This window comes from Brienomyrus brachyistius, chromosome 18, assembly GCF_023856365.1.
Source record: "Brienomyrus brachyistius isolate T26 chromosome 18, BBRACH_0.4, whole genome shotgun sequence".
Classification (NCBI taxonomy): Eukaryota; Metazoa; Chordata; class Actinopteri; order Osteoglossiformes; family Mormyridae; genus Brienomyrus; species Brienomyrus brachyistius.
Genome location: NC_064550.1, coordinates 7,521,500 through 8,098,215, shown reverse-complemented (window position 1 = coordinate 8,098,215; position 576,716 = coordinate 7,521,500). Strand labels below are relative to the sequence as shown.

General features: G+C 40.1%; 28 protein-coding genes and 2 long non-coding RNA genes across 59 annotated transcripts in view; 13 read left to right on the top strand and 17 right to left on the bottom strand.

Moving 5' to 3' along the window:
* The window catches only part of LOC125712905 (nectin-1-like), a 141,110-nt gene extending 78,923 nt beyond the window's left edge, over positions 1-62,187 (bottom strand). The window contains exons 1-7 of one of the 3 annotated variants that reach the window (XM_048983473.1): positions 61,899-62,185; positions 61,285-61,751; positions 23,011-23,379; positions 19,336-19,635; positions 18,843-18,963; positions 15,944-16,095; positions 2,664-7,970 (exon numbers count right to left, since the gene is read on the bottom strand). In XM_048983473.1, the coding sequence (XP_048839430.1) occupies positions 7,480-7,970; positions 15,944-16,095; positions 18,843-18,963; positions 19,336-19,635; positions 23,011-23,379; positions 61,285-61,342 (1,491 nt within the window). In that variant the 5' untranslated portion in view covers positions 61,343-61,751; positions 61,899-62,185 and the 3' untranslated portion in view covers positions 2,664-7,479. Of the gene's footprint in view, positions 1-2,663; positions 7,971-15,943; positions 16,096-18,842; positions 18,964-19,335; positions 19,636-23,010; positions 23,380-60,969; positions 61,240-61,284; positions 61,752-61,898 lie in introns of those variants that run through there. The other 2 variants (XM_048983474.1, XM_048983475.1) reach the window with 2 other exon arrangements.
* A 41,566-nt stretch (positions 62,188-103,753) lies between these two features.
* bud13 (BUD13 homolog) lies at positions 103,754-108,113 on the top strand. 7 transcript variants are annotated; one of them, XM_048983471.1, is made up of 13 exons: positions 103,754-103,999; positions 104,110-104,206; positions 104,498-104,582; positions 104,698-104,755; positions 105,242-105,378; positions 105,418-105,534; positions 105,574-105,672; positions 105,842-106,095; positions 106,289-106,397; positions 106,495-106,633; positions 107,380-107,570; positions 107,661-107,742; positions 107,891-108,113. In XM_048983471.1, the coding sequence occupies exons 1-13, from the start codon at positions 103,848-103,850 to the stop codon at positions 107,982-107,984; spliced, it is 1,614 nt and encodes a 537-aa protein (XP_048839428.1). In that variant the 5' UTR covers positions 103,754-103,847; the 3' UTR covers positions 107,985-108,113. The 7 variants fall into 7 exon arrangements, with proteins under 7 accessions (XP_048839428.1, XP_048839429.1, XP_048839425.1 ...); XM_048983472.1 differs by having other exon boundaries at positions 103,756-103,999; positions 105,418-105,495; XM_048983468.1 differs by having other exon boundaries at positions 103,757-103,999; positions 105,242-105,534.
* si:dkeyp-69c1.9 (stabilizer of axonemal microtubules 2) lies at positions 107,389-114,068 on the bottom strand. 2 transcript variants are annotated; one of them, XM_048983476.1, is made up of 11 exons: positions 113,855-114,068; positions 113,438-113,550; positions 111,536-111,582; positions 111,263-111,428; positions 110,937-111,056; positions 110,623-110,851; positions 109,718-109,856; positions 109,347-109,535; positions 108,344-108,483; positions 108,195-108,271; positions 107,389-107,524 (listed from the first exon to the last, which is right to left on the bottom strand). In XM_048983476.1, the coding sequence occupies exons 1-11, from the start codon at positions 113,914-113,916 to the stop codon at positions 107,511-107,513; spliced, it is 1,296 nt and encodes a 431-aa protein (XP_048839433.1). In that variant the 5' UTR covers positions 113,917-114,068; the 3' UTR covers positions 107,389-107,510. The 2 variants fall into 2 exon arrangements, with proteins under 2 accessions (XP_048839433.1, XP_048839434.1); XM_048983477.1 differs by having other exon boundaries at positions 108,344-108,435.
* Positions 114,069-119,719: 5,651 nt separating this feature from the next.
* Positions 119,720-122,556, top strand: ttc36 (tetratricopeptide repeat domain 36). The gene is made up of 3 exons (XM_048983487.1): positions 119,720-119,885; positions 120,723-120,911; positions 122,200-122,556. The coding sequence occupies exons 1-3, from the start codon at positions 119,780-119,782 to the stop codon at positions 122,472-122,474; spliced, it is 570 nt and encodes a 189-aa protein (XP_048839444.1). The 5' UTR covers positions 119,720-119,779; the 3' UTR covers positions 122,475-122,556.
* Positions 122,557-122,592: 36 nt separating this feature from the next.
* c1qb (complement component 1, q subcomponent, B chain) lies at positions 122,593-124,940 on the bottom strand. 2 transcript variants are annotated; one of them, XM_048983485.1, is made up of 3 exons: positions 124,790-124,940; positions 124,382-124,567; positions 122,593-123,422 (listed from the first exon to the last, which is right to left on the bottom strand). In XM_048983485.1, the coding sequence occupies exons 2-3, from the start codon at positions 124,545-124,547 to the stop codon at positions 122,881-122,883; spliced, it is 708 nt and encodes a 235-aa protein (XP_048839442.1). In that variant the 5' UTR covers positions 124,548-124,567; positions 124,790-124,940; the 3' UTR covers positions 122,593-122,880. The 2 variants fall into 2 exon arrangements, with proteins under 2 accessions (XP_048839442.1, XP_048839443.1); XM_048983486.1 differs by having other exon boundaries at positions 124,800-124,930.
* A 1,916-nt stretch (positions 124,941-126,856) lies between these two features.
* On the bottom strand, positions 126,857-128,779 carry LOC125712910 (complement C1q subcomponent subunit C-like). Of its 2 annotated transcripts, none has more exons than XM_048983483.1 (3): positions 128,635-128,779; positions 128,058-128,234; positions 126,857-127,613 (listed from the first exon to the last, which is right to left on the bottom strand). In XM_048983483.1, exons 2-3 carry the CDS (start codon positions 128,221-128,223, stop codon positions 127,057-127,059), a joined length of 723 nt encoding a protein of 240 aa, XP_048839440.1. In that variant the 5' UTR covers positions 128,224-128,234; positions 128,635-128,779; the 3' UTR covers positions 126,857-127,056. The 2 variants fall into 2 exon arrangements, with proteins under 2 accessions (XP_048839440.1, XP_048839441.1); XM_048983484.1 differs by having other exon boundaries at positions 128,058-128,231; positions 128,635-128,751.
* Positions 128,780-130,584: 1,805 nt separating this feature from the next.
* Positions 130,585-132,355, bottom strand: LOC125712909 (complement C1q subcomponent subunit C-like). 2 transcript variants are annotated; one of them, XM_048983482.1, is made up of 3 exons: positions 132,241-132,355; positions 131,777-131,960; positions 130,585-131,345 (listed from the first exon to the last, which is right to left on the bottom strand). In XM_048983482.1, exons 2-3 carry the CDS (start codon positions 131,937-131,939, stop codon positions 130,774-130,776), a joined length of 735 nt encoding a protein of 244 aa, XP_048839439.1. In that variant the 5' UTR covers positions 131,940-131,960; positions 132,241-132,355; the 3' UTR covers positions 130,585-130,773. The 2 variants fall into 2 exon arrangements, with proteins under 2 accessions (XP_048839439.1, XP_048839437.1); XM_048983480.1 differs by having other exon boundaries at positions 132,198-132,341.
* A 1,704-nt stretch (positions 132,356-134,059) lies between these two features.
* LOC125712902 (F-box only protein 40-like) lies at positions 134,060-141,644 on the bottom strand. 2 transcript variants are annotated; one of them, XM_048983461.1, is made up of 4 exons: positions 141,577-141,644; positions 138,666-138,711; positions 136,551-138,371; positions 134,060-134,684 (listed from the first exon to the last, which is right to left on the bottom strand). In XM_048983461.1, exons 2-4 carry the CDS (start codon positions 138,666-138,668, stop codon positions 134,460-134,462), a joined length of 2,049 nt encoding a protein of 682 aa, XP_048839418.1. In that variant the 5' UTR covers positions 138,669-138,711; positions 141,577-141,644; the 3' UTR covers positions 134,060-134,459. The 2 variants fall into 2 exon arrangements, with proteins under 2 accessions (XP_048839418.1, XP_048839419.1); XM_048983462.1 differs by having other exon boundaries at positions 134,542-136,300.
* LOC125712903 (F-box only protein 40-like) lies at positions 141,063-147,634 on the bottom strand. Of its 2 annotated transcripts, XM_048983464.1 has the most exons (5): positions 147,529-147,634; positions 147,258-147,298; positions 144,654-145,499; positions 143,649-143,756; positions 141,063-143,220 (listed from the first exon to the last, which is right to left on the bottom strand). In XM_048983464.1, the coding sequence occupies exons 2-5, from the start codon at positions 147,258-147,260 to the stop codon at positions 143,059-143,061; spliced, it is 1,119 nt and encodes a 372-aa protein (XP_048839421.1). In that variant the 5' UTR covers positions 147,261-147,298; positions 147,529-147,634; the 3' UTR covers positions 141,063-143,058. The 2 variants fall into 2 exon arrangements, with proteins under 2 accessions (XP_048839421.1, XP_048839420.1); XM_048983463.1 differs by having other exon boundaries at positions 143,649-145,499.
* Positions 147,635-152,685: 5,051 nt separating this feature from the next.
* On the top strand, positions 152,686-197,874 carry arhgap42a (Rho GTPase activating protein 42a). 2 transcript variants are annotated; one of them, XM_048983456.1, is made up of 25 exons: positions 152,686-153,040; positions 160,724-160,819; positions 163,592-163,653; positions 175,702-175,773; positions 180,499-180,600; positions 180,757-180,867; positions 183,487-183,591; positions 184,303-184,432; positions 184,824-184,924; positions 185,186-185,295; positions 186,011-186,067; positions 187,304-187,382; positions 188,054-188,093; positions 188,303-188,365; positions 189,869-189,943; positions 190,049-190,133; positions 190,376-190,434; positions 190,550-190,655; positions 191,810-191,969; positions 192,434-192,584; positions 192,692-193,093; positions 193,803-193,959; positions 194,582-194,644; positions 195,063-195,142; positions 195,768-197,874. In XM_048983456.1, exons 1-25 carry the CDS (start codon positions 152,887-152,889, stop codon positions 195,854-195,856), a joined length of 2,709 nt encoding a protein of 902 aa, XP_048839413.1. In that variant the 5' UTR covers positions 152,686-152,886; the 3' UTR covers positions 195,857-197,874. The 2 variants fall into 2 exon arrangements, with proteins under 2 accessions (XP_048839413.1, XP_048839414.1); XM_048983457.1 differs by lacking the exon at positions 186,011-186,067 and having other exon boundaries at positions 152,687-153,040.
* Positions 197,875-197,885: 11 nt separating this feature from the next.
* Positions 197,886-216,083, bottom strand: LOC125712901 (short transient receptor potential channel 6-like). 2 transcript variants are annotated; one of them, XM_048983460.1, is made up of 12 exons: positions 215,231-216,083; positions 213,009-213,750; positions 208,231-208,389; positions 207,792-207,956; positions 207,321-207,537; positions 205,301-205,528; positions 204,313-204,577; positions 202,723-202,918; positions 201,958-202,152; positions 200,946-200,993; positions 200,417-200,492; positions 197,886-200,338 (listed from the first exon to the last, which is right to left on the bottom strand). In XM_048983460.1, the coding sequence occupies exons 1-12, from the start codon at positions 215,281-215,283 to the stop codon at positions 200,199-200,201; spliced, it is 2,484 nt and encodes an 827-aa protein (XP_048839417.1). In that variant the 5' UTR covers positions 215,284-216,083; the 3' UTR covers positions 197,886-200,198. The 2 variants fall into 2 exon arrangements, with proteins under 2 accessions (XP_048839417.1, XP_048839416.1); XM_048983459.1 differs by having other exon boundaries at positions 208,231-208,416; positions 215,231-216,082.
* Positions 216,084-222,122: 6,039 nt separating this feature from the next.
* Positions 222,123-252,298, bottom strand: LOC125712987 (transcriptional coactivator YAP1-like). 3 transcript variants are annotated; one of them, XM_048983646.1, is made up of 9 exons: positions 250,893-252,298; positions 249,267-249,502; positions 235,185-235,279; positions 234,720-234,779; positions 234,244-234,357; positions 226,544-226,701; positions 225,780-225,922; positions 224,869-224,981; positions 222,123-224,518 (listed from the first exon to the last, which is right to left on the bottom strand). In XM_048983646.1, exons 1-9 carry the CDS (start codon positions 251,091-251,093, stop codon positions 224,280-224,282), a joined length of 1,359 nt encoding a protein of 452 aa, XP_048839603.1. In that variant the 5' UTR covers positions 251,094-252,298; the 3' UTR covers positions 222,123-224,279. The 3 variants fall into 3 exon arrangements, with proteins under 3 accessions (XP_048839603.1, XP_048839604.1, XP_048839606.1); XM_048983647.1 differs by having other exon boundaries at positions 234,756-234,779; positions 250,893-252,294; XM_048983649.1 differs by lacking the exon at positions 234,720-234,779 and having other exon boundaries at positions 250,893-252,287.
* LOC125712989 (uncharacterized) lies at positions 241,013-241,853 on the top strand. 2 transcript variants are annotated; one of them, XR_007383437.1, is made up of 4 exons: positions 241,013-241,084; positions 241,152-241,285; positions 241,554-241,754; positions 241,822-241,853. It is a non-coding gene; the product is annotated as an uncharacterized LOC125712989 (long non-coding RNA). The 2 variants fall into 2 exon arrangements; XR_007383436.1 differs by lacking the exon at positions 241,822-241,853 and having other exon boundaries at positions 241,554-241,756.
* On the bottom strand, positions 251,314-254,998 carry cfap300 (cilia and flagella associated protein 300). Its single transcript, XM_048983650.1, has 7 exons — positions 254,877-254,998; positions 254,704-254,785; positions 254,541-254,613; positions 254,123-254,280; positions 253,826-253,998; positions 252,780-252,846; positions 251,314-252,560 (listed from the first exon to the last, which is right to left on the bottom strand). Exons 1-7 carry the CDS (start codon positions 254,984-254,986, stop codon positions 252,429-252,431), a joined length of 795 nt encoding a protein of 264 aa, XP_048839607.1. The 5' UTR covers positions 254,987-254,998; the 3' UTR covers positions 251,314-252,428.
* Positions 254,999-257,133: 2,135 nt separating this feature from the next.
* On the top strand, positions 257,134-265,109 carry birc2 (baculoviral IAP repeat containing 2). Its single transcript, XM_048982972.1, has 10 exons — positions 257,134-257,501; positions 257,684-257,798; positions 258,590-260,122; positions 260,245-260,344; positions 260,459-260,537; positions 260,619-260,664; positions 261,351-261,593; positions 262,119-262,373; positions 262,638-262,679; positions 262,779-265,109. The coding sequence occupies exons 3-10, from the start codon at positions 259,201-259,203 to the stop codon at positions 262,970-262,972; spliced, it is 1,881 nt and encodes a 626-aa protein (XP_048838929.1). The 5' UTR covers positions 257,134-257,501; positions 257,684-257,798; positions 258,590-259,200; the 3' UTR covers positions 262,973-265,109.
* Positions 265,110-268,011: 2,902 nt separating this feature from the next.
* On the bottom strand, positions 268,012-287,392 carry polq (polymerase (DNA directed), theta). The gene is made up of 33 exons (XM_048982971.1): positions 286,834-287,392; positions 286,470-286,551; positions 286,131-286,382; positions 285,671-285,827; positions 285,365-285,547; positions 285,154-285,284; positions 284,875-285,031; positions 284,650-284,758; positions 284,170-284,392; positions 283,897-284,056; positions 283,618-283,773; positions 283,316-283,528; positions 283,015-283,157; positions 282,423-282,651; positions 281,801-281,943; positions 281,509-281,702; positions 281,230-281,354; positions 280,301-280,544; positions 277,219-279,788; positions 276,963-277,103; positions 276,681-276,877; positions 276,216-276,456; positions 275,820-276,013; positions 275,522-275,656; positions 273,100-273,274; positions 272,888-273,008; positions 272,681-272,790; positions 271,805-271,989; positions 271,610-271,721; positions 271,291-271,415; positions 271,057-271,195; positions 270,284-270,390; positions 268,012-268,350 (listed from the first exon to the last, which is right to left on the bottom strand). Exons 1-33 carry the CDS (start codon positions 286,902-286,904, stop codon positions 268,237-268,239), a joined length of 7,638 nt encoding a protein of 2,545 aa, XP_048838928.1. The 5' UTR covers positions 286,905-287,392; the 3' UTR covers positions 268,012-268,236.
* Positions 287,393-287,511: 119 nt separating this feature from the next.
* Positions 287,512-305,593, top strand: LOC125713469 (ubiquitin carboxyl-terminal hydrolase 35-like). Of its 3 annotated transcripts, XM_048984634.1 has the most exons (13): positions 287,512-287,780; positions 289,508-290,205; positions 290,705-290,843; positions 292,356-292,485; positions 293,120-293,221; positions 293,582-293,740; positions 293,864-294,057; positions 300,043-300,136; positions 300,560-300,666; positions 300,845-300,972; positions 301,078-301,976; positions 302,673-302,770; positions 302,877-305,593. In XM_048984634.1, exons 2-13 carry the CDS (start codon positions 289,521-289,523, stop codon positions 302,923-302,925), a joined length of 2,784 nt encoding a protein of 927 aa, XP_048840591.1. In that variant the 5' UTR covers positions 287,512-287,780; positions 289,508-289,520; the 3' UTR covers positions 302,926-305,593. The 3 variants fall into 3 exon arrangements, with proteins under 3 accessions (XP_048840591.1, XP_048840590.1, XP_048840589.1); XM_048984633.1 differs by having other exon boundaries at positions 300,845-301,976; positions 302,880-305,593; XM_048984632.1 differs by having other exon boundaries at positions 300,845-301,976.
* Positions 305,594-306,895: 1,302 nt separating this feature from the next.
* nars2 (asparaginyl-tRNA synthetase 2, mitochondrial) lies at positions 306,896-315,407 on the bottom strand. 3 transcript variants are annotated; one of them, XM_048984284.1, is made up of 14 exons: positions 315,345-315,407; positions 313,123-313,232; positions 312,441-312,561; positions 311,971-312,111; positions 311,481-311,561; positions 311,163-311,266; positions 309,406-309,538; positions 308,435-308,533; positions 308,318-308,355; positions 308,153-308,219; positions 307,800-307,937; positions 307,319-307,416; positions 307,188-307,214; positions 306,896-307,100 (listed from the first exon to the last, which is right to left on the bottom strand). In XM_048984284.1, exons 1-14 carry the CDS (start codon positions 315,390-315,392, stop codon positions 306,956-306,958), a joined length of 1,350 nt encoding a protein of 449 aa, XP_048840241.1. In that variant the 5' UTR covers positions 315,393-315,407; the 3' UTR covers positions 306,896-306,955. The 3 variants fall into 3 exon arrangements, 2 of the variants coding, with proteins under 2 accessions (XP_048840241.1, XP_048840240.1); XM_048984283.1 differs by lacking the exon at positions 315,345-315,407 and adding an exon at positions 314,048-314,708; XR_007383530.1 differs by lacking the exons at positions 306,896-307,100; positions 307,188-307,214; positions 315,345-315,407 and adding an exon at positions 314,048-314,712 and having other exon boundaries at positions 308,149-308,219.
* On the top strand, positions 315,124-320,035 carry ddias (DNA damage-induced apoptosis suppressor). 3 transcript variants are annotated; one of them, XM_048984282.1, is made up of 5 exons: positions 315,124-315,241; positions 315,658-315,727; positions 315,991-316,152; positions 316,613-316,721; positions 316,814-320,035. In XM_048984282.1, the coding sequence occupies exons 1-5, from the start codon at positions 315,229-315,231 to the stop codon at positions 318,731-318,733; spliced, it is 2,274 nt and encodes a 757-aa protein (XP_048840239.1). In that variant the 5' UTR covers positions 315,124-315,228; the 3' UTR covers positions 318,734-320,035. The 3 variants fall into 3 exon arrangements, 2 of the variants coding, with proteins under 2 accessions (XP_048840239.1, XP_048840238.1); XR_007383529.1 differs by lacking the exon at positions 315,124-315,241 and having other exon boundaries at positions 315,447-315,727; positions 316,814-319,199; positions 319,389-320,035; XM_048984281.1 differs by lacking the exon at positions 315,124-315,241 and having other exon boundaries at positions 315,447-315,727.
* Positions 320,036-322,399: 2,364 nt separating this feature from the next.
* rab30 (RAB30, member RAS oncogene family) lies at positions 322,400-335,733 on the bottom strand. Its single transcript, XM_048984291.1, has 5 exons — positions 335,598-335,733; positions 334,913-335,013; positions 327,082-327,165; positions 326,508-326,691; positions 322,400-325,114 (listed from the first exon to the last, which is right to left on the bottom strand). The coding sequence occupies exons 2-5, from the start codon at positions 335,003-335,005 to the stop codon at positions 324,864-324,866; spliced, it is 612 nt and encodes a 203-aa protein (XP_048840248.1). The 5' UTR covers positions 335,006-335,013; positions 335,598-335,733; the 3' UTR covers positions 322,400-324,863.
* A 2,384-nt stretch (positions 335,734-338,117) lies between these two features.
* On the top strand, positions 338,118-349,776 carry pcf11 (PCF11 cleavage and polyadenylation factor subunit). Its single transcript, XM_048982613.1, has 16 exons — positions 338,118-338,498; positions 340,442-340,567; positions 340,892-341,074; positions 341,304-341,486; positions 342,492-343,477; positions 343,683-343,875; positions 344,546-344,807; positions 344,967-346,558; positions 346,994-347,096; positions 347,281-347,394; positions 347,510-347,624; positions 347,810-347,993; positions 348,083-348,238; positions 348,394-348,486; positions 348,731-348,766; positions 348,865-349,776. The coding sequence occupies exons 1-16, from the start codon at positions 338,331-338,333 to the stop codon at positions 349,075-349,077; spliced, it is 4,707 nt and encodes a 1,568-aa protein (XP_048838570.1). The 5' UTR covers positions 338,118-338,330; the 3' UTR covers positions 349,078-349,776.
* A 420-nt stretch (positions 349,777-350,196) lies between these two features.
* Positions 350,197-354,853, bottom strand: ccdc90b (coiled-coil domain containing 90B). Its single transcript, XM_048982615.1, has 9 exons — positions 354,625-354,853; positions 353,301-353,420; positions 352,905-353,008; positions 352,703-352,804; positions 352,390-352,431; positions 352,050-352,121; positions 351,871-351,924; positions 351,636-351,750; positions 350,197-351,484 (listed from the first exon to the last, which is right to left on the bottom strand). Exons 1-9 carry the CDS (start codon positions 354,725-354,727, stop codon positions 351,429-351,431), a joined length of 768 nt encoding a protein of 255 aa, XP_048838572.1. The 5' UTR covers positions 354,728-354,853; the 3' UTR covers positions 350,197-351,428.
* A 97-nt stretch (positions 354,854-354,950) lies between these two features.
* alg8 (ALG8 alpha-1,3-glucosyltransferase) lies at positions 354,951-359,267 on the top strand. The gene is made up of 13 exons (XM_048982614.1): positions 354,951-355,312; positions 355,526-355,604; positions 355,884-356,077; positions 356,479-356,588; positions 356,721-356,788; positions 356,984-357,110; positions 357,280-357,383; positions 357,779-357,899; positions 357,995-358,134; positions 358,282-358,421; positions 358,505-358,602; positions 358,753-358,825; positions 358,987-359,267. The coding sequence occupies exons 1-13, from the start codon at positions 355,224-355,226 to the stop codon at positions 359,216-359,218; spliced, it is 1,575 nt and encodes a 524-aa protein (XP_048838571.1). The 5' UTR covers positions 354,951-355,223; the 3' UTR covers positions 359,219-359,267.
* A 798-nt stretch (positions 359,268-360,065) lies between these two features.
* Positions 360,066-363,480, top strand: ndufc2 (NADH:ubiquinone oxidoreductase subunit C2). The gene is made up of 3 exons (XM_048984563.1): positions 360,066-360,318; positions 363,002-363,145; positions 363,349-363,480. The coding sequence occupies exons 1-3, from the start codon at positions 360,180-360,182 to the stop codon at positions 363,396-363,398; spliced, it is 333 nt and encodes a 110-aa protein (XP_048840520.1). The 5' UTR covers positions 360,066-360,179; the 3' UTR covers positions 363,399-363,480.
* An 8,339-nt stretch (positions 363,481-371,819) lies between these two features.
* On the bottom strand, positions 371,820-396,597 carry dub (duboraya). Its single transcript, XM_048984375.1, has 7 exons — positions 396,447-396,597; positions 378,413-378,499; positions 377,555-377,632; positions 377,091-377,162; positions 375,059-375,259; positions 373,733-374,227; positions 371,820-373,213 (listed from the first exon to the last, which is right to left on the bottom strand). The coding sequence occupies exons 1-6, from the start codon at positions 396,450-396,452 to the stop codon at positions 373,736-373,738; spliced, it is 936 nt and encodes a 311-aa protein (XP_048840332.1). The 5' UTR covers positions 396,453-396,597; the 3' UTR covers positions 371,820-373,213; positions 373,733-373,735.
* Positions 396,598-407,223: 10,626 nt separating this feature from the next.
* Positions 407,224-417,245, bottom strand: LOC125713350 (uncharacterized). The gene is made up of 3 exons (XR_007383564.1): positions 417,034-417,245; positions 408,382-408,489; positions 407,224-408,262 (listed from the first exon to the last, which is right to left on the bottom strand). It is a non-coding gene; the product is annotated as an uncharacterized LOC125713350 (long non-coding RNA).
* zbtb20 (zinc finger and BTB domain containing 20) lies at positions 415,171-489,867 on the top strand. 4 transcript variants are annotated; one of them, XM_048984372.1, is made up of 5 exons: positions 415,171-415,554; positions 446,687-446,753; positions 468,755-469,683; positions 470,164-470,305; positions 474,819-489,867. In XM_048984372.1, exons 3-5 carry the CDS (start codon positions 468,775-468,777, stop codon positions 475,379-475,381), a joined length of 1,614 nt encoding a protein of 537 aa, XP_048840329.1. In that variant the 5' UTR covers positions 415,171-415,554; positions 446,687-446,753; positions 468,755-468,774; the 3' UTR covers positions 475,382-489,867. The 4 variants fall into 4 exon arrangements, with proteins under 4 accessions (XP_048840329.1, XP_048840327.1, XP_048840328.1 ...); XM_048984370.1 differs by adding an exon at positions 448,842-448,872 and having other exon boundaries at positions 468,755-470,305; XM_048984369.1 differs by having other exon boundaries at positions 415,173-415,554; positions 468,755-470,305.
* Positions 489,868-495,976: 6,109 nt separating this feature from the next.
* b4galt4 (UDP-Gal:betaGlcNAc beta 1,4- galactosyltransferase, polypeptide 4) lies at positions 495,977-519,873 on the top strand. Its single transcript, XM_048984373.1, has 7 exons — positions 495,977-496,110; positions 496,922-497,482; positions 505,881-506,110; positions 507,520-507,707; positions 516,727-516,849; positions 517,042-517,146; positions 519,026-519,873. The coding sequence occupies exons 2-7, from the start codon at positions 497,203-497,205 to the stop codon at positions 519,165-519,167; spliced, it is 1,068 nt and encodes a 355-aa protein (XP_048840330.1). The 5' UTR covers positions 495,977-496,110; positions 496,922-497,202; the 3' UTR covers positions 519,168-519,873.
* A 6,238-nt stretch (positions 519,874-526,111) lies between these two features.
* On the top strand, positions 526,112-541,925 carry rb1 (retinoblastoma 1). Its single transcript, XM_048984237.1, has 27 exons — positions 526,112-526,713; positions 527,626-527,746; positions 528,295-528,395; positions 528,715-528,849; positions 530,701-530,736; positions 531,443-531,510; positions 532,528-532,638; positions 532,838-532,980; positions 533,366-533,443; positions 533,624-533,733; positions 533,878-533,955; positions 534,299-534,386; positions 534,712-534,828; positions 535,269-535,325; positions 535,537-535,568; positions 536,018-536,094; positions 536,958-537,187; positions 537,635-537,750; positions 538,023-538,153; positions 538,577-538,722; positions 538,862-538,966; positions 539,258-539,371; positions 540,207-540,352; positions 540,575-540,605; positions 540,686-540,828; positions 540,952-540,998; positions 541,085-541,925. Exons 1-27 carry the CDS (start codon positions 526,601-526,603, stop codon positions 541,156-541,158), a joined length of 2,748 nt encoding a protein of 915 aa, XP_048840194.1. The 5' UTR covers positions 526,112-526,600; the 3' UTR covers positions 541,159-541,925.
* Positions 541,926-543,524: 1,599 nt separating this feature from the next.
* Positions 543,525-576,460, bottom strand: LOC125712880 (fibronectin type-III domain-containing protein 3A-like). Of its 2 annotated transcripts, none has more exons than XM_048983427.1 (26): positions 576,175-576,460; positions 567,712-567,862; positions 564,558-564,633; positions 559,413-559,489; positions 558,876-559,125; positions 557,766-558,011; positions 556,816-556,874; positions 555,446-555,612; positions 555,222-555,281; positions 554,747-554,885; positions 554,606-554,659; positions 553,916-554,040; positions 553,618-553,792; positions 553,022-553,108; positions 552,511-552,649; positions 551,972-552,040; positions 550,904-551,022; positions 550,502-550,607; positions 549,841-550,016; positions 549,448-549,561; positions 549,006-549,155; positions 547,610-547,947; positions 547,155-547,364; positions 546,700-546,866; positions 546,295-546,419; positions 543,525-545,331 (listed from the first exon to the last, which is right to left on the bottom strand). In XM_048983427.1, exons 2-26 carry the CDS (start codon positions 567,835-567,837, stop codon positions 545,011-545,013), a joined length of 3,675 nt encoding a protein of 1,224 aa, XP_048839384.1. In that variant the 5' UTR covers positions 567,838-567,862; positions 576,175-576,460; the 3' UTR covers positions 543,525-545,010. The 2 variants fall into 2 exon arrangements, with proteins under 2 accessions (XP_048839384.1, XP_048839383.1); XM_048983426.1 differs by lacking the exon at positions 576,175-576,460 and adding an exon at positions 575,756-576,168.
* Between the last annotated feature and the right edge of the window lie 256 nt (positions 576,461-576,716).

Genomic DNA, 576,716 nt, shown 5'->3' with positions numbered 1-576,716 from the left:
GGAATTTTGGTGCCAACCTGTCTAGTGGTTTGTCTAAGGCCACTGAATGTTCCCAATAGACATCACAATGACTGCAAGATGGGGAGACTCAACAGTCTGTTAAAAAATAAAAACCAACACTGCCCACAGCCCATATGTCTATATGCCGTCTGTTTCATCTTTCATTTATATCTGCTGCAGAATTAAGAAATACTCAAACATCCTTTGAAGAAAAATGGCAAGCATGCTTGCAAAACTTTGATTATTTTTAATTTTGTAGACTCGGTAGGAAAGTTTTGGAAAAGGGCACTTTCAGCTCTCGGCATCATTGATATGGAAAAAACGAACACTATCAAGTTAAGAAAATGACACTGAAATTTGCTGCTGAACAGCTTTATTCAGCCTGATGCCATTTACCTGTCCCCAACGCCTGTGCAGAACTTCACAAACCTTGTGCTGCAGTATTGCTAATGGCAATTTCTCCTTACAAACAGAAATGATCATAAGCATATTGTCAGCTAATACCCACATCTCTGTTTGTCAGTGTTACTGCAGGGTTATGGCTGCTGTCCTGGTTCAACTGCAACATACGTATATTTCTGTGTCTATTTCACTGTCCTTTGTCAGACATTGTTTTATTTTTTTATTTTGATCTCTGATGTCAGAAGCGGGATGCCAGGTTGCCTATGAAATGACCTGATCCAACTTCAGCAAGCAGGAGGGAACCAGAGGGGAACCGAGCATTGTCTCTTCCTGGGGTGACCCAATGGATCTAGTACAAAGGTTCCTGGGCCGGACCTCTCTGCTGGGTCAGGTGGATGCAATTCGGTGCCGCAGGACTGGACTGTAAAGACAGTAAAAGGTGTGGCAGCAGATCCTGACGTTGAAAGACTGGCCCACCCCATGTAGCTCTGTCTTAAAGAAGAGACAGTGGGGGGGCTTTGAAGAGCGCAACAACCTCCACCCCACGTCCCTGAAGGTGGTGGACGCCAGAATGGAGTTGGAGTTGCAAAAACTTTGTGGAAACTGCATTAAGCTTCCATTTGTTCTGGCTGCAGTCAGGACACAGAACTGAAAGGGTCCAGGGGGCCAGTCCTGAGCGCCAGTGCAGCCGTACTGGGTAGGGGTGCTGATGGGAGGAGGGTTGGTGCACATCCTGGCTCACCCTGCAACGGCTGTGGATGGCGAAGCTCCATTGGTGAAAGGTACATGAAGGACTGTGACACAGCGGCTATAGCGACAGCATTGGCCCGACCTCTCTGGTTGGTCTGGAGGAGGCAATGTGATGCCGGAGGTCTGCACCAGATCTAGACTAATCATTCAGCTCCCAGAATGCCTTGTGCCAAACTGCTAGTATGTGTTACTTGCATTATTTAATGTGTTTTCATACATTTATGTTGTAAATAGTAAGTGTCGTACTGAGGGAGTATTTTTACTTTAAAAAAGGAGAAATGTTTGAGAAGAAAGCATACATTGTTTATATTTCTTTTTATTTTTAAATATTTCCTTAAATACAACTGATTTATAAATGGTAATTTTTATTAAAAAAAAGTACTGTCAACGATGAATATTTTCATCTAGGTTGTCAAGGTGCACTTCAACAGTCTGGCTCATTGTGCCCCATTATTTAATAATCAGAATAGGCACATGGTTACTTATATAATTAGGAACTAATTAAACAGTATCTGCACAAAATAATCAGGCTGTCTCATTTTTCTACAGGACAGCTATTCCAAGAATGCCAAGATACATTAGACAACACAGTGAAATGACAAGCTGCAGATACATGCCACTCTGATCTGATTTTAATTATTTCAGAGCTCTGCCACGCATATTTCAATATATTTTACGTGAACTAGAACTATGCTTGTTAAACTACTAATTAAGCTATTAAAAATGAATGAATCTGAAACTAACAAATCAAAAAATTGTTTGACGTTTCCGCAGCAACCATCCTTTACCAGCTGATTAATGCAGTCTTCTGTCTAATAAGACGGCACTTCCTTCAAGTCCAGCCCCTAGACTGAACATTTTAGATTAAGTACCACAAGCGGAAGAATGTCAGAACGTTCATACTGAAGGGGTCAGGTCTCTTGTCCGAGTCCTGGCAAATTATAATGTTGTTCAATGTCGGGGAAGGTGAGGTGTTCGTTTGCTCTCATATTTATTTGTGGAGTAAATAAAACAAGCCAGCGTAGAGCAAAAGACAAAGGCAGCCAGAAGGAAAATTGCTTGCTGTCAGATATATTAAAAATTAAAGCAACATTGTGTTTCTTGCCTTCATTGCCTTGTGTATATTTTCCTGGAGAATCAATATTTCATTGTGTTTGACAACAGTCCAGATCAATGGCACAAAACCTATATTGCTTAATCAAGAAAGCTTGCACAACGATTGGTCGTACAATTCATAATAAACCATGTTCAGGCCCTTTAAGAAATGCAATTTCAGAAATGCAGTCGAATGCAATCAAAACTGAGGTGCAGAAATTAAAGTAAAATATTCTGATATATTCAAAAGTTATGCAAATATTTTAGAAATTCCTTGGTATCTATAGATGGATGTCGAGCTTGTATTATAATGTACAAAAAGTACCTTGTATTCAGTTATTTTTATAATGTTTATTTTTGCTAGTTAACCGTTAGATAATTAATGTTAATGAAAATATGTGACGACTACAGAAACATACATATTAATTTCTCCACCTTTATTTACAAAAACGATATACAGTCTTTTCAGACTTACAACACAATTGTATTATACTTTACAGTACAGAACAGAATTACCCCTGTAGTGCCAAGAACGTACTGGAAATACAAAATTATAATAATAAAAAAGAGAATGAAAAGGTGAATGAATGAATGAAAAAAACTGAGGATGCATTGAAAAGAACACAACACAGTTTTGACTTTAAATATCAATGCCATTAGCTTTTAAAACACTGTTAAAACACTTTCTCCCTCCATTGTAGTAGGAGTCCATGTATAACATTGGCAGTAATATTGATACACTGCAGAAAAGCTAACAACCGCTGCCCTGAAACCACTGCAATTCAATTTATATGTTTAACATCCCACCAAACCAACGTCATTACTGTCACGCTGCTCTCACGCTACTCTCACGCTACTCTCACTACTCGCACACTATATCTTTTGTTTGAGTGGAAACTCAGAGATCTTGTAATTTACATGGAAAAGCACTGAAATGTTACTGTCTGTGGGACAACACATCCGTATCCCTGTTCAAATCTCTGCTAACACCATGTATAAAATATGTACAAAAACACACACTTTTGTGTGTGTACAGATACGTAAAAGCACAGAATAAAATCCGGATATTTCATTGGTGCCCATCTCAATAATACAAAACATTCTTAATAGAAAACAGAACACATAAATGCTATCATTTTTTCAAGACTTGCAATAGATAAAAAAAAACATATCTGAATTTGAACATCTGATGACCTTAAGCAACGAGAATTCACTTTATGAAAGACTGTCATTTTAAGTTCCTCTATCACCAATAATCTTATGTATAACGTTTTATATTCATTCATAGACTTTCAGAATAACCTCTTTCTTCAGAAACTCTTCACTAAATATCAGTATTCTGTCTATAAAAACACACATACATTTATTTATAACCAGCAGAATTGTGTAATCAATCATGCAATCAGTCTCTTTGATTTTAAGGGAATGCCATTTGAATATTATTTACGGGAATGTTCTCATTGTAAATTTGTAGAACAAAGTGTTTTAATTAGCACTTTGCTGTTTAATAAGCAAGGGGTCTACTTATTACAGCTCAGGTAACACCACTGCAGAAATCAGTTCTAAAACCCTTAAAAAATACACAACAAACGAACTGTTTACGTGATTCTTATCAATCGAACATTTCACGGTGACTTGGTGGGATTGCATCACGATCTCTCACCTTCAGGGCCTGCAGTTTCAAATCTGGCAACCAGCTCTTTGTATGCGCAAAGTGTGCAAGTTCTCCCGGAGCTGCTCTCACGAGCCATGAAGTTGCAGGTAAATCGGTAGCTCTACATCGTATGAATGCATCCTCTGTATGAGTGACTGTGTCTGTGCGTGGCCTGCAGTGGGCTGGCTTCTCGACCGGGATGTGTGTGATCTTAGCATTCAATCAGCAAAAATGTTTGCGGCCAGAAGGAATGGAAAAATGAGGGAGAAATAAAAATACTTTGATTCCAGGCCTCTGCAATCCTGGATTTGGGAAATAAAAGATCCATAGTGGAAATTCAGATATTCATTTAAAAATTTATAATTTTCCCTACCAGTGACTCATGAGAAACATACATTCTAATAACTCACTGCGTTAAACACTGTAACTGTTCTCTCTATGTTGGTTCTATACATCTCAAACATCCTATAAGAAAAATGCCATAAATTCCATTTGTATTCTTTATCACCTTATGCACAACCTTTTGCTTTGTTTTTATATGTCAAAATAAGGGCAGAAAAGTGTCAGCTATCTTAGTGAAAATGCGATCAGACCAATTACACACGAGTCAAGCCACAGGGAACGTAAACGATTTGACATTTCATGTATTGACCTAAAAACGCGCCGTTGATGAGTCAAGGAAAACCAAACGCTAGCTTATAGTTTACATGCTTCTCTCCATTAGCCTATTTTGAGTAAATGTCCTTTCTGCAGGATTAAATTTAGTATAGTGCCACTGGTGACACAGGCAAATTGCAAGATTTACAGAAAAATATAGGGTTCTCTCAGGTGGACTGGATCGAGCGTAAAATTAGCTGTGAGCAGCGGCAGCTTATAGTCAGTCATTATGTATGATGGGGAAAAGTGTGTTTTCTCGTTACAGCTTTGGAAAATCAGGTCTTTCTCTGGAGTGAAGGCAGCAGCTGTAATGAAATGTTGGTTACGGTAAATGAGTACGTCCTTGGTGTCTGTATTGTAATCTGGAACTGATCTGTCTTACTTTCGCTTGATCCCTCTCTCCAACCCATGTCTTTATGGGAAAGCTGATTGTTGAGGTACTATAGCTGTATGACGTAACACCAAGCTTTCAGATCTATATGGAAACAAATATTCCAAGAATGTCACTTTTTACTTTGTTCTACTAAAAGTAACCTTTGTTACTACTGCACTTTCTGCTCAGGACGTTTTACATAATCAGACTTTGGTTCGAATTTAAGTTAACATTTAAGCCACAGTGAAATCTGTATGGCAAAAAATGAACAACCACATAAACAGATTGTCATTTTGTTTTATCTAGCTTTACATTTAAGGTGCACCAAAATGTATATAAAGAGTACAAATAAAATAAAAAAAAGACTAAAACAGAAATATGACCTTTTCCATCATTCACATTATTATTAGTATTTTAAAAATAATAAATTGAATTTTTTTTTAGAAATTAATCTACAATGGAAAGCGACAGAGTAGTATCTTGCTGAAATGGAAGTTTTACAGCATTGGTGTAAGTTTGTGTCAACAAGTAAAAATCTAAAGAATATGAATCAGTACAAGTATATATACTGCTTACTTTTATTTGCTGTCTTAATGTTACAATGGAATTCACAAAGCTAGCTAAGATCACTGTACCAAAATTAAATTTTAATAACTAATTAATTTTAGAGTTAAATGCATTTTTTTTTCTGAACTATAAAGTAAAACATTATAAAATATTTCTCCCTAGCCATTTTTCGTGGCACACACAATCATACTACTCACAAACACAAAATGACTTGCGTAACATTTGTGTGACAAAAAAACAAAACAAAAACAATTTCTCAAACAGAACAAAAGCAAAAGTTCTACTGTTTCTTGTTTTACTTGACACGTGTCCACTAATGTTAATGTAGACGACTAAGCACAGAAACGTATGCTTAACAATACAGTATTCAGATAAGAACGACCGTGAAAAGAACGTTGCAAACTGAGTATCAAAAATAAAGTTAAATATCTCACATCATCCTCAACTGTGTCTATATCCACTGGCTGTATTTGCTGAATACTTAATGGTCACATGAAAATTTGCACACCATTTAGCCTGAAATTTACACAAAATGTGCAATACCGGGCTCGCTTGCAGTCAGGGTGAGACTCTAATGCTGTTGCTGCTGCCTGATGAATTCTCCCATTCACTTTTCTCATCTGTAGGGGACTAGGTAAGTCCCCTGTATGTTGTCCTGAATGATTTTGTATAGAAACAACTATCGGAACTCCAGCAGAACGAAAAAAGATCTATGTCGAATAATAAAAAATGAATAATAAACGACGACGGAATTTTCTAGAACAACATCCCAAACTACTGCCTCTCTCGGATATCGTATTAAAATTTAGCTTCTGTCGTAGTTTTCATCGTGTAAACCGTTTGTGGATAGCACCGTCCAATATGTCTTTCAGTTTCTGGAAACAAAAAAAGGTCCGAACGGAACTGCGTACAGCTGCAGAGGCCTGAGACTCAGAACTGGTGAAGGAAAAAAAAAAACTGCTGGTCAATGGTCATGCCAAAAAAATGAAACATGAGTATTTATTGAAATATGATGTGAAACCACCCACTTTCCATAACTGCTTATCTGGGTTGAGAAAGGCCAGGATACTATTCAATAATATTAATAGTAATAATAATAATGTATGATTAGAAAATAATAAAATAATAAAAATGTTCCCTCATCTTTCTTGACCCTGCATCCCTACAGTGGTCAATGCAGAGTTGACTGGATTAAAAGTAAAACTGATTTCTTCCCTATATGGCTTATCTGAGCACTTTTCAAAATGCTGATTATGAATCTTTGGAAATAAACCGCTCTTTTCCTTTTGTATTATTTTTTTTACAGAAGCTACAATACATTCACTGTACAGGAAGGCAGAGAACAAACCAAAAAAACTGGATTCCAAGTCTGCATCATGCTGGCGTCTGCTCTGATCCAGTCAAAGGGTTCGAGGAGCGTAAGTAACGATCTTCCCATCGGGCTGCGTGAGACACAGCCTCACAGAACTACCCCCTCCGGCCATAACCTCTCTCATAAAATTCATATTTCCACTCTCACTAAAAATTCAAATATGTACAAAAATAACACATAATTTGTGCAATAATAAAAAGGAGAATGTACATCCAGTGTAGGACTTTCACAATGTATACAGAGCAATCCTTGTTTTTTTTCTTCTTTTCAACTAAAACATAATTGACACAAATGTTTTTTCTTAAAGAACTGCATGTAAAATAGTTGTATGCATCACACAGAAAATCTTGAGGCCAAAAAACGTAAACCGGCATCAGCCTATTTGTAGATATTTTTTTTTTAGGAATATCCTCTTTTATCTTAAGAATTAAAATTTCACGGTGATTTGCTTTCCAGTTGCATTCAGTATGTAAATTGTTTATTTTTTATGGGGGTTTGGATTGTAGGCTGAAGGAATGGGCATGTAGAGGGAATATGGGAGTGGAGGACTACAGGATGAGGTGATGATCAGTTGTAGGAGGAGGGAAGGAGGTCTGGTGCCACATGCCTCTAAACATACCATTCTTTCTTTGAAATTACAGAGCCGTCGTTTTGGGAAACCATGTCATCGGTAATCTCGACTTCATGGTCATATGGATAAGCTAGACTCCGCTCTTCGTACTCGTGACTCTCGCTTTCGTCTACTGTGAAATACGGCCTCTTCAGGTCGTCATCGTCGAAAACCCGATCGCTTCTCTCGTAGAGCCCTGGGCCCCCCATCTGACTTGACTTCTTCTCATCGTCCGAGTCTTCACCGTACGGCAGGTTCTTGGGGAGGGTTGGATGAGCGGACAGTCCGCCTGGCTTGCTGTACCCATTGCCATAAACGTGCTTCTTGGTACTGTAGTCTCCCTTAAAGGTGCGTTGCCGTCGCCGGAGAATGACGAAGAGGATTATCAAGGCCACCAGGAGGACGGCGACCCCTCCGACTGCACCGCCAATGATGAGCCCCGAATTGTGGCGCTCCCCCGAGACCCGCTCACCTGAGTTGATAGGGAATTCTGGGTAGGAAAAGACACATGGAAAGGGGAAAGTGTATCAGTGCTCTGGTGCAAGGGGAGGTGATTTTGGGAGGGGGGGGGTGCAGGTGGGAGGATTGTGCAAGGGTTAAAGGGAGGGAAAAGCAACATAAAAAGCCAATCTCCAACCCCCCAGATAGTAGGCAAAGCAAGTAGGGTCATCATTCATGCAGATCGAAAAACAATTGAAGTTCAATGTCACATCTTCCTAAACACATACTTTCACATGCAGCACATATAATTTGATCATACAGTTCTCTTTTCTTAGTACTAAATACTGAGAAAGTGTAACACTTTTACTAAAAAGCTACAAGAAAAACATTTCTCAAATGATAAAATTACGATAATTACAATTTACCACTATCCATTTTACCACATGGCAATTCTTTCCAGCATTCTTGAACTCTTGGTGAAGCAAAGTATTTAGCGTATTTCACATTCCTCTATCACACACACGCGGAAACACAAACTTTAAAATGGGAACAATGTATGGCACAGACAAGAGAAATCAACAATGTCCAAGAGACGCCAACCAGAAAACATGACCTCTAACACACAACACAAACACAAAATTTAAGCATATTCATTGTCATTACCAGTCTTATCCTGGTTTAATAACCTTAAGCATAAGAGTACTGAAAATGGACAATATATTCAAGGGTTTCACAGTTTCGGGTTTTCAAAAGTGAAAAAATTGTCTAGAATTCTATAACTTTCTAACCATCAAACATCCCCTTGATTGACTCATGGTGTCCTTTAACTACAGTAACAAAAAATCTTTGAAGAAATCTCTGAAAAAAGAATGACATCTCTAAACATTTCTAAATTCAAAGCCATATTGAATTATAAAAACAGTATTTATGTCACCTGTATGTGATATGCACACTTCTCATGAATGGGTCTTGTGTTTTGAGTGACTATTTCACAGGTACCTTCATAGCCAAGGCCCTCAAGGCCTGGTCCATTGCATGGGTCACAATTTTAGAGGAGGCACATGTAAATGACAGCTGAACTGCCTGCCACATTTAACTAAGCCCTTTACCTCATCTCCTCCCGCAATACAACCATCCAAATATGACCTCACTACCCAAATAAAGTTATTCTAGCAAAACCGTACATGAACCTGAGTGCAGAAAGAATTGCAAGAAACACATGAGAAAAACAGACCGGAATTTTCCACATTGGACACAATGCGGATAACAGAACTCTTGTGTTTACAAGTCATTGCATTGTCCCCGCATAACAGCGTCTTCTCCTTTAATTAAAGGGACGGCACGCTATGATTTTTTTCCAATTTTTAACCATGCAGCCCTGTCCAGTCATGCAGACAGCATAAGCCGTTAGGATCTGGATGAAAGAACATGCAAAGACATGCTTATTTGCCTTTAAATTACCATTGAAAGGATTCCATTCTTAGTTCTGTCACCAAAAAAAAAATAACGATTTCATGTTCCCATATGAGGCCGCCAACTAGCATGCTTGTTTAATTTATGCCAAAATAAAGGATATACAATTTGCCTGGCAAGAGCGTAAGTTACCAGCAGGAAACTGGTTGCTGTATTACTCTGAGGTTTTCTAGCAATTCTGTCATTTCAACATACATTGCTGGCTTGCGTTTATTATTTTTTCATAGAATAAAAGCACTTATGGTTCATCTTATTACATGTATCTCTCACACCTACGCTGGCGCATATCAGAGGACTTTTCATAGTACCAATTATTGGAGGAGCATGTAAGAGATATGTGAAGTGTGTGTGTGTGTGTGTGGGGAGGGGGGGGGCATTTTGGTGACCAGAGTTCACATGCTGATTAATTCCACTTGTCCCTCGTTCTCAAAAATATACGGAATTAGCATGTCGTGTTTTGTTTTGGGTCGATTCCGACATATAACCTCCAGGGATATTTCATCATGCTCTTTCCTTACTTCGCGATTACGGAGAAACATTTCCTCTCATCGTCTATATTCGCTTAAAATGTAATTCTCAGTTTCCGTAATGGATCCTGTAATCTTGGAAGAAAATTGATGCGCGCTGAACGCCGCCGCAGCCCGGGTGCCCAGTTCACCTTCAGGTTTTGCAATCTGAATCATGCAGAATGAAGAGTGCGCATACTGGACAAGCTGGATTTTGTTATTATAAATGAAAGACTAAATATGTCATTGTCTTGTATGTGGTCTGAAGATCATTTATTTCGTTGTACAGGTCATATAAGTTTCCCAGTACGCAATTCTCCAATGGCATTAAGTCCCTCAACTGTGGGGACAAAAAATCAAGAGCTGAGAGAAAATAAGAACGATGGGATGACTTGTGAAATACTGTAGAGAAACAGAAGTAGAAAAAAATACAAATTGATGCCTTAAAAGATCAGTTTGGAAATGAAGTACATGGATTACTGTTAAACTCGGGGAGAGACGAAGTGATTTTGCTCAGTAGAACAAAAAACTGTCTGCTTGTCTGTCCATCTATCCATCTAATTTTATTTTATTGTGCAGTAAATGAATATCATCTCGGATGGCATCTACTCCCTTTCAAGGCCAAACTTGAATATCTGCCCTCCCTACATTTAGTGGTATAAAGCTGTTGTTCAGAATGAGACTGGACAGCCAGCCAAAGAGGAAAATCTGTAAATCTCTAAAGCCGCATGTGCACTTCCAGTTTGCATTATACCAACGACGTCACACCACAGAAGTACCGTCACGTGATTGGTTAATTCCATTCAATTAACCTCCACGATCATCTGCTGGCTAATTCCTCTGGGCAGAGCTCAGCAGACAGGCTACTGCCAAATGTAGGGGAGTCAGCTTCTGTTGTTATATGTCACACACACTGAGAAAAGACCTTGGAGGATGTAGACATACATTTCACTCAGTGGTGTGCCGAAACGTACAAGCCCTTGTTTGTCCAATAAAAGAAACTCCAGTAACGGTGGTCATTCCAACATGCGGAATGGCTACGTCTTTGTAGTATAACCTACAATGGGGAAGGTTTGAATTAAAAATGATCACTATAAAAGACACATTTCTTGAAGGATAATATCCATTGGTCTGTGTGTGATGTGGTTTCCAAACAGAACTAGCAGATGCAACAGTTACTACGCGTTACTATCATTACCTGTAATCGCATGGGGTCAGGTGTCTGTTGCTTCTCTAATTGACGCACATAAAAAAGGAGAATTTCTAGTGATCACAGCCATTTCGGAGCTTGTGCACATCAAACGCACGTTCTTTCGCTCCCCCCTTTATTGATATCAGACATGAAGGCCACATGCAGATACAAAGGATCTGACTCAGCTCTATAGAAAACTCCTCCCAGCCTGCAATATTTGGCTGCTCTAGGAGACTTACATTTATAGAAAATTTACATTATTCAGTACAATCCATATATTACTGCAGGGCATGTTAGCTCAAGGTCTTTAGATATAATGTATGCAGAAAACCAATTCATTACAGCAGTAATGTCAGCGCATTTTGACTTAAAATTCACTTAGCATTGCATTATGAAGGCCAGCAAAGGTTTTTAATTTTCATTCTGCATTCATCTGTTTTTTGTGCATATATATACACACACACAGATGTGCACAGTGCCATGCAAAAGTATTCAGAAAGTATTCAGAACTGAGAAAAAAAATACTCAAAATGATTTCAAGCTATAAGTTTTAAACTACACAATATGAAAATGCCACTGGCAAAAAGTTAGACGCACGAAATTTCCCTAACAAGCCAGGCATTTAGCTGACTGGCGTGTACCAGTGTGCAGTGATATGACTCACAATCAATGATCACAGATTTCAAGTTAAAAGAACCCATGTCTGTGTGGTCTCAGTCAGGGAAGATCAAGGAAATTTCATATCAGAGATCTAGGAGACAGGTATAAAAAAAAAAAAAACTCAGTCCCTGGGTCTCCCTATGACATCATCATCAAAAAAGGAGAAAGGCGTTATACAACACAAAACACTGCTTAGATCAGGCTGTCCCTCCAAACCCAGGAAAGATGGAAGAAATCTGGTAAGAAATCTGCGGGCCAACAGCTACTTTCAAAGCACTGCAGAATTCAGTGGCTGCAATGGAGGAGAATGTCCATCAGTCATTTCCAGAATATGGAACGGAAGAGAATGAACATATATTATTTCCAGAATATTGCATGAAAGTGGCCTGTATAGTAGGGAGGCAGGAATAAAATACATATCAAAGCTTGCCTAGTGTTTACAACAAAGCATGTGAGTGATCCAGAACAAAAAATGGAAAAGGGTTCTGTGGACACATGAAAGGAAAAGTGAAGATGAAGAGATGTGTTTGGCACAGAGCCAGCACGGGCCGTCGCCCAGGAAACCACATCCCAGCCGTCCAGCTTGGCCATGACATCATCATGCTCTCTGGTTACTTTACAGCACTAAGGACAGGAATGTCTGGTGCAAGAAACAAGGCCGAAACCACCTTGCAGTAGCTTCAGAAGAAGAAAGTAAGAGTCCTACAGTGGTTCAGTAGAAGATCTGGTGTGAATCTTCGGCCACATGAAACCAGTGGTCCACAAGTGACCTCCAGCCAACTTGAACAAAAAAAAAAGTAAAAAAAACTCACGTTGGCTTAAAATTATTAATGTCGGTCAATCACATGGAAAGAATTAAAGAATTACTTTGTAATTCGGCATCTGCATGGTACAGCCGTTTCATGGAAGTAGAAAGTGAAGCTGCCTTCCTTATACCAGCAGCTCTCACACACCTTCAGTGTCCAGCGTCCACTAGATTTTTAGCATGTAATCTGTACCACTTACGCCTGAAAAGACAAGTGCAAAATGACTCTAGGAATTCAAGTCACTTTGTGCTGCATTTCTAGAACCCAAGCAACTGAATGCTGGCAGAGATAAACGAAAAGGTGGCAACAATAATGATAATAAAAAAAAATTACACTTATTAGTAAAATAATTTGGTTCATGAATCTCAGTTATTAATACTGACTTTTATGAATTGAAAATAATTACCAGGCTAATCTGCCCTTTTCAGAAATTGGGACACAATGTCTCCTACCACAGTTGATAAGTGGGAAATTCTTTAATTTGGGATTCACAAGGACTTGCTGGCTTTAATTGTAGACCACAATATTATAACTGTATTCTGTATTTGTTAGTTATTAACATTAGACTAGAACGATAATTTATATGCAAATCATTAGGGTTTGATACCTCAATTGTTATTAATTAAGGAGATAAAAGAGAGATCTACGTAAAGATCCCCGGATTTATCTCTTAACACATATACTGATTAAAATGGGCAAAATATGGAACCTGATTTAACTGCATCAGGTTATTTAATGCTTATTTAAATCTATAAATGTGAATCGGTTGCTGTCTCTCTGGGCCTGGAAGAAGCAGAACGCATGGCTCTCAACAAATGTTTAAACTCTGCAGCAGAGCATTACTGATTAGCTGATTTACTTGTCACGTGTAAGTGAATTGGTACTCTGCAGTATTTCACCATTTTCAGACAAATCTCACATTTAATACCTGAGGTTATGTGTGATTCATGCAGGTAGAAATATAAATCAAAGACATGTAAATTTAATGAACAAAAAAGTAACAAAAGGAATAAAAACTGACCGGAAATTGGTGGGCTTACCTGACCAGCCTACAAGCTGTGAGATTTAGAGATGAATGGAGACTAAATTAGTCATGTGATTGCTCTGCTTTTTCTTGACTGACCATTTCTAACTTATAAGCTAACCAAAAGGTACAGTTAAAAACAAACAAAGAGAAAAATAATGACTTCCCCCACAAGAAAAACAAATATGTAATTCCAAAGAAAGTGTTGTATTTTTCATCATTATACCGAATTTCCCAGAAATGCAGACACAGGAAAAAAAGAAGAGCCATGTATAAGAGAACATAAGACATTTAGTCTGCCACACTCTGCCACACTCTGCCACACTGCCACTGAAATTATGAACTCGTTTCTGCTGCTGATTGAGACCGTTCAGCACGAAGAACCATTAGCAATACCGGACGTGACACACATTGATTTCCAGAAGCTTCAGTACTGCAAGAAAGGCTCATGGGCTGAATAATGAATGACCACAAATATTCACAAAAGCCAGACACACGCACATACACACACACACACAGATTCGTTATCCGATCTTTATGGGGACTCTGCATTAATTTCTATGGGCAAAACCCTAACCCTAACTATGAGAACTTTTACCCCTACCCAACCCTAACCTTAACCATAAGTAACCAAACAAAATACAAGACTTTTGACTTTTTTTTTAGTTTTAGTGTTAGTTTTTTTGTTAGTTTGTTGATTTCTGTCACATATTTTTATAAAATTGATGTTTACATTGTGTAGAGCTGAAAATGTCCCCATAAGCTAAAAAGTAAAAAGTTTTACGACATTGTGGGGACATTTTGTAAAATAATGCGGTAAATACAAACACATGCATACACACACACAAAATCAAGATTCTGTTAATACACAGACAAAATGTATTTATTTATATTAATTTTTTAAAAGTTAATATGAAATATAAAACCAAAACAACACTAAACTACATGACTTTAAGGAGAAATCGTTAATCATTAATGTACTGAAATAGTCCATCAGTGAAGAAAACCATCAGTTGTGCAGAAATCCCCATGAAAGAGCCTTATTTTCTCATGTCTTTCATTTCCCATCTCACCCACTCCATGGTTTTGTCGTTATCTCAGCTACAGAAAGAGGCCAGGAAGATGAAAGGCAGCAACATGCAAGAACGAAAGGTGGTAGCTGAATTGGGTCTGAGCTCAGGAAGCATCCAAAGAGCAGAAACAGAAATCAACAAGCAGGCCAACGTGAGGCACGTTACCCAAAACCAAGCACGCGGGCGCGCTCATTTAGGGTCAAATCAACAAGCAGCCAAACGTGTGGGACGTTACCCAAAACCAAGCATGCGGGCGCGCTCATTTAGGGTTGAATCAACAAGCCGGCCAACGTGCGGGACGTTACCCAAAACCAAGCACGCGGGCACGCTCATTTAGGGTCAAATCAACAAGCAGCCAAACGTGTGGGACGTTACCCAAAACCAAGCATGCGGGCGCAGCCATTTAGGGTCGAATCAACAAGCAGGTCAACGTGCGGCACGTCACCCAAAACCAAGCACTTGGGTACTCCCGTTTAGGGTTTAAACATAATCATGACAGCTCCCACATCCCTGAAAGATGATCCATTTTAAATCATTTCTAGGATTGAAAATGTTAAAATTAAAGAGCAGGGTCAGCTTGTGAGTCATTAAAATTTTTTAAGTAAGAAAATGTATGGCAATGCAATTTCATAGGTATTTTAAATATGTGTAATGTTGAACTGACTTTTTGCTTCAAAAAATTATTAAAGGAATCTCAATGCAAATGACATTGCTTCATGCAGATACATATCAACAACCATTACAAGACTGAGGTGTTTTTCTTTCTTCATTCCAAACATTTCAGTTATTGTCCTTGGTCTCTGGCAGGCATATTTTGTTCTATTCTTGGTTCGGACAGCTTTATTCTACCCCTCTGCTCTCGTGCAGATCTCTGCTGTCGTGACTGTCGGCTACAACCGCCATGCTCTTCTCTAATGTGGAAATGGGAAAGGCTCAGACAGGGAAGCACGGCCACCAACGCAATCTCCTGTCACGCATCATAGTAAAAATTCAATGGTGCATTGTGTCAGGTGCAGCCCACCAGATGCATGTGCGATCACTTTGCCTGTCCCATCTTGCATTGAGTCTAAAAAAAAAACAACCTCGTCTCCAAAGGAAACCAATTTGACAATTAAACTAATTTGACTGACACCTGCATAATTCATTTGCGATGCACTCAATAGTTCAGTTAAAGCACAGACGGATCAAGCTGTCATCACCATAGTCACCGGTAGCCCAATGCGCAACTGCAGATTAAACGAAAATGTTACAATAAAAGATAAGCAAGGTAAGCCCCAGTCAGACTTACCTGTGACATTAACTTCCACTTGCCCAGAGCGTGTTCCAATGCTGTTGGTAGCTTCGCACACGTATGTGCCGGTCAGATCATTCGTGACAGGCCCTTTGAAGGACAAAGTGTTGTTGCGAATCTCAACTCCGGCGGGCATTGAGCCATTCAAGCTGAAACAATAAGACACGAAACTTGACCGTCTGATAACAGATGACAGCTATATGAAACTACGGAGCAAGATAATTCTTTGAAGAGAAAGACGAAAAAAAGGAAAACATCCACCTCACCTTGGTACGGTGCACTTCAGAGAAAAACAAAATGACATTTTCAGGTCAGAAGGTTTGCATAATTCTAAAAAATACTTACCCACGTATCCTTTGAATCTACATGAATGCACTCATGGGGAATTTAAGAGCAGTGTGTTTTGAACTATTCCTGCGTCTGTCCCTCTCATAATTCGCCCAGTTCACTCAGGAATGCTTTTTCACAAAAAGTCATTTAAGTACTCTATACCTCAACGCCACTAAAGCCACACAGGGGAAAGTATTTCAGACCGATGTAAGGCAAAATCCATCCATCCATACATTTTCCAAACCGATTATCCTATTGGGTCGGGGGGGGTCCGGAGTCTATCCCGGAAGCAATGGGCACGAGGCAGGGAACAACCCAGGATGGGGGGCCAGCCCATCGCAGGGCACACTCACACACCATTCACTCACACAGGCACACCTATGGGCAATTTAGCAAGTCCAATTAGCCTCAGCATGTTTTTTGGACTGTGGGAGGAAACCGGAGTATTCGGAGGAAACCCTACGACAACATGGGGAGAACATGCAAACTCCACACACATGTAACCCAGGCGGAGACTCGAACCCAGGTCCCAGAGGTATGAGGCAACAGTGCTAACCACTGCACCACTATGCCGCCCCGTAAGGCAAAATAAAGTACTTTTTTTTTCATTATTCAAATACTTTCACCTTTTCCATGCAGCCTATCTCCAGATGCCTGAAAATTATTATTATTCATGGTAGTAATAACAATAACTATAATTATAATGGTAATAATAACATTATACGACACAGAAGACAAAGCTATTGTAAATGTTAAACATAGAGCAATAATTGAACTATATATATTGTGCAGATCAGCGCCTTCATATAGCTGCATTTTCATTTTCATAAACTGTCAATAGTAATGAATCCCTACTGCTCGCTTTAAATTTCAACCGCAGTTATTTAATATAAAAGATGCAAGAGTGCTATGTATTTATCAGTCCACAATTTTAAATGATTTGTAGTGCATCACTCAGTTGCAATAAGTTCTGGAAATTCCACACACCTACGTATGGTGACACTTCCATTCACAGCGCAATACGCATGTCGTCTCTAGAAACTGATGGTATAGTTACACTGCTAGTCAGGAAAAATGTTATTAGTCTTAGTTCTAATTTCTTGTTTTATTCTGTTTGATTAAACTGTAGAATGGAACACCGAGAATTTCGATTTCACTAACAATTTTAACCACTTGCATTTTTTAAATGAAGTCATTTTAAAATATGACAAAATATGACATAATAAAACCAACAGGTGACATAAAATTGTCCTTTAGTTACTATTTTTTTAAATAATAATTCCTACATTGAATGCTACTGATATATGTATAAAAAAACGCTTTATACGATATTTATCATTAAACAGACATACTCCAGTTGGGCTTAGTGACATCCAGCTGGTGTTTCTAAATGATTTCCAACACGAGAATCTTCAATGTGTATAGTCTCCGCGGTTAAATGCCCGAATAATTTGACGTTGATGTGTTTGTGTGCTTGTGCCTGTTTGAACTGTCACTGAACTGCCCCACGATGACCTTGAAACAAGAGCTGAGGGGAAGTGTCACAACAGATTTGGTGTCTTATGTCCATTGTTGAGATGGCCATCCTCCCCTATCTGTCAGCACCATGCCCTTGCTGTCCCCGATCACCATCAGCCTTTGCCTCTCCCTCTCCCTCTGTCCCCGCTTATCTCATCCCATAGCACCAGCACAGATCTGCAGTTAGCTTAACTCCTGGCTTTCTTCCCACCGACACTGACCCTCCATTTTTTCCTACAAACATTCCGGGTTTCACTAATTCCGGAACTTCACCCATTCTAAATCAGAGTGGACATAGCTTTGTATGAGAAGGAGGTCCGAGGTGGACATCTGAGCTGATTCTCAGATGGCCTACATATCCTGGCATGACTTTATAGTGGATAATCACTGCTTCTCAATTTAAATTCATAGAACTGAATTGCACCAATCATGAAGACAATTATTTTGTATCTAAAAGATCATCAGTTAATGTCCTGATATTTTACCCTACAGCATCAATTGCTTTGCTAAAAATATCCACTTGCATTAAAAGAGTAAAATCATCCCAGTGTCTCATTGTTACACTGGCACAATCCCTATAATGCAGTGTGATAATGCAGTGTGATAAACACTGTAGAGCCACAAATTCCTACATTCATTCAATAACCACCATAACGCGTATGCAGTAAAGAGATTGTTTTTTTTGTTTCTTTATCGGACATACTTTGTAATTCTGGGTTAATTCGAGTCAAATCACAAAGTAGGTCATTACTGAATATGTATCTTGAAAATGACAACAGTGGCAGTAAGTTAGACAGAAGAAAGCAGAGGTCTTTACTTATACACTATATACCTATTAACTTATCAGGAGGATAGAAATGTACTGTAATCGTTCTTGCAATTTTTATAGTATCATCTCTTCATGATACTACTTGGTTCTACATATTTGGTTTTACAATTTTAACCACTTGAATTTTAAAAACTGATTCTGCAGAATCAGTATTAATATTATTACTTTAAATAAATGCACTACATACACATTTTTGTATAAGTATTAAAGGACACTCACAGCCTCCACTCGAAATGAGTTACTGGGGGATTTGCTTCAGTCGTGCAGGTCAGTCCCAGCTTATCTTGTCGATTCAGGTACCAGTTGCCATCAAAACCCTCTATTTTAACCACTGGATTATCTGTAAAAGAGTCGGGTGGCTGGGTCAGATTTACTTATATACACACTGACATATACACACTTTTCATTTGAGCATAATGTTCTGATTATTTAACGAAGTTTGTTTAGATTTCCTGAAACCTAAAAATAAGATACATAAAAGAAAAACATGTGATGTTTTTTTTTATAACATATTGCTCCTCTGAATACATTTTGATTATGGCAACCTTGGTAATAGGTGCGACAGGGTCAACTTACATTAATCCACAATGTAATACATAAATTACTTGAATTAAACATTTTAATAATTCTCAATAATTCATAGCAGTGCTTTGAAAAATGTGTTGAGTCAGAATGCCTTAGCACGTAGGAGGAGGCTCGGAGTAACTCTTACACTGAACGTTGAGAATAATGGTGTCCTTGGTGGTATCGTTGTTGTACGTAACGATGCAGGTAAGCTTCTGCTTGTGCATCTCTCGACTGGGAATCACGAAGTAGTCACTGCGCACAGTCACTGTCCCATTGGAATGGGGAATCTCCTCCGTGCGCTCCTCACCCTTCAGTGTCGTTTCCCAGGTGATCACTCCTGGGGGCTTCCCGTTGGCTGCCAGGCAGGTAGCTACACTCACCTTCAGACTGGATGACTGCGCAACTATTGTTGGGGCAGACTGAATCATTTGGATCTCGGGGCGGGCTATAAAACACAAAAGGAAGATGAGTTAGCAGAAATGCTTTCTTACTCTTATTACACTTTTTTTTTATAGATAAAAAAAATCAAGGACCCTCAAGGTAAAGTTTCTTTGTGAAGAGTAATGCAGAAGGACTTGTAATAACTCAGCAATGAAGTCCATGTCTTTCGGGCCACAAGATGCTCATTTTACAGTTCATGGCATGTAGCCTATATACCGGCAGTAGTTTAAAAAAGCAACTCATAGAAACATTTTCCAGTTTTCATGTCAGTACTGTGCGAAGGTCTTAAGTAGTCAAATAAATTGTTTAAATATATATATATTCATATATTTAAAACCCTATTTAGTTATTTATTCCATATGTATATAGCGTTACAGAACTTACAGCACTATTTGGTTACTGTTTGTCGTGTGTGCATGTTTGCACTGAAGGTGCTGCTCTTAATCTCATTATACATGTGCATAGTGACAATAAAGGCATCCATTCATTCATTTATTACCGCCCGGACTTAGGACCAGCTGTCCGGCCAGCCAGTATTGGATGCTGTACGAGAGTTTTGGCCGTGCAAACGGCAGTGTGGCGTTTTTATTCTATCCTGTTTGTTCTGTTCTCTCATTTATTTTGGTTGGCGAAGGAAGGTTGTATATTATTTGCAGTAATTGACCTTTATTTTGATATGCCATAACCGTTGCCATTAGTCTGATGCATTTGTTTTCCAGTGTGGGACTGTGTGCGTCCCACAATGATGCATTTGCTTTGCAGTGTGGGACCGTTTGCGTCCGACACTGATGCATTTGCTTTGCAGTGTTGGACCGTGTGCATCCCACACTGATGCATTTTGCTTTGCAGTGTGGGACCGTGTGCGTCCCACACTGATGCATTTGCTTTGCAGTGTGGGACCGTGTGCGTCCCACAATGATGCATTTGCTTTGCAGTGTGGGACCGTGTGCGTCCCACACTGATGCATTTGCTTTGTAGTGTGGGACCGTGTGCATCCCACAATGATGCATTTGCTTTGCAGTGTGGGACCGTGTGCGTCCCACAATGATGCATTTGCTTTGCAGTGTGGGACCGTGTGCGTCCCACACTGATGCATTTGCTTTGCAGTGTGGGACCGTGTGCGTCCCACAATGATGCATTTGCTTTGCAGTGTGGGACCGTGTGCGTCCCACACTGATGCATTTGCTTTGTAGTGTGGGACCGTGTGCATCCCACAATGATGCATTTGCTTTGCAGTGTGGGACCGTGTGCATCCCACACTGATGCATTTGCTTTGCAGTGTTGGACCGTGTGCGTCCCATGCTGATGCATTTGCTTTGCAGTGTGGGACCGTGTGCATCCCACGCTGATGCATTTGCTTTGCAGTGTTGGACCGTGTGCGTCCCACGCTGATGCATTTGCTTTGCAGTGTTGGACCGTGTGCATAACACGCTGATCCATTTGCTTTGCAGTGTGCGTAAAGCACAGACGTGAACAAGGTTAAAGTTTTCCGGTGTCTTATACTTTTCTTACATCTTCAAAAGCAATGGCTGTTAGATTTTACTTGCTTCTTGTCTTAGTTTATATATGAAAGTGACTTGTTTTTCTTCTATGTGCTGTTTAGTTTATTACAGTATACAGTACACTACTGTATAAAATTCATAAATATACTAAAAATGATATAAATGGTGCAAAGGTGACATTAAAACAATATCTAAAGATGGCTGACATACTACCATTGTGGTACGTTGGTAAGTGGCGGCTCCTCAATCAATCTGTTTAATGTCGGAATGGACCTCGTTTGCTAAGTGAGGAGTGTCTGTATTGGCTCAAAAAAAGCACAATTTAACACTAGAACACATTAAGAACATTAAGAGTAAAATTATAAAAACTAACAAGAATTTATCTAAAAAGTTACTGCTATTCTGCTGGATGGCTAGATGAACACCGCTTCAGTTCCCTAACCTCTCCTCAGGGGCACCTCAGCCATTCCATGTTTTTGCTAAATTTCACCACCAGCTCACTTAATTTGTAAAATCAAAAAATACATGGTTGCATTGGATAGTTGTTGCAAATGCTTTAGCAGAGGGTTTGAAATGTCTGGGCTGACACACTCTGACAGACATAAAATCACAGCTCTACACCAACATGAAAATCATTTAAACGTCATTTTCTTTGACTGCCTAAGACTGTGCTGAATTATTAGTTATACCATTTACGACGCATATGAAAGACAAGATGCCATCTTCAGCAGGGCTAAAAATATATTTTGTAAATTGCAGCATAGAAGTGTATTTAACAGCCTGAAGGACCAGGACACAGATCCACCTTCACTGAAAGACTTCCAGTATATTATTTAAAAAGGCAACATTTCCTGCTGTGTTTCGGGGGCTGCATAGCAGATAATCCCTCAAAATGCAGGGTTATAATTATTCAAGAACATAATGTACAAATTCCAATATGTTTTATCTATCCATGCTACTGCAGAAAATCACTAAACTGTCTTCATCAAGGCACTCATTGTGCATGCAGATGTCTGAGATCCTGCATAATTTCCAGGTCCTCCTTCCTCCGAAGGATAGAACCTTTCTAAATAACTGTACTTATTAATCCTTATCCTCACTAACAATAGCTAAAAAATGCTAGCATTACATTGTCCAAGGGTAACTTCTACTCTACTAACACCAGTTAGAATTATGCACATACAAATTTAATTAAAATTAAGGTTATTGTATATTAAACATTTGTATTTGTTACTGCTATACACAAGTTCAGCCTCAATAAACCAATTCAAATACTCACTCAAATCAGTCAAGAAATGGATGAAGCTGTAGTGATCATAATGCTATGGTCTACCAAAGACAGTGAGGTTGTAGTGATCGTAATGCTATGGTCTACCAAAGACGGTGGGGTTGTAGTGATCGTAATGCTTTGCCCTACCAAAGACAGTGAGGTTGCAGAGATCATAATGCTATTGTCTACCAACGACAGTGAGGTTGTAGTGATCGTATTGCTTTGCCCTACCAAAGACAGTGAGGTTGTAGTGATCATAATGCTATGGTCTACCAAAGACACTGAGGTTGTAGTGATCGTAATGCTATGGTCTACTAAAGATGGTGGGGCTGTAGTGATCGTAATGCTTTGCCCTACCAAAGACAGTGAGGTTGTAGTGATCGTAATGCTATTGTCTACCAACGACAGTGAGGTTGTAGTGATCGTATTGCTTTGCCCTACCAAAGACAGTGAGGTTGTAGTGATCGTAATGCTATGGTCTACCGAAGACAGTGAGGTTGTAGTGATCGTAATGCTTTGCCCTACCAAAGGCAGTAAGATTGCAGATATTGTAATGCTTTGCCTAGCAAGGACAGTGAGGATGCAGAGATCATAATGCTTTGCCTACCAAAGACAGTGAGGTTGACCATGTTTTCTCGGTTGCCTGCAGGAAAGGTGGTATACTCGCAGATGTAGGCAGCCTCATCTGACAGCTGTAGGTTGGAGAACACAATGGTGGTATCTTCCAGTGATGGTGTTTTCTCCTGGACAGCTTGTAGCTTGAAGGTTACACGTTCCTTAAATGGATTCAGCACAGACACACCCATGGTGGGATTGACGATGGCCACGTTCTGCTTGGAGCCATTGAGAAACTTTTGCCACGTAACCTGAGAGATCTTCACTCCAGGAATGTTCATGAACAAGCAACGGAGCTCAACCTGAGAGCCCACATATCCTGACTTGGTGGCATCCATCTGGACCATCTGGCAATTTGACCCTGAAAGAAAACCAACAAACCGACAATTAAATCAAACAAAACAAAAAATGCTTGAACGAATAAGATAAGATATGCTTCATTGACCCCAGGGGGAAGTCTTCTGCATACAGCTGAAAGGTACATGACTGACACAGACAGTCACAGTGCACAGTGCTAATCAAAATTAGCAAAACCAATTCATGATTTGAATAACAGAGAACAGAATAACAGAATACAAAGCTGGGTTGAAGTAAAATGCTGGATCTAGTCCATCTGTGGCAAATCATCACACTCCAGCATCCACAGCGAAGGCAGGTTGCAAACACAACATCAAAAACTCACTGTATGCTAAGGCAGTGTATCCCAGCCCGGTCCTTGGGGACCCCCAGACAGTCCACATTTTCGCTCCTTCCTGGCAATGCATGCACTGTATGCAGGTCCCAAAGGGCCAGGTTGGGAAACACTGTGCTAACGAACCCTGCTGAACATACACAGGCTGTACATGAAACCGAAATATGTGCTCTGTTGATGCCTTTGCAAGCTTTCGCTTGCTGAAGAAGCCTGTGTTTTTCATTCGGCCTATTATCACCATAGCTATCTGGTGGGAACGACTCCCTCCGTTCTAAACACCATGATAAACTGCTACATCTCATTATTAAGATAATATTTAATGATGGATCATCAATCCCAATCTTTAGTAAGACAAACAAGTACAGACTCATTCCTATTTGGAGTTACATATCAAATTAGTTCTCTTGTCTATCAGTGCTTAATTTCGAATTCCAGAATAAGACTGCGAGGAATTCCAGACTTGATTATTCCGGTGTCAAGCGAGCCTCACATACCCTTAAGTAGATTCCACAATAAGAAAGAGGCTGGTGTAGAAACGTACATGCCCTCCAGGAATACATAACAGCAATTAACACTTCTTAAAATGAAACAGAAGACACAAAATGCACTGCTTTTAACCGATGCTGGGCATGCTTTGAAAACTTCCTCTAGAGATGAGCTCATCATGTAGGATTGGTATTTCCTAAAGATTTTTATAAAAATAGTCTATATGAAAATAATGATTGTTGCAGCGTCTGGATCACGGTGGGATGCCTGAATCTCCGTAGAAAGCTTAACACTGCGTGACAGTTTACATTGAGATTATCCACGAGAGTCTAAATCTAAAAATAGACAGATTCAGAAGAGTCGGGCCATGATAGAATCTGGAATAAACGAGATCTTTTCACCAACGGGGCAAAACTGAGGTTTCCTGTCAAGGTAGCTTGGTGATGATGTGAGACATGATCTTTGTGGTTTGGGAGGTCTGTGACCGAATATAAAAATAGACTAAATTCTTTATTCCAAGGTTTAAAACAAATATATAACTTTATACGTTTAGCGAAATAACATTTTAACACAATGACAAGCAGATCAGCTAAGGAAGAGCAAAATAATCCAATAAAGCACATTATGTTTAAAGAGAAGTAGACAAAGATTCTCCAAATAGGTGCCAACTCTGGCTATAACAAGATGTCGTAACATTTTGCAAGTCACTTCGGCGATAGCTGAGCGGCAGATGAACTGAATCAGGCGGCAGAGACTGTTGTCCGCTTGCACACATGATCACTGATACAAAAGTAAGGTTTATTTGTGTAGCTATGTGAGGGTATTTATGCGCTTGGTGGATGATAAGCAGATCAGTATTCCACAAGTCAAATATTTTACATTACTATTAAAGTCATCCAACTCAAAGATGTTAAGTATGTCTTCATAGATGATGTTGTCATTGCCCCAAGTTGAGACCCCTGCCAAGTCTAGCTGATTTAAAATCCACCCAGCCCTGAGGCCCTTGTTGTCCTCCCTTTGTTTCGCAAATAATTAGAGGATAGGCACTACTGAATAAATTATTGTCTGACAAACACCACAATCTAAAGGGCCTCCCCTTCTTTAGGAAAGGGTAGCGGCCATGACTATTTAATCGCCAACGTAGTGCACAGAAAATGAAGGACGACGGAGGCCTGCCAAAAGGACCGAGCAGCTTCAAAGCCAGGTTGCTGGACTTGCCCCGGGGAAGAATGGGAGAGGGCAGACTTTTAAAACACAGCAGAAGAGGCTGGATCTTATCTGAACAAAGAGAATCTATTCCCTTGAGCTGTTGTCTCAGCAAGCTTTATAGCATCTTAAAATGACCCCTCCAGTAAGTCACCAGCTGGCATTCTGCAGTGTGTGATTCGATCAGAAGACACTCTAACCAGGCATTTAGCCGTGTGGCTTTTACATTGACAAAGGCTGTATGCTACATGCAGCTTTTGGTTTGCCAGCAGAGTGCTTGTTAACAAGCAGGCTCTGCAGCTGACACAAAGCCCGCTGTATGTAAAACACTTGATCTTCAGGTCACCAGGAGGAAGAACATATGTTGTCTCACAGTTACATATGCTTGCCAGGATCTTTCGGTAATCAGGCAATTAAGAGTGTGGATTAGCACAACAGGTTGAAATTAGCAAACAATGCAAACCCATGATAAATGACAGACTTACTGAGATAAAATTGGAAAGACCAGGCAGACCAGGAGGAGAAGACGATCATCCGACCTTCTGCTCAAACCTCCTTTGGCCATGTCAGCCTTTACACAGTTGGTCCTACAGTATCCACAGGTTCTGCATCCATAGATTCAAATAACCAAGAACGGAGAACTTTTATCTGGAAAAAAAATCCAGAAATTCCAAAAAAAAAAACTAGAATTTTCCACAAGCGCTACGCTGAATCCATGCAAATGACAGAGAATTAATTAATATTTTCTCTGTGTATAATTATATTTTCCATTGTACTATGATGATTGCATCTGTACTGAACATGTACAGACTTTTCTTGTCATTATTCACTAAAAATGCAGCATGACAACTATTTACATAGAATTTACATTGCATTACGTATCATAAGTAATCTTGGGATGATTCAAAGTGTAAAGGAGGATGTGTGTAGATTACATGCAAATACTACTTGAGCACCATGGTGTTTTGGTATCCATGGGGGGGGGATCCTGAAACCACCAGACACCGAGGGGGCCACTATATAAATGGAGCCATTATATAAACGTCCCTTTTCTGCTTCCATTTCCAACAAAAGAAACTTCCAACATTAAACCTTAATTCATGCGGCCAGTTCTTTTTTCATATTCACCCATAAATATACGCCTATTTAGTAGAACAAAAATACTGAAAAAAATACTTACTGGGGTGTTTTCATAAACTATATATATTAATGAATGTTACATTTATAGAGTGGTTTTCAAGACACCGTAAGCACTTTATAGAACCTATGGGGAGTCACTTCAACTACCACTGTGTAGCCCCCACCTGGATCATGCAGTAGCTACTGTAAGGTGGTGAAGGGGCAGCACAGAATTCACCAATTAGACATAGGGGATGATTAGGAAGCCAGATCTCATAGGGCCACAGTGGGCAATTTCAGCCAGAACATCAGGATACCATCCTTGCTCTTTGGAAAGATGCCAAGGGATTTTTAGTGACCTCAGAGAGTCAGGACCTCGGTTTTACGTTTCATCAAAAAGACGGCACCATTTTTACAGCAGAGTATCCCCATCACTGCACTGGGGCATTGGGATCCACACAGACCACAGGATGGGCTAACCTGCTGGACACTGTCCCCGTCACTGCACTGGGGCATTGGGATCCACACAGACCACAGGATGGGCTAACCTGCTGGACACTGTCCCCGTCACTGCACTGGGGCATTGGGATCCTCACAGACCACAGGATGGGCTAACGTATGGGATAATTTTCTATGGGAAAAATGCTAACGCTAACTATGACAACCTTAACCCCCACCCAGCCCTAACTCTAATCACAAGTAACCAAACAAAAAACAAGACTTTTGGTATTTTTAGTTTTCTGACTTAAAAAGTCACAGATTTTTATAAAACTGAGTTTTCCTTTGTTGGCACTGGAAAAATGGTCCAGCAAAGTCAAAATAACAGGTTTTTATCACATGGTGGGGACATTTGGTCCCCACAATGTAATATATACATGCCCACACACACACCCCCATACACACATACAAATGGCAACCTCAGCCTCAAATAAGGACACTGCAGTTTCTATTATGCAACCCACACAGTGAAGTCATTGTTTAAACAAGTGACTGAATGACATCAGCCCAATACTAGACAGCTGCCTCCAGCCCATGAAAGCTGTTAGTGGGAAAACAGGTTTCTGTTTTGTTAATGATTGCAGGAGAAACGTCTGTTTGGACAGAACCTGACTATTCCTCTTTCAGAGCAAAGACCGAAATGTATCACTACCTGATTGGTGCGCTCTAGTAAAATGCTACGCAATGAAGATAAGTGTCACTTTATGGAGAAACAAGTATCATTCGAAACCGATTTTAGCTTTTGTTTGTTTTGTTTGTTTGTTTGTTTTTGCTGCTTTGCTTCAGCAGGTACATTTTCTTCGTTTTATACCTGGGAAGATCATCAGTGTCATAACGGTTATTTGATACGTAATGTAACAAAGTAAGAACAAAAAGAACTTCAAAGAATATGGATCCTACAATCATAGAGCTGTACCACGAAAAGCAGCATAGAGGAATGGTCTGTTTGTATGAACCAGAGGGAGAAGCGGAGAAAGCACCTCTAGTATTTCCATGATACGATCTGCTTAATTAAGGACTATGACACAAGAATAAAAGGATTAATGGAAGGGACTTAATGTATTTGTACATTTACAAAGCAAGATGGCAGAAGCATGAAAGGTATTAAGGAAGAAAATTTAAATAATAAGAAAAGTGCACTCAGTGAATGCGCTTTAAAAATCTCCCCTGGGATAATGCACAGTGCAGAAACTCACGGACTGTTAAACACATGGCAGACAAAACACTTTGATCATTCAACATTTCAGTTATTATAAGGGCCAAAAATTATGTGCATTAATTCATGTTGTCATTCTTATAAAAAAAAAAAAATCTTTCACTGGATATTGGTATGCAGCTAAAAACTTCTCCTAAACAACTTCAAGTTCCGTAATTAAGGAGCCCTTTCTACACGCCCGTTATACGGGCTGTATATTCTTTGCCGACCGCTCATATGCACCCGGTATTTTACGCCACCGCACGTCATAACCACGACACCGGGCACCAACAATCACCTGTTTTAAAATTGCTTAGATCATGTGTCTAACGTTCAACTACACGGTAACCGAAGCTCTTGATGCTGTCAGCATGTATTGCTGTGTGTGTAGGACCAGGCTGTTAGCGTTAACGAGAAGGTGTGCCTAAAAAGTGCCATGTCGTAATTCAAGACGTCTTGTAAGATTAATTGTGTGGGTACAATTTAGCTCAATATTATTACCGTCATCGTTATAATTATTATTATTAACAACAACGACAGTAATAATAATAATAAGCAAAGGGATGGCCAGTGCATTCGGATTATCGTGGGTAATGACAGATGAAAGGTTTTGCTGGTCCGTGCTTTTTGGAAGCGAAGGCACAGCATGCCGTGCAGAGAAGCAGAGAGGAAATGCCAGGTGACAGGGGCCAGCGCCAGAGCAGATTACAGCACTCCAGATACCGGCGTGCAGGATGCAGGCCAGCTGTGTGCGGACCTCATCTCCCGTACTAATGGTATTAATGCATGGAAATGCCTTCTTCCTGTTTGCTGGCCTGCAACAGGCACCACTATGCGAAGTTGTGCTTAGCTCAACAGGTTTGGGAGGTACTGGGGTCAAATCGTGTCGCCAAAACAGTGACCATCACCCCGAGGCCCTGGAGAGACCCTAAGCTTTACCCTGTTTTGGGCAAAAGCAATAAATAAATAAAAATGTAAATGTAACCCTGTAATTCTGCGAATGCATCATTTCCACTCCTCACTTCATCTTGTAAGGATGGTATGAATGAAATCTCACAGTGTCACGCCTGTCCCTGATTGACTGATTGCCCACTCCGGCTTGATGGTAATTAAAGCCCAGCCTTATTTATGCAGTGCAGTGAGCAGTTGTCACTGTTTGGTCATCGTCACTGCTCTTAGAGCTTAGGGTTCAGTTGGCTCTCAGTCAAAGATTTGTTTTATGTGACTCCATCTAGCAGGTCTATGTCCTCTGTGCCAGCCAGCTGCCAGCAGGTACTGGCTTGGTGGGTTGGGTAGTTTGGGGACTCATGGTTCTTGTTGACTGGTGCCTTTCTGTAGGCTTCGGGTTGGCCGGTTTCTGATTTAGGGATTCATGATCCCAAGTATGCCGCTAGCGTGCCACTGCTTCCCTGCCTTTGGGGTTTTCTCTGTGTCCTGGGTTCTGTGTTCTGGAATCTTCAGTCCTCTGTATTTGAGTCTGCCTTCCAGGGACTGTCTATCCAATCAAAGACCAAAGTCCGCCCTGGTCTAGCGGTGTTTGGACTGTTGGTCGTGATCGACGGACGGCCCAAGTTGAGGCATTCTGACACAGACCTTGTCTAATGAAAGCTAATGTTTTTAACCGGAAAGCAGAGTCAGAGTCGAGACAGTCTGTGTGTGTAGTTGCTTATTCCTTTAGTAGGAATACAAGACCATTTTATAAAAGAAAATCATTCAAGTAAACCAAAGAAATTACAGGAGTATTTGAAAGGGACTGTATGTAATTAATGGCACTTCCCTTCAAACAAAAGCAAGATAACGAAAGTTCTACATGCACTTCAGACATAGACAGCTGGCATCTTTTCTGAAGTGAAAATTCTCTTACACTGAAGCATAATCCTAAATGAAGTGACATTAATAATCCACATTCAAGCTGTGTATTTTCATTAAAACGAAAGATGTGTGTAATGACTGTAATTACTACAGAAGGTTCCAGAACTACAATCGCCCCTTTTGCCTTGACTGCAGAATTCACTTGCATAAACCAGTCAGGAAATCGTTCTCAAGAAGGTTAAATAAGAATAAACAGGCCTTCCTCAGAAGAGTGACTAAGTAAGCAGGTTTGCACAGAATTTCAGCTATCTGACGATATCCTGTGCCCTTGGGATTATCTAAAAGGGAGGGAAAAGATAGGAAAGCCGTAATGCAGCCCTCAGAGAGAGTGAGAACTTTGTCAGGCAAAAGATTGACTGGTGCTAAGAACAGAGAAAATTAGATGCTCTAAAAACTGAAAAATTGCATTTATATAATACTGTTTATTTATAAGATAACTATAGTCATAACTGTCATCTAATTGGAATAAAGTAATACTGTGGGGCTTCCTACAGTATCAGGTTAATAAGCCGAGAGTGTCGTCTGCAGAAGATGGAAATGGGTAGAATTGTCATAACCACAGGATGCATTCGAGTTCGTTTGGCACTGGAAGCTCTGGTACCCAAGCGGTGAAAAACACATCAACAATACATCTGTCAGCAAGCTAATGTGGCTTTTATTGTGGATTCTACACACGCTGCAGTCTGTGAAGTCTATTTGGGAAACAGCTATAAACCCATTCAAAATGCCCCTTTTATTCCACAAAGGAAGTGTACATACAGATGGGAACCCTATCAAGGACCAAAGCAATAATGACACTTTCTCATCATTTACAAATAAATACAGAGCACAGTCAAAGCCTACTTCAACAGCACATGGGGGAAAGGCAGACCCCCCCCCCCCCCCAACCCATATCCCCCCCCCTCCGACACACAAGTTTGAATTCATATCTTTGTGGGGAAAACCCTAATCCCAATTATGACAAACCCTACCAGCCTTAATCTTAACCATAACTAACCAAGCAAAATAAAAGACTTCTGGTATTTTTAGTATTTTCATTGCAGTGAGTAATAAAATTGAGGACCGAAAAAAAAATCATCCCCACAATTGTCATTTGGTCCCCAGAATGTAATATATACCTACTGTAGATTCCACCATCACCCCCCCCCCCCCCCTCATTCACACACAATGAGCAGGGTTTGGATTTAAACCCCTAAGTCCAGAGGAGTGAGGTGACAGTGTAAGTGTGACTCCATCCATCCATCCATCCATCCATCCATCCATCCATTTTCCAAACCGCTTATCCTACTGGGTCGCGGGGGGTCCGGAGCCTATCCCGAAAGCAATGGGTATGAGGCAGGGAACAACCCAGGATGGGGGGCCAGCCCATCGCGGGGCACACTCACACACCATTCACTCACACATGCACTCCTACGGGTAAGTGTGACTCCTCACATATAAATTCATAAATCAAAATACATCTGCTGTTTGCAAAATGAACTGCTGTGACATGGTGTGACTGGGTTGAAAAACAGAAACTGCCAGCCCATGAACAGACCCTCTAGTGAAATGTAGAAGGGCAACAACTGCTTCTTTCAAACCATTTAAAAAATATATTTCCTTACTTCCTAATTATTCAGGAATGATCAAAAGAAAAACTTTCAAAGTCATGCCTATTTGAATAAATCTTCTAAAAGCAGGATTTCATTTTTGTAGTTTTAGTTAATCTGAAAATGTGCTTTATTTTACAAAGTCAATGACTCACTTTGTCATGATCCTAGGTCTCTGAGTTTTTAAAAAATTATTTTTATTATTTCTGAGTCAAACATTCCATAGCTGAAACGAACACAGAATTGAAAATTTGCTGAATTGCAGCTATTTTTTGCATTCCCGAAATGGCGGTGTGTCATGGAATTGCGATTATAATTAAGCTTCTTATTTTTAAGTCTGACTTTGACAGGGAAGACTTGAGACCCACTTGGTACAGCCAATCAAATTCAGTCAAACTGGTTCATTCTGAGAGCATTAGAGCAGTGTCTCCCAATCCGGTCCTCGGACACTCCCAGACCATCCACGTTTTTGCTCCCTTCCAGGCTGCCCACGTTTTTGCTCCCACCTAGCAATTAATTAGTTCTCAAATAATCAACACGCAATACCCTACCACAGTGTTTCTCAACCCGATCCTTCGGGAACCCCAGCCGGACCACGTTTTGCTTCCTCCCATCTCCCTGCCAGACAGTGCACATTTTTGCTCCCTCACAGCTCTCGGACCAAAAACATGGACTGTCTGGAGGGTTCTGAGGACCGGCTTGGGAAGCACTGTATTAGAGAGTAAGGAATCCATTTTGTCTTATATCAGCCGCTGACAGCTCTCCCCTCTGTTGCCACCCACACCTCCATTCCCAGTTTCCTGGTGGGATTCGGCCTCCGCGGCTTGAAGAACAGGTGCGATTTAGAACCTCATACCAGTGCTGACACCAGTGTCCCGGATGCTACATCTGCTGCCATGATCTTTAAAAAAAAAACTAAATCATTACCTGAATATTCATTGGAAACTTATTTTACAGTGTGTTGTTTCTGGACTGTGTTCAAACAGTCTGTGCTATAAACACTCCCTTTCACTGAAAAAATGTATCAGTTGCCGAATCCACTGTTAGTGTGTAATATTATCAGTAGATGAACTTGTTTTTCCTCCATGTCAGAGACTGACGGTTTTTGTCTATTGTTCTTCAATAAGGAAACAAAGGCAGCACATAAATTAGTCGGATGGATCAAAATGGGGAATTGAAATGGATCAAAGGTTCGTGGCCAAGTGATGCATCGGTAGTGAAACTCGTCAAATGATTTAGCTCTCACTGAAATCACTGTCGCTGCCGCGCAGTTGCACTGTCACTCGAGAGCAACCTTGTAAAAATAGTCTGCAAAAAATCTTTTTGAAAGTTACAAGCTGTTCATGCAGTTCGCTGTGACAAATGTTTCATTTCTCTCTCTTTTAGTGTGTGTGTGTGTGTGTGTGTGTGTGTGTGTGTGTGTATGTGTGCTTTAATGAATTTCGAGATATCCAATTTTGAGATAATGAGAAAAATATTTCCCTGATCAACACAGCAAAAGTGTTGAATGCTCCAAAATGTGTATTAACTGACGAGAAAGAAAGTTTTAATGTTGCCAGTGATGTGTAACTGTGTGCAAAAGTAAAGAACAAACAGGCAGATAATCACCAAACCGCTGTGCTGACCTCGGATCCTTTTTACCGCTGTTTCTTTGGAAGATACTGTATTTCTGTCGCCTTTTTCCCATATCACTTCATTGCCCCCCTCCCTCCTCCTATCCCCAGTGAGTGCAGCTTTTCATCCTTTGACGGGACTGACAAGCTCCCTGGCTGGGCTGATTAAAAGCTTTAAGGTCAGACGCACAGGCAGCCCACCTGCCTGCAAACCTCCCCCAGCAGGCTACGCCTTTGCATATCGTTAAACCCCTACTATCTCATCAATCAAACAAAATTACATTTTAAATGCAGTTTCTAATACTTTGACACTTATTTTTTTAATGCTGTACTTGCTCGATATAATCATGCGACTCACTTGAAAACCAGTTGATTCACTTCATTTGATGAAATAATTTAGATGGTAAGATTCATTAAGTGGCGACAGTTCATTTAGCTTTCCCGACTGCCAGACCAGATAAATTTCTGATAAAAAAAAATCTCATTTTACGCCATGACTATACCTCATATAGCAAGTTGGGTCAGCCGCTACATGGATGTACCTATTTCTGTTCACACAATGGGTAGCAATGTAGTGTTACTCCTCTAGGGTTCTGTGTTTTAATCCTGGTTCCGGCCGTGCATCTTCATCTTACATCTTCTCCTCAAGCTTGCACAACGCCCCACTGTCATCTCCTGTTTCCGCCCACACCCCAAAACTTGAAAATCGCCGTCTCTAAATCGCCCTCAGTGTGGGAACCTGTTCCCTCTGCTCTGCAGCATAGCACAGGCATAAGGCTCACTACGCTAGATAAGCAGTTAGGGAAGATTAATGAAAGGGTCGCTGTATTTGTGTTCAGAGTGTTATGTCTGTGCACAGAAATATATAAAGTTTAAAAAGCCGCACAAGTAAAAATGAGATATCCGGCTGAGAGAGAGAAAAAAAACTGGAAAAATATGCTTAATTGCACATTTCAGATAACCGGTGGAGCTTGTTTACAGCGTGCCAAGGGGTTATCCCTAATATAAAAGAAATCTTTGACATACAGCAATATCATTAAAAACGATGCCTTGTTATCATTGCTTAATTTCCATCAGGTAACATAAAGCATTGCTGCTCTACAGCCTCACTTTCAGCAAATACAAAAGCACGGATTCCATTTCACTCACTGTTTTGGAAAATGTCTGCATAATTAATCTGTTAGTTTAATGCTGTTTTATTACACGTCCACTCAAGCAAGCATTGTGGGGAAAATGGAATTTAAAAAGAATTACTTAGCTTGTAATAAATTGGAAATGTTCCCATAATGGACACACAAAAAAAAAGGTATCTTAGACATTCTGGTTGGATTAGCATTCCTCTAATACGCTAACGCATAACTAATACATTATGCGCTATATAGAACGATTTTATTGCCATTGTACAGGTAGCGAGTACAACCTCCGATTGTTGCATATCCCATCTAGCTGTTGCATGAGACACTCATGTACAGGTGAGAGCGAAGACTGGGGTGCGAGAGCAGGGGGGGTAACAGAAGCTGGAGGGGCTGCAGCAATCGAGGTTAGGTGCCTTGTCGCAGGGGCCAGCGGCGATATGGTGACACTGGAGAATTCTGACCCACAGACACACCCTAATAAATTGGAATGGAAAGAAATAACCCAAAACAAAAAAACTGGGGCAGCTACGTTTAACCGAAAGGCCAAAGTATTATGCATCACCTGGTAGCTATTCCCATAAAACTCTCAGTAAAAAGGGGGATGAGTCCCGCCCTTGCAGTGTCTAAATCCTTAAAGCTTACAGGCCCACATTAGCCGTCCAGGGCAGGGAGGTGCAGAGAATGCAAGTCGACCCCCGGTCTCATCTGGATGACTTAAATCTCCGGGGGTCCTTCTGCTCCCATAACTCTGACGGCAGCGTCGGCCGGGGCAGACGGATGACGGCCTCCCCCAAGTATGTTAAGTCACTCAACAAAAGCGACTGCCGGTAAGGTCAAGTGACAAAGCAGGTGTATCTGCACACACGTCTCACACCTCCTCAGGTGGCATTTATAATGAATTTAAATCCTTAGCCCCTTCTGATGGAATTAAAAGGTCACTCCAGATTGAGAAAACTATACATATTAAAACTGGAATTGGATTATTGCAGTACAATCCGGCAGTGTTGTTGTAAAGAGGCTGCGGACCCTGGTTTATGCACTGAAGTGATCCTGTTGCTTTTTAGCCCAGGTTGGCTTTTAATTAGATGCTGATTGAAAGAACTGGCCATCCGTCGTTCACTGCTTGTTCTTGCCAGGGTCAGGCGTTGGAGTCTGTCCCAGGCAGCACGGGCCACAAGGCTGGGCTACATTCTACCCGCCATGACTGTCCTTCGCATGACACACACACACACACACACATACACACACACACATACACAACCAGGGCCATCGCGGTCCTCAAGTCGAGTCCTGCGGATTTCCCAGCCTTCTTTTACCTGTGAGCCAGATGTGAAACTCCCGGCCAATCAGAATCAGAAGTACCTGGGAGAACTGAAAACACACCCTGGATCTGGATCGAGAGCCAGATCCGAAGAGTCCCGCTATTGGCCATCCATCCACTTTCTGTAACCGCTGTCCTGTTCAGAGATGTGGGGGATTCAATAATAATTGATACTCTATTGATCCCCGTGGGGGAAATTGTCTTTACGCCTCCCTCAACTTGCTCTTCGTAGAGTAAGCTGTCCGCGAAGGGCAGCCACCCATAGCGGCGCCCAGGGACCTGGGGCTTAAGGGCCTCGCTCAAGGACTCGCAGACGGGCTAATTCTGGGTTTGAACTGGCGACCTTCTGATCACAGACACACAGGCTTAGCCAACTGAGCCACATGCTGCCAACAGAGCCTATGGGCACAGGGAACGACCCAGGATGGGGTGCCAACCCATCACAGGGCACGCTCACACACCAGTTCCTCACAAATGCACACCTATGAGCAATCTGGTAACTCAGATTCAGATTCACCTCAGCATGTTTTTGGACTGGGGGGGTGGGGACTGGTACCCGGAGAAAACCACACATGCACACTCCACACACATGTAGCCATGGCGGAGACTCGAACCCTGGTGTGAAGCAACAGTATACTAACCCCTGCTCCATTATACCGCCTATATACTACGGGCAATTTAGGGATGTCAGTTAGCCTACATACATGCCTTTGGACTGCAGAAGGAAACCCGCACAGCAATGAGCAGATATGCAAACTCCACACACAGTAGATGTGGCACAGCAGACATCCAACTGAGAAGTGAAGTGCGCTACCTACTACTGATTTTAAAATCCTAATAATTTGAACGCATCGCCTATAAAGCTTTACACCTTAAGATAACAGGTATAACAAAAATGTTTATATAATATTGTGTCTTTATGATGAACTCAACCTTCACATTGCACTAATTTTCACCAAAAAATTAAAAATAAACATGCGGCTATACTGTACATCTTTTAATCTGACCACACTGTTCTTGTGCCGAAACTTGTGAGCGATCATTCGTGTAACAGCAACCTGACCAGTGATGAACGCTACGCGCAAAACACCAAGACTGACTACGTAACTCCGCTGCTATTGCGCTAACATTCACGGGAAATTATAATTGTAGACGTTCCACAAGACATGCACGGGCAGATCCAGGTTGCGAAGGAAGCCTCCCTCTTTTCATGCAGAGCCAGGTAGGCATTCTGTTGAAATGAACCCGCACTCGCTAAGGCACCGTTGCACAATCTTTCAAAGGTTTAGGAGTGCCAAGCATGTATGAGCAAGTCGTTCATCAGCTACATGAACTATTATCTTACCTAGATATACAATGTCTTCTGAACATATTCAAATCTGTCCGCTTTATCCAAACTTGCTGTAAACTCAAAATTTCAACTAGGATTGAATATTCACCACACAATCCCCAATATTCACCACACAATACCCTACAACAGTAGTTCTCGGGGACCTCGGGGACCCCGCAAACAGGCCACAGTTTTACTTCCTCCCAGCTGCCTGCAAGACAGTCCTCATTCTGCTCCCTCCCAGGTCCCTGCCGGAAGCTAGAGGGAGCAAAAATGTGGACTGTGTGGAAGTCCCCAAGGACCAGGCTAAAGAGCCTGGCTGTACATACACAGGCAGTACACGAAGCTGAAATCTGTGATCTGCTTCTGCCTATACATACTACAGGCTGGAACGGAGCAAAAACGTGGACTGCCTGGGGGAGGACCGAGTTGAGAAGCAGAACCCTACAACATATCCTTGTATACATACTAGTCAAATAAATCAAGCTAAATGAAACTAACTACAATGTGCAGCAAAGCACTGGGGTATAATGTGTTCTTTAGCCCGTGTTTATCCAGACTAGCTGCTAAATTACGGGATAACAGGAGCCTACAATTCTAATGAGCATCATTTCCTGTATCAGCGTACTCAGCGTGAAAATGCGCGGAACAACGGCGGTTTGATATTCGTGAAGAGAAGATGGCAGTCAGCCACCAAAAGACTCGCAATGTCATGCGATGAATGACAACAAAGCCCCATACAACAGAGAACCCACTGGCAAATTGTTATTATCAGTCACATGTATTTTTGCAAAATTCACAGCAATATAACAGGTGTGGACATCCTGACTAAAGAGGCACTTAAAATCACCTCGCACCCCCCTGCCCAAATTCTCCCCTGAATTTTTCCACAGCTAAACCGACACCTCATTTCCTGTGACAACTCTGGAAAAAAGTTCTTATTGTATAATAGTTTACCCGTACCTTTTAATATCTTATAAATCTGACTGAAATTAACGCAGTTAAAAAACATATATATGTACACTTTTGGACTAACAGAAGATTTGAATACAATGAATAACAGGCCGGCGTCCTGTAAGGCCTGCCTCTGCAGGTAAGCTCGGCTACTGTCAACACAATCTTCACTCGGTTAATGTGCTGCCGCTCTCCTGCTGACAGGGCTTGTGACAGGAGGGCCACGCCCTCGACACCTCCCAGTGCCAAATCAGGCTTCACTTCGCTCGTTGGACAAACTCAGAGGTGACGGCGCATCAAGGTCATGTGTACAGTGACTCAGAAGCCTTTCATTGCATGGGGTTTTGCCGTAACAGGAAAAAATCACAGTGTACCTCTGTAGTTTACAGAACGCATAGAGCTTACAGTCCGTTCCTATTTGGAGGAAGCAGTGCTCAGTCATTCTGCCTGTGTTGCACGTAGCTGAAAAGGTAGCTCGACAATCTACTGGCAAACAAAGCAGAACAAACAATAACCTTACACACAGATGGGAATCGTTTACCAGCATCTCCCGAATACCGTGCATTAAGCTAGTGCTGATAACAGATTTCAAAAGGATTACGCCAGAACGTGGAGGTCAAACGGGGAAGATTCCTCTATCCCTACAAAGCCAATTTAACAGCAGGATTTAACAACAGGAGTCGCTTTTTATGCTAGGCTTTGTCGCACAAGAACTAAAATTTATTTAAAAGGCACAAATCTTTCATCCCATACGCATAGACGCGCTTTCATCGATACTCATCACTTTTGGTGTAGTGTCTGGTTTCACCGAGAGACGTCAGGAAGTGACACGGTTGCTGTAATTTGCGCGCTGTGCTTTGGGCTAACTGCGACAAGTCCTGGCAGTGTCAGTGGGTGGGAACAGGCAAAATTCAAACATTCTTGCAACAGAACATTCAATAGTAACAATAGATCGGAACATGCGTTGTCATAACTCAGTCTATGTTTCTATGGCAAGATGTACCTTAGAGGAATAAATTTTCTCTATCCCACTTTCTACAGCGGTATCATTTCTGGGTTACGCACATAAATCAGTTAACCGATCACACTACATCCATTCATTTTCTTGTTTTAACCACTAACAGTTTAATAATCACTTGGAATGACACAGTTTCAGTCCATTTCCCGTTTTTGCTAATTATTTATGGTAAGTTGACATTCAGAACTAGGGATAAAAAAATCAGACGGTCGCATGTTGTTAATAAACAAACCTTAAATGTCACTGACGGAGAAATGTTTTTGCCAATTAATGCAGGAATTCAAAACGGAGGACAGAACCTTCACAAAATATGTTGATTTAGGTGAAGCATTTTCTATAACCGCTTAGTCAATTAGCGTCACCTTCTTTGTCTTGTGGCAAGTGTGCCAGGAAGATCCCAAGCTGGAAGGAACACAGGACTAATACACTGCTGACACACTCACACACACACACACACACACCCACAGGTATGTAATTATATTTTCGTGGGGACTCTCCATTCATTCCTATGGGGAAAACTCTAATCCCAACATGACAACCTTAACACCTACCCAGCCCTAACCATAACCATAAGTAACTTTTGGCATAATTTTTTTATTACATCCACTGATCTTTGTGGAGACCCGAAAAATGCCCCCCCCTCCCCCCACAATGTCAAAACAACAGGTATGTATTTGACATTTGGTCGCCACAAAGTAAAATCTAATCCACACACACAGAGTTCACACACACACACACACACACACACACACACACACAGTGCTTCACAGTCACTTCACAGTGCACTAGAACAGTGTGTCTCGAATGCATAAAAACAGAAGAGCAGAAGAAACCCATCCAAGCTTGTGGAGAAACCAGGACATTCATCATGGCAGAACTGAGGCAGAGTTTGAACCCACAGCCCTGGATAAGCGAATTGAAAGTTAGCATTACCTTAAATATAAAAAGAGGAACCTCAATGGGCATAAAGAGGATTTTGACAGAAATTAAATTTCCTATAATCCATAGTTAATACAACACTGTTATTCCCAGGTTATTTGTGTCCATTAGAGGAAGACGTTAACACATTTATATCAAAATCCGAGTCAACAAGGCGCTATTAATCTGTTAAATAATATAGATTGTTTACAACATTCCGACGTAACCCGTAGTCTCTGCGTGAACGGTAACACAGCCAGTGCCGTTAAAAATGTTTCCAACCTTCAGCGCAGGTTGCCATGTTAATGGCAAAATATCTCACTCGAATTTAATGACGAGGGAATAAGGCATGTGACAGTCTGGCAGGAAATCCCAAGGAACTAACGCCTCGATAACGTTATATTCTCACAGGTGCTTCATCATGTCCCTACCGGTACTGCGTAGTCTCGGCCTGCGATCTTACAGATCCACTTCCATATCGAATCAGATGGCAATCTCTCAAGAACCCCCCCCAACGTACAGCCTGCATCTTATTCAAATGTCAGCTTTATCACCGTGAATGAACATTAAAACAATGAGTTTTCATTATACAAGGAAACTCTCCCACGTTGCTGAGAATGACATCCATTCAGTCACCCACCAACCAGCTATCCCGGTCAGTGATGCGGGAAACAGGAAACTTCAGCATTTTTATTTTATTTTTGAAGCTCCTATGATATCAGAAGAGAGGGGGGTGTATGTATAACCCAGGGTGGGGCACAATCATGTGACAGCCCCACTCATTCTGACCGTAGGATCCTCATCCCAAATGTCCATAACACCGAGTCACGCTTTCTCTCATTCTGAGTAAAATGCATCCCAACCCCAAAACCAAAGGCCACACCCACCTGCATCCTGCTGCTTTCATTGTTTGTTTTCCCCAAACCTGCCACATAAAATGGGCTCCTCCCCTTTGCTAAAGCCCCAGTTACTTTTGTTAAATTCGCCTCCATCGCCACCCCGAATCCTTCCCCCATCTCTGCCTCACACAGTCCTGTTTACTCTCCCTTCTAGAACAAGTCTCACGGCGGGTGCAAAAAAATGAGGAGTCGGACGTGGAATTTGGGAATTTCAGGAGTTATCTGCTCTATCTGCTAAACTTGACAACGATTTTTTTGTGTGAAGGGGAAACCGTGGGAGTCAAAAAGCTTCAGCAAAAGAACATGAAGTCATAACAATGATTAAACAGCTATAAATCACACAGAATCAAATTGGCAGGACAAAAATTGTAGATAAAACTAAGCTGCACATTTACTTTCAAGATATTAACCAAAACAAAACATGCAACAAATGCAAATGACAAACAATTATCTTGAAGTGCAACAATTATACAGCTGTCTCTAGTACCTAAGCACTGCAAACTGCAGGGTATTTAACAATACGTGTGTGGGGTACTGCTTTAAGAATGAAACGATCAGGGAAAAAAAAAACAGTTTTAAATGTACGCTGTTCACTATCAGCATCCACCAAAATTTCTCTGTCAAAAAATTAAAACCGGAAATTGTTGTAATTTAACTGAAATGCTTATAATTTGTATTTCTTCAGCAGTTTCCCCTTATATTTATTTGTTTCTTTGGCAAAGTGTGTTGTAATGAATTAATATTGCTTAAAATATCTCATATCACTATTAAATTCATGCTTCATAGCTACTCAAAGTTGCATATTAGAATTTCGGGAGGTTGTGCGGCTCAGCGCGTAAGGATGTTGTGTTTACAATCGGAAGGTCCGTAGCTCAAATCCCAGGGTTGCCAGAGTGATGTCACCCTAGGGCCCCTTCAGCAAGGCCCTTAATCCCCAATCGCTCTTGGAACCAAAAAAAAAAATGTACGTCGCTTTGGATAAAAGTCTAATACAATACAAAAGTGCTAAATACAATACATGTAAAATAAAAGTTTCCCCCTTGAGCTCTTCCATTCCTCACTCATCTTAATAAAGTGTTTCCTTTGGCTTTAATGCATATGGCAGATTTGATTGTTCAAAAATTCAATTAAAATGCTATAAAGTTAATTTACCTATGACTGCATCGACCAAACATTCTTCGTATGAGAAAAGGCAAGAAAGCAAATGCAATATATCTAAATTATTCATAAGAGCAATGAAAGTAAATCTGTCTGATTTGCATGTCTTTCTATACAAGTGGATTCTTCGGGAAAAAAGCAATAGAATTGTCATCTATCCTTCCACGGTCTGTGACCCAACCCTCCCCTCTCACCATTCTAACTCTCCCACAATTAAGTTTTCATTCTAAAAAAAACCCGACAATCCCAGAGGCACAGATATGTTCGTTATTGAGATACAAGACAGGGAAACCTGCTTTAAAACACAGAGCAGGGTGGAAACCAGAGTAATTCACACACAAGTTACTCAACAAACCCCACGAGAATAAGGAAACAAAATCATTGGTATAGAGGGTAGAGAAGAAAATAATACAAGTATAAATAATTTAAACTTGACTTGTGGACATGAAATCTGTTTCTACTGATAACAAGAGGCTATACGCTAAACCTCTTAATTCAATACATTTGAACCAATCTGCAGAATTCATGTGTGAAGTAAAAATTTGAAGAAGTTAAGAAAAAAAAATGTCCGAATGATCCTAAGATCCAAACAAACGGAGTCAGCAGAAGGAAACAGAAACAGGATGAGATTCCTTTCATGGGTTTTCATACAAAAAATAAGCAAAGAAAAGCATTTTTCATCCCTGGCATGTGTTTAGAATTACAATTTACGGTAAAGCCTACGCAACAGTAACCAGGCGTACTTCGCGAGAAATGTGCAGGGCTCAGCCGATGCAGGAGAGGAAATGTCACATCAGGACACCCAGGCATGCAGAAGTGCAAAGACACTAAAAGTGACACTTCATTAAAGCCAATGCGGAGGGAGAATCCTCCAGAAATGCGTCATCGTCATGAAGGCACAAGGGCTGCAGAGCTAGAACTTCATTTATTCCACAAACGATGCCAGTGTAAAAGTTAATAAGCCCACAGACACTAACATCCTGCACCGGTTGAGAGCACCTTTCATTTTTCCAGTAGCTGCAGCATTCCCATGAACTAACGAACACGCCTCGCAATCAGGTTTAGCTACCAAACCCAGCTGAACTCGTCCTCTGGGTTTTTTTTTTCCCCGTGTTTTTCGGGCTCGAGGATAAACGGCCATTCTGGGTTTTGTGTTAGTGGCCTGGTGAACCATAAACTCGGTGCCAATGCTGCTCTCCCTGCAATTACGGCACCTTAGACTAACCTCAACATCACCAATATGAGAGGCTCCGAAGCCCAGCGGGGCGCGCCTACCAGCTGCGACTGGCCGCGCTGAAACGGGAAGCCGGCTACACGGCGGCTCCTGTGGAGAGGCGTCTCAAGCTGTCCAACATTATGAGCGTGCAGAGATAAACAGGGCGTACGCACAGGTACACGGACATCTGGACAACGTGCCGTACAGCTGTCATCTCCCCCGAATGTTTGTTTAGTTTAATGTACAACTACCAGGAGATACAGTGAGCCCACGGAGCAAAGCCGGAACTCCTGGCTAAAGTCTATACCCAGTAAGATAGGAATTCAGTAACTTTTTTTATTTAAGATAAAGAAATACAGGTTTAGTTGAACTGCATGGCATGATCATCAGAAACAACGTGGCACCCCATTTACGTCCCGATCCCGCGGCTAGCAAATCCCGTTCATACACAAGGTGATTTTAGCTACTAGGGAATAAAAGAAAATGGTAACACTTTACTTGAGGGGGCACAAATAATATAGTTTTATTCTCTTACAGATGTATCAATTAACCACAAACTAAGTTTTGGTTACATACTAATCTCATGTTCATTTATCGGTAATGAACCGTGGTGCATGTTTTATCCCAAGCAGTTACGATATCTGTTAATTCTGTAAAACTTCGTGAACTACTGAAGGAAGAAGTGATGAATAACACAAGTGAAATAGTGATGTCATGTTTGTTCATCATTAATGAATCATAATGCATCTTTTATGTCAAGTGGTGACTATATTTGTTCATGATTTGTACTTTAGTAGTTACTGAGTTACTACAAAGTATTTGTGCCCCATCAAGCAAAGTGCTACCAAAACAGAAATAAAGAAAGACATGAACTGAAGCATTCTATAATATAACTTTGACAGCTATAGAACTTTATCATGGAGTACAAGACGTTGGTTTGGAATTTGAATGACTACGATTCTGTTCTGTACATTTTCTGTTTTTCCACACGGCCCATTTTCCAGGGTTCAGATAATGCCGAGGGCCTGAGGGGCTGAGCTGACGAGAAACTGCGATGAAATACGGCCAACAACACATCTGTCAAATGCACTAAAATGCGCAAACAAAGAAGAGCTTTGCAGAATTTCATAGAAAATGTACTCAAGTTACACTGTTTGCAGACTGGTAACTTCAGTGTTGACTTGATATTGCTAGTTGGGAGTCTTTGAAAGTCCTGAGTGCTGCTGGAGACTTGCTGCTCTTCTGGTGGTACGGTGCATGAAACATCCAAATAATGGATTTCAGACATCTGGATTAAGGCTTGTATTAAAGGATCCTCTTTCTTTTTATTAACTGTCAAGTGAGTTTTTTTTTTTTTTACATAATGACACACCTTAAAAAAAGACAAAAAAACTTCTGAGAAAATAAAGCACTTAAATCCTGTTGAAATTAACTCTGACAGTACCAGACAGCAAGTTTGCATTTCCATTATGGTATGTGTGTGTGTGTGTGTGTGTGTGTGTGTGTGTGTGTGTGTGTGTGTGTGTGTGTGTGTGTGTGTGTGTGTGTGTGTGTGTGTGTGTGTGTGTGTGGGAGACATTCACCCTGCAGACAGCTGCCTATGTTGACTGAAGATACTTTTTCTACACTCTTGTTTGGTCACTTAACCAGACACCAATACATTGACTGTACTACCTTTTACAGCTAACCAAAGAATCTAAGTTAAAGGTACTTGAATTTTTATAACTGCAAAGAAAAACTGAGAAAGTGGCATTATTCAACAGCTTTAGCAGACATACTGTAACGTAGAATTGCTTACCTTTGTTTACCTTCATTATCTTAAAGGGGTAAACACTGAAATCTATGTTGCCATCCGAGTAGAAATGCTTATACTATAGACGAGATTTTCTTGTGATTTTGTTGAAAAATAAACAAATAACAATGATACACCCCTATTATTGAATATAATCAAAAACTAACAATAATTCTTTCATTTTGAGCATCTAAAAGATCCTGAAAAAAATCCTTCTTATCTACCATTAATTTGTACTGTGGTTCCAGCTACAATTAGGAACATCCATTCGGTACAATGGATTCTCCTTTCTATCTTCACTACTGTGTTGCAGTTTTCTATCACCTCTTTATAGCAAGTAAATCGAACTGCAGGTAAGTCAATGAGAAATGAAAAAGATATTTGCTCTGGGCAAATCTGCTTGCTTGAAATTAATCTGGGAGTCCGGAGATGGAATTTACAACCGACAGCCCATAACTGCACTGGAGAAAATGTCTTCAACAATGTTCAGTTTAATCGCCTTCAACGACGGCATGTACAAGTGTGCACACGTGTCAGCACCGGGCAAAGGAGTTGAAGTTGGGGGGGGGGGGGGGGGGGGTAGAGGAAATCTGACCAATTACTTTGCCCTGTCTCTTTCGCTCTCTAGCAGCACACCCCCATTCTTAAATCATCTCAGCTATCCCAACCCCCCCTGAAGCTGTGGGACATGAGAGCATCACAGATTAAGCTGTCAAGTTCGGCGGGCTACTGCTGGGGCTATCTTCACATTTCCCAGCATGATGTGAAGATGAGACAAAATTCCCTTCAGGGGCAATAAATTCGGTCCTGATCCACTGGCATCGTTATAGAATCACAAAACGGCATCTCTAACACCAACGCAGGACATTCTGCATGAGAACCCGAGATCCAACATACAGAATACAAAACATATTTTACACAAGAATTATGTACAAAAACTGACAATGATCCATTCATTCTGTCAGCTGTTTCACAGACCGTGTGCACCTACACAGGCCTCCACTGGGCCCCAGAGGCAGGTCCTTAATCCTTTATGTGACCAGTGGACTCTGCTCTCCCTACTGGGGAAAATGGTGGCGCAGGAGGTAGTGCTATCCTTTGCCAACTGGAGGGTTGCAGGTTCGAGCCTTGGTCGAGCCTCCTGACCCCATCCAAGTGTCCTTGAGAAAGACACTAAACCCCAAATTGCTCCTGGTGAGCAGGTTGGCACCTTGCATGGCAGCCTCCGCCAGCGGTGAGTGGATGGGTGAACGTGAGGCATGAAATGCAAAGCGCTTTGAGTACTCGTAGGAGTAGAATTTACTGTATGTCGCTTTGGATTTAAAGCAACTGCTTAATGAAAAACAATTTTAATATGCAAACCGCCTATCCTTCTGGGTCGTGGGGGGATCCGGAGCCTATCCCGGAAGCTACGTGTAAATATGCAAAATTCTAACTGCGACACCAAGACATCATGTACTCTTCCATTTCCACTTTCGAATTATTAGGTAAAATATTTAAATTCTTATACATCCATATTTAAATTCTATGACTCTTTGCAAAAAGTTTATAAAATTCAAATTGTTTTTCAAATATTAAAATAATCATGCTTAACTGAATTTAAATTCATCTTACCCCTATTAAAAAAAAAACATATATATCGCACATATTTTCTTTTCTAAAGCAGCTGTTTCATTACCCCCCCCGTTCCAATATACTGTGTTTGAAATGATGGGAATGGTTGATTATTATTTTTCTCACCTGTGATTGAGAACTGTAAATTACCCAATAGCAAAGTGAGAAGCTCCATTTTTTCCACGTCTAGAAATGATCAGAGATTCTATTGGATGCTTACCTGATTTTAATGAGGTCTGTGATTGGTAAAAATGAACTACTTGAAAACATTACTTACAACATAATAGTGTACAAAGCATCTATCAGTCTATCAAACACAATATGCAATATTTTACTATATATTGAACATTCCCTGTCTCGTGCCCATAGCTTCCGGAATAGGCTCCGGATTCCCAGCGACCCAGAAGGATAAGCGGTTTGGAAAATGGATGGATGGATGGATGGATATTGAACATTATTACATGCTATACAAAGCACCATTTTGTAATAAATGATGGTTATATAGACATTACAATATGAAGTGAATTCTCTATTATCTCACCAGTTAGAACTCAAAACGTCAATTTTTCATGTCTTGCGGTGGAAATTCCTCTGCAATGCAAAGAAACGGTGGCTGGAACATTTAGCCGCCGTTACTCACCATAAATACAGTATATGTATCTTCTTTTTCATAAGCTGTAGGCATTTTTCTGGCGGCTCGCAGCAGCAACCGGTTCCAAGGTGTCCGTTACGACATGTGGACTCCGTCAGAAAAGCTACGTGAGGAACCGCAGTCCGCAGCCGTACGATGAAAAGAACTGCACGCTATTGCACGAAAGGTCACTGCTAAATCATATCACACTATAACACAAAAGAACATCACGGGAAGACATGAAAGAAATGTCACCTGCAGTTAATATGATCTACTAAAGACAAATCGCGCTTGAGAATTAGGCTTCTTCCTACCAAGTTATAAATCAATAACACAAAGAGGCAAATGGGCGACATCAGCCGATTGTGGTCAGACACAAAAGAAGAGAACGTAAAGCAACAGGTGAAATTTTCATTAACGACAGAGGTCTGCGCTGAGATGAAAAGCTTTGGACGCTTTAAAGACCGTCCATTGTGTAGTTGCAGTGTATTCAGGCAGTGCTTAAATGTGCTTCTCAGCCAAAAAACAGGTGCTGCAGTGCAAACACTGGGACAGGTATTACTCAGAACCTGTGGGTGAAGTTTGAGGCTTTTGTGGATGCTGTTAACCGGCGAGCGGGAGCATGCAAAACAGGTTACAGTGAACAGGGTTCCAGTTACCAGTGCAAACTGTAATGAATGCGGGAATTGCAGTAAGTTTCAGTATGCATGTGTGTTAGAAAGGTGTTGTGTAACTCCTGCTCCAATACTACTTACAAAAGTAACCGAGCATTCACCGAACGTCGCCGAGCCACACTTACGCCTAGTCAGCTCCTCAAACAGCACATATGTTTGTAATGTGCTATTTGCCTCACTTTGCAAAAGCAGCTGCTGAATATGTAAATGTAAATGCTTATAACGATGCTTAGGCCTTGGGCCTAAATTTGCTTTTACCGACGTGCTTTGCTACGCCAGCTGTGCACAACGTTTTGGATGCCCACAGTGCTTCGGTGTCCGAAATGCGGCCCAAATATTGTGCGGTGAAACTGCGGAAAAAAAGCAGAAAGTGCAACCTAACTCTGGGCTGGATTAATTAAAATATTCTAGGTATTTAACTGGAGTCTGTACCTTCTTTTAAATCACAATAGTACAGGCCAAACAATTAAACAAATTACTAATTAATTACAAAAACGGCAAAGCATATAAATAGGAAACCATTTTTGGTTTCAGATGAAATGGTTCAAAATGCAAATTGTCTGTCGCACTATGATCATGCAAAAGAGATGCAGAAGATTGAGGCCCTTGACACAAAGGAAAGGGCTGCGGTAAATTCTGAGCTGTCTAGTGGTGTTTTTTTAACAAAGCAAGGAACAATGGCACTGAACACTCTTCCCTCCTCTTTCTGGGATGCAGATTTCCATGGACGACAGTCCCTTTCCGGCACTGACAGCCTGATGCAGCCTTTGTCCGCACCCCTATCAAAGCAAGGATCTCCCAACACTGGCTCATTCCAGAAAATGAACGAAGTATTGATATAGACACTATCAGTTAAAGCATTTAAATGGGTGAAAAGATCTGCTGGAAGCAAATAATGAAAATGTACTTTGGACAAATAGAGAGAAAAAAGGTAACCTAATCCCAAAACAGAAGGTTTGAGGGAATTAATTAGGATGAAAACTACAGGAAAATGCATGTCAAATAGAAAGAGACGTTGAGAAAATATAATGAAATATGTATTGGACAAACTGAGAAATAACATGCTATTTAAGTAAATATAGTGATACATAACATTAGCTTTCTTTTGCTAGACCTTTAAGAAAAGTCAACTAAAACAGTTTGCGTTGTGGTTTTAAACCGAAATCACTTCATTCTTTTTGATCGAAGCAACCAAATGCACTTTTTCGAATGATCTGTGTGCAGTTTCGAAGGGTCTGTTGCTCATCATCGTATTTTAGACGGCAAAACGTCCGGCCCAAAGGATATCTGTGTACCTTACATGAGTGTCAAAGGAAAATCGCACAGCAGTCCTGGGTTTGACAGAAAGGTCACAGAGTACACTGATGATAGCCGGCCACATTTACCCAGCAATTGGCCCTTGAATCTCTCTCCATTGCTTACATCCCGTTCTCTGACACTGGCGAACAGGAACAGAACTGGATGACAAACTGTAAACTTTCTGTGTGTTGAAGTCTCACAGTAGTTTTTTTTTAAAAAAAGATACAACAACAATGAGATAATCACTTAAAAATACGGCCTTTTTTGGGATGCAGCGTTGGAAATGTGTGTACTTGTTTTCTAAGGTTGTAGCTTCGAATCCATCCCCAGGTCTGAGGTGGAATACTTATTATCTTTAAGTATTCTTCTGGGTTCTGTCCCAAATTGTAGACAATCTGTACAGATTAATTTGAGAGTCTAAATCACTCTCAAGGTGTGATTATGTGTGCATGGAGGAGCTCTCCAACACACTTCCTTACACCCACTGATGAATGGGATTGGTCTAAAATCATGCAAATGTTTTTTAAGAAGGACGGAAGCTCAGCTATGCCCACTGCACCTCCTCCATCTGTCCTCCCACTGCCGGAAATAAGCTCGGACCGCAGCACACTGCAGAGCCCTGGACCCAGGAAAGATGACTCTCTCCCTTCCTCATGTGCTCCACAATTACGGTCCATGATTTGATTCAGATGTGAGTCACAGAATCCCAGTCTGCGCTAAGATTCGTGACTCGACCACGAAAACAATGCGTACCTATCTATGGCAAACCAATAGTGCTTCGTAATTGTGAATCATATGGCACAATTTTATATAACTCCCAGCTTTTCCACTAAAAAAAACTCATTTCCACAGCTGCAACTTTAGCATGTAGCGAACCAAGAGATGTACTTAGGTTTGAAGGAACCAGAATCTCTTAGTTTATACATTGAACAGGATACTTGGAGATATTAAAAGGCCAACTTACCCACAATAAATAATAATGTATCCCACGATTCCTTTAAAATAAGCAAATTGTTAGGGTTAAATTCTTTGTGTCGCCCAGGAAATTGGATTTTGTTTAGGAAGCAGTTTGACTCAAAACAAAAATGAAACAAGCTTGAAAAAAAGTGTGAAGTAAGAGTGATAACAGGTGCATTTCGATGTGTAATAATAATACTTTTCCCTCCTTTTCCTTTAATTTATGGAACGTTTGCTTCCTGAATCAGACAAACAAAAATTATCCAGCCACCTTTGCCATCATGAAATCAAAGCCACTGAACGTCACTAAAACGGAAAGAAACTTCCCCCACGTTACACGGCCACAAGCCGACTCTCCAAAGGCCTTTTGACAAAGAGACAAATCAAAGCACACGTCACAATTTTGTCGCTCATTTCACGACTGTAAAGCCCCTCAATTAAATATCAATGTTGGCACATTCTTCTTCAGATTACAAATCTCGTTTCCATATGAATGCTTTTGGGGGGGGGGGGGGGGGGGGGGGGGGCGGCTCTGGATTATCATCAGGGGCCACACAGATAAGTACAAGTAAAATTAAGCATTCAGACTGGAAACGGGTCCTTAGTGCTGTTAATGAAACATCTTGACTGTCTCGACTATGTCATAGTATGATGTGTAATGAGGAATCGCTTCCAGTCACTATAATAGACTGGGTCTTCTTTCATTTTGCCATCACACAAAGCTTGTGATGTGTACATAATTTCAGAAAGCTCTCTCAGTAGACCAAACAATCTTTGACACCTAGGAGGGAGACCGTTACAGGCGTAATATATGAGAATCTGAGAAACATTATTATGTTACCATGGTATACGTATTGCTTCCAGCTGAGTCTAAAACACACGTGAGATCCCGCTTGGGGTCAGTGGTTCTTTGCATGAATGGACATGTCCCAACAAATAGAACTGAGTCCTTTTGACATGGCAGGTTATGGTTTAACTAACTGAAATTATTTGGTTCTACTAGAATGGATAACATTGCACCTCACTCTACCGTATATTTAAACTTAATTATGTTGGGGTTAGCACATAATTCAGTGTAAAATGAGGAGTGCTTACGCAAGTTTGAAACTGGATTTTTGAAGTTTGAAATCTTTTTTTTTGAGAATAGGCATCAGTGTTAGTTACATAAATAAAAATATTATTGAAAAATAAAACACAGATGAGGAAAACCTATTCACAAACACACAATGCACAAACACTTTGTATTTGTTATTGAAATAAAGTGCAGCAAGATTTGAATTATTTGACTCACTTTTCAAGAACCCATTTTAAGCCCAGTCATAAATAAAAATAGCCCACTGCCTCAAGGGAAGCAGTAACTTTGTCAGTGCGGTAAGTGTTTGCACAAATGGCATTTGTTTCAGCATGACGGATCCGAAGAAGTTCCCGTGAATCGGTTGAAAAGAAAAACCTGCTGAAATGGGCCCTGGAAATGGAGCCTTTTGGATCAGACGTAACATCAAGCCTGATATGTCTTCCAAAGACAACAGGGTTTTACTGTCAGTCATGTTTCATTCCTCTGTGCATGTTCCTACACATAACTGCATGCAGTAAATGAATAAATAGTTCTCTCCTTATGCGCACCTCTGTCTAGAAGGAAGGAATAGAAAAAAACTAAAGCATGTGTTACTTGGACTATCAGTACATGTCAATACGTGACACAGTTTCTTGGGCGTCCATTTCATTCGTGTTCCTCTTCACTTTGGATTTACCAGCACCAGACACCGCTAATTACGAGCTGATGTAGCCCCATGATTTCACTGAAACTCCTAAATACGACCTACATTTCAAGTGGTCTGCCCTTTCAGTACACAAACAGGGGGGGATTACGATAATGTGTGTTGTACAACACAGTAGTCTCACATACAGCCATACCTGCTCGGAGGGCCACACCCCCACCCTCAACAAATACCTTACTGTTTTAATTGTTTCCCTTAGAGATTCCATCTTGATCCAGCGGCAAACCTGGGTGTGCAAGCCTGGACCTGCTCTGATCACATGGTGCAAGACAGTGGAGTCTCTCTGAAGCCAGACTTACCCAATAGAATTTCGTACAAGGTCATATACCCATTATGAAGGTTGTTTTATGTGAACTTTCATTCCAAGGTCTACAGACATCAGGGAACACTATGCTACATGCTCAGTATTGGTAAGACAAGGAATCCTAGTAAGAAATGTATACATTTAGAAGAGTATTTGTACTTAACTGTATCTATATGAACGAAAAGCCAAGGCACAAGGTATTAGCTTAATAAATTACCAGTCGAGGGGTCGGATCAGATCACGACTAATAAAACAGGATTTACAATTAGTGACAGGTCTCGTATGTCCTTTAGCGTGAAGCAGGAGGCCAATGGGGACACGTACATCTGCAAGCTGGTGCGTCACTTACCTAAACATGCTATAGCCTAACCTCAAAAGCAAACAACTAATGAGTTATGCGATTTAGAAGACAACCGAAATGAGGAAGCAGGAAGGGGAACGGCTTTTATTCTGTAAGAGTCTGTTCTACTTAGAGGGGATTTTCCTTTGTGGCGGTCTTGTTTGTGTTTTGTCTGCCCCACACAATAGTGGATTTCAACTGATTTTCCCCTTCAATGCATACTGTAATTGAAAAGTGAGAAAACTTTCTAGCCTTTGCCGTTTGATCGGTCCGTGCCCTGGCACAGCTACATGCCAATATGTTGCAGCAATTAAACAATATATAATGGAAATACGTCAAATTATTTATCATTATAAATAGAATTGACAGTACAAAAAGTCATCCTGAGTAGGTTTCAGCGTTTAATATACTTAAAGAAGCTTGGGGAAAAAGTGACGAAGATATCTCGCTAACAATTATTTTTACTGAACATGAAAAAAGAAAAATATCAGCCACTGTACAGATTTAAACTTATATCAAAAGATATTTAAGACAACTTTTTTAAAATTATTATTATTTTTAAAAGGGGCATAACCAAATACTCAAACATTACAGGCTGTGCTTAAAAATTGTCAAACGTATTTTTGGAATATGTGAAATTTGACCTACACAACATCAGCAACAACAACACCAGACTGTCCCAGACAAAGACTGTACTTTTATCATCTAGCAACTTCACACCTCAACTCAGTATGTAGGAATGTGCACAAAAGAACAAAATCCACCATAAACACAAGTTTTTATGAGGTCCTATTAAACAGTGAAGTAGCTTTTTTAAGACATTTCAAAAGAATTTGAAAAACAAGTCACAACTCATTCACACGCGGCCTTGCAGCCTGGAGGGGACGCTAAGCGTTCGTAATGTCCGACTGTGTCAGTGTAAGTAGAGAAGAAGATTTAATAAGTGCTTAAGGGCCTCGTTATTGCACACCATATCTTTGCATATCGAACATACAGCTAATCCCAACCCATGGGCCGAGTGACTCCCAGCCCATTCAGAAGAGGACGGACAAACCACTTGTCACTTTTCTCAGCCCCCAACCCCACCTCCCACTGTGTTTATAGTGGAGCACGGTCATCGCTCTCCTTTAAGCTGAACTGGATCTGAACTTTATTATGCACTGGGAATACGAAAAGACATTCAGGATTTTCTATACAAAACTTGGCATTTCTTTCAAACCAAGGACACGTTTGATTAAATTGATTATTAGTGGGTGTACATCCGGTGGCTTCCTCTGCTTAATTTTTCTAAGCTTACAATCACAAACATTATTTGAAATCGGGCCTTAAATTTCAGAATACCTTCATCTCTATGAAAAGTGGGTGAAAAACAGGAGGGCAAAATTGGCTGTTTGTGAGTGTAGGCCTGTTTGTGAGTGTAGGCCTGTTTGTGAGTGTAGGCCTGTTTGTAGGAATGCCATTCCCCTCCCCAAAGAGGAGCATCTCTACCGCATAGCTATAGTACCATGCTTCATCCCCTACTACTGCGACTGGTCAGCAGTATATAAATCCAGAAAGCCTCCCGGCATCGCCATGGCGACAGGCCCAGGCTGAACAGATGGCCTTGGTGTGCTCAGCAGCAATTAAAGCGGGAGCATCAAGCAAAGATAGAAAGTAGGTCAGGATCGGGGGGGGTTGTGGAACGGGAAACGTGACGAGGACTGAGCCGCAGGGCCGTAAACACGCGCAACGCACCACACTTCAACCGTGACGCTCTGCGGAACCTCCCCCGTGCTAGAAAAGGAAATGCTACGAGGAATCAAATCCCCCAAAATCTTTCCTCACTCTTCCTCACATTAAACGAAAGTTAGTAATCGGACCGAGTTTAGGTGCCTGTCCAGGAAGTCTATCGTTAGACTTCCGATGGCCTGCAGCCTATCAAAGCCTGCAATGAATCATCAGCTGGACGGACCTCATAGGAGACACATCCCTCCGCGCAGATCCTACTTTCCTGAGGTTTCACTTTTGGCAGATTCAGGATCTTCTCCTTCTTGTATCCAAAGTTTAATTTAGTGTTAGAAAGTTTTATTCCTCTACTGTTACAATTTTGTACTAGCTACTATATCAGTACGTTAAACATTACGGAGGCTTACACCCACCTTAAATGCCCCTCAGTTTTTACATGTATCCAGCTTTAAAAACAAGGTACAAACATTTAGAAGATTAAACCCATATAGGATATTTGATTTAAAATCTGAATACATTTTTCCTTCAGTAATTTTATTTATTTTAATCACAAAGTGCTTAAGCTGCTCACTCAGCCCCACAGGTGGTTTTCAAATTCCTTTTTCATTTTAATTTCAGCTCAATAAAGAAACAGGGAACTTTGACTTCAGTAAACCTACCCAGCGATAAGAAAGAGAAGAGACAGCCGAATTGTCATGTAAGCTATGTAGTAGTGCTCAAAGTGGATTCTCTGGGGTTATTCGAACTAGAAGCAGTACCGTGTCCTGAATAGTTTACTTAGTAATGTCACAAGTGGATATTTCGGGTCCGGAAGGTAAAGATCCAGACCAAGATGATTGGTTAATATTAACGACAATCATTATCGTCATGAGAAACACGACCAAGCTCGTGTTCTTGCCATAAACAAACAATTTGCAAGATTAAAAACTCAAATATTAATAGGAACCCAGGTCCTTGTCGTTATTAGTCCAAATGTTTCCAAAAGCTCAAATTTCAGTGAAGATCTAGGAGTGCTGCGGAGGATTTAGGAGACACAGCTGATAGTATATATGAGCAGCTTTTTTACATTTTTTAAGGCAATTTTGCTGTTTTAATTGCAGTAACCGCATCGTTCAATAGGGATTTACGTCTTTCCCACATACAGAATAACCACTGCAGTTCTTACAGTGTTTTGAGGTGCCCATTAAATTCCCTCCTCAATCATTCAGCTATGCATGAAACTAGCCAACTACTTTAGAGATGAGAGTCACTCTCAGTGAACATGGGAGCTGCATGTGACGTGTGACACGAGGTGGGCTTAGCTGACAGTGCCATCTTTGTGAGCGGTTCTCCTTGCGGGATTCCCTGCTCCTATTTAAAAAATCCACCACCCAAACCAAAGGAAAGTATTTCAAGTATGTGGACATCAGGCTCCGTGTAACCAGGAAACAGATTTTTAAGAATCTCTTACAAAATTAAAGTTAAATAATGACGCCTATATTATAAGTGACTGTCACAGTGAACATTCCGCTGACATCACCGATTGATATATCTGTAAGGAAATATTGTCTGGCTATGTACAAATTTTAATTCAAGTAAATTACACATATGATTTTCCTGATTTGTGTAAATGTTACCCATACTTATGAATTCCAGCTTCCTTTGGAACTGAGAGAGCTGTCTGCATTGATTTATTCGGAAAACTACAAGTAAAAAATGTGCATTAAAACATTCCTAAGCATACCAAATGATTTAAAAAATGAATGGTACTAGTATTAGATATATACTGCCATTTAAAAGGGATAAATATTATGGAAAGCACAAAATCAGCAGATACAGATACATTAAAAAAGGCCATCCATCCATCCATCCATCTATTCTCAGTATCCACTTCTCCTATTCAGGGTCATGGGGGGGGTCCGGAGCCTATCACAGAAGCTATGGGTGGAAGGGAGGGAACAGCCCAGGATGGGGCACCAACCCACACTCACATTCACTCACACAGTCACAAGAAAAATATAATATATATAATCCATCCATCCATCCATTGTCCAAACCGCTTGTCCTTCTGGGTCACGGGGGGTCCGGAGCCTATCCCGGAAGCAATGGGTACGAGGCAGAGAACAACCCAGGACAGGGGGCCAGCCCATCACAGTAATATATATATATAATATGTAACATAATCAGAAAATACACTTCAGTTGTTCTTTTTATAAACAAACAAATCCATCTTTAGAATGCCAATGAGTGCCGAAATCATATGCCACAGCTATAAAACATCGAGTGGGCAGTTAGGCGAGTTGTTCTTGGGATAGAGGGAGAGGCGCGCTGCCAGTCAAAGAACAAATAAATCCATGTTCAGAGTTTCCCAACAGTTCAGTCTAAAGTAGCTCTTCCATCGAAGCCAGGTTAACCCAAGGAGAACAATCAAGATTTTAGACGTCTCACCATATTGAAAATGGGAACTATCATTCATTAAGGACCATTCTGCATAAATGCCCAATTGCTTTTCATATTCATACATGTACCTGACCGCATTACTGCGGGTCGACTGCACAGACTTCAAGACTACAAGTCTTGCAGCACAGAGCGTGTTTACACAATAAAATATATCAGGCATGCACTCACAAAGGAACCCTCATACCAACCCCAACGAGCTGGTTTTCAAACAATTCACAGGTAATGAAGTGTCTCAGTCAAGCACCGTGACTGTCTCAAACACCACAAACCCATTCAGTGTTATGAATAGCAGGCAACAAACATGCAAGTGGCTTTATTTTTTATGAAAACGAAGTACTTGCTAATTGCCAAACTTGATCAAACAAAAGAACCCCAGGCCACGGTCTTTGGACCACAGAAGGAAACGTGTGAACTCCGCAGACACGCGGCACAGGTGGTGCGACCGAACGTGGGGCAGATAGGCTACCCACCGAGTCACCGTGACAGACAGTTAAGAGATCAGGATATTGTAAACCTTAATGGCATTACCAGGCTACTGAAAAGCAGAGGCGGAAAGTTCTGGTCCAGAAAGTACAAATCCAGACCAAGGTTTTATTTCATCCAACCAGTTGAGCATAAAGAGTCGCAGTCAGTCACAGAGTCCTCAGCTGGTTGGCTGAAACAAAAGCTTGGGGGGGGCAGGAGCCATTGCTTAATATCTCATGAGGAAGAGGTTGGTTAAATAATTTGATCTGTAACCCAACAGAGCAGTCAGTAACCCAGATTAAAAACTCAGTCAGAACTGCGCAAGTTAGATTGGATTCTGTTTATTGATTTTTGCCCTCACCTCATCAATTACATTTCATTTTTAAATGAAACTTCAGACGTCCTTGATCAGCCCATGAAGGACTTAACCTATAGTAGCGCTATAGGCATGAAAGGCAGGAAACGTTGCTCCTAATTTAAATCCGGTTCTCTTATGTATGACACCGCGATTTAAGCGCAGAAGAGCTAGAGATACCAATTAGAAACCAATTTACAGAGGAACCGTCTCGGTGGATGAGTGGTCAAAGGAGGCATCTGAGTCAGCTTGATGGGACCCAGCTCAGTTTTTTAAGACAAACTACTATAGATATATAGGTGAAAAAAGAAAGTACTAATGAACTGTCTTCAAGTCAAAGTTACATCACACTCAACCCCAAAAGTGCTAAAAACACAGAAGATTCAAGTAGTGACTGGGGTCAGCACACAAACTGACAGACTTTCTGTCTGAACCTTTAATAAAAAACATTTAAATCACCTTAAAAATACAGTGTTTCTCCCATTACTTATCAACTATAAGAATGCTTTGGCTGTGTTTATAACCAAGAGGTTTTACAGCTGACTACTGCTTTGGCAAATTATAATGAACAGTACATGCAATCATCCATCCATCCATTTTCCAAACCGATTATCCTACTGGGTCGTGGGGGGTCCGGAGCCTATCCCGGAAGCAATAGGCACGAGGCAGGGAACAACCCAGGATAGGGGGGCAGCCCATCGCAGGGCACACTCACACCTCCAGGCAATTTACCAACTCCAATTAACCTCAGCATGTTTTTGGACTGTGGGGGGAAACCGGAGTACCTGGAGAAAACCCCATGACGATATGGGGAGAACATGCAAACTCCACACACATGTGACCCAGGCGGAGACTCGAACCCAGGTCCCAAAGGTGTGAGGCAACAGTGCTAACCACTGCACCACCATGCCGCCATACATGCAGTCATTAACATTGAATTTAACTTGAAATTCTTAGCGAAACATCTAATGTTGGGGAAAAAATAATCAATTGAAACTGATTCTTCTATGGGTAATTTTTAATAATAATCCACTTTGTGTGTCACTATAGCAAAATTGCAAGCTATACTTCAATTTTACTTACATTTTCCTTTATTAATTGTATTGTGAAGGTGAACTTCACTCTAATATTATTCACATTAGGTTTTGCACAACTCTGCCATTCAGGGCTGCAGTAGGGGCATGGATACCCTGGCAGATTCAGGGGGTCCGGCACTTTACAGGGGGCCCTTGAATGCATAAAATCATAAAATTATTATGTAATGTGGCCCCAAGGGGACATTTTTGTCAGGGGCCCAGAATTCCTAGCTACACCCCTGTTGCCGACCAATCGTTAAAAATGATAAACTGTCACCATCTGGTCACGAGGTTAAAAGTGCAGCATAATCCCAACACCCTAATTTGCTGCACAGACTTCACACCCCCAAACCATCACCCCCAGTAGAAAATAAACAGTGCCTCACTGGATTTGAAGGACCCATTGAAATTCACAAAACACACGTGCGAACCCCAACAATGGCATGATCTCTTTCTCAGTTCAACTACATCAGAACAACCCCGGAATGCTGAAGAACATTTGTCAGTGTCAGGCAATTTAGAGTCTGTTTAAGGAAGGAAAAGACATGCAGACAGAACCAGTACATCTTCTGAAATCTAGATCTTTATGCTCCAGCTTCCACTTAAACTCTCTAGTTTATGCTGGCTGTCATTTTCTGTCTAACTCAGACCTACAGCCTTTAAATGCCCACTTCAAAAAAACAAGACAAGAAATATTAACGTAACTTTTCTTCTCACAAGGACAATAACACTCTTCCTGAACATCATAATCCTTCCAGCAGACGTCTTGGCACTCAAAGTTTTCTACATTCACACCTGTTGTGGACAACTGCAATCATACTAAGGGTGTTATTATCGGCTTCTCCAATCTCAGCAGCCTGCTAGCTCTTAATGACAAAACCTTTTTTAACAACAGAAAAAAAACGTCAATTTCAGTTGTAAAAAAGCAACACTACAGACTGGCTATTTTTCCCATCATAAAAAGGCAAACAAAAGCAATACTATGAGCATTTAATAGCTACATTCTGGTGCTTTGTTAGCATAAACGATGATTGAAATTCTATACAGAAGTAGCACAGAAATAATTGCAATTATGTATCTTCCCAATATGTGCTGAAGGTTCCAATAGTGGGCAGAAGACTAAATGTTCCATAACATTTATCAGTAAATGCTGGACATTAACCTATGTTAAAACAGGTTTGAATGTTGCATGATCAACGAAGGGTTAATGTAAATAGTCTTTATGACATCACCATTTGTTTTGGCCAGGGTGATCCCTTGTGTATGTTGATATATGCTTCAAGAACAAAGTGGTATCATAGGGGTGGAAGAAAAGATTATTGTACTGCAGATAAACCTCACTGTGGAAATAAGATCACCACGTCAGTACGCAAGGATTTCACATAATGCCTACACATCTTAAACTTCATTAATAAACTCAACTTTTGCTTTTTTCATGGCTAGGACTGGGCCAGAATCCTCAACTGCGTAGGACTTTGCACCAGTCTAATGTCAATAACAAATTATGTAAAAAAAAAATTTAAAAAACGTGAACAGTTTGTTTATAATACTTTAACAATAATATTCCAATAATAATGCCATGCCAAAGCATTAAACACTGTTCAGCTTTAATTCAGCTTCAAACAATGCTCTCCGATTGAGTATCGTTGTCTGAGAAATAGCCCTTTATTCAGCACATCCTTCGCACAGCCTCGTCAATATCTTAGGGTGACTGTTGCTAGGATGCTTGGTAAAGAAGCGCGCACTCAAAACCGTGACAGTTCATTCATTCGTTCATCCATCTATTCATTCATTCATTCGTCTTAATGTGTCCGTCAGTATTTCTGTCTTCTGAAATAATTATGCAAGAAAAATATAATAAAAACGTTTATGGAACTCTACACTTTGCGACATTACCCGCGGACCCAAAACAAGAAGCATATTTAAACAGGACATTAAGTTGTAAAGATATCTAAAACAAAAAGTACGTCGCCATCCAAATTAAAAGAAACCGAAAGGCAGTGTCCCAAAGCGTTTTTATAACGGAATGGTAAGTGCAATATACTAAGATTAGCTGTTCGATATTTTGAAACACCCCATAACAATACATGTGAACCGCCTTTAAAGCTGACGATATATACTATAGCTGTTATTCTGATCACACGTATATCGGTTGGATTTTAATAACAAATTCCTATGATAAAATACATCCACATCAGAGTTGTGTACAAGGGCAGATAAGCCTGTAGCCAGAATAAGCAGCATACGGATCTTCATCACCATCGTCTTACTCTCCACACTCACAGTATCGCTCTCCTCCTCCTGCTTGTCTTTTTAACTTCGCAACAACTTTGCACACAAGACGTGGTAAATCCGGTTTTCACGCCATTGTTTTTGCATCACGCCTAGTATTTCGTAAAATGATTAAATAGATGGGGTTAGGCTTGCTATTAGCCACGTAAAAACGTGGTGTAAGGGTTGGGGGAGGGAAGGAGGGAGAGATTACGGTTAACGTGATGCTACGCTGCTTTGTTTTTAACTAAGAGAAACTGCGACCAGCATGGAACAAAAGTTGAACCTTTAGCGAGCGCTTTCCGGCTAGTATGTAAAGTATCTTACCTGATATATAAACAGCCATCAAGTATATCCACAAAGTCGTTGGCACCGCCATGGTCATGCAGGCTACGTTTCCCGAAAGCTCCGATCGGATAGATATGCTAAACACAGGCGATTTCTGCAGGCATTCAACTTCAGCTCAGAGGTACAGAATAATTGTCCTGGCCGGTGAATTGGAAATAAGTAGCTGTCCTCACACAGGGGAAGCCGATACGTAGTGTAACTCGAAGATTTAGGGAATGGCTTTCTTCATAAGTATGTTTCTTACGAAGCCAGTGTAAGATATATATATATATATTATGCCTTTATATATTTTTTTCTCTAGTTTGTAATGTCCTCCTTTTTGGGTTTACAGTGCATAAACAATATGCACTGTTTAACAATCCATGAGTTTAAGATTTAATATCTCTGTCTCTATTCTAAATGCTCCACTCGAGAAGTTGGACTGTTGCTTTAACCAGTTCTGGTCTCTGCAATACAGAAGGGGCGGGAGAGGGAAAAAAACGGAATTATGAAGAGTCAGTCAAATTCCAAAAAACGCTACAATTCATCACTATTCTCTTTGTTTTCTACGACACGCTAAGTAATTCAAACATTAAAAAAATAATTATACTTACTGAAACATTTACTTGCAAAGCATCGGAGTCGTTATTTCATTTTGTTTTGTTAGTTTAAAATGTTAGAGATCCATGATGCTGATTCCCTTCTTTTGAATATTGATATTTCTCGGCAACTTGACCGCAAAGGGACGGCGCTGCCTTTCCGCTCCTCCCGCGAGCGCCTTGGTACTTTCTCGGTTATAATGCTTATAGCAGCCAAACGAAGTCCTGGCCTATAAACTCAATCGGGCTGAAACAATGTATCTAACATAAGTGATACAATGTAACTGACAGCGGCAGAGGGAAGATCGGGATCTTATGACGCTAGATAAGGAGGAGCTTAACGTGTAACGCAGCGCAGGTAGGAGGATTCAGTAACCAGTCTATGCTGAACTTACCGCTGCAATAATCTAAAACCTACTTAGAGTTCTGTCAGTGCAATACGGAGAAGGGAAATAAGATAAACACCATTAGAAACTTTACGTGTTGCTGTAAATTGCAAAGGAATTTAATGGTGATATTTCTATAAGCTACTTTCACCTACAAATCAGTTTTACGCCTTTAACGGGAAATGCAAAGTAAATCGATATTTGTTATTTTGGTGATTTTATGTGGTTTCCTAGGTTATATCATCTGCAGGCCCATTCTGAATTGAAGCATTGAGCAGATGAATTGGTAACAATATTTAGTTTAACTTATAGGTTACTGGTTTACGTTAAGGAGCGCCTAAGAATACAGCATTTAGTTACCTATGCTAAAATACTTAAAATGCAACATTTTGAATGGGTGAGTTTGCTTTATATAGAACTGTAATAATTTTATGGTTGCATAATTGTAAAGAAAAATATCTATTGTATGCTACATTCATTCTAGATCTTTGCGGGGATTGTTAAATTACACAGAAGCAAGTACTTCGAAAATCAATGAAATTCGCCAAGAGTGTGTAGAACACCTTGTTTTGTCTCTATTTGTTCTTGAATCTAGAGTTATAATCTCCCTCACGGAAAGTAAATAATTGTTTTACGTGATTTACTATGCTGCGTATATATAACACGTGACCTATAAAAATTACGGCAAACTGAAAGGTAGGGGAAATTTCAGCGCTTATACCAAGGAATATAAACGCTGTTTATAGAGAGGATGTTCTCTCATACCGATAATCTACACAATCTATGCACTTTTTTTAAGATCGCGTTTTATGATATAGGAAGAAGTGTTCTTGATGATCAGGGATTATTTAGTTATGAACAGATGTCTGTTTAATGGGAGTGTAGTTTTGGGAGTGTATAACGTGATAGGCTTTTTATTTGCAACTCAATAGGAAACATCTCCCCCTACTGGGCATTGGTAGATATAACGTTAATAGCAAAATTTGAAAATTTAGTTTTGGGCAGATCATGTCATTAATACAACCAAGGACATAGATTCTGGTATGGATCCTACCCACACTGTGGGCATAGTGTGTGCGTTGGGTGCCTGTAACTGTGGCGGGTAGCACAGCAAATAGTTCACCAGGGGATTTTCACCCCAAGAAAAGCGAAGTCGGTGTACAAACCAGATTACAACTGTTATCAAAACATTCAGCAAGGGGAAAAGATGAATGACTGCTCTCTGCAAGTAATAAGTTGGAACACCTGAGGAGACAAGGGACTGGTCGCGGCCCCGAGCCATTTGCCACATACAGAGATACAGAATGGCTAAAGCACATCAGACGCACCATGTGACAAAGATTTGTCCCTCAAGTGGAACCTGAAGCATGGAGGTGCATGAGCAAAGCCAGGCTTCGGCACAGAGGACGGCTGTAGCGTTCTGAACCTGAAATATCAATCTCTTCTTTAACGGAACATTGCAAAAAATAGCATGTTTTTCCATATTTTATTTTGCTTCAGAATTTTGGTTTTTGTTTTACTTATTAGTTTATTGGAGTAATTCCTGACAAACCGAAAGCCTGGTTTGTAGTGATTCTCACAGACTTGATTGGGGATGCCGATGTATATGGGATTCTCGGCTGTATTTTGTTGTGCGTTGACCTGGCACCCTTAGTGAGAAGCCGGATGCGAGGGACAAGGAGCAGATTACAGGTGGGAGACCGGAGAGAGCGAGGGGGAGAGTAAAGGGTCAGGAGGTCACTGAGGTAAGGCGGCGCAAGGCCGTGTAGTGCATCGAAGGCGTGGAGCAAGATTTGGAATTTGATGTGGGACAGAACTGGTAACCAGTGCACCTTTGACAGAATGGGAGTGACGTGAGTCGAGAGCTTGTTAGCAGAGTTCTGAATAAACTGAAACCACTGTAAAGATGTAGCAGGAAGGTCAGTGAGAAAGGAATTATGTCAGTCGATGCAGGCTGTGATGAAAGCATGGACCAGAAATCGTACATCATTACTATCGAAAAAGGCCAAAGTCGAGCCATATTACCAAGGTGTTAAAATGCAATTTTGGTGATGGGTCAAACAATGGTTCCAGATTTATGATAACAGAAGCAGGTTTAATAGACACACCATCAGTACAGACTGGGAAATCAGATGCTTTAGATAATGAGGACTTAGGGCCTATGACTGAAATAATAATAATAATTGATCTCCATGAGGAAATTGTCATTATGCTTCTCTCAACTTGCTTTCTGCAAAGGGCAATCACCTGTTAGGTTGCCCAGGAGTTAAGAGCACTGCTTAAGAACCCCCAGACATGCTGAGGCTGGGTTTGAACCAGTGACCTTCTGATTACAGGTACACAGGCTTAACCCACAGAGCCACACGCTGCCCCCTCAACTTCAACACTTCAGTTTCATCAGTATTTAGTTTGACACGTAAAACTCAGGTCCTGATTCTCTGAGGTCATAAAAGTTCCCTGGGCATCTTAGGGTTAGGGTTCTGGCTGAAATTGCCCACTGTGGCCCTATCAGGTCTGTCCTCCTAATCACCCCCTATAGCTAATTGGTGAATTCTCTCCTTCTCCATCACCACCGTAGCTACAGTGTGGTGAGCGTACTGGTGCAGAATGGCTGCTGTCACATCATCCAGGTGGGGGCTACACAGCGGGGGTGGTAAAAGTGGCTCCCCATTGTTTCTGTAAAGTGCTCTGGGTGTCTTGAAAGGCGCTATATAAATGTAACTTTCATTCATTCACATTAATCCTCAAACTTGTTGAGTTTTTTTTTTTGTTATTAATATTATATTGTAATGTATGTGTTTTTATGTATTGTAACGTTTGGTCACTTTGAATATTTTTAATTCCTTATGTGGATGGATGGGAAATAATGTGGGAAATTAAATGAACAACTGACCCGAACAGCATGTGGTCCTCAATGCAGCAGTCTGGCTATCAACTGCGGGCTGGCAGCTTTGAGTCTGGGCAGAGTTTATGTGGCTGTATTTGCCCTTGTGTGATTATGAGTAACTGATGCTCAAATATGCTTTGACATTGACTCAACTACAGTACAAACATTAAAGTACAGAGTATTTCTCTGTAGGGCTTTAATTTAACCAAATTATCAATATGAACGCCCTTTTATTGTTGAAAAGTAAAAATGCTAGGTAGCACATTACATATGAATACAGTGACATAACTTTTCTAGAATGTTAGCTGTGATGACTGTAATGCTCTGTTTCGGGAGTGTGGGCTGTGTGGATTATTATGCATGCGCTTTTTTCCCCAAGCCTCCCCTGCACATCGTAGCTGCACGGCAGAGAGCTGCATTGTACTTCTGCATGTCAAAGCTTTGTATCGCCACCCATTTCCATCTGCCTTCTTTTTGTTTCTTGATCTCTGCCTCCCATTTATGATAAAAGCCTAAGATTTTAATAAACGGGAGATTGCAGAGTAGCAATCATGTGTCAGTTCTCCTTTTTCCACCACGAATGGTAGAACCCTTCAATTACGCTACTCTGTGGGCATTGACCATCGGGATACTTTAGTGAACCGTCTGGCGGAGCGGAACGCAGTTATAGCCAGACTAAAATGCGTACTCAACCAAATAAGAATCCGTACAAATAAACGAAAGACCACATAAGTCGATGCTGAGACTGACAATATTCAGGAGGACTTAATCAAATCCAGATCTGTATTTTGTTGCCAGTCAGCTTGCCAATGCCAATAAGCTTGACTTCCTTAGGTAGTACTCATAACAGATCTCCAACATTCCCACCACAGTAGGTCAGGAACTTGGGATCAGTATAAGCCAGAGGCAGACATTTCAGGTCCGGAAAGTCAAAATCCAAACCAGGGTTTTGTATCAACCAACCAGTTGCGTACGCTCTGACTGTGACTCTCTATGTTCAAGTGGTTGGTTGAAACAAAATCCTGGTTTGGATTTTGACTCCCTGGATCTGAAATGTCCGCCTCAGGTTTAAGCACAACACTAAGAGCTAAGCTACCATCTGCACATTCTCACAAGTTCTTAGCATCATGGAGCATGTGCCACTAAGCTTGGATGCTGCTAGCGGACACTTTAATATCCATGCTTCTGATGTCGCTGTGATGCCATCCCCACCCACTCCCCTTTTAATAACCCCTGTCCCTCAAAGGGGAGTCTGTTTGCACCCTCACCTCCTCTGCCTCACAATACATGAATATGCATAAATAAAAATGACAAAAGAAGGATCTCTTTGAAGGTGTTGTTATTGTTAATTATTGTTAACTAATAGTCAATTTACCATAATTGTATTTTAATTGTTGTGTTATTTGGAAATGTGAAAATGGATTTGCCTTAACATACCTCACCAGTACCACAACGATGAGTTACAAAGACTTGGCCCATGTTACATCCATCAGTTTTCCAAACCGCTTATCCTACTGGGTCGCGGGTGGTCCGGAGCCTATCCCGGAAGCAATGGGCACAAGGCTGGAAACAACCCAGGATGGGGGGCCAGCCCATCACAGAGCACATTCACACACCATTCACTCACACATGCACACCTATGGGCAATTTAGCAACTCCAATCAGCCTCAGCATGTTTTTGGACTGTGGGGGGAAACCGGAGTACCCGGAGGAAACCCCACAACAACATGGGGAGAACATGCAAACTCCACACACATGTAACCCAGGTGGAGACTCGAACCCGGGTCCCCGAGGTGTGAGGCAACAGTGCTAACCATTGCACCATCATGCCGCCCCTTCCACGTTACATGTAAATTAAATGTGATAAATAAAAGGAATTTGGGTTTAACTGTCAGTATTGTAGATCCATCCATAGATCCATTTTCCAAACCGCTTATCCTATTGGGTCGCGAGGGGTCCGGAGCCTATCCCGGAAGCAATGGGCACGAGGCAGCAGTATTGTAGATCTAGGTACTATTTAGCATGTATAATATTAAATTTATCTGTGGTAATATTCAATTTGCTCCTCCCACACCTCCAGCATCCACAGTCTGTGGCCCCCATACACACTCTGCCCACCATTCCAGAAAAAAAAACATCATTTATCTCTCAACTGTGTGTGACTTGTCTCACTGTAATCCAGTTCACTAGATCAGTGTGTCCTTTTATGTACCACCACTAAGGGACACTGCTTCAGTTTCGGTGTGGTGTGGCTCAATATGAAATAGGCCACAGATATGCTCCTAGGAAGTTTGAAAAAGCCATCAAATAGTCACTTACTTTGATCAAATACTTTTACACTTTGTTCACAAGGGTCAAGTATCTTCTGCAGCCACTTTCCTTCCTTTGCTGCCGCACAGAGCTACTGCTTCAATTTTGCTCAAATTATTCTCAAAATGATACAGATTATCACCAATACAATGTTGCAGTGAAGTTTGAAAAAGACGCATTAAATAGTCATGGAGTTACTATGTTTCCAATATCAAGTGTCTGCTACATTCACCCTTCCCTTCGCTGCCACTAAGTGGCATTGCTTCAGTCGTGGCGTGATTTGTATCAAGATTTGATCAGGTTCAGATCTTAAACCTCACGGTTGAAAAAGATCTGCGAAATGCTTTTTGAGTTATCGGGCTAATGAGATCAAGGGTCTGAAGCATTGTGATTTTGGTGTGATTTGTCTCAAAATATGACCACGTGCATGTGTGTGAATAATTATCTGCAAAAGCTCTACTATAAATCCCAACATACAAACTTAAAACCCCAAATGATTTTTTCATATGTAGGCTGTCGTACACTCTCGTCAGTCAGCAGAAACATTTTATTGATCTGTAATAAGATACAGATCTTACTGTGGGCTGTTTTTTGATTAGTGGATGCTGGATATCAAGTGCTCATAGCAGATGATTCTACAGGACGGTATCTCCAGATCTTTCATTTAACACTGAAGCTAAATGAAAACGCCAAACACCTGTAATACTGCCTGTTTCTTTAGTTTCCATTTCATTCCTACCGTGTCTTTTTCTAACCAACTCTGGAGCTGCTTTGAATTACAGTCCAACTTCCCCATTCAGAACATTTTATGCGGATTACAAAATAACACCAGTATTTATGCTCCCATTTAAGATTTGTGAATTAAATTTTCCTTGCATGAAAGTCACGGGCAAAAAAACTATCCCAAGACAATTTGTATTTCTAGGGCACATTGGCTCACACTATGACTTCACACCCCCAGGGTTGTGAGAAGGGGTCCTTTGAAAACCCCTCTCTCAGTCAACAATTTTTACCATCACTACCCCTCCGTCCCCCATTTCGCTGACCGCAACTATTCCGTCATAGAAAACAGTGTTTCGGCTGTTATACATATAAAATATATAGTACAGTGGATATAAGACACCACTTATTTCTCATTAGACATGATGTCACAATTTAGGTGAAAACAGGGGAGCGGCATACTGTACTAATTATATTCCATTTTTATTCTGCGCTATTAATATTTCCTACCGACCCGTTTAGCTTTGCCGGAGTTTCTTAAAATACCACGATACTTTCAATTGGTTTTTTGGAAAAGGGGCAAAATGTAATGGTAAGATCTGTTGCATTAATCATGCACTAAATCCACAAGAATAATGCTTCTGTCTTCTTGTTGACCACAAAACAATTTTCAGAATCAAACCAAGCGTACCCTGTGTATGTAGGACAGGCATAAAATGATTCTGTGGGTCCTCTGTGAAGCACATCTACAGCCTATGACATCGAGGGTCCCCTGCCAGCTGAGCCGGCATGTTCTGGAAGGCCACCAGGAATGCATAAACGCAGATGGGCTGTGCAAGGCTGTACCCAGGAGGGGGGAGGGGGGGCGAACAAGGGAGGATGGAGCTGGGTGCAAAGTACAGGTCATGGAGGCATGAATGAGGAACCAAAACAACGTTTACTGGGACCTAAAGGGCGACCAATGGTGAGCAAGGCCTAGATCTGTGCAAAGAGACAGAAGTACAGTAGGAGACCAAGACGGTGGAGAACGAACCATAGAACATTGAAATGTGTATATACTGTACTGAGGAGTCTCCTCGTGTTAGCAGGTGGTGTGTAGCTCAGAGGTTAGGGTTCTGTGCTCTTGTCTGCAAGGTTGTCAGTTAGATTTAGCATTAGAGCCAGCAAAGTAATCATATAGCCATTTGGCTTTGAAGAAGACCTTTAACCCAAAGCAGTCCTGGAATACTGGTAAACCCGGCTCTCTAACCCCAAACTTTCCTCAGTTGTATATTGCTTTGAACAAACGATGCTCTAAATGTTGTATGGAGTTTGTACCTCTGTTGTGGTAAATGAGAACAGAATACAGGCAAAAACCAGTACTAACAGAGAGGTAAGGAGCATTCACTGATTATAGTGCGTTTCTGCACCCACCATACAACAAACCACCTCAGGGATGAGAACCTGAGTGCAGCCATGTGGCCACATGACCAGTGGACCAGTATGAGTTTTTTTTCCAGTGGCTGGAGTGACAATCCTGCCACCAACCCCCAAGTTTTCCCAGTAAGTTGGAGGACCTCATTATAGGCCTGGATGTAGATAAACATTGTACCCAGGATGAAGCAACTGCAAATTAAGGGCCTTGTGCAAGGGCCCAACAGAGTAGAATCACTGCAGGCATTCATGGGATTTGAACCAGCAACCTTCCAGTTGCTGGCACAGATCCTTAGCCTTCAAGTTTTCATGGGGAAAAACAGCACAGAATGCAGTAGGCCAGGATGACTAATACGAACTCCATCCATTTTATCAGGCTTATATTAATATTCAGTGTTTAAACTTGAGATAACCTCCCTCTGTCGTGTTTTTTTTTTTTTAAATATACTTTCTCAAGAGCCGTGTAAAATTTGTACTTTGTCTTTTTGTTAAGATAATAAAAGAAATCGCGGGAAGGCAGATAATAATAATCCACACATACTGCCATCTGTCTTATCTACTGTTTTTAAGATAAAGATTCATTCAGATAAAATATTCAGGAGTTTTATTTTAATGTGTCTTTTAATGGTCTGAAACTGCACAGGGATTATAAACTCTTATGAAGAATTGGTCAAGCATACCTCACCTTTAGCACAGGGCTGTCCACAATTAGTCCATCCATTTATAAATTATACTATTAGACTTAAATGTTCTGATTGAAATACAGTATTATGCCATTACAGATGCGACCAAAAGTATCCATAATCTAACACTTTTTTAAAAAAAGAATCATAATTTTCTGGGAAATAAATTGAAACTGAAAATAAAGTAATTGCCATCCACCATTCTTTATTCCATAAAGTGGGAACTTTTCATTTATGACTATTCGCAATATCGTAACTAATAAAACAAAGGAAAATGACATGGACGAAATAATGGAGACCCCTAACCTATCATTTTGTGACAATGACAGCAATCAAGCCCTTTCTGAGGCTCTGATTGTGACTTCTGCTATTCCCAACCACTAATTGTTCCAATCATCCTGAGTAATCTGCTCCAGTTCACTTATGCTTGATTGATTCCTTCTCCCAACAGCGAGTTTCAGCTCTTTGCATAGATGTTCAACTGGATTCAGATAAGGAAGTACAGCAGGCTATTTAAGGCCAGTCCATTGTTCTCTTTTAAACTATTCTCAGCTCTCAGATGTTTTGGGTCATTATTTTGCTGGAGGATCCATGGCCTGAGACTGAAATGAGCTATGTAACATCGGTCAGGGGGTTTCTAACACCGGGCAGCGTATCTCTAACACAAGGGGGAGCGTGTCTCTAAGACCGGGTAGTGTGTCTCTAACACTGGGAAGTGTATTTCTACCACTGGGAAGTGTGTCTCTAAGACCGGGTAGTGTGTTTCTAACACTAGGCAATGTGTCTCTAACACAAGGGGGAGCGTGTCTCTAAGACCGGGCAGTGTGTTTCTAACACCAGGCAGTGAATTTCTAACACCGGGAAGTTCGTTTCTAACACTTGACAGTGTGTCACTAATACAAAGGGTAGTGTGTCTCTAACACCGGGTAGTGTATTTCTAACACTGGGAAGTGTGTCTCTAAGACCGGCCAGTGTGTTTCTAACACCAGGCAGTGTATTTCTAACACTGTGCAGTATGTTTCCCTCCAGAATTCCTTGATAATCTTCTGATTCCATTGTGTCCTGCTCAGATTGAAGGCACCTGGTGCCAGAGGCTGCACAGCCCCCCGGTACCATGACTCAACCTCTTCCATGCTTCACAGTAGGGATGGTGTCCCTCTCTTTGAAAGTATTGGTTTGGACCATGGAGCCCACTCCCATTCAGATAGAGACAGGCACTGTCACCTGAGACTGCTGTACCATGATTTTGGAGCTCAGCCTGGATCTGTCCTGAAGTTCTGCTTTTTCTCCACCATTCAAACTATCCTTCTGTTCAATCTCAACCCAGTTTCCCTCTTGTGGCCACACGCCAGGGAGGCTGCTGACGGTCCAAAGGACCTTAAAGTTCTTGATAATATTACCACAGTAGGACCATGAAGCTCTTTGGAGATGGTCTTGTAGCCTTTACCTTGACCATGCTAGGCTGTTACCTTCTTCCTGTCCTGCTCAGACAGCTCTCAGCTTTTCTTTCACTTGTCCATGCTCAGTGTGATGCACACAATGACTGAGTGACTGAGAATAAGGTTGAAATCACCTGTGATACTAATTAAAGTAAACAGTCTGCTTGAGATATCAGTACATCCCAATTAATTCTTTTAACTTCTAACGAGTCCCGATAATTCTGTCCATGCCATTTTCACTTGCTTAATTATTTACAATAATACGTTAAGTCATAAATCAAACGCAAAGTGTCTTCTCTGTGGGATATGCAATAAAGAATAGGAGACGCTAATTACTTTGGTCAGTTTCAACTTATTTCACAGAAAATTCTTTTTTAAAAAGTGGAAGGGTGCCAATAATTTCGGCCATGTCTACGTGTATATATAGTACTGCATTATTGTATTCTCAAATTTCTCAAATTTACTGATTTTCCCAAAATATTTCAAAGTGAAGGTTTATGTTTGTTCGCGTAAAGTTCATGATTTTTACATTATGGCGATGAAACCCATTATATTCAATACAAATCATGATAAATGCATATTTTTGTTCTAACAAAAACTAGTCATTTAATGTCTCCATTGCAATTAGCTTCTTCTGAAACATAGCTGAGGACATTTTTTATAAACATAATTGGACCTGCAGCATCATTCTTAGTTGATCTGATGTGGTAACTGGATTGTTTTCTTGCATGTAGACGCAGACAATTATCTGCTCAATTAAACATAATTGACTTGTATGAATTGATTAGAACATCTCACACATACTGCAATTGACAAGAATGATGGTGATTAACACCTGTAGAATGCAATCTGCAATTTTGATTACAAAGAAAAACAAGTGGAAATATTAAACCTTAGACATGAAACTAAATTAGCTGATACACAGCGATGGATGAATTCTGGAGAATATCTGTACATGACTAACAAACTGAAAAATGGGCCAAAACGGGTGTCCAACCTTTAAAATATAATCCTACCTCCAAAACATGTTATCTGCTGGGAAATAAACTAGAAATGATTTTAAAAGATGCAGAAATGTGTCAACAAAATATGTAGCAAGATAGACATCTCACCCAAACCAGCCATTATTCTTATCAGTAAGGCGTAGCTGGAGACCTTCAGGGCCGGATAACAGGAATTCTCTTTTGCTGGGCTGTTTGAAAATGAATGTCCATTAATGGTTTGCCAGGCATGTCATCTGCATAAAGAATACGTTCTGATATGTGATTGCATGCAGCTTTAAAGAAATTTCAATAAAAGAAGTGTACCCTGTGTCGGAGACTGTGTGTGTCTAAAATTGCCAAAAGTCTCATATTTTGTGTGGTTACTTATGGTTAAGGTTAGGGCTGGGTAGGGGTTAAGGGTGTCATGCTGGGAGGAGAGTTTTCCCCATAGAAATGAATGGAGAGTCCCCACAAAGACACAAATGTGTGTTTGTGTGCGAGCAGCAGAAAGCCGAAGACCAACACACCACCAGCAGCAGAAGGCATGAATCAGGAAGGATGTACCTTAACAACACTCCCTGGTCTTCTTATCGACACTCAAACCGATCTGTTGTTCTAATAAGAGCTATTCAAACACCCAAAAGGGGATCTAACAGGGAGGGGTGCCACCCGCCCACTACATAGCTAAGGAGGGTTTTGTTTTGTACATAATGACATCTATACATCAACTTTTGTTAATGCAGTAGCATGTATGTCTTTTATCTCCAGTACATCCGTCCAACAAATGTATGTGTTTAGTGCGTCTCTAGCCAATGCCTCCATGCCTCTAAGGCTGGCTAATTGGCTAACAGCTCTCAGTTACTAATATTATAGCTGCAATCTATGGATAACTTTACTGGCTGACCTGTTTTTTTGGACAATACCATCCTCACACCAACCTCTTTGGCATCCACCTCCACAACAAAAGGCTGGGAGGCGTCAGGCTTGGCTGAGATCTGATCTGTGGTGGATGTCCACTGAATTGGACAATAAGCTCATCGGAGGACCTCAGTGATAGGACATACTGCATTGCAACTTTTCTAAATAAAAGCCTGGAAGGTGGAGAGGACATTGAGTAATCCAAATGGCATAACAGCATACTCATAGAGTCCTATAGTGGTATGGAATGCAGTCTTCCACTATGTTCACTATGTCCTATCACTTACAAAACGCTTCCCTCCAGTTCCAGTATACGGGCAGGATCTCCACCTCAATAACCTACTGTGAGCTTTCAAAATGAGTTGCCCCTATAGTTATCATATTATAGGTAACAAGACAGTAGATAGAACACACAAACTGTTCTCCAACTTGTCAGTCTGTTATTGGGTTGAGGTGCCTCTATCAATATAGCCACAGAACACCATGAAAATTTTCAAAACAACCATAGAGGTAGTTCAGATCATCTCAAACTGAATCCAGTATCCAGAGATACTGGATTTTATTTTGGGTAGCAGTTTACTTGACGGGGCACAAATGCTTAGTAACAACTCTGAAGTACAAATTATGAACAAATATAATTGCTACTTGAGATAAACAATGCCCCACGATTCATTAATGATGAGCAAATGTGATAAGTATCTCACTTGTGTTATTCATGACTTGTTCCTTCAGTTTTTAACAAAGGTTTGCAGAAGTAACAGATACTGTATAGTAACAAATATAGTAACTGCTTGAGATAAAAGATGCGTCACGATTCATTAATGATGAATCAACATGAGATCAGCATCTAACTAAGTTTGTGGTTAATTAACATATACTGTAAGTAATAGTATAATACTGTATTATTTGCGGTACCTTATTTTGTAGTCCAATAGTAATGATATATTACCTGATTTGCCGGAGTCTGGACAGAGGTGGGCTTTGTATCACCGCCCCAGGTACCTTTGTCTAGTGTGTTTTGTTCCCTTGTGGGGCAGGTAGCATGTTGAACTTAAGCAGTCTGCATTTTTTAAAACCCCCAGCTACAATGAAGCCCGTATCAGGATGAGATGCTACAAGTTTGCTTATAATTCAGTGCAGGTCTTTCAGTGCTAGGCTGTACTCAGGGCTGAGGCTGAATGTAAACAGCTGCGATGAAAACCGGCGAGAATTCTCAGGGGAGTTAAAAAGGGTGACACTTGATAACCAAGTGTTCCGGAGATGATGAGTAAAAAGATTATATAATGTCCATTTCCAAGCACCAGGAATTGTTAATCAAACAGCGCACTCCACTGCCTGAGGCAGAGGCAGAATTTCCATCTATTCAATACCGGAGAAACCCGAAGCTTGTATTGCATGTCAAGGATTGATGAGGACAGCCAGATTTCAGTGAAAATGAACACATTGCAATTTTATTTCTGTCCCAGTGGTCTGATACCCATGTAAGTAAGTCACCCAGCTTGTTGTCTAGTGACTGTACATTAGTCAGAAGACCATGAGGTAGCAGAATGCACCGAATCTGTGCTTTTCCTGCCTGGAACAATAAGTAACAGTAAATACATGGCTTCTTTATCATTTCTAATGTTTCTGATATCATTCATTTGCTTCTCCTCTATTAATTAAAGCACACCCGAATGTTTGACTCACATCAGAGAGCACTCAAGGTTGACTGCACTCCCTGAGTTAACAACTGGATCCAGTTCAGCTTCTAAAATAGCTAAATCTAGCTGTTGTCATGCCAAAGTTTGTGTACTGTCTAATGCTAATGACATTAGCGTACTAAACTAGGCATCTAATTAACAACGGCCATGCCTTATCTAGCATCCAGGGCACCTTGAATTAATTCCATATATTCTGTCTGCAAATATTGGTACATTGATAGTAGGTTTATTTATTTTTGCAATGTGCGCCAGGGGCGGAGCCATACCTTGTACGGTGGGGTTGCCAGACTAAACTCGATTTACTGGCGGTGGCAATGAGGTATTATTTTCCCAACCGGGGGCGAGGTCCCTGGTATAATTTTGCTGATCACGAGCATTATGAACACGTTGGGCAGCTCTGGTTCACAAAATTAAATGCTACAGTTTTCGTTTTTATTTTTTTCTGAGGGGTGGCAGCTGGGACGCCCCCCTTAGATCCAGCCCTGGCGTGTGTAGTGAAATATAACCTCCTTCACTTGTAACCTAAAGTGATAGCATGTAGGTCTTGCTAGGATCCGCATTCCTGTTGCCTGATTGAATCGCCATTGTCACTGTAGCAGAATAATAATTATTGATCCTTGTGGCGAAATTCTCTTTATTCCACCTCCCAACTAGCTCTCTGTAGGTGAGAGTGAACTCACTGCAAAGGGCAGCCACCCATAGTAGTGCCCGGGAGCTGGGGGGGTTAGGGCCTCGCTTAAGGACCTGCAGATTCAGAACTGGCGACCTTCTGATCATAGTTACTCTGCTGACCTTAGTCTCCTCCAGCTTCCCCTTCTTCCTCCTCCTCTTCCTTCTCTCTTTCCCAGTCTTCTACTTCTTTGAAATGAGATGTTTTAACCGCACTGCTATTCTGGATTTGGCCACATACATTAAAGGGTGAGGAAAAGATTAAAAAAAAAACAAATAACACTGAAGTCCTTCACGATGGAGACCAATGAGACATTCAGTTTCTATTAAATTACACTGTATAAAATTGGCAGTCATGCATATTTGTCTTACACACCAAATAAACAGAAGATTTGGTGCATTTTATTCTGTATATACTGCTGCAAGCCACAAAACAACTGGAAACCATACAAATTGTACATTATTTCAGAAAGAGTTGCTGACACATGAAGGTCGGCTAACGAAAGCAGCAGGGAAAGGTATCCACTTAAATGTCACTCTATCTGCAATGTTAGGTCAGATCAAGTTCATGTTATTAATAGGTTTCCTAATTCACAGTGCTGATGTTCTTGGCAGTTTCCTTGACAGTCATTACCCAATGGTGGTGAAGATACAAATCTACAAGTTTGATAGGTCAGCTGTCAGAAGGGGGAATGACAGAGTTTGCAGAAGCCTGAGAGATTTGATACATAAGTATCATTTTGACAGCTGCAGAAAATGTATCGTATTGCATTATGCATTGAGTTCCAAATCTGAAATAACACACACCTCATACATTTAGGAACAAAAGCGATATATTTTCCCTTTGCTTGAGATGATTGTTATAATAAGTAATGAAACACTGATTTCTTTTCACTTCCAGTAATATCCATCCATCCATTATCCTCCGCTTATCCGGGTCGGGTCGCGGGGGCAGCAGTCATAGCAGGGAAACCCAGACTTCCCTCTTCCGGGCCACTTCATCCAGCTCCTCTGGGGGAATCCCAAGGCATTCCCAGGCCAGCCGAGAGACATAGTCCCTCCAACGTGTCTTGGGTCTTCCCCGGGGCCTCCCCCCAGTGGGACATACCTGGAAACCTGGAACACCTCAGCAGGGAGGCGTCCAGGAGGCATCCTAAGCAGATGCCCGAGGCACCTCATCTGGCTCCTCTCACTGTGGAGGAGCAGCGGCTCTACTCTGAGTCTCTCCCAAATGACCGAGCTCCTCACCATATTCATCTCACTGTGTTCAACCACGGAAAACATCACCATGAAATATGTTGTATTTTATTAAATGATAAAAATGTGTAGAAATCTTATCAATGATTATGTCTCAAATTTAAGGTTATTGATTCAATGCTGCTATTTCATGAATAAGGTTCAGTGTCACACTGCGTCTCAGTGTCACTTTCGGGGATATTGTTTTGTATATTTCATTTGTGCGCCTCCGTGGTTTAGGAGTGACACAACAGTTAAGAATTATGAGACAGAATTGTGGACTGCTTTGTATTCCTAACCCCCAATTAAATTACAGATGTGGGCTTTTGGGCACAAATGAACATGAAACTCCAGTTCACCGCGACACCAACAAAAACATGTAACAGTGAGTTCCAAACGTCTGAAACTCCACTGCTAATAAACAAGCATAAAATGTGCACTGGACTACGGTTTACCACCAAGTGGCTTAAATTCCAAATTATACAGAACGTGGAGAAGAGTCATTGCACTGCAATCTGAACCAGGTCTCAAATCCGCTCTAATGATATAACAAAAGGAAAAAGAAAATTATCAACTCGTTTCAAAACCAGCAAAAGAAAATTCAGTGTAACAAACTTCCAACCAAAGGAATATGCCAATACGTGCCTCACATCGCCAGTGATGCCAGTTTGATTCACATCGTGACTCTGGCTGTGTTTTCCACATATAACTTAGGATTCCTCCTGCAGTCCGAAAACATTGATCTAGGTGTCTCAAGATTGTCCATAGATTGTGTGTGACAAAGGGAGTCTGCCCCGCGATAGACTGGTATCCCATCCATTGGGCTCCCCACCGTCTCTCCTGTGCTGCTTAGCAAAGGCTCCATGCACTATGACCATGTAAACAGTCTATCCATGGATACATGGAACACAATGTGCAGATTACTGGCATCGATCGAAGGATGCAGCCCCTGAATTGAGATACAACCAATGAGAGCTTCATGCATACTGTAGTTGTCGTTTAGGCGATGTTGATTGGACAGATAGACTCGCAGTCAGATATTTTAAACCTGCCTGGAATATGGGCTTCTGTGCGTGGTGATTGGGTGATGTCTCGACAAGACAGGATAAAACTACCAATAACATTAATGCTCACATGTGACAATAAACAAATGCTCTCAATGGTGTTGGCTCGCAATACCCATTCATGCTATCACATGCAGGGGCATAGAAGCATTTCATTGTGACCCAAAGTGACAATCTCTCCTTTTGTATGCCATCAATCGCAAGTGGCATTTGTTAATATTGCAAATAATGTCATTACCATTGAGCTTTCGAGTTTACATTTAAGTAGCTGACCAATGAAAAATACTTAATAAATACAATTAAATTAAATCATGAAGTTATATTTTAAAATGTGGCATGTGTTAGTTATATCAGTGTGCAATAGTAATTCATGGTAAATGTATTTCCTGTATTTTTACAACCGTATTTATCTGGATGAATGACTGGTTGGTATCTCTCATCATGCATCCCCTAGGAGAAAAGTCTAGAGTCGCCTATGATCACAAGACATTCAGGCTCTGATAGAAAAGCTTTTAAAGGCAAGAAGATCTCAGTATTCCTCAGTCAGAGAAGGCAGGACCATGACTTATCAGCCCCGAGAGATGTTCCACAGCCAATCAGAAAGTTTCAGATAATTGATGTATGACACAGCATTGCCTGGAGGAACCTGGGGAACTGAAATGCAGTGCTTGAGTGCCATCTCCTGGTGCAAATGCATTACTGCATGCATAAAGGAGATGACCAGTTGCATTATACAACTTGAGTTGTCTTGAATAACCTAAGTAATTTATTACACATACAAAAAACAAGTATTTGCCTAAATATGGATCCACCGTGGTCCACTTATTTTATCGGTTCATGGTCTGAAAATTCTGTCCTTTATCAGTGCTATGCAAACACATTAATGAATGTCTGTGTGTAGTTCTGGGGCAGCATGGTGGTGCAGTGGTTAGGGGACCCGGGTTCGAGTCTTCGCCTGGGTCACATGTGTGTGGAGTTTGCATGTTCTCCCAGTGTCGTCGTGGGGTTTCCTCCGGGTACTCCGGTAGCCCCCCACAGTCCAAAAACATGCTGAGTTGCTAAATTGCCCATAGGTGTGCATGCGTGAGTGAATGGTGTGTGAGTGTGCCCTGCGATGGACTGGCCCCCCATTATGGGTTGTTCCCTGCCTCGTGCCCATTGCTTCTGGGATAGGCTCCGGACCCCCCACGACCCAATAGGATAAGCAGTTTGCAAAATGGATGGATGAATGGATGGATGAATGTGTGTAGTTCTGTGTAGTAAACGGACATTTATTTATGATGAGAACACAAACTAAATTCCAACCCTGCTATTTGTAAAATGTGTTCTAGTATAAATTCTAATCAGCAATTATTGTCCAGTGTGGTGTTAATGTTCTGCGGTTAAAATTTACAACCTGACTCCACGACAAGTATTTACAATACACAAAGTTATTCACATAAGCTTTACGTTTTTTTTGGCAACTTACATCAGTCATGGAGACATTTTGAAGAGAGATTAATATCTAATTCTGTATTGATTTCATATGCTTAGATCTAAGCTAATATTCAAGAAAATTCTCTGTACCAAAAACAAATCAGATTTCATTTAAATATCAGTTTTGACTTACTTGCCATCTAAGTTGCTTATTTTGAGGAAAAAATAAAACATAATTAAACTTATAACATTATTATGCAAACTGGGCTTCGTGATGAAACAATACCATACACTCTTCTCTTAAAAATGTTATAAAGTCCGTCTTAATAATTAAATTCTTATTCAGATTCTTACTGAATATCATATTCAACGTAGCTCATATTTCACTGGAATGCTCTGCAAGAGTTGCACCATGGAAAATTAGAGCACAGCTGTGAAACTCAGGTAACAGCAAAGTTGTTCTATGTTATGCTGTATTGTAATTAGGACTGCGACAACTAATCCATCACACCAGCAATTCTCAACGTGTGGGCCACTACCCAAGTTCTGAAAAGGTCATGAAGCAGAGTTGGAAATGTAAACATTTTAAAACCAGCAGGCCCCTATGCTGATCCACGGTCAGATTTCCCAGCCTAGAATTACATTGCAAACGAGTCTTGGGTCTGCAAATGATTAGTGCAAAACTAGTGAACACTCAACCAATCCAAGAAGCCAAGAAGTTGATATAGGGTCGTGATTGAGCTGCTGCGGTAAAAACTGGATCACGGTGCAAAAACCATTGCCCTGCACTGCAAAGTTTGTATTTATAAAGGGCCCGACAGTGAAATCTCTCTGCAGACCACAGGATTCGAATCAGTGACCTTCCGATCACAGGCCATGCCACCAAGTTACATGTCATGTGTAATATACATTTCATTTATAAATTTAGAAGCTCCTCCCATTTTTAGAGCCCTTAGATTCCAATGGGTCAGCTTAAATTAAACGAAATGTTATATTACATGAGGTACAGGCTAATAAACAATTGCTATTACCAAAAAAACTGGCTGAATAGCGAATATGATTCTCTTTGGCAGCTTCCAGAAGAATACAATATCAATGTTTCAATCATTTCAACTTAATTTTTAATCAGGCTGCTTGTTAGCTACACATATCTGATATTCAAATGAAAGCCATAGTAAAGACAATGCAAAATTCAGCCTCAAATGATATATTGCATAGTGTTATGGGTGATGGTTCCTTGGGAAACTACGATTGTTTCTTCTTTGTCATCAAAGTGAGAAAGTATGAGATGTACTATCTCCTTTAAATCTCCCCACCGGCTGTGACACTGACCTCCTGTGATCTGAAGTTCTGCCAGCAGGTCTTTTGTGTACCAGTCCCTTTCATGAGTGTCTTAAGTATCCTAATTCCTTTTATCCATACTGGTGGAGAAGTTCTCCTTCACTACGCTTCCTGTGAGCTCTTGACACCCCACCCAGGAAAAATACGAGCCCATTTAGAGTTTCATCACGTCATCCCACATCAATATCCTACATTATGACCAGCGGGGTAATTAGTTTAATGGCCTTTTGCTTCCGCCAGCATTTGCTTCTTCACTCTTCTTTTCCCTTTTATTCATTGCTTGTCACCTAATCACATGAGGTACATGCAGAGTCCCACCTAACACAGCAATATGTGTGACATTTCATGTTCATATGACCCTGTGCCACGCCCCCATTGTGAGACCGCAGTGGCAACAACCCCGCCGAGTGGAAATATCCGCTCCAGTCCCCTTTTTAACCCTGTTCTGCCTCGCATTCAGTGTTGATTGCATATGTCAGAGTCATTTCTCTGTCCTCCATTTAGCCGCGATCCGTCCTGTATGCCTTCCCTTCTTTGATCCCATCCCAATCCCATCCTATCTCGTCCCATCTTGATCCCAATCCCATCCTATCTCATCCCATCCTGATCCCAATCCCATCCTATCTCGTCCCATCCTGATCCCATCCCAATCCCATCCTATCTCGTCCCATCCTGATCCCAATCCCATCCTGTCTCTTCCCATCCTGATCCCATCCCAATCCCATCCTATCTCGTCCCATCCTGATCCTATCCCAATCCCATCCTATCTCGTCCCATCCTGATCCCAATCCCATCCTATCTCGTCCCATCTTGATCCCAATCCCATCCTATCTCATCCCATCCTGATCCCAATCCCATCCTATCTCGTCCCATCCTGATCCCAATCCCATCCTATCTCGTCCCATCCTGATCCCAATCCCATCCTATCTCGTCCCATCCTGATCCCATCCCAATCCCATCCTATCTCATCCCATCCTGATCCCAATCCCATCCTATCTCGTCCCATCCTGATCCCAATCCCATCCTATCTCGTCCCATCCTGATCCCAATCCCATCCTATCTCGTCCCATCCTGATCCCATCCCAATCCCATCCTATCTCGTCCCATCCCAATCCCATCCTATCTCATCCCATCCTGATCCCAATCCCATCCTATCTCGTCCCATCCTGATCCCAATCCCATCCTATCTCTTCCTATCCTGATCCCATCCCAATCCCATCCTATCTCTTCCCATCCTGATCCCATCCCAATCCCATCCTATCTCTTCCTATCCTGATCCCATCCCAATCCCATCCTATCTCTTCCCATCCTGATCCCATCCCAATCCCATCCTGTCTCTTCACAACCCGATCCCATCTCGATCCCATCATGTCTTTACGTTCATTTCTAGAGTACCAAACATAAAACCATTGTGTTGTCCTTATATATTTTAAAGACATTAAAGACATTAGGGGGATACATTTGCATATGACAAACAACAAAATTGAAATAAACCCCAAAAAACAAGGAGTCTGGATGAAGGCATTAAACTAGTCAAAAAACAAAAGGTAGATGGCATCCTTTTGGCTAATCCCTGAAGATTATGGGAAAGCTAACATTGTGGGGTGTGTCATTAAGCTGTCCCCTCCCTGAGTCATCACCCCCTTCCATCATCCTCCTGTTTCTTCAAGATTGTTCAACATTTCTACAGAATATTTGCACTTTTTGCATAATTGTCTGTGTTTGTCACTGAAGTAAAGTTTCAGTATATCAGGGTCGTAATTAAGTTGTTTTGTTTTTATGTAGTTAAATTGTGATATATATATATATATATATATATATATATATAGTCAAATTAGCTAGCCAGAAAATTATATTAATGATATTAGTTAAAAGATACATCAGCATTTTTTATGGGGGGCTAGACAAATCCCAGGGGCACAAATAGTTACTACACCCCCCCGCCCCCCCAGGTTACCCACCGCACTATCTGGCCTCTGACTGACAATCAGTCACAAAGAACATGCGCACACCAGCACAGGCAATCAATATATAAGGTAAAATGCAGGACTCCCCTGAACACGATGACTCAAAGTCCACGTAAAGATGGGGAGATTCTGCAAATCTTCACAAACACACACACACACACACAACCAGAGATAGGAATTTAACCCATATTCCTTTATGTGTGCGGCAACAATAAAATAAGCATCACACATACTGTGGAAAATGTCTTTGTATATTAACGAATATGTGGACTCAAATCTTAACCTTCCTGAACTCATCTTTGATTCAAAAGTGAATCTGTTGTCGTAATACATCTGGATCACAAGATATTTCTGCCTCAGGTTACTCCCAGGACGCTCAAAAGAGAACTAAGCTTTTACGCTGATACCATTTCATCTCTGGATCATGAACCCTGAAATGATTTCTTTGAGTCTCATAATTCCCAAAGACGTCAATATAATTTCTGGAAGCAGTCCCATCAATGGCCCTAGTTGACAGCCTTTCATAAATCTGATTACTGTAGTTAAGCTCAAAGAATTGTGGATATCCGTAACAAAATCAATCATGATACGCAACCAAGGTTGGTTAGGTGTAGGTAAGCATTCCAGGGGACCAACTGGCAACTGGTGAAGTGATCTTACGTGCTGGGGTCAGGATGTATGTTTTTCTAGGATGAAATTCAGCCAGAGCTAGATTGAAAGTGAAACCCTGTGAAATCTTCTGTTCACAAAATTACCCACCAAGTCGAGAGTTGATGACAGACTGATTGACAAGACAGCCTGGAACTTCTTTTGCAGACTAACCATTGATGGAAAAGTAGTACTCACTCCTGGTTTACTACAACTTTGAAAGCGAGAGGGTCAAATGGGACAACTGGGAATTTAGGATCCAAGTTGTCCATGATGATTTTGGCTACATTCACATTACGAGCCTCCTTGTTCACTTCTGATGTCTTGCTCAGAACGGATTTGCCTATCTTGATGATTCATATTCATAATTGCAATTAACCTTTATCTAAGTGCAATGTGAACACATCTGTCCTCCAAAATGGCACACATTCACTCACTGTTTTTGCATCAGTTATCTGCATCACCAACAACAAAATACACTTGCATGAATGCATTTAGGCGAAAAAAAAACACATAAATTCCCATCTGTTCATTCTCATTCATGATTCATGGCCATTAATCGGATATGTATCCAGGCTAGGATCACTTATGAAAGTGACTCAAATCTGATTTGAATGGATCAGATTTCTGTTTCACTTCATATCTGTTTCACTTCAGCCAGAACCTGGTTACTGGACCTTCCTAAGACCAACAAGCCAATTCTTACTGTAATGCTGTAACAGTACACAGGGAAATGATAAACCATATTTACCTATTGCACTGTGCATACCATCCTTGCACTTTGTTTTGCATTACATGCATGTTCATCTGTGCTCTAGGTACTTGCTACTGAATGTACAAGTATGGTGAATAAAAATGATGAAATTATACTTAAAAGCTTTGTGGGTGGTGTTGTCATAAAAGGGCTACTGACTTCTTGACAGCGGATCCTATTCCATGGCATAATCTTCTGTCAGGAGGACTAAAAACTCAGGAGGACACTTTGAGCTAGAACAGGATTTATAAACTACAATTTCAATTAAAAGGACTTGGATTTCACTTAAGGACCAAGTGCTTGCTTTGTGCTGATTGGCCTGACTGAGTGTTTCAATAAAGGAAACAAACCAGTCAAAGCACAAGAAGAACTGAACTGCTTAGCCAAGCACAAGAGCCTTAAAGTTTTTTGTAAAATCTGAAGTAGCCAGAAGTGTCCTTTCTGGCATGGATTATCCGGTCACCCTTAAAAAACCCAAATCCGAAAATGAAAGTTTTCAGACAAGACGGATTGCTGGAGATTCTTTGCAGGAAAATCGGCTATCTGCATCTGTGACAGTCAGCTGATAGCTGAGTTACAGCACTAAACACGCTGAAATGTAAAACGGTGTTTCTTCTACCAATGTTTTAAATTTAATAAGTCAGACTTTAAGAAGGCTGTCTGGTCGGACGGGGACAGAACCGCAGGGACCCAGAAATCCGAGAACTGGGAATTTCTTAGAATGGTCAGGTAAACAGAACTGGACTTGTCTCAGGGTCAAAGTCATGAGTCCAAACAGGTGAGACGCTGGGGAGATCAATCCTACAGAGGCACAAAGAATGTGATGAACACACAAGGCAGGTTTACCAAACAGGACGGTGGAGGAGGCAGAATGGCAAATACCGAATGGTTTAAAAAAAGGACATCTGCCTTCTGAAGTGACCCAGTCAGAACCCAGACCTTAACTCAGTACAGCTGTGGTGGAATGAGACAATCACACAAGGCATCATGATGGCTGCTGGGCGGAAGCAGTTCTGTAAGGAAGAATGGGCCAAAATCCCCCCTGACATTGCCAATGTCTGACCAATAGCCACTGTTTCGCTTATTACTGCCAAAGAAAGTTCGACCAGTTATAAACGCCAAGGATTCACTTACTTTTTCCATAGCACTGAGATTGTTTAATGGATGCGTAAAGACATGAGCAATTATTACTGCCTGTGTCATTAGCTTGAATACATTAGAAGTACACTTAGATGAAGAGCAGATCACATTTTATGGCATTAGGGAACTAACTAAGGGAAAGTAGGGGAACACAGTACAGGATGGCCAGCGACACCACCTGGCCAAACATGGAAAAGACAGACAGGGATCAAACCTGACTGATAGGAAGTCATCAGGTGGAATAGAAAACCTGCTGAATTATTCTACTGTGTACCTGCATCTAACAGACGTTCCATCTCTGAATTTAACAAAGATGCAGGTTTTTATGTATTTTAATTGATATTTTCAAGCAATAGGACCCAGGCCTCACAGAGAACATTGCACTGCAACCATCCCACTGTGATTTGGAACAAAGGAAATGTCACTATCTCCACATCAGGAAGATTATTATTTGTTCTTAATCATTTGCCAAAACGGTCACGTCAAAATATATAAATGGTTGTTGCCTAACTCTGACTGAAATGGGCCGACCATTATGAATTGTTGCGTACTGTATTTTTACACTAGAAGCACCTGTTTGTTGTATTCTGAGGATCTTTGTTTTCATAGAAACTGGAAACCAGCCGCAGCGCTTGAATAAGATCAGATAAAGTAAGATATGATACGATGATACTTTATTGACAATGGGGGGATTCTTTTGTTTGCAGCCGCAAGGTATTTAAAGTGCCCAGATATAAACATGTAGTGCAAAACAAAGAGCAAAGATAGCACACATAATATGGACATCCTGCTGATCTCCAATTGCGTATCACACTTAATTATCATGTACAAATTTATTTTTACTTTTAAATGTAAATACATTTTTCGGTATGTAAAACATCCCATGCAGAGTGTGCCCCAGCCTGGTAACCAGGTGCTGCCTGGGACAGGCTCCAGTCAATCCTGAATAGAACAAGCAGTTTGAAGATGTATGGTATATGTACACTGTGAGAAAAAAAGTAGCAATTTGTACCTTTGACGGTACAATAACTCGTCACTGGGGCTGTACCCTCAAGGGTCTGCCAGTTGTACCCAAACTGTAGGTAAATGTACCTTTTAAGGTACAGAAATGGACTCTGATGAACATTTTTGTACCATTGAGGGTACATTAATGTTGCTTGTACCTTTAGGGACAAAATTATATCAGGGTTGAACCCCTCTTTTTGACAGTGTGGAAACATGTTCATATGTAGATGAGCATGCAAAAAAATATATAAGAATACAATCCTCTATACATGGAAATTGTCTCTTTCACTACGTTATATTTGTTACTCTACGTCTACAGTATGATGCAGCAAAAATTTGGCATGAACTTTAGCCTTAGGAACTGCACAAACAACCAAGGTAGGGTAAGACTGAACATGTCATTAATAGTGTATAAGGTTTTGCGCAGAATTATGGTAGCGTCTGACTTAACAAGAATTAATGTATATGAATCAGAGTCGTCGCTGATGTGAAAAGCGGGTTTATATTACATCATATCTCGTGCATAACCGCTACTGATCCGAACCATCACCCCCATATTTTCCTTTTCAGTTGGCAGCCCCACATAACATAGGCGGTGTAAGCAGAATGAAAACAGTCAAGGTTGCAGCGCAGCCACTGTAAGAGCATAGAGTCGAGACAAACACAGACGGTGTACGGTAAGAATTCTGGAACGGTCTATAGGATTACTGCCACCCGCACTTTATGCATTACAATGATTTTTACTATATATGTGGATAATATTATGAGAAATCTGAAAAGCGTCAGCATGGACAAAGATAGATAAATATTAAAGCCTCGGGAATTCTGTTAGCTCATGTTGCCTATATGAATGTGTGTTTCTGAACATTTATACAACAAATTGTTGGTTTTCTTTTAAATAATTTATAATACTGCACTGTGCTGCAGTTTCCACTATCTGCTATTTCCTTCATTTCATCATTGATCAAAACATGCATCTAATGAGACGTTCGATGAGAATCATTTAGATTTAACTGAACCCAACTTGTAGGTTGCTACGACAATTTGGATAGAATATATTTAGATAATAATATGAGTGTCGCAGTTGTATTACTGCTGTGATTTTAATCACGATTTTAATTACTTACATCCATTGCTAAACATTTAAGTGTCGTGTTAAAATAACGATTATGATCGCTCCATCTATGACATCTTATCTAGTGCATGAATGAATGTCTTATTGCAATAACCGTATAGGACGTTCCGGCGTCCGGAAGATGCTGCTGCAGTAAATGGTGTCGCACGTAGATAAACATCTGAAGCTGGCGACGGGAAATATTAATGCTGATGTCGGTGTAGTCTATACTGACTTTTAGATTGCCTTACGAGGTTAGTTAGTGATGTTTACGAATCACAATAAGAATATTATGTCGGATGCATTATGCGTTTGCTATGTTATGTAACATACTGTACTGGAGGAGGTCAGCGACAGTGGATGGAGAACCAGTTTAATAACGGAACTGGGTCTTTTACTTTCTGCATGTTAGATATGTGTCTGTTTACTATAAAATCGCCGTCTATATTGATTAGAAAACGGTTTATTCTGCTGATGTTAGATAAAAGGCAATTAGTTCCGCATGCAATCAATGCAGTATAATTAATAAATCAATAAAGTAGCAGATTTTGCCTTAAGATGTAAAGCGTTGCATGCCACGATACCATAGATTGTAAACCTGACTTTGCATTATGGCACTACATAATATGTTGTTTACTACGAAGCCAGCCACCCACCCTTCTTGCTGGCTCTCAAGGCAGAGACTAAACGCAGATAAATAGCTTCGTAATTTAGCCGCCACCAGATGTCCCAAATAAAAGATGTCATCAATCTGCTGACACGCACTAGCGACCCTTTCGAAAGCTGGCTGAAAGCAGAGGACCCTTATAGTTAACTTTTTTTGGGGATATCTTAACCTTTTTGGGCGTACAGGTGGGTACATGAAAAATAAAAATGAACAGATTAATGTTTAAACTTTGTATAACGTAACTATGAAATGACATTAAGAAATGATTACAACATATATAAGACTTTTAGAGAGAGCAACGGGTTCTACAGGACAACAAGCTTACGGAAAGATGTTTTCCTACAGAATTATTTTACATCACCTTGTTAGAATCTTGAAGTTTTCTGTGCTATTTATTTCTATTTCAACAGCAGTAGATTACTGTATTTTCAATATAGTAGTGGTATCAATATTATTATTATTATTAATAATAATAATAATAATAATAATTATTATTATTATTATTGGTCCTATCATATATACAAAGAAGGAACCTAACATATCTGTCTAGAGGGCCATATTCTACCATGTGGTTAAGTCATAAAAGCAAGTAACTGTGTGTCTTTTTGACTAATGTGCATTCTGTCATTCAGGTCGAGTTTATGTACCATGAAGGTAGATATATTAATGCTTCTCAAAAGCGCATATCAGATATGAATGTGGAGAGGGACAGGGCCTACCTGGCAGTGAGTGGGTCGCAGCCTTCCTCACTATCAGTGCACGTATTGCTGTCACATCGAGATGGAAAGCAGGCAAAGGGAGCCGTGAATACTGGCAAACAGGGTTTATACAGGGAGACAAACTTCGAACGTGAAACGTTAATGACAGACCCGGGGAAACAGACTTAAATGTGGACTGAAGTACACAAGACAGCTGGTAAACGGAAGGATTCCACATGGGGTTACCGAGATAGGCGTGGTCCACGAGAGGGCTCAAAAGGAGGGACGTGACAAACGCCCCCCCCCCCGAAGGCGGGCACTCCGGGCATGCCTCAAGGGGAGCGACAGACAGGATGAGACCAGGAAAACAGGACCTGAAAAACAAGACAAAAGCAGTCCCTGTGACCATCAAGCCTCCTCCCTTGAGGGAGGGAGAGGAGGAGCATGAATGGGACCCTCTAACGGCCGCAAAGGAGAAGGACTGCTCCGCCTTCTCCCCAGAAGGGTCGATCCCAGCCAGAACCCTGCACAATACACAAAAACAGCACAAGGGCAAAAGCTAAGACAACACCTGACACAAGATGGGAAACGCAGACAAGCAGACCAGGAAGGGAGACACAGGGGAAATACCAATGGAAGGATCAAGAGGACTGGGAGGGAACTGAGGAACCACAAGGGGATGAGGAGCCGAGACAGGAGGGACAGAGGGACGAGGAGCAAATACGGGAGGCCAGACGGGAAAGATCGGGGGGCAAAGGGGAACCCGAGGGAGCCACAGTGGGCGACGGGCGGCAGCCGGAGGAGCTGCAGGCAACCAAAAGGGTGAAGCCGGAGGTACTCCAGGCCTCTGCGAGGCAGGAGCCGGAGGGGTCCAGGAAGGGGCCGAGAAGGAAGCTGGAGGGACCAACGGAGAGGGCAAGAAGGAAGATGAAGGGGGCATCAGCGAAAGAGAGGAGGGAGCAGAAGGGGACCACAGCAAAGGCAAGGAGGGAGGGAAAGCCGCAGCAGGCGACAGCACAGCCGCAGTAGACGGAGGCGCCACCCACCAATGAGCAATAGTGGAGGGACCAGCAGGCGAACGACGAGGCAAAGCGGGGGAACCCACAGGCGGCCAACGAGGTGTCGCAGGCAGGACCGCAGGCGGCCGACGAGGTGACGGCAGGGGACCCGCAGGCGATAGCCGAGCTGGAGCCCGGGGGACTGCAGGCAAGCCAGGGGGCAGAGCAGGCGGGACCCAACCCCTGCACCTATGTCCTCTCCCTATACGGGACACCGACAGGCAGGGTTCTGGTCGGGATCGACCCTTCTGGGGTGAATGCAGAGGAGTCCTCCTCCTGAAGGAGTCCTTTGGGGCTGTTAAGGAGGTCCACGAGGGGTCCCATTCAAGCTCCTCCTCTCCCTCCATCAAGGGGGGAGGCTCAACAGTCAGGTAGTCTGGGACCTCCTTGGGGACCGGAACTGGGATAGTGGGAGCCGGATCAGGTGCCAGAGGGTCTGGAGCCTCAGTGATGGGTGGAACTGGGACCTCAGGTGCGGGTGAAGTCGAAGGCATGGCCGGGGCCTCGGGTGGAGCAGAGACGGGCGGAGCAAGGATGGAAGGAACAGAGACAGGCGGAGCAAAGATGGGCGAAACAGACATAGACAGAGCAAGGATGGGCGGAGCCAGGACATTGAGCGCAGCAGGAGCCATGGGCGGTGCAGCAGGCGGAGGCAGCGCTGGGGCCTCGGGTGGTGCAGCAGCTGCAGCAGGGGCCTCGGGCAGAGGCGCAGACGGCACAGCCGGGACCTCAGGCGCAGCAGCATGCGGCACAGCCTGGACCTCAGGAACGGGCAGAGGAGCAGGAGTCTTTGAGAGCAGCAATGCAGCAGGCATGGGTAGAGCCATGGACGGCTTGTCAACTGCTGGGACTGGAGCCTCGCAGGGCGGCAGCGCTGCAGGAACCACAGCGGGCATGCAGGGGTCTTGGACGCAGCGCAAGCCATCGGAATGGGTTCCTCCCGATATCCGGTGGGGAAATAAACGGCGATGGAGACGGCCCCCAGAAAAATTGTTGATTCCTCCTCTGGTCTCTGCTCTTTCCGCTTCTTCTTTTATCTTCTCCGGTCGGCTTGGGGCGGCGAAGCTGGGAGTGTTTCATAGATGACGGACGTCTGGTCGGCACTCTCCTCGTTTGGCATGGTGACCAGCTGGGTCTGCCCCACCGTTATCCGCTCCGTCAGCCACCAGAGATTTTTGCGTACCTCATGTATGGGGTACGCATTCCCGGGCGGAGGTGCCTCACTCGAGGGTTCCGCTCTGACTGGCTAAACTTAAAGCCACAGGGTCCTACCAGACCTCGGGCTGATTCAGCCAGTACACCACCTCTTGCAGCAGACCGAGGCGCTGGTTCTTGGTCCGCTGCGGTGTGTCTTCTTGGAGGTCTGTCATCCTGTCATGTCAGGACTGGGAAGCAGGTGAAGGGAGCCGTGAGTACAGGCGAACAGGGTTTATTCAGGGAGACAAACTTCGAACGTGCGACGTTAATGACAGACCTGGGGAAACAGACTTAAATGCGGACTGAAATACACAAGACTAACGGCAGGAAACGTAGAACAGCTGGCAAACGGAAGGATTCCACATGGGGTTAACGAGGTAGGCATGGTCCACGAGAGGGCTGGATGGAGGGACATGACAGTCGCAATGACCCTTACACGCATTCTTCCATTGACTTAAGTGTGTTTAAGTGCTTTTCCAGCTACGTGCTCTGGAAGGCCCTATTAAATCAAGGCCCTCGACAAAGCCAAAGACAATATTGCATTTACTGTATAAGAAAGCATAACATGTAACAAGACAAAGCTTTTTACATTTATTATACATCTGTAAATAAACGGTACCTTCTAAAATGCATGTAAATAATTGATATAATACAATTAGAATATGGGCAGCGGTTTAGCTACTGACCTTATACCCCAGACACCAGGAAATGTATGGATGGACAAAACAAATGGATGGATAGACAATAGGATATAGAAATGTATTAGTTACACAAATATATTACCATTAGATCATTATTTGAATAATAATCGATTAATCATGCTCCTACCTGACCACACACGGAGAAATATATGGATCAAAATATTTATTTCCTGTAGTCAAGTAGAACTTATTGGTATAATCTACCAATACATTCTGTCTTTAGTCAGTATAGACCTAGTTCACATTCTGGTTAACGTGCCAAAGTTTCAACTGGTACACAGACAAAATATTTGCTCTGAAGAACACATTTCACAGAACATGCATTTCAAGAACATTTCAAAGAAAAACCACGAAAACCTAAATGTATCTATAAAAGCAGCAGCATAATCAGGTTTTCTTACACTTGTTGCCGGGAGCTGTGCCGACAGACACAAATAGTGCTGACAAATCACTGGCTTTTGCTCAGTGCCACACCTGTGGAATCCATCCATGCAGTGAAAGATGAATGTCTTCTGGTTCTGTAATTACTCAGCAAGAACGAAAATGGTTATTATTGGCTGGGAGAGCGAATGCAGAGTTCTGGCAATAACAGGGAAAACTTCAGAAGGAAAAAACTGCAAACTTATTAGAGAACTGATATACTCACAGTTAGCTTTATTGTTGCTAAATAATATTTAAATACCTTATTTATTATTTATATATGATTTACGTATTTAATTATGCTTTTTCTGATTTTATACACATTCCCTAATATTTGAATATTCGACAATACTGACTCATCCATAGTTACCATTCTTTGTCAGCACACTTAGTTGGTGAATTAAGTAAGCTGAGACTCGTCAGTTAAAGTGTTGTTTTCAATTACAATAAATAAAAATGGGTTTAAAGGAAGTTATGTGCCCTAAGGGGGGCGGCATAGTGGTGCAGTGGTTAGCACTGTTGCCTCACACCTCTGGGACCCGGGTTCGAGTCTCCGCCTGGGTCACATGTGTGTGGAGTTTGCATGTTCTCCCCATGTCGTCGTGGGGTTTCCTCTGGGTACTCCGGTTTCCCCCCCACAGTCCAAAGACATGCTGAGGCTAACTGGACTTGCTAAATTGCCCGTAGGTGTGCATGTGTGAGTGACTGGTGTGTGAGTGTGCCCTGCGATGGGCTGGCCCCCCATCCTGGGTTGTTCCCTGCCTCGTGCCCATTGCTTCCAGGATAGGCTCCGGACCCCCCACGACCCAGTAGGATAAGCGGTTTGGAAAATGGATGGATGGATGGATGGATGGATGTGTCCTAAGCCACAATGTCTCCACTGCATGAAGCTGTGCAGACAGAGAAGGGTGCAAAGACACAGATGACCAAGAACTCTGCACGTTTTTCTTGATATATTTCCCCCGATGGACACTGAATGAATCACACTTTTTCAGGTGGACCACGAAATGCTGGTCTTTCTGTGCCGACTCCTGACTGAATGACTGTCCAGCTGCGGCAGCCACCACAATTTCTTGCTTATGAAAGTGACAAGCGCTTTCTCCCTTCTGCCAACCGGATCTATCTGGAGGTTGGCTGGTGATGCGGTGCGCATTTCCCAGTCTTCTGTGTCGAGGTCCTTGACCGATTATAGAGAGGACATTGATCGCTGATATCAAAGTACCTTTTAAGTGGAAGTCAAAACACATGCATTTCCCCATTGTGACTAGGGTGAGGCTACAGGTGGATGGGAGGTGGTTGGTGGCCACCCAAACCGATCGTTTCCCAGTCAACCTAACAGACACAGATAAAATTAACCAACATGTCCAAATGGCCACTCTGGGTGGCATCACAGTAACACCACTGACGTTGACGTACTTCTGGTTAAAATGTTGATTCACGTAAGGCAGTGACAAACAAAGTCTGCATACTGGTTTTTGTTATTCTTTCATTCATTTTCACTTCCGCTTGATCTATGCAAGCAAGACATAAAAATTGCAATGGAGGAGACCAGCCTGATCCATAACATGAGCAAGCAGGTTTTTCTATGTCTCTCAAGACCATGGGGGTCTGCTGTTTATAGGGTGCAAGGAGGGAATAAGAAAGGATGAGTGTCAGCCCGTCACAACAGATCACACGCAGACACCTACGGACTGTTTGGCAGCTCCAGTTAGCCTCAGCATGTTTTTGGACTGTTGGGGGAAAGCTGGACGATGACGCGGAAGAGGACATGCAAACATAGTAATTTACATAAAACCAAGGCCTAAGTATCATAGATGAAAACCAAATCGCGTTTCAGAACCTATGACAAGATTTTGTTCTGTATTGAGGATTATGAATAACATGTAGGGCTAATTTGACATATTTCGTTATGACTAATATGACTTGTGACTCTCCTCAATTACCTTTGAATATTTGTCCAGTAATAAACATAATTAAATGAAATACTTTGCAGTGAGCTGAACTGGAACAGACACAGGCTTAAGGGACACAAATATACCCATTAAACTCAGCCAGACTTTTCTCATTTACATGAAGTTATGTATCTTAAATTTAGAGATTACGGCATTTTAACATCACTTCAGCTGCTGAGACCAGTGTGTTATATCCCAAAATGTTGGAATTTGGTCTGTGGTGATCTTAATAGGTATGTGCACTCTTTATGAATACAGAGGACCGTTAGGGGTGCCAGCCTCCTGCAATCTGGAAAAAGCAAAGTGCTTTGGTCCCTTTGGCGAGCTACAGTAAGCGAGTATGTGAGCAGAGCGGAGCAAAGCGAAGAGACACGAGAACCATGAGATACAATGATCATTGCGAGATATCAGGCGAGAGGCTGCCGTGAACATGCTCGCCGTCCTCCAAACCAGCGCTGAACGAATGTTTTACGCATGTATGAGTTAAAGTCTGCAGCTTTCGCAAAACTCCCAAAAACTCCCGTTTAATTTCTTAAGCGTTTGAGCTCCCAGTTCCCATCAAAAGTTTGGACACACCTACCCATAGAAAGGTTAATTTGTACTATTCTTTACATTTTAGAATATTTATAAAGACATCAGCAATATAAAATCGCATATATGGATTATCTACTGACCAAAAAAGTATAAAATTGTTGTGTCAGATGCGACACTATCAGTCTCTTATGGAGGCGGCCTGGAGTGTCCAAAATTTTGACTGATGCTGTATATCGAAAGCACAATGGGGAAAGTGACGATGTCGAAGAGTCGACTGTCATCTTGGTATCCACTGCCTTGGAGGAGCAGATGTCCCTGAGCCCTCTAGAGGACAAAGAGGGCAGCGCGATGAGACCCGTACAGTAGGGAACTTCTGTGTTCTAGGGCAGCTAAACTGGCACAATGCAGACTGGACAAGTAAAGCACGCAGCATAGCGGAATGATGAGGAAGGATGAGGGCAGCAGAAATGGCTCCTCAGCTGCATTCAAAACCAACGTCCCAGTTATGACTATAGCTAAGACATTAGCACATGGTAACAGCAGCAGGTCAGCTTATCACATCTAAATTTATCTTGTAGCCCAGGCAACGGGCTGGTCAGAATCAGCCTGTCAGCTGCTCCGCAGTGTCCTGCACTACAAGCCTTCCTGGGCCACACAGTGCCAATTTGTACCTTTCAGGGTACAATTACTTGTCAGTGGGGCTGTACCCTCAAGGTTCTGCCAGTTGTACCCTAGCTGTAGGCAAATGTACTTTTAAAAGGTACAGAAATGTGCCATTGGGGAACATTATGTTCGTACCTTGGGGAACAAAACTGTAGCAGTGTTGTACCCTTTATTTTTACAGTGCAGAAGCAGCCAGACAGGAACCCGTCTGTCCGTCGGAAGCCCTTAAAAGACATTATAGAAGAGAAAACTCAGTGTTCAGTCTGTGAGAGCAGCCCTCAAGATATGAGAAGGGAGGAGAGAAAGTAGGAACTGTTATTTACAGTACAATGCCTCATTTGTCTGCCTCAAATCTGCCTTCATCTTTGACTGGGCATTTTGAAAGTGCTCTGTCACCCCGTTCAGGCTGTTTGTATCAGTCCTGCCACATTTCAGCACTGACTGAGATGCCTCCCACACTCTTCCGGTCATGAATTTCCGCGGCCTTCAAGCACTGTGCCAATTTATGTTGTTAAATGTTCTTATAAATAAATCATTTCTAAGTCTTTGGAGTCTTGGACGTTAGTAAGGCATCAGTAGGTCACAGAGTTAATATATCCTGTTTCATTTCTATGCTGTTGTGAAGTCTCCAAACCTCCAGAGTTTCACTCCTTCACAGTAATTTTCAATTCAGATCTCGGTGGGTGGGATTTTCCTCAGGGAAACGCGCCACATGGCCGTAGTGCCGTGACTGACGCTCCCTCACAATGCAGGTCATGTGCCTCATTCGGGACTCCTAGAGCAACCACTCGTTCGACACAAAGTCAAACCAGAGGTACCCAAGGATTCTCCGAAGACACAGTACCGAAGGAGTCCAGTCTTCATCTCAAGTCACTGGGTAGCTTCCATGTCTCGCAGCCATACAGCAAAACAGGGGGTACCAGGACTCTAAAGACTCGGACCATCATCTTCTTACTAAGGTATTAGGAATGCCACACAACCCTCTCCATCTCCAGAGATCTGGCCACTCCCTGGTCTGCGTACCTCACAGACTGCTGCCACTGAAACATGAGTTTACGAAGCTCCCCCGACAGCAGAGGAAGATGGTCATTATGCCAGAAAGACAAGATGTTCCACACGCCTATCCGGATGGTCCACCTCAAATTAAGATCCAAGTGCTTCTATGCAGTGGCCGACGCATTATTCTATGAGTAATGAATTCAGAGTTTCAGTCTGTGCTATTAAAAATGCTAACATTTAAGTATTGGTTAGGCATATTTGCTTGTTTACAGAATGGAAGAGTAGACAAAGCCGAAGTGTATGTATTAGTACTTAAACAGAATATGGGTCATTCTCACAAATTCATTATCGTAACATATCAAGTGCCTATCTGGAGGAAATGGTTGAGGGATAATTAAATCAGAGCTATAAATTATATAATTTTAATATAGCTAAGAAGTTCAGGTAAAGTCAGTTGCTCTGCACGAAATTCAAACACTCTATTTCACTGTAACATTTCATTGACCCCAGGGTGCACGTTGAAGAATGATATCCCAGACCAAGGGCCGAGGGGGCGTCTATGGGGGGCACACTTGATTAATCTCTAGCAAAAATTATTGATATTGGCTACCTTGCAATTTACAAAACTCAAGAGTGTGTTTTCACCTGCCTGGCTGGCTAAGGATCACAGAAGTGAACGGAAAGCAAAATGAAAAGTATGTTTAAAGTTATTTCGAACATGAGCTAGATGTTAGCCACATAGCAGGGAGACATTGGCGTTTTGTCGCAGTCATGGCAGATACTGGCGGGGGCAAGATGGACAGTCGGCCAGGGTGGCATCTTCAGGGCGGGGGGTTCTGGAAAAGTATGGAATTTTATAATGGAAAGTGTGTAGGAACACAGTGAACAGGATAGCAAAAATTCCAAGCGCTCGTAATGAAAATAATAAATGTCTCTCTTCATTTATTACAGGTTAAAGAAGAAAATAAACATCGTGATGACGACTTTGGTAAAATGTGCTGTTTTTATAGGTAAGCAATCAGTTTTCATTATATTTGTTCCAGAAAATTCAACATTTCCAGCACTCAATTGGTGAAATATTACTAGACATCACTAGACGTCTAATTTTATTTTCCACGAATGACCGTTATAAATTATCATGCAACAAAATATATATGAAAACATTAAATAAAAATTTATTTTATAATTTGACTGCTAGAATCCTGTCTCTTTTTCTTCATGATAACTGTATATTTGCTAAGAAGAAAAACACAAATTAGAATCCTGGTGTACAGGCAAAACGACAAAATAAGAATTTGTTCTCTGCTGTAAAAAGTTACTGATATCCTGCTGGATGTCTAGATGAACACCTCTTCAGTTCCCAAACCTCTCCTCAGGGGCACCTCAGCCATTCCATCCATCCATTTTCTAAACTGCTTATCCTACTGGGTTGCGGGGGGTCCAGAGCCTATCCCAGAAGGAATGGGCATGAGGCAGGGAATAACCCAGAATGGGGGGCCAGCCCATTGCAGGGCACACTCACACACCAGTCACTCACACATGCACACCTACGGGCAATTTAGCAACTCCAATTGGCCTCAGCATGTTTTTGTACTGTGGGGGGAAACTGGAGTACCCGGAGGAAACCCCACGACGACATGGGGAGAACATACAAAGTCCACACACATGTGACCCAGACGGAGACTCGAATCCGGGTCCCAGAGGTGTGCGGCAACAGTGCTAACCACTGCACCACCATGCCGCCCCTCAGCCGTTCCATGTTTTCCTTAAATTTCACCACCTCATTAGTTAAATAAATAACTCGGGTATTGATTAATCAAACAAGGTCTGCTAGTGGTGGAGCTAAAAAAAATACATGAATGTATTGGGTGGTTGCTGAAAATCCTGGGGTGGAATTAGGAGAAGTATTGAAATGGCTAAGCTGATATATATTATGTATGACTTTTGTATACTACTGTATGTTTTGTTTTCCTTTTAATTTTCATACAACATCTATCATAAGTTGCATAGATTTACCATCTTTGAATTAATTGATTACGTTCTGTTTCGGCTCTCAGTTCTGCTGACACCTGGCCTATGCAAGTATATCACAGTATGTCAGGAAGAGGATCAAGACATACGAGTCGACTGCAATATCGAGTCTAAGGCCAACCAGCTTCCCACCTACATGTTTATCATGTCGTCAGGGAAGAAGGAGCTGATCATTAACACCAATTCCACTACTGAAAAGGCTGCCGACCAGTTCAAGGATAAGTCCACTGTGGAGCCATTACCTACGGGGGGGTTCAGGCTGACACTGAGCGGCTATAAGGAGACAGAAAACACCACCTTCTCCTGCAGATCTAATACTGGCACTAACCCTAACCCTATGTTTGTTGAAAAAGGTAAGGAAACTAATTAAGTAATTAATATTAACAAACTGTTTTAAATTACAAACTAATAAAAATAATGATAGCTATTGTACTTTCTCATCTATATTATTATTATAGCTATTAAATTGATGTTGTTAGGAGGGGGCGGCATGGTGGTGCAGTGGTTAGCACTGTTGCCTCACACCTCTGGGACCCGGGTTCAAATCTCCGCCTGGGTCACATGTGTGTGGAGTTTGCATGTTCTTCCCATGTCATCGTGGGGTTTCCTTTGGGTACTCCAGTTTCCCCCCACAGTCCAAAAACATGCTAAGGCTAATTGGACTTGCTAAATTGCCCATAGGTGTGCATGCATGAGTGAATGGTGTGTGAGTGTGCCCTGTGATGGGCTGGCCCCCCATCCTGGGTTGTTTCCAGCCTCGTGCCCATTGCTTCCAGGATAGGCTCCAGACCCCCTGCGACATAAGTGGTTTGGAAAATGGATGGATGGATGGATGGATGTTGTTAGGAGTTGTGATGTATGTGTAATATAACTTCATGCCTGGCATGGGATGGATTTCTTTCCGGCTTGCAGGTAAAATGCTTCAGTGTTCGACAATCAGCGTTTACCTGCACGGCTGTTCCTGGCTCGTCTACCTTCTGCTCACATTCTATTCCATTCAGAGCTGGCAGTTGGTGAGCCTCTAAGAAAACAACATCAAGTTCCATCAATAAAAATCTGTAGTGATGGGGTAGTTGAATACTTGTGAATCCATTTGGAGCATTATATAAAAAAATATATTTAAAAAATTCAATGACCTAAGAAAGTGCATGTATGTGTGACCCCTGGTGGTCTGTAATCCATTTTACACCTTCATTGGTTTCTTTAATTAGAATGTATAGTATCAATGCTGATGTCCATGTATTATGAGTAAGTAAGGGGGAAGGGGAAGGAGTTCCTATATAGTGATTAAATGCCGATCTTTCCTCTGAAGCAGCCTTATCTTAAATCATCAGCTTGTTACTTCCAGAAAATGGCAAGAAGATTGATGAGCTTGACAGAAATAGTCAGGATGTATTATTTCTAAGTGTTGATGTAATATGCATTTGTCCCTAAGCACCTGTCCTAATTCCTGGTGTGCAGCCATAAAAGGAACATTTCTCCAAAGTATAAAAGTCAAAAAGGACAAAAGCAAGAAATCTTTTTACAAAGAAACAAAACGTCTCGTTCAGAATTTCTCCAAAGTCTGCAATGAGAATGAACCATAATCAAAATGTTCCATTATTCCTTAAATGGTGTTGGACTTTATGTAATATAGTCTGACTGGGTTCAGTTTGATGAGAGAGCATTAAAATAAGGAAAAATGACATCTTTATGATAAAATTTTTTGTTTTGTTTGTTAGGTTTACGTTGCAGACTCAAAATTCGCTGTTTGACCACAATTTTATCTTCATAAAATGTGTCCCTTTAAGTGCATGATTACAGCAGACATGCTTGTCTTGCAAACTGCAGGCGATTCCCGGTTTGTCAGTGTTACTCTGTCCGCATTTACTGTAACTACAGTGAGACGTCAGGCAGCAGCAGCATTGTGGTGTGTATAAGCATTAACATTAATGTGCTACACTGTGTATGAATCCTAATAGAGCCGCACTATATTACGAACAGGTGGGGTCACAAGTAACATTATTCTTTGACCATCTAGTGTCTGCTTAAGCTGTTGCAAGTTGTGAATGCTTTAGAAGTGTATTCAGTGCTCAGGTATATATATGTTCATGCAGTATTGAAACATTATACATGAACGATTATTAAATATCCAACTTTGTCTCTGACCACAATTTCATATACCAATTTCCTGTAAAGAATTAACCTTACACAATTTATTAAGCTCAGTGCTTCACAGAATGTTATTCAAAGAAAGCATATATGTTAATACTATATGGTTGTGGCTGTTGAAAATCAAACCTACCTTAATATTCTTTGAAACATATTGAATAAAGTGCTTTATCAGTATAATTACCTAAGCTATACTTTTTTCTGAGGTGAGAATTTCAGATGTGTGTGAATCTCTGTGTGGTCTTGCCTCTGCATCCCTGTGTCCATCCTGTCAGTTTATGTTCTGTGTTTATTCGCTTATCATCTGGATCATCTGCAGTCATCCGGATCCCTGGAAGCATTTAGTACAGGGGTGGCCAATCTTATCCTCAAAGGGCCGGTGTGTTTGCAGGTTTTTGGGATAAACTTTAGGTCAGCTGTTCAAACCCAGGTGTGAGGACTCATCAGCCAATCAGTCCTCTAAATAGTGACCTAATTAGGGAGTTGCAGTGAAAACCCGCATACGCACTGGCCCTTTGCGGATAAGATTGGTCACCCCTGATTTAGTAAATGGTAGGCCAACCTAGCAAAGATTACTAGGGCATTATGGGTAAATGCATCCATCCACCTTCCATAAACACATAATCAGTAGAGCATTGTTTCCCAACCTGGTGTTCTGGGACCCTCAGATATTGGAACTTATACCAACAAACTCACAGCACAACATAGGGGACACCCAGGGTGGGACAGCAGTCCATCATAGGACACACACTCTCACTGTGGGCAGGTAGCAGTTCATATTACTGTATGTCTTTCAAAAAGAGGAGAAAAGAAACCATGTGTAATAAGAAGAACAAAAATTCAACCAAGACCCAAACCAAGAGGTGTGAGGAGCCTCAGTGAGCCAGTGTACTACTGTACACTGTACAGCTTAGGTGCTGCCCTAATTTAACACACCTGACACAGGTAATCAGGCCCTTCAGTATCTCAGTATTAAAGCCAGTTTAGGTTCAACCTCCAATTCAGTATTTATCTGAATCAAGTGTGGCAGATTAGCACTGCAGGGTGGTAAAATTCCAGAAGGAGGGTTGGGTAGCAGGGAGCATGATGGTGCAGTGGTTGGCACTGTTGTCTCACACCTCTGGGACATGGGTTCAAGTCTCTGAAAGAGTTCCAAGTTTGTGGAGTTTGCACGTTCTCCCCATTTCTATGTATTCTGGTCCCCCCCCAGTCCAAAAATATGCTGAGTTTGAGTTACCAAATTGCCTGAAGGTGTGTGAATGTAATGGGTTGGCACCCCATCCCAGGTTGTTCCCTGCTTTGCACCCAGAGGCTCTGGACTCCCACTCCATGACCCTATGATAGGATAAATGGTTTTAGAAAATGGATGGATGGATAGGTATAGCAACCCTGTATTATACAGGAAATTCCACTAAACAAAAAAATAAAGATTTAAACTTGTAATGGTTAAAAACACGATATATAACTACCAATTAATCATCAAAGAAGGTAACCAGATAATCAATGTCAGGGAGGACATTTTGACCTAGGACAGGATTTGTAAACTACCATTTCAATTAAAAAGACCCGAATTTCACTTAAGCCGTGAATTCTTGCTTTGTGCTGATTGGTCAGTCATGTCATGCATGTGTCACCAATGTTAAACTGAAACAGATGGCTGAGTCTTTAAATCAATCAGTCGAAGCACAAGAGGAATTGAACTATTTAGCCAGGCACCGTCACGTTTCAGTTTTAAAGTAGTTTGTAAAACCGGAACATGCTTGTTCACTGCCATTGGGATCGCATCAACCAGGGGCTTGCAGTGTTTCATAGATGTCTTGACTTGTTGATGTTTTGAAATCTTAACATTGTGAGGCTGACTTGTACAGACTCACAATGTCCACTTTTGTTTTTGCCTGCAAGATTTAGAGGAGACATATTCCCCTAGGGAGGCTTTATCAGCAGGGCTGAACCTAGGACAGAACAAACTTTTTGTTTAAAAACACTAATCTCTATTTCGCAGTAAAAAGTTTCCCATAGCAAAATAAACTGCATGATCCCAATAAAACAGCATATGGTCCTTTATTTAACAATACAACAGGTATTATTCAAATAAACATTCTATAACACCGTTTCCCAAACTGTTGGTCGTGCCCCCCTAGTGGGCTGTTAGGGTATTGAAAGTGGGGCGCCACATGTGGCTGCAGAGCTTTTGTAGGTCAATTCATTTGATAGATAATTCGCGGGGGGCAACTTGATAGCAAGCTAAAACCACCAGAAAAAATATATTGATGGCTGTCGATTAAAGCAAAAAAGATTTAAAAAAATGAAAAGCAAACAGCGACTTTAAAACGAAAGGTTAGGAGAAAATCCCGTAAGCAGTGAGTATTTAGCATTTGGATTACAAGTTTACAACATCAACGCTTTCATTAGGCAAGTGAGCATAATTATGAAAAAAATAAAACGGTACTTTCACCACAGTATTGCAAATATACAAATAAAGTTGATATTTATATTCAGTCTTTATTCTTTTCTGTGGTCATCAAACGTGCAGCTAACTCCAAGGCAAATGATCTTGCACCATAAATTAGATATACCATATACCATAGGCTGCAGGTGGAGACATCGCCCAATCTCTACCGATTTACAAAAGGAAAAATTACTTGCGTTTTTACTATGCTATTGATGACCGAATTAGGTTGACCATGAAAAATATTCCGATTAACGATCGCTGTTAATATAAAAAGAGTAAAAAATACAGAATTACTTTATAATTGTAATTTAGTAGAAATTAAAAGATTCTAACATTGTTAATACGCAGTAGAAGTAAAAAGTACCCAAAAGGCTTACGTACAGTAACGAACTTTCTAACCCGCCTTAAATATCCAATTTGTAAGTAATTTGTTACGTACAGTAACGAAATTACAATGATCGAGACCAATATATAATTTTCTCAAAAATTCAGCACGAACTGAACAGACCGCTAACCGATGACGTTTACAGTAACACAAAACGTCATCAACCTTCGCCGACCGCACTCTAGCTGCAGGTATTCAGTCTCACTTTTGAAAGCACTTTTTGGCCGCGGTTGGCTTCCGTAACTGAAGTGAAAGCGCAGCCGATGGAGAAAATGGCTACTACCAGCAGCGCTGGCAAGGATTCGGTTCTCTCTAAAGCAGAGTACCTCAAGAGGTATTTGGGAGGTGATAACGATGGCAAACAGTCCAAAGACAAGAAGACGAAACGGAAGCGAATTAATCGCGTTGGAAAAGGGTGCGTGGTACATCAATACACTTCTTATTAAAATGAATGTAATGGAAAGTTGGGCAGCTATTTGTTCATCGCTGTTCCTAGAAAATTTCTAAATTAGAATTTCGTTTTAGGCTAAAAATAGTTGATGACGATGTGGACTGGAAGCAGCTGGTGAACATAGACGAAAAAGAAAACCATGAAGAAGACGATGAAGAAGAGGCACCTGTGGTAATCTAACATTTGTTCTCTATTAGTATCCAGTGTTTATTTTAGGTTAGATTTTGTTTGATAACTCATGCATTCAAAGTTCTGTAAAAGGCAAATGAATTGCATCATTGTGGATAAATTTGTAGAGTGCGATGTCGTTAACAGGTAATCCCATTATTGCACCTATTTAGGTATATGAATGAAGTAACGAGCCATAGTCTGTTCCTTGGACTTAATTGCTCTTGTTTTTAAGTTATTGGTCAAGATTTCTTACAGTTGTGCTAGTATCATGGACATATGTTTGACGCACAGGTGGCTGAAGTTATAGATGAACGGCCGAATGAAATAAAGTGCTTGGAGGAGTTCAGGACTAGCAATAAGTGGCGCCTTCTGGGAGGTGAGAGGAGAAAATGCTCGGAATCACTGTTAGCTTGTGCATTGTCAGTTTAATGATAATGCGTCCTGTTTGTTATTGAAGTATGCATCTGAAAATATGATCCCACCCTTTATAGTTACAAATGAAGAATCCCAGGAATCTCAAGAGTCATTTGGCTGCTCTTCTGTGCCAAGGTAGTAAAAATTGCATTGACAGTGTGGTATAATCTGAAACATAATTTAAGTAAATAATCCTCATGTTTCTCATTGCTTTATGCAGCTATTATCAGACAATTTTACACATAGTTATAATGGCGGTCTGACATAAATAGAATTCATGTATCCATGTCCAGAACTACTCATTTTTGCCTGATAGACTCATTTTCTGCACACTCATATACTGTTATAATAAGTACTTGATGCCAAAGCATTACAGTGCCGTGTTTCAATTGTCATGTGTACATAGTATATGAACCTTAATAAATAGTACTGCCATAGAAGCCACATAAACACAATAAGACGGGCAAAATTTTTATTTGGTGTCACGTTTGAACTTTGCAGTTTAAGTTCTGAGTATTTGCATATTCCTAAACTACACTATATAGAAGGCAAAAGCCTTTTTGTGTTGTAACTGAACCTTTTTTGCTCTTTTTTTTCTTTTTGTATGAATAAACAAAATAGCACAGAAACAACATCTCAACAGAAAACCACGGGTTCAAAGGGAACGAGGAAGGGTTCTTCAACTGCCACGACAACAAAAAGGGCTCGCCATGATTCTCCTGATGTTTCATGCAAGAGAAAAATGCGTCACGACTCACCTGACCAATCGCCAGTGAGGAAAATGCGTCACGATTCACCTGACCAATCGCCAGTGAGGAAAATGCGTCACGACTCACCTGACCAATCGCCAGTGAGGAAAATGCGTCACGACTCACCTGACCAATCGCCAGTGAGGAAAATGCGTCACGACTCACCTGATCAGTCGCCAGTGAGGAAAATGCGTCACGACTCACCTGATCAGTCACCAGTGAGGAAAAGTTCCATGTCATCCTCTCATCCACAAAGGAAGCAAAGCAGTTCCCATTCTAGCTCGCAGAAAAAACAAACAAAAGGTACTGAATTTGTCCTTGTAAATTAGTGAATTTTGTTACATTTCCTCAAAAAGTACACGACCAAACCCTTAATATGAGTGACACAACAGCAATATCAAATATCAAAGTACAGCGTGATTGGGACGGTGCTTAATGTGGTGGAATTTATCCTGTAATTCTTTCTTTTAAGGTTCTCCATCTAGAAGCAAGACTCGAGGTCATCCCGTCAGGCATGACTCTGATTCTGATCTGTCTCCACCAAGACTCTCCGGAAAACACTCCCCAGATCGTTCTCCCCCACGGAAACAATCACAGCAGCGAAAGAGGAGAGACTCTGATTCTGACCTGTCACCCCCTCGGAAAAATAAGCAGACGGCTCAGAGCTCTGACTCTGACCTCTCCCCCCCCAGAAGGGTTTCACGCCACTCTTCAGATACACCAGTGGCAAGTTTCATTCGTTCATTCATTCGTTCATGCATTTGTTCAGTTGTTTGTTTGTTTATCTTTTTTATTGGTGTTTTCTCTGTGTTAATACACAAATATCAATGAATTTCTCCTTTACGCTTTGGATGATACTCCAGGGTGGTATGACAGTAGTGGAATTATGAATGTAAAGGTATTCTTGTCCATGAACCAGGGTCCGCAGATGCTTTCCGGAGGTACAGCGGGCCTGGTGTCTGTAGAAGTTCTGAGAAGGGAGCGAGAAGTGAACCGCAAGCTAGAGAGCAAAAACATGTCCCTGGAAGGTTAGTGGCAACACCGTCTGCGTACTGGTGTAAACACACGGCTGTTATGCTTATGTTTGTTATAAGAGATGCCATAAGAGAGCCAAATTATTTTCAGATGAGTCTCGCAATGCACAGACCATCTTCAGAGACAAATCAGGGAAGAGACGGGATATTGAACAAGAGCGGGAAGAGCAGCAGAAGAAAGCTGGAGAGAAGGCCGAAAGGGACATGAAATATTTTGAGTGGGGGAAAGGGTAAGTATTTCGTTATTGGTGAATAAAAAGAGATAAGTAAGTGGAGTTCTTGAGACTTCCCACACTAAAATGATCAAGGTAGGACCAAAATTAACCAGGATTTTTCATAAATGTCTTTATTTTTAAATTGGTACTCGGCAACAATCGGACAATGTGTGACAAATAAAACATGAAACGATCCTTACTAAATAATCACATAGAAACAGAAAAGATGTGTGACTCCTTAACACCGCAAACCGATTTGTTATATAGAATTAATAATTTTTGTTTATGTGGTAGCTTGATGATGTTCAAAGAGCCAGTCTTTACTTATATTTTTATGTTATTTTGAAAACTTTGTTAGTGTAATTCTGTAGGTTTTGCCCAAGTCATTCAACACATTTAACTAACTGGACCAGTTAAGCCGAGAAAATGAGTTTAAGTAAAAACCAGGGAGGTATTCCACAAAGCAGAATTTCCCAGTTAGCAGGAAAGCTTAAGCCAAACATGGAAACTGTCCAGTAGGAGGAGAGGTAAGTGACATTCCTAATGGAGAATTCTTACATTTGGTTTAAGTTATCTGGCTAATGAAGAAATCCTGCTTTGTGGAATACCCCCCATATTTCACATCGCACCAGATGAGACCAATAATCAAGAAAGTTTATGAGCTACAGCTTAAAGTAAGGTTTTTAACCATGGTCTGGTGTGTCCCATGAACGTGTTCCAGTAAGCTGAGCGCCTTTGCGTTTTTGCGTGGCTGTGTCTAGGGTGGCGCAGGGCCAAATGCAGCAGCAGAATGTGCAGGATGCACTGAAGGAGGTGGAGAAACCACTGGCACGGCACATCGACGACGAGGACCTGGACCGCATGCTGCGGGACCAGGAGCGCGAGGGCGACCCTATGGCCGCAATGCTGCGCAAGAAGAAGGAAAAAGACTCTCAGCGCAAGGGAGTTAAAGGTCTGCAGTGCCTGGCCTGCCTTTGTAGATTTAAATGGCTATTACAGGAATATTGGTTCTGAAACCTGTGTTTTTTTTATCATTATATAGAGAAACCTCGCTATAAAGGACCTGCCCCTCCCCCAAACCGGTTTAACATTATGCCTGGGTATCGTTGGGATGGTGTGGACAGGTAAGACCGTCCGATTTTGCATCCCCCTCTCTGTGTTTGTTTCGTTCTTGTTTATATTGTAAGCCAGGTGCATTTAGTTAACTTTTGAAAAGGAAGAATATTCACGAATAAGATGTTAACTTTTCGTACTGAACAATTCGTGCTGCAGGTCAAATGGGTTTGAGAAGCAGCGGTACAGCCGGATGGCGGAGCAGAAAGCTGTGCAGGAGATGGCGTATAAATGGAGCGTGGAGGATATGTGAGCCTGGCGGCACGTCTGTGGGAACGCTCTCTGGAAAGATCGTTTTGGTTATATACTGTACAAAAAAATCTGTTTTAAAATTTTAATGGATACTTTTTTTTTTTTTTTTTAAATAAAATCCAAAAAAGTGTTTTCTGCCTTCTTTTAATGTATAAGTATGGATTTTTTTTGCTTCTGTATATTTCCTACGATATCTGGAAGAGGCCGTTACCCAGTTTCTCATCGTTCTCCATGGTGGGATGATTCTGAAGGTATCGACGAAGCCGACACACTGGAAGGCTGATTGGCCTAAAAAAAAAAATCCGTGTTTAGGAGGCATGGGGCTTTGGCACCGACTGTGTGGTATTTAGTGCGACTGACCGATAAGCCTCTTGATGTACGGTGCTGAAATCCTGCTCTCCCTGGACGGCTGCCGTCTCCAGCGGCTTGCAGATAGTCGCCCTTTCTGCCCTCTTTGGCACAAATGTCAGTAAGTTTGTTGTATCACTCTCAAACTTTCCCTTGAAACAAGAAGTGAAGCATCATGTAGGCTAAGGGATAAATGAACTGGTCAGAACACTAAACAAAAATGTTTTTCCTACTCGGTTGCAAGCATCTGTTTCCTCTTAATGTAACAGAATCGATATAAGGAAAGTAAAATAAAGTTTTAGGACACCATAATCGATATTTGCTTATATAGTGTATGCCGATATAGTTCTTCTTACTGCTTGGGTGGTTGCAGATTACAGCCATTGTACACAGCACCTTTGGTGAATGTGTTAATGGTGACTACAGTTATACGGTATCAGTCAAAAGTATGGACACACCTGCTGAAATTTTTTTTCTTTTCTCAACTAAATAATGTGAGCCGGGAAAGAGATGGAGTGCTGTGATAGATGACCTGGCCCCCACAATCACTGCCCCCCCCCCCCCCCCCCCCCCGACATAAATCCTGGTTTGGGATAAGTTTGATCGGAGAGTAACAGCAAAGTAGCCAACTTAAGCCAGGAACTTATGGGAACTCCTTCATGACTGTTGGAGATGCATTTCAGGTGGCTACATCTAGAAGCTGCTTGAGAGAACGCCATGAATCTGCAATGATGTCACCGAAGCAAAAGGGGGCTATTTTACAGAGATTAAAATCTGAGGTGTTGAACACCTCTCTCGGCCATTGCAATATTTAGTATGTGTTACTCCATTGCCTCAGGGTCTAACACTATATCATGAATCACGATGAAAACAGAGTCAAATGCATTAAAGGCAGGTGTGTCCAGACTGTGATACTGTATACGGTTATCAAGCATTTCATGTCAGATCTCATTAGGACGGCAGGTTGAAAATCATTGCTGAATATTGCTTCTGCGTTAACAGAAAATGTCCTCACCACAGGCTTCATGTGACCCGTGTCGTAGAGGTCGCCATGACGCACTCGCGTTTTCACACCCCAGTCTTTGAAGAAGTCCCTGTTGGATGTCTGGCCATTGAAGGGTCCCTGCAGGAGGTCTAGGTTGGACCCCCAGGCTTTAGCAGGCTGCTGACGGGCAGTTATCAGTGGGAGGCGCTGAAAATCCAACTGCACAGAAAGATTTTATGAACAAATATGCATTATTCTGGAGTGAGAGAGAGTGTGAGGTTTAGGTTGGTTAAGGAACAAAAATCAAGGTTTCTGTTCCAGGGATAATTCATGAGCAACTTCATTTTTGTGTCAACATCTTAAACTGGTATAAAACAAAATTAGAAATCGATGCTACTTACCTTGGTAACTGTGTCACCCTGGAACTCTGCATCGCCATTAACCACCAGTTCTTCTTTGAGTTTGGCTGGCTCAGGTCTGAGGTGTTCAGAGGCATCCCAGCCAGGGTAAGAATCCATTTGTACTGTCCTGAAATCACTCCTTGAAAACAGATAGGGTGTGTTCTTAGACTAAACCCCTTTATCACAGTCTTTAAATGGCCTTGATTTTGAAATGGATACCAGAAGTCAAATTTAAATACTCGTCAGAGGATGTCATACCATATTTTTTTTCCAATTGTTTCTGAGTTATTTTTTGCCTTGAAAAACTGAATTCAGATCAGTAATATAAATAGTGGGCTTCATAAATGATCAAATGTGATTTTGTGATTTTGCTCAAGGCTATTATTATTTTTAAAGGCTATGTCTTTTCACTTAACCGTTGCTTTAATTAGACCAGGGCTCTTAACTCTGGACCTCGATTTTAAATCCCGGCCTTGTTTTCAGTTCTTGCAGGTAGTTCGTTTAATGGATACGGATTCTGATTGGCTAGAGGCTTCACACCCGGCTCACAGGTAAAGTAAGGCTGGGAAATCAGCAGCGCTCGCACCTTGAGGACCATGAGTCACATAGCCCTGATTTAGAGCATCAGAAGAAGTACTTAAATATTCATCTTAATTTAATCTGAGCATTTTCTTCAATAATTCGTCCCTGACTAAACACAGACAGTTTATACAGTTAGCTTCTGGGAAAATGACTGAGAAATGCTTATCAAATTAAAAAATAAATATGTTATATAAAAAATAGAGCTGCAAAGTCAATGAATCACACTGCTATACCCTGTAAGCCACTAGCCCATACATAGCTTATCCATAAATATTATTTTATAACGCTGTATCCCTGAGATGAGACATGCTGAGTGCTCTTACCTCAGTGCTAGATTGATGCCAAGGTTGTCAGGATGCTGCATGGCTGGTGACCTCCTTTGGGGTTTGCAGTCTTTCTGGCGGAAATCGCATCTGTACTTGGTAAGATGCTCCATAGGAGCCGGCACGGGCTCTGCTCTCGTCGCTGCTCTACGCTCCCGCACTGCGGCAGGCTCCACGTGCGGGTAGGGTTTGTATTCCTCCTGGTGCGTTGTCACAAACTGTCTCTCTCCTGTAGCAGTAGTTCATTCACTTTTTATAAGTAAAAAATCAAGCAAGAGCTAATAAGGAAGAACTGGAACATAGAAGATTCTAACCTTCAAGTTTAAGACTCACAGGCATCTGCTTCTGCTCTTGCCTTTCTCCACTTTTTTGGACGAATTCTCTCCGCGATGTCGTTTGCATCTTCTCTCTTTTGTCTGGATAAAGTAATGAGCCTATGTAGGAAAAAATGAGTTTCAACCTTCCATCCATCCATCTCCTAACCGTACCCTGCAGTTTGAACTGGGAAAATCCAGAAAGCTGCTGTAGTGGTTTCCTGTACTGGTTCACCTTGCCAGCACTTCACTTAATTCACATTCCATAAAACCCTTTTCAGTGATTTTTCCAATATGTCTGAATGCTGAGTCACTGAAACACTTGCCTACTACAGCGGAAAGTTCTCCTATCCTAGGAAACGATTTTGTGTGACAGTGACAGTTATCACCACAAGCGTTGACTTTCAGTCTTCGATGAGGTGGTTCCTCCTTTGGAGTCACAGGCCACTTTACTGTTGTTGTATCCGTCCCTTTCGTGGATGCTGGAATCCCCTGAACAGATAAGGAGGTTATAATGAGAAAGCGCCTCAATGGCTCTAGCATCAAAGACTGGATATGAGGGTGGATTTACCTATGAGGACAGACAAACTGTAACTTACTTTCGCAACATTCTGTGACAACAGAGGCTTGGTACAACAGTGGACATCTGAAATAAAATGATAAAAGAGGAAGGAGGTTTAGTTTTTCTCACTCTGCATGTCTACCTTCTATTATCTGTATAATTTACTGTATAGTGGGGAAATATGCCAGTCGTGCATATACTGTACCAGTGTAACAGCTGGACACACCTGCGTTTTATGCATTTTAGCTATGTAGTTCACCTTATAGCAGGATTCCCCACTTCCAGCCCTAGAGAGTCAGTTTGCAGATTTGCCTGCTCAGACACACATAGAAATTAGGCCAATTAGGTGAATAAGGTGTGTTTGAACCGGGGATTCTGCAAACTGTGTTGGATTCCGGCCAGGACCGGAATTGGGGAGCGCCGTGTTCAAGGTAGTGAAGTATATCGCAATGACCAAGAGACGTGACCCATTCATCTATTTTCTATACCTACAGGGTGATGGCGGCCAAGAATCTACATGTACAAGGCTGAGAATAACTCAGGATGGGGCAGCATCCCATCACAGGGCACATTCACACCGTTTCCGGGGTGAGGGGGAAACTAGCAATGACAACCGCGAGTAGGGAAAGTATTTTTCAGTGAATAAAATGCGTTTGGTATGACAATACAGGCATGGTAAAAACTAGCAGTGTAACGGTACACGTATTCGTACCGAAAATTTTCGGTACGGGTCTTTCGATTTGGTACACATATGTACCAAAGGAATGTAGCAAATGCGGAACCTTTGTCTGTTTCCCCTGAGCAACATTTGGAAAGGGACGGATGAAGCCGCGCCACTACGCATGCGGGCGTACGTCCCAATGTGAAGCTGGAAGGTGTTAATATGAATACATAAGTACAGCGCAGGAATTTTTTTAAATGCTCCACCATAATTGATATTTATTTTGTTATGGTTTGTATTTTTTAAGACAATATTTGTGTTGCGCAGTTCTAAGCCGCTATTGTAATGCAGTACAGACCCAGTACAGTTAATTTTCTAAATGTGTACCATGGATATTTATTTTATTTTCATTTACGTAAGAGAATATTTATTTCGATTTATTTTTAAGTAAAGGTTAGTGTTTTATTAGTAGGTTGCAGTAATATTGACAGAGACTTTTTAAGAAAGACATACATTGTTCAGTAAATCACTGTTTAATAAAGAAATAAAGAAGCAATTCACGCTTTGTTTCTTTTACCTAATGAAAACGTACCGAACTGTAACTTCAAAACCGAGGTACGTACCGCACCACGATTTTTGTGTACCGTTACACCCCTAGAAAACACATTTGCCCTCCTTCAGCTGTAAGCAAAATTGCTTCAAGGAAGAATTAGTGTAAATGCCTGTACAGTTCTGTGCATTATGATGCTTGTAAAAATCACATCACATCACTACAGCAGTGTCTGAGGATTTCTTTGAGTGATTTTCTTTGCTGCATAATGGTGAGTTTGGCGTTACCCTGGGTGGGCAATTCAGGTCCAGTGAGTAAAAGTCCAGACCAAGGTTTTGTTTCAACCAACCAGTTGGGTATAAAGAGTCTCAGTCACAGAGTATTTAATTGGTGAGTTGAAACAAAATCTTGGTCTGGATTTATACTCTCTGGACCTAAATTACTCACCTCTGGGCGTTACCCCAGCCTTGTGCCCCCCACCCCCCAAGAATTCCCTGATCAAGAGGAGCAGTTAGATGGATAAATGCTGGCCACACCTTCAGCGGGTACCAGTTGTGGGGGGTTACCATGGAGGGGTTACCATGGAGGGTTACCATGAGGGGGTTACCATGGGGAGGTTACCATGGAGGGGTTACCATGGAGGGTTACCATGAGGGGGTTACCATGGGGAGGTTACAATGGAGGGTTACCATGGAGGGTTACCATGGGGGGTTACCATGGGGGGTTACCATGGGGCCAGGCGAAGCTGCACTTGTAGTCACTAATCAGCTGGTTGTCAAATCCCCAGCCAATCTGCACGTTTCCATTCAACCTTCTGCACCCCCGGTGTCGCTTATGTTTCCTATTACAAAACGCACAGCATTAAGATTACGCATACCTCGCTTTTAAAATTGAATACAGATGGTTGTATTATACATAAACGGTACACATGTACGGACGTAAACTTAATACCATTCAGAGCACTACATGCACTGATAATACACAAGCTATAAGCAGAGCATAAAGTGCATTTTAGATTTTTAATTCTTAACCTTAATATCAATGCGCCATATAAGACAGAATTATAGCAAAATCATGTGATTTTATTTTCATGTCAACACATATTTTGCATTTTATTTTTGTAGATTTGATCTGATTTCTCTTACCCACAGTCGCAGAGCTCACATATACAAGTAAAACTGGGAAAGTCCTCATTTTCCTGGTCCATTGTTGGAAATTTTCATTAGAATCTTCATTCAAATTTCTTTTTCAGGAATAAGCAATGACCATAAATTAGAAAAATTCGAGTTTCCACCGGTTCTCAAGTGAAACAGAAAGAAGGGCAGCTGCTGGCTTTGCTGTAAACTTGTTGCTATGGCACCTGCACTCACTAACACTCAGTGAGTGTTATTCAAAAGAGTTTTGAACAATGAGCTATTATTAGTTCCAAGGGTGATAGTACATGGCCTCCTCATTTGTTTATCCACTGTCGATTCACTGGAACTGTTAAACAATAAATTAAAGTATTAAAACAAAACAATTTTTATCAAAGCCAGCTATTACTGCACATAATCAGCTTAATCCCAGGCTGGCCATCTGGTATACTGAGCATTTTCCCAGTGGGCTACTGGTTTTGTGGCCTGGCAAAATTTTCATGGGGACCCCCCTGCTTTACAGAATATATTGTGGGGTACCTCAAAGTCCAGGGTTCATTTTTAATCATAGTCCAGCCCTGACCTAACCCTTTTTTCATCCACTAAGAACTTCCAGTGCAGAATTAGTCATTTTAAGAACAGCAGAATTTGCTTAAGATGTCTGCATAGCCTAATATGCTTGTATTCTGGCTTATTGGCTTGGGCATCAGTACGGGAGCCCATTTTCTGATGCAGGTCTCGGGGAACCGATAATTCTGCTGGAGGATCAGAGCCAAAAGAACAAAGATGGGGAATCACTTCCTCCAAGGGAACTGCTGAAAATAGTATTACCCCTTAGTAGTACCCCTTGGTAGTACCCCTTAGTAGTACCCCTTAGTAGTACCCCTTGGTAGTACCCCTATCTGTATTTTGGTATTTAATCTGTTTATCCAAACAAACAATACAGACTTTGTAAAACCTCGGATTTATAAACACCTTTCTTGAGATTTCAAGAGAAACTCAGCACATTTACTTCTTAGTAGGTACTATTACTATTATTTGGTAGCAATGCAGAATTAGCCGTCTGCTATTTTACAGGCGTTACTCTTAATGCACCCTCTGCTCTGCAAGTTGACCACCAAAGTATTTTCTTCATTTGTTTCACATCAGCGCCTTGATGCTGCTCATTTCATTGAGTTTCCTTTAGATTCCTAGCACCTCATCTAGAAATACAAAAATATATTTAACGTATAAGTCATTTGCAATTTCATCTGTTGTAGTGCCTCACATTGCAATAATGTCTAACGCAAGTAACGCATTTGGTTCAAAGTGAGTGGCACTGCTTATGACGCATGACCTTGATCAAGATAAGCAGATAGGATGAAGGGACTGAGACAAAGTGCTCATTCAGTAGCTTAATGATAGGAAAAAAGTGGTTAATTAATTAGAAGCCTTGCTGACAAACTCTATGGAATAACGATACGAGGAACTAGTTTAGTGCTGCATCACAATCTCATAAAATTCCACCCATTTTGTTATTAAACTGGATTCTTAACACTCATAAAAGAAACAGTTAAATCTGACAAAGTATATGCTGGCCTCGGTAAACACAGCATAATTAGTCTGCTAATCATGCTCTGGCATGTGCCTGTCAATTACTCATTAAAGTACTGTAGCAGAAGACCACACACATTGAAAGGTTAAATGTTAAACAGCAGGAAATTCCATTCATTCTGCTTTTCCAATTCACAACTTTTCCAAAATTCTTTCCAAGTGACCAAGAAACTGACAGCTCATGCTGTTACCTCTTTTTTTTGTATACACATTTTTGTAAATATTTTCTGAAATAAATAGTTCAGAATAAATCCAGTACACATCTGAAACTGATCAGAAGAATACAAATGGCTAGTTCATGGCAGCATGCCAAGCTCTTCACTAGTGTAAGGAATCTACTCTCAAAGCTTCTCACCAATCTGGCCTCAGCAAAATTAGGTTTTATCATCCAGCAAAATAATTCATGCGATACCGTGTCACCAGACACCCAGTAGTGAAACCCATACAGGTCTTTGTCCCCTTTACAGCATGTGAGACCCTCCCCAACCAGGTACTATGACAGAATCCATCCTCTGACCGCTTGTTCTAGTAAGCATTGGGGGGTGGAGCCTGTACCAGGCAATATAAGGGCACAAGGTGTCAGGTTGCGGCTGGATGGGCAAGCAGGAAGTGGGGAAGGATGCGGCAGGTAGGCAGGATTGCGGAAAACGAGGGTTTATTTGGGAACGGGAGAGACAGGGCAGACAGCGACAAACTGACATCAACTAACATCAATGACAAGTCTGGGCACAGCTGGGCACGATCAGGGAAGCAGATGTGGATGATGAGGGGGCGTGGCACACAGGAGGATCGGACGAGCCGGGCGTAGCACAAGGCTGCAGTTTGTTTGTTTGTTCCCACATTGTTTTACCCTGCTTTGGGTAAATAATATAACAATAAACAATAAAGCATTACATTTTTGAGGGTTTGCAAACATTTAAAAATCTTATTTGCAAACTATAGTTTACAGATAGTTTCCTAATACAGCTTGTTTACACACAGACTAGCATTCACTGCAGGGTGGACCCCCGTTTTTTGCCCTGTGCTGCCTGAAATAGACTCCAAGCTGCCGAGACACTGACCCTGGTAAGAGACTGAATGGATGGATGGATGGATGGATGGATGGATGGATGGATGGATGGATGGATGGACGGACTTATTTCTAAATAAGTCCCACGGAAATTGTGAGGTCATTAAAAATGTTGTGGCAATTCATATGCAATGCATTACTATATAACCACAAATTTTTCAAAGACCCATGAAATCACAATGGCAGAAGCAGCTGAAGTATTAACTGCTAAAATTATGTGTTTAAAGCACTACCATGCATTTTTTTATATATTAAAAAATATATCTTATACAATAAAATCTGTTACATATTTGCCTTGTGTTTAGGCAACTTTCCTGAACACAGAGCATCTAACAAAAGAGATGTGGTAAAACTGCAATAACCGCATTAAAGCAGTAAAACACTATTGGTCATGGTATATTATGGTATAGGATGGTATAGGATGAGTAACGATTTGCTGACATTTTATTCTGAACTAATGTATACATTTCTACTTTTATTTTTTTTATGTGGGGTATTTTTATGTTTAGGTTAAAGCCAAAAACCAACACAGTAAGACACTTAGATGATATGTAAAATTAAGCAACAATAATGACACCAAAAATTTTGAAATTTAAAATCCGGTAAAATACTGGGACTTTCACTTCTAAACAGCTAGTCATAAAAATTGATTTGAGCCAAAGAACACTAAGCTGATAGCTGGCAGCCAAAATCAACAGATCTGGAACGGAGCGAGGGTATGATTCTGTTACTGTCCATCTATCCACCTCTGCAGAGTCCGGCTTTAACTAACCTTTGGTCCATAGTTTGCTATTAACTAATTTGCTGTAGCAAGGCTCTTTGATCCAAAGCCACTTTCAGTGTGTGTCACCTACACAGCTTGGTGTTTAGTAAGCTGACCTGCTGAAGAACTCAAGACGCCATTCTGCAGATCCTCAGATGGTAAATAAAGTAACGATATAAGAAGCAGCAGTTGCAATGAGAACGAGATGAATGAAGGACTGTACCAGGTCTCACATTGGTTCATGACTTTTGGGAAGCATTGCTGTTTCGTATCATATCTCACTCTGCTTCTGCAGGTCTTTCTCCAGAAGAGGAACAAAGGAAGCAAACAGAAGCGAATCGAGCAGCACGCAAACACAAAAGGCAACAGTAAGCCCAGGTGGAGACGATCAGGCTTCACAATGTTAAAAATTAAACTTTACAGGTACACCAACCAAGGGCTGGTTCAGCCTATAGGAGCACTTGAAACAATTAGACGATGTGATATTACAGTTATTTACTTTGCTTTTAATATTTCACTACTTTTCTTGTGAAACAGACACCAACTAACCCTGAGCTACTGAAATGTTTTCAATATAAATGATCCATTGAGCACCGTTGAGTATATCTGTCTGGCAGCATCACAGCTTGGGTCAGACGCTGTGCTACCCGTGGCCAGAAAGCTCAGCGGGAGGTGCTCAGATCAGCACAGTGCATCATCAAGACTGAGTGGCCAGTCGTGGAGGACCTTCACAGCCAGCGCTGCAGGAGGACGGCAGAGAGGATGAAATGAACCTGACAGACTTTGTTTTGTGCTGTTCATTAGAATCTTGCCTAACGCCCCAGAACACCTAGAGCCAGCCCTGCATTTACCTACAACACCAGTGCTACCAAAACCCAAAGCATGCAGAGAACATAAATCATTGAATCACTGGCTTTTCCTCCCTGAACACATTTCCAGTGCAGAGTTCCCTTGTCAGTCCTTTTCTCCTATTGGACAGTCAGTGTCATGGCGCTCATAGAATTCTTCTCTGCAGGGCTGCTATGCAGCTTAAAATATCCATTGACCTTTAGCTTTTAAGCAATCAGTCATGACATTATTTCTCCTGATTCCATTTGATAAACACAGTTCATGCACAGACAAAGACCATGACATTTTAAAATGCTTTCGGCATTTCCTGTGCAAACAAATTAGCTTTTACGTCAAAAATAACGTCTGAACTTGTATGCCTTCAGAAAGAACAAGACAATGAGGAGGAATAAATATTACTTGGCTGTGGGAAATGAAGCATAACAACTTAGTCATCATCTGATCCTGCAGCCTGGTTAAGTAAACCAGTCACGCAGTGCTGGATGAAGGCAGAGAAATCACTCCCACTCAGCACGGTAATTAACATGGTGCCACAGCAGCCAGTGTGGTCACAACAACATAACTGGGGCAAGAACTGCAACTTTTTCAAACAAAATACAACACTCTAGCTTCCCACGGTGAACTTTCGAGGGAATCTAGCCATAGGCACACGAACAGAGAACTATGCAGTCATGACATTTTACTATATGTAAAAACAGTACCAGTCAAAAGTTTGGACGCGCCAACATGACAACAAAGGAGAGCGGTAGTGTCACATCACATGACTGGGCAACCTGACCTAAACACCGCTGAAATGCTTTTGGAGGAAAAGCAGCCAATGAGAGCTCAGCATATATGTGGGATCAATGTTTTTACAGCTCATTCAAATACATCTTTACTGTGTACTGTGTAGTACACAATATATTATTTACTTTATTATCTTCAGAAATGTAAAGACATTAGAATCATACTAAAACCATAACATATCATATTTCAGTCTCGATCCCAACCATTGTAAATTCAAAATTTCAGAAAACAAGTTAAAGTACTGTATAATGAAATCTGCGCGCACTCGAATATTTCATTATTGTAACTGTTATTCTGGTTGATTTAATTTAAAAGTCGGTTGGGACGCAAATTTGGAAGTTTATTTTAAGTGAGAATAGTATTACAGTGTTACACCACAGCAGGTAAACTCGGCTCGAAGGCCTTTTTTTATTAATTAATTTTCCCGGGAACATGTTTAAAGAAAAAACAAAACGTAACATTCTACAAATGTGTGTGTGTGTGTGTGTGTGTGTGTGTGTGTGTGTGTGTGTCTATATATATATAATTAAACCGAACTTTTCAACAGGAACTACAGTAGCCGTCATAATCTAAAACCACTAAATAACTTCAGATTCGCATAAGATGCATTTTATTTAGTAATGCCACACAATTCCTAGACTGCAAATAAACAGAATAAAATCATTAGCCGCAAACGAAAGCCGCAGTTTGCAGAACTGTAATGAACATGTTACGTAATTAAATACAGATGTGGGCTGACGACCTTAAAATGTAAGCAGGTTTTAGCCTCCACCCCCCATACGATTGGTTCAGATCCTGGGAGGATTCCCTCCGTGGAATAAAGCCAGGCACATTTTCGCTGGTAAGTCCTTTACTTTCGTTCCTTATTCCCAAACAAATGGCCACAGAACGCGACAGAGCTGTTCTTCAAACCATATTCAACCCAACGACGCCTTTCGGCGATGTTGTTGGCTTAAATGAAAAGGAGGATGTGACAGATGATGGTAAATTTCCACTTTTGTTATTTAAATTAAATGAATAAACATTGCTATTAAAGTTATCCAGACTGGTGTTGCCGGAAATCCCAAGAGAATCACTGCGGCGGTGAGGGAGTGTCTTTGTTGTTAATATATGTTAATATACACTCCTGGGCAAGAAAGAAAAAATAAGGGCCTAAGCCAAAATTATAATACATTGCGCTTTTAATGAAATCTACAGCAAATAGCCAGAAGATATTGTGGAAATTTTTGAACACAGAGGCGTGTTTCCACGATTTTATCTTTGCATATAAGAAGACTATGTAAGTGATTTCCCCTGCTTTACAATCGTTGTAAAACTGTCTCCCGACAGTTCACTGCAGCAGTGATCAGTGAGGAGCGAATGCTGCCAAAGGTCTACGGAATGCAGTTTTTTTTTTTAGTTCTTTACAATTTTTGGATCTGGCCCTTCTCCTTGCCCGGGAGTGTGCGTTATTTTATTGCCAGTCTTCTTTGAAGAGTGTTATTTCCCAAGTTATTCATATAGAAGCTTCCTGTGTCATATCTTGTATAGTCTGCTTTGTTGCAGGTGTGGGGCTTGCGTATCACCCCCCCCCCCCCCCCCCCGTGTCTGAATTGCCCATAGAGCTCACTTGTCATTGTGTGTGTTTGGATATGAGTGTGCTCTGTGACGGACTGGCATCCCTTCCACTGTGAACCCAGCCTTGTATCATGTGTTGGCTGGGAAAGCCCCCCCAGACGGATCACTGGCGCTGAACTTTTACTGTACCACCTTTATTTGTAAGCTATTACTGATTTTAAGGATTAATAATTGAAAACACGGTTCTTTTTCCTCGTCCAAAGATGGTGCCTTTGACGTAAAGCTCCTGAGGCAGGTGAAAGACCTGGAAATCCAAGGGGTTTCGGCTGCGGAGTCCGGTGACGTGTCCAAGGCCCTAGAACATTTTAACCAGGCAATCGGTTTGTTACCTCAGAGGGCCTCTGCATACAACAACAGAGCACAGGCCCGCAGACTCCAGGGGGACGCAGCAGGTACGTTGCCAGTCAGTCCTTAGGTGAATCTCAGTGCTAAGAACGTAAAGACCGTATTTGTGGTTTGGCAAGACCGGTCTTGCAAATTTGGACTTGGGACATAGTGAATCATGGGATTGGTCTCATTAGGTGGGGATACAAGTGATGTATCCTTGATATTTGGGGTGGAGCAAGACTAACATCCAGGCATTTTTACTGCCCTCTGCACTTGTGTTCTTAGTATCGGAAATGGTCTTCGGTGGTGGTAGATGACATAAACAGGTACACGGGAACAAAAGTACGGTCAAGTACGCATATTTAGATTCAACCCTTGTGCAGTTTGTCTTCAGTTCCATATAGGTTCCAGTATGTATGTATATATATATATATATATATATATATATATATATATATATATATATATATATATATATATATATATACACACACAGTGCCTTAGTGGATAGTACTACAGCCTCACACCTCCCGGGCTGTGGGATTGGACCCCATACCCTGACTTTGGGTGTGTGGACTTTGAATATGTTCTGTGTCTTAGTGGTTTCCAGCTGCAGTCCAAACACATTTACATCGATGTCCCTGGGTTGCCCTTAGTGTGTGAGTGTGTGCCCATCCAGGGTAGCCCTATCCCTGTGTGCCGAGCTTCCTCAGACCGGAATGGGGCCCTCACTCAGCCAGCACGCGATTAAATAAGCTGGGTGAACAAATTTCTGTGTATATAACTTATCCTCACATATTTTTACAGTGGTCAACATCATGGGAAAGTTCTGACGCACATTTTGATCAAAATGTACAGTAATAGTTACCATAGGCTACATTTTTAAATACCATGCCCATCTAATTATTATTTTTCACAGTTAAAACATCTTGCCAAAGATGTTTGTCTGTGTACAGACAGTTAGACCAGCCCGTGTATTTATATACAGACGCTCCCTGGGTTACGATGGTCCGTGTGACGGTATTTCGACTTGAGTAAATACGATGAGTAAATGTTTTTCACTTTCAGTACATTATTTGCTGAATTACATTAAATATTCAACACGTTATTATAAAATAAGCTTTGTGTTAATGGTTTTACCCAACTGTAAGCTAATGTAAGCGTTCTGAGTTTAAGGTAGGCTGGGCTAGGCTATGATGTTTGTTAGGTGAATTATATTAAAATGCATTTTTACCGTACAATATTTTTGACTTCGGTTTATCGGAACGTAATTTTTACGTCATTTACAGTTAAGGGCCATGCGTCTATGCTTAGAAGTGTGGAGCATTGGGATGGATGCCTTTTTCGTTTCAGGTGCAATGCAGGACCTGGAACAGGCCATTTCTTTAAGCGGGGGCGCCGGCCGCACGGCCTGCCAGGCTCTGGTGCAGCGGGGGCTGCTGTTCCGTCTGACTGGCCGCAACGAGGAAGCGAGGCTGGACTTCGAGCGGGCCGCCGCACTGGGAAGCGAATTCGCCCGACAGCAGGCCGTGCTTCTGAATCCGTACTCCGCGCTCTGCAATCGCATGCTGTCCGAGATGATATGCAAACTGCGCAATCCAGACTGGCCTGAGACACCGTCGCAGTAGGCATTTCGAATGCTGTCGCATTAAACATCTGGATATTTCGAGTCGCATTGAATGAATAAAGTATGATTATATTTTTAAGGTACACTTCAAGTGTAAAAGTCAGTCACGAGTCATCTGATACTTTATTATATTACTTTTATTCTGCAAGCTTTCATATAAATTTAATAAAGCATGGCATTAAAAGCAGTCAACAGCTCATGCTTTTACACACAAACAGTGGTCATTTAAGCATATCATAAACATATGTATTTGGTGAAGAGGTGAATGAGTTGGCTTGGGACCGTAACTGTAACAATCAGAATGGTGTTTCCTGCATACATTTTGTTAAATTGAAATAGAAATGCCTGAGAGAAACATAGAAGTATTACCTGCTACAAAAACAATATAGCAGTGCAGACACACTGTTCTAAGGAGTTGGGAACAGCAAAAAGCCTGAGAAAATACTCTCGGCACCATGTGTGCCCATGAGAGTACTGTCCTCGGTGGGGTGTAATGAGATCTTATCATCAACGTTTAATAATTCCACCACTGACCCTGACATCACAAAGTATCCCTTCTGTAATGAGTCACAGAAATGTACCAGAGATACACTGTTTTTCTTTATTTCAAGGCAGGCTTTGGTGCGGCTGGTCACATGGTACGTGAAGTAGTAGTAACCTTTGACCTTGCTCGTGAAAACTCCATTTGTCAGGGTGTCACCTGCATTAATAGGCTTGTCAAATTTGATTGCCCCTTGGTCCGTCCTGGACTGTCTAGAGGATGTCTTTTTGTAGGAGAAGGCCGACCTCTCCAGCGATGCGATGCCAGTGGGCATTCCTTTCTCTCCCTTGGCACCTGCCCGACCCAGCGGGCCTGGCAGGCCAGGCAACCCAGGCAGGCCTGTCCTTCCCGGAGGTCCGATTGGGCCGGGTTCTCCCTTCTGGCCTTTCAATATCCCGCCATTGTCTCCTGCATGTAGTCAGCGAAAGCAGACAATGTGAAAACAATGATGGGTTCAGTGTCTATTCAGGCTCAAGACTCTTGGCGAGGAGACCCAAAGAATGCAAAATAATAAATAACTGTAAATAACATTTGCATCATATAATGCCTGACACATAAGGCTATATTATTTTTATATACAGCTCTGGAAAAAATTTTCATTGTCACTCATTTCTCAATTTATGGGTATGTGCCTGTGTGAAATATGCATTTTTTTGTAAACTCCAGTCTGATTCTTATCTGCTTCTCATTCACGAAGGGCTTCTTCCTTGCTTTATGGGACTTCAGTCTTGCCTATAGGAGCCTGTTATGTATTGCCCTAGCAGTGTACTTCACACCTGCATTTTATGGTTCCCAATCTTAATGAAGGTCACTTGAGGCCATCCTCTGATTTATGAGACACTGCCGAATAAGCTGACGGTCATCTCTGCCATTAAAAAGTAATTTCTGCCCTCTGCTGGCTGGTTTCTGGTCGTTCCCAGTGTCTCCTGCTTCACCTTGTTCTTGTGTACTGCTGTCTTAGAAACTACGTGAGTCTGCTGCACAGCGTAGCCTTCAGCCAGCAGAACCAGGATTAAACCAGGATTTTATTATTTTTGTAAAATATTGAGTGGACTCAATGTTAATTAACATATATATATATATACATATATATATATATATATATATATATATATATATATATATATATATAATATAGAATAAAATAATATAGAATAAAATACAATACAATGTACATTATATAATAAACACAAAATATATAACATAATACTGTACATATGCATGATAAAATTATATGTGTGTGTGCACGTATGTACTGTATATACATACATACATACATACACGTACGGACATACATACACAATACAAATGGTATTTTGCAAAAACCCACAGTGTTGTTCATCTAAGTAGAAAGGAGGAGGCGTTACCATTGTCTCCCTTCTGTCCCGTCAGACCGTCTTTCCCATCCGGTCCATGAGGCCCTGGAATACCTGGAACTCCAGGATAGCCCCTGTAGGCATCGCAGGTCTCAGCCACTGTCGGTGCCGCCAGTGGTACCAGGAGGCCAAGCAGAGCCACAGCCGCTACTGACATCTCTACAGAGGCGAGGCGGCCTGGAGAGGAAGCACAGGGGAGAACCTCACAGGCACGTTGTATTTCTGGTATCTCTATGACTGTATGTGACTCGCCATGGAAACAGACATACATATTATATATTATTACACTATGTATACATGTACCTGCTACATGTTTATTTTTCGCTGTATTAATACGTTTTACGGACTCGCATAACAAAAAACAACGCAGAATTAAATCCATTCACGGTTCTATCTTACCAAGTCTTACCACAGGATCTGCTCTTCGGAAGAAGCCTAGTTTGACACCTGTCCTGGGATCTTAGCTGAAAGAATGACAATGAGGAAGATTGCTGTTGCACAATAGAAAAATGTAAGAAATTAGTGATCGTGGAAAAATACAATGATACTGGTCAAGCTTCCTTTTATATCATTTTGCTTTTCGCAGCTATTTTCAATTCCTTTATTTTATTTTTCCAGAACAGGAAACAAGTAGAATGTATGTTTTATTGCTGACGGTAGGAGGAATATGAACTATTTTAATTTTAAAATAATGTACAGCCCAGAAGTATTTGGAAAGTGACACATTGTATTTTGGCTCTCTACACTATAACTATGGATGCAAAATAAAACACTCAATATGCACTTTAAGTGCAGACTGTGAGCTTTAAATTAAGGCTATAGATAGTTGTACTGGGTGAACTGTGCAGGATTTGTAACTGTTTTTTATACATAGTTCCCTCCATTTTAAAGGACCAAAAGTATTTGGACAAATTAATATAGTCTTAAAGAAGATTGTCATGTTAGATAGTTATTGTAAATCCTTTGCAGTCCTTGACAGCTCGGCGTCTGGTGTCCACAGGCATCACCAAGCACTGCGATGTTCTGCAGCCCCCCGTTTCAAGTTCCCACTTATTTTGGGGGTCTTTCCCCTTTATTCTTATTTTCAGCAACTGAGCAGGAATAATCAGTCTGTTTTAGGTTATTGTCCTTCTTCAGTGTAAAGCACCATTCAGTGGCTGAGAAGATAAAATGTCTCTGTACCCCCCAGAATTAAACCTCTTAATTTTATAGAGGCAAACAGCACATTGCAAATGTACAGTCAGGCCTGCTATTTTGCGACTAATGCATTCCTATAAAACCTTGCATTCACTAAAATCTCACACTAAAATACATTTATCCAAAGGGATGAGCAGGGTTAGTTAACTCCAAGTGAAATGAATTAAATAATAAAAACACCAGTGGCCACTAACGTAATTATATGCATTTTAAATAAGAAATAACAATAATACATTAATAAATTATATCATAAACATCTACGCTACCTACTGAACCACCAAAACTTTCTCATAATTCATTTCTCATGTTGTGGATATCATGTTCTGTGTTCTACCAATATAACTCAGACCTATCCACCTACATTTTTGATTACTGTTACCACTTTTCTACATTCCCTTATTATTACTGTTTGGATAATTTACTTTGTTTCCCATGATTCTGTTAGCGTGATTCTGACCCTGGCCTGCAGGTGTCGCTGGTCATCCTGCTTCCCCCTCTCCCTCTTGTAGTCTTCAGCCCTAGTATGTCTCCCTGTGTTCTGGGCCTCTGCGTAGCTCAATGGGCTCAGCGAGCAGTTTAGAAGCTATACTCTCCAGTGCTGTGTTTGAGGCTGGCCCAAGGCCCACTTCACATGTTATTCTATGTTTATTGGGTTTCTGTTTCTTAGTACTTTCATATTTCTATGTCTTCCCTGCTTCTGCTCTGTTATTATGTCTGTGTCTTATGGTCCTAGTCTCTCTGTTACCTTAGTCTTTGTTAGGTCCCTTAGTTCTCTGTCCATTTAGTGTTACTGCTTCCACCTGTTTCCCGTTGTTCCTGCGCCTCCCTTGATTGGTTAAATGATTATGAGTTATACCTGTCCCTTGTTTTCCCTGGTTTTCTGTGTGTATTTTGGTGCATGACCTCACTCTGCTTGTTAGCCATCATTATTATGTACTCATGTTTCTCGTCGTTGTCGTCGTCCTCCTCCTCCTCCTCGTCTTGTTTTCCTAATCCTGCCTCACAGTGTTTTGTTACTTGGTGGTTCCTTTGGTTTGTTCCTCGTTTTTTCCGGCCCCTTTATGTTTGTGCTTTTCCCGAGTGTGTTCGGCTTTATCGATACACCCCCTTTGTCTCGGCGATTTCAGTGGATTGTCACTGTTGCACCATGCTGCACTGACACAGTTTTGCAGTCATACACAGGTGTGAATTTCAGGAATTCATCTAAATGACCCTGAATAGAACAATAAAACTAGGAAAATAAAATTTAAAAACACAATGACTCAAGTATCAGAAATAAATGGGTCCCATGACTTTATTTTTTTATATAGAGAGGAATTTCCATGTTCACCTAAAAATCATCAGAGGTACAAAGCAAATCACATGATGTAAGTTACGTGGCTTATTCTGGATTATCACCAATAATATCCAGTTGAATTAAAGCACTTGGGTTATTTCAAAGCATGTCCCTCAGCAGATCTAGAACGTTTTCAGTGTGGGTATAGCAGGAACCCAGAGAAGACACTTTGCTTTCCTGCAGTGGCAGTTAAGCCGTTATAGTCGTTCGTCTCCAGCCACACTGACTCGCCTTTCCTGAGGTACACCACAAGGCCACCAGAGCTCACCTGGTAGGAGTTGTACGAATGATCACAGAAGCTCGCTATAGGCTCCGCGTCTTTCATTAGTAGGATACATAGGGAGGCGCGGGCCGAGGTGTGATAGACAAAGTAATAAGAACCAGCTATGTGACAGGTAAACTTTCCAGTGGTTACGTTAAAATGTTTGTTGATGTTGGTAATCTCTGTGTCAAAGCGCACTGGGCTGTTTCGAACTGGGTATTCATAGGTGCGCCTTGTCATGCTGAAGGCAGACTGCAGGGCATTGTCTCGGACACCGGACTCTCCCCTATCCCCCGGTAGTCCCATTGGCCCAGGGCTACCCGGCAAGCCCTGTGGTCCACTGCGGCCAATCTTCCCGGGGTATCCTTTGGCACCCTCCTCTCCTTTCTCCCCCTTTGCTGTCATTAGGTCTGATTTAACAGTCATACCTGAAAACAGAGAATCCTGGTCACTCTCAAATTGGCATCTGGAGAAACAACATTGAACAAATTCATGTTGCATTTAAAATATTTAATCGTGCTTAATTGTGGGCTTGAAAGTCACAGTGCATAATTTCCTTAGACTTGTGAAAGACGTCTTTTGAAAGCCCCTTTTGATATTTGAAATTAAAACATCACTATAGGACTTACGTACCAGAGCATAAATTTTAAAGAAAATTACTCAATGTGTACAAAACGTGCAGCACTTAATAACACCAAATAATTGTAATAAAAGATTAGTTTTGGTTAATATTAGACATATAACATATAATAGAGCTAATATTTTTATAAAGTGCTTAAGTTACATTTAACTCCCCACTTGGAAGCATCTCTGACCTTTTTCCTTATAATCTATGTTCATATATCCTAATAAAAATGGCTTTGCCTGCCTACCTGGTGTCCCCTTTTGTCCCTTCTCTCCTTTTCTGCCGTCCCGTCCCGGGAATCCCGGAATCCCCGGCATTCCTGGGTGTCCCGCAGATGGACATGTGTCTGTGGCAGCCAGGGTGAAGAAGGCTGCAGCTAAGAGACCCCCGAAAACAAAGCATGGGGAGAACATGGCGGAAGCTTCTGGAAAGGAGACGTGTGTCCCGTTACAGAAAACGTATAAAACCAATCAATCAAATCACCAAACGCAGCTTTATTAAATATAAGCCAAAAAAATGTCACCATTAAGTCAGGTGGCTCAGTCGTATAATTTAAGGAAAATTTTAAAATGAAAGGTGACTGAAGCTCTGTAATGTAAAAAAAAATGTATGTCGTTATAACATAAAAAAAAGAAAACAATTTACAGTGCATGCTGCTGAAATGAGAAAGTGCAGCTTCACTGATTTGTAAAATAAACTGAGGCATCATTTTCAAATAATGAATAAAATAAATTATAATATGCATTCATATTCATGGTAGTGAACAAGAGAGCAAACAACTGATTAAAAAAAAACACTAAAATCATAATGAAAAGTTTACTTACATTTGTTTTTCACAACATCGACTGATAAAGGGCAAATGAGAGCTATAAAAGAAGAGGAATATGACTAAAGAGGAACTACAAAGAAGAAACTTTTATAAAGAGGAACCTTTCAGAGAAATTGTCATATTTTGCAACCCTGGCCAGTACAATACATTCTATATTTTATGCATTGCAATTAGCCAATCTTCCAGCTGTTACAGACTGTTGAATTATTATTATTGTTGCTGTTGTTGTTACATGGATTTAAATCAGATATGGTATAGTGGCTCAGTGCAAAGTACTCTGGCCTCACACTCGTATATCTTGTGCATTAATTCCATGTTCTCCCTGTATTAATATCGAGTATTATTGTTTACCTACCACTGTCCAAACAACATGTGCTTTAGGAGCCGGTATCACAAAGCAGGATTTACTTAGCTGGATAACTTGTCAGATTTACGCCATAGTTTATCTTCATTCACTTATATTTAGCCGACTACTTTAAATCCAAGAAGCTATCGAGGCTACGCTTGAAACCCTGCTTTGTGGTACAGGCCCCCAGTGAATTAGGTGTTTCTGTACTCTATGTGTGATACCTTTCCACTGACTGACCGGGTGCCCCTCTTGACTTGTGTTTCCTAAGATAGGCAAGATTCAGGTTTGTGATCCTAAATTTGATTATAAAAACCATAAGTCATATCTAAACAGAGAATGTCCTCAGATCCGGCCCAAAATCCAGTTTGCTGTTATGTGCCACAGGTGTAGTTTTTCCTCACGAAGATTTCCTGGTTTAATTCTGCATCTCGGATCCTAATTGATAATCACCTTCTTTAGTCGCTCGACTCTGTAGTTACATACCTCATAGACAGCGGCCTGCTGATTAACCTACCTGTCCCGTTAGCGTTCTCTACTCAGATGTCTGCCAGCACAGTGTTTCCCAACCGAGTTCTCAGGGACCACCAGACAGCCCAAGCTCCTTACTAGAAGGTCCACATTTTTGCTACCAACAAAAATAACAACAACAGTAATAAAAATAATAATGGACTATCTGGTAGGGAGCTGGGAGGGAGTAAAAATGTGCATCGGGGGACAGTGGGGGGCCACCAAGGACCAGGTTGGCAAACAGTGGAGCAGTGACTGGGTGGGTGGGCAGTTTCAGCTGTGCCATTCTGTCTAGGATAATAAAGTCCGATTTCCATATTCTCTGTCCTTTTATTATGAAAAGTGTTTTATGGGTGTAGACAGTGTTGCCTTGTTAGCACTTAATCTGATCAAAAGAGTTTCATTCTGCCTTGGGGAGAAGCACTGGAGAGAGTCTTATCCGTCACAGGTTTCCAGCCCGAGTGGTGCGGTGCTTGTTGGAAAAGCCCAAAATGCTGTAGGATTTGTTGTGGGTTAGCTTTTAAGCTGTATGTTAAAGCTCTTTTTTCACGTGATGACATTAGCAGGCAATAGTTAGAATGCATTACCATGCCAAGCTCTTTTATACAAATCACAGAACTGTAGCGTTTCTTAGTAAAATACATTATCATATAATCCAATTACCACAGCTAAACAATTGCAGATATGTTATGCTGAATGCTACATCACATTAAGTTAAAATTCAAAGTGGACTGTTCAAATAAGTATAAGTATGTTATTTTGATATTTTCAGTGTAATTACAAAGTGATTATGTACTAATTAATGTTCTAATACTAAAGAAATGAAAATCACAGGAATGTGATTTGTGTCATGGGTAACAAATACAGTATATGGCAGATTCTCTGAATTTAATTCAAGGTCACATACAGTAGGTTGATTATCCACTAAGTAACACAGCAATGAGATGCTATGATGATGGTAGGATATATAATTATATTATATATATGGATGGATGGATGGATGGATGGATGGATGGATGGATGGATGGATGGATGGATGGATGGATGGATGGATGGATGGAAAAATAAACCATACATAAATAAAAAAACTATTTTATGAAAATCTTTTATCGTGGATAAACAGCAAGATTAGTCTGGTACATGGCACAACATTCTGGTTACAGAGGAGTATTTCAGAATTCAGAATTTTCTGCTCTTAAGCATTATGTGATATCATTTGCGTAAATTGAGACAGATGAATGATAACAATATTATATAATGTAATGACATAATGTGAATTTAGCTGTGTTTGTTTTTGTCACTTTGGAAAATCAGGAAGCCATTGAAGACAATAGACTCTACAGAAAGCTGAGTGTTCTCCCCTCTGAAGAGCTCCATCCACACCTTCTCGTCTTTGTCGAGCTGCAGCACCACTCCTCCCGAGAGCACATGGTTCTCATTCTTGGAGGCGTCGCAATAGTCACAAAAGCCAAAGTTTTCTTCTTTCAAGGCATCACTCTTGAGTGATAAGCACAGGTTGTTCTTGCTCATAGAGTGGAAAACAAAATAATAGACCCCCGGTACCCGGCAGGTGAACTTTCCCATTTGAAGATTAAAATCACTGTTGATGTTTACAGAGGCACGGTTGAATTTAACAGGCTTTGCATATTCTAGGTTCTGCGGGCTGTGGACAGAGAATGCAGATTGTTTTACTGAGCCGGTACTGTCCCCTGGAGGGCCTTTGAGGCCGGGGAGGCCAGGCAGGCCTGCCTCTCCCACCGCTCCGCTGTAACCTTTCCCCCCCATCTCGCCAGGAGTGCCCTTATCTCCACTGTCTCCTTTCATGCCCTTCATAGATTCTATTAATGGAGCTAAAAAGAGACAAAGATGTTTCAGCTTCACCATTTAAATAACGAAATAAATGAAATTACAAATTGTCTTGCTTTGGTATTTAACATTTTTTATACCACAGCATGTCAACTTGCACACAATCCCGTTACGATGGTTCACGTTACGTTATTTTGACTTTGCCATGGATATGATTATTCAGCAAAAATCCCTGAGACACTCAACACTTATCCCAACTGTAGGCTAATGTAAGTGTTCTAAGCATGTTTAAGGTAGGCTAGGCTAGGCTAGGATGTTTGTTCGGTTAGGTGTACTGTATTAAAATACATTTTTGCCTTACGATATTTTTGCCTTACGATCAGAATGTAACCCCATCGTAACCCGAAAGGCGTCTGTATATCTACAAGGTTTAATCGTACAGCCAGAGATTTGCTGTCAGATGCCAGCGAGTTACCTGCATCCCCTTTCTCTCCCTTTTCCCCGTGCAGGCCGGCTCTCCCAGGAATGCCCTCCAGTCCAGGTTTACCATCTTGTACGGTACAGCCGCCTTGACAGAGTTCAGGCATGAGCAGCACAGCTGATCCCAGCAGGAGATACCCAACGTTGAAGGAAAACATCCTGAAAGTTCACGACGGGGACTGTGGAAACAAACAACGAATTACTGAGATACTGCCTGAAGCATGCAGTGCTTCGGATTGAGGGCTAATTCAAAGCCAACACGATAACTGTAAAATCTTAAATTCTAATACCGATATTTCTGTGTATACACGAAATATATAATCTGCTGGAACCATTATCTCGGCACAGTTTCTTCGGAAATGATAAAAAATGTATACATACTGTAAATACAAATTGATAGTGTTTACAATACTAACCGTTCTACTGTAATCCTTTTAAGTCAGTTGCTGTTTAACGTACCAGGGTTAGTCGTTTTTTTTCCTTCTTTTTGTTTTCCCGTGAAGGGGATAAATGCAGAATGTCAGAGACGAAGAAACGGATCCCACAGTCAAAAAAAATGATTCAGCAGTTTCATTTCTGCTTTCATACTTTTTGCATGCATTTATTTTGAGAAATCAAACAATTGAGAAATGAGAAATGAAGAAGGCGCATGCAGGGGCAAACAGCATGGTGAATTTGAGATTTTGGAGATGTTTTTTTTTTTGCAAAGACATGGGGTTTAACACCATAGCCTACATAGTTTTTTCTTTTCTCAATACAAACATTTTGCCCTTGAATCCGACGCCTTGTCCGGACAGGTTGATGACCCAAATGAGTCTTACCACAGAGACATTTGCCCAAGTACAGACAGGTTGATTATACCTGGCCATAGGTGAAGACACCATCATCCAAAGTGATGTATAATTGGGAGAGCAGGGTCAGCCAGTCCCTGAAGAAATTGGGGTTAAGGGTCTTGCTGAAGGGTGCGATAAATAAATCACTCTGCTGACCACAAGAATTGGAGTGGTGACCTTGTGATCACAGACTCAAAGTCCTAACCCACTGCGTCAGACTCCATCCCCCATAAATATAATATAATAATATAAAATAGCATGTAATTAGTAAAGTGAGTCATGAAAGCATTAGTAGTTAACAATAGCACTTATTAATGCATGGTTTATTAGGTAATTAAGGTATATGCTTCAGTATTTACTGATGTTCTAACCATTAGTGAACACATTAACTCATCATGATTCAAGCATTCGTTCAACTATTAATATATTCTAATTTGTGTACCAGTATCGTAAAGTGTTACCGAAAAATGTATACAAATGAGGGAAAGGCTATGATTATAGGGGATACAACAGGTGGAGTTTAGAATATATAACTCAAAATCAGGATGCATTTTAGTGGGGGTTTTGGATGTAAATGATAGTTTCAGGTGTGGATTCACTCATTTCTGGCAACCTCCTTATCTATGTAAAGGGTACGGAAACGTCGCAGTTTCAGGAGTGGGAGCTCAATAAGACGAGAGAGTTACAGTACCTAGCCAGGTATTGCTGAGCTATTTACAATAATCAACCTTCTCAACCTTCAAGCTTAAGATTTGACATTGTCAGGTATTATAAACAGGCTACACTGGCACACAATACAGAATATATACAGTATCTCCCTTTAAAGCAATAATTTGAAAATGGGAATTCGGTTTCTTCTATAGACTAAAACATATACAATTCCTTTATACAATTATTATAAAAATATTCACTAATTCATCAGTAATACTTTACTTGAGAGCGCACAAGAAGCTTAGTAGCTCAGTTACTATTCAAGCACAAATCTTTAACAAATATAGGAACCCCATTAAACACATGAACCATTATGATTGATTGATGATGAACAAACATGGAATCGGGCATGAAACTTAGTGTCCAGTTAATTAATAGATTATGTAAGAGTGTATTACTACATTATTTGTGGCCCCTCAGGTAAAATGTTGCCAATGCACCTAATATAACACAAATATTTTTTTACATTTAGGATGTTTCATACAGTATTGTTTTCCATCAGCTTCATTGCATTGTTTTATTACACTGCTTTATGTAACTCCACCTAAACCACCTGTGTTACGTGTGTAGTGAGGTTTTGTGTGTCTGGGGGCATGAGCAGGATGCAGTGGCTCAGCTCCCGTGTGTCGTTATACGTTGTTTGGGTCATCATCCTGGGGAATTCCCCACGGTGCCAGTAAAATACAGCCCAGCCTTCAAAGCCACAGACCTCTATCACTAAAGAGACAAGCCAAGTTTCTCCACATATTTGTCTTTATTTCATGTGTGGTTGAAGCATTAAAGACTTATGCAAACTTTAAAAACAGCACGTTTGTCTTATATACACACAAATATTCAAAGACAGCTACTTACAATACTACTCTGATTAGGCAATTAAATACTGTCTGTCCATCCATCCATTCTCTATTCTCGTTTGTCCTATGTTGTGTTACAAGGGCCCGGAGCCTATCGCAGAGTCTATGGGCACAAGGCACTAAATTTAGTACAAAGATTACAAATCTTTATGTTGCAATGGAATATTATGCGACAAGCAGCTAAAACAACAGTTGTATAAACAGTTTTAACATTGTTGTCTCAAAGCCCAAAATGGTAAGATGTTTTAATCTTTCTCACTTTCCAGACCTTTCCCCTAATTCAGCATTTATGTTTCCTGGCCTTTGCATTAGAACCAAACAGTGAAACTAATGTTTGATGCTTCCCTTCCTCATTTTTGTCGTAGCCCATGCTAACTAGCGCTACCGGATCACTTTTCCTCTCTGCCTGGTAGAAGGGGCAGAGCTTCAGATGCTCAGACATGGAGGGGGTGCATCCGAAGCTCCAGTTATCCACCCTTGAGAAGAGGCTGCTGAACTGCCAAACCTGGGAGGTTATAGAAGGACAGACAAGATAAAGAGGTACAGTTAGAAAGTGCTAACCCAAGAGAAAGCTTCGCAGCAGAAGGACCAGGCAGCGCTATTCAAACTTCCGTGACACACACACACACACACACACACACACACACACACACAACGGTATTCCCGATAAGCCTTATTGTTATTAGGTTATATTTCATGTTTTCCTGTTCCGTTGTTGCATTTCCCTGACATTATCTAATACCACTACTAGCAGCTAGAAAATACTCCATGGGTCTTCCGAGTATGTACAGTAAGCATTAACAGAGCAACTTTCCCACTGTAAACTTGCATTATGTTACTAGTTGTAACATTTTTATGTATTCAACGTGTGATGCCTGTCTATTTTACTTATATTTTTATATTTTAATCTTTTAATGTCATACAATGCGTACAGGCATATAATGTGTTCCCATTATTTTTAATATCTCTGAAGGTTTCAGTTTCGAACTTGATCTGTCCCTGGCTCAACCCAAGGATAATCACTGAGCCACTTCTGAGCACTAACACAAGTCAATTATTTTGATAGGAATCGATCAATTTTTGGGGAGGAATCCATTGCGTGGCGTGGATTCAATTATATTTCGGACTGGATTTGGTCCGCTAGTTGGTGCCCGCTGACCTAAGCAACAACTAAATTTTTCCGCTTATCTTTACCATATCTTCACTCCTCTGGGCTTTCAAACAACTCGCCGTAAGACCTGTTCCAGGCAGGAGCTATTTGATACAGTTTTGGAAAGATATTTAAACATTGATCCTGGTAGTTGACAGAGCTAAAGGCAAGAGGATGTGTTCACATAGTGTGGTAATCGGGGTACCTGTATATGCTTTCCTAATATTTTCTAGCTGACAGCTATGCATTAAAATCTTTTTCTGGGACGTCACAGCATTTTTATGTATTAGTTTTTTGTAACACGAACACAATGCCACATACAATCACTGGCCACTTTAATAGGAACACTATTCAGGTAACGGGAAGGACATTGCTTTGCTTTTAGGACAGCCTGAAAACATGGATGCAACAAAGTGCTGGAAACATTCATTAGAGATTCTGGTCCTTGTTGACATGGTCACATCACATAATTGCTGCAGAATTGTTGGCTGCACATCTCCCATTCCACCACATTCCGGCGGTGCCCATTTTGAATGTGAATGGCTTTGGAGGCCATTGAAGGACCCAGAAGTCACTGCCACGTCCATGGAACCAGTTTGAGATGACTTGTGCTTTGTGACATGATGCATTATCCTGCTGGAAGACGGGCAAATTCAGGCCATAAAGGGTAACACTTGGTCAGCAACAATATTCAGAGCATTTAAACAATGCTCAGATGGTATTACATTATTTTAGCTGAAAGGAGTGGGACCTAAAGTGGTCTTTGCTGTTGTAGCCCACAGAACAGCTGCTCCCCGGATATTTCATTGTTGCTGTTCTTTATTCCACCGTTCTCTGTAAACTCTAGACACTGTAGTACTTCAAATGATCTGATTCTTAGTTGATCTCATATGATATCCAGGGTTAGGTGTTTGAATCCTGCACCCGTCTACATGTGGAGTTTGTGGGTTCTGCCTGGATCCTGGTTCCATCTCATGGTCCAAAGACATGCAATTAAGCAAGCAGGGATCTCAAAAACACGTGCTTATCTTAATTAGTATATCACAGAATTAAAAGTGTTACGAAAATGTTACTGTTACTCCGTGGTTTTTATTTATAAAGCAGTAGCTATTTGGATGTATTTTCCTTCAATATAAATATATATTTAAAGCATTAAGGTGAAACATAAAACTGTGTTTTCCATCAAAGTGCAACTGTTTCAGCATTGTAGCAGATATGTACCTTCTTCTTACACTTCCAGCAGGAGCCCCCGTGAGAGTACGTCTTTTTCTCCCACTTCAAGGAAACCATCCCCCTCTCTGGGAGCAAGGTGGCACAAACGTCTCTCATGTGATGAGAGACCAAAGCCAGCTGGGATAAGGTAAAGCTGTCCAGAAAGGTCGCGATGTGCACGAGGACCTCAAAAGGAAGCCGGCTGAAGGCGTCTAGATTCCGTGCACGTTTCCGTTCCGTTCTGATGGCTGTCGCTCCCTCAAGATGTGCCGCGCAGACGTCTGGTTTTAGCGTGAAGGTGCTCAGTTCCTCGTTGTATGACACGGTAGCCCTTTGCGTAGAGGGCTGAAATCTCTTCTGACTGTAGGTGCAGCCAAGGTAAGCTAGGGGGCATCGCTCCTCAAACCAGCCGTTTAGGCAGGACTGAATGTCTGCGTGCACGTTTTTGAAATGCGAAGCGTATTCATCCCGCCTAAAATAGTGACCGCAGAGAAACGTAAAGGCAGAGCTGGCTTTGTTGTGCCTGTTGGTCACGCTTTCAGAATGAATCTGGAGATGTAGCTTTAATGTCCTCTCTGCAGTGACATCAGCTAGTGAGGCATTTTTCTTGAATGGGGCAGAGAGGAAGTCGTACGTTTGCGTACCAGAGTCGCAAAGAAGGGCGTCGGTCGAGTCAGCGTTAGAGATGAAGTGGCCTCTGAGTTCCTTTTCTAAACAGCAGAGTAAAGTTGCTTGGATTTCATCCCATTTTGGAAGATCTTCCAGCGAGACTCCCAGATCAGATGTATCTACGCACTTATTGTCTTTCTTCGTAAGTGCAGGATTACGAATGCGACCGTGTTTCGCTCTAAAGCTGGTGGGAATTTTGAAAGTCTGGACTGTTTTAATTTTCATTGGCTCCAGGGAACAATAAAAAAAACTCTTTACTTTAGGGTTACAAGGAAGGGCCTGGTTATATAGTCTTGGCACGTTCACATCTTGTCTTGGGGTCAGATCATTATGAGCATCGTCACTCTTACTGCTGACAACAGCAGCCGTGCGATTTTCAGCCTTCTTGCTTTCCTCAGCTGCAGTCCTACTCTGGCTACCCGACTGTAATAGATTCCCCTCTTCAGAATGCTTTTCAGAAGTTTTCAGGGCTCTTGCCGTCTGCTTGCAGCCGCTCATTTCCATACTGAACATTTTCTCCCACATGTTAAATCTCTCCGCATCCACGATACTCGTATCTTTAGCTAAAGCCTCGCGTTCTTCCTGGGTAAGTCCTCCCATTTCTTCGTCGATTATTCCATCATCCAGTGGCTTAAAATCAGGCTCCGCCTTCGTGAAATCTGTACCCCCTACCGCCCCTTTCAGCATGGGTACGTCCTCCTCAGTCACCTCCACCAGCTCCGCAAAAAGGCTCTTCATTTTCAGTGAACCGAACAGATGTTTCTGGTCCCTGAGTGCCAGAGCGAGATCCAGCTGTTTGTCCGAGTAAGGCTCGTTAAGAATGTTGTCATAAAAAACAAGGTCTGCCTCTTCAGCAGGCCAACGGTTCCAGTCCATGGAGCAGTTCACTACGCTCGATGGACACTCCTTCAAGTGTTCGCCAAGCTTGTATCGGCACATGGTGAAGGGGCAGCCATACTCCGCATTAAGACAAGGCACCACTTCATTGGGACATAATAGCCGGTGCTCCTCCTCTTTGCACATGTGGAAAACAGCGCCACAGTACAGGCGGCAGCTGATCATCAAGCAGGACACAGAAATCTCAACGCGAGCCTTGCAGTAGCGATTGTAGCATTTCTCACAGTGCTGGTGTTGTTTTACAGAAACCGTCCTATTCCTTCCCTATAAATAAGGGCAAATACACATACTTATACTTTCAAACAAAAATTGCGACTTGAACAAAACCAGCCAGTTTTCTGCATTTGGGCTTCTTTTGACTAAATAGGGAACAAAAACACGCACTTTCTGTCTCATGTATTGTTTGTAAATAGCTAAAATTCAGTATATTAAAATGTTATACATTTTTAAATGTAATCAGTAATTCATATTTCAAGTATCCAAACCAAACAAATACATATATCAGAAATTATAGTCAGAACTCGAATATGAAAGATAAAAATGAAAAGGTGAACTTACCATGTTTCCTGAATTCTTTGTTTACTTATAAAACATGTAGGATATCCTGGAAAACAAGTTAAATTGTATCACTAACTAATAATCACATCACCTGAAATTTCCAAAACTACAGATTCCAAATCAGCATTTAATTGTTTTCATTTTTCATCACCAGAATCCAATTCAGAGAGATTATTGACTCCATAAGCATGTGCATATTGTCACATAATGACTATTATTTGACTTTTTGGTATATACACCCTGTGACGCTGGCTCTCCGGGGTTAAAGCGGGCGAGCAGGCGAGCGGGCAGGAAACAAGCGAGGTAGCCAGAACTCAGGGAAAACGGGGATTTATTTAAGGGAACCGGGGAAGGAGACATCAGACACTGACTAACATCAATGACAGACCACGGGTTAGTGTACAACAGAGACTTAAATACAGGGAACTAATCGGAAAAGATCAAAACACGACTGGGCACAATCAGGGAATCACACGTGGGTAATTAGGGGGCGTGGCACACACGAGGAGCGGACGGAGCGGGCATCACACACCCTATGTAATACTATCTAATCATGTAATACTATCTAATCAAATGTTGTCAGATTTTTTCACTTATGCCCCAAGTTATGTCAAGAAGTGCTGTAATCCTGCCTAATATTTATTACAGAAAATTCATAGCTAAGTTACTGAAATCAGTATCACATGTTTTATAAGGGACCCTTGACTTAACAACAGGGTACTTTGAATTATTTGTATTTAGAAATGTAGCCAAGAAAACTAGTTCTGTGTCAGGCTCAGCTGGTGAAGAGAACCACATAAACATGCAGTAATTTGCTTCACTTATCTGGTTTGCTGAAATTGTTTTTTGCAGGTATTTTCATGATATTAATGGATTCTTTATTTGTCTTTATGTCTATCTGTCCAAAGGTCTGCATACCATCTCAGTAATTTAGTTGAAAAGGTGGGCTCTGGTGATTGTGAATTCTCTGGTGATCCTCTGGTGATTGTGAATTCTCTGGTGATTCTCTGGTGATTGTGAATTCTCTGGTGATTGTGAATTCTCTGGTGATTCTCTGGTGATTGTGAATTCTCTGGTGATTGTGTATTCTCTGGTGATTGTGTGTTCTCTGATGATTGTGTGTTCTCTGGTGATTGTGTATTCTCTGGTGATTGATTGTGTATTCTCTGGTGATTGTGTGTTCTCTGGTGATTGTGTATTCTCTGGTGATTGTGTGTTCTCTGGTGATTGTGAATTCTCTGGTGATTGTGTATTCTCTGGTGATTGTGTGTTCTCTGGTGATTGTGTATTCTCTGGTGATTGTGTATTCTCTGGTGATTGTGTGTTCTCTGGTGATTGTGTATTCTCTGGTGATTGTGTGTTCTCTGGTGATTGTGTATTCTCTGGTGATTGTGTGTTCTCTGGTGATTGTGTGTTCTCTGGTGATTGTGTATTCTCTGGTGATAGTGTATTCTCTGGTGATTGTGTATTCTCTGGTGATAGTGTGTTCTCTGGTGATTGTGTATTCTCTGGTGATTGTGTGTTCTCTGGTGATTGTGTATTCTCTGGTGATTGTGTATTCTCTGGTGATTGTGTGTTCTCTGGTGATTGTGTATTCTCTGGTGATTGTGTGTTCTCTGGTGATTGTGTGTTCTCTGGTGATTGTGTATTCTCTGGTGATTGTGTGTTCTCTGGTGATTGTGTATTCTCTGGTGATTGTGTGTTCTCTGGTGATTGTGTATTCTCTGGTGATTGTGTATTCTCTGGTGATAGTGTGTTCTCTGATGTGTAAGGTGATAGTGAAGACACAGTACTGTAACTGCAGTGTCGCTGCTTACAGGCTGGGCAGGTGGTAGAAGCTCTATCAAGGGCTCACTGTGCCGTCACTTTGCACTAAAACGTCAGGAAAGCGCATTTACTCGCCAGGATCCTATACGCTGACTGCAGCTCTGTGTGACACAGTCAGGGCAGGAATCCTGCTTGTCACAATGTCACAGACAAACAGTACAGGCATCTGCCAGAATATGGCAGCACTTCTGTTGCTCTCTTTTTCTGCGACTTACTCGACTGTACTGTCAAATAGGCCTCACTTTCTGACCTGCCCTGTGCTCTGCTCTTTGTTACATCCTTGTAACCTCATTTATATCTATAAGCTGCTCATGGGCGGCTAACTCTTTGTGCTCATGAAGTGCAGAAGGCTCATTTAAGGCCATTTAAGGCCATTTCTAAGCTGTGGCAGGCAGGACACCAATTACTGTCACAGCTGCAAATGGAAGACAGTCACCTTCTGTCGCATCTAATGCGGCGGTCGCCAACCGGCCCATCGCAATTGTGATAGATCAACATTTCCGGCTCGTACTCAAGTCGCAACTCTATCACCCAGTGTATCCTCTTTATGTGTGAAAAATTGCAGAAAAGTTCTCACCCACATATATGTTTATTTCATGTGGATACTGATAAAAGATTAATAGGAATTTACCTGCAAGCTGACATAGAATAGAAGTATAATTTATCTCTATAATTCATCATATAGTGATATAGTAGGTTAAAGTGATATTTTCCCGTAGATGGCAGAATTACAAAGAAAAACAATTTGCAGAGAAACAAAAGAGATCATGCAGGTTTTCTTGCATTTAATTAAAGCCATGCTAAGCCACGTCAAATGTCAGTGCTAGATTGTTACAAATGAATCGTACAAGAGGAAGCAAATCCTCACATGCAAAAACAATAATATAAGCAGACCACTTCAGCTTTGACCGAACTCCTGCACCACGTAAGCTGTCCAGACGTAACACACAACACACAACCAAATTCTAATTTTTGAAGAATACTTAACAGCATTTTTAAAATAACAAGTGACACGACAGCAGGCGTGATAGCGAAATGGAACTCGGGTGAAGTCGTTTGATCTTTGACAAAAAGATATCCTTACCGCCGAGTTAATGAGACATGTCAGCTCTTCTATTGCTATTAGTTTGACCGCCCAGAGTTTGCGCAACCTTCAAAATAGGGTGAAACGGTGATATAAATAGAGCTTGCAGGCAAACAGGATAGTGTGACACATCCCGCCTAAGGCACGGTTCAGGTTGCAGCTCTAATATTTTCTGTATAATTCCATGTGCACAATTTCTATGCCACATTTTATGAAGGCAGAAAAATAGTCATCAGGCACTTAGATTGTAGAAGTATGGATGGACATATATGGCCAATAAAAATAATATTTAAAGCCATTTGAGTTAAGATTGGACCTCAAGGCATTCTAATCAGTATTGTTGCCACTATATAGTCAAATTTCAGTTTTTTCTAGATTATTCTCAGGATTTTCAGAATTCATTTTTTATTTCACTAAAACACTGGCCCTGTTCACCAGGATGTAGCCCAGTCACATGCCCTGCGCTGCCTGCAATTGGCTTCAGGGCCCCATGTGACTTGAAGATGTCACATGCATGAATGGATGGATGGATGGATGGATGGATGGATGGATGGATGGATGTTTGACTTGGGCTCCTGCACTTCACGTGCCCTGTGTCATGTGGTTCCCCTTCCGCTGTCTATTGGACATGTACTTTATGACTGTGTGTGTGCACTGCAATGCACTCATCCCTGCCTTGTGACACCTTGAGCCGCCCTGCACTAGATAAGCAGCTAGAAGATGAATGGATGCATGAATGATTTTCTTAGGAGGCTATGGTGTAATATATAATGGCTAATGAAGTACAGACGCTCCTCTACTTACGGACTTTCAATTTACGAACTTTCAGACATACGAACGAAGAGGACTGTAAGTCCAAATTGTGTTCATTGGGCTCCTGTTTCCTGTTTGTGATCTTTTTTTTCTTTCGTTTAGTACGACTCCTGGCCGCTACTCCCGCCGCGCAGCAGTGGAGCGTACGTACTCCCAGCAGCCTAGTTCTTTGTACTTGTGCATACCCTTAAAATGATGTTGAATGACAACTTACGAACATTTAAAGTTACAAACAGCCATTCAGAACATATCTCGTTCATAATTAGAGGAGCATCTGTAATCAATGTTATTTTCTTTACCTGTCAGTGCTTTTAATGTTACGGCTGATCAATGTATTCACTATCCCAAAATAGCTTTGTAACTCTTTATGTGTAATAAGATATCAATCGCTGATTTCCCATGTCAGATTTTTTTAGATGCTCAAAAAGATTCGCAATAGTACAGATATACTTATTTATTCCAATTTTTATGCTGGCTGTAAATATATGAAATTTTAAATCTGTGTGTCTTAGATCTGTGTGTAATATTTATTTAAGTTGGCCTGGGCTGAACCGAAAATATTAAAGTAAAGCCTCATTCTTTAAAAAGGGTCAAGTGTGGTAACAGTGTTATATACAGTATATCTCAGCAACATCAATAAGGCTCGACCACACAATCAGATTGAGAAGCTCATCTCTTCATTTTCTTGTCACACATCTGGATCAGGGCCACAGGTTCAGTCTTCCTCTCAGTCTGGTAGAAAGAGCAGCGCTTTAGATGCTCCGACATGGACAGAGTCTCAGCGAAACTCCATTTATCCACCGTGGAGAAGAGGTTGCTGAACTGCCACACCTGAGCAGTGGTGATACCAAAGACAGAACAGTGTTAATAATTCACTTACGTTAAGAGAAATTCCAGTCAATGCTTTTGAATAATCGGTTTAACTCCTTTGCAGTTTATGATAATATGCATTACATTACAGTAATGAAAGAATACAACCATTCTTGTTTCATGGAGAAATTTCCCATTTATACAGCAAAAATATTATCTTACTCATTTGTGCACCATTTCGGGCAAATAAAGAAATGAAAATCTAAAGTAATGTAGCATTTTCTTTGTCACTAAACAATCTCCTTCTACTTTTTTCTTATATATTTGCGGAATCCTATAGCTTGAGCTTCTCACCACTACGGTTAATGTTTCAAAGATAAAGAACAAAACATGTCATTTAAATGGTGTAATACTGAATATCGTGAAAAGCACAAAATCCGTGCGCTTGCCTTTTGGGACTTCCAGCGAGATCCTCCATGGGCGTAAGTCTTCTTTTTCCACTTCAGGGAGACCATGCCTCGATCCTTTAGCAGGGTTGCACACATTTCTCGCATCGTCTGAGAAACAAGAGCCAGCTGAGACAAGCTGAAGCTATCGAGGAAGCGAGCAATGTGCAACAGGATTTCAAAAGGCAGTCGGCTAAGCACATCCGTATTGCGTTCGCGTTTCCTGTCAGGTAGACCTGCTTTCACGCCCTGAGAGAGCGAAGGGGGGACCTCTGGTCTCAAGGATAAGGTACTGAGCTCCACATTGTATGACACGGTAGCCCTTTGTGTAGAGGGCTGAAACCTCTTCTGACTGTAGGTGCAGCCAAGGTAAGCTAAGGGGCATCGCTCCTCAAACCAGCCGTTTAAACAGGACTGAATGTCTACGTGCACGTTTTTGAAATGCGAAGAGAATTCGTCCCGCCGGAAAGTGTGATTGCAGAGGAAGGTGAAGGCGGAGTTGGTTCTGTTGTGTCTGCCGGTCACACCGTCAGTTTGAATCTGAACATGGAGGTTCAAAGTCTTATCAGGAATGATATCTGCTAGATAGGCATTCCGCTTAAACGGAGCAGACTGGAAGTGATAGGTTTGCGTAGCAAAGTCCACAAAAAGACCATCCGTCACCACAGTTTCACATATTTTATGACCTCTAAGTTCTTTCTCTGTGGAGCACAATAACGTCATTTGGAGTTCATCCATTATCGGAATGTCTTCTTCAGAAAATCCCAAATCTGCTGTGTCCACACTTTTGTCCTCAGTCTTTGCTCTCACAGCAGGATCTTTCAGATGGATACGTTTCTCCTTGTAACTGGTGGGAACTTTGAAGGATCTAAGGGTTTGAACAGGTATGGGTTCAAGGCTGCCATAAACAAAATCTCTCTCTCTAGGGGTGCAAGCAGACATCTGGCCAAATCGGATTAACATACGTCCATGATGCACAATATACATATTATATTCTCTTGGATTTACCTCTTTTCCTAGCCTCTCCAGGACCCCTTCATCCCAAGGGGCAAATCCAATATGCGTAGCATCTGTAGTTTCTGTTTCTGGTTCATTTTTGTCCCGGCACGTTTCTTCAGCCTGTTGATGGCTACTGCTTCCCTGTGTTTTTTGTTGATTGGCAGGTGTTTGGCCATCGACCTTGGCTTTGGCCGCTTGCATGCAGCCACCCTTCTCCTTACTGAACATTTTCTCTGCCAGCTCGTGATTCCTGATATCCAGCCCGTCTTTATTCTTAGCCATGAGCTCTTGCATGTCTGACATTGCGCTGCTGCAGTCAGAAATCCACGTGGTGCTTTCATCATCTGTAGGATCAACACCGCCCATCGCACCTTCTGCGGAGTCCTCAGCTTCTTCAACGTCCTCCATCAACTCAGGGAAAAATGCTTTCACTTTGAGTTTATTACACACCAGCTTTTGGTCTCTTAGGGCCATGCAGAGGTCTAGGTGCTCATCGGAGAATGGTTCTTTAACGGCATTCTTGTAAAACATACCATCTGTATCCGCAATAGGCCAGCGGTTCCAGTCCATGGAGCAGCTAATAACACTGGCAGGACACACCTTCAGGTGCTGGGCTAACTGTGATCGGAGCATGGTGGCGGGGCAGCCGTAGGCCGCGTTGAGGCAGGACACCGTCTCTTTGGGACACAGCAGGCGGTGCTCCTCCTCCTTACACATGTGAAAAGTGGCACCACACAGCAGGCGGCAGCTGATGACCATACAGGACACGGGGATCTCAATGGGTGCTTTACAGTTTAATCTGAAGCATCTCTCACAGTGCTGGTGCTCCCTCACTACAGGCCTCCGGTTCCTTCTCTTAGACAAAAAGAACCAAAAAAAATCGATCACTTTCGAACACTAAAATCCTTAGTTTTCTGCATAAATGCATCTAGCACGTGACATTTCTACTTGGAATTATGACATTGATATTGCAATTTGATGATTAGATAGATAGATAGATAGATAGATAGATAGATAGATAGATAGATAGATAGATAGATAGATAGATAGATAGATAGATAGATAGATAGATAGATAGAAAAGGGTAGAATATGAAAGCAGTATTGCTTTGCTTTTAGAATAAATAATGCTCTGTTTTTTAAAATTAAAATATAATTATAAAATAATGAAAATGCAATTTACTAAAATGTTTACGTTATTTTTATCTCATCAAATGTATTCTGTAATGTAATGTGACTTTGAACTTTCAGTTAATATCACAAGGTTAATTAAGAGCTCATCAGGATCACCCATGCCTTTGTCCACAAATGTCACTATTCTACATGCTTGTCTAGTACAGGGTCGCAGAGTGTCAGGATCAGGGCCTGCCCTGTCGTGTCTGCCATTTCTCTGTTTGACCAGCAGGTGTCACTGGCCATCCCATTCCTTGTGTTTGAGTCCTCAGTGTTTAGTGATTGTGACCCTCACCTGTGCCTTGTTATTCATTGTCCTAGTTTTCACTATATTGTCAGTAACCTGTTTCTTATTTAGTCCTGGTTATCAGTCATTATATGTACCTGCCTTTACGTCATTGGTCGTTGGTCATTGTATGTGTTACCTGCCAGTCCTGTGATTGTAGTAGAGATTCTGGTTCCAGTGGCCAGTACTATGAAACGGGGTTACTGGCTTATCGGGGTAACTTTAAGATTTTAGGTAGTCTGGGCAAAATGTAAGTGAACGACTATGAAGTCCATTTAAACTGTGGTACCTTAAATCCAACAAGTTACCCCAATAAACCAGTAACCCCACTTCCTAGTACAGGGCACTGGTCCAGCTGAATTTTCTGATCTGTAGTTCCAGCCTTTATTTATCCACGTTTAACCACCCTGCCTTTGTTCTGACCCCTTGTGGTGCTTATGGTTTTGTGTGGATCTGAATTCAGTTTTAATCAAGTTCCCATTTGTTGTAAACAGCGGTGTGGATCATCCTTCCACCATTTCCTGCCATGACACAGAGAGCTCGGGACCTACTCCAGGCAGCCCGGGGAACACCTCGGTAATTAAAGGGCTGACCTATATTTTTTGGCTAATTATGCATCACGCAGTTCGGCACAGTAAAGACATTGGCCTATATTAACTAACTCTATGCGCAGTATAGGTGAATAAAACAAGATAAGAATCACAAGCAGTGTTCCACATTTGGTTGTCATGCAGGCTGTATTGCCTGATGTCTTATGGGGTTCGAACCTCTGCTCTGTGGAGAGTTGTTATGTTTCCCAAATGCTGTGCTGGTTTATATGTATGTATTATATATACTGTACACCTTGTCTCTTGTTCTGCCTGCGAGTAGCTGTGAATTATCAAAACCTGGATGCCAGATGGAGGGTGTCTTACGCTTTGATGCCACATGGATCAAAAATGAGCGACAATGTACTGGAGTTTCACATCCTTTCTGATGTTATTATGCTTTTTTTTTTATTCTGCATTTGTTGTTTACAGTTAAATTAATAGCTTGTCACTGACCTAACAAACTGGTGAATTCTCATTAATTATATAATGTATTTATACCATGACTGTACCATCTGCACATACACTCATTGATACATACGTACGTACAAACACAAATTGAACTTACCATATTTAATTTGATTTTAACAAAGGAATTTCCCTTAGCTCCTGAAAAAGACGCATGACAATTAATCTATGGTACAATCATTATCTCCCTCCATTATTTGTGTACTTTTCTTCAAACATTTATGGCCAGTTTGCAAATATTCATTACACTGTTTCAAACAAATTATGATGTGCAATTATACTTATAATACATGAATTTACGCTAACCTGTTTTAAAAATTTATTTACATCTTCTGAAATGAAAAGCAGCAACAACAACAAAAATCACAAACCTTTTTCTCATAGGTACAATACTAAGGCAAAGTAAGTGAAGGCTCTCCGGTGGCGATCCAACACTGTCACTTCTGAACAGAGTATCTCTTTAAGATGACTTGAGTGCGTTGAAGTTTTAAAAATAGAAAGTGCCTGATGTCAAGATAATGTGACCCGCAGAAAGGTCAAGGAACAAACACCGCAATTACCAATGACAACCACCCACAATGCACAGAATAGAAACGCTCCACTGAATGAATTACTAAAAAGAAAGATCAGCAAATCAGTCAGGATACAATAATTCAAAAATCATTTATATATTTATATAGTTGTATAATTCAAAACCTAGACCTGCGATCAAATGGGATTTCTTTTGAACTTCCTTTTTGACAATCAATCGAATAACTGCGCACATCGCACAACATTCATAAATGGTATCCAGTGATTATTTCACGCTGTTCTTCTTCTGTCCCCTAGATGACAGTATTATCCATGAAATTTTGGTTTTAATATTTTTGGTGTGGCTTTCTGGACCTTTCTTTTGACAGCATACCTCTCGTTTTCAATAAAAAATAATGGTAAAATAAACCTCAAGTGAATTAAGTAAATAAACTGAACTGGTCTTATCTTGCCTTACATGTCTGGGCATGTCTTGCCTTGATTTTGTTTTAATTTATTTTGTTAAAATAAAGGTTCCTGACAACGTCAAAAAGCCTTGATGCAGTACACAAACCTCTGTGGTGTTTTTATGCATGATAAGCTTACAAACGGATCGGTGCCGACCCCAACACGACAGCAAGGTTATCATGATGGTCACTATATTTCATTTTATGAATTAATGCGTGTATGATAAAAAACAGACCTTCACTGATGCCTGTGTGGTGCTTCTGTTTCATAACAGTATAAATTAATTCACAAGGGCAATTATGACATTATTATTCTAAACCTTGTTATATGATTTTTAAACAATCATATGGTTATATAAATAATAATCCCAAAAAAAGCAGAGCTGAAGTGCTGAATGAATTGTTACAAGCCCGGAAAGAGTTGTTTATTTGAGACGTTTTAACAGCCATACTCTCAGGTTGAGCCAACCTGTTACACTATATATGCTATATGCTAAAGTTCCATAAATCCACTACGGTAGAATCTTGGAACTCGAACACCTCTTAACTCGACCAACACGGACGTCAAACTGGTCTGTTTAATTTTTTTCGACTTGCACGTTGACTGAAATCTTGGAACTCCTCTGTTCCTGCTAAAACCTGTAAGGGTCGAGACACTTTCAGCTCTACCAATTCGGACCTCGAATGGGTTGGTCGAGAAAAACCTACAATAACCACAACTTGAGCGAAAACTCGGAACGTGACAAAACAAAACAGACCAGAAACACTTGTACAGACTGTCTTCCAAACAACACCTCCTCCATCCCTCCTCCTCTCCACCTGCCATTTCCAGTGTGCCACCAGCTGTTCATAAATTGTCATAATTTTCATGTTTATTGCTTTTGCATCTGCATGTCGGTTTTATATTAATTCTCAATGCTTCTTATAATTGGTTAGGTACGTAGATAGCTTTAAAGAGCTGAACATTTCGGCGTCTGGAATGGATTCAATTCATTTACATTATTTCTTATAGGGAAATTTGACTTGGACCTCAACCAAATCGCAACTCAGCCAGCCTTCTGGAACAAATTAAGTTTGCGTTCCAAGGTACCACTGCATTTCTTTTCTAAGGTATGTCCTAAGTCCACAGGGGGTACAGATGGACATAGAGAAGGTTAGAGCTTCCATTAGAGGGAATGTGACAGTAAACAAGATGCAACATTACTTGGGTTTTGCTAATTTTTTATCAATGCTTCTTCTGCAGCTTCAGCCGGGTAGCTGCCCCCCCCCCCCCCCCCCCAATACAATGATGACTAGGTGACAACCAATGTCGCTAACCTGATCTGAGACGGCACGTTCTGCATTCTCCCGACTTAAGGATTTATGCGCTACAGCATCTCTGCTCCTGTAGCCCAACACAGAGCTGCAGTTTACTGGGGAAGTAGATGTATCTGAGGTAGACAGCGGGACGGATTCAGTCTCAGTGGCAGAGGAATCCTGCTAAGCTCCACCCATGTGCCTATCTTTCAGACAAACTCTCCTCATGATGTAGTGAGTTGGGAGTTGCTCGCACTGGAGAAGTGGAGCTATTAGCTGCTCGCCAATGTGTAGTGCTTACTGATCTCAAGAACCTTGAAGATAGTGAATATATTAAAGGAATATTTTGAGCTTAAAGGACAGTGTCGTTGTTTCATCTAAATTAATTTCATTCCATGTATTTTTGGAGAGTATTTGTAGGTGTTTTAGTTTGTGGTCATTTTAATCATCACTGTGTGTATGTATATGAAACCTTTGTCTTATTTTCTTATTTGCCAGAAAGTCTTCCAATGCTCTGTCATGGTGATTCGAAGCTCCTGAGCGGGACCATAACCCTGACACCATTCTTTCTCCCCGCTGTATGTTAACAAATACACAATGACACATTGTGAAAGATACAGGATGTTTGTTCCAGCATTCTACAGCTCTATTGAGGTGGTCCACGTGTCAACAGGAGCCATGAACCCATATCCAGGAAATCTTGGTGATCGTCTATAGTGTATGACGTTCATGATTATGTTCTGTCCTGCCCAGTATGTGTCCAAACAAAGACTCCAAGGCAACAGCCATCAGGTGATTTGGAACCTCCACCAGTTCCCACTGACCCTGCTTTCATTACACCGGTGGACTTTATCGCAGATCTGCCTCCCTTACGGGGGCCCACAGACATATTAGTTATAGTAAGATATGCTGCCTCTTCCCTCCTCCAAGTGTCCCCTCAGCTATTCAGCTGGCAGGATGCCTTTTTAATAAAGTTTTCCATTTCTTTGGCATTCCAAAGGATTTAATGTCATACCGAGGTTTACAGTTTACCTCTTGACTTTGGCAAGCATTTTGCACACAGCTGGGGGGTGACTGTGAGCCTAACATTGGGACACCATCCCCAATCCAGTGGACAAATGGAGCAGTTTAAAAGAGACTGTCCGTTGTCTCCAACGGTACTGTTCATCTAGCTAGTCTGATTGTAGCCAGCACCTTACCCGGACAGAACAAACTGTCTGGTAAAGACCTTACATTTAACCCCTTTCCAATGCACATCAGGTTACCAACCCCCACTCTATGCTTGGGAGATCGAACCAACCAACAAAGAAGGGGTTTCGGTAGAACGGACAATTCTGGAGGACTGCCCATGTGCAACTTTAATACGACATAAAGACACAGAAGAAATTTGCTGACTGTCACCGCCATCCCATGTGTGGCTCTCCACCAGGGATATTAAACCTAGCTCCCAGTACATTAGTCCATTCAAGATTCTGTGGTGCATAATCCCAGTAATTTACCCTCTACAGCTACCTGCCAGTTCTCAGATTGCAGAGGTGGGGACTTGAGTCACTGACTTGCGACTCGACTCGGACCCAAGTCACTAATTTGAACTTGAGGAGAGGCTGTTCATTGAACCTAACAGCTTGATCCCTTCTAGACACTGTAATGTTAATTTTTATAATTTCTGTGTCTATTAATTCTCTGCTGTCTGCCTCTTCAGTTGGCTGAAGGCAAAGTCTCCTGAGAAACGGACATTAACACGGTGTGAGGACAACTATGAGTGGAGACTCTCTTTTCCTACAAAGTACTGAGGTGGTTTTTGCTGCAACAAGTTTTAATCACTAAAGGTAAAAAACTGACATAGGTCAATTTTGATGACTAGTGACCTGACAGTAAAAATAAGGGAAAGACTTGGACTCGACTTAGACTTGAGGGTAAATGACTTGAGATTCGACTCAGACTGCAATGTTTTGACTCACCAAGGAATGACTTGTTCCCATCACTTCCAGATTGACCCTACATTCCATGTGTCCTCTAAAGCTGTAGATGTCAGTGGTGAACCTGGCTATTCTGTCTGTGTCCTGTGGGCAGTTGTAAAATTTAATGGACTGGGTGGCCTATGACCTCGAGAAGAAATCTTGGCCTCCAGCAGGGGATATCCTGGACCCCTCACTCATAACCGATTTTTATTGGGACAACCCAGACTACCCTACACCTCAGAATCCTGGCTGTCCACTACAACGGAGCACCAAGGCATCAGGAGCTGCCTGTGGAGAATGGGTCACAATCAGGTGTCACACTCCAGGATCCAGGAGTCAAGCCGGATCTTCCACACAACCTTCTGCTCTGTCCTGATCACCTCCCTGCGTTAAGTAAAATCACCTGGTTGCTATTTCCTGTCTCACTAATTATTTACCAGTCGTTTTGAGCAGCTCATTGTATTGTGAGATGCATTCTACACTGACCATTTTCCTAGTTAATTTGTGTTACTCGTGTTTAGACTCTTTACCTGTTTACTTGACATTAAACTTTTGGATTTTAATTCTGTTCTTAGCTGTGTTCTTAGTTGGCTTACGGACTGCTCTGACCATTTTATGACTATAAGTTCTGGACATTGTTTTGACGTTTGGTGAAATAAAGCCATCAAGAACTGTTCTGCTGTTGGAACTCTGCCTCGTTCATCACAGATGCCAGTCTATCACAGCACACCACACACACACACACAAACAACAGCCCCCGATCAGTGTGTCCTTTTACCAGCAAGAGTAGCCAGTAGAAGTAGACATAGGCATGGACACAACATGCAAACTCCATACACAAAAATACAACTTTGAAGGTCTGAGCTGATAGCTCTATGCAGTTCTACGTTTTGAATAATTATAAATAGATTTCATTCATTTAACATTCTTAGTCTTAGAATCCTCAGGAAACAGTCCTCCACGACTTTATTATTATCATTAATGTTTGGAAGAAAAACCAAAGAACTAACTTGCCTATATGCCGGGGTGTGTCCACAAATGGACTGGCATCCTATGGCTAACGGCAATAGACGTTATTTTAAAAAATGATCTTATTTAAATCCTTTTATCAGAATTTTCAGAAAAGGTTTCGTGCCGGAAATTGTTAAACTTCTCTACCCAAAGATCCAAATACTCTAACGGTGAAACAGAGGATGCGCTAAACTTCTCTAATAGTCCGCTAGGAGTCACACGGCCACTGCTTAATCCGAGCGTTTTTACTCATTATGCCCTATAAAGCCGCAGAGGAGAATAACTGCCGGAAGTACTAAGAAAAGGGGGAGGTAAAGAAAAGTTCATACAGTTTATTGTAATTCTATTCAGCGGCAACATTTCCAGCGGTGAGAGCCAGGAAAAAAAACAGCTGAATTTCTATTCTTCATGTAACAAAGAGTAAATTAGTGGGGTCGTATTGAAGGATTCTGGTTGTATTTGAGTTTACTCTGCTATAAGGAAAATGGGATTGCCAACACTGGAATTCAGCGATTCTTTCCTGGACAGTCCAGATTTCAGGGAACGTCTTAAGTGTCATGAAATTGAGCTGGACCGGACCAACAAATTCATTAAAGAACTGATAAAAGACGGGAATACGCTTATCGCGGCGCTGAAAAGTAAGTACGTGCTGTTAAATAGGACTGGTAACTAAGTAATTAGATTGCTGAAGGGCTGTTGGATGTTGAAGAAACTTTTGTTTAAGCCTTTCTCTTCATTGGGAATTCTTAAAATCGAATATTTTGCCGTGAAACAATGTATTGACATGTATTGTGTTGTGATATGAAACGTTCGTTTACTTAATACATTTCTAAAATTAATGGAAAAAAACAGCAAGCAGACATATTATTACGCTTATGTGGAAGATATTTCACACATCTGTCTTTTCAGTCCCTATAACTTCTGAAAATCTGCGGTGATTGTAATTTTATTTAGTCATTGATGAATATAATCGCTGGTTTGTGCCGCATGGCTGCTTCTAATGATGGCTCGCTAAGTCCGTTTTTCGTATCACAGCGAAAATGATGGGGGTTTCATTTAAGTTACAGTGTGTGAATAATAGTCCTGAAGCACAATCGCTTAAAAGTACCGAACAAAACTGCATAACCGGATGATTATGCAGGTACTAGTACGTAACACATTCTATATAAGTTATATATTTTCTCAGTAACACCTTTATGTTCCCAGCGAAGATATGCAAGTCTTCAGCTGAATGCTCGAAAAACGCCATCTGCCTGTTTTTTAGGTAAATAGCTGATCTGGTAACCGGAGTATGGGTGAGCTCTGGTACAGTGAGACTAGTCAGTGTGGAAATAAAAGCACAACGACAGTTAAAGCCGATAAAATATTTCACTTGGGGATAAGTGGAAATAGGAGTATGGGAAATGCATATCTTTGAAGAAACATCTGGAATGGATTGAACATTTTTCGTCAATTTATATGAAAAAATCTATTAAAAACGAATGGTTATTAATTTTTTTAGTAGTGTAAAATTATTTTCATGAAATTTAAGAATGAACTATTATTTGTATACAGACTTGTATACAGTTGTATACAACAACGTACAGTTTAGTCGATTAAAACGACAGATCTCTTTTGTCTGAAATTGATTTTAGCTGGAAAGATTCTAAGGAAACTGCACAACAAAAGGGTGTAAACAAAGGGTTCACTGCAGGTATTTGTACTTGTATTGGCGACATCGAGGCCTATATTTACTTCTTTTATTGGTTGGGAGAGAGATCAGTAACAGAATGCCATTAAACATCCATCCATACGTCCATCCGTCTTTTAAAAATGTATCCTAATTAGGGTCATGGGGAGCAACTGACGAAGTATCATAAGCTGATCAAGAGATCCAATCCCAACATTATGACACAGCATTGTCCAGTAATATCTTTACCAGTGGATTTTCTGATCTTTCTCTTCATGAGTTATTGTTCTCGGAAACCATTGTTCATAGTTTTGCGTACAGCGGCACTGGTACTTAAGGCTTTGCTTGGCAGAGCAGACACAGAGGACATCGTGATAAGTGAGTGGGCCAGGTGCGGTGGTGACCATGTGATATATCCGCATTGTCAGAGGCGTCCTCTTTGAGGTCTTTTTTAATGGTTCTGCATTGCTCTGCTGACTGTGCCTTCTTCAGTATAGAAAAGCTTTGATAACATCCCAGCATCCTGTAAGGCATGAAACAACTGAGCGTTAAGGAAGTCTCTCGCCTGGTTCATTAGCTTCAGATATTCGCTTCAGCCTACCGACCTCTCCAGCAGGAATACCTACACTATGACTGCCCACCGCGAAATTCCTGAGTCCAGCCGGGAGACCTCAGGTAGAAGTTACCTTCAGTCTATTCTGAATGTATCGTTATGAAAAGCAACAGCGCGACACTGACTTGAGATGATGCATGTGGTAAAGGTGGATCTCTAGAACAGAGATATTAATTTTAATGTCGTAAGAACATTTGCTTCGGCTGGGACCGTTACTCGCTGTCAGTGCCGTTGGCAACAAAGGTTGACATTGACAGACTCGATGATTTTAAACATTTGAGGAAAAAGCCCCACTTGTTTCGTTAATGCTGAGTAGCACACAGCACTAAACAAATCATGATTCTGAGACTTAAAAATAATCACGCTGCCCTTATAATATTGCGGCAACAGCTTTAGTGTTGTGTCATGACTCTTAACCAAAGTAGTATCCGTGAGTATGTTCAACACTGCAGATACAAGAGGAAGTGACATCACTTCCTGGTGCTCAATAGCCACCAGTTTAATAAAGAAATATGACGTGGTGGCAGGTGATCAGATTTCCAGACTGGATTTTCTGAAATAAATTTGATATTTAAACCATCCATCCATTTTCCAAACCGCTTATCCTACTGGGTCGCGGGGGGTCCGGAGCCTATCGTGGAAGCAATGGGCACGAGGCAAGGAATAACCCAGGATAGGGGGCCAGCCCGTCGCACACTCACACACCATTCACTTACGCATGCCCTCCTCTGGGCAATTTAGCAACTCCAATTTGCCTCAGCATGTTTTTGGACTGTGGGGGGAAACCGGAGTACCCAGAGGAAACCCCCCGACGACATGGGGAGAACATGCAAACTCCACACGCATGTGACCCAGGCGGAGACTCAAACCCGGGTCCCAGAGGTGTGAGGCACCAGTGCTAACCACTGCACCATCATGCCGCCCCCATATTTAAACCATTCAATGTCATATAATCAGGAAAAAGTCATTCTCACACAAATGTAACATCAAAATACTACATAATAATCATTTAAAAATAAAGCTGGAAAAAGCCTTTTTATTTTTAAAAATCATGATTGTCTTTTTGTTCATATATTTCATATGTCCATTAAATTAATTGTTTTGGATCCTTTTCTGAAATTCAAGCTTAGAATAATTCAGTTTGGCTACGCTTCAGTTGTGGTTTACAACTATTCTTTATTAAGCTTTTGACACATTTCTCAAATGACACTTAACATTTTCAGAAGAATGTGTGTAACCTCCACACCATGAAGTTGTAATGTTCTGCTGAGTATAAGTGTCTCATTGTTTTACTTAAACTGCAAATGTTTTACTGCATGTTTGCAAATGATCATGTACAGGTGTCCTCGTTTGGGAAAAATAATCAGTTTCTTAAGGGGCGGCACGGTGGTGCAGTGGTCAGCACTGTTACCTCACTCCTCTGGGACCCGGGTTTGAGTCTCCCTGTGTGTGGAGTGTGAATGTTCTCCCCCTGTAGTTGTGAGATGTCCTCTGGGTACTCCATTCCCCTCCAATGTACAAAAACATGCTGAGGTTAATTGGAGTTACCAAACTGCTCGTAGGTGTGCATGTGTGAGTGACTGGCATGTGAGTGTGCCCTGTGATGGGTTGGCACCCCCCTCCTGGGATGTTCCCTGCCTTGTGCCCTATGATGGGTTGGCACCCCCTCCTGGGTTCTTCCCTGCCCTGTGATAGGCTGCCCCCTCCTGGGTTCTTCCCTGCCCTGTGATAGGCTGCCCCTTCCTGGGTTCTTCCCTGCCCTGTGACAGGCTGCCCCTTCCTGGGTTCTTCCCTGCCCTGTGATAGGCTGCCCCCTCCTGGGTTCTTCCCTGCCCTGTGCCCTGTGATAGGCTGCCCCTTCCTGGGTTCTTCCCTGCCCTGTGCCCTGTGATAGGCTGCCCCATCCTGGGTTGTTCCCTGCCCTGTGACAGGCTGCCCCTTCCTGGGTTCTTCCCTGCCCTGTGCCCTGTGATAGGCTGCCCCCTCCTGGGTTGTTCCCTGCCCTGTGCCTGTAGACTACAGACTGTGACCCTAAACAGGACAAGCAGTTACAGAAAACACATGCATGGGTCAGATTCTGAAATCTTGACAGATTATATAGTTTTCCGGTTAGTTATATTTTTTTGGGTGAAAATTAAGTGACCGTCCTATAAGCCACCACATGCATAAAAGCTCTTCAGACTTTCAGAATGATTCCAGAATATTCCTTATTCATATGGCACTGTTGTTTGTTTGGCTCTCTCTCACGGTACATGACTTTGATGCCATCGTGTTTTTATGCATAAACACTTTTGAAAAATGCACTTAATAGTCTTAGTAATGTTATGTAGGCTTCATGAAATGTAAACTGTATCCGATGACATTATTTTCTTGGACCCTTTGGAGACTCCCCGTACTTTACCTTCAACTTTGTATTGTCTATCCGGTTGCCATGATTTTCACGGATGCACCGTCTGCCTGGGTTGGCACCTTCAATCTGAAAAGATACTTGGTGGATTTTGCCAAGCAGGTAGATCCCCCACAGTAGATTTTGGGTTTTGGTCCCCCTATGAAATGCTGCGACCCTGAATATCCCTGGGTATCCATACTGTACTCATACTCTACTTCCTACAGTATCTCTCTGTACTTCACAATACTTCACTGTCATATCTGTTTTTTCCCGTGGGTTGTCCAAAGTATATAAAGGAGAACAATACTCTGTATCGCAGTTCTTGTAATTATTTAGGGGGTAGCGGGGGTCCCCCGGCTTCTGTCACGATGAGATCATGCGTCTTGGGGAGAACAGTGTTGATGTTACAGTTGAACCAAGACTCAAATTAGTCATTTATTTATAAGGCCTGGCCCAGCCTGCTATTGTTGGAGGTGCAGAGGTTTATGCAGGGAATTCTCCTGTAGATTAGAAGACAGCATGAACACACAGCAATACTGTGCCATGCCTGATGCATTGTGTTTGATTAGAGTCTCACAATGTCAGGCATTTGCAGTCGGATGATTTTATTTGTCAGTTTCTGTGAGGGCGTGGTCAGCTACACCTCAGGAGGTAGCTTTAAGTCCAAAGGTCAAGTTATTGAGACAAAAAAAATTACATAGCATTTAAATACATCAGTTATTAAGACGCGTTCTCTGTCTCTGAACTGAAAGGAACCCTATCAATACTGACGAAAGAACTGAAAATCCATTTTACTGTCAAGGGAAAACCGTTCGATATAGCTGGGATACCTCAAAATCATGGGATTGAATGAAAAAAATAGATTTCACATAATTAAAACAATAAATTCATTTTTCACACATTCAGTGACCACCCAAAGTCAGTCAGATCCCTTTAAATATTCCAAAAATTGTAATTAATATTATACAAATACTCCCCCCCCCCACAGAACACATCTAAAATCTTTATATAATTTCACTATAATGGGAAGTTAACATGCTCAGATATGCTGACACATACTCTCTGAGCACATGCTGCAGAGACAGACCAGAGGGCGAACACCGGATACAGTAAATATTCCAGAACCGGGCCTGAAATGAACAGAACAATCTACTAATACCAAACCCACATCCACTCTGACTTTTTACCAGGGCACATGAGAGAGATGCCTTTACTGACACTAGTCTTCGTTTTGTACTATACAGCATGTAGCTCATAAGACAGCAAATGTGCCATGTTACTATCCATCAATGTTACAGTCAATCACAATAATAAGGTAACAAAATTAGCCCTTTGAATTCACCCCTGTCCCCCCTGGTATTTTGTGCTTGATGTACACATTTCTGTACCTATTGGGGGGGGGGGGTGTTTTTTGGCCTGGGGTTATTATTATAGAATGTCTTTTCTGTTCTTTGGGCATTGTAATACGAAATGTGATTACAAAAGGCAAAAAACTGCACTGTCAAAGAACAAAGGATATGGCCTGTGGTATTATGGGAAAGGAAATTGAAGTTGGTGTAATTTAATTAAAATCTCTTTAATGGAAATAATAGAAAGATGCATAGTACTTAGGAAGTGTACTGCTGGCTATTCAGATGGTAATTTGATCATACAGAAACAGGCAGAGAAACATATTTGATTGTATTCAGTTGGTTCGGTCCATTTCGTAACCTTGATATTTAAGGTCCCTTTAGTCTGCAAACACTTACCATCTGGAATGATCGTGTGCTGCAATAACATTGTAGTCCCAAAATCAGATTTATGAAGGGTAAATAGAAATGTAAAATCCATATATATTGTCTAGTTTTTTTGTTAGTTTTTTTCTGTTTTTAAGGTAGAAATATTCACCAGTACTGGATGCGTGTTTCTGTAGTTCGGACTTCTTTCGGGGGGGGAAGCTTTATAATACAGGTTTTGCTAGTTTTATGAATTCCATGGTATAAATACATTACCTATTAGCTTTATAATCTGAATTAAAGCTAAAATTCATTTTCAAACCTAATAGTGTGTGACTACGTGTAAGTGCTGTGATGGACTGGCATCCATTCCAGGGTGTAACCCTGCTTGCCTGAGGGCACCCCTTCCCTTTACCCCCCCCCCCCCCCCCCCACCCACCCATACTGGAGAAACAATTGAAAGAGTTATGGATGGGTGGGTAGGTGAATATTCACTCGTATAAATTCTACGGCCTATATATGTTTGTATAGCACATTTCTCAACGCACCGTTCTACAGGACAACCCTAATGCTTTGTGGTGAAAAGCAAGCAGTATTGTTTGCCAGCTATTAAACAAATCATGTTGATGCTTGGTGACGATGTAGCTGAAATTAATTCGAAGCTGAAATTAATAAGCGAGCTGAACATGGGATTTTCTCCACCTCCTTAGTTCATCCAGAAGGCAACTATTTGGCTCCGATTATTTCATTTACTGTATTTTGGATTATTTATCTTTCAGTTTATAAAGGGAAGCCTACAGCCTGCAAATCAGTGTGGTGCCGTTACATAATTTTTTTTTTCTAACTGATTGTTATGAGGATTTGTTCATAAATTTGAGGGAAATTCCACTATTCAGACACTTTGCTGCATTGATTGTTTTTCCTGGAAAATGTTAGAGGATAGCTGAGGACTTCTGAGCACATAACTGATCTCAGCGTCAGCAGTGTGATAAAAGTCTAGCCTGAACCTGTTTAATGAGCAAGCAGGCCTGGGCTTCTTTCAGTCAAGTGTACTATGTATAGCATAACACAGAAAAAAGACAGAAAAAAGCAAGCATGTCTGATAGCCGGCTGACTGTGGCTTCTTAATGGAAACTGCCAATAAAATACAAATCATCCCCTCAAATACCGTTTCACCAAAGGAAACTGTAAAATACAATATAAAAATCAAATTGTAGTTGTAGCGGAGTACTTCATGCATTATTTAAACTCACATTGTTCTGATTTCTGCAATGGCATTAGTCATAAACGGCTAATAAGAGACAGCAGCCCTAACATGTGTTTGCCTGTTTGCCGTTGGGATGAAAAACTGTTGCTCGTTATGCTCGTGTTGCCTGAATACAATGACGATGAAACATAAGCAAAGTACAAGACCACATGGGTGGAAAATATCTGAATGAAACTAAAGCCTTAGAAACCAAACTGCTAGTGTCTGTCCGCTGTCTATCAAAATACTCTCATTGGACCAGGACTGCATGGTACGATGAACTGGATTCCTAAGTCAAGATTCAAGCCAAGATTTATTATTATTATTATTGTTGTTATGAAATTTATTATTAATAATAATTTATGTATTAAAAAAAAGACTTGGGCATTAGCTACATTGGTCACTACGTACATAGCATTGACATCCACACCAAGTTTGATGTTCTGTTGCTTGTGTGTTATGCCATAACACCATAATATTTCTTACATATCTTCATACTAAAAGGTATTATGCTTCTGATAAGTTTTCAAGTTAATATTTCAATAGGTGTGTGAAAGACACACACTAATTTAGTGACGCCAGTTCCTGGTGCAGCATGTAAGTCAACACAAGGATTTTATAGAGACACGGGCTTCCAAACTCGTTTGCTTAATGAATAATTTCTAACCTTAACCATCTCTCTTCCTCAGATCTTTCAGCAGCGGTACAGAAGTTCTCTCAGTCACTTCAAGAGTTCCAGTTCGAATGCATTGGGGATGCGGAAACGGATGATGAAATTAACATTGGTAAGAACAACAGGGCAAAAGTTTCGTAACGGGAAGATATCCACAGAATGCCATTTACTGGGATGCAGTTCATCATATTCAGAGTTCATTTAATTTGATTCATTAATTTGACTCTCTGCAAAAATACAGTCAGACCTCGGACATTCGCGGGGTTAAGTTCCAGAACCCGTTGCGAATGAGGAGGATTCGCGGATGTTTGGTAGAGTCAATAAAAATGGTAATATGTACTTATTTCTATAGTTTAAACCATAAATATGACCCCTATTGTTCATCTGTTGGGACAGATACATGGACCACTGCCTGGGATATCTGCGATTGTGATATGTGCAGAGACTTCATGCATAAACCCAGTTTCGAACTTGTCCCTATTAGCCAATGAACTGGAAGGGCCTGATCAATGGTATTTGGTGTTACATTCTCCATTTCCCAGAGCAAAACATTAGTAGAGAAGCTGGCACAGTAGTATGTAAAGAAATGGAAGAAACTTAGACTGCGACGCTTTTTTCATCATTCACCCCCATGTAATTGATCAGTTGTTTCACTCCATGTGATATTTTCAGAAGCGTTTAAGCATTATCCGTTTGCTTGGTGGTTAGTCACTGTTTTGTTTACTGCATGCCAGTAGCATCAGTGGGATTTTGGCTGCCAAACCCCCCCCCCCCCTCCCCCACCTTTAATCATCTGGAGTGAAACATTGCATTGATTGTAAGATCAGTGATTGCGTATTTGTGTGGCGCAGGGGGGCGTGGCCATGTGTCTCGATCCCACAACACTCTGCCATGCTATCCACCGGTTTAAAACAACATGCAGGGGCCCAATATCTGCACCAGGCAAAAGTCTCACTTCCAACCTAAGTAATTCGTTTGTGGGCTTTGATTTCAGTACTTCTTACATGCTGCCCATGATAGTCCCATCCATCCATCCATCCATCTTCCAACCGCTTATCCTACTGAGTCGCGGGGGGTCCGGAGCCTATCCCGGAAGCAATGGGCACGAGGCAGGGATCAACCCAGGATGGGGGGCCAGCCCATCGCAGGGCACACTCACACACCAGTCACTCACACATGCACACCTACGGGCAATTTAGCAACTCCAATTAGCCTCAGCATGTTTTTGGACTGTGGGGGGAAACGGGAGTATATTTCCAGAGGAAACCCCACGACGACATGGGGAGAACATGCAAACTCCACCACACACATGTGACCCAGGCGGAGACTCGAACCTGGGACCCAGAGGTGTGAGGCAACAGTGCTAACCACTGCACCACCATGCCGCCCCTGTTTGTTAATATTAATTACTTAATTAGTTTCCTTACCTTTTTCAACAAACATAGGGTTAGGGTTAGTGCCAGTATTAGATCTGCAGGAGAAGGTGGTGTTTTCTGTCTCCTTATAGCCGCTCAGTGTCAGCCTGAACCCCCCCGTAGGTAATGGCTCCACAGTGGACTTATCCTTGAACTGGTCGGCAGCCTTTTCAGTAGTGGAATTGGTGTTAATGATCAGCTCCTTCTTCCCTGACGACATGATAAACATGTAGGTGGGAAGCTGGTTGGCCTTAGACTCGATATTGCAGTCGACTCGTATGTCTTGATGCCCATGATAGTCTCACGTGGGAAACTGAAGTTTGGTATCTTAAAGCTACAGTAGCTCTTATACTGGCTGCAGTCATGCTGCTATTTTCGTTAACTAAGTTAAATGATGTATGTGTTACTGCTCCTTATTAAGCAATTTTGATTGGTATTAGATTTTTTTTATTTGAGAATGTTTTGCAAGTGAAGTACTTAAACTGTATTGTCGTTATTATTATTAGTCTTGATTGTATTTTGTTTTATTGGATTCATTGCAAGGGTAAGCGGTTTGGAAAATGAATGGATGGATTCATTGCAATTAAATGAATAAAGAATGAAACACTGGTTGCCCTAATGGCCAAATGTAAACAGCTTCTTCCCCAAGGAGGTGATTGACCTACAGTATAAAGACTAAGATCAGGAAGGTTTCCTGAGCAGGAAGAGGATGAGGAAGGGTAGGAAATGCAGGAGAAGGGGGTTCTGGTTTGGGCAGATGAACAGGGAAATGTGGACGCCGTATTAAACCAATAAACAGTATGCTCTAATATTCAATGAGTAAATTATTTGAAATTAATAAATTATAAACTGAAATGAACTTTTGTACACATTAATTTTTATTGTAAGATGTCATGGCCTTTAATTGCTCTATAGGCTTGAAAATTACATTGTACAATGCTTTTTTTTAAAACTGTAGGTGGGCATATTTTTTTTATGAACCAGCACTTGGCTAGTAGCAAAAAATACTTTTTGTATCTGTATTTCCGTATAAAACCAGGAAATAATATGTAAATACATCAGTTACAAATGGCTTTGTGTGTATATATGCTCTAGTACCTTTATAGTGTAACACAGTCTCTCATTATTCTTCATGAATATGAACAGCTGTGGAAAAAATGAAGAGACCACTCTATATTAAAATCTACATTTTTAAATCCTGGTTCTGCTGCCTGAAGGCTATGCTGAGCAGCAGGTTGCTTCCAGGTTAAAAATTTCTAAGACAGCAGTACAGAAGAATAAGGCGACACAGGAGACACTGGGAACGACTAGAAATCAGCCGGGTACAGGGCAGAAGCGGCTCCCTAATGGCAGAGATGAACTTTGTATTGAGAGATGAATGAAACAAAACATTGTGCTGTGGTTTTGTCATTTTTCCCGCCGCTGCATTTGCTGATGTAATTCACTTCTTGCCGCTTTGTCTCTTACAGCCAAGTCTTTTAAGGAGTTTTCCCAGCTGTTAAACACCGTGGAGGAAGAAAGGAGGCGGCTGGTAAGCACCCATTTCTCTACCTTTACCCTTGTGCTCCAGTTCCCCTCGAATGAGGGGAATCGCTACAGAATCCCTGGGGTTCAGTATGAAGTGACCATCGCGCTACACCTCCCAAGCGTAGCTAATGGCTATTGTTGCTAAAGATCGAGTAACATGCTGACGACATGGTGTGACATTGGCAGGAAAACCAATGGCATGCAATGGAATATCTGTCTTTTTTTTGTTTTATCTGCATTAAAGACTGGTTCTTTGTGGCAGGAATAAAGTGTTATTTATGTTGTGATGAAGTGGCCAGAGCCAAGGATTAGTGATGTTCTCTGTTAATGATTGTGACCAATGCAGGGGGCTCCTTCCGGGGTGACTGTACCCCTATCCCTCTGCTTTTTATTACTTTCTGTAGAGGTTATGCATCTATGAAGTCACTGGCCTCCTGGTGTCTAGGAATATTTGCACTTTATGTAAATAAACTCGGCACTTTCAGTATTTCCCTCAACCAGATGCTTATTAATTTGTAGAAATCCAAAACTGTGACAAACCACGCATCATATGATTGAAACATAGGTTATACATACAAATTTCAGAATTTCCTCCTAGGATCAATAAAATCAATCTTAACTTTAACATTAATGTTAAATGAATTGTGATCGATATTCAGATTAAAGAATCTGTGTAATTGTATTTAGTTATTATACAAGCAGAAGATGCATCGTAGCCTAGCAGATTCAGGCATTTATTGGATCTTGAAGAACTTCAAGGAGAGTGGTTCAATAGTTGTGGAGAAGGCTTCAAGGCACCAGAGCTGATTCAGCTGCAGGGTCGGGGCACCATCAGTGCAGAGCTTGCCCAGGAATGGCAGCAGGCAGGTGCGAGTGCATCTGTGTGAGGCAAAGGCTTCTGGAGGATGGTCTGGTGTCAAGAGGGGCAGAAGTTTATTTTCTCTGATGAATCCCCTTTCGGCATCCAGAAGAAAGATTGTCCAGAGAAGAAAAGGTGAGCGCTACCATCAGTCCTGTATCATGTCAGCAGTAAGGCATCCTGAGACCAGTCATGTGCGGGGTTGCTTTTCAGCTCACTCATAATTTTGCCTCAGAACACAGCCATGAATAAAGAATGGTACCAAAACCTCTGCAAGCAACTTCTCCCAACCATCCAAGAACAGTTTGGTGACAAACGATGCCTTTTCCAGCGTGATGGGGCACCGTGCCATAAGGCAAAAGCGATAGCTAAGTGTCTCGGGGAACAAAACATCGACATTTTGGGTCCATGGCCAGGAAACTCCCCAGACCTTAATCCCATTGAGAACTTGTGGTAAATCCTCAAGAGGCGGGTTGACAAAGAAAAACCCACAAATTCTGAGAAACTCCAACCATTGATTATGCCAGAATGGGCTGCAGTCAGTTAGGATTAGGCCTAGAAGTTGATTGACAGCAGGCCAGGGTGAATTGCAGAGGTCTTGTAAAAGAAGGACCAACACTACAAATATTGACTCTTTGCATAAACTTGATCTAACTGTCAATAAAAGCCTTTGACACTTATGAAGTGCTTGTAATTATACTTCAGTAAATCACTGAAACATCTGACAAAAAGATTTGTAACTTTGTAAGAACCAATACTTCTGTCATTCGGCCACAATTGTGTGTGTGTGTGTGTGGGGGGGGGGGGGGGGGGCGGGGGGTATATTCCGCAGTGTTGGTGCAAACGTTCTGCTCATCCTTCAGTGATATTGCTGTAATCCCGGAGCTTATGTAAAAAGTACATTTTTAACATGTAATTATAGCTAATCTCTTGTTTAGACTGCTGTTCCTTCAAAGAGATGTGATGGTGGTGCAAAATAACCTGTGGATAATTCAGGAACTATGGTAAACCCTTTTGTATTGTTAGCTTCTTTTGTAAGTCTTTCGTAAACTGCTTAATGCTACAATGGGAAAATGATAAAAACATATCAGTATACACCCAGGTATGTAGATGGCATTATCTTGTTAAAATAAACTCTTGTAAGACAGACACCCACTAGTTTGGTCTGCTGTGCTTTGATTAATTTTAATTTATGCAGTTATTTATAATAAATAGCACTAATGTGTAGAACTTGGTTTGTAATTGAGTGACCAATTTTCAAGTTACTATGCCGCTAATATTTCAGATTACAGTTAAAAAATAATATCAAGGCTGCCTTTTTCAGACTTTCAGCCTAACAATGAAATTTAACAGTTTGCTACTGCTTATTCTGGTATAAGAGCAAATGGTGGAAGAACAAGTGGACCCAGAACTGAGCCTTGTGGCACTCGGCAATTAATACTACAAAAAGTTAAGATGTGTGTAACAGTCTGCTGAATGTTGAATGGGATTTATTTGGATTTATGATCTGTTTATACAGCAGTTGAGGATTTTTAGCCTTTGAAATCTGGCCCTTCAGGACACATTCTACTTGATTAGTTAGTTACGATTGTCTTTGCATAGGGCTGCAATGGTCATACAGCAGGGAGAAAGGAGGACTGGCCCACAACGTCTTTTGTGTAATTTTAGTTTTGTAGCTGATTGTCTTATTTTGCGTTCATTTTTCTTGTTATATATAAAATTACCAAGAATTTTCATTTTCCGAAGTTTTCAGCTTCTCCATAACCATGTGATGGATGGATGGATGGATGGATATTCATATAGTTCATGTCATCAGCTGGTTGTGGAACTTTGCACAAACAAACAAAATTTGTCAACATTGTGCATTTAGACTGAATTTGGTAACACATAATCAGTGTAGTATAAGAGCTCAACCTTGCAACTGACACAGGGCAACTGACACAGGGCAACTGACACAGGGCAACTGACACAGGGTAAGTTTTCAAAAATGACTAACCTGTCTGCAGTTTTCATCCTCTAAGATGTCACATTCTTATATATTAATTGTTTTAAAAGACTGAATAAGGTTAGGAATGACTGAAATCATAAGACATTATAGAGTCATTATAAGATCTATAAAAATATCCGTTTCCATGGGTTACATCTTGTTATGTCCGAAAAGCTAGCTAGTTATGAATTTATTTAATTAAATTAACTGAAACTAATTTAATTTAATAATCAGGAACGTTATTAGTGGCATCATAAATTCAGAATTGTGTGCCATCTCGGCATTTTGTTGATGTTATGTGATGTGTAATTAGATCAAACATAGCAACAGTCCGTTAAGTTAATTATATTGTCATGGGGTGTCTGTTATCAAAAATACAAACTCAGATGTGCTCCCAGATGGGGCAGAACATTAGGTAGGTTCTCTGCCTTTCTTTTCTTTTTTTTTTTGGGGGGGTAGGAGGACGTCACAGACAAACATCCTGGAATTAAAGAGTAAATACAGACTTCCCGCTACTGCGCCTCTTTGCTGTGACATCTGGAGTCAGCTTTTCGGTACAAAACAAACATAGAAAGGCCTAGACTGATAAGAGGCTTTATTATCCCCTTCTCAGCCAGTACCACAGGACCGCTGCTTGCATTAAAGTACAATAGTAGTGGGGGGGGGGGGGGGGGGTTATTAACAGATACTGAAAGTTAATCTCTACCATTAGCCTAGCAGGTACCCTTATTCTTTCACCACTCTTCACTCTTTATTCTGTGCCGCACTGGCCCTAGGCCAGGCTTAATATTTATGCAAAGGTGGGGTCCTGTTGTGTTGTGCTTTCTTGTTGACATGGCACTGTAATCATCAGAGGCCTTTGAAGTCTCCTTAGCTCTGCAGTGCTTGGAGGAGACGCAGAGAGAAAGTTTTAGCTTTTGTTTTCTAATAGCATTTATGAATGGACACCCACTAAATGCCGAAATAATTTTTGTATAGTATTTAGATCCTCATTTAAGCTATTTCTTAGGATGGGCACGTTTAGTGCTTTTAGGTTATTAGGGTTTCAAAGACGACCTGTACAGAATATATTTATTTTTGTATACTGTTTAAATATTTTTAGTTTATAAGGACATAGTTTGCACTTCAAAATAAAGTTGTGGGTCTGTAGAATCACACAGTGCTCTAGTGTTTAAACCCTCCCCCATTTTTTATTTTTTTTCCCTGCAATGCATCTGTGGAATGTGGCACCAGTCATTGCTGCGCTGCTGCAGAGAAAGGAAGTGATTGTTTCCACGGTTAGCAGAGTTACGTTAATGAGTCTCGGGGGAAGGACTCCTCTGAAAAGCACGGCCGTTGGTGGTTTGCTGACCGCTCTACGGAGCGCAGTTCCACACGCTGCTCCAACGCTTCTTTGGTAGCGCTTTGACAAATGATTAGCATTTTAATTATAGCAAATGTACTGGAGCCATTCATCATGTTTACACATGACAAAATGCCAAGGTTTAAGTAAGCTCATGACTGCTCTTATTTCTTGTCTTAAAACAGTCATTATAATGAGGGAATAAAACTTCTCCATTTTTTTGCATCCCTAACCAGGAGTTTACGCTGCACGTGTAGTAAGCTGTAATGCTTTTGTCGTTCCATTTTTTTTTTCCTTTCATGGTCTCTCTTGATTTCGACTTTGCTGTAGTACCTATGTAATTTTAGGCACTAATCCAATGAATTCCTGCAAAAGGAGAAGTGTTCCCATGTGCTGGAGGGGAAAGGCATGACGTAAGTAGGGGTTCCTTCAAGACTGCAGTGTGAAAAAAAGGAAGTTTTGCCCATTTCGTTGTAAAAGTAGATACAAAGAAAGTCCTGCCAGCCAGGGATGACTGTTGTAGTTGTGCGTCAAAGGTGCTGACTGGAACCCAGCTGATCTGTGCTCATCTGTTCCCATCATAGTGTGTGATCCATCACAGAGCTGTTTTACAGTCCATAGTTAAATTGTTATTGTAAGTATTTTTCAAGGTCATAGTATTTTTTTCCCACAGTGAGGAGAAAAGAATATTAGGTGAATCTGAGTTGTGACGCATCATGTTTATAAATGACAAAACAAACGAAAATGGAAACAGAAAATTAGCCTCAAAACTGCCGTGTCTCTGATTTTGTTTCTCTTAAAACTGGTTTGGTTTCAATTACTGTCTTAGTTTTGCAGTTCATTACGGCTGTGATTCTGCCACCGGATTTTCTGAGTTTTAGTTTAGTTCTTTTCGATACTTTTCTGTTAAATCATTCTATTTAGCATGTTTTTTTTTTTTGCATGCTAAAGTATTTTTCCCCACAGTAAGGAGACATGAACGACATTAGCTGGGCCTGACTGGGAAAGACGCCTACGTCACACTCTCTGGACAGAAACGCATGCAATTGGTGCGACATTGTGTAACCAAGGGCTAAGTTTGATTCTTTTAAATTTACTACCTAGACTACATTTGAGGGACGGAGGTGGACAGAGCTGTTCAAGGGCATTTGGAACTCATTTCTGGTAGCTCTCTAATGAGACTTTGAGCTGGCCTTAATTTTCCTGGGAAAGTATATAAAAGGAATTGGTTTATATAATTGTATGTTTTTCTAATCGCTGTGCTGGCAGTAGAATGCTGCTGAGTCTTACATTACCTTAAAGTAAATGGCACTTCCTTGGAATGTCTTCTGTGTGAAGAGCTGCTGGAATCCAGAGACGGTATGAGCTGGGCTGTCGCAAGTAAAAATTTTAGTAAAACACTTTGTAAAACGTGTATAATTAAAAATAAAAAATTTACGTTGAAGCATAGGTATTTCTGAAGCTCTCCAGTTAAAATGGAGGAAATCATTAATCAAACAAATCAAGCAAAATCGTCATCTTAAGTCTTTTTGTCCCTGCCATAATTAGTGTCCGTACACAAGCACGTGCATATCATTTATGTTAATATAATGCCAAACAGAAATCTGAAAATGTTGCTGAATAATTAAATTCAACACTATTGTGTTAAAAAACAGATTAAAATAAGAAAACACATCCATTTTTGTGTATGTTCCTCTAAAAGTAATGATATGGTAGCCATTTATAGAGATTTTAGATGAGATCACTTCTTTCTCTCTGACTCTAGGAGACAGATCCTGTACTTCAAAACCAAATAAGTACAGAGTTCAGAACATCACAGGAAGTGTAGTGTGCATCTTGTGAGTTATTTGTACGCGTATGGTGCAGCTTATCCTTTTCATTACATGTTTTTCCTTAAAAGGTAACGAAGCAAGGAGCGATGCCACTTATGTTATTCATAAAATGAAGTGAGTATGATGTGTACGGGAATACAGTACAGCTGCTGTTCGGTTATAGCTACATGCATCTTTGCAAAGGCTGTTACTCCTCCTAATCAGCTTAATCTTTTTGCTGGTGTTTTATCTCACTTGTTACTTTCCCACAGTTTTTTTCTCATGCTTGTTAGACATGGTTGCACCAGTAGCGGTGCTGTTTGTGACTATATTAAGCCTTTGTGACATATCTAAATTGCCTTCATTCGACTGAGTGAAGGATGGTGGTAAAAAAACAATTGAGATTCCAGAAGCAGTAGAAATGTTCCTGCTTTTCAGCCCTTAGTACACTCCATCAAAGTATTACATATGATGCCATTAAATACATAAATGCAGGCTGTCCCCACTTGAATATACTCTTTGTGTCAATTTATTATTTTGTATTTATTAATAAACTAAAAGCAAATTTATTTTGCACAAAAAGCAGATTCACTTTGAGTGGACCTTTAGTAGTAGGTTGATGATTCCTTGATGTCCTTTCTGAATGCATTTATTTTGTCGCATATGAAAAATAAAGGATGTTACTCAGAATGCTGAGTATTAATTGATTCCAGTACTGTTGCCATGAATTTCATACTAATAAATATAAAATATATATTTATATTTTAAATCCGTTTGCTGAGTAAGTGTTGAGCAGAAATTACCTTTAAGTTTAGTTCTCAACAATACAAACGAAATGTTCTGGCTCTGAATAAAAGCAAGAGATTGGATTTGTTCTGTATCTAATACCTAGCTAACTACCTGATGCTGAGGATTAGCCTGATTTTGGTGCTTTTTCCTATGGCTGTCATGGGTCTCTCCTGACGTAAGTAGCTCTTTGCAGGCAGGCAGTGTCTCCAGCTGCGAAGGTAGCTCTTGCTGACAGCTTTTGGTAGTCAGGTTGCTGAAGGTTGACTTCCTTAAGTGTCTTCTGGAAGTATAGCTACTGCTGTGCCTGCTTGATCAGTACTTGGAAATTGCTGTCCAAGTGAGGTCTTCTTGAGTTGAAACCCTCTCCACCATGTAGACAATCTCATTACTACGTTTTCTAAAGACAATGATGAGCTTTTTGGTCTTAATGCCGTTGAGTGTCAAATTGTTCTCAGAGCATCATTTCGATAGGAGCTGTACCTCCTGCCTGTGAGTCGACTCATCGCCGATCCTGTTTGCGGTATGGGTGGGTACACAGTCGTGGGTGTATAGGGCATAAAGAAGATGACTCAGCACATAGCCTTTGAGTACAGTGGTGTTAAGTGTCAGGGCAGGGAATGGATGGAATCCTAGGCTAACTGTCTGAGGGAAGTTAATTGGAAAGTCAGACATCCAGCTGAAGAGGGGGTGGATGAGGCCCAGGTCACGTAATTTAGAGAAAATTCTTTTGGGGATGATCTTGATGAAGGCAAAGCTACACTCAGTGAAGAGCACCAAATGCAAGTGCCCTGTTTGTCATGTTGGGTTGGAACAGTGTGAAGGGCAGTGGAGATGGCATGGATCTGTGTTATTGCTGGTCTAGAGTTGCTGGCACGATTGCTTAGATGTGCATTACGAGCAGCCTCTCACAGCGTTTCATGGTGATGAGGGTATGGACAATTGTGAGAAATTGGCTGTATGTTTTGACACTAATGCAATGAAAGCTATGACGTATATTGGGACAATGGATTGGGATAGAGACAGATTGAAATATTAGAGTCTGAATTATTAGTGAATTTCTCCAACTCATCAGGTCTCTTTTTCACCCAATACCTGGGGCATAGGCCACTGCCAAGAGCTCTCCTGGCATCTCAGTCCTGGGTCAGTGTCTCTACTTGCCCTCAGGTGTGGCCCTTTCTCTTTGTATCTGCTTCTAGGTCAGGACACCTGGTGTTTCATAGCTAGCCTCTTTTCCTCTTTCCTTGGTGATCCCATGTGAGGGTCTGTCTATCTAGCTCACGGAGGGTGTGGCCTATGCACGTGTCCATCTCCAGTGTTGAAGGAGAATCTCTTCCTCTGAGGGTTCTTGTTTTGTTTGCTGCCACAGTTCTTGGTTGCTGATAGTGTCAGGCCAGTGAATCTGGAGCATCCTTCTCAGACAGGTGTGAATAAATTTATGGATATTGAAAAACCTGATCTTGGTGGTGATGGACAGGGCCCTGGATCCCCAGATATTTTTATTTGGAGGAAAATTGCCCTTGATTGCTGATCCTAACCCTAACATTGCTGTCCGTCTTACTCTGCTGGTCAGCTATCTGCCAAGGTAGGTAAAGTTCTCCAACTCTACTAGTGCTTCACCTTCCAGTGTGATAGGGAATATGTCGGTATTGGTTACCTTGAAGATCTTTCCTCTGTGGATGTTAGGTCCCAGGATGGCTGTGTTTTCCATGACAATGCTGGTTTTTTTCCTGCATCTGTTGTTGAGTGTGGGAGAGAAGAGCCAAATCATTTGCAGAGTAGAGGTCATCCAGCTGTGTTCAAGGTGTTCCACTAGATTCCACTTCACTTCTTCATGATCCAGTCTGTTGTCAGTAGGAACAAGAAAGGTGATAACAAACAGCCCTGCCCACCTGCTGTTTGGATTCAGAAGGCGTCTGTGAGTTGACCTCCATGAGCTATTCTGCAGGTCATCCCGCCCCACCAGATGTTGGTGCTCTTCTTCAACACCCCATAGTGTCTCTGCAGCTTCTGGAGCATCTCCCAGTCCAAACACCTTCTCATCATTTGACATACAGGGGAGGGTTCCACTCCTGCGACTGCTTCAGGATGATGCACAGTGTTGCAATATGGTGAATGCAAGATTTATTTTCGTGGAAGCCAGCCTACTGATCCCAGAGCAGAGGCCCAGTGGCCTCTGTCATTTTGCTCAAGAGGAGATTGTTGACTGCCTGGGATGTTCAAAAGCTTTATCCCTGTGTAGCTTGAGCAGGAACTGAGGTTTCCTTTCTTTGGGATCTTGATGAGGTGACCCTGCAGCTCGTCAGCACAGTCCCTGATAACCTGTCCAGGTGTTCCATCTGAGCCCACTGCATTCCTGCATTCACCCCCATGAAGCATGGATTATATGTTATGTGTGCATAACGTGAATGCTCAATTGTTAGCTGTGGACAGAACTCACATTGTCTTGGTTGCCTTTGTCAAATTACGCAAAAAATCGAATTAGGTCTTCTAATAGTGAGGCATCATTGCTTGGGGTGAGGGGGGGGGGGATTCCTGTTTTCGGAATCGGTGATTGGCTTGTGATTATTGATTGTCGAAGTGGTTCTTGATCCAAATGCCTGAAAGCGTGTCCTGGCACATTTGATGCCTTTTTTTCGGTTAGACCTCACAGCACTGTACCCTTCAGTGTACCAAGCCCTTAAGGCTGTGCTGTGAGTTCTTAGCAGGTCCTGGACCTTATTAGTCTTCCATGGTTTCTAGTTGGGAGACCTCCAAATGCATTTGTTGACAGTGGCATTGTCAACACTTTTTTGTGTTTAAATATAAAACAGTACTATGGATGTGTACTCCTCAATGCCAGTCTGTAGCTCATGTGTAAGCTATTGTGCAAATAAGTTCCAGTCCGTGCATTCTAACCAGTCCTTAAGATGTGAGGAGGCTCCTTTAAACCAGATCTTTCCTGCCTTGACGGATCACTTTGCCTTGTTTTTGAGAGACCTGTAGGCCAGGGTTAGGAACAAAAAGGAAGGTCAGACTGAACCAGGTGGGATGAGGATTGGGCTTTATATCTGTATTTTGATATTTGAATGAACCTGGATGAGTAGAGGAGTTCTCTTTTTAAGAAACAAACCGCGTTACAGCTCAGATCGTAAATCTATCCTTGCATTTATCAACATAATTAGTGTAGTACCAAATGGCTCTGTTTTCTGTCCTTGACTCTGTATCTTGAAAAAGGTCATAGTTTGCTAAATTGGCAATTCTATGTTGGCGTGGACTCAAAGGATGTAGCGTAAGAGTTTATTAAAGATGAAGTCACAGAAACACAGACACAGCTGTCAGAAGACATTCAAAAATGATAAATGCAAAGTCATTGATTTGTAAAATGTGAATATAGCCCGGAGGTATAGTGCAGGGTAAGCTATACTAATGAGAAATGAGTTTCTGTTGGTTCTCCTTAGGAATGTGGGCTTGGATGACGTTTTCGTTTAGAAGATCTTAGATGATACATATTGAAATAACGGTGATACTCCTCCTCTCTCCTGAATGTATACAGCTTATAGCTATAGCTTTACAATTTTTTAAATAAATAACCTGTGGACACAAAAAACACCTAAAAAAAAAAACATAGATGATTCTTCCAAAGAAACTACAGTCAGTCCTGCTACAATTCGACTAATACATTGCAGAAAATCCTCAGAATCACGAAAATCACACAGTAAAGTGCACATATCCAATGCGGAAAACAGGGTTAGGGGAATGTGACTCCAAAACTGGCGATAAAACAGATTTGGTGTTTCTAAAATAATAGCTGTTTTATGGGGTTTATTGCTCATTTTATGACATTCACAGACGACCATAAATATTGTACTCAAGATGCACAGTAACAGTAATTTTAAGGAATTGTTTGCCATTGTGATACTTGAAGCTGATAGGCACAACAGACATCTTTGAACATTGAAGCTATTGTAATATTAATAATATATACAATATATGCATTGATGAAGTAAATAAAATGCTGTCAGAGTGTGGCTGGGGTTGGGTACCTGATCTTGAATCTTATTGTGATGTCATAGAGGTGTCCTGGGTGTATTTCAGCAGGTTGGTTGAAGTCGTCAGATGTTCAGAGTGTAGACAGAGTCACTATGAGCTGTCACTGAATGACTCAGAGTAACACCAGTTGTTAACATAGATTGTGTTACTTTGTATTAGGAGCTAGATGGAATGGAATTTTCATTTAGCTTTCTTACTCGTTGACAATATGCTTCTTATTTTCTAAGTAGAATGTCCATTCTATTACAAACAAAGGTGGATTATTGTTTTTGGGAGTCAACCCAAACCTCAAGGTCAGAATGTCTGGACCATGGCAGGCAATTTGTTGAAAGTTCAGCATTGAAATTATTGGCGTTTCTGAGTTAACATGGTAATCATGAGCACCTTTTCACATTGGTAGACATGCTGTTCATGAAATCATCGTGCCTATTGTGAATCGGTCTGTAATACGCGGGACGTTGAAGGTTTGAGATTCGGGTCTGACTGAGAACCCAGTCACTGTAATCTGTAGTCTGTTTAATAAGTAACAGCTGAAATGTCTCTACTAAAAGGAAGTCAGGTTGTCCAGTTCTACGAAAACTATTCATTATTAGCACACTATGCAAAAAGATAGGTAGTCCTGTGTACGTTACCCAGGCGTAGATTCAAAATGGAGGACATGGTAAAATAATGCATGCAACACTTAATTCTTCTAATCCAACATCATGCTTTAATGGGTTTGCATGCCAGATGTATGAGTTCTTGCCATTTTCAGGAGTTCTTTTGTAGCGTTTAAATTGCAATTAAGTGAAGTGGTCTAATCTTTTACTTGTGCATAAAGGTTTTTCCAATGCCTGCCATTTTAGTGAAATGATTTACTAGATGTGCAGTATTAGAAGAGGGGAAAACCAAAAAAGTGTAAAATTGTAAATCTATGTACACCAAGCCAATATAGAAATAAGCAGATAAGTGATAAACATCATATAAGATATGACTGGTGGGCTGAAGGGGGCAATTTCACTGTCTGCTTACATGCCTGAATGATAAAAAAAATTCAGGTGCGTGGGGGGGCAAACCCATCATTTTACGTGCTGTAGTTTATATTTCAGATGGGTGTTATGTATTGGCATTCTGTGCAGGGTGCACCCCCTGTCTGAGTGGTGGGTGTTAAGAAAAGCCATTGGAAGATAGGTGGATGTTTTGTAGATCCATGAATCTGTGCGCATTCTATAAACACTTCTTCTACTCCGTTTCAGATACAAAATGCAGATGACGTCTTGATCACACCACTGGAGAAGTTTCGTAAAGAGCAAATCGGCGCGGCTAAAGTAAGTCAAGAACCTTAGTTGCACTTTGGAATTAAGAATGTGTAAATGTTACATTTGTTTCGAAGGATCAGCGTAAATATGTATAAGACACATTAAGTTAAAAGCTAAGCAGATTGCAGCTTTAAGGTAACTGCAGTAAAATGGTGGTAGTAGGTATTTTACAGTGTCTGTTCCCTTACATCACACAGCTTGATGCCTGGTGAAACATATGCAGTGTGATTCATTCTTAATGGTTGTTTAAGTACAGGCAGTCCTCTGGGTTAAGCAGGTCTTACTTTTCATCTGACATATGCAAAGACTAATGGGTAATGAGCAAGAAGCGTGGCTCATCAGGGCCACATCAGGGAAGAGACAGGAGGGTCAGGTGTGCAGGACGAGAATCTTCAGTTATCCTACAAAGCAATGCACAGCCATTCGACCTTCTGTTTATCCACGTTTATCCAGAATTTTGGACTTAAATATGTGTAACCAAACTCTTTGTGAACACAAATCCTGCACATGCCTCCAGAACAGCTACGATCATCGCACCATGCTAAAAAAACTAGCCATGCTGAAAGCTCATGTCTGTGAAGATCGCAGGCAGTTCTCTTCCGAAGCATACAGCCACGGTTAATCTACCCGAAGAAATTCTGTGCTCGATTATCGTTAATAAACAATGTCACTTGTCATCCATCTTCCACTTGTACGTCTATGTGCACAATTTTTTCCCCCACCGTTTCTGAAATTTAAAAATTACTTAGTCGCTTGCAGGGACTTTTATTTCCACAAACTATTCCTTCGAAATAGTCAATCCCCCCCCCCAGCTCTGGATAAACATTTACTAAGCAGAGCAAGATAAAAAACCAGTAACCGATGGGTTACCAGTGTTGCTCAATGCTGGGAATCCTTGGTGATTGCGGGAGCTTGACCTCCACAGCCACTGCAGGGTCCAGTGTTGGGAAAAGTTGGATGAGCTAATTCAGAAAGGATCCGAGAGTCTAAACATTCTGCCTTATTTGGGCTTTCTGGCTTCCTGCAGTGCAGCTGCTGCTGTGAGTGAGGTCATTTACTCTTTAGTTCCATTTTAGAGAAATGGAAAGGGCATTTAAATAGCATGTATGAAATAAGATGCTTCTACAATTTTAATTTGTTCTTTCAGTATTGTCATCTTTCTCCCAAGACCCGTATGATATACTGTCATGCTGTTTGTTAATAAAGATCTGTGACTGCAATCAAAAACTAAAAACTGCCAAAAGTCTCGTATTTTGTTTAGTTACTTATGGTTAAGGTTAGGGCTGCGTAGGGGTTAAGGTCGTCATGTTAGAATTAGAGTTATCCCCATAGAAATGAATGGGGAGTCCCAACAAAGATATAATTACAAAGCTGTGTGTGTAACTCTTCTTTCATTTTCATTTGCAGCATGCCTTACAGCTTGCCAGCGGGGCTTTGACCCAATGTCCTTGCTGACTCGGTTCAGCCTTTAATACGCCGCTCCCGTAACCTGAAAGCATTTCCCCCTCATTTACCTTCCTGGCTTTTATGACTGCAGCAGTGATCATTTTTCATATATATAGCAAACTGTGGGGCAAACCTTTAAATCCCTCCCTCCCCTGACTAATTTAATTGGTAGCAGTCCAAATTTTTAACATCCAGTCGGTGAAATTTATCATGCAGGACCCCAAACCCCCCCCGGCCCACACCCCACTCGGTGGCTTTTATCGTATGTAAAGGGGGTCATGAGATCTGGCCAAAGCTTTTGGGAGGGATCCTCTCCATTTGGGAACCACTGAGTTACAGCAAAATCACTATTTCTTTTAGCGTCTAGTTACTAGCATCGCTGATTGGTTCTACGATAGAATAAAAATTGACTGATACTATCTGAACAGTCTGCAGCAACTGCACCTTCAACACCTCTATCACTTCAGTAATGCGTGTTTTTGCCAGCAGGGCAATTAGACAGTGGTGGTACTCATACATTTAACCTATAAATAACCTTTCCTTCGTTAACCACAGTATTTTTCTCACACATTTTCATAGGCGCCGTAGTTAATTTCTCTTACAGAGGAATCAACATTTAACTAAATTTAGTGTGCATGCGTGATTTACATAAACAGTTCTGAAAGCGGGCGAAGGATGATGAGTCTACCAAATGCTTTCTGAACTCTCTGGAAGCTGACCAGTGAGTCGGGTAGTTGGTCTTTTTTTCTTAACTGTAAGTCCAGAAATTTTTCCCTTCTGAGGTTTTGATTTTATAAACGGCCCATAGTAAAATTTCTGGTCCCCCTTATGACCTGACTTTTGGCCAGCCTGATGAATATGGTGTCTGGTATAGGTACAGGGTGAAGGATATTGCTTAGTAACTGATAAGTAGACTCCAACCACCCATTAAGAATTATCTGTAACACAGTCACCATCAACAAGAATATGATGCGAGTCATTGTCAGCTGTCAGCACAATGTCCTGTTTAATGATTGATCTTTTTATAACTATTTAAAAATTGTGACATTATTGCAGTATGTGGCTGTGCTGACAGAATTGTATGGTAGGGAAATATATTTCAGTGGCTAGACATTCATAGAATATTTTCTGTTGTTTGGGAGTCTGGTGAAGGGATTCCTTCTGAATATTGGGACAAGGTTATTAATTCTCCATTAAAGCAAGCATGACTTTCTGCTGCCTAAAAACCACAGCTCCGCATTAGAAGCAATTTTTCAGTGGAGAACGGTTTTTGTTTAATATAGAACAATTAAATAGTACATTGTATCTTGCCCAATTTTGGGACTGTGATGTCATGTGGATGCTTAGCAACCACCTTGTGATGTCAACCATTGTTCTTCACCATTGTTGTTTCTCTGTTGTCCACTCAGTATTATCTGTACATTAATGACTGCTTATGGGTTTCACTTCCCTAAACATGATTCTCAACCCTGCTTGTGTTCAATTTTAATATAAAAATATAATATGGAGCTTCGGCTGAGAAATCCCATACGATAGAACTCATTCTTGAGCGGAAAACAGCTCTTTCTGCTTGAGATATATTTATAATATCGATGTATAGAGAAACATTTGTGTCTTAACCTGCAAATATAATGTGTTATAAGTGAAGTCGATAAACAGTTTGGTTTTCCAAAAAACATGAACATAAAAACTACAGAAAAATGTAATAATGTAAATGTTTTAGGTAAAAGGAATGCATTGCCTTGAAGCAATGGCGTATCCTGTATACAGCTTCTTAGGCATGCGATTTGGCTGGCTTTCACAGTGACTGAGAGCTTTAAGGTTGGGGATCACTGCGAGGGGTCATGGGAACGGTTTGTTAATGTCACAATAAGAAAACAAACAATCCAGATCTGCTTTCAGTGACAGCTACCGGAAGAAGGCTTGCATCTTCTAGAGGGTTTCGGCAGTGCAAAGTTGTTTGAACGGTGCACTGGAAGCGGGTCTCACTATTTCTGTCGTGCTATAAAGCGCGCCCGGTCTGCCTCTCAGGGCGTGTTTCATGCTCGGGTAGGTACCGGTAACATCAAGGCTCTTTTTACACCTTCTTCCCCAACTTCCCGTTTTTTTTCATTGCCAGCTGATACAAGACTTTGGGAGCTTTTGTGCTTTTCTAGTTAATGCAGGTTTTTTGAGGATGTAGCCTGCGGTTATGCCGAGATTTAAGGGGGTGAAGATATTTTTATTTTCCCTTTTTTTAATTTATGCCTCGACTAATATAATCAGAAACATGACTATACCACTGTAATGAAACGTAATTTTTGCCACGACAATGAAGCCAATGAAGAAGATTGGGAGTTTTTATCTTCTTTTTTACACTTTTATTTTTTTAATATAGAACAATTACATAGTATGTTTTTCCACTGTTTTTGTAATAGTGACAATAAAGTTCTTATCTTATTTTTCTTATGCCATTAAAAAAAGCTTCAGCTGTCCGAAATGCCACATCCGAAAGCAGCGATTCTCAGACGGCTTGGCCTCAGGACCTGCATTTTTCCCTGGCCATTAAGTCACGACCCAATAAAGTTGTCGGCCAGGAAGGTGGGGGTGGGGGTGGGGGTGGGTGGGAACAGTAAAAGTAACTTTAAAAAAAATAAAAATAAAAAACCACACACTCCACGACCCACTGAAAATGGTCCTGCAACCCACTGTTGAGTCACAACCCCCCCCCCCAGTTGTCCTAAATGAGGATTCAGACTACGTCAGGGACTAAGCAGTGGTTTGCTTTGACGTCATCCCCAAGGAATTCTCAGGTCTTCGGCTCAGATGGCTCAGCCAGACCCTCCTCCCTTGCCCCAGGCTGTGGTGGGGTTTATGCCCACTGAGACCATACTCTCCATATCCAATGATGCGAAAACCTACTAGCTTCTGTGGTCACCTAAGGTATAGGCAGCTGTCAAGATCTGATCCACAATTTTATGGATGCATCTACCTATGTGTGTTATCGCTATTTTAGCCTGTATGGATGGTGTGCCTCTTAAACTGTAGTGATGGGTGTACACTGCCACCTACAGGCCATAGGCCAACGATATGTTATGATTATTGGTTTTAAATGAAATAGAATTGCTTTGATGACCAAAGGAACTGTCATTGCATAATTTTATTTCTGGGATTATATTTCTATGTTTGGTTTGTTTACAAGCTCTATGTAATTTTTTATCTGACTTAAGATTAGACATTTATCTAAGTAATTACAGTGCAGGAAATTCCAGTGCTTGTTTAAATTAACGTGATGTTTATTTTTTGAAGGAAGGGAAGAAGAAATTTGACAAGGAAACTGAAAAATATTACTCAGTGTTGGAGAAGCATATAAATTTGTCATCAAAAAAGAAAGAGGCCTTTTTACAGGAGGTAAGCTTTAGTTATGCTAACCTGACTCTATTTATATAACGTTTTCAAAGCAAAGTTTTTGCAGGATTACCCTAGTAAATAGAGGTCTCTTTAATCAGCTGTGCAGGTGGGTTTTTCTGTGTCGCATTTTAATTGCTCATTTTAATTGCTTCTCAGGCAGATATGCAGATCGATAAAGAAAGACAAATCTTTTATGACGCCTCTCTTGAATACGTCTACAAAATTCAGGAAGTTCAAGAGAAGAAGAAATTTGAATTTGTAGAACCAGTAAGTGATGTTTTTGCTTATTTAAAATGTATTTTTGTTTATGTTAAAAAAAAATGAAATGTGTGTGTGTGTGTGTGTGTGTGTGTGTGTGTGTGTGTGTGTGTGTGTGTGTGTGTGTGTGTGTGCGCATAGGGCTGTGAATCAATAAATAATGTAACTAATCACCTAATATTACAACTTATAATCATATAAATATATATACATTGCACTCCCGAATTAATGCAGAATTAACATAAACATTGTCAGTGGACTTCATTGATTTTGAGGAACAGGAATAGACGTGAGACTGTGAAGCTGGGAGATTTACCCCTAAAGCGTTGGCTGTCATGGTGAATGGTAACGACTGAAAGTGTGCACACCGTTTAATTGCTTGTTGATTTAGCTAATTAATTATTTAGTCTGTACTCAGAATTACGGTTTAGGTGTTTACATATGCAGCTCATCTCTTTAAATTATTCTCAGTAGACTGAAGGTAATCATTGCAAAAAAGAAGTCTGTTATGCAGTCTGAAGATAAACACCCATTTGTGCCAGGTCTGCATTTGGGAATTATGTCACTCAAAGGAAACACAAGCGGGATGAGTTTTCGTGTTACAACAGGCTTCCCACCTTTGGCATGTCGATTTCAGGGAAGTGGATACCAATGTATTTTTGTCCAAAAATACCCTCCCTCCATCAAATGCATCAAAATACTGAATACCGTAATATAATGTCTATATGGTAAGACAGTAAGAATTAGCTACTGCTCAAGTCTAATGCTGTTTGCTGGGTTAATGTTAGGATGCTGGCAGTAAAATTTCCCACCTGGGATACTGGCTATTAATATATGCTGAACAGGCTATAGAGGGTAGCGGGTTGGCGGCTTGTTGGCGCAGGGTTGTGGCAGCTAACTTCTTGCCACCACTAAACAGTAGAATGACTGATTTCAAAGAGATGCTGCATCATTTATGGCTATCAAGGAGCTGCTGTCGGTTTATGGGAGACTCCTGGAACTTCCCGGAGAAGTTGGATGTCTGCTGTAATGTTTGTAATATAACTATATGGACAAAAATACCTTTTAATCATTGAATTCAGATGCTCTATTTAGTCCCATTGCCACAGGTGTATAAAATGAAGCATCTAGCCATACAGTCAGGTTTACTAACACTTCTGAAAGAATGGGTCAGTCTGAAGGGCTCAGTGAATTCAAGCGTGGTTCTGTCATAGGATGCCACCATTGCAATAAGTCAGTACGTGAAATTTCTCCCCTGCTAGATATTCAATAGCCGACTGTAAGTGGTCATATTGCAAAGGGGAAGCTTTTAGGAACAACAGAAACTCAGCCACCAAGCGACAAACCACATAAAGTAATGCAAGGTCCACACCACTCTATTGACCCAGTAACTGCAGAGTTCCAAACTTCCTCAGGCATTAACCTCAGTACAGAATCTGTGTGCTGGGAGCTGCATGGAATGGGCTTCCATGGCCGAGCAGCTGCACGCTGGCCTCACGTCACCAAATGCGATACCAAGCGTCAGATGGAGTGGTGTAAAGCTCACCGCCACGGACCTCTGGAGCTTCTTCGTCTACTACTTACCACTCTTCTCTGTCTGGCTGTCTGATAGATGAATCTGGGTTTGTTGGTTGCCAGGAGAACATTAACTGCCTGCTTCAGCAAACCTAGACATCTTGGATCAATCTATGCTTCCAACTTTGTGGGAACAGTTTGAGGAAGGGCCTCGTTCCAGAATGACTGTGCCTCAGTGCACAAAGCAAGGTCCATAAAGACATAGCTGGTTGACTTTGGTGTGGAAGAACTTGACCGGCCCGTCCAGGGCCCTGACCTCAACCCCATCAAACACTTTTGGGATGAACTAGAATGGAGATTATGAACCAGGCCTTCACAGCCAACACTTCTGGATGAACGGGCAAAAACTCGCGCCGACACACTCCAAAATCCTGCGGAAAGCCTCCCCAGGAGAGTGGCAGCTGTTATAGCTGCAGAGGGGGGACCAGCTACATATTGCTGGATTTTGAATGAGATGTCATAAAAGTTCCTGTGGGTGTAACAGCCTGGTGTCCCAGTACTTTTGTCCATATAGTGTATTTCATGAAGGCCATCATTGCAGCTTGTTTTCGTATGTAGTATATGAGCGGTTTACGGCTACATACATCATGAACCGCATCCTCCATACAGCCCTCACTGCAGTCCTGATGCTCTCCACACATCACGATGGCCTAGGCTCCTGTTCACTGTTCCGTGTTTGTGATTTTTATTTTAATTTTTTTGTACATCCATCCACCCACTCATCCATCCATTCATCTCTTCATTCATCAATCTTCCAACCATGTATGCTAGTCAGAGTCATAGTGCTGGTGCAATATCCAATTCTACATAACTTTTTCATTATAGTTATTAATTATTGAATTATTAAAATGGAAAACTAGCATTGTTACCCCAGTCAAATTAAGTCTTGCCTTTATTATTGACATATTTTTTAAAATGCTTTTTTAAACAAAACATAATAAAGTGAAATAAAAAAAATCTACAAATATGTTGGATTGTAGCTGTTGTTCCTGCTGACTTAGTCTGCTTGTTACATCCTGATTAATGTATGATAATTTTGCTCCTCTGTTTCAGCTGCTAGCATTTCTCCAGGGTCTGTTCACCTTCTACCATGAAGGCTATGAGCTCGCACATGAGTTTGAGCCCTACAAGCAGCAGCTGCAGTTCAACTTACAAAATGTAAGAGTTTAATTCCGGTCTGCCGCAGTGACGGAATGGACTGGAACCCTCTACCTTAAACTGTCTGCTAGTGATACCCTATCAGATTTTAAAATCATACTGAAATTGTGAAGATTGTTATTCATAATATGATTTTTTTAAAATTCAAGTGCAGCACAGAGATTTTAAAGTACAGTGTATTCTAGTACGTTTTGCCATAAAAAGTGAACTTTTACCATAATCATCTAATAGCAGTATTCAGGAAACCTATTCAGGTCTCTATAGAATTATATAGAAAAGTTTAATAGGCAACATTTTGGTTTTAAAAACGAATTTGTAGGCGATGCTGTATTTCCAGCAGCATAAGTGCCGCGCCCAGTGCCATTCCTATGTTTTCACTCATTTTTTAACTCATGTTTGCCAGTTGATTGCCAAATTACAGGTTCATCTACAGATAATCACTGGGTATTGCCACATCATGCAGGCTCCACCCAAGTACATAACATTTTTGCTAAACATGTGCTAGGACTACAGGTTTAACAGTGTCAAGTGGCCCCTTTACCGTCCCTCGATTTAAAAAGTAACTCAAAGTAGCTGCTATCAAGATTAAAAACACGCAGTCCAGTCATTTTAAATTCTGCCTTTGCCTTACATAAAATCTCCTTTCTGTAACTTCAGTGTCAGAGTGCAGCCGATACCTAAACTTCCATTGTTCCCTTGTCCCTTTATAAGACTAGAAACAACTTCGAGAGTACGAGGCAGGAAGTGGAGAAGTTAATGAAGAGGATACGGTCTGTGGATCAGGACTACAAAGCCCCGGGACAATGGACCATGGAGGGCTTTCTTTATATCCAAGAAAAACGTATGTTGTTTTAGTTTTATTACCAAATTTTTTTTCCCTATCTTGTTCTTCTTTTAAATGATAGGCATATGGGATTTCCTTGTGCCATAACCCTCTATGTGAAAACACTTTAAAGTGGGTGAATAACTTTGGCTCCCTGAAGTTTACTAACTTCTTTCAATTTGTTTTTACTGTCTAATTTTATTTTTCCTGAATGACCGTATCAAAGAGGCCGCTCCTTCATAAAAGTAGAGAATTGTTACAGATAAACATGCTTATCTTGATCTTTGAGTTAATTATGCAACTCATCTTGAAAGTTGCACCGCGATTTGGTGTTCCAGGAAACAACAGAGATGTGTGTCGCTGTAGTAGTATCTTGCTGTATTTTTACATGAGTAATTCTCTTTTCCAGGCCCCCTGGGATGCACATGGACGCGGCACTACTGTACATATGACAAGTCGGCCAAGACATTCACCATGACAAACACAGAAAATAAATCTAGTGCCAAACAGGTACAGGGATATTTTAGCACATTTTGTACAACACTGTGCTTTTTCATTTTGGGTTTCTAAACTTTTGTTGTTTTCTTTTGTTGTGTTATTTAGTTATAGAAGCAAAATGTCTCAAATACTCATCGGCATTTCAGATGAAATCCTAATTTTATGAATTGAAATACATTTAAGATGCTTTTCTGTCTAAATAGTGGTAGCTATAGTCATAAGATCTTTCAGAAGGCATTAAAACCCCCTTTTCCACTGTTGCTTGTGCATCAGAATGGCCTCGTTGTGAATTCGCCTGAGACGTTCAAGCTGAAATCCTGCATCCGGAGGAAGACCGATTCAATTGACAAGCGCTTCTGTTTTGACATTGAGGTGGTGGAGAGGTTTGTATTCACTCCGGTCCATTTGCTGGAATGCTGTTTTATGCATGACCAGTGCTGGGTCGTAACCATCCGTGCTTGTTCCTGATTCAGCGGATCCCTTATTAAGCTCTTTAGTGTTCAAAGCTAGCAGACCTGAAACCTTTTCGACGTTTTCAAAGTTCTGTGTTATTGCTAAGAAATATCAAGAACTGAATGACTAAACTAAATAGATTAATAATTTAAAGCAAGTAACGGTGCATAAACTTTGTCCTGTATCGAAATTCAGGGTCCTGTACTATTTTATATGTAATTACATATGTGGACGAGCTCCTTCTACAGTCTCATACCCAGTGAAAAAGTGTCAGAAATGAGTTCTAATCTTCTTAAATAGATTCTGCCAGGATATCTCACTTTGTACATAGATATTGCTAATGTGTGCAAAAGCAGAACAGCTTCATACAACAATCAAACAGATGCATTAATAAAAATGACTGGTGGCACTGACATTTATTAAAGGCACCAGTAAGAGATGAAATCGGTGGATTTTTATCTAGTTCCATTCTGTTTAAGGCACACTTTCCGAAATTCGGCTTTACCTGAAATCAGTAGTGAGAAAGTCTCTAAAAGGGTTTTCATCTGTACACGTGTACATTCCACAGTGTGGAGAATTAAAATCACCAGCCTTATTTTCTGTGTGTACCCATTTTCCCCTCTCTTTGTTTTCATGTTAATGTAGAAATACCGTCTATCATGGAACTTTTTTCAGACCTCTTCAAATTTTCTATAAAGCCCGGTATGTTACCAGTATAATACCTTTGTAGTGTAGTTGCATGATTTCGCTTATGTGCTCCTAACGATCTATACTTACTGATCTTAACGAAGAGAACTTTCCACTCCTTCTAGCCAATCACACTGTACCTATCAGGGTGGATTTATAAAAATGCATGTAAAAATAATTTCACGGTAATTTTTTTTCCCCACACGCAATCTCATTACGGAGGAGATGTTCACTACTATTAATCGGGTTATATGATTATTTTGATTTTTAAATAGCCAAGATAGTAGCCATATTTGGTATTATTTTTATTTACACTTGCATGTCATTCTGCTGTCCTGCCGCTTTGTATAGGAAATATATCATTTATCTGGCCATTGATATTTCTACCAAAGACAATTAAACTCATTTTTCTGCAGCAGATTCCAGCTTGATAGAGTTACGTATAACGACTCCTGTCTCACAAGTACTTCACTAAAAATCATATATATACACACACACATACGATCAAAAATATTGCTGCACGTCTTATATCGCTGAAGTGCTTCATCTAATTCTAGAAAAGTTTTGTTCAGTGGTTTTGGAAAACAAATGCAAAAATCATTAGTTATTCCGAAAAGCTAATCACTTGACAGGCACGGTGTGGTGTTCTTTAGTGGCACAGTGAGAATTCCGCAGCTAACGATAAAAAAACGTTATTCATTGTTATTAAAAAACAGAAGATGTGTTTTGTCTGAGTGTCACAGGTCTGCTATTTGCAACTGGTGCTATGTCAGGTCGTTAGTTACCTTCGAACCTTGCTCAGTTCGCTGTACTATGGAGAAAGGCATTTCTAACAGCGGATTTTCAACTTACGTCATCATTCTGTCAAATATACTGTACTCCCAAAGTGCATTTAATTATATAACTTGTACATAAGTTACCTACAGTAGAAATTGTGGCATTGTGATGCTTCAGTAAGGCCAGAATACAGATTGTATGTTAAGGTAACAATTGGTAAACCCTGGTGGAGACTGAAACCCCATTTTCCCTAAGCCAGTTTACGTTCAAGAATTGGAAGTGGTAACATATGCCAAATCCATCCATCTTGCAACTGCTTTTGCTGGTCCTGGGGGGTCATGGGGACAGAGTTTGTCCCATGTAGCACAAGGCTTGGCTGCTCTAAATTAAAACCTTAAGTTTTCCTAATTCGGTAGGCGTGACGATGTTCTGGAGGTTAACGCTGTTTGTTTTTTTGTCTGAATTTTCTTTCAGGCATGGCATCATCACCTTACAGGCCCTGTCTGAGTCCAACAGGAGACTCTGGTTGGAGGCGATGGATGGCAAGGAGCCGGTATGTACACAGCTTATACAGGATGGCTCTGGCAAGTCAATGAGGAAAGCGATGGCATGTAAGCAGTCTAATGCAGATGTGCTGCTAACGCCTTACTGCATGGCATCAGTCCGGGGTGACCAGATAATCCATGTCAGACAGGACACTTTGAGCTAGGACAAGATTTGCAAACTACCATTTCAGTTAAAAGGACCTGGATTTCACTTAAGCACCAAGTTCGTACTGTGAGCTGATTGGTCAGTCTCCTACAATCATGCATGTGTGAAACAGCTGGATGAGTTTTTCAATCAAGGAAACAAACCAGTCAAAGCACAAGATGAGCTGAGCTATTTAGCCAAGCACTGCAGGCTCTCAGATTTAATGTAGTCTGTAAAGCCTGAAGTAGCACATAATGTCCCTCCAGACGTAGGTTAGGTCATCACCCTACATCAGTCACCATTGGTCACCCGATGTTGCACAAGGTTTGTAGTAATTTTATATATGTACATCTGCTGCCTAACCCTACTTTTTGTCTTTATATTTAATGCTTTTTTATCCAAGGCAACTTATATTAGAGGGAAGGATTTATTTTTTATGTGTGCTCCTGGGTAGTTGAACCTGCAAACTTTGCACTGGTGGTGTAAAACTCTACTTGTTGAGCTAACTTACTGCTTGCTGGTGTTTTCCTTTAGATATACACTCTGCCAGCGCTTCTTAGCAAGAAAGAAGAGAGTAAGTTTGCCTTTCTTATTGTTGAACTATATCTTCCATTCACTGGTTAACTTTGCTGTAACAGGTACCAGTGAGGTAGCGATTCTCTGTGACAGTCCACTCAAGTGGCTGCCAAGGTACATTGTCAGAGATATCAAGGAACCATGAGCAAGAGGGACTGGAGCCGTTTTGGATTTTGGTGACCTAATTTTCTTTGACTTTGCATGCAGTGTTCCTGAATGAGGCCGGCTTTAATTTTGTGAAGAAATGTATTCAGCTGGTGGAAACGAGAGGTAAGATATTGCAATTTTATACATTGTTAGTTTCAGATACAGCATAAGATTTTAATTACACATGCATCATTAGATTTGAAACTGAAATAGTCTGTTGCATTTTGGAATTCCGGTTCTAAAACAACATCCCATTTCTTTATACTGTGGATATTTTCTAATGATGGCAAAAACAACACCTCATGAACCATTTGCGGTACTTTCTGAGCCCACTAGATGGTGCCGTCTGTACAAAACAATGGGCTCAAAGCATGCTCCAAAGCAGAGAAAGAGCACCATCTAGTGGGGTCAAAAATACCTCAAATGGATCATTATGCATTGTTTTGGCCAGCACTAAAATTTTCCACTTGACTAAAGGTAGCGTAATATTTTTAACTTTCTGTGAAAGCTAATTTGATGACTCTGCTTTTAAACCAGAAACAGATTTTATTTTATTTTTTTTACTTAATTGGTAGATGAATGTTGCATACTTTTGTATATTTTAATTTTTATCTCAGAACTTTAATGCTTGGACTGGAAAAAAGTAGAAATTGTGTTTAAAATTGTGCTTATCTGGGTGAGGCTTTGGCAGAGATAAAGCATCAGAGTAAGATAGAGAAAGTGCAGTAGGAGTAGTGTGAGAACCAGCTTGTGATGTACTGATGATTTTCTACCGTATAATAAACCGGGCTAAATAGTGTCTATTCTTTTTGTAATATTCTGTCTGCTATTCGTGCATTAGAGGGTGACACAGGAGTAGATTTTCACTCCTGTTCCCACAAGAACACTCCGGTCCTGTCCCAATCCTGCGATACAGTAAAAAAAAAATATATATATAATAATAAATAAAAAATCCAGTCCCATCCCAATCCCGGAGGAATTAATTCCAGTCCCATTCCGATCCCAGTGGAGAGGAGGGGGATGATTTTAAGATTGTAAACCTGAGGTATTTCTTAAGCATATCTTACATACGGCACACACTGTTTTATTACTGTAACGCTGAACTCTGAGAAACTCTGAAAGTGAGACGTTAGGATCATTGTTGTTTTCTTTTCATTGCAACACTATCTTGTCTGATTCCAACTCCGTTCTTTTCATGACTGCGCCACACAAAATGGAAGCTTGTGTCATGCACTGCACAGGTCAGGTGGTGCTGGGTACCTGCAACCGACCAGCCACTAGTAGACAGGAGACTTCTGAAGACTTAAAAAGTCAACAACACAGCTAGCATTGTGTTCAAAATAAAGAAAAGGGCGTTAATTTACATTACGTCACCACATAAAAACTGGCCAATCAGCATGATTCTGACCCCCCCACCGCTCCCGTTGGCGATTTTTAAAAAATTTTATTTTTATCTTATTTTTTTTCCCGTCCCGCCCCAGTCCTGTGACTCCCATCCTGTGGGATTTCTGAAAATTTGTCAGCCTCAACTGTGCATGTTGGCTGTGAATCTTGTATGTAAAACAATGAAATGTATATAACATCATAAGTACATAGTTAATTGTGTATATGTTTGCTTTTTTTAAGGCATTAACACCTTGGGACTTTATCGAATAGGAGGAGTTAACTCTAAAGTGCAGCGACTGATGACGTCGGCATTTGGTATGAGTCCTTTAAGAGTGAAAAATTAGATTTTCGATTGCATTGTTGTATTTAACAGCAAACACTCAAAATTCTCATGAGAGAAACAAACTTGTTTTTGCACAGCAAACAAAGCTTCCACAGATATGGACCTGGATCCAGACACTTGGGACAATAAGACCATCACTAGTGGCCTGAAGAATTACCTCAGGTTTGTTCGGCCTGCCGACATGTAACAGCCGTTCCCACTGATTTTCTGAAAAGGTGACAGCGTTGTCAAAGTATCCTCATTGAGTTCATTTGCTTGAGATGTAAAATTTGGTTTCATCGTATTGGCCTACATTAGTGTGGATATTCACATCTCGCTTGTTTTATTCCTTTCTGTGCTAGTCAGTCATTATGGTCATTGTGAATGGGGTGAACAAACCTATCACTTACTAATTTCTTCTCCAGATGTCTGTCTGAGCCTTTGATGACGTACAGACTTCACAAAGACTTCATTATGGCTGTCAGTAAGTGAAGAACAGCTCTGTCTTTCTGCTCCCTTTTATTTCATCGGTCTTTGTTTACTGGCTTATTATCCACAAGTGCTATTGTCTAAAAATATTACACCGCTTTGCCTTTCAGAGTCCGATGACCAGAACTATAGAGTCCAAGCAGTTCATGCCCTGGTCCACAAGTTGCCCGAGAAGAACAAAGAGATGCTGGATATTCTAATTAAGCACCTGGTCAAGTCAGTATAATCACATATGTGAAGCATTAGCTAGCAAATACAATAAACCTGACTGGTAAACATTATATAGGGGTGGTGCCTTACATCTCTGGGACCAGGGCTTATGGCTCGAAAAACGTGGATGTGAATGAAGTGTGAGTGAGCCCTGCGATGGGCTGGTGCCCCATCCTGGGTTATTCCCTGCCTTGAGCCCTGCGATGGGTTGGTGCCCCATCCTGGGTTATTCCCTGCCTTGAGCCCTGCGATGGGTTGGTGCCCCATCCTAACAGCATCGAATTTTGAAGGCTTGCTCGAACGTAGTCAGCAATCAGATAATAGAATGAGATGTTTGTCAGTAAAGAAACAAAAGATGGAGTCAAATCAGGAAAATTCTTGCGGGGAAACTGCTTCATTCTGTAACAAACACGACCCTCCAATTCATGTTTGAACATTGCAAAAGTCAGGCATTGAAAGTCAAAGAGTACTGAAATGGGGACGTCTTTACAGGCCCAGGGATAGCCTGTGCTTTAAATCTGCAGAACAATTTGAAGATTGTGACTCACTGACATTCCCCATGTAACCTGAGTAAACCTGCAGTTTTGAAACTGATTGATACATATTGAGCACGACAGACTGAAAATGATGCCAAAGTAATCTCTTAGTATTGCCTAAAGGGGTGATATCGGTTTATTGTTTTCATAAATACATGCATTCCTGTAATGGCCTAAAATATGTCATGCTCAAACATTGTTGAATACATTGTGTAAGGCAACAGAAAAATTATATAATTTCAGTACATCAGTCAAACACTTCTCAATAATATAGCCAAAGTAGAGGGAGAATGCTTTCTCCACAAATGCTTTTATCCACTAGATGGCAGCATTTTGGTTGGCTGCGAGGAAACACAGATAAGAATTTCACTGTACTTTAGTACATCCTGTACTTAATGCATATGACCATAAAATGTAAAACTTGTACCAAGAATTAGCACTTCAATGTACCTGCACCCCATCCTGGGTGTAACCCTACTTTGTGCTGGTTACTTGCCCCCCCCAGTCCTAACCAGGATAAGTAGTGGGATGGATGGATGGATGGATGGACAGACAGATTGAGTGTAAAAATTGTAAGAATGACTGTTAATCACTTTGGCAATATCTTCTTTTTTCATACGGTAGGGTGTCTACTCACAGTCAAATGAACCTGATGACGATTTCCAACTTGGGCGTGATTTTCGGTCCCACACTGATGCGCTCTCAAGAGGAGACGGTGGCAGCTATGATGAATATCAAGTTCCAGAACATAGTGGTGGAAATTTTGATTGAGAATTATGAGAAGGCAAGCGGCTGATCATTTGACACTACTGCATGATTCGGGTACTTCAGCTGAAGCTATCCGTGACAGGACGAAAATTCGTTTTTTCACGTTATTTTCAAAAACCGATATTTCGTAATTAATACGTTAAGTAAGTGTGCCGTTACATTATTTGTGCCCCCTCAAGTAAAATGTTACCCTTATTTCTTCTACACCATTTTGGCTTAGTATCTCTTAAACAAGAATCCCATAGTGTTTGGATTTTGACAAGACGTTAAAGATATTTCTCAACAGATGCTACTTGAATCAAGGGTGTAACTTTGGCTGGAACCTTGGGCGGAGTTGAGGTCTTCACCCATTACGGGAGAAACATGATTAATGGGGGGGGTTGTTTTAGCTGGTTTTGATTTACTCGGGGGGGCTACAACCCTCCCATACCCCCCATAATTTACGCCCATGATTTGACTGCTGTGTTAACTTTGTCGCAGATCTTTCAGCAACCTCCAGACCCCAACGTGCCCCTACCTCAACCTCAGTCCCGTTCAAGTTCTCGCCGAACCAAGGCCATCTGCCTATCCACAGGCCCCCGCAAGCCGAGGGGCCTGTACACGCCAACGCTGTGCCTCGCCGACGCTGATAGTGAGTCAGACTGCCTCGTTCTTCTGCTGAGCATTTTGTTTCAGGAATTCTGGTCTTCTCCTTCTTAGAGGATTGCGGTTGACAGTGTTCTTTCCTGACTCCCTCAGGTGATACGTTCAGCAGCAGCCCTAGCAGCACCCCCATGGGCAGCATCGAGTCCCTGTCCTCGCACTCCTCAGAGCAGAACAGCTTCTCCAAACGGGGCCCCTCCAACCTGCCGAAGCATAAGTCCAAAGGCAGCCTGTGCTGGACTCCATCCCAGGTGTCCTCCAACGGGCCGAAGAGCTCCACCTACACCACCAGCCCGGACTCTAGCTCCAAGGAGGATGCAACGAAGACTGATGGGGAGTCTGAAGACACCCAGAGCCTGTCCTCCGTCACCACGGCTGGGAGGCGATCTCCTGCACTGGACATGGCTGAGAAAACCGCTCAGAACCTGCCTGACCACAAAACACCAGAACTGAACCGTTCAGCCGCACCGTCGCTCAGGTCATTGCATATCTCTGAAGGTAACCTCCGCATTTCAGATGTAGCTTATAAGTGACTTTCCTAGCCCCCTACTGCATGCCTGCGTACCTTTTGCCCCCATTCCCCAGGTCGTCATAACAGTGTCATCGCTCATGATCTTTGTACAAAAACCAGACCCACATCTTCAGATCACTGCATAAATCTTATGATTGAACCAATAACTGTTTACTGTACTGCCATGTGAAATCAATTTATGGTTTATGTGAAATGTTTTTCATTATGCTTTCCCATTGCATGGTTTTGTTTATAAACTCTGACTGACTGCAGCTGCTTAACACTTGAGGGGGCACAAATAATGTAGTGATACACTCTTACTTAATGTATTAATTAACCAGTAACTAAGCATTAGTTACATATTGATCCCATGTTCATTCACCATTAATCAATCATAACGGTTCATGTTTTTCATTCAGTTACTCTGTTTATAGTTTATACTTGAGTACTAACTGAGTTACTAAGTTACTCGTGTCCCCTCAAGTAAAGTGTTACCCAATTTGCAGTCTTTAAAACCATTTTTACACTTTGTTTTTGTTTAATTTTAAGGAATGTGGAGACACAAATGAAGGAAACTGCATTGCTTTGTGGTTAATTTTGTAAAAAATATATATATATAATTTTAAAATCGCACCAGTGATTTTTTTTTCCTTCTTTTTCACTGCTGTTCCTAAACTGGACCATTCTTTCATTCAGGTCAGAGAAGCCATAGTGGTTCCATCCAGAGTCTGGCATCCTTGCACCAGACGGATACTCCAGCATCCCACAGCAACCCAGACTTACCCCCCAAACTGACCTTAAGGCGCAGACCAGAAGCCTCCACCACTAACGGCTATCAGAGACCTGGATCAATGTAAGCAAATGTGGTATCACAGGAAATCTCTGAATTCCATCCGGCATACACCCACCTATTGCCATACCAAGCATTTCTCCTTCTGATTACTGTCCTGGCAGATTGCAAATCCCAGTTAATTGCTGTTTGAGGCAAATTAATGAAATGTTGCAATCGGCTAGCAGTCCTAGCCAATGTGGAATCCTGGACAGTCATCACCCCCATCAGAGGAAACTGGCTGGCACGTCAACGCCCCCTCAGAAGTCGGCGCTCTAGGCAGCCGCCTATGTCGTCTATAGGAATGACTAGCCCTAATTACAAATTTATAAGTTTAATCGGTGTGCCGCTTGCCGATATCCAATAACACCGTGTAGCTTAATTGACGAACCTGTACATCTGTTGAACAGAGGTGGAAAGTTCAGGTCTAGAAAGTACGAATCCAGACCACGTTTTTGTTTCAACCAGCCACTTTATGCATAATGAGTCAGTCACAGAGTATTCAACTGGTTAGTTGAAACAAAATCTTGGTCTGGATTTGTACTTTCTGGACCTGAATTTGCACCTTTGCTGTTGAGTGCGTCGTGTTGTAAATGATCTTGACTTGGCTTTGACCTGTTGACCTGTGGATGCTGTTGCCTTCCAGAGTTGCTGCAAAAGCGATGCTTTTCGAAAAGCCAGCTTCCCCACAGCCTCCTGCAGCTGGCAGGTAGGTAGTATATTTACATCCTCCTTGTCCTTTCCATGACTCAGAGCGAATCGTAATTACTTCAGCCGTGTTTATGAATTTCATTTTAACTTCAATCAAGGTTTTTTTTTTCATTTGAAGAAATACGCAGTACTTTCCAAATACATCTGAGTCTTTCTTTTTAGTATAGCTATCATGGTGAAATGTAATTATAGTACTTCAAAAGATGAAATACTAACATTCAAAATAAAATATTAAATTAGTATACTTGCCCTGCCTCGTGCCCATAGCTTCCGGGATAGGCTCCGGACCACCCGCGACCCAGACGGATGAGCGGTTTGGTTGGAGATATGAATAGTTGCAGTTATTTGTGCAGGTTTGCTATTAAAATGAAGGTCTTGCACATATTCCTGCAATCTCTTTTCACTTCACACTTCAGAGATGCAAAGGCGATGTACTCCTGCAAGGCAGAACACAGCCATGAACTGAGCTTTCCCCAGGGGGCGCTATTCACAAATGGTATGTCACGACAATCTTCATCAGCTTGTTTGTTGTGGAAAGATTTACCAGATAAAGCTTTAATTATAAGTGCTCTATGATCTATCTGAGCTGGGCGCAATATCCATGATTTAAATATCATTTTGTTAATATACTATGAGGTGTCTTCCGAGTACATATAATATTAACTATAACAATATAGTCTTTGTCAACAAAATATAAACTTTGGCATGAGGCCAAAAGAAGTTATCTGGATTTCTCATTCCAATAAGATTGTTTACTGTTATTAATAAAACTATATTTTATTAGGTTTGAGGTCACAGTTTTTTTTTGTGATCAAATTTCTATTTAAGAATTTTAACATAGGACAAAACACAACGCCGCCCCCCGCCCCCCATACTCTGAGAGAGGACGTAAGCGAAAAGAAAAAAAAAACTGAAAATAAAGACGAAACAGAGTCAAAAAGTTGTATTTTTTTGTGGTAATTAAATGCAATGATCTACTGCATGTACGGAAAAATATTTCTGTATTTAAACTTAATCTGATATTCAAAGAGATCATTATCCCGGGAAATGCATACATTTTGATTTAATAGCATTATATCTCTGTTGTTTTATTTGTTTATTTTTGGCTGATCTACATACAGTACATCCTTCTGTGGAACCTGGCTGGCTCCAAGCAACCTATGAAGGAAAAACAGGCCTCGTCCCTGAGAATTATGTCGTCTACCTCTGACAAGTTCTGAAGACGGAGCCAAATAAATACATTTCATGGTATCCATGTTATCAGCTCCCTGTAAACGAGCACTGCGAGATCAGCTTCACGTTTGCACGGCTGCTCTTGTGAACCAGTGCATAGCTAATATGCAATAAAACTCACAACCTCACCAGTGGAGTAAATTCATTTGCTAACAGTTTGTTTCACATGGAAATATTAATTTATGAAACCATATGAAATTAAAGATTTGTTAAATATTGCAGTGTATACACTTTTAAATGGAGATATCGTTAATATTATACACCTCAAATCTGACCTCAGATTTTCATGTATTTGATTGTAGAACCATTTCGTATTTGATATACAAGTCATTTATTCCACCTGAAAGACCTTAATTGTACAGTAAGCTATTGCTGTAATTTTGTTTCTTTCATGCATTCTTAGCAAGCCTTGTGAGACATATGCTGTAGCTGCTAAAGATGGAACCACTTGCTGCTTCCTCTAGATCAGTCCATACACCTCTGACAAGGCACCGAAATCACATTTACGTCGGGCACAAGCAGCTTTGTCATATCACACCTATCCGTATAAATGAGATTCATTTCGTTGGGACGACATGCTGTAGAATGTGTTTCTCAACATTTTTGCAGCGCAACTCAATTTTTAGCATGACAGCTCAGTTGCAAACCTGTATGAAGTATAGGTCTAAATGAACACTATGATCACGTGCGCAGTGCACTCTGCAATTTACACGAATCAATGCTTATCGCACAAATCTGATTGGATGTGCCAGTGAATTTTTAATTTTGGATTGGTTGAGCGTTCACTAGTTCTGTGCTAAGCATTTGCAGACCCAAGACCCATTTATATAGGTTAACTCTAGGATTAGGGCTGGGAAATCTGACCGTAGATCAGCATTGGAGCCTGCTGGTTTTGAAATTCTTACATTTCCAACCCTGTCAGAACTTGCTGTGACCCCAATTTGGCAGTTGCTGTAATAGCTTTAAAAAGTAAAAAGAAAAGTGTGTGTGTGTGTGCGTGTGCGTGTGCGTGTGTGTGTGTGTGTGTGTGTGTGTGTGTGTGTGTGTGCGTTCACCATATACACAACAAAAATAGAACAGACTAAGATGTAGTGTAAAAAAAATGGCAGATTTTTTTACAGTGCACTTTTAACAAACACTGAGGTACGCAGTATATTCAGATTTCTTTCATCCCTTTATGTTCTCTGTGCTCAGAAACATGACCGATAGTTAAATCCCTATGGTGACTAAATGTACCATATAAATGAAAGGTTAATATTTAATAATATTTTTTTCGTATTGTTTTGATTCAGGCAAGTAAAGTCGTTCAAACGTTCCTGTAGACACATGCTATCAGTACACTATTTTTTTTCAGATTTCTTTCAGCTGAAGGGCATTATCGTGCATTATACCCTTGTTCAGTTCATCACTGATTATTTTATGTTGTTATACCTGCCAGAGGCCTGTTGAATTGGATTAATGGACATCAATTCAGTGTACAGAACGTGCATATTGTTAATATCCTTGCTACGTGTTTTATATAATTTTTCTTCTTTATTTTAGTAGTGCACTGGTGCACTAACATTGTGCATATGGCATCATAGCAAGTAGCATATGCTGTAAGAAATATTGATCATTAAATACTGAATATGTAGTTTAGCTGTAAAATGTAACTGTAGGTAGTAAACTGAAGCAGGTGGAACACCAGCCTACGTACCAGTATGTAAAATGTTTTCTATTTAAATATTTTTCTTTTATCAGCATGTACCCATTTTGCCATATGTACTAAAGAGGTATAGAAGTCTTGCTTTCTTGTTTTGCAAGTGTTAATAAACTGTACATGGTGATTTTATTATTTTAAAAACTGGTATTATTGTAAAAATGTAATAATTGTTGTGATTGTTAGATGCCATAATAATGTTAATATTTTTACTGCATGTTCAACCCCCCCTCATAAATTTTTGGCAAACAGCCCTCAGTGTACTAAGTATAAACGAGAGGACAAGATCTCACTTGGTCTGCTTTCTGTTGTTCCTTTATTTAAAATGAACTTTCACAAACCGAAGGAAGACCAAAAATCCACCACTGTACCTGGCATCCAGATCTTGCTTATTAAGACACAGTGAGAATGGACAATGAACTTTATTAATGATGTTCCTCATCGGTTCAGTCTGGTGGTGTGTGAGAGAAATGTGACAGTTTTAAGGAAGTCAGTCAAACAATACTCTTAGGAAGTGTGAATAAACAAATTGATAAATACAATTAATAGTAAAAAAAAAACATGCATCTTGCTAATTTACCCTTACAAGCTTATTTTCATCAGTCGACTGACTGTCCAGAATACTTTCATTGTAAAGTCTTTCACCTGAAGTATGTCTGAATAGCCACACAGCAAAAAATATAACAAAATTCATATCTTATTCTATTAAAGCAGGGGTAGCATCAATCTTGTACCACAAAAATATACATTTCTGTGGTAAGAAAATTTTTTAAAAATTATTCGTATACCTGTTATAATACAGAACATATTAAATTAACATTGTCATCCTCAGTCATTTTTAAGTATATAAAAAAAAAATCTATTCAATTTCTAAAATATTAGTTTAAAAATTATATGAACATGCCACAATGTTAAAGCAGTGTTTTCAAATTACAGTTTTGACAGAAGGACTTCAGTGAAAGTGTAGTTAAATGTACTTTGTATAGAATCATTAGAATTTTAACCATGTCTGGAATGAATTTAATTGAGTTTAATATATTTGCATGCACTTCGTTTTTGGGTTCTTCCTTTACATATTTTAAAAAGAATATGGACCAGAGTTTTTAAAATGGCTTCAAGACAACTGGTACTCTCTCCATCTAGGGTGTAGATTTGGGTGTAGATGATTGGAACATATCATTGCCAATATTATGAGAGTGCCGTGTGTTTAGGCGGGCGGGGGTGTCTGAGATTGATTTGGTCCCTACCAGTGTTGGAAACCAAACCTACTGACTTGTTCTCCATTAAACATTTTTGTTAATATTTTAAGTTTTTACTAATATAACTGCATTTTTGTAAATGCCTCCGGAATACAGAAAGGGAGTAGGATGCATGTTTAAAAACCTCCCAGATGACCCTAAACATTCTGAAGGAGCATCCCAAACTGCTGATCTTCATGCTACACTCTGTATATCACAGTGTACCTATTACCAGTAATATTTGACATCTTTTTTCATAACTTTTTCAGCTGCGTTAAACTTTTCCTCCCCCATATACGACATCCACCCTGGAGCTACAGTCCTACATAAATTTACCTTCCCTTGTTAAATTTCTAAAGGTATCATTAAAGAAACTTTATATTTCTATTTTTAAATAACATTTCTAGTTTTGCTAGAAAATAGTTTCTAATTTAAACTGCTCACTTCAAAATCACTGGATTATCTTCAGTAATCGGGTCATGATTTCTGGTAAGAGACATTGCTGTTGTGTTTCCTGGAAGGTATTTCTGGTGCGTTGTCATCTTTCTGTGGTGATTATTCAGTCACATTATATTCGAGAGAAGCCAGACATTTCCGCCGCCCATATCTGCAACACTGGGCAGCTCCCAGCAGAACAGCCTAGATGGATAGATAAGCACTAAAGCCACTCTAAACATATTTTATTTTTAGTTTTGGGGTGAACTGCCCATTTAAATATCAGCAAATTACATAACCTGTTGTGTTAGTTAGTGGTCTATGTCTGGTGAAGCATATTATTTACTTCTATAACTCTATTGCTGAAACACATTTGTACACATCTGTCTTGCCAGAAACTAACCGTAACCACCACATCACTAAACTGGTTAACCAACTGAATATTTACTTTAGGCCAGATGTCAACTTTCTTAAACCTAATAAAAGATAAAAAATTACTATTAACCCACAACTTGTAAACATGAAACTTGGTTCATATCCTATACAGACAGTTTGATTTTTTTTCCAAAATATACTTTCCGCATCAAAATATTCACTGAGTAGTGAAAGGAATTTACATAGTATCTGCCTCTTTCAAATAGTAACATTGAAGAAGGATACATGAAACCTTTGGTTTTATACACCTGTACTTTGGAATACATAATATTACAGGAACGGTGTCTGTTCAAACTTCACATTAATATTCAAAACGAAAAACTTTTTTCAACCTTAAACTTCAGGAAAAATGAAATCCAGGAAAATAAGTAAATATATCTTGCCAGTGGAAGGAAGACTAGGAACCATCCCTCTGGTATTTGGAAGTTAATACTTTGAAATTTTAGCAGAATGCATGCCACCATGTGCCATGCTGGCATCCATACGAAGGAAGTTCTGCGTATCGAAGATGCTCAGAAATGTTTGGGCACAACAGACAGTTTCTCTTCCAGTCTTCTAATAATGATCTCGAAGTCTCTCGTGCTGTACGGCTTCTCTTCGAGGAGCTCATAACGTAAACTGCAGATGTCCTGTTTGATCTCCTTGAGTTCTCCTGTTAAAAAAAAAAGTCGTTGAGCAATTTAGGAATGTCAGACCGAATTTGTGTCATTGAAAACGATAAAATGCATACCTTCATTCACATCATCACTTTCTTTATCGGTTTGTGCTTTGAGAACGTATCGTTTTATGAGACGTGTCATTATCTTCTGTGGAACAAAAAAGCATTTTCCAATTACGTTTTTATAACATTACAATCTTGACATCAGCATTATCTATGAAATATTTTTACCAAACACAACAAACTGGTTGAGCTTGAAAAATGTCACAAGGCTGAATCTATGTAAATAATTTCTTGTACAGTTTAGCAATTGCCCTGAATCAAAATTCATACAAAATTTGAAGATGACTAGTTTTTGAATTGTGTTAATAAATGACTTGTGTGAATACATGGCTTCATTCTCACATAATGAATGTCTTCCTTTGTTTCTCAGCACTCAATGGACGACATTCCCTAGAAAGCTATGTAATATGTATGTAAAGTATGGAACCACAACTGGGCTATTATGGATCACTTGTATTACAATCTACAGGCCCTCAGTTAATATGCTGGTTAAGGTGAATTGAGCCAACCCAAATTGAGGTGAAAAGATCATATTTACCTGATACCGGCTTAGAGATGGAGAAGCTCCATAATTTTTTTGACCTTGCTGGAATGCACAAGGAAAACATTCAGAACTATCACAGAAGTTTTTTTTGACTGAAATCCCAACAATTAATATCATGAACTTTCACATTCACAATTCTCATCTTTCAAAAATGTTATGTATTTCAAGAGTAGGCTTTCTGAGTACATTATAGGCTTTCTGAGTACATTATAGGCTTCCTGAGTATTTTCTCTCAGGCTGCATATAGAGGATGTGTGTGTGTGCCCAGTGCGAGAATAGCATCAAACCCAGGGTCTATCTCTGCCTTCTACCCCATACCGCCTTGGATAGGCTACAGAATATACTCATAATATTTGGATTGTATTATCAGAAACTGCATGCAGATTAAAATAGGAAATGGAATTATGTGACAGCAACTAATGGAAATAAATCAGCACTGTGTACACAGGAACATTTCCCAAGTATAAACAGACTTGGCTAAAATAGCATAACAATGATTCTGGATGCCTCATGAATGTAAATGGACTGTCTGCAAGTTGACGTAACGTGATAAGAGGCACTTCATGATGATGTACTTTTTACTCTCTGCATTACATGTAACACTATGGCCAATATATCATTGCTTAATGATTTGAAGACCGCTTCCCCTGATTGTCAAACTTATATGTTTTACTTAAGTTCTCTGTACTAAAACGAAACAATTGTGGAACATTTTATACCTATATGTTTTACTTAAATTCTCTGATTACAACGAAAAAATTGTGGAACGTTTTAGGAACCAGGGGCCTATATCACGAAGCAGGACTTCTTGTTGAGCCGGATAACTTGTTGGATTTAAGGTAGTCTGGGCTAAATGTAAGTGAATGAAGATAAGGTCTATTTAGCCCAGACTACTTTAAATCTGACAAGTTATTTAGCTAAGCAGGAAATCCTGCTTTGTAAAACAGACCCCAGATAGCAATCAAATCTAGAAAATAAAATTGCAGCATGTAGAGATAGAACTCACCTTATTTAGCTCTGCAGTAGCTTTCTCCTCCTCTTCATGTTCATGCAACAAGAGATCCTTCACCCACAGAAAGAGGCTAATCACAGATTTAGGGCTGGGGATCAGGTTAAAGGGCACAGGAAGGGTCCTGCCCTCCTCAAAGTACGAGAACCAAAGCTTAGATCTGGCAAATTTCCACTCCACATCAGCATCACCCTGCAAACAGCATCGGTGGAAGAGATGGGTACATGTACGGTTCAGATATTTCTGTGCAAACATGAAATAATTGGTGTGCTGAATATTTATTACAGTTTTATTATAAACGCATTTATTCTGCAGAAAGTAAACTGTGTTGAACCAATTACAATATGAAGTTTCAGAAGGCTGTAGTATGGTTTTGAATATGGTAAAGGTATCAGGAGAAGTTCCACATGCTCCATTGACACACTGTCAGTGGTACCTAAGAACAGCTCTCCTTAGTATCAGCACCAAGAGACCCTTTTATCTCCAGCCTTAGACCCTCTATGCTCCTGCCCCATGGCTCATTCTGTAACTCTCCGGGTCTCATGTATTTACTCGCCTGGTTCTTTCCAGGGTCACCACTAACCGTAGCCAAATCTACAGCCTTGGGTCTGCAGATAATTACATTTATAAAGGAACAATTTCTTGTATGTTCAATTTGAAGGTTATTTATTACAGATTGTCTTATAAGGTGTATGTACAATGACAAATCTGTTGGAATTAAAATTCAAATAAAAAATAAAAAAAGAGATAAGTGTAGGTCACCTCAATTTCCTGGAAGGAGCTGTTGATCATGGCTATGAGCATGTTGAGCAGGACAATCACCATGGTGACGTTGTAGACTCCATAGAGGATGTAGCCGGTGTTTTCGATGAACTTGTGTCCATTATTGACAACAACAGATTTCACTTCAGAAAGTCCAAATATTGCCCAAAACAATGTTTTAAAGCTTTCTTCAACTCTGCAGCAGAAAATAAAATTCACATTTTTACGTTTTCTAAATTATTTACAGTATAACTCATTACAATACTACAGCAACTTTACTACTTCTTCATTTAATATTTGGTATAGAATGAGGTTTCGCACAAGACAACACTTTTTAGGATAAGGGCTTAAAGGATGGATGGATGTTTACATGGATATAGTTTAGTACCTTAAGTTTAAAAGGAATATCAGCCATTGAAGTGATGTGAAATGTTATCAAAAAGAATTCTAAACATGAAACTGATGTCTGAATGTAACGACAACCCTAGTCTCCATACAGTAAAGCAGTTAAGTCAAATGTTTTGCCTACAACCAGGTACAAAAACATCCAGTAAAACATAAGTTGAATACATATTATGAGAAACTGGTCATCTTGCATGGTATGACGGTGACCTGTTTTTCCAGGAGACATAGACTAACATAAGAACTGTGCACTGATACAGTGGGTGCACTGCAGACCTTCTGCATCACAACTTTGCAGTGTGGTTTTGATATATCACAGTCAGCAAAAGACATTACATGGGATTTCTTTCGGAGTTTTCCCGCCACCAGATGACAGACAAATAATTAATAATAAAATATACACTATATGGACAAAGGTATTGGGACACACCTCTTAATCAATGGATTCAGGGGTTTCATTCAGACCCATTGCCATAAGAGTATAAAATCAAGCACCTAGTCATGCAGTCAGGTTTACAAACGCATTTTACAAAAAATGGGTCATTCTGAAGAGCTCAGTGAATCTAAACGTGGTACTGTCATAGGATACCACCTTTGCAATAAGTCAGTTCATGAAATTTCTTCTTTGCTACAGTAGATGTTCTACAGTCAACTATTAGTCAGGGCTACTCAAATCATGGTCCTCAAGGGTGAAGCACTGCTGATTTTCCAGCCTCCTCAGAAGAGCGGCAGCTGTTATAGCAACAAAGGGGGGACCAGCTACATATTGATGCCTATGGACATAGAATGGAATGTCATAAAAGTTCCTGTGCGTATAAGTGGCCCAGTACTTTTGTCCATATAGTACATGTATAGCGCTGGTTTGGAGGACGCCAAACACGCTTATCACAGCCTCTCACAGGATACCTCACAATAATATCAATTAATAAACTTCCAATGGGTATTTCTGATGTTTAAGCAGGCTGTGTGTTCCATTACGTACATCGGCTTTTATATTGGCTATATTAAGACGGAGATTGAATTCGTTTACTAATAAAATGTAATGTATTATGGAAATGCGTTTTTGCACAGTTAGGTACCGGATTAAGTCTGAATAGTTTTGCATTCCAAAATGGGAGTGTATTATGGACTGATTATTGACGATTGACTTATTTATTTTTTTAACGTATTTTTTTATTCCTTACTCACGTTGTGAAGGCATCGTTCTGCTTAGCTCCCAGGTAGTATGAGTAGAGATTAAACATTCCGATCATGAAGGCTAAAAATACCAGGATGAAAATGACCATGAACTTAAAGATATCTTTTACTGTTCGTCCAAGTGATATCTGCAGAGGTCCCAAGCTCTCGTTCGCCGGCAGGATATACGCGATACGAGAGAAGCTGAGGACGACTGCCACTGCGTACAGGGCCTCAGAAACGATCTGTGGGTCGGAAGGAAGCCACTTGTTGCGTGCTGCAAAGGAAAACATACAATTTTATACATTTCGTTGTGATGCAAATTTCAAAGAGACATTTCTATATAATTTTCCTCCTATGACCAAAATTGGATTTTAAGATGCTGATGCGGTACGCATGTTTAGATTGATTAATCTCTTCCATGTGTTCGGTCTACCAATAACAAATACTCATTGTGTACAGGGCATAAAATAAATTTAAGCTGAAACCCACTGCATGTTTCAGTTTATAAAAAAATGTTTTTGTCATTATTATGAAATATTAGAAATATTTCTAATAAGGAACTCGATAGTTTGTTGGTTGGGCAAAGAATGTGTGTTTTACAAAATAATAATTGTCAGTGTCCAGTGTATATTTTAGGGATGTGAATATTTTTTAAAAGCTAATATCCTACCAAATAAGATAAAAGATGGTGAAATATGTTCTATCCGCATATAAATAATCATGTCATGGTAAGTATTGCTAGTTGTGTCACACATCCCAGATACGGCTGCCTGAACCTTCCTTCCTGTATTATGTGAACTGTTGTGTAAAAGCTACCATCCCATAGCAAAAAAAGATCTTGCCATTCTGTTGCATATACATTCCTTAGATATTAGACATTCTTCATTTGACATTAATGAGATGCACGTGCATGTGGCAGGTTGCAGGCGCTTGAAACAATTCAACTATCAATGCTCTATCAACTCGAGATATATCTTTCGGAAATCGTGTCACTCACCTAACCTGTAGTATTCAATCTCAAAGGGCAGTGTTATGTTGGACAGGTCCGTGTAGTGCCTGTCGACGTAGCCCTGCGCTACACACGCATGCCAGAATGCCATAAACCTTGCAATGAATGATGCCACAAATATCGCCAACATTCCAAAATCTAGAAGATTCCATGGTTCCAAGAGGTATTCCCGTGGGCCCTGTGACCAAATCTCTTTGCATTCTGCCCAGATCATGCCTAAATAAAGAAATATTGATTAATATACATTTTTTGTACATATTTTTGACATTTTTACAATACAGCAATGCCATGTTTATATGTTTAAGGTCCTAGTTCGTTTTAAGATTAAAATAAATAATAATTTTAATAACTCTCCTTAAATGTTTATCACAAGTATGTTACATTTTACATTAAAAGCTGCTATAGAACCTAGACAAACCCATAACTGCATCATGCCAGTTGTCAAACCACTTCCCAGGCTAGTCATTACATTTAATACTTCTAAAGTCTAGTAAAGATTTCTTATACATTGAAACCATTACTGATATCAATGAATTACTTAATTTGTATCATGTTGATGCTGGTGTTGTTGGTCTATAAATAAAATATACACTATATTCCAATATAATTCCAGGTGAACGTCAAGTATTGTAGTGTAAAATAGAAGTGTTAAATCATCTAGTGCTGGTGTACATGCACAAAATACAATGATGTATTTTAGTTTTCATATATGACCTTTCGGTCCAACAAACAAACTTCATCACAGTCAGACCCACAAATGTATCAGTTTGTGATGTACTGAAGTATACAGCAGTGATATATTACTGGATTTCTTAATTTAGCCTGATGTTTAGGTCAAATAAGTGAACAACTAAGTGTCTGTATGGGGTACTTTGTCTTTGTGATTCACCAGCAAGTCTTGCCATAAATTCTAAAAGTTGCAAGAACCGTCCTAGAAGGACACATTACTCTTTCACAAAAAGGTCTCCATCACTGCTGGGGAATGTCTCATAAATGAACTTGGGAGTTGGTGACCAGAAAGTGCTGAGTCATACCACAACTGAGTCATAAGATCTACATTGTGAGAAGCAACCATTTCAGCACGTAAAGCTTTTTTTCACTTGTTGAGATCATCCCGCCCTCTGAGTCACTGAGATCTTTTCTTTTAGCCGTGGTAATCAAATTAATGGGCAACAAGGTCTGCCCATGATTTTTATATATAAACCTTAAACATTAATGCCTTATCTTTAATTCACTTAGGGAACACTGCTATGGAGGTACCTAATTCAAATTAATGTTACATCCATTCAGTTTTTTTCAATTTTGGTAGTTATACAAAGAACATAAGAAATTTACAAACGGGAGGAGGACATTCAGCCCTTCAAGCTCGTTTGGGGAGAACTTAACTAATAGCTCGTGTTTCATTATATTTTACACTTGTTGTTGTTGCACTTACAGTTTTTATCAGGCGTAGCTGGTCAAGCAGTCACTTGTTACTTGTTTTTTATATACAATGAAAGTTACATTCAATATAACTGACCAAATGGATAAATGTAAAAATGTAAAATAAAAATAATCATGTACAGATGCTCCTCTACTTACAAAAGAGTTATGTTACAAATGGCTGTTTGTAACTTGAAATGTTCGTAAGTCGTTATTCAACTTCATTTTAAGGGTATACGCAAGTACAAAGAACTAGGCTGCTGGGAGTACGCACGCTACGCTGCTGCACGGCGGGACTAGCGGCCAGAAGTCATACTAGGCGGAATTGGTGTTCATAATTGATGTTGCGGACAGGAAACGGGAGCCTAATGAACAAAATTAGGACTTACTGTACAGTCCTCTTCGTTCGTATGTCTGAAACTTCGTAAATTGAAGTTCATAAGTAGAGGAGCGTCTTTATATATAAAAATTGAAGTTGACATTTATTCTGTTGTAACAACTTTGTGATAAGCAGAAGTTTATTGAGGAGTGTGATGTGGAAGGGGTCTGTCGTGCCAAAAACAGGTCTGGGAGAAGGGTACCTGACCTATGACCCAGGAAATGATGAGTGTTTCCATCCAGGTGAAGGAAGTGGTCTTCATGCGAAAGAGCTGCTTGGGGTGGTCCTGAACCGTTGTGTTGGGGAGCAGATCTGTCCCCTCGAAGCGGTCTGCGGCATTAAACACCAGGAGGCCGAGGAAAATGGTGAAGGAGGCTGCGTGGCTGACAAATTTCATAAAGGGGCCCCGCATGACCTTTCCCAACTTAGAGATAAAGCACACAGCAAATAAACATTTCGTCATTCTGTTTTTCACATTCAGGGTTAACTCAAAATATAATTTTTTCATATAATGAAGTATAACTCATTGCTTTAAAGTGTATGAACACAAAAGATGTACCAAATAAATGTGCCAAATATAAATGACAAATTGAGAATGACAAAACATGTATTTTTTACTACTCATCGTCATGGACTAGAGAAAAATATTGTGCTAGCTAATGGGTCTTGGAGAATTACCTTACTGCAGGGTGCAATCAGGTAAACCAGGGCCAGGAAAGGTAGGCCGATGGCTACAGCGAGGGCAACCAGGAATTTGACAGCCATGGTTTGCTGCCGAATTCCTGATAGGTTCTCATACCAAATCGACACAAGCTGCTGCTGGCAGTTGGGATGGGCAACAAACTATTCAAAAGGAAACAGCACAGGAAATCAAGGTTAATGCTTTCTGAATATTAATGTAACATATTTTTCTTTATGTTAATTAGTAGTATATGCAGATACAGTATTGAGTTTTATTGATACACTGTGTTGGAATTCTTATCGTAATACAACTTAACATGTAGCTATATAATTATCAGCCCAATGTATAGACAGGTAGCTCATATTTAAGATTTTTACCTTTTTCTTTTCGGACTTATTGTTTGAAAGGACTGAAGTTATTTGCAAAGGCACTTACCTTTTTTACTTCATATTTTATAGCCAGTTTTAATCGTAGAAGGCTGGGTCGAGCAGGTAAATCTGGGCTTTCACCTGTGTCAACATCACCATTCAGTATGGCTTCCACTTCTTCTGTGTTTCGACACAAATCCAAAAGACCCACAACAAAATCTTTACACTGCAAAGATAATTTCTTGTAATCGTTCTGAAAATAGAAATTTGTCCGGTTAAAATTTGTTTTACTAAAATAATTCCTTTATAAAATAACAATTGTGCCTGATTATACCGTACAGGTACAATGACAGCTAAAGACCGTTAGTGACTTTGCTAACATATATGTTAGGGATTTGTCAGAAACTCTTGTCACAAATCCTAATTTCCCTACCTAAAGCATTGCACAAAAAGTTTCTCACAAACCTACACAAATTATGTTTATGAGACAAAAGTGTGTTGTCCATATCCTAGGAAAACCCTTACAGAATATAGTCCTTTTTAGAATATACTGTAATGACCAGGGGCGCCGCTAAGGGGGGGAAAGTTGGGACAATTCTAAGGGCCCACGCCCTTTAGGGGCCCCCAGAGATCTGAATGGGTGTGGTAGGGGGGCCCAACCTCATATTTTGTCATAGGGCCCAAAATTGCTAGCGGCGCCCCTGGTAATGACTAGTATTTATTATAAAGATATGTGTTGATTTTGTTCTCATGCTCTAATAATAATTAAAAGGCATTGGGGCAGAAGTGTCGTATTACCACCGTGTTTCTTCCAATGAAGAAAAGCTTGCTTACATAGTGCAATGGAGTACCTGCTTCCTAACCTGACAATGGGTAATGCTACTTGCTAACGGTAACAGCTGGGGGGTCCTGTGGGGGTTATGAGACAGCTATGTTGCAACGAAAGATGAAAAACAAATCAAGTTATGGAATAAGAAAAGGGGAAAATTGTAATGTAGACTGGGCACGCTTCTGGGCAAAACTGGAGAATGAGTTTGGTAGGATCATACCAATGAGAGACATAAGTGCGTTCAGACCCAGTAAGAGACAAAGTCTGCTGTCCAAGGACACTGAGGAATGTATTTGGAGCTAGTCCAGTGAGGAGCTGTTAAGGAGATAGCGTATTCTCACAGCAACTCTCCTTTTTCGCCAGTTAGGAAGGTGTTTGGGGATAACAATGCGATACACCAATGTTTTAACATTGTTCCTTACGCTGTTACTATTCTTTCTTCTATCCCTCCTGCTGCAAAATCATATTCTGACATTGACCTGGCAAATGCGCTTTCATCTATAGCCGTTCATCCTGATTTACTGTATTGTCTTGCGTTTACATTTCAGGGTAAGCAATGGACCTCGGCTGTCATGCTGCAGGAATATACCGTGTCTCCCTCTGTTTATTTTCAAGAGCTGTCTAAGAATTTCGAGTTCGTCTTTTCAAAAGGGGGCAGCACATTGGTCCAATATGTACCCAAGACACGCTACAAGATTTATTAATCTATATAGCTAATAATGGCCACATGGCCACAAAAGGAAAATTACGACTCTGGTAAAACAGGAAGTTACCTATTTAGGACACATTTTGACTCCTGAGGGAAGAAGCATGGATCCAGAACAAAACTGAAGCTATTAAACAAACAAACAGCAATTGCTATCACATATGGGAACTGTGGGTTATTGTGAACCCCATAGAATTTGCAAAGAGCACTCAACCCTTTTGAGAAATAATGCATAGGAAGGGACTAAATTTGACGGGTGACTTGACGAGGACTGAGGAAGCTGAGAAGACCTTTGCAGATTTGAACTGCACACTTTTGGGAGCTCGTACACTGGGCATTCCGAATTATCATTTTTGTGGGAGAGATAAATGGATTAAGAGTCTTTAAGAGTCAGCAGTGATAGTACAGAAATATGGGGATAAATGTAGGCGTACAGCTTATTACTCAAAATGCTTAGATTCAGTTCCCCAGGTAGACGGGTCTGTTCAATTGCCCAGGTTGATTGGCCCATTCCACATCTTTCTCATCACCAAGATAGCAGTGAAAGTCTTTAGAAGGTCCAGCTGGATCCATGATAGCCACTGCCGCAGTGTTCTACAGGTATTGAGGGACTGGGTACGAGACTGACTCCGGGGACGACAGTGGCATGGATGAGTAATAGATGACATCATAACAGACAGGGTGCACGGGTCCACTTCTGGTCACAACGCAGACCAGGATGAGAACCAGACGGCATCATGATGGAATCCCTGGTGAAATAACACCCTGACATCTCACAAAGCATTGTAATCATTGTTACCAGGAACCTGTGAGACTGATGTGTACAATGTTAATCATGTGTGTGAGTGTGTGTGTGTGTGTGAGTGTGTGTGTGTGTGTGTGTGTTGGTGTGTGTTGGTGTTTCTGCCTCTCTGGACGGTTGCATTTGGCTGTTAAAAGAAGGGAATGTGGAGGACAGAAAACAATGTTAGTTAACGCAGCTAAATGCAGAGATTCTGTGTAAGGAAAACAGCTCCGAACTTTGTGAAGAAAGACCACCCCAGCCATGTCTCCTAGGCACGTTAAAATGTGAACACTATTGTTCGGGGTTTAGCCAGGTTTTGGCTGATTACAAAAAAAAGCAATTCAGAAACTGAGAGGATTCTGTCAACCATATGATGTTGTGTGTACCAAACTTAACACAACAGCTTTCACTACTTAAAGTTATAGGAGACCTGGGTAACATGATGGTTAATTGTGTTATACTGTTGTTTCATACATCCAAGGATGTGGCTTTAAATCCCACCCCTGTTTCTGTGGATTACTGCAGGGATATTGTGAGGAGTCATTAAATGATCGGGGCAACTAAGAATACATCTTCATTGGCAGCTGGTAAACCATGATAGCTCTGTGCGATAGAGATGAAAGTAGTAGGGTCAAAAAATAGCACTTTTCTACCGTGACACAGCTTTGACCATTGTCGTTAATCTTTTTAAAGAAAGTTTAAAGGGTAGACCATAAATGTTATTTATGAGTCTTTGTTTAATCTAGACGTTTTAAATGCACGTCTCAGCAGTCATGTGGTTCCAGCAAACTGCACAGGGGGGGCATGGGAAAGAGTCACTGTACAGTGAAACATAATATTAGTGTCTGCAGCTGGGGGAGTGGAGATACCTTCTGTAAGTTTACAGAAGTAACAGACATGCAGCTGCCTTAATGCCCAGCCAAACTGAAAAAAAGAAAAAAAAAACTAGCATACTCTATTATGCTATTATATAATGATATTACACTTATAGATCAGACTATTTATTAACTTGACATATACTAAAGGACCTGTAAGATTTATGTTACCAACATTTGCGTCATTCTTATATGGTACATTTGATACAATGATGCTGTATATGGCCAGTTTTTCGAAACTGCATGTGAGCATAAAGACGTCATTTGTCTCATGATCAGTGCAAAAACAGAATTTAAAAGGCAGGAAATCAAATTCATATTCATAAAACAGGATGTAGATTTTGTACTTGAGCGTATTAAAAGAGTATCATCAGGTGATTAATATTCCTGCAATATTAATATTCTAACAGCAGTGGGGTCAGTTACCACAGTACCGCAATGTTGTTATATGCTGTTCAGAAATCGCCACAGATCCGTAAACCGGCTCTGGTCTGGTGCCTTTTTGCACAACGGACCAATACTGGTCTGAATCCGCTTTCTGGATTGGAATCAGATAAGGACCATATATGGGACAGATTTATATTAAATGTTACCAAATGTGACCCATATCTTCACCAGAGACAAAAGTTAAAATCAGAGGCACTATGAATGGGGTCAGTGAGTGGTTCTGTGTACTTGTTATCAGAAGGTTGCTGGTTCAAGCCCCACCCTCCGCAGACTGAACTATGCAATAGCTGACCCTGCATTGAAACCCATAAGGTACAGAGAGTAAAATATGGCATGAAATATCACGTATTTGTTTGTTAAATGTGGCTCATACTCAGTTTTTCCAGGCTGACTGCTGACCAGTTCTGCCCCAGGATCCTGCCTTCACACATGTGGGCAGTGAGTGGCTGTGCTCATGAGCAGGTGGTTCCTGGTTTGAACTCCGGCCCCAGTGGAGCGGTTGAGCCAGATCTGATTTTAAATTTTGACTCTGGTGCAGATATGGGCCACATTTAGTAACACTCAATGTAAATCTGACTCATATATGGTCCAAATTCGTTTCTAATCCAGAAATTGCTATTGAGAATTCTTGCCACTACATCTCCAGGTCCAGCCATTAAACCCACAATTACATGATTTAGATAACTAATCATTTATATGACATTTCATCTATAATGAAATGGCCAGTACATCACAAAAATAATTGGGTTAAAAAGAAGGATAAAGATCAGTTTAATAATTAATACTTTATTGATCCCAATGGGGAAATTCCCTTTATGTCTCCCCCAATGTGCTCTGTGTAGGTGAGAGCAAGCAGGCTGCAATAAGCACCCAGGCAGCTGGGGGTTAAGGGCCTCGCTCACGGACCCACAGACACAGCAGGGCCAGTGGCCTGTACTATGAAGCGGTATTGCTGGCTTATCAGGGTAACTTGTCAGATTTAATGTACACTTGTACACTTTGCCCAGACTACCTTAAATCCGACAAGTTACCCCAATAAGCCAGTAACTCCACTTCGTAGTACGGGCCACTGGCTTGAACCTGTGATTTTCTGATCACATGCATCCCACTGGGCCACACACTGCCCCCCAAGGAAGTTAGGTTGATGTATTTTTTTTTTATGCTGAAGTGAAACTGTTTAACCAAAATACGAAGATTTTCTTACCTTGAATTCCTTCTCTATATTGGCTAAAACAGCCAGTTCATTGCTTAGCTCCAAGGCTGACAACACAGCATCCTCACTTGATAGCGAAAGGTAGGCGGGGCTTGCCAGACCTTTGTAAGCATTAATTCGTGACCGTGAGTGACTGAACGAGTCATATTTCCTATGGTAGTTGCAGGTTTTGCACTGGCAGAAGTAGTCATGGGGGCGATTGATTTGCGCGCCCTTTCTCAGAAGGATATGGACAATCTCAAACTCTTGGCAATGAGAGGCCAGAATGATAGGCGTTATGTCGTGGGAAAATCGAGTCCCGTCCTCATCGTAAGCAAAGAAGTCATCGTGCATTTCTGCCTGGCTGGGACTGGTAGTCAGTCTCCAGGAACCAGCGAAGGCTTTGTGTCCTAAAATGGCCTCCACGATTCGCACATATCCTTTACTGATTGCCAGTAACAGAGCATCCCCTATCCGGGCTAAGTTGTCCTTCTTCAGTAGTAGTTCCATAACTTCCAAATGCTCATTGGCCACAGCAAGCTGCAATGCATTCTGGCCCATGTAGTCCACACAATTAACATTGAGATCTGGCAGTTCCTCCAGCATCTTGCGTATTAGAGGAATATTTCCATACTCTGCCGCCTCCAGGAAGTGCTCCTCCGTCACGGAGAGGTTGTTGTACGGTTCATTGAAAATGTAGGCAGGCCCACGCCTAACCTTGGCCAGAGACTGCCTGGAGAGGATCTGTCTGTCACTGTTGATGGGGAGAAAAGAATCATTCCAGAACCCACAGGCAGTCCATGTTTTTGCTCCCTCCCAGCTCCCTGCCAGACACTCCACATTTTTACCGGGAGCTGGGAGGGAGCAAAAACATGGCTTGTCTGTGAGTCCCCAAGGACTGGACTGGGAAAAACAAAAACAGTTCTGTTCAGCTTTGTTAAAACAAATAACCATTCATACCTACTGCATTTTAACACTCCTGCAATCAAGAAATTTTCAGTTCTGCATATTTTAAACCCAACAATGCAATTGTATTGTTTGCCTATTCTCAAATAGTATTTTTTTGTATGTAAGGTCATATGTAGTCAGTACTGCCATAAAATGTACTAAGGTAGTGAAATAGCTCAGAAAAATACAAAAAACATGAGTACCAAATGAAATAAAGAAGATTTATCTGAACATTTTTGAGTATCACAATAGTACCACAACTATTATATAACTGTATCCTATTACATCAGTATTGTTATGTAAATGAGAACGTATTAAATCAGACATAGAGGCCAAAGTAAAAAAAAAATCAACATATTGTGAGTTTTTTAGAATGGTGTGGTAATTTACAAATGCCGAAATTGTTCCTAGAAAACTCTTCAGATACTCTGGAGTGATTGCAGTGCCGCTGTTAACAATGTAGCAGCAACTTCCCCCTTCTCAGGTTTTCTCACTATATCAATCACATTAAACATATTTCTTTAACTTGAAGTTTTTAATATGTGAATTAGAAGTATTTTCTGAATACACTGTGCTTTGAAATTTCTGCAAATATTTAAATACACAATAATCTGATGGTCTATTTTAGGTCTAATATATTATTTTGCTTTCATTGTTCAGTCAAAATAGTGAGGGTGTTTTATTACGATAAATATAATTTTAGCATCATAAATAAAAAAATTTATTTTTTGAGAATTTGCATTTCTTGTTTTAACTGACCTTAGCCATAGCACAGGAAACTTGTAGAAACTCCATTATTACATTATACAATATTTTTTTAAAAGCCAAATGAGTGAAAACGATTTTTTAAAGTTTTAAAACTTTAAATGTCTTTTATAGCCAGCGTTAAAGCTGACAGCATAGAACTCCCTGTGTATTCTAAATTGGTACATTGTAAATAAGTAACAGAAAGTCAGTGTAAATAACAGTGTCTAAATGAAAGAATCTAAATGAATTAACTATTTTAATAACAACGTAAGATTTTAATCTGTCGAAATGTAACCGATGATTAAAGGTGATTAGGTGGGAAAAACGATTCCTTACATAAAATCTCATAGGCACCATCACTGTTTATTATATGATTATATGTTGTAAGAATTGAAGTAACTCAGCATGTATACAAGTACATTATTGTAACATTGATCAAAATTGTTCTAGTTGGTAAATTTTCTCACACAGTAAAATAATTATGGAAAAACAGGAAACATACTCAACAGAGTTAATAAATAGACGAAATAATTACTCACCGGTGATAGACTCGGTATTTGCCACATTTTTCTTCCATAAAGTCTGGTCCCATTGGTCCCTGTGATTGTACTTTATTCCTTTTGCTTGTATTCCCAGTTACTGGTACAGTTTTCGTTCGGTTTTATTTTTAAATAACTAATTCATCTCGACATATGTGGTAAGCAAAAAAAAAACTGCAGCAGCACCAGCGTCTCTGCTCCAATATTTATTTTCGGTTTCTAACCGATAGACGGGACTAGTGAGAGCCGCTTCATTTCATATGTCGTAGAAACGAATATTTTATTTCCGAGAGCTTAACTCAGAAATATATCTCTTACATATTGTTATGTTATTTTCTTTGTTATTTACCGAAGCACTTTTCTGTGTATATACGAGGGAAGAGTCTATATTTTAACTTAACAAGCTATGGAACGTCTTAGTCAGCGATGTGAAATCCGTCGTTATAGAAATTAGTGTTAGACAAACACATAATTGCTGCTTGTGTCCGTTCCCTTTGTCACAGACCTCCAGCTACATATAGAAATTTGACCCAATCTATCTTGCGTCTATAATGACAGCACCACCCCCTGTCTACATAAAATACAGACAGAGAAACGAATAGCATCTGAAATCGTTTGTAAAAACTATAGAACGGTAAATTTAAAAATCACTCTCTGTCAGTTCTCCATCGTCAGTGAGGGAATATATTATTTTTTACAAAGTTGATAAGCGGTCAGATCTAATGAATCTTCGGTAGGAAAAAAATTATCTGAGGTTGCCATTTAAGTAAATTTCCTTCCTTCCATCCATCCATCCATCCATCCATCAATCCATCCATCAATTCATCCACGAGGTTCTATCCGTTCTAGAGCCTTCCCTTTCCTAGGCAGCATGGGACACCAAAGGGGGGGGGGGGGGGTGAGGGAGAGGATACAAACCCATCATTAATTTAAAATGTTTCATTGACAACTTTATCGCACAGTACAGTAATACATCCACATTAAAAATTTTGAATTAAAGTATTTTGAATTAAAGAATTAAATTTGAATTAATTTTTCTGGCATACAAACTAAATGACAGGAAATACATACTTTAGAATATTTGAACAGTTTATTTTGACGTTTTCACGATGGATCACTTGTCCAGGACCTTTATCATCACATAAGATGTAAAGTTTCCACCGGAAACTACAGCAGTGACCCACTATACTCTCCTTTGTTACTTTTTCACTTCTCGACCTGCCTTTTCTCCCTCTCCCTGTTCCTCTTATCATGGGGTACAAATGCTACCTAATATTCCTTCCATCTTCTACCAAAGTTCTGTTTTCACTATTATTCACTGTGATTATTCATTTTAATTCACTTGCTTGCTTGCCAGTTCAGTCCTCTCCTCCTCTTATCATCACTTTCAGCCTCCCCAGACTCTCTCATTTCTCCACCTTCTAGACCACCCATCTATGGCAGCCTCCAGTCTACACACACTGGTGGACGACAGCTCTAGTGGGATAGAGCTCAAATCCTTTTGCAGAACCAGGTCTGCTCTTTACCATACTACTAGAAACGTATGACTTTCAAAGAAAACTGTGGAATAAAGGCAGCTTATAGTCTTAGGAAATCTGTCATTTCCAGTTTAACTTTACTCACCTGCATGTAATGATTTGTATGGATGTTTGCGATTCAGCACCTTATGAAATAGCCCAGGGGTCTCGGATCACGTTAATGTGTCCCTGGATACAGGTAGGTTGTGGCCAGAAATTTTTTATATTCATCAGAGTATACTGCAGAATATCCTCTTGAGAAAATGTTATGGGGTAATTTGCTAGAAAATATATAGCATTCCCAAAATCAGAAAAAGCTTTTATATATAATATAAAAACTGTTGTGATACACATACATATAATCACACTCTGGGCTGTTTACCTAAATGCCTGTTACTGGAACGTGCAAGGGGACGAGTACTCAGTAAGCATGCAAACTCCACACACACAGAGCCAGGCTTCGCGATTCCTTCTAGAGGCGTTTAAATAGATTGCCTTATTATGGAGTCATGGCAAAAAGCCCAGAATAGAGCCAGCTAAAGATCATTAAGATGGTTGCATGCACATCGCCGTAGTGAAATCCCAATTCATAATACCTATGAACACAAAGAGGTACTGTTTGCAAACAGCTGACACTGTTTATTGACATGGATAATAATTTATGACAGAAGATTCAAGCAACCACAAACAGGCTGAAGTTTGCTGACTTGCTCCATCAATTTTTAATGTCATCATACCAACATGGGACTACCAGGTCAGGTCCGGTCCGTTTGGGGACGGAGGTGGACATTTCAGGTCCAGAGAGTAAAAGTCCAGTCCAAGATTTTGGTTCATCAAACCAGTTGAGTACTCTGTGATGGTGTATACTCAACTGGTTGGCTGAAACAAACATTTGGTCCGGACTTTTACTCTCTTGACCTGAATTACCCACCTCTGGTGGGGGAGCCTGCACCCACCATACAACAAGACACCTTGGGATCCTGGTTGGTGACCCCCCCCCCCCCCCCCAGGCCAACACATGGTCCAGTCCCATCCTCTGGAAGTGACAATCTATCTGCCGCAGCCAGGTGTAACAGGGGCGTCCCCTCGGCCTGGTCCAGCCAGCAATGAGGATCCTGCGAGCCGGATCACCCTCAGGGAAACGCGCCACATGGCCGTAGTGCTGTAACTGACGCTCCCTCACAATGCAGGTCACGTGCCTCATTCAGGACTCCTCTAGCAACCGCTCGTTCAACACAAAGTGAAACCAGGGATACCCAAGGACTCTCCAAAGAGACACAGTATCAAAGGAGTCCAGTTTCCATCTCAGCTCACTGGGTAGCGTCCATGTCTCACAGTCATACAGTAAGACAGGGAGGACCAGGACTCTAAAGACTTGGATATTCATCTTCGTACAAAGGTATTAGGAGTGCCACACACCCCTCTCCAGTGACTTTATGACCCCCCCCCATGCTCTCCCAGTTCATCTACTGACTTCATAGGTGTGATTTCATACTTAAATACACCATAAGGTCCTAAATTAATTTAAATTTATTACATAAGCAAAGATATTTTTTGGCTCAAATTAATGAGAACAAGCTATTTTGTGAGCCATTCATCACCATATTGAGGAAGAAAAATACTCGCTATGTTCCAGAGTGTTTCATTTATTGAGAACTGGGTGACAGTGAAATATAGTCTCAGTTGAACCCTTGGTGATCTAGGACTGAAAAAAAACAATTTATTTTTTTCCTTTATTTTTTAAATATGTACAGTACTGTACAAGTCATGGGGGCAGCATGGTGCTGTAGCGGTTAGCACTGTTGCCTCACACCTCTGGGACCCGGGTTCGAGTCTCCGCCTGGGTTACATGTGTGTGGAGTTTGCATGTTCTCCCCATGTCGTTGGGGGTTTCCTCCAGGTACTCCGGTTTCCCCCCACAGTCCAAAGACATGCTTCGGCTAATTGGACTTGCTAAATTTCCCGTAGGTGTGCATGTGTGAATGACTGGTCTGTGAGTGTGCCCTGCGATGGGCTGGCCCCCCATCCTGGGTTGTGCCCATTGCTTCCTGGATAGGCTCCGGACCCCCCGCGACCCAGTAGGATAAGCGGTTTGGAAAATGATATTTAAACAACCTTCATGTTGCTATAAATGAAATGAGTGTCAAAGTTTGTTAGCTTAGCCGTTTCAAAAGCGAGTGTTTAACACACCAATGTATTTTTTTTATTTGACCACTTAGCACATCCCATATAGCTAATCAATACCTCATTCACTTTTTAGAAGTAATTAATTTAATTGAGTTGGTGGTAAAATTTACTGCATACATAGAGCGATGTACATCGAGCCAATCCAGCAGGATATCGGTAACTTCTTGAAGAATACAAGAAATTATTGCTTGTTTTTATTGTGTTACTCTTCGTTTGCATAGTATGTTCTGAGAAAATATGCACTTACTACCCAGTTAAAGAGCTTTAAACAGTTTCTTTGATTGCCGAAGACGTCTGCCCATCACCGTATGTGTTCCGATATTGTCGGCTACTCTCCTAAAGAGTGACTTTATGCAGATAGGGAACCAGGGTTATACGAAACATTACATAGCCAAGTGACAAAAAGCAGACACTGAATTCCTTTGGGTCTGAAGCTGGAACTTGCCGTGAACTTGTGTTCTGTTCTCGTAATCTCGTGATGATGCGTGGGAAAATACTGCAATACCGCTACATCCTGGGGAAGACCGTGCAAAGGAAAAAGCATCTTTGGTAGTTTGACACATATCTTCTACATTAATTACTTCCAAACACAAAAGGAAAGCCAGCTCTCTATTTTCCAAGACTGATAACTTGACGTGACATTCAACTGAATAGGATTTTTTAGGCCTTGTCAATCTCATTATTCAGTAATTAACTGAAAAGTGGAGAAATCATATTTTGGTTATTTTTTTTACTTAACTCAGACGTGGATGGGAGACAAACGACAGATCAGAGTTATGTTAGATTAAATCTTGTGTACAGGTTCATTATTACAGTCATGTGCTGCATAGCAACATTTCGGTCAATGACAGACCACATATGCGACGATGGTTCAATAAGCCTGTGATGAAGCATTGTAACGCCAGTGTTAAACGCATTATGAACGTGTTTGCGGTGATACCGGTGCAAAGTAACCTACTGCATTGCCAGTGTTATAAAAGTATAGCATACATATGGGCGATGGTAGCGCAGGAGCTAGTGCTGTCGTCTGGCAACTGGAGAGTTGCCAGTTCGAACCCTGGTTCCTTCTGACCCCCTTGAAATGTCCTTGAGTAAGACAATGAACCCCAAATTGCTCCCAGTGACCAGGTTGGTGCCTTACATGGCAGCCTCCGCCACCGGTGTGTGGATGTGAGGCATGAATTGTAAAGTGCTTTGAGTGTTCGTGGAAGTAGAAAAGTGCTATATAAATGCAATCCATTTATAATGATAATAAATCAATATGTTACTGGCTTATTTGCTATACTGTAGTTTTTATCATTGTTTTGAAGTGTACTCTTTCTACTTAGAAAAAAGTTTACTGTAAAACAGTATGCTGTTTAACTACATTCTACGATGTTTGAAATCATGTAACAACGCATTTTTCAACAAGCAATTCAATTAAGCAACGCCTGTCTGTATAGCAAAGCAAGTGTGTCTGCGTAAATTTTTCCAAATCAATATCAGTTTGTTACAGTAGGTCGTAGTTATGACACTAGCTATAAAACTGTGGAGGCTGTTGGCATTGCAGATCTGTGGAGGTAAGTCAAAGACAAGGTCATGGGAAGGCAAATGTTTCTGTTTATTTTTTTCATTACTTAACATAGATGACCATCACAGCTGCAGACAGATTATTTTTGTCCCACTTCCGGAGCTAGGAGATATACTCCGCCAAGGTCCCAAACTGCTTTCCTTGGGGATTTCTCATGATCTCACTGCCACTCAGTGTGACGCTTACAGTAAAATCCTCCTCATCACCCACTCTAGCTGATCTTTAACCTCTTACGAATACAAATGAAATTTCAACATCCTTTGTGCATTATCATCATCCTTGGGGAAATTATGGTAGTCACTGGATTTTCTGCTGAAAAATGAGATAGATCAAAGTGGTGCGTGTCTGAGTCATGGTGCTCCAGACATTGGCCCAACGATGGAATCCAACTGAGCTAAAGGCACTGAAAGCATGTAGCTCTGTCTGTGTGCACTTCTGAAAAACTTACTTATCCTTTAAATCTCTATTCTCCATTCTGTTATTCGATTTTAAATTTGTTGTACCAGCACCAGGAGTCACAAGACGATTCTTATTTATATGTGTTCCTTTGCATAGTATAATGACAGTAAAGTTGTATTGGATTGGACTGGACTGGATTTAATTGACCTGAATTGAATTGAATTGAATTGAATTAACTGAGCCAAACTGAATTGAATTAAACTGAATTGAACTGAACTGGGGGCGGCGTGGTGGTGCAGTGGTTAGCACTGTTGCCTCACACCTCTGGGACCCGGGTTCGAATCTCCGCCTGGGTCACATGTGTGTGGAGTTTGCATGTTCTCCCCATGTCATTGTGGGGTTTCCTCCGGGTACTCCAGTTTCCCCCCCACAGTCCAAAAACATGCTGAGGCTAATTGGACTTGCTAAATTGCCCGTAGGAATGCATGTGAGAGTGAATGGTGTGTGAGTGTGCCCTGCGATGGGCTGGCCCCCCATCCTGGGTTGTTCCCTGCCTCGTGCCCATTGCTTCCGGGATAGGCTCCAGACCCCCCGCGACCCAGTAAGATAAGTGGTGTGGAAAATGGATGGATGGACATTTATAGTTGTAAAAGATATAATCCAAGCAGCAAAATGCACTAAACTGGCAATGCAGTTGTCCTATTTCTCCCTTTCTCCTTGTATATATTACATTGTGAGGACCAAATAAGGGTCAAATATATGACTTGAACAGTAAGAAAGTGTGTGTGGGTGTGTCTATGTCTGTGTGCATGTGTCTGTGTATATTACATACATATATGTCTGTTTTGGGAAGCTGTGTTCCAATTATTTATGGTCATGAGCTATAGGAAAAGACCAAAAGTACAAGGTGGTGAGCAGGACAGTCTGAAAGTCAGGTTTCTCTGTGGGGGTTTTGGGCTTCACTCCCCATTGCAAGGCGAGGAGTTCAGAGATCAAGAGGGATCTCAATCCACTGGCAGAGAAGGGATATGATTACTGTATATGATTAACAGGGATTTCCCAGACAGCTTGGGAGCACCTAAAGAACCAACCTTGGAAAGAGAGGTTTGCTGTGGTACCACCTCAACTCTCACCAAAAGAAGCCTTCTGCAGATGGACAGATTCACCAAACATTTAGAATCAATAAATGATGATGTATTTAACAGCAATAGGAGATCCATGTATTTTAACAAAGATTTATTAAAAACTTTTCAATCTTATTAGAAGAAGGTTCTAGAGACGACATTAATAATAAAAAAAATCTTCCTATTAGCAGAAAAGGGAACAGGTCCAACAAAATTTGTTCCCTTTGGCCTATGACAATGAAGTACTCCCTCAATATAATGAAGTACTCCCTCAATATAATGAAGTACTCCCTCAATATAATGAAGTACTCCCTCAAAATTCCATCAAACGTTACCAACAAAGTACCCCACCCATGAGTTTTACATAATTAAACGGACCCATGTTGTGAGTAAACTTGTTTTCCGTCTACAGAGTGACACTATAACATCAACATACAATTACTGTTTCCATTAAATACAAAATCCATAGTATATTTGGTAAATATCACTACTATTTATAGAAGCATGCTTTCATAAAAAAAAAACACAATTAAGTGAATGTTTTCTGGAAATGTGCAAAACCAGCACTGTACCAAAGAAAATTAAAAGATAAATTTGTAGTAACATTGTTTAACTCCATTTCCCCCCAACTAAAGTCAACAATAATTGAGAAGTAGAAAATTCATAGTCTTAATGTAGAATGTTTGTTGCGTTTCACCTTGGCAGCTGTGGATATATTTAATTTCTTATAAAATCCAAAATGTGCAATACTTTAAAAAACAGTCATACATTAAATGGGATTCTGCTGTTTTGCATCCAATTAAGTATGACAAATGGTTTATTCATACTATGCCTGGCTTTGAGGAAACTGCACCAGGTACTGACAGCAATTAGCGTTGTCACCTTGTAAACATCCAACTGTAATTAGTATTCTTAGTATTATTCTTAGCAATTTTTAACATACAGAAAGCGTTACACCTTAAAAGTCAGGAATGTAAACACAGGAATGGATGGTGCATTTATAACACTATATCCAGACTCTAAACACTTAAACACTGATTGCAGCCATCTTAACAGAAAAGTTCATATAACGCTACCGACATAGAGTGCTAGCCATGAAGTACACGATCTGTGCTTCAACAGAGACAAATCCGAACATTGATTTGTTAGCTTATGAGATCAATAAATATTTGTTGTTGTTCTATTTCACTATGGAAAATAAAACAGTCTTTGGAAAGCAAGATAAAAATCCTGAGGATAATATGTTGTTATAGAACTAACATCGAAGCTCGCTAACTAACCATTATATCATATTTCAATTCTCTACTTTGTCAAACCCACAGGCATGTCACGGACCTCCTGCATAGTCTTTCTCTGAATACAGAATTGCGCACATCTGCACAGCCATGTGAATACAATTTCACTGAGCAAATAAAGCTCTTTTCACCTATTTCCTCACCATAAAAGAAAACCTGAAAGTCTGTTTTATTTGTCAAAAACATGGGGCTAAGGTAGCAATAAGTGACAGACCTCTGGAGAGCAGCAGGTGGCCAGACAGAGGTTTTAAAGACATCCACCAATATCTACCCACCAGTCAATGAACATGCTAAATACGGAAAGGTGAATGAGACGAGAACAGACAAAAGATTTGCAAAAATAATAATAAAATTCTTTTAGGAGAAAATGACGTTAAACATTAAGTAACATGCAAAATTTACAGAGATAATGGAGCAAAATGAGATGAACATAAAATGTCTGAAGAATAAATGAGGGCTTCATAGTAAGAGTCAGTATTCCAGTCACAGAAGTCACAGAAATCATCGCATTTTAAAAATGCAACAGGAATATGATTGTATATCATTAATAAGCAATGACATGAGACATGGGAACTGCTGCAGCAGACGTAATAAAAACCCCAAAGACTATATCCCAACTAAACTCTCTGGCAGTAGACAGAGAAATATTTTTTTAAAATATATATATATATGAAAGGAGATTAAGTAAAAGTTTGTGTTCTGTAGAACTTAATATTATCTAAGGTGAGTAAACAAGCACACATATGATCCTCACCCCACAGTTGATCTGCAGTTATGTTTCTGTTTTTCCTATAATTTGCTTTCAACTGAAAATGCAAAATGTCTTCGGGTGATAGGGCATGGGGTGGGGGAGGACTGCACGCTCTTCAGAGGTGCTGTGGCAGCAATCTGGTGAAGATGCGGGTTTAGCCATAAATGGATGCGGGGAACTGGAGACCAGCTCATACCTCTCTCTCTCTATAGCCATGTTAGGAAGCTCTCCTTATCGCACTTGGTGGCAGCCAGCACGGACTCCATGTCATTAAGTATGTCAGAGCTGAGCGCCTCCTGCAGGCTGGGCATGAGCTCTTCGCTCTCCATCGCCATGCTCTCACTCTCCAGGGTGCCGAAATCCACGCTGGTGCCAGGGATGACGTCCAGATAGTCGGGGAAACCACTCTGTTGTGATGCCGTGGGAGTTACAGCAACAGAGTCACCTGTAGCACACAAATTGCCACAAAACACATTTTTTTTAAATCACTATAAGCCCTGTGGTTGTATATTTAAAAAGTGTTTACCCAAAAAAAACTGCAATAGGAATTTCACAAGGAACTTACAGACCTACTAAGGTTTCTGAAAATAACATTGTTTTCAGTTAAGACACAAGTCCGATTTATGTTATCTTAGGTGAATAATTCCCAAGTATAGTATAGTAGTAAGGTTGCATAACATAATTGTAAATGTCAATAAACTCTTTGACAGAATAATGTAGCACATGGTATAATATGACTGATGCCTCTTGTGCAAATTCGAGATCGACTATTAATCTTCATGGCGAGAAACACACCTGTCTCCATCTCTTCCACGCTGTTGAGGAAGTCGTCCGGGGTGCGGGGGACACTGTAACTGCTCACGCTCAAACCACTGTCTGTGCTCTCATCCCTGGAGTGGTAGGTGCCACTGCAGAGAGACCCACAAGGTCTTATTGTCTTTAAGGAAGACAGCAAAGATGGAATGGCGAACAAGGCCTGTCAAGAACCGCTGCCAGACAGCTGGCTATAATGTCTCAATATGATATGGAACCATAACAGAAACAGGGCTACAGAATCGCAGTGATTCATAAATCAGTGAACTCCATAAATCCCAGCTTCACTGTCTTGAATATGCCTTCAGCAGATCTTCGCCACTCTTCCTCTCAATGAGAATCAAACCAACTTTTTCCCACTTGACTAACTTGTGCATAAAAGTATTTACTTGTGTATAAAAGTTGAGAATTTAAAAAAAAAGTGCCGAAAATTATGTCCATAATTACATCTGAAGAAATGGGACGCTGGAATACCACTAGAGAACACTGTTACTCATTGTGTTAAAAGATCCACAATGGTCAACAGAACATAGCGGTGAGAGGTTTACAGACACCAGTGTCACTGTGAGAGGTTTACAGACGCCAGAGTCACTGTGAGAGGTTTACAGACGCCATTGTGGCACATTTTTGGACTGCCAAAGGCATACAGTCCAGGGCAGGAATCAAACCCAGAACCCTGAATGAATTAGGTGAATTAACCTGCTGAATTAAGGTGAATTAAGAGTTCTCACACAAAAAATAAGTGGTTCAAGACATTTGGCCTGATATCTAACTTCCAATCTCCTGAGTTTCTCCACTCCCATACAAAATTTTCACTACAGATACTACCCATGCCTTCATCCCTTCTCTTCTTCCAAGTATCTGTGCCTAAGATGGTCGAAACAAAGACTCACCTGTTAAGAAATGGATCCGAGCCGTTAGTGGTCATGGTCCTAGCGTCCTGCGACATGCCTGAGTAGGAACCTACATTTGGCGCGCTGCTGTCCTGCTCCAGGCTCGCTACAAGATGGTTCTGGTTCCTCAGTGTTGAAGGTTCCTGGAAGTGTAACCACACATCAAGAAAGCGAAAAAGGAGAAACCCGCTGACACCAAGTATCGGGGTGAAAACTTTAGAGTGAAAAAATTCACGGACGGAAAATAGGACAAAATTATGTCAATCATTACGAATGAGAAATATGTGATCTGTGAAGGGTGATGGTAGTTTTGTTTTAATATCGTGAAAAATCTGGATGTAAATGTGGTTTTTGCTTTTGTGCAGTTTTTAACTAGAATTCATTTATTTGCCAAGAACAACTTACTCAAAGTGTTGAAGACATTTAAATGTAGAATTTAAAATAGTTCAAAATCACAGAAGCGGTTATCAGACATGTAGTGCACATTTTTCAAAATTAAAGATTTACACTCATGACATAATGACTATTTTGATTATTTTAGGCTTTAATTTGCTTCAATTTCACTTAATTTTCTCATTTCTACACTTGCTCTTAGTTCACTTTTGGGGTATGCTTTCAGCTATTTTTTGAACTGAGGACACCATCTAGTGGGGTCGAAAAATATAGCAAATGGTTCATGAAGCGTCATCACTAATAATCTGGGTTCACCATCTTCATAAATCTAATACAGGAAGATAATAAAAAATGGAAAGCTAAGCTCTGACCTGGGTCTGTGCCTGACGCAGCAGTTCTTGGTGTTCATGCCTCAGTCTCTCCTTCTCGATCTGCATCTGCTGAATCCTCACCTGACTCATCCCATTGCTCTGACTCTTGCTGGTTGGCTTCTCGGGGGTGCTCTGGCCAATCCTCTGTGAGCTCAGCACTGAAACACAGAGGGAGCCATGTGGCATGTGAGATATTGTCATTCGCAGGTGTCATCTTGTAGCAAATGACTTACTCAGTAGTTTTGTGGTATAGTCAGTCCTGCTACAGCGCGTGATATTACACCACAAATCTGTTCTAGTGCTAGATACATTAGTACCCAAGTTCAATACAACATGGAGTCGCATTTCTGTTTGTGAGATTTTTAGTCTGAGATAAAAGCACTATACGAGCTACAATGCAATATGGTCTTAGCCAGAAGCAGTACTTACACACAAAAACAGCTGTCCAAGTCAACGATAGTGATGCCCAATTCAAGAATGAATGATTCTTTAAAAAAGAAGAGGCTGTGGCTCACTACTCACGACTAATTATGGCCAAAACCATGCTGCATGAACCATTTGCTGTATTTTCTGACCCCACTAGGTGGTGCTCTCTGTTCAAAAAATGGCTCAAATCATGCTCCAAAGCAAACCATCTAGTGAAGTCAGAAAATACAGCAAACGGCTCATGAAGCTACTACTACTATCATCACTACTTTTGACACTGCAATCGGGAAGATGGTGAGTTCAGCACATTCGGTTGAAGAGGTTACTGGGGAATTCACGTGAGACTAATAAGACCCATAGGAGATGTTTATGATATAATCCGATTAATGTATTATAATTTTTTATTTAAAATGTATATAATTACATTATTGCCCACTTGCTTTTGTTTTTATTATTTCATTATTATTATTATTTTCGCTGTAGGTTATTAAGTTTTGGAGTCACATTCCCCTAACCTGATTTTCCCCATTGTATATGTGTAGTTTAGTAGGCGATTTTAGCTAAAGTGACATTTTTCAGGAACACATTATTCACATTGTAGCAGGACTGACTGTATGTATAGCTTATTGCATACATAAAGTATAACTCACTTAGAAACATCCAGGTGAATGACGATTCCAGCAAAGCCTGTTAAAACACTTACACCCAGTATCTAGCATCCATCACTGATTACTGGTATATTCAAGAAAATAAAACAAAATACTTCACTAGAAAAATCTTTTAATCGCTGTTATATAAAATGTTTTATATTGACAATCTAAAAATGTAATTAAAAATCGTTTTTGCGAAATCACCTCGAAGAATGAATAATTAGGCCTATATTAATATTGATATTATAGTAATATATACTGTATTTAAATTCTAAAGAAATTTTTAAGATATATAAAAACAAATGCAATACACAAATTTTCTATATTTCATAAGTACAAGGCTCTTTTCAAAGGGTCAAACACAAGAATATCATTGCAGGGTAACACGATACTGTAGGTGATATAACTTTAATGTTTCAATATATCTCGCTAATTAAAAAACAGAGTTCTGAACTTTAAGTAGACATACTTCGGTACCTTGACAAAACTGCACTGTTTTTCAGGTTAAGCTCAAAAGCAACAATATCATAAAATGTAAAATTACACAGCAAGATATCAAATACAAATGGATAATAATGATACGCCTATGAAATAGGTAATCAGTAAGGTTCTTATGAGATACATATCAATAATACATAATAATAATTAGTTAATAAGTCGTATATACATTTCAAAAGGATGAAATAATTCACATTAATTCAGAAGAAATGATTACAATGACAGTTTCTGCAGTATGAAAACAAAGATAAAATTGAGAGACATTCAGTTGTGACATTAAGCAATGCAGTAACTCTTTATATGACTGTTCATGTAATTAGCTGATATTAATTACCCAAGAATAAAATGTCTTCACTGTGCATGCAAGAAATGGATGTAATTAAAATGTGATTATTTCCTCATTAGTAAAGCCATTTCCCAGTATTGCTCAGCTATGAAAATCACACAATTAACTGTTTTACCCAGTCTAGTATACGCCCACTCGCTCTCTCTCACTGAAATAGTATTGAACAAAATCAAATGTTATACTTGATCTATGTAAATACTCATCAAATTTTCAACAACAGTTTTTAGAATGAATATTTACATTCATGACAACATAGACACCCCCTTAATTATCCAGGACTGATCCCCCCCCGCCAGTAAGTAAGGGGCATATTTATTTTTATGAAGCTCAGTGATTTTTTTTTTGTTTGTTTGTTTTTTAATTAAAGACCACGGTGAAAAACTTGTCTGTGGTGAAATGGAAAACAATTAATAAAACAAAATTCAACAACAGCTAAAAAAGACAAAAACAAAACAATATTTCAAAAAATACAATATTGCAATGAGTCATTTAACATTAACGGAAAACACAAAAAGATACAATGACGAAATTTGGTCCTTGCACTTGATTTGATGAGCCGGGTGTCAATCATTGTGCTGCAAAAGCAGGAAGAGACAGAATGTGTGCTTGATGCTGATGTAACAGTAATCCATGTTATCCATGTTCAGAAAATAAAAGCTTAGCCGACATCCTTTCCACTGCCATAAAACTGTATCATTTTAGTTACTCGTATTAGATAGATAAATGACTAAAAAGAAAACTTTTGAAATACATGAAAAAATCTGTATTTTTCCTAGACTATGAGCAAGAGCAGGGAAATAAAGAAGTACATTAATGCTTCCAATAAGAATATCCAATAGAGAAACAAACTCCAATACAAGACAAAAAAATCAGTACTGAAGTGTCCAGAACCACAAACTGTAATGCAGCTGTACGGGTACATTTTACAGTACCTTCTTAAATCCTTACAAACCAAAGATTTTGACAGTTAAAAGCTGCAGAATGATTGACACCCGATTCATTCAATCAGTTTCCTGTTTGGAGGATCGTTTTTCCTCAAGAATAATTTGCTCCCATAAATGTTATAATGACTGCCAATATTGTATCTAAAAAGTCACCATTTTCTAATTGGCCAAAGCAATTATTATCCATCCATCCATTTTCCAAACCCCTTACCCTACTGGGTCGCGGGGGGTCCGGAGCCTATCCCGGAAGCAATGGGCACGAGGCAGGGAACAACCCAGGATGGGGGACCAGCCCATCGCAGGGCACACTCACACACCATTCACTCACACATGCACACCTACGGGCAATTTAGCAACTCCAATTAGCCTCAGCATGTTTTTGGACTGTGGGGGAAACCGGAGTACCCGGAGGAAACCCCCCGACGACATGGGGAGAACATGCAAACTCCACACGCATGTAACCCAGGCGGAGACTCGAACCCAGGTCCCAGAGGTGTGAGGCAACAGTGCTAACTACTGCACCATCATGCCGCCCCCAAAATCTCGTGTTAATTAATCATTAATGAATCATTATCCATGTTTTATTTCAAGCAGTTTCTATATTTGTTACTGTATCTGTTAGTTCTGTAAACCTTTGTGAACCACTGAAGGAACATTTAATGAATTACAAAAGTACTGATGTCATGTGTGTCCATCATTAATGAATCATGACGCATCTTTTATCTCAAGTAGTGACTATATTTGTTCATGATTTGTTCACAATTTGTACTTCAGTAATGACTGAATTTGTGTCCCGTCAAGTAAAGCCTTACCACTACTACTACTATTGTGGAATCGTGTACTTCTTGGAGTAATTTTGCAACATAGTTTGGCTTGTGGTGTGCATACGTGCTAGATGATTATGGTGCAGGTTCACCACATGCTGGTGCAATCTTCCAAAAAACCTACACCACTGCTTTGGGCTTTTAATGCAGAATTTAAATGCACATGGACCTACGTGGTATATGCACCAAAAATGCAAGATACAGTTGAAAGTATTTGGTCAAAATGTAACTGCTCTTTCTTAACTCCTTTTATGGTTAACATTACACACACACACACACACAAACACACACACACACACACACACACACACATGAAGGACAATGTACACCAAGGTAATGTAAAGGCTATGAAAATCATTTGGCTTTTTAGCATAGAGAGCAGCCTTTTTCGGTCTATACTCACATTGCAATACCACTGACCATCGCCAGAGGTCAGCATAAGCCCACGTGCAGAGATTTCTGCTATAGCACTACAGATATATTCCGGTAAATATTTGCACTATACTAAATGACACAAAAATAACAGGGCTGTTATTTAAAATAAAATAAAAAAAGGTACAACAGACCACCCAAAACTTAGCCAAACAATTAACCATTACATTCTAAAAATGATAAAATATGGAGTTTGTCTTCAAATATTAGTTTTTCTTTTTTGTTCAACACCTGAATTTTCATCAGCGCATCATAAACACTTTCTTACACTTGTGGTTCACTCTGAATCTCTATGGCAATCATTTTGTGTATTTCCTTCTAAATTTGCATTACATGAATTAAAATTATATATGTGTGTATAGCTGTGCTGAAAATTAGCTGTGGATCTGAGATTCTATGTCTGGCAGTAAGTTGAAATCCTTTTAAACCACTTCTACTATGACTGTAACTACAACTTCATTAAAATTTTTTAAGGTGAATTTTAAGTTTAAAGGTGAATTTCATAAGGCTGATTTCTACATCTAAACTCATATCATCCCTAGCTCTTCACCAAATTCATAATATATTTTTGACATATTACATGCCAATGTGTATATTCTCCTTGTACTGATGTTTTCTTGTGATTATATCTTCTCAAAAAATGCTGTGCTGAGGTACTCTGGCAGTTCCTTCGTATTAAACAAAGTACTCGTGTGTGTTTTGTGCTGTAATTCTTTAGCAGACGTGACGCAGGGGGAGACCCAAACAACGATATTTCCTGATTGACCAGCCTTCAACCCAAACCCTACCAAAGCTGCACCTTGTGTCTAAACAAATATCTTCTCGGCTCCTTCAGGTTCCACTTAATCCTTTCTGTGTTCCTGTCTTTGTAGCCTTGTCTCCTCCTGCCCCCACGCAGATTTTATACTGTCGAAAGGAAAGGTCTGGAACAGTTTAAGAACTGGGAAACTGGGAAAAACTTGGCAAAGGCTCAGTCCTGCCTGACTCGGGCCTGTGTCCACAGCCGTACACGGGGAACCAGTTACTCAGCAGCATTTCCAGCACTTCCATTTCCCTTCAGTCAAATGCACTCCCATTGTTAAAGTTTGAGTAATACTGCCAGTAAATTTGTCAGTAACTGAGGGCCACGACCAAGTTGGATGGTGACATTTAGAGACAGTCACATCAAAGTTCATTTAATATTGAACACAATTATCTATTACATATACATCTCAATACCTCATTAACATTTTAAACTAAATTATTAATTAAACGAGATGGTGCTGAAATGTAAGAAATACATGGAATGGCTGGGGTGCCCCTGAGGAGAGGTTTGGGAACTGAAATAAGTTCATCTAGCCGTCCAGCAGGGTATCAGTGACTATTTAGAAAACAGGTGAAATCCTCATTAGTTTTTGTTACTCTTAATTTGCATATGGTCTAGTGTTAGTTTTTTTCTAATCAAATGTGCATTTACTACCGAGAAAAATTGCTTTTTGAAATAACATTTCATTTCACTGCCTAAGACTTTTGCACAGCACTTTAAGTCTAATGTTTTTCCGCAGAAATACCACAAATATTGAAAGTCACAATAAATCCAACATTCAGGGCAAAAAAACCTCACAGCTAGAAATGAATTTATGTGAGACTATTTTTATTTCGAGTGATTTTTTACTCTCGTATAAATGAAAAGTCAATATAGTCACAGGAAGAGCCCAGGACTGAGAAGATGTCAGGTGATGAGAATGATTATCCCATGCCTCAGTTTTGTTCCTTGAAAACATTTTTTGTTCTGCCTGGGTCTGTTTTTCTTTCCATGTGTCTCATATGATAAAAGGTTATGTATATAAAGCAGAAGTGTGAGGCTAATTTTTTAAACCCCTTTACAAAACTATTATTTTTTTTATGGGGGGTTGGTTTTGCTTTATGTTTCGATGCAGTCATTATTTAGACAGTTGCCTGCACGAATTTTGTGTAATTTAAGGATATTATTGGAATTAATACAGTTATTAAATTTAACTGAGGAGGATATCACGGTCTTTTAAAATAGTGATTTTTCAAATTTTCTCCCTATTATTTAATTTTAAGTTAAGTTTACTTATTCCATGTTGCTGCAAAACACATACAATATGCAAAATTGGTCTTTCTGATGAAACAAGCTAATTGTCAATCCCTGATACGAGCCTGTTGTGCACCTGTACGTCTATGTAAGATGCCAAAAGACTTAATCAATGTACAAGACTTAAATCAGGGTTCCCAACTAATTTTTCCTGCGGGACAAATTCCACCAGCAAGGTGCGCTGTCTCCGATGTAATTTGTCAGGGGTGGGGGTCTCAATTCAATTGCAGTTCAAGCTAACAATTGGTGACCACTGCTTTAAAATCATGGTTACTTTAGCACTGCCAAAAGATAGCTATTCACCTTTCTTGATCTTCAGTCATTGTTTGTGATCCAGCTCTCATTTTTTGAGTATAAACCAAAGACTCACACTTTCTAAGCTTTGACACTTCCTGAAGATTAATACTTAGAGGCCTAATGCTTTTTCGTTTGTTCTGTTTTAATTGTAGTTTGAATGGTCATATACATACTACACATTAGGCTTATACAGGTTACACACACTGGCAACAGATGCCGGTAAAATATAGAAATGTAATATTCCTTGTAGACAGCAACGTTGACCCACTGACTCAGTGAAAAGGGATCTGTGCAATAAATGGTTAATTTAGCTGGCAGATTAAACCAGTTCAGACTTCAGCAATTTGACCTGTTTAACTAAGGCAGTGGGTAAACATCAAAACTCAGCAGGGGGCTTCAGCGCTACAGGAATCCAGAAAATATGCAAAGGTACCCAAGCCGATTTCCAGCTGAATACACAGAAGAAACAGACATAACCTGATGGGAAATACTTTTTAGGTTTTTACTAGAAAGATTTTAGTATGAAGGCAAGAATTTGTCAAAACGGTCATCCTTTAGAATTAAGTGCTCAATAAATTAAATGAGTAAATCAATGAATTTGTATGTGCCGTCAAGTCCATTTAGTTACAAAGAGCATCCAGGAACACGTCAAATGATGCAGACTCTGTGGCTACTGACCTGAAAATATACAAATCTAGACTACAAGTTGAAAGCAATTTGTGCAGCTTCCAAACAACATTCTTAAGAGTCTTATACAGAAAGACAACATTTTTTTTCCTCGCTAATTCATGCATTTTTTTTTATGATTTTCAAATGATATTTTTAGATTTTCGTTAGAAAACCTAGGAAAAGCTTAGAAAATAATATACTTTAGCCATAACACTTATGATTGGGTAGGCCATAGTAGTTATAATGTTATCATTATTAACAATAACGACAACAATATTGCTGGGTGAAAAAATACACTATGAATCGATAATGCGCACTGTATAGAAGAGGCCAAACCAAAGCCATTAAGTGTCATTTTTACCTTAGTTTGGTGTCTTGGCAACAGCATTCATTAGTCAAGGGTCCATTCAATCATTCGCTTATTTGATGTTATTTTCACGTTCCACTTGGGACTTTATGGAAAGCAATTTTTAAAAGATGAATTCATCAGAGGTCTGAAAATGGAATTCAACTCACCGATTCGCGAGTCAAGTCGTGGGTCCAACCAGGAAGTGCTCTTGTTTTGGTGGTTGATGTAATATATCTCTCCCTCTGGGGTAATAGCCTGTTCCCAACCCTCAGGAAGCGGCCCTGAGACAGAGGTTAGCAGTCAGCTTACTTTCAAGAAACAAAGCTTTGAACCAGCACAGCAGGCCCGATCATTTCTGCACAGCACTCCAGCGACTATTTTTGTCATCATCATCCAGTGACACAGTGTAGCACAATGTTGGTGTTGTTATCCAGGACAGACATACCACAACTTGAAACGTTGCTACATCTGGTCCCACCCAAGCCCAATAAAGGCAGTTGGTGAGCTGAGGTAAGGTATTAAAAGTTTTGGCCTTTCACAATGTTCTTCATTTTTACACTAAGAAATATTTAAGGATCTCCGGTACATAAAACAAGTGATGGACAAAATGATGCTTCATGAACCATTTCCTGTGTTTTCTGACCCCACTTGATGATGCCGTTGCTTTGTTGCTTCATACCCTTTTTTGAAGAGACAGCACCATCTAGTGGGGTCAAAAAAACACAGCAAATGGTTCATGAAGCATCATTTTTTTCCATCACTAAATCGAACATATGCAAACACTATCTGGAGTTAAGATTAAATGAGTAAGTAAGCACTATACTGCACACTAACTGGGAAACTAAATGGAAAAAACAATCAAGCACAGCACAGCTACGTAAAATCTTGCTCCATCTGCTACCTTAGCCAAATAGCCAACCAAAAACGTGCTATTTAAATTTAGCAAGAGATCAACCAAGTGCACATACATCCATATTTTAACCCCATAGAAACATGTAGAACAAGTGTACTAGCCAGTGAACCATGCCCAACTGTAGATGTGCATGATATGGCAGCACAAGACGTCACTGATAAGATGAATGATAGCTGCTTGGCACTAGTGGCTTACCGGTCGCTGAGCTCACGGCGGGCAAAGGAGCGGCCTGGTTTATCTGTAACATTGCCTTTCGAGGGTCCTGCCAGGTGGTCGTTTTATCCAAGTGGCTGAAATTAATTAGAAAAAGAGAATGTTACGTGTGATTTAGGGTGCCGACATCTATAGACTTCTGTAGGGTGCCAACTGATAATAGCAGTTCAACTTTTTGGTTCCGATATTTCCTTTCTAAATACAGCAACATATTCAGAGAGAAAAAAAGACTAGAAAACGAATTCCAAAGTTGAGGAACAAAACATAAGAAAATACAAAATGCCTTTTCAATTCATATTTCCTAATCAATGAGACAGTAGACATGTTTGATCTTACTGACTTACACTATTATCATAAATCTGTCCCTCCATTATTCTCTTTGGCTCACAAACCCCTGTCACAAGAATCTTAGAATGTGAGACTTTGGGTATAAATAGAGATGCACAGTATTTCAATTAAATGTATTTATAATATGTATTTAATTACTTTTGAGTAGAAATAAATCAGATGTAATTTTTTTAATTTAAAAAAAAATGAGAGATTGTATTTTATGTATTTAAAATACTTTATAAAATATATCCATTTTTTTTATTTTCTGTCATTTTAAGAATTATCACCACCAGGTTTACAGACTTTTAAATATAGCTCATCGCCGTCTTCAGCTAGATGCAATTAAATCACATGACATCCTGATGAGTCTTGCATGCTCTTATAGTACAGAAAAATAGAGCAATTAGCAAACAGCAATGCTGTGCTCTAGACTTTGTGAATTAACTTGCTGGCCTGTTAGTTGCATTCTAGTTTATTTCAGGCATCTTCTGCTTTTTCATACATGGAACCCTTCACTGCTTTTCTCGAAGTGAAGTGAATGTGGTCATAATCAAGGAATTAATTGTATGCTTTGTCTGTGAATTTATAATTGTATGCTTTGCCTATAGTATGTATTTATTCAATTAAATAAATTTTATGCAGCGCCTTTGACAACAGAGTTGCCCAAAGGTACTTTATTTAACTGAAATGTATGTGTGTGTGTGTGTGTGTGTGTGTTTGTGTTAATATCCATATAAATACATATAAATTGAAATATCTAAATATATCTTTAACTGAACAATCCAATTTGAACAATCTACATATCGTTCAAAACTATTTAATTGCAGGTATTGCTATAAAGCATAGCAATTCCCATATTAATTAAAAGCACAAAACTACTTAGTGAAATTCACTTGTATTTCATTTTTTTTATTCATGAACCATTCATTTTTCAGTTGTTGCAATACAGAAACTAAAGTATTTGGGAGAATACAAACAGTAGTATCTCTGCTTGCTACTCATTTGTTGTTCAGTGTGTGTATTTGTGTTTCTTATCAAATCTGTTTACTATACTTGCATACATGTTGTCCTGGATTTAACAGATGTGTGATACCTTTTACAACAATCTTCCTGTATTACTTAGATTACCCCCAAGCACCACTCATGAATAGCAAACCCCTACAACCAAACTTTAAAAGGAAAAAGAGCTTTTTTCCATTATGGCAAATAAAAATGAAAATAACGATTTCACAATTATTGATAGTAAGTTTTAAAGGTTTTCAGTCTCAATGGCAAATACATTCAAACATGTATTTTACCCACTGTGCAGATTAGTGCTTCTCAACCTGGTCCTTGGGGACCTCCAGACAGTCCAAGTTTTTGCTCCCTCGCAACTCCCTGCCAGACTGTTGACATTTTTGCTTCCTCCCAGCTTCCGGCCAGACAGTCCACGTTTTGGCTCCCTCTCAACTTCCTGCCAGGCAGTCCACATTTTTCCTCCCTCCTAGCTCCCTGCCGGACAGTCCATATTTTTGCTCCCACTCAGAGCCCTACCAGACAGTCCACGTTTTTACTCCCTCCCAGCCTCATGCTAGACTGTCCAAATTTTTGCCCCCTCTCAGCTTCCTGCCAGACAGTCCTTGTTTTGCTCCCTCCCAGACAATCCACATTTGGAAGAGATTGGGAAGTCACACTCGGGTAGGATGAAGTTTATATCTTAAGTTGTATTTTTAACAAGGGATTAATGTTTATTAACATCCTGAGAATTCTGAAGCCTTTCCTCACTTAACAATAGTGGGGAATAAAGAAAAAACCAAAGTGCAATATTACGGGTGGGAGATCTAAGCCCCTTCAGGATCCCCTCGAATGCAGTTATTAACAAAATGTCACAACGTACTAATGGATAATTTACATGAGCAGTACCTGAAAGTCATGCAATGCCATTCCCCTTTATGGTAAACTTACTCAACAAAGGACTTCAATTTCTCTATGGCAATTCTGGTATTCAGAATAATCAATTAATATCCCAGTGTTATTTATGTGCTTTCTTGAGATGTCATAGCTCTTTTTTTTGCAAAAAGAACGGACTTTGTTTGGTGGCCAGGGGTGAATCCTGCCAAAGGCATGATGGGTAATTGCACAGGACAGCATCTTCAGAGGAAGCGCCACCCACACGTCCGAGACCCTGGGGGTGAAGCTTGCCTACCACTGGCACTGCTGGTGGCCTTAGTCACAGAACAGTAAAGGTGGCCTGTTTAACTTTAGCGGATATTGATACTCTGCATGCAGCTTGTGGGACTAGAGGTGTGGAAGAGCAAAGCTTTAGGATTTCTAGGTTTATGGTAGGAGAGGTGAAATTAACATGGCAGTATAGTACTGCCTACAAGACAGGGATCGCTGCTGCATGCAGCTTAATATGGCAGTATAGTACATCTGTTTTCAAGACAGCGGTTGCTGCTACATGCAAAATAATATGGCAGTATAGTATATCTGCCTTCAAGACAGAGGTGGCAGCTATGTACAGTGCTACATGCCTATTTTTACATACAGTGCTACATGCGTGTTTTCTCAATGATGATCCCACTATCCGTAGAGGGAAAAAAAAACATCAGTAATCGCCTTCATTTCACCATAAAAATTAAGAAATTAAATACAGTTGATCCACATACGCTTAAGTTTGTGAAGACCAGTAGAACCAATGAAAACACTTTTTTTCAAAAACTTTCAGAACATTCAGCACATCCTCCAGTTCCAAGCACATCGATAAAATGATCGTATTATACAGCAGTTTTCAAGGATTCTGGCAGAAATGCTACAATCAGCCGGAATGAGCCAAACTGGAACAGCTTACAGTAGGTGACAGTATGTGAAGGAACAGCCTGAGAGCAGTCAGAACAACCCAACAGGACACGCAACAGCTGGGATGAAGGATAATGACAGGCATGCACCTGTGAGTCCATTATAACAGAAGGTGCTAATCGCCTTGCAAAGCCACACACATCAGTGATGGGGGGCTGTCTTTCGCATTGTAATTAAATGGAAAGAAAACCATATTTACATGAATAATACACCTTGACTTATATTACTCCTTCCAATAGTACTGGTTTTTGTGTGTGATGGATTTATTACAGGAAACCTCTGTATTCAGTCTTTTCCGTACCTTCACAACTGAACAACTTACATGATGTAGGAACCTGGTTTGTGTGTGGTCAGGAAACCAAAGAGTTTAATGACGGCCAGTCGACTCCAAATGAAATGTTATTACATATAAGAAAGGGAGCACGCACAATACTCCAAAAAGCAAGAAATTTAAAAAGCAGTCGATTTATGTAACAGTCGGAGATTATGTAAAATGTAAGCGGCTTATTTTGCTTTCTGAAATTTTTGGGGGAAAAAAAAAAACACAAAAATACAATGAAATATCTGGATTTTGCTTTAAAGTAATTATTGGGACGCTATTGCTAATTCAGCTTCTTAATAAGAGCCTTCAGGAAGAATGTTACACAATTTCACATTCAAAAAAGAATTCACATTTTACAATGAATGCTGACATGGGTCCAACAGTCTATTAAAATATATAATTATTTTATACTATACGCTAGTATGTTTTCATAGATAAAAACAAAACAGGGATTTTAAAGAAACAAAATCTTCACACGTATGAAGAAAAGGGACGGTGAAAAGTGATTCCACCTTTGTCACTAGTTCAGAACAAGTGTTTGCTGTTGCATGTGAAATCACAGTTCATGAGCTGTAGCTAAACAAGACGATCTTTGCTATTTTGGAACATTTCTCTTAGATTTTATAAGTACTATAAAATAATGCATACATACAACTTAAAAATACACCTACAATACTCGTACATTACTGACACATTTTCATTATACTATTTAATTTCATTCTTTACCCATTTAACAAAGCTTATAGTGTTTTAAACATATATTAAATAATGCTTAATTTAGTAAGCGTTGCAAACTTTTTACAACAACCAAAATGCGCCAAACAATATGATTTTTTTCATTTACCAGCAGACACAAGTACTTCTCCTTAACTCAAAAAGCAGTTACAAATGTATTTTTTCTATGTGCCGTACAATAGCGCACTTTGCAAATTCATTCACTGCTCAAAAGCAGAGCGCTAACAGTAGCTGTCTTTGAGAGATGCTTTGTGAGGATGCCAGAAGTTGGAATGCTGGGTGGGGTAACTTGTCAACACTGCTGATCCTGTGCTGCTACTTGATGCCGTCAATTGCTGTTGACAAAGGGAAAGAATTTACAGCCACCTGCAGCTCACTATGGCATCACATAATCACAAAAAAAGCAAAGGACAGGGGACAACCTGGAATTAAGGCCAAGACAAAGTGGATTCTGTCTACAGTTTAATGTTGCTTTGTAACCAGGGAGGTTTAAAATTTCCCTAGCCAAAATCTATAGTTCTCCCTTACTAATTAATGTATTTTAAGTAACCTTATTTTTGACACAAAAACAGACAATTCTGATTCATTTTCATCATCGCAGCAGCACTATTGACACAGCAAATGAAAAACGTCAGTGAATGTACTTGACGTAGAAGATCTGGATTAACGACATTAACATCGACTCCAACCCAACAAGAATTAAAATGACCAACCACGGCAGGCTTTTGCACTAGGATTCCAATTCCTGTCCACAGTCTTTGCCATGAAAGGGAGTCAAAACCGCTTTGCACTGATCTAACCCACAGAGGCACACACAACGAAAGCGATACCATCCTGACCAATAAACTAGACCATAAACTGCCCTGCAGTCCCCCAGTTCCAAGAAACAAGACAAACTCTGCAAACACCCCATGGCTTATTACAAAATATCATATTTGTAAGAGGTGGATTGTTTCTTTTAAATCATCTGGTGTCATTTTTAGGCCATTCTAAGGGTTTCAAAATTCTTCGGAGCTGTTTGAAGAATTTCTGTGCTTCCAAGTAATGAGTTATATTACTTCAAACAATAGCTTATCGTCATATCCAATTGCATATACGGTTGCTGACCACAGCAGTAAAAAATACAGAAACATTCTAAAGGATGATCAGAAAAAGTCTAAGCAAAACATGAAGCAGCATTTTAATCAGTCCAGCCAATGTGTTTCTTACCATTATTGTCTCCATATTTTTGGCAGCAAAATCACAGTTAGACATACGGCATTCTTGGTTCTGATACACAACATGAGCAAAATTAAGTATTTACTGTACCATGAGATGCCCTGATCTGATATTCCAAACGAAAATGCTCCCATCTCCGCTAGCACACTATAGTTACCATGAGATGCCCTGATCTGATATTCCAAACGAAAAAGCTCCCATCTCCTCTAGCACACTATAGTTACCATGAGATGCCCTGATCTGATATTCCAAACGAAAATGCTCCCATCTCCGCTAGCACACTATAGTTACCATGAGATGCCCTGATCTGATATTCCAAACGAAAATGCTCCCATCTCCTCTAGCACACTATAGTTACCATGAGATGCCCAGGTCTGAGATTCCAAATGAAAATGCTCCCATCTCCGCTAGCACACTATAGTTACCATGAGATGCCCAGGTCTGAGATTCCAAATGAAAAAGCTCCCATCTCCTCTAGAACACTATAGTTACCATGAGATGCCCAGGTCTGAGATTCCAAACGAAAATGCTCCCATCTCCGCTAGCACACTATAGTTACCATGAGATGCCCAGGTCTGAGATTCCAAACGAAAATGCTCCCATCTCCGCTAGCACACTATAGTTACCATGAGATGCCCAGGTCTGAGATTCCAAACGAAAATGCTCCCATCTCCTCTAGCACACTATAGTTACCATGAGATGCCCAGGTCTGAGATTCCAAACGAAAATGCTCCCATCTCCTCTAGCACACTATAGTTACCATGAGATGCCCAGGTCTGAGATTCCAAACGAAAATGCTCCCATCTCCGCTAGCACACTATAGTTACCATGAGATGCCCAGGTCTGAGATTCCAAACGAAAAAGCTCCCATCTCCTCTAGCACACTATAGTTACCATGAGATGCCCAGGTCTGAGATTCCAAACGAAAAAGCTCCCATCTCCTCTAGCACACTATAGTTACCATGAGATGCCCAGGTCTGAGATTCCAAATGAAAAAGCTCCCATCTCCTCTAGCACACTATAGTTACCATGAGATGCCCAAGTCTGAGATTCCAAACGAAAAAGCTCCCATCTCCTCTAGCACACTATAGTTACCATGAGATGCCCAGGTCTGAGATTCCAAACGAAAATGCTCCCATCTCCGCTAGCACACTATAGTTACCATGAGATGCCCAGGTCTGAGATTCCAAACGAAAAAGCTCCCATCTCCTCTAGCACACTATAGTTACCATGAGATGCCCAGGTCTGAGATTCCAAACGAAAATGCTCCCATCTCCTCTAGCACTCTATAGTTAACATGAGATGCCCTGATCTGAGATTCCAAACGAAAATGCTCCCATCTCCTCTAGAACACTATAGTTACCATGGGATGACCAGGTCTGGGATTCCAAACGAAAAACCTCCCATCTCCTCCGGCACATCATACAGCCCCACTCTTGCCTAATTCTGACCTCAGAGAATGCAAACGGATAGAATGTAGAAAACATCCATTCATCCATATTCCAGGTTCTGTCATGTAAGCCAGAACTGCATGGTACACCTGGGAGGGGATGCCTGTGCATTCTAAATTTAATTTAGCTGGTAAATTAAAGACTTTACTCAAAGGAAAGCCGAAAACGTGGCACAAACATACAAACTTAACTCAGTCAAGTCAAAGCAGGAATCAGGAGCACTAACCAGAATGTGTGAGGCCACCAAACTACCCACTAAGCCACCACCCCACCCAGTCATATATATTTTTTATAAATAAATATCACTGTTGATGATAAAACTTGTTTGACATATTGGGACAGTTATGGCCAACTTGTTTGAAAATCACTATGGCAACACTGAGCTGGTTATTCCAGAACCGGCCTGTTTGTATTCAGCCTGGAACCCACTAGCTGCCTGAACAAGATTTTCACAAAATGCTTTTCAAAAAACTTATTTAGGAATAAAATAAAGGCATAAAGTTGGTGTGGTTGCTCTATTGTGACGCATATGTACCCCCCCTTGCAAAAATAAAACTCATACAGTAGCGAAGGCTGTAACCACCAGTGAAACATGACCCTTATTCATTAGCATGGATGCATGTTGGAGCCTAGGCTGCAGAACCCTGTTTACTGGCAGGATCTTTTAAGATCAGATCACCATAAATCATAAACCAACACGCAGATTCCTATCCAGATGAAGTGAGGCCAATGCATCCTGGTTCCTATGCAAACCTACTTTCCTACAGAATGAGCACCCCACCAACTGAGAAATGATCCCATACTGAAACGGAGACTAGACTTTCGAAAATACAAATGGCAGCTTAAAATGCACATTTGAGATCCCATAATTAATGCTATTATACTATAATAATCAGTGCAAGGAATGCTTTTCATATTAAAATTCAAGCACCTATTGTGATCAAATATTGTAATTATTCTCTTTTTAATTGGTAACAAGATCATAATAATATAACAAGCTGGTACGGTTCAAGATAAATACTTGTGCCCCTCACAAACATACCAGACAATGTGGAAGAGGACACACAGATTTGGCTTCTGTTCCCGTCTCAGTAACTTAAAGCAGTGGTGGAAAGCCTAATTAAAAAGGCTTACAAACTGTTACAAAAAGATGGGTGACAACCAGCATGGAAACACGAGGGGATGGAAACCTGTCAAACATTCCGTAAAACTTCACTTCAAGTGTGAAGTTCCAGTGTGATTAAGTGTCATGAAGACTGCATTTTAAATAACAGAAAATGTAACTTCTTCTTGCCAATAAGTACTGAAAATATCATTCACAAAAAGCATTTGTCAAACGTATTGTTTTTCCTTGGAAATGTATTCCCCCAAATAATGGCTTTATTCAGATGTACTTTACAAACAGTACTGACTGTCAACCCATTAATCAGCTGTCTAGAGTGCCATCTTCTGACAGGACAACCCCCAACCCCCCACCCCCCCCCCCCCCCCCACCCACCCCTAATGAATCCACAAGGAGTTAAGTGCCTTATTTTACTTTTTATATGTCTGGTGTGTCTAGTGGAGGGATTTATGAATCACCACAATGCAAACACAAAAAATTGTCAGGACTGCACGACGTAGGTTTGCCTTTTGGATGCATCCAATTATATCTACCGATCCCTCCACAGCGTCGACAACTCTATAAATATGAGAGCTGCCGTGAAACACTCAATTAGCTACTTGAATGCTCCCTGTATCAACAACGATGTACTATTTTCATATACAGTACTGTGGAAATATGTTGAGAGAAACTCAGTATCTAACATGAATCAGACTTTTTTTTTTTGCTACTTACTATCAATCAATACCAGATTTTCCAGTGGTGCAGTGAAACAATGTTTTTGCGCAGCAGTTGAGACCTGCTTTTCCAGAGCTGTGAATAAACACTGCCAAGCTGCCAAGCTAGAACAAGAAAACATATGTGCTTAAAGAATTTTTGTGGTCTTAGCAGGTAAAACCCGTTTACATTTCCTGTACTACGTTCACATCAACATCTATTAATCCAATCTTAAGTAAGAATAAGCAAAATAAAACAAAAGCCAAATAAAAGCATAGAAAGCAACTGTAAATGAAACTATACCTGCTCTTGATTTACAAACCATTAGCTCTGAAAGGTTGATTGGGGTAAATATTCATAACTGGGAACCCTATTCCCATTACATCCTATGCAATTAGCCCAAGTTCATCTTAAAATTTACCTGAACATAAGCATTAAGAATATAAAAATTAGAATGTAATATTTTGCTTTGTGCAAGGGGTCAATCCAATAAAAGTAGCTAACTAGGATGAAAAAGTATATGATTCTAATTTTCAGTGTAAAATGTGAAAATTCAAATCCCAGATATTTGTAATTCGAGGCATAAGTGTAATTAATGACAATGTCCAATTACATGCTGAGGTACTTTTGACATTATGCATGAACAACAAACCCTAATTACCTGAACCAAAAATTAAAAATAAAAAAAGAGTAAGTGTATGAGAGTATAGGAAGATATTTAATACTATTGTTCGAATAAGCCGCTTTTGATTTTGAAAAGTGACTGTCCAGTGTGTTACCAGTAAGGATGGGAATTAACCTCCTGATCTGGAGAGTTCATCTTGCTTAAAATGTTGATTTTAACACGATTTTAGGTGTATGTTTAAAGACGGCGTCTTCTTACATTAAAAAAGCCTTTGAGTTCTTCTCAAAAAAATAAAACTTCATATTAACACATCAACATAAAACTGTTCAGTACAAACTCCACTGCCTACAGCGGCCGCAGCTTTTAAGCAATTAAGGGATCAGAACTAAATATGCAAAATTACCAGTATTGTGTCATAAAAGATTTTAGGTACCGTGAATTATGTAATCTGAACACAAGAAAAAAATATATATATTTCTAATTAGAGTAAATCATATTTAAAAACACTTCTGATCAGATCACTTTAAAGAATTACTTTTAAAGGATTACATTTTTTATTAGGCGCGTATGAATGTGAATAAATGTGTTAGTTTCCCTGCAGCGGACTGCTGCATTTTGATATACACCAATCTCTCATCCATCCTAAAGCACAATTCAGTGTCTTCGGATATTTGCGAGAGCTGCAACTGAAGATGGAGACATCTGCATTTGGCCAATGGATGTGCGGAAAGACCAAGAGTTCAAGCGGGTTATCTAACCATCTGAGTTCTGTCAGCTATACCTAGCTGACTGAAAATAGCTAGCTAGCTATTTGGTTAAATGTAGCCCATATTGCTAGCGAGATTTTGTCATTTACTGGCATGTAGGGTTGGGTCATATGGCAAAGTATTTTATCAAAATAATTTCTGTCATACAGGGTTACCAACTTTGGTTAGCTGACTAGCATGAGATTTTCAATTCGAGGCAACTCTGCACACACATGTACACGCTTTTACATATATTGTAACCTTGTAAATAGTCTGTAGGGTTTGCAAACTACCCCAACGCTTTTCATGTAGCTAATTTGAAGTTTATAATGGACTATAGATTTGCCGTAAGATTTCCTGTGTAAGCAAGAGACTCTGAAAGTGTGATGCATGAGAGTTGGCAACCCTGCTCATCAGTCGATGTCAATAATTATTACAAAATAGTTATTTTCTAGTAAATTATTATTATCTCCAGTGCTCAGTTTTTCCTATAAAATACCTTAGGATTCATCTCAAAACAGATTCCAAACATGAAACGGTTTGTTGCTGGGTTCTTTCTCTGTCTACTGCACTGCTTGTTTCAAAGAATGGGACCGACAATCTATCCTGTATTAAAAAATAATTTGTCCTGAATTTCGTGATCTCACCCCAACCCTGTTCATGGCCCGGGGGGAGGGTTAGGGTTAGGGTTAAAGTAAGGGTTAGGGCATCCTGTATTTCTTCAGAGTGAATACTGGAAACCAAAATTGCCAGTGACTGTAACTGATTGCATGTTCCACTGGATAACAAGTTTTCGGCAGACGTTACAATACAAGTTTCGTGTCAGACTGCATCGCCAAAGTACTGCCACACCACCGACGTCTTTTTGCCTTGTTTATCCACTATATCTCCTTTTAAAAAGATTTTGTGGCTACTGAACTGTCACCATCTTAACCCACACTTGAAGTTTCCTCTGAGGATGAGCTCATCTCCCCAATGACTCGTGTTTCACTGAAACCGTAACACTCACTAACTCAGTCAATTTAGCTAGAATATCTAACATATCGTATGACTGGTAGGAATTGCTTTTCTTTCTGGGAAGTGATTTTGTGCTATCAGGCAATGATCCTAAATGACAGTTTACTGAAGTTTTATCTCATTTTCCTATTGTTTCAATTTTAAAAGACGATAAGTTTATAAATCATTTATAGTGCTCAGCCATATTAGGAAACGAATAACACCAATTAGATCAGCTCATTGTATAGAAGAAATCTAACTGTAATCAAATTAGATTACACGATTTTGATTAGCCTCCATGTGTCTTTGGACTGTGGGGGGAAACCGGGGCACCCGGAGGAAACCCCATGACAACATGGGAAGAACACGCAAACTACACATACGTAACCCAGTCGGAGACTAGAATGCTGGTCTCAGAGGTGTGAGGCAACTGGGCTAACCACTGCACCACCATGCCACCCCTTACTTAATTTTATATAATTTGGAATCTATACCAGATTACTTTTCTGAAATAATCTACCCAACACTGAAAATTACCACCTTTACAGCATGCTAATGAGAACAAGCTGGGTATAAAAATGAATCTAAACTGACGATTGAGATTGTTAACTGAAAAATGTCTTACTATGTGTTTAGTTTTAAAAAATAAAATGGAATTCTCTACAGAATATCAATGGTGATAGACTGAAATCCACTTAGCTTTGTCAAAAAGGACCCAAAGCAAAACAAGAGCACCATCTAGTGGGGTCCAAAAAATACAGCATATGGTTCATGAAGCTTCATTGGGCCATCACTAGTTATCAATGTTGACCTGCCACTTTTTTCTCCTCGCCACAACCACAGATAGGTTACCTATAATTTCTCATACAAATCTTGCACCACTCTATTCAGTTTTAAAGAACATTTCATTGTCTAGATGATGCACCAAAAATTCACTGTGATTAAAGCTTCTCAAACCCTGGCTGTCAATGTCGAGTATGTAATTATAGCTTGATCCAGCTTCAGTTATTAGCTAACACTGATGTACGTGGACAGCACGCAAAAAAAAAGAAAACCTCTTTGGGATGTATTCATTGAGATAGGTGGCATCATAGAACTCAGTCACTTTTTGGTCCACTGTGATTGTTACATTATCGTGTCACATACAATACACTAAATTCTCAATAATATGCACAGTGTCGAGTTTATGCATACGATGAAATTCTGAATCAAGATGATTCACCAAATCCTTCAAAAATGAAGCCATATAACACAAGGATAAACACTTTACAGGACTGTTGGCACCACGAAAAAATGGATAATGGATCAGGTTGGCCTCGCAGAGAAGAGACAACAATCATTATTTCGATATGGCTCATCGAGGATTTAAATTAGGACTGCTCATGTAACATCTGCTAATGTATTTAAACTAATCCAACTGATTTCTAAATAAGAAAACTACAGCACATAAGAAAAATGCATGAAGGGTATACACCCTATTTAAGTCCCACAGCAGGTGATTGAGCAAGATAGGAAACACCCAGATGTGTAAAGAAGTTTACACCCCTAAGCCAGTATCAGTTTTCAGTCATTATCACTGCCATGTGTAGAATTATTGGTACAGCTACAAACGTTGCATTACTTAACGTGAGCAGATAATCCATGTCAGGCAGGACACTTGAAGCGGGGACAGGTTTGTAAACTACCATTTTGATTAAAAGGACCTGGATTTCACGTTAGTTCTTGCTGCGTGCTGATTGGTCAGTCTCCTATAATCATGTATGTGTCACTAAGGGTGCTTTTCTACCGCACCAGGTACTGTACTTTCGGAACTTCGAGAAAGTACCAAAAGTACAGCACTTCAAGATGTTGGTTTTTCACTGGTGTAAAAAGTGATGCCGACACCAAATGACATCACATCTTGAGGCCGGGTATTTTGTACTGAATTAAAATGCAGTATATATATATTATACGGCTACGCAATGTGCAATATTAATACCACATACAATTCTTGCATCTCTAGTCAGCTAAATTAAAATAAGGCTTTTTCTTATTTGCAATTCTGCACGGACATTATAGCGCAGTGGGGTAAGATTTGGCTAAAATGTTTTTACTCTATTACTCTGACATAGTAAAAAAAAAAACTTAGCAAGCTTTGTAATTTTAATTATTATTCCTTTCATAGATTCTGATATGTTTAAAAACCTGGACCCAGTGCTCTTGCTCTAACAATATGTCTATGTTTCTCAGAAAAGAGCTAGATGCCTAAATTTTGCTGTAACTCTTGTCTGTACAATGATAGTGAAGGAATTCTGTTCTATTCTAATTGCTGAATCATCTGAAAAGGTGTTATTTTAAGGGATAGCTTATAATACAATGAAAATCCCTACAAATGACTTTTTGAGACAAATAGCTGTGGTTTAATTGTGCAAATATCTCCCTCATGTCATGTCCAGAAGCTGAGGTTGTAAAACGTATTTCAAGCACAAAATTGCAGACGCTCCCCAGGTTACGATGGTCCGTGTTACAATATTACAACTTTATAATGGATAAATACTTTTTACTTTTAGTACATTATTCAATAAATTACATGAGATATTACACTTTATTATAAAACAGGGTTCGTGTTAATTATTTTGCCCAACTGTAAGCTACTGTAAACATCCTAAGCATGTTCAAGCTAGACTATGCTAGGCTATGATGTGTGCTAGGTTAGGTGTACTGTATTAAAATGCATTCTCGCCTTACGATATTCTCGCCTTACGACAGGTTTATCAGAACTTATCCCCATCGTAACCAGTAGAGAGGCTTTATTACACTTTGGCCACTAGTTCTTCATTGTTTTCTTAACGGTCGAAGAGAAAGCATCTGAAAATAAGTAGTTGTGTTCTGATATCGATATGAGGTTTGTGTGCGATTTGTGGTGACGTGATAAAGAGCAAACACACCCATATACACCGAGTTATGTTGGATCACTATTAGAAGACTACTTGAAGCAGACTTACTTCAGAAAATAACGCTGTCCGGAGGAGGTCTTCGCCATCTCCCACCCTGGCGGGAGAGGTACATCATCTGGGATTTCATAGGAGGATTGGCGATGGTGCTGTGAGGTGGAGGCAGGTGGTGCAGTGCCAGCCAAGGCTGCAGGAGACAGGGAGCCAAGCTGGAGCGATGCTGGGGAAGAGTGTGCCCGTACGTGCTGTGGCGTGAGAGCGCCAGAGGTGCCGGCGTCTGTGCTCACCTGGAAAGGAAGACCGTTCGCGTCCGTTAAGCTAAATGTTCTACTTCGTAGAACTTCGTAGAATAGAATTGATATTATGCATATTATATATTTATGGCTATTAATAAGACATTTATGCTACTTTCATATAGTATAAAAGGGAGCATTTACTGTTCATTTACACTCAAGTAACATCTAATTAACGACGCTAGAAATATCGTAATACTGTTTTAGCCTGTATCTCCTTCACCTCGGCATGATTGCGGAACCCCGGATGAGAATAAAAAATACCTTGCATGTCTTGTTCCCATTTGAGAGAGACTCTTGAGTACTTAAAATTATATGTAAAATTGGGCAGAGCGTGCTAAGGTGACATTTTGCCAGAGGATCTAGAATTTCTAGGTATGCCTGATACACCTAGATTTTGGGAAATATAGATATCGGGAAATGCTTCAGTTCATCCCGAAGACAAAAATCTTTAAAAACAAGTCTACTAACACTGGCAATAGAATAAGTTGTCTTACAGTATTAACCCATCCATATTCACTGCGATCACCCGGACACGGGGCTGCCAACTGAGGTTAGCTGGAGTGAGATTTTCAATTCGAGAGATTTACATTTATGGTACAGTTTTAATGTCTCCTAAATAGTCCGTAGGATTTGCTAACTATCCAGACGCTTTTAATGTAGGAAATTTTACGTTTGCAATGGAACAGTATAGATTTGCCTTAAGACTTCTTGCGTAAGCGCGAGAGTCTGAAAGCGTCAGTATCACGCCAGATGCGTGAGAGTTGGCGACCCTGCAGACAATAGTATTTCATAAGGCAGACACCCCAGACTAAACCGTTTACAGGGTACAATTAATCAGATAAAAAAGTTGGTTCGGAAACTATTTGCGAATATGTTTTGTCATATGTAAACACACATTCTTAAAGACAATTTCCCCGGTCCCTCAATAATCGAAGCATTCCCAAATTGAAGGTTACCTATATTTCTTAGGTCTAAGTACAGTTTTCCATATAATGTAACGCAATTGTCAGCTCATCTAAGTATTTAGTCCATTGGCAATATTTGAATCTCGATCTTCTACTATGTAATTGGATTCATGGAGAATACTTTTAATATCAGAATTTCTTTCTTTAAAGTAAGATGAATAGTTTTGTAGCAAAGTTCATGTTCAAATGCTTCTATATTACACAACACACGATATAATACGAAACAACGCTCCCATAGAGATTGCTCAGTTTGATATTTTGTATTTCTTCTGCTCATTATCACAGTATTGGCTTCAATCTCATGAATAAACGCACGCAAAATCACAAATGTTACCGATAAATTGTGAAAAGTAAATGAAGGGGGAGGGAATGGTCTCTCAAGTGCAGAGGCGGTGGTGGGAGATGTTGAAGCTTACTTGTCTGGAGTGAGACTTTGGATCTGGCTGTTTGAAGAAGGACTCTGGAAGCTTTCTCATCCTCATGGGTAACGTAGGGGGGACACTCGCATTTTTCGGGTTCATTACAGCATTGAAAAGCGCTTCCAAATCGGTCTCGGAATCGCCCCGGACGTGGACGATTTGATGACCGGCAGGAGGGTTATGTTGGCTCGGATCCATCGTCTCCGAAAGAATTATTCCGTGCGAAAAAGATTAAAAGACAATCCAGATATTTCGGAAGCTGACGCACTGAATGTAAAACACAAAACTCAAGTAGAACATACAAAAATTCTCCCAAAATCCTTGATTTTTCTTTTTTCTTGATTGTTTCGGTGGTTATATAATATAAACAAACTTATACTTTTTTTTACTGCCTAAAAGGAACGTCACAAAGAAGCAATTTACATCTGCAATAACGGTCGTGTTTATTTCGTGCAATAGGCTATAAAAATACAACTACAAGCGAATAAAACTAGCTTTAAAGCATGTTTATTAACTATAAATAAACTTACATTTTAAAATCTATTTTCCCAGTCTCAGACACGCTCAAATTTCCTTCCACGAGATCGGCCTACTTTTCCATGCATAGCAAATCAGCGCTTTTCCATCATGCTAAGTTTTGTTACACTTTGTTCTAAACTTTCGCTGGGACATCAAACTTTTATGACTCATGTGATCCTTGACTCAGAGCAGGCGGAGCTTTGTGTCGTTATTCGGAGAGGGAAGGGGAGCTTAAAGCGGCAAGATTCCCATTTGTGTTAGAACCTGAAACTTTCGCAAGATTGCTGTTTTTAGGGAGAAGAATCTGGTTCCATCTCCTATCCTGGCATGCTGGTAGACATGTAAATAATCCAGAATTTCCTGAAGACCCACAGAAACCTCTGAACACCCAGGATATCAGAATAGGACGCAGATATATGTAATTCCGACTTGTTGCGTCTTGTAAGTGCTAAAACACGTATGCAGTTCTGTCGCATGTGAAAACATTTGTCCACAACAAGCAAAAAAACAATGTGGATAATTAGTGCCCGCTCCTGACAAGGGCAAGACCGGCACCCGGCCAGGATGGCATCTTCTAAGCACGCACCAAAGGCCCCCTTCTCCCGAGGTACACAAGTTTTACCAACAGTTTGGAGGCAGCCGGCAGTGACGCTTGGACGGGCGCCACACGGATTGCGGCCATCACTCCTCATAATCAGAGAATATTTCTCATTAAATAGTTAATTTTGGTGCAATACGGGTCTGGACAATAAACATTCTGGAAATCTAGAATTTACCTACAATGGACAAAATAAACACTCGAAAACCAGACCTAGATCACGTGCTCTATTATTATTAGCCTACACATATTTAATACTATGTAAGTGTGACATAAAAAAAAAACAATTAAAATTGAAATTAAGATAAGAAAAAAAATTACTTCTACCATTGCAGCTGTAGTTTTATGCTGCCTGTTACTGTAGGCCAGTGGCATTTACATATACATATTTCATATAATTTGGCATTCCATTAATTTCAGGTATTAAAAAGCCCAACTCCAAATGAATGGTACAGAACGTGCACGTGCCGCTTCAGAGGGTCGACAATTAAATAGGCAAAATTCTGCTCTTCTCCACTTCTTGAAGGGTAGCACAAGCCAAAATGATCCTGAAAGGCATAGTTCATATTACTCTTGCATGCATATTTGACTGGAAGAATGGCACAATTTTAGTGCACTGTACAACAAAAGCGATAGAGTAATACAAGATCGCTGTCGTGATTCATTTTACACTTCAAATAGGTTGTGTAACAGTACTTAAAGTCTATTTCTTTCTGCACATCAATTAGAAAGACAAAATAATATGTAGAATGATAAAAGTCACTTACACAGGCAGTTACTTTCAACACAGTTGAAACGACGGTGATTTCTTTAGTATCCGGATCTTTCCGAACACTGGGGAAGAAGGTAAACTTCATGCACTCCAATGTCAATATGATTTTTGCAAGACACTTTACACTAAACAGCGATTCCGTACGGAGGAAGGTGCTGCTGCCCTTTTAGCAATCTGATGGAAAACAGGAAACCTTCAGTTTACTAAAGGTTAGTTAGTAAAGTGGCATGGTGGTGCAATGGTTAGCACTGTTGCCTCACACCTCTGGGACCCGGGTTCTGTTGTGGACTGTGGGGGAAAACGGGAGTACCCGGAGAAAACCCCACGACGACATGGGGAGAACATGCAAACTCCACACACATGTAACCCAGGCGGAGACTTGAACCCGGGTCCCAGAGGTGTGAGGCAGCAGTGCTAACCACATTACTAACCCTTGATCACATTATATTAATTATAAATGTACTGTTATCATATTTACATTGATATACAGAAATTGGTGTTACAATAATATCACTTCTGTACCCAAGGGCATACCTAAAAATACTGCCCCCCCCAAATAAAATGTCACCTTGGGACCCTCGGCCCAATTTTACATATAATTTTAAGTATTCAAGAGTGCTGTGCCCTTCTGACACCCCTGGCTATACCTCAGGAGTAAATGAAAATCAGGTCAGATGTCAGACTGAGCTGTGATTAGCCAGCAGATGGCGATATACTTTATCTTTAATTACAAAAGCTAAAAAAAATGTCTGTTGTACTTGAACCAAGCCATCTGATCATAATCATCCACCCATTTTCTGTAACCACTTGCCCTATTTAGGGTCATGGGGGGTCTGGAGCCAGAGGCTATTGGGCACTCACACACATGGCGACGGGCACTCACAAATGCACACCTATGGGCAGTTTGGTAATGCCGATTAACCCCCCCTCCCCCCGCCCCCGGGCACCCCTCCAAAGCTATCTTCAATTTAAAAATAAATAAATACATTTAAGTCAGGTAAATTTAACACTATACTACTGCATACTGTAATTTGTACTCACCTAATTAGATCTTTGTATATTAACCTCGTTGTCTCAATGTAAGGACTGATGACATCCTCATGCTGGCAAAGCTCACCACCTAAGCAGATGTGCTTGAAGAGTCTGAACAGAAATTCCACACGATTTTCCAGGCTGATTATTCCATAATTTTCAGAATCCTCTATAAGAAGCATCTTTCAAAAATAGAAAGGACCAAAGTAGAAATTTAAAAATGAAAGGTGTTTAAGAAAAGAAAAAAACACGCAAGTAGACAATTGTTACTTAATATATTTCTTATTTAAAGTGACGAGAACTTACTTTTTTCAACTCATCAAAGTTGGTGTAGTGTTCATGGAAACATTTTACAATATGACCATTAGGGTGTAATATTCCACTATTGTATAAGGGGTCAAAAATGTCCATTGAAACCTTTGTGCATGGAATGATTTCCACATTTAAACTGGCAATGTCTTTTTCTGCAAAAAGGCAAGTATGAAATAATGTTACAGCACATGGCTATAATACCTAATTTAGACAGTGTGCAGTGTTTAGTGTTTTTCTTTCTGAATATTATATAAAGCGGCAAATCACCATACTGTACTTACTGTATAAAATATATTGTCAGAATTCATGTCATTTGTTTTAGGTTGCCTGGAGCCAATTAACAGGAAGCTTGAAACAGGAGGTTGAATTTAACAAATGTTTAGAGCATCAGAATATAAAATGTGTTACTTACCGAAAGGTTCCCACAATCCCAAAGGACCAATCACCTTCAAGTTGGAGATAACATTGGGATCTCTGAAGAAATCCTATACAAATGTGCATTAAAGATGTAGCCATTGTTGTCTGTAGCTGGATGACAAATAAAACCTGTAACCTGTAACTGTTAATGTACTTACTGATACAAAATCATGTCTCCTGTAAGGATGAAACAACTGGTCAAACTTAAACGTTTGCGCAGAGATTCTCCCCAGCATAGACCTGTAAGAAGAATTACAGCATTAATTAAAAACAATTAAAATAAAGTTTTTGTATTACCTATTACATGAAGGAACTTTACAAAACGAAAAACCATTTCATGAAGAACTCCGTGGTATGTCTGTCCTGAGTGAAAGCAAAGACTTTGGAAGGAAGCAGACTGAAGGTAAACTGCTGTTTCAGCGCTTGCTCTCTCACGGCCATGTTTGAAGGTAGATGTGTAACCATGGTGACAAAGGGACACGGACACACGCGCGCACATAAAAGCACAGCATTGCAGACTTCCGCACTAAAACCACGTCAGTGACAGGTGGACTGTACGAAGCGAGTCCTTTGGGCTTTACGTTCGAGTTTCGGTATAATGAATTGCAACTTTTTTATACGTGGTATATGAAGGATTGCCTACTCTCACGCATCTGGCCTGACACGCTTTCAGACTTTCACGCTCACGCAAGAAATCTTACGCCAAATCTATATTATTCCATTATAAATCTAAGGTTAGGTACATCAAAAGCGTCGGGGTAGTCTGCAAACCCTACAGACTATTTACAAGGTAATAAAATGTTACGTACAAGTAAATGCACGTGCAGACTCTTCTCGAATTGAAAATGTCCAAAGCTGGCCAAAGCTGGCAACCTTATATATTGCCATGGTCATTCACGCTGCACGCCTGACCTGCTCCGAGCAGGATTAAATTCAGACTATCGCATTAAAATAGGCGTAAGTCCCGCCCTTTCACCGAACACGCAGCCTGTATGACATTTGCCCTTCGAGTAAATATTAGGGATGGGAGATAACAAGTAGTACAAGTAGTACAGTACCAAGATTAGTACCAAGTAAAAATCAAGATTTTGTTTCAACCAACCAGATGAGTATAAACTGTCACAATCCCAGAGTACTAAAATCAGAGTATTTATTTATAAGTACAAGTTGTCCATAAATCATGTGTTCGTAATCTGGAGCAGAAACCCTATCTTCTGTAGGCGCTCACGTCCGCACAGCACTCGCTCACTCGACAGGTTGGGTTTTGAGACTTTGTGGGCGGGAAAAGTATCTGATTTCTCCACTTCGTTGGTCACGTTGAATCCTGTGATTGGCTGTCCTGGAGGAAGTAGAAGATGATGACCAATGAGCAGTCGACGAGAGCCAGTTTCTTTTATCTTTTATCATAATGTTGGAGCAACGAAGTTAACATCTTTCAGAGATGGTGATCCGAATCACATACTTAAATGCCACATATTATCCACCTTGTGGTGATGCTCTGTCGCACAATACTTTGTCAGACATTTTTGAACTGTTGAGTCAGGTAGGAATCAAGCGGTATAACTTGTAGACATCATATGCTGTCATTCTGAAGTGAATGAAATGTTTTACGCCTTGAATTCCTGCCTGGAAATCATTATATGATGACAACAAAATATGTATGTGAGCTATATTCCCCGGTGGGTTTGAAGGTGAAAACAGCTTTTCACCAGGAATTAATCAAATGATGTAATTTTTAGACATCAAATACTGTCATCCTGAAATGAAGTTCCACTGGTTCAATGCCTTTAACTCCTGCCTGGGAATCATCACATGATAACAAGCAATGTGTATGTGAGCTAAATTCTCATCTGGATTCGAGGGTGAAAATCCCTTTAGTTCCTGTCTGAAATTTGTCAAGAAATGTCGCCAAATGTGAATAAGAATAATGATGAATAATAATAATATGAATAATGACATTGGACCAGTCTGTTTACAAGGGAAATTACTTTCTAACGTCATACTGAAGTGAATTTTTAGTGGCCCAAGCCCTTTAAATTCTTGGGGTCCTGCCTGGAAATCATCACATAAAGTCATATTTTTGTTTAGATGTAATGTTCTGTCATGGAAATGATTAGGCCCTTGGACTTTTGCTTGGATATGATCATATAATGAAAACAATGCAACTATAAAGACAAAACTGTTTCCGTGGATTCCATGGATTTAGGGCTACGCATCAAAAGAATTCTCACCAATGTGATATGTAATACAGAAATGAAGATAAAATGTACATAATAAAACATTTATGTACAATGGTCTTAGGTGTCTAAGGTTCAAGAATAATTTTGTTCATCTACAGAACACTAACGTATAAAGACGGACAGAGATCATTCAGAATAGGGAGTGGTATTTTTTTAAATAAAGTACCACATACTGAAACTGCGAAGATATGTGATGACAAGTCACACGAATCGGGCTCGGTTAACGTGAATCGAAAGCCAAATTTGAGTTCTGGAAGTAATCCGGAAGATTCGCGTCATTGCATTCGGCTGCGCAGTATTTAAGGTGGACACAAAAATCCAAATAAGGAGCTTTAGCCTCGTGATACCTCTGGGGTAATTTTTGAAAAAAAGAAAAAAAAACTCAAGTTCCTTTTTTTAAAATCTTTATTTGTGAAAATTCTTCACGTTAACCTTTAAATTGCTGCTTTAGTAGGCGGATAATTTTCCATCATGTCAATCTGCAGTACTCACCCTGCATTTTTAGAATATTCAAAACGTACGTCAGTTGTTTCTCTTCAAAGGCGGAACGTTATAGGGAAGTACCTGCCCTACTGCTGGAAAGTCCCCGATTAGCAGTCACAACGAAACCGCAGATTGTATGTCTGTCTTTTTCCTTTTTGGGGGTAGGGGACGTTTTTCCTCGTTAACTGATCTAGGTTGTACTTCTTGGAGCAGAGAGTTTCACCTGCTACCAGGTATGTAAGCCCATCCGTATCGCGTTGTAACTATAACCGTACTGTCCGCGTATTATTTAATTTATACTGCGGAATTTTGAGGGCGATCAATCTGAAAGGGCAACGTAAGGAGTGTGACTAAAGCTTCCGCAGGCTGATTGGCGGTAACAAAGCGCGCTTCTTACGCAGTCTGCCTTTTTAAGGGTGACTGACACCACGAGCCCCATTTCTGCTTCGAAGGCCACTTCCGGTCGGAGCCATTTTCTCTTGAAATTTTCTGGAGGAGATTCTGAGGACGAGTCCGACTGGAGGACCGGGGTAAGCTGACATCTCATAGCGACACCGATTTGTAGCACACGCATATTAAGTAATTTTGCTGGATTGTATTGCGTGGCCGTTTCTAGGCACTGTTGCCCTCGGGGTGTGTAAAACCAACCGCTTGTGTGATGGCGGAGCCATTGTCTGCTCGTCCTGTCTGACTCCGCAACGACGTGACTGACTCCATTACGTTTAAACATTATCTGAATTACTGCCCTGCACTGTGTTAAATAGCCGAAAGCATGTCTTTATGAAGACAAAACTAAAAACTTACGGTCTTGGCTGCTTTAGTTTTCGGCTTTTGTGTAGCTGTCTGGCGGGTTTGAGGCAATTCAAAGTGGTATATCTTGGCTGTCAGACACCGTCTGCATCAGGACTTATACACTGTCAATTTAGGGTATTTTCTTTTTACATATTTACTTAATGACTGACTGATAAATTTTTGTCCAACATATTGTTTCCTTAGCTGTACAATGATTAAGAATTGCCACATCATATCAATTAAAGAGAACCATAGATACAAGTATCACTTTATGTATGAGAGATTTCCAGTGAAGACACGCCCATTTACAAGGACTGTATTTCCTTTGGGCGTTGTCAATATCCTGTTCTGGATTTCTGAAACAGGTATTGTACAGTTTTAGTTCTTTTAGACCACTGTTTCCTAACCTGATCCTTGGTGGGCCTGCAGACAGTCCATGTTTTTTCTCCCTCCCTGTCTGTGGGTCTCAGAGGACTGGATTGGGAAACAAATATTTCAGTCATTAACCACTTTCTTTTTTTCCCAATAGGTCAAGAGAGAGATTAACAGCTACCACTATCTGAAATTCATATATATATATTTTTTTAAATTGGTTTATTAATTCTGTCATGGATTTCTAAAAACCTCAATGGGATGTCCATTTCAGGGAGAGAGGCTTGAATCAAATTCTGGAACTTCCATTTTCTTAAACATACCCTAAATTATTTTTACTTCAGCATAATTTCATACGCAGAAAAGTACCCATGTGGAGAAAACTGAAAAACACCTGTCTTTGTGTAATGGTACTTGCCAAGAGCAATGGAGCGACTCGTATTGATGACGATGCAGGGTGATTTTTAAATCTTCCGTTAGTATTTTTTTTTCTAGTTACTTTGGAAGTTTTTAAAATGTTGTGTTACTTCCCATCTTGTTAGCACAGACCCTAGAAAAGAGTGGGAGGAGAAATTGAGTTGAGGAAGGTGTTCCTATCATTTTCTTGAATGACATGGTCGTGGCTAAGTGTTCTCTTTGCTGGTTTCAGAGCATTAAAGAGAAATTTAATTTGTTACGAAACTGCAGCTAATTTATACATTTCTAGTTTATATTCGTCTTAGACATACAAGTACATTTGGAATATTAATTCGAGCCTCTCTCCTTGAAATGGACGTCCCTTTTTCTTCTTCCACGATGGAAATTTTGCAAAACAGCAGTTTTTTAAGGACATTGTGCAGCAACAGTGGACCGGCAGATTTGCTGTATGACAACACCTCTGAACTATTCCGAATCTCCACGTTTGCGAAATTCCCAGCCACTGTGGCTGTGACGGAGAGGAGTCTTGCGCGTGCTGGGTTTTATTACACGGGTGTCGGGGACCGCGTTCAGTGCTTTCGCTGTAATGTGACGGTGGAGAACTGGCAAGCAGGAGAGTGCCCAACGGAGAGACACAGGCAGATTTCCCCAACCTGTACATTCATCCAGAGCCTGCCATCTACTTCCAGCCTCTTGTCATCTTCCCACTCTGCATTTTCCCCCCTGCGACACTTAACAGCTTTGCAGGTGTCTGCCTCTGTGACCACCCCCGCAGCCACATACCCAGGCCAGACGGACGAACAGGTCGGATTCCTAGGCTTCCCAACAAGTCCTTTAAGCTCCCGTGGCTTGGAAGACGCGTCACATCAACGTCCAGCTGCCTGTCACAATGCAGGAATGTGCCGCGAACAGGAACGTCTGGACTCTTTCCAGAACTGGTCTTATACGGCCGTTACCCCAGCTGATCTGGCTAAAGCTGGCTTTTACTACATGGGTCAGGCTGATTGCGTGGCTTGCTTTTGTTGCGGAGGGCAGCTCAGCAACTGGGAGCCGGGCGACCGGGCAGTGCTGGAGCATCAGAGGCACTACCCCAACTGCAGATTCGTAAGGGGAGAAAGAACAGAAAATGTGCCAATCACTGTCGGTGGACTGGTCAACGTTTCTAATCCAGTGATGCAGCAGTGTGAGGAAAGATTATTAACATTCGTTAATTGGCCTTCTAGAATACCAGTGCGACCTGACCAGTTAGCCAAGGCTGGTTTTTATTACGTAGGTAAGGGCTCGTCTTTTTGCCTCACTCATTAAGGTAGAGCGTAACTTCATAAAATTACTTTTTAAGGAAGGGGGAAATGTAGCTGTGAAGACAGTTTGAATGGTTTTTTTTCTGTTTTACAGGTCGTAATGACGATGTGAAGTGTTTTTGCTGTGATGGCGGACTTAGATGCTGGGAATCGGGTGACGATCCCTGGGTGGAACATGCCAAGTGGTTTCCAAGGTTTGTCATTTTAAAACGTGTATTTTCCAGAAGTGCTGTGAATTATATGGAATCCAGTTTTGTTTTATTCTACACAATGCCTTCACACCTCTCCCCTCTGGGATGTTTTTACAGGTGCGAGTATCTTCTGCAGGAGAAGGGCCAAGAATTTGTTCATCAAATTCAAGCTCGATTTCCACGGTTGTTTGAGCAGGTTAATATATGTAGTTATTTTTAAAACATTGATATACAAGATATCACGAACACTATGAACAACAGTTTCTGTTCTTTTCAGCTCTTGACCAATGGTGATAGTTCACGAGAGTTTGTTGATCCCCCAGGTATGTAAAATATTCATTGTTTTATTTCTACACTATATAATAGATATTCATTTTAAGTTTATTGTACAGTTGACAAAATATGGTTCTTTATCAAGTCATACATTGTCTGCATTTTTTTGTCAGTCAAAAGGAATTTCTCTTGACTCACACAGAAAGCAAAACTGACCTTTTACTCATTCAAGGGGTGCTTTTCAATTTCAGGAATGTAATTTTAATGTAAACCTCTGTAGTGCTATTACAGTAAATTGTGTTGATGTAAAGAAACCTTCACTTTTTACCATACCTAAGAATGAACAGAAGTGTAATGTGAATATGTATGTCTTATATTCCTTACAAAGGAATCGCAGTTGCACAGATTGACCGAAACTTGCTGTTTACGCATCATGTGAATTTGGAAACGATCATATTAGCTTTTTTTTATTAATAATTAACGAAGAGAAGGTGACAGGCCATCCAACTTTCTCCTTATTCTTGGCAGTTGTGAATTTTGGATGATACATCACACTCCACCATGAATTTAATTGCAGTAATACATCGTAACACTTTGTTACAGGTTTAGCTTATATTTTCATGCTTAACTTGCCAGTATTATTTTATGAACGCTAATACTGCTTGTGTGCAGTAAATGTCGCCGGAGGAGCTGTTCACTTTGAGTAGCAAATTTATAATGTGCTCTGTGTCTTCAGTGGTTCATCTTGGCCCAGGAGAAGAACGGTCAGAAGATGCAGTGATGATGAACACGCCTGTGGTGATGTCCGCCTTGGAGATGGGGTTTGAGCGAAGTCTGGTTAAACAAACTGTACAGAGTAAGATTCTTACTAGCGGGGAGAACTACAAGACGGTTCAAGAGCTGGTGTCAGACCTACTGAGTGCTGAAGATGAAAAGAGAGAGGAGGAGAAGGAGAGGTTTGCAGAGGAAATGGCCTCAGGTACGAAGATCGCTTGTAGAAAAAGACGTACTGAGCCATTTTTGGTGCTGATAAAGGGAGGAACTTAAAGTCCTCGCAAAAAGTTGTGATGCGTAGTCAATCGGTAAAAATATTGCCGATTAGTGTTGTAACAAAAATCAGTGCTGACAAAAATGCTTGTGTCATTAGAAACGACCAAAAGTTTTAAGCAAAGCCTTCATTTGAAGTTCATTTGAATTGAAACCCAAATTATAGTTGTAAAAGCTGTTCTGAGTTCAAAAGCTCATTGACAAGAATCATTTGGTATTTTGTAATTTGTAACACCTTTGCAATAACATAAAATGCCAAACGTGTGCTTAGTATCCTTTTGGGAGCAGGTGACTACAATTGCACTTAATAGCAAAACGACACCGTGAAACTTTGTGTGAGCACTGTATGAGCTGTGGAATTTCCTGGTATGTTCCTAAAATTCTGTAGTCAAAGTAGGATTGAGCTGATTTTAAAAATGCTATTTAAAAGATATTATGTATTTTACATTGTTTCCAGATGGCTTCACTTTTTTGAAAAAACACCACATCGCCCTTACTCAGCGTTTGAAGAGCGTTCAAAGCTTGATGGACCACCTTCTGGAGCAGTCTGTCATCCTCCAGAGGGAATACGACACCATTGCCAGTTGCACGTCAGTCAAACAACAGACCAGTCAGTTAATTGACTTGGTGCTGTCCAAAGGCAATGCGGCAGCTGAAGTGTTCCGAAACTGGATCAAAAAGAACGACGTATACCTCTTAAGAGAACTAATGGGTATTTAATTTTTTCAGCTTTCACAAAAAAACAGTTATTAAATCTTGACCACATCACTGTGAATACATTTTGATGGAAACTGATAATCAGTCGTCAGGTAGGCACACTATAATGTGGATTTCAAATGAAGATCTGGCAGCAACAGTTGATGTTCCAGAGACTTTCAGACGACTTCTACTCCATCCTGGCTCCAAACAAAAAGAAAAGAAAAGTCTTGCTCTCCTGCATACTATTGTGTAATTGTTCTTCTCACTGCAATTTCAGCCCAGTCAAATGAAGCTGCATCACCGAGTCAAGATCTTTCAGGTACGTACGGACTTCAACATTATCATGCAGGGTTCTGATTAAAATGTCCAGAAATGCATATTAAAGACATGGTGCGATTCCCTGTTCTTTTCTTAACAGATTTGCCTATGGAGGAACAGTTAAGACGACTGCAAGAGGAGCGTACTTGTAAAGTGTGCATGGACAAGGAGGTCAACATTGTCTTCATCCCCTGTGGACATCTGGTGGTGTGCAAAGAATGTGCGCCATCGTTACGCAAGTGCCCCATTTGCAGAGGGCTCGTTAAGGGCACTGTTAGAACCTTCCTTTCCTAATCTCTTAAAGCCTGTTATCAAAATTAGCGCATGCAGAGGTAGAACTGATTTTATAGTAATCTTGTTAAATCTTCCTGTGTGTGCAGTGCTCTTTTTCCTGTTAACCTGCTGATGCTTTTGTCCTCTGCATGTCGGCCTCTTTTTCCACACTAAATATGATTTTCTCAACTCTTATATGCACGTTTTTCTAAATTATATACGCATTTAAACTTTCTAAGCAATTTTTTGTTTCCTGGCAAAATAAACTAATGTGCTGTAATATGGTGACTAAATATGATTGAATGTGCAACAGATAGTCTTCCTAAAAAAGTGAACTATTTAAGTGGTGTGTTGTAATAGTAGGAACGTGTTGATTTGTTTGTCATGTAATTCTGACTGAAGAATTACCAATCTGTAATTGCCAGAAAACAAAAAGTGTAATGCAGACCTGCTTCCTCACGGAAGATTAGTTGTAATTAGTGCAAAGTGTGTTGTTTGGAAAAAACAAACCTGATTAAATCCTCAGGTGCTTTTTGTTTCAGAATATGTTATAAAACTGTTAAATTGTTAACGAATTGTTATACCTGGGCCAACAGCAGATGGAAAATTTGTTGTGAAAGTAAAGGTAGGTATAGAACTACAGCTACCATAAAGAGCTTTGCTTTGTGATTGACCTTCCGGATTTGCTTTTTAATCTGTACCATAAGTCTAAACTATATACTGTGTGTACTTTTACAGTATAAATTTTAGATTTAGGGAATTTTAGATTAAGACAATAACTTGTGTTTCTATTAAATATGTATACAAAAACTAGTGTAAATGACAGATGGAAAAAATGCATACATATAGTATATAATCGGATTACTCATCATACAAGTCTTTTGTTTAGTATGTCATTATACAGTGCTTTAGGAGGAATCCCTTTTTTATTTCTTTGCTGTTGATGTAATGCAGCCACCTTCTGACAGGTCAGGAGCCTTCCCCAGCAGCACAAAGACAAGGTTTGGCCACGCCTTAGATGGCATGTCGGTAGCGTAATGCATACTTAATTAGTTGACTTAATTTTCCATTTATTTGAAATCTGCCTGAAAGGAGTAAGACCACTGGCTTTGCTCCTGACCAGATTTTAATTTAAAGGCAATTTAATTTTAAATTTAGATGCCATGTTAACTTTTACATATGAAGTAACAGTTTTGGTAAAATATGCTTAATTTCCGGACCGGCATACCATTTTTAGCAACACTCGCATTAATGATTGACTGGCTTCAGAAAATATTCTCAGTCATGAATGTGAGCTTGAATACCTAGTGGTAACACCAAGGCAAATATTCTGCAGTGCAATAGCAACACAAAGTCCTGCACCACCTTTTCAGTCATGCTTCCTTCATTTGAGGGGGGGGAACTTATGTATCCAGTGTATTTTCTATTTATCTGTAGAAATAATAGCAATCCTTGAAAAATGACACACGTTCCTTATATACTTCAAGGATATGTAAAATGTATGAGTGTCTGAACTAGTAGGTAGCAGGAAAATTACTAACGTTAGACTGGTGTATTTAACATTCTAAATATATTGCAATAGTTTGATGTATATCCAGGGGGAAGAACCATTAAGAGCTTTAATGACCGGTCCCCTAAAATTTCATAGGTAACCACACCAAAGAGGATATATTTTTTTTTAGTTTTCTAATTTTATGCAAGCTGTAGTTTCCTTAACTATCTACCAAAGAGGACATTCTGCATAATGTATGCTTCTGGCTAATATCCAACGTTGTATTTCACTTAATCAGTTTGATTATACATTGATTGCCTTTTTTGGGTTGCACAGACAACTATATTATGAGAATAGCTGTGAACATTGCTACCCAAACTTATCTTCAGCTACCTTTTGGTTATGACCACCTTGGATGAATATAAAATCACTTGTTTCATTGAAAGGTTCCACCTAAAAATAAGTGTGTAATCGTTCAGTGTACTATTACATTTTTGGCTGGTTTAGCTGTGTATGAATTAAATGTCTGTTTCAATTATATACATTGCATGTATAAAAATAGTAGGCCAAGCCAAGAAGATTCTACTACTAGAAAATTATTTGGATTTTGGGCATGAATTATATAAAAGAATACATTCTGCAATTAAACAATATGGTGCATCCCCATTTCCAGATTATTTTCAACAAAAGTCAAAAATATGAGAAAATGACAAGTGGACCATACTGAACAGTTTTGTAAAGTACATCTCTTTAAAGAACTTTTCTGAGGAAAATGTCTTTGGGAACAATAAGTGAAAAAGACCCTTCGCCCTGTATAATTTACAGTGCCTGCTTAACTCGGGAAAAATAATGAAGGGACAATCTCGACTGGAGACTGTATTTTTTGCTTTTGTGTTTGTTATATATACTAAATTTCAAAAAACATGTTATATATACTACCTTTCAAGCAGTTGGAATCACTCACATTTCACTTTTTTTGTGAAAACTCAAAGAAGGTGCAAAATGAATAGAAAAGTCAAAACCATTGCTAGAAATAATGATTTGCGCCTGGAAAGAGTTTGTGCTTGAGACTTGGCTTTCCTCAAAGACTCCTCCACCTGCAGCAGTCATGACCTTGCAGACCTTAGGCATTCTAGCTGTCAGTTTGTTGAAATATTCTGCAGATATTTCGCCCCTGTACTTCCTGAAGCACTTACCACAAGATACATTTTCTTGATGGGCATTTTTTATCTTACCATGTCTCCTACCACAGCCCAATAGGGTTCAGACCCAGTAACTGCTGGCCACTCCATTACAGGCAGTTTCCAAAATAGGTCTTGCATAATTTGGAGCAGTGCTTTAGGTGATTGTTGTAGGATGAAATTGCAAAACAGAATGATCCCCTTCCCTGTTTAATATTCCATTTACCCTGTACCAAAGCACACCCAGACCATCACATCTCCTCCACCATGCTTGACCAGTGGTGTCAGGCACTCCTCCAGCATCTTCCCATTTCTTCTCCACCTCACAGATGTTCTCTGTGATCCAAAGAGCTCAAATTTAGATTTGTCTATCCATAACACTTCTTTCCAATCGTGCTTCATCCAAAGTCTTTTCCTCAGATGTAGCTTTTTCTTTGAAACTGTCCAGAAGGCCAACATCAAGGAGTCACCTCTTCACTGGTGAAGAGGCAACTAGTCTTTTGTGGCCACTATGTAATAAAGCTGCCAGCTGAGGACCTGCGGATGTATGTTTCTCGAACTAGAGGCTGATGTTTTTTTCCTGCACAGTTGTGCACCAGGTCTCCCACTTCTCCTATCCCGCTGAATGCAGAGATGAATAGCTTTAAACTATCCTTTTCACTGCCTAAGACTTCTGCACAGTCTGCACACAATGCAAAGAATTTCCAGCAATTCCCTGGTTAGCCTGAGGCCTCTCCACCCAATGGGGGCGTACACAGAACAGCTCTTAGGTGGAATTCCTGTGTGAGATTTCCAAGCCATAACCTTCCAGTTACAGCTGTATCCATGAAAATCACAAACAGGACAACAGACAAGACAACCATTGACGATACGTACTAAACAACCTTGTGTCAAGTTCATATAGGGACCAAACACCATGCAGTAGTGCACTTGGGACCAGGCATTCTCACTGTCTCCATTATTAGAAATAGGGTCCACCAATTCAGAGCTACTCCACCTGCCTTCCGTGCAGTGTCTGAGAGACGCGTCCACCACATCACCCCAACAGCATCCAATGGTTTTAGGGCACTGGCTGTCCTCAATCCATAGCTCTTTAAAGATACTTGAGACCTTGAATGTAGTCTATTCACATTCAATGTCCCTGGCCTCACCTGGCACACGCAAGGAGTTAAAGTTATCATAGAGGTACAATTTGAACTCCTCTTGCGAAGAAGCTATAGCTATATAATCCAAACAAACCATAACTGCTCATCTGGGTCTTCTTGATCCATCCAACCTCTTCCTCATATGCTGAATAGAACCAACTAGCAGATGGTGATCAGGCAGCAGTTCTGACACTCTTCGCCTGAATGTCCAAAAGCCTCTAGTCTTATGATGCAACTGCAGAGCTTGTCATTGACCTTTAAGGTGGTGCCACACTTCAAACGACGTCTGGAGAAAATGAAAATGAGCAAGTCGTAGAGGATAATCTGTAGCATCCTTAGAATGACACTCCTTTGTTCGTTCCATATCATGTCACAGCCCTAGAGGGCACAATGGTCTCAGTGCAGCAGTCCAACAAACACAGAGAAAGTAAAATTATTATTATAGTGAGTTTGTGAGTCATTTTAACGAAGATAACTGCTCTTTTAAAAGTTGCTCTCTTCATTAACAACCATTATTAGCCTAATACTAACAATGGCACAGACATGTGGCCGGTAACCGCATAACTACTCTTGCTGACCAACTCTGCAGTGTCACATTATGTCAGCTAATTGTGAACAGTGGGTGGGATCTGGGCAAATGAAAAAGTTCGCTTCGGGGACCATACACGGCAGTATGCCGAAACGGTGATCTCTGCTCATACAACATCATATTGCTAAAACGGCATCGATTCCGTCGATTTTGTTTGAAGTACGCAGCCACCTTATGCTAGTGTTCTAGAGTGGTTCTGTACATGTTACAGATATCATATATTGTGTACAGAAGTTCGATGACAGTTCACCGCTTAAATTCAGGAGGCCATCTCCAAAACGATTAACCATTAATTATGCAAGAAAAAGGTTTCAACTGTACCACGAAACGATATTCAAATTGAAGATGGTATGAATATCATAATCACGATTCAATATTTTATCGATACATGGCCCAGCCCTACCTCCAGTCATAACGTACTTCTGTATTTATTCATCCTACACAATTCTGTTTTCACGAGGTGTATAGTCTTTGCACTTTGTCTTGAGAATGTGCATCTATGCACTTAATGTTCCTTCACTGCTGTATGCGAACAAATTTCTTCCTGAAATCAATACCATAATTTCACCCACTTCATCAAGGGCCGAATCAGCCGTTTGGTATTCCGATGCCAATAAAGTATAAATAATAAAATGAACAGTAATAAGCTTTAATGTATTTCAAATATATATATATATTTTAAATTCAGTACTATTTCTTGCATAGGTCAATTTTTAAACATTAGAAACACATTTTCAATTTCAGTTTCTGACAGAGGTAGTATTTTCTGAAAACCTATCATATATTTTTCAGAGTTCATGATAATAAAAATTTTAAAAACTACATACGTTTTTATAAATAGTAAATACATTGTGTGAGTCTGTAAAAATAAATATGTTCTAGATGTCCAGATCCTGGAGATGTCCCCAGCTTGCACCTACTTTAACCTTGACATGCAGTTTTACGTACAATTTCATTACCGATTCCATTTCCTTCTTCACAATCTGAGCTACCTGAAGCAGAAAAGAAAAACCTTTTACTACACAAACCCCCTCACAGTAATAACAAAACTCGGTACCACTTTACAATGAGGCTTCCTTTTGCCACTTGTGAATGGTAGCAACTCATTAATAAAAACTGTGTTATAACTTGTTTAAAATTGCCTATTAATAATTTACAAAGTGTTACAAACTAATTAATAACCAGACTATAAACCATTCATAAACTCCTTATATGGGTAGTCTTATTGTAAAGCGGCATCCAAAACTCATTTTATTTTTTTTTTACAACAGGCCTAGTTTCAGCTTCAGATACACTTTATACAGGTACATGTCAAAAAATTAGAATATCATGAAAAAGTTCAATATTTCTTGACATTCCTTTCAGAAAGTGAAATTCATATATAGATTCATTACACATAAAGTGAAATGTCAAGCCTCTATTTCTTAGAATTTCAATGATTATGGCTTACAGATAATAAAACAGAAAATTAGAATATCACATAACATCAAAAAAAAAAGATTTTAAATAGAAACGTCAGGCTTCTGAAAAGTATGTTCATTCCTATGCACTCAATACTGCATCAATGCGGCGTGGCATGGAGCCGATCAGCCTGTGGCACTGCTGAGGTGTAATGGGAGCCCAGGTTGCTTTGATAGCAGCCTTCAGGTCATCTGCATTGTATGGGGTTCAGGTCAGGCGAGTTTGCTGGCCAATCAAGTACAGTAACACCATGGTCGTTGAACCAGCTCTTGGTACCTTTGGCAGTGTGGGCAGGTGCCAAGTCCTACTGGAAAATGGAATCAGCATCTCCATAGAGCTTGTAAGCAGAAGGAAGCATGAAGTGCTCTAAGATTTCCTGGTAGATGGTTGCGTTGACTGTGGACTTCAGAAAACACAGTGGACCAACACCAGCAGATGACATGGCACCCCAAATCATCACTGACTGTGGAAACTTCACACTGAACTTCAAGCAGCGTGGATTCTGTGCCTCTCCTCTCTTCCTCCAGACTCTGGGACCTTGATTTCCAAATGAGATGCTTCTGACGTTGTCTCTGGGTCAGGAGTGGCTTGACTTGAGGAATGCGACATTTGTAACCATGCATCCAGGATCCATCTGTGCGTAGTGGCTCGTGATGCGCTGAGTCCAGCCTCAGTCCACTCCTTGTGAAGGTCCCCCAAATTCTTGAATGGATTTTGCTTGACAATCCTCTCAAGGCTGCGGTTGTCCCTGTTGCTTGTACACCTTTTCCTACCACACTTTTCCCTTCCACTCAACTTTATACGAATATGCTTGGATAGAGCGCACTGTGAACAACCAGCTTCTTTAGCAATGACTTTCTGTAGCTTACCCTCCTTGTGGGGGGTGTCAATGACTGTCTTCTGGACATCTGTCAAGTCAGCAATCTTCCCCATAATTGCGCAGCCTCCTGGCCCAGACTGAGATCATTTAAAGGCTCAGGAATCCTTTGCAGGTGTTTTGAGTTAATTAGCTGATTAGGACTTTCCAATATTGAACTTTTTCACAATATTCTAATTTTCTGACACAGTGAATTTTGGGTTTTATTATCTGAAAGCCATAACCATCGAAATTCCACGAAACAAAGGCCTGACATATTTCTATGTGTAATGAATCTATACAATATATGAATTTCACTTTCTGAAAGGCATGTCAAGAAATATTGAACTTTTTCATGCTATTCTAATTTTTTTTTTGATGTACCTGTATATTTACATTGCATATATTAGCAGAGTTTTATCCAATGGGACATTGAGAATGTTTTGGCCCTTGCACAAGGGCCCAATGGTGAAATCACTGTGTCGACCACAGGCTTTAAAACAGAACATAAACATAACCCACAGAGTCACATTTTCACATTCGGATCGATCTTCCAAATGCGTGAATAAAGCAGAACACAAATTGTTTATAGGTGTGTGTCAGTGTACCTGAATGACATCCTCTTCTGAAACCTCATAGATGAGCTCATCGTGCAGTTGCAGGATGAAGAAGCCCCCCCGATAGGGTGTAGGCGGACCTCGGCCTTGTCTGTTGCCTGGAACATGACAAACACAAGCAACTGAAGTGAACTGAAACCCAGGTTACAATGAACCTGTGTGTGACAGAGAGGTCCCGCAGGTCTCTTCTTCCGTCTGCTATCAGACTTTACAACAAACAACAAGCACATACCAAATCCCAGGCTCATATACTCCCACACATATATTGTGACAGTGTTATGTCACAATAATCCATTTTTGCCGCTGCTAAGTATGTATATGCATCCACACATGTTATTTATCAATCAATATAATTTACATCTAAACTTTATTTTTTCGGAATATTGTACAGTTTTTGATTATCATATTATATATTGTATTTATTATTTGCCGTTTAATCAGAATCACAATCGCGTTTATTGGCCAAGTATGTGAGCAAACACATACAAGGAATTTGATTCCGGTCGATGGTGTCTCTCAAGCACAACAGTATAAAATTAATTAATATTAATTATAAAATTAATATTACTGCTACTGCTTAAGGACTTTTCTGCATTCTATTTATTTCTGTTGTACTGTCCACTTTGCTGCTGTAAAATGCAAATGTTCCACCTGTGAGACTAATAAAGGCTAATAAATCTTATCTCATCCAGAAAGGTGAGAAGAACGTACGCTAGGTCGATACATTACATGTAACCAAAATACCAGCATTAGCTCCCTGTCACCTCTTTCTGGTGCATGCTGGTGTGACCTTGGCACACTGGGGAAGGTCCCCACCAGACGGCACTGTATGTTTACAGTGGCTGACTTCACAATGTCGGCAGCAGAGCCCTGAACCGTAGTGTTGACTGCCTGGCGCTCCGCCTACAAAGAAAAGGGTGAGGCAAAGAAAGAGAGCCTTCAACAAAACGCTTCGGATACATGAATGTACTTTCAGGTTATTTGGCGTAAATACGTACATGAGACCGAAGGTACACATTTGAGTCTTTTATTGCTGGCAGAAACCTCTTCCTGCCAAGTATTGTCTGAACGTAGCCCCTTTTCTCGCAGTTCTTCACAGTGTCCCGCAAGAAGGCCTGTATTCCTTAAGAAGGAAAACTGAGATTTCAGTATAGCCATGCGTTTGATTTCGTATTAGGCCTAACCTTTTGTTTTAACCTGCATTGACTTTTGAAAATCATAATTCGGACCATCCCATGGAAAAATTAAAAAAGGTCAACTTAAGTCAATAAATTAAATCGTTAGAAGCTTTTCAGTTACGCCGAAAGCCTGGTTTACCTGTGTATCTGGACTTGAATGATTCTATGTAACAAGCAGCATCGTTTTCGTCGATGTCCATTTGTTCTCCCAGTGATTTTGCTCCCATGCCATAGATTATTCCGTAACAAATCTATGGAGGAAAAAAGAAAAGATACGCAGTTAGCGTTTCTTTAAGGGAACATGAAAAGATGACGACGATTCTGAGGAACTCGCCTGCTTTGCTTGTTGTCGAAGGGTATCGGTGACAGATTCTGGGTCTATCATTTTCCACTCAGCAGCAATGCTTTTGAAGACATCCGCTCCACTGTTTAATACCTGGATGAGGCGTCGGTCACGGGAAAGATGAGCCAAAATGCGCAGCTCCAGCTGTGAGTAGTCGGCAGCCAAGATCAGCCCACCTAAAACACAGCGACAGCTAATTATTGCATAACACTACATCCGTCCATGTGACCAACTTCCACCTGCTTATCCAGTACTGGCTCACAGCAAACTTATTCCTGGAAGCACAAGGACAGGATGCCAGTACATAGGATATTATCAGTAATCAACAATATCAGACAAGTAACCCATTGTCAACATCTAACAGTCTTTATCAGTGATGTAGGCTTTTGGTCTACACACACAAAGCAAGATCAAGATCAATGGATGTGGCCTTGATTTCAGCCTTCTAGCCTAAGCAGAAGAAAGAAAAACGGCACCGTTACCGTTTTACCTCGTATCTCCTCATATGGTACATGAAGGTATCAGGGTACCTAAACGTCGGTCGTAATGGTGGTACATAACTAGGGTTTACCCTGAGTCTGTGAACCACTACTTCAGACAGTTTTAGGCAGTTTGTGACACACTGTTTAAGTCATGACTAAATCTAGAGCCTTAAAAGATCCTAGAACCTTAAATGATAAATCTAGAGCCCTAAATGATAAATCTAGAGCCTTAAATGATAAATCTAGAGCCTTAAATGATCAGCAGAACAAATCAAGCACTGGGAACAACTTTTGATCAGTTGCATGCAGGAAGCATTTGGTCTTGTTAGAGTGTCTTTTTGTTCAAAGAATAAGGCGGCCTGGCGCTTTGCCACGGTACCCTTACCCGTAAAGGGCACGAAGGCGTGCCGCATGCTGACGGAAAAGGGCATCTCCCCTTCACCAGCTTTACCTGGGGGCACCACTGACTGGCGATAATATTCTGACCCTCTGCCCCTTTAAGAGAACACAAGATGAAAGATTTTTGTTAGATATGGGTATATAAATTCTCGACTCCCTGCATTTCTTTCGCGGCTTCAGCTTGTAGGTTTACCGTGACATTTCTGCGGCCGAACTGCACTGGGGTGGAGCAGCGTCCCCAGCAATGGCTGGGATCTGAATTTCAAAATCCTTCGGCACGTTCTGAATATTGGGCTCAACAAAGCTTACTCTGCCTGCAGTGGTGAAACAATTATAATAATCATTTTGTATTCCAACTAGAGTTTTACCGTTTATTTACTGTTAATGAGAATGTTGTGATTATACCTGTAGCTGTGTGAGTCTGAGATACGGGATATATTCTGTCCATTTTCAGGACATCGTTCCAGCGTTTCTGTCTTTGCAAGGGAAAGACCACTTTACTTAAAGCATTTGTGATTCTTCTCCACTCGAGAATCACACCAGGCAGAGGGTGGACAGATCTCAGCTTTTCCAAAACATTCTGAAGGACAAAAAGGGAAAGTTAATTTATTGCTAAATCACTGCTGTAAGAGAGAATGCCAAACCTTGCCCCAGGCACTGCATGGATGTTCAACTATATATTTATAGATAAAATAAATAATTTTGTTGCCTTAAAAAGCAATACATTTTTGAACACAGGCAAACTGCTTACTATGATTTTTTTCTTTACTGATTGTAATATGTACCGATATGCACTTTTTCTCATACTTAAATCCATTTAAATTATTTTTGTTATGTTGTTTGTGGATGCATGCATCAATGCCGCCAGGACAAATTAGTACATACAGGAATATCTGACAAATAAACTGAATTCTGAAACTTATTTATACAAATCTCCAAGTTCTTATAACGTACATTTGAGACATAAGACAATAAAAAAAGCAGAGTTTAAAGCCATATTATTCTAACCCTTTCAAACGAAATTCCATCAGTTTTTGGGGTTAAGGAAAAATACTCTCCAAAATTAGACATCGATCTAATCCTGATTTAGAGCTTATGGTCTGGGCCCCGTAAATTTTCAAAGGAAGATTTAAGCATCAATTTTCAAATGGAATTTCCACTTGAAATACATAGATGATATGAATGTAGATGACAAAGAAATTTAGAAGTTGTGTGTGCCTGCAAAACAGCTGTTAGAAGGGATTCAAAAATGCAAGTGATCTTGATTTAGTTGAGCTATTTTAGTCCAAAAGAAAAACAATCCTTGTGTAAAATAAGCTTTGTATTAATTCTCCAAAGAACACACCATAAAAATGGTATGCGTTCATTATGGGTATTATTTATCATTGTGGTGAGCTGCTATTGAAACAGGCCACTTCAAATAGGAAAGGAAAATAGACTGGGTACATTCTTTGGAAAAATATTAAGTTAGTGAAAAACTTTCATATTTTAGTAGTTGCACTTTTGGGTAATCTGACACAGTAAGACACAGTAACTGAAAACCTAAGTGGGTTACTGATTTAAGGTACATACAATTATGCAGATAAGTGATATTTCTGAGAAGCCCAGTGATCATGATTTTATGGTATTCTCGTTAGTTTTTGCAGGAAATGCATTTAAAAATCTTAAAATATATCTGTAGTTCTGGAACATCGTTTTCCCAAAATAGCATATAAGGTTAGAAATATTAACACAAGGACAAAAGCATAACATTTATTATGGCTATTTCTGCACCTAATGTACTTTAGCAAATAATATTTTGGTATCTCTTATGAAACCCCAATGGGGCCTTGCCTCAACATTTGCTCTCGCGGGAAGTCTCCATCCTGTCCTGCCTCGTCCCTGCCTCAGAATTCCTGGGAAGTCTCCATCCTGTCCTGCCTCGTCCCTGCCTCAGCATTCGTGGGAAGTCTCCATCCTGTCCTGCCTCGTCCCTGCCTCAGCATTCGTGGGAAGTCTCCATCCTGTCCTGCCTCGTCCCTGCCTCAGCATTCGTGGGAAGTCTCCATCCTGCCCTGCCTCGTCCCTGCCTCAGCATTCGTGGGAAGTCTCCATCCTGTCCTGCCTCGTCCCTGCCTCAGCATTCGTGGGAAGTCTCCATCCTGTCCTGCCTCATCCCTGCCTCAGCATTCGTGGGAAGTCTCCATCCTGTCCTGCCTCGTCCCTGCCTCAGAATTCGTGGGAAGTCTCCATCCTGTCCTGCCTCGTCCCTGCCTCAGCATTCGTGGGAAGTCTCCATCCCGGCTTGCTTTGTCCCTGCCTCAGCATTCGTGGGAAGTCTCCATCCTGTCCTGCCTCGTCCCTGCCTCAGCATTCGTGGGAAGTCTCCATCCTGCCCAGCCTCGTCCCTGCCTCAGCATTCGTGGGAAGTCTCCATCCTGTCCTGCCTCGTCCCTGCCTCAGCATTCGTGGGAAGTCTCCATCCTGTCCTGCCTCATCCCTGCCTCAGCATTCGTGGGAAGTCTCCATCCTGTCCTGCCTCGTCCCTGCCTCAGAATTCGTGGGAAGTCTCCATCCTGTCCTGCCTCGTCCCTGCCTCAGCATTCGTGGGAAGTCTCCATCCCGGCTTGCTTTGTCCCTGCCTCAGCATTCGCTCTCGCGGGAAGTCTGTATCCTGTCCTGGGCCTTCCCTGCCTCTGGAATCTCACACTCCAGAGCTGTCCTTAATTTGTATTTGAGCTGCCTTTCAGTATCCAGTATATTTCTATATTTTATTGCATTATTTCTGCTGTTCAATAAGCCCTCATTTTGCTGAAACAAGCAAGTGGATTACCTAGACAGTCATTACCTTTGTGGTACTGAACTCCTTGGTCAATCTACCCCTCTTCCCCATAGTCGCACGCCTGTTGTAGCCCAAAGTTTTCTTATTCTTCTGCATATTCAGGTCTCCATTTGGTGGAAGCTTTAATTCCAAAAACAAAACCTAATGGAACAATGCAAAAAAAAAAAAAAAAAACATTTTTACATGAAACTTATAAAACACGAGCAGAGTAATGGCGAAAATAAATTAGCTGCGTACGGCAAAGTTTAATACCACTTAGAGTTGAATTCCACATCTAAGCTACAGCTGTACGCTGCTTGCTAACCTCAGCGATGTCTTCAGGGTTGGTGAGCGAGAACCTGTGCCCAGCTAGCTGGTAGGCCTGCGATTCCAGAGTGCTGAGCTTGGCCTGCATCACGTGCCTCTGCGCATCACACTCCGAAGTACTGAAGCCAAGGCCATTCAGCTCAAGCAGCACAAGGCAGTACTGTGTGGGCATCTCCACTGAACGGAAGATACCTATCGAAGACATTCACAGCACCCATGACCTACTGAAGACCCACCAAGTAAGGAAAAAGAACAGGCACCCCCCATCATTTAGGCAGCAAATCCATTTTCGCAATCTCTTTCAGTGTGTACTTTTGTGGTGCGTTGTAAACCTTCAGCTAAAATTATTTGCTGAATATTATGTGAAATATACAAGAAGAAATAAAGTTGCCACCTAGTAGGTTCTCTCTTTGAAGGAGGGCACAGAGCTGGGTCATGATGTCGTACACAAGCACAGACTCGATAGCCGCCCTGTAGCGCCCCGAGTGGTTGCTGTCTGCATACATTCCCAGACTCTGAACCCCCAGGCCTGGGCTGATGCCTTCCAAAAGCAGGAGCTCCTGTGGGCTGAAGTTGGTGACCATGTTGTGAAGGGTGCGTTCCTTAGAATTAGGGTCCATGAGCCAGCAAGCAACCTACACATTGCATCGTGTTGGAAGGAAAGCACAAGAAAGTTAACACTTATTGTTTTCGAAGAATGTTTCCAACAATTTTGAAGTAGAGGACCACAGAATGGGCTGTAGGAAAATTGTTCATGGAGTATGATTGAAGGATAGTCGCTGAGCCATTTTAAGGTGAAAATGGGCTTTGGGTTCAGGCAAAGTTTATATGGATCTTTGACAAGCAAAGTCTCTCTTACCTTGGGATCTTCAAAGTTGCCCTCAAACGATAACCCACAGGCGAGAAGCAGTGTCTTATAGAGCGCAATAAAGTTGTATGTAATAATTGCACCATCTGTCTGGTTACTTCGTTTTAGACATGCCTGAATCTGCTCTAGTCTTTGTCTGATGGTCAAATTCTCATCCACGGGGGGAGGGGCCAAACTTGCACTGATACCTGTTTCAGAAAAAAAACAAACAAGAGACAAGTACACACAAAACTACTGGAAATTAATTACTACAGGTGAATATTTCTGACATACCTGTATTTGTCTGCTCCTCTTGTAGTGAGATGTAATAGGCATCTTTTCCACCCCAACACACAGATATTCCAGTAACAGCCAGACTTTCATTTCCTTTAACAGGAAATTCATTTCTTGTAATGTTTTTCTGAATAGGTGTCTCTAAAAGAGAAAATATTATACATCTACAAAATGTATTTCATATTTTAAAAAAATCAAAATTTAAGAAAAATATAAAGGCATCAGTTATGAATTTCTGTAAACATGATAATCTTGCCTTTTTTCATCTTTCCACCTATAGTAGAACTAGGTGACAACATGTGCCCTCTATTCTCACATGAAACGGCAACTGAAAACCTGCTCTTTGTTTTCCACTCTTTAACGAAGGTATTGAAGAGGCTGAGGTTACTGGTCACGTCAATGATAGAGAAGGACTCCACGCTGCTCGGAATGCATTCCTGGAGTGATGCATCCTGGGAAAGCTGCAGGGAAAAACTCCTGTTGATGAGAGATGCTTCTGGTTCTAAATCTGTATCAGAGCCCAGATCTCCTTGGGGGTCTTGCTGAACCTCAGAATGTAGGACCAGTGGCAATTGAGCAGTGGATGAGTTCAGTTCTACTCGGGAAATAACAGGCTCCCTATTCAACGTAGTATGGGTACGAGCAACCTGATATCTCGAGGGATTTTTTACTGTGTCCTTTTCAAACGGAGACTGGCAGACCCTTGTCTTGATGTGGCCAAGTGGTAATTCACATTGGGTCCCACTTATAACATCCATTTCTACGTTTGAATCCTTTTCCTGAGCTGCTCTTTCGACGCTTTGTTCAGTGGCTTCACAGCCCTTTTCGCCATTTGCCTCTTGTGAAGCTACACATTGATCCGTCATACTGGTCCATTTATCAAAAATATCCTGCATTCCTGGACTTAAACTAAATGTGGGATGTAACAAAGACCGATCTCTTAAGGCATCCGACTCCGTAACCCCATCATTTCCAAAATCCTGCACTGCATTGGCTCGCACACTTATTGACTGTTCATCGCATTTGAATACATTGTTCAATTTGTCAAGATACAGCTCTCCGGTCTGCAGGGAATCCCCCCATTCAGACAAATTGAATGACGATTCACCCCATTGAATAGCCTCTTGGTTATCCAAGGGCATTTCTTCACTCTGTTGCTTTTGTTCAAACAAATTATCAGCAATTCCCCCAATGCAGTCCTTTGTCTGTTCTTCTTCAACCAGGCCATCTAGCACCAAACTGTCATACAAGCTATCAAAAAGGAAGCCACTGCTTCCGTTGAGACTATCCTCGCTTTTCGAAGACGGCCGATTTCTCTCGGATCCACGGTATTCATCTGAACGTATGCTAAACTTAACGGCATCAGATTCCTCCTCTAAGTCATTGGAAGACAGTCCACTGTAATTAAGTATATTTTCCATTTGGCTGTCAGTCATGGAGATGTTATATCTGGGTATGGTGTCACTGGCTGAGTTACACTGTTGGGAATCATTTTTCGAGCTGCATTTGGGAAGCATTGCTGCTGTACTGGCTAGATTCTCAGCGGACTTTAAATGTTCACAACCAGAGAGATTTTCTCTCAAGTCCTGAGTATGAGGACGATCATCGCCTTCCAATCGTGTATTCTTCATGTTGAAATAGGGATCTTGCTGAATTAATATTCGCTCCATCTGTGTGTCCAGCTCAAAACTGTCCCCAAACTCATTCGCATCATCTCTATAAAGGTCAGGGGACTGACATCTCTCTTCAGCTTCTAGAGGCACATCAGCATTGTTCTCATTCAATGTTAGAGTTCCGGCATTCTTTCCAGTAACCCCTGTATCTTCTCCATTTGCTCTTTCATACAGTGTTGCATTGCAGTCAATTTTACTACTACAATGTTTCAATTTTTGCCTACATTTTTTCCCACTGACAACAGAGACATTTCTGTGCGACTCCGGCAAAGCAGGCCGGCCATCCGTCCCTCCGAGACGGTTCCGCTTCAGCATTCCATTAGAACTCAATAATTGAGTCGCTTCCACATTTCTATCATCTTGATGAGGATCCTGTAGTAAGCGAAGCATTTTCAAATCCGTATGTTCGGGGGATGGTGACCGATTCTTCTCAGGATTCTTTTCAGGAGAAGCTGGCAAGAAGTCCTCTTTCTTACAACTGGCCGTAGAACTTTGAGGAGCGATGCCAGGGAGAAGGGCGACCTCACTGCGCCCTGGGGTTTCTGCTGCATAGCTCTCCACCTTTCTACGTTTGGATACGTGAACTACAGCAAGCTTACTGGGTGTGTTACAACGCACATCAGCAGTTCCGTCTTTCCTTAAGTTATGACTTGAGTCAGAACCATGTGGGGCTTTTAGTTGACCGTCAGTTACTTCATCTTTAGCATATATTCTGTTCGCTTTTATGGATTTCAGGACTTTGACCAACGCATTAGACTGCATATATGGCCCCTGATCCGCGGGATGTGCATTTCCTAATGCTGAATTTAATGGAGCAGATGTGACAGAATCTTTCACGTAATCCATCGTTGTATTTTCCTTTTTTAGTGACCCACTCCCTTCTTGATGTCTGTCCACGGGGGCAGGAATGTTCTGCCTCCTGTCACATGAATCCTCAGATGAACGTGTTCGCTCGACATCATTTGAACACAAGTCAGGGCTCCAGTGCACCCCGAGAAGGGCCAGGTCCTGCTGGAGAAGTATTCTGGCCTCAGCCACTATCTCCAGCGCTGCCTCCGTCTCAGTCAGGCCCCTCCTTCCGCTGACCCAAATGCAGCGAGTGGCTCTTCGCTCTTGCACGTCTTGCTCGCTTTCATCCACCGCTTGTCGAGAGCTGTGCACAGAGAGGAAGTCCAATGTTTAGCATCACTGAGGTCAAGAAAGAGCCACAAATATACACAACACAATCTCTGTGCATGTGACAAGTCCAGACAACCACGTCGTGCAATCAGACCTGCCAAAGGTGTTGTGCTAGTTTGCTGGAAGACTGGCTACATTTTTAGGGGAGTTGCCATGTTGCTGCTCCCAAAATTTCCAAATATTTCATACTTTTGAAGATTTTTCTTTCCAACCGGTTGATTTCAGGCCAATTTTTCAGCCGCTTATTTAAAGTTTAACAGAGATGACTACCTGTGCCATATAGCCCTGATAGAGAAGAGCACTAAAATGGCAAAACGTTAAACATGGACGAGTGAGGAAACAAAGGACTTGTGGGAGTGCGGGAGAGTCATTCCAAATCCGCGAGACTCCCGCGAAGTGCGTGAGACTAGGCAGCTCTGTGCAATACTGAACCCATGCTAGTTCTTTCAGTTTATAGACAAATAATAATTTCCTCTGAAATCAAACCTTTTAAATGGGACGGTCTTCCTCAGGGCCTTTTCCACATCAGCAGCGCTAGCCCTGGCGATCTCGGACACAGTGACAAACCCAGCGCTGTAGAGCACTCGGGCACGCTGCGCATTCAGCAGCGATATCCTCACCAAGTCACAGAGCTCTCTCTGCACACCGAAGCTCAGGCGGCTCTGGAACTGCGAGAGAAGAATCTCCAAGTTGTGCCACCCAAGCCGGTTGCAGAAAACCGTCACCATACCTGCAAAGATGCACATCCCTCCATAATGAAAAACTGGCCATTAATGATAGGTTCTTTTATTTAAAACAATATGAAATTTATATTTTAGAATATTTATTAAATAATGGATGTCTAGCTGGTTGTTTTTTCTTTTCTTCTTATGACAAGTGGGCTAAATGTAACGCACCACTTAGGCATTATATCGGGATATCCACATAAATTGTTTGTCAGCAATTCAGCTTATGGAAAAATTTATGTAAATGTATGCAGCTTCAAAAACAATTATTCTAGTTTATACCTAAAAGAACAAATTGTCATATTATAATTTCATTTTGATAGGCAAAGAGAATGTTGTATGATGGATATTATATATTTTTTTTAAACTAACATTTTAATAGTAGTTTACATAACAATAAGGGATTTTTAAATTATTTTGTAGCACTAAAATCTTCCTGCACTAATTTTACTGTTAACTATATGGTCTTAAGACGTTTTGCACCATGTGTGCAGTTGTATTGCTATTCCAAATTTTTTCTGCGCAGTGTTGTTTTCTGCTAGACCTGTATGAATTGTCATTTTTGTTCCGTACTTGATGTTTGACACTGGACCACAAACAATTCTGTTACATTCGTACGTAATCGGAAAGTAAGTTCTGATTCTGATTCTATTTGCGATTGTGATTCTGGTGAAACTCTGGCAAGGCTACCAGCGTAAGAGGATGCTGCCTGTTGCAGAGACTGGAGCTGTCCTCTGCTGCATCCGTACTTCCGTGCAATGTTTCCGAGGGGCATCTCGTCGATGAGGTCGAGCAGAACAAGGGTGGTGAAGAAACTGTAAAGGGACACAGAAGCGCAATTCACAGACGGCTTCGAGACGTGACAGCAATGCAAAGAGGGATTAAGCACTGCAACTAATACGAAAAACATCATCTTAAATCTTAGCGATACCCATTCACTTCCGTGCATAATGTACAATAGAAAATGACCGTTTATGAATAGCCATCTGCCTGTGCTGCTTCTCGGTTTTGGTCGGGATTTTTCCTCCGACAGAACGTGCGAGAACGCTCTCCTGGATTCCCACCATTTCAGCCACACGCTTCATGGACGTAGGCAAACTCTCCCAGAGACAGTAGAACTGGTACCAGTTTATTGTCGTCCACTCTGCATATACTGGGGTGATCTGTGCAAAAAACAAAAAAAGCAAAGATGGACAGTTTAATAAACATTATTATCGGTATGTTTCACTGCAGGCATTTTTTCAGCGACTGTTACTCTTACCAGGTAAAGTATATGGAGGTCATTCTCAAGGACAAAGCCCTTCATTGCCCGCTGCAGATCAGCAAATATTCCTAAGGCCTCCGGGGGAGACAAGGAGGAGGAGAGCGTTGCGGCACCCAGGTGAGTGGGCCGAAATGTTTTAACTGAAAGGAAATGAAAATGGGCTTTACAGATGGAAACAAAATCAAAAGGCAAAAGTGTTACGCATTTCTGAACTTAAATAAATATGAAAAAAAACAGAGACAGGCAGCCCCCAGATAAAGAACGTCCGACTTACGGATAACGTCCGACTTACGAACACACTGGCATTTTATATGAAAAATTCAGGTTAAATACAATGGTTCATAATAACTAATGAATAACTACTTTGTGACGCTCATGAAAACATGGCTTCAGTGATTCGTCGGCGGTACAGCACCATATGCAATTACTTTTTTTATTACTGTATTATATTAACAATAATAATAATAATTAGTAGTATTACTACTTCTACTACTATTATTATTGTTATGTATTATTTTTCTGACAAATTTGACTTAATGACAGACTTAGGGAACAGATCTCGTTCATAACCTGGGCACTGCCTGTACAGAGCAAGTGTGAACCTCGTAAGTCAGCAGACCTTTGTGATCTCCGTCGCCCTCTTCCTGTAGCTGAATGAACTCATTCTCCATTAGCCAATCCACACAGGCCTCGATGGCTCCCTGGGACTCAGGTGGCTTCTTTGCCGCACTGCTCTCTCCTGACTCTGCCCCGCCCACATTCTCAGCGCACAGGCTGGTGGCCAGCAAGGTGCAGGAGGCGTATGACATCACATCCTCCGGAGTGCTGGCCACTCCCCCAACAATAATCTGACGTCAACACAGGGACACTACCATCAGTATGTGTTAAGCTAAAAATATAGCACAAAACAAGACATAAGTAGATATTTACAGTACTGTGCAAAGGTCATAAGTAAAGAAAATGATGTTTAAATCATCCTCATGTCAGTGTAAAAATATGATGCCTGTCAAAGTGTGTCAGCTTAGACACAGAGCATCTGCTAAAATCACCCTATTATCTGCAGGAACTACCCGAAAGACCTCACAGAGTAATTTGACTAATCTAATTAATTTATCAATTGAGCTATAGGTCAAATGGAACAAATACATGGAATGAGGCGCCCCTTAGAGGAATTATGGGTACTGAGGCAGTGTTCATCTAGTCACCAGTACCTCCAGTATAGCTCTGATCATGCTGGTGGTGACCCCCTCTCCCTCCTTCTTGACCAGACAGCTGTTTACTGGCTTCAGGGAGCCCTGTATTAAACCAATTCCCTTCAGCCGCTCCGACTCCTTGCACACCAAGAGGCTCTCCCCTGCAAAAATATACAGTATTCACGGCTTTACCCCCACACCCAACACCAGGAAGCCCTCCCCTACAGAAACACACAGCACTAACGGCTTTACCCCTGGCACCCGAGGACCATGTCTGTGAGACCCCTACACATGGTGAGCCGCTACCATGCCAACGTACCCTTTGTATCTACCCCTTTACGTCCAGCTCGGCCTGACATTTGCTTGTAGGTGAGGATGTCCAGCAGGTGACCGTTGAAGACAGGGGTCCTTATAATGACTCGCCGGGCAGGCAGGTTAACTCCAGAAGACAAGGTAGAGGTGGCTGCTAGAATTTTTATGTAGCCCTGCCGGAAAGCGCCCTCCAGAATGTCCCGCTCCTCAAATGTCAGTCCTATAATTTTAATGAAACCCGGGTTTCATTAAATCAGTCTCCAAAATAATAATTCATAGCCCAGTTTTGCACTGTGGAAAATAGCTTACCTGCATGGTGGAACGCAACCCTCCATGGAACAGTCCGTTGCAGTACCTGGTCCAGTCCAGCAGGGGACCGTTTCAGCTGGGCCAATACATCCTGCAGTCCCTCACGATTCCAGGACAGCGGCAAGGAATTGGGATTCAACTGTACCTCTTTAGATCCTGTTGCCAAAACACAAAATAAGCACAGTAGCATTCACAGTGCTAATTAAAGCACCCTTATTTAAAAAAAACACACACACAATGCATAGTATAATTTCTATGAATGAATAAAAACCACATTACCTTCAGCAGACTGCGCAGTTCTGCGCTGTAGATTAAACAACTCACAAGCTATGCTGTCAGCCAACTTTTCACACCAGTTTTTAGATGGACAAAACAGTAGCACAGAGTTGCCATCTTGAATCGTTTCAAAACACAGGCTGACAATATGATCGTCGTCTCCCTATGACAAATAAAATGTTGTTCTTAAAATATTAAACAAAACTGTAAATGAGAACATGCAAAGAGGAAATATGTTGTTATTCTAATTGTGTTTGTGTATCTGTTCCTTCACACCTTCACTTGCAAAGTGGGTTTGAAATCCCGAACCAAATTCAATGAACCATCATAGATCTTATTGCCAATCTTCAGCTGTTCCATCAGGGGTACCGGTCGATAATCAGTGTGATACAAATCTGCATTCAGCCAACGGGCCAACAAGTCCAGATTGGGCAAAGTGGCACTCATCCCCACAATCTGGATCCCTTCACTGAACTCTGGAGCATCTTCTGGAGATCTCCTAATCCGGGATGAAAGAATTCACGTCACATTCATTTATTTAGCAGATACCGTTACACAAAGTGACATACAAGGGAGAGAGCAGGGTCAGCCGTCCCTGAAGCAGCAGGGATTAAAGATGGGTCAATAACCCTGCCAGACAGAGGGTTTGAGCCTGGGACCTTCTGATCACAACCATAGAGTGCTAACACACCAACAAATATTTATGGATAGCGTGTATTCAGCAGCAAGGACAGGAGCCATGTGACTGCTACAAACCTCGCGAGTGATTTCTGCGAGACGTAGCGTATCTTGGTGAGCAGCAGCTCCAACAAATATCCCCGACCAGAATCCCCGAGCATGTGTAGCTCATCTACTACTATTATTCCTTAAAAAAAATAACAACAACTCATTTGAACAGGAACGGAGATCATACACGTCACACAATAAAACTTTGCTCGTTCAATAAACAGAAAAACAAAAATAAATTAGCAAAATCTTTACCGAGAAGATCTAGTTTGTTCTCTTCGATCAGCCTGTTTATCAGTCCGTTGGCTTTTTCGATGGTGCATACAGCAACGTCAAGAGCAGAGAAACCACTAGCTGGAGAGGTATTGCCCATGTAGCCCTCTACTCTGATCCCTGCTTCCTGGAATACTTTCTACTCAAAAACATCACAATACAGATTTTCATAAAGCAAACAGTCACTAGATATTATTAATTTTAGGCACTCTTAATATCGCCATCCGATTTCTGGGTTGGAGAAACACTAAATGCACCAACCTGGAGGTAATGCATTTTTTCTTTTGCCACTGACACAAAGGGCAGAATAAACAGAGCCTTCCTCTTACTTTCCAGGACTCTTTTCAACATTAATAACTCGGCCACTAACGTTTTGCCAGCACTGGTAGGAGCTGTGATAAAGAAGAGAAAAGAATACAAGTTTATTTGTATAAATTCACATAAGAGCAAGAAAAGAAAATGAGATACTTACCAGAGTACACCAAATTCTTGCCTTCTAGGACCTTTCCGAGAGTGAGACACTCAGCCTGCCACTCGAACATCTTAGTCACCCCTAAACACTGGTACCTCTCAAGCACAGGTTTTGGGAGACCCCAGCTGGACAAAAGCAGCTTATCAGACTTATCAGGAGGAATATTCATATGAATGCTCTGTCCTAAAAATCAGAAGATAAAAACTCTGTAAAAATACTAAACATAGTGATACAATATTATAAAGAATATTTATGGGCATAGACAACATGAACCCACATTACATAAAACCTATTCCACTTGTTTACCCGGATCAACAAGGGTCTCGCCGAGCAAACTGAGCTCAGGTGGCGGAGTTAACACTGAGGCCGAGAGGTTTCCAGAAGGATCCTTCTTCTCACGAGTGACACTCAGACATGTAGGGCTGAAAAGGATGAAGTCCCTTGAATTGCCTGGAGCAGGTGCCTGCAGATAGCCATTATTGGGATGAGACAATTTAACCCTAAGTCTGTCAACAGAAGCTGGAGCAAAAAAAGCATTGTTTCCTTCAAGGGATTTGTTTGAGATAAGCCGCATAAATTCTCGGAGTCAGGCCTCGACAAAGACATTTCATTGTCAGATCTAATTGTGCCATTATTCAAAGTTCTTCCACTCCCACAATGTGAATTTATAGGTAGGGCATTTGCACTGAGCTAATGCATCCTTATAAGCAGATGCCATTCCAGGATCTGTAAATTCAGATTTTCTTAAAACCAAAGCCAGGCTTACATTTGTGGATCTAGTTTCCTTTACTCCTTGCATATCTGGTTTTTGAAGATTCTGCTGTGCGATCCGTGTGAAGTCAGTCCTTTTCTCACATAACGTCTTGCCACATGCAGACAGATTGCTCAGATTTTCCCGGCACTTTGGCAGTATGTTCACTCTGTTCTTAGATGCCTGATATGGGACCACAGCATCAGGGACTCCCCCCTCCTCTGTGGGCAAAGTGGGGGCTCCAGCAGACTGCAGTTTTCTGATTGGCTTGAAAAAGGTGCATTGAATTTATACAAATCATACAAAGAAACGTAGTGTACAGATACGAAGGCACACTAAGGATATGTGGCTTACCATACTAATAGTTTTGGCATGATCTCTTTCGACTGAAATCTCGGTCATCTTAGCCGTTGTCTCTGGAAAGTAGCTTGAATCTCTTGATGTAAGTGGAGTAACAACAATTAGCTAACACCACTGTGTTTTGTATGGTGACATTTAGTGTGTAGGAATTATATTTAACTAAAGATTTTTAAAACAAGCCTATGATAAAAAACACATTTTTTAAACCGTATTAAAATGGGGAAAAAAACAATAAAACCAGTTTGGAATGATATGTTTTTAAATGTATGTATAAAATATTGCAACAATATAAAACAACATTGAAAATATTGGTTACGCATTCCAAAGTAGACTTCGCATTAAATAGTTAAACACTTACTTGTTTTTCTTGAGTATCTGATGTTGTCCCAGGTAAAACTTTTTTTTCGGCTCTTGAATGCATTTACTCATTTTCCTTTTTTAATACTATTAACAAGTTGTGCAAAACTGCCTTTCTACCTACTGACATAGATCACTAAAATTCATGGAACAGCTGTATAGTTCGTCAGCTGTATACGTTAATAGACCAATATGTACTATAAACAACATGCTTACGAGATCATTTACAACTAGATTACTAATCTTAATTTTTAATTTACTATTTAATAAAATGACTCTTTACTATTTAAAACATAGTTTTCTACATGTGTTTTCTTTCCAAGTCGCATAAATCCCACTGTCATTTCAATCACAACAAAAGAAAAACTGTAACGTAATTCTTACATCGACCTTTACAGATCGCATTTACAAAAGTAATATAGCAATATAATATAATAACTGAGACTTTTACATATTAGAAAACTGAAATATTGCCATATTAAACATGATCAGCAAAAGAAAAAGACCTTCAATACCAAAAAGGCCAAATACGACAATAAAAACATTAAGCTCACGTTTGAAAGGACCGCCAGTGCATTACAAAAGTCTTCCGACTGACTACACCTCTGTAGGTCAACTATGGTTCCTAATCTGCAATTGGCTGGGAAAATTCTGTTGCTTTTCAGATGAGAGAGGAATATTCTAGGAGTGTTAATACAGTAGCGTTGTCATGCACAGTCCTCTAGAAAGAGCGAGTAAAAGAGTGTAGGAGATGAAGAGTAGGATAAAACGTTGTTGGGGGTAAACGATCCGTTCTGGTGGCATGTAACACTAGTGTGTCCTATCAAGAAGATGTAAAATAAATACTATATTTAATACCACTATATTACACAATCAGTTGTTTTAATCCGTTCCTGGATTTTTGGACTTCATGTGTATTATTTTAAAGAAATTGCTAACAGTTTAAAGGTGAGTAAACATTAATTGTTTTAGTGCTGGCTTAAATGACGGCAAATAAGTACAGAATCACTATACAAAGTGATTGTTTGTATTATTTCAGTAGTTCTTTTATGTGTATACCTTGAATCCAAAAGATTTCATTAATGCGTCCTGCGTTACTTTACGTTCATAGGTGAGATTACATCATCAGGAAATCCAAATGCGCATCCTCTGTTTCTTTTACCCAGAAAACGGTACCCTGGATTAACGTTGTGAATGTTAAAATCCTATTCATTTTTTTTTTATTGCTTAATCTGATAATTTGATTATTCGGACATATGGCAGATATATTGGCAGTGATTCGATTTTATTCTATAGCAAGACATATCCCACACACACAAGGAAAAAACTAAATAGATTGTGCTAAATCTCCCTTTGAGTACAGTTCTAACACATTTCAAAATGATTAACAATACTTGACTGTTGTAGTCATTAGTTTTATTTAGTTGACATACATATTTATACTTTTAGTAGCTGAGATGAACTTCAGTTATTTATGATAATGAAATGCCCATAGCAAAACATTCTGATGGCGTTGGAGATGCTTCGTATTTCTTAGATTGAACAGCTCCTGCGCAAGGATTATATTTTACTCTAATTTATTGTATAATCAAACAGTACGTTAAGATATTACTGTGATGCTTATTATAGGCGATTCTTAACGTTTGTTAATTTATTTCAAGGAAACCTCCGAGTTTCTTCTTTCATGTTAGGGACCGTCGTAAAAGTTCACTCTCAGAAGACGACACTGGTCAGTGTTGTAATGAAACTGCGTATCAATTTGAATCGAGAGCAAATATACCCTAGTATTTGATTACATATTCATGGTATTTCTTAGGTTTGTATTTCACTAACGTATTTGAAAATAAATATTAAATAATTAAGGGAAACAATTGTGATGTTAGATTAATTAAGAGATCCAGATTTTAAGAAATTTTAAATGTAATAATTTTCATAGTTTAACTCACCTACATTAGAAAATGTAGATGTCCTCTAAGCAATACAGTCTGCATTTACATGTAGAACTTATATCTACACGCTGGTAACTGTGTTAACATTTAAGTCAAAGTAGGAGCTGTTCGTTGTAATTTTTAGTTTTTGCATTTAACCCACACTACTCCACTTTAAAATATTTGTATTATTGTTGTTGTTTTATTTATGTAGGCCTATTTATAGTATTATAAATCCCAGTAAAATTGAGTTTTGTTGGTGAAACATTGTAACTTGAATCATTAAAATTCAGCTATTTACTTGTATTATTAACAGCTGGTTTGTTTCTCAGATAAAGTGTCTAAAATCATTTGCCTAAAGTTCATTTGTCAGTAAAAGGAATCCATGTAACCGAATTTCTGGTACATTTCAGATACAGTTATTATATAGTTTCAGCAAATTAATCTGTAAGTAATAGAAATATTGCATTCTGGTTCCCCTTTTTCCGTATAATGTACAGGCTTGGATGTTGTGGCTCAGGCATGTCATCCCTGCGCTGAATAGTTCTGGTTGAGGAACCAGCCAAGTACAGCTAGTTAGTTTGTATAGGAAAAAGGAAGTGGATTTACGTTACAGTTTAAACAAGCCTGAAGTCTGAATACTGAACACATAATTAGTAGTTCCATATTTTGTGTGCTACAGGTAGCTTAACTATAGCCTGCACAAAACCAGGTTCACTCCTGTTTTGTTTTCTTGACTTTATTCAGACTGAGAAGAGATATGGACAAGATCCTGGAGACAGTTTTGATGTCACCACATTCCAGATTGGTGAAGCAGGGTGTTTTGAGGAGGGTGGTTGAGTCAGCCTCACAGCCCCTGGACAGCTCTCAGTGTATGGCCATTTTCCAGGTGTCCACTAAGCTCTTCCTGACTGGAAACTCTCAGTTCAAGCAGGATGCCGGCTTGGAAGTCCTTGAGGCCTATGCGCAGCACCACAAACTGGAGTTTGAGGAGTTCTTCAATGTGAGATTTGTCTTGAACCTCCTACGGGAAGGTTATGGACCAGTAGGGAAGCAGAGCCCTCTGATATTCCACTACCTTCAAGTGGGACTGTTTCTTGTGGCAAATTCTCCTTCAACTCTGAACTTGTTCCACATGGTACAGATTGAGATTCTGCGTATTGTGTGTGAGAGGCCCGGTCCAGAAGTGTGTGAGCAGCTAGCGCGCCTGCTGAACACCTGCCCTCAGTGTGCGCCCAGTGGAAACTTACAGACTGTCTTCTGTCAGCAACTTATGCAGACCATTCATCACTTCCAGTGCCAGAGCCAGAACGATGATGACATTGTTACCTTCCTAGAACGTGTCACCAAGACGAGTAGCATGCTGCAGATAGTCTGGAGGACCAACATGGCCACTATTCTGCCCTCCCTCAAGGAGCTCTTCGTTATAATCTCTACACCTAGAGGTTTGTGGGACAAACAGGCAGGATCACCTGCCTGGTCTTATCGCGATGTTATCAATCTCATTGTTGCAGTAGTGTAGACATTGCAGAGACGTGCACTTTCTAGATTTGCCTTAAAAAAGTGAGAGCTGCTTTTTGGATAAACCACTACTTTTCCACCAGATATGATAATGATATGATGGCTTAGCAGATGTGTCATTTACCTTGATAACTCTCATTTCAAATGTAGTCCTAGGTCTGTGTTGCTCTTTATTGCATGTATTTCCTATGAAACACAGGGGCAGCCAAAAGCACTGCGGGCAAGAGTTGGGTTCATAAATTTAATGTTGACAATTCACAATCCTGATGGGACCAATACCACTGAGCAGAGTAAAATGTCCATTTAAATATCTAGCAGTATATATGGGTAATAACCAGAGGCTACTTTGATTTTAGTCCACTAAGTAGCTAAATCTAGCCATCAAGATGTTGTAACTCTTTCCATTTTTTTATTATAAACCAGAAGAAGAGGATACTGTTACCTCAAACACCCTGGCCAGTGTGGTGCAATACATACCATTGGAACTAATGGAAGGAACAGTACGCAATCTCACCAATGATAAGAACATCTCTGATGTCCAGATGATGACAGCCATCTGCAGGTAGGGTGTACTGAGGAAGCATGGTGCTGACGTAAAGCAGACAACAGCTGTAGGTTCCTTCAGTCTCAGATGAATTTGTGTAAGCATGTTTTGGGCTCTGAGAAATCTCAAGGGAGGTCTACATGCATAAAACTCCAACCACCAAGGAACCATAGTGAATTTAATTATTGAATGGTGGGCTGCTTATAGTTAAAGATACAATTTAAAGTTAATGTCTAGCACACTTTAGAAATATTAGTTACATTTGTTCAAGGTGGCTCAAAAAATCTCCAAAATAAGGCTGATGACACATCACAGAATTGCAGAGTTCGGTAATTCATGTCCAGAGAGTAAAATTCCAGGCCGGGATTTTGTTTCCACCAACCAGTTGAGTATTCTGTGACTGTCACCCATTATGCTCAACTGGTTGGTTGAAACAAAATCCTAGTCTGGACTTTTACTCTCTGGACCTGAATTGCCCATCTTTGCAGAACTGTTAGCATTAGACGGATTTCGTTACAATGTTGGCTAGTTACCATATATAATTTAGTAATAGAATTTTCATTGCTGGTGTTTGTGGTAGCTAATAAGCTTTGTTAATGGTAAATGCAGTGTCAGAAGAAATGTTGGCTAAATCAACCAAATACGTATTTTACTTTTTCATACTTATGCAGTATGTGAGTTTCCTGTAGATTCCTGTAAATTAGCTTTCCTAGCTGGCTACATAAAATTCAGCATCAGCTCTACTGCCTATAAAAAGTGTGCTACTAACCATAAAACCCTTAAATGGATTTTATTCATTACAGTTAACTGCTAACTTTATCTTTTTACTAGATCTTACATTGCACCTCTCCCCAACTGTTACCATCCCCAGAAAAATTTCTTTAACATGGCAAATTAAGAATATGATGCTAATATGTACTTAAGAGAGAAGTGATTATAAAAATAAGGGTTAAAAAAATCTAAGGTATCATTTACTTATGTTCCAACTGCCAATAGATAGATGCCAATAGATAATCAGGGAACTGATCCTGAATTTCAAAGGAAAGAAATATATTTCAAAATTAATAAAGGGCAGTTATTATTTTTGTTTTCAGTATATTTTACAAAGATTATAATGTAACTTGGATGCCTAGAATGTTATACCTATATTTCTGTCATTTACTGTAGATTTAATTTTATACTTATATTGTCTTTTAGAGTATACGCTTATCAGTTCAGTACACATATGTGTCCTGTTACTTCTGGGACTTATACGTTGTAGTGGCCTGACTTGGCAAGTTGTATTGTATATTAGTTGAACATATAGGGTAAGTTACATTGGTAGGGTGGAGCAAAGTACTATGTTATACAGATGGTATTTCATTATCATAAATAACTGAAGCTCAGCCACCAGAAGTATAAATATTTATGTCAATGAAATAGAAGTAATGTCCACAACAATGTTTGTGAATTGGTTGACTTGTAATACAGACTTGAGTGGATACCATTGGCATGAGCAATTATCATTATTTTCTTTTGTCATTGGTACAGAATGATGGACTGGTTGTCATGGCCATTCTCCAGAAACATAGACAAGTGGATTATCGCTTTGATGAAAGGAGTTGCATCAGTGAAAAAGTGTGTGATCTTGGTTGAGGTGACACTAGCTAAGATTGAGGAGGTGAATACATTTTTCACTGTATTAGTAAGTTGGTAACACTTTACATGACGGGGCACAAACACAGTAATAACTCAATTACTATTGAAGTACAAATTATGAAGAGATCTTAAACAAATATAGCCGCTACTTCAGATAAAAATGTGCCACAATTCATTAATAATGAAGAAACACGATTAGTATTTCAGATGTATTACTCATTACTTAAGTAGTTCCTTCAGTAGTTCACAAAGGATTCACAGATATAGTAATGAATTTAGTTCTTGGGATAAAAGATGCATCATTCATTAATGATGAACAAACAGGAGATAAGTACAGTATTTAACTTGTCTTATTCATGAGTTGTTCCTTCAGTACTTTACAAAGGTGTACAGAATTAAGAGATATAGTAACAAATATAGTGACTGCTTGGGATAATTCATGCGTCACGATTCATTAACGATGAATTAACATCAGAATGCAACTAAGACTTAGTTTGTGGTTAATTAATACATAAGTAACAGCATGATACTGTATTATTTGTACCTCATCAGGTAAAGTGTTACCAGTATGTCTATGCCTAAGAATACCCAATGTTTCATGCCTCACTCTCACAATGGACACCTAGTATTCTAGCATGACATCATTTTGCCTTTAGGTATTCCAGAGGTTATCTTACCCTATTGTGCGAGAGGCGGCGCTGTCCGTGTTGTCTTATTTGCTGCTCAGTTTTCAGCAGTCTCCCGAAGCATTTCACTTGGTAAGTAGGTGTACAGCAATGCTCTGCGTGCATTCATGCATATTGGGTTGTGTAACTTAAGATGCTTTGCTTAGAAGTCTACATGTATGACTTACATGAAATGGGACAAAATATTAAAATGAATTTAACTACTAAAAACTGAACCTATTCTGTATTTGAAATATATTCTAAGTTTGATCATTCCGTAATATGAATAACAAATATGATCATTTATCCTATCCGCAGCAGTTCCCCTACATTAACAAATAAAGTAAGGCAAAATTTGTGCAAACATTAGGAACACTGAACAATACTGTAGAAGAATTCATAGACTCTATGACTCTGGCATCTATAGCAGCGTGCGTCTGCTTTGCTCCTCAGGTACTCCCTGAAATCCCCCCTCTCATTGCCCGCCTCTCAGCTGAGGAGTCAGACTCGGCCCAGCTTTGCCTGCAGCAGCTCGTGGAGCTGGTGCATTGCCTTGTCGTCCGTTTCACTGGATTCCCAGACATCTACCAGCCCGTTCTTGAAATCATCAAGGTTGGATTCTCATGGATTTTGCCTAATACCGTAATATATTTTACATAATTTCGACGGTGCGCTACAAAAGTCAACCATGCTGTAAAAAACCTCAGAGGATGTGTCTTTTGGCATGTCTTACAGAATGTTGCTGTGCCCAGCGAGGACCGGATTAAGCAGATATTGAAACAAGGGGCTTGGACTCCTCAAAAACCAAATCAAGTGGCCCTCTGTCACAGGCTGACACAAAAATCTGAGACGGGCAAAACTGGACTGATCAATCTGGGTAACACCTGTTACATGAGCAGTGTCATTCAGGCACTCTTTATGGCTCCTAAGTAAGCATTCCCATACAAAATGCCAAATCAGTCACTTTGCTTATATTTAGTACGACAATTTCACAAAAAGTACTGTATCTCATACTTGGAAAAAGTATTTTTTTATATACAGTATGTTGGCTGTTCTGCAAGTAGAGTACTGCAGTAACTTGTTCCTGGTTTTCTGGTGAATTAATAACATACAGTATATGGCCAGAAGTATGTGGACACCTCTCTTAAACAGAAAAACTGCCTAAGTCACACCAATTGCTGACATACAGGTGTGTAAGTAAGCACACAGTCACACATTCTCATGCAAAAACCACTGTCAGTAGAATGGCTGGCTCTACAGAAGGTGTTAGTGACTTTCCACTTGCCACCATCGGAGGACGCCGTCTTTCCAACAAGTCACATTTTTGCCCTGCTACTGTCGCATTGGTCAGTGTGAAGCGATTGTGGTGGTAAAAAAAGTTTGGTGGCAAGTTCAACTGTGGCGGCCACACAGGCCCACAGAGAGGGACCTGATCACCCAACATCAATACCCAACCTGAATGGCAGCAAATCCCACCAGCAATGTTCCAGCATCTAATGGAAAGCCGTCCCAGAAGAGCACAGGCTATTGTAGCCACTGAGGGTTAGTCGGCTTCATATTAATACCCTTCGATTCAGAGAGAGATGCTGAACAGGCTGGTGTCCACATACTTTTGGCCATTTAGGGTATGTTACAAACTTTTAAATAAGCAACAAAATTGTAAAAAGTTAACACTGAAATCAAGAGATCAGGTCGATCATTTACTGGAATATAATTTTAAATAATCCTATTATGGGAGAAATAATCATGTTTAAATTTAAATTCGGTATTTAGTTGAAGATGAAGCTGGCTATTGAACTTTAGAATGTCTCGTTCAGTTCAGAGTAGTGCTAATATTAATAAGTATTGGCATTTTTTTCTACTCAATGGTTTTGGAACTTGTTACCATTGGGACTATGGTAAAGATAAAAATATACTTCCTGCAAGATAAAATAAGTAACTCCTGTTTGGAATAATTGCTTTGCTGAAAATAAAGTACAAGGTCAGTATGGTAGAGAGTGAGGCAGTTTGGCACTGCAGTGAATGTTTATTTCTACACATTGGATCCTTATACTCAATGTCTTCTTAGTTCAAATCATCCAAATATTTTAAATGGTGAAGGCACTAAACGCAGCTTAGAATGTAGTAATGAACTTAAGGACAAGTGTTTGAGATTAGAATGCCATTGCATGGAATATAAATGACTTTTAAAAAATCTGTTGAGAATGTATTTTTAAACATGGCTTCTTATCTCTCGATATTATAAAACAAAATACGGGTACCTAAGATCTGTGTGTCGTTGTTATACAGTATTGTAGGGTTAGTACAATTAGGGCAGAAAGTAGGTTAAAGAAATTAAAAGCAAGATAAAGACCGTTTAATAAGAATGCAGGAATTTTCAATTAGAAAATTACAATTACGTATATTATGTATTACGTTATTACTTATATTACATACGTTCATATACAAACCGATAATTACGTAAATCATGTAGAGTTGGAGGTTATTTATTGAAATATCGCTGACCTGTTAAATATCTTTCATGATCATGTACTTAACCCAGGTAATGAAAATGGCTTAGCGTAAAGTAGGATTGACTGGCCAATAAGAATGTGTTTATTTTAAAAGTTATTCTTTTATAAAACAGCATTTTTTTTTTCAACAAAGTAGTGGTAAAGCCCAAATTACTGACTGGTGAAAACTTTTCTGGTGTCTTAAAGGAAAAATTTCCAGACATTTCTCATAGTGCTGAGGACTTTGGTCAAAGTATTACACAAAAATGCATGAAATATCTTACCAGTCAAATGTAAAGATAATTCACAGATTTGAAGAGTAGCATATTTAATATGTACGGTTAATATGTATCATAATACAATGCATCCTTTCCATATTTTTCAAGACAAGCGGATGTGAAGAGATTCGGTAAACAGAATAACTGAATGGCTGCAGTTAACCAACATTCTCTGCAGGAGGAACCACACTGAAGAACCACACATGAGAAACAGTGGGTAGAGTGAGACATTTCACATGGTGAATGCATCTCCAGGCAGTATTGGCTTCCTGACCAAAGAGGTAGAAATGCGATGGAGGTTTTGTTGAGTGACTTGATGGAAATGGATACTGTGTGTTTAAGAACTCTGACAGCCAGTGCCAAGGACTTGAAAAATGCGCATTGCACCATAAAACATGTCCCAACATTCACATTTCATTTATTTAATTTGGCAAACACTTTTGTCCAAATCAACGCACAAGCAAGGCAAAGAGCACATTACAAACATACCTGCTGTCAAAGTGCCGACTAGGCTTTATTAGCTTAAATACTAGAACTCGTGGCCATAAGTGGAAATTAGCAGGAGGACATTTTAAAACGAATTTGAGGAAGCACTTCTTTACACAGCGTGTAGTTCCTGCTAGTGCGGCACAAGCTAAAACCCTGGGTTCCTTCAAATCTGAGCTAGATAAGATTTTAACAACTCTGAGCTATTAGTTAAGTTCTCCCCAAACGAGCCTGATGGGCCGAATGGCCTCCTCTCGTTTGTAAATTTCTTATGTTCTTAGCCATTACTAGACTGAGCTTCCAGTGAATGCCCAGGATCAGGTGTGAACAGTAATGGAGAAGGAGCTACACGGCAACTTCTAACAAAGCAGGAACCTATTAAGGTTGCTGTACAATGAGCAGGAAGTTCAGTACAACAATAGGAACGTTCAGGGAACACAGAGGTATCAGGATAGAGGTGGTACTCCTGGAACAGATGGATCGTGGGGCATTTTTTGAAGGTTGAGAGGGAGTCTGATTACCAGATGTGGTTCAACAGCTCATTCCACCATCAGGGAACCACATGCCTGATGGAGATGGGTGTCTGTCCATTAATGGTTCTGTAAGTTATTCAGTAAGGATCTATTGCCAATGAAGAACCACAAGGAGAACATTTAGGTTGTGTGGATACATGATGTGCTGCCACATTTCGAATCATTTGATGGCATAAGCTGGTAAACATGATAGTCAAGATCCATTACAGTAGTGGGAAGAGAAGTCATGTGACTAAAAGACTGAACCTAGAAAGATACTGTCAAAAGAGAAGAGGAGGGGACCAAGGACGGAGTTTTGGGGGACCCCAGTTATTACCCAATGTGACTTGGACACTTCTGTACCCCAAGCCACTTGGACTAATCTGCCTGATAGGTTTAAGTCCCCGCGATGCCAAGGAAGGCAGTCGAGTGTCCAGTTGTGAAGCCGGAACGGAAGTTGTTTTGTTTGAGTAAGTCAGAGACTTGATCGAGTTGATAATTCTCACTCTGTGATGGGCTAAGTATGGAGTTTTTAAGCAGTGGGTTTACACAACGGTTTTTCTTGTATCAGCAGATGTGCGGCTGTAATTATATCACACTTTGCACAATATAGTCTTTGATCCTTACAAGCTGGGGAAATGGAACTGCCACCTTTCAAAAGTAACAGCCAGCCACCGATTTTTTGAATTTGGTCAGTCGACACGATTAGGCCATGATGCTCCCTAATGCTATCTGTCTAGGGATCAAACTGGACCCTGTGCCCATACTTATCAGCTAAAATGGATCAGTGTGAAGACATTCCAACCCACCAGGAACCCTTTAGACTTTGTGCCAATCATTTATTATTATGATGGCAATTGGAAGGCATGAACTAATTATAACTGGAATGTCATGTCTTTATAATGCATAACTATCAGATAAGTAATACACACCCTTCTTTCAGAATGAACTCCATTCTCTGTATTCCCCTGTCTCATCTGGAAATTGCGAACAACTTTCACAGCCTCTGGTACATTCTACTGAAAAATCCCGTCCTCGATATGCAAAGAAATGAAATCAGCTAATGAAACATTGGACTGCCATCCCATCCAGATGGCACAATTTCAACCTTAAATACTTCTATAAAAATAAAACTGCATTCTCATTGAAGGAATTCTGAACCACCTCAAACAAGCTTCTTTTTTTCGCAAACTCAAAAAAGTCCTCCAGAGTAATACCTTCAAGCTCTACATTAAAGAGTGGAACATCACATGATCTGTATCGCCATCCTCTATGCATGTACACCATGTACACCATGTACCACATTGGCATTTAGTGCCTCCAGGGGATCCACTGCAGTATTTCACAATAAAACCAGCAGCGCGAAGTCGACCAAAGGTCGGGACCAAATGCCGAGGATATCCGCATGCTTGAAGCCTGCCTGACCTGTGGAATTCTCAGTGGAACCACACAATGATCAATGCTTAGCATAGGGGGTTGAGGCAACAGCACTTCAAGAATCAAAGAAATGTGTATCTGCCGATCACACAGGTGATGTGCTGAATCAGAGCAGCAATAATATTATGACAGGTGCCACTTGCACCTACATATCAGTAGCCAGCAATGCTGTTATACTCGGGGTGGATAGCCAATGTGGCTATTTGCACCCATATGTATGTGGCAGCCTTATGCTACTTGTACCCAGGTATCAGTAGCCAGCAATGCTATTTATACTCGGGGTGGATAGCCAATGTGGCTATTTGCACCCAGATGTATGTGGCAGCCTGATGCTATTTGTACCCAGGTATCAGTAGCCAGTAATGCTATTTATACTCGGGGTGGATAGCCAATGTGGCTATTTGCACCCAGATGTATGTGGCAGCCTGATGCTATTTGTACCCAGGTATCAGTAGCCTGCAATGCTATTTATACTCGGGGTGGATAGCCAATGTGGCTATTTGCACCCAGATGTATGTGGCAGCCTGATGCTATTTGTACCCAGGTATCAGTAGCCAGCAATGCTATTTATACTCGGGGTGGATAGCCAATGTGGTTATTTGCACCCAGATGTATGTGGCAGCCTGATGCCATTTGTACCCAGTTATCAGTAGCCTGCAATGCTATTTATACTCGGGGTGGATAGCCAATGTGGCTATTTGCACCTACATGTATATAGCAGACAGATGCTAATTGCACCCAGGTGTCAATAGGCGAAACAATGCTATATTATCATTATTAGTGCTATGGACTGCAATTGTTTTTCTCTTCTATTATTATTATTATTATTCCGAAAACAAAATCGGCGGCCTAAACCATAAGACCTAGACCTACTAAATTTGGTATTATATATGTTTGGATGTTTAGCTTTATAAATACTTTAACTGTATAGTATTTACATCCCCTTATACTCTGTAATATATTGTATCTTCAGTAGTTAATTTCTAGTGATCATGGGTTTCTCTCACTGTCTGGAAAGATTACATACTTTAGTTAACCACATTATTTAGAAGAACATCAGAAAAAGATTTCACCATCAGCCGGGATCAATGCCATCTCACCAACGTTTTCCTGACTGTAATCAATGTGACTCTTTTTAAAGGACAAAAAGTAACAATTATATTTTGCAGTGAATTGTAGCAGTGAAATAGTAACAGTGTATCTAAATAGATATAGAATAATAATTTGAATGAATCATGGTCTAATGTTTTCACATAATTAAGTTGTCTATAGTTTCTCAATTATCAAATTAGAGGAAAGTTTATTAGATCAAAATACATGCAAAATTCTTCCATAATATTTTAATGGTGCAGTGCATTCGATTAATTTCACTCAACCATAATTATATATGCCAGACCAAGGCCTTTAAATGCTGCAGTATCTTTCGGTGAAATACAGTGTTTTCAGAGTTAATAGTATACATTTAACAATCATGGTAAAGATTAATTGTTTACGTTAAATACACAACAATGCAGTAGCTAAAATAAATAGACAAAAAAGCCTTAGAAGAGGAAACAGAAAAATAAGTTACCCATTAAAAACAGTTTTCTTATATCCGATATTTAATGCTGTAAAATCATACTGAAATTAGTGAAACGATCTTTTTCATACTTACATGCATTCACAAGCCGTTTGCATGAATTAAACATGATTCCCTATCTATGTGTTAGCTTCCGACATGCTGTCATGGCTATGAAGAACTGTGATTTCCTTCCAGTCATGGGAGAATTGCAGAGGCTATTTGCTTTTCTACAGCATAGTCAGGTGAGATTTACCAAATAAAGAGATTAAAATACAATTGACAAAGTACGTTGCGATACTTGGTAATTATTCACAACATTCCCAAATTGCAGTTAAGCTTTTGTCAATGATGTCTGTTAGGTTTGTTGCACTGTTTGAAGAATAAATTAAGTATTATTAATAGACAATAGCTCTGCTATTCCTGTCGTTCACTACAAAACTAGGAGAGTGTCTGCAACCAGTAAAGTACCCAGCTGAACCTTTTTAAAATGTTAATGAGGAAAACTCGCTGGTCAGGGTACAATGAACATTATTTCCCAAGGTTGTTATTGGCCTTCTGATCAATCAACGTGAAAAATTCCAGTGATCAAACAAAGCCAGCCTCCTGCAGTCATACTGCTGCGTGTTAATCGCTCTTTTTTTCTTTCATTTAATTTTACGTTACAGCGTCCAGCCATTTCTCCTGACAACTTTTTGTATGTATCTACCCCTGCCTGGTTCACCCCTGGCAGCCAGCAGGACTGTTCTGAGTACCTCAAGTACTTGCTTGACAGGTGAGGCAGTATTACTCAATACTCCATAATACTCATCAACAGTTAAATCCTTGTCCCTCTCACTTACTAGTTTTATATGATGTGAAGGTAGTTTTTCTTTCACTTTATTTCATTGTGAGCAGCAGGAGTCAAATGCTTAAAAACAAAAACATTATCAGACTTAATTTTCTTCTTTTAGACTCCACGAAGAAGAAAATAAAAGTGCACAAATGGTCAGAGGAAGATCTTCTGAAGGGCCTGGCAATGAGTCATTAATCAAGAAGCTGTTTGGTGGGAAGCTGGTGACTCATATCCGCTGCTTACGCTGTAAGAACGTCTCACAGAGGGAGGAAGACTTCAGTGACCTGTCACTGGCATTTCCTCCGCCCAGCTATCACGTGGAAGCCTTCACCATTAGCCCTTTTCTTGTAGTGGAAGGGGCCGGACCACCATTACAGTCTCAAGGCAGAGTTCCCTCGTCCCCCAAAGGAGACAGAAGGGCAGACGTTCCCGTGGAGACAGTCAGCTGTGTAAACAACGTGGAATCTCCCCACTCAACTGAGGAGCCTGAATGTTCATCTGGTGCCTCAGAAGATGACTGTATGCATGCAGACACTTCTTTCTCAGTTCCTGATCTGATCAACTTCTTCTTGATGTCAGAAATAATGGCAGGAGAAAATCAGTACCACTGCCAGATCTGTGGCTCCTTACAGAATGCTGAGAAGGTCGTGGAGCTGACCAGAGTTCCCCATTATCTCATTTTGACACTGCTGAGGTTTTCATTCGATTCAGTGACTAAGAGGCGAAAGAAGATCCTCGACAATGTGTTTATCCCTATAGTTTTGAAAATGCCCGTCAGAAATTCTTCTAGGCAGGTGGAGTCCATTGGAGCTGGGGAGGTGGCCGACACCACAAAAAATAGTTTGTACACCTCAGTGCATTTCGACCTTGTCAGTGTGGTGGTGCACTCTGGGTCATCATCTGACAGTGGGCATTACTACTGCTACGCAAGGGAATGGAGCAGCAGAGCAGCTGGTGAGGTGTCTCCCAAGCAAGAAGCCTCGGCGGATGACTCTGCCAAGAAACCTGGGGTGGAAGATCAGTGGTTCCTGTTCAATGACACTAGGGTCTCCTACTCCAGCTTTGGATCTGTGAGCAACGTGACCACTCACTTCCCTAAAGACACGGCATACATGATGTTGTACCAGAAGCAGCCCACTCGGCGTACAGAGCCTGAAGATCAGAATGTTTCTGCTGAGCGGAATGAAGGAGAGCCTCTTGTCAAGGACCTCATTGAGGCAGTTAGAAAAGATAACAAGCTTTACACACAGGTGAACTGCTTATGACTGTCTGTTACACTTGTAGGAAATCTTGTAGCAACAGCAGGCATACTTAAGGATCCCTGTTTTACGTCCCAGATAAGTACAGTGGCAGTAATAACAGTTTGTCAGACACGTAAGTGCCAAGCAGAAGCAATAATACATGTTGCTAATAATCAATTAGGGATACCTGATGTTTGGCAGTGGGCTGCACACTATCCTCATAGCTCTAGGGTGCTGGATTAAAATCCCAACCCTACACTGTCTGTGGGGTTTGCATGTCCGTCGTTGTCGCATGTGTTTTGTCTGGTTTCCTGCCATAGTCCAAAAACACGCAATTAATAAGCTAATAGGCAACCAATGAAATAACAGGCTCCCTCCTTCCTGTTAACTTCCCTTCGGGGGGTTGTTTGTCTCAGCGGTCTAAGCCTCTGTGCCTATGGTTGGCAGGGCACTGGTGCAAGACCCTTAACCCCCAGCTCAATGGGTGCCGCTGCAGGTGGCTCCCCTTCGCTGCCATACTTGCTCTCACCTACATGTGCATCATGGAGAGCAAAATGGGGGGGAGGCGAGAAGAGAATTTCCCCACCAAGATCAATAAAGTGTCATTATTAGTATTTCTAGATAATGCACTTGGTGGATGGATGGATGGATGGATGGATGGATGGATGGATGGCTGACATCACTAATGTCCGTATTCCACTTCAGGAACAGGAGAGGGGAGTGAAGCACAGGGCCGCTCTTTCCCCTTCGGCAGCGCAGCCTGTGGTTTGGCTTAGAAGGACCCCAACCCAGGACCACGAGAGGTCAGCTGCCCACCGACCTGAAAGAGCCACTGACGTTAAATAGCTGTCAAACTCAAAATGTCCCTGCGTATATAATTACACATTGCTTAATTTCTCATGCTTTCAGCAGAAGTGCGAGGAAACAGAAGCCTAACGATGATGTGCCATCGATTTAAAAACCCTTTTCTGGAAGAACATTGAAGAGAGGCCATCCCCGAGCATAGGGTCTGTCACTGCTAAGAGTGCCTTCTCCTTAGACTGATGTAATGAGTGGCGGGTTCTTTATTGCAAAGCTGTCAAGCCTAGATTAATATCACACTGAAAATTTACTTTGCTACTGTGATTTATTTATTTTTTTAATATACTGCAAATATAAATCAACGTTTGCTAGTAACACAGCTTTATATATGATATAAAAAAATCACCCATTGAAATAAAACTTCAATTGTCTTTTACCTATAATTAAAACCTATAATTAGCATTAGTTTGAAATTACTGATAAATTAGCAAAATGCTTAGTCATTGGGACGAAAAGCTAAAAGCATATTATGTATAGCATGAACACGTCCGTTGTAACAACTATTAAATGGTACTTTGACATGATTGCCTGTACAAACATACATATGGGCGTACCATTTAATCAATTCCTAATATGTAGTCAAATCCTAATTTGTGTCTACTTTATTCATAAACTGAAACTGTATTCAATATACACAGTAAATATATAGCTGAATACACTGGTAAAGAAGCAAACAAAATAGTATTATTGAATTTGAACTGTTGTTCTGTGAAAAAAAAGTATTCTACAGAATGCATGCAAGTAATCCATGTAGTAGAAGAGATTTTATTTTATTACAATGCAACACAGATACTGCAATACTTAAAATTTGTTCATAGACAACATTGTAACAGTGTATCTAGCATAAAGACGCCTTAGTTGCATAGGATATTACCAAGATCAGTGTCTAATACCGTGGATATAGGTCTACATACCTTTACTGAAATGAGTTTTTGTCATGTAAAGCCAGAAATCAAGATAAACCACATCAGACATTTTTCCATCTTTAATGTGACCTTGAACCAACAAAATTCGATAAAGTTAAACATAATATGTAGGACTAATGAGTAACATGTTTTTGTTTGTTACACAGTGACATTAAGGACTAGACATGATTTATCTTGATTTCTGGCTTTGCAACAAAAGAACTTACAATTTCAATAAGGTTATGCAGTGTTTTTATAACTATTGTGGTTTGACTGTATCCCAGAAATAATACATTTATATAAGTAATAACCATTTACTGAATGAATTATTTAAAAGGGTAAGTACAATGTTATAATGTAACTACAAGACTAGGATAACTGCGGGATGCACAGTACCTACACTCCGTGGCTAATTTATAGGCTCCACCAGGTGAGCATTAGGTGAGACCAACTTTTGCCTCTAGAATTGCTTCAAGAGTAGACTGACAGTGCATTCAGAGAAGCCTTTCTGCTCACCACTTGTGTGATTAGCTGCACCTGTGGACTTCCTGTTGGCTTTATGTCTGGCCGTTGTCCTCTGACCTTTCTCACTAGTCAGATGTTTTTACCCTCGGAACCACTGCTGACACCGATTCATTTTCTGAAAATTCTAGACACAGTCGTTTGCTAAAATCCCAGGGTGGCTGATTCTGAGGTGCTGGTACCACCACCAAAAATCAAACCATGCTTAAAATGACCTGGATCAGGGGTAAGGAACCTGATCCATGGAGAGCCGCTGTGGGTGTGGCTTTTTGGGGTGACCTCTTAACAGCCAATAATAAAACAGTGGTTCTCAACTCCAGTCCTGGGGACCTGCTGTTATTGGCTGATTAAGAGGTCATCCCAAAAACCCCAAAGGCTGTTCGAATTAACAAGCAGGTATTCCTGATAAACCGGATCATTTAATATTCATAATTTTATTTACCTTCATTGTAACTAAGTACAATCATCCTCCGCAAAGGATTTTTAAAGTGTAATATTTAGCGTCTGTCTTTAAAAGTTATAAATTATGGGCGAAAGCGGTCTTAGCTCGCCGTGATGTCTTGAATGTACCTGAACCTAATTACAGTGAAATACAAGTAATTGTTGTATCCTTCACTTAAAATTACGATAAGCCAGTGTTTCCCAACCCGGTCCGCTGGGACCCCAGACAGTATACGTTTTTAAAAAATGTAAGCAGACACCGATGGTCTAGGGGTCCCAACAGACTGGGTTGGGAGACACTGAGTTCGAAATATATTTACATTTATTTATTTATATAAAGTTAAGTATAAATTATTATCATTATGAAGTATTTTCTTAGCATTATATTGGCTTGGACATTAAAGTCATTCATGTTCATTCAGTCGAGGTGACTTAGTGGGCAGCATGGTGACTTCAGACCTCTAGGGTTGTGGGTTCGATTTCTTTCCCTATATATGTGTAGTTTGTATGGTTTTGTCCCAAAGACATAAAAGTGAATTGCTGCCCATGAGCCGTGGGTCCCAGCAAAGGCTATGGTGTCAAGACCCTGTGTACACTCTGTACATATAGAAAATCTTTTCATTTCATGAATTGTTCCATTGAAGGTCACTGAAAGCAAACACATTCAGATAATGTATAAAAATGTAAGAATCATAGAAGAGACCTTGACTTTAACTGTAATATTAGCCACTGTTAATACGCTCGCCTTCCTGGTGACACAATCATTTTAATTATTGTGATTAATCCAGAAGAAAGCTATTGCTCCATTAAGCGTACTTTACAAGCTGGTGAATCTGAGAGTAGGAACTTTAATTTATTCTGTTTGAGTTTGTACATGGAATAAAAATAACAAATGGACAGAGGTGTGTTTGTTTCATTTATAATCCTGAAAAATTTGAGGAGATTCTGAATACATGCTGGGGGGGGGGGTTGTGAGTTAATAAAAAAGATTTTTTTTCTTCAGCACAAAACATTTTATGGTCAGAAGTGAACGGCATGCATCAGTCAGAGAGCGCAGAGAGCACCTCGCCTACTGTGATGCAGGATAGAGGAAGCAGGCGTCCTCTCCGAATCAGATGCTGGAACATAAAACAGCATAAAAGAAAAGCTGGATTGCGCCAAACATCGATTTTTCAAGTAAAGTGAAACTGGGAAGCCTATTTACGTTTCAACCTTACAATGACCTAAGTAGTGGTAGAAAGGAGTGGTTAGATACAGCAGAAAGGCACACATCCAGGAAAGGCTGAGCCACGACCTCTGACACTAGTCTGACCGCAAAACTATTTGAATTTGAATTCATTTTTTAGATGAAAATACATAAAAGAGGCTGTTGCTTGTTAAATTTTAAAGGTATGTAAGCTGTCTATGCACTAAACTTCACACGTTCCACTCTGTATCTGGTGTTAAATGTATAATGTCTTATTTTAACATACAAGTCTGAATAAGGGCAATTAAATACTTTTTCAGTTAGCGCACTAAAGAAAAAGTGTCTGTGGTGACAGACCAGTCCCAAAGTCATAGGTATTCCCTGTCTCGCAAGCATTTTTATATGAAAATTACCAGGCGGTCAAGAACGCAAGAAAATCATTCAAAAAAAGAGAGAAACCCATCTTAACAGACCTGATAAACTTCAACATGTAAAATACTCAGACCACCGCAGTTAGAATAGTTATGGTGCAGGTGTTTGACAGACCTTGACCTGAAGTAAGTCAATCAGCAATGCTAAGTTACACGTTTAGCCATGCAGATAGGCTATGTGGTGTCTCTCGCAGGATGTGAGAATACTATATGTAACCTGTGATGCCCCCAACCTTTGATCTCCCACTATGTGACCTCTGCCGCAGACTTACTGGATAAGAGGCGATGACATCTGATAGCCTTTGCCATGCTTTCAATATAAGATATAAAGTTGGGTATTAATATTTCATTATGGACTGAAAAATAACCTGGTTTAATTATAGCTTTGTGAGGCATATGGATTTTCAACTTATGCTTAAACATAAGTCATAAAACCAGAGTTTTAGTGTCCAGTGTTTAAAAAGTACTAAAATTGGACAGAATTATTTAAACTTTTTCTTAGAAATACCAATCAGTTTTCTTAGCACAACACTGAAATAATTTAACTAGTATTAACTAAATCAAAACAAGAAACTAAACACATTAAGATGAAAGTTTCCTTTATTTTACATTTGTTAGCAAAAATGTTTATGTAATACACTTTTACAGTCGACATGAGTGAGAAAATCTAGGAAATGGGATCACATCTTTAATATTGTTCACTCCTAGAACACACTGCAAGTAGCGTTCAAAGCCCATTCCAAACCCACCGTGAGGAACTGAGCCAAACTGTCTCAATTCCAAGTACCTGGGAAGAAAAACAGCAGAAGGCCATTCATTTAAAAAAAGGACAATGAATACAACATCTTGGGCCAATTTTATTGATCATTCTTACCACTGATATTGCTCCTTCATGTCAGCACTGCAGAATAACAAAAGTTATTATTGTAGCAAAGAAAAGTTCAAGTTGTAAAGAAATACTGAAAAAAGTATAATGAACTGAGCATCTCTGCAAGGAGGGCTTACTTTGCTAGCCGTGCCCCCAGGAGCCGCTCCCTCTCCTCTCGGAGAGTGCCCCCACACAGCTCTCCCACCCCTGGCACCAGCAGGTCGACAGCGGCCACCTGGACAGTCACGCCGGGAAACAGAGCAGAGGAAACGAAAATAAAAAAGCAGCTTAACCGAGAGCACAAGAAGCGCGTGGTCTGACAAACTGAGAAAGTAACGCCGATAAACTACCTGCATTAAAACTAAAGCAGCTCAGAACATGCTGCACCAGCACGAAGCTCCCAGTGAAGGGAAGCTCAGCCTACCTGAAATAACTACAGTGTAACGCGAAGCACCCCACCGTTTACATAAATCTAGAAAAGTTCATTTGCATTGGAGCTGGATATGATTTGTGAGGCCTACTTTTAGACAGGACAGATGGCTAGGAAAAAAAAACCTATAGATGCCTTATTTTATTAGAGGCTGCTCAGTTTGTCATTGTCATTGTGGGGTCCCTTACAGTGTGGCGGGGCTCGTCGTTGTTATCCCGGGCGTAGAAAGGCTTCAGCTCATAGGGGTAGTTGATGACGAACACTGGGACGTCACCACAGTGCTTCACCAGGTAGTGCTCGTGCTCTTTTTGCAAATCGCAGCCCCACTGTGAGAGACATAGACCGAGAGACACAGACCGAGAGACACAGACTGAGAGAGTTCAGCAAACAAGACTTTAATACACGAACCCAAAACATGCCTATCTTTTTTTTATTATTACAAAGAAATGAAACAGATTAAATTTCCAGTATGACTGATTTTTTTCCTGTAACATTACGATACCAAAAACAGCAGATCAACAGAAGCAAATGCAATACCTGCCTCTGTTTTGAAAACAAAGTTCTCAGAACTACGTTTCAGCAGGTCAATGGCTTCACTGTAAGTGATCCTAAAACAAAAGCGAGGCGAAGGTACTGCGTCATCAAAAGCTATGGGGTACAAAAAAAGCATTATTACAGAATGCCATAGATAATACAATGTACTTACACCTTGAATTTATTCTTCAGCATGACATGTAGACTGTCCTACAAAGGAAAAACAAAATGTTACAAATAAAATATGATACTGACAGAGCAAACAAAGTTTCCAGTTAAATTTCCTTACCCAATGTCCAGGTGCAACATACTTGTGAAACAACTGTACATCGTCTGCACATTTATCAAGAACTCTCTCTGTGGTCAATTTAAACAGATTCTCCATAACCTGCAATGGAAGTAAACAAATAAAACATTTTGGAAATGATATTTCCTGCAGGGTATACCTACTATTTGAAATTAAATACATACTATCATGGGATAAGACTCGAAGCTAATGCATATCACTTCTGCCTTGCCCAGTCACATAAAAGAAAAAATATTATCTAAGTCTGAAGGCCCAAAAATGTTTAATAAAACTAATTCCTCTGCAAATGCCAAATACTCGGTTATTTCTCAAAACACAAACAAGCCTATCCCAAACAGGCTTGCCATTAGTATATTAAAGGAAGTCCCAATCCTGTAGTTTTCACTGGCAGCATCCTGCAGTTTGCACTCCAGCTAAGCTATCAAATTATTCTTGTTCGAGACCCAATAAATAATTCAAACTACTCTAAGCCAAGTGCTGGGAATCTATTTTTAAGCTCACTACATAAACTTCATTTGTATTTGCTCAGGAATTTGTGCAAAATATATCCACTATATCTATTCCACTGGAATCTTTATCAAAACAATAAATTAATAACTGCTTATGTGCTAAAAGTAAATTCTGTTTCACACTCGGGAAAACAAGTAAAATTTAATCTGAATTCCTTGACTATCACAAATATAAATTAAAAAGAAAAACAGCCCTACATTTATTTTAAGTAATTTGTGGTTCTGAATTTATTTAATCAATCGTAGGCAACTAATGCAGTTCCCATATGAAACAAACAAGAAGCAAACAGACTGACTGGAACAGGAGCTGAAATCAACTGCTGGGAAAAAAATTCAAAATTAGCATGCAGTTTGCTTGGCCCACTGAAGCTCTTAAAAATTGGACCATTGTAACCTTAGGAAAGCAAAGAGCAGAACATCTGCACTAAAAAGTACACGGTTTACCATCATGATGTCCTCCAGCGACTCTGTGAAAGCGATCTCAGCTTCCACCATGTAAAACTCTGCCAGGTGGTGTCTGCTTTGAGAGTTTTCTGCTCGGAAAGTCGGGCCGAACGTGTAAACGCGTGAAAAAGCCCTTAAAAGGAAAAAAAACACACATCCACGTCAATATTTATGGTCAGCCTCACAACAGCCACACTCTGTGGGCATTTAATTTTTCCTAAAATGAATCCGGCTGATTTCCCCATGAGAATGTATCTTTAGTTAGACAGAGGGAGTGAAATTGTCATGGGAGAAAACGACCGGCCAGTGGGGTTGTTAAATCACTCTATCCATCTCTCTCATATGTGAAGATATTAACTGAGGCGTCGTGGTCCTTCTTGTGCCGGTAAAGCTTAGCAGACCCTGACATCTACCGTGATCCTGGCTGCAGGACATTTTTGTCCCATGACATGTCTCACCAATAACAAATTTTACTTCTCATGTTCCCCTCTGTCATCATCACATAGCTCTGTAGGAACTTCACAGTGGAGTCATTAATTGAGTGGGATAAACTGCTGAGTCTCCTCCGAAACGAAGGGAAATGCGTCTTCAAAGGTTTACTTCTGCTTCATCAAAATCTTGTCTAAAAGCTTGTAAAATTAGGTACTGCTCTCAAAGCCAGAGTCAATTTCAGGGTAAAAGTTAATTAACAACTGACTCTGCTACTTCCCTTTCAATAGCATTCAGCATAATATGTAGCACCACAGCTAATCTTACCCATCCAATCCTGTCTGCGTCAACCACCCACGCCCATTACACTGACATTTTAATGTGCAAACAGGATCTCTGTCTAGGTAGTAGAAAATTTGAATGAATGAATTAAATAAACATGTTTATAACCTGAAATAAATAAACCTTCCATGCAATTCATGCATTCATGCAAATAATAATTGACAGCCAATTACTATAGGATATAATACTAATCTTCATTAAAAAACTGATTCAACAAACTGCTTAGGGTATGCTGAATAAAAAAAAGTAAAGTCACCCATTCATATTCCTGAGGGTCAGGGGCAGAAAATCCCAGCGAAAGTGAAAATAGCGCAAATAATATTTGGACCCGTCATTAAAAATGCTAAATAAACAGCACAGAAATGTTTAAAAGTACAAGAACCGTGAGTTTCCTCAGTCACGGAGATGGCCAACACATGACGCTGGTCGACAAGACAAACAAATATTGAATAACATTAATATTTACAGTAGCAGTCAAAAGCCACCTACAAAGGAGAGCGATCTTGTCGCATCACATGACCTGACCAGCAGACCTAAACACAACAGAAATGGTTTGGGAGGAGTTTGATCAGAGAGTGAAGGACAAGTGGCCAATGAGAGTTCAGCATATATGTGGGACTTCCTTCAGGACAGCTGGAAAAGCATCTCAGGAGGTCACCTCACGAAACCGGTTTTAATCAGTTGGGGGTCTAGAACACATTAAATTCATATATAATATTTCTTATGGTGTAATTCAACATGGACCTCGAACAAATCACACCTCGACCAGCCTTCTGGACTGAATTAAGTCCATGTTCCAAGGTATGGCTGTACACACTATTCAGATTGACTACTGACACCTATGGGCAGACTCCTGCAATTACACACAGATCTTGCTACATTCTTCTCTACTTACAGTAAGCTGCCCACCTGCCCAAACATACATCTGGCCTCATGCATTTATCACTGATGGCACTTCTGCCTCCCAGAACGACAAGCTGACTCACCCAGTCATGACCTCTAGATGAAGCTGTCCAGAAACAGTCAGGAAAGTCGGGATGGAGAAGAAGTGCACCTGGGTTTCTTCCGGGTTTTTATCCTGACCTGAGGGCTAGAGGTCAGAGTTTATGTTATTAAATATCAAACACAAGCAGAAGAATGCTACGGAAGCCATGTGTACGGAGCAGAACACAAAGCAAGACCGGCTGTAATCAGCAGGCATGTATGAAAGCGACAAATTCCAGATCAAAATGCACGTTCGTGTTCGTGTTGTGTTGTTAGAAACAGACTAATAAGAATATCAATAAATAAATAAACTTACTCACTTCAACCTTAAACAGTTCACCAGCTCCTTCACAGTCATTTGAAGTGATGATTGGCGTATGAACATGCAAAAATCCATTCTCCTAAAAAAAAAAAAAAAAAAGACTTGTGCTAAATATGCAAGCGTGTTAAACGGATGGATGGATCTCATAATAAATCGCAGTACTAAAATAATACAAGAATTCAGTTTTACATCATTACAGTGTAACTCACAACTTAATTATGATTCAAGAAGTTTTGGCAGAGCATAATAATCCATCCATTTTTGTAGCTGCTTAGCTAAGCAGAATTACTATGAACAGCAGTCTATGTCAGGGGAACAGCAGTCTATTTCAAGAGAACAGCAGTCTATTTCAGGAATGCTAGGCAGAGCACATGATGGGTAGTTTAGCAATTAGAGACACTGGCTAAAACACTACCTCACACATTTTACACAGTACCAGCAGAATACAGCATTTCCACTGACACTGCTGACGGTGAATAGATCCTCACCTTAAAAAATGCCTGAATGGCAGATGTGGCCTCACTCCGTATCCTCAGCAAAGAGCTAAATGTGTTTGTTTTACAGCGCAAATGGGGAAACTGCCTGATGTATTCCATATCATGTCTTTCCTTTACTTTAAATGGAAAATCCTGAAAAAGACAAATATGTCAGTGTCCATAACAGAGATTTATTTTGTGTAGGGCAAACTTACCAAACTCTTCAACAGACTTGGTGAGTCTTTTATAAACACTGATAATCTCATCTTGTCTCAATATCTCTTAGAAATATATGCTATGAAACGTTCAAATTGATTCAGGTCCTAAGTGTTTCATTTTGTGATTATTTTGAGACATCTTCAGTTTTAATCCTATATTTGGTGATACTGCAATTAAACAAAATCTGTTTTAATTAAAACAATTTGTGAGTAAGGCCGTGTCCTATATCGTAATGTCCCCAACCTGCTACAAATGAAACTTACCAAAGGGTCACACTGCCCAGCTACCAGGATCTGCTGTGCATGGAGCTCAACATTCTGCTTTTTGTGAGAACTTCTTGTCAGACTTCCAGAGATTTGCACAGAACTTCCAAATGTAAGATTCCTAATTTTTAGAAAGACAATATATATATATATATATATATATATATATATATATATATATATATATATATATATGCAAATTATCCAACAAGCAAGAGGTTAGATAAAAATTATGTACTGGCAATTTTATCCACAAAGTCACATCACAGTAAATTCCATATTCCACAGTCCATGCATTAAGATCTAAAATTCATCATTGAATTACAATTCAGTACAATGATATTTTGCAATAAAAAAATTCTTACAACAAAAAAATAACTGGTATATAATGGCAGTTTGACCAATTTGGAAGTAATGTACCACACCCTTTTCCTTATAGAAAGAAAATTTTCAGGGCTTGTGGAAAGATGACAGCCACAACGATCTTGTAAAACAGATATATTTTTTTTATATAAATTCCAGATGTCACTCTACTTTTATGAAGTAGCTGAAAAGCACAAGAATGTTTAAAGCAATGCATTTCCATATTTTGAGCAAGGCTGTAGCTTTTCAACCAATTTGCTAATTCTCATAACTTGAGTCTTCTCAATAATCCCAAACTAATCATTCTGAAAAGGCGCACTTGTCATTCAGTTGTGGATCAGCGACCACTTGGAGACTCTTCTTCGAGCTGCCGTCATTGACATCGAGGAAGAGAACATTCTTCTGTGCTCGAACAGATCGGACCCAGCCCTTGGATGGGGAAAAATAAACAGGCAACAAATCTGCATATAAACCCTTCCATTAATAATTAAATTGTTCATTTCCTTAACTTTACTATTTTACATTTTAAATTAATTAACAATCATTCCATTTAACTTTAAATTAACGCAGGACCAGACGTGTCAGAGGGGCGTGGATATCTTGGCAGATTCGAGGGAGTCTTCAATACAACAAAAGTGACATCACTGCTCTACAAATACTACCGTGGGGGACCCGACCCCCCCAGTCCAAGCCGTCAGGGAGCCCAGAATCTCCAGCTATGACCCCCCCCCCCCGCTTATGCCTGTTTACAAGTGAACCAAGAAACCCTATCGGAAAATAAGCACGTAGATGTGTTATTCAAGCGATCACAGTAAAGCACATTTATATTACATGCATTTCCTTTGTTTCAATATTTCAAATACTACGTGGCTTAGTGCACAGCCCAAAAGCCACCCCCCAGCCAGTTTCAGTGGATGCCTGCATTTTACAGTAGCTCCATGAGTTTTATAGTCCAACAAATTAATGCATATCTCTTCATTAAAATATTTTTTTCAGGTAGAATTAGAAAGCTTTTGATCACACTGTTTTTTTTTTCAGAAAAGCTTTCACTATATAACCTGATTAAAGGCCTCCCTCTTTTCCTTAATAATTTATTAGTATGCTAATACAGCATACAGCATAATACAGCAACTCGTAAACCAATTAGTACCATAACAGAATACTTACTTATGTTAAATAACGTGTACTATAACTCAATTATACACCAACAAAAATACAGCGTTACAATAAATGACATGTACTACCTGTATTTTTACATGATTTCCGACTTCATCTCCATTAAGCGCTTCGCAAATTCTCAGTTTCCTAAACGCTATATGACAGCAATATTTGAAGTTGAAGAATATTGAGCCACGGACACATGACTTTCTCCTGAGAATATTTACAGACCCAACTTGTAACATTCTTTATACTTCCTAGTCACTTTGTTGTTTGATAGATATTATTTCAAGTGCAATCAAAAATACAGAATTCTCTAGCACTGGCTATAGCAGAAATAAAAAATCTTGAGTTGTTTCATCTGCAAACTGGTCACGCATTACCTACTGTGCGAAAGCCGAACACTTCCTGTTTGACATATACCGTAATACACTGTGTTGAAGGACACCACAATTAAACAGGAAAAAAATAGGAAACTTTCCTACGATTAGTGTCCTCAAAAATCCTACATCCTCTGTTTTCATTGTAAAGTATGGACAGTGCGTTATTTTACAAACACTCGAATCAATTTGATTTATTATATATTCGCCATATAGCTGATATTTACTTGGAAAGTATGGTGCTTATTGGTACAACGCATATCCTATACATTTGACCTTTGTTTGTCCTATCGAAGTTTTCTCATAATTTCGGCGAACAATTGAGCGATTATTTTACAGGGGTCAATCCGCAGCTTTCTCCTACGGATAACCGTAAAGACACATACTTTATTCTTCTACTTCTTGGAGTTATGGGAGGGCGGCAACCAGTTTACAGATGCATTACCGCCACCTACTGGATCCGAGTCACGACTTTTTTTTTAAACTGGAGAAGGCACACTGGTCTTCTACTTTTAAATCGAGGATATTATTCAAAATCTGCTCGGAAAATACGCATCAGGATCCCTAATTGCGTTTGAATTATATAAAACAGAAAGTGCAAACCAGGTAGAAGGAAATGTTGTATTGCGAAGCTGTGTGACAGGGTGAGGGCATCGTTGAAGGTGAAATCTGCCTTCAATCAGTGACTGATTAATTCACAAGAACTCCAGCCACCTTTAAGCAAACCCAATACTTTCACTTGTATATCCTGGCAAATTTATATAGCTCTTTTTCCACTGCAACTTGTGACAGTGCATTCTTCGTCTAAGGGATCGCGAGAGTAAAAAAGAAGGGGGGAATTTTGAGCTGGGTTGCCAACACTTACGAGTCTACCGTAGCATTCACGCATGAAATCTTACGGTAAATCTATATTTTTTCATTATAAACCTAAAATTGACTACATCAAAAACCTTGGACCTTTGCAATCACTAGAAACTATTTATAAGTTAAAACTGTTACGTGCATGCGTGTCTTGCGGCGGTTTACGCTGATTGGTCCATTTTCGTATCATGGTCGATTCCTGTGATTGGACAACAGGTCCTCTCAAAAATTTAAAATACACTAACCCGGAAGCAGTTTTTATTTTTAGTTGTAAAAAGTTGTGTTATTCGTTTGAGACAACTAGATTTTAGTTATTAAAATAAGCGCAAACATCGGGCTGTATATTTATTCAGATGACCCTGTTTTTTCTTTTATTTCCCAGTATTAAATTTTTTTGGTTATAATGACTTTTTTTAAATTGACTTTTCTAAAATGCTATGTTTTGTCACTTCAAGATTCATGTGTTTCGTACCCATGTTGTCAAAACTGTTCATCCAAGTTACACCGAAACCAGACAGAGCAAAGGTAAGTAAAGCTGTGAATGCAGTAACTTTTGTAAATGTTTATTTCTCATTTAATTTTGTGTTTTGTCTGAAAGTCCACCTTTATTACGATGGATTAGTTGTTAATGATGGCAGACACGTGTCTTGTAGGTTCAGATTTATTAAAAATGGCATACATTGTTATAATTAAATGGTTTATGTATTATTTTAGCACGTGGACTACAATGATGTATATTTACTGTGATGAATATCTTCATTCTCTTTTTTTTATTTTCCTTATAACAGATACAGATGCCAAAAATGTGGATTCGCATGTGAGATCGAAAATGTCAGTCACAGATATAAGTTATCGCTTAAAGTTGCAAGAGACTGTGACATATTTGGATTGACTCTTTTTGGTAGCTGTTTAAATCCTCACTTTGGTGCTTCTGCAGATTGTCTGCAAAGGTAAAGCTGTGATTTCAATTCATTTATAATACACCCATCTATCTTCCATCTGCAGTACAGGGTTGTGTTGGGGGGGCACAGGGCATAAGGCAGGGTTGTACCGTGGATGGGATGCCATTATGCTAAGTACTGAAAGTCACACACTTGCACACTATGGGAAATCTAGAGACATCTGGAGTACCTGTAGGCAACACAAACACATGGAAACACCAGACACAACACCAGGGGTGGGAATTGAACACACAACCTTGGAGGTATGAGATCACAGTTGGCATCATGCTGAAGTGAAATTTGAAATAACGCGCGTCCCATACCTTTGTATGTTTTAAAGCATTGATCACTGAATGAAGTTTAAACCTTCTGTGTTTTTTTTCCTTCAGAAACACAGAACATGGTTATGGTAACAAAGAAAGAAATGTATTGGAAGATAATGTTAATAGGTTTTTTTTTGTGTCTGTAGACTGTTGGAGGAATCAAAGGCAGAATGTTCACAAACTGATGTGCAACAATTACTTACCAAGGCAGTGGATGACTGTTTTGTGGGAAGGTGCTTTTTATTTGGCATAAAGGTACAAGTGCTTAAAATTGGTTACAAAGAATGTGTACATGCACAGCTTAATATAAAATAAAGTACAATTGCAAATGTTCTTTCTCCAAACAGATGCCTGACTTTGACGTAGATGGATCCACTTCTACAAGTAATAGCTTTTCTTCCTCACTGAAAAGAATAAAGATCTCAGGAAGCTTCATTGCCAGCCGAATGATTTTGCCAAATTCAGCTGTTATCAGCTGCTCTGTTGTAACCTATTTTAAGAAACTTTTTCAGGCAGCTCAGCTTTCAGAATTCAGTGTCTCACAGCAACCTAGGAAATTATTAGATACCCAACATCATAATAGTACAATACTTAATAGCTGTGAATGTACTTTGGCCTCACATGGAGGATCACACTCACAGCGCACCAGTGGAACCCACAATGACCCAGGATATTTCCAGCAGTCACTTGGAATAATAACATTTTTAACAGAACTTTCTTACTCTGAGCCAGATGGAAGTGCTGTGGTTGATTCATCTAAACAAATAACAGAAGAGCGATCTAGGACTGAGATGCCTAATCCATTGTGCTCTTGCTTCTGTTCCTTAGACACGCAGGGGAAATGTACACATAAAGAGACATTATGCAACTGTAACTTTGCAGTTTTGGAAGGGGATGGTAATGCATCAGTTGTTTTATGGGAGGATAAATCTTTCTCAGATGTCTCGGGTGAATTTATTCTTAAAGCAGGCAGGAGTTCAGAAGCATTGACTGAAAACAATGTCTGTACTTTAGACAAGGAAGATGCTAAGCTAACGAGCGTAATTCATATTTGTGAATCGCGTGTGCCAGTAGTGTCTCACAATGGAAATCCTTCAGATTACTCATGTAATTCGAAATGTGATGTTTTGTCCAACAGTGAAGAGAATACAAGCAAGGAGACTATTGACAAAATTCAGTCACTAATTCCGCATTCATCACTAACCCAACAGAGAAATGAGAATGAGTTGGCAAGCATGATATTAAGAGAGCCTAAACCGAATGCTCTGACAGAGAACAGTATTTCACATCTCAGTTACTGGGATACATTTCAGAGTGAATGTATAAGTAATGTTAAAGATTACAGTGACGAGTCCACTAATATGGATGACGGAGCAAAAAGACAGACCAAATATTTTACTAGTAATTGCTCAACTCAAAAAGAACCGGACGGCAACAATGTTACTATAAAGGACTGGAAATGCAAAACGGAAGCGATTCCACAAAGAAGCATCTCTTGGCTTGAAGACGTTCCTAATTTCTCACTTGACCTGTTTAATGGCTATGAAGAGAGCCACGTTCATGGAGAGGAAAAAAGCAAAGGGCTAAGCTACAGGAATTGCTTATTTGTGAAACAGAACTGTAATGGAACTTTATGGGCAAATCCAATGAAAACGAAACACGACTGCAGTTCGAATGTATCTGAGCCAGACTTATCAGACTCACTTGAATTTGTTCCTTTTTGTCAGTCAACTCCTATTTCAAAGAATCCTCAATCTCCAAAGACAATTCAGTATAAGAACAAAAACCAAGTGCAAAGAGACCATCTATTGACCAAATTCCACCTGAAGAGACATTATGATGATCGTAAAACACAGGACGCAGATAAACGTCTAAGGTCACCGAAAAGTGACTCTCAGAATCTCCTTCCCCCCTCCATGCACAAGATTCCACTTTTGTCTGTACATGAAAGGTTAATGGGAGGCATGAAATGTGCATGTAGCCATGAGAAGGGCTACACAAGAGTGCATCTCAGAGATCTGGATGGGAATTATCAAAGAAAATCAGACCCTGCTCACGAAAAGATGAATAAGACTGAAGCAAAATCAAACCACTCGCATTCTCTCTCAAGGTCAGAGAAGTGGGACTGTTCAGAGACGGTGGATATGAAAAGATCCCATGAATGCACCGATTTTAAACGTACTCCATATAGTGCTGATATTTCCAGCTTCACTGCTGAGAATAGCAGTATGTTATGCAACTGGTCTGTAGACCTTTTTGCTGACTGATGTAACATTTTCTTACCCTACGAAACAACACATTAGGCCGTAATGGAATGATTGTAAGCTATCATGTAAAGTATGTCATTATGTGCCTCTTTTGCCAGTAATATGCTACGTGATTTTTGTAAGAACAAATTTTTACATATATTATTTTAAATGGTTCCAATTCCCTACTAATTTATAATTTTACTAGGTAATGCACAAGGATTTTTTTTTTAAATGTTACATTTTCCTACTTATAAAGAAAAAGATGATTATAGATGATTTGAATGTTGATTGGCTGAATATGTAAATGAAGCGTTTGAGTTAATACATTTTCAGCTGAACTAAGAACATTTACATAATATTATTACTCGTATCAGTGTATAAACACACTTGACCCATAGATTTGTTCTAAATTTCTAAGCAATTAGACCATCTGCTGCACTTGGTGAACTAACGGCAAAATTGGAGTTTCCTCGGTCCTGCTAGTGTAAGTACTGTCATTCTTTATGGATGCTATTTTTGCTCTACATGTAGAGAAATCTCTTGTGTATGTACTTATTAATTTTTTTATGTTGAAAGATAAAGTCCATCTTCTTTGATTTAACTGTGGTGTGTGAGTGTCTGAGTGAAAGAATCCTTTGCATATGTAAGTAAAATATCTATATATCTTTTACAGGTACAGTACTAGGCTGAGGCTAATTTGGTGATTTCCATCATGTTTTTGTACCAGAACTACAATTATCAAAATTGTTGCATTTCCTCTCACGATAATTTTACTCCTTTGTTGTGTGCTGTGCATAACATAAAATTTCAACTATATTCAGTTGTTATGCAAATCCTTATCCATTTCACATTTTGCGGACATATTGTAACAGTGATGATCTGGGGGTGTTCCACAAAGCAGGATTTCTTTCTTAGCCGGAGAACAAGGTGGTTTTAAAGTAGCCAGGGCTAAATGCACTTACATTTAGCTCAGAGCACCTTAAATTTGACAAGTTATCCAGCTAAGCAAGAAGCCCTGCTTAATCTAACACCCCTGGAACTGGTGAAATTTTTAGAGAAATCACATTAAAATAGAAGCAGTGTAGTCTAGTGGAAAGTTTCCATGGAAATGTTAACATGGGAATTTTGGGATTTTATAATGCACTGCAAGCCGGTGGTCATTTTCTGGAACACAATTTTGTAGCTATTTTTGGTTTCTGTTTTTTTTACAGCTTTACATGTGTATGTATTTGATTCTTACTGGATGAGGTGAAAGGCCAAGCTATGATAAATCCATCTTTTTTGTTTTAGTTTTAAAAATAAAATTGAACTAAAATGTAATACACAGTGGGACCCCTGTATCTGCAGTTTCAGTAGCCGTGGTTTCAGTTTACCGCAGTGCAAAATAAAAATCGGAAATTTCTAGAAATAGTTTGTAATTTTCAGCCTGCATGTTGAGCGAGCGCAGGCTGTAACATGGTGAAATCCATCAGCCCAGTTGCACCCAGTAAATGACTAACTCCCATTGTCTTCCCCACAGACTCTTACTTTATAATCAATAGCAATCATTAGTAAATTACCATATGCTACATTTTGAGTATTTGTTTTTTGATAATCCAACCCACTGTTATGATAGACTTTGTAATTATTAGTAACAGAGTGGATTGTAGAATTTTAAACTGCTTGGTTCAATTAGGATATATTTCTTTGTACAGTAGGAAAACGACCAAGAACAACCTACATGTCAGGTATGAAAAGTCAAAAATGAGCCTAAAAGCAAATTCTGACAGTCTCTCCAAGCACGAATGAAATCCTACACCGACATACAGTATCATGTTGGTCTGGCTAATAAAGAATGATTGACATAACAATTATGTTTCCCTATTTCACAGTTGTTAGACTAGATGGGCGCCATTTGCTGTCCCATCTCATTCTGTCTGATTTTCTTGGCTCCTCAGCCGTTCTTCATAGCCTGTATATGTATATATGTGAGCTCTGTGTTTTTCCAGCCCAAAAAGCCTTTCATATCCATTACATTAAAACAGTTTGTCGTCACCACTCCTGGAATGTGACTAAAGCTCCTGCCTAGCTTTGGACATCAGATTGACTCAAACTGCCTCTCAACACCATTATATATATACCATACCATATATATATATATATATATTATATATTATGTATTCATTTCTTAAACAATAATAATAATTTCTTCAGCTAATATGGCAGCAACAATAAATCCATCAATATTTCTTCAGCTGACCCTTCCTTTTGTGCATTTTCAGGGCTCATTTCCGTAACAGCAGAGGCCCCCTATTGATCTGTGTGAGAAATGCACTCGTAACACTCATAAGTACCCTTTTTTCTACAGATAACAGAACTCAAGTATGACAGTCAGTAATTATTTAAATGCATTCCACAGCTGTGTCCCTAAAGAGGAGCATTTGAAGCTTGTCTCTACATTTTTCTTTAATAAAGTCCTGAAAGATATTTATTTTATGTCTACTCGGGTTTAAAGCCGACAGAATGTTTGTAAAACAAAACTATATGCTTATGCTGTAAAGATAAATCAGTGTCTGCTGTAGTTCATCTTCTACCTTCTCATATAAAATACATTTCAATTTGAAATGTATAAAACCTTTTAATTTCTGTGATTTTGAGGCACATTTCTGGTCATTCAGGCGCCACCTATGACCAAATTCCCCCTCTTGACAGGGTCAGCAGGTTTTGGGTGAAAGTATCCTGGTACACAATTCCAGTTGTATCAATGACCCTTCTAATAAGTCTGCATGCTGCAATTTGTAGGGTGTGTTTAGTAAGACTTTCCTTTGTGCAGGTTTTTCAAAGAGCTTGTTGACACAATGCTGTCTGAGATTCCCATAAACTGCGCAGTTATGAGACCTGATCTTTGGCTTCTTTGACTCCCTCACTGTGTGTGTGGGAGCAAGAAACACAAACATCATCTTCTTGGCAAATCTGCAACTGTTCCAGACTCCTAAAACTTTGTCATGATTGCTCCGATTGTCGTTATCAGTATTTTCAACTGTATTTTGTACCACTGCCTAATCTGTCTAGATCAACTGTCACCTGGTTTAAATTGAGACGTCTTTGATCACAAAAGGAATTCATGTGAATTCATATACAGTATATTATCCAGAATCTCAGGAACCACAATACAGTTCCTGGAGACTAATTAAAAAAAGTTCTGTTTTATTTGAAATATTCTTTAGGGGTGCCAGTAATTTTGGAACTTGAATGTTTTGTAGGAATATTATACATTTTATATATATATATTTTTTTTTTTCAATAAACTCTTTCGCATTCGAATGATTGTGTTAAATCTATAGCTGCCCTAAATGCTTAAAAACAACATTTGAAATGTATGCTCTTAATTTTTTGCTCATGAAGGGTGCCAATTATTCAGTGAACTATACATGAGGTCTATAAATATGTTTATATTAAACTGCAGAAGGTGCACTTTAATCATGTCTGAATTGTTTTATTTGAAACTTTATACTGTGGAGCAGAGGGGTAAATCGAGGAAAAATATGTCCTTCTCCCAAACACTATCGAGGGCACTACATAAACTATTCTTATTAAATATTCTTTTAATAAGTAAAAAATACAGTAAACTAAATACCCCATAACATGCACTTAGTAATTGAATGTAGTGACAGGAAAATATGTTGCTAATTTACATTTCTGAAATAGATTAATGAATATTTCTCCTTTATTGGATAACTAATATCTTCAAAGTCAAGGCCAGTGCACATTAGACAAAACCACTGAACAGCCCAGCTAGGAATGTAACTCTAGCTGGGCTGTGAATCAGATACAGAAATGAAGGTCTCACATGTAGTATACAAACATACTGTGCAGCACTAATATACTGTTGCACATAACTGTCAGACTGGTTATATTAAAATTGAAAAGAAATATACAAATAAAGGATTACAGTAATATTTAAAAAGCCCTTTTTATACAGATCCTTCAAGAACTGACTGTTAAAGAATGCAAATACTGTCAATATAATACGCATGTACTTAAATTACAAATTAGAGCCTGAAAGAAATAATACTTTCAACTATAAAAAAGATAAACTAAGTCTTCATAACTTCATAGTTACACAGGAAAAAAAATACTGAATAGCTAATACTAAATAAAATTTTCCAGTTCAAAATATCCAGGACAAACATTAAAATGTGGAAAGAAATCTCATGCGTGCTGCATGCCTCGTAAATGTCCTTTGAAGTATCGCAAAGCTGACAGATGTACTGGGTGGTGCATTTTACACAGATCAAACCTTTTACGGTCCAGTTTAAAATGGAGAAAGGGTAATGCTTCACATTGACTGGACCTTCATAATGCATTCATAGAACATTCAGTGCACCTTCATAATGCATTCATAGAACATTCAGTGCACCTTCATAATGCATTCATAGAACATTCATAAGCAGCATGTAAGTATACCTTCCTATATCCTTACATACCTTAACAGCTTTAATATACATTAAATAAACATTATTTTGTTGTTTAATCATAAAATACTTGTTACTTATATATATTTAAACTTATAGTTATGGTATGTTTGGATGTTAGGGTATACTGTGCTTTGAATGCATTATGAAGGTGCGGCTGATGTAAAGTGTTAGAGAAAATCCTATAGAAATATTTAAGTCAATGTTACTTCACAGATTTGACTTTATTGATCAGCACTGAAAGCAAAAGACTTGTGATAAGCCTTCTTTGTCTCGGATTATCTGAAGGTCAAAGTCCCTGTATGAGTGGAAAATAAAAATGTGTAAGATGCTGTGTGACTGTTCAGATTCCCGCCAAGCACAGGCTAAACCTTTTGTTAATACTTATTTACACAAATCAGAGATTATTTCCAGATCCTTTACTTTCACTGCCACTACAGATCAGTCTTCCTGCTTCTGAGATTTCATCCATTACTCAAAGCTATGAACATAACCCAGCAGGCCTTAAGGCGGAGGAAGTGTCCGATAACCCATGAAAACGTCAAAAAAGGAAAAATCGGCTTTCACCAATTTACTCTTCAAATAACTGAACGTGAAGATAATTAACTGCTTTGTATGGATTCAAGATAAATCATTAATATTACAGTGGCCATTACCAGGGTGTTTTAATTGAATTTTGGTTCCTAATACACAGGTGTGTAAAGTGATGAGGATGACATACTGTACCACTGAGATGTAACTTGTTACATTTGTATTCAAATAATTAATACAACATAATAGCAATACTTAAGGCAACCCGTTCAGTGCTGTTAACGAGCCTGACGGTTAAAATGACCATTGGGTATTATGGCCATTTCACAATTCATGACAGAAACTAAAACTAATGGTTTTTAAAAACTGTACTGTTGACACAAATAATCGTTTAGTGGCCATTATATTTGTTTTCAACAGCTAGATTAAGTTCTGCTTTGGAGAATGTAGGTACTGTGGGACACAACCAACAGTACATTTATCCATGAAAAGTAGCGTTTCCCCTTTTTTGGTAGTGTTATAATACACACACATACACATGTATATGCGTGTATAGGCAGGCAGCTCGACTGACGTACGTAGCCCATCCCACAAATCCTTCTACACAACAAAAGTCCCCTAAGTGAGATTTACCTTCCCATGCCATTCAAGACAACTTACAGCAAAAAAACACTTAAGCCAGAAATATACTAGTAACACATTCTAAATAACACATATTAAATAAATGAAAAGGTAAAGTGTACATTTACTTACACGCGGATGTTGCCTTTTTTGCATTAGTGCTTCCGTAAACTCTCCAAATATTTTTTGCCCAAGTCTGGATTTACTTAAAAATCGGCTTTACGCAAGTCGAGAGCTGCCTATGTTTGTATGCGTGTGTGTGTACACACACACACACACACACAAACACACACATACACACATGTACACATATATATGTGCTGTGCTTTTGCAGTTTCATCTAGAATTGAAGGCAAATCCATCCAAACCAAGTTTCTTTATAAGTAGCAGTTTAAAAATCTAAAAATCTATCAAGGACACAAAATGTGCGATCGCTCCACACCACCATGTCTCACTTAAGGGGAAAGGAAAGAATGAAGTTCATCACTGAAGTGACACAGGCCACCTGCGTTTATGGCAGAATCGTGCCGACTGCTAAACAGCTAACGAAAGCTACAGCAGTTCAAGTAGCTTATGCTTCTGCCCTCCCCAGGCATGACGGACACATCGTTGTTCACCAGGACATTCTGTTTGGCCTCTTGTATCAGTTCACAGGCCAAGTCCAGGAACAGCTTCTCCACATTGTCTGCCTCTTTCGCCGACGTCTCCAGGTAATGCATGTTTTGCGCCTCTGCAAACTCTTCTGCTCTCTGTCGGGAAACTTCCCGTTTGTCAGCCAAGTCAATTTTATTCCCTGCAAAACAAAAAATATTCAGTTACAGGAAGCCAATTATTAAATTATCAAATTCAATGATTAAAGGAAGGGAATAAAAAAAACTAGGATTCAATAAATGTATCAGCTCACTAGTACACAAGTGTGCATGGAGGAAAAAATATTAAATATTACAAATGACGTAACACTATGGTAGCAAGTTGTCCAAATTAAAGTCGATCTTATTATCCTTCTTCAAAAATTCCTTTTTCATCATTAGCAATCAAGCAAGCAGTGATGTTGCAATGCTATAAGAATAGTACTACAAGACTGAGTAATATAGATTTTATAAAAGCATGTTTTAATGTAATTTGTGTTTTTTTTCCTTTCCAATCCCTTTAAATGTTTTAGTATAGCGCCATAATTTTGCCTGATGTGTCACCTAAGATCAGTGATCAAAATGTGCAAACTGCAGTACTGACAAGATTAACTAGTATACTTGTCAGGTCTTTTGTTAGGGGAAAAATGTACATCCAGTTTGTTTGCATTAAACATAGTTTGTTGTCAGTTAATCTTTAATTGTGAGGACACCTATATACACGACAGTATATACTGATCCTCCAATATTTTAGTTTCATAGTACAGGCTTCATTATTAAAGGAATTTCTTTATGGTAATTATAGTACTTTCAAGTCTTCACATGAACATCGGCCTACACAACAATTTTTGACACGAGAAATTTTGTAGTATTACAGACTGAGTTTTCAATATGTATTAACTTTACCTGTAGCCAACAGACTGGTCATAAAAAGGGCATGATTTCAAAATATGCTCTATATCATCTAATTATAATGAGCTGGTTCAGTACAGGAACCACTAATCAATTATAACTTCAATTTCTTCATTATGGAGGCACATGTAGTGCTTCCTATGGAAGAGTACAAGACATGTCTTCCACACTACCAGCATTCCCAATAGCACGCATATGCACAGACCAGACAGCAAAAATCAATAGGTAAGAGTCAAAAACAGAACTAAAGGCAATGGCTTTTGATGAAATTAAGCAGTAAATGCACCCACAAAAATGAGTTCTCTGAAATTTAAGTATTATAGTCGATGTGCCAGTTTTTAATCCCCATCCTGACCATACCCCAATGCTCGTCCAGAAAACATATGAAATTCTAAAGCTCTCCTAATCCTAACTGTCAATGTCCATAACCACCTATTACTTCAGTACCCTCTGACTGCACGCTGACACTATACAAGGCTAGCAGAACAGCCTAGTGCTACAGACTATAGTGATTTCTGTATGTAATTTGAAGAGTACAAACATTCTGCATGTTCATATTACTTACAAACCATACCGCTTAAGTTCTGAACAGAGATAGAGAGATAAAGGCATGTTTCTGATACATATTTTAAAATCATCTCTCACCAACTAAGACTGTGATGACTTTGTTGTTGGCGTACTGCTCGATCTCCCTCAGCCACTCCGGAAGGCACCGGAAGGAGTCCTCACAGGTGATGTCATACGTAAGGATAAGCGCATTGGCACTGCGGTAGTAGCTCTGGGTGATGGACCTGAACCTCTCCTGTCCTGCCGTGTCCCAGATTTGCAACTGTGGAATGTTGTTAAGAACACCAGTGATAACATGCAAGAATGGGAGCAGATTGTGCTTTTAATGTTTTTCACATACAGATTTAGAACTACAAAAAAAATGCATTTCACCACTAACTAAAATATACAGTTTTCATCTTGTTCTGTCAATATATACAAGTTAATTGGTTAGTATTAACAAAAGACCCTCCTATCTGCGATTTCACAAGCGAATTAAAATCAAAATAAGTGCTGCGGGCAGGAGAATTTAGCATTACAGCAAACTTGAACCAGGTTAGATGGCTACTGGTTTTTACAGTAACTGCAGCACAAATACATCATTCAGCATTTTAATTTCAGCATCACACAACTCATGTTCGCTAAGCATTTCTGACAACTTGAGAAAACATACCTTTACTTTCTGCCCTCTAATCTCCACTGTCTTAATCATGAAGTCAACGCCAATGGTGGCTCCTTGACCGGGTGGAAAGAGGCCCTGAAATGTGACACAGCAGAATGACAGGGGGGGTTGCGTGGGTGGGGGGGGGGGAGATAGGAAAATACAATATTAGTAAATAACATAAATGCAGTGACAATAAAAATACGTCTTAGCTCCGCCCCATCGGACTGATTTATCGGATCATACGGTACCAGTCTAAAGAATGGACACACCTACTGAAAAGTGACCCTAAGCCCACCTTGAGGTTATGTTATTGTATTATCATATGAGCAGGGAAAGACATGCAGTGCTGTGACGGATGACCTGGCCCCCACAATCCCCCCCCACCCTCCCCGGCCTATACCCAATAGAGCTGGTTTGGGATGAGTTGGATCAGAGAGTAAGAGTAAGGCAGCCAACTGGTGCCCAGAACTTGTGGAAACTCCTTCAGGACTGCTGGAGAAGCATTCCAGGCTACATCTGGAAGCTGGCTCAGAGAATGTCAGGAGTCTGCAGTGCTGTCATCGAAGTAAAAGGGGGCTGTTTTGAAGAAGCAAAAATTTGAGGTGTTGAACACTTCTATCGGTCATTGCAATATTTAGTTAGTGTTACTTCACTGCCTCGGGGTCTTACATTATAATGTGAATAATATAACTAAAACAGAGACAAATGCGTTAAAAGCAGGAAGGTATAAACCAGGTAGTGACTGAGCATGTGCAATTCTCCTGTCTCTCGTGGATTTAAAAAATAATTTCATATTATTAAACCAAAATAACACCACCAGGGATACAACAAAAGAATGATTGTGAATCAGTGACTCATTAGCTAATCTAGGTTTTAGGCTTTTCTCTGCTGCAAGGCCCTGAACAATTCTGACGTTCATGTAAAAAAAATAATAAATAAACAAATAAATAAATTTTTTAAAAAAAGAAGCTCAAATCAAAAATTGTCGCCATGGAAATTACACAAAGGGCAGCATCATTGACCAACATTCAATAATAAATGTGCTGAATTCCACTCACAAAATGAAAGGCTTTGGGAATGTGGAGCGTTACCTCTTTGGTGGGGAAGGACGCTGATAGGAAATATTGTACTGTTTTATGCTTAAAAAATTAACAGCACATTATCATCATTAAAGACTGATTTCTGCGTGTGATGTCAGTGCACCCTGCCTCCACATATAACAGGGCCACAGTACGTTTCTGTGCCATTATTAGCTGTGGCACCTCAGAGTTTATTAAGCACTGGCCTTATCTCCAGATACAGCGAGGGTTCTGGAACCAGCCTTCTTTAATCCGGGGGGGGGGGGGGTCTCTCCATACCAATGTGGACCTAACCTCCTGACTCTAAACTCCAGAGGCATCATGTCCTTGGACGAATTGTCCATAACGAAAGTCTATGTTTGAAATGATGCTCATACGTGAAGACAGTACCAAAGCTACTTCAGCCAAAGGTCAAATTTTTAACTCTGTAGTCAAGTTGATGTGTTTTGTACATGCGGGTGAACAGAGGGGCAGAGCTCTCAACCAATCTCCTCTCAGTGATGCGTTGGGTTTGATGCACTGGGAAGAGGCTTCTGTGCAAGATAAAAATCAACTCATGCCTCCAGAAAAACTTCTCCTGTGTGCCGAGTGAGAGCAGGGAAAATGAGTTTGAATGGACTATGTTCAATGTGATAATCACTGCAGCGGCTACAAATAGCCGTGGTCAGAAGACAGTCGATACTCGTCATAGCAGTAACTGTAGGACCCCTTGGTGAACACCTGTGGTGAGGGAAGCTGTCAAGCTGAAGCAGGATGTTTGCATCGCGGTCTCATGAGAAACGTCCAATCAGAAAGATGACAGGGAAAGCTGCTGAGGAGATGAAAGCTTGCACATGGCAGGAGTCTACGATGGTCATGTAGACTCTTGGTTGTCGGCTGGAGAAATGCTGACCGATGCTGGGGATGTTCCTGAGCAGTGGAAAGAACACTTTGAAGAACACCCTAAACCAGTGCGGAAACTTTCACTGCAGTTGAAGTCACGACGGTTGTCCGAGGCCTCAGTAGTGGGAAAAACTGGTGGATGAAATCCATCCAGAGAAATTGAAAGCACTGGATATTGTTATAGTTGACACGCCCCTTCATTGTTTCACAGAATAAGGGTGAAAGTAGCTCTGAGCTTGCAAACAGGCGTGGCAGTCCCTGTGCTTACCCAGAGTACTTGGAATATAAGGGGATTATACTTCTCAGACATTTCAGGGTACTGCAGCAGACACTGAATTCTGGAGGAACGATGACGATTCTGCCCTGGCTGTGGAACAGTTGGACCAACGTTTTTCACTGACATAGCAGTGTGACGATTCATGGGAATATGCCAGCAGTCTAAATGTACTTCGAGGTGAAGGAATATAACTGCTTGCACTGCCACATGCTGTGGGGGGGGGGGGCATTTTTTTTCAGGAATATGGGACACCACTTCTGCTACTTAGTCTGCGTATGAGTGCAGTAAGAATTGTATCTAAACTATAGCAGAAATAATTACACTGTACAGAGTAGATGCTAGCCTCAGGGTGGAGTGTGTCTTGTTGCTACTTCTGCTTGTGATTTCCATGAACAGGATATCGGGTCACAGTCATGACTGATAGGGCATCCAGTATCGGAGGCTGGGAGCAACAGCTTTGCAGACAATTTTGTGCTTTTGACCTCATCCGACTGGGACTTCCAGCACACCTTCCCTACTCCTCCCACATCCCCAACCGCTACAATCTCTAGCCCCCCGACACTCTCTCCCCGCCTATCCGAAAAAAATCTTTATTAAAAGACCAATTTTGTGACTTGTCTACATGTAATCAGGTCACCAGATCTGTGCCAATGGCTGTTCTTTCATGTGACACCACTGTGACACAATTTTGGTGATATTTGTCTCAGATTTTAATAGGTCCCAGATCACCTATATGATGCTCCTGGGAAAAAGATCCATCAAATACTTTTAGGAGTTACTGTGTTAAAAACACCAAGTGTCGTCCATAGTCACCCTTTCCTGCGGCCTCAATTTTAGTACAGTTGACTCAAAATCAGTCCCAACTTCACCCATACAATATGTCTGCAAAGTCCAAAAAAAGTTCTGCCAAATTCTTCAGACATCTTATTAAAGAGAGAAGTATCTGTTTCGGTGGTAGCAAACCAATCCCAAAACCATATGTATTCCCGTTCCTGGGAATACAATAATATTTAAAACACTGACAATTTAAAAATATTAATGGAACTGCTATTACTATTTTTCAGCAAATCACGTACACTTAATATTATCACAGAACATGTGATTCATGATGTGGCAACTCCATGTTAGCAGGACTGGCGTTTCATTAGTTTGGTGAAAAGGAGGTAGTTAGGTCCTCCACAAGTTCCATCTATTTTGAATACACTGTATTCATCCATCCATCTGTCCGTCCATCCGTCCGTCCAACTACCAAATCAGGATTGCAAGAGGGCCTGAAGCCTACACCACACGGCACAGGATGACACTCCATCCCAGAGCATATATGCACACACAGTGACACAGTCACACACTGCAGGCAATTCCCAGCCATTAAGATGTAGAGTATCAGTGCTACCCAAAGAGCCCCCAGGCTGCCAAATATTAAAATATTCAATAATTCAAAACAAAATCTGGTAACAAATGGGCTAGTGTGGTTCAGCAGGGATAATGTACAACTTTAAATGTTGCTGGGTTTCAGAAGCGAAATGTGGTCAAATGCGGCTGGGATCCCAAAAAAATAACAATTATACTGAGAAATCTCATCAATCTTGCCACCCATCCAGCTTACAGCATAGCCGGTGCAGCGCCGAGGAAAACCCAGAGCCCATCAAATACGAGGCAGAAGAATGGGAACAGTCTGGATGGGATGCTAGGCCATCACAAGGTATGTGCACGCAGAGGCAGACACACGCAGACGCTCACAGACAGACGCACGAAGACACACACTGACGCAGACACCCATAGACACAGATGTAGATGCACAGACACACACGGATGCAGACACACCCACACCCACAGACGCAGATTAAGACGCAAACACAGATGGACGCAGACACCCATAGACACAGATGTAGATGCACAAAGACACACACGGATGCAGACACACCCACAGCCACACACAGACACAGATTAAGACGCAAACACAGATGGACGCAGACACCCATAGACACAGGCGCACAAAGACACACACAGACTCAGATACATGCAGAAAACCCATAGATGCAGATGCACAGACGCAAACACAGACGCAAGCACACAGACAGACGCAGACACTAAAAGAAATTTACACCTGAGGATACAGTTTTTTCGAGTCACAGATTGCCTTACCATCCTGCTGCCCTTTGACCATTTCAGTAATCACATACATGATGTGTATTTCACCCCGTTTACCTTATAGACACCATGTACAATTGATGAACTCTGATGATTCTGAACCTGCGTGATTCGTTAGTGAAGCACCGAACTAGAGATGGTGTAAGAAGGAACAGCAGTAATTTATTGCTGGAAAGACAAAGGAACCGGTGGCAGACGTCAGGCAGGGCCCAGCTGGGCCACGCTCAAGGGTCCAACAGCATACGACTACTCTGCCAGCCATGGCATTTGAACCCACAACCAGTTGAGTCACATGCTATGTCATCAAAGCCAGGCTGGACTGGCATGACAAAATGGAAGGGGTCTGCATGAATGTGTAGAACAGGCACCTACCTCCCTGGACTCTGCCAATGCATCATTCAGACAGACGCCTCTCGGGAAATCTCCCATACCACACAGCTACCAGTCCTCTCAAGATATTTTGTGCACTTTAGGTTCTCTCTCCTAATTTCTATTTCCACAATTACCATGCCATTAAAACAGTCAGTTCTCAGCGCTTTTCTAGAAGTTCACTCAAGACTAATATACTTCAAAATTACAAACTGGGATCCGTTTCCCCTTCTGTCCAAATGTCTACAGTGTCTTAAACTATCTACAGAACTCATTAAAACTACAATACCAAGCACAACATTCCAGCGAAGCTCCTTAGAGATTCAACATGTCGCCCTTCTGCTACAGTAGTGTCTCTTTCCTTATTCTGCTGTACCTATATATATATATATACACACACACACACACACACACACACACACACACACACACACACTTATCTCCAATGACAGAATTACATTCCAGTCATCGCCTCTGAGAAATGACCTTTGATATCACTGTAACAATTTAAACTTTAAAACAACTATAGCATCAAACCTCTGGCACACCTTCTTTCAACAAATAACAGTTGCTTCTTCCTATACTACTACTAAGGGTTTAACGGTACACAAAAATCACAGTTCGGTACGTACCTCAGTTTTGAAGTTACAGTTTTTGGTACAGCAGGGGCAAACGTTTAAACTATGATAGATAGCTTCTTTTGTTCTTTATTACACAGTGATTTACTGAACACAGTATGACTGTCTTTCTTAAATAAGAAGTCTCTGTCAATACTGCTGCAACCTATTAATAACAAAATCTCAAATATACTTGAAAGTAAATCAAAATAAATACTCTTAAGTAAATAAAAATAAAATAAATATCCATTAAAGGTGCACATTAACTTACCTGATCTGTACTGTATTCACAATAGCGGCTTTCAGCTTCATATTAGAACTGTGCAATACAAATATTGTCTCAAAAGAGTCAAACCATAACTAAATAAATATCCATGTTGGTGCAGGATTTTAAATAATTCCTGTGCTGTACTTGTATTCATATTAACACCTTCCAGCGTCACATTGGGACGTACGCCTGCATGCGTAGTGGCGCGGCTTCATCCGCCCCTTTCCAAATGTTGCTCAGGAGAAACACAGAAAGACACAAGAGGTTCCGGATTTGCTGCATTCGTTCGGTACATATGCGTACCGAACCGGAAGCTCCATACCGAAAATTTTCAGTACGTGTACCGTTACACTCATAGCTACTACATCTATCAGATTCAGTGATTCATTACAACACTGAATCCAGCTGTTGTTGGTTCTGCTCACTGTTTCTTCAGAATAGCAAGCTTCTGTCAAGTTTTATAAAAGGGTGTAAGGACCTCGTCATTCTCCACACCCAATCACAGTAAACAAATGGTGTCTAACTGTTCCAGACATAAAATAAATCATTTCCCTTTTTTCCTTACCCCTATGCGTGGGAATGACGCCACACAGAGAACTGCAACATCCCACTGGCTTTTCAGCAAAGGTATCAGAAGTTCAGCCCCAAGCTGCAGGGCGTTTCATTGGTCGAGTCTTTGGAAACAGCAGATTTGACTCAGACTCTTAATGAGGCACAGAAGGGCACCATTTGCCACTGAACTTTGTCTGTGTATTTAAATTAATTCAATGTCATGTGATGGCGCAACCACCAGAAGATTCCCCCGCCTAAAGCCCTAAGCTCCACCACCCCCCACCCCAAACCCTGTCCTGGACAGCAGTTTGAAGGTGGACAGCATAACCCTCTGTGTTTATCCTGATAATCTGCTTGCCCATCTCTTAGGCTATGCATTTTCTTTCCAGCAATACATTTTCACAGCAAATGAAGCAGTAGTTCTATCCAAAGTATCCCTCCCCCACTCAAAATATAACTTGTATAGCAGATCTGTAACAATTAGGCTTGTGCTGAGATTCATGCTGTCTTGCATCCCTGTGGGATATTTCCTCCACATGACTCAGGCTCCGTATCAGTGCAGTAGACTGCTATCACTTGCAGGCCCGGCCTCTCACTCCTGGACATTGCTCCTTCATTCCACATAAATTTTTTCCCCCCACATTCTTTTACGTATGTTGTTGCATATAACCTTTTAGTTTCTTAAAGAATAGATACTGAATTCATCTTTTGGTTCTGAAACGAGTGTCATCCAAGTGGTGTGATTTTGCAACTGTTTCACTAGCCCAAAAACCGAAATCGCCCGATCCTACTGCTTACATTTTCTTTTCATTAGCATACATTTTGAAATTCTTATTTTCTTTTTATGTTTCAAGATGCATGTCTTTACAATCCCTTTGCCTTAGCTTCCATTTAGTTTCACTTTGGTTCTATGTGTACTAGAAGCAAGCATAGTATTTCAAATTCTTTGTATGCATGAATACTAATGAAACCTGATTCAGATTTAGTTGCAAGCATGAAAAGTACAGAGGATGAATAAAACTAAACCACCTATCCACTTGACACTTAAAACATTCTCGAACCATTTTTCATTCGATGCTACAGTATTCTTGGTAAAAATCCTTGCAGCTAGATTTAAATTTGTGAGTGAAAATGCCATTAAAGTGCATAGAGATGAGTTCTGCTTTGCCACCAAGACACCTACTTATGGAAAAGCATTTTTTACAGTAACGTTTCCAGAAATATGTTACAAATAAGGCGGCCTCCATTTTTGTCTTCAATGTATCTAATAATTATGCATGACAAAGGATAAATAGATGTCAGATGACTATCCAATAATGTTTGCAATGGCTAAAAAAACATTACTGATAATTTCCCTTTTTTCCTTACCCCTATGCGTGGGAATGACACCACACAGAGAACTGCAACATCCCACCAGCTCAAAAGATTTGATTTGTAGATTATTGAAAGCAAGTCAAATCTTGTATGTAAAACTTGTAAGACATAACATTACACTTAACTACCACTAATGGTCATTGAAAGAATTTCCAAAAAATACTAGTATTAGTAACACATCTCAGCACACGGTCAAATTAGAATAATTATACTCTTATCGGTTATAAAACAGCATTAAATGGCTTTAAAATAATAGGAGTTAAAAACTGACCTGAGTGAATCGACGCACTAAACAGGTTTTCCCAACTCCGGCATTTCCGATTAAAACTATTTTAAAAAGGTGGTCATAATCTTCCATGCTCATCAGCACAGCTGCAAGACACGAGAAAATATTCTCAATTATTCGCTATTCCAGTCATGTATAATCCTGTCTTCGATCCATTTCATTATTACCTTTATATACCAAACCCACTGCATTACTGTATTGTAATGCCTTGCTGTTACTTAGGAGATGGATGTAAAAAACGGAACACTGCTCAGAATTCCATATATTCCCCCTAGATACACCGACAGAAAATTTAATGACCTTCGTGCTAAGGCATCATTTACCAGTTTCAAGAAAACAGATTTACTAAACATTTGCTAAAGAGTATGAGCTTACGCCAGTGCACATACAGTACATATAAATACATATTTCAAAGAATTGAATACTTGAATTTTAAATCAAATTTATCAACTGTAATATGCTTATGCATTTCTGAATAAATATAGCTAAATATACATTTTCTAAGTTAATGAGAGTATTGTAGTCTTTGCATGAGTTTTCCGTTACAAAAGACACTAGCTGTAATGATTTTTTTTATTATTTGTCAAAGCTTCCACACCTATCCTTATCTTTCTCTCATGGAAAGACATTAATACAAATGTTACATAAAACATCACTACATTCAACTTACCAAAACAGGGATCTCCCCCACAAACGTTATTTTGATTTCATTAATCTGTTTTATAGCTTTGTAGATTATTGAAAGCAAGTCAAATCTTGCAGCTCGGTTTTGTTGCAGTGTTGCACAAGGTTTAGAACCAGAGGAGTTTCTTTTGCATTTTTAACAATGACATCACTCATTTTCTATTGGAGGAAGACTGCCATAGCCAGACACTGACTTCTGTTGGATTATGGGATTTATAGTTCATTTGTCTCAAGCTCATTTGTAATCATACAGTTACGTACTACGTTCCCCAACAGCCACAGATACTTCATCGCCCTAAATACCGAGAGGGGGTGAGCCTTCTCAAGGCGTAATATGTATTCAACAAATACAGAGTCCTACTTTGATTTTGTCAGTAAATCATGGTCATTTGTAGCGCGTGTAGTGAACTTGTCTTCGCGGCATTAATTCTTAGTTGCGATAACAAGAAGTTCTGTTGATCTCCTTAAATGATACTCTCCAGTATAATTTTAACTAGATTCTAAATCACCTACATATCATTGTGCAATGCAACTGCTTTGCACAATTAATACTTTCCAGTTTCAACTAACAACTATCATGTTCAGCTCAGTTTTTAATTTATTGTGCTATTTATGCCAGTATCTGAATTGATCAAGTAAAGCGATTCATTGACGCATTCCTTTAGCATACAAATATCTGTTATAGTTTTCTACAATTAACATCTCCAATGCACTAACTGGCACCATCGGTGACAGATTGTGGCATGGCTACCTACCTCATTTATAACTTAAGAATTTGACCAAATAAAAGGACCCTTATTAAAAAAGGAGACGATTTATTTTAAAAGGCACACAATGAGAAAAAATATTGTACAGCTCAAAGTAATATAGTCAATGGAACACCCAAAAAACTAATGAACTAATTCCATATTGCGGCAGCTAGTCAGGGCAACAATGGACGTTTATGACTGATTGTAAAGGTAGAACAGAGTTGTAAGTAGTGCATTTGGGGAAAACTTCCCTTTCATTCACCCATCCATTTTCTGAAACTCATTGCCCTGTTCAGGGTCACGTGGGTTAGGGTTATCCTAGGGGCTACAGGAGCAAGGTAGGGAACAACCCAGGATAGGGCACCAACCCATCACAGGACACACTCACACACCATTCACACGTATGGGTAGTATGTTTTTGGACTGAGGGGGCAAACCAGAGTACCCATAGGAACCCCCACAATGACACGGGGAGGACATGTAAGAGTATCCACACACACGGAGCCATGGCTCAAACCCTGGTCCCAGAAGTGTGAGGCAACAGTGCTGACCATGCTGCCCTTACTTCCCTTTTAGTTTGATATTATTATAAACATATTATCAATTCAAAAACATTTAAGAAAACAGAAGATACATCTTGAATGTCTTTTTCAGATAATCATTTTTTTGGTTCCCTTTCTTGCTCTTCAGCTCTCCTGAAAAAGGGCTAGTTGTTCCTGGTATGCTGAAGTAGGTAAGATAAAGCAAATTATAGAGCTTTACAGGTGTAGTGGACTAATAGCGTATTGAATCTGCTGTTCAAATTAGCTTAAGAGATGCATTCTATTGAAGCATTTCGTGTATACTGCTCCGTGATGTTCCACCTTCTTGTGGTCATTTTAGCATGAAGGAATGTGCATGTCAATTCCTATGAAGCATTCTTTGGCTCTGTCCAGCCTTGATAAATTCTTACAGTTTCAGTGAAATTTGCTGATTCTTTTTAAAATTAGTTTCAATGTGTGTAAAATAAACTTAATTTTCGGTGTTATCTGGCTGACTGTTGCTGCAATATACATAAGCTCAATAAGCATAAGTGGGGGCGGAGGTCTGGAGCGTTTCCCAGGAAGCACACTGCACAAAACTGAAGAGACACCCTGGATAGATCTGCCTTCCTTGCTGATTCCTCACGCTCACCTACTAACAGATGATGCAGTAAATGACATAAAATCTGTGCTACTATTCTCGAAGGCCACGTTTGATCCACATCTTAAATAGGCCTACAGTTCAATACTTTTAAACATGAATTTGACATACACTGATAATCGAATAATCTGATATAATTAAAAGAGGCGAGTCAATGCCAGCCTTTTTTGAATGTTCCGAAAATCTGAAAACGTGTTTCAAAACATTCTGATTTCCGTGTTTACTTAACGTATTGTGAAAGACTAACGGAATACGGAAGGCTTCTCGTTTAACATTAACCTCTTCGCTCCGATTTGCTACAACGGGCGATTTTTTTAAAATACTGCAATGCGAACAATGCTCATTATAACACTGCAACTAAACAAAATACTAGTGCAACTGAAAAACGATTGTTATAATGTCTTTGGGTTTATAACATACGCAACCATAACCAAACCCCGTTTAGACCCCAGTTACCCCCCCCCCCCCCAACGTGGAACGTTCCCTCTCGTATGAATAAACCCCGTCTGCGCAGCCCCACTGGCCAACCCAATGTGACCAATCACACGCCGCGCTCGTCGGCGCGTAGACAAATAATTTTGTATGACGTTGCAGTTAGTTTAGCATCGGCGGCCATTTTCTTGGTCGGAAATTTAGCGAAGTGAAAAGCTTACCGAGAAAAAACATCGGTCTTCAACGGTCAATTTAGGTGAAATTATCGAAAGGGTCGAATGTTTGAAAAGACTGTGTGAAAAGTGTTGCTTTATTGTAAAATTGGAGTCGAGGCTGACTGTAAACACGAAGTAAAGATGTCTGACGACGCGGCGAGGGAAGATGCCTGTAGAGAGTATCAGTCCTCCCTGGAAGATTTGACTTTCAACAGCAAGCCCCACATCAACATGCTGACCATACTTGCCGAGGAGAATCTGCATTTCGCCAAGGATATCGTCGCTATAATTGAAGCACAAATTGCCAAGGTTTTTATGAAAATAGAATTTTTAATTTCAGCAGTCTTACTACCGATATAGAAACAGCTTGTAGTGACGCGTATGTTAAAGCTTAGAAGACAATATGGCGACCTCATTGTGTAATTCCTGTTTCCCAGTTGACAAAATTAGTCGATCTTTTTAGCGAAATGTCTGACTGGTAATTTAGTAGCTACTCATTCTAACTTTTCAAGTTAACTTTTCCATGTTCAGTTAGACAGCTGGCTTGTTTGGATGAATGGTTGGTTGGCTTGTTAGTTTGCTAACTATGATAGCTACATCTAGTCTTGAACCTAGCTGGCTAGCTATTTCAAACATATACTAAAATGTTAACGAAGTAGCGCCAATTGACTCAACGTTAATTCGTTGGCCCCGTATCTAAATATGGTTTCTCAGTTCGTGTGTCTTTTTCCTCTGGAATGAACAGTGGAACAATATGGCGACAACTGTAGCTGGCTGGCTAGGTTACAGAAGTAGCAAGCTAGCTATCGGTAACTCGGCCATTTTTAAGTTGACATTCTGTAACACGTGGGTACGAGCCTACTTTTTAGTGAACTTTGGTACTCGCTTCTTCTACTAAAGTGAACGCTAGCTACGTGTGTCTGGCCAATTGTAAAACGCCCGAGTTGGCTACATTGCTGCTATATATATATATATATATATATATATATATATATATATATATATATATATATATATATATATATATATATATATATATATATATTTAATTTGGAAAGTACAGTGGGTACTTGCAATGCATTTACCTTACTAAACAAAGTAGCTGAGTTTAAGGAAAAAGTCAGACCAATGAAGTTAGTGCCCCAGTTAGTCAAATTTATTATTTAAACTATTCCGGTTTAGTGTTCAAGCTAATATTTCACAGGTGCACCAAAGGTTGAAGTGGCTTAAGAAAAACAAATTGGTGTTTGAAACTGTCGAGTAATGGTTATTCGTAGTGATTTTGAATTCTGAAATGTGAATTGATGGTATTTAATGTGACAATAAAAAATATTAAATATTGTTTTGTCTTTTTTATTTCCCAGTGTAATTTATTAATTAAAAACGCGATTTGTTTGATCTGTGACTGTGTAACTCCTCTTAAATCTAGGTAACTTTTTTTGCCAAACGTTTTTGGAATGTGGATTCCGTATCGCCACAATATTCACCTCATATTGGTAATGAAATGGGGTATTTAACTGTGGCTATGTGACTGGTGTGTTTTTTTCTGCCTCTGCCATAAACTGAATTTAAGAGTAATTTTGTAGCCAAAATATGATTTGTAGTTTGGCTGCTGTATTAAAAGATATTTGGTTCAGACTATCTATGGACTTAATTCTTTTTGGTTATGGTAGAAAGGCACCCATAATATTCACTTGGTAACCTTTGGTTCATAATTACTGAAATGCTTTGCAGTTTCTCTCCAATTACTGCTTAAAAGTTCTCAATTTTTGAAGATACTTCCATAATGTATAAGATGTAAAATCTCCTCCTTCCAGTCATCCCCTTTTTTCTTCAAAAATGACTTGTCTGGGAATTTTTGAATGACACTGAGGAAATGTGGACTTTCAAGATTTGGATTCCCTGCTTTTTCCCCCGAAACAAGAAGTTCTCTGATTTGGAGAGCTGTGAAGATGATAGCTGGATTTTTTTATATGCTTGTTAATTTTTCCCGTGTATATCTTTTGCTTTTTGTGAAAGTTTCTTTTCTGGTTCAACTGGTTAATGAAAAACGTCATCTTGAATTTTCAGGGATTTAAGCTCAATATTTGCATGCAGAGAATTTGATATTTTCCTGCTAAACCGGTACATGTGAGCCAGTTGCTGGTTTTAAGGATTGATCTTTTGTTAAAATTATTGGATCTTAAGAATACATGGTGAAATGTACGTGTATATGCCTGTCTTCTAAACTGTTAAGTTTTCTGTTACTCTAGGCACCTGCCCCTGAGAAGCTTCCAGTTTTGTACTTAGTGGATTCCATCGTGAAGAACGTTCGAGACGAATATCTTGCTGTGTTCGCTAAAAACATAGTAAACTCATTTATATTGGTTTTTGAAAAGGTACTTTCTATGTTAATACAATTACTGTATGGGTGATTTTATGTGCTTTGTTGTAATTGATTGTATAGCTCAAAACAGGCTTGTGGTTGGTATACTTGTCTAATTTGCCTTTAAGACATTTTAATTTGGCACGTTTTGTCAAATTTCTATTCATGCTAAGGTAGAATGCAGGTATTAGCAGTATAAATGTTGGGATACTTAAGAGAATACTTTCAGACCTTATGAATTTGTGTATTTTATGAAGAATCTGTGAATTTGTTTGAAACTGACATATGTAGCAGAGAAAAACCAGACTTTGCACAAAGATTACTCTTGTCATTTTAGGTGGATGAAAACACTAGAAAAAGTCTTTTCAAACTGCGTTCCACCTGGGATGAAATTTTCCCTTTGAAGAAACTTTATGCGTTAGATGTCCGAGTGAATGCAGTTGATCCTGCTTGGCCAATAAAACCTTTGCCACCTAATGTGAATGCCAGCATTCATGTGAATCCAAAATTTCTTAAGCCGGTAAGTAGTATGAGAGTAGTGCAGTGTTTATTTTAGAAAAGTCATCAGTTTTTTTTTTTCTTCAAAATTCAATTACCTTTGTGTCAATCAAAATTCGACTTGGATGTAAGTTGTTTTCTTATTGGTGTTTATAGCGGTTGCAGTTCTTCAGCATTAATCTATGAGTTTGAGGTTGATCATAAAATAACTCCTTATATTCAAGTATTTTTTTTTTTTTTTTTGCGCTTAGTCTGAGGAAGTTACTGTACCAAGCGGAAATGCCCAACAACCTCCAAACCAGTCGGTAGCGAATGAGAAGAGTTTGACACAAGAACAAGCAATACGGCAGCAATTGCTTGCAAAGCAAAAGCAATTGCTTGAACTCCAGCAGAAGAAGATAGAGTTGGAGCTTGAACAAACAAAAGCCCAGTTGGTGAGTTGGTTAATTTTCATGGTTAACAATTTTGTACATGCTGCCTGCAGTAAATAATACTGACATCCAAAAAGTGGCTCGACAGTTATATAAAATCTATTCTCGTTTTACCAAGTAGCAATATTTTGCAGAGAACACATGGATAATACTCTTGATGGCTCTGATGTATTACATTTTTTGTGAAATAACATGAATTGTGGGACAAGGATTAATCTTTTTTTCCTCACTTCATTGAGAAAATTGTTCTGCGATTAGTTAACAGGCTGTAGATAATTCTTGCTAAAGAAATTCCGGTTCTTAAGGTCATAATCATTGATTTGTCTAGTAATATATCTTTGGAAATTACTTTCTTGTAAATATTACTGTTTTACGCACAATAAAACATTGCTGCTGTTTTTTTTTTCCTTTCTTTTTGACCAAGCCATTTTGTCATGTTTTTTTTAACTACCATGTTAGGTATGTGAGCATGGTGTACAGTGAAGTGCTGTAATCTGCTGTGACATTTTACAATACAGCAACTTGCCTTGTAAATGCTCAGTGGGGCAGTTGGCGTTTTGGCATTTCTATCATGTTACTGTGCCTGTTACAAAACAGTGGCCACAGATATCTAGGGTGACCAGATTTAAGTAGTGGTGGATATAGCAAGGAGCTGACGCTGGGCACGCTCACTATGCTTTTGTAGGCCCATGTTGGCACAAAAATAGTAAAGAAGTTAGCTTACTTTTCTAGCAAAACACCGTCCATAGAAAAACTGGGTGCGTTTAACTTGGATCAGGTTCAAAACAATAAAGCAATTTTATAGTTCACTGACATTTTTTGTGATCTGTAAATAGAACCATATTTAATGTTACAAATATAAAGCATTGCAAGGTCTATATAAATTGAAAGAACTTTTTGTATATGAAGTGATTTGTATGGTACAGTTTACTGGCCAAAATGTCATAGTTAATGTTTTTGTTTCCCTAGTTATTTAGAACTGTTAATTGGCTTTTTTTGTTATGATAGGCTGCTAATCAGTTGGTAGCTGCGACAAATCCACCTGTTAATCCTGCGAACCAACATGGTATTGGAGCGAGAAACACTCCACTTCCTCCCGTGCAGTTTGGTAAACCCTGGCATGTCATGCAGCCAGAGAGCAAGATGTCTACAAGAGACCCTCGCCTGAATCGAGTGGGACCAACAACACAGCTTGTTAAGGAGCAAGTTCTAAGTAAAAAAGATGGACACTGCATGGCGTCAAGTGTACATCCACCAGAGAAGAAAACAAGTGTGCCAGCTGAGAAAATTAAATTCGAAAAGTTGAAAATACCTAAAAAAGAATGTCCTGAAGAAAAGGCAAAGTCTAAATCCCCTTCTCCACTAAATAAATTTCAAGGAAAGCCTAAAAATTCTGAAATGGAAAATATAAAGACAGGAGAAGTAAACAAGAGAGACCCAAGATTAAGGAAACACCTTCATGATAAGCCTGATGTAAAAGATGATGAATGCAAGGATAAGAAACGCTTCTCAGACAAAAAAGAACGCGACGACTCCACTCCAGGCGCAAGATCAATAGGTGGCAGAAATAAACTACTCAATGGTTCTGCAAACAAGTATGACAGAAATGAAACACTTGAAAAGTTGGATTCCAAAACAAACAAAGCGAGTATGAGGAGACGATCCCGTTCACGGTCTCGTTCTCCATTGTCACATTCCCCTAAGAGAAAGGACAGGCGGTCACCGAAGAGGAGGATGAGGAGCGTGTCGTCATCTCCTCCAAAATCTGGCAAAGGCAGGCAGTTGGGCGGAAAACATTTGCATCCCGAGGAATTTTCACAGCATTCAAATATAAGGGAAGAGCGAGCTATTCCAAAAAAGAATGTCAGTGAACCAAGACGACAAAAGAGATTACTGGAGGAAAGGCCCATTGACTCTCATTCACCTCGGTTACCCAATGAACTGAAGGAAAATGCCAGTAAGAGATGGAAAAGTGGATGGGAAGAAAACAAACAGTGAGTGTTTTTGCCTTAACATTTCAAATGATTTGATTAATCATTTTATTTGTAATGTGGAAACTGGTTACCCAATCTGTTTCTCATTAATAGCAAAATGTCCAAATTACTATTTCATCTTGTGGTGCATTGACTTGTAATATTGTCTTAGAATAAGTCTGAGTTTCTCAGTTATTAATAATTCTGTTTTTTTCCCCTACTGAAGTCTAAAGCAGCCTGATGAAAACCTGGTACAGGGCAAGTCAGGGCAGGGGCCACAAAGACACAAACAATCGTGGTCCAGCAACCAAAGAATGCCTGTTTCTCGCATACCTAAACAGCATCGTTTGAGTGTTGATGCCAACCTGCAAATACCTGATGTGCTGAACTCTGCGAGTAAACGAGATCTTTTAAAAAAGGTATTTGTACAGTTCTGAAGTTTTTTTTTTTGTAATACTCTGACAGTCTGTGATCTTAGCATTTTTTGATTACTGCAAGGTAGAAAAATGGGTTTCATAACCCATATATTATGCTATATGATTTGTTTTCATGTTGTTAAATGAATAGTTTACCCAGTTCATATTTCAGCCATATTTCAGCTGAATTTAATGAAAACGTATTCCGTGGGGGAGTTGCTGAATTATTTCTGTTAGGAAAATATACAGTTAAAACATTTTGAGGCTGTTACCTCTACTTTTGAACATTTATTGCTTTTTGTACATTTTATGACTGGTAATCAGTTTCTTAAGTGTGAAGTTTTTCATTCTGCTTTTTTGATACTTTTTCTGTTGATCACCTCTAACCTACTTGCATGCATCCATGTTAATTATTTCGGGAACAATTATCCAAATGACCTCAATATCCTAAAGTAGTTTTAATATTCTGTTTTGCTTAAGGCAGCAGGTGGTTTAAAATGTACATTTTACGTGGTCTGAATCGGTACCAGGTGTATGAATAGGTAGAAGGGATAAAAGCTGCCATTTTTGAGAACAAGATATTATGGTTTTATAAAGTTTAGCTACAGTGTACAAGTACTCCTGTTCATTTGCGTCGTGAATGCAATGTGAAACTCTCGTTTCTGTCGTCTAGGCTAGTAAAAGGCTGGCCGAGGGGGAGATATCCCATGATGACTTCCTCAATGTGGCCCACCAAATCAAACAGCTTTTTCAGTACCAAGAGGAAAAGCAAAGATCGGACTCATGGGATGGGTCAAGTGAGGACGCACAGTTTGGGACCAGGAAAAAACCTTTATTAGCTACGCCATCTTCACAGCAGGGGAGTCTTTCGGATGCTGAAAAATCTTACTATGAACATAAAGCTAAGCTGAGAAGAACACAAGTCCAACACCAAGGTAATATTTGGGTTGAAATCAACCAGAGAAGAATAAGATAATGCCAAGCCATTCTGTAAAAAGAATGGCAATATTTAGAAAATGGCATTTTATGCATTGTGTGGTATAGTAGTTAAGGATATAATGACAATGGCAATAATTTTGATCTTTTATTGGTAGGAGGTAGAGACCATCACTCACCTTTCAGTGAGCGAGTGCAACATGGGCGACCTATGTATGAGGATGATGAGCAAATGAAAGGTGACCCTGAGTTTCAGAAGCGATATGGAGCAATGCCTGAAGGTATAAAGGTGGAAGATTCTGTGAAGCCCGTATGTTTGAAACATGAGGATTTCACAAAAGAGAGACCCTCTTCTGACCCAGGCTCTTCATTCAAGAATTCTCCGAGCCCTGTTAACTTTGATGGACTTTCTGGAAAATCTCCTGTATCAGGATTTGATTGCTCAGCTAACATAGATATAGAGGGTCACCAAATGCCCGTAAGAGAATCTAGCCCCAATAAAAGATTTGGCATTCCCTCTAGCTGTGAGCATTCTGTTGCAGGATGTGATAGTGAAGTTCAGCTGAGTATGGAAGTTTCCTCTGGTCATCACGATGCTTCTGGACAAGGAAGGAGTGGACAGCCAGGCCCGTTACTTTGCGAATCTCCAGGACAGACGCCACCTCATGTTCTGGAAGGCCCTCATACACAGAGTGGTCTGTCAAGATATGATGGTCCAAAAATAGCACAGAGGTTTGATGGCCAGCAGCCCTTGATATTTGAGGGAAATACAAATCAGCCTATACTAGATGGACCAACAAGACCTCATCTACAAGGGAGATTTGATAATTCTGGACCAGGAAGATTTGATGGCTCTTCAAGATTTGATGCTCCACAAGGTTCTGGAAGATTTGATGGTGCACCGATCCATAAAGGTCCTGAGAGATTTGATGGCTCCAATCGATATGATGCCCCCACAGTATTGGCAGGTCCACAGAGGTTTGGTGAACCCCAAGGATTAGGAAGATTTAACGGGCCGCATCCTCAGCAAGTTGCAGGTAGATTTGAAGGCCCGGTTGGACAGCAAGCTCCAACCAGGTTTGATGGCCAAAGTTCTGTCATGTTTGATGGCCCACAGATGCAACCTAATAGGTTTGATGGGCCTATGAGGTTTGAAGGTCCTCACATGCAGCAGGGCCCTGGGAGGTATGAAGGACGTTTTGTTGGCCCACAGGCCCAACAAGGACCATCTAGATATGAAGGGCCTTCCAGCCAGCAGGGGCGAATGAGGTTTGATGGTCCTGTCAATCAACCAGGTGGTATACGGTTTGAACATGGTCAAGGACAGATTGGACCTATGAGATATGATGGACAACAGCAAGGCATGGCAAGATTTGACTGTGCGCCCAGTCAACAAGGCGCTCCCAGGTATTGTGGTCCACTGAATCTGCAAAGCCAGATGAGACCACACTGCCCATCCATGTTTGATAATGCCCAGGGTCAAAACCAGCTGTCGAATCCTGGGCCACAGTCCAACTTCAACATGCCCAGCAACAGATTTGCAGAGCCTCTGAATGTTTTTGGAGCTGCACCGCAGTCTTTTCAAGGACAGCAGAATTTGTCACAAGGACATAATTTTAATGTTCAACCAGCAGCTGGAACGTCGGGTTTCTCCAACTCGTTTGTCAGACCTGTTTCATCTTACTTTAATCCTGGTGCTCCAGCTGGAAACATGGGCACCACCGTTCCTGGTGGAAACATTCAGCAGCCAGTAAGTGGATCTAACTTTTAATCCTGCTCATACATATGCCCCTCTTTTAATGTCAAGGCTGTTGATTTTTAATCTGGTGTAGTCTAGTTAAACTTGATAATTTTCTAATTTCTTAAATTATTTTTTTGTAATGCAGTTTTCCTTTTCATTAACTGAATGTCTGTATGGAAGGAACAAAATGTAGTGACATCCTGCTATTTAAGTTGGATAAGGTATACAAGTGTGGACTGGGTAATGGTGATAGGTTTATTTGGAAAAATTGAATCATAATCGTATGCATTGATAGTATGAAATCAGTAATCCTGTTGTAATGGCCAGTCTCTGGAAATTGTCAAAAGCATGAATTAGAATTCTTTCAACTACGATGACAAAAGTGAGAATTTCATACCTAAAAAAGAACATAAGCAATTGATTGCTTATTAAATTAATTTTCAGATGAATATGCTGCCTGGCCTGAAAACCCAGATATCTGCCCCATACGGTCAAGGACAGCCCATTGTACAGCTGCAACAAAATCCTGTGCCTTTCAATCAAACAGGTAATACGTGTGACTAATGTATGTATGTACAGTACATATGTACCTTTTGTTTTTGGGATTTGTCTGGTAACATAAAAGATGAATAGATCCATTTCACTGCAGTAGGCAGCCTGAATTCATGGCGTATGTTTTGAGAATATCACCCTTAAATGTATTTTCGTGGTCTGTCTTGTAACTCTGCTAGGTTCACAGTTTCCACCTGAAAGTCACTTTGGTCAGGTAGATGTCAATGATCTTCTTTCGAAGCTCATTTCCACTGGGATAATAAAGCCTGCTCAAACGGATTCTACTTCAACTGGTACGTGCTTAAATTTTCCCATTAAAATACATTAAATGCAAGTAATGTGTTTAATGCTTTTAGCTTGTAAATGTGTAGATTCTGCTGTTCGTTACATGGAGTATTTTTATTTTAGGGATGAATACTCCACCTCAAAGCCAGCCGGCTGTGGAAGAGGAGGAGGAGGAGGAGCAGGGTGACGATCAGAATGTTCCGGACCTTACCGCGTTTGCCATAGAAGACATGAAACAGTGCGGTCTTACTTTATAACATTCTGCTTCTCTTAAATATTAGCAAAATTAAAAATAATAAAACGTCATCTGTAGTAGCAATGGTGGTGGTGTAAAGTAGCATGGATTAAACATTTCGTATTTTCATACAATTACAAAAGTATTTGACATACTTTTAACTTAATTCTGATTTTCGTCCTTAACAGGAGATATGACAGTGTCATTACCAAACTGTACACTGGGATACAGTGTTACTCCTGTGGCATGCGATTCACTGCCTCTCAGACTGATGTCTATGCGGATCATTTGGACTGGCACTACAGACAAAACCGATTAGAGAAAGACATCAGTAAGAAGGTCACACACAGGAGGTGGTACTATAGCTTAATGGTAAGCATGATCTGCTGTGGCACAGTTCCAGCGCAGATAACGGCTGTTTTGCAAAGACTCCGTTAACTTATTGGTTAACTTGTTTATAGGACTGGATTGAATTTGAGGAAATAGCTGATCTTGAGGAAAGAGCAAAGAGCCAATTCTTTGAGAAGGTTCATGAGGAGGTAGAAAAGAAAACTCAAGAAGCTGCGAAAGAAAAAGAGTTCTTGAGTGTCAAAGCTGCTCCAGATGTTGTTGGTGAGGTAAGTTCACACGTTGCTGCTAAAAGGTGATTTTTTTTGTTTTATGGCATTTGACCTGCTTGAGTCTGTATTTGACATGTTTTATAAGCGTACAAAGTCTGGTCGCATGGGGTTGTGCACACTGGTTTCAATACCGATCTAATTTTCCTTTGAAGACCTGTGAAATCTGCCAGGAGCAGTTTGAAATGTACTGGGAGGAGGAAGAGGAGGAATGGCATTTGAAAAATGCGATTCGTGTGGATGAAAAGGTACGTAGGTTCTTACATTTTAATTTGTGTATTCTGAGGATTGCTGCAGCAAATGTAAAGTATTGTTAATTACTTTGTACTTCTCCTTGTAGTGGTATACGATAGCCCATTTTTTTCAAAAGCTATAAGCTCCTACCGAGTACTTAAGTCACTATTTAGTCGGGAGCAGAGTAAATGCTTATCAGAGTGATTTGATTGAGGGGGACGTAGGATGCTACTCAGTCCACTTTTTTTTATCCTTTAGACTTATCATCCATCATGTTATGAAGACTACAAAAATGTAAGTGTTTTCTGCTCTTAAGCAAAGCCTCTTTAGCCATGTTTGAAAATTTGTGATCACAAAAGTATATATTTTCTAATTTTCCTGTATTTTCTCAGACATCTTCGTTTGTTGATTGCACTCCATCTCCCAACAAAGCCCTTATGGAGAACCCTTTAAATGTGTTTATCAAAGAAGAAAATGACCCGTCTTCATGTTCCAGTATTAAGCAAGAACCAGACATGCAGAGCAGCTGCACTGATGCAAATGCTGAAGAGGCATTTCAGGTTAAGGTAGAAGAAGAGTCACAAGCCAGTGCAATTATTTTTTAATAATGCTGCTCCCCCCCCCTTTTATTTTCGAGACAGTACTGTAATTTCATTTTGTAAAGAGATTTTTATATTGGTGAGCTGAGGCAGGGACCTCAACTATGCATACATTAAATACATTTTTGTATTTGAAATTGCCTGCACATTCAGGTGTTTTGCTGTGAGAATGCTCATGAAAATGTATCTTGGAAAAACATGTATGTATAAGATTTAATTTATAAATAAAGCTATTTTTGCTATTCTTTGTGTAATATTGGTAAAAGGGTATACTACCACCATGTTTCCTTTTACTTTGTCCTCCTCCACTGGATATTGTTGCAACTCTTAAAGCCAGTCACTTGTTCAGTTAATACTTAGAGATTTATTCCAAATTCTTCAAGAATAGAGAATGATAAGGTAAGGTGTGACCCAGCAAACAAGTCCTAGCTTTGAATTGCAGTACAAAGGAGGCCCTAACTCATCAATAAACATTTTGATTTTTCTGTGGTGTTGGTTTCTAAGTGTTTGGAATTCTTCTCCCTTTTTCTTTTTCAGAGATTTGATGCAAGTGGTATTTGCGTTATATTCCTGAATATTCAATAAAATATATAAAAATTAGTTTGTGTGTGAAATGTAATTGTGTGATTTACTGCTTCTTTGCTTTTCCATTCTTGTATTCTTACATTTGTCATGTGTATATAAATAAAGATGTGAAATAATGAACTTGAGTTTGCATTTAAATTCTTGCAATTTAATATTAACTGTACGTAACTATCATATATTGCAGGACATTAAGGACTATTTGCCTAGAATGCTTGTGTGTATACTGCTTTTATTTACAATACTCTTTCAATGCCAATAAAACAACGTTAAACAAATTTCACAATCTAAGGGTTTTTTTTCCCCCAAATGTTGATGAGTTATTGTTTCAAAATGTTCTTTCATTAGAGATCATTTAACATTCAGGATTTAAGCAAAGATTCAGCTGTAAAGAACTAAATATTAATTCACTTCAGTAGCGCTATTAATGGTATAAATCACTAAATGTTAAAAATCAACCGATTATTTTGGTGACTGAAGCATAAATAAAGTTTACAGTATCATACTAAGTCCAAGTATTGATGAGAAACATTTTTCCAGTAATAAAGCCAGTGAGAAATGATAACTTTATTGTATACATACAAAGCATCATTTCCATGGGATACCCAATCAATCCCCAACATCCATAAGAAGTGTTACAGCACCACTTTGCTGTATTAATATGGCTGTAATTAGGTCAGTAGATGTGAGAAGTCCAATGAAGTCAACGGGAAGGGAGTGAATGTATTTAAACATTAATTTGAGTATTTATTTCACACTTCAATATTGTCTTGCTGGTCGGGGATTCAAACCCATCATCTTTCGATTACAAGTATGGTTCCCTAACCATTAAGCCACCACTGCCCATAAGCAGATAATACCTATTTGGGACCTAGAATCAGTGAAACATCTGCTTAGCATCTTACATAAAGTTAAGGCTCACTTTTTGTGTAGCACGTGGGACTGAAATGTCCAGGACCATCATGAATTGCATCAAGTAGGATAAATATTTTAATGAAATCTTGCATTGATACATGTCTAGCATTGATTAGGTCAGCATTTCGTATCAGTTGTAAGGCAAATGAAATTCAGAGGTCTAATAATCTTGCCCTACTTACCACCCGCTGGTTAAACTCACTCCTTATATTAATGCTTTAAGATGATGGTTTTTGCATTTGAATATGTAACTATTGACCATATCATACCTCCAAAGCCTGGGGTTAAAAGCCCCCCCCCTGCTATGCATGACTGGAGTTTGAATGCTCTTCTTGGGGTTCCTTTGGGTTTCAGGGTGACTTTTTATTTAATTAAATTTATAAGTGGGAGGTTATGTTTTGAGTTCTGATGTCATTTTCTTTTGATATTTGAAACCTTAAATTTGTGAAGTGTTCTTCCTGTGTTACCAGTACGGCATTTTTTAAGCTCTCCTAGGTTTTAGATCTGAAAGTGAGCTGACATCCGCAAATATAGCTCTATCAGTAAAACCCAGCATTCAGTCATTTATTGGTTTATGTGTAAATGTAGGCGTCAGCATGACCAAGCTAAACGGTCCACATTGATTTTAAAACCTTTTTTGAAGGCACAAAATGGTTCAAAGGCACATGCAATTAACAATGAAAAAGGTCTGACAGAATCTGCATTATATTAATAAAAACAAAAACTGAAGATAAATTTAACGATGGTGCAAAATTTGCATTACGCAAATACTTTTCTCACATTCAGTCTCCATGTGAGGTTGCAACGGTGCCTATTTTTTCTGGTCCTTAAATATGTCACCATATGATGATTGAGTCCTACTACTTCCAGAGACGGTAAAAACCTAAGGCAATGGCTAAGCAGGAGAACACTGAAGCTGAAACAAAAGAGAGAGAGAATGTACATATAGTGAAATATCATGCAACATATACAATTGTCCAAGTATTTATCTTTACTAAGTAGTCAGCCATTTATAACACCAAAAAATTAAAAGACAGGCTTTCAAAAGTTTTGCAATTAATGTTTACCTGCAAGATATCGAATAGTGTCAAGCTTAAGAGATTCTAGGAGTGTTTTCAATGAGGCCACCTCTAAGTCAATTTTCCTCGTTGTTTCCATCGTGCCACGGTCAAGGTCCGCATTCTGGAAATATTTATGAGAAAATATTCATTTTAAAATCAAGAATGCGTTCCCATATTTCAAATCACAATCAATGAAAGAATAAAAAGCTCTTTCAAAGTCAGTGAAATGCAATTATCAAACCTTTTTGTGGAATTCTGTGCTAATTTCTATAAGCTTCTTATCTTGCTCGGTAAACTGAAAAAAAGATCACGTAAAATATATAAGGCAAAATACAGACAAAACATCTACTGGTTTTAGTATGATGATGCAATACATAAATGCACTGTAAAGGGAGCAGTTTACAGAAATGTAATATTCACCATGTCTGTAACCCTACTTCTTTCCAGATTTATGTCCAGTTTCGCATCAGCGCTGATTTTTTGACTCTCTTCCTGTGAAATAAACAAATTCATTTATAAAATCAAATGCACAATATAATCCTTCCGTGTGTTTACACACAAAGACACGGGGCCTGTCAAAGGCGCAGGTGCGCATTAACCAGCCGCCTTTGTCGGCCGTAGGACTGACTGGCTCAGTATGTATGCTTGCATATATGCACAGAGCAAAGGTTTGAGGCTGTTCCAGCAGGCGCCGAATTGTGTGGCAACTCACTGTTAGTAGACACTCATGGTTAATTTCCGAGTGCCAAGATTAACTTACCATGAGCCTTCTCTTGATTTGTTCGAGTTCCGTTTTCATTTTCTGACGAGGAAAAGTAATTCACGTTATTTCATAAAATCAAAGCGCAGAAGCAAACACCCATCCGTTCTTCAATCTTCATTCCATATCTCCTGGTGAATATCAGGGTTCAAAGTAAATCAGTCCTACGACTGCTTTAGATGTTACTGTAGTTACTGTCAGGTTAATAATGGAAAAAGAAGAACACGTGACACGTCAAAGAACAGCTGCCGGTTATTCTGCTGCTTGAGACGGATGAGAAATACAAGACGTTACTCTGACGCGTTTTATTTACCTCGTTTTCGGAACGTAGGTTAGCAAACTCACTCTTCTCCAGAATCACCATGTCCTTTCTTATAGAGTCAAGGTGAGCCATGATCTGCTGAAGAGCTATTTCCTACGCATGAAAAAGTATAAACATCTTACTTTCTGCACCACACGGTTTACCTGCCATTCATATAAAGCATCCGCTGATTTGAGTCTTATAGGAAATATACCTGATGGGTGCCAGTTACCATGTCCCTGTAGACAATGTCCATGTTGGCCGTAGTAAGTGTCACCAGTGCTGACACAATCACTTCCGCTTGTCCTTTTTCAAACCCTAAAGCAGAATATTTAAAGAATCAGAAAGATGCAACATATTTTTTAACTTCAACATAATCGGGTTACAACACGGATTTTAGTGTGACGCATTGCGATACCGAAAATACTGTTACTATCACCATTAAAATAAAATGGCAAGAAAGGGCCACAGTATAGTATGAGCACTGGTACGGAGTTTCGAAAGTATCAGCTGGGGAAGCCTAAAGACTAGTTGAAATGTATTTTTTGTGCTGTACTCATTTAAAATTTTATTTTGTTTGTCGAATGAAGGACCAAGCAAAGTCTCTTACCATTAGCTTCCAGCTCTTTCACTAGAGCGTGGGTGTCGAACGTCAATTTCCGCTGCTCCAAAGGAGTCAGCTCGACTTTTCTCATATCATAGGTGCTGAGAGCTGCAACTCTGCGAAACCCTAATGCAAAAATGAAGGTGACGCATGCGCACAGGCGATACACACAAAGTACTCGTTTGTCACAAAAGATAAACAGCTATGCTGAAAGAGAAGCCTGGTAGACCTGCATAATACCTCTGTGAAGAACAGGACTACTGGACAAATGAGTGGAAGGTGTGGTTCGTCAGCCACAATGCCAGGTGTCACCTTATAACAAAAAAACTTAGACCGACTGAAAAGAATGATGTTTGGGGAGGTTTTGCTGCCTCAGGGCCTGAGCATCTAGCCGTCATACAGCTGTCTAAAAATCCCACACAGTAGCAGCAGAGGTGGAGATTTCAGGTCCAGAGAGTACAAATCCGGAGTATTATTTATCAGCCAAGTCGAGGCCCAAACTTGAAGTGGGCTGCTCACATGAGCACAACATGAGCAATCAAATATCACTGTCAACTATGTGATGTTATTTTTGCAAAGGGGGCCACTCAAGTTAGGGATGTACTTATTTTTCCACAGAAAAATTATTGTGGCGCACATAGCACAGACAAAATGTTCTGTTTCATCAAGTTATTCTACAAATATCCAGTACAATAGTTAAACATTACATGAAATGCATGGCGAAGTATAAGAATGTTTACAATTCAAGGGTTTGGGGGCGGAAATTGCAGACTATTTGCAGATAAGAAACGTAACACCCTGCAGGCAAATCCAGGCCCATCAGCGACACCTACCGGAGCAACACGGCAAAGCGCAATATCAGCGTACGAAACCAACGTTACCAGGCACACTTCATTAGTCAGGGCAGGACCGGACACCCAACATATCCGGCGTTCCTCCGGGGGTACGATATGTATGTGGGCCGACAAAATGTACTGTGCCTCCTCTGTCACCAAAGCATATCGCCTGGCAAACAGTTATCAGGCGTGACACCCCACATTCGCCGTGGGGTCGTTAGGGACCCCAAGGTCCTGGGCCGAATGTATAACCGAGATCAGCACTGGAGGTGATGGAGAAGGCAGCCGACAAAAATGCAAAATTAACACGGTACTTGTTTAGTCACAAAGGACAACTGCTTGATCGGGGGTTAAATCGGTCCAGTCCAGTCCGTCCAGAGAACTGTCGTCACTAAGGTTCCGGAATTTGTTAGATAAGGTTAAACTATAAAGTTCTATCTTAAAATAATTTTAAGTTATTAGTGTAAGGGTGGATAGAAAACAAATTTCCCTACCTTTCACATTATTCAGCCTTATGATCGAGGATTTGTTTAAGAAAATTCTTCTTGGACTAAATAAACTTAGACTGCGTATACATCTCATGGTTGCAGAAGTCATATAACACACACAACTACTTCGATTTCAGGAATGATCGCATTAATTGTTCTTGCCTGAACTGCTTTTCCAAAGTTATACAAAAAACATACATATTCATCCGGGTCCTTCACAAGAACATGATGCTGGTCCTGTCTTTAGGAGTCATTTGCGCAGCAGGCGATCTGCGTGGGTTGTTGCCATGCTCTTAACTCGTTTTACATTGTGTTAAAATACCAGCTTCCAAATCTAAAACATACGAATTTCCCTGTCACTGACACTATTAAGGGCTTAACTCAATGGGGAACGTACTTCGCAGAGCATGGAAGAATTGAACCCGGTCGAAATCCGTAGAGATTATACACAAAGCTTCATTTACAAACGCGTAAAAAGCCTAAAGCCGTTTGGCCCTCTTGGCTTTCCATAGAAGCGGGCCGCATGCTGCGCATCTTCCTATTCGGAAAACGATGCTGTTTGACGTGTATTTTAGTTAGATTTGTTTTTTTTCTCTCCTACGAATATGGCGGTTCAGAAAAAGGAGTTTTTTAGTTGGTTCTCTGCCTTGGCAATTGGAGTTTCCCTTCTAAAATGTCTATTGATAAATACATAGTAAGTTACCAAGCCACAAACGTGAATTGTAACCTTAACCTGTAAGATGCATATGCCAACATACAATAACTAGTATAGCAATTTAAATTCAAAAAAGCAACACATTTGCACACAATTTCTCACGGCGGGCTGTACTTTTCTGTTCCCTATGACAGTTTGTCTTCGTACATGTCTGTTGGTTGTTTTTCCATGATCAGTTTTTGTACTTTTCAGTCATTCCACTGATTTCGAGGTGCACAGAAACTGGCTTGCTATCACCCACAGTTTACCTGTTTCAAAGTGGTATTTTGAGGTATGTGAATATGTCTTAGTACTGGATTCCAAAACGAAAAACGTTACATTTTTCTATTCCTCTGATGTATCTGATGCAAGTCCTAAACTACTTTCAGATAGTAACTATGTCTAAATCCCAGTGAGTAATAAAGAAATGAATGGGTGTTCAGATAACTCTGGACGACCCCCATCTTGCAATATACGTACTGCTAAGCAGTGTATAATATATGTTTGTCGGTAAAATTGGTTTTACCATGTATATTTCTATAAAGATATTCATTCGTTCATTTCTTTTCAGGAATACTCAGAGTGGACCCTTGATTACCCTCCTTTGTTTGCCTGGTTTGAATATGGGCTGTCTCATATAGCAAAATATTTTGACAATAAGATGCTGGTTGTACAGAATCTGAACCATGCAAGTCCAGCTACAGTTCTTTTCCAACGGTTGTCTGTCATTTTTACTGATCTCATCTTTATTTATGCTGTAAAAGAGTGAGTATTTTCAGTATTCAATGCCAAAAGTTTCCTATCTTTACAGGTCTGGTTGCAAAGTTTCTTATTACACATAGTGTAAGAGAATATTTTTCAAGTCGCAAATGTTAATATTAAGAGATATTATTAAGTATGAATTTAATCCAAAATATTTCTTGGTGATTAGTACAATGCTCAGCAAAATTCGCATCACAATTTACTTGTTATGAATAGTTTACGATTCCTTTATTAAAATTAAATATGCGGTTCGGTATAAAAACCCAGGAAATATTTTAAAAGTACCCAACGTAAAGAATCAGAATTTGCATGCCAAATGTTAATTCTTATTGTGGGTGTTTTATAAATTTGATAAAGAAGAAAATAGAGTTTTAGAAGAATGCACTTATCGTTGTGTTTCTCAGGTGCTGTAAATGTGTGCAAGATAAAAAAGGAACCAAGAACACCTTGGAAAATCCCCGCTTTGTCCTGGCAGTGCTGCTACTGTGTAACTTCGGACTTCTGATTGTTGATCGTATCCTTAGGCTCTATGTGGGATTTTTTTTTTTAACAGATTTAATTAGTTACACTGTAACATTTTCTGAGTTCTCAACATGAGAGCAGATCTGTAATGTCAAATTGCAGTTGTTTTTCTTAACGCTTTTAGATATCCATTTTCAGTACAATGGATTTCTGTTTGGGCTTCTTCTTCTTTCAGTGGCAAGACACTTTCAGGTATAAAAGCTGATTTATTCTTAAAATGAAACAGACCCATGATTTAAAAATAGAATTTTAGATTTAAAAATTTCTCATGGAATAATATAAATGCAAAGAAAAAAATGTTACAAGCATTATTAAATGATATTAAAAGAAATTATATTTTCATGATTTCCATATTAAATATAGTTTGATGTGTATTGTGTTTAACAGGGAAGACACTTGGAAGGAGCCTTTCTATTTTCTGTGCTCCTAAATTTGAAGCACATTTATCTGTACATCGCGCCTGCATATGGCATCTATTTACTGAGATCGTTTTGCTTCATTCAGGACAATCCAGGTGATTTATTAAAATATGAATATTTGAAATTAAAAGTAAAAGTGAAAAGCTGTAGTACAAAAAACACACAGATTCTTATTCATTGTGTCTTTTTCCCAGAATTAGGAAAATATTTTATTTTTTTCATTCTTTTTGAATTGTGGAGCATTATAATTTCTTCTTTTTTTAGACAGATCTATAAAATGGAGGAATTTCAGCATTGTTCGATTAGTGGAATTGGCAGTGATTGTATGCTCAGTGTTTGTACTTTCATTCGGGCCGTTTATTGCCTTGGTAAGTGTTCATTTATATTTTGAATATACTGAGACAGACTTAAAGCATATAATCATAAGTATGTTAAGTATTAGAATTAATTTATTGTATTTTTACATTGTTTAACATTCTTATTCAAGATATTATATAAAAATGGATTCTATTCCAAATATTTACACACAACTTTATTTCTTACATAAAAGATCCTTTTAATCAGGGCTCGTCAATTCTGGCCAGTTTTCCCAGGGAGTTACTTTAATAATTACTGATTCTGATTGGCCAGAGGCTTCACACCTGGCTTACAGGTAAAGTGAGGTTGGAAAATCAGCAGGACTTGGCCTTTGAGGACTGGGATTTGAACAGTCCTTCTTTAAATAAAACCTTTAACGTTTGCTTTAATGACTGTCTTTTTCTAGGGCCAATTTCCTCAAGTTGTGTCCAGACTCTTTCCCTTTAAACGAGGGCTGTGTCATGCCTACTGGGCCCCCAACTTCTGGGCTCTATATAACGCTGCCGATAAAGCTCTTGCCATCTCGGGTAGGGACCATCATTATCAAAATAATAACTGAACCGGAGAAACAAAATACTAGCATGCAATGCATTCCCTGATTTAATTGTTCATTTCAATGCAGGTGTGAAACTGAAACTGCTTGATGTGCACAGGCTTCCCAAAGCGTCAATGACAGGAGGCCTCGTGCAGGAGTTTCGGCACTCAGTACTGCCCACTGTGTCCCCTTTAGCTACACTGATATGTACCCTGATATCAGTATTTGTAAGTCACTTATTTATTTTAGCCTGTTAGCTTATTGTATTCATTTTATTCCTGTATCCTTATATTTTATTTATAGATGTGTTTAAGTGTAATATACGTATTTGCTAATAATTTTGGCACTAAATTTGAAATGTCTGTTTCCAAAAGCCTGCCATTCTGCACATCTGGCTCAGGCCGTCCGGGGCCCGGGGATTCCTGCGATGCATAATCATCTGTGCCATGGGATCCTTCATGTTTGGTTGGCATGTGCATGAAAAAGCTATCTTGATGGCAGTACTCCCGTTAAGGTATCTGACATATACCACGTAGCCTTGATTTGAGTGTAAATCCAGTAATCGCCTTAGAACAGATTATGTTGTTTTTTTTACAGTTTGTTAGCAGTGGAAAACCAAAGGGATGCAGGAATATTCCTAATCTTAGCGACAACAGGTCATTTCTCTCTGTTTCCGCTACTGTTTACTACCCCAGGTAAAGTGTTTTTCCTCACTAAATATTTGCCTGATTTCCTCCTAATTGCATAATTTACTGCAAGTTTTGGGGATCTACAGAAATGTAAATAGTGTGTATGAGCTATGCATATAAGAAAATGAACCGATATGCTGCAATCTTGTTTTGCAGAATTGCCCATCAAAATTCTTCTCATGGTGCTTTTTACGATATACAGCTTCACTTCACTGAGAATGCTGTTCAGGTTAGTAAAATTCTGACTTCATGGGTTTTGAGGGGGAGGGGGGACAATTTGCATTATGACTGAACCATGCTCCACATTTATTTCTGTTATAAAAAGCATTCATTAAAGCGATCATATAAAGATTGCATTGGTAATTACTTTTATGATGTTTTCTTTTCCAGTGCAACAAGACCTTTAATCAGTAGTGTGGAATCTGCGTACCTCATTGGCTTTGTTCCTCTTGAGATTTTGTGTGAGTTTGTCTATCCTTTAACGCTCTGGCAACAGACCTTGCCATTCATTCCACTGATGCTCACCTCTCTGTACTGTGCACTTGGAGTCACATACTCTTTTATGAGGCTCTATGTCTCATTATTCAGAGGACAAGATTTTACCTCCAAAGCAAAGACCTAAGGAGCTGTTGCTGAATGGGAAAGCACAATAAATGGTTTTATAGTGACAATGATTTCAGCGTGTTATTGCTAATATTTTCTTCTAAGTAGGTGTAATTTATTTTTTCGCTGTATGGACCAAAATATAGTATCTGATCAAAGAATATGGTACAATCTACTGTTTTGAATCTAATCTCGATATCTGGTTCTGTAAGTATCACTTCATTTGTGGTTGAGCTCTAAATTTGTGAAAATGTCACAGACTGTTTTTCTCACCGAAAACTAGCACTGAAGTCACATAACTCCCATTTAATCAGGATTAAAACATTACATCTATTTATTTATGTAGCAGATGCTCTAATTCAAAGTGATGTACAGTTTAAAAGACAGGGTCAGTCAATTCCCGGACCTTCAACCTTGTTTGCAAACACAACAGATCAGCACCCCACCATGCAAAAAAAAAAAACAACAACCCTGATTTGTATTTGTTTGAACGAATGAATGAACAGAAACATTCATTCATATGCACACACATGCATACACACACACACACACACAAACCTATAATAAACATATAATGGGTATGGCCTGATTAAAATTTAATTATAGCGCCTTAAATTCTGTATTATTTCAATTAATATAGCACAAGAATTGCCGTACTGGATCACGAACCGGGCGTAAGCGAAAAGGTCACCGTGCTTTTTCGGTGTATGCACCTAAGCTCTGGAACACCCGCCCATTGGAGGATAAGCGGTTTGGAAAATGGATGGATGCTTTACAAGTATTTATTACGCAGAAACAGAGCGGAACTGATGTGTAAGTAGCATGATTATCCAGCCGGAGCGCAGCGAACTCTTTCCGGGGCGGCTGCGCACTGATACCCTTGGTTCCTGTTAGAGGTGACATGAGTGCATCGCTTCCGAAAGCGGGGCAGATTTCGTAGCATCGGTGTTATTTTGTAATACTGTGCAGTTATTTCCAATATGGGGCTGCTTCCAGATGAAGCTAAGGGTCTTCCCCCTCCCGGGATAGTGAACAGAAATTCGGTTTGGTTTGGGATTATGGGCTGGTGCACAGCAATGTTTCAGAATGCCCTGAACCGCAGACCGCCTATGAAATCTGGTGAGTATCTGTCCAGCTAAACCAAAGGAGAAAGAAAAACTAATTGCATGTAATGTCAGATTTGGACGGGCGAAACGGTGTGAGCGGTCAGAACTGCAGGTCAGGGTGCTGCTGGTTTCGCATGACTTCCCAAATAATCTTTACTTATAATAGGTGCTTACGCAACTAAGGTGCTTGCACCCTAGTTTTAACCCTCTTTCAATTGAAAAGAGAGATTTCTGCTCGGTGTCCATGACATTCGCTGTATTATCTGATATAGAGAAACTCGTATCAATGACATTGTGAGGACATTGTGTTTACAGTAAGTTGCCTAATAACATTGGTGAATAACTAATAAACAAATTTTAAACAGATTTTTCCCCCTGCAAAATCAAACCAATGGTGCCATCAGACAGTGGCTGTGTTTTTATATGTTTAATTATATTCCCAATCATTTCGAGTGCATGTTTCGGTTGGACATGCATTATAGGGAGACTAGTTAGTTGCTCAGTTTCTGTAATACGTTTCCAGTATGTGGTGTTCTTTGCACACGGGCAACTGCATCTTTAAGTTTATTATGGCATTTATGCACTTAAGTACAGCCTCATTATGTCTGTCGCTGGATTTGTAGTTGCTCGAATACTCCTTAGGTTTAGTGACTTTTAGTCAAATGGTTGCACTCATATTTATTTTACTTTTCGTCTTCATCCAACGTGCTGGCATAAAATGTTTGAGTATGTGAATTTTGTTCAAAGTTACGTCTGTTTGATGGTATTTTCCTCTCAGACTTGTATGTTAATTTCACCTAAGCTTTTGGTCCAAATGAATCAAACTGCTTTAGAGGCAATTTTACACGTTTGTTTACATACCATTTTCAAAACTTAATGTGTTCTAAACTGAATTACTTCAGTTTGCCACATTTCTAGTAACAATATGGAAATGTATTGAAAATGGAAAAAATGAAGGAAATATTAGACCAAGCACAGTTGTTTCCCATTGCAGCTGAATACCCACAGTGGTGTTTTGTTTTTGAATGATTTCCTTTGTAAACATGGGTCAAGTGTGGCAGTAAGGAGAATGGATATGTGGTAGGAAAAGGAAAGAAGAAACGTAACACTGGATATCCCCGTCCAGAGATGGGCCAACCTCACGACATGTGCAGCATTATTCGGTGATGGTTTGCCGTTGCATGAATCAGCCATTGGCCCAAACAAAATAGTTCCTAAATGGAAGACTTGTGCCAACCAAGGAGAAAAGGCAAGTCGCAAGAAATGCACCCGGAATTATTGTCGTATTGTGTAATGTGGCATATCACCACTCGGCGCATGCCAGGATGTCTCTGCTTTTCCCAAACCTACAACTGTGCATGGAGGTGGAAGGTGTACGACCATCGGCGGCATGACCAAAGGTCCATACTGGATGCCTAAATATTTCTATCATAATTCTGTCATAATGCTGGAAAAAGTTCCTTTACCTGATGTTGCCAGAGAATCGTGTAAATGCATTACGGATGCAGAACCCACCGCTGAGGCGAAACATTATGACGCGAATAATTTCAGCTGTCTCGTAACAATGCGTTACGAGGTCTGGGATATATGAGAGAGTAAGTCAATATTCAGCTTTCATAGTCATAAAGAATGGGCAGGGAAAAATATCTGAATGACTTTGGTCATTGGGCAAAATCACTATGACTGGGTGAGAGTATCTTCGAAACAGCTAGACATTGTTCAGTGTATCACTGTGTTATGTGTGGCAAAGTTGGCTTGCTGGGTTAGTGGTTTTGCCAGTGTTTGGAATTGTATTTATTTTGTTTCGTATAAATTGTTTTGTTGGTTTTAGTCTATTATGGAGGTATGATGAACTGTTGGTCGTGCAAACTATGAAAAGTTTTGAGATGGTGACTTCAGTATGGGGAAAATGTGTGTTAGTGACCTTAAGTGCTTGATAAGCTCTGGAATCGTAACAATGTGGAGGCACCTACGTTAGCGAAATATTTATTGGTATTTTTGGACAAATCTCTAAATAAATGAAAAAATTAATTAACACGCAAACAAATTTGTTTATTTTGGTTTCTGTATTTTGACAATTGCCCGTATGCTTTTAAGTTACCTCATTCAATGCTCTCAGCATTTAATCATTATTTTGATTTAAATAATCAGTTTAACACTTGAATCACAGGCCTACTTGTGCCTTATCATTTTCATAAGAAGCCTTTTGCTGTTGCTTTCTAGATGTGTTAAACATCAGGAAAGATAAACAGAAAATGTGATTTAAGATGTATTTAACATTTATTTTTTCTGGGTCTTTGTTTAGAGATGTTGCTTGGAGAGCTTTTGTCTGGCAATTTTACTTAATTTTTCTCACCACTATATGAGCTATAAACTGCCTATAAAAGGTAAATATTGAGTTCATGCAGTCTTAACAGCCTCCAAACCCTTACTTATCCTGGGAAAAAGTTGTTATTCAGATGCATTAAAACAATATAATATGGTAGAGACTAAATATAAGGTTAACTGGGAAATGCGGTGGTTTAATGCAGAATTTGTTTTGGCATTTTCAAATTCATTACATAAATAATCCTCGTAAGCTTTAGGTTTGTTGGTAAGATTTTGGGTATTTTGAGATGAAAACCTAAGAGTATCTTGAACATTGTGATGAAAGTCTATGTTTTAGCTTTAAAACGTCTTGGTATTTTCTATTGCAGGAGTTCATCGTCAGGCCCTTCTCATCAGCATTGGCTGGTTTCTTGGGTACCACCTCACGAAATATGAGTCCTACACCTATGCCAAGTTGGACAGAGACATGCAACAATACATTTCCCAGCATCCCAGTGATTTTCAGGAGAAAGGTAATTCGTTCAAGTGTTACATGTGTAAAGTCATGTCTGAGTAGGTTTTATTGACTTCATAAGTTCTTAGTCAGTCTATTGAGGCATAGATGGAGGGTCTGTGTGTGCAACTTGATCAAGCCGCAGTAGTAACTGTATAAGAAATGCTGGTGCCTTTTTGACTGTTGCTTTTTCATTCCTTTTCATGCTTGCTACCATTTTAGAGAAACCAACGTTCTCAGACGTTTTGGAGGACTTTCATCCCATTCGCTGAATTTCAGAAGTCCAGCTGAATACCAGAAGATATCTCCATTAGCTTTAAAATACTATCAATATTAAAGACTATAAAACACTCAGATTTGTCTGGAAATTGTGTTTCACGTTTCCGCTTCTCTTGATGAAAACCTAAAGAGTCCGCGGGAGGGCGGCTCATAGACGAGGCACGTATTTGCATGTGTGTGCTTAGTTTCTCCACTACAGACGATTGGTGTTTCGCTGCCAAACAGTTGAATAGCAGGAAGAGCTGGCACTCGATTTTAAACTATTTTTGCAGTAATTGTTTGGACAGAAGTGGAGAAGCATTAGTGGGAATGTCTTCTAAATCCGTGTAGGTTTTTCGTAATGCAACAGGTGGTGGCTCATTTCTGATAAAGTGGTCAATTTAAGTTGGTTGAGCAACACTGTGGTCAACTTGAGAATTCAGAGAACTGCCAATTGTCTGTCTGCTGTTGGATCAAATTTAAATACACAATGTTTAGTGACACTTTACATTAACTTCAGCTTTATAATGCATTCGTAAAACATTCAGTGCACCTTCAAAATGCATTAATAGAACATTCTTAACATCCTAACATGCCTCTATATATTAATAACATACATAATTGTATAATCATATAATGTTTGTTATTGTATATTAAAGCTGATACGATATTAAGGTATACTTACACGCTGCTTGTGATAATTTCCTCTCGTTTAGCACATTTTTAGAATAGGATTCTGCATTTTATGAGCCAGATGGCTTTGAACTTTAGCATTTTATGTATTCCTAAAACAATGTTGCGTTATTTGCGAATTGTGTTTGCTGAATCGGTATTTTTTTATTAGTAATTCAAAGGATTTGAAAGCTGCTGTAATTCCCATAATTGGGATGTTTGATTGGGAATTGCAGATGGGTTTCTGTGGGCTGTGTGGCTTTCCTTCCCCCAAGGCATCTCTGAATCACTTGTAGTGTGTGTGTACTGGCCACCAGTGCAGGGTGTCCTCTGCCTTGGGCCATCTGCTTCCAGGGTAACACCATGCTGGACAAGAAGGTAGAGGATGGCTGTAATTCACCATTGCAGCACATTTATTGCCGTGTGACGTGTAGCCTAATACTAACCATGTGCTGTGACTCATTTGAATTGTGTATTTGTTTCTGTGTTGGGAACATTTTGTTCCTGTTATTTTTTTTAAGGGTTTATCAGTGTTCTGTTTCTCCACGGCTTAAGTGTGAGATATAAAATAATAAGCTTCATCACACATATACCAGGCCTAAATATACTACAAACATCTGTCTTAAGATAATGTTTTGCTCTGTGCCCACACAGTGCCCACCAGAATGGTTGGCACGCATAGTAAATAAAAGCAAAATGGGCTGTGAAAAATAACAAGATTAATAACTTAAAGGAATACTACCATAAAACTAGTATGTTTTCTCAAATATATGCGTGGCACAATTATTGGCACCCCTAGAAAGTCATACGAGTAAAATCTAACAAGTATATTCCCGATCATATTTTACATTTTTATGCTCATCTGAGTGATTAGGAACATTTAAGTGGTCAGTCATGACTTTGTGTTTCCTGGGGTAGAAATATGAGGTGACGCACAGGCCAAATTCCCTTAATCATAAACCACAATGGGAAAGACCAGAGAACACAACAGTGATGTGTGATGACGCAAATCAGGCTATAAAAATATTACTAAACAACTGGAGATGTTAAGAATCAGCCAGGATCAGTATAAACACCTCCTGCACAGAGAGGAGGGTCGCAGGAGCGGCCAAAGAATCTTCAATAATCGCAGCTGGAGAATTGCAGATGGTACTTGTGTCTTGCAGTCAGAAACTCTGGAAAACTACAATCAGATGCCACCTACATAACCACAACTTGTTTAGGAGGGTTTGCCAGAGAACAGTCTGTGCTGACATCAAAGAAACTCAAGCACATACAGTTTGGCAAACATTCCTGGAAGTGTGGTCAGATGAGAGGAAAACAGCTTTTCAGCAACAAATTCCAGAGGCAGGTCTGATGTAGGCATGATGATGGGCATGAAGAAAACTGCACCACTGTGCTGGTCAATCTTTGATGTTGTGGTGCCGTTTTTCTGCCCTAGGCTCATGTTATCATGGGGATATTCATTCAACAAATATGGGGAGATGTTAACTCAATACCCGACTTCCTATGCCAGGAAGCTTAAATTGGCTGTAGTTGGACATTCCGTCAGGATGACAACCCAAAACGCACCTCAACATCAATGCAAAAGTAAATCAAGGTTTTTCCATGGCCATCGCAGTCCCCTAACATAAAACCTTGATTTTATAAAAATCCGTGAATGCAATCAAAAAAGCTAAAAAAAAAGTTTTGTATTTAGTTTGGTAACTTATGGTTAAGGTCATCATGGATGAGATTGAGGTCATGCCCACAGAAATGAATGGAGAGTCCCTATAAAGATATGAATAAGTGGACTGTGTGTGTGTGTGTGTGTGTGTGTGTGTGTGTGTGTGTGTGTGTGTGTGGGGAGGGGGGGTATTTATGCAAAATAAGTGTCCCCCCCATTAACTAGTGTTTCCCCTCTCCTTTAATGTAATATCATTAGGCCATGGCAATGAATAACGAACAATTATTCATCATTCTTCCAGCTATTAACATATCTATTTTAAAAGGTCTCTTTTAGAAATGTAATGCACCTGCTAAGCTTCAATTAAATAAGGATTAGAGAGTAATATAGTAACTAATTGCAGTAGACTGGCAAACCTTGATAATGATCTGAGGCTCCTTCCTCACATTACCCTCCTCAGTTCATTGATGATTACTTGGGGGTGAAATGACAGCACATCGATGCGGGCGGGGGAGGGGGGGGGGATCGGAGTTGCAGATCTGATTTATAGTGTGTTTTAAAAGGATTTGACAGGTCATATGTCGCAACTGTCCAGCATGGTTTAATGGACAATTAGACAATCCAAATATTACATTTCTGTGACATAAGTTATTCTAATACTTTTTAACATGCTGTTGAACTACACAGTACATTGTCATGACAGAACGAGAGACTTGGGTAAGAGCAGAGGAGGGGGGGTTATGCGTCTATCTTACTGCATCTGTGTATGGTCTGCCAGCTGCACCATAGAGAGCATTATATCTTACTGCATCTGTGTATGGTCTGCCAGCTGCACCATAGAGAGCATTATATCTTACTGCATCTGTGTATGGTCTGCCAGCTGCACCATAGAGAGCATTCCATATTACTGCATCTGTGTATGGTCTGCCAGCTGCACCATAGAGAGCATTCTATCTTACTGCATCTGTGTATGGTCTGCCAGCTGCACCATAGAGAGCATTATATCTTACTGCATCTGTGTATGGTCTGCCAGCTGCACCATAGAGAGCATTCTATCTTACTGCATCTGTGTATGGTCTGCCAGCTGCACCATAGAGAGCATTATATCTTACTGCATCTGTGTATGGTCTGCCAGCTGCACCATAGAGAGCATTCTATCTTACTGCATCTGTGTATGGTCTGCCAGCTGCACCATAGAGAGCATTCTATCTTACTGCATCTGTGTATGGTCTGCCAGCTGCACCATAGAGAGCATTATATCTTACTGCATCTGTGTATGGTCTGCCAGCTGCACCATAGAGAGCATTCTATCTTACTGCATCTGTGTATGGTCTGCCAGCTGCACCATAGAGAGCATTATATCTTACTGCATCTGTGTATGGTCTGCCAGCTGCACCATAGAGAGCATTCCATCTTACTGCATCTGTGTATGGTCTGCCAGCTGCACCATAGAGAGCATTCTATCTTACTGCATCTGTGTATGGTCTGCCAGCTGCACCATAGAGAGCATTCTATCTTACTGCATCTGTGTATGGTCTGCCAGCTGCACCATAGAGAGCATTATATCTTACTGCATCTGTGTATGGTCTGCCAGCTGCACCATAGAGAGCATTATATCTTACTGCATCTGTGTATGGTCTGCCAGCTGCACCACAGAGAGCATTATATCTTACTGCATCTGTGTATGGTCTGCCAGCTGCACCATAGAGAGCATTCTATCTTACTGCATCTGTGTATGGTCTGCCAGCTGCACCATAGAGAGCATTCCATATTACTGCATCTGTGTATGGTCTGCCAGCTGCACCATAGAGAGCATTCCATATTACTGCATCTGTGTATGGTCTGCCAACTGCACCATAGAGAGCATTCCATCTTACTGCATCTGTGTATGGTCTGCCAGCTGCACCACAGAGAGCATTATATCTTACTGCATCTGTGTATGGTCTGCCAGCTGCACCACAGAGAGCATTCTATCTTACTGCATCTGTGTATGGTCTGCCAGCTGCACCATAGAGAGCATTCTATCTTACTGCATCTGTGTATGGTCTGCCAGCTGCACAGCAGCTGAACGGAAGGTGCTTCAAGGGGTCATCAACACTGTGAAGAAACTCACTGGCAGTTCACTCACCTGCATAGACGGACTGTATAGTTCCCGCTGTTTAAAAAAAGCACAAAACATCCTAAAAGACCCAATTCCATCCAGGTCACTCTCTTTTTGAACGGCTTCCCTCAGGCAGATAGTTCAGAGTGAAGAAAACAAGGACCAATAGATTAAAGAACAGTTTCTATCCCAAAGCCATAATAACACTTAACATGGGAAAAACGTGAACTTTGTGCAATATAAAGAATTTATTTTGGTTTGCACTTGAGGTTTGGCATTCAAATTTCATTGTATCTACAATGACAATAAAGATATAATCTATTCTATTCTATTCATGGTCAATCACTTTCAGAATGGTTTTTCTGATTATTAGAATTTAGAATCGCAGACAATGGCCACCTTTGTAAGGAAATAAAATGTAAGGAAATAAAGCAATCAGCAGCAAAGTAAGTCTGCATTAAATTAAAAGCCTTCATGAAGGACTCCTTTGTGAGTAACAAGTGACAATTGAATCCTACAGACAGATCTTCTGGCATCCAAATGAAAAAACAAATGGTGAGAAGAGAAGTTCTAAAGACCTCAGTAACAAGAAAAACAGATGCGACTTCGCGAAAAAAGGAATTAGAGAGAACAGCCGACGCAGCATCCCTGGTGTCTTGGCTGCTCATTCTCTCAGTCCCTACTGAAATACTACGTAGTAAATAAAAGACATACCATTGATAGCAATGTCCTCTGTTGCTGATGCATGACATGTGAGACAATAGTTTTATGCAATGCATGTCATTGGTTACTCATACAACCTATTAGTAACTAATGTTTTTCATTTGTCTATAAATATATATCAATGTCTTGTAACTATAATTATAATTTCTGTAGAATCAATAGTAATGGCTACGGTATGTGAATTTAATAATGAATATACTATATGTATAAAATGTGTACAGATAAAGAGATTTATTATTTATTTTGCCTATTACCTATTCTGTGAGTGGTGATAAGGAGTCTTAATTCATACATATATATTTATATATTTCATTTATTTATTTGTTTATTCTTAAATACTCCTGTATTTCCCACCTTTCTCAGAAGTGTTGTTGTTCACAGCAGTAAAATATAAAACAGAGTCTTTCTGAAGGTGGTGTCTTTTTCTATATTTCTGTGCACAATTGGTCATTTGTGTCCAATTTAAGTAACATTAGAATTGCTGCATTGTGTTAAACACATATAGAGTAAATCTAGAAATATCAATATAGGAATAGAATTCTGCCATCTGTTAATAATATAATAATAAAACAGTTACAAAGTGCTCTATCTGTGTTGTACAGCAGGACAGTAGTCGTTTTGCATTCTTCGTATAAACACATTTTTTGGAGTAGAAATGGTGTAGAACACTGAGCATGCCTACTGACAATGATGTACTGCTTCTTCAGTTTGTCACAAGTCTTCGGAAAGGACAGTGCAAGGTGGCATCTGGAATGCTCTAGTATTGCAAAGCATAGAAATATTGGCTTGGGGTTCTGTTACCCTGTAATAAATTCAGCTACATTATTTGTGGCTAAATGGTATCACAAAGACAGCTAACTCAAGAATAAAAAAGAAATGAAAGATGTGCGATGCAAGTGTCCATCCGGAATCCACCATGCACCAGCAGGGGGCGATACACACCACATATGGCAGCCGGTAACCATGGTTTCCTCATGTATTGCTAACAGGTCGTAGCTGCCTGTTAATTTCCCCAACTGGGGGGTGGGACTAACTTCTGCAGTGCTGCTCCAAGCGTGTGTTAGAGAGCAGGTCAAGGGGAGAACAAAAAGGGTAAGCAAGTTGCCTGTGTTCTCTCAGTGCCCTCAAAATAGTCAACTTGGAGGGTGACTTACCTGAGGCAACTGCTGCTTCCTGAGCAGCCAATCTGGGCCAGAAGAATCCTGCCTGCTGATTTGTAGGAGGACAGAGGTGGAGAGTGCAAGTCCAGAAAATACAAATCCAGACCAAGGTTTTGCTTCAAAGAGCCAGTTGAGTACTGAATGTGACTCTTTATACTCAACTGGTTGGTTGACTAGTTCTGGACCTGCACTTTTCCCCTCAGGAAGAGGAGCTGTGCCATAACGTGCCCACGTTCCCCTGTAATCCCTGAATAAATCTCACCTCTACCGGTGTTTTTGCCTGCACCTTTGTTTCCACTGCCTACTTGCCTGTCACACTTGGTATTACTTAATTCAAGTCATGCACGTTTTGTTAGTAGTGTTTTTAAGTGCCTGCTTTTGGTCTGTTGCTCAGTGGTTCATTGTGACTGTTTTCCTGTGTTGCTGTGTGATTATTAGTTGCAGTTGCCATATTTTAGTTATTGTTGCTTCCTGTGTTCCTCCTTCCTTCAGTATTGTTGTTCCTGGTGTTGATCCCGGCGTTAGTTTTGTCCCTTTGTTTTCTGTTTCTCATTTTGTGCTTCGGTAATAAAACCCTGCTTTGTTGGAGCCGTTATGTGGATCATCTCTGCCTCAACATGCCCATCCATAACCACTCAAGAACAGAGCAAATCAACCAATCACTAAGGATTCAGGGCAACAAGAAACAGGTGGGGTATATTACAATTAACAGGCATTCAAGACAGGGAAACAAACACTGAGGGCTATTTAAACTAGGAGTGACAAGGTGTGTATGTCGATGCTTCCATGTCCCATTCTCCTCAGTGTGGGGAAGCAATTAAAAAGGGTTACATCTTTAGGTATGTGGAGTTTAAGTCAAGGGAGGTGATGCTAAGATTATACAATTCCTTGGTAAGGCCCCACCTAAAATATTATGTGCAGGTTTGGTCACCATACCTCAAATTGGATATTGCTGCCTTAGAAATGGTTCAACGTAGGGCTACAAAAATGATTCCTGGTCTTAGAGTGATGTCTTATGGGGAGAGGTTAGCTGAGCTGAATCTGTTCAGGCTCGATCAAAGGAGACTGAAACAGTTACTTCAACATTAGTTGAAATACTAGAACTCGTGGCCATAGGTGGAAATTAGTGGGAGAACATTGTAAACTGGATTTGAGAAAGCATTTCTTTACACAATGTGTACTTAGAGTATGGCGTAGTATTCCTGTTAGTGTAGTGCAAGCTAAAACCTTGGGTTCCTTTACAGCAAAGCTAGATATGATTCTCCCCAAATTAACTTGATGGGTCGAATGGCCTCCTCTCATTTGTAAATTTCTTATGTTCTTATAAGGAACACAAGTAAACCTGAACATAACAAGGCACATGCAGGGTAACCATAAAACAAGCACACGCAAGCAAAAACGTAGTAACAATACCCACCGGGGGTTAAAATAAAACCAATATTCAACAAAGGTAGGGCTAGCCTCAAACTTATGATGAAAGGGACGTCTGCTTTTGAGCTACGTGCACAGCCCTCTAAGCCATATGGCAATGCAGAGAGCAGGGAAAACACACAAGGGCAACCCCAAACCGGATGGTCGGCAGCCTGCTGGCCAAAGGGGGAAAAGGCAGAGAGAGACAGGGCCAGACAGGCACCAACACCGACAGTTTCAGACACTGTCACTGTGGCAAAGGCTCAGGGCTTTAAAAGTCTAAACAATTAATGAGACACAGGTGAAAAATGGGTCTGATTAGCGTTGGTGATTATGTGGGTAAGACGGAAGCCCATAAGTGTTGTTAAATTTTCTTTTAATAACAAAAAAACAGTCTAGAATAATTTTTATTATATAACAGATATTGTCAACCAAAAAGGGAAATGTACTGATAGATACATGTGTTACATTTGAAGAGCGTACTGTATGTAATCAGCTTTAAACTTTCTCTCTCAGTAGCAATGAATACTCTTTCATTTAGTTCTTTGGTTGTAGGTCCTAAATCAATTTGATCCAAGACAGGCAGACAGACAGACAGACAGACAGGAAGGAAGGAAGGAAGGAGCATTGCTGTTATTGCATTAACCATTAAGTGTGGTAACATGTATTCGGTTGTTGATTCCACACTGGTGCCACATCTTGGTGAAATTAATTGCAGCAATTTATTGATTATTTGCCACTGATTTTATACAAAGGGGTCTGGTTTAACACTTTATTCTGCCTGTCTGTTAAGCAGCATGTTGCCTATAGATTCACACAATGTTGTATTGTCAAAGAAATTGTGGTCATACACATTCCATCAGATCTCATAATTACTGAAGGATGTACTAATGAAGAATAAAGGCGACGCCATTAGGATACATGCATGATTTTCCAAAAAAGTAAATCATGGTTAAAAAAGAGAAAAAAAACCCATTCTGACTCTGTCAAGCCCCAAAGGACATTGCAAACAAAGATGTGGGCTTCTAGAATGTAGACACAAGAAATGAATTTATAATACAGCAAAATCTCCAGCAATAACATAATGGTGTTAAAAATAATTTACATTACAGTGAAGTAACCCCGCTCTGATCCAGGGCACTTACGTTTACTTACAGAAGCATGTCATGTGTGCTGTTTCAGGCAAGCCGGCTGAAGAACATGAACAAAGAACTATTTCCTTATATGGCAGAAGATATTCAAAATATCATACCCGTAAAAACCAGTTCTAAATGAGAATAAAAATTATAATGACAAAAATTCAAATAAAAAAAAAAAATAATAAATTCTATTACTCAAAATAGGTAAGTTATTTTCTATTCCCCTATAATTTAACATCAATATAAATCTTTGTTTCTCTACATTGCTTCATATGTATATATGTGGCCGTACAGTAATAATAACCTGAAATTCTGGTGATGAGCTGTGTAGCTAAGTGTAATCTGAGGTCAAACAATGCTGATACTGGCGCGGAAGTGCAAGTACTATTCCTTTAGTGATGCACTAAATTAAAGTGAAGCGGTGGTAGGGATCAGCCTTTCCACACATGAACTTTCGCAGGAAGTCACTAATAACTTGATCACTCAAATCCCTGGAATCACAGGGCACACTTTCACATTAGGGGCGCACACCTGGTCACCTAACTGCATGTTTCTGCATTGGCGGGAGAAACTCATGCAGACACATGAGAAGCATATGAAGCAACCTCAAGAACTGTGGGCCCACAGTGCTCCCCAATGCCCAACCATGCCATCTTATCATACAGCAAATACTTTGGAAAATGAGCGACCCTTGGCCATCCAGGTACGATACTTATTAGTACTGCTAAATTTTCAGACTTGGAATCCACTCAAAAGTCCTAAATGTAAAAGATCTGAGTTCATTTAAAAGTGAAATTGAGAACAATCAAATGACACTGTAGCCACAACGCCAAAGCATTCTTCCTGTTTCCTGGCCTATATTGAGCTGTGTAAAATAGCCCTTTGGATGTATGTGCAGGCATTTCGTCTGCTTCCTTCACTGTTCACCTCTTCTCGGGTTCTTCTTCCTGCTGTTAAACTATATGATAGAGGAAGACTTAGGCTTTACATGTAATAAATAATAAAATGCAGTGCACAGGTATATTTAAAACAAGACAAGCACAGTAGGTATGTAATCAAGATTAGTCTTTTACCTTGTTACTGTAATGTACAAATATGCTTAATCTCAATTTGGACAAACAAACAACAGTGAACTTAATAGAATTGTCAATGCTTATGTGCTATTTTTCGACAACAAGTTCCCTTTTTGTTTTATCCAATCTCACTTTTCCATACAAGTGAGTACAAGTTTGGGGGGGGGGTGGGGATGCAGTGATGAGCAGCCATCCTGTGACATGGGGGTTCAGAGCCTTACTCAAGGCCCCACAGACATGTAACTATTCTGCCAAGGCCTTGGCTCGAACCTGGTTTAGCTTGATGAGCCATACATCGCCCCCTAATGGTGTCCCTGACAATCCTGTAAATCGCATTGAAAATATTTGAACCCCCTTTAAATTCCTGTCAGAAAACAAAGTATCAGTCAGGTGTTGCCTCATACCTTCTACATCCCGATGCCCTCGTCTGCATCCTCCTTTTCCTGCAGCGGTGCCCCCTTCTTTACCCCTGTACTGTCATCTGTTTCTTCAGCTGTTTCTGGTTGTAGTTCTTTGCATTCTTCCTGTATTTTTGGAGCCTCTGAGGCACTGACAGACATTTGCGACTCAGGTGGGGTCTCTCCATTGGGAGCGCTGTCAGACATCTGCGACTCAGGTGGGGTCTCTCCATTGGGAGCGCTGTCAGATGTCTGTGGCTCAGGTAGGGTCTCTCCATCTGCCGTTCCATCGGGGAGAGCAGAGGGGGTGTTTTCTTCTCGTTCTTTCTTGGGGACAGAGTCACTCTCCTGAAATACATCTTCCTCGTCCCCATCGTGCAGGGAGCCACTCGTAACGGACGATGTCGGGCCCGTTTCCTCCGTCCCCGACGGCTCCTCCCCCGACGACTTTCTGGGGAGCCGTGTAGGTGGCCGTCGCTTAATGGAGTGCCGAGCTCTGCCCTTTGTTTTTCAGTGAATAGTAAAACGGTCAGCACAGGACAGTCTTTACTTGTCTGTAAGCAATGATTTCAGGAAGCATAGTACATATTACAGGCTCATGATGAACCTAACCTGGATGCTTTCGCTATCGTATAATTCACTCCGGGCACTTCAGCCTGGTTCCTCCCTTTGTGTAGGAAAGTCACTATTGCCAGTGCTATCTATGCTAATATTATTCTCTTTTGCTGTTTCTTCGAGTTCTCTCTGTTTGTTCTTTGTACTTTCTCCTTTTATAGGCCAGTTCATACTTCACTTTCGGGCTGTGGACGGTCATTCGCGTGGCAGTTTAAAGAAATGGATAAACTTTTATTAACGGAGACCAAGTTATTAGTCTGGGTGAAATTACATTAATATAGTATGCCGCTGTATTTGGAAATCCTTGTGACAAAATTAGCCAGGACCCCTGATTATTAAAATACCGTATACCTTGGTATAATGTCTGGACAGTTTGAAGGATTAGATATGCGGGTTCCTCATACCCTCGTCATTTAGCTGCTCACCATAACTACTACAACAGCAGCTATTCTTCCTCTACTCTTTCATCATTGACTGCTGTGAAAGTCAGTGCTGCCACCTACTGGAAATACCTAATCAATTATCTTGACACGATTCCCAATAGACATGAAAATCTGGGCTACACGTGCACCAACCACAGCCATCCACAGCCTATTCCTGATGATGAAATTTATGTCACTTGGCCTTGTCCGCAACCAAAAACACTCGTGGAAAAGTGCCTTTAGATACTGTGTGTTATTACCTTCTATCAGGGCAAATGAACTATGTCAGTCTTACCTTATTGATGCTGGGCAGGATGTTGCCCTCGGCAGGCTTCTCAAAGCTGGCAGGTGCCTCATCCTCACTAGGGCGGCGCTGGTGGGGTTGTGGTGGGGGACTTTGGGGGCCGCATGGTGGGGCAAAAAAGGGAGCAGGCTGCATAACCCCAGGGCTCATTGGTGAGGGCAGCAGAGCCGTGGGCGACAGAACCAGATTGGCCTGATGAAGGTAAAGGGTTGAATGTCACCATGGTTCCCAAAATATAAAAGTCACCCTGACTGAAAGGTCAGGTACCTGTTCACTTGTGCACAACAGAAAACACCTAATACTCAGAGAAAAAAAGATCCATGTAACTCTGGGGATTATTTTTGATGAACATGAACAAAATATAATAAATATGATGCTTAAACAACAGTAGCTAAAACACTACACATATATGTAGCTGGCGAACAGCAGTTTGAGAGCACACTGAAAACCGGGGAATGTTTTAATTTAATCCTGGAAATGAAGTTTCAAGATTACTGGAAAAATGTTCTATTTAATGGTGAATCCAAGTTTGAGATCTTGCGGCAGTAACAGAAGGGCTTAAGTAAAGAGATGGACAGAGGAGTGATTGACACCATAGAGCAGCGTTTCTCAAACTTATTTGTCCTGCGGACCAATCATGTCAAGCTTTGTGGCCCTGCATAAATGACTGCCCCCAACCCTCTGCCCCCCGTGGATGCGAATCCGCATAGATAAATAGATAGACAGACAGATAGATATTATTACTATAGATAGATAGTATTACTATTATTATTATTGTTATTATTATTATACCTGACCTGATCTAACTGAATTTTGATTGGTGCAGAAGCGAGACTCCGCGGACCGGCAGGAACCCTCTCACGGACTTGCACCGGTCCGCGGCCCATAGTTTGAGAAACGCTGCCATAGAGTATGAAAACATCAGTGAAATGTGGTGGTGGGACTATATACCTCGAAGCTTTGCAAGAACTAAGAAGGGCAAAGAGGAACGATTACCGTAGACTTTCCTCCAGTCACCTGACCTCAACCGCACTGAACATTCATTGGGGCACTTTAAGACCAAGACGGCCGAGCGTCAACATCACAAGACGATCTTTGGAACATTCATCAATGAATGATGAATGTTCAATGAATCGTCATACTGGGACATAACATGGCTCATCAGGTTTCGCACGAGACTGAGGAGTCAGTGACAGGTCAAGTGAACGCTGCCATTAAAGCAAAATGGGAGAAGGAGAGATCCTGAAGTTCAAATTTTCACTCAAATTGTCATGCTGACTATATAAGTGGTAATGTGCAATTATATATCAAATTAGACAAAATAGGCATTTTCATGTCTTCTCTGACATTTCAAGTCTACTCTGTAAAAAAAAAAAAAAAAAAAATATATATATATATATATATATATATATATATATATATACATACACAACTTTAAGAGTCACAGACAAAATTAAAAAATGTAGACTATTTGTAATAAGAAAATATGAGAAATGCTCTTAACTAATTTTCTACAAAATTATTGGCTCAATTTAATTAAAAACAATGCATTTATAAAACCTGAAAAGAATAAGCAATGTGTCTGAATAGCGGATTGTCTTGCTGTTTTTATAAACAGTTAAAAATGCCAAAAAGGGAACAATGAAAAAGGTTCATTCAGGCTTAACCAATCAGGGGCATCTGCAACCACAGTGCAGACAGAGTAGACTGCTGTGAAGGACCTCTACTGGCTGTCCAGGAACTTCCAATGCTTTCTGTTATCTTTTTAACTTGATAATCTGAGCCAGACTGTCTCTAAAACATTTAAAGACAGCCCCTTTCCACTCACATCATGAACAGATTAAACTGCAAGTTGCGGAGTCGTTGTGTTGTGGCCACCATCACCCACTAGAGGGCAGTGCCACTCCATAGAATGTTTATCCATTATAGTCCATCAAACTGGTTCTAACAATATTTGGATAAATTGAATTTGTAAGACCCCATACCATGAAATATTGAGAGATACTCAAAAGGACTGACTTACCTGCAGCTTCTCAATAAGTGGGGAGCTCTTAGACTTCACCTTATGAGGCTGTGACGAAGCCGCTCCCGGTTTCTGTAATAAATTTGAGAATCAGATTATCAACTTCAAGAGGATCATAAGGATTCAGAAATGAATTTTTAATGTAAATATTAGTTTATGTTTATCTAAATATTCTTCTTTCATAACTTGGACATTTTATCGAAATATGAATAAATGTGCTGTAAACATTACATAATGACACTCCACGTTAATTTATATACATGCAGTAAAAGCATTTCGCTAACAGGCGGAAGACTGTTTTATAGGCTTTTGTTATTCTGCTTTCTTTCACTTTCTATTGCCAAGGCGTGCTATTGAGCATTTGTCTTTGAAGAATATTGTTTAATGGTTAGTAAGGCTCCAGCAACAAGAGACTTTCCTAAGAACAGCAAACGACAGATGTTCCCTATGAATAGACCTCTGACCTCCTGTTTGTCCTGCTCCTCATCATTTTTTGTTTGCAGCTTCAAAAAGCATGGTGGCTTTCTACGAATATTCTTGCTCTGAAATGAAAAGATACAATCACATGACTACATAGACATGATAATGATGTCACTAGGAGTTATTCAGGAAGCATTTTTAAGCTATTGCACAGAAAACCACTGTTGAATAGTCACCGAAACAGCCCAAGCAGAATTTTACTCCCTTAAATTTCCAGGAATGGAAATCACCTACAATAAGTAATCAGATTACTGTATCAATAATTGAAATGTTCCACCAAAAACACCAAAGTTTGAAAAACATATTTTTTACAATTCCATTTGAAATTGTACATATGTCTGTATGTGCCATGCACTATCAATAAAAGAAGATTCAAGATTCAAGCTCAATTTTTAAGTTTGGATTAATTAAGTTTTAAGCTGTTTTACAAATAACCTACAACTTAAATTATTCTAATTACAAACTAAGATACCTTCTTTGCTTGTCCCTACTAGCCCAGTTCTTTTAATTGAACTTCAAACCACTCTGAGTTTTAGGCTTTTTTTTCCCACATGTTATATTTTGCATGCAAATCTCTGTGCATCACTGCACTGCAGCATAGCAAAAGAAATATCATACTTCAGAAGAAAGCAAACTTCATAAGAAATAAAAGTTTGCTTCCAAGCAGCAGTGCCAAATTACTGCTCCAACGCCGTGATGAGTGAACTTGCAGCACTAGCATGGATTTTTGGGGGTGCTGTTTCACAATTCAAACCCGAAGTGTGATATTTCTTGGTTTCGGTTTTGCAAAAGGAACTAAAACAAAATGGAAAAGAAGATACAAATGATGGAAAGAATCTCACCACTTCGGTTCTGTCAGGTGTTTGTGGATTTTGGCCCTTGAATTTTTCTGCCAACTTCGACACCGAATGTTGTGCAAAAGTACTTTTCTAAACCAAAAAAGAAAAACAGAAATGAGTTATATTCTTTCAGTATTTTGAGTATACCTGTACAACAATGGCATTCTTACATACAGACACATATATGTAAAAAATTAATTTATCAATGAGCTTGTGGCCGCCCAGGGTGCCCGTCCATAGCAGACCACCCTACTATGTGACAAATCATTTGGTGTGACATTCTGCGGTACACAAAAAACTAATACTTCATTTCACTGTTAAAGTTTTTTTTCCGAAAAATTGTCAGGTTTGTGAGAATGACCCATATTTTAATATTTATTTAATGGTTTAACTTAAACTTGTGATTATTCATTTCAAACAAAAATACTAAATGCAAGAAAGGACCAGCTTTCAAAAAAGCTTGACGCACAGATGACGATAAGACAAGGTATCGTGTTATGAAGTAGGGATGTTCAGCGATTGATGATGTATACCACGCAGGTACTCAACAAGCGGATCAACATTATTCTCACTGCGTGATCGATCTAAAATCTAAAAGCTATTTGCAGAAGTGGAAAGTTCAGACTCAGAAGGTACAAATCCAGACCCAGATTTCGTTTCAATTAACCAGCTGAGTATAAAGTGTGAATCTCAATACCAAGAACGCAAAGACCGTTCTTGTGGTCTTGGCAAGATTGGACTTGCTAAGTTGCCTTCCAAGAATGAACTTGGAGCACAATGAATCATGGGATTGGTCTTTATTTTGGCGGGCATTCAACTGATGTATCCTTGATATTTAGGGCGGAGCAAGACCAGCATCCGGGGCTTTTTACCAGCCTCTGTACTTGTGTTGTTGGTATTGGAACTGGTCTTGGAAGATGACGTAAAATGGGTACATGGGAACACAAGTACGGTAAATTATGCATATTGAGATTCATGCCAAAGGTCACATTCACGGAGTACTCAACTGGTTGGTTGGCTGGAACAAAATCTTGGTTTGGATTTGTAATTTCTAAATGTGAACTTTCCAACTCTGCCAATGTGGCAAATAGCTCTACAAATAGCCATTTTAGATGCCATTTTTAGGCAAAAGCCTTCAATAAAAATAAAAGAAATACTGCAAATTATGATGCTTTTATCCTACATATGTCCCCGTCTGGCAATTTTTAAAAAACAAAATAATTCAGTTAACATCAACTTCCCCGTGAGAAGCTAAACTATTTATATGAAAACAAAAGTGACTCATGAAACATTTAAGACAACAAGCAAACCTATATGGTGGAAGCAGAACCCTAAATACTCGTCACAGACAGCATACTGAGATTCTCCCGTCCCATGGATACTGCCCTGTTTATATACACACACGCTATTGCACCTATTAAGCATTTTAAACTGGCACGGATTAACTCATTAATTTTAATTTAGGAAGATGGAAACAATCAACATGAACACACATGAGTTATTCAACTATAAAAGCTGCAGAATGACTGTCTGAGGGATGCCATTAGAATACAAACTTAATATTCATCATTTCGAGCCCAGTTAGATGCAAATATGCCTACAACTATCCAGTGGCAAGATTCACACAAGTAGAAGTCAATTAGTCAGTCTATCAAATTCAGTTTGTCTTATTTATGTCATTGCATTATAATTTCTATCAACACATAGCCAATTCTTTATTTTAGTATATTACTTATTATTTATTACTTGTATATTACTTATGTTGTGATAATCATTGGTGTAATATATTTAATATACGCTCCCATAAAAATTAACTAATATTGAAAAGACCTCACTGACAGGTTACGTGTTGAGATTTATAGATTATTCATCTGCATTATAACCTTATGCAGACCAGGGAGCTGAAATCAAAGTTCTTAATCTCTTTGTTGGTTATGCAGTTTCCATAATGACATTGTTATTTCCTCATCACTAAAGTGTGCGTTAGGTGTGTGCCTAAAGAATGACTGTCTAGACTTTATTCATATTTCTTAATGAATTTCTACACCTTAGCTGTATTTCTTAAATTTAATTTTATCATATGCCTGCCATTGGCAGTCATATTTCATTTTTTTAATGGCAAATCTCTTAAATTGTCTACTGAGATTGAAAATTAAGTAGTCATTATACAAAATAATTTGACACGGCAAGTGGATACTATCAAATAACTTTATAATGATTAATTGAATGAGAAGCACATTGATTCCGTTTTAAATGGAATTAAATATGTTGAACTTTGTAAAAACTAGGTGGAAATTATATAAAAGGAGTTTATTTCTGGGTATTTTCTATCTATTCATCCATTCCAGAACTATTTGTGATTGTGTGAAGCCACTGGAATTTCACAGAAAAAATGTAAATTCTTACACACATTCAATTTTGCTGAAGTTTATTTTGCTTGTTATGTAAGCCTTGTGTTTAATAGAACCTAACAATTTTATTGTACTCGATCCATCCCTTTATCTTCCATCTGCTCATGCTGAGCATGATCACACATCCGGGACTGCAGCATGCTATTTATTTGTTAAGCTTATTTTTGGTGAGAAGAATAAAATGCTATTTTTTAAATTTAGGAAACACTGGCATCCCAATGATAGAAATAATTTGAAAACAATCGTTACTCCAATGTGAAATTCTTTGCAGAACAATTCCGCATACAACAGAAGACAAATTCTTTTGTTTTCAGTTTTTTTTCATATAAACTTGTTAATTGCATTGAGCCGTTAAGAATATCTTTAAGTCATACTGTTACCCTCTGCTGTCCTCATGGCTGTAACACTCATCGATTCCAATAACAGGCCTTTATCGATTGTGTCATTTTTAAATTATATGAGACAATAGCTTCCTTTCCCTATATGATTTATCATTTTCTGACGTTAACATCCATCTATCTTCTGAAACCACTGATCTTGTTCAGGGTGAACAACCCAGAACACAGGGCACACTCACCTACAGTATAGGCAATTTGGCAACCCCAATTAGCATGCTTCTCAACTGTGTGTGTGGAGAGACCACAGTACCCAGAGGAAACCCCACAATGACATTGGGGGGGGGAACATGCAAACTCCACACACACAGAGCCATGGCAGAAGCTGTGAAGTGACAGTGTTAACCAACGGACCATGTCACCTGGAAGTTAACATACACTTTCATTTCTTGTTCATTTTTTTATGATGAAGAGGGTTAAAGTTGAAATCTGGAATATAAGAAAGTATTCCAGACTAAGTATAAGATTGCAAATTACAAAAGGAAAGCTACAGTGTAAAGGTTTGAGCCATATTTTGTATTTTTTCTATTCTGTGTCTTATTTTCTGTTCTGTGTAGTTCCTTGCAATTATGTTTTTTATGCATCTAGTATATAGTGTGGAACCGCTAAACAAGGTACAGTGTGGTTACTGTGTATCTATTGGTTTGGATGTGATTCATTAGACTACTGCCCTACAAAATTCTGGATACATTTTAAACACAGCAAATAAGAATTAAAGTATATCAAAAGACTCCATACACTGTGTTCCAAACGTCCAGAATACTTAAACCATTTTTATTTGCTAAAACAATGCAGGTTCTTTCCTCTTAAAAACGGAACCTTACATTAAAATGCATTTGTCTGTTAAACAACACTGTTCTTACAGTGTCATTAGCAGCTGTCGCCTGTCACATAGTAAAGAATATTATTTCTGTAGAGTGAAAATATGCTTGCTATCCTCTCCAACATTCTGTCATTTTGTCAAAAAGGAGATGACAAAACATGAATGGCAGTTCCCGTTCTTTCCAAGGTTTTCATCAACCAATTCTTATTTATATCTCTTCAGTTGTCAACCAGTGCTCATATTCTGTATGTTCACTTTATATTTCAGAATATTGCGTGGTGCTGGCAATTAAAAATTACCATCATTCTCACTCTTTCCATCTAATCTAGCTAATATTTGGTTTAGGTTTTTCCCTTCTTTGTTCAAAATAAACGTATCTGTTTCCCTGCACTTGGTTTTGCTACAGTGCCATACTCTGTACTCTAAACTCATTCTCTGTGCTCTATACTCATTTTCTATACTCTACAGTATACCAATTCTCTATACTCTATACTCAATCTCTGTACTCTATACTCATTCTCTATACTCTATAGTCATACTCTGTTCACGTGACACGTTCATAGTTCTTCTGTTGCAGTAATTTTCACCACTTCAGTTCAAACACTGCGTTACATCTAAATCTACAAAATACATCCATCTATCATTTGAACCACTGAACAGGACCTGAAGCACATATACTCTGCTAACAATGGGGACTGTATTACGTGTAGGAGAGTTACTCATATAGACTGCATATACATAACAGAGGCGGGATTCAAATCCCAACCCTAGATGTATGAGGCAATAGTGCTATCCATCTCCATGGCACCCAGCACAAAACACGAAATAATAATTTAAATAATCTGATATATTCCCAAAACTCACTAAACCCTCTAAACAGTGTCAGACACAAAACTAGGGAAACACACACATAAATATATCTTATACTATAATGGATCCTTACATACATAACACAAGAAATCTAAAATACAATCAATAAAATACTGCACAAATACAATTATTAAACCTCTTTCATTTAGGCCTAGATAGGAATATCAAGCTGAATAGGAACATCAGAAAAGAGCTGCTTGCATGGTTTCATGTAATATCCTGCATGCATATCAATTTGTAATCCAGCTTACAGTGAATAAGCGGGTATGGATGATAGATGGAGGTCTTTAAGATCTATTTTACTTTCATTTGAATTCATTTAGGAAGAAAAAAAACATTTAATATATTCTTTAGAACCTACACGTCAAATAAATGTTAATGAAGCCAAATAATCTGCACGATTATGGAGGACTTTTACCAACCAGGGCAGACCTGCTGAGGTCTAAACCTTCTTTCTCAGGTCATACTAGGCCAATCAAGTCCTCTCACGAAACAAAAGACACAAATCTACTATGAGAAAGGCCATCTGAGATCTGTGCAAAGCAAGCTAAGATGACAGGGTTATTCTGGGTCTAAAACATCCTTGTCTGACAGTTACATGGATATTAGGTGTTAAGGAAAGATCACCAATGGGGCAGACAGCTGAGAGAAAACAAGACACAACCAGTACAACCCATGTGACTGAACTTCATCCGTAAAGCAGATACTAGTCTACCTCGGAACGGTATGTATATAGTTTATGACTGAAGGAGTCAGCTTTCTGCAATCAGTCTGTACTAGTAAAAGCAAACTAGTAAAAGTTTGGTTATTATTCATATTATATTTAATGTCAGAATTGTTTTTGCGATATTCTGTTCACCATTCACTGAGCCTTCCATTTTCTATACCCAGACACACACCTTTACCAAGGCTAATTTTGGGGCACTTGGTTAACTGAAAACTCACGTCTTTCAGGAAGTTATTTAATTATTATTATATATAAAAAAAGAACATAAATGCTGTCATTGGCATTTATTGGCTGAAAAATATCTGGGATTAAAATCATGTTAACTGTATGTGAGAGAAGAGCCTTTTAACTGTGTGTATAATGTGGAGAGAATGACGTAACACACACAATGCAGAGATGAGACCCCTGACCACCCATTGGAGACAGTTGCTCTGCCTCCCCAACTTAGAGAATATCCATCCATCCATTTTCCAAACCACTTATCCTACTGGGTCGCGGGGGGGTCCGGAGCCTATCCCGGAGGCAATGGGCACGAGGCAGGGAACAACCCAGGAAGGGGGGGGTAGCCCATCACAAGGCACACTCACACACCATTCACTCAAACATGCACACCTATGGGCAATTTAGCAACTCCAATTAGCCTCTGCATGTTTTTGGACTGTGGGGGGAAACCAGAGCACCCAGAGAAAACCCCACGACGACATGGGGAGAACATGCAAACTCCGCACACATGTAACCCAGGCGGAGACTCGAACCCGGGTCCCAGAGGTGCGAGGCAACAGTGCTAACCACTGCACCACCATGTCCCCCCGCTTAGAGGATATGAGAAATGGAAATATACATACTTCCCTTACAACCATAAACGTCTTTTTTCAATTGCATTTAAATGTTTTGCAGGCTTGTTTTAGTAAGAACTGCAGTTACTGCTTAGAGCACATCTTGATCCAACGGCACATCTGTGGGGAAAAAGTGACTCCTCAGAGACACGCAAGGACTGAGTGCAGCTCAGCACAACACGGAACTATCAGATAATTAAAAAACTGAAGACACTTGTGATCTTTTGTGGATTAGAGGCACAATGAAAACCAAATTTGTGGGTAGGCGCCATTTTAAAACCATACACAAGACTTAAACATGCACATACACAGATATACTGTATCTGTTCTGGAAACTTTATGTAACTATTATACATTCAAACATGTCCAGATAACCTTGTTAATGCCTGAGGACTCAATGATGGCGTGTAGAGTTACTGGTAAAAGACAGGAATGATAAGGGATGGGGGAGGGGATTAAGAGAGGCCATCTAACAGAGGGAGCTCGCTCATTAGCCAGATTCCTTAGGGAGTGATGAGGGATGGGGTGGGGGATTAGGAGGTGCAATCTGACGGAGGAAGATCACTCATTGGCCAGATTCCCCGGGGAGTGATGAGGGATGGGGTGGGGGATTAGGAGATGCGATCTGATGGAGGGAGCTCGCTCATTGGTCAGATTCCCCGGGGAGTGATGAGGGATGGGGAAGGGGATTGGGAGATGCGATCTGACAGAGGAAGATCACTCATTGGTCAGATTCCCTGGGGAATTATGAGGGATGGGGGAAGGAATTAGGAGGTGCAATCTGACGGAGGAAGATCACTCATTGGCCAGATTCCCCGGAGAGTGATGAGGGATGGGGGAGGGGATTAAGAGATGCGATCTGAAGGAGGGAGCTCACTCATTGGCCAGATTCCCCGGAGAGTGATGAGGGATGGGGGAGGGGATTAGGAGATGCGATCTGACAGAGGGAGCTCGCTCATTGGCCAGATTCCCTGGGGAATTATGAGGGATGGGGGAAGGAATTAGGAGGTGCAATCTGACGGAGGAAGATCACTCATTGGTCAGATTCCCCGGAGAGTGATGAGGGATGGGGAAGGGGATTGGGAGATGCGATCTGACAGAGGGAGCTCACTCATTGGCCAGATTACCCTGACTGCAAGTTTACTGCGAGGTTAACAACGTATTTTCCCACAGTCAAATTAGGCACGTTACTTATTAGCTATATAATTAATTTATACATTATATTTTTATAAAGTATTGGATAGGCGGGTGCCTACCTAAATTGATAGGCACAATACCACTGATGTGGATGATCTATATTTCAACAGGGTGCATAATACAAGTTGGTACAGGGCTATATCTGTTCTCAGTTACATTTTCTGCATGTACTTCCTCTCGTTTGGGCATGAACCCGGACATGGGCCCACACTGCTGATGTTAAAGGCCTTCTGGCATTTAAATGGAAATTTCCATAATCAGGTTTGAGGGATCTCTATCCTGAAGTGTCCTGAAGTGTCTCTGCATTTGTGTCACATCATGGCATATCTGGCTTGCATTGTGGGAAAGCTTCATCTCTCTATTGCATTTCCAGCCTCAATCTCCCACATGGAAAAGTTTTTTAAAAATAACACATGACTCTTGAGCATTTTACCCAAGTCATATAAGCTCTTTATATGGCACTAAAAAATAAATATACATTCCACATTATCTTAAGGTGTCATCAGATATATATGGCATTTATTGATGAAAACTACATAAGAAATTAACGTCCCATCAAACACGTAAGTCCTACATTCATGTACAATTCATATTAAATGTACGTCATTAGTCAAATCCTTTATTCAATAAAAGACATATTAAATTAATGGTTTGTCAAACACATATGTTCTACATTGATGTACAATGAACGGTTTATCAGTATTAGTTTTTTGCATAATTCTTTGGATGGACTCAGATGAATCATGGACGGTGGTTCCACACAACTAGAGTGAGAATTTTGAAAAGGAAACATCCATTTCAGATGATGCGTTCAATTTGTGTTCTGAGTACAAAACATGAGTTTTCTCTTGTCCAGTTAAACCGACTGAATATGGGGAGATCATACATGTTTCCTTAGAATGATATAGAAGCAATATAATTTTTTATTAAGAATCAAACAAACAATAAACATGTATTTCCTACTAAAGTTATATGTTATTAGGTGTGGTAAAATGTAAAGTTCATGTAAAAGTTTATATATTCCCTTGAGTGCCTTACATGTCAAGTGTGTTTTAGGTATGAATGTGGCCGTAATCATATAAGAAAAACACAACATGTGAAAAACATCATGCATTGTCACGTATAACTGAAATAAGAAAAATGCTTGATAGCCTTATTCACATACGCTGAACCTCCACCTGACTGATTTCTCGTCCTTCTTATTCTTCCCACTACCTACTTTCTTCACACCTCCTGTCCAAGCACTATATGTGACGGTAGCAGCTGAGTCTTGCACACAGCTGTGTGATACGGATCAGCCCCGGCTCAGTGTTAACAGTCGCAAATTTCTGGCACCGAGGAGATAATGAAACAGTACACGTTGTATCCACTAGGCCTGCAAAACATACCAGCAAAGAATCCAATTAAAAGAAAATAGTCCCTTACTTTTAAAAGGTCTATCACAATGGATGCCTTGCATGAAGAAGTACACCCTGTACTTGCGTAACATATGGAACCCCTTTAAGCAGCAATAACTTGAAGTAAACATTTCCTGTGAGCGTTTATCAGTCATCACCCCCCCCCCCCCAACCATGGCTGTCAGTTAGGGTGAGGTTACTGTGGTGGTGTGCAGTGCCTGGGTTTTCAAAAACACGTCGTTTTGCATGATGGCAAACAGCTCCTCCTTGGCCTCGTCTGTCCAGAGGACATCGTAACAGAAGGCCTGCGGTTCATTCAGTTGCCATCTTTGTAAACCTAAACCTTGAACTTTAATGACTCCCATATTGAAAAAGGCCCATATTTCTCTGCATGTAGCCTTTGGGTTCTTTGTACTTCTGGGAATATTATAAAGAACAATTTAGAGAGTTGCATTTCCTACTGCTGGGTAGACTGAGAACCATCTTAAGCTTTATCAATTTGTAAATTATCTTTCTCACTGTGAAATTGCAGGCTTCCTATTGATAGTTTGATAATTGACTTTATAACCCTTTCCCAGACTGATGAGCAGTAACAATTATTTCTCGGAGACTGTCACCAATTTCGTTTGGCCTAATTGTTTGTTCACCTAATTCCTGATGATTAGCTGATCGTGTGCATATATTTTGAAGCACCTGATTATAATTACCTTCTTAACTGATACAGGCTAATGGTGTATATTTTTTTTCCCTAGAGCAACCTCGTATGGCAAAACTCAAGTGGGGAACAGCAAGAAGGGCCAAGATCCATCCATCTTCTAACCTATTATCCTGGTCTACTTTGTAGACTGGGTCTGTAGGCTCTCCCAAGCAGCAGAGAGGTTCACCCTGGATGGAATGCCAGTGAATTGCTAAGCATGTACATGCATGCAGACATACAGGGTGTGTTACACCATGTGGTAAGACTCCATGCCTGTGATCAGAAGGTCAATCGATCAAATCCTATGGCTGGCAGAGTGATGTCACCATTGGACCCTTGAGGCCCCTAACCCCACCTGCTCTAGGGACTGGTCGGCCCTACAGTCTCACTTGCATCCAGCTTTGTACCCACACACATAATCATAATATATGAGCAGTTGCAAGACATCAGGTAGCCAAATTACAATTTGGATGGTGTGTGTGGAAAGGGGAGAAGCCAGAGGGGACCTAAGCAACAACACGAACGGCATGCAAAGCTGGCACACGTGTGGTGGGGGCAAGAAGCAAGCACCCGACCCTGGAAGTGTGAGACAACACTGCTAACGGAGTATGTGATGATGCAATTCACATCTCCGTCATCTATTAATGTTTCCATTCCTGGTCACACAACTAACAAAGCACAGCCCAATCAAGCTCCTTCCCTTTCAAAAATGCGTAACAATCCATTTACAGATTATTGTTGTTCTTTTCATTTATAAGCACAATCGCTGGGTCCAAATGAGATATTTTGCATATCTAATTCAAGCAGCAGCTGATTGACAGTTCACTCATATTTAATTCATCCTGAGCATTAACAGTTTCCAGCATTTTCTCAATGCTTTTCTTAGCAAGGTAAACACAGACACACAACACGGCAGAGATGACAATAGCAAAATAAAACCGCTACAGAGAAACCATGCAAAAGCATTGATAACAATGAATCGGTGTATAAAAAGCCACATTACATGGATCTAAAGTTGTATATCTAAAGTTGCGTGCATGTAATATACATGTCATGTTGTACATGATAGCGTCAGGATTAAACTACCTAAAAGCACAGTTTAAGTGATGTTATTTACATAAATCAAGAAGATCCTTAGCAGTGGGAACATTGATTATGTCACAATGGTGGTAACACCATTGAATTAATGACTGTTGTTATTTTCAGAAATGACTGTTGTTATTTTCATCCCATCCTGTTATGGATCATATAATAAATATTTTAAACACAAGACATATTTGCTCCACATGCTTGGCAGCAAAACAGGGTCTCACTTTCTCACACTGTGCTGGTTGACAGCCAACGGCTCCATCCGTTTCACAAATACTCACGTCTACACCCCCAGTCTCTGTGTCTTTTGCATATATTTTACTGCTGGAACACATGAAATCGCAATGAACTAGCTTTCATCTTCCGTGTTGTAATTATATTTAAAAAGGACATATTTCCTTCTCTTTTTTGTTTTTCTCTTGCTATAAAGAGTCAATCACATTTTACTATTAATGGGAAGCTCTGTCACTCAGTGTCAGTAAGTGTTACATGAAACATTTGCAGTAGCTCTAAAATCAAAATGTTTCCATAAACTTCATAAAAGTTCTATACAGAAGCCCAAGATATTTTTTTCCAGTCAAGCCTATTAATATATTACCCACTTCAACAGCTAAGAAAACATATTTTGACATAAACACTTGCGCAGAGCACAACTGATCCTAATACTCATAACTGCTAACACTCAGATGTCATTATAACAACTAAAAATAGGTAAATAAACCTTTAAGTAAAAGTAAATGCTATAATCACAAGAGGAATAGCAAAAATTATAATGCTTATGCAGAAAAGATGTTTAAACATCATCTGTAGAGCAGGTTAACATTTAAAGGTTCATGGGGATTGACCGGCAATTTCTGCAAATGAGCTTGTCCATAAAATGGACATACATGGATTAAGGCCTACATGTAAGCCTTAAACATGAAGACACCTGATAAAAAATTACCTGACAAATAATGAAACAGGACATCAGTTCATTAACGGCATTCTTATACTTATCAGAGAACATCTTCCAATTCTCTTTAAAACTGCACCTGACCTTAGTTTATTACAAGTCTGTGACAAATATGCACATTATGTGTACTTCCCAGTAACCTGTGTAAGTCCATTTAAACTTTTATCTAATAAATCATCATGAACTATCTTCATGCTTGCAAAGTTTCATCGGCACCATCATTTTGGGATGATACAAATTTCATGCAACATCGACTACATTTTGTTGCAGTGTGGAAAAATGAAACTTGGTTTCTTAATTAAGTTCACTATTCAGGCCAGATACTGATCCCTGGTCCCGCATCTCAAAACCCAGTCAAAGCCCTACCTTTGTTTTTAGATCCTCCCCACACCATTTATCCCAAAACTTTGGTACCCAAATCAAGTGTGTATATATTGCTAATCCTCTTAAAAATATTGGAGGTGCTTTACTCACCCCCATAGATATTAAGGGTTTGGTTCAGACCTCGATTTTTGAGCCAGGATTTGGTTAATACCTTGGGAAAAAAAATTCTGAGTTTTATTAGTCACCGACAATTTGGAAGATTAAATGGAAGAACACTAAAGAATGTTAGATTAACATAACTTCACATAAAATAACCATGTAAACAATAATACATTTTTAAATGGAATATTATACTGTACTGGGTAACCAAAATGTTCCCAGGCCGCTGACCTGAATGTGCTCTGTAATCTCAGGGTCTAATGAAACTAGCCTAGCTTTTACTGCAGGTGTGATTGCTCAGTTGTGATTGGACCAGAATAGTCACGTGACACTCACAGTTGTAAAACAAGTGTAATGTATAAAATTTACAAAATATATAGCCATGACTTTAAATTGTGTGATTTACATGTGTTATAGTGTTAATTTTGAAATGAAACATGAGTCTTGTAACATTAGTAACATTAGTAACAAGAGCTAAACATGCAGCGGGTTGGAGTTGGGGGGGTAGATATCGTGATTCCGCAACATGAGATCATGAACGTTTGTATCATGGTGTCTGTCTCGGTTTCAGGACCGTTACACCACTAAAGGATATATTTACTGTAGGAACTTATGACAAATCCCATTTTTCATTCCATAAGCCAGTGTTTCCCAATCTAGTCCTCGGGGGCCCACAGATTGTCCACGTTTTTACTCCCTTGCAGCTCCAGGCGTCTATGGGACCCCGCGGACCAGGAAATACTGACACAAAACAGCAGTTCTTTTAGGTAAGAGCACAGGGTGAGCTAGCATCCAGCATCTGCCTAGCACAGGGTTCCCCAGTTCCGGTCCTGGAGGGCCAGTCTGCAACACAGTTTGCAGATTTCCCAACTCAAACACACCTTTTTCAGCTGACCAGACAACTGCCTGGAAACTGGCCTTCCAGTACCGGAACTGAGGAAGCATGCCCTAGTAGGTGGGGTTAAGGGCCTTACTTACTTAAGGCTGAACAAGGATATGATTTCTCCTCTGGCCAGAGGATTTGGCTGCACGACCTTTGAGGCATGCAGTCCTGCTAAGTTACACTCTGCCCTGAAAGCTCTGGGGTTCAGTTCTCTGTGGCGTCATGAGTAAGTCAAAGAATTAAATAATGTTGCAGCAACAGTTTCAACCCAAAAAAACGGACCTATCACCGGCCCTTGCCACCAAATAACTTCCTCTTTCATAATTCCTCACTGCAAACCTAGAAATCTACAAATAAAGAAGCCAATTTATTACTGTAAAAAAATCTGGCCCTTCGTGGGACACAGGAATATGGAAGGTGGAGACAATGTAGAAGATGGAGACATAGATTTCATGTCGGCATCTTGATGGTGCAACTGGTAGGTGCACCAGCTATAAAAATCAAATTTTACTCTCGAACTAGCTGTAAATGGCATGAGAGCTGGATCACTGCTTCCAAACCTATGCCCCCCTGTGGGGAACAACCTTAAATTAACCAGTTCTAAATGAATTACGGATGACTAGAGGGGCTTTTAAACAACCTTGCCTGCCTCTGAAATATCCACACCATGACCCGTTTCACAATCACTGCATCTTAACCTGTAGGCAAGCTGCAACTGATCTTGCAAAATTCCCCTTCTCTGTGAATGGTGCCTATTACAGGGTTAATTATTCAACGCTTTCTCTTAAATCGAGAAATATATTTTCAGTTAGGTCTTGAGTGCATTGGCCTAGTCTACGAAGTACATCACAGAACTTCTCTCCATAGATGCGTCACTTTCTGCACACTAAAGGAAACATTTGCATTAAGCAGCTGTCTCTTTACATTTATGGCATAAGCTTTGGCCAAGCAGTCATAAATGATTATAAAATAAACAGAAAGTTGTTGTGTTGAAACATATGGGCATCTCTGCCACTTTCTCCAGCCTTCTAATCAACTATTTACATTTGAAAATAATATCACATAATACTACTGCACCACTGCACGGTATCCCCCTTCTTTTGCTGCAGAAGATTTCGCAATGTACGTTAAGATTGCTCACATGAGAGCTTCTTTCTTAACTTCCTGATACCACCCACTCAACACCTCGTTCTCACTTCCCTTTTTATTCAACTCAGTTTTTTGTCTACTGGATAGTAGCATCCTGCTCTCTCTACTTCATACTTTTTCAATAGTCTGGAAAATACTTGCACACATCCTCTGAGTGATTATAGATGGACAGATCCCGCTTAATCTGCTCTTCTCTCTCCCAGACTAACCTCTATAACCTCTTCTAGTTTAGTTTAAAGGCTAGACTGCCCTCCCCCTGTATCTCCAGTACTAATCAGTTTGCAAGAGCTGCAAACCATGCCGGTCATCTTTCTTCCTTGATTTCAGCTGTGTGTATGACAGTGAGTATCACACCCTTCTGTACTTCCTGTAAAATGTGGATCTTGATGACTCGGTCAAAATGTTACACTAGTGTTCCCCAATCCGGTCCTGGGGGACTCATAGGTAGTCCATGTTGTGGACGGTTTGGCAGGTAGCTACGAGGGAGCAAAAACATGGACTGTCTGTGGGTCCCCAAGGCCTAGGTGGGGAAACACTGGATTAGACCATATGTTTTCAAATGTTCTTATGCAGTGGCACACTTCAGTGGAACTCTTTTCTAACCCCTCGCCACATCTTTAAATGACTCCTCGAGTACATAAAATCACCTATTTTACCCCAACATTAGACGCTTGGATCACATTGCTGCCTATTTACACGTGACGCTTTATATTAATCGAGTCAGACTTCTGGTTTTGTCTATGAGGCTTCTAAGAGTCTGGATGTCATTTTCAACGACCGCATCCCTATTCCACCGCAACACAGGAGGTAATTACCAAGAGAGATCCTTTCTTTATAGTATCACAGTTGATTTTTTCCTTATAACTGTTTCTCACTCAGTATATTCATTTATTTATTTCTTGGTTAATCCTTATCACACACTAATGAATGCTCAGTGCTATGCCAGACTCATATCTGATTATTAACAAAAAAACTGGAGTCTGGACCTGATTATTGTTAATCTGTTTGCAGTTAATCCCCATCAGCCAAAATTTCTTCTCCAAAACTATCATTGGTACAGCCAAATGTCAGAACTAGTGCCTAATACCAGATCTGCTGAAAAGACTTCACCTTAAACAAACATCTATCCATTTTCAAGACTCAGCTGTCCTGTGCTGAGTCATGGGGGCTACATTGAAACACTAAAATAAGTAGTTAAGTATGTATTATTTCTGCATAAAAATACAAACATCCATTCATCTTCCAGCCAAATTTCCAGTTCCAGTTGTGTGGTGGGGAGTAAATTCTAACCTGGGCAGCAAAGGACTCAAGGATGGGGAACACCATGGGTGGGATGGCAGACTTCAGCTTTTCAGTTATACATGCATGTCATTTATCCAATCTTCCTACATCCCCTTCAGCACAGTGCGCACGGTCACACATTATGGGCAGTTCATAGTCACCAGTTCAATTGACTGCATGTTTAAGACTATGGGAGTGACCTGAGGAGACACAGAAGCATATGCAGCGCTCAGACTCAAATCCCCAAACTAGGTGTTCGTTTTTTTTCTAATCTGCATATGCGTTTTGTCTAAAATGATGTATAAGTGAGGATTACACTGCAGTTACGGGCCTAGCTGAAGGGTCCAGGGTTTAAATCACTATGCCAGCCATGGGAATTGAACCAGTGACCTTCCGACTGCAGAGTCTGACCCTAAAGATTCATGCATTACCCACCTAGTTCCATTTAAATTACATGCCTAGCAATTTTAGGTAAGAAACGTCAAACCCAATGATTCTGAATGGTCACCAGTTTTACAAAAATTAAGAACCACTTACATACAAGAACAAGTTCTGAAAGGAGGGAGTGCGGAAGATGGATGGTCTCTGTAAAAGCCACAAGCAAACAAACAGAATGCGTTTCGGCGTTTATTCTGATATGGGTCCGTTGCAGTTTTCAACTGATAACGGTCTAAATCTGGGTTCTACTGAACATGAGTAACACAACATAAACACTCTACTTGTAAAATCACAAGGCGTATTGTTCATTCAGCTGTGTTTTTTTATAGTTTGACAATAATAAGTACACTGCTAAAATCCTTTTGTAGTATTTCGGAAAACAACAGGCGTTACTACAGTTAGCAACAAAGTAACGTTTCTAAGACATATCATACCAGCATGTATCACAAAGCATCTCAGTTACACAATCACGTTTCTTTGCCTTGTAGGGTAAACATTTTGGGTAACATTGTTCTTCCTCTTAAATAACCAACGCCTGAAAGTGTCATAAAATCTTGAAAGGCGCATATAGCACACGTCCCATCTTAGAGACACTGACTTCAGGGATGCAGATAAGGGGCATCCGGAAAGGCGGGGTACTGGCCAATGGTTGGCTGGTATTATGGTAACACCGTACATATATATACAGACTGGGGTGAGAGAGGGGTAAAATTAGTGGTAAAATGGGTAAAAGGCTGTAGCAGTAAAACCTCTGCCAGCTAATTTTACCACCGCTGAATAGCGGAACAACAGATTTCCAGGACATAGCGCATCATTCGCGGATGTCAGCGAGCCAATGCCAATTTGTGGGAGACTCCTTGAACTTCCAGGAGAGGTGGGATGTCTGATATAGGCCTATTGATATATATTCAAAAGGTTGCTGGTTCTAGTCAGAGATAGAGCCCTGCAATTATGTCTAAACACAGGTACATCATACTATAGTTTGGGTCCAAGAACCCAGGTCAGAGCAAAGTAATGACGCCCATTCACCTTCTAATCACTTGTCCTGGTTCTGGCTGTGGGCAGGACCTGGCTGGAACCAATCACAGTCAGAATAGGCCCTGAGGCTTAGGAACACTCTGTATGTGATGCCAGGCCATTGCAGGGCACGTAAACAAACATACAGTAACACACACAGTCACACCAACATGGCCATACACTAAGGGGGATTTAGTGACCCTACTTAGACTAAATGAACATTTTTGGACTGTGAGGCATGACCAGCATGACATGACAGAGGTATGCAAAATCTATGCTCAGGCGGAGCGGGAAATTATACCATGCTTCTAAAGCAAGAAAGACAAAGAATCCTTATACAAGGATTAATAGCTTGAATTGCAACAAAAGTATACTCTGAGGTACAACGCACGAAAAACAATCAACTGAATATTGTACTTGTGTATTTAGGAACAGTGGTTTTTCCATATGACCACGTCATATGACCATCATGTGAAGTTCCCTCTAACGTTCCAAAGCGAACAGCAAAGCGAAGGCTCTCATCAAAAGCAGGCCTAATGTAGTGCGATACCAAGGATGATTCTGCCTGTATCAACTTAAAGTTACCATCATCAATAAGTTTTACTCACTATACTTACTCATATAATTATTTCGCAGCGTGGTAAAAAAAGGATACTATACTTTTAGTATACGCATTTTTAAACTGTTTTTAATTACATTTTTGGAACCTTAAGAAACGGAAGTGGCAGGAAACTTATTTCTGAATTCAGGTGGAAATTCCCCTACCGTTAACCGCACCCGATACTCTGTTATATTTACTTGTTTAATTGTACCTATTAATCTGGTAACATTGACACACTATAAAATACTTTCGTAACATTCGCAACAGCACCGGGCAAGTTAATTTTCAGTTACTCACAGGTACTTTAAGTACCCAATCATTAATATTATTACTGGTTAGGTCAGAACTAAAGGTCCCCTTCCTTGCAGACCTAAGCATTATGCAATTAGACTTCAAACTATTTGGTTAAATGCAAGCGTTGCGAAAATATATAGAAAATAGTTACATGTCAATATTTACATATTTAGAAAATAATTCGCGCAAAATGGACGACAAGTGTCGCCTTTTAGTTACATTATTCTATTTTATACACAGTTCGACGCCATATGAAAATTATTCAACCGCTTTCAAAGTTAATTGCGAATATGTAACTCTGCAGTTACAATTAATAATTAATATAGTTAAAAGTTTTATATGTACGTTTTCATATGAGTGTTTTCGGTTTTCATATAGAAAGAAGTAGACATCGACGGTCAAGATCCTTTTCAAATACTATACTTAATCAAATGAAACATGTCTATACATAAAAATAGTTTATACATAAGTTTATTAAAAACGTAAGTTTTATTTACCTCCATCCTCGAAAAGATGCACTATTCCCTATTTTCCCAGCAGTGTTTTGTTTTCGGAGGCTGCTAAACTCCAGCCGAAAAACTGTAACTGACAGTCTCGAGACTGTTTCCTGTCACCTCTCGCGCGCCACAGCGGAGCATCTGACAAGGGCTGCTCTGCCGGGTATATTTAGACTCCGATTCTCACAACACTTTAACTGATATTACGAGGTAGTTGTGGTCTGTGCTGCTCTTGCAATACTAGCAAGTAAATGCAAGGGATTTAACAAGCATGAAACTACACAGAACAGCCATTATATTATATTATATTATATTATATTATATTATATTATATTATATTATATTATATTATATTATATTATATTATATTATATTATATTATATTATATTATAGACTTATGATTTTATTTTTGTTTTGGTATTACAAAACTTTTGGCTTTACAAAAGTTATTTGCATTTCATTTACTATATTTATTACTAGGGTGGTGAGTAGTTCACTACAACTCACTACTAAGCACAGTCATAGTCATAGTTAGAGTCATAAACTCAATGCCAATGTCCCCCCTAAGGCCTAAACCCTGAACCCTCACAAACTTAATTGACTTTACCTGGTAAGTGACTTAGGGCAAGAGACTGCATGGGCTATAAAAAGGAATGGGAGCATTGCATAGCAACGTAACTTGACAATGCCAAACATATTTCTTACTATTGTGTATTACTATTGCACTCTTCACAGCCAAAGTGCTTAAGGGGTCGACTGTCTAATTTGAACGTGTTCTACGCTCTTGCCTTACAGAGTGGACAAGAGGTAATTGTCAAATAATCAATTTGCTTCTTTTTTCCCTCAAAAGAGCACCATTAACCAAAAAAAATAAAGAAATGGTTTGTTTACCATTTATGCTTCCGGATTTAATAAATTCTCTCCAGATTAATCAGTGACACATTTACAGTTTGCAGTTTTGTTTGAACTGTGGATATTAGGAGCATTGCAATTATAAAACTTTGGCAGAAGTCTGAGGTTTTCTTGGAACGCAGTCAACATAAAGTGCTTTCAACCAATTTTAATACTTCAGCATTTACTCCTGTTATGAAAGAAACAGCAACAGAATATAGTTCAGATAAAACTAGTGATTTTATATTATTTGTAATAATGTGTTATTACCCTAAAATGAGGTTCTCCAATAGGCAGCCTGTGGGCCTAGTGTGGTCTACGGGAGGTTTGGTCCGCGGGAAACATGTCATATTCATCAGTGTAATCACGTTTTAGATAAGATAGCCTTACCATCCGGTCACTGACCTTCTACACTCTTCACTCTGAAGCGGCCGCTGAATGTTCAAGTAGCAGCGGAGTCTGACAAGAATGAGAATATAACACGACTGCTGCAAAAAAATGTAGGAGAATGCAACACGACCGCTGCAAAAAAGAAAAAAGAAAAACATGTAAATTCCACACAAACAGCACAATTTATAATTGGAGGTGTAAAAAAATTAATTTATGATGAAAACAGACAATCCAAGTCTGGCTGGACTGACTAATTTTGTTTTATTTTACTGGATCACACCAATGCTAAATGCTAATGCTGCTATTATTATTACTACTACTGCTACCTTTGCTACTACCACTAATAATGGGTAATAATAATAGTTTCATAAAAAACAACTTAAACCAGCACAAGAGAACAATACTGGGGCAGTGGCCTTCAGCTTTGTTTTGCTGATAAAATTTAACCGTCAGGGAAAAAAATATAACCATAACATGAGTTCAGTTCAAATAAATTTATTTCAGAAATTTAGTTCAGAAATAAAATAGAGGAAACTGGTCCCCATAAGGGAAAAAAATCTGATATTTATCACCTTGTGGGAACATTGTGTTCCCATAAGGTAAGGTATATCCGCTCACAAACACACATACACACACAAACACACTTGTATTCATATCTTTGTGGGGACTTTCCATTCACTTCTGTGAGAAAAACCCTAATCCCAACAATCACAACCTTATCCTCTACGCAGCCCTGTCCTTAACAATAAGTAACCAAACAAAATACTAGTCTTTTAACATTGTTTTTTATTGCATTGACAGATTTTTCAGTTATAAAATTGAGTTTCCCCTTGTGGGAACTGAAAAAATGGTCCCCACTAGTCAAAATAACAGGTTCTTATCACATTGTGGGGACATTTAGTCCCCACAATGTAATATAAACATGACCCAACCGTACATACAGACACACACCTTTAGGCAGGTTGGGTTTAAGTGTGGAAGATGTGTTTAAAAGCCACTTCTGTCCCAGAAAAAATAAAAAGGACAGAATTTTGGACAGAGTCCCGAATTTGCGGAATGGTTACAGCAGAGGTGTGTGGAGTCATTAATTACGGTTTGAGTTCAATGCATCTACAATTGGTGAGCTGCTCGATTATTGCCAGGGAGTAAAGGAGAACACTGCAGGAAGGCTTTCTTCCAAATGGAAGGGTGGGTGTCTTCGCAGGAGCAACGGCCAAACGTGGATATTCACAAAGCCCCTGCCTACACTGCAAAAACCACCAAGTTCAAGTTCAAAGTTTTATTTGTCACATGCAGTTGTACTTGTACAACATACAGTGAAGTGCTTGTTCTGGCAGATTCACTGGCTATGCAGCTGTATAAATACAGAAAGCATTATATATTATAATAGGTATAATATATCTAAGCATAGAAGAGTGTAATAAAATATATACTGAATATAAAAATATAAAATGCCAAAAAAACCCTGAGACCAAAAGAATAACACAACAGTGCGTGAGCGGTGCAGATGTGCAAGGCAGTGTGCAAAAAATGCAAGTGACATGAAAAGGGGAGACATAGGAGGGTAGAGACAGAGAGTTAGTGTGAATGAGGGCAGATTTTCCATTATATGCTGCTGCTGAGAAGAACAGCCCATCTACCCAGATGTGGCTGGAGATTTAAACCCTACAGAGAACATGTGGTCTCGCATTAAACACAAACCAGCATTTTCCTACTTCCGGTCCACTGTGCGAAGCCAGCAAAACTGAAGAGAAACCAGACTAATTACACTTTCTATAAAGTATCTGCAACTTCAATATTTAAAGAAACATAAGAGAGAAACCTTGCTATACTTAATAATTTTATCTGTTACATTTTTGCTTCTGACCATTGATCTGATGTGAAAACCACGATAAACTAAATTTCTTGCAGTTTTTGACTCGGCCCTTATTATTTTTTTTACCCAAAAGAGTGCAGTATATATAATGTGTTTGTATTATGCAGTGCATAAGTGGTGTGTAAGTAGCTGGTCATTTCCTTGAGTGTCTTAAATACGAGGGAGTATTTAATTTGCATAAAAAGAATTGTGGACTTTCACAGGATGGATAGGATGACTGGGTGACTGGGTAGGACACAGTCACACGTCACAGGCAATCAGGTGATACCAGTTCATTTAACGGCATGATTTGTACTGCAGGTGGTAACCCAGACGACATGGGGAGAACATGGAAATTCCACATAAAGAACGGCATTTACGGTTGGAGGTGCAAAGCAGCAGCGTTACTTACCGAAAAATCACGCAAAATGCATTTCAGAGCCAAAGGTAATCATTTATCTGCAGGGATTGCAACTTTGGTCAGCTGATTGGAGTGAGATTTTCGATTCGAAGCAAGTCTGCTCACACTTACGCATGGATTAACATGTATGTAACAAAGTTTCACTACCTAGTGAATAGAACACTTATGATGTAGCTAATTTTGGGTTTATAATGGAATATTATAGATTTGCCATAAGATTTCTGGCGTGAGAGTCTGGAAGCTTGAGTGTCACGCCGGACGCATGAGATTTGGCAGCCTTGTTTCTGTAGATAGCAAAAAGGCTAAAAGAGAAATTTGCTATCTCCAAAATCAGCCCTTACACCAGCTCCCCAAGTGTATTTGCTGCTGTCAAAGCATTGAGTCCATTGGCGTGGAGGTTCTCCAGCTCCTTCTCTCACTACTTTGGAGGGATTTCATCCATCTCTTGCACATTCACTGGACAGCACTTGTGGAGCGTAATTCTCTAAGTATTATTGCAAATGTAAAAAGTAATAAATAAAAATAAAATAAAAAATGAATATAATAATTGTTATTTATTGCTACCTTATTGCTCATACTGTAAGTTGCTCCATCTTTGGCTCTGTGTTTAGGGTCAATGAAAGGTGGCATTTTCCATCTAAGATTCATTTTTATTTAGCAACATGGATCAAATTCCTTTGTAGACTTGTACAGTCATACGGCATGTTCTCTGGGGACAATAAAGGCATATAGGGACTGGACTACAGTAGTGACATCAGACACCAATCCGATTCACCAGCCGATCCGTCACAGTATGTATGGCAGCTATCAGACCTACCCGGCCAAAAGTAGGTGTACCCAGCTACAGAGATCTGAGAACTCCCCGGTCTGCCTATCCCAGAGAGAGCCGCCACAAAAACGCGGAGTTTATGAAGCTCCCCCAACAGCAGAGGATGATGGCCATCTTGCCGGAGAGAGAAGACGTTCCACGCGCCAACCCGGATGGGCCACCTCAGCCTGGGACCCAAGTGCCCCCATGCAGCAGGCCCTGTTACACAAAGATCCTATTAGCTCTCCGACGGTTTCGACTGAGCAGAGCTGCTCCTACGGAGAGCAGAAGGGTGTTGTGCGTGTTTAGACTGAGCTGCTGTGAAGCGTTTTACGGTGGCTGGAGTGCCAATCCCACCACCAACCTCACAAAAAATATTTCCCTCATTGTTTTACAGCTACAGCAGAATGCATGTGGAGTGACCACCCCAAGGAGCGTGACGATGCTGATCCTGTGGTCTAGACTGGCCATCTGGCATTCCAGGCATTTTCCCGGCCGGCCCATGGGTCTGTGGGCTGGCAAAATTAATTGGGGGTGTGTGGGGGGGGGGGGGGGGTATGTAGCTTCCAGGTTAGGACCCGGAACCCCTGACCTTCCATTAGGCAAGTGGGTGAAAATAAATGGATGGATGGATGGATGGATGGATGGATGGATGGATGGATGGAGGGTGACTTGAATGAATGAGATCCATTTTGGTTCAATGTTTTGCTTTTCCTATAGTTTTGTACATAATTAAATAACATGTATCACCATTTTGCTGGTTGGTTAAGTAACTTGTAACTCTACCATTTGATTGTTTTTCAGACCATCAGCTTTGGAGTTAATTGACTTACAGGTCCATGGCCTTTTCTGGTTCTTAACCCTGTTTAAATCCCTTCATGCTGAACATCTGGATTACTGTACCTGGTGTCCATCCATCCATCCATCCATCCATCCACCCATCCATCCACCCATAACTGTTTATCCAGTACATGGTTGACAATTAAGTAATTTCAGAGATCATGGGCTATATTGACAAATTTCAGTTGTTTTTTTTAAATTATGCAAATTATTTGATGCATTGATCTATACTGGATGTTGCTAGCAAGTCTGAACCTTAAGAAGGAAACCAAATGCATATGTAGGTGAATGGCTGGAAAATGTATCATGTTTTTCAACAATGAAATTTGTTTTACTGTGTTTAGTTTTGTCCTACTTCTCAAGAATTATTGAGATATTTTTGACTCAGCTGTAAGCCCTCCAGTCTCAACTGTCTCCCCTTCAATGCCAGCTAGAGGTACCCAGCCGCATGTCCTGGGTCACAGTCAAACATGAATCTAAGAGCTCAGAGATTACAGCCCTTGCAAGCCTGTCCCAAATTGATTCTAAAAATAGGATGTCAGCCTTCCGCATACAGATATCGAATGAGTAGGTTCTCACTTGAAAGTGACATAGTTTTAATGTCATAATTTCTGTGGTTTATGTGAAACAGCTTTAGTATTTTTATCATTAAGACTTGATCGGACTTCAGTCGTAATGATTATGATGAGTGCATAAGAGTGGTGGTTCTAGACTATTTCAACTCAGGATGGGGGGGAGGGGGTAGACTGGGGTCAGTTGTTCTGTTAGGGGGGGCAGATGCATTTGACCTTCATTTCCTCCAAGTATTTAGTATATTAGATTGCTCGCATTAAGAAGCAACCAATGCAATGCTGTACAATTTAATTTGAATTTTTTACAAATATGTAACTCTTTCTGAGTTCTGCTTAGACTGTTTTGCTTCCACAAGCTTGATAATTTTTTTTCTCATTAACTTTGCTTTTCACCAAATGTAGTGACTCGACCACCCAGTGCCCACATTAAGAGTCAAGAAAATGTGCTTTCGTTTGTCCTTTGTGTTTCGTCTGTTCCCAGCACACAAAATGTAATTTTCCCAGCCAACATACATAAATGTAAATAATAATAAAATAATCATAATATTTATTTTAGACCTAATTAGCATACGCATTTAGAGGGGCTATGGGGGGGTATGCATGTTGTCACTAGGGGCACTGCCGCCCCACCCCCCCCCCCCCCCCCCCCGGCCACCTCGCCCTCCCCCACCCCCAGAATCGGTACTGGTGTATAATACTGGCAGCTGCTCCTGGTGGAGTAGAGGCTGAACTACGAGAAGTTTCAGGTCATAGGAATAAAGTCAAGGATGAAGAGAGGTGCATAACTATAGAATAGAATAAAGATGCTTTATTAATCTCTGCAGAGAAATTCTCATTTCCTGTCTTTCTCTCAAAGCAGGAGAACAAGCTTGGGGGGGTCACAGCAGCAGGAAACTGGGGATTAAGGGCCTCGCTCAAGGGCCCACAGACATGTGACTATTCCGTTGAGACCGGGGCTCGAACCAGTAACCTTCTGATCACAGACTCAGAGACTTTGTGTTATGGGAAGTTTGCTGGTTCCTGAATGTCATTCATTATAAAAGAATGAGTCATCCCATTCACTCCCTGATGCTCAAAGACATGCCGAATTGTTACCAGATAATGGTCTGCTACCCATATTATTTTTCCATTTGCACTAACGCAAACAGCACTTGATTCTGCTAAGCAGGTTTCTCCCCAGTGCCAACGTGCTCCATCCCAGCACCTTTTCCCTTCCCCAGTTTGATCCTGCTTGTCCAGTTTGGGCTTGACTGGATATCATGAGGGGCACGCTGGGAACTCATACCTTCCCATCCTGGTGTTGGATAAAGACCTGAGGTGGATAAAGACCTGAGGTGGATAGTCCCGGTCCAGAAAGTAAAAATCCACACCAAGGTTTTGTTTCAACCAACCAGTATTGTACTCTGTGACTGAGACTCTTCATACTCAACTGGTTGGTTGAAACATAACCTTAGTCTGGACTTTTACTCTCTGGACCTGAATTACCCAACTCTGCTCTGCTTATAACCAATGAGAAAAACTTCCCAGAAGCTGGGTGCTTGCGTGCCTTGTTTTATGCTGGCTACAAACTAAGGGTTATGTATGTATACAGATCTGGGACAAAATCCATTGATAGGCAACTTTCCAGTTTCCAGAGGGCCCAGTTTAATGTGTCCTGGTACCAGTGAAGGACTCTCCTCTTCAGTAATTACAGAATGATACCCTTCCCAATGTCACGGACCAAATAATTAAAACATGCGAATGACGATTGTTTCTAGACTAAACAGTAACATACCCAGCTTTAGTGATTATTGAGGATGGGTTGCATCATGTAAAATCTAATATGCTTTAATATAAGCACTCCTGTGGGAGTGTCTCATTATTTGTTGCTAAGCTTTGGTGAAATTGCTATAAGCCAACTTATGCCACAGAAAAAAATATTTCAATATTTTGTACTAAGTGTACGTAAGTATACAAGTAGAAGCAAACATAGTTAATAAATTCTCTCTATTATAATCAATTATACATTTACAGTTTGCAGTTTCGCTTGAACCGTGGATATTAGGTGCCCAAGGAGCGTTGTGATTACAAAAATTTGGCAGGAGTCTGAGGTTTTCTTGGAATGCAGTCAACAAAAAGTGTTTTCAACCAATTTTAATGCCCCCATATTTACTCCTGTTATGGAAATAAATAGCAAGTGAACATAATTCAGAAAAAAACTGAGATTTTTATATTGTTTGTAATAATGTGTTATTACCCTAAAATGAGGTTCTCCAATAGGCAGCCTTTGGGCCTAGTGTGGTCTACGGGAGGTTTGGTCCGCGGGAAACATGTCATATTCATCAGTGTAATCACGTTTTAGATAAGATAGCCTTACCATCCGGTCACTGACCTTCTACACTCTTCACTCTGAAGCGGCCGCTGAATGTTCAAGTAGCAGCGGAGTCTGACAAGAATGAGAATATAACACGACTGCTGTAGGGTTGACAATGAAGACGATCAAGTCAAGTCTGCCTGGACTGACCAATGTGGCTATGATTCATCCATCCATCCATCTATCTATCCATTTTCCAACCTGCTTATCCCACTGGGTTGTGGGAGGTCTGGAGCCTATCCTGGAAGCAATGGGCATGAGGCAGGGAACAACCCAGGATGGGGAGCCAGCCCATCACAGGGCTGGACTGTGGGGGGGGGGGGGGGGGGGGGGAACCGGGATTCCCAGAGAAAAATCCACAATGACATGGGGAGACCATGCAAACTCCACACACATGTGACCCAGGCGGAGACTCGAACCAGTGTCCCAGAGGTGCGAGGCAACAGTGCTAACCACTGTACCACCATGCCACCCCCTGTGGCTATTATTATTATTATTATTCTTATTATTATTATTGTTGTTGTTATTATTACTACTACTACTACAACTACCTCTGTTACTACAGAGATACTACCACTAATAATAGGTAACAGTAATAGCTGCATAGGAAAAAACGTAAACCAGCACAACAGAAAAATATCAGGGCAGTGGCCCTCGGCTTTGTGTCGCTGATAGAATTCGGCTTTTAGAAAAGAATAATTGGGGAACACTGCCCTGCAATATGTATAATTCCATATGTTGACTCTCTGATGAATAATGAATAAATTATACATAACCCTGAGATTATTGAGGACAGGTTGCATCATGTAAAATAGGACATGTTTTCGGTTGAGGAATTAACATACTTGCTGGTGCCAAGGAGCTGTTGGGCATGAGGGGATCACTTTGTGTAAATGATTATGAAATATGCAAGGTAATCCCTGGAAGCAGTACTCTGATGGTGAATTTGTGAAGACATGACTCTCAAAGCTACAGAAATCGTGTGTCGGGCTTTTGCCAGCATAAGACTGTCGAGAAATGCAGCTGCAGACAGGATTTCACATCTCGCCTATCTCCATGTGTCTTTTTTTTTTTATTCATGAGTGCTTTCTGAGTAAGTGTATGGTGATTAACTGTATTGAATGGCAGGTATAGAACTACTTTACTGAATCTGAGATCCCCAGTAGCTGAAGATCTGTTTACTTGCAACTGTCACAGCTTGTTACCGGACATTTTTATACTTGCATTTTACCAATAATCACATTTTAACAAGAAAGAGTATAATTGTTTATAATTTTATTATATGTGGGGTAAACCACTAAGACCCTCCACCCCTTTTAATAAAAAATGAAGTGGAATGTAATTTACATTAGCCCTCTTGGGACTGGATTGGGTCCAGGGCGGGCCCTTTATTGAAATGATTTTTCAGCTCTGCAATGGTACATGGACCCGATTGATAAAGCAAGAATCTAAGAATGGAAGTATGCATCCATCCATCCATTTTCCAAACTGCTTATCCTACTGGGTCGCGGGGGGTCTGGAGCCTATCCTGGAAGCAATGGGCACGAGGCAGGGAACAACCCAGGATGGGGGGGCCAGCCCATCGCAGGGGAAGTATGTGTTCTGTGGTGAAATTATGTGTGAAATAGAGGGGGAAAGTACGCTGTAGACATCCTGCTCTTCTGCCCTGGATGAAAAAGGGAATTCTTCTTTGGAGTAAAGGATGTGGAATTTAGAATGGACTTGATTTTACCCTGCCTACATCACGTGTGTGTAGGTACCGTGCGTGTTACCGTAGGTAACCATTTTAAAGGAAATGTATATACCTTCAGCATTTTGAGAACTTAGCCAACATAAATAATATCATAGTATTCCATTAGAGGAAGGAAAGTCTATTGCAAAGTACACCACTATATGCACCAAGGATCTGATAGGCGGAGGAGAACACCGGCATTATCAAACGAGTTTGCTAAGAGCCGAAAATTGGACAGGCTGAGCTACAGGATTTTGTGTCTGGCTGGAGTACTGACTAGCCATGCTGCTGGCAAATAACAAAATGACAGCTAAATGATCCATTTGCATCCACTTCCAGTCCTGGCTACTTAATACAAGATGGTCATAGAGTTCATCACGTAAAATTGGTGAGATTTTTACCCTCCTGAACACCATGAACCACTGCGCAATGGAGTCTGTAGGCAAGAGAGTCTTAAATTGCTGATTGCTAAAATAAAGCATATATATATATATATATATATATATATATATATATATATATATATATATATATATGTGTGTGTGTGTGTGGCCTCATGTCTGCAGCTGAACAGTCATGGTTATTTATTTATGTAAACATTTATGGGTCTCTGCAAAACGAAAAATAGGTCCCATAACGTCAGCTAAAGCGTGATGTGCTATCGCGTCCACACCTGTTTACAATAGCTGAATATATATATATATATATATATATATATATATATATATATATATATGTATACATATATATAATGTGAGTGTGTATACATATATGTATGTATATACGTGTGTGTGTGTGTGTGTATATATATGTGTGTATAGTGTGTATATGCCAGAACGTATGCTTTAGCAAAAAAATGTAATGTGTTTGTTTTGGGTTCAAACATTTGAAGATAAGTATAAGTTTAAGTTTAAGTAGAGCTTTATTGCCATCCTAACAATACACAATATTTATAGAGTGAGACGAAATATCGTTCTCCATGACCATATGTGCAACATAATACACAACAGCACACAAGACAGGTCACAATGAGGGTGAGAGGGGTGATAATATACACTATACATTATTTATCTAAATATACTGAGGTATACAGTACGACAGGACAGAGGGCTCCACTGAGCAGTGCATCCATTGTTCAGTAACAAGTAGAAACTGTTCATATTGGCCGGAGACAGAACTGCCCCATTGCTATTTTGGAAATGTCCAAGAAAGAGCTGTGATTGGAGTGTATGAAAATCAGGGCTAATGTAAATAAAGTTTTCCACTCGTCAAAGGGCCTTTGCACCTTCGCTTTTCAGGACTGCAGTCAGCAGTGAGAGGACAAAGCTGAAACTACAAACGTCATTAATAAATGTGAGCAAAGTTCAAGAACGTCCATACTGCATGGTTGCGGTAAAAGGTCGATCTAGTACAGGATGACTACTGTCTGGCACTTCCCTAATTTTACCTATAAGCTCTTCTCCGGGAGATGGGCGTACGACCTGACATACAGGATGTGCTCTTCGTCAAACCATGAAATACTAGGACGGTCCAAATATTTCTCCTTTTCTGCTTGTGTCCTATATGATAGCAGGACACTTAAGTGTATTTAACTATGAATGCATTGAGTCCCAGGTCATTTATTTTTATTTTTTTTTGTCATGTCTGGCAGCTTTAGCAAGCAGAATCATGGTCTGAATGCCCTGCTGTGCCAAACATGTTTGCTTTACCATGAGGGGCTCATAACTCTGTACGGGCCCCTCATGTTGGTCGATTTCTTTTTATTTTATTTATTTCTTTCATTTTTAGCACATGTAAAACATTGCAGTGGCTGAGCTGACTGAAAAGGAGGGACAGATGAAGGAAAAAAGAGAGAGAGAGAGAGAGAGAGAAAAAAGGAGGAGAAAGTGAGAGATAAGCTAAGAAAGATGGGAGTGAAGTAGGAAGCACATAACAGGCCACCAGCTGCTGCATCTGCAAAGGAGAGAAAAAAAAGGCAAAAGATCAACAGCATCTGAAAGAAACGCAAAAATTGATAAATACAGGAGTCCCAGGTCATTTATGAAGGGCCATAGTCCCTCGTCCCATTTCACCTTTCTCAACAAAAACCATCCAAGCTGGAGAAGACGACAGATGGATTGTTCCTCCTCTTTGGCCTCTGGTAGGAAGATCTTCACAGGGTCATGGGTCTGAGGCTCTTCCTAGGAGAAGCGGCAGCCAATAAATCAGGAGAACAGTACTGAAGGTATGAAAAGCACTGCAATTAAAAATTGTACGTGATCATTAAATACACCCCGAGTGTACAGAAAAGACAAGAAACCTGTTCAGTTCTCCAGAATAATTGCTGATGAAGGGGAGGAGACGGGTTAAAAAAAAGGATATTTAAGGCCAGAAGCAACTGAGGCATGAATTGTGTTTGGGAGGCAGAATGTGCTGGAAAAAATACTTTTGAAAAGTACTTTCGAAAGGAACTGCAATGCTGCTGAGGTTTTCAACCTCAGTAGTGTGCTATGTGTATCTGGAACGAAACCACCGGAAATACATCTGGCCAATGGCAGACCGATGGTATAAGACAGCTCATTGATGAAACAGGTGGTAGGAATCTACTACTGCTAATTGTGCAGATCAACAGATGGTCTGCAGTTAGTCAGCTGACATTCCTGTGTAATGGCGGTGCAGAAAAAAACTGAGAAAATGATACGCGATGCAACACGCCTTAACACAAATGTGGTATGACAGGCGATGTCTTTATAGAGTTCCATTGTTTGTCAGCAAAAAAAAAAACAAAAAAAAACTGCATTTGCATTGGGTTGTGGAATGAAAGGATTGGATTGGAGGACTGGAAAGACACTGCCTAGTCCTAGATCCTGTTGCTGCATATATACAAAAAAGGGAAGAGTCAGGTATGGATAAAATACATTAGTGCAAGTAATCATCATGGTGTATGTCAACACTGCAAGCTGGGGGTGGTATTGCCATAGTAACGGGTATACTTATGGCAATAGTACATTCATCTGTAAATTTGGGCTGTGGCATTAATCATTTTTAAATTAGATTACATTCGGTTAGATTACATTCAGGTAGATTCAACCTTGTCATTAAGCAAAGTACAAGTGAAGACAACAAAATGCAGTTTGGTATTTAATTCGAAAGTGCAAAACAGGGCAAAAATGCTAAAAACAGTTATACAATATATACACATGTGATAAATAGGTAAGTAGAAAATATACACCTATACATGGTGTCGCTGTTGCCCCCACCAGATGACGAAACACCTCGGGATCCTGGTTGATGACCCCCCCAGGCCAATATATGGTCCAGTTCCACCTCCGGACGCACACACACACACACACAGGTTTGCAATTACATCTTTGTGGGGACTCTCCATTCATTCCAACATGACGACCTTAACACCTACCCAGCCCTAACCATAAATAACCAAACAAAATACGAGACTTTTGCCATTTTTAGTTAGTCATGGATCCGAAAAATGGTCCCCACAGCGTCAAAATAGTTTTATCACATTGTGCGGGGACATTCGGTCCCCACAACGTGATATAAACCTAATCCACACACACACATATATGTATACATGCATGTGTGTATATGTTTTGGGGGTATTCAGCAGGGAGACTGCAGCGGGGAAGAAGTTGTTCCTCTGTCTGCTGGTGTCAGAACGCAGGCCTCGGCACCTCCACCCATACGGGAGCAGGGTAAACGGTCTACGGTTTGGGTGGGAGGAGTCTCCAGTGATGTTGCACCACCCTTTTCAGGAATTGCTCACGCTGGAGGCTCTTGATGTACGGGAGCTGGGTGCCGGTGACATACAGTACTGGGTGGTTTTCACCACCTGCAGGGTCTTCCAGTTGGAGATGGAGTGACTTTATACACACTGTGATACAGCTCAAGATGCTCTCCAGGGAACACGGGTAAAAGTCGGTCAGGATCTGAGATGACAGGATTTCATCAGTCTCCCCAGGAAGTGAACATGCTGCTGGGCCTTCCTGACCAGGGTAGAGGAGTTAATAGACCCAGAGAAGTCCTCAGAGATGCATAATCCCAGTGTTTGAACGTTCCTCATCTGTCAATTGGCCTCGCCTGCTCCTTGTTGCCCCCAGTCTCTTGTTTGTAACGGCACACACCTGCCCCTTGTTATCCTTGCCTTGTGTCCTCAGTCAGTCATTGTGGTTGTTACTCTGTGTTAGTTCCTGTGTTTTTAGTCTATTGCTCCTTTCTTGCTCTCCACATGTCTTGTTGCCAATGTCTTCTTAGTTGTAGTTTCAGTGTTAGTTTACTTTATGGACAGTTATGGTTTAGTTTTTGTTCTTGCCTACTTCTTTTGGCCCCTCATGGTCCCTTTGTTTGCTTTGTGTTTTGTTTAATAAAACCCTGTTTGTTGAGAGCTGCTACGTGAATCATCCCTCCTTCCTCATGCTCCATTGTAACTCTTTTTTTTTGTCTGTGAACTTGGTGATGATAGATCGTGATCTCGATTCATACCGCTATGAGATCTCATTCTAGGGCTGCATGATTAATAATTTTTAATCTCGATTCATACCCCTATGTAATCTCATTCTGCAGCAACACGATTAATCGCTTTTAAATCGTGATCTTGATTCATACCCGTATATGAGCTCATTCTAGGGCAGCACGATTAATCATTATTAAACCACGATCCTGATTCATATCCCTATGCAACCTCATTCTAGGGTAGCATGATTCAATGTTTTTACATCGTGATCTCGATTCATACCCCTATATGGTCTCATTCTTACATGACACCCATTCTGCCGTGTTTGCATCAGCAGGAAGATCGGTTGCATCAAACCAAGCGTTCCCTTTTTCTCCATAAGCTGTATCAACAAATGACAGGACTGCGTTACACCATGTGACAGGAAGAGGGGGTGGAAGGATGAGAAAAGTGAAAGATCAATATGTGAACTGGTACTTTGAGACTTCTTGTAAATGGTGAATGAGCCGACAAAATCCATTTTCAGTTTAATGCAGGGGTGGGAAATCTTATCTGCAAAGTGCCAGTGTGAACGAAGGTTTTTGGAATAATCTTTAGGTCAGTTGCTCAAACCCAGGTGTGAGGACTCTTCAGGCAATCAATCCTCCAATTAGTAATCGAATTTGGGAACTTGAGTGAAAACCCACATATGCAACAGCACTTTCTGAATAAGGTTGCCTAGTCCTGGTTTAATGCATTGGCCTGTCCAGTCCCTAGATCTCAACACAACTGAATATCTGTGTGATGAGCTAGCATGAGCCTTTCAACGTAGAAATCAACTACCTGCCACCTCCACATAACTATGAGAAACAATGGATGGCTCAGTATGCCTATGGAACTCTTTGGTCGCCTTGTTGAGTTTATACCCTGACAAAGAGACTTGTGAAGATGCTGTTTTTAGTATCCGGAAAAGTAAAGGCGATTAAGGCATGAACTGGAATAACAAATAACATATGTGGTGTAAACCTAAAAAAAAATGTCATATTTGTTCAATCAATCAAACAAAAATTGTTTATCCTAGAAATTGCTGTGTTGGAGCAGTGTGCTTGCAAGCAACACTGGCAAAAACACATGATGAATCACCAGAAACACAAACAAACATCTACAGACTATAAACATTGCAACAAAACTAGACTGGAAACAAACTAGAAACGACGATATGGTTTAAGACTTGGAAACAATATCCAAGTACATAATAAACTCTGTGTTACTTATGCAGAACTTATGTATGCACACTGCAATTACCCATACATGTTTATATGATAAGACGTCATCTAAGGCTAAGATTGACACACAAAACGTCAGAGATGACAAACTTTTCTTGTGCACAAAAACAAGTACAACATAACAGCAATCATTTCCCATAGACATTAGGCCAGGAAGCCATGCCAGGATGCTCAGAACACACCCTAGATTTGATGCTAGTCCTTCAAAAACTACACACAAAGGACATCTTAGAGGCATTAGTCCATGGACTTCGGACTGCCAAGTACCTAGTGAAAACCCACACAGACAATGGGTACGCAGGCAAACCTCACGTCAAACCCAAAAACCCGGAGGCGTTAAGCTGTTACATACTGGTTCACACTTAAACCCTGCATTTTAACGACATTTTGTGTACATGAACCAGAGGTTTTATGCATTCTGGACTTCGAGAAACACAATCAGTTTTAGTGTATGACGGGGGAAGTCTTGTTTGTTTGATATGAACTGGGAGCTTGTATTATTTTGCAAATCGTGTTTTTTATTTAAAGTGTATTAAAGACTACTAAAAGATTACATTTTAGCATTATTCTATGTTCTGTGATATTCAATTGACGATAAATAATATTACAGTTAAAAAACATGACATTTCATAGCCATTTTAAATGTACTGCTGTCACCAGCAATATTAACACTTAAATAAGAAAAATGAAGAATGGAATCAAATCAAAACTATACTTGATGGTACATAAGCCGGACTGGAAAACATGATCTGAGATAAAAAAATATATATATAACGTTTTAAAACGATTTTCATTCTGTCTAATGCTACCTCGAATCTGGAATGAGCTCATTTTAACACGTGAATATATCATCCGCCAGCAGAGGGCGCAAAAACATGCCATTTCCTTTTGTAAAATAACAACGTAATACGCTACGATAACTTCAAAAAAGGCCTAAATCCACGCCCCTGGCCACAGCAACCAACTTAAGATATAGTGGTCTCAGAGGTGCGTTAAGACCGATTAAAATATTTCGTTACAAGTGTTCATAATCAATAGAAAAATATGCATTGTTTCCAACGGTAGGTAAAAGCAGTAAAATCAAAATGGGAAAACAAGCATGCATTGTTTAACTGGAATTTAATATTGTAATAACTTTCAGGAGAATGTTGTGTGGTTATCCAACTCAAGAATTTCCATTTATCACTGAGTCATAAGGCTTGTTTAATATTATATTTTCAGATAGAAAATCAGTTCTTTTCCGCCACTAACTGGTTTATGTAGCGTTTTCATTTAGGCGATACATTATTATTGCTAGCTAATTTACATGGTGCAAACATAATAATAATGGACAATATCAAAAGTAAATATCTACATAATAAGAATGCATTCATTTTCATCTAGGAATATTTTATATTTTCAAAGCCGAGTTCAAACTGTAAATGAGTGTATGTATCGACGTTTATGTATTCTGTCTAATTCTCTCGAATCAATCTTTACGTTCGCAGTCATAAATTAACCTGGTTTGCGGATAATTTTATATTTTCATGCGCCTGACCACCCTGTTTCAGTAACTGCTTCTCCAGTCAGGGTTCACGGTGATCGAGAGCAATATCCTGAGAAACGTGACACGCAAGGTGGAGTACAGTATTGCAGGGCACACATACACGCACAAATTTGGAGAGATACGAAAGGCAAACCTCTGATCTGTGAAACGAGACTGGAGTACTCGGGAGAAATAATAATAATAACAATAATAATAATAATCAACAAGCAAACAAACAAATAAAAACACCCACCATACACGCCAACAGGGGCGAAACCTGCGCACGGGCAGTCGGGCGCGCGCTGCACCCCTCGGCTCCGCACGGCACCGAGACAATAAGGAACCCCCGAATCGCCAAAACCTCAACATATTCAGTCTTTTATGTTATGCGGACAGAATTCGCCGCACAAATTAAGCTGGAGTAAACTATACGGCCATTGTTTGTTTTTGTTATTGAATTTTGTCAGTTCATCTTCACTGTTACAGAGTTAAAGACAAACAATAAGAAAATGCATTTAGTCCACCATATTAACATCGTTACAGCGTCCATACCAAGAGTGTAAGAAACGTGGATCTAATGATAAAACATTTTTTTAATGTACGATGTTCACATTGAGAACAAATATGTCTAGAAATAACATAAGGTACAGCTTTAAGTCTGACTCCTGCAGTCTAGACTTCAGACGGGCACACACACCTGTCACTGTCTAGACAGAGGTAATGGTGATGATGATAGTGGAGAGGAGGTGCAGGGGCAACACAAAACCGTATCCTCAGTTGCTCTCATTCAGTGTCAGTCACGGTCTTCTATAAAGATATTGGACAATATAACCGTTCGCTATCACCTTTCCCAACCTGATTGGTTAGATAAACTGTCAGTATTTATTTAAGTTGGCCTGAGGTCAGCTCGGGTCGTTGTCTTAAAAAATAAATAAATGAGAAAATAGAAATGCGTAGAAAGTAAAATGCTCCGAGGCAATCTAGCTTGATGGTATTAAAATGATAGGCAGCCACCTCCTCCAATATGAGCCGGAAAATAATTCTGGTTGGTTAACTGACAAGATTTCCACCCAATGTCTGGCATGAGTAAATGATAGACACATTTAATTGTCAATGAATTGCCTTTCTAAAAGAAGACGGGACATAAAGACTTTCGGGAGTTTTCGTCAACATAATTTAATGTTGTGGACCCTAACACTATATATAGTGCGCATATAATACATTTGGTATATATATTCACATAAACCATATTGGGTACGTATTATTTCAGTTGTGTATAAATGACGCACATATAATGTAAGATGTAAATACAAGCATATAGACATATATGCAGAAATATGTATATATGTCATGTGCGAAGTGTTTAAGACACGTAGCATGTATATATGCTATAGTGCATGACTGTATGGATGTGACTATATAGATCACAGGGACGGACACCGGACAGAATCGCTGAAAATCGATTACAACAATGCAATCGCAAGCCACCAAATCCCCTGCTTGAAATGCGTGAGTCTTCCACCGTTGATTTAATTCAGAAACTGTATACCTTCCCTCTCCATGTTGGATCAAATTGCTTCACTTTATTTGCTACAAATTCTATTTCTGTATCAGAGCCGTAATGGAGTCACTTTCAGTGCTCCTCAGTGCTATGAAATGTGGGTGTGCAATGTAATGATTGGGTCATTGTAATGTTAAACGATTTATTCCCCAACCTACGCGCTTGGAGAGAGTATTTTCTGTTCCAATCGTCAATGAAAAGGCGTGACTATCCGAAATATTCGACGAATAGTGAAAAACGGGCGGGAACTGGATGTACTGGTTGAGGTCTTTTGCCTAGGTAGGCTGCAGCGTGTGTTTATTGATGAGATGAAAGAAGATGGAAGTGAGAAATGAAACAAAGTAAAAAAATATATTAAAAAACTCATACTCTTGCCTGGTGAAAAACGGGGAAGGAGTGACGGGCAATCGCAACAACAGCACGAAAACAAGTTTAGAGTAAAAGGTAAGATATCAGAAAAGCAATGGGAGGGGGCGGGTGTTGATAGTGTCTACGCTATTTATAAGAACAGAAATGTCTGTTATTCTATAGAAATGGTTTATGAAAGTTTTTCGGTCAGCAAACTAAAACAAATGGAATTTAATAATAACAACGCTCTTAGATCTAACAAGTCATGTTTTACTTTATGATATAGCTTATTGTTTGTTGCATCCTGCATAGTTTTGACATGATTTATAATTACTTGATAGTATAATACGTTAAATATCGATTATAATTTCTGCGGTCTCTTAGGCACCAGTTGTTGAATGCGACAGGTAGTCATGTGGTTAATTTGGCAAACATTTTTATACGTCATTAGAATTAAACATTACCTATGTATTGTAAGTGAACCAACAATTGTCATTTTAACGCTTTCATGTGTGGCTAGAAGAAAAGACAATGGATGCTTTACTCAGTTGACAGTATGAAAAGTGCGATTTAAGTTGCCTATAGGAAGTCTGAGACTGTCTGAAATCAAGATTATACCACCCACCCCACCCCCAACACCCGCCCCAGTCGGCGGTTTACTGAGGTGAGCCAAGATGATTTAATACACACAATGATTACCTTCATATGCAACAATTGTTGAACATATCGGGACTAATTTAATTACTTTACCTACCCATGTGCAACCACTTTTTGTCCCAGTTGTAAAAAAATCGTTGTACACATTGTCAGCGTTGTAAAACAATTGCTAAAACTTATATACTTACATTACATAAGGATATAAGCGCGGCGACCGAAAAACTGGTTATAATAAATGGAAAGTTTTCCCCTAAAATAATAATAATGAATTGTTCGTTCCGCGCAAACTTGTAACGAAACGGGCAGTAGTACTAAACAAACGCGGTGTATGTGGTGAAACTGGAGATCTCTACATATTTTATAAACATCCAAGTCTACAGGTCTCTTTTTAAAATGTCTTAAAATTTTATGGCCGCTGTTCGGGCTGGTTTTTTTCGGTGCCGTGTTTTAATAAACAAACCCCCTTTTTTTACTATAAAGTTGACCGAGTTGCGAAATTCCAGCCCTGGCAATACGGATGATCGGAGTTGTATCATAGGTAGTTTAATCCAGCACTGAAGGTCACGTATTTTCTCGAGTGATACGGATGAATTGGCGATGCGAAGGGAAATCGCGCAGCTTAAGCGTTTGGATTTTGAGGGCGAAATATGGCAGAGAGTCAGACAGCGTGTGCGGATCACCGTGGTGTTTAATGTCACTTTGGCCCGCGACGCAGTTCAGACCAAAAGATGCTGGTGCCTTTTTGTATTGCTGGAGATCAGTCTAACATATGAGGCGATGGCGATCTGAAAAAGTGATTAAATACACAAAGATCATAAACCGAAAATAAAAAAAATATCATACGACGTGTGCGGCACACTTTTATTCTTTGTCATACATTAATACCGGTTATTAAAGGAATATAGCGTTTGGACTTACCGCTTTTTCCTTTCGGACGCTGTTCTTCTTTTCTAAGAAATGCAATACATTACTTGTGAATGCAGGAATGCAAAAAGAAAAAAAAAATCGTTATTAGCCCCTTTGAGCTTAATTTTCACTATGCATTATGGATGATGTGGAAAAATACGTGCGTTTCACCTTGGAACAGTGTTAAAGGAATTTAATAAGTTTCTGGTAGGTCACGCATTCTTGCTCAGCTTCGTTCATTTGCAACCAAACTCTCACACCATTTAACCTATTCCAAACCCATGAACTCAGATCGACAAAACAGACATATTTTCTAAATGTAGTCATGTATAGTGAATAATTCGGCTGGTTTGGAGATATCGGCTTTTCTGGCACTGTTGACGGCTGCTTACCTTAAACGTTACAAAGTGAGCTCCTGTAATGACATTGCTTTCTCGTTAATTTAACCATACCTTGTGGTTCATTTACTCAAATCAATCACTTTATAAGTATAGTGTCAAATTTAACTTTATAGGCCTATAGGCCTACGTGCCTTACTTTCTTTACTGCTATTGTCGGTAGTCCTTTTTGCTCTATGTCCAGTATCTTTTTTATATATGGAGGGGAATATTGAGACTTATTAAGTTAAATAGTCTGGTCCATGAAGTTGAAAGGATGGTACGTGACATACGCGTTATGTTACACACCTATAACGGAAGAAACGTAGGCCTGTAAAACTATTTCATAAGACATATGCACGTGAAAGTATTAAAGTGTGTTATTTGAAATTAACAGCGTGGAACTGATTGCAAAAGTATATATAGGGCCTGTATGTCTACAAAAAAAAAAGATCGGTTAAGAAATATGTATTTATATTATTGTTGTCTCCTGTTCCTGGTATAAACGGTGACAAATGGCTTAACGCGGAATGCGGACCTATATGGATTCTGTGAATACAGCTTTACGTCCAATAATACGGGTAAGATAGGAATCGATGTGTTTTATAAATTTTAATTATTATCACTGAAGCACTTCTGAAAACACGTTTTATTTAGGACCTGGACCGAGTTTTTTGCTGCCCATTACATTAGTTGCATTAAATTTTAAGGAGATACTGACTGACGCCGTTAAATGCGCTTTACCTTATACATCGTCGCTTTTACAACTATAAACCACGTTATGAACTTTTTTTCCTCTTTATGTATTTTAAAATTGCAAACTTGCTTGAATGAAAAATCAACGACATCACTGTATATAATTTGTCATGTGAAGTTGTGCTGACCGAAGAGTGTGGAGTTTTAGAGCTCTTTTACATATCGTAAACTTCGACGTTGTCCGATCTATATTGTTATTATCAAGCACGTAACATTGTGTTGAGCCATTTTTCCATTCATTTTTAAAACATACAGAGAAAGGTTTTGCATTAATTGTGCCAGTTAAATACACACCCCTAATGACTGACCTTAATTTAATTACCAACTGGGTATTTTATTTAGCCTGTTTGGGAGGAGATAGAATGAACAATCACAAACAAGTAAGAAAGCCACTGAGACCTACTTTGTGCATGTTTATCTTCCACAGTAAAGAAATGTTTTGCCAGTGTTATATTAAAATAGGGTATTATGAATTAAGCCTTTGAAACTTGAATGTAGCATTTCAAATTTAAAAAAACTTGAGCAACAGACGACTAACGCTGGATCGTTTCTTCCCTGAAATGTGCTGTCATTTCAGTATTACTAATTGCATATATAAACCATTTTTTAGAATATGGCATAACAGAAGAAAGAAAAATAAGAACAAAGAACAAACACAAGAAATAATTAAACTCGGTTTTATGGCAGGAACTCCAAATGGCTACTTCAGACACAGATAAAAGGCACCTTTTCATAGCCTAGCGTTAATCCCAAGGTTAACTATTTGTTACCCACCGTTTCCTCATTTACACTGTATAACTATAATTAATAACCTATTAATGAATATTACATTAATACTTCCAAACAGAATGTCATGTTCAAATCTTTATATTATTTATGGTATTTTGCGGAAAAAAAGTTGGGATTTTTTTTTTCAAAGTCAGTTTTCTATATGATGAATTTGGTAATATGATAATTAATCATATAACCAGCATTGCTCATTTAGGCTTGCCCCCGTAACATAAGAACTTGAGGGTTTTTATGTTTTTAAGTTTTTATTTTTTCCTGTTTAATTCTTTGTAGACATTGGGCCTATTTTGCATATCAAGACTCCTAATTTAAAACATTACAAGCCAAATTAAAAAGCATTGCAGTGTACCAAGCTGTTTTAAACAATTTATAATCTGTAACATTTCAATAATATTTAGCAGTATAATTTATTACAGGTTGCTTAGCGAATAGTTTACCGCAATCTTAATTTTAAAGAGTTTTTTAAACAAACTATTGTTACGATGTTAGAATGCAACCTGTGATTTTATTGAGGAAAATTTTTGTGGGATTTTTTTTTTTTAGTTTTATATACTTTATTGATCCCAGTTGGAAATTAATATGCATACAGCAGTAAGGAACATAAAGTGTACAGACTGGAACACAGGAGTGCTCAAGACCAAGTTTAGAAGACATGTAAATGTAACTTACCGTTGTACAGAAATGGATAAACAAAGATAAATAGATTGCATTTTGTCGTTGTGATGTGCAGAGTCATGTGATAATGTAGCATGTCATCTGTTTTAAAATTTTGCCCTGGAATGTGTCATGGTTTGGGAGGGGGGGGGGGGGCGTAATTGTATTAGAAAAATGTGATCCATTTTAGCAGTTTAGGGTTTAATAGAAAAAAAATAAAAATTCGATTACATTTTTAATTGATTACAGTATCAGTATAGTGAAACAAACCAGTGTGATCAATATCCCAGAATCTTCTGCCATTATGCTAATTACGGCTTCGCTAGCTTTATTTCTGGCCGCATGTTTAAGACATCTGACGGACTTGAACTCCTTTCTGTTTTGCATTTAAAACTGTTTCTTGTTGTGTCTCTGCAACATAAAATTGTTTATCTATTATGCACATGTCATGCATAAATTGAGCTAAATATTTAAACTGAGATGCAAAGGAAGACACTGCAGCAGTGTTATGTCAGTTTTTTTTGGACAGCTTAGATTTCCCCAAGGTCAATGGCAAGTTATTTCCCACCTCCATTATTATTATTATTATTATTATTGTTATTATTATTAATATTATGTGGCACATCCCCATTTGCACTGCTTTGTACATATTATACAATGTGTGTTATACGTACATCCATATACAAATTTGGCAAAATCTCCTCGGTAAAATCGCTTATTCTGATATTCCTTGTGTATAATGCATGTTGTACTGTTTTCTCAGTGCTTGTGATGTGTAAAACATGTGATTGCTATTTAATTATCCAGTGATGATTGTCTAAAGACAATGAATAGGTCTTGTGATGTCCACTGTTCCCTTGCATGTTTTGCATTAATTATATGTGCTTATAGTGGTTCTGCTGATCAGCCATGGTATCAGCGCACATGGCTACTTTGGGCACTTCCCCTGGTCCCCACTATACACACCCCGTACCTCTGACCCGATCCGCCCCGGGACGCTGCACTGGTGTCTGAGCTGCTGCCGTCCAGTGGGCAGCCCGCAGTGGCCACAATATAATTTGCATTTCGGGGAAGTGTGGTACATAAGGTGTTGTGGCAAAATTTTAATACAAAGCGATAAGCTTTTTTTTTTTTTTTTTTAACTTTAGTTGAAATATGTATTAAAAAATACAGTTAAGGATGTACAATGAGTTGTGGGATAATGCAAAAAAACATTAGAAATATAAAATTTCTATAAAAATACAGTTAAAGAATAGTGCAGATGTGAATTGTTTTGGAGATAAACTGTGCAATGAGCAATCCTTATATGAAAAGGAAATTAATTCATTTCTGAGAATTTTTAACTGTCTTTTTTTCTGTAATTGAGGGATGAAATAAAGAGGAGCAAAACTTGAATAGTCTTGTCTCCTATATTATCCTGTTTCAGTGAATTAATCTGGTGCTCGATACCATAATGCCGCTCGACGCATACAAGTACATTTCTGCCATTGTTTCATTGTTCCCCCAAAGCATACCTGAATTTCTGATCACGCAATGCTCCTGTTTTCCTTGGCTGTCTACGTTGGGGGGAGGGGAGCCATTTTTGTGGCCTGTGTTATGTAGTTCAGGAAGTACACAGATTAAGGCAGATGCGTCCTGGTGAGGATGCTTGATGAATTGGTGTAGGTGGGACCAATAGGGACGATTTGTTAAGGTTGGAGGACATACAATAGGGAGTGGCATCTCTGAGGTCTCGTTCATGCTTTTGTGGAGCCTTCTGGATCGCAGCACTTCAGACTTGCAGTATATTGTCGTATCCTTTAATATTTTCAACATTATCATTAATTTGTTCATCTTTTATACTGCTTGTCTTGGACAAATCAACAGTTACGAAACTTAGTCTTGTTTTATTATATTCCGCAAAGGGGAAAAATACTTGAACAAAACAAGAGGAAATATTAACCAGATGTTACAGTTAGAAACTCTGCTTTATAATAGGGCTTATGTCATATACAGCACAGTAATGTCTCCGGCGTTTTTTCAAAGGGTACTGTTGTCTTTAAATAAAGTGTTATGTGTTTCCGCCTGTGCAGAGTTAGCATCATCTCTCATGTTCATGCCAGTTTTCATTTCTCTGTCATTTATCTTTCATGTACTTTACCTAAAGTGCTCAGAATTCCCTCTCTTTTATCAACGTGCGTATGCTTGAGTGATCTTGAATGGCTTCCCATCCTGGGTTCATCTTGCTTTACGGTCTATATTTTCTGAGATGTGCTGTATCTGCACTGTAATAATTGTACGAGAGGTTTATCGTAAATAACGGGATGAATGGACGTTCTCAGGTTTGAGGTGATCATGTAGCAGTACTTCCAAACCACCTGAAGATGTTCTGTGGCAAAATTGCCTTTTTGTGTGTGTGTGTGTATGTATATATGTATGTCTATGTATATATATGTATATATACGTGTGTGTGTGTGTGTGTGTGTGTGTGTGTGTGTGTATATGTATTTCCATATATTGCTTGTCAGGCAATAGTGTTTCCGTGAAAAGAGTTACAAAAATTTGACAGCTGGCTCGTAAAGCAAAAAATAAACGCATCTCTAGGTAAGTTGATGCACCTTTAAAAAATGAGAGGTATGGTAAAAAGTTTGCAGTTATATGATAAACTGTCATGGTCATTAGGCATATACATAAAATGATTACTGCACTTAGAAATTTATACTCTATTGTAAAATGCCCCATACATACCTAAAATATATCTAGGTGTACAATGGTCTGCTTCTTATTTAGAATTGACTTTCCTGACAGGTACTACGGTAATCCATAAATACTTTTTATATTGTTGGTCTTGAATCAACTTTCCGTAAGTATGCCACATGTGGCTGTAGTCTTACATCATCCGTGAATACAAACATTTGTTTTTACCAAGTCAGATTATTTATTTTACCATAGCTCTGGTAATAATTTACATATCTGCATAATACATCCATGCACACAAAAACAGAGTGAATAAATAGACAATCATTTTCTGTTCCTTGAGCTTGTTGTGAGTTGGATTTTTTATTATTTTTTTTATTTCATTTAAGGATGTAATAGTCGGTTTGCTCATTCCAAGGTGACAATTTCCCCTTGTATGGGCCGAATGTTGCAGACAATTTACTCCCAAATGACTTTTACCCTCATTGCTCACTTTGAAGGTTGCAAAATCATGCAGTCATTGTGTAATTTTTTCATCCTATCATCCTGAGAATGGACAGGCTGATCCAGCTTCTTTTCATTCGGAGCTGTCCCGTCTGACTTGGACATCTGACTTTTATCCAGCAGAACAACGATTAAGAGCCAATGCTTAAGTGTAACAGCATAGATTTTTGTCTGTATTAACTTATATGTCATAACTATACTGGCTTGAGACTGAATTCCAAAAGATAAATAAAATGTACAGGCAGAATAGAATAGATTATCTTTGGAGTTGCCTTTGCCTTTAACTCAGTACACTAAACTCAATGTCACAACATGTTTTTATATGACCTATATAGTTAGCATCTGTTTTCTGGTCAAAAAAAGCCACAGTGAATTGGACAGATGTAAGTAAAGGCATTAGACTTCAATATAACGTGTTGCATTGATGTGGCTGATGGACTTTTCGTATCTGGCTGCACAAAATAATTATACCACGTCTTAAGTTACATGAAGACATATGAAGCAATCCGGTTGACATCATGGACGAAGCAGGAGGAATTCGCAGTGAACACTGAATGAAGATGAGCCTAGGATTAGCCACGCTAGCCACGCTAGCCACGCTAGCCACGTTAGCCATGCTAGCCCCGTTAGCCACATCACTAGATGCTTTTTTTTTTATTAAAAAAAAAAAAAAAAACAGACTCTGCTAGGTTTAAACATTTTTACATATTTTAAAGATGTGAATATTAAAAGTAATGGCTGTCGCATTTTTTGACTTTTTTGATTTTAGAGGCGAGCAAGCTCTGGTGGTGGCCCTTTAAATCGTGGTCGCATTCGGTATACAGACTGTGTAGGGCGATGTCTCTCCACTGTGGCGCACAGCCCTGATGTGGAAGTTCCTAATAATATCGGCCCAAATGTGCCCAGCATGGGTGGGGCTAGCTGACAGCTCCCACTGCGGCAATTAAAAAGCAAGGCCCCCGCGACAGCTGTTTAAAGCAGTTGCATATTTTTTTTTTCTTCCCTATTTGTTCACCTAACCTGGCGCTGGTGCAGTCAGAGTTATTTGCGTCCTTACATTGCCCGACTGAACTATTATGCACCAAAGGGACAAGTTGCACACAAATACATATGAAATATTCTAATATATTGCACGGTATTTATAACAATACGCGCATTAAAACGCGATATCTTATGATGCATCAGAAGCTGCAACTCGTTGAAACACATAGACCTGAATCCCCTGTTTGAAATTTCAGCAGACGGTTAAACTGAAATACAACCATCTTAAATTCACCATTATAGTACCATAACGATTTATATGTATATAATATTACACCTTGAGATCCAATTTTCCAGAATGAAATTTATTTAGAAACAAATGAATACCAAATCATTTGAATCTTAGTTCCACCTACCATTGGACTTCTAAAAATCACCAGCTACTGTAAAATGGTAGTTTTACGTGTTGTAGCTCTAAAATGCTTTGCACGATTGTGACACGTCATAACTGCTTGTCATTAGTGTGTAATGGCGAGCACATGCTGTATCAGAGGTAAAGGAGAAAGGACTTTAGAGATGCCACTGTGTTTTGAAAATGTTGGGCCCAAACCACACTACTACGCGGACGTCATTCTTCAAATCTCGATTTCAATAATAAGATATTTAACATGAAATAGCTGTTGCCTATTACTGTCCATCAGGGAAAGTGAACCGCCTGGCAAAAAAAAAAATCATGCTGTAAATTTTAAATTAATTTGCGTTTCACGTAGAAAGCCGAGGTTAGTGGTTAATAATCATCCCCTTATTCTTGGTTTAAGTGTGGTAGATGACATGAAGGTCGCCAAACAGGAGAGGTCAACACATTTCCTGGGTCTCTTATTTGTAATAAGTACTTATGGTATCATGACAACAAAGTTACATAATCCAATTTCATGTGATTTTCAAAAGAAAATCCATTAAAACGTGCCAAGAAGTGCAATTTTAAGTGATTTCATATAGTTACATCAAAAACACAGATTTCCCCAGATGGAAAAATAAAAAATCTCAAAACTGCAGTAAAGGAAACGCGGCAAATATGCCCCCAGCCATTCAAAGAAGGCAACTGGGTCGTGCTCCTGTACAAATGGGTCTGTGACTGCACCGATCCATTAATCTGTCTTGCAAATGTATAGGGTCTTGCATTCAGTATGGAGTCACGATGGGGCCACAGAGCATCATGACCGCTGGGTTGCCAGTCCGTTTTGGGCCCCATATATTGCAGTAAAATTAGTGATGTCAGTTCACCTGTGTGACTTGGGCTGTGGGTGAAAGTCGGAGCAGCATGAATAAACCGGCTGAGGCCCGGAAGAGCACAGGGAACGAGGTCAGAACCTGCATCCCCAATGCTGGAGGTTTACGGCAACTGTGCTACCTGCCGAGCCGCCGACTGTGTAAATGACGACCGCGATTGTAAACAATATACAAGAAACGGCTTGATCATGAATGACAGCAGCCGGGGTCGAATAATCAAGGTCATGTGACTCAGCAGCCGCGGGGGGGGCTGCTGCTGCCAGGGAAGCGGTTGATGCAGCATCTGTAAAGCAGAACATCCCAACGTGTGGATTCATTCTCTAGACATTTGCATGTCAGATGTTTGGGTCCAGGTAATCATTTGCCAGCTTAAGGCCAAAAGGCCCCCAGTGGAGGGAGAAAGGGCAGAAAGCAGAATTAGAGTAACGCTAATGTAATATGGAATAACCTGGTAAATGAAACTATAGCAGCATATTAAAAAAAAAATGTTAGGTAGGAGATACATGTAACTGGCGCAAGACAGCTTATTGACCAGCTTACAAATAGCTCTGCAATGCATTCTATATCCTGTAATCTTATAGCATTACAAGTAACACGTGTTTTGTCATAGGATGAATTTTTAATTTAAACAAGTAATCTACTGATATGTAACCTTTTAGAATTATCTTACAAGGCCTGTGTCCAGCTTTTTCCAACTGGCAGAGCTGTCTTAAACAAATTGTTTTTTTTTTATTATTGTTTAATTTTCAGTGAATGAAATTGCCATGAAGTTTTTAATCTTGTAGGACAGAACTAGTGAAAACAAGGCTGAAAAATAATCATGAACTGAACTGGAACAAATACAATTCAAATAGGACATTTTAAAAGTTTACGCTGTTGTATTGAGAGCAAAATAAATTCCACTGAGATTTTAATTTGGGGGTGGGGGCAGCCTTATAGATCTACTTAACTAGAATACTAAAATTGTTTCATTCTTTGAGGCTGTGTATAGTCAACAGAAGTTTTTAAATGCAGAGACTCTTCGTGTTAATAGTTACACAATGCAGAGCAGCAGGACCAAATTCTGGCTGACAGAAATGTTAGAAAAAGACCCAATGAAACCCGAGTAAGAGGTTAGACAGAGGAGTGCTAAAATATTTTGTGTTCCTAACAGTCTGTTATCATAAATTTCACATTTATGAAATAATTCTAAATTATTCAATTTATTAAATCTAAATTTTCCCTTCTTGTGTAACACTGGTTGTATGTCCACGGTCCTCACAGTTTCAGTGATAGTTGGTAAATTGTTGGGTTAACACATTACCTCTAAAATTATTTAATACAGATCATGCACCATTTACTAGCCAGCAGTTATTATCAATCATTTACATTCCATATAAGGCACACTTGAAACAAGGATGATTATAAAATGGTTACTGTTATATTAAAATGTAAGAATATGACTTGTCAGTTGAACTTTGAAATTTGCAATCGAGTTAAATGCAAGCTTTATATTATTCCTCGGCAATTTTTGATACCTAAAATAAAGACAAAATGTTTTATTCCTGGACTAGAAATGAATTTAATATTAAAGCATTAAGGCCTTAGAACATTTTGCAGAAATGCAGCTTCATTTAGTATGTGTCAATGTGAATTTATCATTTACTTTTTAACATACAGAAAAAAAAATCAGATTAAAAAAAAGACATCTGATTCAAATGCAGATATCATTTCCTTCTTCCCACTTTTCCACAATTTAAATACATGCTATTTTGACATTCTTTCAAAAGAAAATGATCGTGCTGTGGAACCCTGAGTGGTATAAGATGCACAATTTTGATACAAGAAAATCCACAAATTCCTGCTAAGATTTAGAAGGAATCATTCAAAATAATAAATGGCCCAGGTGTGGAACAAGACTGGAAAAAAAAATCATTGTTTGCTATGCAGTGGGATTAGAAAGGCAGTTAAGAACCATACGTTTTCATTTGTATCATCTAACAGTGATAAATTATTTCTCAAACCTGCTTGGAACAGTTCCACGGGGAATGATGCTGTACTGTATTCTATGTTGTTCATATTTTAGAATGTTTAGCTTGCTAAATGCATTTTGTATATGATAAGCCACCTGATTTTTTTTTTAACCTTCCATATATAAGCCCATAGCAGTGTATTGATTATTTATGTCACAAGTAACAGGATACATTTATTCATAATGGTGCTGCTGTGAATTACTTCTACACAAAATGAATAGCCAAAATGTCCAGACTTCCCTACTGTAATACCTTGCATCAGTTCATTTTCCAGAACCACTTGCAGGGTTGTGATCAGCTTGGGACCAAATCCAGGAAGCACAGGGCGAAAGGCAGGTAAACCCTGAACTAGCTGCCTGTCCATCATATGTCGCACATTTCCACAAACAATCTAAAGCCAATTTACAGACACTAGATTAAATGGCTACATGTCTTTGCATTGCATCTGGATTGTGAGTCAAGTGGCATACCCAGAGAAAGCGAGAGGAAACGCGTAAACTGCACATATGGGGAACCAGACCAGAAACCACCCTGCACCAGTATTATAATTTCAAATGGTATTGCAGCAATCTCTCGATTTACGAACGACTGACCTTTATTAGCTTTGCATCTTTCTTAACGATGTTAAACATTTATTCGATTTTTACGCTGATAAATGTAGAGAAATGTTGGGTTTCAATGCCCCGAGAAACACGCGTGACGCTAAACTGCGTAAACTGAGATCTTGTAAATCAAGGAATGACACTAGTTGTTTAGGCCAATTTTACCCTTCATCCACTCGTTAGGAGCAGTTTGATGTAAACATACTAAAAATGCAAGAATACCACCAGGAACAGGAAACTAGACGATTTATAAATGACGGATTCATAAGCAAACCTTTTTATGATATTATTTGGACAGATAACATGTTTATTTTGCATGATGATTTCTATTTTGGAGCATAGACTAAATAACATAAATGGAATAAAGTTAATTTTATGCAATATATATTTGACAGAACTTTATTCATTTTAACAGTCCTTGTTATATATATATACACACACACACACATTCGAGTTAATCTTAAAGCTGTAATGCGTTATTTCTTTGATGGCTTTAACGCATGTGGTATTTTAATACGCAAATGTGAGAATAGTATGACCAAAGATTTTTAATGGAGACCTATAGTATTCCTTCCCGCTTCTAGGTAATGCAAGAACTTTGACCATGACGTTGCCCAGAATCCCAAAATTCACAGCTAAGGCCTAGTGAACATCTCAGTGGAAGCTTACTTTATTAGTGCTAATTCGACATTAATTTGGGGGGTTGATGTGTAAATATTTATAAACATAAGATTTAATGCTGGGTGCGATTAAATTATGAATAATTACAGAAAACTGTAAAAAAAGTTATTATTTTTTGATCAATTCACAACTGTAATATGTATAAATTCCATGCTTCCCTGACCCTACAGGCAGCTGCTTTTATTGGGGTGGGTGATTAATAGCCAGAAACAAACTCTCCGAACATCACTGAGGAGGTGCTATGACATTGGGAGGAAGGTTTTATTATAACGCGTATATTATTTATTATAGTATAATTTTTTTATTAAATTCCCCTGTAAAAATGCATTTTTCTGGTTCCATGCATGACATTTGAGAGGTTGTTCCAGGATGTCTGCACATGAGAGAAACTCCTATCAGATTTTATAGCTTTGTGAAAAAGGAAGAAAAAAAAACCTCAGAATTAAAGTCCATTACATTAGAGAAATCATACAAATATTTTTCCTCTTTACAAAGCGATCATTAATTTGAAATCAGTGTTTAATTTAGCATTTTAGTTTGTCTATTAAAAAATTTCTGTTCTTTCTTGTACTATTCCACGAAACAGTGAGAAATTCTGCCTCAAATGGTTTCTGGAGAAAAGGCTATTTTCACATGCAGGCTTTGAAGTAGTAAATAGGCTTTATTTACAGTACTCTGAAAAAAGGCATGCATTTCTAAAAGGGGACACAATCTTAAAGTTGTTTGCAGCATCTTGGTGTTCTGATTCCTTCCATTATTTTTGAAAAATCATTTCCAGTGTTGCAGAATGTGTAGGATGTAGAATGTGAAATTTGACAGTCATTTAAAGTGTCTTGCTAGCATTATTCTGTTGATGCTATTGATACAATCGGCATTGTGTAATATTTTGAATGTTCCAAGCCATTTTCACTTGTCACGTAACAATTACTGTATTCAATACAACCACCAAATGATTCACCTGTTTATTTGGCCGTGATGTTATTGAAGTATTTTTTTGCTTAAAAGCTTCTGTATATGTACATACCTCTTAAGAATGTTTCAGCTTAAACTGCAAGCTTGTGTAGAAGATATCGGGATTACATTGAAGTTCATTTTGCAGAGTTGTGATAAGACCAAAAAGCTACTAAGCCGTAAGGCATTTTGACGTATATTCTAAGGCTCACGGTAAAATTTAGTGATTACTGCTGATTCTGTAATACATGGTCATCATTACTTTTCCAGTAACGTTTAGAGCTGAACATTGAATGCCTCTTCTCACCTATCAGTTCAATTGATTTATCTTGGTAATCTTCTCTCGCTTGTGTCAACTATTATTATGTTAGCTGAAACGCTTTTAAAGAAGCACGGGAAGGATGTGTCTCATAGATTTCTTGTTTTATGGAATGGGCCATCTGTCAAATTAAAACAACTTGTATTAGCTGTGCCTGCTTTTATGACGCGTGTCTCAGGTCATGGCAACGTGTATCTGCAGTCTTCCGTGTTTTTGTAAGGCCATGGAAGCTTAGTTCGCCTGGGTCATTCTGTATTTGCCCTGCCGTCCTCTACTTCTATATCAAAACTACTTATAAATAAAACACTTTTTATTGCTCTCTTTGGCCTTCTCCTTGGAGTCATATGATGACAGATCACCAACAGTACCCAGACATCTGGCATGATACAGTATCTAAAAGAAGCATCCAAGACCCCAGACTTATAAAGTATACAAATTCAATTATCTCAACAGACACTCCTGTCATGTCATTCACTTCAGCAACCAAATTGCTTGATGATAATGACTATCAATTGATCATTATCATTCATTGCCATGCATGAACTTCGTGTCTGTCACCTGTAATTTGTACATTTATTGACATTGTGCATCAGTAACTCCGTGAAGCTCTGTGACCTTGCACCTCCGAGGCTATAGGTCAGTTCTGGTCCTTGCTGTGTGTAAACGCTTGCGGTTTGAGTGGTTTCTCCATCTTCTTCGCCTCATATCTTCAGGTAGAATGGTTTCCTTCGACATGTTGTCCAGATTTGTGTCTAAAATGATGTGTCCCCCCTGGATCCTCATCTAATTAAAACATCTAATTAGCAATTGATATTGATATTAGCGATGTATACATTGATAGAATGTTGCCTGTAAGGTGGTGTGGGTGTCTGAATTTCTCCCCCTTTACCCGTTCTATACCCACAGCCCCTTACACGAAGCATAGACCCTCTACGAGCAGGGACGGATTATGGGTTGTGTGGGCCCCTGGGCAAAACGTTCGCCCTCCCTATAGGGTCAGGGGCCCTTGTAGGCAGAGGATCAAAGAATGTAGGCCCTCTAAAATAGACAAACGAAAATACATTGTTGATAAGCGTTGCAAATTGTTTTGGGCTAGGAGCCCCACGGGCCCCCTGCACCCCAAGGGCCCCTGGGCAGCGGAATGTTGTTTTTTTCCTCGTTATATATACCTTTATTGTATATATGTCAAAGTTGCAGTTATACAGTATTAGATGCTTCCAGTGCCTTCGCAAAAATAGGGAAGGCGAAAAGCTGGAAAAACTGTATATATTTAAATCTCTTATTGCAGTGACCTTGATGCTATTGAGCTTCAGCCATCCATTGCTAAGGGACAGTATTGGGTATTTTGTTTTGGTATTGTTATATCGGGTTTACCTCCTGGCTGTGATGGCCTGGGCCGCAAAGCAGCATATGCAAGGACAGAAGGGCGAGAGAGTGAGATGGACAGAGGGACCCTGCCTAGGGTAGAGGCAGTGTCTGGGTTAAGAAGGCACGACTTAGGGACCTTTGAACAGACTGTCGTGAAGCCTATTATATTAAAAATTCAGGTTAAATACAATGGTTCATAATAATGAACGCACGCACTACTTTGTGATGCTCGTGAAAACATTGCGTAGCTTCAGCAGCTTGTCGGCTAGAGGACAGTACAGTACTGTATGTAGTTACTTTTATTATTGCTGTTTAGTCATTATGACATTAGGTGCTTATGGTGTGGCCATATATGGAAATTAGCGGGAGGACATTTTAAAACGAATTTGAAGAAGCACTTCTTTACACAGCGTGTAGTTAGAGTATGGAATAGTCTTCCTGCTAGTGTAGTGCAAGCTAAAACCCTGGGTTCCTTTAAATTAGAGCTAGATAAGATTTTAACAACTCTGAGCTATTAAGTTCTACCCAAACGAGCTTGATGGGCCAAATGGCCTCCTCTCATTTGTAAATTTCTTATATTCTTATTATTGTTATTATACTGTGTTGTTAATTTTCTGACTTGCCTACAAATTTGATTTAAAGACAGACTTAAGGAAAGGATCTTCGTAACCTGGGGACTGCCTGAGTTCAGAGGCAGTGCAGGGGGGCAGGTCATCCCCTTTCCCGTGATCAGTTCCTGTGTGGTGTTGGATTGTGAAGTCAAGTTTCTGAACAGTGGGGAAGCAGTGAGTCATTCAGCTATTAGTATGCTTGGCCTCGGTCATCCATGAAGGGCTGCCCAAGGAGATAATGCCTCAACTTACTGATAGCCTATTTGATGGCCCGGTCCTCTTGTTTAATGACAGTGTACCACCATTTGCTGGAAGTGAGCTTGGGCAAGACCTAGATGCTTCTCACTCCTTAAGTCTTGGGAAAGGACAGCTCCAGACCAACCTGTGATGCACCGGTGATGAGAACATCTTTCAGCCTTGGAAGCTGGTCTCTGTGGCCTTAGTCCAAAGGACTTGGTCAGGCTAGTCCTTCTGCATCAAGTCCAAAAGGAGGGGTGCGGGGTGACAGAAGTGAAGTTAAGGACAGTAGTATTTAGCCAGTCCCAGGGTAGTCAAAACCTGATTTTTGGAGTCTAGCAACTTAACTATGAAGGTAAACAAGGTGCTTAATACATCTGTATGTTTAGATGGTGGCACTGTCTAAGTAGGTCATCATTTACTTCCAACATGATAGACATCAGCTTCAGTAAGGTGAGGTGTCTCATGGTCCCCAAAGGAGGGGAGTCTGTAATGCCGGTGACTGAAAGATGGTTTAAAGTTCATCTGTCTTTAGCATCTGCACTTGTCAATAACTTGACAATGATGTCCTGGGTGGAAATGGAGTGGGCTTTTCCTAGATGTTCCACCAGTTTCTCCATGTGAAGCATGGGATAGCTGTTGAATCAGGCAACCTCGTTCAACAGGTGGATGTCATTGCAGATGCTGTAGGTGCTGTCAAGCTTAGAGGCCATTGTAATGGGACTTCACAAGGGGCTTTTGAACATGCCCAACTGCTGCATACTTTTGATCACCTCACGTCGACATGTGTCACCAGTATGGCCTTTGTCAGATGATGATATTGTAATGTTGTAGTAGGTGCGTGCAAACTGGGAAGAGAACAATTCCTTGCGTTTCCCAGCAGTGGGGCTCTTCTGAAGACCCCTCATAGGGGGATGATGGGAGGACCCAAAGCTCAAATTATTGCTTCAGCAGGTTGACTTGGTTTTCAGACCCAGTTGCATGACCCACCTTCTCCAGGGTGGTGTAGAGCCCCTACCACTTGCAGAGGTATTTGGGATGAGGATGAGCATTTCATCACCAGGGCACAGGTTGGTTGGGCCAGTTGTAGGCTCATTGTGGTGCCCATTGGGTCTCTTCAGTTTTTTTCCTTGATAAGCATGACCATCTCAATTCCCTGATGTGTTCCACTGTAGTACAACATGTCAATAATTGTTGCTTATATTATGACGTAGCGCAGCCCCCATGCCATTTACCCTAAGAGGAACTTGAAGGCACGTCACCTGTCAAAGTTTCGGGAACTTCCTGCACCACAAAAAGAATGTAGGCCAGCATCCTAGTCCTAGTTCCTGTTGTCCTTGTCAATGATGCATCAATGCATCTCTCTGATTTGCTTATGAATCTGGTCATCTGAGGGTAACACACTGAGTTCCACAAGCGGCGTAGCTTGAGGAGCCTGCTAAATCTAAGCTGTCCAGTGACATATGGGAAATCTATTTGGCTTAAGTTTTTGATGGTGGATCTCATCTTTAGCTAATAGAATAAATCTGACTGTATCCTCCTGGCTCCGTGGTACCACTAACAAGTCGTCATTCTCCTTGCTGGAAGACTGAATAATAGAAAACCTCTCCAATGCACCAGAAAGCAGGTATCATAATTGTGTCCTCCACTCACCCTGAACTAGTAGGACCTGTTCCCCAAAAGTGTTAAAATTTGTTGCCTTGCTCTTCATCATTTGCCAACAACCCTGCCTGCGCCTCTGGTTAGAAAAGGTCTGAGTATGGGTTGTTGGCTAAGAAGGGAGTCTCACTTTCCTGTTCAGCCTCTCTGTCCTTGGCTTGAGCTAGGAGTACTGGCTCACATGGGTTAGTGGGTATTCTGTATGGCTTGCAAAGGTGATTCGGATTGGATTTTCAACAGAGAGGGGTGCATCACAGGAGGCCTCAAACCTAGGCCAGTTCCATCTGAGTAGGAGGAGTATGACCCCAACTGTGACTCCCCCAGTGAGCGATACTCATCATGGTGGCAGGGAGAGGCCTAACATATCTGTGCATGTAGTTGAGGGATAGAGAGCCCCTATAGGAGGCAGAAGGGTCCGGCAAGGATGACGGTGCTTCTGGAATCAAGTAGAGCTGACACATGGTGTCCCTCTACCTGAACTGTGCAGCTGAGGTGGCAAACAGGCTTGTCCAGGTAATCCTACCCCTGGTTAGCCAATTTCTGGGGGTAGTCCCAGGTCAAATTTGACCTTCATCAGGGCCTCATCTGCTGGCTTTGAGTGCTCTGTTGAGGAGCGTTGGGTTTCATTGGCTCTGCCTTCATCTAGGGTGAGGAAAACAGTGGCCTGGTCGGGTGCTTTGGCCATCTTACTGGGGGTTGACAGGTCTGCCTGGCAGACGAGTCACCACTTGGCAAGCGGCAGGAAATAAGTGGCCTATGGCCATCTTTTCCTCCACTTGTGGTAAAGTGAGGCTCTCTGGGTGGAGCCACCACTATGTCAGCTGTGAGGTATAGCCCCAGCTGTAAAACTGGGGTCCTGTGGTGAATGGGGAGAGGCTTGAGTGGGCCAGGATGTCTGCCTTCAGGGTGTCGTAGTCTTTGGACGTCTGTCATGGCACAGAGTGGTAGGCAGCCTGCACCTCCCCTATGAAGTAGGGAGCCAGGGTACGTGCCCAGGCGCCGGCCGGTCACCATTCCATTTTGGCAGTCCGCTCGAACATGGCGGCGTACATCTTAATGTCGTCCCCAGCAGGGACATGGGCTGGGACTCCTGGTTACTCTTTGGTTCCAGGGTAGCGACAGACTCGTGATTCTCTTGTTTTATCCCTTTATGTATTCAGCTTGACTATTTTACTGTGCGCTGGTTGACTGGAAGTAACAGATGTTGGGGTTTTGGCTGTTCTGTTTGGCAGTCTGTGGGCACTGGTTTACAATTGACACTCTCATTGGTTGTGCTCCATTGCTCGTTCTTGTGCAGAGAGTAATTAAAGTTGCAGAACTTTGAGTCCCTGGTAACTGCGTGGTATAGTACTTACATTTATTGAGATCTTAGTGGGTAATCAGGTATGGTCATTGAAGACAGATCTGGGTGGTGAACTCTAGCCTGGATTTACTGGTGTGGCCTGGCACTGAATGTAACTTCTGCTGTTCGTACGATCTCTTGTGACAAAGCCCTGTGGAATGTTGTTTAAACACGGGGATTGAAACAGTAGTGCTGGCTATGAAGCAGAGTAAGTAATGATGGGTACCTCTTAAAACAAAGCAGGTAGAAACTAACAGCTTAGACAACAAAATATATTAAAAAGGATAAAATGGCTAAACCAGTTATTTACAGTGTTATTTGTTACAGCTGCATATTAATTTCATAGCTACTGCTAAAAGCTATGCTCCGTAGTATGTCAAATTGCTTTTCAAAATTAATCAGAGTATGCGTTGCGCAAATGTTCTCAAACGTTTTGCCCTTCATATAGTTTAATATACTCTATGATTATATAGCTAGACTATTCTCTGTGTTCCTTTAATAATTCCTCTTTTTCAAAAGTGTTACCATCCTTTCTCTTCCCTATATTGAATCTTGAATCCTGAATTATTATAAGTACATGGTTTTTTTTTTTTTTTTTTTTTTTTTTTTAGGTATTTTGTAAGTTACTTTAAAGACTGTCAAACAGTTCTGGCCGTTTTAGCTAACCCAAATAAGGTACTGAATATTAAATGTCATTATGTAGTAGAGTTCTGTCCATCCACCCATTTTCCAGCTGCTTATCCTGATCAGGGTTGCAGGCTGTTTAGTGGAATTTCCTTAATTACTACAACAAAGCAACACAACTACAGATTTAGAGTCGTACGGTTTTTTAAAATTATTATTTTTTTTATCACTCGCATGTTCAGTTCAGCTGAAACTGGATGCTTTATGTTTTGACTCTGTTGAGAATGCAAGCTAAAATCAAGGTGCCTCATTTGTTTTTCCTTTGAAAAATGCCGCTTTGATGAGGGAGAGTGTTGACCCAGTCATGTGGACTTGGAGACTGAAGCCATTTTTTTTTTTCTTCTTCAGTACAGGTCTCTCTCCTACATATGGTAGGTCTGTACAGTGTTCCAGATGTTGTTTACTGACATACATTTAGTCCCTCATTCATTAATCTCTGTAAATCATTGTCAGTAGCATTCCTCGCCAGTTTATTAGTTTTCGTATACCTCATTTAGGAGAGAAGGACCCATTTGGACAATATTGATTGGTATCTTCTGTCTATTTCTGATGGTTTTGTAGTTTTCGCGCAAACCATATTCGAGACCTCAGTATTCATGTACCTTTTACTCAATATTCGCATTTCCATAGCTTCAGACTAAATTAATTTTAAAAACATACTCTTCTTCATAGGTGAGTTTGATTTTCTAAAAATTCTATACCAGACTAAGAAACCTTCTAGATGCAGAGTCTTGGTTACACAGACGGAAACAATTCAGTTACATCGTGGCTCATGCAATTTTACATGCAAATATAATTCAGTACCTATTTACTTTTTAAATTTCAAACCAGTAACATTTGAATACAAAAAATTCCAAATAAAAGCCATTGAATTTATTCTCTGTCTATCTAGACCGACAGATACAAGCTTCTAGTTGTCATATGGTTATGGATCTAATGGGACTGTTAATTCAGAGGATTCATATTTGTCATGTTTAATGAGTACTGCTGTCGATTATGAATTGTATGAATAATATAAAGCAGAATGCAGTATATTGTTTCTGTGTAAATTAGCAATCGGAGGCAGTCGGGCACTGGGCTCATTTTATACAGAATGCCAAAGACCTTGTAATCTCTAACATCTCATGCCGAATGGTGTAGATGAACAAAGCCAGGTAGAGAATCCAAAAAGATGGCTGAAAGATCAAAATCGGAATACTTTTGTTAAGATGCGTTTCTTCTCAAATATTCCACTTTGTGTTTTAACAAAGGTCATAATTTCCCACTTCTGGAAATCTACAATCACCATTTCTTAAAAGCTTGGCCTTGCCTAAGTTGATCTGACTTTAAACCTGAGTCATTATTGTGATCTCCAACTGAGATTATCACACTCAGGGTGACAGCACCCCCTCCTGGACAACAGAGGTAAAGTTGTTTATATAATATATATTTACCCTCCAAGAATGATATAGTGGGGTTTGAAACTCAGGGGGCATGGTGGTGCAGTAGTTAACACTGTTACGTCACACCTCTTGGACCAGGGTCTGAACCTCCGCCGTGAGTGTGCATGTTCTCCCTGTGTCATCATGAGGTTTCCACTGTTTTCTCCCCCATGGTCCAGAACATGCTGAGGCTGATTGGAGGTACCAGATTGCCTGTAGGTATGCTTGTGTGAGTGACCTGGAATAGGACAAGGGGTTTCAGAAGATGGATGAATGAATTTGAAACGCTTTATATGTTGCAATATGGACAAACCATGTCTTGCATCAAAACATTGAAACTTGATGGGAAATGAAAATGTTGGATCTCTATTCCATACCAACTACAATAAATAACAGTAGATCACACTTTTGATATAGACAGTGTTTCCTACTCCCAGTGGGGGACGACGAAAAACATTTATGATGGAAGGGGAAAAACAGGAGTCGAATGTTTAGTCCTGGAGAGGATTATGGATGCATCCTCCGTTTTATTTTTGGTACCGATAAAGACAACAGTAGTTGGTCAACTTGGGCTGCTACACCTCTTCCCCAGTGTCTGTCCTTTGGCCCAATTTCTGTACTGTTTGTTTTGATGAAACCTGATATCGCCATCTACTAAGGCTGGAGAAGCCTCTAGACTGGACGCAACCGGAGTCATAGTTATTGGTACTATTGAGTCAGAAAATTTTGCTGTCCTAGACCAAGTGCAAAAAATTTCTCCTCACTTCATATAATATGAGAGGTGGTATATCCTATCCAGATTTGAGTTAGATTGAGTTAGATTGAGTATTCAGCATCACCTGACAGGATTATGCGATTTTTCAGGACGCTAAGCCACCTGCTGCTGCTGTTACGGCCAAAGATAAGGCTCTATTGCACGATCAGAGCAGAAATCCAGCAGAGATGGAGGCGCAGCAGGTGGGCTAATTGTAGGGAGTCCTTTCTCCTTATGGCTCCAAACAGGGGGTTTGATGCGTCTAAGCTTGGGGAAGAACAGCAGGAGTTCAAGTGGTCAGAAGAACCTGAGCTTGATAGGGACATCGATGCACCCTTTTCCTCGCCGCCATCAGTGCAGAAAGGTGCCTGCTAGACAGCATGTCAGGGAGAACCAGCAAATGACACTGCTGAGACGATACAGTTTGTCTACTCACAGCCATCTAGCAGCAGACTTGAGGCACATTCTCTGCCAGTGGCACCGCTGATAACCGCTATGGCCAGCTTTCTGCCAGCAACAGGAATAACCTACATGCTGTTAGTTATTGTCCAACAGTAGTGATGCGTTGCCTGAGATCTGCCATTGAAGGATATGCCAAGGAAAGGAGAACATGTTTTGGCAATTTGAACTGACACGTGTTCATCATGCGAATTCGATGTCCGCACCAACTTACTCACGTGCAGGAAATCTTACGGAAAATTTATATTATTACTTTATAAACCTACAATTAGCCACATCAGAACCATTGGGATAGTTTGGAAACCCTACAGACTACGAACAAGGTAATAAAACTGTCACATGCATGTAAATGCGTGTGCATGTGCATGCAGACATGTCTCGAATTGAAAATATCACACTAGCCAGCAGACAGAATTTGGCCATCCTGTTATCATGGTGGGGGGGGGGGTGGGGGTGGATTACAAGATGTACTGAACTACAATAACTAAAATTACTCGCATGCAGAAATCCCTGCAGAGTTGACCCTGGTTGAACCATATATGTTTTCACTATACTAAAGGTATCCAGGAAGGGAGCATTCTTGTGGTTTTCTGAATATTTTTAAGCTGTTTTCACGGGGTAAGGAAAACGGATATAAGCTAAACCGTTTTAATATTTAGATTTTTTTTAAAAGACACTTCATTTCGGGAGTCACGTAAATCATAAAAACTCACCCAGTGAACACAGTGAAATAGTTTAATAGAAATACTTCAGTAATAAGGACGGTTTAGTAATTTGTATCGTTGCTAGTTTTATTTCATAATAGATGCCTTATGTTTCGGTTTCTTTGAAATTGAAGTCTGTGTTGCTGGTTTATTGTCTCTATGAAGAAGAGGTGCTTTGATTTAAATTTTTTTTTTTTTAAATTCTTACATGTGGTGTTTATCTACTCCCACCTAATTTTCTATTATACATTCTTTAAGTAGGATCATTCTTTAAGTAGGTTATGGGAGATTTAGAAAAGATTTCCTGGAATCCAATGATTCATTTTTGGGAAGAAATATTTCATGAAAGTTAGAATGGTTGCCACACCTATCATTAGCGATGCCACCATCCCAAGGAAGTAAACAAGGTTAAGTTGATAGAAAATGGCTGCCAAGAAATATTTCCTGATGGAGCAGTAATTGGAAAGTGTGTGTGTGCACGTGTGAGAGTGTGTGTGGGTGTGAAAGAATAAAAACAATAAGATTTTTGTTTAGAGTTAAATTAGTGTTTTTTTCTTTCCACTGAGAACAATATTGGTCATTGTTTTGACATATTTTATATTTTATTTTGTTCATAGTTGGTCTTGATTTGTGGAACTCATAATCTGCAAGTAGTCTGCTGGCTTATTTCTAATTTGCAGCTTGTTCTCTATATACAGTAAATCACAAACTGGATTGTTTAAAATTTATCCATGCTTATTATCTTTTCCTGGATGGACCTTGGGGCCCATGTATTAAACAGCCATCCCTTTTTTTGGTTTGTGTATATTTGGGGCCCTTAATGTGTCGTGAGTGTGTTTGTGTCTGTGTGTGTGTTTGTGTGTTCGTGATAAAGTGTAAATATTTTATAGGTATCCTAAAGATCGTTTTCTACATAAGCAATATAATTTGAATCCGAGTATGTAATGGACTGGTTAGTATAGCATAATGTATCAAATCAAGTCAGTATAAATTTTTAAATGTGCTATATAATAACATATCACAAAGCAAAAAAATCATGACATCATAAAATAAAAACATGTCTGATGCAGAAATGGATTAAAATAATGTAATGGAAAATAATGTATATTAATGGATATCTTATATCCATCCATCCATTTTCCAAACTGCTTATCCTACTGGGTCGCGGGGATACCTTATAGAATAGTGATATTTTATTGATCTCCAAGGGAAAGTCTTTTCGAAGGTCAAATCGTGTTCTCTTTGAGACACTGAGACACAGCTCAGCTGCAGCCAGCGTGCAGCATTCCTGGAGCAGTTGTGGGCTCGGGGCTCCGCTTAGGGGCCCATTGGTGGCCTCAGTCTGCTGGCCATGGGATTTGAACACATCGCCTGCCGTCATCCATCCAAAATGCAAAATAGTCAACCTGATTCCATCAAACTGGGCACGAGGCAGGAACACACTGGATGGGATGCCAGTCCATCACTGGTCACGGAGCCACACACAATTCACACAGTAGTGGTGATTTAGAGTCACCATTTGGTGTAACCACATGTTTTTGGACTGTCGGAGGAAACCAGGGCCAAGGGGGGGAAACGAATCCACAAACGTCAAGGAGTGAGGCTGCATTTGTAATTATACCTTAATTATATAATAAGCCATGAGCTCCGCTTATTGGCAAATGATCGTTGAAGACAAAGCCTTGAAGAAAAGCTCAGGTGCATTTCTGAAGCTCATTGATCACGTTATAAAGAAGAAAAACAATCAACGTTCAACATTCGGGGGCAGGATTTTAATTACATATTTAACGGTAGAAATTTTATGATTATTTATCCTGTTGATTATTTACCAACTCAATATACATTCAAATTCTACTGTAATAGGCATTAACAAGGCAATTGAATAAGTGTGACCTGTGAACTCCTAAAGCAAAACATTTGGCCTTATTTGAATCAAAATTCACCTTACCAGAAAAAGCTCATTAATTAGCAAGCACAAGTATAAAATGGGTGGCATGCTATGATTACACATATGGACAACTTGTTTGTTTGTTTTTAGGATATATTACATTGTGACAAAATCAGAATTTAAGACTATGACACTAGCGGAGTGAAAGAGTATCATTCTGTTTTTAGCCAAGTGAATCAGTCTTGAGGTATAACTCGCCAATTAGTGTATCATGAATGTAAGACAAAATGCAGGCTAACATCTTGTTGAGTTTTATTTAAAATCATTTAACATAATTATTTGAAACTTTTATTTAAAATGAAAAATATAAAATATAAATGTTTGCTTTACAGCATCTACTATATTATTTTTATTATTATTATTATTAATAATAATAATAATAATAATAAATAATAATAATAATAATAATAAGAAGACTAACCATAATAATAATATTAAGAATAACAATAATAACAATGACAATACAACAAATGATGATTGTTTCATTATTAATTGGCAGATCAGTATTGGGGTAACATTACTGCCTCTCGGGGTTAGGGATTTAAATCACCCCCCCCCCCCCCCCCCCAAATCTGTGCATAGAGTTTGCGTTCCCACCCCCGTCCTCTGGATAGACCTGCTTATCCCCCTAACAGTGTGTGTGCCTCTCTGTGACCCTGTACAACAAAGGCACTTAGAAAATTCCAAAATTGTTACATGTATACATACATTTCAAAATGTTTTTTCCCCCCAATGAGAAATGCATATATTGTTATAAATAAAAAAATAAATACATACATAAAAATGTGACAATATTAGGAGAAATCGAAAAGGATTGACAAGTATTCCTGTACGTAGGGTTTCTAAAGGTATGTGTGACATAATATGGAATATTATATTATATAACACTTAGAGAAATTGATTTTTAGGACAATAGCAAAAAGATGTAACCTGCAGCAGATAACGTAACCTTTGGAGAATGTAACCTTTAGAGAATGCATGGCATTCATGTTGCACAGTGTAACCATATAAGTATGTATCTGCAGCCTATGTTAGCCCTACGACACATCGCTATGTTGTAAGCCATAAAATGTAAGTAGTGTGTAGCTTAACTTGTAACCATGTAAGGAAGCACCCAAAGCCTACTGCCATAGTCTTTGAGAGAAAGGCATACGTTCTGATTACTGCTATACATGGGTGTTGTTAGGCCTATATTAGGGGGGCTTTAGCTCCACCCCCCCTCCCCCCAACAAATGTATATGTATTGGCTTAATAAGCTTATTAAAGCTTGTAGAGATGGTCTTGCCACAATTCTGCTCATCGGAACGGCTAAGCAACTGGTCGAGGAAGAGATGATACTTAGGACGTCCGTTGTGTTGAATATCTGATAACAGATCAGAAAACTGTATAAAAATCGGTGTAAGTCAGCATCAGACAGACTCTCGCTGGGTGTCCACACTTGGTGGTCTTTGTGGATGCAATAAAGACCGACTCTGAAGATCTACGCAAGCGGCGCCTGACTCCTGGTTGGCTGAGAAGGAAAACCACTTGAGCATGAATGACGATACATGAGGTATTGTGGTCGTGGTCAGGTGAACCAAATTCTGGAGCCGGGGTAGCGAGAGAGAGAGAGAGAGAGAGAGAGAGCAGATGTTCCACTGCAACAGATCATCCCTACATATGGGTCTGTTGTGTACACGCCGTGGAATGATCTAGATGGCTGAGGTTCTGTACAGTAGATCTTGCGCAGATGGGCCTTTGCGAAGGGAAAATGAAAAAGCAAAACATTTTGTATAAAAAAAAATTAAAAATAAGACAAAAAAACAATACAGATACTAGTTCTGGCATATTAAAAATATGTGATCAGATTCATCCAAGTATGCGCAAAGCCTGAACCATCCAAACGGGTAACAGGGTAGACCATATAGATCTTGGAATTTTTTGGTGTTCATGCTAAAGAACTAGGAGACCCAGTCCAACTGAGTGACTTTATAATAGACTGCAGACGAGAGAGACGTACAGCCCATTAGCCAGCGATGATTCTCTAATGAGATATAAAACAGAAGTGCCTTTACAGCCACTACTCTGTGTGGGAGGACCCAAGGTCCTTCTGTCTCACAAGTTGGGCTGGCTAAGTTATCTCACAAGAAGAGCTAATAAACGGGGCCATTAAAGGAGAGAGACGAGCAGGGAAACCTAGCAACTACAAGTCACACTTGCAACAGGTTCTTAGCTAAAGATACGTTAGGGAAGCATCCTCGTGTCACAGAAATATATGTGGCATCATTTCTGCATCGTCCCGCTTGGAGTTTGCACTTTTGACCATCTCTATATCCCACAGATTAAAGCAGCAAACTCTCGTGAATTTGTAACATTGTTTTTTTTTTTTTTTTTTTTTTTTTTTTTGCATTTGAACCAACGTAGAAGCCACTCAGTTTCATCTTGTTTGGAAAGATATTGTTTAAGCAACGTAGGGCATAGTTTCTTATAGGAATTCAGACAGGATTCCCAATGTCCTCTACAGTTTTCGCACATCTAAATAATTGCCTAATTTTGATGCATAGAACTATAAATGGCAAATGAGGAGAACATAGTGCCCGCCTACCTGAGGCCTGTGGAGCTCTGAACCTGTCAGTTTATTATTGTAGTCGTTCAAAATTTACTGAGACAAAATTATAATAGAAAAGGCAACTGTACACTTACACCACAAAAATCACCTCGTCTGTCAGAATCAGAATCAGGTTAATTAGACAAATATGTTTACACTCGGAGGGAATTTGTTCTCCGTTTGTCAATGGCTGTCAGGGAGGCGTTTTCTGCAAGAAATAAAATGAAAACGATTTTTGCATGTAGACTTTGAAAACTGGAGAAAAACTGAAAGTGGAGATTGTATTTTCATTTTATTATTTTCATCTTAATTTTATTTTCAGCAGTAAATCCCTCCGATGCATAATTATATATATATAGCAGGTACGTCGTTAAGGCCAGACAATGATGACATACAGTCTGATTGCATGTGTGGTTGATAAATTTACAGAGTGTATGTCGGTGCTCAGAACGTTGGCATAAATACGGCAAAATGGAAGGCTGGAGAAAAGAATAATTTGGATATATTAGACGCAAGTAAGGGCTTCATTAGAGCTGTTTTAAAACGATTAGCAACACATTTATAACATAATATAATGTATTTCTAGCGATCTGTCAAGGGTTTTCCAGTTACAGAAAGAAAGGCCCTCATTTTTTAGTTTTGGGTTTTAGTAAGTGGATGATTTAGAAATAAATCATTAGTCTAGTCTGTTCATTTGGTGTAACAATGGAAGATAACTAAGTATGCCAAATATGTGTAGTAACAGTAGGAGTTGCTACAAATCTGCCAAATTACAACTCCAAGATTTTGCATGAAAATCAAGTCTACTACAGTTGTACAGTATATAGCATGTAGATATGTGGGAGTTATTAACTCATTTATTAATGAAAGGAAAGGCATCAAATCTACAATAGTACTGGCACAGTCATAGTGGAATGCTTGCTAACCCAAAGAGTTTTTTTAAATTGTTAAAAAAATATTGTATTTTTCTGAAAAGAAATTTCAGTTTAGTTTGTGTTGGAATATTCTAGAAGCTTACTTTTATTGCCTGTAATTGAACATTATGCCTTAGATACATTTTTTAAGTATGCAGCTCATTTTTTGTGTGTGCAATCCAGGCCCATAATATTCTGCTTCTGTCGTTAAATATGTATTATTTATAGATTAAACATCCAATGTTTATTTTGATGTAAGAAACAGGCCAGTCTAGGCTGCTTTCAAATATAGCTGGCAATCTTTTGCACAGAGTTTTATGCCTTAATGAACAACCAGACCATCGCAGATTTCAGCTGTCCACATTTGCACGTTCCTAAAACTTATTTGCCATATTCACCGTAGTCTCTGTCATTGTTTTTTATCTCCTTCGTCTAATTCCTCCTCAGTTTTTGTGGAATAAACCTGCACGTGAATTTCTGCAGTTCTCTTCTACGACGGTGCTGCTGTCTTCTGACTGTATTTGAACATTTTTTTTTAATTGGCAGTGGTAACAAGTGCAGTATTCAACTTTGCTGTAAGCAGTGCAGCTTGTCTGATTGGCCAGTCAGTTTTTGCCCCTCTACAATAAGTACAATGACCTCAGATTTTTCCAGATAATGCTGATGTCATTCTCTGTGTTTTGTTTTTCTACCCCTTTTTCGGTTTGGGTTCTTTCAGCTGCGGCAGAGCGTATAGCGGCAGGGCTTAAGGATGTCTGCTTGTTTTATTAAAATTTAAATGCGCCTCTTTTGGCTCCTCTATCAGCTCGCTCCTCGTCTGTCACTTGATGTAGCAGATGATGAAACTCTTATGAAAGAGACAGACATCATCTCTCCTGTTGTTTGACCTTTTGTCCCTCCGACGGTTTCTGGTGCTCAGTTGCTCTAAAAATCATGAAAACAGTGCCTCTGTTTGTGTCGTCTCTCCAAGCATACGGAAAAGAAAAGTCTATTTTTATATTTGCTTTTATTAGGAAGCGTAACGTGACGTCATGTAAGGCCGGCCGATTTGCAGGTTTTAAAACACGAAATGTGGGACCCGTAATAATTGTGGGAAATATAAATGTACGCTTTTAACTAGGATGTAGAATGTAATCAAATGGCTTAACGTAAGAAAATGCATTTTCTTATTCTGGGTGTTTTACCATTTGCAGTTGTAGGTTTACGTTTTTACAGTCATTAATATTTAATGTGTTAGAGGAAATAGAGAGGTAGTCTGGAAGCAAAGGGCACGAAGAAGGAGAACATTGAGGCGGGGATTCCGCTCCATCACAGGGCGTGCACACAGATCATCACAGGGCGTGCACACAGATAATCACAGACTGCAGGCTATTTGGCTGAAAGCGGTAGTGGTTGGTATACGTAGGTGCTACAGTCTTACTGACAGATTTTAGCCCATTTTTCCATCCTCATGGTCATGAGATGTAAATGTTTGTTGTGCGGCAGATTTTTATCGTGGTGGAATCTCTCTCTCTGTCCCTCCACCCCACCTCCCCCCCCCCCCCCCCCCCCCCCCCCGTTTTGATGGCTCACTGTTTCACCAAATTTTACAGGTTTTTCATCACTCAGCTCTGCGTTCGTTTTCTGCAGTTGGGTTGAAATGCGTGTATGAATAAATGTATCAGTGATTATTGGTGAGCAGGAATGCGCTGATTTTTAAAGCCATCGGTTGGTGTGAAAGTCATCGGAAGAAAATATCCCATTTATAATCATCCACTGTTAACATTATCACACCTACAGAGATGGACATATCCAATGGGGTATGATTTGGATCCTGGTACATATGCATTCACAAAATCAAAATCTAAAAAAAAACAAATCTAAAACAACAAATGACACCTAAAAGGAAATTGCTTTTTCATTACCCGTATGTTAGCTAGGTTACCATCAGCAAGGACGTAAGCATACAGTTGGAAAAATACAAAATACAGCCTGATTGGTGTAGAGAGATAAGCGTTCCTTTGAAAATATTTATCTTCTGCGTTTTCACTGGCAGTCAGTGGTTAAAACCTTTGTGTAGGAAAACATTTTGAAAACAGAGGGCTAGATTCTGGCCTTGTGATGAAGGACATGGACTTTTTCCAAGTCTCGGCAAGGTCCTGCTGTGATACTCTTGAATAAAACAATAATTCAGTCAGGGACCTGTTGAATTAAATCACTTTCAGAATTTGCAAAAAGTTGGCATTGTCTAACTTTTGGAATGTGAAATATGTTTTGATTATCACGCGGCATATACTTAACTATAAATAAAAATCCTTACAGAATATTACAAAATAAATAAGTCTTGGTTACCATCAGTATAATGATGTAGGAAACTAGTAACACTACATTCTTTAACTCTTTCAGTTTTTGAAGAAAGTTATCAAGGGCTGACCACAGAGGCTAAGATCAATTTGAATAAATTCTGTTTGAGGTAAGTGCTTTCATTATTTCTTAAGTGTAATTGAAATCGTCTTTTTGTGAATTCGGCAAAATGACTTTTTTGCTGCCTCCCAACCCCTCAGGCATTGCCCTTAATAGATATGTTCCCCTAACACATGTAACGGTGGTTATACTATAGCTGAATGTTTGCACGTATGTTTCTGTGCACAAAACAGGTGTCACTGCCTGGTACAAAACAATCATCAGCATCATTTCTTAGGCCATACGTTTTATGTCTAAGTGAGGATGATTTGGAGAGCACACTAACATAGGCCAAATTTGGAGGAATTTAAATGATTGTACCATTCTTCATTGAATATTGCAAGACTCCTGCATCAATAGTAAAATGTTTTTTAGCGTAGTTCTGTATAGCTGTGAGTTAAATAGGCTTGTCTGAAAAATATTTTATCCCATTCAAAGTATCAAAGTTTATCAAGCATTTGTTTATCAAGCATTTGAGTGTTGAAAATGGATGGATGGATGGATTGATTTTAACTACAATTTTTCATGTCTGATTTCTAAGAAGAAAACGTCATATTTTCACCCAATTGACAGTTATATCAGAATTCCTGAAGTGTCAGATAGGACAGGATCCAGATTGAATATTTACCATCTATTAATATTGGTAAATATTTCTGGAGCAAATACTTCCGGCTTGTAGGGAATGGGAAATTTCATGATAATGAGATGCACTGAAGAAATGGTATATTTTGTTTTCGATATAGGATAGCTACATCAGAGTCTAAATTTGGAATTTTGAGCAGGACTGACTATACAAAGCCTGATGATGCATATGCATTATGATAAGGCTAGACTCAAGTTACAGTCTATAAGCAGTTTTGTAAAAGTGAGATATGATGGAGAGATGGTAGATTTTACTTACAGTTCATTTTAATACTGCTTTATAATAGTAATGGTAATAATGGCTGAATTTCATTGAAATGATGTTAATGAAATCATTGTTACTATTATTAAACCATGTGGTTGTTCAGGAGCTGAAAGTCACATTTGCATAGATTTATATATATTTTTAATAGTGTCCATGAATTTACATTAATAGGTGGTGTCAGTGATTTTGATTAGCTGGTATATATAGACTTTCCAAAGGGTTTAACTTTGGAACTCTTTGACAAGCTACTGCATTTGTGTGGAGTTTGAACATTTTTTTGCATTACAAAATATGCTGGACTGCTAGATTGTTTCCCTAAGAAGGATACATGCAAAAAAATGTGCACTTAGAAGGAGAAAGCGTCTTTATTTTCAAAAAAGAAGGAAATTGGTTTGACAATTATGTCCCAAATGGTAGAAGAGAATGAAGAATAAAAAAATTGCTAACAACTTCACTGGAGGCCATGCAGGAAAAGAATACATTAACTATTCATAAGTACAGTACAAATAAACCAATTTTATTTTTTTTCCAAGGTTTAATGTTTTATTATTACAGTGGATGATTTGGTTTGTACTGATCAAGTTACTTGTTACTACTAATTACAAATATGTAACTTTGTGTCTTTTAATATTTGTTTCAAGTTTTATTAATATGAAAACTTCCAATGATTTTTACATAGTCATCTAGTCACCCTCAGCCAATGGAAGACCCACAGAGGGTTTTCTTTCCTGAATTAAATTAAGAAATGAATAAACCAAGAAGAAACTTAATAACATTTAACAAATACACATTTTTTTATAACACCGTAGGTTGTGAGGCTTCAAACATATAATGTAAACATACTATTTTTCTGGCAGAACAGATAATAAAGCTAAACACATTTGTGAAATGTAATTATTACTTTTATTTTTTGTTTAGTTATTGTTATTCAGATTTGAAATGATTAATGCAGCTTTTCAGTTTGAGGGAAAACCTCTTTCTCTTGGTCATCACGCTGCTGGGCCAATCGTGATTTTTGACGCAAACCTGTTTTCTGAATCTGGGAGGCAGATTTCCTCTTAAATGAATCAAGATCCACTGATTTCACGATTCATTTGATACATTCATAAGCTTAATTTTGTCAGTCGTACTGTAAATCAAAAGCTAGTCCGCATTGCTAAAGATCTCTACTCCGGTTTCATCTGTCCATAGGTCACCTCCTTGAGTATTGTGATTTCCCTTGGTAAGTTTTGGAAAATACCCATTTTGCTTTTTACTGTGTCTTTTCCAGTAGTGCTGTCCACCTTGGCCTCCTTGGCTTAGTGTGCTGTGGGTTGAACCCCTTCCTCCAGATTGCACCAGGTCACCCTTAAGCCTTGTATCTGGTGTTTGCACTGACCTTTTAAGGCATCTCTGGTCAATTTTGTTCTTCCTACTATGTCCTGGGAGGTTCTTGATAGTTCTGTGAGCAGCAGACTTATTAATAACATCGGGAACTGTTGAAACCGAGGTGCCAAGGTCTTTGGAAATGGCCTTGTGCCCTTTAGAATTTTGTATGCTTGGTGATAATAGCATTTCTTATCATTGTGAAAAAGGAACAGGGACTAAAAATGGACCTTTTAAGCATTAAAGCCATCATTCATTGGGTAATTCGTAAGTCATGTGAGGACCCAAAATTTATCACAGGTGAGTGTAATTTAACTACAATGCCAATCTAGTTCTTTTTTCCCCCAAACTAATTTGAATTCTCGGAAAGGGTACCAATAAATGTGTCAAGGTAATATTTCAGTTTTTTTGTACATTTTCCTCCCATTTTTTTTTCCGATTGCGATTGTTTGTATCGGCCGTTCTGTAACATGGCTGTTTAGGCTCTTTCGCTATGCATCTTTTTTCAGGAGATATTGTACATTCAGGAGGTATTTGAATGTTAAAATAATATTCAGAGGTGCCAATTAACTATCACCTGCTGCATCTGTGACATGCAGCCTTAGTGAGCTTGTTCCTCTGAAGAACCACAAAGCACTACATGGCCTTGCACCGCCTTACCTCGCTGACCTCCTGACCCCTTACTCTCCCCTTCGCTCTATCCGGTCATCTAGCTGTAATCTGTTCCTTGGCCCTCGCGTCAGGCCTCTCACTTTGGGTGGAAGGTGATTCAGTACCATTGCCCCCAAACTCTAGAATTCTCTTCCTCAGACTCTCCGTGACTTGCTCTTCACTTTCCACTTTTATATCTGACTTAAAAATGTCCCTGTTTAATGAACATTTCTCTTCCTGTTCTACTTAGGTAGGTGTGTGTGTGTGTGTGTGTGTGTGTGTGTGTGTGTGTTTTTCTTCCTTGTAAAGCGACCTTGGGTTTGTGAATGGTGCTGTATAAATGTACCACTATTATTATTATTTTATTATTAATAATAATATTAATAATAACTTCAAATTGAAGCCCTTTAAGACCGGCACACGCTGACAGTGTATTGACTCAGGCACACTCCTTCTTCTGCCCTTCATTAGTGAGCTCAGAATCCGCCTCCATTTTCCATTCATCTCAGTCCATGAATCGTGAAATGATCATGTGGTAAAACTACGCTTGTATGTGAATGGAAGTAGCCCTCTCTGGTCAGGTAGAGGTTTAACTAAATTGGATGAATGAAAACTGGATGCATCCCCAGACTGAACATTTCCCAAAGGACGTGTTTCGGAGATTGTAATCTGTGTACTGAATTTAAAAGCTATGAAAGATTCCCAGGTCTTTCACGAGTAGGTTTTTTTTAAAACTGTTCCTCTCTTTTCTTTTTTCATGTGGACAATTTTGAACCTGTAACAGATGGAGTGAACAAATGGTTATTTCATATGGGACCCCTTACACAAGAATGCATAAAACTGCATCAGAGCTCGGCCCAAATTCTGCCACACAATAGGGTTTGAATAATATCACTATGGTATAAGAGGGGAGAGAGAAACCAAGGTTGGCAGGAAAGATGATAAACATGACAGGGTCTGCAAAAGGCATCAGATTTAGCCTGGACCCACAATGCACTGCTCTTTATGTTAGCCAGCCAGGAGTAAAAAAAACGAAATTTTAGGCAAAACAACACTTCCATTAGAATGAGACATTTGAAACATTTGCTTATGAATCCTTTCGTCTTGCCATTCCATAAATCACTTGGGACAGTATACGTTTGTGTTGGCATGAATATTCCGAAAGAAATTTAGAAGTTAGTATGGTCATTTTCATATCTCTGCAAACAGTTCAGTGATAAACAACGCAGCCTTTGGAAATAGAACTTTATTTTAACAATTTCTGGAATAATGAAAATGAATGGGACTGCGGGTTCTCAGCTATTTAAGAGAGGTTCAGAAGACAGGAGACTAAATTGTGCAAGGACGTTTTTAACAGATACATTCACTTTTTTGCTAATTCTATATGCATGCACCAGATTGCTTCAAAAATATATATTTTAGGCAAGGTAATAGGGACAGTGATATACAGCAATGGCAGCAATTATTTGCGAAAAAAATAACATTACTCTTTGTGCATACTGTATCATCCTTATATAATTCCTTGAAACAAAATCAATGTCCTGAAAAAGAGACAATGGAGATGCATGAGCTTTGTCAATCTCTTACCTTTGATGCCTACACAGAAGTATACAAAGATGTATCCATGAAATAGATTGCCAAAAACAGGTTTCCGCAACAATGAAAATAAGCACAGCCGTGTGGTTAAATGGTTTCAGCTTTTCAGCGTCTAACAAAAACAGCGGTCATATGATTTCATACTTTGAAGACATACGAAGCTCCATTTTACAATACAAAGCATGTCACCATTTTAAATTTTATTTTGGTGCTTCTGCCGTAATGTTAAGAAGAGTAAGTTGAAATCTTGCCTTTTGTCATAGCAACAAGTTTTGGCATCTGTGTTTTATGAAATAAATGGGCGTTTATTCGTAAACCTCAGCTGGATCCCTAGCAAAGGTATCGAAGGCTAAAGCACAGGGCAAGCACCCATTTGTGAGGATTCCTTATTTTTTTCAAACTGAAGATGTTTCTTAACAGAGAATTTTAAAATGTTTTTTCTTCCTGATCGCCACAGAGGCCTTGGTATCAGGAAAAAAAAAAGAAAAGAAAACCGATTGAATTATTTCTTATTGAAAAGAGGAGTAATGCTAGGCAGCAAAGAATACATTTGTAGTGTATCAAAATATTTATATTGATTTTCAGGGATTGTGAGTTTGTGATGAAACAAAAACATTATTGTCTGTAGGCATTGCTTTTAAAAGCTTTCTCTGTTTAAAGACATAATACCCTTTGAGAATACTGGCAACGATGCCTTTAATTAGAGGAATAAAAAGAAATCTGCACTTGTTCTTTGATTGCATGTGGAGCAGCACTCTGTTACCATATATATATTATAATCACACACTCACATAAACATAGTGAGTACTGAAAACATAAACTAATATCTTTGTTTTAATTTGAAGGAAAATGATTGCCAAGTTCTCTATGTCATGAGCAGAGTTGGGTAATTCAGGTCCAGAGAGTGAAAGTCCAGACCAGGATTTTGTTTCAACCAACCAGTTGAGCATAAAGAGTCAGTCACAGAATCAGTCAACTGGTTGGTTGAAACAAAATCCCGGCCTGGACTTTTACTCTCTGGACCTGAATTACCCAACTCTGGTCATAAGTGTGTAGTTTTGTTTTTTGTCAGAGAACATATTCATCTGAGCAGGATACTGCATTTCAAAATATGGTTTCTTCTTAAACAGTTTAGTTTTGACCTCTTTGGACCTAGTGAGTTGATGCTCATGCTGTAATCCAGAAAAGGAGAACGGTTTTGTCCTAGTTGGTGAGCTGCTTTGTAAGTTATCAATCTTATAGCAAGGCTTGTGCAATACGCAATGGCAGTGGTGAGTACCTATAGACAGTGGTTGCTCCATTGACGTTTCACATTGATGGCTCTTGGCCACCCAATGCTCTGTTGGCGGTTCATGTTTTTTCCAACCTCAGACCACTCTCAGAAGGTATTCCCCACTCAACTGCTACCATACCCTGGGAATAATGGAATTGTTATCATTGGTGATTGGAAGATACCGTTCCCATGATGCTCGAGTAATGAAGTTGGTCATAAACTTCAGTGGATCAGGTCCTACAAGTTCTCTTCAGAACTCCGCGTGTTTGACTGTTGTGATCGCAAATTGTCTTGCTGTTTCTTAGCTAGTTTGTATGGGTGCATGTTCTCTGTGAGCTAACAGTCCCCCTTGCCTGTCAGCAATCCACTGGTCCTGTAAATGAGCTCTTTATCACTTTGTTGACAAGGAATGTTGAAATCTGGGCATGTATTTTTTTTTCTAGTGTAGTATTCAACAGGATTATAAGTGAACTTTGAGCTCATTTTTTCAAGAACGGGTGGCTTGTTACTACTGCTGGGTGGTACAGTATACCGGTTCATACCGGATACTGTTTTTTATTATTGTTATGATATGAATTTTTCATATACCGCAATACCGGTTTAAATAGCCTGCACAACGTTCGGAAAGTGGTGCAGCTGGAATCTTTAAGGGGGGACCTTTCCACTGCTGCACAGCTAACAATATACCGCGAAAGGTCAGAAACTGAAGATATAGCTGACGCTGGAGTTGAAAATAATGAGACACTTGGGTTGTCAAAAATTGATTGTCTGATTTAGATACTCATTTTCACCATTATTGATACCAGCGGTGCACGCGCACACTCGCATAGCCCCTCCCCTCCTCTCCATAGCCGCGGAACGCATTCACGCTGGTTAACATTCATATACCAAGTTGGTCGATCATGGCATATGATGCAGTTGAAGGAACTTCGCAAGCTGCTTTAGTTAAAAAAAAATATATACAAAAAATTGTACTGAAATGTAAAATTGCTGTATTTTGCAGATGAGCATGAAAAGGCTAGGGATGTCCATAATCCTGTATGCAAACAGTGCTACAGAGTTCTGGCAACGAAGTCAAGTAGCATGTGAAACCTGGCGAAGCATCTTAAAGACCGACATCCCGGTCAGTATGAGAAATTTCACGAGATCAGTAAAGCTCGTGTTCCAGCAACACTGGACTATTAAACACTTACCAAAAATGTTACCTTGGCCGGTGCACACCTTGACATTAGCCGTTTTTTATTCTATTTATCCTTTATTTTTCCAGGAAGGTTCCATTGAGTTACAATAGCTCCCATTGAGTTACAATAGCTCTTCTTCCAGGACGAAGATGGCAACAAATAAGAAAAGTCTAAATTCAATATATTTTGTAATATATTCCACTCATGTGGGGCATAACAACAAAAGCCGGATTTCCTCAGTTCTGTGCCTGTGTTGATAGGCTGAAGAAAAAGTTTAACTGATGAACGAGTTCTGTATGTATTAGTGCAGATTGTCAGCAAACTACATATGTACCAAGGTAATTTGCCCATTAAAACCTTTGCAATAAAAAACAGGCAAGAAAAGGAAATTTATAAGCAGTTAGACAACAAACACGATGGCCGACTGTTATCGTTAATGTAGCAGATATGTGCAATGGCTAATAATAAAATAATATGGTTAATGTGGGAACAATGCAAAAACGTAAAACAAAAATGCGTCCGGTAAAATCCTGTAAAATGTGGTTAACGCCCAGTCATACTTAAAAAAGAAAAAATACCCTTTTATACCGTGAAATTGATATAAAAATACTGTGATATACGGCGGTCATACCGCCCAGCTCTATTTGTTATTAGCAGTTACTTTCCATCTGCTAGTTTCTTTGTAACTTTTTCTAATTTGTTCTGATTTGTGATTTTGTGGCAATATAATAAATACAAGTTAAAATATGAATTAACAAAGGTATATTCTACAAATAAAGTGGTCAAATGTATCATTTGAAACATTTCAACATTTCAAATCATTGATGTATCTATATAATATATAATATAAAACATTATATAGCTACCCAATCAGACTTGCTCATGAATGGGATCGTCTTGATACATGTGACTTGTTTCAGTTTTGGATACATGCAGGGTTGGCAACTTTGGTCAGCTGGCTGGAATAAGATTTTCAGTTTGAGACAAGTCTGCATGCACATGCACACTCAGTTACACATTTACCTTGTAGATAGTCTTTTGAGTTTCTTAATTACAGAAATACAGCATGATTTGAAATGTTCAAATACAGGGGTTTTCATGACAGTAAACTTAATGCCTTACTGGAAGAAGCACTAGTTTCATGCTTTGCAAATGTGCACCAACATGCATTAAAAATATTCATATTGTGATCAGAGTTGGCATTTTGCTGCTTCGGTGTGTCCTTGTTATTTATGCCCCTAACCACCTAAATTCCTTCTGTGGGATTTTGACATCCCCAAGTTTGTCGTTACAGAGAGATGCTTGCTCGCACGCCTCATGCAGGCTGTCGGTTAACTGTATATTAGCACAGAAGAACAGTAACTAGCATAATCAGACAATGATGACAACGTAAGCGGCAGTGCAGTCGATAAATAACACCAAATGATAGCGGTGAATAGCACAAAACCATGCAAAACTCTATCCCAAAAACAAACAGCAAGATAGAATGGTGGTGATGAATAGAAGGTGCAAATGATCAGCAGTTTAATCTACAGCACCCTTATAATTATCAGACATTGAGTAGCCTGATAGCCTGTGGGTTTATACAGCCACTGAACCGTGGGCTATGGGTTCTACCTGAAGTGGAAGTGAAGTGGCTATGCAGGGTGATTGGAATCCCCGATGATTCCTGTCTGTCTGAGGCAAGCTGTGGTAAAAATGCCCTGAAGTGAAGGCACATGTGTGCTAGTGATGGGCTGGGCTGTCCACAGAACTCTCTGCAGCTCACTGCAGTGCTCAGCCAGGCAGTTTCCCTCTCTTAGTGCTCGATAGATATTTAGCAACATTGTAAGTTTGTCTCACAAAGAAATATGTATGATAAAGTACCTAATTTACATCTAAATGTCAAGCTTTTTCGCCAGATGAGTGTGAAAGCATTATAGTTCATTGAAGAGCTTACAGTTGAGTAGCTGAAGCAAGGCTGGTGTGGAGCCTTGAGTAAGGAATATTCTGGTGGGATGAGTCGTGGTTAAGTTTGATGTGGCAGATCACTGACATCTTTGTTATTGCAGTGAAGTGTGAGAGAAGCCACTGGAAACACGCAGTACATGCCACACATGTGCTCAGTAAGTCAAATCACCTAATATAAGGCAAGAAAGGATGACCTGTTTCACTGAAAGACAGAACTGGTGAAAAACAGTCATTTTCACCAGCGTAAATGAAATTATATACTTTAAATATTTTAAAATGTAATGGTCGAGGCAACGGGAAGGATTAATGGTAGTTATTGATAGCTTAAGGGATTTCAGATTTGTGCAGGTGGCATTGTTGTTGTAGAAGAAAGATCTCTTTGTTTATAGTTTGTGCTGTTGAAGAACTATGATTTTTATGGTGTCGACCTCTCATATGCCTGAGAAAACACTGCATGTGGCATTAAATTATGATTAATTACTTGTCACATGATTCACTAAAGTATGGGAGGGTAACGCGAGCCAAATATAAATAAGAAAAGAGAAGGAAAGGAAAGAAAAGAAGAAAACAGACACATGCCATAAAAATGTATACTTTCTAAGCTATTCTAGGATATTCTATGTTAACCCTATAAGAAGTAACCTCATGGCTGTGGCTGAACATCCATCCATTCTCCAAACCGCTTATCCTTCTTGGTCACGAGATATGGGCACGAGGCAGGGAACAATCCAGGACGGGGGGCCAGCCCATCACAGGGCACACTCACACACACATTCCTACATGCAATTTAGTAACTCCAATCTGCTTCAGCGTGTCTTTGGACTGTGGGGGGGGAAACTGGAGTACACAGAGGAAACCCAGGCGGAGACTCGAACCCGGCTCCCAGAGGTGCGAGGCATCAGTGCTAACCACTGCACCACCATGCCGCCCCGTGACTGAACATGCAAGCAAGAAATTAATTTTAAAAATATATGACATAACACTGCAAAATGGCCTCTAACAGAAGCATAAGATGTAAGGGAACAATGGACTAGGTATGAAACTTAGTAACAAGGAGCATGTTCACGTACATGTGATCTTTGGGGGTAGTATTCTGATACTACTATTTGTTTAAAATGATTTATATTTTTATTTTCTAGCTTTCTTCTTTTCATTTTAATTAGAGCACTTCCTTGCGTCATTTACACAGTGCCAGGTTCGGTTAGACTAGTTTTGACCAGTTTTATTTGACCCAGATTTTCTTACCTCTAACAAAAAAAGAGTGACATCACTAACCTGGATGCTGAGGAATTTTGGCAAATGAATGAAATGCCAATCCTGTGAGAAGCACATCGTGTTCGAGGAAGCAGTGTTTGTTCCAGGAAGCGCGCTAAACTACGACCTTGGCTGCCAGAATGTGGCGTTGGGGACGAGTGTTCGGCTATCGGGGGCTACGTCTGCACAGGGGATGCCATTCCTCTGCAACCCTCCAAACAACCCGCCAATCTCGATTGATTAGCCAAATACAATTCACAAAATGATTAGTTCTGACTCTTAACAGCTCTTTCTTAATTTTTATTAGTGTCACATGCTGTCGAGTTAATGTCAACTCCAGGCAACTGTATGAATGGAATTTCTTCAGAATTTCTTCATGGGTTGTGTATGAGTCCACATGAATCTGTCTGTCTGTCTCTTAGTCTACTACTAAATAAGACTGAAGTAAGATTGAAAGTTTAGGCTTGATTTTGCAAGCAACCCCCCCCCCCCCCCCCCCCCCCCCCCCCGCACATGTGCCCCAGCACTTAGTTGTATCAGTTTTTATATGTTTTCTTATCTACTATCCTCTAGCTCGTGGCGAGCTGATCACGGGGCAGTCTCTAGAGGCCTTCCGTCCTCTTTGGCTCGCCCCTGTTACTCCCAGTCCAGACCAAAGTTTGGCTCCTTGCCAGGTTTCCCGCCCTTGCAGACGCTCTTCCCAGCTCCCTTAGAATGTAATGGTGCCAGTTTTTGCCCATAATCGCTATTGTCCAGCCTTTTTCAAGCATTCCTATTCTATTTTTTATATATTTAACTGTTGCGTGTTTCTACCATGCTTGGAGATTTTTTATTTTTTTTTACATTGTCCATCTACTTTCTCAACCTCACAGTTATACAGTATGGTGGTCATTCAGTGCAGTAACATGTTGAACACTGTACACTTTCTTCAAGTGCATAGCTGCGTTTATTCAGTTAACACTGCACAAGTTAACACAAAATGCAATAACACGTGCTTCCTAAGGCTTTATTGTCTTTTCCTTTGTCTCTTTCTTCCTTTAAGTTTATATAGGTTATGAAGTTACATGGGAATATATACCATAGAATCCACTTTTGTTCGACCAGTCCATATGCATTGTTATGAACCTTGGCTCGTAGGACGTATCATATGGTGTGAGACTCTTCATCCCCGCCTTCGCTAAACAATCTTAGTCCAGCTCACCACAATAACCGCTTAGGAGGAGGCCTTTAGTCAGGAATAGCTACAGTCAATGTAACCGAAAAACCTGTACAACTGAAAAGGGAACCGGATTCTTGAAATATAATGAAACAACAATACTCCCTCTCTAGCAGTAAACACATCCTGAACACGTGGCACAGTTCCTGAAAGCCACTAGTGAACGGGTGAGTGCTGCTTCTCCTTCGTCCTCGCCTAGGGGTTTAACGCCACCCCCTACAAGTGGAATCATTTTCGGCCCTCCAATAGATCGCAGCAGCCCTAAAACGAATCAAGAGACGCAAAAGGCATAGCAACAGGGAACAGGAGTAGGTCATACACACACACACACACACACACACACAAACTAATATAAATAGTCTTCAGCCTATTCTTCGGAACACAGATTGAGACGTTGCTAAACACCGTGTCGGAACACTCAGTAATCACTAATCATAAATCACATATACATCATAGTAAAATATTGAAAGAAAATAGTTGAGGATCGCTGCTGTAAGCAGCAGGACAGGTGTCCACCACATGCATGGTATCCGATTTGCGAGCCCCAAAATCACAGGACCTAACCATCAGAACTGTCGGCGTGCATCTCTCCTCTGAGGTGTAAGGACACCTTCTCAGCCGTCTCCAAGGGAAACATCAGCGGAAAGGCCCAGAACCACCGATGCCTCTCCTACTCTTAGAAACCAGTTCCTGACTTAACACTAGAGAAGAAAAACATCCTGTTGACCACTAGCTTAGTATTCTCCATAACCAATGGAATCATCAAATTATGCCCAATATACTGTATATCCACTGGTATTAAGCAAAACCTACATATATTCAAGCACTGTGTAATATATATATATATATATATATATATATATATATATATATATATATATATAAAAACAAACAGGCAAAAGAACGATGCTGTTTACAGGACATTCTTAGAAAGTAACAGTAAGTTCATATTTTCAAGGGTGTGGTGGAACCACTTAGCGCATACATTCCCTATGGGGTGGAATTGGTTAACGTTCTGCTCTGAATGGATGTATTTCGGAAATCCCGAGACTCGTTGGCAGAGTCATGTTTGTGTTTATTAACTGATTTTGATAACGGAAAGTGTTTGCCCCTTTGAAATAATCAAAACACTGGACTTGCTAAGACGGTGTTTCTCAAAACCGGCCCTTGAGGACCCCAGAAAGTCCATGTTTTTGCTCCTTCCCGGTAGGGAGCTGGGAGGGAGCAAAAATGTGGACCATCTGGCAGGGAGCTGGGAGAGAGCAAAAATTTGGACTGTCTGGGGTTCCCTGAGGACCGGGTTGAGAAACACTGGGCTAAGAGATTTTTCTGTAGTCCAAAAACCGATGTTCCAGCTCCAGTGATATGAGTTTTGCTTTGGACTAGGGAGATATTGGCAAAAATATCTTTTCCCAATACAAATGTAGTCAATCACGCTCTGCCCAGTGATTAGAAGCAAAATTTATAGTCTTAAAGCATAATTTTCCTTGCTAAACTGTCAGAACTTAATGATATTTGAAGAGACAAGAGAATGAGCTTGTGTTTATTATTTTTTGCTTCTAATAAATGCCAGATTTTTTTGTGCACCATTTTTTGCAAATTACAAAAATGAAATTTTTACAACGTGAAATTGATTAAGCATTTGAGAAAGCTGGATTAGCAATTTTTTGCATTATTAGCTATTAATCTGGTTTTGTTTGAAGTAATCTGATAATGTTCAACAGGCATAAATCGCCTATAAATGGCATGAACTGCAAGCAGCAGAGTGCAAAAGAAACACTGAAATACTATAAATAATATACATACACATAATTAATGCATTTTGATGTGTGATTTTGACAGGAACTAAAGACAATGTGTCAAATATTATGTGAGGAATGAGCTACAGGTAGAATTGCTGAATATGGAAGCCTTGGTCACCTGTTGAAGTTAAATGGGGAAAATTCCTTCCTGTCTATAAGAAATGAATTTCAGCTCCTTATTTCCTAACATCTTAATCTGTTATGAAGTAAATAATACCATAATAAACCTGTGTGTATTTCCTGCCTGATTATCTGTTCACTCTGACATTGTTTTTGAAAATAAATCCTTATTTTTGTTTTTCACATATTTTCAACTTTCTTTTTCCTGAACCCAACCATTGGTCAAAAAAACCTCTCCTGTATTCAGCTGCGTAGGTATCCGTACTGGTATGACTATAATAAAATGTTTAATGCAGTACAGCTGTTTGTATTTTTGAAAAACAGGACAGGCAGAGATAAATTTCTGTGCTCTAGGCAAAATAAGAGGGTTTGGAGAAACGTAGGCCTTTTGCACTCCTAGAATCAGTGTTTTGGACTGACTGTTGATGCAATCAGAAATGTAATGGACCTTTTGGAATCTGTCAGTGCTGGACTTTATATTATAAAAATGAAATAACACGATTATGAAAGGGATGAAACTGAGGCAGGGTCTTGGTGTCAGGAAGAACAGTGCACATGTATACTGGAGGCAAGTCTGTTACGGCACATGGGCACCAGTGTACCTAACTGCATGTTTTTCTACTGAAGCCTCCTGCAGACTGCGATTTCAGCAGCTGAATGAGTAGATTGCTATACTGTGTGACATGCATCTAAAAAACATCAGTGTAGACTGTACAGTGATAACGGCTGTTGAATCAATTTGTATATATGCAAATCAATATACAAGAATAAAACGTCATTGGTTTTGAGTCGTTAGTATATGTGGCTCGTACCAGTAGCAACAATGTGAGACAGTCTTACTGCATTTCTGCCATTGTCAGAAATTTGTGACAGTCTGTCTTTGGTCGCAAGACCGCGACAACATCCATCTTTGGACCTCTCTCACAGTGCGATGCATGACCACCGGTTTGGAGCCACAGCCAAAGATATCACCACGAATCTCTATGTTGGTAATCTTTTGTCTGGGACAGCCAGAAATCACACACTGTATACCCGCCTTTAGGAAAGATGGAGGAGGCTCGCCCCAGTCTGTCCAGAGCGTGTCAACACACAGACGCAGACACATACACAGAGCCGGGGGTAGAAACCTATCCCTCAGTCCTAAAGGTGCATGGTCTCGGTGCTGCTTACTGAGTCACGATGCCACCCACATAAAGCAAAGTGAATTACAATCCTACAGCAGGGCTTAAAGACCGTAATCCGAAGATCCAGAACAGAGAGGTTTCCAGCAGTATTTACTGTAGGGGTGTCTGTGTGCCATCTACTCTGGCAAACTTAGTCCAGTGACTAAAAGATGGAGGGAATGTGTGAGCTGGCATGTGGCTAATATGAGCTTTCTTATAGATACACGGGTCTCAAATGATGAACCTTTTAGAAAGACCTTAGTTTACTACATCGTAATGTGAACTTCTGGCAAACACAGTCATTAGCTACAACTTGCACACGGCTAAAACAGGACAGGAAAAACTCCAAGGTCCTAAAGCCCCACCCATTACACCGTGGAACGTCCTTGGTTGCCAAATGTTCGTGTATTAACAGAGTAATTCCTGTCACTTTAACAAAATTATATTTCATTAATTCCTCTGTGACTAAGTTCAGTGGCTCCACAGTAACGAGGAACCTTGGCCGTTGTACACTATTACAGGCTCATTTTTATACTCCTCATGACACAAGATGTTTTCGTCTGCTAAAAGTTTACTAGCACAAATTCAATAACTATTTTTCAAAATCACATATTTTTGAGATCCAAGTAGCTGTAAGCCTCCCTCTCTATATACTTGAGATTGATAACTGTGGGTAAGTAACCTGTCCATTGACATAAGCTAGATTTCGGCAGCTTGATTTTCTTTTTTGAATATTCAAACTAAACAGAGAACTAAACTATTTTGATGTTTTTGACCACATTGTTAGCTCAGTGCAGGCAGATGTAGCCATAATTTTGCAAACGTGAAACGGCTCTGTGTAACACATTAAGCAATGGCTGCATTGGGACTTCTGTTGTCATCAACAGGACGCAGTGTTCCGACAGACTGCTAATTAACATCACAAAGTACATTTCTAATACAAACTGAAAAATGGAGTAAAAGCGGGTAGTGGGGCAAAGGGCTACAACGTATATAAGCAAAAACCATCAGTGAATAACATGAGAGAACAGATTTGTTACAGACAGTGTTGTATAACAATTGGCAGTAAGACAGAAGTCCTGTAAATGAATGTGCTTGACACATAACTATACCCCATATTGCCCAAGTTGCCCTTCCAGTCTTAACTGTAGTTAAGCTACACTTGTAGAAGGATATAGTATTTCCTTGTATTTTAGTTTCAGGAAATATCATAACACATGCTTCAAAGTAACAAACCGCTGATAAGCTGCCGCTTTATATACTGTTTATGTAACGTTAAAGAGAGTTATTTCAGTGCTGGGAGTTTTAAGTTCAGAACTGTAGGCAAATGATTGATACATTGATACAAGTGGAGCAATGTGTAGTTGGATAACAAGGCTGTTAATGCACAGGAAGCCAGGAGCACAGTCAAGGTGTAATTGTGTGAAAAAGGCTAGGAAAACAAGACTGTTCTAGACTGAAGGCCATAGGAAAGATCCAAAATCAATAGAGTGCTGCTAGATGAGTGTTTAAAGCACACAGGCATGAATTAGGGACATGTTCAGGAGTGAAGGGTTTCTCAGAGATGCCTGTCGCTTCTGGGGGGTCTCTGGCTGGCAGCCCCCCGGCACGGTGTCATACAAAGTCAACCACATTCAAAGAGCCATATTTGTTTTTTTATGTTACCCACCTTGGCAATGATTACAAGTCAATAATATGTGTCAGTCTTGCCTGCACCCCATATGACTATCAGGTACTGAGATGTTCTTCAGCTGAGCTGTTTTCATATTTGTTTTCCATAACTAATTGAACCGGCCTCACGGAAATAAAGAATAAACAAAGTTCATATAGTACTAAATTCATATGTTATCAATCTTGTGGATATTACAATTGTGCAAGATAAATTATCTTACAAATGCTTTCATTGTGAAAATATGCATTGTTCACACTGTGCACAGATTATTGTCTATAATAATTGCTTTGTTTTCAATGTATTAAAAATACATTACCCAGAATTCACACAGTCTAAGGTCCTGATATTATGCTTAAAGAAAATTAAAGGCCAGCTGTGCCAGTGTTGGAATTGTGAGGCTGGTTGGTTTAGTGTGTGGAAGTTGAACTTTGATTTGGTTTTCATAGTTGCCGGCATAAGAGGAGGTGCCAAATTATCTGAATCTATCATACCAGCTGGATCCCCTCCAGGACGGGAAACATTACCAGAACCGGTTCCCTTACTTGGCCAGACTTGCTTCCCAGTGCCCAGGCATTCCTGCCTCATCTGCACCTGTAGAACACATTTTCGGTGTCACTGGCAAGATACTTGGGCCTGACAGATGTCATTTTAGCAATGTGAAGCTTCTACCAGTAATGATGACTGGATGCAATAAAGAATGAAAGTATATGAATGGAAGATTATAATCAATAACAGAACGTTACCGCAAGAGTGCAAATTGCTTATTATTTCATGGTTTGCAGCATCATGTATTACAAGAGCAAGCAAGGCAATACCCATTTTCTCCATTTAATGTAGCAAAATATTCCTTTTCAAATAATCCTTCACTGCTATAAATAGTACATTCAAATCTACATCATACCATGGATTTCAACAAGGATTTCGGTTCTACAGCTATATATTCATCATTCCTCACTTATCTTCAAGTTCTCAGTTTTATTTAATGTATTTTACATAAAATACTGTTCCACTTGAAAGGTACCTTGCACATTGAACAATTCAATTTAGCTCCTAGAAATTCCAATTCAATTCTAGTTCTTCTGCCTGTAGGATTTTTTTCCCAATTCCAATTTCAGTTCCATTTCCTGGTTTGAATTGGATTTGACGAGTTCATTCATGAATGGCTGTTTACTGATGATAGTGTCATCAGTAGCAAATTTGATGTGATCATTTTCAGATTAAGAATGACAGAACTTCATTTTAGCCAATCTCTAGCAATAATGCAAATCTTGCCTTAGCACTTTAATGTAGTCATGCAGTTCTTTTTTACTTTTATAAAAATTATACTTGCATTTCTAGTAGATGCCTTTTATCAGTGGGGTCATTTAAAGTTACTTTGCAAAAGTACATTAAGTCAGTGCATAAAATAGGCACTTGAGAAACAATGCATTAAGCTTAAAATTAAATGATGGCATTATCATTCAATTCAGTGATGCTCCAATACTATACAGTATACTGCTATATATACTTCATATGCAAAGTACTTCTGTTTGAATAACAGGGCACCAGCTATGGAGGGTTAATGGTGCATGCTGGACGTCTAGCCAGGAGGAATGGGCAAGAGGCTAAGCGAGAGGTGACTGGGGCAGCTGGGATGACGGCCAATCGAGGCAGGGGCAGACCCTGTGGATGTTATTCAGGAGTAAGAACCCCAAGTCGTAGGTGCGCATGCTAGAGGATGGTAACCTCAAGCTTTGTGGCATTTGAATAACTCTGAGATGCATCGATGCCGTGAAAGGAAGTCCGCTTGCGTTTCAGAAATGGCCAGTTAGCTCATGTTGAATTATCTGGTAGAAAATAATTAACATAACAGACGACCTGTGTGTGTCAGGGTCAGATACAGTTTATCTATGTAATGGTCGTAAGAAAAGTTGTAATGAGAAAGGTAGGATACCAGTAGATAAGACTGGGTCCAGTGCAATGGCATTTTCATGGACCATGTGACTGCAAGCAGTGCTAGGGACCAAGGGTCTGCTGACAGTCATTCCAGAAGGGTAGTCTGGAGGGCAGTCTGTGAGGGCAGCGTACTAAAGCCTCTGTACCTTTGATCAGAAGGTTGCTGGTTCGAGCCCAGCCTCAGCAGAATAGCCATGTCTGTGGGCCCCTGAGTGAGGCCCTTAATCCCCCCCCCGCTCCCCCAGCTCCATGGGTGCTGCTACAGCTGGCTGTCCTTCACTGCCAAGCCTGCTCTCACCTACATGTGTGTCACAAAGAGCAAGAGGGGAGGAGGTGAAAACAGGAATTTCCCCACAGGGATTAATAAAGTGTCATCATTCATTCATCCATCCCCAACGATGGTAAAGAGGACTTTTGGTAGCGTAGTGAAATGACTGGGCAGAACATTCAAGCAGAGTAACCAGACTTGCATTTTAAGTTCCACCCTTCACCATTGAAAGGTTTTCATCCTCAGTTCCTATCTATATTATAAGCTATTATCCTTCAAATCTGGTTGAACTTCAAAGCTTCTGTCTCATTGTATTTTATCTGTCAAAAATGGACGGGGTCAGATTTTTTATCAGGTCATACATTTGGTTATATTTAAAACCACTGTTTCTAATTTCCTCCTTTATTGTGGAAAATAGGGGAAATGAGAATATCTGATATTAATAAAAGTAATAAATCTTTTTGAATTATGAATGACAATAACGCTTCAGAACACATTTTATGTACTGCCTTTCTCAATGTATTTGCTCAAAAAAAATGGTAACAGTATTACAAGTTGATTAAAACCTAATTAAAACCTGCATCCTGATCAGGAAACAAAGGGAGAACATGTTAGATAGGACAGAATTTATACAAAAATCGCTGAGGGAGCCGAGAGGAGGAACAACCTCCTGCGTTATAAGTTGTTAAAATGAAACACTTATGATCACTTAAACGTAGACAGCTATTCTTAGCTAGGTGTGTCTTTAAGAGTGATCTATGCTAACCGATAAGCACAGTTATTTGTACAGATATGGTTACTTCAGAATGATGATCTGAGTCAAAATGCAAAGTGAGTGGGCACGATGCGAAGCAGAATAAACATTGGAAGACCGTTACAGCCGCTACAGGCCACTTATACTCAGCAGCCGCTTTATTAGGTACCGCAAACAGCCTGCGGGTCACGTGTCTACAACTCAATACACGCAGCACACAGACAGGGTGCAGGAGTCCACTTACTGCTCAGCTAAGCATTAAAATTGCTTAGATCAGGCATCTTAGCCATTCTGAATGTGGTGTGAAAGCTGGTGCCGCACGTGCTGCTTCTAGTGGCTCAGAAACAGCCGCCCTCCCGGGATTTTAATGATCTACACTGTCTGGAGTTTACAGTAAATGGTTGACGAACGAAGAACAATGGCATTTTCATGGACGAAAACACGTTATTAAAGAGTGAGGTCAGAGGAGAACCTACGGTCAGACTTGTTAAGGGTAACAGGAAGGTCACTAGTGCAAAAATAACAAGTGAGCACATGGGGGGTGTGTAGAACAGCCTCTCTGAAAGCCCGGCTTGCCTCCCCCCGAAGTGGCTACGAAGGCAGAGGCATCTCCTTCCTGCTACTGAGGGTGCCATACATCCTTCCTGCTACTTCCCAGTAAAGTGGGAACATGTCTGGGTCATTCATATATATACACATTGTGGGGACCGAATGTCAATCACATTAGGGGGACATTCGGTCCCCACAATGTTATATATATATATATATATATATATATATATATATATATATATATATATATATATATATATATATATATATATATATACACGATAAATATACGATATATATACCGAATGTCCCCCTAATGTGATTGAAAAAAATAAACTGTTATTTTGATGTTGTTAGGGCTGGGTGGGGGTTAAGGTCGTCATTGTTGGGATTAGAGTTTTTTCCCATACAAATGAATGGAGAGTCCCCACAAACATACAAATACAAACGTGTGTGTGTGTGTGTGTGTGTGTTTGGCTTAGTTAATTTATGTAAAATATATATCCAGATTAACTGCAGGTTAACATGAGAAATGATTTAAATGTGCACTTGCAACTAGTACAGATACACTAATGCTTTGATGACAATTGTATTTCTGATATGAATAATTCTGATACTAATAAGATGGGACTTTTGAGGTTTTTTTTTGAAAGAGGTGTACATTACATTAATTTACTTTAGATGTAAATTATTTATTTAGTCTTTTTACTACCATGATATAAGCGGTAGTCCTTTTGTGGAATCTAAGGATTATATATGTACTTCAAAATGATGAATTTAATTTGTGGATGGATTCATTCCATAAAAGGTACAGATGGTTGAGGTTGCATTACATCCCTTGGAAAGGTTAATATTTTTTATGCCTGTTGTATTATACTATAATCTATTATATAAACAGTTGGATGTATGGTTAGGTGGGTAGATGAACTGTATATCAATAGTGAATCATCTTCATGTTCAGCAGTTCTTCACAATTGTGGTAACAGTTACTCAAAATTGGAATGTTTTTGTAGAGGACAAAAAAAAAACATTTAAAGGATATTTTATACAGACCTTGACTTTCTCATCAGCCTTGTTATTTTATTTAATATAGGTATAGCTTTTCCCTAATTTTTTAAACTGTGGATGGACACTTGGCTAAGTGCAATTATCCACTCACTCAGGGCTCATCTGCTTTCTGTACCATAATTCACAGTACATCACTTATTTACAGTGCAATTTACATGCCTGGGACAGGATCCAGTTCATTATGGCTAACATCAGACACTGAATCTTAGTTTGGCAGGCAAACTGTGGTTATTATATTTGAAGGGACTCTTTTGTGCAAAACTTTGCTCGTAAGAATTTTTCTGGGGAAGAAAACTGAAATAACAATTGTCAGGTGCAAGTCAAATAGGTTTGATCATTTAAATTCTTCTGAACATGTAACCAATACTCTCAGGTAACACCTTTAATCATTTGAGCGTTAAGAGAGCCACAATTCTTTGTGGTTTGGAAGCCATTTTAAAACCTCAACTATTCCACTCATTCAACATTCAAATTCTGTGGTGTTTTGCCAAGCAGGAAGAATACAAGTAAATGTGTGTATTCCTCTTCTACCTAAGTAGTCCTTTAAAGTACACTGTTTTTTATTGTGACCTGTAATTGTGTTTTTTTTTAATTATTATTTAGAATTTCTGACTAATTGAAATGTCCAAACAATAGGATGCATGAAATCATGCATCCTAAGCAATATACAGTATGGTACCAACTGAGCTATGTATTAAATCCATTAAACCAGGTGAAATATGACAAACTGTATTTAACCTGATACCGGGTAGTTGCACTTCATTTATAATAAATTAATGCAGTAATATTAATTAAATCAAATTAACTGTCATGAGGTGTTAAAGATTTAATCTGATCCAGATTGGAACTTGATGTTCGAGGAACACATGAAAAAAAACCATTTGTCATTCCGCTTGGTATAAACTTACTGTTGAAATTTTTTCCTGCCCTGCTGGTGACTGTGGAAGAGCAAATCAATCAAAAAACAAAATAACAAAATGACCGAAATGTATAATTCAATAACCAGAAAAGAAATTTGAAAAATCTGCGCGACTGTTAAGCTCCGCGTGAGCTCAGTGTCTCTAAAGAAATGGTTGGGGTGCAACTTCCATTATGTACAGGAGAAGAAATGTTGACTTACAGAATATATATATATAGAATAACACGCCAGTAATTCATTAATAACTGTTGATGTATGATGAAGATCACTAATGCATTTATTTCCTCTTTGTGTTTTATACATGTGATGCATAACGGAATTTTTGTGTTTGGTTTTAATCATTTGTGGTTTCTCTTATATGGCAGGTGATATTAGGTGCAAGGGGATGACAGAGCGGGTTCACAACATAAATCTCCACAACTTCAGTAATTCTGTACTCGAGACCCTCAATGAGCAGCGTAACCGCGGACACTTCTGTGACGTGACCGTTCGCATCCACGGGAGCATGCTGCGAGCTCACCGGTGCGTGCTTGCTGCTGGAAGTCCCTTTTTTCAGGACAAGCTACTCCTGGGTTACAGTGACATTGAGATCCCTTCTGTAGTATCAGTACAGTCCATTCAGAAACTGATCGACTTCATGTACAGCGGGGTGCTGCGCGTCTCGCAGTCCGAAGCCTTACAGATCCTTACCGCTGCCAGCATTCTGCAGATAAAGACTGTCATTGATGAGTGCACCCGTATAGTCTCACAGAATGTGGTCTTGGGTGGGACTAGTGGCTTCCCCTTCATTCGAGAGGACTCTGTACAGGAGACCCCCAGAGGTACCCCAGAGTCGGGAAGTTCGGGGCCTATCAGCGACACGGAGTCGGGGTACATGCAGCCTTCATCGCAGCAAAGTTTGGAGCGTGTCTACACGTCTCTCTACTCCTGCTCTAGCATCTCGTTGCAGAACGGCACCCGGGAGCAGTCGTTCTTCGGCGGATCCATCGTAGGCAGCTATGACTCTGCCTCCGCGGCACAGAAAGACCAGAACGGACAGGATCCATCCTGGGTTACTCGCATCCACGAAAGGACGCAGCAGATGGAGCGTTTTCTCTCGACCCCGGAAACCACCCACTGTCGAAAACAGCCGCGACCGGTGCGCCTTAAGACGGACAGCATGCACATAAAGCAGGAGGTGGAGGATGATTACGGCTGTTTCGGACAGGGCCGGGAGCTGGAGGAATGTGTGGAGGACGCTGATCAAACCGAAGGAGCTGAGAGTGAGCCCAAGGGAGAGAGCTTTGACTCTGGTGTAAGTTCATCCATCGGCACAGAGCCTGACACAATGGAACAACAATACTTGTCAGGCTTTGGAAGAGAAGGTACTGGGGAGGTCCTGCAAGGGGACGAGCCTCCTTTACAAATAGAGGTGACTGACTCCTCCCCAGAACAGATGAATGATGTTGACGATAGAGGCACATCACATAACACAGGGGAGCTTAGTCTCGGGCAGACGCCTGCAAATACCATCATATCGCAGTCGCTGCCCAGTACGCAACTCTACATACGTCAACCCGACTCTCTTACCAGCAACCTGAGAATGCCTCTGACCTTGACCAGTAACACCCAGGTCATGGGAACTGCTGGGAACACCTACTTGCCCACTCTCTTTGCCACACAGTCAGCTGGAGGCAACAAGCCCTTTCTGTTTAGCCTACCGCAGTCTATGGGGGGTCAGCAGCCCCAGTTTGTGGCCGTGCCTCCTCCCAGTATGCCCCCTTTTCCTAACCAGATCGCAGCCCAGCAGCCCTCGACGCCGCAACAAGCTGGTGGAGGAATGGGCCAGGGTGAGAAGAAGCCCTACGAATGCACTCTCTGCAGCAAAACATTTACTGCCAAACAGAACTATGTAAAACACATGTTTGTGCACACCGGTAAGTACTCATGTTCTTTACCATTTTGCATGCACACCGTAGTGTACAGCAGTGATTCCCAACCCAACCCTCGGGGGAACCCCGGACAGTCCACGTTTTTTTCCTTTCTGTCAGCACCCAGCACACCTGTACCAGGTATTCGGTGCTCCTGATTGGCTAGGAGCTGGGAAGGAGCAAAAACATGGACAGTCCGGGATTCCCCAAGGACTGGGTTGGGAAACACTGGTGTACAGTGTTCTTTTATCTGATTCTTTCCTGAAGCAGTTCATGTTTTAAATATCCAAAAGCATCGTAATATGTCACTGTATTAATATCATTAACAGGTGATTACCTTTGATTTTTTTTTTTTTTAAAGTTAATTATGTCAAAAAATGTACGATGTGTTTTATGTGCTGATGAGACACTTTTTTTTTTTTATTAATCCAAAGTGATTTACAGATGTGGCTCGTTTTTGCAGCTGGCTACTTCATTGTTTTCAGATAGCTAATAATAGCTAAATAATGTATTTTCTCAATATATACAATTTGAAAAATGGCTGCTTTTCACTCTCCACGTGCTGCTTCAGACTGATACCTAATTCCTATGTACAGAAACACGCATGTAGTGAAAATAACTCTCATTATACATTATAGCACCTATACCATAATATCATAAGCATATTATAGTCTTAATGTCATCACCCGTTTATGAACTGTCATATAAAGATTAATAGTAAATTACAAGGAACATTAATTATGTACGCATTATTATACACTATGTGATAATGATTAATTTAAAACAGCGTCAGACCAAAGAGGTGACCATTCATATTGAATGTAATATCGATAACTGGAATATTTATGTTTCAGGTTGAAGGAATAATTGTTTTAAAATTTATGAGATTTTATACTTTATAGATCAACATGTAATGGCTGCATTTATTCAAAATTATATAAATATATATTCAAAAATATTAAAACTTTAAATATAAAATTCTAAAAGTACTGAGTGAAAGCTGATTTTCTAATTAAGAGCAGTGAAATAGGTATTCGTCAGACTTGTGTATTGACTAGAAAAGCTTTCATTGTGTAGCAGAATGCAATCGTCTTCATGACGATTCATAACACAAAAAGCTCTGTTCCTTTGCATATGCTTGTACGTTTGCATCTCTCACACTGTTACATTATCTGGAAAACTGGCAGTGTGTGTAGGCTGAGACTACAGAAAAATTTTGTTTTTTGTCAGTATCTTTTCTTTCTGTTAAATTTATATATAAGCGATGAGATTCCCAGTTTACAGGAAAAAAAAAAAGCTAAGAAAGTATTTAGTCACAGTAATACTCACCTTGTGAGTGTCCCTGTTTTAAATCTATAATCTTTGTATTCTGGTGTATTTAAAATAGCTTTCTATATTACATATTTATATCAAGATGTTCAATCAGTTAGTTCTGAATTTGAATGGATGCAGAGAAAGAGTTGATGGTGGTGAACCAATAATGGGACCATGCAGAATGATATCACATCCACGCCGGACAGGAAATGATGCGTGGTGAAATGCAAATTGGCTTTAGCAGCCATGTCTGGTGGATTGCCTGCTATGCAGAATATGTGATTTACTTTAAGCAAAAACCATTTTGCTAACTGCAGATAGTGCAAGTGCTAAGATGCATCATGCACTCTGGTAGTTAAGGTTAGGGGGCTTGTTTATATGTTTGCTCCGAATCCTGATAAGGGGCACCGAGATGACAGATTCACTTGTGAGTTACGCTTAGAAAAGGTTTGGCCATTGTGGTTAAGTTAAGCAAATGGGGAGAAAATTAGCAATGTGCAGACAATATAACAGAGGATTCTACAGTGCAGGAAGACATGCAAAGATCAGAGCTTACCGGTATATGGATACACTGCCAATCGGTTATGTTTAGTCAAGATTACCGCTTTTATAACCGGTTGTAACTTAACACCTCCTTCCTCAGAGGAAAAAAAAATTGAGCATAACTGATCAACAAGAATGGACTTGAACCTATAGTATTGTGTTGCTTAGTATTTGAAAAGCATAGCCATTTTAACTGTCAGTGCTAATGCAGTGAAAATGTCGCAACCAGCAAAAATAGAGAAGACAAAGTACCAGTCAAAAGTTTGGACACACCAAGTTGCCTGCACAGGACAGTGATGGTGTCGCGTCACCTGAACTAAACCCAAGTAGGGATGGTTTTGAAGGATTTTAACCAGAGACTGAAGGCATAATGAGAGATCAGCATACATGTGGGACCTCCTTCAAACAGCTGGAAAAGCATCTCAGGAGGTCACCTCATGAAACTGGTGTAGAGGAGACAGTAGGGTCAGCCAGTCCCTGGGGCAAATGGGGTTAAGCACCTTGTTCACGGGCCCGATGGTGGGATCACTCTGCCGACCCAGGGATTTGAACCAACAACTTTCTGAGTCCCAACCCACAGAGCTGTTAGCAAATTTATTATTTTTTGTTTAATACTTTTTTGGTCCAGTGCATAATCCATACATGTTATTTTATAGTGTTAATATCTTTATAATTATTCTGCTGTAAAATGTACAGCATAGTACAAATTAACCTTCTAGGGGGCAAGTGTGTCCAACCTTTTGACTGGTACCGCATCGAGCACTTTTAAACAGTTATTGTTTGTGAGGTGACAGGGCTGTGGATGGAAACTGCAGCTCTGAGTGACAAATGCTTTTTATGTAGATAAATAGGGTTTTGTGGGATCTAAGCATATTTTACACAAAATATCATGTTAATATACCTTTTTCTTTATTTTGGAGGATATTATCCAGGGAAGTTGTAATACTGAGTGCAGCTCGTCTTGCCGTGAGTCTCGTTTAATGATTTAACTTACTGGTGCATAAACCTGAACAAACTACAGCTTATTCTCATAAATGAGAAGTAGTACTAATTAGGTTTTATATTTCATTTTTTATTGTTTTCTTTCCTAATATTACAATTTTACTTATATGAATATCAAACATTAAATGCACTGATACATTTTAAAGTACTACATTATGATGTAGCCTGTTAATGCAAAGATTTGAGCAAATCCGTAGTCGGATACGTTTCCATCCTACAATACAAAGCACTCCTGCGTTAAAGCCCAGCGTATAATCAGTTTAACATAATTACTTGTCATTTGTATTTGTTCCACACTGTCACAATGAAAGTCTTTGTAAACTCCGATAAACAATAAGACTTAAATTTAACAGAAATTCAATTGAAAGGGAAAAAAAAGCAGAGAAAAGACGGCCTTTGCAAGAAAATGCAAAGCTTTAAAGTATCGACCCCTTAACAATCCTGTATTCTTATTATACAGTTGGCTGTGGATGGTTTGGTAACATTTGATATCTTCAATTAAATTTTAAATTTAATCGGAATTCTGGAGCACGGGTGTGTTCCACACTGCCCAACTCCGTCTCGGTGTTTTCTTGGAAGGTGCAGGCTTTATGCTTAGGTTTTGAAAGAGTATAGTGTCATCATAGAGCAGCTGTGAAAAGTACAACAAATATTGAATCCTCCTGACATGTATATTTCAAATCATAGTTATATTATGAGTAAATGTGCCTAGGGAAAAAATATGGTAGAATATAATAGTATAGTAACATGATTCTGTGCCCCCAAGCCAACAACATAACAAACTTGGTCCACCTTAAACATCTTTTTATTCTCATCATACAATAGGCCTTAGTTGGTTTGGTAACTTGGTAGTTCAGTGGTAAGATCATTTTCCATGATTCGATTCCATAGCAGCACCATTCTTCAATAGCTTTAGGTTTGTAAAATAACTCATAATTATATTATTTTTTATTGGAAATACTGTGGATCTGGCACAGTGATGCTCCTAGAAGCCTGAAATTAAAATGGCTGCTATACAACCTTCATTAATACAGAAATGATATCCAGTTTGGCTCAAAGCAAATATTTTTTCGTTACTACAACAATGGAATAAAGTTTTCTAACGCCAATACATAAATAGCACTGGATAAAATACAAGAGATATCAAGTGATATCAAATCTCTGAGCTGCAATAGTTGTTACTTTTATTGCCTAGACACACACACACGTACCACAATCTATACAGCTTTTCAGTGGATTGTACCAGCTGTATTATGCATAACAATGTTACCTTGCAAAACTAATGTATTCGAATGTTATATGCAGATCTTTGGTCAAAAATCTGCTAATTCAAGTCTGCACTTCCTCTGCTCCTGAGCAGGGGGCGTAATGTGAATTGCTTCAATATAAAAATCAGATAATGAATAGGAATTGTGCGGAGACTCCGAGGTGTGTAAATTATTTTGGATTAAAGAATCAGTTAAGCAAATAAAATATATAGTAATTTTTTTTTCTCTGATTTACTAATATCTGGCTTTAAATTACAGCTGCGATTCCGCCATGGGAAATGCAGTTAACAGGTTTAATGTCTTCGGTATTAAGTGAAATGGCAGGACTACAGGAACGGATCTGTTCTGTTTGTGTGTCCGTCTTCTGATAATGAATTTGATTTCACGTTTAGGTGAGAAACCACACCAGTGTAGCATCTGCTGGCGCTCGTTCTCCCTGAAGGATTACCTAATAAAACACATGGTGACACATACAGGGGTGCGTGCCTATCAGTGCAGCATCTGCAACAAGCGCTTTACCCAGAAGAGCTCTCTCAACGTGCACATGCGCCTGCATCGCGGAGAGAAGTCCTACGAGTGTTACGTTTGCAAGAAGAAGTTCTCCCACAAAACCCTGCTGGAAAGACACATGGCACTACACAGCACAGGTGGGAGCGGAATGACAGGGGTTCCTGGGGCAGGGCCGGGGGCAGGGGCAGGGGCAGGGAGCCCCGTCTCCATTCCTGTGCCCATGGCCGTCTCGGAACCTGGTGCTGGAGCTGTGACCCTGTCCATTCCTTTGAGCGGAGGAGCCGGAGTGGGGGTGGCGGCAGGGGTCGGTCCGGCGGGCATGGGCGTGGCAGCGGAGGCTAGCTGCCAGGAGGGCACCACTTACGTGTGTTCGGTATGCCCGGCCAAGTTTGACCAAATTGAGCACTTCAATGACCACATGCGAATGCATGTGTCTGACGGATAAGTACAAAAGCAAAGAGGACTCATAGAAAGGCACTAGATTTTTTTTTTGTTTCTTTTCCTTATTTTGGGGTATGAAGAGAAATGAGTATAGACACTGGCACATTGTGTTTCCCAGACAAAACTAAATTCTTTTTTGGTACTCTAAAAAAAAAACAAAGGATGGTGGCCTTAAGGCTTATGTAGTTCAGCGTCGGTCCACTGGATGGACCCCTCACTACAGGCCTCCAAATGTATCCTTTCCTCCAATAGTCATTTATGTGTTGAACACCACCAAAAGGCCTACTATCTCTAAAAAAAAACAATATACACAAATTTATATACACAAGCACACACACGAAACACACAAATACCCATAAAGCAGTACAAAAGTAGACCTTTTCCTATACAGACCATTTTGGACACTCTACGAGTCCAAACGTACTGTGGTATGTGACTTCCTTCAAAAGAATTTTTAAGTACCTGGCTTGTACTTTGATTAATTTAAAAAAAATATCAATTGTCACAAATTTGCCTTTTGTATAGAATAAGAAAAGGGGAGTTATCAGTATGACACTGGGTTATTTATTATAATGCTATTAAGGGTTTACATTGCAGCTATTGTTAGATACAAGTCAATTTTCGTAATTGTACAATGTAACTTCCTGAAAGCGGTGAAAGAGTGATCGCTCACTTCTTTGATGCATTTTGATGGTTCTGGGAAAGTTTACGAGATAGCAATTTGTTTATATAACAGTATTTGAGCATTTTATTTTATTTTTATTTTTGCTTTCACTGCCACTAATACCTTAGAAGACTGTTAAGGCTAATTATTGACCTCTTCCAGTTAGAAAATGTGAGCTTAGAAGAGTAGAAAGTTTTAAAATAGAGGTTTTTTTTTAATCATTTTTATATTTTTGTTTAAGGACATTAAGTTTGCAGTTTGGCCAGCATTATACTTGTATATGCCGCCAATTATTGTCTTCATTTTAATTGCTGCTCCTTTATTGCATTAATTAACTTGCTTCAGACTGTTATCAGCTGCTGTTTCCATTTTTTTTTTAATCATGGTTTTCAGATTCACTTAAAGGTTTGCCAAGAATGAAGATCACAGCAGTAGTCTGGATTAGATCAAGAATTATCATGTTCATTTTAATCTCCCCACAAAAAAAAACTACAACCGTGTCTCTGAAAACCTCTGCTTTTCCTCTTAGCAACTGCATGACTGATGACTAGGCAGTTCAAAGTAAATGCACTACTTCTGATACACTAGCACCACCTGGTGGATAAAAGGGGAGTCTGTTTTTCTTAGCAGAAAATAAACTCGGATACAGAAGGAAGGCCTTTATGTTCCAATGTTTCATATTATTATTATTATTGTTATTATTATTATTATTGCTGTTGTTGATGTTATTGTTATTGGTGTTGTTTTGTGATTAATAATTATAATGGCAATGACAATAATAATAATAGTAGTTGTATTATATGATTTGCTTTCAGAATACTACCAATATAACAAACCCTAAAGATGGATATCACAATTACATAATAAGTACATTCCCATTTTTGGAAGTTCACATAGAAATACGAAGGCGGAGTGTGACGTTTTGAATTTAATGGGTTATTTATGTGTCACTCAATCTCTCGGATACTTGTTGCTTGTTGTATTCCATCAAGGCGAAGAAATAATGTTTCTGAAAAACACAACTGCCTATGGTTAAAATCTACAGATTTTGCTCATTATTTGAGTAATGGATATAGGTTGGATAATCTAGGAAAAAAAATCATTACAGGCTGCAATTAGTGTGTCTTTTCCTTTTAGGAAATTCACTAAATTCTAGACGAAAACAGTGCGACGTTGCGCATATCATGCAAATGCCTGCGCTTGATATTGTTTAGTTTAATAAAGGAATTCTGGTGTTTTGTTAATTTTTAAATTAAATATTTTTCTTTAAAGCTTGAGAGAAGGACTGCATTGTTTCCCTGCATATATGTTGCACTGCTTAAACCAATAAGTGCACTACTGTTACCAGAGTTGTTATAGTTTTAGAGAAAAATAATATTTTTTTTAATTAATGTTTTTAAGATTTAGAATTCATTTTGTGTTAGAATAGCTTTGTTCTTTTTATATAAAGTAAATGTTTCTTAGCTTTTGTTATTTCTTGCTATGTATGTATTCACTTGTGCAGTATTTGTGCAAGCATTTTCCTTTGAATCTGAACCATTTTGTGACTTTGTAGGATTTTTCTTCTCATTTCTTCCTGTTCTTTTCAGTTAATTCCCCATTAACAGCAATTATTGTCATGCATTAGGTAGAGCAGTTCTGTTTTTAATAGCATTCATACCAAACTCTGTAAAGCACACACAAAAAACAACAAAAAAAATCTAGTTAGAAAAAAAAAAATCATACTCACTGTTTTTCTGCACGTGTGGCTATACCTGATGCTATGTAGTTTATTATCTGTTTTTTTTTTTTGTACAGCATTTCACATTCGCTCTGGAAAATGTGTACGCTTCTGTGTGTGTGCGTGTGTGTGTGTGTGTGTGTGTGTGTGAGAGAGAGAGAGAGAGAGGGAGAGAGAGAGAGAGAACGTGATGTATTTGTCCTAGTCCAGGTGTGATTTCTGAAAAGTGGGGCTTCCTTTGCAATATACAGTGCAGGTACTGATGAGAGATAGCTGTCTTAGATATATCACTGTTCTCAGCATCACTGATTATATGCGGTGTCTTGTCATGCACAGTTTTGAACTCCTCCGTGAAATCTTTAAATAGGCCTTCTGTTAAACCCTGCCCTTTCGTTGAAAGAAAATAAATATTTTCCATGTTTAATTCCTGTTTTAGTTTTGCTGAATTTTAACTGGATACGGAAAGTAGCATTTAGAAAGACCCTATTGCACTAAATATGTTTAAATATATCCAGCTATTTAAAATGGAAAATTGAACATGTCTAGTAACTTGTTTATTAAAATACCAAATTCACACTCTGTGGTGGCTTCATCTAGTAATGTGGCACACGTTTCTGCGTGGTGTTTTCCATTTTAGAAAGTGTATCTATGTCGTGTAACAAAAAAAAAATAACAAAAACGAAAAAAACTGACCACAACTGTAACTTTCGTAAGCTAACGTGTGTGGGTATTCTTACAATCCATAAACTGTGACTGCCTTCAGTACAGTAAAATTGCCAGAGATACATTTAAAGTCTCCATTATGGATATTTTACTGTGTCATTATCTGATTATTCTGATTTTTAAAGTTGATTATAACAAATTTTGCCAAGAATTTTGAAAATCTTTTTGAAAGGTCGTGGCAGTGGCGCTGCATTTTAGGACAAAACCATGAAATTTATACTTATTGGAGTTAAATTCATACGTTATGCAATGCTTACAGCACTTAATTTACTTTATATTTCTGAGCAGTGATACATGGTGCCTGTGTTGACCCAGCCTTACATGGTCCTTAAATTGAAGTAAGCATTCACAACAAAGTGAATTATGGGGGGAAAAAAAATCCCATAAATTTAAACTATATAACTAGAGGAAAAAAGCTAAGTGGTGATGTATATATCACCATGTGAACGAGAAAAGTCTACTAATATGCAGATGCCTTATTATAAAACCATTGAAAACTAATAACTGGAAAGCATAGGTGAGATGAGCCTTAACTATAGACAAACAGCTTTCAAGCATAAAATATATGCAATCAGTATTCCTTTTTGTAAAAAAAAAAACTTCCTTGACACTTGAAACTTGAGGCACTACCACAAAGATCAGAAAATTGTCACTGCCAGCGGTAGTGTGCAGATCAAATCCCAGAAGTATATCATATATATGTGTATATATATGCGATATATCTCATCAGCGTTTTTTCTTTCAAAAATCCCACAAACATGTCATTGTACGTTTTATTTATGGTTAATAAAAGGAGACGCCTAAGTAACGTGAGTAAACGTTTTCTTTTTTTTTTTTTTTGAACTTTTGCTATTTAAAGAAATACCTTGTTTCTATTTTCACATAATTGTCAACCGTAATACAGCCTAAAAAAAAACGAATCTGTGGATGCTATGAAATTTGTTCATCCTATAAAATAGTCATAGGGCTCTCACCTTGTCTTAAAAACAAAAAACGCTTAAAATCTGTAATTTCTTCAACATTTTTCTTAAGTGTATCTGCTTAGGTTTCTCATAGTGTTAGAAACTCATTGTTCATTCATTGAAGTCGATAAACTGCCAAATTGAAGTGTAATGGGCTCTTATCTGTAGGCAAATTTTTTTTTTCCCACGGACAGGAAACACGTCTCTCACCTGTTTGTTTATTAATAATAACCCCTCTCATTAGAAAAATGGACAGCAAGCTTACTCACAGTCTGATTATGCTGCTTTAGCAATGGTTAGAGATCATTGACATTGATGTGATAATTGTTTGTTACATATTTTACCGCATGTTACTGTGTTACATGTATGGCCTGAGCTTTTAAAACTTGAAGATAAAAAGAAAAAAATCTCTCTCCACTTTCCTCAGACCCAGATTTTCTACATAAATATTTATTAATAGGCATAGCCTCTTTCAGGTACTTTTTTCAGCCTTGAGTGAAACTTAAAACTGAAATCAATAACTTAACACAATAATTGCTGGATGAATAGGATGGATTGGCATGTCCTGCTGTAAGTGAAACGGCTGCATTTAGTGCATGTGTGAGTTCCATTTAAAGGGTACCTATTTGACCTGAGGTCAGAAAGCATCTGAGTGATTGATACTGTCTCATCAGGTCAATATTTGAAAGAAACAAACCGATGCTAAATTTTGACATTATTCTTATAAGTAAGGAAAGTGCTACAGAACCACTGCATATACTCCAAATGTACAACGTAGACCTTAAATATTTTAACTCATATGTTTTTAATTTAAACAAATCTCCACTGATACAAATAGGTTTCAGTCATTGCTTCCTGTGCCGTTTTGTCATGCATTTACAGAACACATTCATATAAACAATTTAGCAAAAATTATGTTCTCCGTTTTAACCAAAACATTATTTGGTCTTGCATGTTGTATTTACACAAGATAGACAAACATTGTATATATACACAATTTGCTTCATACCTTTTGTGCAGTGAATTTGAATTATATTTGTCTATTATTTGTTTAGCTGTAGTTTTCCTCTATATTGGTTTTCTTTGCATTTACGAAATTGCAGATTTTTGAATACAGTATTTAGTGGGTAAAGGATAATAAGCCATTAATGTCTCTACATGGGCAAGCTTTCAGATATGGAAGTTTTTTCTATATGAAATTGGACACGACTGAAAGTTAACATTTTGCACTGAATGCAAAGAAAATTGTTACTGTGATAAATTTTAATTGAGGACAATATGGTAAAAATGTATGCGTTTAATTTCTGCATGGTGAAATCATTTTGTATCTCCTGATTTCACAGCGCCATAGAAATATCCCCTGATTTGGAATTCTATAATAATAATAATAATAACAATAATAACAATAATAATAGTTGGTTTAACTGCACTAAAAGTCACATTTTAGTACTGAGGTGAGCAGATCTTCCTATTTTAAAACATACAATTTAACATGGATTGTCTTTTGGGAGACCTGTTAGTACAGTAGCTGACATACCCCTAAAGGTAACTGTTAACTTATCAGTGAGATTGATTGATTATTTTAGTTTTTCTGTTTGTGTGTGGCTGATGTTTTTTTCTGCGTGATTTTATCTGCTTTTTATTTGATTTGTATTCAATGACTATGGTAAATATCTACAATTCTCAACATAGCATTATGTACCAGTTGAATTAATGGGCACCATTACTATTTACTTCAGTAGTACCACTTCACAAGCCAATAAACTCATATTTTGTATTTACACAAGTCTTTTACTATGAAATACTTTTTACAGGCACTAAACTTTTAATCCATCAACATATCTTACAGATTATAAGGATGGCTTAAGATGTAATACTTTCTTGCAAGCTTTTATAAACTAGTGTTAAAGTATATTGGTAGTCTATGTATCAAGTGCCTATTTGTATAGAATAAAGTCCTTTTCCTTAGTAGATGTTTAAAATATCACAATTTACCATTCAGCATATTATTGTAACATGTATTTTAATGTACAGTATACATTTAGAAAATGTTGGCAAGTTTTTTTTTTTTCCCGAGAAATCAGTACTTACAAGTCTATCTAAAAATAACCGGTCGTCATACTTCTAAATTACGAAGCAGCAATAAGAAACAAACTGGCATATGAATCTTTTTATTTAAACAAATGTGTATTTTAGTGGAATAAGCAGTGCATGTTTACGTTTGGATGGAAGCAACATTGCAACATTTAAGTATTTTTATTTATATCCTGTTTGATATATTTACCATTGATCGCTGATTTTAGCTTTGTAATTTCCCTGACTTGTCACACGTCACATTTTTTAACATTGTGCAGTTATTAATGTGTCATTTCTCTTTGCTCTTCCTTACAATAATAATATTTGATGGTGCAGAATAACCAAAGCAGAATCATTAACAGGATTTTTGTTGATCTTTCCTAATTAATATCTTTTATATTTGGTTATTGTTGAATCTAGCTGACAATAACAGTATTGTAAATTTTAAAACTGTATACTTCCCTCAAATAATTATTTATTTAAAATATACCATTTTAGTTTATTTTTTTTAAATCATGTTTACCGTGTTTTTAGGATATTTCTCCCCCAGCATTTTACTTTTAATTAAGAATTATGACATTATGTATCGTTAAGAAAATCATCTGTTGCTTTAAAGCTGCGCTTTTGCCCTTAACATTAATAATGGTAATAAGCAAGTATACAGTTATTTTCAGTATATATTAATTCCAAAAGTAACTGCAATCACAATTGTTAAAAAAGAGAAACAGCAATGGAGGTCTAACTGAAGAATGATTAAACTCATAGTCATAATCAATGGTGCATTAATTTCAGTGCTTTGTGAAAAACAAATACAAATTTTATTGTATCCTGAACCGTAACATTTATCTTTGTATTAACTAACTTGAAACATGCATAACTTTACTGCCCGGAAGTGACTTCTCGTACATTGCTTAAATATGAATGAATATACACGGATATGAAAATCCTGTACATAAAAGCCTGACCTAAACCCGTGGAAGCATGATGGTACGCTTTTCCTGCAGATCCTTTGGCATCATCACAGTTATCACTCAAACTGTCCAAACCGCATCCCATGAAGCCATTAAAAGTTGTAACATTTTTAGAGATTCATAGTATCTTCAATAAATCTAACGCAGCTTCACATTCAATTATTCAAAAAAAAAAAAAAATGCTGTACGAAATGCAAATCATTTAATCTGATTTTTCCTACAGTGAATTACAATATGAGCAGTTTGAAATTGGTATATATATATAAAAAAAATGAACAAAGTACAAGGAAACATGACAACAATGTAACCGAAAGTCATTGTTCTGGGGAGAAACATTATAGATTTTATCAATACAAAGTGTAATGTATCCTAACCTTCTCTATGTGTGATTTAGATTGATTTAGGTCCTGTGTATGATCTTTGATTCATCAGATCAAATATATAAACAGATAGTCTGTGCAAAGAACAATTGATTACATTTATTTAATATGACATATGATATACTTCTGTATTACTTCCAGAACTGGAAAAAAAATGTTAAGATTTACATATTGTGTGCAAGCAATCAAATTCTGGTAACAGTTGAGACTAAAAAGGTTTAATAACAGCCATTACACTTTTGAGACATATTCACTTAATTAAGCAAATTTAGCTAATAGTGAGTAAGACCAGTGTTTGAGAATTTCTACTTTGTCCTTTTTTATCCAGTGTAGCATTTCGACCTGAGTGTTTCAAATCTCCAGAAAAGAACAGTATTTGAAAAATATGACACCATGCCCCACCCCCCCCACCCCCCCCCATCAAGCACGCACAGTGAAACTGCTTTGATATGAATTTATAAAGTCATATCTCATGATAAAATGTATTCCGATTTGGTGCAGAATATACAGTATATAACTGAAACATATATTTATATATATATAAAAAGGATTTTGGGTGCAGTTCAGTTTGATTAGTTTTATGTAGAATATAGTTTCTTGTAATATGTTAAACAATTAGAGTGAATTCCAATCTAAGTCCATCTGAAAAGAATGAATATATGAATGTTGATTGAAGTTCCATGTAGAATCCAAATAAATATTATATATATATATATATGTTGTCTAACCAAGAATGTTCCCATCAAATGAGATCCCCATCAGGTATTTGCAGTCATAGATCCCTTTAAGGAACTGACCTCTTGATTCTTGAATGTTGACAAAAGTATATTATGTATTTTTCATACAGTTATTTTTTGTTGTGATTTCAGTATAGCTGTAATATCTCATATTATTTTAAGAAAGGCTATAGATACCAGAGTCAAAATTTGTCTTCGGAGTAGGATGTCATACAGGACGTTTGCAGACATTGTGCAAACACTGTGCATTATTTTCTTTCAATGCCACAGAATTAATGACATGATAATTATGTGAACGTTATGCCCTTTAAACCAACAGTGCAATAGATAGTGATGTCAGCTTATATAAAAGATAAAAACTGCATCTGTTTCATTAGTTAAATGACCAAAAATACGTAGCAAATTTGACCACCAATATTGTCTGTGCCTTATTCAGTATCAATATTTAGTAATACAGTAGTTTGAGCATCTATAAATCATCTGTCTTCGCCGAGTCATTATTTGAAATTAAATACATCTATTTTATACAAGGTGGCTCAGAAGAAACTATCCACTGGGCAAGATATCTGGAGAAAAACAGTGAAATCTGGAGTTAGGGAAAGATGCGGAATGGATGGGTGGTTTGAGAAGGAGAAAAAAAAAACGAATCAAGCGGATTTTTTTTTTTACCTGTACTTTAAGTTGAGGAAATGAACAGATAGATAAAAATACAAGTTATATATTGTTTTTTTCTGAAAAATATTTGACAGATATTCAGATGAAATTTCTTCAGTTTAGTATGGATTCCACAAGATGCTGAGCTATTATATAATTTCTTTATACTGTTAAAGCCAGAATACTGCCTTTTATTTTTACTTGAAGTGACTTGAATTCTGAGTAACTGCAAACGATGAGCACACATTTAATTAAATCTAATTCTTTTACAAGACCTGGACAATTCAAACCTTAGTCAAAGGTTGTCTCCCACAGACCTACCTGTAAGCTTTTGCTGTTACGTGAGGGAATTAAGTATGTGCATAGGTCCAAGCGTCTGCTCTGAAATGACTTGTTTCCGTGGTTGTTAAGTTTAAGCTGAAATGTGAGTTAGTTAGTGTTTTGATACTGTATGACAGTATTGTGGTATAGAATGTACCTTTGATGGCCTATACCCATGAGAATACAACATAGAATGGAACAGTGAAAGGATGCAGGCACTCTGTTATATATAATGAGAAATATTTATGTAAATTCTCTAATGAACTAGTTCCTTTATATTGCTGTACAATTATGGTCTTCCCATTCTTAATAAAAAGGCCTAAAAATCTATTTTTATTTCTTAGTTATTGATTTAAGCAGGACACAGGACAGGACTGGACAGATCCCTGAAATGGATTCATTGCACACTATTTTGTCAGATCATTTTTATTATTTGCTTAGTACCATGAGACACTTATCTGAATAGTTTGTCGCCATCTGTTCTTGACCAAAGGTATTGTTTTTAAGGCAAGATTCGGTATGTATTGAACATAATTATGCTTCTCGTTTTAGCACTCAGACCCCTTGTGTTGAACATGCTACATACTAGCGAGCTGATATTGTTTGTTTTTGTTGTTTTTTTTTAATCAAAGACCACTAGGGTGGCAGGTCGACATTGACTCCATGGTTGTTGTATTTCATGTCTGGGGTTTATGTTCTATAATGAATGGAATAATGTGAAAAATATCTGAGTGTAGATCCTCAGCATAAAAGCATTTGTTTGCGAATTGGCAATGCTAACATGAAATTTGATCCATTAATATGTGTTAGAGAATTTTATTGTACCAGGAAAAATATACAATTACCGCCTGAAATAAATGTTTGGCAAAGGTAAACAGATCAAGTTTTACAAGTAAAGTTACTCATGACTGATAATCACCGATACAGTAAATTTCTTTCAGGAGTAGCCTGACAGATATAATGCTTAATTGTTCTATTTGGGTTGTTGAATAATGTGAGACAACCCTCCCCTTACATTACAGGCTTAACCTAGATGGGTAGGTTCTAGTAGTGACTATTGTATATTATATTAGTTAATAATCAGGACTGGTATGCCGTTCTTGTTCAACAGCTTTTATAACAAATGCATTTTTTGTTAAATTCCATAAATCAGACCTTCTGATGTGCCATAAAATAACTTTGATCCACTTAACTCAGAAAATAATACTAAAAGCACTACTTGGAGCAATGCTCCTCTCAAAGAACGCCACTCACGTCAGTGCTGAAGCAGTGTGGATGCTGCAGAGATCCAGCAAACCCATAAATACACTAATGTCACTTAAGCTAGCTTAATCGAGGGTCTGGAGTATGCCACAAATTGAATAATCTTCTGTTACTGGTCAGAATAACAACCTTCATAACATTTGCTTTTTTTCCCCGTGTTTATTTTACTTATATAAAATAATATGATTTAACATTTATAGTAATTGCAGTGTATTTCTTGAACGAATGAAACAACTAGATTGGTGGGACACATTAGTTACAAATTTGGAACAATCAATTGACACAGCAGTTTTATATTGTGTTTTTTTTTTATTCTACCCAGTGTTACATTGTAGACAATCTAATTAGAATAGGGCTGAAATGTAGTATGTCTTAACATACTGGTATTTTTTTGTAAAAATTTTTCGGCAGTGTTAATTCCCAGAAGCTTCCCAATTCAAGCAATTAGGCATTTCATTAGGAACTCTCCGATACTCACTAGAGAAATTATCAGCTTTGTTTATACCAGTCCTAAAATTTCGAAAGGTACGGCAATCCTGAAGTGATTTATGTTGAAAATTTCAAGTAAAAAAACATGCTTTTTTTGAATAAAGGACCAAATATCCTATTTTGGAATGGTATATCGACATTTCTTCTTTAATTATAAGAAAAACCATCATTTAATTCCAAATCGTATTTTAATTGCACACTGGGAATTTTTTCCGATACTGTGTGAGAACAAGGTCAATCACAACTTGTGCAGGAGGGGTCAGCATGAGTGAGGCTGTGGCTGGTATATGTTATATGTCGTCACATAGCCAGTTCCCCTGATCTCAGCTTAAATATCTATTTCTGGTGAATCTGTTATAGAAAAAGATTACTACTTTGCATGATTAATTGTCTTGTCGATGGGACACTAATAATGAGTAACAGTCACCGATACATTACAGACTAATATAAATGATGTTTTATTTCGTTAAAAAGCCTGAGTCTGCATCATTCCAGCTTAGCACACTAGTCAAAGAGATTAACTAATAACTAATACTTCAGCATACTAACTCAGTGTAAACGTGAGTCCAGTTTGGCATGACATTCTCAGTGTCTCCTTATTTAATAACACATTGTAAATGTAACATTACAATTTTAGTACAAGAGATCAGAGTCCCTGATCATTTTAAGACCGTAAACTGAATTTTTATTTTAACTTTTTCTATATCCCATATTTCTGGAAAAGACCCTTGTTATTCAGTATTGCCTATATTTTGTACTGTGTTAAAGAACCTACAGATATTTTTATTGCCCATCTTTTTGGCATTCTCATTCGTGATTTCATCTTGAATTACAGAAAATAAATAATAATAATAATAATAATAATAATCTTGAAAACCAAGCTTTTGTGGTATCTAAATGGAAAAACCAAGTTTGCCCTTAAGAATATGCTGCAGTATTTTTGTTTCAACTTGTATCCTTGTGTTCAGAGATGGTTTAATTATGTTTCTATTGTTGTGATGAAATGAAACAAGTTTGTTATGTTATAACTGCTGTTTTGAGGTAGATAGTAAGTGGATTTATTTAAAAAAAATTGTGGGTGTTTGACTTGTCAGGAACACTGGACTGTGAGTGTGTTTCCAAATATTTAATGACTAAGGACTACAATTAAAGAACTAAACATAATCATTGTGGAAATCAACATTTTTATTCCCGTTTCCCACAAAGGCTGGAAAGCTACCCTGCTTCAGAGGGAACTGCTTAGAATGAGCACTCATCCTAACTACTCAAATTTTGTCAGTACAAAATTTGTCGGAGGGCAGGATATTTTTACCCCCAGTTCATTTGGTTTGGCACTGGAAGTATTGATTAAAGTAAGCAGAGATGACATGTATGGCACTGGTATGAATGACATCCAGTTATGGAGATAATCCAAAGCAAAACAAGTGGCAAAATCTATATTCCCAACCGAAATAGTTCTGCACATGTGATAAAGGTGAAAAAAAGAAAACCGTATGTGACTAATGATCCCATGACAAAGAAGTTCAGAGATTTGCACTAGTCAGCTATGTTTTCTTGGATTAATAGCAATATACTTGAGAGGATAAACGCACTTGCAAATCAAATAAATTTGGAACTCTGTATTGCACTATGATAGTGCTGTGTAGAAGATGACATCTGAGAAGGATTTTTAATTTCTGCATTGATATGTGAAATCTGTAGTTATACATTTCAGGCATGTTACCGTCGAGGTCTGTATGATGATATATGATAGCTTGAACACATTATTGAATAATTTTACTTTATTTGCAATTAAACCATTAATAGTACAATAGGTAAAATAGAGAACAATAGAGTTGTGGGCACATTATTTTCTGTTTGTTTCCTCTAGTGATATGTTTGGACAAATGGAACTGCACTTAAATGCCTTTAGTGTAATTACACTTAATAAGAATTTAAAAATTGGATGGACACCAAAATAAACTTGTTATGTAAAAGGAATTTTTTAAATTGCCTTTCACAGTAAAGTTTCTCTTCTCTGACTGATGGAAGGAAAAAAAGTAAATGGATTTAAAGGCTTTCGAGAAAGATTGATATATAAAATCAGTACACTCATGATCGCAATGATTTTTGTTGTTGTTGTTAATATCATTATTATAATTATAATTATAACACTAATAATAATAATAAAATAATCTAGAATGAATAAAATAGCAATAGTAGCTATCCTGTTATTACAGCTTTGTGGTGTTGCTGAATAACGATGTTGCAGTTTGTCTAAATCTGTTGCGTGTTTGAGGAAGCAAAGGTGCGTGCCTTCTTGTAGTTTTTTTGGTGAGCTTATTGCTGTTCAGAAGCTGAAGCCAGCCAATTGTGTTTGCACTAAAACCAAATGCTTTTGTGATGTAGAGTGTGTAAGTAAGCGTGTTGCTTCACTTTGACAGTATGCATGAGTATGAAATTGGCAAGTCCCAGGGCTAGGAGAATCATTTGTCGAATCACTGCTTAGAAAATCCCCAGAAATAATCTATATTCCATGTCGTTTTTAGATTTGGTACTATCCCATCTCAACATAAATATTTATACTGATCTATAATTCCACTAAAAATAATTCCATTCAATAAATAGTTGTGATACATTAAAAAAAAAAAAAGATGAAAACATGGTTTTTGTATGAAAATGCACTTACTGTTGTAATATAATGTATGAGGTCGCCTCAAGACCATTGGCCAGTTTGTTTGGTTTATTTATGTAATTATATTTTCTGTTGTAGACTTATTTTCTTTGACAAAAAAATTAGTTGAAGAAAAAAAACAAAAACAAATGCTTTGTCTTTGAAATGCACCTTATTTATGCTGATCTGAAAGGAGCTGATTGGCAGTCCAGTATCTCTGTTTTAGTACTTTACTTCACAGCATGTTTTACTTCAGTGTATTCTTTGGTTGTTTTCAACATTATGCTTGTTTTACTATACTGCCATACATATTAATAAAAAAAAACCTTTATCTATTTTCTAGAAATATTTAAAGGGATGTGCCAAAGTGTTAGAGGCGATCTCCCAAGTTCATTTAATTCATTTGTTTGTACATTCTTCCCTCTTTCTTTAGTTACAGCAATGGTATGTGCTTTATAAAATCATACATGTACACTCTATAAGTGCGTTAAACAGTTTATTTTAGCAACCGTATCCTTACTTGACATTTACACTTAGCCCTGTATTTCACGTATATTTACTAGTGATGTGTATATGTCATAATAAAGAAAATTGCCGTAATGCTTCATTATGTTACATATTATTGTGACTTTTTTCGAAATACTGTGAAGACTTATCTTGCATATACTTTATACAGAAGTATTAAGCCTTAATACAAAAGTCTAAAAAAAACTTGGTGTGGAAGAATAAACTGATTGTTGCTAAGTAAGGATGATTTTTTGTAAATGTTACCAGCACTTTTTTGTAATTTTCACTTTCTGAGGTATTGTACAAGTTCACGCTGTTTGTGAAGTTTGAATATGAAGGAATAAAAACTCTAGTACTTTCCTGTACATTACTGAATGTCGGACGTGTGTTTTTATTTTGCAGTCTAACAGCTTACATGTTTTCATTTAGCGCCTCTGAAAGATCTGTAATAGCACGTTGTACAGAAACACACAACAAAGCATATGTGGACAATATATGTTTTGTAATAATGTCAACATACATTGTTATCATTTTTAACCTTTTGTCGCTACAGAGTAAATCAAGGAAATGCATTGAGACATCCATGATTCCAGAAATTCATGTTACCATTTAAGGGACGATCAAATGTCTCTTTATTTTGGTATTTAATGTATTATATTTTAGCGTAATATATTTCACATCTATGAAATCTATTTTAAGAAATCATTTTAAGTGATAGACTAAGCATGTCAATTTACTTTTACCAAGTTACCACATATTTTTTGCATTACAATATTCTCTGCTAAAAACAAGCCATTAAAGTAAATTGAGAAAATAAAAATCACACCACCCTTTGCAAAAATATATAATAAAAAAAAATGATTATAATTGACATAAATAATAAGAGCCCTGCGATCCAGTAAGATAAGTGCTTTGGAAAATGGATGGATGGATAAATAATAAGAGAACAAGTTTCATGGATCCACCTGGTCAGGAGTTGTTTTGTCAATTCTGTGTCACATTTTTACGTGCTATACCTCTAGTATATACCCTTCTGGGGTCATGCCAGACATTTCTAGGCAATATCCAGCTCAGGGAGACCTCATCTTCTAAGTATGCAAGATATTCTCTGCAAAAACATCATAAGGGGTGTCCAGGTAATATTTATACCAAAATAAATCATAAGAATCAACATGAATAATATGTTGAGCCAATAAAAAAAACAATTTATCTACAACATAATTTATTCAAATACAGACATCTCCAAAACACTCTCTGCATGGTTTCTGTCTTTCGGCGTCAGATATGCTTCTTCAGACACGTCATTTTGCATGACCCAAACTTGTAAGCTTTATGTATTTATTAATATTAACCTTCATATTATGATTTGAAGGTTTTTCGATTTGCTTATAAAATGAGGTGGAACAATCCTACATTTCCGACATGCACTTGGCACAAGGTTCCAAGATAACAGAAACTAGTCTGTATGATGCTGTTTTACAGGTAAGTAAATGTTTTTTTTTTTTGCGTGCGTTATGCATATTTGCAGTTTTATACATATATTAGCTAAGGAATTGCAGGCCACAAGTTCATGATGCAGCCTGAAGAGGATCATGCTACACACAAATTACAGATCTATATCTTTGTGGAGATACTCCATTCATTTCTATGCGCATAACCCTACAACTTTAACCCCTACCCAGCCCTAACATTAACCACAAGTTTCCGAACAAAATTCGAGACATTTGACATTTTTAGTTATTTGACTGCAGTCACAAATTTTTGTAAAATTGAGTTTCCTCATGTGGGGATTGAAAAAAAAATGTCCCAAAAAGGTCAAAATAACAGGTTTTTATCACATTGTGGGGACATTTGGTCACACACACCCACGCACACACACAACAGTGTGAATCACTGAGCCACCATGCTTCCCTGTCTGTATAAATATACAACCATCCATGTTCAAACTGCACACCCAGGACAGGGCTGTGGGGCCTGGAATCCTTCCCAGGCAGCACAGGACACAAGGCTGACATGCCAGCCTATCACATAGATCAGAGTTTCCCAAAGTGCGAACCGTGGTCTGGATGCAACCGCAAGTTAATTACCAGGCAGTAATGCATCTTATGAATCAATATCGTTAACGTAAAAAAGGCTTAATGTGGTTTAAAGTACAAAAACATAAGTACAATCATCAAACTTCACACACATATATCTCGTAATAATTCCCCCACAATGACAGTCTCAAAACGGTCAGTGAGTGTTAAAAGGGTCTCATTATTGTTATTTACTGATGTCTATGTTGAAGGTCATTGTTGATTTATTAAAGCTCATGAAATTTTGTTTTGTTATTGAAAATTGGTCCTGGCCTCTGACTTTGAGCAAAAATCTGATGTGGATCTTTGACCAAAAAGTTTGAGACTCCCAGACACAGATTTAGTGGTTTGCTTAACTGCATTTCATTGAATTGCACAAGGTTCCCAAAGGAAGACCATATGATACTGGGAGAGCCAATGCTGGTCAGCCTATTAGGTGACATGGTTATCCTCCTAGGGTGCTGGCTTAGGGCGCTGACAGCGAACCTCGCCCAGGGCACTGGCTTTGGGTGCTGAGTGAAGCTCGTATTGGGCACTGGCTTAGGGCTCTGACGGTGAAGCTCACTTTGGCTGCTGGCTTAGGGCTCTGATGGTGAAGCTCGCCCAGGGCACTTTGGGTGCTGAGTGAAGCTCGTATTGGGTCCGGGCTTAGGGCGTTGACAGTGAAGCTCGCCCAGGGCACTGGCTTTGGGCGCTGAGTGAAGCTCGTATTGGGCACTTGTTTTGGGCTCTGACGGTGAAGCTCACCTTGGCTGCTGGCTTAGGGCTCTGACGGTGAAGCTCGACTTGGGCACTGGCTTAGGGCACTGGCTTAGGGCACTGACGGTGAAATTCGCCTTGGGCACTGGCTTAGGGCTCTGACAGTGAAGCTCGCCTAGGGCACTGGCTTAGGGCTCTGACAGTGAAGCTCGCCTAGGGCACTGGCTTAGGGCTCTGACAGTGAAGCTCGCCTAGGGCACTGGCTTAGGGCTCTGATGGTGAAGCTCGCCTTGGGTGCTGGTTTAGGGCACTGGCGGTGAAGCTCGCTGAGGGCGCTGGCTTAAGGTGCTGGCAGTGAAAGTCGCATAGGGCACTGGCTTAGGGCACTGACAGTGAAGCTCGCCATGGATGCTGGCTTAAGCCGCTGAGAGTGAAGCTCATCTTGGGTGCTGGCTTAAGGCACTGACAAAGAAGCTCACCTTGGCTGCCAGCATAGGGCTCTGACGGTGAAGCTCACCTTGGGCGCTGGTTTAGGGCTCTGACGGTGAAGCTCGCCTTGGCTGCTGGCTTAGGGCTCTGACGGTGAAGCTCGCCTTGGGCGCTGGCTTAGGGCTCTGACGGTGAAGCTCGCCTTGGGCGCTGGCTTAGGGCTCTGACGGTGAAGCTCGCCTTGGGCACTGACTCAGGGTGCAGGCGGTGAAGCTCGCCTAGGGCTCCACATGGGCTTCACCTGGCAAACAGCACGCACACAGAAACAAGGTGTGTGCCAACAGCGCCACTTAGTGTCAGAGCCTGACAATGAAATTTAATTAATTTTTGAGGAGAATTATTCCTTTAGCATCAGAAATGGTAAAACTTGGGTCTGGCCCCTATAGGTAAAAAGGGCATCCCAAAGAATTTTAGCAACCTACAGCATCACTGTTACCTTTTATTAAATGAGATACGATAGAATTCAGTCAAGTTTTCTAGCTAGTGTTATCGCATTTAACCACTAGTGGTGTGTCTATTTAGATGCAGTTAGTAGAACTTACCTTTTCCTGACAGCCACCTATGTGATACTGCTATGTATATAATGGCTCATCAGCTAAGGCCAAATTTCATGGAAGATTTACCGGTAAATCGGTATGGTGTTGAGTGTGTACAGAGGACTACCCACCTGGGTGCGGTTGACCTGGATCCTGCTTGACATGAATTATCTCCTTAAGCAGTCATGAGAGACAAGTATGGCTGTACGATATTTTGAAAAACCTCAAATATCATAATGTTTTTTGGGAAAAATATTTGGGAAAAGGAATCGAGAATTTACCCAAAATAAACTTTAGACAAAAACAACTTATGTTCTGCCAACAGAGTCTGTCAGATCAGTTGGAGGTGTTGCCGTGACTTTCGCAAGTAGATACAAAGCAGTGTTGACAAAGCAAAGAGCATACAGTGTTTTGATGACCAGATCGATTGCATTTCTCCTTCCCGCGATTTTATGAAATGCACCACACTGTATTTGCTTACGATTGGCTTGGAGAGCAGACACAGAGCTTATGTAAAAGCAGTGGCTTATTTGTTTTTACACCGATTTTTTTTTTTTTAACATACAGTAGCTAATGTCGAAAAGGTACGATCATTAACATCGCAGAGCTTGAGAGGTTTGCCTTCCCATGACACATTAAAAATGTTTTAGTGAAACTTACTGATGATCAAAAATAGGCTTGGGTGGTGTTAAAGTGACACGGTCTATCATTTGCCCCCCCCCCCCCCCCAACTAATTTTAATCACCAAAACTTCAAATGATCTGAATAAGAAAGAATGATTTTGCAGATACAAGGCTTTTTCAGGAGATACAAAAAAAATAACTATTTTCCTGCAGCCTCATTGCAGTTTATGACTTAGAAGAAAAAACAAACATAAAGAAGCCAGTTTTGTATTGATGACTTTTATTTAGATCAACAAATAATGCATCACTAATGTCACAAGGTTTGCAGTGGCAGTGAGTATGACAAAGTGATAGGAACGAAGTATCCATCTTCATTGCCTATTATAACATTCAATGTAATTATGAAGGAAAACTCATTTTGTTTTACATATTGGCACAGAGAAATAAGTTCTGGTGATGAATAGTGTGCTACCCACTGTGTTCCTTCTCAAGAAGTTATACGAGTTTTTTTTACTGACTGGGTCCATTGACTCAGATTCCGACCCCAGACTGGTTTTCCTCTCTTATTAGGGCAATCACAAGATTTTATTGGCAAAGAAATGCCCCAGATAAATTGCCCTATAAAATCCTTATTATCTTGGAGGACTATTTTTTTATTAAACAAGTTAATGTGCATTCTTCAATAGACAGATGAACCAAAACCACCTGAGCTTTGGTTCAAGAATAGTACATCGCAAATCTCCCATTTACAAACAAGCCTAGAATATCCAAAAAAGCGTTACAAAGACTATATTACTATCAGCATCACTTTAACCACATGATGGAACTCAATTGAAATTCTTAAGTAAAGCCTTCCACCTTGCACTTATTCTCCATTTTGGCATATTCTTTTGTTTTCTAATAATAATAATCTATTTCTTTCCCAACACAGTCAGAGAGGAACAACCAGCCTTGGACACCTGTTTCGTGATGGCCCGCTATGACCTTTAAACCTCATACAAAGACGCTGCCATTTGCAGTGCACCCATTAAGAAAATAATTAATATTATAAACATTAATACTAAGAATTTAACTTTTCTTAAAACTCATATGGTATAATTTTTATTGATAATAATAAAAAAAAACACTGATTTAGACAGGCTGAAGGGCAAGGGAATCTCAACCTTCTTAAAGATACAAAAGAGCACAAACTTCACAGATGACAAAACATACATATATATTAGACAGGAACGGCCTAAACCAGGTCTGATTGATTAACAAAATATTCACAGCTGAGCCTAATTACCTTTCATTAACTTGGGGACAAATACACGTTCACACTTAATAACTGCACATTTGAGTTCAATATAACTGGGGCAACATTACTGGAGCTCCCTTCCGTACTACTAGAAACAAGAAAAAAAGACCTAATTGAATTTCAAAAAGCTAGAGAAATGGAGAAACTCATATCAGTGGTGAAAAGGTTTTCTGGTACACTTTCATCCAACACAAGGTTAACGTGAGCCTGGATTCTATCATGAGATATTCAAGGCAGGTGTCCCAGTCTATCACAGGGTACAAACTCATTTTATGAGCGGTTTTGAGTCCACAGTTCAGCAAGTCAAAAGTTTCTAGATTGGAACTCTCCCCCCACCACCCACCTTCTAGGAATTATTAATGGCACAAATAATTCCAGGAGCATCATAAACTTTTTTTCTCAAAACAATTATCTGTCCACGTATTACTTACGATATATAATTACTTGGTAATTCAAATTACGTTTGTTAAACCTAAACGCGGATGACACGCCACTGACACGCAAAATGTTAATATTAACATGTGGTTTAGTCATCTGACCGACTTGAAATTCAAGTTTTATTATATGGGCTTGATATAATTTTAAACCACTTCTCTTTACATTTCTCTTTACATTTTTATATATTTTGGCAAGAACATTATCATAGGCAAATTCTGTTGAAATATAACAGGAGAAAATACCAGAGCGCCTTGACTTGTTTGAATGCTGATTATTAGCTGGCAAGGAACTCTTATTTTGAAAGGTATTTACCGGAACTGTTTCGCTACCTTGTTGCCAGCCGGACTTGACGTGGAAATCGAATTGGAGATGCTGCTTAAGGAGGAAACTCGCCTGTTATGTTCTATGAAGTTTGTTGCTGAGGCGTCATGTTAGATTTTTCTTCAACGACTGCAGGTAAAATCGGTCTCACTAAGTAAATAAGAAGTAAAAGCTGGCGTAATTATTCTTAATTCATTATCATTGTTATCTGTAAATGCGTTGATTTGTTAAATAGAAACAAACTTGTGCTGAAACGGGCAACGCGATTGTTTATACCTGAATCATAAACCTGAAATAATTTAATTACGTAACATATATTGTATTAGTAACTGCATACATGAAGTTGGCTCTGTGACATTACGTAGAACGCGTAGGGCGCAAATTCTAGTTACCGAGTTAACTAGTAAAAATTAAATATGAGGTTTAATCTAACAAGGTACGTTGTAGTGTATAAAGGAGGCAAGCAAAATTTAAACAGGGGAAAATTCTGTAGAATATAACACTACTTTTAATTCTTATGTATTGCATATTTTAATCATTTTTTCCCCATATAGTTAACGCGATTTAGTGCTAATGTAGGCATTGGTAGCGAAGCCAAGGAGCTTGAATGACGTTGATTCTGACATGGATTCCGATTTTTGTTTATACATAATAGATTTCTAAATAGGTACCTATAGCGCCAAAGTGACTAAGGCTTTATTTGTGCGGAGGTGCCTCATTATTTATTGTTTTAAATGATTACAGGGACGTCATTCTTCGTAATTGAAGCGTGAAAATATCTTATCGTTAAGTAAAACACCGTGTTCCTCTGGTATTGTTTTAAGGCGAGGTTGTGTAGGAAACATGTCTGAGGAGGAATGCTGAGTTGGCTGCCGCGGAATGCTGTCAGGGTGCCGGCGTCAATATTAACTCGGGTTTCCTTGTTGTTTTTCCCGTTTCTTCACAGATTGCTGTCAGAAGACGTGAAATTTGCTCCTGCTTTCTTCTTTTAGAGCCGCGTAAAGGGGGGAAAACATCAATAAGTTCTCGTTGAGGCTCTCCCTGTGGAAAATATTCTTCTTATAGTAATGAATTAAGATATTAGCTAATTTTATAATCTAGACAATTTGGGGGAAAATAAATCTGGAAGTGAGGGCTTGTCTTGTGACTACAATTTTATGTGGCCATGAGATAGAGACAAGTGTAGTTAGCATTATTTTACTTTTGAAAAATAATCTGGCTGTGAGCATGTTTTTGGCCCTGTTCAAGTGCCTGCGAAAGGGAAAATATTTCATACTTATCCTGTTGTCTGTTTCGGTCTTGGCCTGGATTGCCAGTTTTGCCAGTGATATAGTGCGGGAGGTGCCGAACACATTTTTGCTATGGTCGAAAACAGATAAGCCTACCAAAAATGTTATACATGAACAAAAACCTGATCTCATGGAGGAACTATCAAGTAAAAAAACACATTTGGACGCAAGTACTCCATCTCTTCAGAAAAATTGCCCTCTCCGATCACCGCTTCTATGTGAGTACTCAGAGTGACAGTGCTGAATGTCTTTTTGCATTATTGCTTGCCATCGTGAAGGTATATTCAGCATCAGCATGGAAGGTGGCAAATCCCATCTAGGCCTTGCATGTGTGGAGGTTGTGTATATGTTCTTCATGTTATGTGGCTTTTTCCATCCATCCAGAAAACTTGCTGTTAGCCTCACTGGTGTCTCTAAATTGCTTGCAGTGCCATGTGACGGACTGGCCTCTCGTATAGCTTGTACCCCAGGCTTTGGCCCTGTGACAGACTGGCCTCTCGTATAGCTTGTACCCCAACCTTGGGCCCTGTGACGGACTGGCCTCTCGTATAGCTTGTACCCCAGGCTTGGGCCCTGTGACGGACTGGCCTCTCGTATAGCTTGTACCCCAGGCTTGGGCCCTGTGACGGACTGGCCTCTCGTATAGCTTGTACCCCAGGCTTGGGCCCTGTGACGGACTGGCCTCTCGTATAGCTTGTACCCCAACCTTGGGCCCTGTGACGGACTGGCCTCTCGTATAGCTTGTACCCCAACCTTGGGCCCTGTGACGGACTGGCCTCTCGTATAGCTTGTACCCCAGGCTTGGGCCCTGTGACGGACTGGCCTCTCGTATAGCTTGTACCCCAGGCTTGGGCCCTGTGACGGACTGGCCTCTCGTATAGCTTGTACCCCAGGCTTGGGCCCTGTGACGGACTGGCCTCTCGTATAGCTTGTACCCCAGGCTTGGGCCCTGTGACGGACTGGCCTCTCGTATAGCTTGTACCCCAGGCTTGGGCCCTGTGACGGACTGGCCTCTCGTATAGCTTGTACCCCAGGCTTGGGCCCTGTGACGGACTGGCCTCTCGTATAGCTTGTACCCCAGGCTTGGGCCCTGTGACGGACTGGCCTCTCGTATAGCTTGTACCCCAGGCTTGGGCCCTGTGACGGACTGGCCTCTCGTATAGCTTGTACCCCAGGCTTTGGCCCTGTGATGGACTGGCCTCTTATATAGCTTGTACCCCAGGCTTGGGCCCTATGATGGACTGGCCTCTCGTATAGCTTGTACCCCAGCCTTGGCCCCTGTGACGGACTGGCCTCTCGTATAGTTTGTACCCCAGCCTTGGCCCCTGTGACGAACTGGCCTCTCGTATAGCTTGAATCCTGGCCTTGGGCCTAGCCAAGGCAGCATAGAGAGGAGAGGTAAGGAGCATGCGCTGATTAAAGCCACCACATGACAATCCACCTCAGAGATGAGAACCTGAGTGCAGCCATGTGGTGGGTGACACCTCAGCACCACACTAGCCTAAATGGATCAGTGTGAGTTTTTTCCAGGGCTGGAGTGACTATCCTGCCACCAAAAGCCAGCATAACATACCTGTAAATGCCCAGCGACTGCTGTCTGTTTGCTTGATATTCTTAGCTACTTTGTCTCGTTATCCTATTTCAGAACTAAACTTGTTCAATTCAAAACTAAACTAATCTTCAATTCAATAATGCTTTGAGTTAAGTAACGGAGGTAAAATATCTCTGAAGAATGTCTGGCTGGTACTCAAGGAAGTTTGGGAACCACCGCACTAGACAAATAAGCACTGTAAGCACTGTGTATTTTTTTAATGAAATAGTGGGCATTCAGTTGTTATGGGCATTACATTTACAGCTGAAAATACAGCTTATGAATGCCGCACGTCTAACATGCATTACACGTTGATTAACCTTGTATTATTGCTTAGGGGGAACTGTTATTGCATTATGTGCTGCACTCATCCACCAGTAAACGCATCAGGAGCATTGTAATTAATGCTGGACGCAATGCATACAATTACATGTTGATTTTCAGGACATTTGTGGAAGTTGAATAAGAAACAGTTAAGTGGGAAAAAAAAACCACATGTAGCATAGCAGGCTACCAGCATACTGATAAATTCCACAACGGATTTGCATGTCAGTAGGTGCTGTAGTTTAGGAGATTAATTCACCATTGCCTGTATTTCTCATTTTATCCTGTCACATTCATTTTTGACCCTGTCCAGTGAACAGTTTTATGAAAATTGTCTGTTGCTAGGTCATGCAGTATAGAAAGAGCTGGTGTCTGAAGAAGTCCTAATTACGCAGTATTTGTGAAATCGGTGCATAAATTATTCATTGAGCCGTGATAGTTTTTTTTATGCACTAATTTTGAAAATTAATCATGCTGTGAAAAGAAGTTTTATGAATTATAATTTTTAATTTTTATAATTATTGAAATTTTGCTAAGGTGTTCGGTTGGAATTTGGAATGCATCACGCAGGTTGTTACTTATTTTTGTGAGTTCACTGTTATCCCAAGACTATTGGTTACTGTAGGACTGTATTCCAGTTAATCTTAAATAAATCTTAAATACCTTTTTGCAATGAATGAGTGTAACTACCCTCCGCCCCCCTGCCCCCTCCTTCGCCCCTATTTATAGAACCCACCTTGGCATCTGCTCAGATATGCAGGTCTAACGCTCTTTGCTTCTCAGTCTACATTACTTGGTGTTTTTATAAATGTGGGATGATGTTTCACTCTCTCTCCAAATATTGCCTTATAAATAGTGACGACTCATAAGAACCTTCTTACAGTTTACAAGATGGGTTTTCTTTTCTCCTCTTAAAAGCATAAAATTGAAATATCACAAAATAAGCATCAGACCATCAAAATAATGCAGCCTCAAGAAACTGAATACATTTCAAGGTCCGCTATAAAAATTAATTTATCATTTTTATGTTCCAGCAGCCTGCACCTTTATTAATAACTAACGAGGTCATTGCAGTGATGCAGTAGGATTGTACTCTACCTGTCCATCCTCCAAATAATCGTTTGATCGCAGCGATGAATAGGCTGGTGCACTGACTTTCTTTGCTATTTGTCCATGGTTTAATTCACCTCACTCCTATTTGCACTTCAGCTTTCTCAGTTCACTGCCGCACCAGTTAATCGCTTGCTGGGCTTGTTAGCTAGTTACAGTTACAGTTTTGCAGTATGTGCTTGCTTTAAACCACAGCAACATCCAGTGCTGTGAGTGATGAGCTGTATATATGTCTTAATTGTATAAGGAATAGTCATTCTGTAAAAAGTGTAATTACTGCCGAAAACCCATAGAGAATATTCTCTGCGGAATGCAGATTAAAAAAAAAATATGGATATCTAATTTCAGTTCAATTTCCTTAATGTATCAGGTGCAGTTGATAAACTAATAGGGTGCTTTTTTTCTTTCAAATTATAGATTCATCCAGGTTTGTTGGATTCAGTTGTGGAAAAAGAAAAGCTGCTTTTTAATGTTGGCATTAAACTAAATCTGTAAATGCATAACTACATAAGATTTTGCAAGCAGCCTTTGAAGATTTAATACACCCCTGTTGTATATTATAAGATTGATTTAAAAAATTTTTTTTTGCTACAAATGTCTATAGCAAGGTTTATTATTTTAATCAATACCGTCACACTTTGATCAACTATTAATATTTTTGCCGATGTATGACACCACTACAGAATCCGGCAAAAAATCAGCAGGATATTGAGGCATAAAGGATTCGCTCTTTTAAATGTCATCATCATTCAAACCGTGGATGACAACACTGCCTTCTTTTATTATATTGTACATTGATTTCGAGTTGTTGCACAACTGTTGCAACTCATTCCAAGATCTTTTCTGCCTGTCTTTTCTTCAGGATAATTCTGCGAACACGCTCGGAGATGACAGCCCGGTTTATTTTGGTCATTTAAAGCTGTTCCATGTCTTCCTTTGTGATACATTTTAATGGCTTCTCTTCCTAGTATTTTTTTAAAAACTGAAGTTTATATGAATATTATATGAAATATTGGACAGCTTGATGTGTTAACCTTTTAGTGATAATTCTCTTTTAAGTTGCCGTAAACTTAGACAACCGTATTTATACTTTTCACATATATATTTATATTTTATATATATATAACATATATATGTATGTGTGTATATATAATATATCATATATCATATCATATAATATAAAAAAATCCTTGTAGGCAAAACTTGCATATGAGATGGAAGAAGATGAAGTTAAAAAGCCCTTAAGTAGAAATTATAGAATATTTGTCTGATTATTTTTGGTAGGAATTGTAACAAGTATCTAAAGGAGAATATCATTTTAACAATAATATGGTATAAATTGCTGGTAAGAGAACTTCTGAGCTTGGGTCCTGTAAGTTTACTGCTCATTGTTCTTCAGAAGGCTTAGTTGTTTGGTCTGTGATATATCTAAGAACAGAACTGATTGTAACTCTTCTGCTGTAATTAACAGCCTGTACCAATTAATAAGCATTACTGCAACTTCTTTAAAGACATTTCAGTGTTGATGACTTTCCAGCATTAAGCAAATCAGACCGAAAGATGGAAATTATATAAAAAGAACGATTTATAAATAGCTGGAGGTCTTCTCCCAAAAAACGTTAACATAAATTACATGGATTTCTCTAGAAGTGCGGTTGATTTGTAGGAGGTTAAACCAGTGCTTGTGTGGTGAATAAGCCACTGTTTGGGTTAGGTGGGTAAGTTTACTAAAAACGTAATCATGGCGTCCCTTTTGTCCTCTGTAATACTTTGAGAATCTACAGGGGTTGGACACCGAAACTGAAACACCAGCTTTTAGACCCTAATAATTGATTAGTATGGTGTAGGGCCTCCTTTTGTCTTGGGAATGACAGATATGGGTCCTGCACAGCGACCAGGGGGATTTTGAGCTGTTGCTCTTGCAGAACAGTGGCCAGGTCATTATGTTATGCTGGTGGAGGAAAACATTTCCTGACTCCCTCCTCCCAAACACCCCAAAGTGGCTGAATAATATTCAGATCTGGTGACTGTAGGCCATGGCAGATGTTCAACTTCACTTTCATGTTCATCAAACCACTCTGTCACCAGTCTTGCTGTGTTTATTGGTGCATCATCATCCTGATATACACCACCGCCTTCAGGGTACAATGTTTGAACCATTGGGTGATCATGGTCCTCCAGAATGGTTCAGTAGTCCTTGACAATGATGCCCCCATCTAGAACAAGTAGTGGGCCTAGGGAATGCCATGATATCGCAGCCCAAACCATCACTGATCCACCCCCGTGCTGCGGTCTGGGTGCTAAGTCTCACTGGGGCTTCTCCACACCATAACTCTCCTGGATGCGGGAAAGATGGTGAAGGTGGACGAATCAGATGACAATACATGTTTCGCCTTGTCCACAGCCTATGAGTTGGCAGGGGTGCTGCAAGAGATTTACAGCACCAGTGGCTGCGGCTGTGGTTTTATGCTTTTTGGATACAATCCGGGTTAGTACCCAGACATCCCTGTCAGACAGCTTCCTCTTGCATCCACAGTTACTGCACTTGTATGTGGTTTGTCCTTCGTGGTGGTATGCCGACATTACCCTGGATACTGTGGCTCTCGATACACCACAAAGACCTGCTGTCCTGGTCACAGTTCGGCCAGCGAGACATGCGCCAACGATTAGTCCTCTTTGAACCGCGTCTCCCATTATGTTGCACAGATTGCGATATTTTATGTACAGCTGTGCTGTTGCTCTGCTGATTCAGTCTTCACACTCTGCTCTTACTGATGGACTGTGCCATCAGTGAAGATTGGCCACCAGGCCGCGCATATATAGGCATGAAACTTCAAACACTCTACTGGCCAGTATTTCAGTTTCATTTTCCAGCCCTTGTATGTACAGGGTAGACTTTCTGTTATTCAGCCAGTAGCAGTTACCACTGGTTTTGGGTATTTCTTGTCTATTCTGCTTAAATGATGGGGAAGTAACTGTTGTGGCAGGGTGACACAGTTTTGCCTCTGTACAATTCTTAGTGTACTTTAGTAATTCACAAACCCATGTCTCCTACCAGACTGCCTGTATCATCGTGTGATTTGGGTCCAGTTTCAAAGAAATGTTTTCAGTCAGCCATGTCTTACAAATACCATTCTTCCTACCACTTGCCCCTGTCCAATGCACAATAAAATACGTTTGACCTGGTGGCATTGAGGCCTGAAACCTTTTTCAGGATCACTTTCGGTCACTTTTTAAATGTTGCTGGCTTCACTTCTAACCCGTTGAGCTTTCTGTCTGATTCCTTTTTACCTGGCGAATTATCGGATTTAAATAACATCTCCACCCTGAGAGCAAGATTCTCGTTTTACCTTTTCGGACGGCATGTAAGAATTCAAAAGGTTTCGCTCCTCTGTGTCCATCTAGTTAATTGTTTCTGCGATCTGGTTTCCTTGTGGACCTGATTCCTAACTCTTATGGAGGTTGATGTTGTTCGTCTCACCCTTTGAGACCACAGTGCAGTTCCTGCACCCATTACATTTCAGTGCGGCTTCACTGAGGTCCTGCTCTGCTAGGATGGTTGGGGGAATTCTGACTTGTAACTACAGCAATTTTTCTTTTTAATTTAAAACCTTCTACTGCTGTGTTTGAAATAAAAAAATTAAACTGAAAATCTGGGCTTTTTCCCCTAGTGAGTAGGAATGTTAGTTTGTCTGCATGTTTCAGTCTGATTGTGTGTGATATTGGCAGTTCTATCTACAAATTTCCTAAACACCTGATCGTTATAACAGTGCGTACAAATGCATCAATAGACTGGAACGCACCTTTTGAATCCCTGCATATGGTTTTACTCTCTTCCTTGGTTTGTGCACATTTAACCTCCAGAATATATTTGCCTACTTCTCCTCTAGTCACATGCGATTGTCAGGTGTGCTTCCTATTGAATCATCTGGTAATGACCAAAACTACGGCTGCAGTATTCACTAAATAGGTATCATCTTTTCCCTCCGCCATAATGACGAATGTACGTTTACAAGAAATCTCCTGGCAATTTAGCCACGCATTGTGTGCTAAAGCAGTCACAGCACTAATGTAAAAACGTGGTGAGTTTATGACTCTTAAGATGAGTGTTTATATGCGGAACATATTGGCTAAAATGACAACTGCATGCAGGTGCTAGTGATACATATTGTTACAGAAGGCCTACAGTTTTGTATCCTATAAGTGTAGCAATGAGTATTGTGTGGCTCAGGGGACTAAGTCTGTATGCCTCTAATCAGAAGATCGCCGGTTCAGCTTCAGCACGTCTGCGAGTCCTTGAGAAATGCCCTTGACCCCCAGCTCCCTGGGCGCTGCTACAGGTGGCTGCTCTTCACGGACAGCTTACTCTACGAAGAGCAAGTTGAGGGATCAATAAAGTATTTATTATTATTATTATTTATTATTATTAATGAGTCTCGGAAATCTAAAATATACAGAGAACCATTTTTCTTTCTCATATACATGTGCAAGAGAGCAGGCCTCTGGTTTTTGGATCGTACAATCCCTTTATGTTGTGTTGTTGAGAGCGAATTACTCCGTGAGTTTTCCGCGAATTGTTTTGTTCGGAACACCGCTGTCTGGTTGAGTATTTGATTGGGGTTAAGGAAGCATCAAGTTTTTGTACCTCGCCACACGAATGACTGACTTTAAATGTATTGTGACCCACTGGTAAATTTTACTAGGAGTAGGTATCAGTTTAAATATGTGACAGCAATGGATTAATCAGAGTACACTCCTTAGTCATTTTATTAAGTAAAAGTATGACCCCCCCCCTCTTTTGTCTTGAGAACCATTTCAAGCGCAGAGGGGTTACGTGTTCAGAGAAACCCAGAAAAGCTCCTGTTGTCTCATGTCCGGAACCAACGATCACACGATGTCCGACGTTTACAATGTTCAGATTATCGTTGTAGATGTTCTGATATTTATCTGCACAGTAAATGAAGCTCATTTCCCCGTCTGCCTGCTGTACGCATTCAGCTGCAGTCACGTTTGTCTCCGCTTGTAGCTACAGGCTTTAGCTTTAATGATCGGGTCTAACTTACGAAATGGACACTGGGTACAGGCTGATTTCACAATGTTGAAGGATTAGTTAAACTTCAACTTGTTCTACAGGTTTGTTTGCTTGTTTTTATTACTGTAATGTAATCTGTCTGATTCTGTCATCAAGATGTTTTTTAATAATGCACGTTAGCTTCTCAGAATCAAAGAATGTATCATTTGAAGTTTTCAACATTTTTTTTTACCAAATTTGCAACTCTTATGACAGATTTTTCTGGGTTCTGAACAGTTAAACTACTTGAGGTTGCAGTGTAAACTTTATCCAGGACAAATTCAGTTTCTGTATTATCTATAACCACATGAGATTATGCTGGACTCATATGATCATGATCCGAATTGATATTCAGATACAGTAGAATTATCTACGTTTCAAAGATTCTTTGAGTCATGTGACAAATTATTTGTCCAGAGTGCAGTTTCTTTGCTTCCCATATGCATTCAGCCTCAGATGTGGACCCCATAGACGAAAACACGTTATTGGAAATAAGTAACATCTCTGTTTTTATTTTTAGTGGGATCAGTGCGGCTTTCATTCCAACCTTCCCTCACGATGAAAGACGTGGAGAGTGCAAACAGCAAGCTGATCGAGGGTCAGTTTCAGCCTGATTGCAAGCCCCGGCAGAATGTGGCCATCCTCATTCCTCATCGCGACCGGGAGATGCATCTTCTCTACCTATTGCACCATCTACACCCTTTTCTGCAGAGACAGCAGCTGCACTATGGCATCTATGTGATCCACCAGGTACAGCTTTTTAACCCTTTAATTCATGCAGTGATATTATAGGAGACTGAATTATTGTGTTTACATTGCCTATACATTTGGGGATGAACATGTCTCTAACAGTATGACTATAAAGTAGTTTCTTCTCATTATAACAGCACAATAGTTGCTGTCTCAGGACCGAATGAACATAACTACTAGGCATGTACCGATGAATCACGAATCGGTTAAACATCGATGTAAATGTAGAACGATTTAAACTGGCTGATGTGGAAAATGAATTGCTACTTTAGGAGTGCTTCACGGTACTTTATTTAGCAGAAAAACTGGTGTAATATTACATTTGATTTCACAACGTCAGTTCGACGTCAGATGTCAGCGTATTCACCAGTGCGTAATGGTTTTGACCAAAAACGAGATGGCGAGTGAATTTGAATTGAGGACACGCCCCCCGATCTTAAATTGGCGATGTGGCAGCATTTTCGTGTTCTGGTAACTTCAAACGAAAACGGCGAGAAAAGCACAGACAAGATAAAAACTGTAAACAAACATTGTAAAAGACCGATAACATACACAAATAGCACCACGAACATACTTCAGCATGTCTACCGGCACCACAGTGAGCTCAATTCACCACCGCCAGAGCGGAGATTATTAAAAGGGCAAACCACGCTAGAAAGCTCCACATGCAAGCCTTAGTTTATTTGGTAATGCTTTATATTAAGTGCATCTTCTTAATGCATTCATAGAACATTCATAAACAGCATGCAAGTACACTCTAACATCCCTTAACAGCTTTAATATACATTAATAACAAACATTACATGATTATACAATTATTATGTGTGTGATTATTATATAATGTTTGTTATTAATGTATATTACAGCTGTTTAGGGGTGTTAGGATGTTAAGGTATACATGCATGATGTTTATGAATGATTTCTGAATACTTAATGAATACGTTATGAAGGTGTACTGAGCATTTTATGAATGCAATACAAAAGTATTATGAAGATGCTGTTAATGTAAAGCGTTACCATTTATTTTTTTATTTTAATTTCAGATTATTTTAAAACAGTACTTTTTTATTCAATTTCAGTTCCTCTGTCAAGAAGAGGACATGTTTTGCAAAGTTTAGAAACATAAATAAAGGAATTTTTTAAGTAAATTTGTCTGCAGCCAATTGAGTTAAAAAATCGTGAGAAAATCGTATCGTGAATCGTATCGAATTGTGCGTTAAGTGTATCGTTACATCCCTAATAACTACATGTTAATAGTTTGATCCGGACACTGTGGGAGCTGTAGGGCTCGGTCTCCCTGCACATTCATTGTTTTTGAGAGTGGTGGAAAAGTCACAACTGCAGAAGTTTGCAGAAAGTAAAACGTCATGTTTAGCTTTTTGTTGATGAATGCATTTTCCCTGTTCCAGGCTGGCAGTAGTGTGTTCAACCGCGCCAAACTGCTGAATGTTGGGTTTCTGGAAGCACTGAAGGACTACGACTGGGACTGCTTTGTTTTCCACGATGTGGACCTCATACCAGAGAATGATAATAACCTCTATGCATGCGAGCGGCAGCCAAAACACCTAGTGGTTGGCAGGAATGTCACGGGTTACAGGTGCGTATCTGTGATTGTTTCTGTGTTCTTGGTTAGTTCAAAATATGTTTGTCATGGGAAGCACAGTGACTGGTGCACTCTGCTACTGTACAGTACAAGCGGCTTAACTCTCTGGACACACTGTCTTCGTTTTGGTTACATGTCCATTATGACGCATCGAGATGCCTGTCCGCACATGATGTAGTATAAAATATATATGTATGACCGTTTTGGCTTAATCTGAGGCAACCGAAATCCCGTTCATCATGAGGGGGGTAAAAATGGGGTTCTTCTATATTTCCCCAGTCCTCAGGTGACCATAGCTCAATCTTCAGAGGCGGTTTTTGAAGTCAAAGCGGTTTACAGTAGGCTCCGGAGGACTGGAATTTTTTCCACAGTCAATAATACCTCTCCGTATTTGACCTTTTATTCCATCCCTCTGTTTAGAGCATGACAAACGTGTCTTTCCAAGGCGTCTAAAGACCAGAACCGATGTCACATAAAGGCGAAGCAGAACCAGAACCAGAGACAATACCAGCCTGTAAAACGCGTCAGACGGGTCACGTTCTATCAAGCGGCCTTTTCTCACCGTAGACGTGACACTAACCCTTTGCCCAGTCTCCACATCATTGATTCACTTTCGCACATCATAAAAGCATTGAAGCATTAGATCAACCACTGATAAAGCAGTTTTTTTTTTTTTAATAGCTCAAAGGTGCATTTCATGAACCTTCAGGCATATATTGACAAGGTACGACAAAGCGTTACAATTTCTGACAATGGAGGAACAACAGGGACCCCAGTTGCCCACCCCTTAACCCGAATGAGGAGCTCTGCTCAGCATGGAGATGGAAGGCTTACGATTGCCAGATACACATAGATGATCCTGCTGACTGCCGTGGATGCGGCACGTGAGGACATCACAGCAGACGCCTACGGAGGCCGCATAAGACGTTCCAAAAGAATCTTTCTGCGCTGCATTGCAAGTGATGTAGATGAGAAACTATGGCCTGCCAAATGGAAACGTCAGGAGGTGTAGAGCCACTACACATTAATTCCCCATACAGTGCTGCATGTAGAGTTCCCTATATTTACATTTATAATTTAGTATTTTTGTGCCATAGAGAAAAGGTGCAGCCTTGTGCATTTTCATCATTGTCAAACCTTAGCCAAAACCTTAGCCATAGTCTGCATCGGAATATAGAGTACATTGTTATGTTGACAACACAGCGAAGCATTTTTACTATGTTTGTAAAAAAAAAAATTTTTTTGACAAAGACTTGTCATTGTGATTGTGCTGACATGTTCATTAACATAAATATTTTCTTTTGAGATGGGGAATTCTGGGAAAGTTAAGGGCTTTTACGGGTGACTCGTGTAGTGCTGTTTGTATGAGGAGTTTCGGGAAATGCACTTAGGCCTACTGGTTTGTAAATGTTATATTATTCAAGAAATGTACTAAATATAAGTGACTAACTTATTTAGGCTTTCAGGTTTGAGGATAGCCATAGATTACTATAAAATATACTATATGGACAAAAGTATTTGGACACCTGGCCCCACAGAAAGATTTATAAAATCCAAGATTTTGCAGTTTGTCTGTGGGGAATTTCTGCCCATTCATCCAGAAGAGCATGTGTGAGGTCAGGCACTGATGTTGGACATGAAGGCCGGGCTCGCAATCTCTGTTCTAGTTCATGCCAAAGGTGTTTGATGGGGGCCAGTCAAGTTCTTCCACATCAAACTCACCCAACCATGTCTTTTTTGACCTTGCTCTGTACACTGGGGCACTGTCATGCTGAAACAGAAAAGAGCCTTCCCCAGACTTTTCCCGTAAAGACGGAAGCATTGAATTGTCCAAAATGTCCTGCTATGCTGAAGCATTAAGCGTTCCCTTCGCTGGAACTAAGGGGCCTAGCCCAACCCCTGAAAAACCACCCCATACCATTATATGACTTGTCTATCAGACTGCCAGACAGAGAAGCGTGATTCATCTCTCCAAAGAACACGTTTCCACTACTCCAGAATGCAGCTTTACACCACTCTATCCGACACTTGGCATTGCGCTTGGTGATGTGAGGCTTGCATGCAGCTGCTCAGCCATGGAAGCCCATTCCATGAAGCTCCCAGTGCACAGTTCTTAGGCTGGGGTTAATGCCAGAGGAAGTTTGGAACTCTGCAGTTATTGAGTCAGCAGAGCGTTGGTAACTTTTTTCAGCTATGCGCCTCAGCAACCCCTCTCTGTTAACATGGTCTGTCACTTCGCGGCTGAACTTCTGTAGTTCCTAAATGCTTCCACTTTGCAATAATACCACTTAGTTGGCCATGGAATATCTAGCATGGAAGAAATTTTTATTGCAAAGGTGGAATCCTCTGACAGCACCACAGTTTAATTCACTGAACTTTTCACAATGACCCTTTCTTTCAAAAATGTTCGTTTGACCTGACTGCATGGCTAGGTGCTTGATCTTATACTCGTATGGCAATGGGTCTGAATGAAACACCTGCATTCAGTGATTACGAGGTGTACACTTGTAGTGTATGTGTCCTTCAGCCTTTTGGAGTATCCTAGCTTGTCTTTGTCATTACTTTGCTTTAAATCACTTATCTTAATTTACTTTTGACTATTCCTGTATCTCAATATAGCCACGTCATCTTACAAAATACAGCACATAATAATAATTTTTTTTTGTAGTCATATCATGCGAAGTCAGTAAAGCTGAACCATACTAAAAAGTTCATATAGCAATACTTTATGATAAAAAATTAGGTTGATTTTTGAGGAATTTACCTAAAATTAACTATAGCTGAATAGAACTTATTTACCGATAGACTGTCAAATAAATTGTTGGTGTGGCCATGAGTTGTGCCACCACAAAGCACTGCCAGAAAATATGCTTTTACTCAGTATCTTCTCGTTTCCATACAGCGGAAGACGAATGTCTTTTGGTGACCTATTAGTGATTGCATTTCTCCTCCTCGCTCATTTTTGTTAAATTTCTCACAAATGCACCATGTTATTAGTGATGTCACATTCATGAGTGATTTGTTCTTTTGAACTTTCCAGTGAATCAGTTGAACCGGTTTTCAAATCTAAACAAATCACACTCTTCGTAGATCCACGCATTGTACAGGTCAAAGTATTTGATCATAAAAATCTCAAAATATTTCACAATTTAACATACAAAGGTTGCTCTTTTTTTTATATTTGAATTTACTTACACTTGCTTTTCATAGACCACCTGTAACCATGTTGCCTTGTCCCTCCCTATACCATAATCTCTTCTATTTGCACTGTGTGCATGCTTGGCCACGTGGTGCCTCCCCCCATACCGTAATCCATTGTTTGCACTGTGTGCGTGCTTGGCCACGTGGTGCCTCTCCCCATACCGTAATCCATTGTGTTTGTACTGTGTCCGTGCTTGGCCACGTGGTGCCTCTCCCCATACCGTAATCCATTGTGTTTGTACTGTGAGCGTGCTCGGCTACGTCGCACATATCTATGGAAGTAAATTAATGACAAAAGTCGTTGATGAAAAAAAACACGTTGAATTACACTTATCAAGTAAAAAAGCATTGCATTATTGATGCTTTGAATTTTTGGGGACTGTAATTTAATGTGTATACATTTAAACATTGAACATTTCAACTGAAAACATTTCAATTGTAATTTCATTGCTTAAATATTCAGTACAAAAATATTCGGCTTCCAAAATTCAGTTCCAAAACACGTATTTTAAAGTGCATGTTTATAATTCAACCACATGAATTCAGTTAAATTAATTTCGCCTCAAAATAAATTTTGAAAAGAAGAAATTCAGTTGAAAATATTCCATGTGTTTTATTCGCATCTTTATTATTCAAGCAGTAATATTCATTCGTCTTATTTGCGCTTTACAATATTCAGTCCCGTTATTTTCGCTGTTTCAAATACGCTGCCAGAATTTCAGTGGTTCAATACGTATGGAAGATTATAAGCACAAAAATTCAAATGGCAATTCATTTTGCAATTGTCAATTCAATATTCAACCAGAGCATGCATTTGTCATTTCAATATTTAATCTGTGCATGTAATTTGAAAATACATTTTGCAATCGGCAATTCAATGTGCAAAGTGCTTATGCAATCCTTAATTCATTTCATAATGTTTTGAATAAAAAATAGAATGACAATTCACTGAATTGCATTTCGTTTTGCCATGGGCTTTTTGCCTCTTTATTCAAATGGCAATTCATTTGGCAATTGTCAATTCAATATTCAATCAGAGCATGCATTTGTCATTTCAATATTTAATCTGTGCATGTAATTTGAAAATACATTTTGCAATCGGCAATTCAATGTGCAAAGTGCTTATGCAATCCTTAATTCATTTCATAATGTTTTGAATAAAAAATAGAATGACAATTCACTGAATTGCATTTCGTTTTGCCATGGGCTTTTTGCCTCTTTATTCAAATGGCAATGGCGTCCCCGGGAATTGCATTGCATGTTGGGGAGAAAACTCAATTTGCAATTCCCAACTGTCAGATCGCTCATCAAGGTGGACCTTCATTAACGACGTCACTTCCTTGTTTAGGGCCTCGCTACCATTGATTTGTTCGTTTAGTTAGAATGAGTAATGGCGGCTGAAGAGCTTGCAGCAAATATTTCTGCCTTAGCAGATGACATGGAAATTAATCGGGTATCAGCAGTAGATGCGTTTGATAGGTTGTTTGTGTTGTCACAGAGGGTAACCAACTGCGTGACTTGATGTAACGCCTGAGCTACATTAGTTTGCACCCTTCTCGTATCAAGTCCAGTTAAGATTGTAAGTTCCTCTACCCTCTGTGACAACACAAACAACCTATCAAACGCATCTACTGCTGATACCCGATTAATTTCCATGTCATCTGCTAAGACAGAAATATTTACTGCAAGCTCTTCTGCCGCCATTACTCATTCTAACTTTTTTTTTTTTTACGTTTTAAAGAACTTTATTTAGAGCAAAACAATTACAAACTCAAACAAACAGTTACTTATAAAAGTCTACATAACAATATATCACACCTCCTGTGGTAAAAGCATGTTATTGCAATGATATAATCAGCATGTTACAATCAAATAAGGAAAAGTGCAACTAGTTATAATTATTACAAATAATAAATAATAATAAAAAAAATTAAAAAAAAATAATAAAGAAGATAAAGGGGGTTTACTCATTCTAACTAAACGAACAAATCCGTTGAATGGTAGCGAGGCCCTAAACAAGGAAGTGACGTCGTTAATGAAGGTCCACCTTGATGAGCGGTCTGACAGTTGGGAATTGCAAATTGAGTTTTCTCCCCAACATGCAATGCAATTCCCGGGGACGCCATTGCCATTTGAATAAAGAGGCAAAAAGCCCATGGCAAAACGAAATGCAATTCAGTGAATTGTCATTCTATTTTTTATTCAAAACATTATGAAATGAATTAAGGATTGCATAAGCACTTTGCACATTGAATTGCCGATTGCAAAATGTATTTTCAAATTACATGCACAGATTAAATATTGAAATGACAAATGCATGCTCTGATTGAATATTGAATTGACAATTGCCAAATGAATTGCCATTTGAATAAAGAGGCAAAAAGCCCATGGCAAAACGAAATGCAATTCAGTGAATTGTCATTCTATTTTTTATTCAAAACATTATGAAATGAATTAAGGATTGCATAAGCACTTTGCACATTGAATTGCCGATTGCAAAATGTATTTTCAAATTACATGCACAGATTAAATATTGAAATGACAAATGCATGCTCTGGTTGAATATTGAATTGACAATTGCAAAATGAATTGCCATTTGAATTTTTGTGCTTATAATCTTCCATAAATACGGTCCGAAATTCAACCCTCTACATCCGGGACCAGCAGGATGACTAATAGACTGCCGATAGAGTTCGTCTAACTGCTGTCCAAAATGGAGCAAGCGGGAAATACAAGTACTGATTGACTTGGCAGCAGATTTTTGTTGATTGTGTTATTTATGTTTCTTGTCATTTACTAGTCAATCCGATAACTTATTGCGCCCCCAAGTAATAGGTTTTTATGTAAGTAATTCGCTAGTTGCATTAATTATCACCAAACTTATCTTGCTTAACGTAAGATGCCTGCGGGCACCTACAAGGTCCGCAGGCTTGCAAGCTGGCCAGCTAGGTAGTTGGGATGGGATAGTACTCGACTTGGAGACTGACAGGTCCGCGATGTCGGCGATGACACCAGAAGGGACCTTAAAATGACTTTTTGAAAGTATAGTATGCCTAATTAATTAAGGAAAAGACGGTGAAGATGAAACGGCATCCGACTGGGCTGGGCCGTGAAATATCGCGTCGCGGTTATTAACATTCATATCATCATCAGTGTATAGTTGTCAGGATTCGCGGGTGCGGCGGGTAGGCAGGCAGGGAAGAACGAAATAGGTAGCCGAAAGTCGGGGGAAACTGGGGATTTATTAAGGGGGAGACATCGGAACGCTACTAACATCAATGACGGACAAAAGGCAGGGCAAGACGTGGACTGATATAGAACAAAGACAGGGCAAATCAACAGGATACAGCTGGGCATGGTTAGGGAAGCACACGTGGATAATCAGGGGGCGTGGCACACACGAGGATCGGACGAGCCGGGCATGACAATAATATCGTGCTAAACATTTGTTTTCTTACGTAATTAATAGTTATAATATAATTATTTATACAAATTCCATCAATGTATGAGTCAGTTGCTGGTGCCCATATCAAACCAGTCACAGGCGCCATATCTATTAGTAATAAAATTTGGTCATCAATCAGAATACCTCGAAACCACCTGTCATATTGTTTTCTACATATGGATTGCATAATATGGGTATGGTGAAAATCTCTGAAAATATTGTGATTATTTTTTAGGGCATATGCCCAGCCCTACTCAAACCTATTCACTGGAACTAATAGGGAGGTAGTCAAAGTAAAAACCTAGCAACAAAACATACTGTAATGTTTTTCCTTTATGGAAATAAGGAGACAAGTAGCTGAAAACTAACTTTATTTGGCTGATATGGCCACAGCCACACCAACTTTTATATTTCAAAGAACAAGTCGAAGAACAGTCCTGCCTACACCCATTCCTTGCTTAACCTTCCCCGAACCCCTTCACCTTCCCATCAACCCCTCTCCCGCCTCCTCTCATACCTCCCACACACTCTCCCCTGGATGGGCGCACGCCCACAGAAAATATCCCTCCCAGCAACATGTGTAACACTATTCCTAAACACGCTACAATACTTTCGGTGGTTTTTGTGTTACGCTATATAAAAACAGTTTATTTTTGTATGATTTTTAATTTTGTATGATAAAACCTGAACTAGCATTGCAGTAATGCAAACTTTGTAAAGGTGTATTAGTTTGAAGCTGTGAATAGCCTGTTTCTTTAGTTGTATATAGTAAACGATGGTGATATGATCATATGTGGTCGCCCCATTCGTCCTTGCTCTTGCTGAACAGTCACAGTGGGTGCCTCCCTGAATGTCAGGTTTCGTTGGATTAGTTGAAGCAGTTCAGTGACAGCCTGTGTTATGTTATGCGGGGTGGTTACTATGCTGGAAATTGCATTCCTGCGAGCAGACAAAGTCCAAGTACAAACAAACAAATTTATTTTTGTATAGCGCATTATCACAACATTACATTGTCTCAAAGCGCTTTACAGCATCCCCACCCAAAGCCCCCAGTGAGTAAGACATAGGCGACAGTGGCAAGGAAAAACTCCCTAGAAGGAAGAAACCTTGGGAAGGACCAGACTCAAAGGGGAAGTCCAACCTCCAGGGGCCGGCAGGGAGAGTCAAACTGGAGAGATGGCTAAGTGCTGAGTCATACTGTCCAAATCATAAAATTTGAGACACAACCGGGGAGCAGGGGGAAGATGACAAGCCGGTGCCGACACTCCCTCTAATCGCCGGGCAACCAGAATTAAGGCAGCGGGTCATACATGGAAGATGACACAGGTAGTGTCATCCAGCCCAGTCAGATGCCGTTTCATCTTCACCGTCTGTTCCTTAATTAGTGAGCCACAGGCTTATGCCTAATTATCTCCCCACTCACTCATACTGGCTCATTCGGTCACTGACTCTCTCGTTTGACCAGTTCACTAAAAAGAGCCGGTTCAAAAGAAGGATTAGTTCATGAATTAGACATCACTACGGAGTTGTTCGGCAATCGGCAAGTTAGTGGTATGTTCGGTTGAAGTGGTTACTTAGCAAGACTTGTGAGACTCATAAGATCTGAAACTGAATGAGTGATCAATTCTCATTATGCCAAAAGTTTACTTGAATAACGAGTTGAATCAAACAAATTGGTTCTTTTATTTAAAAAGAACAGTTCCATAGATTTGGTTCTGTAAATTGAAGCCAACTCCCCATCACTGCTATCTGTGAGTGAATCAAACAGCAAGGATGAGAATGATCGTCATTGGCTTTGAGATTGCATGCAGAGCTTACGGAAATGCAGTGGCGGTAAATTTGAGTGATTTTTATTTCTTTATATTTTTAATCAGTTACTAGTTTAATGTTGAAAAGGAACCATCAATAATATTGCAAAGCTTGCTAAGATATGTTTCTATGACAGAGTAAAAATGTTTTAGGTTGTTTACGGTCTTAACTGAGCTGACTGTCTCAATCCCTGCGATATTACGACCACATAATTTGTGATGTTGGTATTGACATTGCAGACCATGTTGGCCTAGTGGCTAATGCTGTCGCCTTTGCATTATTTTTTTAGAATTGTGTACAGGATGGGCCAAAAGTAGGTATACAGTTCTTATTTCACAGTATGGATTGCGTGATGTTTAGTCTTTTAGGTGTTCGAAATGTTCTACATCACCGTTGATACATTCCTCTATACCTTCTTTACTTTGTAACATAACTGTATACCTACTTTTGACCTACCCTGTATTTTATATCTATAAAAGATTTCATATATATGCCTTATTGTTTTAAGATGTGCTTGCATATCATACTTAAGTAAAGCGTATTTGTTTTACTTCTCAGATTGCGGTACGAAGGCTATTTCGGAGGGGTGACGGCCATGAGTAAGGAGCAGTTTCGTAACGTGAATGGGTTTTCAAACAAGTACTGGGGATGGGGTGGAGAGGATGACGATCTTCGTATTCGGTGAGACTAAATTCTTGTATACTTCACATGTATTGTTTAATAATGTATTATGTATGTGATGGCATTAATCATTCATGCAATCATTCATCATCTTTAAATGTTTAAAATGTTCCTTTTCATGTGTGGCAAAGCCCTTATGCAAATTGATTTAGTTTTATAGTTTTGCAGTTTGTAAGCGTTTTGTCCAATTAGGGTGGGGATTCAGAAAATGAAGGTTTTGCGGCCACCTGCAGCAGTGGCTCGTTACACTATGATCTTTCACAAAAGAGACAGTGGAAATGCAGTGAATCGTAATCGGTAAGTATTGGCGGCAAATGCAAACATCGGGAAAATTCACAGACGCTACATGTTTAATGTGTGCAGTAAAAAGAATATTTAGTTGGTTCTACCGGAGAAGTTTACAGATACACTGCCTGGCCAAGAAAATTATACCCTTTAATATTTGATCGTCTTTATCTTTGATTTAGGGCGCGCATTAATTGTGGCATTGTTTCGTGGCGCTTATGCGACGCCTCAACATTTATTTTCACCCAGATTTGCATTAAGCTTGATCTTGTTTTGATGATGGGAGAGTACTATCTTCTCTAGCACATCCCAAAGACTTTCAGTGGGGTTAAGTTCAGGACTCTGCTCGCGATTCAAGCCCGATGAATCTCGGCATTGTTGTCCTGGAATATGCCCGTGTTGTAAGAGAAGAAAATAATCCATTTATGGGATAAGCAGGTAGATTCAGGTGCTCAGCTGACTTCATTTTATTGCTGCATAATGTTGTTGAGCCTAGACCAGACCATTTGAAACGTGCATATGCCCGTCGTTCTAGAATAGGGTAAATCTGGACTAGTCAGATCACCTTCGGAAAAGCAAATTGAAGTCATTACTTTTTCCAATTACCCTCACTAACAAGTGGTTTTCTTGTGGCCGCACAGCTGTTTAGTCCCAGTCCTGTAAGGCCTTGTCACATTGTGCATGGAAATGCTCATACTTTCACTATTAAACATAGCTGCAATTTCTACTGTCAAATTTTTTTATGTGATCGGCCATTCGTTAGTTTTTTTTTTTTTTTTTAATCTGACCACATTTCTTCCACAAAGTTAACGATTCACCACAATCTTTCCAGCTGTTGTTAAGGCATTGGACTGTTCTTAACGCAAGTACGATACTTTCAACAGTCTCCTTAGATCTTTTCTCTGCTTGATGCGGGCTAATAATTTGAGAGCAGTAACATCATACCTGTGACCTCGGGATGCATCTTCACACATGGTAGCCTAAGAAATGAGAAGCTACACAATGATTTACTCATGGGCTGTTAGTCACCTTAATCCACAAAGGGCTACAAATGGCAATTGTACCTGTAGACAACATAAAATGAGTAAAGTACCCAATTGGCCCTGCTTCTATTGTAGGTATAATTATGGAAGCTATAATTTTTGCATTTTCAGGAATAGATCGTCATTTTCTAAATATACAGCACTTGTCAGAAGTCTTGGGCAGCCAAAGAAAATGTGTTTTTACATTCTATTTATTTGGTGTAAAACAATAACACAGAGGCTTTTAAAAATGAAGCAAGTTGTAAAAGTATACTGATCCGATAGACCAGGGGTGTCAAACTCTAGTCCTAGGGGGCCGGAGTCCCGTGTAGTTTAGCTCTTTCCCTGTTCCACCACAAATGATTCAGCTCAAGAGTTATACTATAATTAGCACAAGGAGTTAAATCAGGTGTGTTAAATGAGGGGAAACCCAAAAATGTGCAGGGCTCTGGCCCCCCAGAACTGTAGTTTTGACACCCCTGAGATAAACTGAGTTTTGATGAAATAGTCTATCTCAGTTTACAATAGAGTTTTTGTACTTTCTTATCTAACAAATTTGCTAGTTTCATATAGAAGCCACCTTCATTTTAAGTGTCAATTTTGGAGGCTTTGATAGCAAAATAATAAAATAAATGACGTTATCTGAAATAGTACATCATCTAACTTTATAGAATGATTTTATAGTAATTGAGTATGCTTAACTGTAGTTTAAGGGCATGCTAGCAATCTGCTAAATAAATAGACCACGCCTTTAATAAATCACGGTGTGTGTATTTATGTATGTGCGCTTCTGTTGCAAACTGTTGTAGTGAAATAACTGGAGGCTAATCCCCCCCCCCCCCCCCCCCCCCCCATTTCTACATTTTCAGGATGCATCTATTGGAACGGACTCGGAAAATCTGGAAAAGTGATGGAATAAATTCTTGCTCGTACAAAACGCTGTCTGTTGAAAGGACCAAAGCCTATATTAATGTTACAGTCGACATTTCTGAAACAAAGGGCCGGAATTGAGAAGAATGCAAGAGAATGTATGCCTTACACACTTGGCATGTGATAAATGACACCAGTGAACATGCCAGATTCCCGTGGTAGCACAACGGAAAGTGGGACACTACTGAATGTCGTCTAAGAAGTAGATGAAAATACTCATGATTAATTCATACAATTCAAATGAATTAACTTTTTATATTTATGACCATTACAGAACATCCCTGTATGCAGTAGTTTTCCTTAGACTTTGTGTTCATTGTCACTTGCTAATACTGTACGATGTTGCATTTAGGAGGAGTGACTGTACCTTTTGGTCTGTCTGATCCCCTGTATTTATGTGCATAAGTATCACTTACTTGAATTTTTTGTAGAAAAACAAAAGTGACTAAAATATATCAGCTGCCGTGATTAACATGTTTAACAAGGTAGTTGACATTTGTACAGACTAACATTCCTCAAATTGTGAATTTAAAAAAAATGTTTTTTTTTTTTTTATTATAAGTTTTATGTACTTTGTTGTTATTTAGATCCACAGTCACTGAACCCTATATCCATAATAAGCATTGGCTGCTCTGGAGTCACCCCAAAAAATATTATCCTGAGCTGCTTGGCTGGCAAAAATAATCCTAAATCATTCCACCTGTCTTGTTCTGCAAAGTTTCTATTTTTAAAAATGTCCCCACAACAATTTTTTTTTTCTTTTCTAGAAATAAATGTTAAACGTGGACTGTTGTTTATCGTTTGTGCTGCAGTGCTCTTGTTGGCCTAATGTTGGAACAGATCAACCCAAATCTCACTCCCTGGTATAAAGTCAATTTAAATTTAAATAATATGGTCGTCATAGCTGATAATCACTCAGGTCTTTGACTACTAGTTGGCACTTAAAAGGCTTTAAAATTGTCTGTAGCTAAGCCGTTTCTAAAAAGTCTGTACCTTCAAAACTAACGATCAACTGGCAAACATGTACGGCTATTCCAGTTTTAATAACTAGATATTCAGTGCAATGTATCATCACGTCTTCCATAACCTTTTGTCCAGTACAGGCTTCTGCAAGCCTGGGGTCTATTCCAGAAAAAATAGGGCACAAATCTACGACCATGGAAGTGCTAAATACTGTACCTAAATACTCTACCTAAATATTGTACCTTCAAGCCTCATCAGTGCAATAATTAACTAAATGCATAAATGCAGAACTCAGAAACTCTTTTGAACATTTAGATTGTTTGTTTATGCCGTTTGTTCAGTACAGAGAAAGCGAAAGACTAATGTGCCAGATTTCCCAAAATCATCCCAAACCTCAACAATGTTACATGATTTTGAAACATACCAGTATTTTTTTGTGAATATAATATCCCCTCTATATGCAATATTTGCAGGGCAGAAATACAAACTAGGTCACTGTACAGCTATCTGTACGCCATCTGTGTCCATCATTAACACACACCAGGCCTCACTGGGCTCGTTGTTCACTGCATAGAGTAACAACAATGGAATCTTTTTATAAGTCCTGCTAGATTAAGTAACCAGGCTCTTAGGTAAACTGATGCCTCCCTGGAAGTACATTGAGCAATGTCAAACTGTTAGTGCAGCCAAAATATGGTACCAATTTCTTTCGAGAGGTAGTTCTTCAAGTGGGTTTTGAATGTTTTATGTTGTTTAATATATGAGGATTTCGTTTTTCCCACACTTAACAAATAGAGTAAATGTACCTTTTTCAATTCAAAAGATTATGCATCCACCCAAGGTGTAATTAAACATGACTGGAATGGAATCTAGGGGCGGCATGGTGGTGCAGTGGGTAGCACTGTTGCCTCATACCTCTGGGGCCCGGGTTCAAGTCTCCTCCTGAGTCACATCTGTGTGGAGTTTGCATGTTCTCCCCATGTCGTTGTGGGGTTTTCTCCAGGTACTCCGGTTTCCCCCCCACAGTCCAAAAACATGCTGAGGCTAATTGGAGTTGCTAAATTGCCCATAGGTGTGCGTGTGAGAGCGAATGGTGTGTGAGTGTGCCCTGCGATGGGCTGGCCCCCCATCCTGGGTTGTTCCCTGCCTCGTGCCCATTGCTTCCAGGATAGGCTCCGGACCCCCCGCGACCCAGTAGGATAAGCGGTTTGGGAAATGGATGGATGGAATGGAATCTGATAAAGTTCCCTTAGACTATAGGTTTTCGTGATATTATTCATATTGCACTGCTATACCCATAGGAATCATTACCAACATGCCTTCTTCAAACAGACAGTAATATACATTTCAGATTGACAAAACATCTTCTAGAGTTAACAAAAATGGAAGGGAGGAGGTAATTTAACATTGAACAAGTATTTCACTCTTGAAACTGAAGTTGTCCCTCTATTATTTTAAGGTGGGTGTCTAATAGTACCCAGCAGGGCTGGGTGATGTAATGGATGTTGAAAGTTTGCATCAACTTGTTAACAAACATGGCTTCCATTAACTAGTGAAAGTTAAGAACCATCCATTCATCTTCCAACCGCTTATCTAGTACAGGGCCACAAGTAGCCTGGAGTTTAATCAATTTAGATGTGTAAATCTGACAAAATGCATGATATTTGCAATGCAATTAAGATGTGTAAATCTGACTAAATACATGCTGGAGAAAACCCAAGTTCCTGGAGGACTGCATGACATGCAGAGAGCATGCAAACTCCACTCTCAGACGCAGCAGTCGAAAATCCAGACGTGAGAGAACAGTACAGGACATTCTTGCTATAAGACTTACCAATGTCTGACTTTCCTGTTGAGCGACTTGACTCAGAAATGATGTCAGGACTTAGCATGTCTGTAGAAGATTAAAGTTTAGGAGAGGATCATGGGGCCTGGATTCACCCTAAAAACAATTGTCTATGTACTAGGAGCAATTTGCCATTTCATTACCAGTCAAAATGTTGTACGCTTTTATTTCATCGCAGGTTAAATTGTTTTTCTTCCATCGTCAACCCACTTAGTGTCATTGGGGGGCCTAGAGTCTGTCCGAAGGCTGGAGTATAACCAGTCTGAGAGCACATACACACATGGGGAGTGATTTAGAGATGCTAGTAAATCTGACCGAGCCATTAGATGGCAGGAAAGCCACACCCACAGGAAGAACATGTGAACTCACACACCCACAGCAGATCCTGGTGCCCACAGGCCTGAAGACGTGAAGGGCTACTCCCCCAGGTCAGTGTGCAGCTCCCAAACGTGATTCCATCCAGGTTTCATTAGGGGTCCGGCTTTGTTAGAAACTGGAAGTCTGTCCGCTTCATGAGTCTCCTGTAGCTCCAGGCCATTCTTGCAGTTTCACAGCGGTGTTTTTGTTGGCCGATCAGGTCGTTTCTTCAGCTTACATTAGAATCGAGTGTCATTCAGTGACTTTGCATTCTCGTTTTAGACAAAAGCATCTGTTAAATAAATGACATTGCCCTCTTGTGGCAGCGTAAACCCATAAACAGCTGCTGTAATTATTAGTGTAACATGAACACAAACAATGACTTATGCTGTCTGATTTTTATTTCACCATCTAATGGTAATAGTAATTTTTTAAATGGAAAAATCCACTTTTTATTTACATCAGTCTTATGTACAGTATATTCATGAACATCTCACTACTAACCACTCCATCCTGTCTTCTTGTGCGTGTTTCACTGGTATCATCTCTTTGTGCATTGTATGTTTCATGTTACTGTATTCATATTCAGATTCCTTGTACACAATAGCACAGGCATGTCATTTGATGACTAAAGCTGCTTCTCATTCAACCCTGAGAAAACTTTAGTGTGACTTAAAGTAATACCAAATTACTTACTAAAGGCATTTTACATACTCCAATTATATCGTACATATTGTAATAGCTAAATATACTGGATCATACCATTATCTTTCTAACACTATGGATTAAATAAACTGAAACTGAAAAAAATGGTTTGGTTGAATTACTGCTAAAAAGAAACAAACACTGGTTAAAAAAGGCCTGGACTAAATTAGACACCTCTGAGAGAAATTCAATTAAATCTGGTGAGAGACAGTCGGCTCTTGTTTCCTGTATTCCTTGCCGCACTAATAATTTGCAGGTTACTTCCATGGGAAAACTTGCATTCCATAAGCTTAAAAACTGAGGTGATATCAGTCACATCTACTCCGGCTTACTTTCGGTCAACACATACAATAAGAAGCAAACTATTTCTCTTGGGCAATCCCCGTCACCTGGCTGTAGTGATGGAACTGCTGACTGAGAGAGAGTGGTTATTTAAAAATGTCAATTATGTTCACGCCCATGATCGGTTTTAACCGTTTGCAGCTTGGACTAACAGATCACTGTGGGGCAGACTTTTGGGCAGCGGTACCTGAGTCGTCCTCTTCACTAAAGCAGGTGAATGATTCAGCACGTCCCCTTTCCACAGGGAACTGGGAGAAGTCAATTTCACTTTCACCTCTCTGTCTTTACGTTGATGCAGCAGTGCTGTGCCCTCATTTCTTTTATGCCTCTTCTACATAAAAAATCACACTGGCAGATGTACATAAATTTGTACATTTTAAAAAATATTACAAGGGTACTCAACAGATGCCATCTAAAAGTAGTACTGTCTGTCTGTCTCACAAATATATAGTCCTGTGTTTGCGTAGTACAGTAATTTAATGCCCTATGTTTGTACAGTATTGTGTAGTACTGTTATGTAACGTTATGTCAGTATGGAGGCGGCTACTTTATTTCATGGTATTTGTGTAACCAACTTGTACCATGACACGTAAAAATCCTTGTTCCTATAGTTGCATTTTGTGTTAATTTTATGTTATACAGGAGAAAGACATTAATTACTTCATTCATTGCTTTGGTAAATTTTACCAAAAATGTTACAAATAACCTAGCAGGCTTTAGCACTTTACAATGCAAAAACACATGATGTAAATGCATGAATTAAAATTGCCTGAAATATCTTGGCTGAATATCTTAATTTTCTGGGTCTCGAGACAACACACCCCAGGAGAGGCAGGAGAAATAAAAAGAGTATTAGCCAAAGTAGGGGACACTTGAGGCAATGTAAATAGTTAGGTGAGTGCAATGTGCAAGCTCCGGCAGATATGGCTATGGCAGCATCAGTAGGAGGGAGAGGCAAGTGGGAATGCAGGCATGGGGAGTCCCTGAAATGTCAGCACTCCAATTCCACAAGGGATTGTGAAGCTAGAGTGACAGCACTGACAGTTCAGTTTATCCAAAGCCAATGGCACCGATCCCCACCCAGCTCTGCACCTCACACTGTATGTCTAACTGGGAGTGAGCAGTTAGCTAGAGCTAGAACTAGAGTCCCTATAAGCTAGACTGAATAAGTGTGTTTTTAGTCTAGATTTGAACATTGAGAGTGAGCCTGAATCTCGCACATCCACTGGAAGACCATTCCACAGTTGAGGAGCTCTCTAGGAGAGAAAGCTCTGCAGCCTGCCGTAGCTCTTTCTACTCTGGCTGCTAATAGATATCCAGCTTTGAGATCGAAGCAGGTAAGGAGGGCTGTAAGAGACCAGTAGATCTCCAAGATATTCTGGTGCAAGGCCATCTAGTACTTCATAATTAAATAGCAGTATTTTGTAATCAATCCGAGATTTATCTGGAAGTTAGTTTCTGTAGAAAGGATAACAGTTGATAAACAACAACTTTCTGTAGGATCTTTGAAATGACATGAAGATTTGAGATATGTCTATCACTTCTTAAATCATTGGTTTAAAGAAGGTTACAAAAAGAAGGTTGAAAGGTTTTAGGACATATCCAAGAACATAGACAAGTTTAACAGGGTACAGCTAATCAGATGTGCAATCACTGGTTTGCCAAGATTAGTAGATTTGCGGAAGGAAGTGAAGTTAAAAAATTCTGACTGTTTTACAGGAAAGATTCAAAGGTGTCATTATCACTATGTAGCTGTAGATGCTTTGTCTAATCTTATTTTGCCATTAAAAAAAATGTGATAAAGTCATCATTTGAGTGATGTCTTTTTTGTACTTCTCCTGACTGTATTACATTTTTGAATTTTATATATATATATATATATATATATATATATATATATATATCTGTGTGAGTGTGTGTGTGTGTGAAATAAGTTTCTCTCTCTCACCCACACACACACACACACACACACACACACACACACACACACACACACACACACACACATATATAAATACTTCAAATACTCGCGTTATTAGAACAACAGTTATTGGAATCACAGTATTTCCGGCTTCTACTTTCCTCAATAAAAGTCTCAGTGTTACACTGTACTATACCTATAACCAGGGATTGACATCACTGGTACGCAAGTACGCATTCACCTTTAAAAGCGATACGTGCGGCAATCGATTAATGTAGCAACGTGAATGCGTACGTCATGTGCATTTGCGCCGATATTACAAGGAATCATCGTGCATTTCAACCTCGACCCATTAATCGATTGTCGCACGTATCGCTTTTAAAGGTGAATGCGTACTTGCGTACCAGTTATGTCAATCCCTGGTTATAACATACTGTACATTCGTTATGTTGTATACTCAGTTTAGTATGGGACCCATGTTCTAAATATTTATGGTATTAAGCCATGAATGAAATTTAAGATACACTACTGGCAAAACACTCAAAACTTTTTAACAGGCAGAGTACCGTCTCTGAAACGGTCGATAGGTCATGGGATTATCTAAGGGGGGTGAACATGTTTGTAATGTATTTTAAGGATAATGACGATCGTATTAGAACTAGGTTATTTCCATTTTAAAAGTAACCATATTTGAGGCTTGAAGTTTTCTTTTATCTCCTAAGCATCGTAAAAAAACGAAACGAAAAAAGACACCCAAGAGCATAATGTGAAGTTTCGTTCAGGTGAACAATTTAAAGTTTGCCGAAGTAAAGACAGGTTAGTCAAGAGAAAATAAACTCCTGTAGAAAATTACTTGCAGCAAGTGAATTTCCATTAACCACATTTCTTCAGCTACATTTTCCCGTCCTCCTAATACGCCAGATTGAGTGCGGTTCACTAGAATCACAAATTATCTGTTAGCTATCCTGAAGAAAACTGATGTAACGGTATTTCAATAACACGCTCCTGTGTCGCTGTTTTTTGTACCATTTTGGACTGGAAATTTCCCCGCCCAGACAGACTGCAACCCAAACCGGCCAAACTCTCCACAGCCCAGTCCAGCAGTGAGTAACGCGGCGTATCGCATGCCGGAAGTGATGTTTACCTGGCGGATGTTTCGTATACAGTAGTTTCCCGCGGTTTGGAAGAATCAGCGAATCAATTGCTACTAGCAAAGAAATCACCAAACTAGCAGAGACCGACAGTCAGGTGATGGGTCTTGGGCCAAATAGGGATTTAAAACAATAATAACGACAAGATCCGCTGCTTTACATGAATTCAGAACAGTGACGTTTAATTGTTTACATACCGGGTAGAGAAATATTTAGTGCCAAACTCGATATGCCTCCTAAAAAACGTTGCAATGGCATCCAGCTTAATAAGGAAATAAAGCAAACCAACAACAGAAGGGTGTCTCCAGTCAAGCAGGAGAATCTGGAGTTCAACGAAGATAGGTAAGTCACGTTTAAGTATCTGTTTGTTTGTAATTTAAAGCAAACGGATAACTTTATTAGCAAGAAATGTTGGCAGTTGAGGAACTAATTCAGAATTAGTGTCGAGTCCATGTACGAGAGAAGGTCTGTTAAAATAAAACAAGCGTTTAGGTCGTTGTTTTGCGATCTAGGTTTCTGTCTTGTCCGACGCGACGTTATATTGACATTCTTTAAACCAGCTAAGAGATGTGTTAAGCTGTAGTAAAAATGGCGAGTTGCTTATTGACCGCTTGATGTATAAATAGGGAAATACTGTCTGTGCTCTTTATTTTGGAGCATACATTACCCACTAGCTGCGTGAGTGCCAGTTAGCAGTTTGTTCTAGTTCGCTTCCGCCTTAAATATCTCGGCGACGTTAACGGTCTGCAGTTGCTGCCATAATTCTAAGATAGTATGTTGTAGTAATTCTTTTAAATGTGTCGTATTTGTGTCAGGTTTCTAATAAGAGACGTACCAGAACTCACAAAGAAATAAACTGCATTTTCTGTATACTTTTACCAATCCATGGCTGACGTACCATGTTGAGGAGTTTAAAGTTTGTCGCACATGAACCTTTTAAGTAGGACAATTGTACAGTTGTTGCTTACAAGGGGGTTATCACCTCGTCACGGTCAGCTTTTAACAGCATCGTAAAATCCGCTAGTTTTCAAGTGGATCTGTTGGTTTCTCTTTAAGAGTTAGGGGTTAAGGTTGCGAGGTTAGGTCTGGGCCTCATTGTTTGTAATCTTGTATTTACCAGTTTGGCTAGAATCGTTCTAGCCAGCATCAGACTAATGCCACTTCTTGGTCACAGTGACATTCCCGCCCTGTATCCAGTGACACCGGCAGAGAAACACTGATTTTAATTGTTCTCACCTATTCATTCTGTTGCAGACACAAAAACAAGGATGCGGAGTTTGTAACTCTGTGCAAGAAACTGAAGGTGACCGATTCTGTTTGTGATCATGCCTGGTCAGTATGGGAGATGATGCTGGGATCGATGGATAGCGTGCAGGTCAGTTGTTCTACGATAACTTTGTAGGGATTGCAGGTTCATTTGCTGTTTAAGATTCAAGAGCCTGTATTTCGCACACACACACAGCTTTATAAGTACAATGTAGGGAAACGTACCCTGATTCTGTCTTGAGACTGCAGTAAAGTTTAGCAAATGGAGTTGTTATAGATGCATACCTAACATAAACTCTGTTGAACCTCTGCTCAGTTCTGCAATGCCTAAACCAGGGGTAGGGAACCTGATCCATGGAGAGCCGGTGCGGGTTTTTGGGATGGCCTTTCAATCAGCCAATAACAGTGGATTCCAAGGACTGGAGTTGAGAATCGCTGCTTTATTATTGGTTGACTGAGAGGTCATCCCAAAAACCCACACCGGCTCTCCATGGATTAGGTTCCCTACCCCTGGCCTAAACTAACAATAGACTATTATATTTTGTATAGTCTTTACTAGTCATCTGTATTGGAAGGGAATGAGTTAATGTAAATGTTGGATGTAAAGACCTGAACGATTGGTTTATTGGTGTTTGGGATGCTTATGAATTGACGTAGGAGACCAAGCAGTATTGGGCAGCATGTCTGTTTATTGCTGCCACGGATTTGGGGATGCAGACCTTCACCATCACGGATGTCCTAAAGGCTGCTGATCTCAGGTAAGTCATGCTCAGAAAAGGCTCTGGTTTGTATTTGAAAAAATCTTCCAGGGGGTGTGTGACTCTGTGCCAGTTTAGCCCATCAAGCCAAGTCCCTAACCCTGTTTGCTCCTTTCTGTCAATTCGAACCCACTTTGGATAAAAGCGTGAAAATAAATGTCAGTATATGAAATGTTTCATTCGTAATCATTAGATAATGGAACAATAGACGGGCAACCTTATTTATATGCATGTAAGGAACGGCATATTTGCTTGGTCAGTTTAGCTTATTTCATTCACATATAGGTTGGTGAGTATGTTTTGTTCCTTTTCTTTCCAGGCAGAAGCAGTTGTTTGACCTGTTAAAGCTAATGGATGTGAACATGGACACCATCAGCACCAAAGTGAATACAGCCATGAATAGATTGGAGAAGAAATATGATGTGCTACAGGCACTCTTCCAGAGGTTTGAGAAGTAAGAGTGGTGCTGAATACTCTCAGCCATGGGCTTTTTTTTCTGTGTCTGAACTTAGCCTTAGTGCTTGAGAGTGTCATAGAAAAATAATAGGCAAGCCAGGTTTAAGTTCTTTGCTTCTGTGTTCTTGGCCAGACGTGCATGAATCTTTCTGGCAACCAAGCTGAAAGCACGTTCAGGTGCCAGTCCTGTGTTTCTTTCGTTTGCTACCTTGCTCATATTCTTTTTTCCTTGCTTGGTTGTTTTCTCATCAGGAAGGTCTAGCTTTGCTTTCCATATCCCAGTGGCAATATTAGTGCCTCTCTTACTTTTTGATTGATTCTGGATCCATCTGATTAGAGCATAAGAGACTTCAGGGATGCGTAAAATCGAATCCAGAGACTTTTTAGTTTTTTTTTTAAATCAAAGGCTAGTCTTAATCATCTTGGATAGTTTTAACCGTTTGTAATATTATTTAGTTCTTTATGAAGTTTTAACCTTTTGGATAATTCAGTGTGTTTTAATGTCCTTATCCTCTCGCCATGAATGTAGCCCTAGTTGCTAGTGTGGTATTAAAAGTCGGCATAATGTAACAAACGTCAAGTTTCCAGTAACACTACTTACAAGTGTGTGTTTTGTCTCGAGACCTAACCAACTGCTTAGTATCTGGGCTATAGATTCTTTGACAAAGATGCATACATAGGTGATGCATATCTAGGCTTCTAGCCAGAGCCTCCTACAGCCGTTTTATATCTCGTAAGGAGTCTCCTCTCTGTCCTTCCTAGGTTTATCCTGTGCTCATTAAAACACAGCGCTAGCTTTGCTGAAGCCCACACAGATTTAACCAAGTACAGATGCTGCTCCCTTTGAACCCATTCCTCATTTTCCAGGATTTTGCACCCTCTTCTTCTAGTTTCCCAAGATTCCTCCACTGATCACAGGATGAGCCTGCTGCCCCCATTCCTTATTCCACCAAACATATAATGATATTTTTGTAGCAAAAGCATTGATAAACATTTGTAGAGCAGGCGCTGGTTACATTAGGCTACTTCAAGCAGATACAATTTATCCTTCCACAAGGCCTTAAACATTTTACTTGTGGTATTTCCGTAGATACTTTTAATCCAGCTCAAATGGGTTAGCTTTAAAAGCTAATGCATGCTGCTTTTTGTTTGTACAGCCTTCTCAGGATGCTAGTGATTATGGAGTATGGTATGGTAGAATGTCTAATTTTTCTGATTCATCTGGCTCATTCACCAGGGAAGAACACATCTTTTGAGGAGCACAGTTAATTTAAATTATGTTAATCTCAATGTTTATATGTTTCTGCTTTGAGATTTTCAGTCAAAGCAAACCTGGAAGTCAAACTAGGGATGTTTTGTATAAATTCATATTAGATGGTAAATCGGTCATGTTTGCTAAATGCTTCTAATAGATGCCCATGTATTTGAAATATTCTGGTCCAACACATATTTGTTGTTTTTGGAATACTAAGCATCTTGCATGTTGATGGATTTCTTTTTGTACAGATCAGATACGTTTTGTTTTGTCCCTGGAATCTTACATTTTTTCCCTGTTTTCCCCTCTGCCCTAAGCACCACTGGTCGGTTTAGGGGTTGAGTCACCTTGGGGTTTAACGAGAGTTAGGAGCACTTCCTAGTTTAGGAGGGGTGTCTTCTGGTATTTCTGAACGAGGTGCCAGCAGGTGACACTTCGATCCACGGGAGAAGGTGAAACGGCTGCTTGCAAAGTGCTTCTGATGTCGATAAGATGCAGGATGTGTGAAATCTCCTTCCTGCAATAAACCTGCCAGACGCAGAACTGTAGCCACTGGGTCTTAATATATATTTATTTTTCCTTTTATCCTTTTAGGACGTGTGGTAAGATCTTCATGGACAACATCTCTAAGTAAGTCCAAAAGGGAAAGATGAAAACTGTAGAAGTTATTGTGACGAGTGCTATTGCATCAAGCAAACGGCAGCAGTAATTCTAACACTGATTGAGTGTTCTGTATGTTTGTTAAATTTTAGCTGTTAGTCTTTATTGTGTGTCTTTTGAGTCACGCAAATTCAACATTACTGGTGATTTTCTTTATAGTAAATATGTATGATTATGGGATGGCATGGTGGTGCAGTGGTTTGCACTGTTGCCTCATACCTCTGGGACCAGGGTTCCATGTGTGTGGAGTTTGCAAATTTTCCCCATGTCGTGGGGGTTCCTCCGGGTTCTCTGGTGTCCTCCCACAGTCCAAAACATGCTGAGGCTAATTGGAGTTACCAAATTGCCCATAGGTAAGTGTGTGTTTCTGAGTCTGTGAGTGTGCCCTGTAATGGGTCAGCGCCCCGTCTTGGGTTGTTCCCTGCCTTGCACCGGTAGCCTCTGAGATCTGGACCCCCTGTGACAAGCGGTTTTGGAAAATAGATGGATATATGATTATTAACAAGCTGCCCCGTGAATTTGGCCGAATGATCAGTTCACATGGAACTTGTAGTTAAAGCTTAGATTGAGTTGCATTACCCTAGAGTTCCAAGTTGCACTGTATCCTAGAATAAGATTTTGCTTTTTCCGCTGCTTATTCATGGTAGCTAATGAATTGGTTTTTGTCTTTCTCCAGGGGAAAGGATGGAATCGAAATCAAGGAGATTGTGCGGAGCTGCTGGGTGCTGTTTCTGCTGGCCGTAGGTGAGTCGGTGGTATATCGGCAAGGGCCACTTCTGCGTTAATTGTTACTATAAATGTAGGTTTTGAATGAAGTGCTCCCACTGTTACACTGGAGTGAAAAGTCACTGTGAGTTGCTTTCCGCTCCATGGATCACTTGTAGCATCCTCCATTGACCAGATGTGTCTGTCCAGATTCAGTGCTGTGGGGGGGAGCCACACTCGTTTGCTTTGTTCAATAACTGCAGGAACTAAAGCAGTGCTTTGAACTTCATGTGGATCGGCTGTATGGCAAAGAAACCCGAACACTCATTTCTAATTACACTTCCATAAAAACCTAAACTAAAAAGTTGATTATCAGTTGGGAGGGGTATTTGCTTGCAAAAGCAAGATGGAACCCAGTTTTTATACTACTTAATCAATCCCGGTTACCCATAAAGTTAATACAAAAGTCATTATAATAAAATCTCTGCTCCATATGAACCGAATGCAGTGTTTTATACATTGAGATTAAGAAATTAATTGAAAGTCAAGGAAACCCATTCAAACTGATTTATTAGAAACTTCTCAAACTGATGTTACACACTTCAAGACACGTGTGTACTTTAAGTCCATGTTTCTCAGCCTGGTCCTCGTGGATTCCTACACAGTTCAGGCTTTATTGTGGACTGGGCTGGAGCAAAAATGTGGACCATCTTGGGGTCTCCGCGAACCAGGCTGAGACACATGGACTTAAAGCACCTCAGATGTACAAAGCATTGGGTGCTTTTGGAAGCATAGTGTACAGCCTGATCATTGTAGCACAATCTATTCCCTTCATTCCCCCCCCCCATCTAAATTTTGCCATGATAATACCATTTATCATTTGCAGAATGTTTACACTCTGCTCTTCATCTTTGGCGGATGGCCTCTCAATCAGCCAATAACAGTGGATTTCCCCAGCACACCAGCCACACCTGCCAGCCTGTCCCACCCTCTTCACACACATTTCTCGGCTCAGCTTCCGCAGGCTCTTATCTGTGGCTCTCTTTGGATGTATAGGATCAGTGCTGCAGATGGAGGATGACCTGGTGATCTCCTTCCAGCTGCTTCTCTGTGTGCTGGCCTTCTACATTAAACGCTGTCCTGCGGCAATCCTTCAGCAACCCTACAGTACGACATCCAGCCGTCTGCTTATTTATACCGTTTGTTTCAGTCCCAATTATATATTTTAATGACACCCAAAAACTCATCGGAAATAAACAGTTTTATTGGGTATCGGCAGTTTTTTTTAGGCATCCGTCCAGTTTTAATTGTGGCCGATTAACGTTTAAGATTCAGTCCTTGAATATGTTTGACCTCTTTTGCACAGAGACTGCCAGTGGTGGGGCCGGCCAGAGCCCCGCAACTCGAACGTCACGACGTAATCAGGGTAGAGCCAAGCCCCGACCTCCAGATGTCGATAACATCCTGATTGAGGTCCTTTGTAAAGAGAACGCCTGCAGCGGCGATGAGGTCAGGAAGATGCATATCTGCTGTCTTATTCGCATGAATGTCTGTGTTAACCCGGGCGGTTCAGGACCCTCTCTGTGTTTCTGAACAAGTTAACAGAAACCTGACAATGAGACCCGTTCTGTTTGCAGCTTTTTTTAAAAAAAGGTTTTGCCATTAAAGGTCAGTAAATCACAAAAATTCCTAAACCAACACATCAAAAGCTGCAAACTCTGAAGATAATCAGTCAGTTTTAAAAACTGTTTCAGTGTTTAACTAATGCAAATATATTCATACAAATTCATTTGAAAAGGCCCTTTACCCCCCATTTCCTTAGCTGTGTATTTTGATTAATACCAGGGACGTCAGCTTGTCGATTATGAATGAGCTTTCTGTTGTACTTCTGTAGGTGAAGGATGTCTATCTGAACAGCTTCACTGCCTTTCTTGATTCTATGGGGCTCTCTGCTTCCAAAGATCTTCCAAAGGTGGGGAAATTTGTAGGCTGAATCGCTCCCTTAATGCAATGCTCGGTAACAGTGGGGGTTTCTTTCTGGAAGCCTCCAGGATGGAGTATCGTAACCCACGAGCATGTAGCCTCACGCAAAGTGCTAATGATGTATTTTCTGCCTTGAAACAAGTCCTTCAATTACCTGTTGTTATTTTAGGAGCATGAGCTTACCAAACAGTATGAAGAACTCTACCTCAAAAATAAGGACTTTGACGCCCGTCTCTTTTTGGACAATGATGAAACGCTTCAGATGGTTAAGACAGAAGTGTAAGCGTGCCGTTCAGCGAGGGTTGTCTGCTAATACTTGACAGTTCTTGAAACTTGAAGTCATGGTGTTCTGTGTTTTATAATTAATATCAAGAAGGAAGTCATAGTCTGCAGGTCAGCGGTCTGTCCCTGCTTTTCTTTCAGAGCCCAATCGGAAAAAACACCCATGAAGAGCTCACAGGGGGAGCAGCCTGCTCTTATTCCACCTCAGACCCCTGTCCGGTGGGTATTTCAGCATAACTTCATTGTCCGCTTCTGCTTGAATTGTTTTTTTTGTATTAAACTCTTATTTTAGAGCAGTGTTTCTCAAGCTGATTCGCAGGGACCGACAGACAGTCCAAGTTTTTGCTCCCTGTCAGACTGTCCGGGAGCTGGGAGGGAGCAAAAATGTGGATTGTCTCGGGGTCCCCAAAGATCAGATTGGGGAAAACCCCGTTTTAAAGGGTCACTAATTTTAAAACCCTGGAAAGCTGTTCTCATGCTGAGAGTGGTGTGGCTACCTGCAGTCATGTTTAGTCACCATGGCTACGGAGGGGAAAGTGAGCTGGAATGTGTGTCTCCACAGAGCTGCCATGACCTCCATCCAGCAGCTGAAGGTCATTCTCTCCTCTGCCAGCAGCCAGCCCTCGGACGTATTGGAATTGTTTTTCAAAGTAGGTCTCTCTCTCTTTCCTCTCTCTCTCTCGATTTCATCCTTTCCTGTTTGTTCACCTAAAAATCCATATTTATTTTTTCCAGCTGCCGTGTATGTCATTCTCAGTGAATGTTCAGCTGTCCATAAAATCCTTTTCTCTCTCAATATTATATATATCTAAGTTCCTTGTCTTTCCCATTCCTGTGTCATTGATCTGTATACTTACACCAGAATTATACCAGGCAATTTCCTTTCGGTTATGTGCCAATTTTCTTGTTTTGTGGTTCAGTTCATTTGCCCCCCTGTAACCATTGTGGTTGATTTTTGCGTGTCTGGTTATTCAGAACTGCACAGTGAACCCATCGGAGGAGATCACCAATCGAGTGAAGCATCTTGGCCAGCTCTTCAGCCAGAAGTTTGCTCAGACCATGGGTCAGCCGTGCGTGGAGATCGGATCACAGGTACTGAAGCATGGAAACCAGGCCGGCGTCTGGCAGATCTTCACATGACCCATTCCTAAAGATTGCTTTTCCACATGCACTTAATCTCAAGTATATGGTTTGTTTGTTTTTTGTATAAATGAACCTCGGTAACACTTCACATTTACTGCACCTTCGTAATGCATTCATAGAACATTCATAAGCGGCATGTAACTACCTTAATCTAGGATACTTTAATGAAACGTGTGATTACATAGTTATGTTTATTAACATATATGATTACACAATTGTAATGTTTATCATATAATGTTTACTATAAATGTATGTTAGGATGTTAAGGTATACTTGTCGCGTATGATTGTTCTATGAATACGTTATGAAGGTGCAATAATGTTTTATGAATGCATTACAAAGGTGCAGTTAATGTAATGCTTTACCTAGATGTCTGTCTCATTCCACAGAGATTTACCCTTGGTGTCCGGCTGTATTACAGAGTGATGGAATCAATGTTGAAGTCGGTGAGGCAGAACTTCCCACTTGGAATCAATAGTTTGTCTCTCTGTCTTTGTGTCATGTTTTATGTCTTTAAGGACTGTTTTAGGATTTCTTTGTAAAATCCCTTACTAAGAGCTTATGGGGAAATAAATCAGTCTACAGGAAAAAAGAAAAAGAAAATCTTTTGGTCAGTTTTCATGCTGCTGCTGGTCTGTGTTTCCTCTCTTCTGGTAGGAGGAAAAAAGGTTGTCTGTGCAGAATTTCAGGTGAGAACTGCAATTCCCGCTTAGCAGATCTGTGTTTTTCTGACCGTTAGTGAGACATGTTGATCCATAGCGCTGGGTGTTTGCACAGATACCCCGATTTTGATTAGATTCAGATTCGCAAGCTGACAGTTCGATTCAGATTAGATTCTATGTCAGTCTGATAGGAATGAGAGAAAACGCTGTATAGTAACTTCTCATATTTTGAGTCGCAAGAGCCCGATTTATATTCCATTTAGACTCTTCGGTCTGCACTTAAGACGCGTTCAGAGAAGTGCGATAGAACCAGATCTGTCATAAAAACAATGTGTAGAGCAACGTTGTTGTTTACCATTACACAATGAGAATAGGATATGGAAAAACAATATATAGTAAGCATAAAATGTATTATCATACCACAATATGAATATTTTCCCCCGCCCCCACTGATCCCATTATTTGTCTTTTTGCAGTATCCTTCTGAACAACTCCGCCTTTCACATTTCACTCCTTGCTTGTGCCCTGGAGGTTGTCATGGCAACATATGGTGGTGAGTAGTCTTTCACTTTTGGTTCATTCTTTTAGCATTTAGGATTTTTTTTTGGCCTAACGTTATACAGCCCCCTTCCCCCCCCCCCCCCCCAAAAAAAAAAAAAAAGCAAAATGAAATTCTGTTCATATATACATGCAGATGCAAGCTGATCCTTCAGCTTGTCAGAAGTCAATACATTGATGATGGATTTGAAATGCTATGCAGTTGTAGGGATTCTTGGTTTTAGAGAGAGAGGGAAACTCTCAGATTTGTCAGCACTCAGTTCAGATGGCAAATGTTGTGTCTCACTTGAAATACTAGCATTAGATCTTAAAACAGCCGGTGGTCATTATTTAGTAATTAAACCTCCACCTATCCTATCCCTATTATGTAGGTTTTCTTATTGTCACAGACTGATGTTTTGGCTAGGATACGTCTCACAGCCGTTAGCAGTATGGAGGAATCATCAGTACTTGGAGAAAGGAAGTGTCCAGTTTGACCCTGTGCTTCGGATGATTAATGGGGTTTTTATTCACATAAATGGGAAAGATTGTGGCCATATGTTCTGGTTTTAGTGAAACAGAAGAAGTTTTGTTGTGGCAGCTATAGGTAAACTGCTCTGGTCTGTTATTTCTATGCCTGCCGCCTGCCATTTAATGAAGTACTCTTCATGCGTATTATGAGTGCTGCGTATTAATCTGTAAAGAAAAATAATGCAGTTCTGGAAGTACACCTTGTACCCCTTCATATCATGCACCCTATTTTTTTAAATATGGAGTTTGAGTCATTTTGTGCCTGCTGTAATCTCTGAATAACTGTCAAAGGACCTAAAGCTGCTAATGCGTCTTGCCGTGTGATATTTCGTGACGTTCTGCTTGCAGGCAATACCTTTAAGAACGGATCTGCATGCAGCGACGGGGACGCTGGTGGCGGCATCTCAGAGAGCGACCTCTCCTTCCCCTGGATTCTGGATGTTTTCCAGCTGTCTGCTTTTGATTTCTACAAGGTGATAGAAAGTTTTATCAAGGCAGAGCCCAGTCTGAGCAGAGACATGATCAAGCACCTGGAGCGATGTGAGCATTTGGTGATGGAGAGGATTGCATGGAGATCGGTGAGTGAATGAGGCCTCTTGCATCTAATGGCTTCGTGGCTTGGGACAGGCATGCAGTCAGGGCCAGTGGTCCGGATGCAGAGTGAATACGTCGACTATTGGCTGTTACTGTTTTTTTTCACTGAGAGTATCTCCTGCTCAAACTCAAAGTTGATCCTATAATTATATTTTAAAAAGCAAGTTATGGCAGTAATTGATTCTTTTCCACCGTCTTCTGTTACGTTCCATCTATGTCATAATGCAGTTTTGATTTTTACCATCATCGTTATTTTATATACCATTTCTGTAATTGTGCTAAGTACACCGAATGTACCATGAAAGGTGGTTGCACGCAATGCGCGTGGTGTAGTGTGGAATGGTGGCACGTGGAAGCGAAGCTGACACGGTCACTGCGGATTTGTGCGTCTCGTCTTGTTTCCTTAACGTTGGCGCTCCATCGCTCTGTAGGACTCTACTCTGTTTGAACTCCTCCGTCGATCACAAGAGGAGTGTTTGGTCGAGCAGGCCGAGCCATCAGCCACGCTCAACCAGCCCCTACAGCACAACCACACGGCCGCAGATCTGTAAGCACTAGCCAGTCGGCATTACCCTGTGAAGTATTTACCATTGGCGTGTCGTGTGTGGTGTTCCATGTATGGACAAGTGGCTGAGTTTTCAGTGGGTAATTTCAGTTTGTATGTGCAGGTTTCATTGGGGTCCATACAGTTTCCTTAGCTTGTTTGTGCCATTGCAGGCAGTTCTGAAAGTACAAAGTGACCGTAGTAGTTTTGTTACGCGGAGTCGAATGTAAACCTTTGGTGCTGAACAGTAGGTTTCACTTCGGCCAAACCCACAGGTACTTGTCCCCAGTGAGGCCCAGCAGCCGCACTACCCCGCCGGATTTCCACACCAGTCCGCCTCTGCCAGCATCCTGTCCATCCGCCAGCCAGTCCAAGTCCATCTCTCTCTCGCTCTTCTACAGAAAAGGTTTCGTCCTTCATTTTAACTTTTCTCACCGTGAGATTTTTACAAGGTTTTCAGTCTCTTATTCAGTTCCCCAGCTGTTGGTGTGCAGTATGGATGGATCAGATATTGCAGGACTTTCCCTCCTCATTCTCAAAGGGTTGTTATGGGGAATAGCGTACCACAATCACCTTGGGCTGGGTGATATGGCCTAGAAATATCATCACGATATTTCTGCCAGTAGTTGTGGAACATTTGACAGGTATAATGGTAAATTACACATACAGGTTCATGCCTTGATGGAATTTGTTTATAAACAGTGCATTATAACCATTAATTATGCAAGAGAACAATTCCCTTTGCTGTGCCTCCATATGATATTGGTAACGATGGTGATATGGATGTTCACAATCATGATGATATTTTACCTCTTCGATTCCCATGCAGTTTACCGCTTGGCGTACTTGAGACTGAACACGCTCTGCTCACGCTTGCTGAAGGACCAGGCTGACCTGGAGCCCGTCATGTGGACACTGTTGCAGCATACTCTTCAGTACGAGTATGAGCTGATGAAAGACAGACATCTAGACCAGGTGCTGCATACATACACACACACACACCCTTTCATGGTATATAAAATTGCAGTTTTGAAGCTACGCACGCAAACTGTGGGCACTTAAATCGACGTCTGCCTAGACGTAACCCCCGTGACGGTCCGTTCTTCTTTTGCAGTTGATGATGTCAGCTATGTACGCCATCTGCAAGGTCAAAAACATTGATTTGCGATTCAAGACTATTGTCACTGCGTACAAGAGCTTACCCAACACTAACCAGGAGGTAAGAATGTGGAATACCTGTTTCAATCATTACGTGGAATGTTCAGCAAAGTAAGTAAAAAGTCCTGCATGTTTGTGCTAAACTGACAAGGTGTTACCTCTGACCCATCTTGTGGAATTTTCCCTTGTGCCGTGTACTTTTTAAATTTGTCTGGGCTACGTTTATTTGCCATCTTTGGGCCTTGCCTGTTTTACATTATGAGCATATTTGTCTGTCCACTGTCGTCTTGTTGCTATCTGCACCAGAATTTCCCTCCTGTGATCAATAAAATTAATCTTAATTTCTGCACAGACGTTCAAACGAGTATTGATTCGGGAAGGACAATATGACTCTATAATCGTATTCTACAACTTGGTGTTCATGCAGAAGCTGAAGACTAACATTTTGCAGTATGCTTCTCCACGGGTAAGATCTCCGCATGGTATGGTGTGCATTTCTTAACTTTTTATTGTAATTTTCGGAAGAAGTGCGTGTGTGTTTTGTACACGTGTGTATCCTAAAAATGAGATTCTGTGGATAAGTCTTTGAGTTATGAAGATGAAGAGAGCAGTAATACTAGGAGGTGCATCTGTAAGAGATTTTAAAAGGGCAGTACTGTCCAGTACTGACAAAAGATCCACCTTTTTAGAGGAGCTTTAGTGCTGTCTATCCATCTAGGGTCTTCTGCTGGGAGTTTCCCAGTTTTGGAGGTATTGGCTGCGGAAATTTCAGGCTTCTCTCGAATATAATGGGAGTGAATGGCATCTTTCTGTGGTGATTTAAAATGCCAGGAAAATACATTTGAAAAATTCGACAGCAATCTGTCTTACCGGAAATCATGACCCGGTCATGGAAGATAATCCACAAACTTTGCAGTGAGCAGTCTAATGTAGGAACTATTTTCTTCTACCGCACTTCACACCCCAATCGTATCACTGTGCAGAAGATACGAGCGCGACTACCCCAGCAATGTCTTCTGTGTAGTGATACAATTACAAAGTCTGTGGATTATCTTCAATTATCGGGTCATCTCATGAAAATGCTTGTCTGTCCTCCCAGAATACCCCCCCCCCCAGCCTTTTTACCAGCCTGTGACACTTGTATGTCATTAACCTGTCTGGTGAGGTTGGGAACCCCTCCGACATATTTGATGGTTTGGCTTGGTAGCCTGGTAATTCATGTGTGAATTTTAATACTGTGCATTTGATACTTTTCTCTCGTTTTCGTGTAAAACATCTTTGTTTTCGCATCCCTCTCCCAGCCGCCCACCTTGTCTCCAATCCCCCAAATCCCCTGTAGCCCGTATAAGTACCCGAACTCGCCACTGCGGGTCCCTGGCAGCAACAACGTCTACATCTCTCCTTTGAAGAATAGGATGTCTCCAAGTGTCATGACCCCACGCAGCAAGTAAGTCGGATACGTTCTTGCATCCTCAGGGCCTCCCGTGTCTGTCGCAGAATGAGGGTTGATATAAAGATATTAATGGAAACATGATAGCTAATACCTTGTGTACTGACTACTGCCGTAGCATTTTAAATTGTTTTTTTTTTTTAAAGCCGTTCATAAGATGGAAAATCAAAAGGCCATCTTGTGAGATTAAGTGCAGTTTTTCTCCCTTATGTCCCATAGAATCTTGGTATCTATTGGGGAATCGTTTGGGGTGAGTACCAACAAGTATTTATTGTTTACCTTATTAGACCTTGGATAAGTTGCGGATGATTAACGTTTTTGCTTCATCAGACCTCAGATAAGTTCCAGAAGATTAACCAAATGGTCAGCAGTACTGACTGGTCTTTGAAGAGGAGTTTCGAGGATGGTTCTGCGCCCAAACATCTCAAGAGGCTAAAATTCGACACCGATGGCCTGGATGAGGCGGACGGGAGGTGGGTTGTCGGGCAAAATAGTAACGCACACAAGATACAAAGATGTCATTTCGGCTTGGGTATTCTCTAATGCAGTTCCTTGCGGGATTATTCAGGTTCCTCATTACCGCTTTATTTTAACAGCAAATCTAGTGGAGAGTCCAAGCTGATACAGAAGCTGGCAGAAATGAGTAAGTTCCCGAATTCTGGGGCCTATAGAATCCACGGCTGAAAAGGTGCCTTTTTGTTGATATTGAAGTTTTGAGTTTCTATTCAGATTCCACCCGAACGCGGATGCAGGAGCAGAAGCTGCGAGAGAGTGCACAGTCAGTCAAGAAAGAGGAAGCGTGAACGCCGATTGGGAACCACGCTGTTTGTCTTTTTACAATTTGTAAGGTTGTTTTTTTTTTATTTGTTTGCCTTTTACAAATAGAATACCCTTTATAAGAGAGGTGACTCTTGTTCCTCTTTCTGAATTCTGAGAAATTTGGTTTACTTTGTTTTTTCACACTTACTAGCATCAAACTACAATACAAAGCTTTAAAGAAAAAAAAAAACAGGAACCCTTTGCAATGTATCAAGCAATAAAATGCATCATAGCCAAGTAAAAATGTTTAAAGGCCATTACCCAAATTTTCACAGAAAATTCTGTGAATTACGTTTGTAATTTTTAGTGCATTTTAAAAAACTTTCAGGCCCGTGTGAAGGTGGGGGGGTCCCAGTGCCCCTCTAGCACATTTTATTGTTGATTCTTTGATTTTAAAACGAGGCACTTTATACAGCAGTGCTAGAGATCCGAATGCAGCCTCAGGCCCATGACAGGCCCCCCTCCACCATGCATTCAATCATTCATTCAGTCTTTACTTTGTTTGTGATTGTGTGCCCCCCCCCCACCCCCATGTTAATAATTAGTAAGCTTCCACAAAGGACACGGAATGCTTATTATTAAAACCTTAGATGTTTATGTAAAGAAAAGTGGTCTTTTTCTTCTCGTTTTTGTGCGTAATGACCACTCTGGGAAGTAAAATTAAAGCAAAAAAATCTTTCTGGATTAATAAATACTTTTGGATATATGTTGAATGCAAATATTTCCGCTGTGTATAAAGGTCATGCCCGATTTGCTTTTGTAAAAGGTGTTTCTTGTATTCAGGAAACTCGGGAGGCATAGGGAAGCTTTAATTTTGATGTAAATGGCCAGGTGATTACTTAAGAAAAACTTAAATCTCACCCCCTCATATACCTAATCATTTAACAGTTTTGAAAAAACTATAATGATTATGCAAAATGGCATTGGAAATTGTTTTGTTTTACAATATTGCAGTTCCCTTCACCGCCACTTATTTTGAGGCTTGATCATCCGTCTCCCCACTTCCTGTAACCACTTATCTCACTTAGGCTCTGGATCCCATGTGACCCTGTGTGCACAAGGCAAGGAATAACCCAGGGCACACTCACAATTTGGTAAAGCCGCATGTTTTTGGACTCTGTGAGGAGAGGCGACCGAGAACTGAGACTTGGAAGGTCATGCAGACGCAGCGGACTCGAACCCTAGACTGTGGGCTGTGATCCTGTCACTGCACTAATCCTTGGCCATCCATCCATCCATCCATCCATCCATCCTATTCAGGGCATATGGGCACAAGTCAAGGAACAATCCTAGATGGTAGGGGACCCTCGGGACCCAACCATTCACCCACACATGCACACCTATGGCTAATTCAGTAACACCAGTTAGCCTCAGTTGTTCTTGGGTACGTATATACATGCATATACAACCCTGGCAGAGTATAGTGCTGACCACTATACTGCCTTGCCACCCCTGCGAAATTCAATTTGAAGCTCACATTACATACTTTGATAGATTTTCAGCATTTATTCTGTCTATATGCATATGGATGAATAAATAAACTGTCCGGCCAACTGTTTCAGTTTATTTTAATATTGAGCTGGACGTGCATCAGCCATAAGGTGAGCACAGCCTGATGTGCTACTGCTTTGTGTTCTTCATTTAAGCCACTGAATTGCTAAAACCTTCTTCAAAAAAGCTTCGTGTAGCAGAGGAAGTTGCATTGCTAGGCAAGTTTGCCATCACAACTATTTATGAAGGCACCAGTTTCCAACAGGCCATGTGCGAAACGTCCGCTAGACGCAAAATCCGGGCTGTACGTGGACAGCCCTGGTGACAAAATGTGCATTGCTGGGCGATCTGGCCCAACCTAGTCAAGCACCGGCCCCTTAGTGTGCATGGCCCGCTACATGTGGACCGTAATGCAGAAAAGTGCCGCATGAATTATACAGTTCTTCCTATTACTGTTAGTCCTACTTTAGTGCAATTTTGCAGAAGCAAAGCAGTTAGCGGTACGCCGTCCTGGAAATGTCTTGCTAGTGAAGTATATTGAGAATGACACTGAAATGAATTGGTAGATTGAGTCAGCTGACATTTGTTAATTTCTAAGAAAGTAACCATCACATGATAAAATGCTCAAATTCTCTGCAGGTTTTCTAATTTCACGGTCAACTAAAGAAGTCGCAACCTTTTTAAATGCAGCTGATTGGATATGGAGTAGAGGGCACTTGCGTCAGGTCCATGTCCTCAGGTGCATCGCACACCAAACAAAATCTATCGCTTTTGTTCAAGACTGGAAAAGCCGGTATTTCAGTTCATAAACTTATGAAAGAAAAATTAGGGTTGCTCAAACAGACAAAAAGTGACCCAATAAGAATATCATCTTTTATTATTCATGGTTCTATATGTAGATATGATAGCTATTGAGTTACACTTTTAATATATACAATATTTGAGATTATACATTATGGTGTACAGTTTCAAGTTTTGGTTATATACCAGAATTTGATTTCATTTGGAATGTAGTGTGTGAGGTAAATGCAAACATCAAAATTACTTTTTTGTTGAATTTAATTTTACTCCCCAATACACAGCATTGAAGACAGCCATAAAAGCAGATGTAAAATGGCACAAGTTGCAATTACATTTCATTACTATCAAAAATAGGAATTTGAGATTTACTATGACAAAGAAGAGTCAACTACAAGGTGTCTAACAGATAAACATTATTTGTCGCAAGACGTCCGAGTGCCTGCGACAGTAAGATGCATATCCAAATACACTTACTATGAGTATGACCGGTCAACTGATTCGTTCCATTTTAAGTGAGTCTGAAAAAGCAAAAGCAAACTCCTTGTAAAAAGAAACATTTTCATGAAAGAACATACACGATTGAAAAAAAGTAAAGTGCTAATTATTATTTTTTTTAAAAAAAGGAAAAATTACCATTCTAAAGACAGAATCTACTAGTGTTAAAATAAAATCTGAGTGTCCATTTAATTGGACTAAAAAAAAATAAGGATTACATCCGACGGTTTCAGGATTTCGCATTTTTCCTACGTTATAAAATTCACAAGTAGGGCTTCGGTTGTAACGCATCACGGGAAGAGCATGCATTCACCCTCATTTCATAAAGATGCAAATCGAGTAAGAGATCTCCGCAAGAAATAACCTCTTTGCCAAGCTGAAACATATGGGTACAGTTAAAATAAGCACGCTTCCCCCCAAACACCTGTTTATCCTTTTAGCACAAATTTACAGGCCCACATACTGATCATCATCCCACCCCTAAGCAATTTTCCACCCTCTCATATGCAAATATGGGAAAGTACTTAGAATATCAGCAGTATAATAACACAAGTTCTCGTTAACACTAGTTACCACTCGATCTGTAGTACTACGCTACCTTCATCATACTGGAGGACATGCCCTTACACACACAAGCACACACACACCCTTCACCTTGTCTGTCGATGTATGTGCTTAATTATCACCAGAATAAAACTCTGCTACACTAAAAAGTAAATGGTAATAACTGAAGAAACAGGAGCATAACAGATCAAACACATAAAAAACGCAGAGATGTGGTCCAGAGACCTAATTTGCTGAAAATGAAAATGCTCCGATCTTTCCGAAAAAACAACCCGTAGTGCAATCCGTTAAACCAGTTTAGCAGACGGTACAGGACAGTATAAAAATATAATGCTCTCGTTCCCACTGTGACTCCCCAGGCTTGATCTCCGCTGCTAATATTTGCAGGTTTGTTAACCATCTCAGCTTCCAAAGTCTTATGTGCAGATAAGACCACCAAAAAACTAGAATGACAACTTAAAAAAATAATTTATTCTGACTGTGAATTATTTGATGACGAAGTACTGGATGACAAAGGCAATAAGGATAGAGATGACAGCAAAAAGCACGAGTATGAGGGCGGCACACTGCTCGTCGGTAAGGCTGGCCCTCGGCCGCTCTGCGTCGGGTCCACGGGGCCCCGCCCCGCTGGCGATGCTGCCTGCCGCGGTCTCACTGCGCTGCAGGGACAGTACGGCGGCGGAGCTGTAGGGGCCGCTCAGCTCGGACGGCGCTTGACACTGCCGGATGGCACAGACGCGGAAACGGTACTCGGTGTTCTGCTGCAGGCCCGAGAGCCGAAACGATGCGGCCGAACCCTTATATACCTGAGAGAAGGAGACAAGTACAGCACGAGTCAGTACAGCAACGTAGAGGGGGGTAAGACGAAGACCCTGTACTTCCCGGGGTGATGGAATTTAATTTTAACCAGAACAACACATTTTCATTAAGCATATTGTGCACCAGACCAGTGTCTTGATTAGATGAGGAGAGGGAGTAAAATATTTAACTAGATTTAGTTGCTGTTGTTGGTATTGCGGCTCACTGTATTTATAGCATTGAAATAAGGCAGCGTTAAAGATATCAGGTTCTGCCATGCATGCTTAGCACATGGAGAGATGGTCTGTGCCTTTTGGTTTCACCTCGAAGTGGCAGAGCATCACACTAATGAGGTATGCAATCATAATCAGAACTATTTCTACTATGACATCTGATCTGCTGCAGTTAATTTTTCCCCTAAAGATAAATTTTACACGGCGGTGTTTGACTCTGTAGGTTCAAATGCTGGGCTTGTGACTGGAAGGTTGCCAGTTCAAATCCCAGTGTCAGAGGAATTTCCTGCTGGGACACAGAGCATGGATCTCAATCCCCAATGGCACCAGGGACCGGCTGATTCTGCTCGCTCACAAAAATATGTGTCCATTTGGACAGAAGAGTCTATATTTTATTAAAAATCTGAAAATGGACTTTTGCTAATTGAGTGAATGTAATAAAATTTCAACTTCATTGCACTAGTTTTCCTGGTATATATTCATCTGTTAGAGATTTTGTTCATCTCAGCCTGTGGAGCTGAATGGGTTAACAGTGGATTACACATCTCTAACATACATAGTGGAGTTTCCGAAATGCAGAAGTGCTTGTAACCAAAACCAAGATTTTCAGGACAGGGTGGAAAATCTGACCTTCGGGATATTATTCTGCTCAAAAATGGAATCTTTACTTGGAAAAACTAAATTCTGGAAGGATTTGTTTTGTTACTTGCCGACACAGAACATTGTGCGGTGCCATACCTGTTTGAACGCCATGTTTCCCATCATGCACTGCAGCGTATAAATTATAGAGTCTCCTTTCATGGGCGGCACAGGGTCCCAGCTCACGTCGCAAGAATGGTCATCCAGGCAGTCTATTCGAGGAGCTGCGTGGGCAAGAAAAGGGGATTATTATTAGGGGAATATAACACACTGAAGAAAATACTCTACAGTATAACTGCAAGCAGCTATAAAGGCTTAGTTATATCTATGAATATACTGCAGGACTCTGGTTAGAACTGAAATCGTACTTTTAAAATTCTAATGACCCTTCACCAAAAGCGTGCAGTTTCCTGGACATTACTGGTGGGGAAACTGTTTTATAATAACTGCAATAAAAAGCCAGTCTATTTTGGACAAAGAGACTGGCTGAGAGAGAGGCCTTACCTTTCAGAGGCCCGGGAGGGGAAAGCGGGGTGGTGAATGTGTAAACATCTGAGAAGGGCCCTTCTCCAGCCTCGTTTAAGGCGCGGATGCGGAGTGCGTAAGAGGTAGACTCGTTCAGCCTCTGCACCTTGTGTGTGTGGCAAGGCCCTTTATACAAAGACATGAATCTTCCCAGCATATGGAAGGGAGAGAAAGTCAATTACAACCAGCCAGTTTCATCCATCAGGTTTCCCAGACATGATTCTCGTATGTTCTCGTATTATTCTGTATTGACGGTATTGTAATGTATCACAACACGCCCATGTAAAGTGCCCTGGGGTGACATTTTTGTGAAACGCGCTATATAAACATGACTCGAGTTTAAAAACTGCCAGTCAGTACAGACATGAGAACATATGATATTTCATGTCATATTTCATTCACACAACAGCCAAATCCTTCATTTCCTCAGCTACCTTCCATTCTTGTCTTCCATCTGAAGCTCGTACTGTACGGCGTCCGAGCTGCCTTTGGCCGAACCATCTCCCCAGCGCAGCTTCAGGGTCTGGTGGCTGATGGCAGCGCACTCCAGTCGCGGGGGCAGTGGGGGCAACGCCTTGGTTTTCAGCCGGACTATGTGGCTAAAGGGTCCAGAGCCTAAACTGTTCAGGGCCTGAATTCGTATCCTGGGGCGAGGAAAAAAGGACTGCAGTTATAGGCTGTAAGTTACGGTAAAGCTCGTAGTCAACAGGCTGGAAAATGATGCAGATCGACGAACATCAACGATCAAGTGGTGTTTGTAGAAATGAGAACTTGTGCAGACTCTATTGTGTCAGCTTCTAAAAGCCAGTAGCTATTGTGTAATGATCTAGCAGCAAGTGTTACTGCTCTAGTGATGTTCTGGCAGCAGGTTGCAGCTCCTGTGCCTCACCTGTAGCTGGTCTCAGGCTGCAAATTCTGTATGATGTAGCGTGTGACTGGCCCCACAACGATGGGTTGGCGGTCTCCCAAGTCAATGCAATAGGAGGTGATCTCTGCTCCATGGTCACATGGGGTATCCCAGCGCAGACCAAGACAGGAGGAAGGGCAGAAGGAGGAGGACGTGTCCCGCCCGGCGCCATCCTCGGCACCGTCACCCGCCACTTCCATCTCCTCTTTCAGCTCGGAGTCCTCCAGAGCGTGAATGTTGCTCACGGCTGCCGGCACGGAGCAAGGTGTCTGGCAGGTCGCCGCCTCGCAGAAAGGCCCCGCCCCCGCCGCGTTCACTGCCTGCATGAGACCGCGACACAGCACAGTTCGCCGTCAGCACGACTCTCAGCGGACGCTGTCCCGCCGCGTTTCAGAGCGACCTTTTGGTAACGCGCGTGGTGCACAAGAGGAGGCGCAAGTGTGGGGGGCTCGCAATTAAAAATAAAAAGTACAAAAACCAACACAAATCACAGAGCAGTTGACAAAAGCAGATGCCACAGCGCCAGTGTTAATGATTTTGGAATGTGAAAATACAGAAATCCAGAGAGATCTAGAAAATACACAGAATTACAGTTAAGAAAAAATAAACTAAAATGGCTGCTCTTTATCACTAAGCCATTGGACTTGAGAAAAATAAGCACTGTGACTGGAGGAAGAACAATAACGGTTAATGTAGAATGATGAAAACAGATGAACATTACACATCCCTGAGCTGAATGATGAAAACAGATGAACGTTGCACATCCCTGAGCTGAATGATGAAAACAGATGAACGTTACACATCCCTGAGCTGAAAGTAAAATTACGAGAAACACCTGAACATAGCTTACAGTGACATATGCGTACAAAAAGTCTTAGGCAAAGAAAACGTTTAAAGCGACTTATCTTGGTAGAAACTATTTGCTCAAAAAAAAACAATTTAGCATTAGAACAGGCAAATGAAAAGCAACAACAAAAACTAACAAGGATTTCTCCCCTTTCCTAACAAGCCACTGATGTCCTGCAGGATGGTTCCACGAACACCGCTTTGGTTCCCAAACCTCAGGGGCACCCCAACCGCTCCATGCACTCCTTAAATTTCACAATTTAACTCATTAAGACTGGCTAACCAATACTTCATTATTCCAAAGGTTTGCTAGTGGGTCCAAGTCAAGAACTACATGGACGTATTGGACGGTTGCCCCAAATATTGGGGTGACTTTAGCAGAGGTTACGTAATGGACAAGCTAACACATAATTGCACGCCAGCATGAAGATCATCTAAAAGGTCGCCTCTGTGCCTAAGAGCATGACCTTTCACACAGTGCTGCCCAGGAGCTGCACTACACCAGCAGATGGGATAGAAAGAAGCCACTCACCAGTACTCTGCAGAAGTAGTAGGTGGCTGGCTGGAGCCCCCTGACCTCGTGGCTCAGCGCGGGCCCCGAGTAGCAGGTCTGCATGCTGCCCTCAGCTGCTCCCCACTCCAGTCGGTACTCTGCCACTGGGGCGCCATTACACTGGGGCGTCTGCGGACGGGAGAGAGCGCCGGCTGAAAATGCTAAATGTGCCGCTGGAGATTCCGGGCCCCATGACAGCAGATCATACAGGGCCCCCAATCCAGAGAAGTCCAATCATGTTCTGAATTTTTTAGGGAACAGGGATCATCCTACCCCCGCCCCCCTTTACTGAAAGCAGGACCCAACTTAGTAACGACCAGAAGACACGACTCACCCCCACTCAGATTAAACGCTAAATTCTCACCATCACCTTTATTTTACGCGCTTCTGAGACATAAGTGCATTCCGGCAGGGGCCTCACCTCCCACCTGATCACGGCACACGTGGGCGACTTGCAGGCCACCTGAAGCACCTTACACTGTTCAGGGGCCCCGGGGCAGGTCGTCACTTCACATTGTTCAGACAAGGGCCCGTACTGATCAATCAAAGAAAACAAAAAAACAAAGCAAGTCAATAACCGGCAGCTGATGTCCGTCACTGCATTTGTGGGCTTACACGACAAAATAATCAATCAATGAACTAATAATTTATTGATGATGTCCACGTTTTTTGTCGTCTCCCAGCTCCCAGAATACCGGCACCAGGTGCTTGACTGGTACACGATGCTGGGAGAGAGCAAAAACGTGGACTGTCGGGGGGGTCCCCTTTTAAACGCTACTTTAAAAGGAATTTTGTTTGCAGTTGTGCGCCTCACCCCGGCCTTGTTGCCAGCTCGCACTTTGAAGCTGTAGGCAGTGCCAGGCAGCAAGCCGCTCACGGTATAGTCCGGGTCGCAACCCTGGTACACTTCCCTGTACTCCTCCGTCTGCACGCATGCCATCTGAAGGCTGTAGCACGACACTGCACTGCCCCCGTCAACCTGGGGGGGTCCTGCAAAACCGTGAGGACAGGCTGATCATGACTAGCTGATTCTCTGCCTCATCACCCCCACACAAACCAGTTTATAGGCCACACACAAAGACTTATCCATCCATCCATCCATCATCCATCCATCCATCCATCCGATTTTATTCCAGGAACCACACTGTCCAGCTGTGGACTACTTAGGCCACACACAAACTTTTCCATCCATCCATCCATCCATCCATCCGATTCTATTCCAGGAACCACACTGTCCAGCTGTGGACTACTTGGAGACGCCACATCACCTAGCCACATATTTTTTGACTACAGGAAGAAACGGAAGCTGAAGGAAATCTGTGCAAAAAATGAGAGAAGAAGCACATGACACGTGCACCCCCGCCGCGGGGGACTGAGGACAAAGCCCCGCCCACTGAGCTGCCCCCTTTCATACACATACGAGCTGCTGAATCATGTTCGAATCCAGATAGCATGTCCCTGTGTGGGAGGCTCACCCCAGCGTAACTGCAGCTCCCGGGCTTTCGGCTTCCCAGCCACCCTGGGAGGAAGGCAAGGTCCGGGAGCTACAGGCAGGGTCTCTACCCGCAGAGACTCGGATACCTGTGCCAGGAAAAACAAGAATAATAATCTCAGGACTTCAGTGTTGAAACACACTGAAACAGGAAAGACAGGTACTATCAATCTAGCTCCATGACTGTAAGAAGGACGTCTACAAAGAAATTTATGGCCGATATATATATAAAAACAAACAACCACTGTTAACCCATTCAGCTCCAACAATTTCCAGTGACCCCTATCTGAAGGAAGTCAGAAGCTCACACATGAATGACGACTCATACATAAAATATGAGCTCATGCCGCAGGAATGCTGCGTGTGGTGCATGCAAACGACTCACGGGGCTCTGGCCTCCACTGCTGATGCAGGACACCCTGACCTGGTAGGTGCACCCAGGTTTCAGACCCTCACACATGTGCTCCAGGGCTGATCCACTGTACACTGTCTTCCAAGACGCTTCTGAAGCGCAAATCAGCCAAACAGAGAATTAAAAGCAGAGTCGTCTACAGCAGTGCTTCTCAACCCGTTCCTTCAGGATCCCCAGCCGGTCCATGTTTTTGCACTCTCCCAGCTCCTTAGCAGTAATATGGACCGTCTGGCAGGGAGCTGGGATGGTGCAAAAACATGGACCGGCTGGGGGCCCCCCGAGGATTGGGCTGGGACACAGTAATATACTGTGCATCAGTCACAGCCCAGCTCTCCTGCTCTTTCTTCCACCCTCAGTTCCTCTTTTTTACCCTGTATTCAAGCAAACACATGACACTCCCCTGCACTGGCTATTAAAGGCTTTTGATATATTCTTCAAAGATTTCAGAGGCTTATATTATGGCTACAAATCATTGCAGGACGTTTATACAAGTAGTGCAGAATGGTGACCGAGTTATAGTCAATAACTAGGACACTGTCAGAACACCAAGAAGAATGTTTCCGTGGAGGGTGCAATGAAAATTTTAATTAGGCCGCAGCTGAAGAATTGCATAGCGAGCACGCGTGCAATACATGTTACTCAGTAACTTTTTTAAAGTTATTAAAGGCACAAATAGCACCAGGTGGGAAAATCAGGGACAGTCCCTGAGCACGGTTATTCATTTATATTGTATCAAATTCTTTTCAATAACCATTTGTAGGTAAAAACATATTCCCATAGCATTTTGAAATGTAGCAGAATTACCATTAAGCGTACCTTCTTATAACAGACAGCTGGCGAAAATGATATTAAAAACAGGCCAACTAAGTTTCCAAAATTAAATTAAGATCTACTTTTATACAGTTTTTTTTTTATTTATCAAAGCTAGTACTCAGCTATCGTGCATTGTGGTTGCATCGTTATGCATACTGCTGTCATACTTGAATTCATTACATCACTTCGAACAGAAAATAAACAGAAGATATTTAAATAAGAACGTACCGCTTGTGTCTTCTGAAATCTCCACGCTGTATTTTGTAATCTCTGAACCGCCATCATCTTTTGGGGCCTCTGGAACGAGATCATGTTTGATGTTGCAGGAGCAGGACAAACAAAGCTAATTATGAATTTTACATGGCTGGGGAATTTTTACGGTGGCAAACTGTACTTAGGAAATTAAATCCCCCAATTCCGTTCAATACATAGTTCAGCATCAATCATTTTACCAAAATTATACTACAATTGTTTTGCTTTTTCCAGATATTTTTCTTGGTACTTATATTAATAGTTAATACAAAACGTGAGGGGTCAGTTTATCACTCAAGAACCATTCGTTACTTATGGAACCGGACACTTGACATTTAATGCATAGGGAGCGACCCCCCCTTTCATTGTGTGCTGTGATAAATACCAAACATGCATCTCATACACTTGCCAGCCCCTCCCAGAAGAACGGGGGTTTCTTTTACTGAAGATCACACAGGTGCATCACTATTATACATGTTTATTATTAAGAAACAATCCCTCCAAGAAGGTCTCACCCCAGGCCAATCGGAAGCTATGGGAGTTCGGCCTTCCCTTCAGCGCAGGCAGGCCGGGACGAGCAGGCCTGTCCGGGCACGTAGTAAATTCGGCCACCTGACTGGGAACGCTCTTTCCTTCCGTGTTGTAGGCAATTACCTGGGAAGAACATTAAGGGGAACGTCATCCACATGGTCTAAGAGGGAGATACAGACACAGACAGTGTATAAACCAGTTTCCATGGGGACCCTGCCAGACAGTCCATGTTTTTGGGAGGGTGCAAAAAGGTGGAGCACCTGGCAGGAAGCTGGGAGGGAGCAAAAACAGGGACTGTCCGGAGGGGGGGCGAGAGTCGGGCTGAGGGATACTTTTGCACACAATCCAGCAAAAAGCTACCTGTTGAAGAACGCATAATTACAGCACCTTGACGAAGACCCCGTCCTCTACATTTTCCAAAGCTGAGCCACACTCCAATAACGAAAGCCTGAGGGAGGGCAAAAGGCAGCAGAGAAGCACACGCACGCTCCTTACCCGGAACTTGTACTTTGTACTGCGACAAAGGTTCTTAATCGTATAGGAAACTTCTTCACCGTCATATTTCGGCTTGAAGCCATAACCCTATATACATTGGGAAAAAAAAACAAGAGACACTAAAGAACACAGACAGCTTCAGCGAAGGCGGCTGCAAATTACACTTCAGTCCTGTTTAATTTATTCTGATATCTTGAGTGACTTGTAAGTCAGTACATACAGTTCTATGAAAAAATATTACACGTACATCATAAATTGTGTGTAGGCAGTCTTGGCAAATTATTTTGTAATGGGATTAGAATACATTTAAAAAACTGCATGTCATCTATCCATCCATCTTCTGTAACTGCTTGTCCTATTCAGGATCGTGGGGGGTCCGGAACCATGGCAGAGACTCGAACCCAGGTCCCAGAGGTGTGAGGCAACAGTGCTGACCACTGGGCCACTCCAAATGTCATATAAATACATTTTACTTAGTTAAGGGAAATGGAAACAGTAAAAGCTCATTATATGAAAAAGTATGGGCTATTTCTTCAAGATGGCTTGGAGGCTTTGCAGAAGCTGGGTGGCTGGTCGTTGAGCAAGCAGACACTCACTGAGCCGTCCTCCTCCATCTCCAGGGTGTACAGGATGTCATCATCCTTGGGCGAAGAGGCCGGCCGCTGCCACTGCAGGGTCAGCCAGGTGACTCCTGCCTTGAGGAGCGCCGGCCGAGGTGGGGAGGCGGGCACGCTGCAGGAGGTGAACAGGCTGATTGGCTCGCTGAAGGCGCTGCGGGGGGAGAAACCCATGGGGGTCAGCGGCGAAGGACGGTGTGTCAAATGCAGACTAGCGAAATCACCACTGATGGTGTGCGTTAACGTCTGAAACTCCATAACGGAGTACGGTAGCTACCTTGTCCCCAGGTCATTCTTGGCAGCCAGGCGGAACGTATATTTGGATGCTGGTAAAAGCTTGGCCACACGATGCTGCTTCTGGGGTCCATAGTAGCATTGCTCAAACTCCCCATTTCCCTTGCCCTGTACGATACCAACTGTTATTTTGATTTAACGATTCGCAAAGGTGCTGAGACTTAAGGTGAAATTCCGTTAAAATGTTACGATCAGCCTTTTTTTTTTCATAAGAATGCAACAAGCCTCAGAAATTCCTTCAGATAATCATCTTTGTTTGTCACTGCAATATCTAGGGTACCTTATATTCGACAAGTTATCCGGCTAAGTAAGAAATCCAACTTTGTGATACAACCCACAGGATTATATTTTTTAATCAATGTAATAGTTAGCCAATAAATATAAAATTTTGCAATAAAAATGGTAAAATATATATCTTTATGGCTTACCATTAGCTTGTCTGAAGAAAACCAACAAAATACTGTTTATATGCATAATAAGTAAAGTACACACCGAAGCCTGGACAGAATGTTTTTGCCATTAGCAGGTTTACTTGATATGATACCACATTTATCACAAACTGCAACTGAAACCAAGTACAAATATGTATATAAAGGCCAGCCACTAGACCCGTGAAACTAGTCATCTTCCAAAAAAAACTATACATACATAAATCCTATAAATACTGACGTACCTCATCCCACTGCAGAATGTAATTCTGTATTTTAGATCCATTATCACAAGGAGCCTGCAAATAAAAACAAAAAAAATAAACAAACGGAAAAAACGAGATATTATATTATTCTGCAACCTGAAAGAAAATCGTGGAGCTCACCTTCCACTGAAGCAGTATGGTGTTTTTGTTGCCGCTGGACTTCCTGGGGGCAGCGGGGGTGTCCGGCTCACAGCTGAGGGTGGTGAAGCTCACAGCCTCAGAGGAATGCCCCTGTAAATGGTCACAAAGTGCCCCCACCCTGAAAGGCGACAGGCACATAACTCACATTATCCCCGACATACGCACAGCATGGCCTTCCACTCTCCACAGCTGACTGTTGTTTTATTCACACATACGAAACATATTTATCCAAAAATGATCCAGCAATACCCCCCCGTAACCTCAGGAAACACCGCACTGCTTCTGTGCTCAGGCAATTTCAATAGTACTAAAACATAACAGAATATTAATTAATAAAAAAAAACTTACTGGACAGTTTTCAGCGAGAGTTCATCCACAGTACAAATGTTGTAATTCTAAGCAAATGCTATATTTATATAAAATAAAGAAAAATCTAAACAAAAAAATCCCAAACCTTGCATGATAATCAGTTGCTGGTCTGAGAGCTTCTAAAGTCACAGTCAAGTCTTCGCCACTGAAAATTCACAAAATATGGGTTAAGAACAAGAGTACTGTGAGGTAGACATCATATCAGTAAGCGCTGCTTAGCATAAAAAGCTGCCAGAAGTGTCAGCGTAGCTCAGAATGATTGTATATAACCAGCAACCACACGGCGCTCTTACGCAAACCCACACCCACCTGTAGGCGGTCTTGTACTTCCCATCCTTGCCAGTGTTAGAGACCGTGACTTCATAGCTGAGCGGATCACGGGGGTCATTCTCGCCCTTGTCTTCTCCATCTCCGCTGTCTGACCTCAAAGGCGAGCTCCACGTGAGGACGGCAGATCGGGCCTGGATGTCCGTCACCTGGAGTGCGGAGGGAGCGACATTCATCTGGACATTCCGATCATACGGCTTCAATCAGCCATTTTATTCAACCTTAGGGTGTATTTACCCTCGAGGGAACATTTACGCCTAATTACTTTTCAAATAAAGTTGTATATTTTCAAAATATTGTTGTCATACATAAACGCAGAAGGGAGTATGTGACATCTCACACAGACAAAAAAAACGTACTGAACAAAAAAAAGCAAACAGTTGTACACAACTGAGGCGATGGGTGATATTAATACAACACAGTAAGACTTTCAGAAACCCAACATAAGAAGATCTTGAAGCAGAGGGCCCACAAATAATCCAGGAGGCACCCATGTTGCAGAAGGTATAATCACAAAGCATGGATGTGTGATATTCCAGCTCGTTGGAGTTTTACTTCAACAAAAATGTTCTGAGGGCAGAAGGGAAAATGATTGGTTCAGAGAGACAACCAATCAGATTGTAGAGGAGGTGGGTCCAAGCAACAAGAAGAGGCAGGACCAAGACATCTGACTGGTTGGTTCCACCTCCTCCAGTTGTTTGGAACCACCTCCTCTACAATCTGATTGGTTGTCTCCCTGAACCAATCATTTTCCCTTCTGCCCTCAGAACATTTTTGTGTAAGTCCCATAAATCATAGTCCATACAAGCTGTGTGGTGGCAGGTTACATGCACAATGTTTTGCTCTGTAATACCACTCTATCAGAATCATGCCCGTAACCTAAGCATTCAATGTTAATTTCCTAGCCATCTTCAAGGGTTACAACCATGAGACATTTCCAGTACTCATCCAGCCAACAGTTAAATAAATCAAGGACTTAAAGGAACACATAGCAATGGAAAATGTGACCCCCACCTTGACTACGCTTAAAAACAACAATGAAAATCCATGATTCAATTACACGCACTTGCAGTCCAATCGGAGGGTGAATGACACTTATTTACCCATGCAGTTGTCAGTAACTCTGCTATTTCTCACGGGATGTCCGAGTTTAACTATTCTATCAACTATTCCAAAAAGAAAACTGTGTGGCTTAATTCAAATCTCAGAACTGGAATGGAGGAATGCAAAGATAATACTTCCAAACAGTGAGTTGAGCTTCCTGAAAACACTTCTGAAAGATACGTATAAGCGGTCACACAACCCCACAAACACACAAAACAAAAACACAAAACAACTGTCCCCATACTCACAACTGGCTTGCTGATAGCAGACAACAGTACTTGGAATGCCATGGATTTTTCATCGAGTTCTAGAAACGATAAAAAAAATTAAATCATACAGCCGCAAGCTGTTTGCTAGGAGCTGGGCTTAAAACTTACTTTTAACCTTTTATACTACATAAACATTATTATCATCATTATTATTATTAACAACAATGCCTCTTCCACATTCTATGCTGGCTTCTTTTAGCTTTCTAAGCTAGTCTAACTGAACAAGACTGCTGTGCTACTTTATGTTAATACAGAAAGTGAATTACCAAAGACTTCGATGAAGGTGGTTTTAAAATGAAAAGATTAAAAAGAATATCATAAAACTTCATAACCGCTTAATTTCTACGGAAAGACATTTTCTCAACAGCTTCTTTTCGTGCGCCTTTGTCATCTAAAACCGCGATGTTTTGCGTACAGGAGCACACACAGCCAGTCTGCAGCGCTGGCCGGTGCTCAGCTTTGCCCTGAATTGCAATCCAATTGTGTAGCCTACATATCACGGCTGGCACAGCGCTCCCGATTATGCGACAGACCCACAGTCAGATTTATCGGAGGCCAAATTTCCGTTTGCATCGCGTGTCTGGGAACTGGCAGCGTTGGGGAGTTCAGTTGAAAAGCAAAGTGCAAAAAAAAAAAAAAGCTAACTCCTCAAAGGTCTTGTGCTCTGTACATATGGCTTCCTAGACTTCGAACACATGTGCCAATCGTTTTTGTCATATTTTTGAGTGAAAAATCTAAAATGAAATAGGAAAAGAAGACCCAGACGAAGGGTCAGAGCTTCAAACGCACTGCGAGTAGTAGAAAGCTGACCTGTTTTTACACACGTATATTATTAAAGGCATTCTGAACACAGAGAGGGTTACAGCTCCATCTCTGTATGTGTGTCCGGAATACTCCGGGCTATGCATAAGCACGGCCTCCAGTCTTGCCTGCTTTGGCAGCAGTGGTTGTCCTGGAGGCCGCTGCTGGTTCCTGTCCCTTTCCAGTCCCGTTCCGGCCGTCCAGCCAGGAGGTCCTGCCCGCGCTCTTCTGCGGGGACGACGGCGGGCTGCCGCTTTTGTCCTTGTTCAGGCCCCCTTGGCGCTCCTTGATCTTTTTTTGCAAACGATCGTATGTTTTGCTCGTCCTTTCGTCCCTGGGAACAAATCCTGCACGAGCATGTGAAGAATGGGGATCTGCAGAAGGCAAAAAGAAGTTTGCAGAATAGTAATTCATCCAATCAGCTGCTAAATGCTCGTCCTGTACAGGGTCATTGGGGGGGGGCGAGGACTCTGACATCCCATGTTAAACCAGCTCAGAACACATGGCTTACTCAACAAAAACAGCAGTGTCTACAGGTTAAACATGAGAGAAATTCATTTCCTTATACTTAAATTAAGAAAATATCGATTCATGTAAAATGTTTGGCAACACTTTACATTAACTGTACGCTTTTATCGGTTGCTTGCTGTGCCGCCACAGCACGGAAATTCCATGGCTATTGTCAATTTGCACCGCACCTCCACCAAAAAATGAATATCGATTTATACCATGGTGCGTACAAAGTACCTACTGTAGGACCATTTTAGGCAGCACGCTATTTGGTAAGCTTAGGTGTGCATTAGCCTATACCACATGGCCTAGGTGTGCATTAGCCTATACCAAATGGCCTAGGTGTGCATTAGCCTATACCAAATGGCCTAGGTGTGCATTAGCCTATACCACATGGCCTAGGTGTGCATTAGCCTATACCACATGGCCTAGGTGTGCATTAGCCTATACCAAATGGCCTAGGTGTACATTAGCCTATACCACATGGCCTAGGTGTGCATTAGCCTATACCAAATGGCCTAGGTGTACATTAGCCTATACCATCTACATATTATGCAAGTATACTCTATGATGTTCACACAATGATAAAAATCGCCTAACAATGCATTTCTCAGTCGATCTCCCCATCTTCCAGTGATATGCGACTATAAAATTGAGAAGAAAATAAACCAAAATAAACCAAAACTATAACAGCACCAGAGGTGCCATCACTGCCTCCATTTGCTCACCTTGCTCGCAGAACTGCAGCGCATGATACTGAGGGATGAACTGAGATGCCATGTCTCCAGCTCCGCTCACCACGGCAGGGTAAATGGCAAGGGGTTGGGGAAGCATGGCGGGGTGAGGTATGAAGGTGGAGAGGTGGCTGTGGGGCGGGGCCGGGCCCGCAGATGGGGGGTGCAGCGGGGAGTGGCTTCCCGGATGAAATTCCCGCTGAGGTAAGACCAGAACACGTCGCACTCCATTCTCCTCGATGACCTTTAACGCAGGGCGAGAGAATTACAAGCTTCCTCATGCTCCATTACAATGCTGGGAATTTCAGGAATGACATACAGCTTGATTTACCCATGTCATATGATTCCTGGGTGAATCACATGTCAACAATTATAGAATAAGAAAATAAATACCATTGATTATACTGTTTTTTTCACTGGCCTCTTCTATTGTGTTAGCATTACAGAGATGTTCTCATTTGAGAACTGGCTGATCTAACCTGTTGGAAATAACTACAGATGTCAGAAGGTAGACAAAAGCCGGAATTTCACCTGCGAAATGTATCCAGGAGGCACATAGATTGGAGGCACTGACCCATTTGGGGACATCATGGGAACCTGAGCTGGCCCTTTAAGAAGGAAAGAACGTTAATACTACAAAACTGAGGGAACCTGAGCTGGCCCTTTAAGAAGGAAAGAACGTTAATACTACAAAACTGAGGGAACCTGAGCTGGCCCTTTAAGGAGGAAAGAACGTTAATACTACAAAACTGAGGGAACCTGAGCTGGCCCTTTAAGGAGGAAAGAACGTTAATACTACAAAACTGAGGGAACCTGAGCTGGCCCTTTAAGGAGGAAAGAACGTTAATACTACAAAACTGAGGGAACCTGAGCTGGCCCTTTAAGGAGGAAAGAACGTTAATACTACAAAACTGAGGGAACCTGAGCTGGCCCTTTAAGGAGGAAAGAACGTTAATACTACAAAACTGAGGGAACATGAGCTGGCCCTTTAAGGAGGAAAGAATGTTAATACTACAAAACTGAGGGAACCTGAGCTGGCCCTTTAAGGAGGAAAGAACGTTAATACTACAAAACTGAGGGAACCTGAGCTGGCCCTTTAAGGAGGAAAGAACGTTAATACTACAAAACTGAGGGAACATGAGCTGGCCCTTTAAGGAGGAAAGAACGTTAATACTACAAAACTGAGGGAACCTGAGCTGGCCCTTTAAGGAGGAAAGAACGTTAATACTAGAAAACTGAGGGAACCTGAGCTGGCCATTTAACGAGGAAAGAACAATAATACTACAAAACTGAGGGAACCTGGGCTGGCCATTTAAGGAGGAAAGAACATTAATACTACAAAATTGAGGGAACCTGGGCTGGCCATTTAAGGAGGAAAGAACATTAATACCACAAAACTGAGGGAACCTGAGCTGGCCCTTTAAGGAGGAAAGAACGTTAATACTACAAAACTGAGGGAACCTGAGCTGGCCATTTAAGGAGGAAAGAACATTAATACTACAAAATTGAGGGAACCTGGGCTGGCCATTTAAGGAGGAAAGAACATTAATACCACAAAACTGAGGGAACCTGAGCTGGCCCTTTAAGGAGGAAGGAACATTAATACCACAAAACTGAGGGAACCTGAGCTGGCCATTTAAGGAGGAAAGAACATTAATACCACAAAACTAGTGGCAAAATGTACCTACATTTTTTGTGACTTAAAACTATGACAATCCTCCATGGCAACAACTACACTGTTTTCAATTCGGAAACCTGCAGTGTATTTTTGTAAATGAAAGCAAGGTGTGAGGAACCAAGCCTCACTTCCAGGCCTTCCAAGCTGACAGATATTGTACATTTAAGAGGAGAACAAGAGTGGGACTGAATGATCTTTTCAGTCACATAATGGAAGAAGTTATACTGTGGAAAATGTATTCACATATTTATTCAGAATCTGTAAGACAACAGCAGGATATTTGCAGACGCGCAGATTGTAGGATAAAACAGATGAGAATGAGGCACTGAGTGTCAGACTGACACAGAAGGCAGAAAATCCTGCAGGGCCGTGAGCACCCTTATGTGCGGCTATTTTTTGGCTGATTTGAAAGTGAACACAGGTCACGGTGGTAGCATTTCACAGATCTTTTAGGGTCTGAGCATTTATTTTTAATTAAGTGCACTACTGATTGAGAAAAATACTCAATTTGTAATGTAACAATTTGACTATTTCCTATTTGATATGTGTAGGTAGGGTAAGAAAGAAAGAACTTCAGATCCTTTAAGAGTTTTTTTGTGATTTATTATTACTATGCATGTTATTTTTATTTATTATAAAACACTAAATATTAAATTTAGCTTTCACAAAAGGCCTTCATTTATCGTAGGCTCTTAAGTCATCTATTTTACTCTTCGCAAGAGCTAAATGTGACATTTGAACATTAAATGTAGAACGTGTGCTACTTTGAAAGGTCTCTAATAACTGTAACCAAACATTAAACAACATACACAAACAGCCATATTGATACAGCAAAATGGAGAAATGTGTACATATTCAATAACCAAATATGCAAATATACCATTCTGCTCATTTTTCCAGTCCCTTATCAAAGCCAGCTTTAACATTCATAAATGTGATCGTTTCACACTCTTAAAAGCGTGCTTTAAATACAACAGAGGAAGGATGGGAAGGGCTTATTTATACACTCTGCAATGCAGTTTGGACAAAAACACACATTTATTCTTACAAGTCAGTTACTGTTAATGTCAAACATTCCTCACACACCTCGCATGTAAGGCAAACAAGCACAAATCAAAAATGTATTCTTTATTCAAAGCATCTTCATTTGTGTTTTAAATTCATGGCTTTACGACTAATTAAACATGCAAAAAAAAACTTCAGAGCTCCTTACAGATCTAGTGACCACGCTATTTCAAAGCTATCGTCTTAAAATACCTTTGTGTATATTTAGCAAACACAGGGCCAATCCCTTCCAAGCCAGCCTTTACGGCCTAAATTTAAGGTCTATGTGACACTTGGAGCTTATTTGTGGCCATAATTAGCCTTCTCTCCGTTTTCCACCATATTCTCGCTGTAACAGCAAATCCCCAAACCCAAGCGGGAAAGTTCAAATATTTGAATTCCGAGCTTCTGTAGCTGCGACACCGAATAATAAATCCGCCGCGTCTGTACGTCCCTGCCATCGCCAAACTCTGTCACTGATGTGCAAACAAGCTTGGCCAGCAGAATAATGCCCGACAGCACAGCCGGGACAGTCTCGTGGCATTTTCATGCTGTGGGGGCACAGCAAGTGACCCATCGGTTTGACTTTGTGGCAACGGTGAAGTGTCACACTGATCATTATTGCTTTGTACCAGCAGATCTATAGTACAGAGAAAATCATCCACCCAGCCAGGTTCATATAAACCATGGACGTTTCTGGCATTTAAATAAATAAATAAATAATACTCATCTTTAAAATAACACAATGCATCTGGACTGACATCTCTAACATGCAGTGCAAACTGGCAAGATGTGCATCTCCTACAAATAAAGAATACTAATTTAGACAATGGTGCGTGCTAAGTGTCTTGGACCGTTTTGTTCAGCCATAGTACGGCACAATAAGAGCTACTGTATTCCCAGAGATATCCTCGGGGAATTTAAACAATGGAAATGTTTTGAACTGTTTTTACAGCATGCTGTCAAACATTTAGAGAAATCCAGGAGTCCTAATCTCTTGTACAGGCTTCATTTTGACGTTGCGGTTTTCGCCTTCACAACAGCCTCGTTAGAAGTTACTGCCGCCGCAAGCCAAAAGCAAGAACAGTCGTTTGTAAATGTCAACATTTATCAATGCTAAAATGGTTTCCAATCTGAATTTATTTCAAAGTTTTCCCCACCCAATTATAACAGTTTTTTTTCTAAAGACACGAATACATTTGACTCTCACATACAACATTGTTTTGCAAAATTGCCACTGTATGTTTGGCCACATACAAAATTTCCAAAGATTAAAAACAAAATAAAAACAACCAACCACTGGATGTTTGCCTCTCTGTCTGATGGTTATTCGGCACGCATCACAGGTGCGTCTTTTTTTAACGGGAGGGGGCAACATCGTGAGCAAATCATTTGAATGTGCTTAACATCGATTTAAGTCATAGAAGCTTCTGCCCACTGCACACAGCTGCAAACAAAAATTATAACAATTAACTATCTGTGAGCGCCACTGGCTGCTGGAGACCAAAGCTGTTTCTGCCCACCTCTGACTTCACACTCACTCACTCACAGCTGCATGGCAGATTCAGGGAAGCAGTGGACACGACTCAGCATTCAGTCCGTGATGTACAGTTACCCATTCCACCTTTATGCTTTTGATACAATTTATTACGATATAATTCATTAAAAGATAAAAAGAAGTCCCTTACAGACCTAAGGGGAGAAACAGAAAGTACCAGTGAAAACCGGTACTGCTGATAGCCTGGGACGTACAAAAGCTTAGGGATGCTTTTCATTTTCTAGTCCTTAATTGTGCTAAATGTGGACCAAAAAAAATAAAATAACGCAAAAAAAATTAACCGCAATGCATATGCTAGGGGTCCCCACCAGTCCAGATGCGGACGGAACCGCAAGTAATGCACATTTATGATTAAATTTCCTTGCGTCTTTGACTATCTAGTCTCAGCAAAGCAAACACCCCAGAAACTGCTGGTCAGCTTCTACTGACAATACGTAGAGTTTCCTGACAAACTGAATCATGGACCCATCTCGCACATGTACGATAATGTAAACCTCTACAGTTTACAGAGATGACTATTCCTTCTGCAGTATGCAACGGTGTGCAATAACCTGGGCTTATCATTTGGGATTAATCTATGTTGTTAAGGGTTTTAAAAGCTGAATAAGGTTTGTGCCACGGAGGGGGATTCATAAGTATTTTATCACAAACACCTCATAGCCAAACGCTACTGCTGTTACAGAACAATATGAGTAGAATAAGAGGAGAGCAGGTACCCCTCCCTATTAAGGTCACGGTGCCTTTGAAGGCGAGCAGAGCCCATTGGGCACTAAGCGTGTTGGCGGTGGTTAGAATGTATAAATATGCAATAACACACAAAGCACATACCAAAAGTCTGTGAACCACTGTTGTAGATAACTGTGGCCCAACAGTGACATATTTTTTAAAAAGAATCCGGCCCAAGGATCAATCATTTAACAGAGACTGAAAAACGCTGATCAGCACCACTAATCAGTGCCCACAATGTGAGGGAAAAAACCCTGCATTGTGGGGACATAAGACTTGTGTTTTGTTTGGCCACTTATGGTTAAGCTTAGGACTGGGTTAGGGTTAAGGTTGTCATTGTGTCTATGCAAGAGGGAGAAGTGCAGTTGGACTCGATATTATCGTTTATTCCAATATTTTTAAAACTACAATATCACGTTTTTTTCCCCCTTTCATCCATCCCTAATATGCAGATTAGAATTATGTAGAAAAATGGCTAAAAGGTGCTCTTTGATTCACAGATATAACGAACATATTGAACCATACACATAAACATAGAAATGTTTAAAGATGTAACACATTAATGGTTTTAGTGAGCATTCTGTAAATTAAAACAGTGTGTGTATAAAGAACGAGAATCCTTTACTGACAGAGGTCTTCATCGGCGTAGGCAGGACGCAGCCGGTCTCACCTGTGATACACTGGAACTGACCGTCATCTCTGCGAATGGTGAAGGCCTCGCCCGCATTCACCTGCACCAGAATCACCTGCGGAGACACGACAGAGGCAAGCAGACACCAGTAAGCGGGCAGGAGTAACGTACGACCTCGTGCTGCCTGGAAGCTGTGCTGGGCGCTACAAGAGGTAGGCAACAGTGTGAGCTCTTAACGGTGCGATAACCGTCTCGCACTTTCAAGGCAACAGTGTATACAGCATTTCACTATTATTATTATTATTATTATTGGTTTAATAAAGGCTCTATTATAGCTGAAACTTTAAATAATTTTCAAAATTGGAAGTATGTGTAAGCAGTGTCCTTTTCAAAATAAATAAAATAAAATTTAAAAGCTGTAAATCTCCAGTTTGAACAGAAGAAATTAGAAGGAATACAGGAGCAGAATTTTTTTTTTTTGAAAAATGTCTCTTCGATAAAAACACATCAGTATCAAGCTAAATATACATTAAATCTAGTAAAACTTGTCAATGAATATCTTGTCATCCATCCATTTTCCAAACTGCTTATCCTACTGGGTCGCGGGGGGTCCGGAGCCTATCCTGGAAGCAATGGGCATGAGGCAGGGAACAACCCTGGATGGGGGCCAGCCCATCACAGGGCACACTCACACACCATTCACTCACACATGCACACCTACGGGCAATTTAGCAACTCCAATTAGCCTCAGCATGTTTTTGGACTGTGGGGGGAAACCGGAGTACCTGGAGGAAACCCCACGACGACATGGGGAGAACATGCAAACTCCACACACGTGTGACCCAGGCGGAGACTCGAACACGGGTCCCAGAGGTGTGAGGCAACAGTGCTAACCACTGCACCAGCATGCCGCCCCGTGTCAATGAAACGATTAGACTTAAATATATGGTTATAATCCATAATAACAACTATGGAGCTAAAAATACATAAAAAATCCAGTAAAACGTGTCTGTTATACAATCGAACTAATTGATCTTTAAATAATAGTTAATAAAAACACTTAAAAAAAAAAAAAAAAAAAACATTCATGAACACATTTTATTGATGTAAATGCTCGCTGAATAGTTTTCGGTCCCACTGACTTGGATTGATATGAATATGGCTGCAACATATGCAAAATACGCCAAGCTTCATATTTCAATTCAGATCAACAAAGAAAACAGATTTTTTTCAGTCAGTGTAATCATTAACACCTGTTCTCGCTAAACAAAAAAAAGCGATCACCGTAGTTTGCTGCTTTTGTAGACAATACGTTTTATCGTAAAACGGCAGGACGAATGGATTGAACAGTGCAGGAAAATATTATGCGGTGTATGCATGCACAGACATGCGAGACACAAATCGGGCTGGGGATAAGGATCAGGTAGTGACATTCTGGAAGAGATTTGGCATGACAGCGCCTTTTGCCGAATGCGGCAGGCAGCTGATTAGGAGACGCGAACACACAGGTGAGATTTGGTTGCATTTTTTCCTCTAACACCAGTAACAATCAAATGTACATGTCAGTCAAGAGGACCACAAAGGTCTCAATGCCTGTAGGGCATCATTGAGCTGAGGGGAAAAAAACAAACAAAGAAACCCATCATAGAGACAGCGGAAACATGAGGATTGGCCACTGGAAAGTACTGGTGAGCTCAGCAACACCTAAAGGCCTGGTCGTCCACAGACGACTGTCTCGGTACATCAGCACAGAATTCTTTCCCTGATGAAGCAAACCCCTTTACAACTTCTAGCCAAGTGAAGGACACTCTTCAGGATGTAGGTGTTTCCCTGTCAAAGTCCATAATCAAGATTTCATTAAACTAAATACACGGGGTTTGCAAACCTCAAGCATAACGTCAGATCAGACTTCTAAAAAAGCCAGTTCTGGGACAATATTCTTTGGACGGCTGAAACTAATATCAAACTGTACTACAGAGTATGGAGAAGGGAAAGGAAGGTTTGTTGTCGCATAATCTGCGGGACATGGGGTAGGCAGTGTTATGGCACGGCCGTGTGCAGCTGCCAGTGGAACTGGATCACTGCTGTTTATTGACAGTGTGACTGCGGACAGAAGCCGCGGGATGAATGCTGGAGTGTATAAAGGCGTCCGGGCTGCTCAGATTCAGCCAAACGCGGCTAAACTGACAGGACATCGCTTCTCGGTGGAGACGGACGATGACCCAAAACATACTGCGAAAGCAACCCAAGAGCTTTTCCAGGCAAAGACGTGGAATATTCTTCAATGACCGAGGCCGTGACCCGACCGCAATCCAGCGGAAGAAGTGTCTTGCTTGCTGAAGACAAAGGCGAAAGAGGAAAGACCAACAAACAGGCAGCTACTGAAGATAGCTGTGGAGAAGCCCGGTAAGACGTCACTAGGGAGGAGACCTGGCACTTGGGGATGGATACGAGCTTGAGACTGCAGGCTGTCAGTAACGGCTTTGGATTTTCAACCAAGTATTACAAACGATCACTACATTTATGGTCATATTAATATGTCCAAGTTCTTTAGCGCTCCTGAAATTGGAGGGACTATGTATAAAAATGGCTGCAATTCCTGAACAGCTAATTTTTGTTAAAGATCTGCTTCCATCTACTTCAATGTTTCTTTTCAATTTTCTTATCACAGTATACAAAAGCAAAATGACGAAACTTGTGCCACTGTCCATGGACCCAACTGCATATTCTTACATCTGCACTGTGTGTGTTTTTCTCTGATCCAGTGCTGCTTGTCTTTTGTCCCAAATTTACCATTCAATATTTGACGTTGCTATGGGTTACACCTTAACTTCCTCTTGAAGATTAATAAAACCTATCTGACTGCACCAGTGACTCGAGTAACTTAGCTACAAAGACCCAGACAACTGTGAAGCTGGTTTATTAGAATCTGTGACTGCTACAGCAATAACACTGAATATAAATGCATTGTGTTTGATATGCACACTGCAATGACCACCTTTGTGTTCAGACTTCAACCTGACGGAAAACCTGATGTTAATAAATTAGAGAAATTGCAGCTTATCTCTGCTGCCATTATTTTATTTGCTAGGTAGCAAAAATAGTACAATATAAAACTTCTTTAATAAGAACAGGGTGTTCCATTCGAGAGCTGGAGCAGGAAGCCTGAGGGGCAGTCACTCGGACAGGGTACCTGCTGCGGCCCGTCGCCATTGACCATCCCAGCTGGAGGTGGGGGCCCAAGTAGAGGGTAGTCAGACGCGGGCAGTCGGCCAGGCTCCAGAGGGGGCGTGTGGTCCGCCATGGCTCCCTCATTCATACAGACATGCGGGCACTCCGGACTCCTGCAAGAGGGTCGACATCACTGTCACGATGCAGCGTATACGTGCTCTGTATACATGCTCTTTCTATTTTCTATCACTTTGACCAAAGCTGTATTGAACCTCCTAACCATCACTTAAAAAAAAATATAATAATTTCAGCTCCTCAACCCTCTCGCTTTTCCCAAGGGTTTTTCCAAGATTAAAATTTCATTACGATCAGCACAAACAATCGAATAAGAATGAGGGAACGGATGAACGGCGACGCATCAAATTGCCGCTCGACTCCTGTGCGCTAACTTATGAATAAGGAGGCTCGGCGGATAGGAAGGTTCCAGGTGAGATCTGAATAGAGCACAGAGGAAATTCACTGTGGATGGTGGGAGAAGAGAGATTTATTAGATGCATGGAACAGTTTCATCATTCAAGAACTATGAATAAAATGCTGAACTATTAATAAGCTAATGAAGAATAAGCTAATGAAAGGCTCAAGCTGAATTACTCAGCTAAAATGACACTGTGACCCAGCCGTGCTTCCAGACTTGCGTCCAGATTAAATGCTAAAAATAAAAATTCCCACCTTACATTCTGTCCTCCGGGATACACTGACATACAAATTAAGTGTCCCAAATGAGTAACATGAAGCATGAATCAGAAAAGTGCATAGAAACAGAGTCAGATGTCCACCATTATGGCCAACAGGATCTATCAAATTTGTTCAGTCACTGTGTTAAACCGCATGACTTGTGTACATCCTGATGAAATTTAATTATAAAAAAAGTGAATACAACATGGTCTTAGAGTGACACCTGCTGACATTAAATGAAACTGCACTTTTTAATGTATATAGAATTGGATTTAAGAGAAGAAAATATGTCACAGGCTACTGCTGGCCGGGACATTAATGCAAAAAAAAATCCATAACTCCCTGAAAACCATAAAGCTTATCTCCTTTGAGAACCAGAGTAAAAGTTCCATAAGTAGACCTAATGAACTGATATTCTATTAACATTTTTCAAACCATTGTTTAGTGGTAAACAGATAATACACACTTTTTGCTCCCTCAGACTCAGACAAATGTACAGGGTCAGAGGCAGAAAACATTTATGAAACTCAAACAATATCGTCTCTCACATGCAATTTCCATATTACATACAGGACATCCATGGATTATCATCAAAAACTGATCTAACGTCCAGCAGGGCAGCGGCACCAGATATCTGCCAGCTGTATGGTTTGTGTCTTTTGGGAGGTTTTTCCTTTTATCTTTTAACTGGACAATACTGCTACCCAAAAAAAAAAAAAAACACACACACAAGCAATTCCAAATGTGTAGCTTAAAGTTCTTTAAGACTTTTCTGGGAAAAGTAGCCATGAAAGACGCAAGCGTGCATTACAGACCCCTATCAGTCACCTCCTCAGCCGGTCATTTTATTGCAGAATAACCCAGTTTGCGGATATGGTCGTCCCCACTGGGCCACTTAGCGCCTGGACATGATAGCAGAGGAGCTTTCATAGATAACCTTTTTTTAAACGTTATATTCAAATACATTTTCGCACATTCAATGACAATTTACCAGGCCTGATATTCAGTCTTTTTTTTCTCAAAAATTTCCTTTTGATTCAATAAATAAAATTGTCACGTTATATTACACATGTTAATTGGTGAATGTGCGTAATATGTAGGGAAATACAGGTAAAAAGGAGGGACAATCATTAAATATTTAAATGATTTAAAGCCATTTGGTCTCATTCCACCATCACATCCAAAATGGAATCAAAACTTCGAATAAATCTCCGAGACTTAATGTTGATAAAGATTCCAGCCTAACCGAGCAAAGAAAAAAATCACCCTTCATTTAATTTAAAACTGTCAACTATTTTTATGAATATTTTTAAAGATGTCACAAAAATGTCTTTCAAATCAAAAGGCTCATAACTGGGTCTATGTTGTTACCCAGAGCCCTTGGCCTGAAACACTGCTTATGGGAGGGGCCGAAATCTTTACAATTTGAACAACAGTCCATTTGCTGCAGTTTCAAAGTCTACGGAATGCTTGAAGAAAAAACTTAAACCAGTTACACAGCCCCAGGAGCTGACACATAATCTTTCATTTTTTTATTTAACAAAAAAAGCAAAGATTAAAACAGATAATAACTATTCAACTGTTTGGAACTATTCTAGAACTTGGTCAGGGCTTAGTAAGGTCCAGCCGAATAAGCCGCTTCTGATAATCGACACATGACAGAGACAAACAGGACAAGACAAATTATCCACTGAATATTTCACAAATTTGGTCCAACTGCATTCTGGTAAAAGCAAGGTCTGTGATGCAACAAGGATGTGCACTCTGTTGCAAAGTTCTTCTTTGTCTACATGCTCACTGGTTTTCCGAGCACACCTATCCAAAGCCTTTTCCATCTTGGCTTGCATTCTTGCTTCCTAGATGACTTTCCATTACATCGGAAAAGCCACTGGAGTTTAATAATAACCTGATCGTTATCGGGCACAGACAACCAAGTTAGTCAAAACAGCTCAAATAAAAGTTACTTATTAACTAAAGCCACAGCAGAACTCCAGCACAGGGACAGCAGACACGACCGGTGTAAGACTGACCAGCAGAATAAATGTTATTAGTATGGATGGAATCAAATAAAGTGAACATAAATGAAACTCATTAACAATTTGGACAAATCATTAAGATAAACCATTCGTTTATTAAACATAGCACAGAGGACTTCTAAAATATGAAATGTGTTATAAGTATGATTTAAGTTTCCTTACTGTTTCAGGAGCACCAGTATTTAATAAGAATATTTTACAGTTGATTCATTGGTATTTGTATAATCAGTTTAATATGGGGAACATCGGACGTCTATTCTTATCAGATTTAAGCATGGTATTTAAAACAGGGCGGTAATAAAAGAAAACATCTGAGAACATAAAACTATACTTTCAATATCAGAAAGTAAAGTAAACAGTAACATTCAGCTGGAAAATAAGCAGAGGTTTAACACTAGAACTGCCAAATCTACGCAAATTTGCGTAAATTCCCTGGGCCTAACACCTACTAGCATCCCTGCTGAGAGTTTCTTGGGCCATTGTCCTCCTGCTTTTGTTGTGCAAACACACCCATTACCTGTGAGGCCTGGCACATTTGCATTTTTTTACTCAGAGCAGCTAAAATCCAAGGCAGGCTAAACCTCTGTGTGTGACATGGAAACCTTCACAAAAGTCTGCCATATCTATACCAAATATCCCACACGCTGACTGACCTGCAAATATGAAAGACACACATTCACAAAATATATGGAAGCACAAGTCTGTTTTATTTATAAAAAAATTGAGTGTTTCAAACTTTGCAGTGTTTGCAGACCCAGTGACCATCATCCCTGCATTTGGCGCAAGTGAATTTGTAACACTTTGCACTGGTAAACCTGCTGCGGTTTCTGTTGCAGTTCTCCTGTACCTGACACTGAGTTGTCCATACAAGTCCTGGCACAGCAGCAGCCTTCCTCTGTCCCCATAGCCTTTTGTGGCATAAATTGGCAATGGAGTTCCTTGGCTAGATGACTCAAAAATAATCTTCTTTTGCCTTCCCACCCTGTACATACCTTGTACAGAACGTAGGAATTTGCCACCACCAGGTCCAGCATGTTGTAAAATACAGCTACTGGCCACCTGCATGTTGCTGCTCTTACGGAATACATGCGCGCCATTTGGTCCAACACATTTACACCACACTATAACAGCAGAGAGAGAGAGAGTCATGAGTGTATTTGCTTTTTTTCTACCTACTTTCTATATAGGCCTGTATAGTACATATCAGAAAACATTGTAGCACTGATGTAAAATTATACACACATTCACATACCTTCATGTGGTTATAGTCTGTTATCGTGTTGGGTTTCCTCTTTCTGCCTTCACAGATCGCCACATCTTGGTCCAAGGAACTCAGAACACACACAATCTTGTTTTTTTAGGTGCATAAATTGTCAAGGAGACACTGCCACTTCTAAGCACTGACACGGAGAATTCCTCTTGCTGTGCAGTGTCCTTTGAAATTGGAGGAAGTTCATACCAAACTTTATTCCCTGTGCTCAGTAGTGTTGTTTTGCGCTGAAGCAGTCTGTGTGACAGTGCCAGTGAGGTGAAGAAATTGTCCGTTGTGACATTTCTCCCGTCATCCAGAAATGGCTCCATCAGACTCATGACCATGTTCTCTGCCAGCCTCTCCCTTTTCTGGTGACTGGGGTCCTTTCCCAAGTTAGGGGACACGTTGCAGACGTATTTGGTCTCCAAATCCGTGGCCATCCAGAACTTGATCCCAAATTTGTCCGGCTTGGATGCGATATACCAAGTGACATGGAATGGATCCACATCTACTCCACGTTGTCTTTCCACCGGTGTCCCTCAGGGCTCGGTTCTTGGCCCTCTCCTATTCTCCCTCTACACTAAATCTCTTGGCGAAGTTATATCCTCACATGGCTTCTCCTACCACTGCTATGCCGATGACACTCAACTCATCCTCTCCTTCCCTCCCTCAGACACTCATGTCTCCACTAAGATCTCTACATGCTTGGCAGACATCTCATCTTGGATGACCACTCACCAGCTAAAACTCAAAACTAGTAAAACTGAGTTGCTTTACATCCCGGCTGACTCATCCCCCCTCCAGGACCTTGCGATCTCCTTTGACAACTCCCTGATCCGTCCTTCGGTTTCTGCTAGAAACCTTGGAGTTACCATAGATGATCGGTTGTCATTTTCCTCACATATCGCCAGTCTTTCTCGCTCTTGTCGGTTTCTCCTCTTTAACATCAGGAGGATACGTCCATTTCTTTCCACCCAGGCTACCCAGATACTCGTCCAGTCCCTCGTCATCTCACGCCTTGACTACTGCAACTCGCTTCTAGCGGGTTTACCACTGAGCGCCATCCGTCCCCTCCAACTGATTCAGAATGCAGCTGCTCGTCTTGTTTTCATCCTTCCCAAGTTCTCCCACACCACTCCTTTGCTGCGCTCCCTCCACTGGCTTCCTGTAGCTGCACGCATCAGATTCAAAACACTGATGCTCGCATACAAAGCCAAAAATTCTCTGGCACCATCCTACCTAAAGGACCTCATCACACCCCGCTCTGCACCACGATCTCTCCGATCCTCCAGCACTGCTCGACTGGTCCTACCTCCCCTCAAGGCACAAGGAAGACACGCATCTCGGCTCTTCTCTGTCCTGGCACCTAATTGATGGAATGAACTCCCCCTAGATGTCCGAACAGCTGAATCCTTGAATGTCTTCAAGCGACGACTCAAAACTTTTCTTTTTCAGAAATACCTGACGTAGAACTTCTATATTCTTACTCGACTCTTTTTCTGGTGTGTGTTTTAAAAAAATAAAATAAAAATTCTGCACTACTCAATGGCGTTCTCAGAGATAGTATTCGTAGCTGGGGTCCTTATTGAGCTAGCATCGGAAATTCATTGCAGAGTCTCAAAGCACTTATGTAAGTCGCTCTGGCTAAGGGCGTCTGCCAAATCCTGTAAATGTAAATGTAAATATACTGCATGGACAATGAACCTTGGTCGAGAACAGCTGTACATCTATGTTCATGTGTTCTCCTGGAGTGAAACTTTCAGCACAGTTCTTGGTGAAGGCTGGCAGAGAAGGTGGTCATGAGTCTGATGGAGTCATTTCTGGATGACGGGAGAAATGTCACAATGGACAATTTCTTCACCTCACTGTCACTGTCACACAGACTGCTTCACTTTACTGGGCATGGTGAATAACGTTTGCCGTGAACTTCCTCCATTGGCAAAGGACACTGCACAGGGAGAGGAATTCTCCACGTCAGTGTTTAGAATGGCGCGCATGTATTCAGTACGAGCAGCAACAAGCAAGTGGCCAGTAGCTGTGTTTTACAACATGCTGGACTTGGTGGCGGTGAATGCTTAGGTTCTGTACAAAGCATCTACAGGGTGGAAAGGAAAAAGAAGATTGTTTCCGATTCTTCTAGCCAAGGAACTCCATTGCCAAATACAGGGATGATGGTCACTGGGTTTTCAAACGCTGCAAACACAGACTTTGAAAGATAGACAGACTGTGTGGGACAGTAACCACTGAGACAAAAGGCAGAAAGATGACGAAGAGATGAACCTGGAACTGAGGCACGGATACATCAATTTTTACATGAACAGCCAAACATGCAAAGCTGGAGAGATCACACAAAAACAAAATTCACTTTTGGTGTTATAATTCAGTGATGGCCAATGAAAATGAAATGACATTTTATTCTGTATGTGTATGAGCATGTCAAAAACCATGGACCATGACTTCACTCAGCTTATGACATTTATATACAAACATGCATTGGAGACTGAAGTGTTAGCATGTTTTCATTTTATTCATTTCATTCTATTAGCAACTTTTCATTCTATTTTCACTCAATTTGTTTTATAAATAACACAGACTTGTGTTTCCATATATTTTGTGAATGTGCGTCTTTCATATTTGCAGGTCAGTCAGCGTGTGGGATATTTGGTATAGATATGGCAGACTTTTGTGAAGGTTTCCATGTCACACACAGAGGTTTAGCCTGCCTTGGATTTGAGCTACTCTGAGTAAAAAATGCAAATGCGCCAGGCCTCACAGGTAATGGGTGTGTTTGCACAACAAAAGCAGGAGGAGGATGGGGCTGAAGACCTGCGAAAATCACAGCAGGGGTGACAAACACCTTGGGACTCTCAGCAGAGAATAAAAACTCGGTAAATCTAGTGTTAAAGGCAGCTAGGAGGACGCAGTCAGACTCACTGCTTTAGAGTCAGGCACGCATTTCTAAAAGCACATAAATGAAACCCAGCTGAACTTTCGGAAGGACCAAAAGAAAAAAATGCCTATGTAAAGGAAAGTTTTGAAAAGTACATTTAACAAGGTACAGATTCTAAAGTTCACCAAATAAGGTGCCACCGTTCAAAATCCGGATTCTAGAGATGACGTTCACTTTTTAACTTCAGGTTGACACATATGCTGTTAAATCTGCGTGGTAATGCTGCCACAAAATGTCAGTGACAACAAAAATTTATATTTAATTAATGTGTTAGATTACGCAATAGGGAAGTAAAAAGACTTTAAAAAGCTAACTTTATAGGATGATACAGTGAGGAATAAGCATTCTCCTTTGTCCAAACCAATAATGGTTTTTAATTAAATGACACAAATATCAAAAACTCCTCTATACCAAGTTTGAACGGTACACGTCACGCGGCTCTCCTGACGCGCGCGTGAGAACTGCGACTTAGTGACGTAACAACCTTCTACCTTTTTTTTTACACTTTCGGCACCAGAAGGGTAACATATGGTAGCGCGAAAGCTACCAGCATTTATTATAAATGTACTCTGTTCAGTGCATCAAGGCAGGCGATCTGAATGTTATTATTCGACCAACCTTGATGTTATAGTTTCTAAATGATACATTAAACCTAAGTTAAAAATCATCATAATCCCCAGTGTTAACTAGCAACGTGGACGAAACAGAGCTTGATTAGTAAACAATGTACAGCATTTCATTTTAAAAGTAATCCGTTCATGCAAATACATGTAGAATTAGAGAAGTGCGCTAACTGATTAAGGTCGGCCTTTACTGTAACCATAAAGATGAAACATGCCCCATTTCACATGCTGAACACTTCTTGATTTTTTTTCCAGCTAAATTAATGTATTCGACCATTAATTGCGCAAAGCCACTTCCTAGAAATGGGGATTTCAGACAGGAAAAAAATGGATGCATTTTCAGTTATGGTACAAGAAGGTACAAAAGCTGGAGGAGATTAAAGAGCAGTCTAGCCTTACAGCAAAGACTATCCTCGCCTCTAACTGCAATCTAGTAATAAGATTAGACAGCCATAGGTCCCCGTACTCACCCAGACTGCTGCTGGTATCGCGGAAAGTGAGTCCAAGACTCGCGATGTTAAATGCCACAGAAGCAAACCTAAAGTCGTAAAAAGGTTTTTTTTCTTTTAGCATTGAACACGCTTCCGTAAATCAGCCCGACTCCGTCTGGGTGGATGGATAAATAGGTATACTTCCTAGATCGCAGCCCCTCCGAACGATAGCTAAATAGGAATGCTGGCTACCCGGGTCCCACCAGCAACGCCGAGTCCGCTGCTCAGCCGCAGCCCGGATTTATAGCCGCGTTTCCGCAGACAGTGCAGCACGCAATAGAAACGACATGGGCGACTTAATAATGGTTTTCCATTAAAACCCAGCACTGCATTCGTAATTACTAGACTGCTTAACACTCTACAAACCCGCCATCTTCTGTCAAAGAATGTACACAAACCGTGGGGCGCAGGCGCCGTGACTGAGGCTATTCCGTCTGTTTAACGCACCGGCGATATTTGCGTACGTAAAGGAACGTAGCGCACTTTAAACCCAGCTTGAAATGGCTTCCTAGCCTTTAAATACGGCACTACCTCTCCTTGCAAAGCATTACATTCCACCTCTATATACCGCAGAATCAGTCAGATGTGTGTGTCCAGCATCCCGAAGAGAGCGTTTAAGTAACTTTCCAATCTGAAGTTGTTAAAGGGAGCTTCCTAAGAGTGACCGAAGGGTACTTTCATCACTGTCCAGGAAGTGTTGCAAGTACACGTTCCCAACAGTCATTGGAGAGCCCTGATAACTGAAATAAATAATTATACTAGCTGCCAGATCGGTGGAAGACAAGATATTACCGCTTTTCATAAACAGAAATAATCAGATCTGTAAATGTTTTATACATCACCAGTAAATAATAGTTATGGACAGTATTTATGTCCTTAATTATCTGGAAATATAAATGGGTGGATAGAATTATTTTATCAAATTTTTATTAGGAAATAC

Excerpts from the sequence above, each read along its gene's own strand:
- bud13 (XM_048983465.1), top strand. The coding sequence starts at position 103,848 with ATGGAGAAAATGGCTACTACCAGCAGCGCTGGCAAGGATTCGGTTCTC. Across the intron at positions 104,756-105,241 it reads GGCTGCTCTTCTGTGCCAAG|CACAGAAACAACATCTCAAC; the intron begins GTAGTAAAAATT and ends TAAACAAAATAG. Across the intron at positions 107,571-107,660 it reads TCAGCGCAAGGGAGTTAAAG|AGAAACCTCGCTATAAAGGA; the intron begins GTCTGCAGTGCC and ends ATCATTATATAG.
- si:dkeyp-69c1.9 (XM_048983476.1), bottom strand. The coding sequence starts at position 113,916 with ATGGACCAGGAAAATGAGGACTTTCCCAGTTTTACTTGTATATGTGAG. Across the intron at positions 111,429-111,535 it reads TGTCACAGAATGTTGCGAAA|GGGATTCCAGCATCCACGAA; the intron begins GTAAGTTACAGT and ends TTATCTGTTCAG. Across the intron at positions 108,272-108,343 it reads GTACATCAAGAGGCTTATCG|GCCAATCAGCCTTCCAGTGT; the intron begins GTCAGTCGCACT and ends TTTTTTTTTTAG.
- ttc36 (XM_048983487.1), top strand. The coding sequence starts at position 119,780 with ATGGCCACAGAACGCGACAGAGCTGTTCTTCAAACCATATTCAACCCA. Across the intron at positions 119,886-120,722 it reads GGAGGATGTGACAGATGATG|ATGGTGCCTTTGACGTAAAG; the intron begins GTAAATTTCCAC and ends CCTCGTCCAAAG. Across the intron at positions 120,912-122,199 it reads ACTCCAGGGGGACGCAGCAG|GTGCAATGCAGGACCTGGAA; the intron begins GTACGTTGCCAG and ends TTTTCGTTTCAG.
- c1qb (XM_048983485.1), bottom strand. The coding sequence starts at position 124,547 with ATGTCAGTAGCGGCTGTGGCTCTGCTTGGCCTCCTGGTACCACTGGCG. Across the intron at positions 123,423-124,381 it reads GGGACAGAAGGGAGACAATG|GAGACAATGGCGGGATATTG; the intron begins GTAACGCCTCCT and ends GACTACATGCAG.
- LOC125712910 (XM_048983483.1), bottom strand. The coding sequence starts at position 128,223 with ATGTTCTCCCCATGCTTTGTTTTCGGGGGTCTCTTAGCTGCAGCCTTC. Across the intron at positions 127,614-128,057 it reads GGGACAAAAGGGGACACCAG|GTATGACTGTTAAATCAGAC; the intron begins GTAGGCAGGCAA and ends CTCTGTTTTCAG.
- LOC125712909 (XM_048983482.1), bottom strand. The coding sequence starts at position 131,939 with ATGTTTTCCTTCAACGTTGGGTATCTCCTGCTGGGATCAGCTGTGCTG. Across the intron at positions 131,346-131,776 it reads GGGAGAGAAAGGGGATGCAG|CTCCATTAATAGAATCTATG; the intron begins GTAACTCGCTGG and ends GTCTCTTTTTAG.
- LOC125712902 (XM_048983461.1), bottom strand. Across the intron at positions 134,685-136,550 it reads GCTGGAAGTGTAAGAAGAAG|GTTTGGCAGTTCAGCAGCCT; the intron begins GTACATATCTGC and ends ATAACCTCCCAG.
- LOC125712903 (XM_048983463.1), bottom strand. Across the intron at positions 143,221-143,648 it reads CTCGCTGGAAGTCCCAAAAG|GTGTGGCAGTTCAGCAACCT; the intron begins GCAAGCGCACGG and ends ACCACTGCTCAG.
- arhgap42a (XM_048983456.1), top strand. The coding sequence starts at position 152,887 with ATGGGATTGCCAACACTGGAATTCAGCGATTCTTTCCTGGACAGTCCA. Across the intron at positions 188,094-188,302 it reads TCTTAGCAAGAAAGAAGAGA|TGTTCCTGAATGAGGCCGGC; the intron begins GTAAGTTTGCCT and ends CTTTGCATGCAG. Across the intron at positions 193,094-193,802 it reads GTCATTGCATATCTCTGAAG|GTCAGAGAAGCCATAGTGGT; the intron begins GTAACCTCCGCA and ends TCTTTCATTCAG.
- LOC125712901 (XM_048983459.1), bottom strand. The coding sequence starts at position 215,283 with ATGGGACCAGACTTTATGGAAGAAAAATGTGGCAAATACCGAGTCTAT. Across the intron at positions 213,751-215,230 it reads AAATACCGAGTCTATCACCG|TGACAGACAGATCCTCTCCA; the intron begins GTGAGTAATTAT and ends CCCCATCAACAG. Across the intron at positions 208,417-213,008 it reads ATATAGAGAAGGAATTCAAG|AACGATTACAAGAAATTATC; the intron begins GTAAGAAAATCT and ends TTCTATTTTCAG.
- LOC125712987 (XM_048983646.1), bottom strand. The coding sequence starts at position 251,093 with ATGGATCCGAGCCAACATAACCCTCCTGCCGGTCATCAAATCGTCCAC. Across the intron at positions 234,780-235,184 it reads CGCCGTGAGCTCAGCGACCG|ATGGTGCTGTCTCTTCAAAA; the intron begins GTAAGCCACTAG and ends TGACCCCACTAG. Across the intron at positions 234,358-234,719 it reads CAACGGCATCATCAAGTGGG|GGCCGCTTCCTGAGGGTTGG; the intron begins GTCAGAAAACAC and ends CCTCTGTCTCAG.
- cfap300 (XM_048983650.1), bottom strand. The coding sequence starts at position 254,986 with ATGGCCGTGAGAGAGCAAGCGCTGAAACAGCAGTTTACCTTCAGTCTG. Across the intron at positions 254,614-254,703 it reads GGAGACATGATTTTGTATCA|GATTTCTTCAGAGATCCCAA; the intron begins GTAAGTACATTA and ends ACATTTGTATAG. Across the intron at positions 252,847-253,825 it reads ATATACAAAGATCTAATTAG|TGTTCGGAAAGATCCGGATA; the intron begins GTGAGTACAAAT and ends CTTCTTCCCCAG.
- birc2 (XM_048982972.1), top strand. The coding sequence starts at position 259,201 with ATGGACGTCCCTTTTTCTTCTTCCACGATGGAAATTTTGCAAAACAGC. Across the intron at positions 260,665-261,350 it reads AGAGTTTGTTGATCCCCCAG|TGGTTCATCTTGGCCCAGGA; the intron begins GTATGTAAAATA and ends CTGTGTCTTCAG. Across the intron at positions 262,374-262,637 it reads CCTCTTAAGAGAACTAATGG|CCCAGTCAAATGAAGCTGCA; the intron begins GTATTTAATTTT and ends CTGCAATTTCAG.
- polq (XM_048982971.1), bottom strand. The coding sequence starts at position 286,904 with ATGAGTAAATGCATTCAAGAGCCGAAAAAAAAGTTTTACCTGGGACAA. Across the intron at positions 285,548-285,670 it reads CGAGACCCTTGTTGATCCGG|GACAGAGCATTCATATGAAT; the intron begins GTAAACAAGTGG and ends TCTGATTTTTAG. Across the intron at positions 284,057-284,169 it reads AACCCACTTTGCAAGTGAAG|GGAGACGACGATCATATTGT; the intron begins GTGTGAAGGAAC and ends TATTTGTCATAG.
- LOC125713469 (XM_048984632.1), top strand. The coding sequence starts at position 289,521 with ATGGACAAGATCCTGGAGACAGTTTTGATGTCACCACATTCCAGATTG. Across the intron at positions 290,206-290,704 it reads TATAATCTCTACACCTAGAG|AAGAAGAGGATACTGTTACC; the intron begins GTTTGTGGGACA and ends ATTATAAACCAG. Across the intron at positions 292,486-293,119 it reads CACTAGCTAAGATTGAGGAG|GTATTCCAGAGGTTATCTTA; the intron begins GTGAATACATTT and ends TTTTGCCTTTAG.
- nars2 (XM_048984283.1), bottom strand. The coding sequence starts at position 314,206 with ATGTTACAAGTTGGGTCTGTAAATATTCTCAGGAGAAAGTCATGTGTC. Across the intron at positions 312,562-313,122 it reads GATCCACAACTGAATGACAA|GAATCTTACATTTGGAAGTT; the intron begins GTGCGCCTTTTC and ends TCTAAAAATTAG. Across the intron at positions 312,112-312,440 it reads CTGGGCAGTGTGACCCTTTG|GATTTTCCATTTAAAGTAAA; the intron begins GTAAGTTTCATT and ends TGTCTTTTTCAG.
- ddias (XM_048984281.1), top strand. The coding sequence starts at position 315,606 with ATGACTTTTTTTAAATTGACTTTTCTAAAATGCTATGTTTTGTCACTT. Across the intron at positions 316,153-316,612 it reads TCTGCAGATTGTCTGCAAAG|ACTGTTGGAGGAATCAAAGG; the intron begins GTAAAGCTGTGA and ends TTGTGTCTGTAG. Across the intron at positions 316,722-316,813 it reads GCTTTTTATTTGGCATAAAG|ATGCCTGACTTTGACGTAGA; the intron begins GTACAAGTGCTT and ends TTCTCCAAACAG.
- rab30 (XM_048984291.1), bottom strand. The coding sequence starts at position 335,005 with ATGAGCATGGAAGATTATGACCACCTTTTTAAAATAGTTTTAATCGGA. Across the intron at positions 327,166-334,912 it reads TAGTGCGTCGATTCACTCAG|GGCCTCTTTCCACCCGGTCA; the intron begins GTCAGTTTTTAA and ends GTCACATTTCAG. Across the intron at positions 326,692-327,081 it reads TTAGAGGGCAGAAAGTAAAG|TTGCAAATCTGGGACACGGC; the intron begins GTATGTTTTCTC and ends AACATTCCACAG.
- pcf11 (XM_048982613.1), top strand. The coding sequence starts at position 338,331 with ATGTCTGACGACGCGGCGAGGGAAGATGCCTGTAGAGAGTATCAGTCC. Across the intron at positions 347,097-347,280 it reads TGTGCCTTTCAATCAAACAG|GTTCACAGTTTCCACCTGAA; the intron begins GTAATACGTGTG and ends TAACTCTGCTAG. Across the intron at positions 347,994-348,082 it reads GGTGGTACTATAGCTTAATG|GACTGGATTGAATTTGAGGA; the intron begins GTAAGCATGATC and ends ACTTGTTTATAG.
- ccdc90b (XM_048982615.1), bottom strand. The coding sequence starts at position 354,727 with ATGACTTCTGCAACCATGAGATGTATACGCAGTCTAAGTTTATTTAGT. Across the intron at positions 352,805-352,904 it reads TGGTAACTGGCACCCATCAG|GAAATAGCTCTTCAGCAGAT; the intron begins GTATATTTCCTA and ends TTTCATGCGTAG. Across the intron at positions 351,925-352,049 it reads GAAGTAGGGTTACAGACATG|TTTACCGAGCAAGATAAGAA; the intron begins GTGAATATTACA and ends TCTTTTTTTCAG.
- alg8 (XM_048982614.1), top strand. The coding sequence starts at position 355,224 with ATGGCGGTTCAGAAAAAGGAGTTTTTTAGTTGGTTCTCTGCCTTGGCA. Across the intron at positions 356,789-356,983 it reads CAGTGGCAAGACACTTTCAG|GGAAGACACTTGGAAGGAGC; the intron begins GTATAAAAGCTG and ends TGTGTTTAACAG. Across the intron at positions 357,111-357,279 it reads CTTCATTCAGGACAATCCAG|ACAGATCTATAAAATGGAGG; the intron begins GTGATTTATTAA and ends TTCTTTTTTTAG.
- ndufc2 (XM_048984563.1), top strand. The coding sequence starts at position 360,180 with ATGGGGCTGCTTCCAGATGAAGCTAAGGGTCTTCCCCCTCCCGGGATA. Across the intron at positions 360,319-363,001 it reads CAGACCGCCTATGAAATCTG|GAGTTCATCGTCAGGCCCTT; the intron begins GTGAGTATCTGT and ends TTTCTATTGCAG. Across the intron at positions 363,146-363,348 it reads CAGTGATTTTCAGGAGAAAG|AGAAACCAACGTTCTCAGAC; the intron begins GTAATTCGTTCA and ends CTACCATTTTAG.
- dub (XM_048984375.1), bottom strand. Across the intron at positions 377,633-378,412 it reads CACCTGACAGAACCGAAGTG|AGCAAGAATATTCGTAGAAA; the intron begins GTGAGATTCTTT and ends TTTTCATTTCAG. Across the intron at positions 375,260-377,090 it reads CACTTATTGAGAAGCTGCAG|GCCAATCTGGTTCTGTCGCC; the intron begins GTAAGTCAGTCC and ends TACCTTCATCAG.
- zbtb20 (XM_048984371.1), top strand. The coding sequence starts at position 468,775 with ATGACAGAGCGGGTTCACAACATAAATCTCCACAACTTCAGTAATTCT. Across the intron at positions 470,306-474,818 it reads ACACATGTTTGTGCACACCG|GTGAGAAACCACACCAGTGT; the intron begins GTAAGTACTCAT and ends TTTCACGTTTAG.
- b4galt4 (XM_048984373.1), top strand. The coding sequence starts at position 497,203 with ATGTTTTTGGCCCTGTTCAAGTGCCTGCGAAAGGGAAAATATTTCATA. Across the intron at positions 506,111-507,519 it reads GCATCTATGTGATCCACCAG|GCTGGCAGTAGTGTGTTCAA; the intron begins GTACAGCTTTTT and ends TCCCTGTTCCAG. Across the intron at positions 516,850-517,041 it reads GATGACGATCTTCGTATTCG|GGTGGGGATTCAGAAAATGA; the intron begins GTGAGACTAAAT and ends TTGTCCAATTAG.
- rb1 (XM_048984237.1), top strand. The coding sequence starts at position 526,601 with ATGCCTCCTAAAAAACGTTGCAATGGCATCCAGCTTAATAAGGAAATA. Across the intron at positions 531,511-532,527 it reads GCTGTTTCTGCTGGCCGTAG|GATCAGTGCTGCAGATGGAG; the intron begins GTGAGTCGGTGG and ends TTGGATGTATAG. Across the intron at positions 534,387-534,711 it reads TATTGGAATTGTTTTTCAAA|AACTGCACAGTGAACCCATC; the intron begins GTAGGTCTCTCT and ends CTGGTTATTCAG.
- LOC125712880 (XM_048983427.1), bottom strand. The coding sequence starts at position 567,837 with ATGAATGAGGGAGCCATGGCGGACCACACGCCCCCTCTGGAGCCTGGC. Across the intron at positions 559,126-559,412 it reads CTCCTGGATACATTTCGCAG|GTCATCGAGGAGAATGGAGT; the intron begins GTGAAATTCCGG and ends CCTGCGTTAAAG. Across the intron at positions 545,332-546,294 it reads GAAACATGGCGTTCAAACAG|GTATATAAGGGTTCGGCCGC; the intron begins GTATGGCACCGC and ends TCCTTCTCTCAG.